General features: G+C 38.7%; 14 protein-coding genes, 1 long non-coding RNA gene and 2 other non-coding genes across 28 annotated transcripts; 8 read left to right on the top strand and 9 right to left on the bottom strand.

Annotated features, from left to right (window-relative positions):
* Positions 1-41,176: 41,176 nt before the first annotated feature.
* Positions 41,177-44,099, bottom strand: LOC127633763 (solute carrier family 2, facilitated glucose transporter member 11-like). The gene has a single exon (XM_052113046.1). The coding sequence runs from the start codon at positions 43,890-43,892 to the stop codon at positions 42,360-42,362; it is 1,533 nt and encodes a 510-aa protein (XP_051969006.1). The 5' UTR covers positions 43,893-44,099; the 3' UTR covers positions 41,177-42,359.
* A 279-nt stretch (positions 44,100-44,378) lies between these two features.
* On the bottom strand, positions 44,379-44,460 carry trnal-aag (transfer RNA leucine (anticodon AAG)). The gene has a single exon. It is a non-coding gene; the product is annotated as a tRNA-Leu (tRNA).
* A 7,949-nt stretch (positions 44,461-52,409) lies between these two features.
* Positions 52,410-82,199, bottom strand: LOC127633192 (uncharacterized). The gene is made up of 6 exons (XM_052112060.1): positions 82,038-82,199; positions 67,688-67,856; positions 66,985-67,155; positions 66,672-66,873; positions 57,834-57,864; positions 52,410-52,517 (listed from the first exon to the last, which is right to left on the bottom strand). The coding sequence occupies exons 1-6, from the start codon at positions 82,197-82,199 to the stop codon at positions 52,410-52,412; spliced, it is 843 nt and encodes a 280-aa protein (XP_051968020.1).
* A 631-nt stretch (positions 82,200-82,830) lies between these two features.
* Positions 82,831-134,866, top strand: LOC127633677 (plexin domain-containing protein 1-like). 4 transcript variants are annotated; one of them, XM_052112923.1, is made up of 14 exons: positions 82,831-83,254; positions 100,996-101,162; positions 105,928-106,071; positions 106,252-106,321; positions 106,906-107,028; positions 107,481-107,599; positions 109,709-109,814; positions 111,258-111,353; positions 111,513-111,594; positions 111,714-111,774; positions 121,500-121,623; positions 122,021-122,056; positions 133,409-133,548; positions 133,788-134,866. In XM_052112923.1, exons 1-14 carry the CDS (start codon positions 83,179-83,181, stop codon positions 133,908-133,910), a joined length of 1,467 nt encoding a protein of 488 aa, XP_051968883.1. In that variant the 5' UTR covers positions 82,831-83,178; the 3' UTR covers positions 133,911-134,866. The 4 variants fall into 4 exon arrangements, with proteins under 4 accessions (XP_051968883.1, XP_051968884.1, XP_051968885.1 ...); XM_052112924.1 differs by having other exon boundaries at positions 82,832-83,254; positions 109,709-109,808; XM_052112925.1 differs by lacking the exon at positions 122,021-122,056 and having other exon boundaries at positions 82,832-83,254.
* Positions 134,867-135,829: 963 nt separating this feature from the next.
* trnac-gca (transfer RNA cysteine (anticodon GCA)) lies at positions 135,830-135,901 on the bottom strand. The gene has a single exon. It is a non-coding gene; the product is annotated as a tRNA-Cys (tRNA).
* Positions 135,902-136,598: 697 nt separating this feature from the next.
* On the top strand, positions 136,599-158,135 carry LOC127633522 (LIM and SH3 domain protein 1-like). The gene is made up of 7 exons (XM_052112688.1): positions 136,599-136,836; positions 140,145-140,239; positions 145,943-146,027; positions 151,978-152,085; positions 155,939-156,014; positions 156,108-156,199; positions 156,944-158,135. Exons 1-7 carry the CDS (start codon positions 136,768-136,770, stop codon positions 157,115-157,117), a joined length of 699 nt encoding a protein of 232 aa, XP_051968648.1. The 5' UTR covers positions 136,599-136,767; the 3' UTR covers positions 157,118-158,135.
* A 152-nt stretch (positions 158,136-158,287) lies between these two features.
* LOC127633521 (kelch domain-containing protein 1-like) lies at positions 158,288-170,285 on the bottom strand. The gene is made up of 13 exons (XM_052112687.1): positions 170,035-170,285; positions 169,775-169,845; positions 169,336-169,453; positions 168,340-168,452; positions 165,125-165,209; positions 164,942-165,040; positions 164,735-164,809; positions 164,498-164,556; positions 161,938-162,050; positions 161,776-161,848; positions 161,184-161,268; positions 159,787-159,866; positions 158,288-159,562 (listed from the first exon to the last, which is right to left on the bottom strand). The coding sequence occupies exons 1-13, from the start codon at positions 170,149-170,151 to the stop codon at positions 159,421-159,423; spliced, it is 1,230 nt and encodes a 409-aa protein (XP_051968647.1). The 5' UTR covers positions 170,152-170,285; the 3' UTR covers positions 158,288-159,420.
* Positions 170,286-174,037: 3,752 nt separating this feature from the next.
* LOC127633508 (rho GTPase-activating protein 23-like) lies at positions 174,038-238,382 on the top strand. Its single transcript, XM_052112667.1, has 24 exons — positions 174,038-174,387; positions 215,184-215,360; positions 217,019-217,043; positions 217,127-217,219; positions 217,320-217,398; positions 217,513-217,573; positions 217,900-219,358; positions 222,147-222,302; positions 224,441-224,552; positions 226,576-226,615; positions 226,716-226,853; positions 227,097-227,417; positions 227,549-227,610; positions 227,732-227,841; positions 228,195-228,313; positions 230,119-230,271; positions 230,926-231,004; positions 231,116-231,189; positions 231,281-231,370; positions 231,479-231,604; positions 232,138-232,179; positions 232,432-232,525; positions 236,146-236,177; positions 236,279-238,382. The coding sequence occupies exons 1-24, from the start codon at positions 174,379-174,381 to the stop codon at positions 237,146-237,148; spliced, it is 4,521 nt and encodes a 1,506-aa protein (XP_051968627.1). The 5' UTR covers positions 174,038-174,378; the 3' UTR covers positions 237,149-238,382.
* Positions 238,383-238,509: 127 nt separating this feature from the next.
* On the bottom strand, positions 238,510-242,566 carry LOC127633509 (protein HEXIM1-like). Its single transcript, XM_052112669.1, has 2 exons — positions 242,413-242,566; positions 238,510-242,180 (listed from the first exon to the last, which is right to left on the bottom strand). The coding sequence occupies exon 2, from the start codon at positions 242,162-242,164 to the stop codon at positions 241,172-241,174; it is 993 nt and encodes a 330-aa protein (XP_051968629.1). The 5' UTR covers positions 242,165-242,180; positions 242,413-242,566; the 3' UTR covers positions 238,510-241,171.
* A 1,564-nt stretch (positions 242,567-244,130) lies between these two features.
* LOC127633812 (acyl-CoA-binding domain-containing protein 4-like) lies at positions 244,131-258,890 on the bottom strand. The gene is made up of 10 exons (XM_052113134.1): positions 258,680-258,890; positions 258,303-258,449; positions 257,929-258,049; positions 257,671-257,755; positions 257,363-257,483; positions 248,951-249,039; positions 248,652-248,856; positions 247,364-247,578; positions 245,208-245,261; positions 244,131-245,066 (listed from the first exon to the last, which is right to left on the bottom strand). The coding sequence occupies exons 2-10, from the start codon at positions 258,373-258,375 to the stop codon at positions 244,941-244,943; spliced, it is 1,089 nt and encodes a 362-aa protein (XP_051969094.1). The 5' UTR covers positions 258,376-258,449; positions 258,680-258,890; the 3' UTR covers positions 244,131-244,940.
* A 698-nt stretch (positions 258,891-259,588) lies between these two features.
* LOC127633191 (1-phosphatidylinositol 4,5-bisphosphate phosphodiesterase delta-3-A-like) lies at positions 259,589-284,093 on the top strand. The gene is made up of 10 exons (XM_052112059.1): positions 259,589-259,958; positions 262,593-262,760; positions 268,045-268,301; positions 271,690-271,785; positions 273,538-273,690; positions 276,113-276,295; positions 280,756-281,055; positions 282,487-282,622; positions 282,749-282,898; positions 283,003-284,093. Exons 1-10 carry the CDS (start codon positions 259,859-259,861, stop codon positions 283,128-283,130), a joined length of 1,671 nt encoding a protein of 556 aa, XP_051968019.1. The 5' UTR covers positions 259,589-259,858; the 3' UTR covers positions 283,131-284,093.
* Positions 270,277-277,839, top strand: LOC127633846 (uncharacterized). Its single transcript, XR_007969265.1, has 6 exons — positions 270,277-270,370; positions 271,690-271,785; positions 273,538-273,690; positions 274,266-274,388; positions 276,113-276,248; positions 276,831-277,839. It is a non-coding gene; the product is annotated as an uncharacterized LOC127633846 (long non-coding RNA).
* Positions 284,094-299,968: 15,875 nt separating the features above from the next.
* Positions 299,969-310,877, top strand: LOC127633572 (glycylpeptide N-tetradecanoyltransferase 1-like). 2 transcript variants are annotated; one of them, XM_052112774.1, is made up of 12 exons: positions 299,969-300,058; positions 300,154-300,256; positions 300,379-300,523; positions 303,781-303,899; positions 304,307-304,398; positions 304,543-304,659; positions 304,753-304,923; positions 305,059-305,167; positions 305,284-305,454; positions 306,660-306,827; positions 310,498-310,635; positions 310,736-310,877. In XM_052112774.1, exons 1-12 carry the CDS (start codon positions 300,018-300,020, stop codon positions 310,754-310,756), a joined length of 1,395 nt encoding a protein of 464 aa, XP_051968734.1. In that variant the 5' UTR covers positions 299,969-300,017; the 3' UTR covers positions 310,757-310,877. The 2 variants fall into 2 exon arrangements, with proteins under 2 accessions (XP_051968734.1, XP_051968733.1); XM_052112773.1 differs by having other exon boundaries at positions 306,657-306,827.
* Positions 310,878-310,921: 44 nt separating this feature from the next.
* On the bottom strand, positions 310,922-312,425 carry LOC127633190 (sperm axonemal maintenance protein CFAP97D1-like). Its single transcript, XM_052112058.1, has 6 exons — positions 312,302-312,425; positions 312,076-312,146; positions 311,605-311,717; positions 311,384-311,507; positions 311,075-311,137; positions 310,922-310,927 (listed from the first exon to the last, which is right to left on the bottom strand). The coding sequence occupies exons 1-6, from the start codon at positions 312,423-312,425 to the stop codon at positions 310,922-310,924; spliced, it is 501 nt and encodes a 166-aa protein (XP_051968018.1).
* Positions 312,426-313,023: 598 nt separating this feature from the next.
* LOC127633571 (supervillin-like) lies at positions 313,024-404,763 on the top strand. Of its 2 annotated transcripts, XM_052112771.1 has the most exons (28): positions 313,024-313,340; positions 340,419-340,943; positions 355,772-355,806; positions 359,266-359,327; positions 364,356-364,471; positions 368,059-368,203; positions 370,670-371,094; positions 372,403-372,538; positions 384,140-384,287; positions 384,690-384,773; positions 385,914-385,994; positions 386,099-386,282; positions 387,024-387,196; positions 387,703-387,858; positions 389,613-389,749; positions 390,578-390,725; positions 391,713-391,858; positions 391,984-392,159; positions 392,595-392,733; positions 393,303-393,600; positions 393,950-394,207; positions 394,320-394,527; positions 395,771-395,904; positions 398,321-398,476; positions 398,888-399,031; positions 400,619-400,731; positions 401,701-401,856; positions 402,462-404,763. In XM_052112771.1, exons 2-28 carry the CDS (start codon positions 340,564-340,566, stop codon positions 402,546-402,548), a joined length of 4,425 nt encoding a protein of 1,474 aa, XP_051968731.1. In that variant the 5' UTR covers positions 313,024-313,340; positions 340,419-340,563; the 3' UTR covers positions 402,549-404,763. The 2 variants fall into 2 exon arrangements, with proteins under 2 accessions (XP_051968731.1, XP_051968732.1); XM_052112772.1 differs by lacking the exon at positions 340,419-340,943.
* Positions 404,764-449,870: 45,107 nt separating this feature from the next.
* LOC127633438 (G protein-activated inward rectifier potassium channel 1-like) lies at positions 449,871-460,149 on the bottom strand. Its single transcript, XM_052112527.1, has 3 exons — positions 459,109-460,149; positions 453,303-453,519; positions 449,871-451,612 (listed from the first exon to the last, which is right to left on the bottom strand). The coding sequence occupies exons 1-3, from the start codon at positions 459,772-459,774 to the stop codon at positions 450,975-450,977; spliced, it is 1,521 nt and encodes a 506-aa protein (XP_051968487.1). The 5' UTR covers positions 459,775-460,149; the 3' UTR covers positions 449,871-450,974.
* A 9,395-nt stretch (positions 460,150-469,544) lies between these two features.
* On the top strand, positions 469,545-496,551 carry LOC127633844 (zinc finger protein 281-like). 7 transcript variants are annotated; one of them, XR_007969262.1, is made up of 16 exons: positions 469,545-469,666; positions 471,848-472,270; positions 472,546-472,662; positions 475,966-476,089; positions 476,193-476,276; positions 476,412-476,530; positions 476,897-478,602; positions 487,746-487,862; positions 488,155-488,247; positions 488,582-488,758; positions 490,682-490,900; positions 490,994-491,123; positions 491,221-492,883; positions 492,964-494,810; positions 494,914-495,726; positions 496,135-496,551. XR_007969262.1 is itself a non-coding variant. In XM_052113194.1 (7 exons), exons 2-7 carry the CDS (start codon positions 471,899-471,901, stop codon positions 478,604-478,606), a joined length of 2,523 nt encoding a protein of 840 aa, XP_051969154.1. In that variant the 5' UTR covers positions 469,545-469,666; positions 471,848-471,898; the 3' UTR covers positions 478,607-480,870. The 7 variants fall into 7 exon arrangements, 2 of the variants coding, with proteins under 2 accessions (XP_051969154.1, XP_051969153.1); XR_007969263.1 differs by having other exon boundaries at positions 492,964-495,037; positions 495,553-495,726; XR_007969264.1 differs by having other exon boundaries at positions 472,549-472,662; positions 492,964-495,726.
* The last annotated feature ends 4,476 nt before the right edge of the window (positions 496,552-501,027 follow it).

The following is a 501,027-nucleotide window of genomic DNA, read 5'->3' as shown; positions in this document are numbered from 1 at the left end:
TTAAACCTGCCCACACACACAACAAATATTTTCATCTTATGGCAGCGTATAATTGTTTATCACATGAATACCCAACACCTATCCCAAAAGAAACAATCACTTTTTTAACAACTCCTCTGATCAAGTCATTTTCTATATAGTTCTTCGTTACATATACCTTTGTGTTTTCATTAATCAAGATGATACTTTATAACTTTGCACTTTGAATGCTACAAGTTACCCCTTATTCTGTGCAGGTCAATCTGGGCTCCTTTTTCCAAAGAGCAGATGAGTCACCATGGAGACAGAACACAAGTTCTATTGGCATTATGTTTCCTCTCCTCCAGGCATACTATCTGGTGTATAAAGGGATGAGGGTAAAATCACATTGCTATTCACCACTGTGAAATTTTTATTGATTGGCTATTTTATGATTCTTTGCAGGGGGAATAAACTGCAAACGTAATACAATTCTATGGCATCATGTTACCTTTCTTGTTTTTTTTTTTACATTGTTTGCATGTTTGGAGTATAAATGAAAGTTTCTGCCTCCCAAGAACAATGTCATAGTTGACATTGCCTTTGGTATGATACTATATCCCTTATAGTAATATTGCTTTGCCTGGCCAAACTGCCTAAATAAGCTACTGAGCCCAATTTGTTAATTTGTTTCTTGGAACTGGTTGTTAAACGTTTTTGGTATGCCTTCTGGATGAACTTGACTGTATCACTGGCTAAATGATATTCAGAACTAACTATTTAATTTTAAATGAAGCATTGCTGTCCCTTGAACATAATGTGCTTACGTGAGTGGGCACATTGTGACTCACCATGATAACTTTTGTTATAGATATTATGGCTCAGTTTCCACAGAGATAGCTATATGCTTCTATTAATAATGACATCTGAGCACTTGTTTTGAATCCCTGAAACTTAACCATAATTGGATATGATATTGCTTGTTAAAGTGCACTAAGCTGTGATTAACTCCATTGCCACCGAGAACGATGCAATTATCCATCCAGCAAAAAATTGGGTAGACCTATCTCAATCACATCACCTACTGTCAAAAAAGAAGCAGCTCAGAAAAGACAAACATGGCGAAGCACTTTTTAACAACTCCTCTGATCAAGTAATTTTCTATAGTTCTGCTCAGTCTCTTGTTGATTTTACAGTTACTGTAGGAATATTTTGAACCCCCTAATCAAGGTTAGACCCCCATGACCCTTTTAACACATTAACGGGTAATGTTTTGAGAATAAAAAATGAAAATGTCCTGCTTGCGACAAACATTAAAAGTTGTATATTTTAAATGTATTTATTTAATTTAATTAAACAGACCCCTGATGTAGAGTATTAAATTGAATAATAAATTACCAGAGAAGCAGAGATGGTAAAATAAATAATTTATAATTATGCTCAGCCTTAATTCAGTTTTTTTTAATGCCTGATATAAAAGTATCTACCTTTGTAGAGCAATACAATACTTTAGGTAATTGCAGATTAGTCCCATTAGTCACATATACACTTCAGAAAATTGGGTACACAACTATTTCTGGGCTTTAAAGATACAAAACCAAATCAATGCGGAACATTGTATCTCAAAAGGAGTACAGTGTGGCACCCCATGTGCTACTTAAATCCCAATGTAGTTGATTGATCCTTGTACCAAAATAGTTGCCCACCCCTGGCCTGGGCTGTTCAAGTGAATGCACGAAAAAGAAAATGCTCATTCAAGTACTTGCATTCATTCCGTGCATGGACAGAGCGCAGCGAATGTAAATGTCTAAATTGCTTGTGTACAGATCAGTTGAATGATAAAACCTACCCTCTTTACCTTAATGCTGATGAATCAAACGTATGAATCAAGTTGTTTTCTGAAATAATGAAAATTAACCACAAATCTATCAACAAAGCTTTTTTACTATTTAGTGAAGAAAATGTAGTTCAGGTGTTGAAAAAATGCATGATAATATTTACATTTAGGTAATCTATCCATGGAAGTATTGTTTGATTAATTTTTTATTAAATGTATCAGTAACTCGTTACAATAAGGTCGTGTGTGTAGCCTATGTAAAGCAGTCAATGGAAAGTAGGAGGCGAGAACCGGCTTGACAATATAAATAATAGTTTAATTTCAAACTCAAACAGAAGACAAACACACACACGACGGACATGTCCGTAAACTATCTCTCCCTCCCGCACAATCCTCCGCAGTTTGCCTTTATCCCTCTCGGAGGCTTGATTAGCCCCGCCCTCCGCCCTGCCACAGTGTACATTAACATTACACAATTAATTAACATGAAAAATTAACAACATTTTTACTTCATTTTTAATCATGGTGTGTTAATTTCTACATACACTAATACAGTTTAATATTAAAAATGAGCAGTGGCGAATTCTCAGGGCCAGCAAAGCCTTCTCTGCTGGTTTAACATGCCAAATAAATAAATAATTATTTTTCATCCTTTCATTCTCAATCACCTTTTTGCCAATGTATTTTTAATCGCTTTCCATGCTGCTTCAGCCCTGTGCTTTAGCCACTACGCCACCACCACTCCACATATGGATTAAATAGAAGGCAAGTGTACAGTAGAAACCAGTACCGCCGCTCCCTTTGAGCAGACTACGCAGTCTGTGTAGGGCACCAGAAAGTCCACCGGCTGGGCTTACTCAAGGACCCGAAACACAGACGATCACTTCCCGCTCATATCATGCCAACCCCCCCGGAACTCTGCATAGGGCATCAATTTGGCCAGCAGCGGCCCTGGTAGAAATAAATGGCATGTACACATTTAATAACAAAAGCCTTTATATATATATATATATATATATATATATATATATATATATATATATATATATATATATATATATATATATATTTACACTATATACATTGCAATGTGCAATTTTACATCATAACTGTCCTAACTGTAGAAGTAGAATAGAATGTTTAGAATAAAATTTAGGACAAAAAACATAAATGTTTCTCACTTCTTGCTCATAGTTTTGAATGAATACATCACATTCAGTCAGGTGGTCAAAAACGGACTAGTTGCACAAATATTTCTATGTCTCCGAAGCTCAAATCACATCTGAAATTCTGCCTCTGTAGATAGTCGGAACTCCACTGTGCAACACTGCATTTGAAACGACTGACCTCTGGTCTGTCATCTGTTATTTGTCAAATAGTGAAAAGATTGCTTCAGTCCAGTAAGACAAAAGAAAATGATCTGCAAAAATATAGCAAGTACTTTACAAGTTCAAATAAAGTTATACGGAGTAAAAAGTAAAGATTTTTCTTTGGAAATTTAATTACGTTAAAGTACAAGTATTCTGTTTAAATTGCACTCAAATAAAGTACAAATCCTACAAAATAATACTTAAGCATAATACTATAATTATAATATAATACTATAATATCCTTCAAATCAATCCATCTCTGCTCCTTCCACAATAGTGCACGCCCACATGTTCCTGCAGAACTGGGCTAACTGCCACCACCAGCATCTAAGGTCGTGACTAGTGTGTGCCTTAGCTGTTGTAGGGAATTCAGCGCAAAGGCTTCCAAACTCCCCAGCACTGACGTGCTCAGAACAGGGGCTACAGGGGTTCTTTTCGGCATATCGCAGCCCCCTTAGGCATATTGCGCCGCCATTTTTCGGCCCTCTTCGGCCAGTCGCGGCACATTCAGCATGACACACTTTAGTGTTATGTTATGGCTTCAGAGCCTGACAAACTTGGATAAGGTCATAACAGAGGTCATAAAAGCTGCAAAAAAGAAGTAGCAAAATGTTGTTAAAATAGTTTTAGATGTTGTAACATGTCACAATGCAAGGCATGTACATTTTTCAGAAGTATTTCAAGTCAGCAGATTAAAGCTACATTTCCCCTTGATAGTGTATCTGTAGACTTGCTCACGGGCAGACATGCAATAATGACTGAAGGCGACTATTAAGTTGGCACAAGTGGCACCAGACGGGGTGACAGGTGGAGCTGTCCACCCACTGAGAGCTGTAGGCAGACCTCTTATGGTTTGCCTCAGTGTGCCCAACCTGCCAGTTGTAACTCCTCGGGCACTGCTGAGTCACCATTGTAAGGTCATGAAATATGGCAAATATGGCATCTTCTCACTGATATAACCCTTCTCAGGATCATGTGATATACTTCTTTCAGTTTCCCTAGATCAGGAGTTTTGAAAAAGACACATGCAACATGCAACCATTGGTTTGTGTGTTTCTATACGTCCAAGTATCATTTTTTTAAGAATAGTTCACCCAAAAATGAAAATTATGTAATTATTTACTTGTCCTCATGCTGTGTCAAACCATATGACTTTCACTTAATTATTTTTTGTATTTGTAATTCGCACACAAGAGCAGACGATTATGAGGCACTTTAAAGCTTAAAAAGCACTAAAAATTATTACAAAAGTAGTTCAAGCGTCTTTTGATGTGCATCATTTACCAAGTCTTCTGAAGGCATATGTTAGGTTTTGATAAGAAACAACCCGAGGTGAAAGTAATTTTTTCAGTAAAAATGACAAGTTCAAGTTCATGGAAGAAGCTTGTGTTCACGCGAGAACTTGTGTTGCGCTAAAAACAACTCTTGTTCTCATGTGAAACCTTGCTACTGTGAATTAGCCTATTTTTGTGTTCCACATTAAAAATAAAGTCATACAGGTTTGGAACGACATGAGGAATTATTACAGAATTGTATTTTTTTGTTGAACTATTCCTTTAATATGTGTACTCTACCTCCTCCTTTTCCTCCTCAGGGCTATTTCTAGCTTTAAGCGGTATAAGCGGCCGCTTAGAGCCCTGGAGCCACCAGGGGGCCTTGCAAAGCTAAGTCATTTTTATTTTATTTAACTTAAAGCTGAGAGGATTTTTTAAGGATTTCACTTAGGGCCCCCATATGTTCAGAAATAGCCCTGCCTCTCCTTATTCAGCCCATGTTGAGTCATCTGCAACATCTATTAGAGGGGGATTTTCATTGGTTTTAGATTAACCTAGTATTATATTTTTGCTTCGCTATATGCAATGCATAATTTCAATAAATTAAAACCAACTGAATACTGTTCACAAGACTCTGGCCAACCGCATCACATGACATAATTTCCAGGAAGCGCTGCTAGTGGTGCAACCCAAACAAACTTTCTTCTGGTAAGAAACCTCTTTCAGTTTTTTATTGAAACCTGTTTTTAACCTTTTTTATTGTCTCTAGTTTCGTTTGATATGCAAATTAAAAAATCCATTCATTTTCCGCTCGTCAGTGTGTTGATAAAGATGAAGTCCACATATGTAGATATTAGGACCACATTCCCTCAAAAGTTGAAAATCATGACAGTTATTTTAAATATTTTCAATATTAACACATCTTTGGGTCAATTCACTTCCTTTTGTTATTTTTTATTTTGTTATCACTGTACAATACAGTTCTATTCATTAACATAAGTGAATGCATTCCGATATATTTACTGTACATTTTCACATTGAGAATAAATGTATTCATGCAAAAGCTGAAACATATTGCTTTCAGAGGCTTTATATGGAGTTAGGATGAAAATAAGGTGCATTTCTAACTGTTCTGAGATCAATGCAGACAGACAGCACACTGTAGGTTAAGTCATTCACTAAATAGGGTGCAAGGGTGCATCCTATATCTTTCTATGCAGCGAAGTGCAGTCACTCCTTAAATTCTACCAAAAGTTTAGTTTAGGCTGCAGATGATGTTTGGACCACTCAATATGTTTGGCAGACATAGGACAATGATAGTCAGTACATAGATTCAAAATGTTATAATACAAAATTTTATTTGAACATGGTTGGCTGTGATTTGATGATACTGGCCATTAATTTTAATAAGAATGATTAATTCAGCTTTTTAGAAATTCAACTTTAATGTCTATTACGTGTCAAAAAACATGAATAATCAACACTCTTGGACACACATAAAACTATTTGATGAAAAAAATCTGACTAGCTATAGTGTAAAATATCACAACGTAGTCCCACTGTCCACATATGTGGACATAAATTTTTTAGGATTGTTTTGCTCTAGAATTTATTTATCTATTTTTTTTTTTTTTTTTTTTTGCTTTGATATAAGGTACTACTAGTTACAAATCAAAAAGGGAAATGTTAAATGCACACAGCAGCAGTCGCGCGGGGGTCTCAGGAGGTTAAACCCTACAGACTGCATTATTCTTCCTACAACATGAACCAGAACCACACATCAAGAGAAAAAAAAGGCACATTTGTTGATGTAAATGTGTGCAAGATTTGGACACATGGACAGCTGTTCATTATCTGCATGAAGCATATATAAATAAAGAGCATGTTTTTAGAGAAGAACGCACTTAGTACTTCTTCAAGATATTCTCCTTTGAACAAATGTTCTCAGTACTGTCTGTGATTTCTCTATTTGTGCAGAATTGATAGCAAATCAGATCACATTGATCTTACTCTGTGCTCGTTATTTTGAGTCACTCAGTTTGTTACTTGTGGCATTATAAATAGCAGCAAATTAACCACATGGACTGCAGATGCTGATACGATGAACATCTTTTTCCATTCATCAAAAACCTCCTCACAGATGAATAACTCTACCATTTTGCATCATGCTTCAATTGGAAATGTGCGTTACATTGCTGTGTGCCAAATAGTTTTTCTTGGAGTGTGGATGTGTGGTATGCATTTTACTGTAGTAAATATTTCACACTGCTCAGAGTGAATAGATATGTGATGAATCAGAGGGGTTTCTGATTTCTTTTGAATACACAAATTTGTACTTTATAAATAATAAAGACTAACTAACAACTATTTTCAAAATATTTCATCTAGGTCAAGTTGTTTTGACCCTTAGTTCAATTAAAAGCGATTTAAATTATTATGCTCAATTTACAACATTTGTGGCAAAATGTTGGTTACCACAAAACATCATTGTGACACTTCCTTTATGTAAAAACAAGCAAAAGTCAAGGTTACAGTAATAGACTTACAATGGAAGTGAATGGGGCCTGTCCATAAACAATGAAATACACTCTGTTTACATCTTGTGGCTATACTTTTGAAACTGTGTGTAGTTTAATATTTATGGAATGGCCCCATTCACTTCCATTGTACGTACCTTACTGTAACTTACTAAAACGATTTTTGCTTTAACATACCTTTAATATATATAAAACTGTCCAAAAATAATAACCTAAAACATGTACATCATGTGTAAATCTTCATACTGGCATTTAAAAGTACTAATTTTATTCAAGTCAAAAATGTATAATGTATATAACTGATTCAGCATGATAAATGCATCAGTTTGACAATACACCAGTTAAAAATGCTTCTTAAAAGGATCACTCACCCAAAATGTTCTCAATCACCATTCACTTTAATTGGATGCAAAAAACAAAAAAGATGGAAAATGGTGCCTGAGGCTAACATTCTGCGTAACATCTGCGTTTGTGTTCCATGGCAGAAAGTTATAAGGGTTTGGAACTAAATGAGGGTGAGTAAATGATGTCAGAATTTTCATTTTTGGGTGAACTATCTCTTTAAAGAAAAACTATTCACTTTTTACATTGTGTAAAGAGAAAAGCTTTCAATCATTAGAGTAGGTATTTATAGAAAGAGAGAGAAAAAAGCATTAGAGTGGGAGAGATGTGTATGAATGTAGGTGGTATATGGTGTGGTTATCAGCATCATCAATCACACTCGTGTTTTGAGTCCTCTCAACCATCTATGATGTCACAGTAGAAAGGCAGCCAATCAGATGCCTCTGATCAACCCCTCTGCTCTCATAAGCTCCTCCCTGATCAGCTTTGTATACTTCAGTCAGCTCTGCTAGCAAAACAGACAATGTGCTGCTGTTACAAGCGGGGCAGGCACACCAATGCAACGGAGCAAGGAACGCGTCAAAGGCTGAGAGAGGAGGTGAGCAAATCTTCTTTCATCTTAGCATGCCAGCATCTCTCTTACTCTATGACTCTCCATGTCCTCATCCAACTCCATATATAGATTGCTGCCTGAAATATCCCTTCTTCTCAGGCAAATAGTTACTCCTGACAGAGCCAGAATAAGGAACACCAAACCAGCAAGAGCTCACCAGTGGCTCCCCTGGCTTGCAGCTCTGAGATGGGCTGCTCATCTGGCCGCTTGCCCTGCCAGCCTCCAGCCTTGGCACAACTCCCCATGCTGGACCATGACTGCAGCGAACCCCAGGATGGCACAAGACCGATACATGTGCCTAAAAGCCCAGAGAACCTCTCCACTCTGGATCGGCTGGCCCAGGCAACTGGAGGGACTGAAAAGTCCTGGTACCGCTGCGTGTTTCCCTTCGGGGTCATCTCTCTGGTGATTGGCATGGCAGGCACTGGCGTCACATTCACCTACAATACGCTACCCCAGACTAAAGTGGTGTCCCTAGTACTGCTTGTTGTGGGATTTGTCATGTTGTTAATAGCGGCTGCCTGCTGGAAGGTACACAGGTCTAGGAGGAGAGAAAAGAAGGAAGGGGGCATCTTCAGCTCGGAGCAGTGCACTCTGTGAGAAGCACATTCATTTGTCCAAAACATATGAAGCACTTAAAGAAAAAGTTCACCCAAAAAGGAAAATTCTCTCATTTGTTTTTTTTAGATTTTTAGAAGAATATCTCAGCTCTGCAGGTCCATACAATGCAAGTGAATGGTGGTCAGAACTTTGAATCTCCAAAAGCACATAAAGTAAAAGTAATCCATATGACTCCAGTGATTAAATACTATAAATGTCTTCAGAAGCGATATGATAGGTGCGGGTGAGAAACAGATAAATGTTTAAGTCCTTTTTTACTATAAATTCTCCTCTCTGCCCAGTAGGTGGAAATATGCATAGGAAATATGCACAAAGAGTACAAATCACCAAAAATACAAGAAGAACTCATAGAAGAGAAGAGAGCACTTAGGAGAGCTGGTGAAAGTGAACATGTATAGTAAAAAAGGACTTTAATATTGATCTGTTTCACACCCACAACTACCATATCACTTCTGAAGACATGGATTTAACCACTGGAGTCTTGTGGATTACTTTTATGTTGCCTGTATGTGTTTTTTGGAGCTTCAAAGTTCTGGCCACCATTCACTTGCAATGAATGGTCCCAAAGAGCTGAGATACTCTTCTAAAATCTTCCTTTTTGTTCTGTAGAAGAAAGAATTAATACACATCTGGCATGGCATGAAGGTGAGTAAATTATGAAAGAATTTTCATTTTGGGTGAACTATTCCTTTAACAAAGGATGAAGACCTTTTATGGTGCTCTGGAAAAAGACAATTTTTCCAAATCCGAATTAACCTGGATCAGTTAAAGGGTAAGTTCTAAACTGTCAAACAGTAACATTATTCGCCCTTTCACATATGTCAAGTGAGTTTACTCCCCTGCATTCTATACTGTATGTTCGTTCTGTTGGGTAAACTGTTATAAAGAAACATGGAACATGGACAAAGGAGGTCCTTGTATTGTGTTTTGACTGTAAGCTTTTTTGCATAAAATTATCCTGACATAATATGATCAGATGATTGGAGAAGGAAACTTTAAGCTCCCTGACAATGCTGCAACATGCACTGCTTGAGAAGATAGGTTTGTTCAGTGGCCACACCCCCTTCTTCATTGTTTCATGGGGAATGTTCATCCAAAAATAAAAATTCTGCCATCATGTTCTCAACCTCATGTTCAAAACCTGTATGACTTTACTCCCTGGAAATGTTAAGTAGAGTCACATTCACATACATTGCAACTTTTTTGTTTCCATAAAAAAAGTGAATAGAACTGTGGTGACTGAGGCTGTCATACTGCTTAACATCTTTCGTGTTCTGCGGACAGATCTGCAGCAACATGATGGTGAGTAAATACTGACAGACTTTTCAAGGCTTTTATGAGAAGAGAAATTCTTATGTTTAAACAGACTTTTCGTAGTTGTGGAACACTGATCAGAGATTTGTACTTGCTAAGAAAAGGATGCACTGAAAAATAAAGGAAATCTCTAATTTCAACTGACCGCAGGTCAGTACACAAGGCTTTTGTGAGAGATATGAACACTGGGAAAACAATGGTAAAAGAATGACACCTACTTAATGTGTCATCGTTTACATCAAGTTTTATTTTTATTAAGTCCCTTGCAAACTATTTATCACTTGAACAAAGCAGTTTAAAAAATAGTTTATTTGTTTGTTTGTTTGTATGTTTAAGTTTTTGCCACAACATTACAGAGAGACTATTTTAATTGTATAAGGACAAGCAAATGTGAACTTCTGTTGAGCATGACATTATGAAATAGTTTTTTGATATTTAAGTATGATTAGAGAGTATGTTTACACTGACATCTGTGCAGGTTTAAGTATTGTGTGTTGCATCAAACAGATGCTTCGAGTTTTAGACTGTTATTTTGCTATTACTTATTGCTTGGAGGTGATGTCTGTCAAAATATGGTTATTTTTGGAGGAACAATGCTGTGTACATTTGTGAGTACATATGTGTGTATGAATGTATCTGCATACTGTAGCACACAGAGTAGAGCAATAGGGAACCAGAACATATCTATTGACATGTCAGCATCAACCAGTTTTCACAACACATTTAATATACAGTATATGAATGTCGGTCCAAGAACAACTGAATGTGCTGTAGATTAAGACAAAAAAAAAGGAAACAAGAAAAGTGGTACATGTAGAATATGCTGCATATGAGAAAATGATCAGTATTTGGATATTACGTTGTTCTATTTGCACTGTTTATGTACTTCAGCTTAAGTGTGTGTTTAAGGAGCAAGGTTTTGTTTTTTAGTGTTTTGCTATATACATATGTTTTTGTTTCATATATATATATATATATATATATATATATATATATATATATATATATATACATACAGTATGTTATATAATTTGTTATATATAAATATACAGTATATATTGTATTTTTCTCTGTGAGAACAATTGCCAGCTATTTGTAGCCAATCCCAGTTTGTTCTTGAGTGCCTGTCTTATAACAGTAGATATTTTTGTATCAGCCACTGCTGGGTTTATAAAAAACTGTTCCCTTTGTAGATGCCTTTTTAATTTTCTGTCCAAAAGATATTTTATGTGCACGGTAACAAATAAACCTGGAATCACAGTAAGTTCAAATATTTCTGTGTTTTGAAAGAGAATGGTTAATATCACAATGTCTGTGATTTTCCCCATTTATTTAAGGGGGAATAGGGAGAGAGACAAAGAGATGGAGAGACGAAATAGGTGGTGAGTGGGAGGCAGAGTAGTGGTCGGGAGGTAAAAGGGAGGAGGGAGCCTCTAGGAGGATCCATTAAGAAAAACGTCAGGAAGCAGCACTACGTGCTCAGAATAATAGATCTTTGAGAGCAGTGGCAGTGCACCGCTACATCATAAAATTCAGCCTCAAAGAAGGTTATGTGACGCTTGCTACAACTATGACTCATATATGTCAAATATGTATACTGTGCATTTTTGAAAGAAGCAAAATATCATATAAGTAATAAAATATAAGTGTATCAATTTAACCCCTTGCATTTTAGTGTATCTTCATTTGATAGCACAGCTAACCCAGAAATTCCTTCAAGCAAGTTATTTGCAAACACTTTTTTTATGATGACTGTATCACAGCATCTCTGATAATGAGTCCATTATACAGATTATGAAACTGGAATAATAGATTAATTATAAAAATTAATTCCTATTAGATATTTAGAGACAGAACTACCTTAGTACAACCAGTCCAGCCCTTTGATGTTAATCAGACATGACTTAAAAAAAAAATGCAGGGTTCAATACAAGATAATCTCAAATCAACAGTATATGTGGCATTATGTTAATTATCACAAAAAATAATTTCTTCTCATCCCTCCTTTTTTAAAAAAAGGTTGCAGTGAGGCACATACTATTGAAGTGAATGGAGCCAATTTTTCAGAGGGTTTAAAGGCAGAAATGTTAAGCTTATAATTTTAAAGAAGCACTTACATTGATTATTCTATTAAAACTCATGTAATTTTTGAGCTGTTTAAATTTATTTAAATCATTATTACTGGGATTACAGGGTTTATGGTGTTTTGTTGTCATGGTAACAAAGTGGAAAATTAAAATTTTCACAGCAAGTAAAGACACTGACTACCACACCCGGAGTCGTGAGTTCCAATCCAGGTTGTGCTGAATGACTCCAGTCAGGCTTCCTAAACAACCAATTGGCTCGGTTGCAAGGGTGGATAGAGTTACGTTGGGCTAACCTCCTCGTGGTCACTATAATGTGGTTCTCGCTCTTGTGGGGTGCGTGGTGAGTTGTGTGTGGATGCTGTGGAGAATAGCGTGAAGCCTCCACACGAGCTAGGTCTCCACATAATGCACTCAACAAGCCAAGTGATAAGATGCGCGGATTGATGGTCTCAGACACGGAGACAACAGAGTTGTACCCCGCCACCCAGACTGAGATGAGTCACTATGCCACCACAAGGACTTAGAGTGCATTTGGAATTGGGCATTGCAAATTGAGAAGAAAAGGTGAGAAAAATGCACAAAAAAACAAAAGGCTGTCCTAAGTTACAGTACATCACTTTTTTCATCCAGGAATCTGTTTCATTCTTTTATTTTATTTTTGAGCCGACATGCATTAGAGGCTTGAGTTATGCATATTATTTGTGTGCATCTTATTGCCAATAGATGTATTTCTACTTCTAATTTTTTGGACTATTGAATGAACAAAAAAATCTGTATTAAATGGAACCATGCAATGTGTAATCAAATGTGTCAATTTCTTTCTTAACAACTCCAACAAGTATAGCAATCAGCACTAAGCTAAAAGCTTTGTGAATAAAGAATAATTTCATCTTAACTACAGACTAGCATATATTCGCTATCTGGCAGAGGCTCTTTCACATTTTATTTACATTAATATTTATATCAACATCACCAGCGCATACCCACTTTCAAAATGTTAGGCTAAATATAACTCTGGAAAGAGAGAGAGAGAGAGAGAATAATAGACATATTAAATATAGAATTTTATAGCTTTTTTAGAACCAGTCAACTGAAGACTTCTAGAACTGGCATACTGTATTCACCGGGTTTCTTCATCATACATCAAACTACACTTGAAAGCTTTCAAAGTGTTCAGTGATGAGATTCAGAGAGAGGCAGATGACAGTCAAAGAGATTAATTAGGCGCTAATGTTGCACACCAATGTGAGCTTATCTACACTTACTGTCATCTGTGGCCTCTGACTCACTGTTCCAGCATCTCAGCTAATTAGTGGGCATTGATTAGAATGGTTAACCACACCGCAAGGGTGGCAAGAGCAATGCTTGCACCCAATGTGCCATGAGGATGGATTACGCAATATATTCAGGCTCAATCCATACTTCCTCTACCAGTGTCAAAGCCTGTGGGGGAACTTTCGACGATCTGCTCGTATGGTGTCCTGATATGAAGACAACATTCAGTATCCCTAAAATGTACATTTTGTTAGGACTGATAGTACTGTGAATTCGGCTGAAATCGGTCTGTGCTTACTGAATTCTAATCACTGCCCCCAGTGGTCAAAGCTGGAAGTGTTGTTGAATATATTGTATGGGCATGTGTAAGTTCCAGTTTCCGGCCGAAATGTCCACAGAGTGGTACTAGAAGCAAGTTGTGTTTTTAGAAATAAACGATGTCATACATTCAATCTAACCGAAACCCCATCTCTAAACCTAACCGTCAGTGCAGTAAAAATGTAAAAAATTGAATGTACAGGTTTCCCAAATGTTCAACAGATGACCGCCTCGAGTTCATACCATTATTTGTGCCAATGTTGGTATGTCGGGATGGTCTGGGTACTCAAAAGTGAGTAATGTTTTGAAAGTGTAGCAGTGTTTATGGCTTACAATTATAGTTGTTTTTGCGCTTTAAACTAGTAGGTGAAAGTATTTTAACGGAACAAACTTTTAACAAACTGAACAAAAAGTATTTTAACAAACAACATCTTTGTTTAATTATTGCAGTCATCTCTGTGTTCTTTATATTATTTGCAAAGTAACTTTGATGCATAAACTTTGTAAAACATCCTCAATCACAATTTTCTCAGTGTCCTGGCTTTGTAACAATCAAAACATAAAATTAAGTAAAAAGTAGGTGTTGGGGACCGACACAGTCTTTGACCTCATGTTTAGTTTGACAGTCTTTTTTGTTGTTCGTTTGGTTTAAATAAATAATCAAAGGAAACAAGCGACTCAAGCCTTATATTGTGATCATTTAAACATGTGAGTCAGACGTGGAGCCCAACAACCTGGCACAGCGGTTTTAAATTTAAAATGGACAAGACACAGTCAAAGACTTCGGACCTGTTGGAAGAAATGATGATCGGCGCTGATTTGAACGTTTGGAGCTGTGTCAATGGAAAGGAGGATGCAGCAGCGGAGCGCATGGCGCAATCAGCTGATTCTCCAGTCTACTACTGATGGCCCGTGAATAAAGAAACCGACTTAATACGTGAGTAAATTACTTCATGTAAGAAAGTCGATGCACTGTGAACAAACTTTAAAAGATGAACAATGAAAGGAATGGGATAAAATATCGGAATGTTTGTAAATGGAAAGACTGAGTTGAGTGAAACGTTTAAAGGCAAAGTTTGAATTAAAATGCTGGTGGAAAGAAAAGACTTTGATAAACTGTGATCGGATCAAAGAACCATGACGTCTGAGGAGAGTAACACAGAGGGAAAGGAGTTAAAAACTCTCAGTGCAGCGCGCAGGGGGAGACTGGGTGCGTGCACGCGCAAAATGAATGAGCTCAAATCACTGCTTGAAGACGGTGGAAATACCGAAAAGGTGTTTAACCTTATGGAACAATTAAAAGGGATGCTCAACGAATTTAAGGTTACTCATGCTGCTGTTCAAATGCTTTTACCTGATGAAATTAAGGAAAATGAGAGAGTGGACTGGTATGAGCCAAAAATTGAGACATTTGAAAATTTCCTACGGGAAGTGGATTCAAGGAAAACGTCTCCTCAAGATCCTCAAATGCTTGTTGAGCCTCATGACAGTATCTCCAATGTGTCTAAACAATCCAACAAATCTAAATGTTCAATCACATCGTCATCAATATCCTCAGCTCGTCTTAAAATAGCCTCAGAGAGGGCTGCTCTCCAGGCACGCATGTCTGCATTAAAGGAGAAACATGAAGTTGAAATGGAAAAGAACAGACTACAAGCAAAACTGGAAAGAATGGAACTGGAGGCAGATATTGCTGCATCTGAGGCAAAACTAAAGGTTTTGGACCGTTTTCACGAAGGCTCTGAGGGACAATCTGCAGCGCATGGATATGATGCCATGAATGAATATTTGGACAGTTATATTAAGGAACCCAATGCCTCTGTGGAAGAATTTGAACCCTCCCCTCTTAAATTTAAAGAGATGGGAGCCCTTCCTAAAACACTACTTCAGAGATTATTAAATCAACCACATGCCTCTGCCACAGATCACAATCAGGAGCAGCATACACCAAATCACCCGGAGAGTGACTCTTCTGAAGGATCCAGCTCAAGTAATCACAGTACTAAATTATTGAATGTAATCCAGAGGCAATGTGACATTGCAGATCTATTAATATTACAGCATAAACAATCCTTGCTTCCCTCTAGACAAATCCCAGTGTTTGATGGGGATCCCTTAAGTTTCCAAACATTTATTCATGCATTTAAGCATGGTATTGAAAATAAAACTGATAGTGATGAAGACAGACTTTATTACCTTGAACAGTACACTAGTGGCCAACCCAGGGAGCTAGTGAGAAGCTGCTTCCACATGAAACCAGACAGAGGTTATGCTGAGGCACAGAGACTTCTGAAAGTTCATTTTGGAGATGAAATAAAAATTTCAAATGCATACATGGACAAAGTTTTTAATTGGAACAACATTAAATCTAATGATGGAAATGCCCTGTATGCCTTTGCTCTTTATCTCAGAGGATGTTGCAATGCAATGAAGGACTTAAAGAGCATGGAAGAACTGGACCTTGTATCTACTATGAAAGTGATTGTATCGAAACTTCCATACAAGTTGAGGGAGGAATGGAGGACCACAGCATATGAGCTCATGAAGAAAACCACACACAGAGCCAGATTCTCTCACCTTGTTACATTCATGGAAAACCAAGCTCACATCCTACAAGATCCTGTTTTTGGTGACATTAATGAATCTGTGCCCAAGACAGTCATCCCAAAAGGTCACATGACAGTAGATTCCAAACAAACTAAACAAAAAGCGAGAAGCAGTAACTTTTCTGTCGCTATTGGAATGAAAGACAATAAAATTGCAGATCAAGAGAAGGATGAACAATCTGAAAATCAGAAAGCCTGCTACATTTGCCACACAGGTAAACATTCCCTGGATAATTGTGAAATGTTAAAGGTTCAACCCCATGACATCAAGGTAAAACTACTGAAAGAAAATGGTATCTGCTTTGGCTGTTTAACCAAGGGACACATGAGTAAAACTTGTAAAAGAAGGATGATATGCCAGCTCTGTCAAGGTAAACACCCCAGTATACTGCACATAAATAAACCTGCAGACAATCAACCATTACATGAAGTAATGAATTCAATTAAAAAAATCTGTCAGTGGAACTATCTTTTCAGTTGATAAGGAAGAGGACATCGGGGCTGGAAAGGACTGCAAACTTTCAATAGTACCAGTGCAGATTAAAAGCTCCAAAGGAAGCAAAACAATACTAACCTATGCATTTCTGGACCCTGGCAGCACAGCCACATTCTGTACAGAGAACCTCATGCAAAAACTCAATGTAATAGGATGGAAAACCAAAGTTATTCTTCAAACAATGGGTCAAAATAAACCAGTAAATAGTTATGAAATAACTGGACTACAAGTGGGTGATTTGGATGGAAATTTTATTGAGCTGCACAAAACATTCACACAGACAAAGATACCAGTGACAAAGAGGAACATTCTTTCCCAAAATGACCTCAATAGGTGGCCTTACCTGAAGGAATTTCAGCTGCAGAAAATTGATGTGGATGTGGAACTCCTGATTGGAGTAGATGCCCCAAAGGCAATGGAGCCATGGCAAATAATAAATAGCCAAGGCAATGGACCCTATGCTGTAAGAACTCTCTTAGGATGGGTGGTAAATGGACCACTCAACTCATCTTCAGCAATGGATAGGGTTGGAAGGCCAGTGGCATTAGTGAACCGCATCTCTGTTGAACAGTTGGAAACCCTCCTTGTAAACCAGTATCACCATGACTTTCCAGAGAAAGAATATGAGGGAAAGCCTCAAATGTCAATGGAAGATCGCAGATTCATGCAGCTAGTATCAAGTGCAGCCACCCTAAAAGACAATCATTATTACCTACCTTTGCCACTTCGCAATAGGGATGTTATCATGCCCAACAATTATCAGATAGCTGAACAGCGTGCACATTATCTTGCTAGAAAATTGAAGAAGAATGTTAAATATGCAGAACAATATAAAAGCTTCATGAAAGATGTAATCGATAAAGGCTATGCAGAGAAGGTACCAACCAAAGATCTTCATCAGCAGGATGGTAAGGTATGGTACATACCCCACCACGGAGTGTACCATAAACATAAACGGACCATCAGAGTAGTGTTTGACTGCACATCGTCATACAAAGGAACATCACTCAATAATGAACTCTTGCCTGGACCTGACTTAACCAACTCACTTCTTGGTGTCTTACTGAGATTCCGACAGGAACAGTTTGCCATCATGGCAGACATTGAAGGAATGTTTCACCAGGTACGAGTGTATGAAGAGGACTCAAACCTCCTGAGATTTCTGTGGTGGCCCGAAGGTGACACAAACCAAAGTTTAGAGCAGTACAGGATGAAATTTCACCTGTTTGGGGCTGTCTTTTCACCAAGCTGTGCTAATTTTGCGCTGCAAAAAACTGCAGAGGACAATAAAGACACATTTGAAGCAATAGCAGTTGACACCATTAAATCAAACTTTTATGTTGATGACTGCCTAAAATCTGTGGCAACAGAGGAGCAAGCTGTCCACTTCACAAAAATTCTCAGCGAGTTGTGTGCAAAAGGAGGATTCAAACTAACAAAATGGGTAAGCAACAGCCGTGTTGTCCTAGCCACTATCCCAGAGGAACAGCAAGCTAAGCAAATCAAAACACTGGACCTGGACAGAGAAAAACTACCTGTGGAAAGGGCTCTTGGGATGTACTGGAATATTGAAAATGACACATTTGGATTTCAAATCACAGTCAAAACTGCATCTCTTACTAGATGAGCCATACTCTCTACCGTAAGTTCAGTCTATGACCCACTAGGATTTGTTGCACCCTTTGTACTCAAAGCAAAACAGATTCTCAGAGATCTTTGTGAAGCTAAGTGTGGTTGGGACAGTACAATTCCCCGTGTCTACTCAAAACCATATGAGAAATGGCTGACGGAACTTGAGCAACTGAAACACTTTAAGATCAGCAGATGTTGGAAACCTGAAGATTTTGGCCAGGTAAAGACAGCACAGTTGCATCACTTCAGTGATGCCAGTGAGCAAGGTTATGGCACAGTAAGTTACATTAGATTCGTCAACAACCGGGGAGAAATCCATGTTGCTTTAGTCATGGGAAAATCTAGGGAAAATCCCCTAAAAAGGATGACTATCCCCAGACTCGAGCATACAGCAGCCACTTTAGCTGTACGGGTGGATCGAATGCTATGCTCAGAACTGCAGCTAGACCTTGAAGAGTCTATTTTTTGGACAGACAGTAAGTCTGTACTTAAATACATCTACAATCAGAACAAGAGATTTCACACCTTTGTGGCTAATAGACTGGCAGTAATACATGACTTGTCAAAGGAGGATCAATGGAAGTACGTGGACTCCAAACACAATCCTGCAGATGATGCTTCACGAGGATTAAAAATTGAATCATTCCTGAAGTCAAAAAGATGGTTACAAGGACCTGAATTCCTGAAGGACAAAGAATCTCAATGGCCTCAAAATCCAGATGAAACAACACAAAGTTTTCTCCCTTTAGATGATCCTGAAGTAAAAAAGGGTGTGATTGTTAATACAATGAGTATTGACGTGGAAAGTCCTGTCAGGAAACTGATTGAGTACTACTCAGATTGGAACAGTCTTAAAAAAAACTGTAGCTTGGATATTAAAGATAAAAACCTTGTTGTTGGAGATCACTAAAAGAAGAAAGCTACATTCTGGATTGTTGCTGGGTAAGAACAAGTCACTTAAAGAGCGTGCTGAAGCATTGAAAGTTGCATTCAATGCAAATCTGACATTGGAGGATATGGAGAATGCTGAAAGATCCATATTGCTATTCGAACAACACCAACACTTTAAGCAGGACATTGCTCTCCTTGAAAGAGGAAAACCCTGCATGAAAGACTGCTCCATTTTGAAAATGGATCCAATGCTCGACCATGGTATCCTCATGGTGGGAGGAAGAATAAACCGATTAGCCATGCCAGTAAGCATTAAGAATCCCATAATCTTGCCCAAAAAATCCCACATATCAGAGATAATTCTAAAACACATACTTATCCAAATTGGCCATACTGGTAGAAATCACATGCTATCTAAACTAGGACAAAAATACTGGATATCCTCTGCAAACTCTTTGGCCCGTAAAATAATCAGAAACTGTGTTTTCTGTAGAAGAATGCGGTCCAAAGTAGGAGAGCAGAAGATGGCAGATCTCCCTCAAGACCGCGTGATACCAGACTTGCCACCTTTCACTTCAGTTGGGATGGATTATTTTGGACCTTTTGAAATAAAACGAGGTCGAACCAATATGAAAAGTTGGGGTGTAATTTTCACTTGCCTAACCAGCCATGCAGTTCATCTTGAAGTAGCCAGCAGCTTGGACACTAACTCCTGCATCAACGCAATACGCAGATTCCCTTGTCGTAGAGGTACTGTAACCACGATCAGATCAGATCAAGGTACAAACTTCATTGGTGCACAAAGGGAGCTTGAACAATTATGGAAGGAACTAAATCATGACAAAATTCAAAGAAACCTTCTACAAAGGGGGATAAAGTGGATTTTCAACCCAGCATCAGGTGCTCATCACGGTGGTGTATGGGAGAGACTTATCAAGTCACTCAAAAAGATCCTCTGTTCTGTGGTAAGAGAACAAATCCTGGACGACGAGGCTTTGCAAACAGCCTTATGTGAAGTGGAAGCAATCATGAATGATAGACCCATCACATCTGTAACAAACGACTTGAACGATGTGGAACCTTTAACACCCAATCATCTGCTTCTTCTCAAAACAAATCCTGTCATGCCTCCTGGACTGTTCAAAAAGGATGATCTGTACTCCAGGAGAAGATGGAGACAGGTGCAATATCTGGCAGACCTCTTTTGGAGGAGATGGGTAAGAGAATATCTTCCAATAATGCAAAAAAGAAGCAAATGGAATAAACTTAAAAGGAACTTTCAACCCGGAGACCTTGTCATGATTGTAGATGACTCTGCTCCAAGAAACTCTTGGGTCTTAGGACGGATTTTACAGACTTTGCCAGGAATCAAAGGACTGGTTCGCAGTGTCTTGGTTAAAACCAAAACCAGTATTTTACAGAGACCTATCAACAAACTTTGTCTACTCCTGGAGTCTGAAGAATAGAACAAAAATTGTAATTTCTGTTTTTAAATGATATATGCAGTTAAAATTGGCTGTATTTGAGTTGTTTGTAATCGCTACATTTAAGATTTAAGCAATTAGGGGCTGGAATGTTGGAGCCAATAATTTGTATTTAATTATTTTATAATTTAATGATTTATTTATTTTGAGAATAGTCATTTGGATGTATTAATTGTTTATGTATTTAGCTGTTCTGATTAACTTCAATTTCGGTTAGCTGTGGAAGGAGGAAGAGGTGTGTCTGAAGAGGTCCTTTTTTGGGTCTTAACCTACGGGCAGACACTAACGAGAGAGGACCGACAAACTCTTTGACCTCATGTTTAGTTTGACAGTCTTTTTTGTTGTTCGTTTGGTTTAAATAAATAATCGAAGGAAACAAGCGACTCAAGCCTTATATTGTGATCATTTAAACATGTGAGTCAGACGTGGAGCCCAACAACCTGGCACAGCGGTTTTAAATTTAAAATGGACAAGACAGAAGGACATGGCTCATTTATGTAGGGGAAACAATATATGATAATTTACATATTTATGAACCCCTGAGGTAGGTTAGCAACAAAGAGGCTGTTGCTGTAGGCTGTTTTGCATGAAAAACATAGATCAACAGTGCGACCACCTGTCATTGCTGCGCAAACAATCACAAGATCTGCTCATAAACCCTGTTTTATGAAATGACATGATTAGCGCACAGAGATGTGAGTAAACACCCACATAGTTCTATCTCAGTGCACAAAATCAATCAAACTTATGGCAAATTCCAGATGATTCTTGTGTGACACCCAGTCACTGCTGTATAGGCCCAGGGGAGGGAAGTGGGCATCAATTCAAATAAACAGTCCATACAATTAAACAGGGCTCTCTCAAGAAATTACTTTGTCTATAATTACTTAACCATTTCTAGAATGCATCATTATAAGCTATTGTAAGTGTACTCAAGAAATAAATATATATATAATTTTCCATCCAGTAGAAGAAGATCATGAGAACTATAAAATACTCCTATTGTGATTGCATCCAATCAACTGTAAAATTGGGTTCACACTTCTTACATAAAAACATGTATAGCTTAAAGGGATAGTTCAACCAAAAATAAAAATTCTGTAATTATTTACTCACAATCATGTCATTTCAAACCATCTGGCTTCCTTTCTATTACTTTAACACTAACCACATTTATTGTTTTGTTAATTTTTGGTTTGTTTGTTAACTTTCTTTACCACATTTCTTTACAAGGCAATATGTTGTAACTGATCTGTTATAAATCTGTGCGTGGGCATGCATGCGTGCGTGCGAGCGCACGTGTGTGTGTGTGTGCGTGCAGTGCTGGGTAGTGACGGATAATGTAATATGATTACAAAAATCAATAACTTTAATTTGATTGAATTACATTTTAAATACTCATAATACGAATACAGTTACTTTTTTGTAGATTACATGATTACATATTAACAAGGAAATGGCAGTAAATTGTAATAAAAATTATTTATTGATAATTTTCATATTAATATCATCATATTCTTACCCCGAAGACAATATTTGTACATATGAACATTTTAAGCATGTGCTCCTTTCACATTACAACAGTAAGATATGTACCTCAAATAAGGAATAAGCAATATACTATTATTAAATAGTAAAGGTCAAAAGTTTGTCAAAATTTTGAGCTGTTAGCTTTGACCAAGCTATGTCATTGTTGTTGATTTTTGGTTCATTACTGTTTGTTAAAGTATTGTTTCTATTGTTTTAAGCACTTAAAATGAACTAGACATGTTTTAAAGAAATGTGTATTATTTCTTACTACCTCACCAATGGTGTGCAGCTCACACATTGAATTTAATTTCTTCAGAGGATCTAGTGGATGCCATCTCTAAAGGTCCTGCCTGCAGCCAGGGTACACAATAGTTCAACTGCAAAATGTGCAGCAATATGAAACAAAGCCCATCGCTCTACGGTTGATGCTGATGCAGTGGAGTCCACTGCATGAAACTTGACATAAAACTTAACACAATTGTTCCATGTGTGATTCGGTGGAACTCTGCTGTTTTAAAATGTTCTGCTCTTTTAGAATATTCTTGCTGTTCAAAAGATAATATCTTGCACCTCAGCTTTGGACTAGGCGATGGATGGATGGATTATTTAATTAATTCTATCTTTAATGCACTTTTTTAAAATGTCATAAGGAGACATTTTTCTACTTTTTTGTACTTTTATGTTAAGATGATTATTCTACTGAAATGTATGTGACATAAAATGAAATAGAATTAGTTTGGAAGTAATCCAAAAGTAACCCAAAAGTAATCGGATTAGATTACCCCACAAATGTAATCTATGAGATTACGATACTGATTGCATATTTGGTAATGCAATTTGTAATCAGTTCCTCATTACAATTCACAAGTCAGCTCAGCGATGTGTGTGTGTTTGTGTGTGTGTTTTGGTTTTAGTGGTTTAAGAGAAATTCTTTTTAGGTTATACTAGTATTTACGAGGGTATTATGCTATAAAGTTTGTTTATGAGGACATCCCTAGTGACCCTGTAATTGAAGTGGCTTAAAAAACCTAATAACCAATGTTTTTTGAAAATGTCAAAAATGTCAAAAGGTTTCTGTGAGGATTAGGGATAGTTTGTACATTATAAAAATCATTATGTCTATGGAGAGTCACCGTAAACCACAAATACCAACATGTGTGTGAGGGGGCAGGTTAGGGTTGTTTACGAGGACATTATTTAGGCTACAAACTGGTAATTACAAGGGTATTATGCTATAAATGTGGTTTATGAGGACATTTCTAAATATAATTCAAATAGCTTAACAATGTTTTTTTGAAAATGTAAAAATGCAGAAAGTTTTTTTGTGAGGGTTAGGTTTAGGGGTAGAGTTAGGGGATATAAACTTTAGTTCGTACTGTGTAAAAATCATTATGTCTATGGAGAGTCCTCATAAGAATAGCCGCACCAACATGTGTGTGTGTGTGTGTGCGTGTGTGCGTGCATGTGTTGTGTTTGTGTGTGTGTGTGTGAGAGAGAGAGAATGTGTGTGTGTGTGTGTGTGTGTGAAAGCAATTACTAGTGTATTTTAGGATCTATTCACTTCCTTGTTTCCATGGAAATTCCTGAAGCCTAGATTGGATGTTAGTGAATTGCTTTAAATGGTTTTAGAATTGCTTCAAAGAAGTTCACATCTGTTATGTTATCTTCTTCAAAAACATTCAAGGATATCTTGGACTTGGAGAATTTGTAAGGCAATCTTTAACAATAAATCAGAGCAGAATATTTTTACAGATAAAACATTCCTCATGAAATCCCCCAAATATAGCATTGGCAATGAGTACATGTAATAGTTCTGTGAGCTCTTTATAAGTGAAATCATTCCAACAAATTGCAAGTGCACAACTAAATGGCTATTATGGATCCTTTTTGGAGCATATGGAAATTAGATAGCTTGGTAACTTGGAAACTAGAGTGCTGGTTGCTGGTTTCCCAAAGGGATATTTCTGGCATGGTCGTGTGCCTGATCTTAAAACAGAATATTTCAGTTAAGAAAAAAAAAAACATCCCAATCATTAAAATGGTCAATGTGCATACTCCCACAAAGTGATTTAAGAATGAGTATTAAGTAAACATAAGCTTTTTTTAGAGTACAGAGGTTTTGGTCACCCACTGTTAAAGGCAGCTGGTTGCAATCAAAGATTTTATATTGTCTTGGCTTTCAGAAAGTGGCTCAGACAGTTCAATAAACCAGAAGCACTGTCCTTCATCAGCCACCAGCATCCCTGGCGGGGAGCCAAACATACACACGTATACACTTATACTCTCATCTGCCACATGCTACAGAAGAGATCCCTGTAATCAGGACCTTGATCACACTGCAAATTGAAACACACACACATTGTTCTGTCATCTTGTGTATCAGCCAGAGTATTTTTGACCTGCTGCAGGTTTTATATTAGATTGTTTATAGAACATTATACTGAAAGCCATGCCCCATCGCCCAACTTCAATGACTGACCTCATCGATGCTCTTGTGTCTGAATGGGAGCAAATCCCCAGAGCCATGTTCCAACATAAGAGTGAAAGCTGTTACAGCACATAATCACACGGGAAATCGACATACTGCTTTATGTACCCTGAAATCAACATGATTTAGCAGAATAACTGAAAAGCGGCATCCCTCATCAGACATTTTTTGCATCAATTCAAATGTATTTACCTTTCCCTGTGGCACAATTGGTAGTGTGTTGTGCAAACAGCCTCAAAGACACGGATTCTGGTTCTGTGGAAACCAATAAGTAATCATGTTCACATAACGGGGAAAGTGGTGGCGCACTGGTTAATGCTCTGGGTTACTGACCAGAAGGTCAGGGGTTAAAGCCCCAGCACTGCCAATATGCCACTGTTGGGCCCTTGAGCAATGACCCATATCTGCTCCAGGGGTACCGTATCATGGCTGACACTGCACTCTAACCTCATATGCGATATGCAAAAAAAAATAGTTCACTGTATATGTGCATTTAATGTTAAGGTTCCATTTGTAACTAATGTTAACAAATGGAACCTTATTGTAAAGTGTTCGGGTGTCCACATACTTTCAGCCATGATTGTATAGTATGTTTCAAATTTACTGTGATTTTCAAGATGTATTACTTCATTAAAATAATGTTTAGTCATTGATGCTTGGTTTTTGTGCCCACTAATTGGTTTCGATTTTTCCAAGAAGAGAGGGAGAAATGACTGAGAAAACCAGTGAGAAAGAGGGTGTGCATGTGTCTTGGCTGGCAGAGCTGTCAGAAAAGCAGAGCAGCTTGTCCTCTATGCTGAACTTTCTCACCTCTGTCCCCATCCTTTCACCCCTCTTCACATGATGTGTTTCAGCACATAAGGTCACTAAATTTAGGGAGCGTTCATTTCAGTGTTTGCATACAAATTACACTTGACCCTAAAATGTCCCTTTATTCCCTTTTAATTTGAAGCTACAATCGTTTGTGAGACTTCCTAAGACAATGTGGATGGTGCTTGCAGGGTGCAAATTATGATTTAATATACTTTAAGGTTATATATGTTAACGCATGCAAATGTAACGTATTATTAGGCAGATGCTATTTGCACCATGGTATATGCTATTTACACCCCAGGGCAAATATTGTCAGATATTATTTGCACCCCAGCCATGGTGCAAATAATGGTAGATACTGTTTGCACCCATATTTAAATACTAACATACAGTATGGGAATCACAGCAGTGTGTTTTTTGTGTTTATTTAGAGTCCCACAGAACACTACATTAACCCCTACCCCTAAACCTAACCTTAACCTTCCATAGTAAAAAATTACTTTGGTTTTACTGAATTGATTTAATACCTAATACTTTGTACAGCTCGTGTAGTGTACGTGACATAAAAGCCATGCCCTGATCAGTGAGGATTTCTTTCGGAATTCCTACTTGGGAGATCATTTTGAAGAGCGCCTCCGCAACATTATGTGCTGAGATGTTGCGCAGCTGCACTGCTTCCGGATATCGCATTACGTAATCCACCAGGAATAATGCAACATACTGTTCATTCTAATGGCCTGACAAGGTCCGTGACAATTCATATGAAAGGAGCCTTGATCAATGGCAGGGGGTGCAATAGCACATTTGGAGAGGCAGGCGGATTCACCAGCAGACATTCATGACATTCTGCACCCCACCGGTGAATATCCTCGTGAATGCCGGCCAATAGAAACCGTCCATGAGACGGTTTAGTGCTTTCCCCTGACCCAAGTGACCTGCCATTGGATTATGATGAGCTGCCGGAAATAACATTTCCCGACGGCTCTTTGGTATCAACAACTGGGTTGTATTATCATTTGTCTGAGTGTCACTCTACACAACAAATCATTTATCATTGAAAAATATGGATATGTGAGTGCGATGCCCCACTGGAGACTTTGACCATCAATCACATTCACTTGGTCAAGTGCGTGCTTCAAGGTTTCGTCTCATGACTGCTCTTGCGGGAAATCCCCTACCGGGAATTCCCTAAGGGCGGGGGAGGAGGACACCTCCCCTTCCACAGCATCAGCTTGATGCAGAGCAGACGCAGACAGACCAGGCCATGCCTCCCCAGCCAGCACTACACAGATCCCACACCTATTTACATTCTCACAAGACCCATCCACACACAACCCCTTCAATAATGATCGAAAAGTTGGCCAATTAGTTCCAATTAGTGGATGGGTGAGGCAACCTGAATACACCAAGGCTTGGTATGTACAAGGTATTTGGTATGTCCCTGCTCACTTGGGGGCAGACTGTGGGGTGACAGGGATCTGGATAAAGGCCCCCACCTCCATTACTAGTCACTACTCTCGAACACGACCCGACTCCCTGCAACTGCAGCAGACTGGCCCAAGCCTCCCACCCACACTCGTGGCAGCAGACTCCTACACCTCAGATGAAGAGAGGGGAGAGAGAACAGAGGAGGAGACATTAGAGGAGGAAGGGCGTGGGGTAGTTGGCCCCCGGATACGCTGTTAGATGGTCTTCCGCCAGCTGGATTGCTTCGTCCAGTGACGCCGGTCAGTGGCACCTGACCCATTCGGTCATCCGGACTGCTCCAGCACCACCAAGTTGATGATATCCTTGGCGTCGCTGTCCTCCTTGGTCAGCACCCACCGCCTGCTGCCTTCATGGAGCTGCTGGGCAAAGGAAAATGGGTGGTTGACCTCGGTCAGCGTTAAGGAGCGGAATCGCTGGCAGTGATCTTCTGGGCTCGGTGACCCATTGAAAGATGGACTTCTTCAGTACTGGGTAGTCCAGGAGGTTGGCGACCAGAAGATTTTGTGCTGTGATCTGGGCTTCCCCGGTCAGCAGTGGCAGAAGATGGACCGCCCACTGTTCCGGCGGCCATTTCAGAGCTTCGGCTGTGTGCTCAAAGAGCTCAAGGTAGGCCTCCGGATCACCTTGAGGCCCCATCTTGGTAAGCAACACATATAGGTGCGCTGCTGCCGCTTCTGGGGTACTAAGCTCCTCTGCACCTGCTGATCCTCCTCCTAGGCTCTATCCGAGGCTCCATGAGGGCTTGGTGTTGGCCCTGGTGGATGCTGGCAAGGGACCTGAAGACTTCCTCCAGTGGCGATGAATCCATGACAGCATATCCTTCCTCTATTCCTGGGTTTTGGCACCAGTGTAACAGATTCGAGGAATGAGGAAGCGGGAGACGGCGAATCCAACTCAAAGGTAAATTTATTTACACGCTTTACTGTGTAACATTGAAGCTTCAGACATACACTCAAACGATGGTTGTACTGACACACACACAGCTCGGCTCTCTCTCGCTCACTCAGGCTCGTGCAGAAATTCTCAACTCCGATTTCGCCGAGATGCAGGGTCATGATGTTACATAAACATGTCGACACTCAGTGAGATATACAAAGTAAGTGATAAACATTCACTTTATTAAGTAATATCGATAAATGAGTTTGTTTCCACATTACATGATATTAAAGATTGTTTAACATGCAGAAACAGGTGTGTAAAACATTCTAATCTCTTTTGATAATCATACAACTGAAGCACAAATACTGCAGCATTGTTTATCAGTTGGGTTGCAAGGAGACATCTCTAATGAGTGCCAAACACCTGCTAAGCTAACAGGAGTGTTGCAGTTCTGAATATCGGGGAATGGAATGCATTTATGTTCAGAGATATCAAGTAGGAATATCCCACATCCAACTTGAATGGAACGCAGTATAACCGTGTACCCTGACGAAACTAAATTTACTGCAAACAACATTTAAATCTCAAATAATATTAGATAGATTTTTCCAGGTATTATAGACCTCCTTGGTAGATTCATATGAAAAATTAATGCTCAAATTGCTTGAGCATTGAGTTCTGGCTTTCGTGCATGGACGTGTTTTTAAAATGTAAATTGATATTATTAGTTGACTGCCACGTAATGTATGATTAATGTATTAATTGTGAAACTGTGTTTTCTTAATGAATGCCATGAATCGCACTGAAGACCTGGACTTAAAATGCACGGCCCGTGGCTTGCTCTGACACATTTTAACCTAACATATGTATGTAGGGAAAAAAGTTTCTGGACTTGTTATTTGTCTGAGCTATAAAGTGCTTATTTTAGTGCTTTCTCTAATCCACTCATCACATTTACTGTGGTTTTATGTTTTAAATTTATGTCAGTTTGCACTTGTGGGGCATGTTGTCATGACTAGCAGTCAATAGAATTATAATATTTTTTCAAAACCAAAATTTTAAATTGAGCCAGAAAATTAAATCAGTGAGCCATTGTGTTATGGTGTGGTGTGTTATGGGCCGGGTTTGGTGGATCCCTCTGGGCTAGAAAGTCCAGGGCCACTTTTTAGAACCAGTCTGCCCCTGGTGGAGTGTAATGGTTGCCAGATGGTACGTAATGTGCAGTGTGTGTAAACCTCACTCCCCTTGTATCAAGAGACGAACTAGCAACTGACACTAGAGGCTGTAGCCTTTAGCCTCCTTGATAGCATGCCTGTTTCCCATGCTGGAGACCCTAGTTCAAATCTTGCTTGGAGCAGACTGAGTAAGACCAATTACAGGAGCACCAGGTCACACCCACTGATGATGTGGACCAATGATAGTTAAATGTAAATAAGTATGACATTTTCCTGAAAATTCACACTGGCAAGCTGTTTCAAACCACTGCATCAAACTACAAAACACCTTCTTTTTCACCGAATTTTGTCCAAAATGACACCACCCCTGATATTCCTTTGATTTAGCTAGAAGAAACAATATTGGCTATTTATAAAACTACACTTATAAAAATACACTTCCCCTTCTGTCGCTCACCTTGACGTTGTGTCGAAGAAGTGACACTAGGGGTCTCTCTTGAGAGCCTTGCGCATCTCTGAACTTGAGAAAAGGCCAATGAGAAATTGGCAGACAGAATTTGCATGTCCCGCCCCCGGACATACAGGTATAAAGGGAGGGAAATGCATCTGTTCATTCAGAAATTTTCTTCGGAGCCGACCGGTTGTTTGAGCTGCGAGCTCACAGCACCCCGGTGCCACACCTCAACAGTCCCGGCACATCGGACGCGGACCTCCCGCCTCCAGACCCACGACTATTTCCCCCCCGTCTGGCCGGTTCTGACGAGTCTACAGGACGCCTCCATGGGACCTCCTCCTCAGTCACTAACCTGCCCCCTGCCGGGTGTGCGGAGCAAGGTAATTGCTTCGAGTCTTCCCCTAGCACGGAGCTTGGATGCATGGCTTTCACTTCCCAATCCGTCACCCTGGCTGGCCAGGACCATCCGACTCGGTTATGCGATTCAGTTTGCCAGGCCTCCACCTGGCTTGTTCCTCGTCCTCCCTGACATTGCATAGCACCTGTGCAAGAAGGCTCACTGGGGGAAATGCATACTTGTGTGCCAGCGCGTCTGTCCTGAGGGGAGCCCTGAAGTGGCGCTTCTTCGCGAATTGGTGTGCTTCCCGGTCTGAAGACCCACAGAGGTGCGCAGTGAGGTCAGTGCTCTCATTTCTGCAGGAGAGGTTGGAGAGGAGGCTGTCCCCCTCCACCTTGAAGGTGTATGTTGCCGCTATTGCGGCCCACCACGACGCAGTAGATGGCAAGTCTGTGGGTAAGCACGACTTGGTTATCAGGTTCTTTAACCTGTTCCCCTCCTGGGATTTCTCAGTGGTCCTTTTGGGCCTTCAGAGACCCCCCTTCGAGCCGATAGAATCAGTTGAACTCAAGGCCCTCTCCCTGAAGACGGCCCTCCTGATCGCGCTCACCTTCACTGTCAGTGACATCTGCCTGGAGTTCAGTCCGAAAGACACTCAAGTCACCCTAAGACCATGACCGGGTTATGTGCCCAAGGTTCCTACGACTCCCTTCAGAGACCAGATTGCTGTGTCCGGTACGTGCTTTGCGTATCTATTTGGACCGCACGCAGAGCTTTAGATATTCTGAGCAGCTCTTTGTCTGCTTTGGTGGACAGTGGAAAGGGAACGCTGTCTCCAAACACAGGCTTTCCCACTGGGTGGTTGACCCCATAGCATTGGCCTATCACACCCAGGCCGTGCCCGCCCCCAATGCGGGTTCGAGCACACTCGACAAGAAGTGTGCATCCTTGTGGGCACTGGTCAAAGGCACCTCCTTAGCAGACATATGCAGAGCTGCAGGTAGGGCAACACCCAATACCTTTACAAGATTTTACAATGTTTTATCCCGTGTTTTCTCAGGTCCGAGCCGGTAGAACTCGGTAACGCGGTAACAACTGACTGGGTGTACCGCTTGCACCTAGAGCCCTTTCCCTCCACTGAGGTAATATCGTGCACTGTTATCCCAGGAGATCCCAAAAATAGAGAGAGAAAAGGCACGGCTGGCACAGCTTGCTCCCATGCTTGGCACGTCGCCTTGTTCCCCCCATATCGGGGTGTAGGGAACCAGAAGGTTATGACGATCTTATGGGGCTTTGGGGAAGGGTACGTACAGTCTGACACGGCCTGTCGTTTTGGCACACGACTGCCTGCCCGCACCTGTGTCAGCAGCGCATGTACACGGTTCAGTGCATGGCGTGATTCAAATTGGACCCCTAGTGTCGCTTCTTCGACACAACGTCAAAGTGAGCGACAGATGGGGAACGTCTAGGTTACTGTTGTAACCTCCATTTCCTGATGGAGGGAACGAGATGTTGTGTCCTCCCAGCCACGTCGCTGAACCGAGCCACTGTTATGGCCGAACCTTATTGTTGGCGAATGAAACAGATGCATTTCGGGGCGAGACATGCAAATTCTGTCTGCCAATTTCTCATTGGCCTTTTCTCAAGTTCAGAGATGCGCGAGGCTTTCAAGAGAGACCCCTAGTGTCGCTTCTTCGACACAATGTCTCATTCCCTCCATCAGGGAATGGAGGTTACAACAGTAACCTAGACTTTCTATTTAAAGACCCTTTGAAATTGCTTGACAAATCTGTTTTCTTCCAGTGTTGATGTTTTACATATTTAAACAGGAATTTGAAGAGGAACATAAAATTAATTAATTAATCCATTCGTGAGTGATCAAAATGCAGCAGTCTTTACAGGTTCACAAATCTTCAAACTTATGTGAACTAAAGCACAATAAATCCATTTGACAACAGTAAAAGTTAATTCAGTTGAAGTCTGGAATTATGGAAGCCGTCTGGAACAATTTATGTTAGACTTCTAAGGATTTGCTGGTTCCAGCTGTCAAAAAATGTAAGTCTTTGTGAAGCAGCACAAGAGAGTGAGTCAACATAAACCCATGAGCTTAAGAATTAGCACATTGTCAGCCACAACAGAAGTGCCTTGAGCCATGAAGCTCAGATCAGACCCATGGGAATGGCTAGTAACTACTCCATCCATCTATCACAGAGAGGAAGCCACAGCTCACAAATCCAGAGCACTCTCAATTCTGAGCATGAGCCATATGGAAAGCTGAGATACATGTGATTGCATGAAAGATGGCCAAGCCATTTCTTGGCAAATACATTTATATTAAACACACCAGCTGCTGAGAGTGGTAAATCTCACTGCTCAGATACAGCACATTTTTTAATTTGATAATTTATTTTATTTTATTTCTTTATTACCACAGATTTTAATACTAGAACTATTAGTAAGTTTTTACATTTGTGGTCCCAAGGTACTAATGATTTACAGTATGTACTGTACTTTAAAATTCATTACGGTTTGTATGATGTATATTAAAGTACAGTATATTAGCTGTACAGTCAAATGAATTATAGTAAGTTTCTGTATGTTTTATATTAAATTGAAGTGTCCATACTGTAGAACTTACAATAATAAGCACAGTTTTAGCTTACAGAGTTCTAACTAACTTCTATCTTTTACAAGTTAAAGAAAATGAAACAATTGAGGCCTTTTTGCAAACAGAGCATTTATTACACAATGAAAACTCAAATGTCACATAAATGTTACTCACAAAGGTAAATTATGATTACAAACATAAAAGTTAATTCAAAAACTTCAATATTAAGTTCACCAGATATCCAAATGACTGAAAGAACACTCTCCAATTCTTTGCGGGTCCAGACCTAGAAAACAAAATACAAATATCAATTCAAATCATGTACCTTCAGTCTTGTTTATATCAATTTGCCATTTCAGCAACAAATGAGTGAATCCACTCTCAACAACTAAGGTTGAGCATCATTCAGAAAAAACTGAGATAACATACAGTACAAATACAATTCAGAGCAAAACATTTACACATGTTACATTTGTACATAACATAACTTTATTTTAGATGGACAGGTCAAGTTAAGTGACCGGTATAACTTATTTATTAACAAAAATAAATAAATAAATAAATAAATAAATAATAATAATAATAATAAAAAAAAAATTTTTTTAAAAATGGGGTGTCCAATGATTTGCGAACATTTGACCGGTGTAAGTACAACATTTGCGAACAGACAAAGTCATTTGGTTACTTATAGTACTAAAAAACTTGTAAGTGCTTGAATGGCCGTTATAGCTTATGCAAGTATCTTTTACCATTTAACTTTATCAGTACAAAGCTACTTTGTCTTCATTGTCAAATGATGAATGTTTGAATTATAATAAACTGCTAAAAGATGTTTTGTGTGATTTTTTATGCTCACCTGGTTCAGTCAAAAATAGATCGCTTTGCTTCTGCTCCTTTCATGGCTCAAGTGAGTCGAGTGCAGGCTCAACGTTAACAGGTTGCCAGGTGCATTTATGCAATTTAACAGTACATTACTGTAATTATTTTCGCACTAATTTTTTCCAAAAGAATACAGCTCATTTACAGTAACATACTGAAAAAGTCTGTGTTTTACTTTGTTTCTTTGATGTCAATTATGGGTTTATTTTTTGGAGAATTAAGTTTTAATTAGGTAGAATGAGCATCTATAATTGAAAAAGAACAAAAAAAAAATTTATGTGTTTGCATTGAAGGGCGAAGAGCCCTGTAAAATTCATCAATAAACAGTCTTACCTGATACTGCTGAAAATTGCTTTCCATCAAAATTACAACAGCACTGATCAAGCCTGCTGTAATTGTAGTTATTAAAGCAGAAAAAAGCACGCCAACCATTATTGTGTGAAAAAAAACACACCCACTCTCACACACACACACATGCAATACAGGCTCAGTCCTTACAATTGCAGCAACAATAAGTTACTTTTATTTAAGCCCATGGTTCATCTATGTGAATTAAACAAGACAGATTAGTCTCACAACAGGAAGAAATAATTAGTGTCTCTCATTTTTACAGTAGATGTTTATATTTCACACTTTATTCATCTCAACATTTTCATGACCCTGAAAAACTCCACAAAGGCCTGTTGTCCTGCAAAAATATCCATATCATTGTGCAGATCAGTCTATTTTCCAGTAAGAAATCATTCCAAGGTGAACCCATTTACTCCAGATGTGAAGAGTATGATGTTTATGAAAGCTATCTTCCAACCAGACCCACTCCCTCACTGCAGTCTTGTATATTTGGACACTCACACTACTGCTCATCCTCACTATAAACCTAGAGCAATCAAACTAAAAGTAATATCAACTCTTTCTCCACTCCAACCCAAACTGTGTTTTTTTTTTATAGCTAGCCGTTTCACATGGCTGACTGGCTGCATGGGTGAAAGGGTGGATGTGGTTTGGGCATTTTGGGAAAATGCAGTGGGAGACACAGAGGAGAGGTACATATGTTAGCATTAATGACATGCTACCAACAAGAAGTGTAAATTTGCTTAGTGATTCATTATTATTATTATTTTCTATATATATTTACATTACAATTCTTTAGTAAATGGCAATACTAATGCATAATGAAATCTGAAATCGGTCACATTGTTTTGGTTTTTGCTTAATTATTTTGGTACAAATCATAATAATTTACAAAAAATCACTTTTGTAAATGGAGGCAATCAAATACATTGCATCAGAAATAGATTAAGGATCTAGATTTGGTGGATATTTACTACTGAAAAAAATAAATAAACATTAAATACATTGGGAATTATCATATGAATTTTGCAATAACTGAATAAAATATTTAATAAATACAAGTACTAATATATGAAGTGTGTAATTTCTGTGCTACTAGTGTCACTAATGAACTGCAAAAATAATGATGTTTTCAAACACGTTTCCCTAACAGTCTCCCCCATCTCCCATTGGATGAACAAACTGATAGTCCCGTCCCAAACTCACGCCATTGGTTGAGCTGGTTGGGATGCTCAAATAAATAGAGAAATGTTCTGATTGTGCCTTTTTGGGGGAATCAACCTATGAATTACTTATTTGTCTCTGCATATTAACCTGGAAATAATTAATAGAAAGAATTTTAAGACTGAAAAAATAAATCACGTTTCACCTTTAAATTCCCTGATTGATGCTGCATAGAACTTATTTGCCAGATTGAGGCATCAAAGCATTTTTACACGCCTACTTATCAATGATCTCATGATCCTGTGTTATTAATCCATTACTCAATAATTCTTGAAAATTAAAGCAATCTCTCTGGGGTTTTCAAAGCACATTACACTATATAAAATATGTGTCTTCATTTAGTAAAATAGTTTAAGTCTAAAATGCATGTATAGATCAATCATTTGTGGCCTTCATTTCACTATTATTTAAATTTAAGTGGTATTTTTATCTGACATTTCAGGAAAACCTTAATTGTGGTCTTTGATTATGTGAACTATAATTATTTTCACATTTAGTTTGCTAATTTTATAAGGGAGTTTGCATTAATACTCCTAATTTACATTCAGTATGTTGTCACATTCTGTTGTCAACATATGTATTAACCTATACAGTACATGTATGCAACGTTAAATATCATGTTCAGATTATTTTCTCTCTCCTGATCTCATGCTATAGGCCTATTGAATTCAAAATGAGCTAATCTAGCTTCTGGCGTAGCCACAACAAAAGAAGCAAATAAGATTTAAATATTTTTTTAGTGAATAGCCCCTTCTAGCTAAGATGCATCTCTGAATCAATAAATCAGCAAGTGTGCATTTAAATCAACTCAATGTAAAAGCACTTTTCCTCCGGCTCAGATTTCACTTCCACATACTGCTTGCTTTGTTCTGGATTTGTAGTGACTTAGACTGCCAGTTAATTGCAATGTCTCGAGAGCTTTTTGACCTCATTTTACATCATATCAACTACATTGTGTTTTCAGTCATAATTACAATGTCTTTTTGCATTCTCTTTCATGATGGCAGGGCTTTCATCCTGTATTGCTTTTATCTCATTTCCTTGAACACTTGTTGAGTATGTGCAGGATGAACAACAACTGTTATGTTGCTCTGAATAAATGCACACAGTACACACACACTTCTTTCTTTGATGAATCTTATAAAACCTGTCAAGAATGCTTGAGTTTCACCCCAAAACTCAGCTGAAAGGAATTATATTTTCCTTTAAGAAAATGTGGGTGTTGTTTCGTTATAGCGCATAGCGAATGTTGTAACAGTATTTGTGTTTGTGTGTTGCTCATCCATCTTTGCAAAACTGCTGAAACTCAATACAACTCAAGTGGTTTAATCCATGTCACCTGAAGTGCTACAATCTGACTGTTTCTTGCCATCTGCACTCTCCTATGTGTGATCATTATTTGAAGCTTGAATACAACCAGAATTGATTGTATCGCTTCAGAAGACATGGATTAAACCACTTGAGTTGTATTGAGTTGTATTTCCAGATGGGCTGGTTTGAGTATTGCGGTATGAGGGGGACCTACAATATTGGGCAGAATGTTTTAATATTGTGGATGATTTGTGTATTTAATGCAATTTATGTGCATTTTGTGTAAAATGTTATATTTACCCAAATAACTCTCAAATGAGATTGCACAACGTCGGTTTTCACATCTCTAACCACCACACGTGCAACACCAGGAGTTCTTAAAGGGGCCACATCCAATTTATGGCTAGAGTTAAATGACATGAAATGTCTCCACTTGGTTACTTGTGGTGTGTGTGTGTATTTGTGCAAGCACATAATATGTTTGCACAAACACACACACACACGCGCACCACAAGGTGCCTATTGGTCTACTGAAAGCCCTAAATTTTTTTGGCCATAGCGCTACTTCTGTTAAACTTACAAACATAGGCAGTTGTATAAGCTATGCTTTAATACAAATTTTTTTTTATTGTTGACACACTATAATGATTAAATCCTGATTCATATTTGGATCTCTGATTAAGATTTAGTCAAATGTGTCGGATGTGTAATGATAATATGGTCAAAACACCATGCACACTACGGACTAGGGGAGGGCCAGTGAAGCATGCTGGGAGAAATCAAACCAGAATGGTTCATAAGAGGACAGATTGAAGAGGAGAAATATTATGAATAATTGTCCTGACAAACAGTTTATGGTCTGTCCAAACTGTCTGTGAGTGACTCTTAACAGACTGTATGCTCCACTGATTACAAATGAACCATTGCAGAATAACAGGTTGGTGTATGGAGTCAATATAAACATAACATTGGGACAAACAAAGAAGATACATTACAAGAATAAACAGCTAGGCAGATTAAAAAAAAAAAGAAAGTAATTCAAAGGTGTGCAAATCAGGATCTACACTATACAGTATATGCAAATATATAATGACCTTATAGAATATATTTACTTATATTAGTTTCTGCTTTTTCAGACAGTACTGTAAAAGTGGTCACCTGCAATTTTTCTTCTTGATCTAACCATTAAATTCGTTTTTTTTTTCGTGTAACCTAATGTTTTCAGGTTGATTCATTGATTCATTTGACTTGAAATATACCATTTAGTTTAGATGGCACATTTTAGCTTAACAGTTTTCTGTGTATATTGTATAAATTTTTTATAATATATATTCTTGTATGCCCTTGAAATATATCTACTAAAACGTATGCATATGGCTATAATTGCTTATTATAATTCCTCATTAAGACTCACGGCTGTGGGAGCAGACCCTAATAAATCTACACAGGTGCGGATGAATCAGCGTGATGTGTCATGGGTAGCGCTTTATTAAATCTGCTAATTTCACAAAATTGATATTTTTTGGAATGCATGTAAATCTTAATAGAATAACTCTATTCTCTCTGAATAAAGTCTGCTTTTGCATACTAACTTTGCACGCATTATTGCTTGTTTTTTGCATCTATTATAATCCTTTTAAGGTTAACTGTATTTCATGAAAATTGTTCTTCTCCTTTTATCTTTTCACCTTTCTTAAACCTGTTTTTATGATTACAGATAAAGCTGTCTTGCAAATTAAATTACACACTTGTTGCATATTTACATTTTGAGGTAATTAAGTTTAAAGTGAATGGCTGGGTTTGAAGGAGAGAGGCCTCATTTTCATCCAGCTGAATTAAACTGCTTGTTTGTTACGATGTAACTGCTGTAGAATACAGGAAGAAGGACATAGTAAATATCTGAATTAAAAGAGCTCATTTAAAGTTTTATTATTCATGTAATGCAGGATGATTTGTGTTAACATGTATCTTTTGTCTGAGCTCTACTGAGGTAACAGGATTTTCTTCTGTGTCAAAAACCCAAATTAGTTTCCTTAATGAATACTACAGTACATAAAACGTCAACATGATTTACAACAAGCTCCATGTCAGCTAAAAATGACATTGCTATCAATATATTGAAAGACCTTGAAGGGATCATATTTCTGTCATACAACCTGATCGCACCAGCCTTTTACTGATACAGGAGAAATTTTTCTACTTTTAACTCTTATCTTCATTCTTATGAATCTTATTTCTATTTCTGAGTATGTAATTGTTTCAAAATCTAACTTCTTGGTAAAGGGGGCAGTTGTTAAACAATAGTGTGTGTGTGTGTGTGTGTAGAGAGAGAGAGAGAGAGAGAGAGAGAGAGAGAGAGAGAGAGAGAGAGAGAGAGAGAGAAAACTTGCTTCCAGACATGCGGTCACCTGGTCCTCGACCACTCTTCCATCCTCTGGTGGACAACAGCCGCTCCTCTCTAGGTGGACCGGAGCAAGTCTTCTGACCCCTGGCGGATAGAATGCCTCTCCATGTTTTGGCAGCCAGTAGGGAACCCCTCTGCCCCTGGCAGTGGCTCCACCTCTCCAGGCGGCCGGCAGCAAGCCCCTCCTCCACTTGCAGATGGCGACTCCTTCCCCCGACGGATGTCTGCTACTGCACCTTTGGGCAGATGGCAGTGGTGAGAACACCACGACAGTGCATCCCTCCTCCTTCCCGGGTTTCAACACCAATTTAACAAGGTTAAAATGGGAAAGGAGGAGGCAGGAAATGGCTGAAAAGTCAAAATAATATTTATTGAAACAAAAAGACACAAACGCACACACGGCAGCTGCGTGTGGCTCTCTCTCTCAAACTGCGATATCCCACTGTACTTATCCCTCTGCTTGGCCGATTGGGGGCTGGGCGAGCGTACTCACAGAATATTTTGTCTGAATTGAAAGAAAGATTTCAATTGAGAAGTAAGACTGTTCTTGACTTTTCAGCTGATGTAAATCACATAAGTATTAAAGAAATCCATATGATTCCAATGGTTAAATCAATGTCTTCAGAAGCAATTTGATAGGTGTGGGTGAGAAACAGATCAATATGCAAGTCATTTTTGGAATAAAACCTACTCCCTGCTCAGTCAATCTCCACTTTAATGTTCACATTCATATTTTTCATGACCCCTACTGGGCAGGGAGAAGAATTTCAAAAAAGCTTTTTGGAGCAACAACATTTTGGCACCCATTCACTTGCATTGTATGGACCTACAGAGCTGAGATACTCAGAAATATAAAAAAGTCATACATATATGGGATGGCATGAGAATGAGTAAATGATGAGAAAATACTAATTTTTGGATGAACTATACCTTTAAATTGCTGTCATATATTCCCTGACTTCCATTCTCAGCATCATCATATGCGTAGTATCAGTCAATCATAATAGGCCTCAGTGACGTAAGATGCTCAGGACACATTAAAAACCTGCCACTTGTAGTGAGCCCCACACACTTATAGTTTAATAATTAATTATATCCTCTATATAAAGTACTGTGAAAAAGTCTTAGGCACATAAGATGTTTCACAAAAGCATTTGTCTTAAGATGGTTATTTATATCTTCAGCTTTAGTGTGTCAATAGGAAATATACATTTTAGATTCCCAAACATTTCTTTTGCAAATAGAAAAGATTACAATAGAAGAACAGGGAGCCCTACAACAGAATGCCTAGCCCTCACAGACCCCCACTGAACATCAAGTCAGTGTGAGATTACATAAAGAGACAGAAACAATTGTGACAGCCTAAATAGAATTCTCCAAGAAGCCTGGAACATCCTATCTGCCAAAAACCAAGACAAACTGTGTCCAGGTGTATCTTGGAGAATTGGTGCTGTTTTAAAGGAAAAGTTGGTCATACCAAATATTGATTTACCTTTTTATGTTTACTGGACTTTGTATAACATTCATTGATAAATAAAAACTATTTATGGCATTATTTTTCATTATGCCATAAATGACCAGTGACCATAATTTTTCATTATGGCTTTTGAATCAGCTATTCTAATGATGACAAGGATGGTTACACTAGTCAGCACTTTACATAATGTGGGACGATCTTCACTGTACCTTCATTACCTCAGAACAGTGAGGAACTCCCAGGATCACACACCAATTAGCAGTCAAAGAAGGCAGCAGGCATGGATTCAACAGCAGAGTGTCTTAAATGAGTAGTTCACCCGAAAGTGAAAATGTTCTTATCTCATATTCTCAGCTCTTTTGGGCCATAAAATGCAAGTGAATGGTGCCAAAAATGTGAAGCTCCAAAATAACATAAAGGCAGCATAAATGTAATCCATATGACTCCAGTGGTTAAATCAATGTCTCCAGAAATTATTTGATAGGTATGGGTGAGAAACAGATCAATATTTATGTCAATTTTTCCTATTAATTCTCGTCCCTGCTCATTCAGTCTCCACTTTAACTTTAACATTCTTCTTCTTGTGTTTTTTGTGATACACATTCTTAATGCATATGTTCCCTAATGAGCAGGAAGAAGAATTTCAAGCTAAAATTTATTAAATATTGATCTGTTTGTCACCCACACCTATAATATCAATTCAGAAGATTTCAATTTAACCACTGGAGTCATATGGATTACTTTTATGCCTTTGTGATTTTTGGAGTGTACAAATTTGGACACCCATTCACTTGCATTGTATGGACCTACAGAGCTGAAATATTCTTTTAAAAATCTTCATTTGTGTTCTGCAGAAGAAAGGAAGTCATACACATTTAGGATGGCATGAGGGTAAATGAGAGAATTTTCATTTTTTGGGTGAACTATTCATTTAAATGCAAATAAGTGAGCTTTCTTTTGTACAAGTTGTTTGTGAGAAAGTTAAAGAGCAAAGTTAAAATATCACAATCACCTTATATCTGTAAAGCAAATCTGAACTTATACTCATATCAATACAAAAACATTGAAAAGAGCAGTTTTGTTTTTAAAGAAAGAGCCTTTTTTATTACCTCAAGCAACTCTTTACAACATCAGAACATTCATTCACAGAAACAGCAGTCATTTTTTCAGACACAGATAGTACATTTGATTTGATATGAGGTTATAACTTTAGCAATCATTCTATATGTTCAGTAGACAGCCACTATGTGGAACTATAATCAAAGGAAAGGCACAACATAAGGTCATTTATCCAGTGCTCACACCGATTGTCTTCATCTCACAACTATGAGGCCTATATGTCACCTGAATGGAATGACATGCTGGTGTGGGTGACCTTGTTTTGATGAAAAATTCTGCATTCAATTGAGTAGATTAACACAGCTCAGACAGGAACGATGGTGATATAGTGCCATCTGCTGGTACAAAATGTAAAGAAGTAGCATGCACGCATTTGGCAATAATTGTTTTGATCTCTGACAAATGCATAAAAGATTGTAGTGTAATATAACGCATTGCTGTTTGGATGTTGCTTTTTATACATGTAACTAAAAAACTATTTTATATGAATAAATAATAGCTTCATAATACATGTCCATTGAGGTAAGATACATTAGTGCAAATTACATTTCTTCATTATTTTGCAGGCATTTAGATTGAAGTACTCTGAGAAACAGGATCAAAGTAGAACATACATTTGTGACAAAGGAATCCAGATTACAGTTCCACCTAAAATTCCAACATGCACCTGTTTTTTTTTTTTATATATATATTTTTTTACATTGTAGTTATTATATTACCTAGCAGCACTTCAAATGTGAAAGAGAAAAGGGGGTAGAAAAACAGACAGAGCCATAACAAAAATGCCTTTAGAATAAATAAGAGGTTAAATTATTAACTTAACAAGACGTAATAAATAAGGCTAATCAAGCACATAAAATACAACAGTGCATTGCCTTTATTGCTCTGTAAAGCTTGTTTGATTATATAACGACCAAAGTGCAATATCATACTACTAAGTAGACCCTCAAATATTATATATCTTTAACACCAATTTTGTTTTCAAGCACTGGAATTACAGCATTTCAAACTTCAAAACTAGGTATTGAAGTATTTCAATACATTTCACTGCCTTTGCACCAAAGCGTCCCATTGTATATTTGACAAATAAAACCATGCTGCACTTTGATTCTAACTTTAGTTCAAGTTCAACTTATTATTTAGCAACACAATCTGCAACCCTCTAAATCAAATATTTTCAGTCTCTTGGTATTCTAGTGTCTGATCATTCAGGCTTTGGGTCTGCTCATTCGGTCCATGATTAGAAAGTCCGTTAGAGGTGCTTTTCCTATTCAGCTTGTCAAACTCCTTAGTGATCTCTGCTAGTGTCCTCCCTTTAGTTTCAGGTAAAGTAAAACCAATGAAAAGACTTGCAGCCATACAAACTGCACCAAAGGGGATGAAGCAGAACTGTCCTAAACCGTTAACTATAAATGGGAATGCCATGCCTATAAGCAAGAGACTAAGCCACATCATGGAGCCAGCAATCATGTAAGCCGCAGGCCTTGCCATTTGATCAAACAGTTCGGCAGGAAGAATCCCTGTGACCCCTGCAGGACCCATGCCAAAACTCAAGATGTAGGCAAACACACAAACCATACTCAGATAGGGCATGCCCTCTACTTTGCCTTGCAATGAGAGAGCCACAGTGAAGACCACGGCCCAGCAAGCCATGAGCATATACCCGCCTGCAAGAAGCAATCTGCGGCCAACATGCTCTATCAGTAGATTACACACAATGGCAGAGGTGAACTCACAGGCACCTGTGCCAATTGTGACATACTGTATCTTCTCTATAGGAATACCAGCTTCCTGAAAGATATAAGAGGCGTAGAAGTAAATGGAATCATTACCACTCAGCATCATAGCACTACTGGCTACCATAACAGTGAAGAGCTGCCTGCGAAGACCTTGGTCGGTGAAGAGTTCCCACAGAGTTTTGGCACGAGTGTCACCGGTTCCTGCCTGCTCATGAAGAATCTCTTCCATCTCTGCATTAAAAATACTGCATGCTCGAAGCTGTTTCAAGGCTCTGCCACATGCCTCTCGGTCTCCTCGGTCAATGAGCAGGTAACGTGGGCTCTCTGGAAACCAAGGCAAGGTGAGCATCTGCAATAGGCCAGGAAGAGCATTGCTTGCCAGTAGATATGGCCAGAGGGTCTCTCTGCCCAGGACTTCTGTCAGACCAGTGACCTGGCCCAACAAGATTCCTAGAGCAGTAAAAACAGCAGAAGAAAAGGCCACAGCACCTCTTAGGTCCTTAGGTGCGCTCTCTCCAAAGTACATGGGCTGGACGTTCATACTAACTCCAGCATTGACTCCTACAAGTAGACGAGCAAGGATAATCATTTCAAAGGATCCAGCTGAGCGACTGCTCAAAGCCAGGATGGCACTCATAAAAAGGAAGCAGTTGTTCAGTAGCAGAGCTCCCTTGCGCCCAAACTGGATTGCCATTGGGCCAGCGAGCAGGGATCCAAATAGTCCACCTAGTGAGAAAGCTGAAACTATAATGGTCCATATCAGTGTCACCTGACTAGACTCAAGAGCTGTACCCCATCTCTTCATACATGTCTCATTAATGAACGTCTGCACATGAGATGTGAGTGCATTGATGACTGAAATATTGTAGCCATACTGAAAAGTGCCACCAATGGCTGCAGAGCACACCGTTAGTGCAAGAGTCCATGTGCAACCTTCTCGTTTTTTATTAGCTTCATTCATTTTATAAAACAAAACAGAAATGTATAGGACCAAAGGAGAAAACAAGTAACTCACGTTTACATATCTGTGCCATTATCGAAACATAATAAAAATGAAATATTCCCTGTAGGAATACAAACTATGTATATAAACTTTGGTTTAGCATACAGGAATGCTAAACGATACTGTGATCTCCGTTATAGCGGAAAAGCATGTCATTGAACTGGTCAGACTGAGCGCTTCCTTATAAATGACGTCAGACTTTGTCCATCTTTCAAAATAAGAGTCCTTCGCGTTAACGTTATTACAGTACAAATGAACACTGAACTGAACATGCGTTGACGTTAACATGTTGTGTTTGACAAGCCATATTTAGGCTATTTTCGCTACAAAGTAATCAAGAAGCAGACTGAAAATTTTACGATTTTAGAATCTTTTGGTGAGGTCATACTATTTTGCGCAAATCTGGTCGCTTCCTACTATTCTTAGAGGTAGGCAAAAACGCTTTGGCAGCGGTGGGATTCGAACCCACGCCCCCGAAGAGACTGGAGCCTTAATCCAGCGCCTTAGACCGCTCGGCCACGCTACCTCATTCCATTTGCAATATATTTTGAGCTGTTTTACACCGAAAGGAATCTTTAGAGCGTGTAGCAACATTTAAATTTGGATTACGCTTATTTGTGAACTAATGTGCACTTTGATTTCAGAGTGAATTTAGTTGAACAGCCACACCTGATTTTCATAATTGATTTTAAGATCTGTCAAAAAACAGACAGAGGGATAGTTCACCCAAAAATGAATTATCTCGTTATTTACTCACCCTCATGCTATCCCAGGGTCGAAATGACTTTCTTTCTTCGCCAAACACATTTGAAGAAAAATGTAAACATATCTTAGCTCAATAGGTCCTTAAAATGCAAGTGAATGGTGATTTCTCTTCACAGACAGTCTGCATAAACGGCATCGAAATGACTCCAGCGGTAAAATGAATGTCTTCTAAAGCGACTCGATCACTTTTGGTGCAAAAAAACATAAATCTTGAAGCACATTTTTAAAACTAAATCATGCTTCTGTTCTGCAGCAGTATGCATGTGTGACTTAATTGCATCAAAATGTATCATATCACTTTAAAAAAGGCATTCGTTTAACCTCTGGAGTTGTGTCAATGACGTTTATGCTGGCTGTCTGTGATTTTTGGAGCTTCAAACGAAAAATGTCCATTCACTTGCATTTTAAGGACCTACTGAGCTAAGATATTTTTAAATTGTTCTTCAAATGTGTTCTGATGAACAAAGAAAGTCATACAAAGTGTAAATAATGAGAGAATTTAAATTTTTGGGCGAACTGTCCCTTTAACAAGAGCTCAGAGATTAAATGCTATCAAAAGTTACATAAATGCCACTGGAATTCAAAATGAGGGGGCAAATATTGCCCCATAACTGAAGAGTTAATTTCTGACCCTGTTGCTGCAGTAGACATATAGGCAGTAAGTAAGTAACTGTAAAGTACTCATCTTAGAGCTAAATTTCATGAGTTCATTACAAAATTGTAAAAGTAAATGCTGGATCTCTGTTTAAAATACAGACCACAAATATGTTTTATTGTTGTTCATTTCATTGTTTGACGTACATTTTTAGAAATTGGAAAGGGCCTTTGACTTGGACCAAAAGATAACAAGTGGTGGAACCACTGTGATACCCTTCCTGCCATATAATAGATATACTGTATGTTTTTTAAAGGCCTTGCAATGTAATTGTAAAAGGAAATTAGATTTGCGTAATTGATCCATGATGATACATTTGGAAGGGAATTGTGCAGTGGCGGAGGAAAAATGTGCAATATACAGGCAGTAGAGACAGTTTCTCATTAATATTAAAGCGTTAATAGGTGGACGATTAAACAAAACCGCTTGGCCTAATGAATAAGGCATCTGACTTATAGGATCGAGGGTCCGGGCCTCTTCGTGGTCGATCTGTAGATGGCACAAAGCCTGCACTAAATATCTATCAAATACAAATTCTGATAATCTGGAATGCTTCTACAGACACATAAAAAACTATTTTCTAAAGCCGAAAACATAGGCTACTTTGGTCAGACAGTACAGGATGCGTAATGCAAATATCGTCATCAGCAGAGTATCAGCTAGAGTGCTGAACGCTCATGGCCCAATGTTTCTAACCGCGCGTCTTTGACGCGAAGAATGCCGGTAAATAAGGCAAACAACAACAGTGTATGTGTATGTCAACAGCGTGTGTGTGAGGTGGAGGGATGGATTATGACTCGCAAAGGCCCCGGGGCCATTTATCTCCAAGGGCCCCCATCCAAAAGTTGTTTAGTTTTCATTGTTGATGGGTTTTCGAGCAGGGTATGGCCAAACTGGATCACGCAAACTTAAAGCCTAGGGCCCCCCCCCCGGGCAGTCAAGGGCCCCTGGTGGTCAAGGTCCCTGTGCACTGGCCTCATTGGCCCGGTTGGTAATCCATCCCTGGTGAGGATGTCAGGAGATACCTGCATTTGTTGCCCATATCTAGAGTCTGAAGGAGTATAAAGACATCTTTATGGGTCTAAACTCCTGAGACAAATAGTCCGGTGAATTGTAGCAATCCTAGCGCGCATGCACCAACTTCCTGTGTATGCTGCACCGTCTTTGACAGGCTCACATTCGGCTGTACTCAGACGCTGAGCGTTCGCATCAAAATAGTATACTTTGGTCTTAACGTGGGGTCCATGTTCTGGCAATTGTTAAATTATATTTGTGACAGGGCGGAGGGCGGGGCCGGGTCGTGTGTTTTTTTATTTTTTTTATTTACATCTAAACATAATTTAATGAAATATATCACAAAACTTTCTTATATCCGGATGCTGTATTTTCAAATGCTAGGTCTCAGTTTCAACTAAACTGGTCTTATTCTCCAGGCTGGCGATGCCATGCATCGATCTTGTTTGTTTCATCTTCGCGCCATAAATGAGATTTCTCCCCCCTCGAACTGACCGCATGTTCTGCTTCTGTCTTTATCTAAAACGTGTTTGCGCCATTATGTTTTGTATTGTAAATAGTGACTGTGATCAATGTAGTACAGCTTAAACCTAAACTCACTCTAAAATATTTAATATAATGTGATGAAATCTGCAAAAATAATTACTAAGTAGGGTACAAAAGGGGTAAAGGCTCAATTGATTTTACTTTTCTCCAAATCACTAAATAGTGAATAGCTGTCTCAAAAACTACCACAGCACTTTCCTAAACATCTGTTCGTCACAACATTTTTCTGATCCATGAGATCTTTGCGTGTCATGTCTAAAGGTTGTCTAATAACCTCTAATATCCTAATATCTAATCTGTATTAATTTGTAAAATGTTGCAAATTTACGTTGCTAATGGAAATCCCTGAAATTAACACATTTCTTTTGAGACAAAATACTTATTCATAATTTTCAGTTTTGTTTAAGGTCATTTTTTCAATAACTGTCGAATAAGTTAAAGGATAGTATTTGGGGTAAAAAGCCCCCCTGTTGCAGGGGCTAAAGACCTCTATAAAAAAAAACATTTTCTTAAGTGGGGCAAATTTATTTGTTGTGAAAAATGTTCAAAGTGGGCTCACAGTGATTAATTCAATCATAATAGAGATTATTCTGTTTATAGAATACCTAATATGTTATAAAATGCCAAATGTGTTTGAAATTAACAGAACATTATATTTTGATTGAGCATCATCTTAATTTTTTACTCGAAAAAGTATCTTGCTGTCTCTATTATTTGCATTAGTAGACAATTGTGCCCAATAACTATTGGCCTGGTATCTACACGATACAACTTTAAAACCCCTAGGGGCCTTTAACCCCAAGTGTGGGGTAAAAAAATAAATAGCCTAAATCCACATATTCTTGCATAAATAAACATGTATAATTAAATGTGTGAGGATATACAAATAGCAGATCACCTTGATCACTCAATTAAACCAAATATTAGGAGTAGTGGCTGATGGAGTTTCCATAAGCCTAAATCATTAAATAAAATAAAAATATTTATAACAAAACTCGTTAATTTGCACAAAACATGAAAGTTTACCAGATGATGAAAAAAGAAAGAATACAAAATGTCTTATTATTACAAACATTTCTTATTTTGTTATGTTTTTGCTTTATTGTCTTCCTCCGGTTGGTAAATCAAGTCCTTAAAGCCCAGTTTTAAGGTTTAGCCATCAACGGTCTGCAAAGTAACTAAAACATTTAAGATGATTAATTCCTGGTGCACTTGTACTTCTCCCAACTTCAGGTCAGGTGAAATGAGGTCAGGGAAACTCACCTGTTCATTCTGCACTCTAAATACTCCTTTGACTGTATCCGACATTGTGAGTTGTCAAAATGGTTATCTGTAAGGGTGCTTTCACACTGGCAGTTTATTTTGAAACAGAGCACGAAAAAATGAAAAATTGGTAATGTGAAATCTGTGATGCGGATAGGGGTACCGAAATTGAGACTACCTGTAGGAGGTGGTTTGAGTTCGGTTGCAATGGAACTGTAGCGCGATTCACGTGAATGTGAAAGCAACTCGGACTCGGGTTCGCACTCGTTCAGGAAGTGAAGTAACCTGCGCATGCGTTTTAGCCGATGACGACATCATTCATTTTGACAAGTGGAGTGGTGGGCTAAAGCACTAAACTGTTAAGCAGAAGGTTGTAGGTTTAAACCCCACAGCCACCACCAATGTGTCCTTGAGCAAGGCACTTAACTCCAGATTGCTCTATGGGGATTGTCCCTGTAAAAAGGGCACTGTAAGTCGCTTTGGATAAAAGCGTCTGCCAAATGCATAAATATAAATATATAAATATACACAAGGATCCACACATTCCTGAAAGTCCCTAAAAAGTGAGTGTGAAACCAGACCAATACTGCGGGGGGCACCAGGAACAATCACACTCGGAAACAGACTGCAGCAAAGCTGCCCAGTGTTAAAGCCCCCTTAGGCATCACATATATGTCTATTTGAATTATTTACATTCACCTGTGTACACAAAAATTTGTATTGTTATGTGTGTGAAGTCACAGTTATTGATATTGTCTGCTTTTTACTGAAATGATCTAAGGGAAATGCTCCTTTGTCAGGTTGACACGGTCGGAACGTCTTGGTTCTGAAATTCATTGCCATTGCCATTTTGTCCTAATATAAAATCTACAGAATTGAGGTGCAAAAGAGGAAAAACTACATCAGCTAATGTGAGGATATCTTCTTCTTCTTGTTTAATGACCATTCACTCCTTAGGAGTATTACTGCCTCCTACTGTACAATATACGGCTTGCGTGGGTGATGAATTTGCATTGCAATAGTTTTGTAAGGATGCGATACTCCATCCTGCTTCTGAAAAAATCAGAGCCCAGGCTTCAGCTTGCACTGCGTGTTAAGCACCTCCAGCTTTCACATTGGGTTCCTCAAATTCCAGAGCAGGGCAAAGCACTATCATCCTTACACATGCCCTATTAATTTTATGTAAAAATGAAAAAAGTGCCCTCCTCTCTTTCTGATCTTACAAACAGGATGCTTTTAAGAGCCGAAGAAGAATCTGAGCATATTACGACCTTACTTGGTTTAACCTTTTCAACCCATTGCAACCCTACTGTTAAAGCAGTTAATTTCACAGAATATAGGCCTACATACAGTTCATTAGTTAATTTCAGGCTTATCTTTATTTTAAATTTAGGGACAAACATGCCTATTCTAACTTTTTGACTGACTGGTTCTTTAGAATCATCTGTGAACACCTTTAAGACAAAATTAAATTTCCCTATCAGAAAAGCACTTACTTCAGCTCCTGTATTATATAATCTTTTTACAGGCCTCTAATAAACTCAGCTCAAATCTGGAACCTTCCACAGTGGAGTACCAGGCAAAGACAAATTAGGGCAAACTGTTTCATTTTCAAGGCCACATTCCTTGACCCACTGTTCATACTTCCACCCAAGACTGGCACCTCCATTACTTTTAGATTCCCAACAATCCTCGATAACTATGCAATTATGTTGACTGTTTACCGCTCCTTGAAGATTTACCCAGTATGTTACAGCTAACTTTTCCTTCTCAAGTCTAGTGGCATCTCTCCCATTTCTACCATGATTGCATCTAAAGGAGATTATATTATTGCTCCACAGCTTATTCTTAATGCTCTTTGAGCAAGGGTTTTCAAAGTGTGGGGCATGCCTCCCTAGGAGGGCGCTAGAGCATGTCAGGGGAGGCACGGAGAGTGGAAACATATTTTATTAAATAATTAGTATGGATATACAGTATCTGTATTGAGTTGAACTATTATATTATATTTAAAACAAATTTTAAACAGTTCTGAAAATAATAGGCAATCTAGAATCTTTGTGAAGTTTCTCTGTTATTTGTCAAGCCTGCCAATAAAGCAGAAGTGACATACAAGTCTGTAATTACAATTTCTGAGACCACCAAATTCAAATCCTTCAGATTCAGGGGTCAAACCCAAATGATGACAATATGATGAGTTGTATTTAAGTTTAGGATTTACATGGACAGGAACAGTTGATGAACCACAATGTGTCGTTTGTCATCATGACTTAGCTGCTGCCCCAAACACAATGCACCCATAGTCTATACTAGAACGTATTAGAGCTTGGTATACATGTATCAATTAACTATTACTAGCTCCCAAGTCATAACTGGCTATTATATACTGTACTGTGTAATTCATTACATTTTTACACTTCTTTTCAATTTTATTAATGTTCCGTTGCCAGGTCAGTTTCTTATCAAAGCACAGACCAAGATATTTGAATTCTGTCACTCTTTCTAGTGGTTGACCATATAAATTCAGGGTAATTTGATCCATATTCCTTTTCCTTGTAAAGTTCATATATTGAGTCTTTGGTACCGAACACTTTAACCCCCAATCCAAAGACCATTCCTCAGCCTGTCTTATTGCCTCCTGAACCCTTTTAACTACATTTTATTCCTGCCTCTTTCCTATATTGTTCCATCATCCACATTTAGAGACATTCCCATATCTAGTTTAACTCGGTCAAACACATCATTAATCATTCAATTAAACAAAATTGGGCTAATTACACTGCCCTGAGGGATCCCATTTAAAATATCATGTGAAGCAAAGGGTTCTTCTCCAATTCTTATGTTCATTCAAATAAAAAATGTAGAACCCAATTATTCATTTTCCTCCTGTGAATGACTCCACAACACTAGGGAAGGAGGACACAGCCATTTCAATGCTTTACAACTTTCACAGACTCAACAGTTCAGAGTCTCATAGACAGTCAAACTCGTAACACTTTAGAATACTGTATCTTACTTAATGCATAACTAATAAGGAATTACTGCAGAACTAATAGGTAATTCTTCATTAACACTTAAGTCACTACTATTAACTACTAAGGAAGATGTGTTAACTAATCAGTAATGGCATTTTATAGTTGTGTTAACTAACGATTAGCTAATCAATAACTATTGAATTCAGTCATGCCTCCTGATGAACTACTTTTAATTATCTACTAATTCAGCTTCAGGAGAAATAATTATTGAGTAAATACTAATGAACAGTTGATTAATTACAATTACAATAATATCATAACTATTAGCCATTACAATATTCAGGTTGTGGCCCTTTCTTTTTGAATATACAACCTGAATATTGTAATGGTTAATTATTATGATATTATTGTAATTGTAATTAATCGACTGTTCATTAGTAGTTACTCAATAGTTACTTCTGCTGAAGCTGAATTAGTAGTTAATCAGGAGGCATGACTGAATTCAATAGTTATTGATTAGCTAATTGTTACTTAACACAATTTTAAAATGTTATTACATACTGATTAGTTAACACATCTTCCTTGGTAGTTAATAGTAGTAGCTTAAGTGTTAATGAAGAATTACCTATTAGTTCTGCAGTAATTCCTTATTAGTTATGCATTAAGTAAGATACAGTATTCTAAAGTGTTACCTCAAACTCATTTAGCTTCACATCATAAACTCATTAGCTTCACAACATAAACTTATTAGCTTCACAACATAAACTTATTAGCTTCACAAGCATCATAGGTATCCTTGTTCCAGACTCTCTCGGCCTCTCTTCTGGTGGCATGGCCGTTTATATGCTGCTCTCCCCATGCTCACTGGAATTAGAGACAGGTGTTAGACATAATCTAGCTCAGGTGTAAGTGCTCTTACCACTTTCCCTCTCTCTGGACAGACGCTCGACAACTCCCACACTGCCACATATCACCACTGCCCGACTCAGTCCGGGGAGCCGTCCAGCCTGTTTACCTCCCCTCCCCATTTCTGGAAATAAGTCGGCAACAGCCATCTGCACCCCTGGTGAACCACCATGAATTTAAGGTCTGGATAGCCAGATACCACTGGGTGATCCACGTGTTGGTATCCTTCATGCGGTGGAGCCATTGGAGTGGGGCGTGATCCAAGTAGAGGGTGAAGGCCCGCCCCAGCATGTAGAAACAGAGATTAAGGACCGGCCACTTGATAGCCAGATACTCCTTTTCAATGGCACTGTACTATGTTTTGCTCAAGGAGAGCTTGCGGCTGATGTACAGAACTCGGCGCTCCTCCACCTTCACCACCTGTGAGAGTACGGCCCCCAGCACTCTGTCTGAAGTCTCCATCTGCAATATGAAAGGGAGAGGGAAATTAGATGCATGTTAAAGCGGCCCCCCACAAAGTGCTGCTTTAAGCTGCATAAATGCCTGTTTGCACTGCTCTGTCCACTGGACCAGGTCTGGAGCCCCCTTTTTAGTGAGATCAGTCAGCAGGCTGGTGACATCTAAATAATTAGGCAAAAACCTCCTATAATAGCCAGCCTGCCCCAGGAACTTTCTCACCCCATTTTTGGTCGTGGGAGGTCGCAATCACCAAAGTCTTGTCAATATGGGGACGCACCTGGACGTGGCCCTGATACCTCCACCAGCCCAACCTTGCATTTCTTTGGGTTTGCTGTTGCAGCGACCTCAGAACCGCCCTCAGATGCTGCATATGCCGCATCATCTAAATAGGCAGCGGCATAATCTGAATGTGGTCTGACGATTTGGTCCATGTGGCCGGAGCCCCAAACAAACCGAACAGAAGCATCACAAATTGGTGTAATCCAATAGGTGTGGAGAAGGCTGTTTTTTCAAGGGAAAATTGTGTCAAGGGGATTTACATTTACATTTACATTTACATTTATTCATTTGGCAGACGCTTTTATCCAAAGCGACTTACAAAAGAGGAAAACATCAGCGAATCATCTTAGGGAGACAGTGGTACAAAAAGTGCCATAGTACAAAGTTTCACTATCATCAGAATAGTATACAAAACAAGATTTAAGTTCAACAAGAACTGTAATATATATATATATATATATATATATATATATATATATATATATATATATTTTTTTTTTTTTGTGACCGGTTAAGTGCTTTTGGAAAAGATGTGTTTTTAGCCGTTTTTTGAAAATAGAGAGTGAGTTAGCTTCCCGGATTGAGTTGGGAAGGTCATTCCACCACCGTGGTATGATGAAACTGAAAGTCCGGGAAAGTGTTTTGGTGCCTCTTTGTTTTGGTACGACAAGGTTCCTTAGCCGACCGCAGGCTTCTGGTGGGAACGTAGCTCTGCATAAATGTTTTTAGGTATGCTGGAGCAGACCCAGTGACTGTTTTGTATGCCAGCATCAGGGCCTAGAATTTAATACGTTCATGAACCGGAAGCCAATGGAGAGAGACAAAAAGTGGTGTAACATGCGCTCTCTTAGGTTCATTAAAGACCAGACGTGCTGCTGCATTCTGGATCATTTGGAGAGGTCTAATAGCACATGCAGGAAGGCCTGCAATGAGAGCGTTACAGTAGTCCAGTCTAGTTATGACAAGGGACTGAATGAGCAGTTGTGTGGCATGTACAGAGAGGAAGGGTCTTATCTTCCTGATATTGTAGAGTGTAAATCTACATGATCTTGCAGTCTTTGAAATGTTGTCTGTGAAATTTAGCTCATCATCAATGGTTACACCTAGATTTCTGACCGTTTTGGAAGGTGAAACTGTAGTTGGACCCAGCTGCACGGTGATGTTGTGTTCAACAGTAGGGTTGGCTGGAAAGACAAGGTGTTCGGTCTTGGCTGGGTTGAGTTGATGGTGGTGTTCCTTCATCCAGGCTGAGATGTCTGGCAGACAGGCAGTAATTTGAGCGGTCACCGTGGTGTCGTTGGGCTGGAAAGACAAGTAGAGTTGCGTATCATCAGCATAGCAGTGGTAAGAGAAACCATGTGACTGGATGATGGGTCCCAGTGATGTTGTGTATATGGAGAAGAGAAGTGGCCCAAGCACTGATCCCTGAGGTACCCCAGTAAGTAACTGGTGTGGCTTGGATACCTCCCCTCTCCAGGCTACCTCAAAGGACCTTTCTGAGAGATAAGAGTTGAACCAGTCAAGCACAGTTACAGTGATGCCCAGTTTAGAGAGGGTGGAGAGAAGGAGCTGATGGTTGACTGTGTCAAAGGCAGCAGAAAGGTCCAGCAGAATCAGAACGGATAATCTGGATTCAGCTTTCACCTGTCTCAGCGACTCAGTGACAGACAGCAGGGCAGTCTCAGTGGAGTGTCCACTTTTGAAGCCTGACTGATTGTCATCCAGCAGCTTGTTCTGTGAGAGACAGGCAGAGATCTGATTGAAAACTGCCCTTTCAAGTGTTTTTGCCATGAATGGGATGAGAGAGACTGGTCTGTAGTGTTCTATCTGTGTGGGGTTAAGTGCAGGTTTTTTTCAGCAGTGGGGTTACTCGAGCCTGCTTAAATGTAGTGGGAAAAGTGCCTGCAAGAAGGGATGTGTTAATTATGTGTGTAAGTGCCGGTAGGATGGACGGAGAGATGGCCTGGAGAAGGTGCGATGGAATGGGGTCAAGGGAACAGGTTGTGGGGTGGTTGGAGAGGAGGAGTTTAGAGACCTTAGTGTCAGTTAAAGGAGAGAACATAGGGAAAGAAGAGTTGCATACAGGAGCCAGGTGTTTGACAGGGTGTGGTGCAGTGAATGTATTGCTGATGGCTGTAACCTTATCAGTAAAAAATGTGGCGAATATATATCTGCTGTCAGTGATGTGTCAGGTGGTGGAGGGGGAGGGCAGAGAAGTGTGTTGAATGTTCTAAACAAGCTACGAGTGTCTGTGGTGCTGTTGATCTTGGTCTGGTAATATGAAGTTTTTGCAGTTTTAACATTATTTGAAAAAGTTGCATGCAGAAGCTGATATTTACCTAGATCAGCTGGATCTAGGTAAATAAAGCTGGGATGAAGGCAGCTTTGTTCACAGCAGACTGACAGTTCCAGAGTCCAACTGAGAACGAGAGTGGAGCAGGTGTTGAAGTGCAAAGCGGCCGTAGGTTGTGTGGGTTGCGTTTTGTCTTGCATCTGTTTCTTGTGAACGGTCTACAACAGATAACAGGGATGTGCTTGAAGGCATGTGTTATTAGTGAACTAGACATGTTAGTATGTATGTATAAGTAAAATAATAAAACAGATAGAACAGAAACATACTTAAGTGCTTTGGTGAGTGGAGCCTTGTCGGTTTCCTTGCTCTGTGGACTCGCACAGGTAGACTCGCTGGTCTTTACCAAGTAGGTCTTCACACGAGGAGGACTTGACACGAGGGCCACTACTTCCGCTGCCGCTTCACGTCAGCATTAAGTCCAATAAATACACAATACAACTGCAGACTCCTGTAGATAGATCGCTTCTATTTACCAATAACCCTTTGTCAAATCCAATGTTGAATAAAATCAAGCGGTGCCAAACCGATCGAGCAAATCATCAATACGAGGCATTGGGTGTGTGTCAAATTTAGACACTGCATTGATGTTCTATAATCCACACAGAACCATACAGGCCCGTCGATCTTAGGAACTAGAACAACCGCACTGGACCAATCACTGTGGGATTCCTCTATTACCCCCATATCGAGCACTGCATCCAATTCTTCATGAACTACTTTCTTTTTGTGCTTGGGCAAACGGTAGGGATGGCTATGTACCACCACCCCCGGCTCGGTCTCGATATGGAGCTTGATGAGGTTCGTATGACCCGGTAGAGGGGAAAACACATCTGTAAATTCCTGTTACAACTTGGCAACCTCTGCCACTTGATATGTTGAGATGCGGTCTCCGCAAGGGACCGGGGTGATATGATTAGGTTTTGAATTAACCTCTGGCCCGAGCTCTGCCCTCTCCAGAACAACCGAAGCCAACATCACAGAGACCTCCTCCCTCCACAATTTCAGGAGGTTGAGGTGATATATTTGACATGCGCCCCCTCTATCGGTTTGCATTACCTCATAATCGTGATCCCTCATTTGTTGTGTGACCGCAAATTCCTGCAGCCGAGTTCCCCTGCTATACAGTCGGCTCTGTCCCTCTGTGTTAGTTGTCCCAAGGTGTGGAGTTTCGCTCGAAGATCAAGAATGTATTGAATTTCTTTTGGTTGTGGTTGTTGCTCAGTTGGTAGAGCGGGTCGGCCACTAATCGCAGGGTTGGTGGTTTGAATCCTGGCCCACATGACTCCACATGCCAAAGTGTCCTTGGGCAAGACACTGAACCCCAAGTTGCTCCCAATGGCAGGCTAGCTTTCATACCTTACATAGCAGCTCTGCTGCCATTGGTGTATAAATGTGTGTGTGTATGGGTGAATGAGACGCAGTGTAAAGTGCTTTGAATACCGTTAAGGCTTAAAAAGGTGCTATATAAGTGCAGACCATTTACAGCAGCTCGAATGGGGAAAACCCAGTGGAGGCTTGAGGGACCTCTCGTACTGCGAATAATAGGGGATTTAGCCATTTGTCCCAATTTCAAGCACAAACTTGCAAACTTACAAATCATGTTCTTAATGGTTTTATTAACTCGCTCCACCAGGCCATCTGTTTGTGGATGATAAATGCTGGTGCGAATTGACTTAATACCCAATAATTAAAGTAGTGTCCGTGACATAAAGTTTGTGCCCTGATTGTTGAGGATTTCTTTTGGATCCCTACATGGGAGATTATTTTAAAGAATGCCTCTGCAACACTACGTGCCGAGATTCTGCTTAGAGCACTGCTTCAACTCGGACTAACACAAAGCGATGTTCACGTGCTGACTGATCTAATGGCCCGACGAGATCCATGCCAATTCTCTCGAAGGGGACCTCGATTAGTGGAAGGGGACACAATGGCACTTTTGGTGTGGCCGGTGGATTCATCAGCTGGCATTCGCGGCATGCCGCACACCACCTGCGAACACCTGTGAACATCACCGCCAATGCCCAGCCAATAAAAATGGGCTATTAGTCGGTTCAGTGTTTTCCTTTCTCCTAAGTGACCCGCCATCGGATTATAATGAGCAGTCTGGAACACAATTTCACGACGGCTTTGTGGTATCAAGAGCTGGGTTGTATTTTCTTTTGTTTGAGCATCCTGCGTCACTCTAAACAACCGCTCATTTATAATTGCAAAATAGGGATATGAAAGTGCTACACCCGGAACTGTTGCCCATCGATCACTCTCACTTGGTTGAAAGCATGCTTGATGGTTTTGTCTCATGACTGCTCCAAAGGGAAATCCCCTATGGGAAATCCCCTGAGGATGGGAGGGGCCACAGCCTCTCCCACCTTCCCGTCATCCTGACATGGAGCTGACGAAGACGGCCCCAGCTCTGCCTCCCCTGCCAGAGCATCACACTTTACATCTCGCCGCTTTTGTGCAGGACCCATCAGCGCATATTCCCTTTAGTACATTTATAAAATCACTAACTGCAGCCTCCACTCTATGTTTTGTTCCCCTTAATTTAATCACAAGGGTCACCACAGGGTAGTTGTGAATATCCCCATGCACACACTTCGTGCCTCGTGTTGAACCAAGCATTGGTGGATAGTGGTTTGTTTACAACTCATGTCCACCAATGCTTGGTGAGTACCCCCCTTGACACTTACCAGTATCTGGTACTCTCCGGCCCGCTGGGCTCTGGAGAGAGAACAGAGTGAGAGGGAAGAGGGGAGGGGAACACACAGGGGGAGGGGAGAGAGAGTTGGAGGGCTCTTCCACCCATCTCTCAGGTCTTCATAAGCCAGGAGGTTAGCCGCCAGCAGTTGTTGAGCAGCAAGGTGGGCTTCCCCAGACAGCAACGGGAGAAGCCTGGCTGCCCACTGGTCACGCGGCCAGCCCCAGATCTCCGCAGTAGACAGCAGTTTTGCTTCCTTCATTTACCCCTTCTTTCAATTTTAAAATCTCATGGACCTATTCAGCTAATATTCCTGCTTTAGGAATTTACTGACACATCCAACCACAATTCTCAGTTTGTTAGATTTCTTTTCTACTTATGATGTGGTATTTTTCACTGCAAAAATATATGCAACAAAATACATTTTGCTTATAATAAGGTCTGCTGGCTCAATCCTTGAAGGCCCTAACTGTCTCATTGATTGTTTTTGTGAGAAGGTTCCGTATTAAGTTCTTGACCATTATGCACCTTTGTTTCTCTTTCTGAAATACATTTTACTTTGCAGTCGGCTTCTGCATATGTCAAGTTCTGAGTTTTTTTACCTTTTGTATTTCTCGAGCTTGTTGTTGTATTGGACAAACTGTATATGCAGCATTAAGTCCTCCCCCACAGTTGCAGCATTTTATCTCTTTTCCCTCTTCACATTTCCCATAATAATGTTCTCCTCCGCATTTTGCACACCGCACTTTCCCTTTACAGCTGCAGTATGTCCCATATGCTGACATCTAAATCAGCGCAGAGGTGGAGGTATATATTCCCATACCGAAAAAAATTATGAAACCTAATCTTACACTTAAAGTTAGGGAACTTTCTTCAAACTGAATCATCACAGACAAACTGTCGCATCTCTTATTCTCCTTCTATGTCTGCAGTTTTCTAGCTGAAATGGCTTGGCCTCCATTCAAATTTCCTTTGATTTCATCCATGATTAAGGGGTACCCCTGAAATGACCCCTCTGTTTTTTAAACAGACTATCTTTCCACCTGCTAGTGATTTAATTTTTAGAATCTTTCTTTTCTGCTTCTAATCTTTACATTTAATCAATACCCTTCCATTACTAAGATAAGATACTGCAATTACCAATACTATTTCTTTCTCAATTGCATTCGATAATTTAAACGGATGCATTTGTTGTTATGATTGCTTTAAAAAGTGATCATTACGTTTATTTCTCTTTATCTATCACTTTTACAGATCAATTTCTTACTTTCCTAGATTTATTACTAACTGTTTGCTCACAGTCAGATCTATCACCCATGCTGTTTTCTTTTTTCCATTTATTATAGCATACTTCATGAAAATCCATATGTTGGTTGTTACCGTCATCCGAAGTATCATCTCACACTGTCATATGAAGAAGCTCCATCAGATAAATCAAACATTGTATGATTTTGATTTCAAAATAAAAGTTTCAATTTAACAACACAGATCAGGAACAAAGTGAATTTATACCTTTGAAATATATAAACATTATGACTTTTGATACAGAAACAATAAATAATAAACCCTAAGTTCTCAAAATTGTTTACATATTTTATTCAACATTTATATTTTCAAACATTTATTTTTGAATGCTGGCCTTATGAGTATGTCAATTCAGCCTTAAAAGTACTTTACTTTTTATTCAATTTTAAAATAAAAGTTCAAAACCTACAACATGAAGAGTACACATGTAAATTTTATTTGATACCTTTTAAATAGTTAAACATTTAAACTTAAAAACAACCAGTTCCCAATATTGTTCAAATGTTTTGTTCAACATTAATATAAAAAAAAATAAAAATTATTTTATAAGTAATCTTAATTTTTTGTACAATGGTCTGTAATGGGGGGAAAAAATGTGGTCCAGCATATCTGTAAAATATTTAAAGATCTTAAATGTATTAATGTTTTAAAATGGCAAATTGTCTGCACTTATATAGTGCTTTTTTTTAACATTAGAGGTTACCAAAGAGCTTTACACTGTGTTCCTATCACCCATTCATACACCAGCCTGCCACTGGGAGCAACTTGGGGTTCAGCGTCTTGCCCAAGGTCACTTCGGCATGTGGAGTCATGTGGGCCATGAATAGAAATGCCAACCCTGTGATTGGCAGCCAACTGCTCTACTACCTGAGCCACAGCCATCCCATAAGAGAATAAGAGCAAAGGGCATGTTCCCCTTCTGTCGCTCTCTCCAGGTTGTGTCAGAGAAGCGACACTAGGGGTCTCTCTTGAGCGCCGATATTCACCTCTGAACTATGAAAAAAGGCCAATGAGAGTTGGCAACCAGTATTTGCATGTCCCGCCCCCGGACATACGGGTATTTAAGCGCCGCAAATACGGGAGTTCATTCGGAAAATTTCTTCGGAGCCGATGGTCGTGTCTGCAACTGCTGCATACTACACACCGAGTTCCTGTCATCCCTCTGCTGCATAACTGTTGGATTCCACGGCGCACAACAGCGGCTTTCTCCTGTTTGCTAGGCTGTGCATTCCTGCCCCTGGGCGCATCGACAGTGCAGATTTAAAAACTCTCACGAGATTTTTCCCTAAAAGAGTGATTTTATTTAAAGGAGTAATTTCCTCTAAAAGAGCAAAACACAGCGGCGTTGAACGTCCTTTTAAGGACGCGTCTTTATAAAGATGCACTTCCGCCCCTGTGTTGTTTCTGGATGCGGTAGAGTGCTCTCCGCTTCCGACGGCCACAGGCGCTGTCTCGTGTGTCTGGGTAGCGATCACACCGAGGCTGCGTTTGTGGATGGTTCATGTTCTCACTGCAAGAACATGACCATGACAACATTGCGGTCGCGGCTTGCTTACAACCGTGAGCAAGCCACTCCAGCCGCCCCCCCATATTGCTCCTTCTTCCCACGGGATTGAGGACGATGCAGCTGGCGATGGAGGCGATTTGGGGATGGCTGCGGGTGCAGCTCCGCCGGGTACGCCCCCTCGGACCACCCGCGCCCCAGCACGCTCGTTGATTCCCATCGGTGCTCGAGGCGGCGGCGACTCGCCTCACAGCCAGTCAGCCGACCCTCTTGCGATGGAAGCCGATGAGCTCGCCGCGACATCGGAGGGCGCGGCATCTGATGCAGAGGACTCCCCTGGGCTGCCGCCTTCGGGCTTGCACGCCCAGGCTGAGGCTGACGCACAGATGTCCGACATGCTTTCCCGGGCAGCCAAAAGCGTGGGCTTGGATTGGAACCCTCCATCCTCCCCACAGCCATCACGGCTGAATGACTGGTTCCTGGGGTCAGCGCGGCGCTCACACTCTCACCCCCCGGTTCCGTTTTTCCTGGAAGTGCATGACGAGCTGACGTCTTCGTGGAGAGCACCCCTCTCCACTCGTCACACCGCCATAGGCTCGTCCGCCCTCACCACCCTCGACGGTGGCGCGCGCCACGGGTACGCGGCGATTCCCCAGGTGGATAGGGCGGTTGCGATCCATCTATGCCCCGGTACCCCTACCACCTGGCGAGGTCGCCCCGTACTCCCTTCCCGGACCTGTAGAGCAACCTCCTCGCTGACAGCGAAGGCCTACAGCGCCACCGACGCCGCTGCTTCGCCCTGCATGCCATGGCTCTCCTGCAGGTCCACCAAGCCAAGGCACTTCTCAACATGCACGGGGGTGGCCCTGATCCCAACACGCTGCAGGAACTGCGCTCAGCGACCGACCTCGCCCTGAGAGCGACGAAGGTCACAGCGCAAGCGCTCGGGCAGGCGATGGCCACGATAGTGGTCCAGGAACGTCAACTGTGGCTGAACATGGTCGAGATGCGTGAAGCCGACAAGACTCGCTTCCTCAACGCCCCTGTCTCCCAGTTCGGCCTCTTCGGCGACACCATCGAGGACTTTGCCCAGCAGTTCTCCGCGGTAAAGAAGCAGACGGAGGCCATCTCTCACATAATGCCTCGCCGCAAGCCTGCCGCCACGGCCCATGCCCCGTCTGCTCACCGAGGGTGTCCTCCCGCGGCCATAAGACAAGCTCCTGCTCCGCCTCAACCCGGGCCCAGCTCTCAGCCCCAGCGTCGAGCAAACCGCGGGAAGCGCACGTCCCCTGTCTCACGGACCCCTCGAGGACCCGGAAGGCTCCCAGGCGCTCCTGAGACAACGCACCCAGAGTCCAAGAAGTTAGCTCCGAGGTGGTAAGACCGCTCCGCCCCCGGTGGAGGGTCGGGAGGAGAATCCTTTGTTTTTTCATTTGCCGCACTCCTTAACGGGGCTGCGGTACCCAAATTCTCAATAAAAGAGCTATTTCCTTTGTCTCTGGGGCATATGGTCCGCAAATGCCGCTCTCACGGCACTCTGCTTTCAGGCCTCAACAGTCCCGGCTCCATGGACGCGGTGTCCCCACCTTCAGCCCCACGACTGTTCCCCGGCCGGCCGGTTCAGACGAGTCCAGAGGACGCCAGCATCAGACCTCCTCCTCAGTCACGTAACCCGCCCCTGCCGGGTGCGCGGAGCAAGGTAAGTGCTTTGAGTTTATTCTCAGCACCAGAGCCTCGGGACGCCACGTTGCCTCCCTACGCCACGTTACCTGTTCCGCACCGGTGCGAAGCCCCGTCGGGTACGTCCAAAAAACCCGTCCCTTTGGTGCCCCTAGCACGAAGTTTAGAGGCGTGGCTTTCACTGCCTAACCCGTCACACTGGCTGCACCGGACCATTCGACTCGGTTACGCAATTCAGTTTGCCAGGTCTCCGCCCCCCTTCATGGGCGTACATTTTTCCGCAGTACACGGCCAACATGCTCATTCCCTGCACGAAGAAATCACCTCCCTTCTATTAAAGGACACGATAGAGCCTGTCCCTCCACCCGAAATGAAGAAGGGTTTCTACAGCCCTTACTTTGTTGTACCCAAGAAAGGCGGCGGCTTACGACCGATCTTGGACCTGCGAGTTTTCAATCGGACCTTGTCCAAACTCCCGTTCAAAATGCTCACCCAGAAACAAATTCTATCTGGCGTCCGGCATCTAGATTGGTTCGCAGCAGTAGACCTGAAGGACGCGTACTTCCACCTCTCAATTTGCCCTCGACATCGACCCTTCCTACGGTTCGCGTTTGACGGTCAGGCGTATCAGTACAAAGTCCTCCCCTTTGGCCTGTCTCTGTCCCCTCGCGTCTTCACGAAAGTCGCGAAGGCAGCTCTTGCCCCGCTCCGAGTAGCCGGCATACGCATACTCAATTACCTCGACGACTGGCTCATACTGGCTCACTCTCGAGAGTTACTATGCGCACACAGAGACCAGGTGCTCAGGCACCTCAGCCGTTTGGGGCTTCAGGTCAACTGGGAAAAGAGCAAGCTCTCCCCGGTCCAGAGCATCTCTTTTCTCGGTCTGGAGTTAGACTCAGTCTCAATGACAGCACGTCTCTCCAACGAGCGTGCTCAGTCAGTGCTGAAATGCCTCGCTTCCTTCAAGCCAGGCGCCGTGGTCCGGCTAAAACGTTTCCAACAGCTCCTGGGGCATATGGCATCCTCCGCGGCAGCCGCACCGCTGGGGTTGATGCATATGAGACCATTTCAGCACTGGCTCCGGACTCGAGTCCCGAGACGAGCATGGCACCGCCGCACGCACAACGTAAAAGTTACCTCTGCCTGCCGCCAGACCTTCAAACCCTGGACAGACCTTTGTTTTCTAAGGGCTGGAGTACCCTTGCAGCAGGTGTTCCGACGCATTCTGGTCACGACCGACGCCTCCAAATTGGGTTGGGGCGCCGTGTGCCTGGAACATCAACTGCCTAGAGCTGCTGGCTGTTTTTCTGGCCGTGCAGAAGTTTCTTCCGTTAATTCAGCACAAACACGTCTTAGTCAGGACAGACAGCACCACGGTGGAGTACGTTCCCTCCACATGTCACAGCTCGCCCGTCGTCTCCTTCTATGGAGTCAGTAGTGACTGGAGTCACTGCGCGCCACTCACATCCCCGGCAACCTCAATGTGATGGCGGACGCGCTGTCAAGACAAAGCTTGCCCGGCGGAGAGTGGAGACTCCACCCCCAGTCGGTCCAGCTGATTTGGGACCGGTTCGGCAAGACCCAGGTAGACCTGTTTGCCTCCCAAGAAACCTCCCACTGCCCGCTCTGGTATGCCCGGACAGAGGCTCCCTCGGGCAGATGCGCTGGCACACAGCTGGCCCACGGGCTGTGCAAGCACGCATTTCCCCAGTGAGCCTTCTTGCACAGGTGCTATGCAAGGTCAGGGAGGACGAGGAGCAAGTCACTCTGGTAGCCCCCTACTGGCCTACCTGGACTTGGTTTTCGGACATCACACTCCTCACGACAGCCCCTCCCTGGCGAATTCCTCTGAGGAAGGACCTTCTTTCTCAGGGACGGGGCACGCTCTGGCACCCGCACCCAGACCTCTGGAACCTCCACGTCTGGCCCCTGGACGGGATGCGGAAGATCTAGCCAGTCTACCATCTGCCATCGTAGATATAATCAATCAAGCCAGAGCCCCCTCTACCAGGCATCTTTACACCCTAAAGTGGCGTCTGTTCACGGACTGGTGTTCTTCCCGAGCCGAAGACCCGCAGAAGTGCGCAGTTAGGTCAGTGCTCGTGTTTCTTCAGGAGAGGCTGGAGAGGAGGCTGTCCCCCTCCACCCTCAAGGTGTATGTCGCCACTATCGCAGCCCACCACAACATGGTAGACGGAAAGTCTCTTGGTAAGCACGACTTAATCATCAGGTTCCTAAAAGGTGCCCGGAGGATAACTCCCTCCCGGCCTAACCTGTTCCCCTCCTGGGATCTCTCGGTCGTCTCTCGGACGCCAGAGACCCCCCTTCGAGCCGCTTGACTCAGTTGGACTCAGGGCCCTCTCTCTCAAGACCGCCCTGCTGATCGCGCTCGCTTCCATCAAGAGGGTCGGGGACCTGCATGCGTTCTCTGTTAGCAACGCTTGTCTGGAGTTCGGTCCGGCAGACACGTTCGTGATCCTAAGACCGCAACCGGGCTATGTGCCCAAGGTTCCTACCACACCCTTCAGGGATCAGGTAGTGAACCTGCAAGCACTGCCCCGGAGGAGGCAGATCCAGCCCTTTCACTGCTGTGTCCAGTACGTGCCTTACGTATCTACCTGGACCGCACACAGAGCACTAGACGCTCTGAGCAGCTCTTCGCCTGCTTTGGGGACAGCAGAAAGGGAATGCTGTCTCCAAGCAGAGACTCGCCCACTGGGTTGTCGACGCCATTTCCCTGGCTTATCACACCCAGGCCGTGCCCCCTTTGTGGGTCCAAGCCCACTCCACCAGGAGTGTTAGCGTCCTCATGGGCGCTGGCTAGGGGCACTGCCCTAGCAGACATTTGTAGAGCAGCGGGCTGGGCAACACCGAACACTTTCGCGAGATTCTACAATCTCCGAGTTGAGTCAGTATCGTCCCGTGTTCTCTCAGGTACCGAGCCCGTAGAACTCTGTGGCACGCCCACGATCTGACCAGGTGAATCGGTACCAGGAGAAACAGTGCGCCTTCATTCCCAGGAGATCTCAGGTTTGGGACACTGGTTGATTCCTCCCTAGACCTCGTGGGTCGCAGTTCAGTGGAGGAACTCGCCGACCCAAGCCACTGCGGGTACCGCAAGCTACCCTGCACTGGTATAGGTGCTCCACAGGTAAGGCCTCCTTCGGACTCCCCCTGTGTGTAAGGCCACGGTTCTTTCCCCTCTGGCGAGTGGACTCCCGTACTTCCCTTAGGCAGTCACGGCTGCCTCGGTTGCCGTGCTGTATGTTCCCCCCTCTATAGGCTGGATCCACCACCGCACCGACTTTTCCACATAGGCCCTAAGTCAGGCCTCTGATGGTTTTGCCACTTAAACTTGCCTCCCCTCTCGGGTAGGCGTGGCCTCCGCAGGGTCTTCTCCGCCCTGAATAAGGGCTAAGACCCCTTCCCTCAATGCGTGTAAGGGCCTCTGCCTCCTAGCACCTTGTTCCCCCCTCCAGGGTAACGATAAGGAATCCTGATGACTTAAATGGGGCATTGGGGAAGGGTACGTGCAGCCTGATACAGTTGGTCGTCCTGCACGTAAGAATACCTGCTCGCTCCTGTATCAGCAGTTCACGTACACGGCTCAGCGCGTGGCGCTTTTATAAGTGGACCCCTAGTGTCGCTTCTCTGACACAACGTGGAGAGAGCGACAGAAGGGGAACGTCTAGGTTACGTATGAGCCACTGTTGTGGCCGGACAATTTCCGGCTCCTCAGAAAAATCCTGAATAAACTCCCGTATTTGCGCCGCTTAAATACCCGTATGTCCGGGGGCGGGACATGCAAATACTGGTTGCCAACTCTCATTGGCCTTTTTTCATAGTTCAGAGGTGAATATCGGCGCTCAAGAGAGACCCCTAGTGTCGCTTCTCTGACACAACGTCTCGTTCCCTCCATCAGGGAACGGAGGTTACATACGTAACCTAGACGATCTCCCACAGTGAGATGAAATCTAATTATTAAAAATTATCAATTTATCAATACAGAGGCACAATGTTTATGATAATATTTTATTATTATTAAAATATACAATATTTTACAACCTCACACACACACACACACACACACACACACACAGCACAATGGCTTAATAAATTACACAGGTTTGAGGTTTTCAGGGTTTGGGATCCTGGCAAGTCCAAATTGTGGACTCTGGTTGGTATACAAATTCTCTCCTATAGGAAATAAAAAAGAAAATAGTTTAGTTAAAGCTCAGTGCAACATTAAAGGTTGTTCTTTAAAATCAATGTAACTTTTGTGGACGTATGTGCCATTGGGATGTTCAGTAATGTCACTTATACTGTGATATCACTTACTCTCTTTTAAGATGTTCTCCATGGCCATGGCATAACAGACCCTCTTCACATGGGCAGATCTGGTTGATGCTGAATGCCAGTCCACCATCAGGCACAAAGCAGCTCTTACCCAATACCAGCCGACCCTTGCACACTCTCTCGCCATGATGACAGGCACAGCACATAGATGCTGCACAGTCTCTGTCAAATTTACATCGAGCCCCTAAGAAGAAGATAAAGAATTTGCCAAATTTATGCACTGGTTTACAATTTGTATTGTGCTGTTTTTTTATCCACTGAGAAATGTGTGGTCAGTATTTTAGATGAAGCTTACCTTCCTGCCCATCTGGAATGCTTCTGATGCACCTGCCAAACATGCAGCTGAGCCCTCGCACACACTGAGTGTCTCGCCTGCAGTACTGTCCTTCCTGCCTCAGAGGGACACATAGGCCAAAATGGCGGTCACAGGAAAATCCCTTTCCACAGGCACGGTCCTGGTCACAAGCTACCTAAAAAGGGGAAAAAAGCCAGAATACCTTATTGTTATACAAATTTGATAAGAAAAAAAAAACACAGCCAGACATTTCTTTAACTTTGTAGTTTGTTGGATGTTTTCTTTTTCTGTCTGGCACTGAATGATGCAGTGAGGTATAACTCACCATAAATCAAAAAAACAGGAACTGTATGATCTCTTTTGTATAGGCCTATTCATGTATCCAATCAAACACATGAACCAACTTTGAAGGGTTTCATATTTCACTGCTAGAAATGACTCTTTGTGGGGTAGAATTTGCCAGTTTGTCCATTGATGGTCTTACTCATCAAGTTTGTACTCTAATTTGTATAAATGTTTAAATCTTTGAATTCTATAAAAGGATGCCTGACATTAAAATAGGAATCATTGTCTCTATAAAATATCTTGATAGCAATCTCTATAAAATATGAAAAAATTATATACATTTGAATAAATATCCTTGATATTGTAATCTTGAACAAATGGAAAGGTAATGGAAAACTCACCATCTCTCCTTTAGGGCTGTTTGCTGGCATCTCCGTCTCTCTGTCTCTAAGTCCAACGGGTCCATCTTCAGGTGGGCTATAAGGTATAGACAGCATCCAGGCCCAGATCCTCGCTTGAATAGGGTATGTGCACTTACAAACATACAGGACCTGCAGCATCCATGACTTTGTGGTCATACTGAAGGCCTAACCAAGTCCAAATGCTTAGCAGGTAGAACTGAAAAAAGCTGCAGGTAAAACCAGGCCAAACCCCAGTGAATAAGAAGGGAGGTAATGCAATCTACTGAAGAAAGTTCAAGAAAGTTGTAGAGATCTAAGTCATTGTCACTGTCCTGTCTACTCTGACGACCCCTCCACAACTGCCTTATATATGCATTGCCTGCCACACTCTCTCCTGCTGTTGTGTTTGTGTTAACTGTAGGACAGGAGGAGACAATTAGTAGCTGATGGATTAGTTGAATTGCGTGTACCACCCCTTAACCTCCCGTTTAGCATGAACAACAGTGGCAAATTTGTCAACAACGTGGTGAAAAGCAGAGCAGGGGAGGGGGTTATCAGCACTAATAGGATGACAACAAACCACCCCTCACAATGGGGCAAGACAAGCATCTCACCTCAATTCAGACCAATGCAGACGAGAAAGGTCTGGACAAAAGCAAACAAAGCATGGAGGGGCCACCACAGGCTGGTTGCTCCTGACCTCACCCTTATGCACTGGACAAACAGTCTCCCATTCACCCCTCAGTGGACCCCCTGTAGCTCAACTGCCCCATGCTGAGAGTAATTTGCAGAGGTGCTTTCTACAGAGGACCCTGCTGATCTCATTAAGTGGAATTATCATCAGCAATCAACTCATATTAGGAGCCAAATTTTTGGACCAAAGGTAAAATGGAAATGACATTTAATTGACAGCCATTTTGCCAATCCCACACTTCACCAGTGGAATGAGATACCACAGTTATGCCCAGCCATGTTTAAAAAAGAATATAGTTGGGTACAAAATGATCCACACTGAAAATCTGAGCTTCAAAATCTAATTTAAACCTCTAAAAAACAACAAACAAAACAATGAAGAAATATGGTTAACACTTTACAGCAAGGCTCCATTTGTTAATATTAGTAAATGCATTAAGTATCATGAACTAACAATGAACAATATACTTTTACACTATTTAATAATCTTGGTTAATGTTAATTTATTAAAAATACAATTGTTCAATGTTAGTTTATAAAGCATTAACTAATATTAATATACAATAATTGTAATTTTAAAATGTATTAGTATATGTTTTAACTAACATTTACCAATATTAATACATGCTGGAAAACTATTGTTCATTGTTGTTCATGTTAACTAATGCATTAACTAATGTTAACAAATATAACCTTATTGTAAAGGGTTACCAAAATATGTAACATCCTGCACTATTTTTAGGTCATTAATCAAATTCAAATTCTGACATTGACCATCCTGTCTACAAAAGGTCTTTTTTCCTTGCTTCAAATGAAGCTCACAAGATGTTCTTTCAAACATTCTCAAATTATGCTGGATCATTGGGTTTTGCAGAAACCTGTGGAGTCCATGCCTGCTTGAGTGCCTGCTGCCATTAAAGGGATAGTTCACCCAAAATAGAAAATTCTCTCATCATTTACTCACCTTTATGCCATCCCAGACACGTATTAATTTTTTATTTTTGGGTGAACTATCCCTTTAAAGAAAAAAGAGGGGTATACCAAATAAGTTCTGAAGTACTGTACATGTAAAGTTTTCTATGGACCTTTTCACTCAAAGTGCTGTTCTGATCAAACAGTATATATACTATATATTTTGTTATTTATTTTTAATTAAATTAGAAAAATGCTAAACTTTAGCATTTTCTCTAGTCTCAGACTTTTGGACCCCACTGCACATATACAAAGTAATCATTGTCTCTTGCTTTTCATTGCTTCAGTTCGCTCTCCCTATAAAGAAGTTTAAATGTGCAATCTGTGGATTTATCAGCTGGAAGACTTTCTGTGTTTGCTGAGAACATTTTGAACAAAGGAGAAATTGGCAGTACCTCTCCATAATACTTTCATTTTTCTTTTATGTCAGTACTGATATATACCAATGATCTGACTAACCTCTTTGTAGATTGCACTTTGTACAAAAGTACGCTTATATACCACTGCAAGCCTCTTTGGAACATACCAAATCTAAATTAGATTTGTTGGTTGGCTATAACTTGCTACAAACTGCCACTTAGAGTTGTGTTGATTCAATGCATTCTCAAAAAGCTGAATTCACGCTTTGTTAGATCATTCCAGTATTGTAAAGGAAACACTCTAGCAGCACATACTAAAACAGCACTCAAAATGAGAAGCACTTTTAGCATGCTGTGAATTTATCCTTGTCCAACGGGTAATAGGCAGAGAGCTCATTTCTGTTTGCTCAACTCACTGAGAAATTTAGCAATCGTGAATGGATAACATCTCTTAATCTCTGCGTGGCTGGATCATTGTGCTGGGCTGTAAGTGTATTGTGTATTTTCGCTCTTTGCGCATGCGGCTCTTGTCTGGCCTCATGCCATTGTCAGCCATTCTCCCGCTTCATTAAGAATCAATTAAAAGCCTTTAATAATAAACGATTGCAGGACTGATAATGAGGGGGAGGAGAGAGAGGGAGACGCATATGTTTTGTGTCTGTGTGCATGGGAGTCTGTCTGTATGGTTTCTTCAGGCAGCAAGTGGACAAAGGTGCCACAACCCAGCCTGATTTGTCTGTGAAAACCACCCAATATTTTCTTATTAATTTGTTCTCTAAGACCTTATAGCTTTATGCTACAATGCATTAAAAAAACAATTCACATCAATCTACACTCCATACCACATAATGACAAAGCAAAAAAACTATTTTTGATAACTTTGCAAATTTATTAAAAATAAAAAATAAAATATCACATTGACATAAGTATTCAGACCCTTAACTCTGTACTTAATTTAAGCACCTTTGGCAGTGATTACAGCCTCAAGTCTTTTTGGGTATGATGCAACAAGCTTTGCACAACTGGATTTGGGGATTTTCTGTAATTGGACATCCATCAGGACTCTTCAGAGATGTTCGATTGGGTTCAAGTCCGGGCTCTGGCTTTCCTGTTTAAAGGTGAACCTTCGGCACAGTCTGAGGTCCTGGGTGCTCTGGGCCAGGTTTTCATTAAGGATATTTCTGTATTTTGCTGAATTCAGATTTCTTTTAACCCTGACCAGTCCCGCAGTCCCTGCCAGTGATTCCTTCAGCATCATGCTACCACCACCATGCTTCACCGTTGGGATGGTATTGCACAGGTGATGAGCGATGCCTGGTTTCCACCAGACATGACGCTTGGAATTGAGGTCAAACAGGTCAGTCTTCATTTTATCAGACCAGAGAATCTTGTTTCTCACAGTCTGAGATTCCTTTAGGTGCTTTCATGTGCTTTCATGCTTCCGTCTGGCCACTTAAACCCCAGATCAGTTGAGTGTTGCATTTATGGTTGTCCTTCTGCAAGTTTCTCCACACATGATCTCTGGAGCTCAACCAGAGTGACCATCAGGTTCTTGGTCACCTCTCTTATCAAGGCCTTCTCCCCTGAATGCTCAGTTTGGCAGGGGAGCCAGATCTAGGAAGCATCCTGGTTGTTCCAAACTTCTTCCATTTAAGAATTATGGAGGACACTGTGCTCTTGGGAACCTTCAATGCAGCCATGCTTTTTTTTTTTTAGCCTTCCCCAGATCTGTGCCTCTACACAATTCTGTCTCTGAGCTCTGCAGGCATTTCCTTTTACCTCATTGCTTTGTTTTTGCTCTGATATGCATTTTCAGCTGCGAGACCTTATATAGACAGGTGTGTGCCTTTCCAAATCATGCCAAACCAATTGAATTTGCCACAGGTGGACTCCAATCAAAGTGTAGAAACATCTAAAAGATGATCCAGAGAAATGGGATGCACCTGAACTAAATTTTAAGTGTCATAGCAAAGGGTCAGAACACTTACTGTGTGTCAATGTGATTTTTCAGTTGATTTTATTTATTGATTTTAGTCGTTAATTAATCAAAAATCTATTTTTTGCTTTGTTGTTATAGGGTATGGAATGTAGATTGATGTGAGAAAAAAAAGCATTTCAGAATTAAACTGCAACATAACAAAATGTGAAAAAATTAAGGGGTCTAAATACTTCATGAATGCACCGTATATACATATAAAAGTTGTGTTTATATATAAATATCCTTTATGAAATGTATTTATCAACAAATAAAAAAAAATCAAAACCAGGCCAAATAAGTAAGTAAGTACAGAATAAGGCTGTTAATTATGCAGGGCAGGGGATCCTCTAATGGGGCTTTTCCACTGCACGGTACATCTCAGCTCAACTTGACTCAACTCTGCTCGTTTTTTGGGGGTTTTCCACTGTGGATAGTACCTGGTACCTGTAACCTATTTTAGTACCACCTTGGTTGAGGTTCCAAGCAAGCTGGACCGATACTAAATGTGATGTCAACACCCTGCAGATCACAGATTAGTCAGAGAGAATCGTCACTAGATTTGCGACATGGTATGTCAACCCACTTGTTTTAAAGCTAGCAACAGCGATAACAGTATAATTTGTTCACGTGACTTTCAAATTGTGAAAAGAAATGGCTGTGCACAAAACTATGCCATGGTCAATAAATGAGGTGCAGACGTTCCTCTTATTAGCGAATTAAATGAAAAAGTATTTCAGGAGGTGGCTCAGCTGTTGGCCGCACACGGCTACACCGGACCTACCAACAGTTTAGGGAAAAGTAAACAAAACTTAAGTGACTATAGAACCATCAAGGACCACAACAGCCGGGGTGGTTCAAACAGAAGAAAGTGGAAGTAGTTCGTCCAAATGGATGCTATCAATGGCAATGGGAGGGAGAGTGCCCTGGACTCGGCCATGGCGTTGTTGGAGTCCACAATGGAGGATGGTATGTTTTGTTATGTTAACTCTATACTCTGCTTGAAAGCTTCACTTTATCTAGTTGGCCAGCTACTGGACACCTTGCTTCTAAAACAACAAGACCAATTTATCTGTTACGCTTGTGTAAAATCACCATTCAACAACTGCTTTATGCAGCACAATGAGCTAGTAGCTAGCGGTCATGTTGTTTATGGTCAGTAATGTTTGTGTTGCGTTTAAGATGATGTCACGGCAGTAGAGACGTTGAGGCGGCACTAAACAGCAATGGAAAAGCAAGCTCAGAAAAATAAAGTGAGTAGAGTCGAGTCGAACAGTAACGTGCAGTGGAAAAGTGCCATAACTTGCTACATTGGGAAATATTCTGTTCATTTGACCAATTACCAATTTTCTTTTATACATCAATTTGGTAGACTGTATATTAACATGTAAAAACAATAAACATGTAGGCCAAATTACACACACACACACACACACACACACACACACACACACACACATATATATATATATATATATATATATATATATATATATATATATACTTACACATTTATATGTATAACAAACTCTAAAATGGTAATGTGTTTTGATTTAGTTGAACGAATATTAACGAGAGTCACACAGCTTCTTTGTACAATTAAATCTTTATTTTTGTTGTTTTTAATGAACTGTAAAGACTGTAAGGAACAGAACGGATATTAAAAGAGACATTCAAATAATTTGTGGGAGTTTGTGCTATGTCGTCGGCACTGTGGCTTGAAATCATATTCAACACTTTTTTCAACTGCAAATGAAGGGTAAAGTTCAAACTCTGGGGCCCCATTTAACAGCTCTTGAGTCAATGGCTCAAAAGCAAAATGTTTTTATCTTTCTCAGCAGATGTGAGCAGGGGGCGAGAACATGAGGAGCTTAATTTATAACAGATAGTATTTTCTCGCTGAGCTGATATTGAGGTAACATAATGTGACTCTGAATAAGGGAATTTTACAAATCTGTGTTGTATAAATGAGGACTGCCTGTGCTTGGAGCTTTTCTGTTTATCAGAGTTAAACAAAACACACTTAAAGTCTGATTAGAAACGGATTGAGATGGCAGGGGGTCAGTCGCAGTTAGTATTGCATATGCAACTTATGTAAATCGTAAATCACCTGGGTTCCATTAGGTGGAATATCAGGCCATGTTTGTTTACAAGGTTGTTTGTGTGTATGCAATTTACATAAACTGTAATGATGAATGCAAGGTGTAAGTGTTGTGTCAAGTGTTATTGAAGTGCTCTGTCGTTTCACTCAGACTACCTGAATGTTATGAAATTGTCATGGATAGTGGAAAATTATCCAAGAAATGTGTTAGAAAGGTTTGCCTCACTTTTTCTCACTCCCTTTCTCTTTTCCCCTTTCACATTCTCACTATCCATACTAATGAAATGAGTAGGAGCTTGTTTGCAAGACTAGGCTAAATATTCAATGCTGGTACGATCTGCAGTTTGTAGCTACATACATAAACTTCAACCGCAACAATGTCATTACAAATTGTTCATACTTTCTTTGTAACTAAAATCTCCACACTTCTCACAGGATTTCACTTAAAGTTACGTTGTTATCAATCAAATTTCCACAGAAATGAAATGTCAGCTGTTCATAAAATTAAATGAGTGAAGTACTCTCAGTTTTTTTTCTGTTTTTTTAAACACATTTTTACGTTTAAATTCATTATGCAGAATTCCACAGATTTTGCCCTAAATTCAGCACAGAAAATGCAGAAATTGCTAACTTAAATGCGCAATGGCCGGTACTTTACAAGCCAGAAAGTTTGCATTTACTTTTCACTGCTCAGTGTGGACACATTGTACCATTGATTTAGCTGGATATTTGTTCATTTCAAAGTCTATTCTGATATGTGACATAAACAGCATTTAAGAACAAAACTGAGTAGCCTAATTTACATTAGCAATGTACAGTGTAGAGGTAGACCGATATATCAGTTTTACAGATTAATCAGTGTTGATAGTTGCTTTTTGGAACTGTCACTTATTGGCAGAAATCTATGCCAATAATTGCCAATAATAATTTTTTAAATATATATATATAATGCTCTGTGTTCCTCTGTTTCCAGCGGAGGCTACCGTTAAAACGACTTGGTTCTACAGTATAACAACGGCATCTAGAGGTGAAATAAAAGCAATCACTAACACCTGGGGATTTGCGGCCTAAATCCGTCATCATTTACAATATGTATCCATATTTTTATCCTAACTTCAATGCATTTTTTTGTTATTTTGATTATCATGTGTTCTAAATTAAAGCGAGGGAATTTCAAAGAAAAATTTGACTGTATGTAATTGTGCCAAGTCAGCACATACATCGTATCTCTAACTTCATATCTTTTGAATAATAATAAACCTTGTTCCTCATTATATCTCAGCTGATGAAATAATTATACAAAACCCTTCAGCTGGTTAATATACTGTATAAAGCACATAAACCTACAAACACAGCTGTGTTAAATCCAATGGCTAGGAGCAATTATTTAAATTTGTATTTTATAGTTTTTATTGTGTGTTTGTATTAACATTTATCAGGTTCCTCTTAGGCACATGAGTACCTATAAAATTTGTCATATTCCATGTTCCCTTATGATTCAGTCCACTCAACATTGTGTCATGCTGAGAAGGGTTTCAACTGTAGAAGGGTTTCAACTAGGTCATAGGGAAAGGAGGAGGAATTTTCTACCTTCAAGAGCATCTGTCTTGTCTAGAAGCCATGCCATGTCCCTTGCAGCATCAGAGACTGCGAATGGCCCATGGAGGATGTTGTCACTCTTTCTTGAGTGATTCCCTTCTAAAATGATGAGTTCTGCGCACAATCGTTTCCCAGTGGCAAGCGGTGCTCATTCTCATGTTGCGAGCAAGCCAACGTGCCCGTTATCCTGATAAGCAGATGTGTGACGGGTCCACACGGCTAGACGATTCAGTTCTTACGCTGGCCACCTTGCTCCCAGTTTGAAATTAATCTTGTCTTCTGAATTTAGGTAGGGAAATTTTGAATCACACTTGAGGTGTATATTAATGAATATTGTGCACAACCGCTTCCCAGTGATGAACGGCTCTCAGTCTAATTATTTAATAGTACTAATTATTTCCTCCCTCCGAGACCAGGATATTACTCAAATTGTTGTTACTCAGGACAGTTGGCAACCCTAGTTTATGGTTAAAGTAGGGCTGGGGTTAGGGACAGGGTCAGGGAATTGTTTGTTTGTTTGTTTAACAGGAATAGTGTAACATGACCAACAGAAGATGTTGATCTAGAACCACATCTACACAAAATCTGATGTTCTAAAGTGCTGATGTTGAGCTTGAGTGTCTTGCAAGCCACCAACAGCACTCTCTTTACTCAGTGCTCTGTCTTCAGTCATTGCAGAGCAAGAGAGTTTCCAGCTTTAATCATAACCATTCTGCACTGTAGGGGTGCCAGGTGGATGGTGAGAGAGAAAGACAGGAAGATTTGGAACGAAGGAAACTGAGACATGACATCACTCATTAGTTGCCTTGTGCGAATCAACTTGAATAAATGGCTGTTTTTCACTCTGCTTGTAATAACTAACCCTGGGCCAGTGTGTCTGGCTATGGATATAAAAGACAAAGGTACTTTCTCTTCCTTTACAAAGCATAGCTGACACCTGATCTGGCATAAATAATTCCACATGGAGCACTTCATGACATTCAATGTCACAGAGATGAAAGCAAGAGTGATTTGTTTGGCCTTAAGGAGTCTAATTCGATTTTAACCTCAATGCTTTGTAAAACTGCTTGAGTTTGGACCACATCACAGCGTAAAAATATATTACAACAGCAAGTCTTCCAACGCTCGTCACGCATTACTGAATAGCAGAACCACTTCAAAAACAACTGAGGTTATTTTGCTACGTCTTCTTGCGCAGAAAACAACCAGATGTACAAAAAACGTTTAAATCAGTCACATATCTTTAGGTCCCCACCTAAAATTAAGTAAAACACATTTTCATATGAGGTCAGTCTTGCCTGGATATGTCATTTTAAAGCACAACATTCTTTTTCGCCTATAGCGAATTTTCAGTTGTTGGCTAAATCAAATCTATTTCTGTCAAGATGACAATGGGTCTCTCTGTGTCCAAAATTATGACAGACCAGAATCAGCACACAATGTTCGATATTATTTTAATAAGGTTATTTAGACTTATATATCCCTCTATTAATTTTCTTCCTTTATGTTTTCCAGGTTTGTGCTCAAACCTGGAAAACATAGGTTTAGTTGGTCTAGGCCCAGATATATTTTTGGATGTGGTTTCCCAACATGTCTCAGCCTCTCTCCCAAAACTGACATCCAACTATTTTCTTTTGGTCAAAGACAAGCATCCTTCTCCCTCAGAAAAGTGCACTTATACCTGTTACATGTGGGTAACTGAGAAATATATTACAGCAACAGAGTCTATTACAGCACAAAGAGGTGGACATAATTTACAACGCCCCAGGCCCCATAACTGATAGATGCACACTCCACCTATCTGAAACACTGTATCAGTCAAACAGTCAGAAAAACCAATACGAAGGTCATGAATCAAATAAAATTGTTATGATTCTTGTCCAAAAATTCTCAGCTGTTTTCACTCCAAAGAACCATATTGTCCAAGACAATATTCGAAGATCCCCACCCTGCATAAATAAGGAGTGGCAATAGATAAAAATTCTGAATCATGATTAATTTGGTGATATTAATAAATATGAGTTTACATGTTGTTTTATTTGTGCATTTTCAATTAAGTTGTGATTATTGAAAGATGAATGTTATTGTGAATAATTGTGATTATTTTAAGTACTTTTAAAGGAATAGTTTACCCAAAAATTAATCATTAAATTCAAATCATTAAATTCATCATTAACTCATGCGACGCCAGATGTGTATGACTTTCCTTCTCCTTCAGAACACAAACGATCAGCTGGAAAAGATTTTAAGAAGAATACCTCAGCTCTGTAGGTTCATACAATGCAAGTGAATGATTACCAAATCTTTGAAGCTCCAGAAAGCACATAATTGCAGCATAAAAATAATACATTTGACTCCAGTGGTTTAATCCATGTCTTCTGAAGTGATCAAATTATTTTAGATGAGAACAGACTAACTCAGAACTCCCTTTTCACCATAAATTTTGACATCAGCAGTCTCCTTGGTGACACTCCCTAGGGCCATCTAGGGCTCTGCACATACCGCGTCAAGCTCTAGGAAGTATAAATTAGCTTGAAATCATGATAGTGCCTAAAGAATGCAACCGTGATAAAGGATTTGTTTTTTGTCTGTTCTCACCCAAAAGCGATTAGAACGCTTCAGAAGACATGTTTTAAACCTTTAGAACAGTAGTGTCAAACTCAGTTCCTGGAGGACCACAGTCCAGCATTGTTTAGCTCCAACCCTAATTAAAACACACCTGAAGCAGCTAATCAAGGTCTTCAGAGAGAATGTTCTTTTTTGTGTGAACTAACACCTAAGTCATCTTGAGCAACACTTGGAAGTTTGCTGAGGCCCCCTAGCTGGCCCTGGCCTCCTAGTTGACAACCAGTATTCTAGTTTTTAGTGTATCCCCTAAATATACCTCTGTCTTGGATAGTTTACATTGCAAAATCAGTTTTGAGATATAACTCCCCTTTTTCTTTTATATACTTTGGTGGTACAATGGTATATATACATTTGATGCTTACCATGGCACTAAATGATTACCATATTCGTGTACCATGGTATTTACATGGTACTCCAAGGTACTTCAAAGAAAACCATGACATCATGATAATACCATGTTACTATTTCCAAATAAACATGGAAGTCCCATGGTACTTTGTTCCCATGGTTTGCTGAGTCTTATTACTTTCAAGGATGCTTTGCACTTGCTGTTTAGTTGATGCGCATTTATCCAAAGTAATAGTTTTATCCATTGTGACAATTCACAACTCTATAATTTGAACTGACTTTAATTACTCTTGCCTTGGCAAAGGAATATTAAGAAATCACTTTGTCTGCCATATTGTCTGCTATTCTTACAAAAAAGGCAGATCAACAATTGTGGGCTGACTGCTTTAAGCAGAGAGCACATGCGTATCCGTGTCTTCATTTGTTACATTTTGCTGGAGATCTTCTTCATCTGTGGGAATCCAGGCGTTTAATCATGCTCAGCAGCTGCATTGCATAATTGTTCCACTGAATTCTCTCACTATGCCAACAGGGCTGTGCAAAATTACAATGTTGCCAGTTGTCACCATAGCAATGTGTCAGTGAGGGGGTGTTTAAATATTATGCTTGTAACGCAGTCGTATGACAATTCAAGCTGTAATACATTACCAGCAAAGGTTATAGTTGTTGACAAAAGCATTTCAGTCAATGGGAAAGCCAAGAACCTCATTAGGATGTTAAAAGCAGGATGTGACCTCTTTACATAATGGTGATGAATAGATCTGGGCTTTATTGATTATTTGTATGAAATCATATCCACTAGATGGCACTGTAATTCAGTTACCATATGTTTTGTTTTGAAAGAAAAAAAATAAGAAATATATTAATATTGCTGTGTGGGTTAATCCCATGCTATTATTATAATGGCATTCTAACATGCTATGCTTACTATTTCTGCATTACAAAGAATGTATACTATGCACAGTATGCACATTTTCTTTATTCATGAAGTGAATGTAGTGCATGTGCAGATTACATCAAAGCACACTGCATGGAATACTGTATCCCACAAAGGAATGTGCTCAATTTGCCTTCTATTCCCTGTGTAATGAACGAACAAGACATGGTTACAGCTGTAACCTCTATTTGTCTTATTCATTATTTGATCAACCTGCCAAAATGTAAGAATGTTTAGACAAAATTGAATTAAAAATGCACAGTATGTCGAGTCCCAGCTCAAGGACCTTTACAATTCAATTGTAAATGCTTACTTATCAATGTGATGACTCCCCTGCTCTTAGTTGAACCATCACTACAAAACACATTCCCACCCCATGTTCTATCAAGTTTTTCAGCTTCCTGTGAAGAAAGGTGCATGTCGTAAAGGAACACCATATCAAATGTTTTACACTTAAGACAAGATACAATGGTAATTCTATTTATAGGGTGCCCCAGGCCATTAACATTCCACGTGGAGACAAACATTTTCCTTATATTAATGTGTTACATTTTCACATGCAAAGAACAATTGTGTCCCTGAGGCATATACACTCACCTAAAGGATTATTAGGAACACCATACTAATACTGTGTTTGACCCCCTTTCACCTTCAGAACTGCCTTAATTCTACGTGGCATTGATTCAACAAGGTGCTGAAAGCATTCTTTAGAAATGTTGGCCCATATTGATAGGATAGCATCTTGCAGTTGATGGAGATTTGTGGGATGCACATCCAGGGCACGGAGCTCCCATTCCACCACATCCCAAAGATGCTCTATTGGGTTGAGATCTGGTGATTGTGGGGGCCATTTTAATACAGTGAACTCATTGTCATGTTCAAGAAACCAATATGAAATGATTCGAGCTTTGTGACATGGTGCATTATCCTGCTGGAAGTAGCCATCAGAGGATGGGTACATGGTGGCCATAAAGGGATGGACATGGTCAGAAACAATGCTCAGGTAGGCCGTGGCATTTAAACGATGCCCAATTGGCACTAAGGGGCCTAAAGTGTGCCAAGAAAACATCCCCCACACCATTACACCACCACCACCAGCCTGCACAGTGGTAACAAGGCATGATGGATCCATGTTCTCATTCTGTTTACGCCAAATTCTGACTCTACCATCTGAATGTCTCAACAGAAATCGAGACTCATCAGACCAGGCAACATTTTTCCAGTCTTCAACTGTCCAATTTTGGTGAGCTCTTGCAAATTGTAGCCTCTTTTTCCTATTTGTAGTGGAGATGAGTGGTACCCGGTGGGGTCTTCTGCTGTTGTAGCCCATCCGCCTCAAGGTTGTGCCTGTTGTGGCTTCACAAATGCTTTGCTGCATACCTCGGTTGTAATGACTGGTTATTTCAGGCAAAGTTGCTCTTCTATCAGCTTGAATCAGTCAGCCCATTCTCCTCTGACCTCTAGCATCAACAAGGCATTTTCGCCCACAGGACTGCCGCATACTGGATGTTTTTCCCTTTTCACACCATTCTTTATAAACCCTAGAAATGGTTGTGCGTGAAAATCCCAGTAACTGAGCAGATTGTGAAATACTCAGACCGGCCTGTCTGGCACCAACAACCATGCCACGCTCAAAATTGCTTAAATCACCTTTCTATCCCATTCTGACATTCAGTTTGGAGTTCAGGAGATTGTCTTGACCAGGACCACACCCCTAAATGCATTGAAGCAACTGCCATGTGATTGGTGGATTAGATAATTGCATTAATGAGAAATTGAACAGGTGTTCCTAATAATCCTTTAGGTGAGTGTAGACCACAATTCAACATTGAAGTAAAGATAAGATCCTTAATAACCCACAGAACAGAAAAAAATGTGCTTCAACCTCACGCATAACAGTCCCTACTAGTGTCCATCCCCCGGAAATCTGACGGTCCATGCACACACAAAGACCCTCCATGATAACATTGCTACAAGATTACTTCAGTCTGGTGTTTTTATTTATTTATTTTTTAACACCGTACAATTGAACAGCACATGAAAGTTTTCAATTAAATAGACCCCAGTAAATAACATCAAAACCAGAAAATGAACAAATAAACTCAAAAATAAGCCAATAAAGGGAAAGAAAAAAAATATTTAAAAAAAGTAGATAGAGAAAGAGGGACAGTGGGCAACCAACTGAATAATAAACCCTCTCAGTCCACATCACAAAATGCAAGATGTGTAGTCCATAACTCTGATTCAGCGCAGGCAAAGCCACCCACTGACTCCATTGATTTAATGAAGGCCATAGCTTCTCGTGGGCATGTGAAAGTCTTATGTCCATCCTTGGCATCAATTCTCAGTTTAAACGGGTAAAGGAATGTGAAGCTCACATCCTGTGCATGAAGTAATTTCTTACACTCTTTGAATCTCTCCCGTTTCACTTGTGTAACACAGGCAAAGTTCGGAAAAAAATAATTATTGTTGTAATCCTCCCAGCACAACTTGCCTTTATTCCTCACCGTACTTAAAACAAAGTCTCTGTCTGCCGACCGCAAGAATCTTACCGGTTTGGATCGTGGTTTGTCATCTGCTCTGAGAAGCTGACCAAAAGCTCTGTGAGCATGTATTTCCAGATGATGGCCCGATGTGTTGAAAAAATTTGGAATAAGCCCATCCAGGAACTTGACCATATTTTGGTAATTTCCCTCTGGGATTTCAACAAAAAACATCTGCTTCGATTTTCCACATCCTCTAATTTTCCCCACACCTTCATATCAGTTTTGGATGCTGACGGGTTAGTCTGCAGCTCTTTTTTGGCTGCTTCCAGATACTCGATTCGCTTTTCAGCCTCGTCCATTCTTGTGATCGGGGTGAAAAGTTTCGCCTCCATAGATGTGGTCACTTGGCGTATTTCCGTTAGGCCCTCCATGTTGGACAAGATTTCCGTTAGTTTGCAATATCTTGACCTACATCCTGAGGTGCGCTGTCATTCCCAACTGGACCCCCACCATCTTGCTCTTGAGAGGCATCAGACACGTGTGACCGTAAATGTATTTTATGTCCCCACAGGTCGACAATTTCTAATTCTTCGATATCCTACACACCCAGCGCAGTTTACAAAATCAAAACTAAATCAGTTCTCAGAAGTAATGTTGATTGAAAGAATAACTGTAGCAAAGTGTAGCGGAGAATGCCACTAGGCTGCTTCCAATCACCTAGCGTCACGTGACTCACCTGCTTCTTTTTTTTTTATTAAGAAAAGGTGAAACGAGTCAAAATGAATTATTGTGGTCTTCAACATTATGCCACAAATGCTGTCGACTGAGCTTTACTTGTATTGAACCCCACAATATTCCTTTAAATATGTTTTGAAAACACTATTCTACTGTTACTATTTTTTTTCATTTAAATGTTTGCAAATAACAATAAAATCACAGAGAGCACCTTTCTATTTTTTTTAAATAGACAGTATACAGCATAGACTCAGCCTTGCCTCCACCGTGATCCAAAGAGAGAGAGAGAGAGAGAGAAGCAATAAAGAACAGACTAGAGAAGTAGGACTCTTTTAGCTGATCTCTCTTCCGCTGTCTCTCAACTCTTGCATTACCATGCCTTAATCATCCCATTAGTCACAGAAAGAGTAGCCACAGAAAATAAATTAGTAAAAAGTCAGAATCCCTTGTTTTCAAAGTGAAAAAGCTAGAAGGAAGGGGAAGAACAGAGGGAAGGAAAAAACAGGATAAATAAGGAGGGGGATAAGTCCAGGGAAAAGGAGAGTGCGTAAAGCCCAACTCAGAGAGAGAAGAGAGGTGACAGGAGGAGGGAGAGGAGGAGTGAAACAAGAGGAGAGGATAGGAGAGGAGCACATGCAGGAGAGTGGAGTGTGAGAGAAGGATTGCAAGCTTGACATGGGTCTGTGTGCCGTGCTGTTGATCTGTCTCTCGCAGGCAGAGCTGACCAGAGTGTGGGCTCAGGAGCAGAGAGGTAAGACATTAGCAAAAATGCTCTGACTCATACAGAAAAACTGGATCACCAACTTATTAAACATCCTCTGATTCACTGATATAAGATTCATACCTTCATTTGAACAGGTTACATTTGGAATAATTTCACACTGTGCAACTAAAAGCACAATAAATATGTACTGTATATCCACACTGATATTGATGTTGTTTGTCTTCAATGTTTGCCTCTGTGTACCTTGAACAAGAGCCTAAAAGTTTAAAGGTCTGAGTCCGCTCATAAAAATGCTTTTTCTAACTTAATAAAGTTGCTTTCATTTCAAATTACTTTATATTATATGCATAACAATTTGAATGAAGAGTTTAATTGAATCACCGATAATATGAATTTCTTCTTATTTGTTATGTTACCTTTTGCATGACAGTATGCACTGAAGCTGGTATTAACATGTTTGTGCAAAACCTGATGATCAATGTTATTCCAGCATGATTTGAGAATGTTCAAAAAACTTGTATGCTTCCATGGAAGCAAGGAAATCATATGATCATTAGTGACCTAGTTTTTATTAATAAAACATTTTTAAATCCGAAACTTTCTGTTTATATTCTGGTTGAAATTACATTAGGAATCCCAGATTGTCAATGTGGACTAAGACTTTTGAACCCCATTGTATTCCTGCATGTTAGAGTGTGTGTATGTGTGATCGGATTGTAATGGTCCTCCTTAAGCTGAAGGTCAGTGCTCTGCTTGTTTGTGTAAATCTCGTTGTTTCACTCTCGAAGGAGCTTTATGAGTCAGAGGAAATGAACCCATGTGTTGGATGCAGGGGATTTTGTCAGGGGGCTGGCTCCACTCCTGGAGAACGCAGGCAGAGCATCCCTCTTTCCAGCACACATCAACTTTATGTTCAACAGATGTCAATCAGAAAAGAGGGAAAGATTAGTTTGATGTTTTTGGGTCAGGCAATGCAGGGGTTTCTCAACAGTGCGCCCCCTGTTGTTCATGGTTGTTATTGAGTGTTTTGTGCAATTTCAATCAACTCTTCAGTGTCTTCAGGAAATGAAGGGAATGTAAACCATTTGTGTGATTGTGTATATACATTATGAGTGGTCATACACATGAGCTTGGGTTGTTTTATACATTGCTCTCCTTTTTTTATGGCACACACCCAATATGTGTGTGTATTTCTGTCCTCCTTTGAGATACTGTATTTTTAGAAGGCCTGTTTCTTCTCCTCTCTGCCAGGCAGCACTGCTCTACTTTCAGTGGCCTCTCTGTCCCTCCTGCACTTCTCTTTCTCTTGTCTCTCTCTCTGGTTCCTCTGAGACGCCTATGTATGTACACATGATATACTGAGCATGAAATCCAACCAAATCTGTTACAGATTTCTAATGAACAGACAAGGACATAGACTGTGTTCGTGCATGACCTTAAAAAAACACCATGACCAATCACATACCGAAGTGTATACTACACCTGGCAATCATCATATGCTACACCTGAGTGTTACTGAGCATTTGCAAAACCGACAATAGCCGCGTGGACTGAACAAAAAACAGACACGTACAAGCATCATTTTTGTTGTGCACGTTTCACAATGTCAGTATTACCTGACTGAAATAACTTGGTAATTGATTGAAATTTTATTTTATTTTTTTATTACAAGTTAGGGCTAACTTGTTGCAGGTTTGTGGCAAGCTTGCAGCAAATTTGTCATAACTCAAAACATAGATGTTTTGTAACTGACTTTCGACTTCTTTCCAATTTGATATCATGATTGAGTTGAAAATGAGTACAATAAGCATAGCTGGTCACAACTGTCTCGGAAGGGGCAGGGTAACCTTGCCACAATACTGACCTGACAAAACACTTGTAATTAATGGTGAATGTGAGAGCTAAGCTAAACTGCTGTGAAGACAGCAGCTTACATATGTGAGCTGAACACTTAACCTTCGCCCTTTATTTTTCTTTATTTTGACATATAGTGTGGACTGAGGATGGCTTCCATGTAGTAAATTAAGACAGTACTTCACTTTGAAAATTCATACACCAGATGCCTGAGAGCATAGTGTGAGTGCACAGTGTATAGTGCATCATTTGGGACACAGATTTAACATCTGTTAGTAAACATGGTTAGAATCTTATTTAGAACTAGAGGTCTGCAACCCGACTAGGGCCCAATGGGACCTGAGAACCCGACGGGTTTCGGGCTGGGTTTGGGGTCAGTTTTCAAGTAGGACTTCAGGTCGTGTTCGTAATTAATAAAAAAAAAAAACAGGCCTACCCAATTTGTTTTTCCGCGGCTGTCCTTTTATCGCATTGTTTTCCTATGTAAACACATGCTGGACGAATGTCTTTTACTGTTACGCCATGTCTCGTTTTTTTCTTCAGCATCTTGCGCAGGATTGGCACTGTTTAAACATCGTGTCAAGTTAAAAAGAACTTAAAATTTACAAAAACGTATGTCGAGACACCTGCACTCTGTTTCATCCTTTGCACTGTGTCTAGATTGTTTTTAGCTAAGGTGTCACAAAGATTCAATATTCTGCACAAGTTCAGGCTGTAAAGAGGGGACTGTTGCATTGTTTCATATTATTCCAGATTGTTCTGCACCAAGCAAAGTTTCAGCGCATAAAATGTCCTGCTCTAGTGCTCTGAGGGACTGCCGTACCTTTTTAAAAATATATGTTTACTGTTACGAATGTTATTATAAATTATTTTATAATGTAAATTATAAAGATAGGTTCAGTCTTATAATCTGACAGTATCGTTTGGGCCAGGTAGGGTTGGGCCATACGGTCTAGGGTACGGGTCAGGTTCGGGTTTCATTTTAAGGTTCATGCAGACCTCTACTTAGAACTCTGAACTCATTCAAAGTGGAAAATTCTCAGGGCCAGCAAAGCCTTCTCTGCTGGCCTAACATGCCAAATAAATAAATATTTTTCATCCTTTCATTCTCAATCAACTTTTTGTATGATAGTATGTATTTTTAATTGCTTTCCACTCATAATTAATCTACAAACAAATAGAGAAAAACTAAAAGTTTATCCAGTCAGAATTTATTCCTTGATGCTTACAAGCAAAGTGTGACAACTGTTTCACAAATGGCACGCCCGAAGCAGAGCGTGAGTTTAAACTCATCAGGCCTTCAGAATTTCCACAGAATCGCTCAACAGTGAAAATGAAGGAGCAACTAAAGTCAGATTGTCAGATTCATCAGCCAGTCAGATTGATTTATTGTTCTTGGTGGGTGTGATCTTTAGTCCAGGTCGAGGCCTTCTAGCTGGCCTTTGAGTGACGCAGTCACGCTTTAAGTGATGTACGTAATTCAAGAGCGAAGAGTGCGAGACCTCGCTGACAAGTTGGCTGTCATCACTTCTGGTATTGTTATTGAGAAATTTACATTTAAAAACACTAGATGTTCTGCATGACTGTGCGATTGCTTAATTTATTAAACAGGAAAGGAAGACTGGTATGTACTTTTTGCATTGTTATATCAACATCAGGATTTTTCTAAGTGTAAATTATGCAGTTTGAGCATTCAGTGTCGGATCAAGTTTTGAAAAGTAGTGCCATTCAACTCGGAATGTTGGATTTTACAACTTCCTACTTGGAAAAGTGCAATGGAATGCATCTTGAAGTCAGAATTCGAACTTGTAAGCTTGTGCAGAAAAACTCAACACTGATTTCGCCGAGATGCAAATGCATGATGTCACACAAACATGTCGATACTCAGGGATGTGTGCCTTAACCGCTGAGCCACCACTGTCTAGGCCCTATTATTCATTGTGAAACTATGTATTCTTATTGGCATGTATCACACTGAAGGCCTAGACTTTAAATGCACGGCCCGCGACTGTTCAAAACTTAAGTTAATACTGCTTTCATGTTGTTTTAGAAAAACTGTAATTACAAAATGGCAACCGTTGTTCACATCCTGGAACCTTGGAAGCTATTTGTTTCTGTGGCAACACTCATAACACCTAAATGGATTTGCTGCAAAATATCACTGCATTAATTCATTAGTTAACTTCTATGTTGTTGCCAAATGTTCAAGAGCAAAGAAAGCAAAGTAAATGGCATATCAAAGATACATTTTTATTCACTACCTTTAACTGTTAAGGCCGCTGCCATTTGAATTCTTTGACATGACTTTCAATGACTTAAGTCAGAGCTTTCATAGAATTCTGAATTTTGTGGTTGTTCAGGTGCTGGCTTTCCGACAGGGCTTCTTGATTAGCTTAACCAGCTAATTTTCTTTTGTCATCCAGCATCACCTGAAAAAAAAAAACATGTTAGTCGACCATCTTTGCCAGCTTAGTTTGGCTGCTCAATAGCTTGGCTATGCAGGTCCACCAGCTAAAATAGCGTCAAACCAGCACTTAAATTTATTCAGTTAGCAGATGCTATTATCCAAAGCAACTTACAAAATAAGGAAGGATACAACATAACGCTTACAAAAATCAATAGTCCATGGCAAATTTGCCACAAACTTGCCACATATTCGCCACTGATTATTTTCACATGCAAATTAGTTTTGCGACAAACTTGCGGGAAATTGTCCAGTGTTGCCAAAGGTTTGCTGCAGGTTCTCCATGTTGCTACAAATTCACCATGACCGGTGAAGAGCTGCAAATGTCTGGCAAACATTTGCGGTGAATCACAAGAACATTTGCATGTGAAAATAATGAATAGAAAATTTGCTGCAAACTTGTAAGGGAAGCGATTCATCTTTAGGAGACAGTAACACGAAAAGTGCTGCATTAAAATGTTTCAGTTGCATTAGAAAATACTAGGTAAGACAGAGATTACAATGCAAAAAATGTTTTTATTTCTTTTATAATTTTATATTATGAGTGTAGTAGCGTCATGTGCTCATGAAAAAGTTGAGTCATTAGTTGTTTTTTTTTTTAAGAAAAAGAGGGAGTCTGCTTAAATGGATGGAGTTGGGAAGGTCATTCCACCATTCAGGTACAGTAAGGCCAAAAGTCTGGGAAAGTGATTTAGTGCCTCTTTGTGTTGGTACCACAAGGCACTGCTCATTTACAGACCGTAGCCTTCTGGTGGGAACGTAGCTCTGTTGAATTTGTTGTCCCTAGGTTTCTGACCATTTTGGATGGTGTTAGTAGATAAAGCCAGCTGAATGGTGAATGGCGTTCTCAATAGCAGGATTGGCTGGAGAGACGTGCTCGGTCTTTGCTAGGTTGAGTTGAAAGTTGCGGTCCTTCATCCAGGTCGAGATGTCTGCCAGACTAAATGACCTTGGGAGTTTATCTTGGTCTAAGATGGTCTTTTCAGTAGGGCAGTCATGCTGGTTTTTAATCAGCTTGGTGAAGGTTGTTTTCATTTATTTTAATACTCTTGTAGTTTCATTGAATTACTGCTCCTCTAGGTGTGAGTTGGCTAATATCTGTCACCTCAAGGTTCTCCCTCTGTCTTTATCACCACTATCATCAGTACAGAAATCTGGATCCAATGAACATTTGTGAGTCAGCACACACTTGATTCTGCATCCCACAGGCTCCAGCATGTCAAATCCAGGACTCAGTCCGTACACTTTACTCTTTATTTTCATGACTATGATACCAAAAATTTTACACTTATCACAGCTATTGACTCTGGGGTTTGATCCAGAAGTAAATCGTTGGCTTACCGTTTGAATTGATGTGATACACCAATCACATTTGTCAGAGAGTAATGAATCAACTGCAAACTCCAGGTTCACTGTGTACTTCCATCAAACACAACATAACATTGGAAATGTATTCCTGTATTCCAGTATCAGTTATGTTGACACTGGTTTTCCTCATCTGTTTTCCTCATCTCCACCATATGTGGAGTGGTCCCTTATATCTGCCTCCAGGATAAGTCAGTATTGTTGGAGGTCAATGAGCGTCTTTCCCTGGCCAAATCTAAGGACAATCAGACTGCTTCCCTTAAAACTTTTTTTATTTTTTTAATTTTACATGCTTTAATGTTCCCTGAATTGTAGAGCTCTCCCACTCTTAAAGCAGGTCCCAAATGGCAGGAAAATAGAAGAGTCTTTTCTTGAAGGAGCTGGTCTTCAATCCCAATGTTCCCCATTAAAGTTTCATGCCCAGTCGCTCTCTCCCATAGTGCACTGTCAACTCATGCTGCAAAAAAAATCTGTCAAGGAAACAATAGACTGTTCTTTTGGAAAACAATTGTTTAACCAGCTATATTGGGTAATCTAACAGAACTCCTAAAACCAGCCTAAGATGGTTTGCTTGTCTCCCAGACTGGTCAGGGAGACCAGCAAACCAGGAGGTTTCTGTTTGCTTTCTGGGGCACTCCCAGGCTGGGAGACCAGTTAAACCAGATTAGAACCAGCTTGGCCAGAGCAGCTAAGTATTGTAAGATAAATAATAAATAAAACACACATACAGGACCAGGAACAGGCATCAATATTAAGATGAAGATGCTTAAGTCTTTATTCCAGTGTAGCAGTGTCAGACTAAACCACGAACATTGTACAGTAAACTCAAACCTTTTAACCAGTTTGTGAAATACTTTACTACACACAATGTAAATTAAGTTGTGCTCTTCATATAAATTAAAATCTCTCAAAAATAATGAAAAACATTCTATGTTAATTAAGCTCAGGCACCCCATTGTCTGAGATGGTTCTCCATGGCCCATTCCCGGGCCCATTCTACAATTCATGATGAGCATTTGGTCAGATTGGGACCCCACTGTGACAACACCAACTTGTAAAAATGTCTTTGTTTTCATAATAATCAAGCCTTTTAAGCAATTATTATGACAGGCCCCTGTCCATGTTCATTGTTAAATTTCTCAGTTTGTGGGCTTGTCCTTCGTCCATGTGCTCCATCTAGGTATCCATTCAATAACTTTCATGAAGTCATTCTGTACCAATATAACATAATGCATGCTTGTGTGTTTGTGTTATCTTCCTGGTGTCATGTGAAGGGTCTGTCTTTTTTGCATTGTCTTAGTGCATAGGCACATCCTTTGTCTACATGTGTGCCATTTAGGTGTGTGGGGATAATGTGTTCATAGTGTCTGAAAGTGGTTTGATCTCATAGATAATTTCCATTGATAGATCATTTCCTCTTTTCCATTGTCCAAACTTTTATCTTTGGGAGATGAGTCCTATTGGAATTCTGTCCAATTGATCCAGGCTCATTTGGTGGGTCTTTGTATCTTTGTTGGGTCTCTGGGCTTCTGCATCTTTTCTTTTTTTTTTATGTCTGAAGTTCTCTAATCCACGGTGGGCCTCTGAATTTCTGGATCTTTCCCTGAAATTCCTAATTTGATGTGGGTCTCTGTATCTTTCAGGCTTGGGAATCTCCTCTGGATTTCTGGATCATGGCTTTTCCTCTGTTCTTTAGGAAGTCCCTTGGCTTTACAGGTTCTACCAGCTCTCTTTTCTTCCACATGATTGACATTAACAGATTCATCATAGATCAGCCGATCAGTATTTATCATACATCAAGTACATAAATATGAATCTAAAATCAAAGTCATAAAACATTTCCCACGGGTTATAATCTTTTTATTTAATTTTCTCCACAATTTGTAATGCCCAATTCCCAATGCACTCTAAGTCCTCATGGTGGCATAGTGACTCACCTCAACCCAGGTGGCGGAGGACAAATCTCAGTTGCCTCTGCATCTGAAACTGTCAATCCGCACATCTTATCACGTGGCTTGTTGAGCGCATTACCGCGTAGACGTAGCGTGCGCTGTCTTCCTTATTTTCCTTCAACAATGATACTGTTTGTCAATTATTGCTCTAAGATTCTCACTTTCTTTAGTAAATCCTGAGAGCCGAGCTTTCTTTTGTGTGTTGAGTGACACTGTCTTGCCTTATGTCCCCTCTTTCCACACACAAAACAAACAATTTCCTGATTGGACCTTCTGTTCTCCAAACAGTGTCTCGCTATTTGTCCTTCCTTTGTACATGCATGACAGAAAAAGCCTTTAGGAGGTCTCACATTGTCTGGACAATGCCTTGCAATGTGCCCAGTTTTTCCGTATCCAGAGCAAGTGACAACACCCTCTGAATTGACTCTTGGGAACTTCTTTGACTTGTGATGGAAACTATCTTATAGTCTAGAAAATTATCTTCTGCCAAAGGAAGCAAATGGATTTCTGGGTTCTTCAGCTTTTATTTCACTGTTTGTATGTTGTATTTACATCTTCATGTAGAGCACGGGCTTCCCTCATGTGTGCACTACTCTGTGCTATCAATGCAGACTTAAACATGAGGTTTTGCTTAGTTACAAAACCTCATTTTCTTAGCATTCCATTATAAGAGCTAAACATTTCCCACAAGCTGGATGCAAAAGCTACAGGATGTTCACCAAGTTCCATTGTCAATTCAGTTATCTTTTAAGTTAACCAAATCAGCTCCAACACCTCTAAGTATAGCTTCTCTCCTTGCGCCTCTGTCTGCTCTTTTTCTATGGACACTTTGAGAGATTGCTCTCGTGAATGAATGAGGAAGACAAGTCATAAGAATTATTCATGCATCTGCATCTGTCAATCTGTAAAGGTCCACTACATTCTCCAGATTCAGCAAGAACAGGATCACTGTCACCAGGTTGAAATTACCTACTGCTTTAACAAGACTCTGAATGTCAGTGAAAAGGCAGCTGGTATACAGCTGGAGCATTTGCAGATCTATGATTGCATGTTCTCTCATTTCCAATTCTGGGGTCACAAACTCTCTCATTGTCAGTTCCAGCCCTTCTTGTTTTTACTGGTGCTATTGGTAACCTCACAGAATTATCTGATGACTCATGTCCCTTACCAAATAATGTCTTTTGAAGTAAAGAACTAAAAGACTCATTCTCTGTCTCAAAATTTACAATTTCTTGTCTAAATTTCACAATTTGTTCCTTCAGAATAATCACATCAGCTTGGTAGTTTCTCACAGACATAATACTGTCATTGAATTGTGTAAGAAGCAACATGTTTTCTGCCTTCATTTCCTCCAATCTTTTCTTAGTTACTATGTATGATGCAAAAATAGCTGGAAGTGCATTAGCCAACTTACCTTCTTTGTTTTTAGGCATCTTGGGATAATTTTTGAACTGGGATATAGACCACTCAAATGGCTCATCCACTACATTCTCTATCCCATAAAACAGTCCCTGTGAGCCATGCTTAGCTATGTATTTCATAATCAGCTCTTCCATTCCATTGAAATCTTATTGAATTTCTTTAGTATTTCAATTGGCTATTCACAATTATTCCTTCACTGACTATATGTTATCTAATTACTTTAAGATATTCACAGCTCCTGTGCTTCGGACGCAAATTAATAAAATGTCACAGTACATCAAACCTTTGAACTTGTAAAGGTCTCACTGCTTCGGACGTAGCCACACTCTGTCGGGCATCTAAGTTCAACTTCACTAACTCTAACTCTTTTTGGTCAAACAGTTTAAAATATAACACTGCCACACTACATCAGGTAAAACCACACTACACCAGATTATTGTTATACGTTTAAACAGTCTAACCAGCTATGGTACATCGGGCTTAACCACACTTAACAAGTTTTAAACACTTTTACGGCAGGCCTATGTCAGACAAAAAACACAGCTTCGGTTATCGTTTTAAACTTATTGGAGCTGCAGTTCATCTGGCTCCCTCCACTTTGATTAGTTTCAGTTACTTTAGAAGCTTACAGCTTAAGCACTTTATTTAATTTGCTTTAGAAACAACTATTTCATATACTTCTGCCACCACACTGCTTCAAGTTGATTCAGTTACTTTTGAGACTTTAACAGAATTATAACAACTCAACAGCAAGTTTCAGTTACTTTAAAAACTTAAACTTGAACAATTTATTTCAATTATTACTTAAAATATTACTTAAGATACAGTCATTCTGATGCAACTCTTCCACCACACTGCATCAGGCTGATTCAATTGCTTTAGAATATTAACAGAATTGTAAAGAATTAGGCATAAGACTTAACCAAACTCCTCCTGCTAACTTTGAATAAAGCAAAAATTATTCCTGTCCTTCATTTATTTTCTAGATTTTTTTTTTCAAACGAGGGGATTACCTTAAACAAAAACAGCATAAAAGAAGAAAATCACATTTCTTACCTCACTCCGCTTTTTCTTTTTCTTTTTTTTGTAAATCCCTCGCCCATTCTATAATTGTTGATGACCATTTGGTCAGATTGGGACCCCCCTGTGGTATGACGGCACCAAGTTGTAAACATTTCTTTGTTTTCATAACAATCAAGCCTTTTAAGTGATGTGGCCATTCTGAGATCAGGTCATATTTTAGGGCAGAATACTGTATACTGTACTTCTTACAGTATTCTGTAATTGATCATTTTTTTAAAGTTTTCAATGGAGGATACAACATTTGAGTGTGGATGAGAGGCATAAACATAGCAAAATGAATAAATAAAAGCTTATTAGTGTGGACGTGTCCTTTTTTAAAACATCTTAGGACCTTAGGTTGGTTTTAGTATTTTTCTTTTCATCAGGGAAATGCTATGACCACAATGCATGTGATATCAGTGGACTATAACATTGTTTGGCAGTCAGAGCCTTTCTGGCTGAACAGAGTGACAACAGAAGTTTGGAATTGTTAAAACTCTGCGAAACTAAGGCATCAGGCCTCCAGTTTCCATTTGCGAATGGATAGTTTCCTCTTTGATTAAACAAATTGCTGTTGTGTGGGCTGAAAGCATGGTAATGTGGTTTAACTGAGGAGTGGGTGAGTGTACTGTGTCAGTGTATGATTACATTGCTGTGTGGGTCTGAACCTGCCCAAAATTCATTCTTTGATCATATTTTTATCCTCAGATTGACATATCCTCTTTGATTGTCAAGTACCCTCTACAAATAGTCTCGCAGCCATTACACGGACCCTGCTGCACTGAATAAGTGTGCAACAGATGACAGGCAGTTTATAGGAATTGAGACATCAGATATTTATTTGCTGATATTCATTCAGGTCTATGAACAGACAGTGCTTGTGGTAAACTTGGGAGTTCTGAATGTTGAAATGATTGTGTTCTTTGATTTATCTGGCATTTTTGGTAAAGAATTGGATCTGTCTTTCTTGTTTACTTAGTTTTTTCCTTCTGCTCTGTTTGATTGAGCATCCCGACCAGCTTGACACAGCAACACTGGCTTAAACAATGGCGTGAGTTGGAGTAGGGAGTGTTTGGGAAACCTGTTTGAAAACCATATTTGCAGTTTTGTTTGGTGCCACCAGTGTCACAGAAATAACACACTTTACCTTTCACAAGTCCTCTCTTCACACATACATACACACATACACACAGTCCTCACTCTCTCTTTCTAAACTGACTCTCTTTTGTGCGTCATCCACTCATCCTCATCTGCTCATCTGCCTTAAATGACCCAATTAGCAGTATTTGATTATGTGGCAGCAGAAATAACTGAGATTTTCTGGTCAGTAAAATAAAACAAGACCTGTTGTGAAAACCAACACCCCATTAACATATAATTACTCCACACAAACACTTTTCTCCCCATCGCCGCATCTCTAATCCTCTGCTTTTCTTCTCTGTGAGTTCCTCTCCCACTCTTTCCTCTCATTCTGTCCATGTCATGGTCACTCTACAGCTGTTTTTATTCTACCTTGTCCTCAGTAGTGAGAGGATCTTTGATCTGAGGCGATAGATTTTTTTCAAGATTAAGAATGCAGTGAAACTGCAGAAAACAACGTCTTATTGGGAACAAGAACTGGGCAAATGTGCTATACTGCCTGTTGTGGCTGCATATACTTACTGCAGAATAGGCAGATCATTATCCAGAATCCAGACAGGCGTTTCCTGACTTGCTCATAGGATTTTAAGGAAGTCCACGCAGTTAATAAACCCTTCAATGGGACTAGTGTGCTTCAGTCACAACATTCTATTTAAAACAGCTCCCACACATTTCCTTTTGTCTAAATCTTTACAAGAGTCTGCAATCTTTAACAGAATGACAAAAGGGCCTTTTTCAATTTTCTTAGCTTTTCTCAGTCTCATTCTGAATGTTGCCATTTGCCATATTTATTCTTAATTATTATCTTTATATTATTCATTATTGAAATAAGTTCAAGACTTTTTTGAAATATTGTAATTCACAAAATGTAAACATTTACATTTTCTATGATTATAACATATAAATATTATTCATTATTGCCATTTTCAAAAAGATTATTTTTAAGACAGCTCCAACACATTTGCTTTCTCCGAATCCATACAAGCATTTGCAATCTTTAGCAGAATTCCATGTAGGCGTTTACGTGCACAAACTCTCTCTCTCTCTTTCTAAACATTGACAGTCTTACTTTTTTTACTTGAAGGGTTGGCTGAGCACAACATCAGGCAAAATTCTTTAGTAAGTAGTTGGTTTGGCCAAACTCCCCTTGAATCCCTTTAAGGGAATGCTTGATCATTTGGATGTGCAGCCCATCGTAACCTAATCCACCATTTTTCTGGTACCCTATATCCTTTATTATTATTCTCCTCTATTCTGTCCCTTGCACTCTCATTACTGTCCAATACATCTTACTAAGGCCTGAGAATCCTTTGATGTTCTCCAATGTTCTTTTAATAAGCTGGTAAGGAGAAACTTGAGGTCAGAAGACATAGACCAGCTGCTGTGAAGTGCTGGTGAATGAGGCTACACTGCAGGGTCGGAATTAACTTTTTTAAGTAATTTCTAGAAGTAACTTTCAGGCGCAAGATGTTGAAGTTAGTCCCAGCACCACCGCTTACAGTTAGCCAAACATATCTTTAGGAAGATTTTTTTTTTGCTGATATATTTGTCCTAAGTATATTCATAATAAAGTGATATGTTTCTGTGTTGTGCAATGCTGATTCTAACATAAAGTGGTTTTAGCAGTGTTAGGGGTATAACAGTTATGATCCGGACCAGATATGGAGAAAGAAGACCAGGAGTCGAGAAGTTCAATTAAAGAATCAAAAATTTACTGAAGTATAGTCTGCAGTGAAATTGGTAGAGCCAGCGGCAAAGTCACACGAGGAGATCGAAAGCCAACTCGTACCTTACACAAAATCTTACATCAATTATACCATTTGCAAGGACGTACATTCCATTATTTTACTCCTGATTGGCTAAAAGACCATAAAGTCACAACATATAGACAGCTATGCGGCCTATCAACATTAATCAGCGCACTTGTTGTCCGAGCCCGAGATTTACATCTGAAGTGACCTCGCAGATGGTCGCAGGGCGTCTTCGAGTCGGCCTGGTGTGCATCCCTGGGTTCAAAACCTGGGTAGAAAGTCAAACGCACACACAAAACACTGACGAACGACAGTTCTTCTCTGGGCACAAGAGAGCCAGAGCACCACATTATCAGGCCATTTAAACCAAAACAGAGAGATAAAATATTCTCTCCTCGGGCAGAGGAGAGGGGTAGAAATAACATACATTTCTTCCCTAAAGAAATAATAAGAGAAAATCACACTTCTACTATTCAGGTATTATTACATAGGACTTTAAACCATATAATTAGTCATGGAAAGGTAACAATCATACACAGAATACATCTGGAACCTATGTTTAACGCATTCTCCCTGCCCCTGAAGAGACTGGAGCCTCACAGATAAGCTTATCCCCAAAAGACCTTCAGCCTACGTGCAGGACAGAGAGAAATACTCTGGAATGTTCCTAAAAGAGACTAGTTATCATTCAACACACATATGATTCAAAGTATATTTCAGTTATGCATAAGAAAATAGAATTGATTATGTGATCATGCATATAGTTAATTCATCACTTTATTAAAGAAGTTAAGCAACAGAATACAGATAGATATTGATATAAAAGGATATATATATATATGTATTGATATATCTGAAGAGACAAGGGATTTTGACCCTCACCCTTCAGTAGCTTACTGTTACTATAGTTACCTCTTCAGGCAACTTTTATTTACTAAAGTGCTTGATCTGCTCTATCTTGTGATCTCACTTTTGTGGTTACTTAAACGTTTTCAGAAATGTTCCTTATATAATATGAAAGATTTAAACTGTTCAATTCAATTTTACTTATGTAGCACAATTTAAAACAACAGTTGACCAATGTGCTGTACAATGTGTTCGCAACAATAAAACAATAATATATACCCAACAAGACAAAAAAGAAACAAATAACAGAGGACATCACAAGTTGTAGGCTAGAGAGAAAAGATGTGTTTTTAACTTGGTTTTAAAAATATGTAGTGTTGGCGCAGTTCTGATAGAAGTCGGTAAGGTGTTCCAAAGTTTAGGTGTGGCTATGGCGAATGCTCGATCACCCCTAGATTTTAGCTTCGACTTAGGAACTGTTAATAAACTCTGGTTGGTGGACCTAAGAGCTCTTCCTGGACGGTGTTCACACAAAAGGCCAGAGAGATAGGCAGGGGCTCGGCCATTTAATGATTTAAATACTAGCAAGAGCACTTTAAAATCAATTCGAGTTCGGACAGGAAGCCAATGTAAAGACTAACACAGGAGTAATTTGCTCAAGTTTATGGACACCTGTTATAAGTTGTTGACGCAACTATTTTTGACATCTTTTGGGGGTAAATCACCCTGAATTTTTTTCAAATCTTTGCTTTTATGCTTTCTCTCTCTATCTCTCTCTCTCTCTCTCTTTCTCATCTACAGTTTCTTACTCTTCCGTCAAGTTTTCCAGGGCACCTTTGTCTTTGTGCAGCTTTTTATGTTGATCTATTACTATTAAAACCTGTTATGGTTTACTTGACACTCATAAAATAAATAAGTATTTAATGCATTCCTGTGTGTCTGGCTCAACTCACCAAGTGGTGAAGATTAAACCACAGAGAACATGTGTTTGTGCTCACCTATGTGTGTATAAGTGTTTGACATTTGTACGCACATCTTTATGTGTGTCTGGGGAGTGCATGTGGGGATGTGTATATGCATGCTTTTTTTTAGGTTCACATGGTTTGCTGGTCTTGCATGGTTTAAGATGATCTACCTGATCTTTCAGTCTAGCAATGCTGGTGTTTTACTGGTCAAGCTGGTCTCTCAGCCTGGTCAATCTGAAACACTTTAGGCTGGTTTTTTCATCAGGGCGGTCAGCATAACCCTCTAATTTGTAGACGATTGTTAATCTGACTGCATATAATTTGAGTGCATGTCCACTGTACAGTGTCTCCATCTGTAAATACCACCCTGATACCATGCAACAAGAGTCTATGAAACAGCAATGATGATGAGGATTGCAATGCAGCTCTCAGCTTAATAGATCAACATCCCACCACACTTCCTCACTCCTGTCACCCCTGCATTGTTTCTGAAATGTGGTGTAATTATCCAGGCACTCCATTAGCCACTAGCTTTATAGACATGATAAACAGCAAGAGATTCATACTAAAGGTCACAATTTTTTAATTAAATCTGGGGGGTGGATGCTCACATCTGATTAGGACTGCTCACACACTGATTATATGATCCCAGTCCATCAACAAACAGCCATTCAGTCTCTCTGCTCACACCAATACCCTGCTAAAAAAATGTGGTTGTCTAATCTAAGTTTGTCTCCCAGCCTAGCCAGCTGACCAGCTGAAAAGTGCTAAAAACTTCTCTTAAACCAGCAAAATGACCAGCCTGACTTGGCCTTGGAGACCTGCTAAGACCAGCCAACTGGCTGTTCTTCCAGAAGGGTAGGGAAATGACTCATGCTTTGGCTGCAACTTGTTGAGGTGATAAAACTGAGTTCTGATGCCAAAAAGAGATCATGGTTCCACGGTGGGGTGTAGAAGAAAGATATGAAGGAAGAAAAGACACCAGGACTGTGTCTAGTGGTCTTGTTCATTAAAGATGGAAATTTGTTCGCCAGTGCTCTGGCAGATTTCTCTCTTACCTCTGGAAGGAATAGCTGGTGGCCAAACAAACAGCTTCAAGGTTGTTGGAATTTTTCTGATAATCTTTGCCCCAACAGCCAAAACTCTATCCGAGTTGCACTATAAGTGATTTAAGTGAAAATGTTTTCAAGTGTTGTCTCATCCATCTGGCTGTTGTGAGGTTTCCAAACTCAAAAGTCACATTTTATGCAAGATTAAGACTCAAGATGAGAAATTAAAGGGATAATGCGGCTTAAAGAATAGTTTAACCGAAAATGGAAACTGTCAACATTTATTTATACTCATGTTGTCCCAAATTTCTCCTTTCAATGAAACACAAAAAGAGCTGTTAGACCGAATGTAGAAGCTGTTCTTCTCCATACAATGACAATGAATGAAGATGGGGGACATCAAGCTCCAAATACCAGAAAAAAGCACCATAAAACAGTCTTCTATATGTATATATAGGTCACGATTATTGTTACAATCACATTTTACCGCCCAAATAAGGGAATTTAAGCGAATATAGAAATGCAATGAACGTCATGTTTAAGTGTCCAACTGTTTCACTGAGCTGCACCACGATCCACACTGAGAGCAGCTCAAGAGTGTGTGAAGATGAACTGCTTCTGAAGCGCTGATACATGCGTTGTCTGCAGAGTTTTGTAACAAATTCCCACATAAATATAAACCAGGATTTTTGTGAATGCAAAGTGCGCCGGCCTCACTTAAATGTTCTTGGTCGTTGTAAGTTACGTAATGATAACAATATGATATTATATATAATATGATTTTATATGATTATGATAATGATAATTATAATGATAATGACACAACATGATACAATGCGATACAATGTAATGTAATGAAATAAAATAGTTATTCAAAACTCTTTTCGGCTGGTTTCCAAATACAAAAGTGTAAATGTAAAATGGACAAAGACCAAACTCCAAAAATGTGTTGTCTTTGACATCTTTTAAGTATTGACATATTTCAAGTATTTGGAAATATTTTAGTATTTAAAATATAAATGTTCATGTTATTTATATGTTTTTAAGGGAAATAATAATAACATCCCTATTTTATCATATGATTTTTAAAAACCATATGTCTGAAGCACATACTACATCTTAAGAAGTCTGGCAATTTGTATGACAATTAATCATCATAAGTGTGAAATCCTTAAAACAGACAATTAATAATCATAATTGCAATCAATTGTTTGACAATTAATCATCATCAGAATTTCATACTTATGATAGCTATAGCCAAAAAAAATATTTGTGTGAGAAACAGACCAAAATTTGCTGATGCAACTCTCAAAACTAAAGAAATAAAAACAGCCATCATTGGTTGTCGCATCCAGTAATTGATTGCACCAGGTTTGGATATGTAGGGGGCATATTACAGAAACATCCTAACTTTGGAATCCTTTGTTACCATGGCAATTCCAGTTAGGATCTCATTTAGAAAAAAAGTTGAATTTGTGAAAAATCCTAACTGATCTAATCAGATCTTAAGTCAAGACTTAAGATAAGATGTTTTCTGTTTTACGCCCCAAGATGTGCAAATGAGATTTTAGATGGAGGGAAAGATTTTCAGCAAAGTACAGCTTTATTGTCCATCTATTGCTCACATAAAGCTACTATATGGCTTCAAAATACTTGTAGTGTTGCATTTAACTCGTAACTTTGCTTCTGTCCCCATTTAATTTAATTGTAAGTATTGTAAATTGTAAATCTTCTTCATATGTGTTCCATGAAAGAAAGACATACAGGGTTGGGTCAACAATAGGGTAAGTAATTGATGACAAAATGTTTCAATTTTAGGTGAACTGTTTTACTATATCTGCACACCACATGCACGTCTTTGATAAGATAGAATGTAATTTGCTATGTTTGTCTTTCAGGTATACTTCATGGGCATTCAGCGCAGGCTGATGGAGCTCCATCAGACATCCAGAGAACAAGGAGAGACCAACAGGATTCTAGTAGACACACTCAGAACAAAACTGGACAAGAAACGGTCAATGGCTTGTCCATTGACACGCTCCCTGACAACATGACACGAGTAGTGGTGAGTTACTGTAATATGGTAGCCCCTACTATGGTCCGGCCTCTCTTCTATTTCCTGTCATTTTAACCTGGTATATTTTTTCCTACTTGGCTTCTTCCCTTATCTTAATGATCTTAAGTTAACTTTCATTACCATTCAAGCCTTCTCAAATGCTTCAAAGACATTAATGATTCAGCAAGTGATGTTTTTTTTCTTTGTTAATTTGATACTGCTAATGTCTTTATCACCAGCATGCAATTAATTATATTGTTACCCTGAAATGTTCGAATGAACCTTTTTCCTAATGATACATATGAGATCGCTTTATGTCCTGGAAACAGGTTGCAAAACACAGTGTCTCCTCTAATGATGTGATTGTTGGGTCATACGGTCTATAGAGGAAATACTCATCTACAGGATAAAACCGTGAGAAATTATGAGATCATGGGTGGGTACCCTGAAGTTTGCACAAAGCCATGCAGGACAAGTATGGAATAATGTACAGATTTTGCTGTTTCGGAAGGAAATAACTTTTCCATTATATCAAACACAGTTGAAAGCTGATTGGTTTGTTAAATTAAGCTTAGCATTGTCTTTGTGTTTGTTTATGAGTTGCCACAGTATGCAATAGACTGACATGTCTTACGCACAATATTAGGTCAAAATGGCAAAAAAGAAACAGCTTTCTCTAGAAACTCATCAGTCAATCAATGTTTTGAGGGATGAAGGTTATACAATGCTTGATATTTTCAAAAAAACTGAAGATTTCATACAAAGATGTACACTACAGTCTTCAAAGACAAAGCACAACTGGCTCTAACAAGGACAGAAAGAGATGTGGAGGACCAGATGTACAACTAAACAAGAGGATAGGAACATCAGAGTCTCTCGTTTGAGAAATAGACGCCTCACATGTCCTCAGCTGACAGCTTCATTGAATTCTACCTGCTCAACAACAGTTTCATGTACAACAGTGAAGAGAAGACTCAGGGGTGCAGGTCTTATTGGAAGAATTGCAAAGAAAAAGCCACTTTTGAAACAGAAAAACAAAAAGAAAATGTTAGAGTGGGCAAAGAAACACAGACATTGGACAACAGATAATTGGAAAAGAGTGTTATGGATCTTAACCCCATTGAGCTTTTGTGGGATCAGTTAGACTGTAAGGTGTGTGAGAAGTGCCACATCTATGGCAAGTGCTACAGGAAGTGTGGGGTGAAATGTCACCTGAGTATCTGGATAAACTGACAGCTAGAATGGCAAGGATCTGCAAAGCTGTCATTGCTGCATGTGGAGGATTTTTTGATGAGAACTCTTTGAAGTAGTTTAGGTAAAAAAAAAAATCCAATTATAATACAATTTTTTCCCATTATTAATGTCCTAAATATACATTGTGATCAGTTGAATGCCTCTATGGTGAATAAGAGAAAAATCTCTACATTATTCCAAACTTTTGGCACCAATGTATATATTTCAATAAGCTTTTCATTAAAATCATAATGCTTATATAATTTGTGATGAAAAGCATTTATTATATTAGAAAAATAGAAGCATTTTCACTCGTGGTCTCAGACTTTTGGGCTTGACATTTAATATGTGTATTCCTAACAGCCATGAAAGAATAATTTTGATCAAATAAATTGTTACACTTCCCTGCCCTCAGTGCAAATGAAAAACAGACTTGCTGTTAGTCTTGCCAGTTTACAATGCTCTTTTAAGTGTGTGAGAGACTGGTCTTGATTTGACCTACCAGCCTGGTCACTTTTGGGTACTTTTGAGTTGGTCAGCCTGGGAGACCATCTAAACCACACTGTTAAAATTTCAAGATTCTTTAGGTTGCTGTTGGATTGTCAACATGTAGGGAATTTCAATACACATTTTAAGAGGCCTGAAAACGTGCCCTTATGATGGGGTTACTGAAGCAACCACTGATGGCCATTTAGGTTTCTTACAGAAAGCAAAAGTATAAGAGAATCTTTTCATTTTTTACTAAACTAGCTTGGTCAAGCTTATGATTGTTTAAGCCAGAATCCTATAATAGAAAATGCCCACATAAACAGCCCTATGATTAACATTTCTTTACTACTTTTATGGGAGTTTATTTGGTCTGTCCAGATTTTTGGGGGGCAGCCCTTAAACCACAAGGAGGAATAATCAGGCAGAGGCCTTCTCTGGGAGGGATGAGAGTGGATGCTGATGAAGGTTTCCCCCAGAAACACAGGCTGGTCTTTGGGGAGAGAATCTGGGTCGCAGGCTTTTTTTTTGGAGCAGTGCTGTGGAAAGAAGGAGAGAGAGAGAGAGAGAGAGAGAGAGAGAGAGAGAGAGAGCACTGCTTCTAACTGCTCCATTTTACTCTGCTGTCCACACCTTTCTCATACGTTGCTTTCATCCTTTTCCGTCACCTTGAGCTAGAGGATTCATTAATAATGTGCCAATGTACTGGGACTGCGAGCACCTTTAAGCACACACGTGCACAAACATGTGGGAAGGACTCCAGATACATACTTAGCACTAAACTGAGAGCCTCAGCTCTAGTAATTCTTTGGTTTATCTGCAGTGGTGAAAACCCGTTTATCATGTTATGAACGGAAAGAAATGATAAGTTATGGATTGGTACAGACGGAGCGTACCGTAGTGAACTGCAGAGTCTTATGCATGAAGTCAAATTAATTCCATATGTGTGTGTGTGAATTCAGTCCAGATGCATTTGTGAATTAATTGTACCATATTTATAGCGACTTGATATTCTCTTTGTCAGTTTCTTGCCTCCTACGCTACCTAATACTGTTTTTCATTTTTATTGGTTAAAAGAATTGTTCACTCAAAAATGAAAATTCTGTCTTTATCATCTCACCCTTATGTGTAGTTCCAAACCTGCATGCTGATATATTTTTCCCCCTGTGGAACACAAAAGGAGATTTTTCAAGGATTTTCACAGCTGTATTACATACAATGAAAGTTCATTGTAATCAGAGCTGTCAAGCTCCAAAAAAAGCACTATTACTGTAAAAAGCAACATAAAAGTAGTCCATACAACTTGTGGCTGTATTTCAAGTCTTTGGTTCTGAAGCTACACGACAGCTTTGTGTGCGTAAAAGTTAGAAATTTGAGTTATTATTCAGATAATCTTCCCTTCCAGTAAGTTGAACCCAAGATCAGTCGATTCGCTAATGAAACGTTCATTCTGATATGTGAAATGAATCAATTGGTAAATTGAAAAGAACCTGCTCACAAGACTGATTCAATCTTGAATTACTGTAGATTAATCCTGTTCTCCAGTTTAACTGAATTACTCTGATCACAGTGGTTCTAGAGTATGCAGCTCACTGGAGGGTAAGATTATCAGTTAAAGGGATAGTTCCCTCCAAAATGTAAATTATTTTATTATTTAATCACCCTCATGCATCCCAAATGTGTATGACTTTATTTTTTCTGCAGAACATAAAGAGTTTTAAAAGAATATCTCAGCTATGTAGGTCCTCACAATATAAGTAAATGGTAGCCAGAACATTGAAGCTCAAAAAAGCATATAAAGTCAGCACAAAAGTAATCCATACGACTAATTCATATCTTCTGAAGCAATATGAAAGGTGTGGGTGAGAAACAGATCCATATTGAAGTCCTTTTTAACTATAAATCTCCAGTTTCACTTTATTCTTCTTTTGTTTTTGGTGATTCACAATCTTTGTGCATATCTCCACCTACTGGGCAGGGAGGATAATTTATAGTAAAAAGGACTTAAAGGGATATTTCACCCAAAAATGTAAATTCTCTCATCATTTACTCACCCCCATGCCATCCCAGATGTGTATGACTGTCTTTCATCTGCTGAACACAAACAAAGATTTTTAGAAGAATATGTCACCTCTGTAGGTCCATACAATACAAATCTCCAAAATCCACATAAGGGCAACATAAAAGTACTCTTTATTATAAAAATGACTTAAATATAGACCTTATTCATGCTAGCACCATCTTTGATTTTTAATGGAAATGATAATGAGGCTGTGAGGGATAGTCTTACCATCTCTTCAATGGCACGAATGGTATAAAGCTGTATAAAGCTCCTAGATCATATCTGATTTCCCACAACTCATGTTGTCTGGAGTTCTTTGTATGCTAAATGTTCCCTGCCCAGTAGGGGGCGATATGCATGAAGAATGTGAATCACCGAAAAAAGAAGATGGAGAAAATGAAAGTGAAGGAAAAAGGGCTTATATATTTATCTGTTTCACACCCACACCTATTATATCACTTCTGAATACACTGATTTAACCACTGTAGTCATGTGGATTACTTTTATGCTCCCTTTATGTGGATTATGGAGCTTCAAAATTTTGGCACCCATTCACTCGCATTGTATGGAACTACAGAGCTGAAATATTTCTCAAACAATCTTCATATGTTTTCTGCAGAAGAAAGAAAGTCATACACTTCTGGGATACCAGGAAGGTGAGTAAATTATGAGACCATTTTCAAATTTGGGTGAACTATCCCTTTAATAGTGATTTAATTTTCTCACATAATGTAATGTGAATTAAGAAGTCTTTTGGACTACTTTTATGGTAGTTTGTTTTTTAGCCTAGCTGTGTGAAGCTTTGTAAATTATTTTATTTTTTTTCCCCTTTTGTATTCCAGTTTAAAAAATAACAGCATTTGAGTTTGGAATGACATCAGGATAACTAAATAATGACAGAGTTTTTATTTTGGGGTGAACTGTCCCTTTAATTATTCAGTGTTCTGCCTCTTCGAATGTTGTTATAGGCATATTCATTCTGTCCATATGCAGGAAGACTCTAAGAGGTACTACTCCTGGTGCAGTTTTGGCCCCGGTGATAAACAAACGCAGCAACTCTGGATGGATCTTGATTCGGCCCATCAAGGACCTGTCAGAGTGCATGGTATCCTGTCCAACACACACCGACAAGCATCGGTGAGACAACCACACACATATATTGTCTTACATAAATATTCACATGGCCCACATGGACACAGTTATATCCACATCTTATTCTAGCATGTAATTATGTTGTTATTTGGCATTTCACATCCCTGCCTACATTTCCTGTTTTTCTCTCTTCTCCACTTTTTATACTCCTGGTCCCCTCACTAGCGGGTGGCACTAACCTTTGACTTTCCATTCTATGGACACCAAGTTAGACAAATCACCATAGCAACTGGAGGTACTGTACATATACCCTGTTCACCTCTATCCATTTAGAGTATGTCAGATAGGTGTGTGTTTATCTTAGCACACAGACACATTTGAGAAAATAGCCCACAAGAGATACACTATATGCCTGTGATTTCCTGCATCTTATTTAAGAGTGGGTCAGATCTTCTTATTTGAGGCTTAGCTCATTTCGCTAAAGGGAAGTTGACAATGGGCTCCACACCGACCCCTTCCCAAATTAGTCTCAGACAAATTGAGTGCTAATGTGGAGAATGCTTCAGTTAATGAAAAATGTATATTTCCCCCTCTGATGGGACAATTAAAAGTGTCAATGTGTTTCCACATTAACCCCATAATCACCGTAACAACACTCTACTTTAATTCATTTCTAGAAAACCATTGTCACAATATTAAATGGAAAGGGATTTGTTCCATCCTGGAACACAACAAAGAAATCTTTAATGCACAAAATATTTATCTTAATTAATCTAGCTCTTTTTTACTACAGAAGTAATGCCAAAGACACTAATATATGGGATTCAAAACAGAAGTATTTTTTGGAAATTGTTTCTTACCTTTGAACTCATTTTTCAGGGTTTATTTTCACTGGAGATATCACACATCGTATGCTGACAGCGACCCAGTATATTGCTCCACTCATGGCAAACTTCGACCCCAGTTTTTCTAAAAACTCCACTGTACGCTATCTGGATAATGGTGAGTCCTGTTAAATAAAAAGTGTATGGCTGCATGTCAGTTTGCATACTATCTATTCTAAATCGTTTGTGAGATTAAGATGAGTGTGTCCCAGTTTTATGTTGAAAATATATTTCAAATGTGGCCTGACAACAGTTTGGGACACTTCTCTGTTGATTTTTTCAGTTGAAAATGGTGAGGAATGCAAAACCAAAGCTGGCACTGCAGTTTTAAAATAAATGAATCTAAAAATTAAATAATAATTAATTTTAAGGTAATAACTTTATCTGATGATGCTTACAGTATGAGCACAACAACTGCAGTATCATTACTCAATTTAATGACTTGTTAGGATAGTTTGTATTTACCCAGTCGGACTACAGTACATACTCAAAAGTATGTGCCTTACTATTACTAATAATGTTTATTGGTGCTTTAACCTGACTATCAACCTCTGAACTTTGGTGTTCTAGGTGATGTGTTCGTGGTACAGTGGGACAAGGTGAGGCTGAAAGATCGAGAGATGGAAGGAGCGTTTACTTTCCAAGCTGTTCTCCATCGAAACGGGACCATTGTATTTGGCTACAAAGATGTGAGTCGACTTCAGCTGTTTTCTTTGGCTCAACTTTACTGATATAAACGGAATACACACAAGTTGTTTATGTAGCCTACTGTTGAAAATGTTAAAAGTATTACTTGGTGTAGAGCAGACAAGGGCGGGGCCGCGCTGGAACAACGCATGCCCAATCCCCAATCAGCCTGATGGTGCGCGCGAGGTATAAAGGTGGCCGATGACGACAGATCGAGAGAGAGAATTACAGGCAGCTGCTCTGTGTGTTGAAGTTTGTGTGTTTTTGGTTCAGTTTATTATGAAACTATTATTTATATTGCCAAGCCGGTTCTCACCAGTGTAAAGAGGTATAAGGGAAAGGAGGAGGCGAGAACCGGCTTGGCAATATAAATAATATATTGTATATATAAAAAAACATCAGGCTGATTGGAGACCGGGCATGCGTTGTTCCAGCCCAACGTTTCCTCAGGCCGGGGCGCCCCATCTGCCGGCAGGTCATCCCCGCCTTCCTCAACCTTGGAGGAGACAGGAGGGTAAAGACAAAAACAAAACCGGTGTAAAGGGATTAATGGAAAGAGGAGGCGAGAACCGGCTGACAATATAAATAATATTTAATTAAATAAAAAGACACACACAAACACACATGGGGCAGCTGCCCGTAAAATCTCTCTCTCTCTCTCTCTCTGGGTCAGCTGGTGGTGTGGCTCTTTTATGCCGCTCTCCCCGTGTTCACTGTAATTAGAGACAGGTGTAAGACATAATTTAGCTTAGGTGCAAGTGCCCTTACCGCTTTCTCTCTCTCCGGACGGATGCTAGACCACACCCCCGCTGCCACACTTCGATAATCACAGATAGCCCTTTTCCACTGACATGGTTCGGGTGAGGGTTCCTGGGCTTGTGTGAATTCTCGAACTGTTCCGTGCATTTCCACTGCAGAAAAGGCAGTTCCGGGGACAAAAACATGGTTCCAGACCTGCCTACACAGGAACGATTACGTCAGAGGACGGAGGGTGGGATAATGTTTCGTCACCATGGTAAAGTTTCCCCAAATATCAGTAGCTACCATCTGCAGCAAGGACTACTTCTACGCTCTATTTATAGTAATTTATTTTTTAATTATCAGACATCAAAAGCATTCAGGTAACACAATGAAACAAGTGCTCTACTTGCAATATTTTATTTACGAAGATCTGAGAGAAACTAGTGAGATCACAAAGAAAAAAAATACTCTACGAGAATGAAGATACAGCACGAACTTATGCACGACGTCTTCAATTCAATCAGACAATTGACCAAATCATAAACAAATTGCAAAACACTTAAGGGAGTACAGGGACCATAAGAAGGGTATAAGCAAAAAGCGACAGAGGACGGAGCAATTATGTTTTGGACTCGGTCACTGACCAGCCTGCTAACTAAGCAGGGCTTTGAATTCAGCCAGTAACGATCATGATAAACAGTGAATTGCCAGTGTCCTCTGCAGCTGATCTCAGTAAATTGTTATATTTGCCAACTTTATAAAATTTTCTTACACTGTTGTCATCTTATTTTGTCCATTTTTTTGTTCTGTAACGGGACTTTTGACCAGCTCACTAAGTTTGGAAGACCGCGGCTATCTTTTAAGTAAAACGGTGGGATTCACAATCAATATACAACCTGCTCATACATAGTTCATACAATACAATGCAATTACATTACCTGTCATCTTTAGATGATGTCATCTCTGACAATCTTGTTGAGCAATGTAATAATGATGGATTGCATTAATCCATATGTTTAAATATGTCCTGTATACAAACACACTGTGACACACCATGTTTGCTTATGTTTGAGGTAGTCACGTTAAACTACCACATACACAGTAACCCATTTAGTCACCGTTCCTCTCTCAGGTCAGTGGAAAAGCACAGCCGATTTACGATTGGCACCAGATTGCTCCAGCCATGAACCAGCGGAGCACAGGCTCGGCACAAGAACCATCGCAATTTTGGTGGAAAAAAGCTATCAATGTTGCTGTCATCAAAATCAATTTTGCACAAATCTTGACTAAATGTAGCTCAAATTTACAAAGAAGCACAAACATGATTATTTTATATTGTCTAATTTCCAATTTTTGGCTTTCCATAATAGGTTCCTTTACCTGTGGAGAGAATTAACTCTACAGAGCACCCAGTGAAAGTGGGACTGTCTGATGCCTTTATGGCCCTTCTCTCTTCTCCACAGTCTCCAGGTCAGTGTGAGTGTTAAAGGAATAATTACCCTAAAAATGAAAATTCTTAATTTGTTCCAAACCCTTATGCTGATATTTTTTCTGTGGAACACAAATGTCAAACATTTAAGAATGCAGCAAAAGGGGGTGTCAATCTTCAAAAAGGACAAAAAACAAGAACAAAATAAAAACAAACACCTTAAATATAGTCCATGTGATTTATTCAATATACCATGTCTTCTTTATCCATACCATCATTGTGTGTGAGAAACAGACCAAATCACCTCTTGCACATTTCCAGATTAAAAAATGCAGCCTTATCTCTTATACGTGATCGTGGCAAAATTTTAGCAAAATGAAATTTCCCAGCAAATTTTCCACCGGGGGGCACCAAAAGTGAGTGAAATGGTGTCGTAAGATGAATATTAGAGGGAGGTTTAAATGAGTAAAATGTACCTCCCTAACCTAAAACTTTAACTTAAACCTATCCAATAGTGTCCTAAAAGATAAATGAGAGGTGAACAAAACAGACATCCTTTCCCTTAACCAACACCTAAACCTAACTGATAGTCTCCTATAATCAAATGAGAGGTAGACACAAAACAGACATCCTTAACCAACACCTAAACCTAACCGATAGTGTCCAAAAAACAAAATGCGAAATGAAAAGGACATTTTCTAAAGCAACAGTGTCATTTTGTGTCACTTCTGACGTGTTAGTTTGTGTGTTTGACTGGGCTCGAACCACATACTTCAGAATTCAAAGTCCAACACTCTATCAGGGGAGCTACTGCTGAAGCTAATCGTGATGGACTAAGTGTATAAATGTAGGTGGGTCTGTAATACAAGCATTAAATACATATGTCGTTTTTCAAATGATGCATTATAGTAACAATGTTTTGATATCAAAACATAACAGTGTGTGAGTAATAGTGCAAACAATGTGTTTAATCAGCCATTGTAGTCGTTCTTTGTGTAAAAGTGAATAGAATGCAGTTGTTGTAGCACCTCTAGTGTTACTTTCACCAGGAAACTGCGGCGAAACATAGAATTCGGCACGTAAAAGTCAGTTTGCAAACATTTAGTTATAGTAACATTCATTCTATGAGACTAGGTTGAACAAATGACATGTCACAGCAAAATGTGATGAATTTATTTCTGTTCCTCACACAAATCAATCACAAAGCTTCAGAAGACTTGAAATATAGTGCACATTTCACATGGAGCTTTTTTCCTTGTGTTCTTGTCCTTTTTGGACCTTTTTAGCTGCTGGTCAATATGAACTGGGAAGATTTCATTAAAAATATATATTTTTAGAAGTAACAGCAAGTAGGATTGGAACGACATGAGGGTAAGTAATGACAGAATTTGTATTTTTTGGTGAACTATTCCTTCAATGTGTTTTCAAAATGTATTTTATGGCACATTCACATCCTTTTGACCAATCATTTATTGATGTATCATCAACAGATGCTAAACGAAGGACTATTTATGAATACAATCGGGTGGAAATTGACACAACAAAGATCGTCAATAGATCTGCTTTTGAGTTCAGCCCGTTACCTAGTGAGTAAGCCAATCATTGCTTGTTTATCTCCTCTACGACAATCACAAAATTGCTCAATTTGAAACCTAATATTCATGAATTTGACTACTTGTAGATGAAGATTTGCGCCCTGACATTAGACGTTATATCCTGTTTTATGCTGGCATATCTGTCTCTAGCCTGCCTCCAGCACACCACCTGTGAACAATGTCTCCAGTCCAACCTAACAACAGGCTGTGGGTGGTGCAATACTCTACAAAGGTACAAGCATTAACTGAGTATATGTTGTGTGTTTCTACTGAATTCAAGTTAAGTATAAAAAGGCATTTGTCCTCTGACATTTTGTGTGTGTTTCTGTATGTATGTGTGTAATTTCTCAGATGTTCAGATGGAATAGACAGACACAGGCAAGAATGGCTGGACTACAGCTGCTCTGAGGAGGTAGGCAGAATCAATCATGAAATGTGCAAATCCCCCCTGGCCAGGGGGGTTAAAATCTTGGAAACTTAGGAATTGCATTTCTATTTGGTAATTCTCAAATACCTATTGTTGTTATTGTTATTCTTGTCCCTGACCCAAAGTTTCAGTTATAAACAGTGAAAAATCATTACAAAGGGATAATCATTACGTGTTTAAACTAAGATATTTGAAACTAGGGCTGCATGATTTGGGAAAAATGTCATATTGCGATTATTGAGGTTAATATTGCGATATGCGATTGCAATATAATAAACAAATGGTTGCTTAGTTATCAAGGAAAATGCACAAATAGATTACCGATAATGCTGAAATGTGTATTTTTCAACTCAAACATACAAACTAGCAACAACAACAACAACTATAAATGCACAGTGGTTTCAAATTAAAATATTTTTACTAAATTAAATAATATCTTTGCATTACTGCAAACTGTTGTTGTTGTTGTTGTGTGTGTGTATATATATATATATATATATATATATATATATATATATATATATATATATATATATATATATATACTGTATATACTGTATATATATATATACATACACACACACACACACACACACACACACACACACACACACAAATTTTATTGTTGGAAATGTAATGTTATTTTTCACATAAGACTGATCTTATGATGATCTCATCAATGATGCAACACGTTGCAAGCTGCAGACTGCGGGGATGAGAGACGAGCGTCTCCGCGTTAGAGTGTGCATCAGCCGGCGGAACTTTAAATCTCTCCCGGTCTCGACTCCCGCTCAGATTTGGTCTCTTCCACGACTGGTTGAAGCGGCTCTGACCGCACAGAGAATGACAGACATGTCATGCTCCCGTATTATATTAACTTGAATTATTGATGAACTAAAGACATATCGCCAAGCTGTGATCTGTGTTTCTGTGTTATTATTCCTGGCCACCAGTTCAATGTCGGTCTCCTCGGCATCTATCTTCACCTGATTTCCACGCTGAACACCGGAAACTCACATGACCACACATGCCACTCCCTAAACTGAGACTGACTGGTCATCTTTTTATTAGCGGTCAGGGGCGATTCTAGGGTCAGAGCTTTAGGGGTGCTGAGCACCCAATGAGCACCACTGCCACCACCCACCCTCTTTTCACACAAAAATAAAAAATATGTCTATTTTATCATTTTAACATTGGTTCAACTAACTCCAAAATCCAGTTTTTTTTTTTTTTTTTTTTTTTTATACCTTTTCAGAGCACCAGCTTAATTGTGAGAGTTCACACAGACAGCCCCCTGTAACAAACACAAAAACGACTCGGTTACTAACGTAACCTCGGTTCCCTGAGAGGAGGGAACGAGTATTGCGTAAGTAGCTTACGCTATGGGAAAACTCAGTTTCTCGAGAAATATTGAAGTCTTTATGTAAAACGCATTGCAGCTGCACAGCAGACAGCAATGAGCGAGGCAGCTCGGTCATTGGCTGTGCTGCGGCAACTTGCTTCGAACCAATGACGGGCGACTCTGAACGCCAGCGACCAATGAGCTGCGCTAGCGCCAGCTCAGAGCCAGCCAAGATTAGCATGGCTAAGGCTATATATTAGAGCCCGTCATGAGAGTTCTTTAGGTTCAATCGACTGAAGCGAACTGACCAAGCACAAGCACGGCAGCTTACGCAATACTCGTTCCCTCCTCTCAGGGAACCGAGGTTACATTAGTAACCGAGTCGTTCCCTATCGAGAGGTCTCTCCTATTGCGTAAGTAGCTTACGCTATGGGAACACCATGCAAAACGCCGTGCGTGCTGACTTCGCTCTATAAAGCCAGAGGCAGATGCCTGAGCCTTAAAGCAAAGTGATTATTCCACGAGCCGGCCAACGGCGAGCTACATAATGGGATAGTATAGAGCGCCTTCCAAGGTGGTCCATGGTGGGGCACTCATAGTACAAACACAAGCACATATCTTATGTACTGAGTTTTCTATATACTGATATGCATAAAAAATCCTTTAAGTCAGTCAGAGACGGACCTATAAGGGAGGAGGTAATGCTCAGCATATACATACTCCAGTCCATTCTATAGTCAGGCTGATAGAATGTTGGAATGCAATGAGGGGACCTGTAGGTTATAAAACCTGATAAATGTCGAAGGTGAGGCCCAGCCTGCCGCCGCACAAATATCTTCAATGGGTATCCCACTCGACCACGCCCACGAGGAGGCCATGCTCCTCGTAGAGTGAGCTCTGACGCCTAAGGGGCATTGAAGGCCCTTGGCTTCATAAGCCAGTGCTATAGCATCCACTATCCAGCGCGATATTCTTTGCTTTGAAACTGCGAGACCTTTAGTGCAGCCGCCAAAGCATACGAATAATTGTTCCGTCTGTCTGAACAGGGTAGAACGTTCCAAATATACTCTGAGCGCCCTGATCGGGCAGAGTAAATTAGCGTCGCTTTCGTCTGCTGGGGACGATAGCGCTGCCAGAGATATCACCTGTACTCTGAAGGGTTTGGAGAGCACTTTAGGAATATACCCGTGTTTTGGCCTAAGGACAACTCTGCATTCGTTAGGTCCAAATTCCAGGCAAGCAGCGCTTGATGACAGCGCGTGCAGGTCGCCCACTCTCTTGACTGAGGCGAGCACCAGCAAGAGCGCAGTTTTGAGCGAGAGCTGTTTAAGGTGCACGGTTCGGAGAGGTTCGAACGGGGTACTCTTGAGTGCGTCCAGGACCGTGGCCAGGTCCCAGATCGGCACCGAGGGGGGGCGAGGAGGGTTCATCCTCCTAGCGCCTCTTAGGAAACGAATGATTAGGTCGTTTTTCCTAATGAACGTCCTTTATCAGGATTGTGTGACGCCGCTATGGCAGCCACATAGACTTTGAGCGTGGAGGGTGTGCGGCCTGCCTCCAGCAGCTCTTGCAAAAAAAGGCGAGTACACTTGGTATCTCGCACGATTTGGGGTTCAAGCTCTTGGTATCACACCAGTCACTGAACACTTTCCACTTTTGGGCATATAAGCGCCTCGTAGAGGGCGCTCGCGCCTCAGTGATGGTTCTCAAAACTCCACTGGGGAGGTTCTCGGGAACCCGTTGAGGGGCCATGCATGGAGGGCCCACAGATCGGGGCAGGGATGAAGAATCATCCCGTTGGCCTGCCTGAGGAGGTCTAGCCTCAACGGAATCGGCCATGGGGCAGATTGCATCATCTGCATCAGTTCTGGAAACCACGTCTGGTTTTTCCAGAGTGGGGCTACCAGGAGCACTGCACATTTCACTTCCCTGATCCGACTGATGACCTGAGGTAGCATCGCGATCGGGGGAAAAGCATACAAGGGGCGGCTCGGCCAGACTTGGGCGAGCGCGTCCGTGCTCTTTGAGAAGAAAAGGGGGGCAGTGCGCATTTTCCCTGGAGGCGAAGAGGTCGCCAAAGGTTTGCCATAACCACTGAACCGTCAGGGGGTGGAGAGACCATTCTCCTGGGAGAACCTTGTCTCTGGACAGCATGTCCGCGCTGTCATCTGCACTGAGTCTAGCACTATTACCAGAAAAGAGATATTCTGGCTGGGGGATAGCACGCTCTTTGCAAAATTGATTCTCAGACCCAGGCATTCTAGATGGCTGATAATCCAAGATCTGTGCGTCGTTAACTGACCCTCTGATTGTGCTATGATTAGCCAATCGTCAAGGTAATTCAGTATTCGCGACTCCCGCTGTCTCAGGGGAAAGTGCCGCGTCCATACATTTCGTGAATGTACGGGGGCCAATGATAGGTCGAATGGTAGTACTGTGTACTGGTATGACTGTCCCTCGAAGCTGAATCTCAGAAAAGGCCTGTGATGAGGCGCTATCGAATGTGAAAGTAAGCGTCTTTCAAATCCACTGATAGAAACCAATCCCTGGGGCGAACTTGCGCGAGGATATGTTTGGTCGTTAACATTCTGAACGAGCGAATCATTAAAGCTTTGATCAGATGTCTGAGATCTAGGATGGGTCGGAGGCCACCGTCCTTTTCGGACGAGAAAATAGCGGCTGTAAAAACCCGCCTCGCTCATAGAGGGAGGAACAGTTTCTATAGCGCCCTTCTCTATCAGTTTGAGCACCTCGGTGCGTAGAACATGTGACACCTCTTTCCTCACTTTCGTCTCGACCACCGCTGAAAAGCGGGGTGGTCTGCGAGCGAATTGAAGTGAGTAACCGTGTTTTATTATGTTCAAAACGCATTTCGGCATGTCGGGGATTTTTTTCCCAGGCTTTTGCTCACACAGATATGGGCTGAATGCTGGCTGGGGGCGTGTCGCAGTGATGTAGTGACGACCGGCAAATTGCCTTGTGCTAACACTGAGTTTACAGCTCTCAGAGGCGCAGGTACGCGCTGAGCAGCCGTGTTGAGTGCCGAGTGCAGGGGTGCGTGTGAGAGAACAGGCACGCGTGCTATCTCCGAAATGCTTGCAGCATGAGTCGGAGAAATGCTTGAAACTGTATGGCAGAGTTTTCGGGTGGGGGTGCATACATCGTAATAGGCACGCGCGCCACATTCATAAAGCTTCCCGCTCTTAGCGTGGAGTCTCTTGGCTTGCGCATCACATCTGTGATGTTTGCGGCATGAGACAGAGAACTGTTTGAAACTGTATGGGCAGCGCTTATGGGTGGGGGTGCATATACTGTAGTAGGCACGCGCGCCACTTTCATAAAGTCTTCCGCTTGCGGCGGGGTTTTTTTTTTTTTTGTGGCTATGCATACAGTGTTTGTGTGTAGGGGTGCATGCATGGCAGCAGGCACGCCCACTACTTTTATAGTATTTCCCGCTTTTACTGGGGAAGTGTTTATAACTGTGGGAACAGTGCTTGTGTGTAGTGGTGCATACATGACAATAGGCACACGATCTACATTTATGGAGCGTCCAGCTGAGCTGGGGAAGTATTCGGCACTGTTTGGACAGTATTGATATGTGGGAATGCGCACTTTAGTGTGGACACGTGACCCCTTAGTGACACAGGCAGAAAATGTGCTAACACTGAGCTTACAGCTCTCAGAGGCGCGGGCGCGCGCTGAGCAGTTGTGTTGAGTGCCGAGTGCAGGGGTGCGTGTGAAATCACAGGCACGCGCGCTATCTCCGTAATGCTCACGGCATGAGCTGGAGAAATGTTTGAAAACTATATAGACAGTGTTTACGGGTGGGGGTGCATACATTGTAATAGGCACGCGCGCCACTTATAAAGCTTCCCGCTCTTAGCAGGGAGTTTCTTGGCTCGCGCGTCGCATCTGTGATGCTCGTGGCATGAGCTAGAGAACTGTCTGGAACTGTATGGGCAGTGCTTATGGGTGGGGGTGCATATACTGTAGTAGGCACGCGCGCCACTTTCATAAAGCCTCCCGCTCGCGGCAGGGTTTTTGGTCATGCGTACAGTGTTTGTGTGTAGGGGTGCATGCATCACAGCAGGCACGCTCGCTACCTTTATAGTATTTCCCGCTTTTACTGTGGGAACAGTGCTTGTGTGTAGTGGTGCATACATGACAATAGGCACACGATCTACATTTATGGGGCGTCCAGCTCAAGCTGGGGAAGTATTTGGCACTGTTTGGACAGTATTGATATGTGGGAATGCGCACTTTAGTGTGGACACGTGACCCCTTAGTGACACAGGCAGAAAATGTGATTTCTGTGTGTTGCCGTTAAAACGGTGTTTGATTGCAGGTGAGCGAGTTCTGTGACTGGCCCATTGACTGCTGTACAGACATTTCCAGCCACCTGTAAGGGGACTGGGTAATGTTTTACACGTTTTGGAGACAGGAGGCGCCGCCCTGGCTCGCTGCTGCTGCTGAGGCGGTCTCTGGCGGCTCTGTGACGAGCTGGAGCACTTGGGCAGGAAGTGACGCATAGCCTGCGAATCCTTCCGAGCTTCGGTGAAGCGTTCAGTGAACTCTCTTACCTTTTAGACAGGATGCAGACGATCTCTGAGTCCATGCTGGTGCCCGTGCTCGTGTCCGCTAATGTCGACGGCGCGGGGTCGAAGGCCGAGCCCGGCCAGTTGTCGGATGCAGCGTCAATGGAAAGGCTGTCATCCTTTTCACCGTCGTCCCCTGACGCGCCGAACGAGACGAGACCCACCGCTCTGTAGGAGGGGTGCTGGTCCGCCTGCGTTGAAATGGACTGGCGGCGGGGAGTTCTCGGGTAGTGGTGAAGCACGCGGGGACTGGCCCGGCATGACGTCACTGAAGTCTGCGTGCTCTGGCAGCCTCCGTGAGCGGCTCGAACAGAGGGGACGGCAGCACGGTGGTAGCAGGCTCGTTCGCGGCGAAGGCGGCATCCAGCGAAGAGAAGGTCTTTGCTGAAGGAGATTAAATCTAAAGAACTCTCATGACGGGCGCCTAATATATAGCCTTAGCCATGCTAATCTTGGCTGGCTCTGAGCGCGCGGGCGCGAAGCGCGCGCTCATTGGTCGTGCGTTCAGAGTCGCCCCGTCATTGGTTCGAGCAAGTTGCCGCAGCACAGCCAATGACCGAGCTGCCTCGCTCATTGCTGTCTGCTGTGCAGCTGCAATGCGTTTTACATAAAGACTTCAATATTTCTCGAGAAACAGAGTTTTCCCATAGCGTTAGCTACTTACGCAATAGGAGAGACCTCTCGATAGGGAACCTTCTTCACTCAGGTGGTTTTCCTGACCGTTAACTCCATGTGCCTCCTTTTGTATCAACAGTCATCAGATTGGTTAGATTAGATTCAACATTATTGTCATTGAACAAAGTAACAGGTACTTGGACAACAAAATGTAATTCATCTTCTGTAAATTATTTACAAAAAATGGTTCTTGAAAGGCTCTTTTTTGTGTGCCAAACTGAGTATGAGGGTATTGAGACAGCTTTAACTGTTTAGGACCAGTGTCCTTATCCCCTAAGTCTGAACAGCTCTCTTCTGTCTCTGCTGCTTTGGCTTAGTGGTCTCTATGTTGCACTCCCTCTGTCTCTTCATTTCTTTCACTAGTCAATTCCCTCTCATCCCTTATGGACTCTCCCTGTTGTTTTCCTCCTCCTTTATTATGAAAAAATGTGGTGTAAAATAATGTTACAAAAAGTAAATGTAATATAGGCTACTTAATGCCAATACGTTAGTATAGGAGTATGAGTAGTTACTGTTTTGCTTGCCACTATTCACTATATGTCAATTTATTGTTGTTGTTTCCTCACCTTGTTCTTCCTGCACGCTCTCTTTCCCTTTCTCCTTCTCTATCTCCCTCTCTTTCCCTTTCTCCTTCTCCATCTCCCTGTCTTTCCCTTGGCACTGACAATCATACACAAATATATTGTAGGCAGGAGAGATGAGGTCAGTTTTCATGTCACAAAAATGTTATGGAGACCATTTACAGATTCTAAGGATATGATCAAAAGGCACACAGAGGCGTGCCATTTTAAATGTCTTTATTATTATTATTATTATTATTATTATTATTATTATTATTATTATTGGGCTTAGAAACTTTTTTAAATCACAAATTCCTTTCACAAGAGAAGCTGTATTCTCCATTGAGGGTTGGAAATAAATAAAATAAATAAAAGCAGGGGACCATTGCCTAGATAAGTAATTTGATACAACAACAGCTGGTTTGCATTATCTGTTACTTTAGCTTAACACTTTTCAGAAGAACAAAAAAAACAAAAAACAAGACAGAGGTCATTATGGACTGTCCCTAGTCTCTCACCTGAATCTGTCTTTTTCTTTTAAAGAACTGTCCTATGTCCATTGCTCACTGGCAGGCCACACACACACACACGCACAGAGAGAGAGAGAGAGAGAGAGAGAGAGTAATGCTAGGATTTCAGGAGTTAAGCCTGGTTCAGGTTATTTATTTAATAAAATCGCAGAATTTGCCTTCATATAATCGCACAGGCTGACATTAGCAGCACTATTTGAAACAGTGAAGAAAAGTTCAACCGTATCCATATTTATTGTGTGAATTTTTTCTGTACATTTTTCAAAAATAAAATTTTTCAATGATTTTCACCACACGAAACAATTTTGCCTCTAAATGTTTTTCCAAAATTAGTGTGCTTGTTAATCAAGTCAACAAAAGTGTCAGAGCATGAGAGAGCATACTTGAGATGAAATATGAAACAAGTGATGTTTGGAGAAAACAGAAATATCAGGGTAGAATCACATGTGTGACGTGTGATTTTCAGTCAAGTTGTAATTGAAAATTTGCCAAATTGTGAAATGTAAATATGTGAATTTAGGATAAATATAAGTTAGCAATGAAATTAGCCTTAGCAAGGGACCAGCCATTTTAATTTGAACAATTACATTTATTTATTTCAATTACCATCATTTTCAACATGGAATTCTGTTAAAAACAATACAGAATTTGGGATGTGCTGAAAATTACACTGTGATTAAAATTTTTAGTAGACAAATAAAAATGTAAAAATATCAAGAGTGTAAAAATGTTTTAACAAGACTTTACTTTCTACAATACCACAGTGCTAAAAGGCCCCAAAGTTGAAAAAACACTAATATCACAACTATAACAAGAAAAATATTTAGATTTGATGGGATTAAAAAAATAAATAGTGACTCTCCACATGGGTTTTTCTACCGATATTTCATCGTCTGCATCCTATAATATTTCCATTCCCTGTCAAGCAATGTTGATATAAATAAGGAAAGCCTTTTCATTAGAGGTTGGTAGTGTATTTGGGCTGTATGCAATGCATTTGAAGAACAGAAATATGGACAATTTGTGTCTTAATTTCTATTGTGCAATAACTACGTCCTTGCTGTGAGCTCTCTTATATTCTGTCTGCTATCATTCCAGTGGTGTTAGTCGTGAAATACTACCGAGGACGTATGTGTTTCCTGCTGCCTTGAGGAATCCCCTGCTCTGTGACACTATTTGGTTCCACATGTTTTAAATTGGTTTTCTTAAATTAGAATTACCATGTAATTTCAATTTACATGCTTCAAGCAGAGGGAACCTAACTGAAAGTACTTTAGTAAACCCAACACAATTTCAAATGTCAAAATAACTCAAATGAAACGTCATGGTTACTGTTGTAACCTCCGTTCCCTGAGGGAAGGAATGTGTGACAGGAATGGATTGTGCTTGTGTCGAATGAAGTGACACAAGCGGTCTTCCTGGGATGCCAAACGTACCTCTGAACCTGAGAAAAGGCCAATGTCAAGTTGGCAGACAGAATTTGCATGCCCCGCCCCGGACATACGGGTATAAAGGGAAGTGAGTGCCAGTCTGGATTTTGCACTGAGGTGCCGAAAATAAGTTACGGCATTTTATAGTGGTAGGTCTAGTGCTGTGGCAGGAGGGACAAAACATCCTTCCCTCGGGGAACGGAGGTTACAACAGTAACCATGACAGTATCTGGGTACTGGATACTGGGGCTGAGCAGTCATGAAAATTGCGCTTACAATTAGTGCTCTCACGAGAATGGGATAGACCTAACGCATGGTTTTTGCACATATTGCTGCAACTAGCACGGCCACAAAAACAGAGCCGTAAAATTCTCCAAACTTCAATTTCATGGGGTCTTTAGGGCCAAAAGGTATTAGCTCATGAATCACATTGAATCACTTCTAACCGCCCAGTTTCCAGGACCAAATCTTTGAACACTAGACCGCAAAGTGTATAAATATGTCATTATTAATACTGGTTTTGTACTCACAAACACTTTTAACACATCATAATTTGAGCTGGTATTTACTTGTCTAAGGCAAAAGGCACATGTGAAGATTATGCTCAGGGAGGACAAGAGAGTTCAATCAGCCCTTTTACTTCTTCATCACCACCGGCCACTCCCTCCCCTGCTGCCCGACCTGCCAGTCCTGTGACCGAGGGTGAGTATCTCGTTGAACCAGGACAAGCATGATATATTAGAACTGACACTTTAAGGCCATTACATTCATAACTGCACTAGTTTGCTGATGTACACACTTATTGACTCATTGTAATTTTAACTCAAATTTGTTTGCTGACTTATTCTGTAATGATCAAACAAATTCAGTCTCCTCCTGTTTTCCAGTCTATACTTTAGAAATAGAACTTTGCAGGTCACCTTTTATTTTTTGCTTGATGTTTAAGGTCTATCAGCTAATCGTAAGTTATTGTGTGTCTTTGTCTTATGTCTTGTGAAGGCATTTTGCATGTGCGCTTATGCTAAAATACTCTCGTGCTGTCCTTGCTGGTCTAGCCTCTACCATCACTCTGTACAACAACAGTCTCTTTCCTCCACAGATGACACCAAACTTCTCTTTCACCACTATGGCAATGGTGAGTCAGTGATTGGCTCTGTGCTTTTGGCAGTCTTGGCTATTAATCAAAGAAAAGTAAATTTTATAGCCGTTTTTAGTGTGAAATCAGTTGCGAAAAGTTTGTCATGATCATTTATTATATAAAGTTAATCAAAGTGTTGGACAAGCATGTACATCTAATCCTGTCAATCATAATGCAAAGGTTTGTCCCTCCACCATCTAGGGTTCGCCTTTATTTTTATTCATTTCTATTATATAAAAATGTTATATTAGCTTCATTAGGTTGTGAAAGGACTGTTTCACCGAACCTTTTAACAACCCTGTGAACCTAAAGGCCTCACCCGTTTGGAAGAAAGCTCAGATCTACATCAGTTCTTCACTTTTTCAACCAAAACCTACATTAAAGGGGCACTAAGCATGGTGATCCATTAAAGAAAAAGTAATTTACATATAAAGAAGTAAATAGTATTTTTGAGACATATGATTAAAATGATGCACACTTACAGTACATGTGGTATGTCTCCAGACAGATCAGCGACCTAGAAAAATCTGTTTAATTCTACACAGAGTGAGTCGCCCCTCATATCGAAATCACATGACCAGGAAAGTTATCAATCCTAATAATTTGTTTAATTTTATATAGTGAATTTCCAGTGCACAATGTGCTACACAAAATAGACAAGCAAGCTGATCATTAACATAACAAATTACATATTAAAGACATACAATGGCAGCATAACAAAGAAGTCTGCAGCATATAGAGTGAGTGAGTTTAGATCAGAATGTGTATAATCCACCAGTCCAAACAAAATGAGTGCAAGTGGAAAAATAAAATGTCCAAACAAGCAGTCCCAGCTGGAGCAATGAAATGTGGGGGTGACAGACAAGCTGCAATGACCCACTTCTCCCACGCCACAAAATGCCTCAGTTCAAGACATAATCACATCAGGCAGCCATGCAGAAAACAGTGCAGGGCAGGATGGAGGAATGCAGTGAAGTTTCTGGCAAAACTTTGTTGGGATCGAATCCATTTAATTGCTGTGTGTAGTTTTAGATGAAGTAAAAACAGACGAAAAAGGAACAAAGCAACCCTGCATAAAAACAAGTTAAAACCAGCTTGATTGGCTGGTCTTTATTACTCTGGCCTTCTAGCAAAACCAGCTGAGCACCTGATTGGCCTGGCCAGGTGACCAGCCTAAACCAGCTTAAAGGGTTAGTCCACCCAAAAATTATAATTCTCTCATCAGTTATAAAACTTTGAAGGCCCAAAAAACACATAAAGTCAACATAAAAGTAAACCATAAGACTCTGGTGGTTAAATCCAAATGTTCACAAGTGATATAAGTGTGGGTGAGAAACAGATCAATATTTAAGTCCTTTACAAAAAAATCTCCACTTTCACTTCCGCATTCTTCTTTATGCAATGTTCATGCATATCCCCACCTACTGGGCAGGGAGGAAAATTTATAGTAAAAAGGACTTAAAGGGCACCTATTATGGCATTTAAAATGTTCCTAATATTGTTTTGGGAGTCCCCAACAACAGTTTTACATGCATGCAATGACAAAAAAACACTTTTGTTGTCTTATAATATGCATTTATGTTTACCCGATTTGCTCACTGACTCCCAAATGATTCGTTCAACGACTCATTTTTCCAAACCCTCCTTTGCGTGACGCTAATCTGCGGTGATTGGTCAGATGACCCAGTCAGTTGTGATTGGTATACTCTGTGCAGAGATTGTCGGAAACGGAACGCCCATCACCGCTTTGTAGTAAAAAAATCTAAATCAGAGAAGGAATTTGAGTTGATTTATGTTAGCGATCATAGCCCAAAGTTCGGTGGTAAACACCCAATCAGTTATTGTTTGCGTTAGCCCAACGCATAAACATATTGGTAAAGCACTGCATTACTACAAGTTATTGCTCTATTCTTTATGACAACTCCAATAACATCGACAAACATTTCACATATTTCAAAAAAATTGACATTGGAGACCTAGAAGCTGTGCTGAGTGTAATCTACACAACAAACACAAATACTTATTAAGCATGCTAAAAAACACATTGTAACACTGTTCAAGGATGGGACAGACACAAACGTCAACTTAAGGGGTAAGTTTATTTTTCTCTCTCTTTTGTTTGACAGTATGCTAGGGTTTGCTTTCTGGGTCGGGTTCTCCCTCTCGTGCTCTGTCACTCCTGCCCTTTTTATGCCGCTCTCCTCATGTTACTGAAATTAGAGACAGGTGTTAGTCATCATTTAGCTCAGGTGTGAGCGCACTTACCGCTTTTCTCTCCCGGACGGGCGCTTGACCACGCCCCCACTGCCACATACCCCCACCGCCCAACTCAGGCCGGGGCGTCATCCGGCCTGCCTACCACTCCCCCCCCATTTCTGGAGAGGAAGTCAGCGGCAGCCATCTGCACCCCCGGCCTGTGGACCACCTTAAATTTAAAGGGCTGGAGAGCCAGATACCAACGGGTGATCCGGGCGTTAGTATCCTTCATGCGGTGGAGCCACTGGAGTGGGGCGTGATCCGAGCAGAGGGTGAAGGCCCGCCCCAGCAGGTAGTATCGGAGGGTGAGGACCGCCCACTTGATGGCCAGACACTCCTTCTCTACGGTGCTGTACTTAGTCTCCCTCAAGGAGAGTTTCCGGCTAATGTACAGCACCGGGCTCCTCTCCCTCCACCACCTGCAGAGTACGGCCCCCAGCCCTCTGTCTGAAGCGTCCGTCTGTAAAACAAAAGGGAGAGAGAAGTCAGGTGCATGCAAAAGCGGCCCCCACAAAGTGCAGCTTTAATCTGTATAAACGCCTGTTGGCACTGCTCCGACCATTGGACCGGATCTGGAGCCCCCTTTTAGTAAGGTCAGTCAGCGGGCTGGTGACATCCGAATAATTAGGCACAAATCTTCTGTAATAGCCAGCCAGCCCCAGGAACTGCCTCACCCCCTTTTTGGTCTTGGGTCTAGGGCAAGTCGCAATCGCCGTGGTCTTGTCAATTTGGGGTCGCACCTGGCCATGACCCAAGTGGAACCCCAGATACCGTACCTCCACACGCCCAACCGCAGCACTTTTTTGGGTTTGCCGTGAGCCCCGCCTGCCGCAGCGATCTCAGGACGGCCCTCAGATGTTGCATGTGCCGCTGCCAATCATTGCTATAAATGATGATATCATCTAGATAAGCAGCGGCGTAAGCAGTATGCGGTCTGAGGATCCTATCCATGAGGCGCTGAAACGTGGCTGGTGCCCCGAACAAACCGAAAGGAAGCGTCACGAATTGGTGTAATCCGAACGGCGTGGTGAAGGCCGTTTTTCACGGGATATTGGTGTCAAGGGGATCTGCCAATAACCCTTCGTTAGATCCAAGGTCGAATAAAACCGAGCAGAACCTAACCGATCGAGCAGTTCATCAACACGGGGCATTGGGTACGCGTCAAATTTAGACACCGCGATTGACTTTTCTATAATCCACACAGAAACGGACAGACCCGTCGCTCTTGGGAACAAGGACGACCGGACTGGACAAATCGCTGTGAGATTCTTCTATTACTCCCATGTCCAGCATCGCGTCCAATTCTTCCCGAACTATTTTTTTTTTATGTTCGGGCAAGCGATAAGGGCGGCAACGTACCACTACGCCCGGCTCGGTCTCGATGTGGTGTTGTATGATGTCTGTACGGCCCGGTAGAGGAGAGAACACGTCCGCAAACTCCTTTTGCAGTTCGGAAACCTCTGCGAGTTGGCGTGGTGAGAGGTGGTCTCCACACGGAACCGGGGTGTTAGGATCGCAGGCTTTGTTTACTTCCGGTCCGAGCTCCGCCCTCTCGGAACTACCGTTGCCAACGTCACAGAGGCCGCCTCTTCCCTCCACAATTTTAGGAGGTTGAGGTGATATATTTGACGCGCCCCTCTATCGGTACGCTTAACTTCATAATCGAGGACCCCTACTCGTCGTGTGACCTCAAAGGGTCCTTGCCACTTGGCGAGTAATTTTGAGCTCGATGTTGGGAGTAATACAAGCACTTTATCTCCTGGTGCAAATTCCCGTAGCTGAGCACCCCTGTCATACAGCCGGCGTTGGCGTTCTTGAGCCTGGAGCAAATTCTCCTGTGTTAATTGCCCCAGTGTATGGAGTTTTGCTCTAAGATCAAGAACGTATTGAATTTCATTTTTGGCATTGGAAGGTCCCTCCTCCCAAGTTTCACGGATGACGTCGAGGACCCAGCGTGGGCGTCGTCCGTATAGCAGCTCAAATGGGGAAAATCCCGTGGAGGCTTGCGGAACCTCTCGTACTGCAAATAACAGGGGGTCCAGCCACTTATCCCAATTCCTAGCATCTTCGCGTACGCAATTTACTGAATCATATTTTTTAACGTTTTATTAAATCGTTCCACCAGCCCATCCGTCTGAGGATGGTACACGCTAGTGCGAATCGACTTAATGCCCAACAATTCGTAAAGTTCGCGAAGTGTTCGTGACATAAATGTAGTGCCTTGATCGGTGAGGATTTCTTTCGGAACCCCCACCTGGGAGATTATCTTGAAGAGTGCCCCTGCAACACTGCGTGCTGAGATGTTGCTCAGAGGCACTGCTTCCGGATACCGCATTGCGTAATCCACCAGGACTAACACAAAGCGATGTCCGCGTGACGTCCGTTCTAATGGCCCGACGAGGTCCATTCCAATTCTCTCGAAGGGAACCTCGATCAATGGAAGGGGCGCAAAGGCGCTTTTGGGGTGGCCGTTGGGTTTACCAGCTGACATTCGCGGCACGCCGCGACACCACCTGCGGACGTCGCCGCCAATGCCCGGCCAATAGAAACGGGCTATTAGGCGAAAAAGTGTTTTCCGTTCCCCAGGTGACCGGCCATAGGATTATAGTGAGCCGCCTGGAAAACCATTTCCGGCGGCTCCGTGGAATCAACAATTGTGTCACCTCCTCCTTTGTTTGAGCGTCCTGCGTCACTCTATACAACCGATCTTTAATAACTGAAAAATACGGATATGAAATGGCGACACCCGGCCGGAGTTGTTGACCATCGATTACTCTCACTTGGTCAAAGGCGTGTTTAAGGGTTTCATCCCGCGACTGCTCCAAGGGGAAGTCCCCCTCAGGGAACTCCCTGAGGGAGGGGTGACCCCTCGCCCCTTCCCTCGTCACTCGGAGCAGCCGAGGGCGGCCCGGCTCCGCCTCCCCGCCAAAGCATCGCACATCACACATCTCTTTACTTTCATGCAGGACCCATCCGCACAGACTCCCTCTAATACATTTCTAAAATTTGGCCAATCAGTACCCAAGATTAGCGGATGGGTGAGGCGGAACTAACCGCTGCCTCCACACTATGCTTTTCTCCCGGAATTTAATCGCCAGAGTCACCAATGGATACTTGTGAACATCCCCATGCACACACCTCACCCTCACTCGTTTAGCTGTGCCCAAAGCCCCGGGTTGAACCAAGCGTTGGTGGATGGTGGTCTGATTACAGCCGGTATCCATCAAAGCTTGGTATGTACCCCCCTGGATCCTTACCGGGATCCGGTACACTCCAGCCCGACCGGGGGCAGCCTGCGGGACATCGGAGACCCGCACCACCGTCCCCACCTCCATCAGCGGACACTGATCCCGAAGTGGTCCGGGTCCCCGCACCTCCAGCAGACCGGCCCAGGCGCCACGGCCGCACCCGTGCTGGCGGGCGCCACCACCTGAGGAGGAGAGTGACTGAAAGACGGGGAAGGGTTGCTCGGGTTCTCCCACGACCGGGAAGCAGGTCGACTGTATCCTCCACGCCTGCGGGGGCAGGAACGGGACCTGGGGAGAGAGCAGAGCGAGAGGGAACAGGGGGAAACAGGGGAAGACACAGGGAAGGGGAGAGAGAGGGGAGGGCTCATCTGCCCTTGGTATCGCCGCCAGGTGGTCCTCCATGAGCTGAACAGCTGCCTCCAGCGACGCCGGGCGGTGGCACTGGACCCATTCCGCCGTTCTCCTGGGCAGGCTTTGCGTGAATTGCTCCAGTACCACCTGATCGATGACTCCCTCGACGTCGCGGTCCCCAGCGAGCAGCCACCGCCGACAGGCGTCCCGAGCCGTTGAACAAACGCAAACGGGCGGTCGGACTTCTCCATCTTCATGCTCCGGAAGAGCTGGCGATTCTCTTCCGGGCTCCGACCAACCCGCTGCAGGATGGCCCTCTTTAGGTTGGAGTAAGCCAGGAGGCTCGTCGTTGGCAGTTGTTGCGCCATGAGCTGTGCTTCCCGGACAGGAGAGGAATTAGGCGGGCTGCCCACTGTTCGGGCGGCCAGCCCCAGATGTCAGCCGTCCTCTCGAACAAGTCGAGGAAGGCCTCGGATCATCTGCCACCCCCATCTTCTGTAACATGGGCGGGGGCAGCGTAGCGCGGGTGTCCGGGGTCGCGGCTGATGCTGACGCAGCCTCCTGGCTGAGGAGGCTCCGGATAGCGAGTCGGTCCTCTGCCTGAGCCCGCATGACCTCAAAGAACCGCCAATCTTGATCCTGCCGGAGCTCAAGCAGGGTTTGTTGGTGGCCCTGATGGAGATTAGCGAGGGACTGGAGGATTTCCGCCAGCTGGGAGGACTCTACGGGGCGACTTGGTTCCATCACAAAAAAAAATAAAAAAATAGTCCCGGGTTTTGGCACCACTGTAACACTGTTCAAGGACGGGACAGACACAAACGTCAACTTAAGGGGTAAGTTTATTTTTCTCTCTCTTTTGTTTGACAGTATGCTAGGGTTTGCTTTCTGGGTCGGGTTCTCCCTCTCGTGCTCTGTCACTCCTGCCCTTTTTATGCCGCTCTCCTCATGTTACTGAAATTAGAGACAGGTGTTAGTCATCATTTAGCTCAGGTGTGAGCGCCCTTACTGCTTTTCTCTCCCGGACGGGCGCTTGACCACGCCCCCGCTGCCACACACATAAAAGCATCAATTATTAATAATACTTACAGGTTGTGATTCGGAGGAGGAAGCTGATCCAAATAAACTTGGTACTGAACCTTCCTTCAGTATCAACCGGCTCGCGAATCCACACTTGAAAGCATTCATGTTCGTAAAGCAATCGTCATTAAAATGAGGCGAACACAGCACAAGGTTCGGGCTATACTTGTGTGGTATAGTTGTAAATATAAACTCTAGCCAGTGATTCTTCACATGCTCGTCCCTGGGCAGTGAAAAAAAGGTCGCTTTTGATACGCACTTGAGAACACAGCGTCTTGTTGTCGACATGATGTTTTCAAGTTTTCCCTGATGTCTGCGCGCGCAATGAGTGGGCGCGGCCAATTTGATAATTTTTCGTCTTGACGTCACAACGAAAAGGAAAATGACTCGTTGGAAAATCGATTCATTACATTGACTCAGAGTCGACTCCTACTTTTGAGAGAGAATAACTTTTTTTACGGTGAACTTTCATATATAAAACTTTGCAGGATGTTTTTGTTCACTTAAATCTATGTTACACACTACATGAAAGGTAATTTTCAAAATTCCATAAAAGGTGCCCTTTAAGACATAAGGAAGAGGGGCTCCCGATCTACCTTTTTAAAACAAAACTTTTACTCCACAAACCATGTTTAATATCATGGATATATTTGTTTACAAATCACTGGCCATTTTATTAGCAATTTTAAGCAGAAAAAGTTCATGCTCTAGCTCCACCGACAACGAGATCTACCGCTAGCATCGCTGGTAAGCTAGCAGCCATTGCCGCAACTTCTAGCACCAAGAAGTTGTGGCATAAATCTGTCTCCATGGACCATTCGTTGAATTAACTAAGCAACAAATTAGCATTAGTGAGGACATTTCAGGCTTGATTCAGGAATCTATTGGACCTTTACAAAGTTCTGTGAATACACTACGAGAGACTGTGGATAGTTTTCAGGCAATATGATCATCTATCAGTAGAGGATGCTCAACAATGTCTGCTTTGGTCTAAAGTGCATTTTTACGAACAAGGGGAGAAGGCAGGGCATTTATTAGCGCATTAGTTAAAATGTCAATTGGCTTCCAGGCTATTCTACAGATTCGTAATAGATCACTGAAATTGACAATAGACCCTACAGAAATCAGTAATATTTACTTCTGTGTTTCCAGAAGACAATTCAAGTATGTCATATATATTTTTTAAAGATTTGGACACTCCTACAGTTAATTCACATCAAAAAGAAAACCTAGGGCAACCCCTAGATCTGCAAGAGATCTTCGACCCCCAGACCTGACGGTTACCCTGTGGAATTTTATAAAGCGTTTGCTTCCAAATTAGCACAGTTTCTTCTGAAAATGTTTGAAAACATCCATCACACTTCTTTTGAAACCGGGAAAAGACCCACACAATTGTAGTTCCTACAGACGAATTTCATTACTAAATGTTAAAAATACTAGCCAAATTGTTAGCCTCTAGAAATGACACATTATACCAGACGTATCACCGGATCAGACGGGTTTTATTTGGAGTCTTTATTCACTAACATCAGAAGGCTTCTCTGTGTTTTGCATTCTCCTGTATCCGGGGATGCCCCAGAGGTGGTGGTATCCCTGGATGTGGAGAAGGCGTTTGACAGAGTTGAGTGGAGCTATTTACTTGCGGTATTGAATAAATTTGACTTTGGCCAAAATATGTGTCATGAATTCCGTTGCTGTATTCGGCTCCCAAAGCATCTGTTGTAACAAATAAATTGTGTTCCCAATTTGTTCCACTATCTAGGGGAACAAGGCAGCATTGCCCATTAAGCCCTTTTCTGTTTGCTTTAGCTATTAAACCACTTTCTACTATGCTTAAAGCCTTGCATTCTGTACAGGGCATTGATAAAATGGGCATGGAACATAGGGTTTCCCTGTACGTGGATCACCTGTTATATGTTTAAAATCCAGTACAAAATGTCCCAAAAATAGTGCAGAAATTATCAGACTTTGGCATATTCTCAGGATACAAATTAAACCTCTCCAAATGTGAGTGTTTCCTGATCAATTCCCTTGCCTTACAAATCCAGGAAACCTGCCTTCCATTTTGCATGTCTAAATCTGGTTTAAAATACTAGGGAGTTTATATCACCCACAGTTTTACTGAGTTGTATGCAAATAATTTTTTACTACTAAGAAGCTAAATTAAATCAGATTTACAGAGATGGGATGCATTGCACTTATCTCTGGTAGGTAAAATAAACTGTATAAAAATGAATTTTTTACCAAGGCTTTATACTTTTTTCAGTCTCTCTTGATTTTTCTCCCAAAGTCTTTTTTCGGTGGCTGAATAAACCCATGTTATCAAATCAAATCACTTTATTGTCACACAACCATATACACAAGTGCAACAGTACAGGTGAAAGTCTTGAACCTTTCACCTGTGTTATCATTATTGTGCAGGGGAAAGAATCCTAGAAATTGTAGAAGATCCTTCAAAGGCAACGATCACAAGGAGTTTTAGCTCTTCCTTAATTTATGGGTTACTATGCTGCAAATCTTCAAATCATTATTTGCTGGTATAAGTCTCCAGTGAACGACTGGTGTAAAGCAGAAGCAAATACTTGTATCTCAACATCACTTTCTGCTCTAATAACAACACAATTCAAGTCCTGTGGGAAGTTCCATGCTTAGGATATGGTCTCAAATTAGGCAAATGAATAAACTCAAAGATTTATCTATGTTAAGTCCTATCAGTAATAATCATATGTTCTCTGTTGGCTAAATGTATTGTACTTTTGCACAGTGGCAAAGGATATGCCTGATCAAATGTGGGGATTTTTACAGGTATATAGATCATACTTTTGCCAGTTTCAGTGATCTCTCAGTTAAACTTCTCCTGTCTTACTTCGTCACTATAAGACAACGTTCTACAGATTCCCATAGTTCTTAAAGGTCAGATTTCAGAAATATATGATAAAATTATGTCCTTAAACAAAATTTAAATTGACAGAATCAGAGCAGTGTGGGTAAAGGAGTTGAGAACTGAAATTCAAGTGTAGTCTGGGATGAGGCTCTGAGCAGAGTAAATGGATCACCCTCTTGTGCACGCCTCAATCTTATCAAATTTAAGGTCCTCGTTGTACTTACTTTACAAAATCCAAACTTTCTAAAATGTATCCTAACATTGATAAAATGTGTGATCGATGCAATGATGTTAAAGCTGACTTTGTTCATATGTTCTGGTCTTGTCATACGTTGAGAGATTATTGGTTATACATATTTAAAACGCTAAATGATGCTTTTGACTTAGACATCCAACCTAGTGCTGAAGTTGCTATTTTTCAGGTTCCAGGAGATGGAGTATTTATGACAAACGATACAAAAAATATTATTTAATTTGCCTCTCTACTAGAAAGCAGAAGAATACTGTTAGAGTGGAAATCACCAAAACTGCCCAGCGTGTCAACATGGCTTTGTGATCTGATATAATCCTTTTAATTATAGAAAATTAAGTACTTAATGAAAGGATCAATCAAAATGTTTCACAAGAGTTGGAAACCCATGATTATATATTTCGAAAGAAGGAAGACACTTTCACCTAATTAATTAAAGTATTATGAATAAAAAGTCTAATTAATGTAGTAAGGTCACCTGTATTTGTATTGCTTTAATAGTCACAATCTTGTATGTAAAGACTACTAATGAAACAGAGATTTGGTTGTCAGGAAATATTTCTACCAGATCTAAACCTTAAAATTTGCATTTTTTTTTTCACCTAATTTATTCAAGTTGATTCAGAGATGTTAAATAATATTTTTGACTTCAAACCAGTTACTGTAGATGTCACATTGTGCAATTTTTAGGTTCACTTTATTAAAACTGTAAAAATGTGCTTTATGTGGTAACATCTAAATTCATTGGTTTAAATTAAGAACAATATGTATGTATATATATATATATATATATATATATATATATATATATATATATATATATATATATATATGTGTGTGTGTGTGTGTATATATACATCCTGACAAATTGGTTTATACTGACACAAGTATTTTTTATGTGTTAGATAAAGTAGAATTCTTGAAATAACAGTTGCAGGGCACCACTTTATAGTGTAGTTGGTAAACAAATAAAAAATGAAGAGTTACATTTGAATACAGCCACAGCACAGTATTAGACCAAAGACTATGCTTCTACTTGATATTGCACTAATATACATTTTTTGATCAGGTTTTGACCACTTGACCATAAATTCGCCATAAATATGCTATGCTGAATTGTCTGTGTCTTTTGTTGCTCTGTGTTCATTTAAAGAGTTGCACATCCTACACTTACTCGTTGAATTGGAAAATTGTCTCTTTTTGTCTTCTTTGAATTGAGCTTAACCACTTTGCATTCCTGTTTTTTTATCACGTTCTCTCACACTTTCCAACTGGCCCTTCAGGTGAGGATGAGGCCCCAGAACACACAGCGATAATTGCAGGTGTTGTGGCAGCTCTGGTTCTGCTGGTGTTCCTGACACTGTTGGCTGTCTACTACATTAACACACATCCAACTGTTGCTCCTCCTTTCTACCTAATGCAGGTGAGCACATTTTCTGTTAGCACAATACAGGGGAGACCCTATTTGGATGATAGAATTAACACAAATTCTTATTCTAATTTCAAAGCATTTTGAAAGTGTTTGAAACCAACATACTGTATGTAGTTACTAAGATATAGCCCTATAGTGAAAAGACAATTTCCCTGTGTGACGACTTGCCCCGGATTGTCCTGCTATGCAACCAATTAGAAACAGGTATATCGATGTGTCTTTGTTCACAGCGCCGCACTAATAACTATTGGCCCTCCATGAAGTTCCGGAACCAAGGATGTCATTCTAGCTACAATGAGGTTGAACTTGGGGTTTACGAGAAAGAGGGCTTCATTGAGGCGGAGCAGTGCTGAGGAGGCGGGAATTCCTGCACAAGGGAAAGGAAGAGTACATTTGTGTAAAAGGTTTTATTGTGCTGATTAATTTTAGGAGCAAAGACAAAGGTGATATTAGAGGCTGTGGCAGTTGAGGGATCATTCGAGACTGTCATTAAAGTTTTTGTGAGCTTTTCTATGTCTCCCTACAATTGGCAGCCCATCCTGCAACACCTCTTATGCTGTTTGTTTATGATAAAGAAGGTTTCATTTGTTGAAAGAGGAACAAATCGCAACAAAGACATGGTGATTGTGACCAGCAATTCTGCTAATTTCACTCCTTAATTGTGAAAATGAGATGTGTGTTATCCCAAAACATATTGCAGTTAATGTACAGTACAGCATATCTTTATAGATTTTTCATTTTGAAAAAGATATTTTGTGATTTATATGTTCAGCGGAAAAAGATGCATAATACTTAGTTAGCCACATGGACTTGACAGAACTTTAATTACATTAGCTTGCTCTAGTATTAGTGATTTGTCATACCACACACTTACATGAAGTTTTGCCCTGTTATTGAATTAGGAAACAGAATATTGATTTGCACATACTGTAGGCTACAACATTGATGGAACGCACAAACAGACAGACTGCGCAACATGACAAAATTTGAAAAGCAAACGTTTATTGTTTTTATTTTTGCTGTATGGCCAAGTGAGTAAAACAGTATTTCCAAGGCAATTAAAAACAGTCTGTCTGCATTAAAATTAAATGGAAAGTTATAGGTCTACCACTTGTTACATTTGAAAAATGTATGTAATAATGTGTTTACTGCTGAGCTCTGAACAGATGTAAGAATTTAAATTACAAAATCTTGTGGCCAAATCCAAGGCGAAGTCAGTGGATTTCAATTGTGTTTAATATCATTGCAGTGTTACATTTTGAACGTATACTAATAGTGAATCATTACAAATAAATTGAGATGTTTTGAAAATGTGTTTCGATTTTTGTTCCATTTTTTTTATAAGCACAGAATATAGAGAACCCTTCTAAGTGTGTAAAAAGTAATGAAATAATGAGCAGTAGAACATGTGGCGTCAAACAATATAGGCCAACAGTGACACCTACAGGTCATTGTTAGGTCTTGCAGTTGGTGTTGGATGGTTGGTAAGTAACCAATTTCTGTGCTGTAAAAGTTTTATAAACATATTTGCTTGTATTTATATCCCCAAATTGGACTTGCAATGTTCCAAATACTTTTTGGAATACGTTTTACATCAAGACTAAAACATTGTATCATTCTGCTTTATTCACTACTGTAACCTTGGCCTACAATGTTATAGCAAATGTTTCATAAATTTAAAGGGACAGTTCAACCAAAAATTTTAATTCTCTCATCATTTACTGAGCCTCATATAAGAATCGATATTTTAGTAATTTATAGTAATTTTCTTTTATTATAAATTATCTTCCCTGCCCATTCAGTTGTGATATGCATGAAGAATGTGAATCGCCAAAAACAAAAGAAGAACAATGTGGAAGTAAAGTTGCAGATTGATAATAAAAAAAAATACTTAAATATTGATTTCTCACTGTTTTATATTGTTTCTCACTCACTTTGGAAGACATTGATTTAACCACCTATGGATTACTTTTATGCTGCCTCTATGTGATTTTTGGAGCGTCAAAATGTTGGTACCCATTCACTTGCATTGTATAGACATATAGAACTGAAATATCCTTCTAAATACCTGAATTGGTGTTCTGCCATATAAAGAAAGTCTTACACACCTGGGATGGCATGAAGGTGAGTAAACAATGATAGAATTTTCAAGATCTATTTCTTTAAATTAATATGGCCTATTGCTCAGTACTATTTGAGCCCGCTACCTATGGACGACAAATAGGCTACAATAAGTAATTTCAGGTAATTTAAGGGACAAATGTAACAAAAGAGGGGGCACCCGGATTTGAACCGGGGACCTCTTGATCTGCAGTCAAATGCTCTACCACTGAGCTATACCCCCAATTGAAAAAAGTACGAATTTGTAGTATTTTTAATACATTATAATTTAATGTATTTCATTTTAATTTCATATTTACTCAAAATTAAACCAGCGTTGTTGATTCAACCAGTCATACGTGACTCAAACAGCTAACATTAGCACTGAACAGCGTTAAGTCACCAGCCTTCATCGTTTAACTAATAGTTCCAAAACTACCACATCAATTATGCAAAACTAAATATTTTCTTAATCTCCCAGGAGACGCCCATATTTAGTCAAAACATATCCAGGTCGCATTTTATAAAGCTACATGCAGCTTCGATTTCAAATGTTGCTGTAATTTCAAAGAGTAACTCTAGGGAGCAGTCACAACACAGCCTTATAGTTTTGCACACTGTTTGGCCAGATAATGATATTATTTATTGATTATTTTTAGATATTATTTTCCCACTAACTGCTCTAGCTCAAAGATTTCCAAAAAATGTATGTTGTTTTTGTCAAACTCCTCAAAACTGCTAAGAAGTCTAATGAAGAGTGCATTTACACTAGTTTGAACGAACTTGCCCAATGTTGTACATATATGGTCTTTTTCACCGCGCTTCAAAGTACTGTGGCACTGTGGCTCCGCCCACCTCTCCCGGAAATGTGTGAAGAGGGCGGAGTCTCACTTCTTCATCCCGCCTCCTACTCGCTACAGTACACGCGTCTGTGAGGCGTGGTTCAGGAACTCGCCCATTACAGCAGAACAGTTTAGCTGGCGGTGACAGCGCGGGGACATATTCAACATCCCGTTCACTTGTGTTTTTTGGTCTGCTGCATAGATCTATCAGTGTTTTTTGGCCCACTTTATTGAGCCACTCAAGAAGATCAAAGGCAAGCTGAGCAACATGAATCCACTGTGTAGCAGATGTGACAAGGTTGTGTACCCTACGGAAAAAGTCAATTGTCTGGACAAGGTGAGTGATCCTTACGGTGTCTTATTGGTACCAAACTGTCAGAAACATATGGTTTACTTGACATTTGTAATATATGAACATACCGTAACACGCTGAATATTTCATATATAGTCGATATGATCGAGACAAATCTTCAATTGAACAATTTCATGTTTTATACCCATAGGCAATAATTCATTGAATAGCTCCTTCCGTAATGCATAAGCATAACACATAGCCAGCATACTGTTTGATCATCAAATCAAGGCGTTTCTAGACCGTAAACAGTTTGTTTGTTTGACCTTTTTTTTCTCATTCACTTTTCAACTTTCTGTGAACGATACAAACCAACTTCGGCAGTATATCACCATTATATTGTATTGAATAGTATAAAGAATACACCTTTCACTTACGTGATGTAGTACACTGATTGAACGTATGAAGGAATCAGTTTTAGAAATGTGGGCGTGGCCGTCTTTCAGTAGAGGTTTATAGCCTAACCAGTGTCTGACAGGATTCATTTTCCATAACTTTAGTAAATTAAAGTGTGAGAGAGAAAGAAGCGTGGATCTTTAAAAGTAGTGATAACAAATGCTTTTATCTGTGATTTGATGTAGGACAATACAACCTGCACGCTCTTATACAGTAAAATATAATTTTAGTCTTAATGTTTATTCAATTTCACCCGTTAAATCATAATACAATATAATATGGGGTTTCCTTCAAACAGGGTCCGAAGCTTTCTGTCATGTTGTTTTCTTTTTTAACCGGTCCAAGATATCGTAGTGTTAACAATAATCTACTTGATTTAACCCACAAAGCTTAATTTCGTTGGTGTTTATACATTTGTTTCAGGTTCATTTAGCCAGATTAAATGACATTTTTAATGGAATAAAAACAGTTATTTTAGATGGTACCATATGAAGCACATATTTAGCTAACCTCATAAAACATGTTACAGTGTACACTGGTTTATTTTTATTTATTTTTACATGCAATGTGTCTCATGTGGTAATACTTAAATTAACTTGTTTTATTGAATCAAAAATTGTATTTAACATCTCTGAATCAATTAGGTTACAGTAACAAAACACATTCAGTTTTCAAGTAGTAATGGACTTGAGAGAGCTGGTTGCCACTAATTACACTAATGGTCATATTTTGGCAAAAAGTAGGGTTACCATGGTACCTTTTGTTGGGGTGATGATTGGATTGATTAGTCCGTTCTGTTACAAGGTGTCTTGGTAACTTATGGCCCTCTGCCACTGTTCTATTTTCACTCTTTAACACAGTTTTTGTCTTTCTATTGCCAGTAGACTTCCCTTCACATGATGTGTTACTGTGTCAGCCTATAGCTATTTTTAATATATTGTGGTTTATGACAGCACATCCTTTCAGGATGTTTACCTGTGGGCATTGACGTGTTTGGTCCATTTGTCGGTTATTTAGTGGCTTTCTATCTCTGAAAGAAAATTCTTGTCAGGACACATGTGGCTGACTTTGTGTGGTCTAAATGAGCATTTTCATATTCTCATACAAATGCTAACCCCTTTTTACAGATTCATCAGCAGTCTGTCTACATTGACATCATATTCACATGCTATCATTCTGATGACAAATTTGTCCATGGTAATACAGTAATTACACTGTAGAGCAATGTTATCAACTGTGTCAAGGTTGTGTGTATTGTCATAGTGTGAAAGCAAGCACTACGTTCTCCAGAACCGTTGAGTGAGTGGGAAGTTCAGTGAATTAGTAACAGCTGAGTTTTGGTTCGATGGAATGTTCTCATGCTGTAATTGCAGATTTCATCCACATTGCAATGGTCATCTGATACTGATTATATTTTTCCCAATTGGTCTCATTTGAGATGTTCAGACTCTTCATTGTGTGTCTGCACCAACTGTTGTGCTTGAGGCAGATGGGTGGGTTTGTGAAGGGGAAGCCGTTTTGAAGTGGAACTCCAACTCAAAGCGGCGGTATTGTTTCATCCTAAAGGGATATAGTTTTGCAATTATAACCGATTAACTATACTTTATCCCTCTTATTACATACCTATTTACCAAATAAGTAAATAAATGGCCATTAAATATTGAATTGAGTTGAAATTATGTTATCATGTAAGAAGAAATAGGCCGTGGAGTGTTACGAGAGACATAAAACAAACACATCGCTCCTACACTTGGTTGCTTGGGACAATGATTAACTATAAAGTGTAGCAACCATTGTACAAAAATATATGACTGCCGCATGATGCAAATGACAATTGGCAATTGATTGTTTGATAGGCCTTGAAAGATTCAGAGGCAGATTTTTGCAGTTCAAACAGAATGCCTGAATTTGAGGAAGTCTGACTCGGAACAATTCTCGCCAGTTCCAAACAAGGATTTTGTTTTTGAGTCAATTATGCAAGACTTTCTCAGCGTTTTTAAAGCATGTGGTCTTTGGGACTGCAGAGCCAACAATGCCATTTCAGTGGAAGTGCGAAGCATCTCTGAGGTACTCTGTGGAGCTTTGTAGATCTGCCAGTCTTGTGTTTATCTATAGGACCACTTCCTCTGCAGTGTCCTCGATTCTGGAAAGCTGGAAAGACCTACTTTCCTTGTTGGTTTTAATCATCATTATTCTTTTGTGCTGGCTTACCGCTATCAATATGCATTTATGCCCTTTTCAGTGAATACAGAGACCTAGATGCTCTTTTGCTTCTTATTTTCACCATTGTACAAAAAAAAAAAAAGCCCTAGCGTGGAAAAACTTTGATATACCAACTGAAAGTATTTGAGTAGCATATTAGGTCATCAGAGTATTTTAAAATCCAACAAAGCTAGTAAGATCTCTCTGAAGGTTTGCCGGTTAATCAGATAAGTGAGCGGGAGGTCAAAGGTTATCATAGTGAGGTAAGCAATTCAGGTATTGTTGAATGTAGCAGCCACAGTTTGAAAAGAGTCTTTATATGCCACACAATTGGGGTTTGTGGAGTTTTGTTAAGCAACAATGGACAACATCACCATCTTAAGTTACAGGGAAAGTCCTCCTGGAGCGATCTGTGGTTAAATACCTTACTTGAGCACAATGGTAATTGCTCCTTTTGAACCTATGACCTTTTGGTTACCTGATTTTTAACCACAAGGCTGCACTACCACAGTTTAGAGATCAGCATCTCTTTCAAACAAGTGGAGTCTCTTTTGTGTGGTGTATATAGCTGCTGTTTCTAGCTTCTCAGGAGAGACCACCTGCAGTTTGTTTTCCATGTTGATTCCAGCCTTCTCAGCATTCTAGTTATACTGAATGAATTTTCCTTTTCTCTTCTGTTGTACTTCCTTTGACAGTACTGGCACAAAGGATGTTTCACCTGCGAGGTCTGCAAAATGACTCTGAATATGAAGAACTACAAAGGCTTTGACAAGAAACCTTACTGCAGCCAGTAAGTTTTTTTTTTTCACCACTCCATTTTTCCTGTTGCCATGCTTTTTCTTAATAGGATAGATCACCTACCAACAATGAAAATTCTGTCATCATTCACTCATCCTCTACTCATAATTGACTAGATTTGAGACTAAGAACAAAAAGGCAATATTTTCAGTGAATAACAACTGAAATATTCTTCACACAAATCTACCGTATGGCTTCAGAAGACCTGGAGTAATTTCAGTCCTTTTTTAACTTTTGTTGTATGGAAAAAAGCAGCCAGGACATTCTGCAAAATATCTGTTTTTTTGTTCCACTGAAGGTAAATTTGATACAGGATAAGAACAACATAAGGGTGAGTATATAATGGCAGAATTTTCATTTTTGGGGGAGCATTTTTTTGATATTTTATCCCTAGTTCTTCAAGTCAAATGTTTGAGTCATGCCTAAGAATAATTTCTTGACTGATTTCATTTTTAGATTGTGTGCTCTGCCTTATTATCTGCCACCTTCTGTACTGTACTGTTTTTGGCAACAATGAAAAAAGTAATCCTGTACTCAAGATGCTTCACATGTATGCAGACATTGTCTCACATGTAAACACACAGATGCACATTCACAATTAAGTGATATTTTAAACCATATAACTTTTCTTTAGACAAATATTTGAAGTTCTCTTCGGTAAGACCACAATGGTTTTTCTTTGACACTATACTTTCTTTTGAGGGGGTATCTTATAAAATGTGTTCTTGTTCAGTTGGGGCAGCAAGAATTCTTGGGCACTGAGCAGGTTATGCCAAACCAACCTTTTTTCTTTTTTTTTCCTCAAACTGGCATTGAATGTACAAATAAGTTATTTTAGCCAGCTGTCTGGACATTACTTTCATATGGAAGTGCCAAAAGCTTGCGTTAAATATTCTTCCACAACAGTACATTTAACTTCCATGTGACTGTTTGCATGGGCCATTTGAGTTCAATAAAGCTCTATTTGTGGATGAATTGTTCTGTTCTGCTTTGTTTGAAACATATTAATCATTTTTTGATTGTAAGAACACCACAGTCATGTACTGTAAGTATGCCTATTGTTTCTTGTGACACACCAGAAAGACCAAAGTTTGGCTGATAGGCTTTGAAAAGAAAAGGTGGTTTCCTTTTTGTAGTCACTTCCACCTTTGACTCATGCTTCCATGCTGAGTTTAAAGGCATAGTTCACCCAAAAAGTAAAATTGTCAACATTTACTCACCTTTTTGTTGTTCCAAACCCATGTTAATTTTTTCCTTCTGTGGAACACAAAATTAGTTGTTTGGCAGAATGTGAGCCTCAGTCACCATTCACTTTCATTGAATGGATAAAAAGATGTGAATGGTGACTGAGGCTCACATTCTGCCTAAGATCTCCTTTTGTGTTCCACGAAAGAAAAAAATAGTAATTTGGGTGTAAAACTATGACAGAATATTCATTTTTGGAAACTGTTACTGGAAGTTTTGTTCTCTGTCACTACAGAACACTGGGCTTTATTTAGACAGGGCTATGTGGTTCAATCTGACCTCTTTTCAGCTGATCCATTTTTAGATCTGTCTTCACAATTTAACACCAAGAGGTGTAGATGTAGACAAGAGTGTTTTAAACATCATTCTATCAGCCACATCATTTTTCCACACCTTCATATAGAGGATCTTAAGGTGAATTTATATTTTCCACATCATATGCACCTTTTGCTCACTTGGGGAAGTTCTGACTGAAACTGTTCACTTGGGATATCACGTAAACGTCTGTACCTGGCTGGTAAACACCAAATGTGGACCGTAGACATTTTGATATGCATCACAGATGTGCAATGTCCCGACATGGTTATAAGCTTGGGGATTTTCTAAATGAAAGGTGTGGTTTTTATATGCATTTGTTTGTTTTGTTGGCACATTTGTTTTGTGAGCTTTAAGAGCACTAAAAAACAGGTTCTCCAACCAGTTTGCCCTCCAGTGCAGCTAATTATGGCCATTGGGAAGCATTTCTATAGCGTTACATTGGTTCTTTCACAAACTTAGAACCTTTCTCTCGATTGCTGAGCTTGATCTGACATCTTCCCTCCAGACTGAATGTTTCTTAATGCAATGTACATACTGTCCAAATATTGTGACCCACCCTTCCCACTGAGATGACAACTAGGTAAATTATTTTAGCATTAGCCTTTCCTAGATTTAGAACCATATAAAGGGATTTTTGAAATGTATCTGACAAAATAACATGTTGAATATCTGACACTTGACCTGTGGTGATGTTGGGTAATGCCTTTGACTCTCATGGTTAGATTGAGTAAGATAGAGTTGAAACCTGACAAATATATTTTTGTAGGGATGTCCCCACAATAAATAAAGGCTCATAAATGGGCCAGTTTTACCTTCTTCATTAAAACCTAGAAGTACCAAAAAATATATATATATATATATATTTTAGGGTTTGGACCAGACTGAAGTAAATTTGATTAAAGGTTTAGTTCACCCAAACATGAACATTCTGTCATTACAGTATTTACTCACCCTAAAGTTCCTCTTAACCTGTATGACTTCCTCCCTTCTGTGGAACACAAAAGATTATTTTTATTTTTTTTAAGAAGTCTTCATATGATTTATTTGCAATATTGTCAAGCTTGAAACAAGGAGCAAAAACAATAAAGCCACAGTAAAAGTAATCAATACGACTCATGCACTATATAAGGTTTCTAAAGCAATACAATCACACTGTGATTAGTTTTAACAAACCAATGTTATGTGTGTGCGTGTGTGTGTGTGTTTGTGTGTGTGTCCTACATAATATTAGGTAGGTGGTTTTAATGTTGTGGCTGATCGTGTGTGTCTATAGATAAACTGTGTGTGTGTGTATATACATTAGGGTTTAAAAACAAACATTACAAACCTCATTAGGGTTTAAAGTGGTCTTCTCAGTTGTTTTTTTTTTTGTAGCATGGCAACAGAATGGCTTCCTGTATGTTGGTTACACCACCTGATTTTGATTCGGTGTGCAAAGGTTTTTCAAATATTTTTAAAACATTCTAAACATCTTATGCCAAAGTTTCTTTTTTCAAGAATTTCAGCTTTTAATGATCCTTTTATTTGTATAATGTATTTATTTACTTGTATATAATTTTACTGTCTGCTTTAAGCCACAGAAAAATGTCATAATGGCTTTCAAATTGAAAAGATTTTCATCATAGTAGAAGTGTTTTCAAGAAATTGTTTTGTGTGAATTTTTTAGTTACTACATCTGCCAAAAAATGGGAGTCACATCATTAACCCAAATGCTATGGTACTGAATCTTTACTATATTTATACACTGTTGTGTTCTTGAACTATAAAAAAAAAAAATACCATGCTATATGTCCAAAAAGGTATGGTATGACCACCACGGTACAATATCCAGAAAATAATGGCAAAACAAAAGTACTTTTTTATTCTTTGTTTTGCTTGTGTCATTATGACTTACGCCGGGTTCATGCATCCTTCGTGAGCAAGTTTCCCAAAAATTTTAATGAGGTAGAGATTACAAAAGTAAGAGTACCCACCTACAGTTACATAAGTATTTGGACATTGGCATGATTTCTGTCCAGTACATTCAATCTGAAATAAAGGCACCCCTTCTCTGGAAACTGAAGTAGTATTCATAACATCTAACTTTTATAGATCGATCTGCCTTGCTATGGAGAAATTAACCTATGTGGTGAAAGGGAAATTAAATAAATTCAGTCAAATATGGGACACTTTTATGCAATTCCTGGAAAGTAATTAGGCTGAAATTAGTGAGTGAAATATATAAATGAAACGACAGCAACTATAAAAAAAATACTTGACCTCTTATATATTAGAATTATATTTATTTATATTTATTTTTCCCCCTGAATGTTCAATATTGAGGGTGGGGTGGAGTGGGGGAGTGTTTATAAATGCTATTGTATGACTATGTTCTATTTGCCCTCCACTACTCTTACAATATAAGCATATATAAAGCTGCCAGTTTATTAGGTACACTGAGCTAAAACTAATACAGTCCAAAGTCCAAGACTAATACAGTCCATAAATCCTACCTTCATGAAGGTTATAATGTTCAGTTTTTGTTGTTAGAGGCGTTGCTTCAACTCTATGATTATTTTGGAGGATACAGAGAGCTGTTTCTGACAATTACATACCTCATTGCTTTTTGGATCATTTGTAGATAACTGGCTTGCTATGTCATCAAAGTCATGTTTCACCTGTCAGCTCTTCAACAGAAAATATGTAAAGTAATTTACTATCTGCAGTTACAGGTGAAACTCGAAAAATTAGAATATCGTGCAAAAGTTCATTAATTTCAGTAATTCAACTTAAAAGGTGAAACTAATATATTATATAGACTCATTACAAGCAAAGTAAGATATTTCAAGCCTTTATTTGATATAATTTTGATGATTATGGCTTACAGCTTATGAAAACCCCAAATTCAGAATCTCAGAAAATTAGAATATTGTGAAAAGGTTCAGTATTGTAGGCTCAAAGTGTCACACTCTAATCAGCTAAACACCTGCAAAGGGTTCCTGAGCCTTTAAATGGTCTCTCAGTCTGGTTCAGTTGAATTCACAATCATGGGGAAGACTGCTGACCTGACAGTTGTGCAGAAAACCATCATTGACACCCTCCACAAGGAGGGAAAGCCTCAAAAGGTAATTGCAAAAGAAGTTGGATGTTCTCAAAGTGCTGTATCAAAGCACATTAATAGAAAGTTAAGTGGAAGGGAAAAGTGTGGAAGAAAAAGTTGCACAAGCAGCAGGGATGACCGTAGCCTGGAGAGGATTGTCAGGAAAAGGCCATTCAAATGTGTGGGGAGCTTCACAAGGAGTGGACTGAGGCTGGAGTTACTGCATCAAGAGCCACCACACACAGACGGGTCCTGGACATGGGCTTCAAATGTCGTATTCCTCTTGTCAAGCCGCTCCTGAACAACAAACAACGTCAGAAGCGTCTTACCTGGGCTAAAGAAAAAAAGAACTGGTCTGTTGCTCAGTGGTCCCAAGTCCTCTTTTCTGATGAGAGCAAATTTTGCATCTCATTTGGAAACCAAGGTCCCAGAGTCTGGAGGAAGAATGGAGAGGCACACAATCCAAGATGCTTGAAGTCCAGTGTGAAGTTTCATCGGCTGGTGTTGGTCCACTGTGCTTTATTAAGTCCAGAGTCAACGCAGCCGTCTACCGGGACATTTTAGAGCACTTCATGCTTCCTTCAGCAGACAAGCTTTATGGAGATGCTGACTTCATTTTCCAGCAGGACTTGGCACCTGCCCACACTGCCAAAAGTACCAAAACCTGGTTCAATGACTATGGTATTACTGTGCTTGATTGGCCAGCAAACTTGCCTGACCTGAACCCCATAGTGTACTATAAGTTCATATTATGTTGTATGCACCCAGAGCCGCTGAGCTCCGCGTGAGCTGTGAGGCAAAAATAGGCCGAATGCCAAAACTATCCGCTCACTGTCGTGTCTGGGACGCTTCTGGGATGTCACCTCGTATGTGAACTGTTAATATGGGCGCCGAAATGAAAATGCGGCGCTCATGCTTTGCTCATGGAGGATGAGTGAAACCGGCGTTAGGTTTTTTTTTTTTTTGCTGTTTTGAATGTCTGAAGTGCACTTTTCTAAATAAATAAATAAATGTATTAAAAAGGCTATAAATATGATGTCTGTGTGTTTTCAGACACTACCCTAAATCATCCTTCACCAGTGTGGCCGATACACCAGAGAACCTCCGACTCAAGCAGCAGAGCAAAATGCAGAGTCAAGTAAGTGTCCCTGTTCAGAAACCTCAGCAACTTTTTATCTTTCTCATCTCCTATGTCTTTTCTTATTCCCAGTGCTCCTCTCTTTCTTCCGCTCTTGGCTCATGTTCACATTTATCCAGTGGGAAGGTGGCTGTGTATTAGATGAACTCGTTATTTACATTCCAATCCTAACAAAAAGTGTCCTCCTCCTAAATGATGTGCTTTGGATTTATTTGCTTCTACCTCTCTGATCTTTTGGATCCTGTTGATTTGACCAATTAATTCCATTAGTTGCTGAGTTTTTAAAATGTATTTATTTTTTATTTTAAGGCTTTCTATTGTCCAAAACATGCCCACTCTCTCTCTGAGTTGTTCTCTGTTTAAGGCCATCACAAACATATGGAAATTACATATTAAAAAATAAATACTAGCTGACACATTCTGAACAACATAGGTGCAAAACAAGTCAGTTCAAACTAGCACAAAATTGGTGTTGGTTTAGTGCCTCAATGCTGAACAAAATGTGATTACAAATGTGATATCAAAGCCCTGAAACACCAAACTAAATGACAAAAGAATACTGAATACTTCAACCGCCTATCATTATTTGGACAAACAAATAGTCCCGTCCCAAACTCGTGCTATTGGATAAACAAATGTTGCTGTGTCGGGCTGGGTGGGATGCTCAAACAAACCGAGCAATGTTTTGATAGTGCCACAGAGCCACGTTGTTTGCACTTTTTGGGTGAATTAGCCTACGAATTACTTATTTATAATTGTGTCAGCATATTAAGTTGGGACAGGATAAAGTATTTTTTATAAAAATTATAAACCTCTCCTTTAATATTCTCATAAGATATTTACAGTATGTAACATATGCATAGAAGGTCAGTATCACAGTCATTTAGAGCTTTGTAAGTTTCCTACCATGTAGCTCTCATCAGCACCATCTGTTATCTCTATCTCACTTTCTTCGCCACACTTCCCATGTTTGCCCTTATTTCATTAAGCTTCATTCTCACCTCCTCCTCCCTTTTCCTCTAACTTCTCATTACATCTTATTACATCACCTTCCTCTTTCCTGTCACTTCATTCTCTCTTTTTTTCAAGAGGGTTTGTTTATTCACTGTTTTAGTCTTCCATAGCAGGCTGTGTAAATTCTTTGATATTGAGAATTATTTTTTTTTTATAATTTTTGTTTTTTTTACAGACTGTGTGTATTCCAGCTTGCCCTATGTCCTAATATATACTTTTGTTAAGTGATAGTTCACCCAAAAATAAAAGTCATTTTTTTCTCACAAAATCATTTACTCTTTATGTTGTCACAAACCTTATGTTGACAGCAAGACTTTCTTTCTTCTGTTGAACACGTGAGAAATTTTGAAGAATGTTTAGCTGCTGCTCTTTTCCATACAATGAAAGTGAATTGTGACTGAGGTTGAAAGGCCCTAACATTCTGCAAGACATCTCATTTTGTGTTCCATTCAAAAAAGTGATATTGGATTGGATTGACATAGAAGTGGGTAAAAAGTTACAGAATTTAAATTTTTGTGAGAAATACTTTTTTCTTTTTCTTTTTTTGTCCCAAAGAGGGAACATGGCACAGTGACTGAATTAAGGTCAGGGGACCCCTGAGTTATTAAGACTGGCAATCCAGATTATATTTTTGCAGGAGGAGGGGAGAGATGTTATTTTACAAGGTTTATACATGGTATTACTGCCATGGCAGCCTTCTGTCCCAGAGGCATAATACAGAAAGATCATTCAACTGCTGTATGTAAAAACAAGTCCTAAAGAAGAATTAAAGGGGTAATATAATTTGAATAAAATTCAAAGAGTTCAATGTTCTATGTACTACTTTCAGAACTCATATCTTCCTACCCCATCCTAAAATGTATTGATGCTGGAAAAATGCCTTGCTCACATCAGAAAACTGAAACATTAACACATCACCACCCACAGTTACACGTCAGTAACACTGACACCTGAAGAACTTATGATAAAGAGTAAAGGATGAGGATAGTCCAAATCTTGTGTTTTTCCTGGCTGTTTTTAGCACTTATTGCTCTGATCCCAATGTAAGAATAGAGTGGCTAAAGTTTCAACAAGATCACACTGGAAATCGACATGCTGCTTCTGAATGTTTATGCACCCTGAAATTAACCCCATTCAGCGGAAGTACTGACAAGCTCCATCTCCCATCAAACATTTTTGCATAATTTCGAATGTATGTCCTGTTGCTCTAGTGCTAATAACGCATTGCACAAACAACCTCTCAGACACTGGTTTGGTCCCATGGAAATCAGGTAGTTGCGTTCACGTAAACAATGGTGAGCCGGAGGTTGTGTTTTCACTCTAAAATTATATTTTTACTCCATTGTTGGTTAGATTTAGGGTTGGGGTTTGGGCTAGGAGTAAAGTAATAAAACATGCATTCCTGTTGACTGCATTACGTCATCTACACCTAAAAATGCAACTCTCTTTTGGCGCCACCTTGTGGACATTTCAACCAGAAACTGTTTAACAACCCTTCCAGTTTCAACCACTGGGGGCAGTGGTTCGAATTTCGGTAAGCACAGACCAATTTCCCCAGTAGAACTTTCAGCCTGTCACTTAATTCACAGTGTGATCAGTCCGGGAGTTTATTTTTTTTAACAATATTCCTGATCATTTCAGTCTGATTTTAACAGCCGGATTGGCACATTTTAGTATGGATGGTTTTATGAACTGTCTTACTGTAATATAGGGTTAGCAAAGGGGCTGTTATGGAAGAATGGGCCGTTAAAAACTATACGTTACGCTTATCAGTATGTGCAGCAAAGAGTTGTTACTCATTTCACTAGCAAAGAGTCTTAAGGCACAGGAGCAAAAACTTACCAGTTTAATTCTAAAGGTCAGAGGAAGGGTGTAAAAATGTAATAAAAACTAAATTCTATAAGACACTTTTTTTTAAGTGGGCCCAATGGGAATAAATAAACAAAATATTATATTAGTATGACCGCTTTAAAGTTATGTGTTATTTGATTTCTTATTTATCTCTTTCATTTCATACATTTTTTCATCATGTTCACAAAGCCCCTTTGTCACTGTAAAAACCTATAAAAGCACAAGCACACAAGAGATACTGCAGCAATACTGCACAAGCCTCATAGCAAGGCTGTTACTCATCATTTTTGGCATAGTTGTGTAGCGGAGGGATCTATCTATCCATCTCTCTCTATTTAGGGTCTTTGTTTACAGGCTATGGGAGAATGGAGCAGTCCGGCACCCCTGGGTCAGCTCAGACTGGCCACTTTATGGGGAATTTCCGGGATGATGCCGGAAACGGGGGATGGGGGTGTCAATCTGGGAAATGTCAGGGGCCTTTGAATGCTTGTGTGTGTGTGTGAGCATTCGTTAAAAACCCACCCCACCCTGTCTAGCTCAACCATATGTGTGTGTGTGTGTGTGTGTGTGTGTGTGTGTGTGTGTGTGTGTGTGTGAGCATTCGTTAAAAACCCACCCCACCCTGTCTTAGCTCAACCTTATATGTGTGTGTGTGTGTGAGAAAGTGTATTTGTGTGGTGTCTGTGCATTTGGGTCATAGAGTTTTATAAAGCGAAGGTCTGTTGACGATGTTCCAGTCATACTTGGGTTGACAGCTTTGTGTTTGCCAGTCTAAACGCTAGGCAGACCTCACCCTGAGCAGCGTATTCAGCTAGCAGACTACACCCCCTCACTGACAGCCTTATAAATTGTAGCCATGCACTAGACCTCTGTAAATGATAAATGAATGTAGACAGCAAACTAAAGCCTACACCAGCCAGACAGCAAAGAATGCTAAACTGACCACTGCATCAGTCTAATCAATTTAGAATGGACTTAAAATACTGTAAACTAATCATTATGTTGTACACTTATTCTACAGAAGTGGTTTAGGGTATTTTCAAAATCCCTTAACAAAGTCGACAATTTCTATATGTAACTTTTCTTAGAGATTTCAAGCTACGTCAATCAAATTCTTCACTGTCCTTCAGAATGTTCTGACTTATTTGTTTTCATACGAAAACGTGTTTTCGCTATTAAATTGTCTTTGACAACTCATTGATTCTGCTACGTTTATGCCTCCTTATCCAGACTAGAACTTAAACCCTGTCTACATCGGGTGTGTCTGTTGATGCACCGCATCGGCTTGAGGCTGGCTACACTTGACACGTCGAAGCGAACTTTCCAAACCATATATTTGTCTTGATTGCAGGATTAGAGCCTGAGTGTGCAGCACAAAATGGAATGGGACATCTGTTTACTGTTAACCTGATGCGCCGCAATGGACACTTGCTGTGTAGAGAGCTTAATGATTATAATGGGAACTACAGTATGTGCTTTTGACATGACGTGACCGGTGTAGACAGGGTGTTAGGCCACGTCCATACTAACACGTTTTTGTTTGAAACAACCAAGTTTTTCCTGACAAAATGTACCAATCTATTTACCCTTCAGTACCCTTTGCTCACTGGTGGCTTAAAGACATTAAGGCATGATATTCTCTGAAGATGCTTTGAAACAAAACTGTATGTATTGTTAAAAGTGCAATACAAATAAAACTGACTTGAGTAAACTGAGGTTAGTGTTTATCTGCTATTTTGCATGGCAGTACAATACTGTACTGCAATAAACTTAAGGTCAGAGCTGATTTGAATTTCCCTCACAGTAGTGCCCATGTATGATAGTTAGCTATTTATTTGCCAGTGAGTCTACTTTTGTTGGTCTTTCTTTTTCTAAATGCTACATTGCTGTGTAACAGTTCCTCACATTGTTTTTATTCATGGGAGTTGGAGTGTGTGCTTTATTTTGGTTGACTGATGTGTAGTTACAAACAGCTTATTGCAATATTAGTGCAATACACTAACATTCCCTTAATGCCTACAGAGAGAGTTACTGTTGCGCATAAAACATGTTCAAAACAATGCAAGGAAAGGAAATAAAAAATAAATGATGATCCAGACACCTCTTCATGCCAGTTCCCTTTTTACTGTGTGGTGTGTGTGTGTGCACATGCGTGCAGCTGTGTGTTGAGTCCGGGGTTATGTGCCTACAGCAAATAGCACATTTTTACTGCTAAGGCTAAATCAGCAGTAGACAAGTTGGGCATGTGTAGACCTGTTTGTAGCTTTTCCATTTAAGAGCTTGTTTTTGCTTCCTGGGTCTATCCATTGCTAATATCACGATAAATGGTGGTGACAAGGTTTATGGTAAAATATATATATATATATATATATATATATATATATATATATATATATATATATATATATATATATATATATATAAAATATTATTATTATTATTTTTTACAAGTTTACATCAAAATTTACATCATGACGAAAATATGAAATAGGAAAAATCTAGAAAGAATATATTTGATTTAATTAATCCTGTCATAGTATGTAGTTTCTCAACTGGTAAACTGATCCACTTTGCTGGAGGGTTAAAGGAATTGCTTGCCCAAAAGTGAAAATTCATCATTTACTCACCCTCATGCCATTCGAGATGTGTATGCCTTTTTATTCTTCTGCTGAACACAAATTAAGATAAAAAAATAAAAAAATATCTCAGCTCTGTTGGTCTATTCAATGCAAGTGTATGGTGGCCAGAAGTTTGAAGCTTAAAAAAAGCACATAGAGGCAGCATAACAGTAGTCCATACGACTCCAGTGATTAAATTCACATCTTCTGAAGTGATACAATAAGCGTTTGTGAGAAACAGACCAATATTTAAACCCTTTTTACTATAAATCTCTACCTGTGAATAATTTGTTGCCATGACCACGCCTTATGTGCTATGCAGTATGTTAAATAAACTCTAAAACACTTAACTTGAAAATGATTGGTTAGTTTGGTCTGTCATAGACCACTTCAACACTAATATGTTTTAGTTTGAAAATGCATTCATTTCACTACATTATTTAGTTGATTATTCCTCTCTCTTCCAGGTGCAGTACAAAGAGGAGTTTGAGAAGAATAAAGGGAAAGGCTTCAGTGTGGTGTCTGATACACCAGAGATGCAGAGGGTGAAGAAAACACAAGATCAGATCAGCAATGTAAGTGTAGAAAGAACATTAACAGCAATGTTAATGAAGAGACATCTGTCCAAATATGAGACATTAAGGCCAAACTGTCTGGTGTGTGCCCTCTATCTGCCCCCACCTCCCCATGTCCATCCATTAATGCTAAAACACTCAGACCCTAAATTGCTTGACTAGCCAGATTGTTTTGATACATTTATTTTCACACTCCATTTTGTTTTCCTGATCTCTTCCCCGTCTCCATCTCCCTTTTTCCCTCCCTCATGGTTTATCCTCATCGTTATGTGTCATGGAATGTTGCCAAGCAACTCTCTGATCACATGACTGCCGATTATGAGTCATTTCCTCTAAGTCTGTGAGCAGGCTCTTCCTTAAAGGGAAGTGTCTTAGTGCATGCAAGACCAGGCAAAGACCAACATAACTGTCAGCAGGGAAGAACACACCAACCCCTTGTGGATGAAATGAGAAATAACAACATTAAAGGGATAGTTCACCCAAAAATTTAAATTCTCTTATTATTTACTCACCCTCATACCATCCCAAATGTGTGAATTTCTTTCTTCAGCAGAACACAAACGAAGATATTTAGAAGAATATCTCGGCTCTGTAGGTCCATTCAATTCAAGTGAATGGTGACCAGATCTTTGTAGTATTTTGACTTGTCCTCCCTTTAAAAAAAAAAAAAAAGTATGAATCTGGTATACGGTGAAGGGCCTGTAATGGAAATGAATGGGGTGATGCATAAACATTAGAAATACTCACTGTAAATACATACAGGTGTAAATGCTAAAATGCCCGTATAAACGCTGATTTAAACAACTTTACAGCTCAAATAATACACAAGTTTTAAATGAAGAATAAATGTAAGTGTATTTATAAAGTTATGAATTTCATATTTCAGCCTTTAATACCTTCCAAAAATTGTAAGTGCCTCACTATAACCTCAAACCATTTATTTTTTTAAAGAAAAGGAGGGACGAGTCTAAATAATATTTGTGGTAATCAACATTAGCTGCTTTCCGCCATCAGGTCGAATGCTCCTGAGCATGGAACGGTTACAGTAGCATTTCCACTTGAGCACGGTTCGGCATGTGATGATTATAAACCGCTCTTGGCCCGGAATTCTCGGCACGATTGGCTTACCGTACTCAACCGCGATGGAAGAATGCATTTAGTGTATCTTAAGTATCAATAGTGTAACTATTATTGTAGCTTACATTTATATTTCTACACACCTTTTTCGTCAGGGCAGTAGATTACTAGCTCATTTATACTCAAAATACATCAATACATTATCATTTACCATTCCATCAAATTTGTCAATAACTTACACTCACCTAAAGGATTATTAGGAACACCTGTTCAATTTCTCATTAATGCAATTATCTAATCAACCAATCACATGGCAGTTGCTTCAATGCATTTAGGGGTGTGGTCCTGGTCAAGACAATCTCCTGAACTCCAAACTGAATGTCAGAATGGGAAAGAAAGGTGATTTAAGCAATTTTGAGCGTGGCATGGTTGTTGGTGCCAGATGGGCCGGTCTGAGTATTTCACAATCTGCTCAGTGACTGGGATTTTCACGCACAACCATTTCTAGGGTTTACAAAGAATGGTGTGAAAAGGGAAAAACATCCAGTATGCGGCAGTCCTGTGGGCGAAAATGCCTTGTTGATGCTAGAGGTCAGAGGAGAATGGGCTGACTGATTCAACCTGATACAAGAGCAACTTTGCCTGAAATAACCAGTCGTTACAACCGAGATATGCAGCAAAGCATTTGTGAAGCCACAACACGCACAACCTTGAGGCGGATGGGCTACAACAGCAGAAGACCCCACCGGGTACCACTCATCTCCACTACAAATAGGAAAAAGAGGCTACAATTTGCAAGAGCTCACCAAAATTGGACAGTTGAAGACTGGAAAAATGTTGCCTGGTCTGATGAGTCTCGAATTCTGTTGAGACATTCAGATGGTAGCGTCAGAATTTGGCGTAAACAGAATGAGAACATGGATCCATCATGCCTTGTTACCACTGTGCAGGCTGGTGGTGGTGGTGTAATTGTGTGGGGGATGTTTTCTTGGCACACTTTAGGCCCCTTAGTGCCAATTGGGCATCGTTTAAATGCCACAGCCTACCTGAGCATTGTTTCTGACCATGTCCATCCCTTTATGGCCACCATGTACCCATCCTCTGATGGCTACTTCCAGCAGGATAATGCACCATGTCACAAAGCTCGAATCATTTCAAATTGGTTTCTTGAACATGACAATGAGTTCACTGTACTAAAATGGCCCCCACAGTCACCAGATCTCAACCCAATAGAGCATCTTTGGGATGTGGTGAAACGGGAGCTTCGTGCCCTGGATGTGCATCCCACAAATCTCCATCAACTGCAAGATGCTCTCCTATCAATATGGGCCAACATTTCTAAAGAATGCTTTCAGCACCTTGTTGAATCAATGCCACGTAGAATTAAGGCAGTTCTGAAGGCGAAAGGGGGTCAAACACAGTATTAGTATGGTGTTCCTAATAATCCTTTAGGTGAGTGTATTTCACTTATTTTGTCAAGTATCATTTTTACATAGTCTGGGAACTTATACCTTTCTGCTTGTTTGTGAACAGTGGCATAAACATGCCCTCAGCAAATGATGACATCTCGCTTTTTTCTTTACTTTGCTTTTGCAATATGGCCACAAATGCAGTCAATTAAAGCAATATTCCACGTTCAATTCAAGTTCAGCTCAATCAACAGCATTTATGGCAAAATGTTGATTACCACAAACATTTATTTTGAATCGTCCCTCCTTTTATTTAAAAAATAAAATCAAGGTTAAAGTGAGGGACTTACAATGAAAGTGAATGGGGCCAAATTTTGGAGGGTTTGAAGGCAGACATTTGACACGAATAATTTTATAAAAGCACTTACATTAATTCTTCTGTTAAATCGCATGTATTATTTGAACTGTAAAGTTGTTTAAATTGTAATTTTTAGTGTTTATTGACATTTCATCATCATGGCAACAAAGTTGTAAAATTGGCGATAACTTGACACAGAAAAGGTTAGTAATTTTGTTTGTGTCTTGTGGTTATATTTTGATAAAGTGAGTATAACGTTAAAAAAAATTCCACATTCACTTCCATTGTATGTGCTTCACTGTCACGTTGACTTCTGCTTTTTTTTTTTTTTTTTTTTAAAGCAGCACGAAATAAATGTTTGTGGTAATCAACATTATGCCACAAATGCTGTCGATTGAGCTTATCTTATATTGAACCCGGATATGTTTTTTGTGGCTTTTTATCCACGCTTATTAGCTTTGAGGTTATCTTTATGATAATGTACTCCTAAAAGTTGACAAAAATAACCTTTAGCAGATATATTTTAATATATATTTAGTATTACCACACTTTCTGTTTTGGGAAAATGGACCAAAAATATCTTGAATGCAGGGGAGAATAGACATTTTTGTTTAATAATAATCAAGAATGAGAATGTTTCCTCCTCCTAAATAATCTTATCTCCTACTTTTGACTAGCATTAGCAAGTAAATCATCTCCAAATAAATTTCCCAATCACCACTTAGTTGCAATGGAAGTTCCTGGAATATATCCATTTTGTATCCATTCTTCATTACTTTGATCCATGGTACAAGCTCTCAGTTGTTTTGGCAGGCAGTAATCTAAATTAAAGGCAATTGGCTATTTTAAAAAACAACAACACTGGAATCGGTGAGCCCTTCGAAATTAAACTAATTTAAAACAGGAAAGAAAACTGTGCTTGTTTTCTTCCAATCATCTCATGTTGTCTTTTACATGCATGCCAACAGTGTTTCTGTGATGTGTTACAGTTTTCTGTGTTTATTATTAGATCAAATATCATGAGGATTTTGAAAAAAGTCGGATGGGTGGAGAGGGCTCACCCACTAATGCCTTCAACAGTCCAGGTATGAACTCCTGCACACACACAAGGCATATTTTGTCTGTAGGATTAAACACAGTTTGCATACTCTAATATATATTTCCTGGTTTGTGTTTAGGCTTTCAGCAACCAGCTCAATCTCCGAGTTTCAACTATGATCCACAGCCTGTGCGTTCGGCTGCTGCTCATCCACCGCCCTCTAGTGGTGGGGTAAGGAACTTAGTCCTCATTTTCAAAGAATGAAAGAAAGGAATAGTTAAAGGGATAGTCACCCAATTCTGTCATCATTTACTCGTATTTTTCAAAGCCATTTGATTTTTTTCAAACCACCTGACTGTCTTTGTTCAACATAAAAGTAGATGTGAAGCATAATGTTAACCTCGATCACTATTCATTTTCATTGTATGGACAAAAGATGCAATATAAGTGAATGGTGACTGAGACTTACATTTTACCTAACATCTCCTTTTATGTTGCACAAAGAAAGTCAGGTGGTTTGGAACAACATGAGGGTGAGTCAATAATGACATAATTTTCATTTTTGCATGAAAAGGGGTCATGACATCACATTAATGACCTTTTTATTATTAATGTGTTCCTTGAGGTTCACTTAAAATATTAGTAAAGTTTTTTAACAAATTGTTTTGTTTGTTTTGTAAACCATGTTCGTTTTCCACCTCTGTTGGGAGAGCTCTGTTTTGGTGCCACCTCCCTTTAAGACTTAAAGATAAACGGACACTATTTTGATTGGCTCTCTGTTCTTGACTGACCTACTGTCTCTTTGCCATCTTACTGCTCACCGTTACTGGGTGTGGCTACAGAAGTACAAAATATATATTATAATTATAGTACAAAAAACATATGTAAAAAAAAATCAAGGAAAATTTGATTCCTCATTTCATGTCCCCTATAAGATCTTGCCTTGTTTTCCATACTGTTCATATGTGTCTACAGAAGCGCTATAGGGCAGTGTACGACTACGCAGCTGCTGATGAGGACGAGGTATCATTTGCAGATGGGGACTTGATAGTGGACGTGCAGCAGATAGACGAGGGCTGGATGTTCGGACGCGTGGAGCGCACAGGAAAGCAGGGGATGCTCCCATCCAACTATGTACAGGCAATCTAAGGAAAAGAATAAGGGGGGTATAGAGGATGAAAGGGATAAAAGAGTGAGGGATGCACTGAGGAGCGCATGACAATTTTGGCTACGTCTCAGTTTTAGTTTTAATTTGCCCCAGTGTATGTCATTATATGTTCATCCCGTTGTGATGCAAGATAGAAGAACTCAACCAGACATCTAGGCTTTAGATAGACTCTTGGCATTTGAGTATTATGTTTTTCTTATTTTCCATTTTGCTTTTTGTTTCAGCTGTTCTTAAAAGGATGGGTTACACAACAATGAAAATACTGTCATCATTTACTCACCTTCATATGGTTTAAAACCCATATTCATTTCTAACTTCTATGGAACACAAGGGAAGGAATTTTGAAATAAAGTCTTACAGGTTTGGAACAACATGAGGGTGAGTCAATTATGAGAGATTTTCTTATTTTTATTTTGTGCGATCCATCCCTGTGAGCTTTCCCTGCAATGCTGCGTAGTTTTGGTGGGGTTGTGCATTGCTTTGCTGCTGTGTTGAAATTTCTGCAGATTGTTCTCTGTCTTTGATTTTAAAACAGTGCAGTGAAGTGGGTAAAACTTCCCATGGACCTTTTTTAAGATGATTGGGCAATGCCAGCCGGTACGTTAGGGCTGTAGAATCGTATGAATGGACAACATTCATCATGCAAACAATGTCTTAAACAGTGGTCTTCTTCTACCACAAGCACTGCAGAACGGTTATAGACTCCCTCTGCCTCTGGAATACTTTTATTATGCACTTTGAGGGAATACCAAAAAGAATATTAGGTTTTATATGTTAAAAAAAGCTTTTTCTTGACAAGCAGGCACAGTAAACCCTGAAAGCTGTTGTCCATCAAGAATGAGATGAACCACAAAAAACAATGAGGTTTTATAGAATTATATATAAAAAAAAAAACAATGTATAGAATAATCACCAGTTTTTATCATTCCATTTTTATTTTGTTACAAAGCATTCCAGTCCATGAAATCGAATAATAAAGTGATCATTAAAGCAATGAAAGGGTGTGTTTTATTGTAATCCACAATAATTAAATTAAATCTTATTTCTTAATGATGCTTTCTTATGCTGTAATGATAATGTCAGTCATCTAAAATAGTGGGTCAGAAAGGGTCTTAAAGTAGAAGTGTGTAATTTCTGCACCACCAAACAGAATTACAAAAGTTATCACCATTTTCAAACAGATTTCAGAACACTCCACCCGTCTTTTTTTACTTGTATAAACAGATACAGATTCCACCCCAAACTCACACAATTGGTCAATGTTGCTGTGTTGGGCTGGACGGGCCACTCAAACAAAGAGAGGAAGCTATTTATAATACCACAAAGTCACAGAATTACAGATTTAGGTTAGCCCAATATATATATATGTAATAATATAAATAATATATTATATTAATAATAATATAAATAATATATATATATATTCATTATAAACAGTCACCCAGTGACTGGTTTAAATAGGTAAAACCATATTACATATATGTGAAAAGAACTGAAAACACATTCTGTACATACTGACAAAAAAAGAATGCAGTTTGTCTTTACTATACAGTGGTGAGAAAAAGTATGTGAACCCTTTGGAATTACCTGCATTTATATATATATATATTTCTTGAAAATGATAAATGTCTTAAAATCTGGTTTGATCTTCATCCAAGTTACAATACTGATTAAAAAGTTTTTCAAGATGTCCTACAGGATAATGTCTGCGTGTCTGTGCACCACAGTTGGGTGATGCAGCAGGACAATGTCCCTAAACATAAAAGTAAATCCACTACCTTCAAAAGGCGTTCAAAAAATAAAAATCCAACTTTTGACCCAGTCAGAGCCCAGACCTTAACCCAATAGAGATGCTGTGGAATGACCTCAAGAGAGCTGTTCACACTAGACATCATAAGAATATGGATAAGCTGAAGCAGTTCTGTAAGGAACAACGGTTTAAAATTCCTTCCGAACATTATGCAGGTCTAATCCGCAGGTAACTGAAACTCGGTTGAGGTCATTGCTGCTAAAGGAGAATTGACCAGTTATTAAATTCAAGGGTTTGCTTACTTTTTCCACAGCACTGTGAATGTTTAATGGGATGTGTTCAATAAAGACATGAAATATTATAATTGTTTGTGTGTTGTTAGCCTAAGCACATTGTGTTGGTCTATATTTGTGAATTTGATGAAGATTAGACCACATTTTATGACCAGTTAAAGAAGTTGATTTGTTTTATTGTGGAATTCCTGGACAAAAATATACTTAAATCCATCTTAAAACAAGGATCGCCAATCTTATCTTATGAAACTGCATCTATATTTTGATTATTTGCCCTGAAGTATGATATCCTCTTGCCAATTGTCTTCTGAAGTTTGGCTGGTAACCAAGACACTTGCTCTTGGACAGAAAACGTATGTTTCCCCATGCAGTCTTCACATAATCTACAAAGGACATGCCAAATATTTAGCAAATAAAATATTTTATCACTTAAGAACACTTACAATTACCTTTTATATATTTATAAAGGGTTTGTATTATATTATTATAATTATAAACAACAACAACAACAAATCTTTAAGGTTTTTAAGGGTGTTGAAATGTTTCCCAAACAAGAAAATGATTTTATGAACTGTTTGGTGCAGTGTGTATTTCAGCTTGCTTTTACCTTGACAGGGAATATGGTTGGGTCTGAAACACCAACACGTCTCCACATTGACTTTGAGATGGAGATCTGAGCGCCACGACCTACAGAGGGAGAATTGATGTATTGTAGGTTACAGGAATCTTCAGGGTTGAATACACATTAAGCTATATGCATCTGTGGCATGCTGACTGTTACCACAGACAATAATTTATTTAATTGTAAAAATGCATTAGTTATACACTAACAATGGAACTTTGTGGGGAAAGTGTAAAAGCATACTGAACAATTATAATGAAGTGTACATTATAAAGTGCATTTCTGTACAGACTTTTTCTATTTTAACAAACTGAGATGTGAGTTCTTTTTTATGGTAATAGTGAAAATAGAGTTTTTCTGTTTGAGCTTATTACAGGGCGCTCTTGAATACTTGATACTGATTGGTCAATTGCGCCATCTAGCGGTCTGATATTGCTGAGTAACAACCGCACACCTGGGAATTAAGACTTATCAGAATGGTCATCTGGGTATTGCGAGTCATCTTTCCTGCTTCTCGGAACACTGCGATATCTACAAGTAAGCTAATTAAATAATTTCAACTCAAATCAATGTTTCTTGTCCATTTATTTATTTATTTGGCAATTAGTCTTATAATAGGCTGCATAATGAGGATTCAGATGGTTATTTTTACAAAATAAACACCAACAAACTGGGGGTGGATTTTTCAGTTGTTCAGTGATTTTGTTCTTCTCACATAATTACATCATTTCAACACAGATCAATATTTTATGTCCATTTATTTATTTATTTGGATAGAAACTTTGTAACAAGTGGGATAATGCACAGTCAGCCTGTTGTTATCGCAATCTAAACCCCTTTAAGGTGATAACCATGTCAGGGTTTTTTTTTGCCATAACAACTGGCTGACTGTACATTAACCCCCAATTAATTTACATTTAATTTGTATGAACTTTTATTTATGGTAGGTGCTGTGCTTGATAACATGAACTTTTAGTGCATCTGCTTTGGCTGTGACTCAAAGATCACAATCAAACAATGGTCAAACTCTTGATGGTCTTGAATGAAGTCTGCATCTCTCGAGAGCTCTCAGTTAATGTGTCACATGATTGTTGAGTCCATAAGTACAGATCTATTCATCATCTGTTCATCTGGGGGTATCTAAGGTTACATTTGGTATGTGCAGTTTTATTAGTTTCAGCCCTGCTTGATCTGCATACATCACTTTTTTGTAACATACTCTTGAGTCTGACTCTGAAACATACGCTTACTGTTTTTCACCCCGCTCAGAGCTCAATTCAGAGTCTGTGAATATTCTAGTCATAAATACTGTAAATCACCATGTTTATGAAAGCTGCTGTGCATTTCACAAATAAAAGCCTTTTCTTGTAAATTGCACATACCGAATCCATTAAAAAGATGAAGGTCTGGCTTCCTCCAAAAACAACTACATCACCATCCCTCCCCTTGTCAGCAGAATGCCATAACCTAAGGACAGAGATGGGGGACACTCATTGAAAAAGTCATGAAAAAGCTGGAAATATCGGGGAATTTTAACATGATGTTTTCCAGGCCTGGAAAAGTAATGGAAATTATTACACTCTTAAAAGTCATAGGAATTTCTATAATAAATATAAATTTTTCTGGTTATGCAAAACATTAAAAATGACTCTTGGGAAGAGTAAAATGTACTCTCAAGCCATAGTAACGCCCTTTTTTGTGTGCGAATTGTTCTTTGAAGATGGTTCTTTTCAATTAATCAGTTGAACCAATTCACAATTTGGTCAGATGAATTCATTCACAAATCGCTCTAAATGTAAATAATTTTTAAAAATACTTAAACAGTTATCGTAATTTGCAAATGGCTGAAAAAGCAATGGAAAGGTATTAGAAGTTCAGTGCTCAAAAATGGTAGCTCTGTGTATACCACCAAATCTCCTCCGTCCCTTAAGATTACACATAGAAAACACTGTATTACTGTACACAGTATTCTACCTGGGTTTATCTTTGTGTGCATGGTCTCTCTCTCTCCATTCTCTTGTTATAGTGTCAAATTCCCACCCATCACCTAGACAAAAGAAATTTGGAAAGTTAGCAAAAACTGTCATGGTAATTTTTGGATATTTATGTTTCTAAACCCTTGACCTATAAACTTACTTAGCACCTCCCCAGATAAACCGAGGCCTCCAAACAGGAACAGCGTGTGGTCTGAGACAGCCGTGAGCGTGTGAAGAGTACGGCCCCGTGGAAGAGAACCAGCCTGATGGTCACTGGGTTCAAGAAGAGAACTACTTATTTCTGATTTAAACTTCCAGTCAAAAGCTTGGATACACCTAAGTATTCTTATTATGACACTTTTAGGATAAAAGTATTTAAACAATAAACCAACACAAATGGGAGTATGAGAATTATGTAGTGACCAAAATATTTTAAACAAATTAAAACCATCAATTATTTTAGCTTCTTAAAAGTAGGCTGGATTACAGTTCTGCACACTTTGGGTATTTTCTAAACCAACATCATGAGATACCACCAGGAAAAGCTTTTCAATAAGTCTTAAAAGAGTTCCCATGTATGTTGGGCACTAGTGGGCTGCTCTTCCTTCACTATCCAGCCCAACTCATGCATCAGCATTATTTACTGTATTTTTATCTTCAAAACTCATTTCAAGCACTTCAGCATAAGCCTTTATATCAAAAGGTTTTTAAGATAATGACAAACATTTCTGTGACATGTGTTTAAACCTTTGACTGGTAATGTACAACGTACATTCATTAACAGTTAGAGCTGATTAATAATTCAGCTGAACAGTCCCATGACATTAGGCATAGTACATTTAAAGTTGACCCATCAATACTTTTTCCTCATCGTCTTAATCTTAAATGTTTAACTAAATGTTTTGCATATTCACGATCATGTATCTAAAAGAAATCAGAGCCAGCAGAACCTACAGCTGAAATCATCCTCACTCGAAGCTACAGAGCTGACCTTTTAAATGACTTATTTAAATGTCTCTTGAGTGTGTGCTCTTTAAACCACGCATGTACCTGTCTGAAGCTGTAGTTGTCACTGCATTGTTTTGCATTAGTTTCCAGTTTTGTGCGTATGGCATGTGCAGGTCCACAATAGCTTTTTATAGTATCTATGCTAATTTGCAAAGTCATGACAGCACCTAAAGACCTCTACATAAATATCATAACACATCTCTGAGGATAATATAAGGTATTCAGTTGTCGTAGGACAATAATAAAAGTCAATCATCGCTATTCCTATTGTTCAAGGGTTTTGAAAACCCCCTAACCCCCTAAAGCTCATGGGTTTAAAAACGTAAGTTTGTTGAGAAGTTTGCTAATACTTCCCTGCTATCGAACTTGTGATTTTTGTCTGGTAAATGATAAAACGGGTGAAAAAATCCCATAGAATTACACTAAAGGAGGGACCACAACCATAGGGAAATATCAGCGATATTTGGGGGTTGTTTCTTAGGCCAGTAAGTATCATCTAGCAACCAACCAGCACACCATAGACAAGTGGTAACCTACAATTTGCCTCCAGCTTAATACAAGACTAAAGAAATCGTATTTGATTTCCGAAGGAAGACAAACTAAATAGTGCCAGTAAACATCCAGAGGGTGGGCAATGAAACTGTGAAGTCATACAAATACCTGTGTGTCTACCTAAATAATAAACTGGACTGGTCTGATAATACAGATTATTTATACAAGAACGGTCAGTAGTATCCACCTCCTGGGATGGTTGAGATCCTTTGGTGTGTCTCGGATATTGCTAAAGACTTTTTATGATACCGTGGTAGCATCTTTCATTTTGTAAGCTTTTTGTTTGTTGAGGTAGAGGGATTTTGGAGAGAGACAAAAAAGGCTTAATTAATTGATCAGGAAGTGTAGTTCTGTCCTGGGGTGTCCTCTGCCCGTCATAGATGAAATAGGACAGAAAAGGATGGTCAAGAAGTTGTCTTCCATCATAAACAATAACTCTCACCCCCTCCGTGAGGCAGTGTGGCCTCTGGTTGTCACGTTCAGTGAAAGGGTTATTCATCCATTCTGCTCAAAAGAGCATCATAGAAAGTATTTTCTTCCGTCTGACTGTATAATCAATATCACACATGATTGGCTTGACTACTGTGCAATAGTTTTATGGTATAGTGCTGATGTTGGTGCAATATTGTCTGTTAGTTTTGTTCTTTTTATATTTTTATCACATAGGATGTGCTGCTGTAACGTGTGGATTGTCCCTTAGGAGGATCAATCAAGTTTATCAAATCAAAATCACATTTTTGTTGCAATTGTCAGCTGTTTCTACCTGATCTAACCCTTATATACCTAACGTATTGAGGTTAATTTGGTGATGTGAAATAATAGTTTTGACTTGAATAAAGACACACGCAGATCGAGACACACCCTTTGAACACCTTAAGAACTGCATAGCAAAGCCCTGGCAACCATCCACAACAACCTGCCACTGTGGTAGCATGTTTTGCATGGACAAGTGTCACTCGTTTGTTATTAAGTAAATATAAAAATCATATATAAGTTTGTTTTAAATAATGTGGCAAGAGTACTGATAAGACATTATATTTAGTCTCCTACAGCAGACACACTTCCTTGTTGTGTAGGAACTACTGTGTGCTTAAAGAGCAGCTTGTGCAGATTTTTGTTTGCTCTTTTTAATTAAACTTGGGGGAAAAAACAGCACTTACATTTGCGTCCATGTCCACGTTACTAGATCTAAACAATGAATGTCTATCGTCGGCCTTTCCTGGAATAACAAAAAGGATTTTCAGTATCCTAAGAGGAAAAATCAATGCATATAGATTTTCAATATCTCATAATAGCCAGTGCTTATAAAAAACATATTTTGAAAAGCAACTGAAAATATTGTTATTAGAATGATTAGGTTTTAACATTTATGTGTAGACTGAATAGTTTCTGCTCACCAGACCACCACATATATAGCCCTTATGGCCTAAAGTAGTACTGGCATGGGATGCCCGGGGCTCTGGAGGCTGACCCTGCAACAAGAGGATCCAGACAGCAGGAAATAAAAATAATGTATACTATCATCTATTAATAGTAATGACTAAGATTAGAGAACACTAGCCCATGTTTAGCTTTGTTTGCTAATCAGACAGTATCTCTTTTACCTGAGTTTGTGGTTCAGTCCATGTGGCTGACTCAGGTTCAAACATATGTACTTCTTTATTCCAACCCCAAAACTGGAACAATTCTGACCCAACTGTTGTCTGTAAAGAGAAGTCTAAAAAAAGTTAATTTCTTCTGTACAACAACTGTAAATTTACATTTATTTGCAAGAACCTTTTGCTCACCCAGGAAGTCTCATCAATGATGAAGCTTTTGGAGTTGTTGACCTCTCGAAGTGTTTTGGACCCATATCCACCAAAATAGATAAGCCTATGAATGACATCAACTGTTGTAAAGCTGGTACATCAAAGTAACTATTTGCTTACACTTACATCGATCTGCTACAATATTAAAACCACCTGGCTAATATTGTTTAGGTCCCGCTAGTGCCGCCAAAACAGCACCAACCCGCATACTTCTCACCACAATTGTGGTTATCCGAGTTACTGTAAACTTTGACTGTAGACTGGCTGAAGCTCCTGACCTGTATCTACATGATTTTATGCACTGCACTGCTGCCACATGATTGGCTGATTAGATAATCACATGGATGATTGTTGGTGTCAGATGAGATGGTATGAATATTTCTGTAACTGCTGATCTCCAGTGATTTTCACACACAACAGTCTCTAAACTTTACTCAGAATGGTGCCAAAACCAAAAAACATGCAGTGAGCGGCAGTTCTGCAGATGGAAATGGCTTGTTGATGAGAGAGGTCAACAGAAAATGACCAGAGTGATTCAAAATGACAAAGTCTACAGTAACACAGATAACCACTCTGTACAATTGCGGTGAGAAGACTATCATCTAAGAATGCTATTCTGAGATGTGGGTTGACGGCACAAGGGGGACCTACACAATATTAGGCAGGTGGTTTTAATATTGTGGTTGATCGGTGTATTTATCTTGTAATAGACATAAAGCAGCAACAATATAACATTTACACAAATCATTCTAATTAATTGAATAAACAAGTTACAGGCATTCTCCTTTAACTTCAATTTGGTTTTGTTTCTGTTCACAATGTAAAAATGTAAAATGTAAAAACTTCTGAATCTGTATAGATATCTGTATAGAAAATGCACAAAAAATAAATGAAACTTAAGGGATTAAAGTTAACACAGAAATTAATATTGTCATAATTTATTCACCCTCATGTTGATTCTAACTCATATTACTTTCTTTCTTCAGTGGAACACAGGAACAAGGAGGCAGAATGAGGCTTCAGTCAGCCTGATCAATTTCATTTAGCCTGATCTCATAAATGTTACATGACCATGGCAAAAAATGTACAAAACAAAATGACATGCTTTGTTACACATTCTGCAGCAGTTTCCCATTGAAATGTCCAGTGGGGGGTGCCAATAAAGTGATATATTAAGCCAGTGAAATTGTATCATAATCAGACGAGGTTTATAAGGTGAATATTAGATGGAGGATTAAACAAGAAAAAAACTTACCTCCCTAACATAAACTTTACCTTAAACCTAACCAATATTGCCCTAACAGCAAATGAGAAGTAAATAAACAGACACCCTTACCCTTAACCAACACCTAAACCTAATCGATAGTGTCCTAAAAGCAAATGTGACATGAAAAGCAAATTTTCTGGAGCAACCACATCATTTCATGTTGCTTCTAAGACACTTTCATCTCACATGTTACCCTACGTACTTTGACTGGTCTCGAACCGCATACTTCCAGGTATAAATAGAGGGTATTATGACTCTATCAGGTGAGATACCGTGGAAGCTAATCACATTGGTATAAGTGTGTAAATGTAGATCCATCTGTAATACAGGTATTCAAAATGATAATTTTTCAAATGATGCGTGTTTCGATATCATAATATCAGTGTGCGAGTAATAGAGTGAAAAATAATTGTTTATAAAATCATAATCAGCCATTGTCGTGATTTGTGTGAAAGTGAATAAAACGCACAGTTGTTGTAATGCCTCTAATATTATTTTCAGCAGGAAACTATGCCGAATCTTAGATTGCAGCATGAAAAAGTACATTTGCAAATATTTTGTCATAGTAATGTTCATTCCATGAGACTAGGTTGATTCCATTGTATAGAAAAAGATGCAATGAAAATGAATGGTGACTGAGACTAGCATACTGCCTAACAGCTCCTTTTGTGTTCCACTGAAGAAAGCCATAGGGGTTTGGATCATCATGAGGGTGAGTAAATTATGACAGAATTTTCAATTTTGGGTGAACTGAAATGATAGAATTTATAGATTTACTAGCTGAATAGATGAAAACAAATATCAATTAGGAAAATATTGCTTACAGTGTAGGGCTGGGCACATGTAAAATATATAATTGTGATAATTGCTTTAAATATATTGTGATATCCAATTACGTGATCAACCCCCATGCCGAGGGTAGGTGAATATTTTTGCTTTTTTGCTTTATTGATTTAAAAATGTAATTAATTGGGGACCTGGGTAGCTCAGTGAGTAAAGGCGCTGACTACCACCCCTCAAGTCGCGAGTTCGAATCCAGGGCATGCTGAGTGACTCCAGCCAGGTCTGCTGAGCAACCAAATTGGCACGGTTGCTAGGGTGGGTAGAGTCACGTTGTGTTAACCTCCTCGCAGTCGCTATAATAAGGTTCTCGCTCTCGGTGGGGCGCGTGGTGAGTTGTGCATGGATGCCACGTAGAATAGTGTGAAGCCTCCACGTGTGCTAGGTCTCCGTGGTAACACGCTCAACAAGCCACGAGATAAGATGCACGGATTGACTGTCTCAGACACAGAGGCAACTGAGATTCATCCTCCACCACCCAGATTGAGGCGAGTCACTACGCCTCCATGAGGACTTAGGACATGATTCTTGCAAACAGTTTTCAGACGAATGAAACGGAGAAAAAAAAAAAGAGTGAAAAGTCTTTACATGTGCCTGTCCACGAGACATGCTCGTGCTGCACGCCTCTAAACAAACAGCGAATCAGACACAAGCATCGATGGCTTTTCTTTTGTCTGTTATTAAAATTATAATAAAGTGTGTTTTTTCAAGCACATATCTTTGTGACTAACAGCATTTCTTGTCATGTGTCACTCTGAGATGTCTTTTAGGACGCCCGCCTGTTGCGGGTAGATGAGCAAAATGATCCACGCATGAAATACATTTGGACGAGGAACTTGCTAACTGGATTCAACCTCATCGTATTTGGCAGGTGGCGGGTACTAGTTTCACACCCTGGCCACTGTTTAATATATTTGGTGACTTCCCAGATCCAAGGTTTTGCCATTTCCCGATATTGTCGTTCATCGTCTGTTCACAATCGGCATTGGTATCTTTGTAAGGCCTTGTTGCTATCCGATTACATCATCATATCGCCCAGCCCTATAACAGTGTGCACATGCGCTACTACGACCTTGTTTTTCCCTACCTGTTTCTATAGACCCAGCAGGAATGTCTGACCCTGGGAGAGGGTGTCACTCCAATTGTATCTGTTACTTTTCTCCAGCTGTATTCCCCATCCGACAGGTCAACACAATACACCTGTCATAACATACCACCAGTAAAAAGGGCTTAGCCAGAAGCAGTGAGATTTTTATTAGCTGCCAGAAACTGAACCAAAACTTGTTTTTCACATGTTTCTCAGTTTTCTACAGGATATTTGGCAGATCACATTTTAATTCATGGCAGATGTGCCTGAAATTTTGAGACATTGGAGGATCTAAAAAGCTGGAATAGCTGGAATAAGTGTTTTGTATGAAGGGAAGTGTGCAATGGCACATCATGTCTTTGTTCTCTCTGTATATCAGTGGCAGACAAGCAAGAAATCATTCTCCAAAAATAAGTTTCCCTTTAACAGAAGCTTTGTTCAGCCATATTTGCCTAAAGTAAAAAGCCATGAATAACACTATATCCAACTTCCTACAGTGTATTAAGAGTAAATACTATTTGTGGTTCATATATATATTTGCAAAGCAAAATATCTCTCAGATGAGCACACCCTTTGGAAAACATTGGCTTAAACCTGCCTAAGAATGCATGCTGGTCTTAGCTGGTCTTCCAGTCAGGCCAAGCTGGTGTTCAGCTGGTTTCCCATCCTTACCAGCTGAAAAGTGCAAAAACAACTCTCTAAACTGTCAGAAAAGCCAGTCTTACAAGGGTTGTTGACCAGCTAAGATCAGCAAACCATAGTTAGGCTGCAGTTTGTTTTCTAGGTCATAGGTCATTTTTCAAAGTGCTCTCTGACTGTAAAATAAGGGTATGTACAGCAGAAGTCACATTCTCCAATGCATTTCTTTCAATAGAGAAATGTATCATGAATAACTCTTGGAGTTGTCCTGGACAAACTTGTTAATCTGCCTATGTCGATGTACTTGCTGATCTAGATATGCTGCTATGTGATGTTATCATTGCTAAGGCAGCTTACAAGGTTGCTGTGGCCATTGCTGTCACATCCCCCAAAAATGTAAAGCACACTGTGGAGATATGCACCACAAGTCTCTGAAAGATCAGGAGGAACCTCTCCGCCCATATGCCTCCGAGACCTGCCGCACACACACATACACAAATAAAAACTTAAGAGACAATCTTATTTAGATATCTTGTTTTGGGTTGACAATGGTACAGCTGAGAAACTCTACCTGATTCCTTGTTAAACTGAATAACTGCTGTCAAAAGAGCAATGTACAGCAGGTAGAATACACATAACAGAAAAACTCTGCATTTAATGAAAGTGCATTTTGCAGAAGGGATACCTATATAGGGATGTCAGCTATTCAGGAAATGCCATACCTGGGTCAACCAAATTATACTCAAGCTGCTGAAAGAAAAAACATGAACATTTTCTCTCTTTCTTCTTTTCTTACCAGACTCCACTCTCCATGTCATACAGCCAGATCTCATTACTGGGCAGAAATGTTTCTTTTCCATCCACACACTACAAAGTGCAAATAATTAACGTTGCAGAACATCAAAACATCAGTTCATTTTCTTACAAACTGTGTCTTCAAATTAAATAAAGACAAGATAAATGTTTACTACTCCCCCAAAACTCAGTTTGCACTTCATAAAAGACTATTCAGACAACAATTTAATAAATCCAGCATCTATTTTCAATGTTTCTCACCTGGCATCCACCCCAGACGTACAGCGTGTGTCCCTCCAGGAAGGATACGTGGTCGCTCCGCGGTGGAACCGGCAAGAGCTGCGCTGTGACAATCGACGGTTCGTCTGCACTTTCCATTGCTTGCGCCGTTCAACTACTGCGCTCCTGCACCAGAGCGCGCAGATACATCTACTCCAGTGTGTACAGTGACCGCAGGGCTAGATATGCAAACAGGAAACAGAAGACACTGAGTAGAATTTAGGGCTGGACTCGAAAAGTATAATGCTTTGCCTGAGAGAGACAGAGGTGTTGAAAACATGCGTGATACATCAGTGAGGCACGTGCGGCATTAGTAATAATTACATTCCACAACCAGACCCTGGAGCAGTGATGTTAGGCGGTGTCTCAAAATCTAACGAGCTGCCTACCTAGACAGAGTTTGGGCATCATAGACGCTTTCAGAGGCAGTTGATGCCCAAACACTCAAAAACGCGTTTGATGTGAATGGCCCCAGTTTGCGCTATTAAGCGCGTTTTTGCGTCCGTTCACGCTGTTTTTCAATTGTTTTTGTAAATGTGCACTAGACGGACGCTAGCTTTTGACGGTTTCTAGCATCCTGTAGATTATTCTGCGTCTTGCGCAGGAGCTCCGCGTTTAAGACGCCATGTTTAGTAATAATAATATAAAATATATTAAAAACGCGTCTAAAGACAAATGCGATCTGCTCATTTGAGACGCTGCGTTTAGCATTTTAGCACAAGGACGCATTCGGTATTTATGGCTATGCAAATATGATGCCCTTATACCTAAAATACTGCACGCGCCAGCACTGACACCTTATGCGTCAGAGAAACTAGCGCGCAGCCATCTTGAAAATCTTGTCTTGGAACTTCCGTTCTAGCGGTTCTATATAGTGTTGATATATGGTGTTGATGTCAAAGTGTAATTAGCTAGTGAAGTGGATTTACTGGTTGTAGAGTTGTCAAAAGCTATCATGAGTATTTTAAAGTGTTCACGGGGTGTCATAACAACTGGAAGCAGTGCAGAGAGATTTTAAAACAAGAGTACTTCATTCATAAAGACACAAGCACCTACCTTCACGCTGTGGACATGATGTGCCTCTGTGCTCATTAAACTCCAAGAGACAACACAAAGTCATTAAAAATACCTCTGTACAACACCTTTGTCCACTTATGTCATTCACCCACCGCGTTATAGTTATGGAAACCAGATTATTTAGGGTTAGCACACACACACACACACAAAAACACGTTGGTGTGGCTATCATTATGAGGACTCGCCATAGACATAATGATTTTTGTACTGTACGGACTAAAGGTTAACCCCTAAACCTAACCCTCACAAAAAACGTTCTGCATTTTTACATTTTAAAATGTAAACCACATTAATTGCATAATACCCATAATTGTAAATAACATAAAATGTAATTAACAGTTTGCAACATAATATGTTATCAGAGATTTATGAAACATGCTAAAATGTAAATACTGGCTTCTCTGAAAACAATGCTACAGCCAGTATATTCTACTTTGAAATGTCCGTTCTGGGCCAGAATTTCTGTTTGTATTTTGGCCTGTGATCCCGCCCACTGCCCAATTCCCCATTTTCTGCTATCTTGCAGAAAAATACTTTCTGTGCTCACACATGTAATCCATTTTGATAGACTCTCCTTAATATCTTCAATACAAAAAGGAAGTTTGATGACAAACTTGGGAAGAGGCAGGAATGAATAAGGTCTTTACAAGGCCTAAAATGCCGTCTAGGTAGGCAACTCACTAGTTTGTTAAACACAGCCTTCATCATTGCTCCAGGACCTTGTTGTGGAATGTTATTATTATTGCTGTTTTAAAGCTGCCATGATGCGAATGAATTTGGAGTGTTTTTTCACTGCATATACAGCACAAATAAAGGTAAACAAATAAAAAAAAATTTTGTTGTTGAAAAGGCAACTAAAATTAAACAGGTTTTGGTTTATGAAACTGGAAGACTTGTGGTAAGGAACAGATGAAAACATATTTTAAAGAGATAGTTCACCCAAAAATGAAAATTCTGTGAAAATCTTTCCATGAAAATGTATAGCATTTTGAAACTTTGTTACTCTACGACCATGCGCTACATGGACAACTTTCATTGTCGCGCACCATCTCCGAGTTTATAGCACAGTCCCTTGCTGGAAGCGTTTACATACACGCGTCCTCCTGTGAATGTTGACAGGGAGAATAAGGTGGTGGATGCTGTGACTAGGCCCCTCCCTGGTAGTTGGGGACCCCTGTAGCCACAGGCCCCAGTGCATTAAAGTGGCGATATGCAAGAAAAAATTAGAATCCTCAAAAAACACCACTGGAGATGTTTACTATTATGCTGCCTTTTTGTGCTTTGTGGAGCTTCAAAGATTTGGTTACCATTCACTTGCACTGTATGGACCTACATATCTGAGATATTCTTTTAAAAATGTTAATTTGTGTACAGCAGAGGAAGAAAAATGTCAAGCATCTGGGATGGCATGAGGGTGAGAGAATTTTCAATTTTTGGTGAACTAACCTTTTAACTAGTCTGATAGCCTAAATGAAGATATATAACACAAAGTATACTATGTTTTTAATTAACCGACTAAGACATTAGACAGTGGTTTTGCATACTGTAATAATAACAATCAACAAACTGCAACATGTTTTAAGGCTGACCTCTCTATAACTGTTTGTCAACAATTCAAGCCCCTTTATGCACTTCCACTTGTAACCAGCAGATATCGCCATCTTACAAGACAATATGTGAGCGATTACATTCAAAGCGAGAGGCTGATGGCCTTGCTACTTTAGCAAAGTCTCATCAATCAAAGTTAGCTGTTTAATCTAAGCTTGGATCAGGATTGTAAAAATGATTGGATCATACTCTAGAGAAATTGTGCTCTTGTTCAGGTAAAAGGGAGGATATTTTATATCATTGTTGATTTTTTTCCCCCCCTTCTAAACAAGGGATTGGGATGTCCAGAGAAAAAAAGGAGAAATACAGCACTATTGCAATTCCAAAGAATTAACTTAAGGCATTTTATAGGAATCTGAGGTGTGGGAAGCACCGGGACCACATTAGGAGCCAGCTTCCTGTTGTTGAGGGTTGGGAGTTTCCCGCAATACAGTTTGAGGGAAACACAGGATGATGTCCTGAGGGCCTGTGGCTGTTCATTGTGTGTGTGTGTGTGTGAGCAGTTTCTATTAAGGGATGAATGTTTAAAGGGTTAGTTCACTCAAAAATGAAAATGATGTCATCAATTACTCCAAAACCTTTATAACTTACTTTCTTTTGTGGAACACCAAAGGAAATGTTATGCAAAATGACAAACTCAGTCACCGTTTACTTCCATTGTATAGAAAAAAGATGCAATGAAAGTAAATGGTCACTGAAACTAACATTCTGCCTAACATCTCCTTTGTGCTGCATGGAACAAAAAAAAATCATTGCAGGTTTAAAACAACATTATGGCAGAATTTCAATTTTGCCAGAATTTTCAAAAAAATATTCATTATTAGAAACATGGAGTCCTACATTTCCCATGCTCCACAGACAGCAGGAGGGGATAGGCTGGTGGCAGCCCAATAAGGTTAGAGCAGGAGACATATGGCTGGATAATACTAGTGGGATCACACTGGTGGTTGTTAATGGTGACGAATCTCTCCATGGAGGAATGGGTGTGACAGCTGCTGGAAGATCCAGAACACTCACTACTATCTGTAGTCATGTGACCTCCTTACTATCTTTCTGATCCCCTGCTCACAGCCTATAATTTGTTCTCTCTGTGTGTGTATGTGTGTGTATGTGTGTGTGTGTGTGTGTGTTGTGTGTGTGTGTGTGTGTGTGTGTGTAGAGGCAGAGGAAGGGAGGAAGGCAGGGGGAGGGGTGGTTAAGGGGAAGGGGGAGGAGGGGACACAGAGGAGGGAGGCACAGAGATGAGCCCAGCTTACAGCCTACAGAGTGAATGCACGGTAACAGGACAAGTGCATGAAAGAGCAGGCATTCACAGCCACTCCGTGACCCTATAAAGAAAGGAGAGGATTGCAGACACCTCTTTTGGACAGAGTGAATGAGCGACAGTGAACGAGGAGGGAGGAGATAAGTGGAGGGCAGCACTTTGAGGAGGTGACATCGGCACACCGGTGACTCCACTGCCACTGAGAGAGAAGAGGCGTGTGAGAGACACAGGGGATGAGGGATCATGGTTTTTCTAAGGCACAGCAGCTTGTGTTCGTGTCTGATTTCCTGGAGAGTGTGTGAACGGTGTCTGAAGAGATTAGCTGATATTCTGTGCCATGTCAAGAACTAGGAGTCTTGAGCGCGCTCGGTGAAGACATGGCTCAGGTGAGGTGGGGACTGAGGGTGGGTCACTCAAACACATATCACACAATTCTTTTTATTCATAGAGAGTGAGATGCACACATACTCACAGGTCTAAACAAATATCACAGCAGGTACACCATGCTGAGAGTGTGTAACATTAATATTCAAAGTCCTCTGTGTCATGCCGGCAAACCCTGCAGGCGCTTAGAGGAGCAACAGTGTGAGAGAGGGGTGTGGGAATGGAGTTATTCTCTGTGTATAATTAGTTTATTTTTTTCAGTAACATTAATGTTATGGGATTATAAATAAGTTCATTAATTACTAATAATTAATTTACAAATGCATTGGAAGTCATTGAAATGAAATTATAAGAACATGCATAAAAACAGTGACTTTTAGGACATTTGACTTTTCATGTTATACATGCTTAATAACACTTATTCGACATTCATAACCTATGAAAATGTACCTCAGATAAAGTGAAGCAGTTATTAAGGGGTTTTCAACATTAGAAACATGGCTTTTCTATATGCTGTGTGTGAGCATAAAATCATGATTTGCAGAGAACTTTAGGTAACAACGACAAGGTAAAATTGTTCTTTTGACATCAACATGATAAGGAAAGTGACAATACAAGTGAGTCAGGACATTACAGTAATTAATATAAACACAGAGCGGACTGTGGAAAAATGACATAGTTTAATGACATCCTTTTCAATTGCATTTCACTACAATTTGTTACATTAAGACATACATCATGAATTTTGTTAATTTTTTATACATTTTTGTTTTTTAATAGTATTTATACAAGTGTATTTTTTTAGCCATAATAACATGGAAATTAAAATGCTCACTATTTGGCAAGTATTAGATAAAAGTTGCACTTTTTATGCATGTTGCTGTAACTACACTGACATATTAGTCTTTAATGAACCCATTAATAAACCCTTAACAAAAGGAACATTAATGTCAAGTGTTACCTTTATTTCTCTGTGTTTGAAAGCTGGTTGAGCATTGTTGCAGAAAATGTTAAAGGTGATCAAATGGGCAAAGAATTCACAATTACGTTGCCATGGTTGTTTAAATACCAGATCGTCTATGGATTTTATGGAAATTTATGGAAAATCTATTCAGGAGATTGGCACATAGCAACAGATAGAAGCTGTGCATTGATGTGTGTTTTTGTGAATGTGTGAGGGTGTTAAAGGGATAGATCACCCAAAAATTAAAATTATGTCATCATTTACTCACCCTAGTGTTATTCCAATCCAAGCCTTCTTTTTTTCAGTGGAATACAATGTTAGGAAAAATGTAAGCTTCAATCGCCATTTACTTTCATTGTATTGAAAAAAGATTCAGTGAAAGTGAATGCTGAAGAGGCCAACATTCTACCTCTATCTTTCTTTTTAGGGTGACCTATATACCATATGTGTGTTATTGTTTCTTATTAAAATGACAAGGGCATTTTTGATTTCCAAGCAGAAATGTCTTTGTTGCAGTGTGACTTTGGTTAAAGGCGTTATGAAATTGATGAACGATTCCACCAGCTTTGTCGCTTGTAAAAATGTACAGTAACACAAAACTTTACAAACAAAGCCTTGTCCAGTCATAGTTGGCAGGAAATGTCTTGGCTGCTTTAAATGTTCTGTGAAAAAACCTGGAGCAATCATTAGAAAAGAGGGTCAAGGATGCTTAGGGAAACTTGGCTCATTGACTCTGTTCCTGTTGTTGGCATATGGTGAGAAGTGTACAAATTCTGTGGGTAGAACTTGCTATTTTTCTTGGTCTTCACATCAGTTTTACAGTTCAGTTTGTGGTTTGAATTGGAGGGAAGAAGGCTGGTAGTGGAACACATGATTTGTGTTATAGGGATAGTTCATCCAAAAATGGCAGTTACAGTATGTCATCATGATTTTCTTTTTTCTGGTGACCATAAAATAAGTTATTTTGCAGAATGTCCATGCTGCTCTTGTTCATACAATGAACGTGAATGGTGACCATGGCTGTCAATCCAGATTTTCTGTAAATAACTATATTTCGCTCTGTTCCTCACACAAGGGGTTTCAGAAGACTTGGATTAAAGTGCATATGTCATATTGACTACTTTTCTGGTGTTTTTTTGGATCTTGACAACCACTGTCCCCATTTATTACTTTCATTGTTTGGAGAAAAGAACAGCCTGCACATTCTATCTAACATCTCTTTTTGTGTCCCACGGAGGAAAGTCAAATAAATAAACATGTGAGTCAGCATTGTTGAGTACATTGAGTAAATTATGATAGAATTTTCTTGTTTGGGTAAGCTATCCCTTTAAATGTGAGTGAGTCTTTTTTCCAGGCCAGAGTGTTTTATCATGAGTGGTGTGCATTCAAGTGAAAGGGACAGGACTATTTTGGTGACTCTGAAAGGTTTGATTGACACAACCAAACTGAGGTCAGGTCAGCGGGGATCCCGATAAAACCTGCTTTTTCCACACATCACAAACTGGCTTTGACAACACTGGAGGGAGTGGAGGCCATAACACTAAGATGTTACAGATAACATAAACACTTGGAAGACAGGAAAGTGCATGGGTGTGTAAATTGTACATGTAAATATAAGTTACTTTGATATGAGACTGTTATGGGCTGTAGATATGCTGAGAGGGAATTGAGGAAATGGGAAATGGCAATAAGAGAACAGGACAGAAACTAAAGCTGAGAGTGGCGTGGAAGAAATGGAGAAGAACAAGGAGAAAGACAGATCTGAGGATATATCAGAAGCATTAGACTCCAAAAAAGAGACATGGCAATTACATGAGCAGTTGATGTTTGTGTGTGAGAGAGAGAGTCCGCAACTGTAGCTTTAGTTCTGTCATCACCCTCAGGGTTCGGTCCAACTCATTCCGTGTCTCAGTACTTTCATTGTAGCAATTAGGGCTTTCTCTGTTCCTTCTCTCACTGCACTTTCCTTTCATTCATGTTCTCTCTGTTTCCCACACTGTAAAAATAATTATAATATCAAGAGAAATAAGAAAGAGAACTTGGCAAGATAACATATGAAAATAGTTGTCCCAAAATATTACTATTTATCTAATAAGATTATATTCAGTTCATTATTATTATTACTGTGTTGAGTCAACCACTTAAATTTAGCATAAGAATCCATACTTACTGAGCAACAGCGGATGAATGGAAACTATTCTAAAGACTAACTAAAGACTATTCGCAAAAGGAGATGAAAGTTCCCAAACTCTTTACAGATTTACTCTTCAGAAAAGACAAATGAACGTCAAGGTCCTTGAAAGACTTCTCAGCTAAACAGATTTTGGTGACATTACATATACTACAGTGGTGCTAGTAACACTAAGGTTATTGGTTCTCAGGAAACACAGGAATACTGATAAAATGTGCACATTGAATGTCAGTTGCTTCGGTTAAAACTGTCTTCAAAATGCATAAAAGTAAATGTAAACATTACTCTGCTCTTCCACCATAGTGAGTGAATATGGTGACAGTTGTTTGAATGGTTTGCTGCTGAAATTAGTCTGTGCATTCTGAAATTTGTACCACTACCCCCAGTGGCCAAAGCTGGAAGTGTTGTTGAACATATGGGCATGTGTGGGCTCTAGTTTCCAGCTGAAATGTCCACAAAGTAGTGCCAGAAGAGAGTTGTATTTTTTGTTATAAATGATGAGATAATCAACAGGAATGCAGATTATATTAATCCAAATCCCTATCCCAAACCCCAACCCTAAACATAAATGTCAGTGGAGTAAAAATTGTGTTGGGCACAATACTCAAAAAATATAGCGAGCTAAGCTACCAGCATCTCAACAGAAAAATGAATTAAGCTAAGCTAAAAGCTACACTTGAGTGAAAGCAGCAAGATACACAACAAGCTACACACCAAGAGTAGCTTGCTGCATTTAAGCTACTTCATTTAGTTTTTTCAACCAGATGCACAGAGCATACTGTCATAGACAAAACATCTAAATGACTTAGCATGTTTATCAAAGCCATGGTACAGCATAATACAATATAGTGCAATACCGTATACAAGTGGTGCAATATAAAATGTCTGTGCATGTAAAAAAAACAAAAAACAAACAAATCTAAATTCTTACATTTAGACATGCTACCAATACAAAACCATGTGTTCATTGTGCAAATCCACTATTTTAAAATTGTATTTTTCATATTCATACTACTACCTCTACAAACCCATACCTATTTGAACATAATTTTCTTTGAACATTCCTAAACTTATAACAAGACGCTTTTAAAAATCGGACCCCATGTTCCAGTTCTGTTCTAGTTATTATATGGTAACTAAGTTGCTCTTTCTCTCTCTCATACACACACACATACAGCCACCACAGACTCTGTAAATGAGCAGTGCTTCTGATGCTTGTAATCTGCTCCTCATTTCTGACTGACAGACTAACAAACAACAACAGCAAACAAGCCCTGAGAAGTTCTTGAAGTCTTTATAATGATCTACTCCCATACAAGATTTGTTCTCTCTCCCATGCTTGTTTATGAGATACTGATGTACCGCAGGAAAAATCACAAATCTCTGCCTTATCTTTGTGTTTTTCTCATGTGCACCAATTAGATTAAATGGAGAGCAAATGGGGACTTTTGTTTAACTCTCCAGCTTTGTTTAAGACCCCAATAATCTCACATCCGTCTATTTTAGAATTTCAGAAGAGATCTCAACCATGTCACAAAACTGTACGCACATTTTCTAAGATACCAAAGTCTGCAATCAAAATTCAGAGATTTCAATATGAACATAAATATTTAATATAAAAAAATGATCTGAGCTATGCTATCCACTTTAATTTTATATGTCAATACTTTTAAGGTATGTCAACAATGATCTAATTTGCTTCAATTTGTATTTATCCTAAAAAAAACATTAGGAGAAACATCTGAGACAAATTAGATACTAAGGATTTAAGTCTCCTGAGCTACACTGTAAAAGTGCCAACCTGCGATTGATACCTTAAGATTGCAGGTTACCTCATGTATAATTGGTCTGTCTGTCTGTATGTCTGTTGATCTATCTATCTTTATGTCTGTCTGTCTATCTTTATGTCTGTCTGTCTATCTATCTATCTGTCTGTCTGTTGATCTATCTATGTTTATGTCTGTCTGTCCGTCCGTCCGTCTATCTATCTAGCTATCTGCCTGTCTATCTATCTTTATGTCTGTCTGTCTATCTATCTATCTATCTATCTATCTATCTATCTATCTATCTATCTATCTTTATGTCTGTCTATCTATCTTTATGTCTGTCTATCTATCTTTATGTCTGTCTGTCTATCTATCTATCTGTCTGTCTGTCTTTATGTCTGTCTGTCTGTCTATCTATCTATCTATCTGTCTGTCTATCAATCTTTATGTCTGTCTGTCTATCTATCTATCTATCTATCTATCTATCTATCTATCTATCTATCTATCTATCTATCTATCTATCTATCTATCTATCTATCTATCTATCTATCTATCAATGTTTAATAATATTTTGGACTTGAATGAAACCAGTTAATTTAGATGTTACCACAAGAAGCAAATTTTTTAGGTTACCACATTTTAATGTGAAAGAGCAACATCTGAGCAATAAACATTTCCTCTGTACTTTAAATTCTGCAGCAATAGTAGTTTTATTCCAAAGTGTGTACTGTAGACCCTGAGATCTTGTGTATCTCTTTTCTGCAGAATGTGTCAGGGGGAGGGTTAGGGAAATAGAGCACTGAATTGTGTCCTATTTAAAACCTAAATAGAGACTAATGGATACTCTTTATTTCTACCACACAGAATTGCCTTTGTCAGAATGACTTTGATAGAAACATTATGCTTAAATAAACATTAGTCATTTTGTGGCACAGAATATAGCAGGGTTTATTTAACAAGCTCAGCTCTGTTTTTACACTGAATTCACTGAGCTTTCACTTGTTCCTTTTCCACTGTTGGATACATATCTTAGTGCCTGTATCTGGTTGTGTGTCATAGTATTTTTTACTGTTCATTAGTTTTATAAAAGTCCAATGTATTTATAAATATATCTTAAGACCTCTCTTAAAGGAATAGTTTACCCACAAATGGAAAGTCAGTCATAATTTACTCACCCTCATGTAGTTCCAAATGCATATGACTTCCTTTATTATGCAGAACACAAAATTAGATTTTAATGAATAACTCTTTTCTATACAATGACAGTGGATGGTTTCTCATTTTAAAGCTTTAAAAAGGACTCAAACAAATTAAGTAGTCCATGTGACTTATGTGTCGTATTCCAAGTCTTCTGAAGAAATATGATAGGTTATGGTGAGAAACAACCCAAAATGTTCACAGGAGAACTTTTAGTGCTAATAGCATTTAGGTGTTTGAACTATTCCTTTAAAGCTCTAACATAGAATTTATGAACCACTAGCAGCATCAAACAAAATCATAAAAATAATCATTGCTTCGAAAAAGGCTTCCCAAACACTGTTCAGCTAAACAAAGAGTGCTGCCCCAAACTCATGCCATTGATTAAGCCAGAAGTTGTTTTCACTCTACGGGAGATAAACTCTTGAATGGCATATTTATAGTTGCCTCTGCACATTTTAACATAAAAAAATGTCACTCTTCCCCTTATTTGCTACACATTGTCATTGTCACTATTATCCTCTAAAATCTGGTTCTTGTATTTTATTCTCAGTCATAAAGGAGAATAACTAATAGGCATCTGTGTGTAACATTAGCTGGAATTTTATGCCTTGATAATCATCTCTGGGCCCTGTCTCCTAAATAGACATTCCCTCTGTGGCACTATATATAGTATATCAATATAGAATGGCAACTCATTCGGAATCTCTCCCCAGCAATACAAACCTGTCATTCGTAAGGATGCTAATAGCTCTACTAAATGCTTCACACGAGGCATGTTGCATGTCTCCAGGCAAAACAAATCCCCGTTTCATGATGCCAGCCTGATGAGAAGAGGTCGCATCAACATGACACCATCATGCGCTGTGAGAAGTTGATGTCACCTTGAGGCATGATGGACATTGTGTTAACTTATTCTTCTCTTGTGCTCGTACTTGATGTTGTTGGTCAATATTTTGTTTTATATTGTGAATTTATTGTAATCGGTACATTATTGTGGCCTGGCATCCACACTCATACAGAGTGGAATTCACAATGGCCGTTCATTAATGTTTATCCAGGTTATAAATAGTCTGTGTAAGCCTGGACCGTACTGCGTGAGACGTATGGTGGCTGTCAGATAGTGAAGAAGGCATGATTTTTTCTTAGTAATTTATGTCTGAGAGTAACCCTCAGTTCTTGTTTCAACAAAAAACAGGATCACTGAAAACCCACACTCTAAAAAATGCTGGGTTAAAAACAACACAAATTGGGCTATTTTAACCCAACCACTGTTTATATATGGGACAGCGAACATGTTGGGCTAATCTAACCCAGTGATTTAGATTGTTTATTTAACCTAGAATAATGGGTTGTTTATTCAACCAAATGTTGGTTCATTTTTACATGAATTTTGGATTAATTTGATCTCTTAAGTGGGCTAATGTTTTCAGGTTGTTTCATTCTCTACAAATGTTGTAAAATAAACCACACTGTAAGCAAATGTGTTAACATGGTTCCTCTATATTTTGGACTAATAATGAAGTTTTTCAGGATTAAAACATACAATAAGTACTGTACATTTAAACTCATTTTAAAGAAGTTTTAATTAAGAGCTTGTAGAACAAACAAAAAAACATGTATAATTATTGTGTATATTAGGCATTCAAAACATTAAATAAACATTAATGTTATTTTTAATTCAAGTTTCTATTAGCAGAACACCATTCATACTAGAAATTAATCCATAAAATTAATTAAATTAAATTGCACTTAAAACTTTGCCCAGGCCTGTTTTACTAGCATACGTAGGGGTAACATCTCTTACAAAGCTTAAAATTGTTAAGTTATATCCAATATTACAACAACCCTTACATTGATTTTAGCACACTAAAATCATGTTAACACATACTGTTTACGTTTTGTGGCTATACTTTTGAAACAGTGTGTATTTTAACATTTATGGACTGACCCCATTCACTTCCATTGTATATGCCTCACAGTAACCACAATTTTAAAATACAGTAAATGAGGGATGGTAATCAACATTATGCCATAAATACTGTTGATTGAGCTGAACTTCTAACCTGGAATATTCCTTTAAAGCTAATAAGATAGTCCCGAACCAAACTCACTTCACTGGTTGAGCCAATGATGCTGTGATTGGCTGTTTGGGATGCTCAAACAAACCAAGCACACTTTATGTTTACACTTTTCAGGGAAATTACTTATATAGTTGTCTCAGCAAAAAAGGCTGGCATAAGAAGTAAACGTATTTTATCATCAAAAATACTTAAGATTTAAGGAAAAATAGAAGGAACAATTTTGAGTTTTAGTCTGTAAAGTGAGGGTTTACTCTCAGACGACCACATGAGGAGGGCTTCTGCAAGAACAAAGCAGGCATTTCCAGGAAGTAAACACGCTCAGCTCAGCTAACCATATTGTGTATTTATTTTTACCCTTTGCTAGACTCAGTGGAGTAGGAGGTCACAGTTGGGTGCATGCATGCGTGCATGCGTGCGTGCGTGATGAGAGGTATTAGTAGTGGGGCAGTATGGTATGGTGAAAAGGGTGGGCGGCAGCAACAAGGGAACGTGGGTAGTGAGTGATGTGGGAGGCTTAAATACTCGGGATTAAGTCTGTTGTGTAACAACTGTGGTCTGTGGGGATGAACTAAAACAGAGTGTATACAGTGCCACTCTTCTGTATGTTATTCTATATTCATATTCACATTATTATTAATAGTGGTGGTGGCGTAGTGGCTAAAGCACAGGGCTGTTAATCAGAAGGTCACAGGTTCTAACTCTACAGCCACCACCATTGTGTCCTTGAGCAAGGCACTTAACTCCAGGTTGTTCCGGGGGGATTGTCCCTGTATTAAGTGCACTGTAAGTCGCTTTGGATAAAAGCGTCTGCCAAATGCATAAATGTAAATGTAAATATTATTTAGCTGCGCTAACTTTAACTATAAATGTGAATGTGAAGGTACTGTATAGTATTTTTGTTTTAACACAAGCAGTACACATTTGACTGGCTTTAAGTATGGCTGTTTGTGCTGGATCTTAATTTACATACTGATTGTAAATGTGATGATAATAATCATTGTAATGATCATGCGGTGCTGCAACCAAAGTAAAAGTATCTTCAGCGTTCTGAGAAAGGTCCCAAAAACAATAACACCACTAGGCCACAATACCACACACACCCTGCTCTTTCTGAAGTGGAAATGAGAGTTGATGTAGGCGATATCTGTGCTTGCAAGTGTCCACCAGTATACATCAGGCATGCACATATACACTGATTAGCCACAACATTAAAACTACCTGCCTAATACAGGTCCCCCTCGTGCTGCCAAAACAGCTCTGACTTGTCCAGACATGGACTTCTCAAGACCTCTGAAGGTGTCCTGTGGTATCTGGTACCAAGACGATTGAAGTCCTGTAAGTTGTGAAGTGGGGCCTGCATGGATCATACTTGTTGGTCCAGCACATTCCATAGATGCTCAATCGGATTGAGATCTGGGGAATTTGGAGGCCTAGTTGACACCTTGAACTCTTTGTTATGTTCCTCAAACCATTCCTGAACAATTTTTGCAGTGTGGCAGGATGCATTATCCTGCTGAAAGAGGCCACTGCCAGGACCCAAGGTTTCCCAGCAGAACATTGCCCAGAGCATCACACTACCTCCGCCGGCCTGCCTTCTTCCCATGGTGCATCCTGCTGCCATCTCTTCCCCAGGTAAACGATGTACACACACCCGGCCGTCCACATGATCTAAAAGAAAACATGATTAATCAGACCAGGCCACCTTCTACCATTGCTCCATGGTCCAGTTCTGACATTCACGTGCCCATTGTTGGCACTTTTGGTGGTGGGCAGGGGTCAGCATGGGCACTCTGACTGGTCTGTGCCTACACAGCCCCATACGCAGCAAGCTGCAATGCGCTGTGTGTTCTGACACCTTTCTATCATGGCCAGCATTACGTTTTTTGAGCAATTTGTGCTACAGTGGCTCTTCTGAGGGATCAGACAAGACGGCTAGCCTTTGCTCCCCACGCGCATCAGTGAGCCTTGGTTGTCCATGACCCTGTCGCCGGTTCACTGGCTGTCCTTCCTTGGACCACTTTTGGTAGGTACTAACCACTGCATACCGGAAACACAAAATCTGATGCTTTGGAGATGCTCTGACCCAGCCATCACAATTTGGCCCTTGTCAAAGTTGCTCAGATTCTTACACATGCCCATTTTCCTGCTTCCAACACATGAAATTATCTGTCTGTCTGTCCATCATCCGTCCATTCATCCATACATATGTTCTAACTCGCATGAGAAAGGAAATATTCAAAGTGTTACAACTGTACAACTGAACTCGGTCTACCCTATATAAATAGATGCTCAAAAAGGAATTCTTTGTGGCATATATTTATGTGTTTATGAATACATGTGTGATGAGGAGGAGGGCAGGGCCTCCCCAAATCAGGCTAATCAGCCAAGGAGAGGGATAAGGCCGAGTCAGATATGGCAGTTTGGTAGAGAGACTCACACATGGCAGCTGCGAATGGCTCTATCTCCCGTACTGCCGGATCCGGCTTGACCTTATCCCTCTCCTCGGCTGATTAGCCTGATTGGGGGTTGGCTGTGCACCCTCCTCCTCATCACAACATGTTACTCATCAAAAGGAAAAATAATAATTTTGCAACAATAAAATAGAAAGCAAAACAGATCCTGTACATTTGTTTAATGTTTATTTGGTTAAATGCCAATCCTATATATTTCTTTTGGGGCCCTCATGTGGTTAGACTGTGATAGTGTGTATGGCTTGCATTGGCATGCTGGAAGGATTAGTGGATTATATAATTAGGGAACTCTAGCACGCTGGGGATCGACAGATGTACACCCACTTTTCTGTCCTGTCCATGCCAGAAAAGGGCAGATGTTTGTCTTCGCTTGACCTGTAACACATTAAATGATAGCATGCTTCTGACAATTACATTTTTGTTTATAGAAAAGTTCTTATATCTGTTTGATCCAGAAAAAGAAATAACTTGTGTTTTATTTAATCATAGGTCAAGATGTCCTCAAAAATCATGTTGTGTACAGACAGTAAAATTATTGGGACTTCATGGAATTAAAAGATATTTGCATTTAAGTTTGGGTTTTCCATTGAAAAGGGCTGTGCATATAGGTGATCTCATACATTCTCTGAGATTAAATGGCAATAGCAATGCTGTGGCATGCAGCATCCTAATGGACTGCCCACTCGACTGTACCCCCATCTGCTTTATCTCTATTCACCTGCCCTCTAACACATTACTTATTACTGTAACACATCCCTCTTCCTATGTTATTAATTCTTAGGACAATGCTTGCAACTTTTTGGAGACCAGTTCATAAATACTTGGGGGTTTTTGTGCATATGTTAATGTTATGATTGCAATGTCTAAGAAATTTGCCCTTTTCATATGTGGCTAAAGGGTGTTGTTAGGTACAAAACAGTGGAGTGCCAGCTGTGACTATGTTCACACTATAGTAGTGCCTTATTAGTTTTATAAAATAGCTACTACTTAACAATAATATTAGAGACACATTTTGATCAAAGGTGGAGCGTGTCATTTCTGCACCACAAAATGGAATTGCAATCTGTTTAAGAGGCTCCACTGGGTGTGACATAATGTCAGACTCAGCCAATGGTGTCAGTTTGGGGCAGGACTACTTGTTTGATACAGTACCTCAGTACCTGTTTTGCATCATGGTTGTTACTATATTATGTACTTTACCATGGCAGAAATACCATATTGACCAGCAACCTGGACCAGGATTGTCAATTTAAAAAATGCATAAAAGGATACCAAATAGAATTTCTAATGCATGTAAACAACAGTTAAATTTATATGTATCATCATTACTGCTGAACAGTAACTGATGCACAATTGTACACGATTGCTCTTATTTTTATTATGATTTTATGACGTTTGGAATATTTAAGCTGTAAATATTGTTTTGACAAGCTGATAATAGAGAAAGGGAAATGTATTTGTTTCAGTGCCCTCTGCTGTTAAACGATGTTACTGCAACACTGATGCTGACAAACAGTTTTTCATCACTAAGTCAGATGCTATGCATTGTGATAAATTCTTTTTGATATAACAGGAGATAAAATGTGGCAACAGAAATTTTGTTTATTTACAGGACATTAGTGTTATTGTGTTTTTAGGAAAAATTCAAATTTAAAGATATAAAGCATTTCGATTTCTGCACCTCCACTTTTGACTCCTCAGATTGAAAACATTACATTTTTAACCAGATTAACAAGACTTGAACAAGCTGAAGTTTAATGTTATGTAAGTGATACAGTTATAATAACTACACATTGCTTCAAACTTTTGTGGGGGTCTGTAAATTTGATCATTGGCCCCACATGTCAGTATGAGGTTTCTTTATGTAATTTTAAGCACTTTATGCATAATATTAATGTTTTCCCCTCTTTTATTTCCCTCTGTGCTGTCCTGCAGTGTTTGTTATGTAATATATATAAGTGAGTGAGAGTAAAAAAGAGAGAGAGAGTAATGTGAGTCTGTATTGCCTTAGGGCTTGTCGCTTAATATAAGCATCAAAACAAGGTCTAGCTTCATTTAACAATAGTTCCATACACACTCATGGCACATGATGATGCAGCTGTACACAGAATGACAAACCAGGCAGACAAACTAATTTACATCTATAGTATGAAGAGGGCCAAAACATTTAACAGAGTCTGTCTTATAGATACACTGGCAGCCAAACGTTTGGAATAATGTACAGATTTTGCTCTTATGGAAAGAAATTGGATCACAATGCATAGACAGAAGTACATTAATAACGTGAAAAAAATACTATTACAATTAGACTTAAACCACTTCAAAGAGTTCTTATCAAAACATCCTCCACATGCAGCAATGACAGATTTGCAGATCCTTGTTATTCTAGCTGTCAGTTTATCCAGATTCTCAGGTGACATTTCACCCCACACTTCCTGTAGCACTTGCCATAGATGTGGCACTTCTCACACACCTTACAGTCTAACTGATCCCACAAAAGCTCAATGGGGTTAAGATCCATAACACTCTTTTCCAATTATCTGTTGTCCAATGTCTGTGTTTCTTTGCCCACTCTAACCTTTTCTTTTTGTTTTTGTTTTTCAAAAGTGGCTTTTTCTTTGCAATTCTTCCCATAAGGCCTGCACCCCTGAATCTTCTCTTTACTGTTGTACATGAAACTGGTGTTGAGCTTGTAGAATTAAATGAAGCTGTCAGCTGAAGACATGTGAGGCATCTATTTCTCAAACTAGTGACTCTGATGTACTTATCCTCTTGTTTAGTTCATCTGGCCTTCCACATCTCTTTCTGTTCTTGTTAGATCCAGTTGTGCTTTGTCTTTGAAGACTGTAGTGTACACTTTTGTATGAAATTTCAAGCATTGTATAGCTTTCATCCCTCAAAACAATGATTTACTGACAAGTTTCTAGAGAGAACTGTTTCTTTTTCGCTATTTTTAACCTAATATTGACCTTAAGACATGCTAGTATATTGCATACTATGGCAACTCAAAAACAAACACAAAGACAAAGCTTCATTCAATGAACCAAATAGCTATATATATTTATTCTAAGTACAGTTAGAAATATTTCATTGATATTATGACACAGCAAGATTAATCAGATTAATTAGAAGGCCACAGAGAGTTTACCTTTCATTAAAGCACATGCCCTTCTACTGTTTTTATTTACAGTTTGAAATCGAAAATGAATAGAAAACCACATTCACATTCAAAAATCGTGGTGCAATTTTGGAAAGATTGTACTTCTTTTTCTGTGGATTATAAATATTATGCTGTCAGTTAAATATATTATTTGTATACTTATCATATGAAGACAACAGTATGGACCATTTATTATTTACTATATAATTTTGTCTGGTAAATCCTACATTCACAAAAGTAGAATATCCAAACATCTTCCATCTTACAAAGCTTTCTGTTACAGACTTGTCTCATTAATACAATCATGAAAACTGGAAGAAGTGTGCCTATTATAGTCATAAGCACTATGAATCTGTATTTGGCGTCGTGTAAATATGTTATTAATTTATTTAATTCGCTTCATTTTATTTTTTCTTCCTTTTGAATATTTGGAGTTACACAATGTTGCCTGTTATTGTAATAATTTGATTACGCAAAAAAAACGTTATTTAAAAAAAAATTATAATACTTACTTTATGACGTTATCCCGCCAATCACACACTGTCATGAAAACGTTATTTGAGGGTTTGAGACCCGCACTTGGTTTGGGAATCTCTAGACTCCGCCCAAGGTATAAATAATATTAGATGCTCATTGGCTGAGAGGAGTTGTTGTACCTTCTGAAGGCCACGCCCATCGCGCTGAGGGCGGGATGTTTGTGTCGAGCGAGTCAATCTGGACGCAATGTTCAGTTATGAATAACTGCTCTGGGGAAATTTACATTTACATTGAGTTCCACTCGCCGAGAACCACATACAAGGATTGTGTTTCGGTGTTAAGCTTCAGTTCATTCTTTGCGCTTTTCTTCTGCTTGGAGATTGTAATCGCAAGTCAATGCCAAACTTTCTATAGTGTTTTCTTTTATATATTATTATTATTATTATTATTTTTATTTGTATTGATTGAACAAAATATCCCAATGAATGGAGTTGCTTTTTGCCTTGTTGGAATACCTCCAAATGCAGAAACTGGAGTAAGTTTCACTTCTTAATATCTTTGAAGATGACTGTGTCTGTGACTACTTTGCATACTTGTTTACTACAACTTCACTGGTAATTTAATAACCCAGTGCCATGACATGCATTTCTTTGAAGAGGGTGAATGAGATCTCCACAGGTCCTATTTAGTTTTTATTTAAAAGGAAATTAGGTTGTGAAAAGATATGGCAATATGTTTTATCCAATATGACTCTTAAATGGCTACACAGACTTATGGAGATGTAAAAGAAGTGTGCTGACATTCTAGGATATGAATAACATCACAGTTGCTTGCAAATTGCTTTTTGCAGTGAGGTGCTAGAGGTTAAGCTATAGGTTTAACCGTTTTAACTTACAGACAGATATACTGTACAGTATTATAACAAAATTGAACTGGAAGAAAAACATGTGCCTGACTAGAGTAAATTCCATATGTCTGCCCCCAGAGACAGACAGAGGGGACATTGTGCCTGTCACTCAAGACCCCACGTGGGGGGGTGGGGGGGGTGTATGCCAGTGCCCATTGTTCCATACTGTACAGAACACTGAAGCACACACTGGTCCATGATGCCAGCTGCATACCCATGCTGTAAAACTTATTCAGTTAAGCACTGGAACTCCCCCACCCTCAGAGGTTATAGCCCACTTATTTTGTCTTTACTTTGTCTAAGCAGCACATTATGATGCGGTTAATGATATTATTATTATTATTATTATACTTTATTGTCCCATTCCTGGGAAATTTGTCTTGGACCGCATGACACGGCCAGTGCACAACATCAATCACACACAACACAATGCATACAACAACATACAATAATAAGCAATAACACATTTCTATAAATTATATATAAAAAAATAAATTAAAAAAAAATAAAAAAATAATAAAAAATAAATAAAAAAAACAGCAGCATACTACATCAATTAAAAAAAATCTCTATTTAAAATTTTGATCGCAGTTGGAACAAAAGAGTTTTTATAACGATTGGACTTGCACATCAAGACCCTGAATCTTCTCCCTGATGGTAGCAATTTAAAATACTTGTATAAAATATGTGTATCATCAGAGACAATTCTTTTAGCTTGCCTTGAAATAGATGCCTCGTACAGTTCTGGTATGGTTCGTTTTTCCTCCCACCCTATGATTTTTTGAGCTGAATGCACCAGTCGTGCTAGTTTTGATTTAGATTGAACAGTCAGATTTCCATACCATGCAGTAATACAGTATCTAATTAAGTTTTCAAAAACAGACTGATAAAATAGAAACAAAATCCTCTGGTTTACTCCAAACATTGTTAACCTTCGCAGGAAGTATAGCCTCTGCTGCAGTCTGGAACAAAGATTGTCGATGTGAGAAGACCAGCATAGTAGATTGTCCATATAAACTCCTAAGTATTTATATGAAGAAACCTGTTCAATAATATCATTTTAATGGTGTTTTTATGGTTCTTTTATGTCATTTTTGGAGCTTGACAGTAATGAACATGACTAATACACAGTATCGGATTTGGATCGGGTTCGTCGGACCAATACCCGATCCTTCTAAAAGCTTCAGTATTGGAGCCATTATCGATCCAGGTATTGGATCGGTGCATCCCTATTTCAAAATTATATACACTATATACTATATAAGATGTAGGCCTAAATATGTTATATATAATGTTATATATATAATGTTATATATAAAAATCCTCTGGTTTACTCCAAACATTGTTAACCTTCGCAGGAAGTATAGCCTCTGCTGCAGTCTGGAACAAAGATTGTCGATGTGAGAAGACCAGCATAGTAGATTGTCCATATAAACTCCTAAGTATTTATATGAAGAAACCTGTTCAATAATATCACCATGTATTATTACAGGGCTATGGTCTCCCAGAGACCTAGGATCAAAAATGATGTGTCTAATGATGTGGCCAATGATGTGGCCTTGCATTGGACCTAAAGGGAAAAGGTGGAATGTTGGTGATATCAGGGAGGAATTGATTGATTATGAAATGTTTTAATTGTCAACAGTTGAACAAAGTTATGTAGTAACTTGTATGTTATAATTAAAAAGAGTTTAATTGTCGTTTAAATATTTTGTTGAATACCAGCATAAATGTTCCAGCATACATGACCTAATGTTGATAAACACACATACAAAAAAAAAAATAGCAAATCATCCCTCAAATGATTTGCTATATATTTTGCTATATAAAAATATATAATAAAATAGTGCCGTTTCAGAATGGCACTTAGAGGCAATAGAGGTGAATGGGGCAAGTACATGAATGTTAAAATAAGCAAAGTTTCCAAATAGGGATGCGATACCACTTTTTCTCTTCTGATTCGGATATCAGAAATCTCAGTATCGGCCGATACCAGTGTTGTTTTTTGCATTATCAGTATAGAATATCTTTACATTTTTGTTTGGAACTAATTGGGAGTACTCTTTAATATGTAAAGAAACACAAACCTCTAACTACACATTATTTCAATATAAATGTATAGCTTATTAAGAAACTCTTATTATTAACTAGTTTACTGTATAATGATAATTTATTTTTTCTTCCAAAAATTTTTCAACTTGCATCTGGACTTTAAAAGATTCAGATACATTTTTGTTCAATTTAGTTTTAAGACATCAGTCCACTTTTCATTCACACATTTTTTTGGAACCCATTCAACATAAATATTGTTGTAAATTGTAAACAAATATTAATGATGACAATAATAATAATAATATTAATAATAATGTATTATTATTAGTAGTAGTATTTGCGTGATGGTTTATGAAGTGCATGATTTAAATACATTACTGTTGTATTTCAAATTAAAAGTCAATAATAATAATAATAATAATAATAATAGTAATAATACATTATTATTGACTTTTAATTTGAAATACAACAGTAATATATTTAAATCATGCACTTTTTAAACCCTCACACTTTTATTTTGACATTCTAAACTCTCCAGGAAGTCCTGTATGTGTCTGTTTGTAGACAAGTTCACAGTAGCTTAATTAGCTTCTTATTCAAATTCTGGTCAAATGCACCTCCGATGCTGTTCTAAATGCATATTATAAGTGAACCGAACTATTGAGCATCTACATCTGAGAGACGCTGTTCTTGAGTAGCCCTCAAATATTGCGCACAGCTGTGAAGGCTAAAAATAGCCGCGAGCGCATCATCAGCCTGTGCGTGAGTTTGTGTCAACAGAGCAGCACCATTCACTAACTGGCTCTTTTTCATACTATATATTTATTTATTAAACACAGCCTTTTGTGATCCACAAAGCTATCGCACGTCTTCAAGTGGCTTTGAATGAAATGCACGAGTCATATGAACTGCTTTAATGGTGTTTTTATGGTTCTTTTATGTCATTTTTGGAGCTTGACAGTAATGAACATGACTAATACACAGTATCGGATTTGGATCGGGTTCGTCGGACCAATACCCGATCCTTCTAAAAGCTTCAGTATTGGAGCCATTATCGATCCAGGTATTGGATCGGTGCATCCCTATTTCAAAATTATATACACTATATACTATATAAGATGTAGGCCTAAATATGTTAACATGATTTCAGTGTGATAACATAAGGAATTAACAAGCATTATGGTGTATATACCAGATTACAAGGTTACATGCCGTAGCGATTTGGCATCTGACTATACTTTAAAACATTGTGCATTTAATTTTTTTTTGACTTGCTCTATTTACCTCCAGTACAAGTGCCTTTATGTAACCACAATGGAAGATAGAGGCTAAATTCAGATTCACATACTGTACTTTGATATTTATGCCTCACAATAAATAGCAATAGCATACTATGGTACTATTAATTCCAAGTTTAGCCAGGGAGAATGTTCAGGAAGCCTGTTTGAAAACATCAATTATTTGTGCAATTCTGCTTGGTGATGCTAGTGGCGTAGCATTTACAGATAACAGAAAAATATATAAATAAATAAATATGTAATTAGCTCTTTTCCTTTATACTGTTGATTTTTCTTCAGTCCACCTATAATGACCCACTGTTTTACTGAGCCACGTAAATATTAGTTTTACGGCATATAGGACAAGTGCTGTGGCCCTTGTAGAATTTCCTCAGAGTGTTGGGAAAGCTGTATTAGAATCACAGCTGTATTCGCAGAGCAGTTAGAGTACAACAGACTCAGACACCTGCTTTATTCGGTTTTGGATATGACTGATATTTGTTAAGTTGCTAACAGTAGGTCACTGAGGCGGTACTCATAAAGCTCAGAATAAGGCTTCTTAATCAGTCTTGCATCACTGTCTAAAAAACATAAAATGGGAGTAGTATTGCTTTTGTTTGACAGGAAAGTATGGTAAGTGTCAGTCTATACTATAGCAAAGTAGGCTATAGGCTAGCTTAGTAATTAAGCTATGAATTTGGAAATCCAAAAGTCCAAAGTGGGCTCGTTTTATATTAAAGGCTATTGTTCAAGCAAAATAATGAAACAAATTTCCATAAACAACAGATACTAGTGTATTTAACCACGATGGCACAAACAGTACTCTTGTGTGACTTACATCACTGTCACAATATAGTTTCATCATGCTTAGGCCTGCCGATGCAGCCCCACTTAATAATCGAATACTGGAAATCAATGGCTTGGCATTAGAGCTCTAAATGCATCTGTCAATATTCCTGTTCCAAGGAAAAAGGTAGTTTCATTTTGCTGTGTTTGCAGTGGGGTTTCCATTCATTGAGTAATTCAGTAAGTTAAGCGGTAATTTGATGCATACCATAGGACCAGTATTCAGCTCAAAGCCACCTACTGCCACCTAACGGACAAAAACAACTGGAAACCATACAAGCACCAAGCGATGTGCTCCTAGAAATTATCTTAGGCATTCTGTTTTTGTCAGCCTGATCTTATGAACATTCATGACTGTGGCGACATTTGTGCAAAATTATATTATGTGGTTCCTTACGCATATTGCGTCAGTTCCAATATGAAATGTCCACTCTGTGGTGCCAAAGGCAATTTAAATTTTCTCCCAAACAGATAGAGATGCTCGAATTTTAAATCAACAAAACCTTAAACCTTAACATAATCAGTGTCATAAAAAGCAAATGTGACATAAAAACACAATTGTTGATGCTATTTTGTGGTGCTTCTAAGGTAATTTGGACTCATATGTCCACTCATGTGTTCTTCAGGAATTGTACCTCTGTCCTTTGCATCGCAAGTGCAATGCTCTATCACTTGAGCTACCGTGCAATTTGATCAGATTCGGACAAGCTTGTAAATGTTTTTGGTTATGTAATGCACATGTTTATTTATCGCCTTACAAGTCATGCTCTATAGTAAAAAATATTTATGTCATAAGATAGCATTGTGTGATGAAAGGCAAAACATAAGTGTTTATGAATTGACCTTTTACTTGTGATTTGTGAGAAAGGGAATAAATGTCAATGTTGTAGTGTCTCTAGGGTTCATTTCACCAGGATACTGCTGTAAACTTTAAAACAAGCCTCTTAAAAAATTTGCTAAAATGTAGGTATAGTAACGTGATTCTATACAGCCAGGTTGTTTTTTGTTGGAAAGGTAATACTTTTAAGTAATGACTTTTACTGTGTACTGTTATGAGAAGCTGGTGGAAGTTGTTGCGACATATATCTAATTGAGAGCTGGACAAGATATCCAGATCTAAAGTTGTGTACACCACAAACTTAAGAGTTGAATCGAATACCATAAACTGGTCTCTGTCTATTTGTGAAAAGTCTACACTTGATTGATTGCCAGGCTTTTAGTAGACATACACACGGTGGTAACAATTACAAGAAGAAAGAAAGGTGGCATCAGGTTTAAACACATTATACCCTCCTCAGCACTTCTGTCATGTTTCAAACCGTGACATAGTCTAATTAGTCTCTTAAGTGATAAGGAATGGATTGAGATACAATTCACCAAGGCTGAGAAACTGAAAACGTTCAGCCCATAATCCTCAGTTTTCCCATACCATTGGGGCCTTGGGTTACCAGTTATCTCTGTATATTTAATAGACTGTCCTCAATAATTAACTTGGCCCTTGCACCAACTTGCTGACTTTGTGTATTGAGGAATTGAGCATTCCCCTTGTGCATCAGAAGCAAAGGACAGTTCTACAGGCTTGACAAGAGAAGCTCTTGGTCCAATTAAGATAATCCAGTAAGATCTTGAAGAGGCAGAGATTGGTGCCATTTCCACATGGGCAAATGCCTGCGGGCCTCCCAGAACTCTGCTCTCCCTCAGGGATTCAAGACTGGCCATTAACTTGCTGTCAGACTTCAGCATTGACCTTCTCAGAGTGACAAGTAAATCCAATAGAGCATTGAAGCAAGGTCTTTCTCTTTCTTAAGTGATCCACTTGTTTTTGTGGTCTGCATCAATCCTCATCCCTTGTCCTCTCACTTAAGACAAAAACACTTCTTAGCTCATTATTGTAATAATGGAGTTTGGATCATGCTTAACCTTTGACCCTTTTGCACAAGAGTAAGGTGGGGCCGGGATACAGATTGGAGCCAGTTGAGCTGGTTCTTGAGTGACACTTTTCAGAGTCCCAATTTAGTTAAATATATGAAAAGAACAAACAGATTGAGGGTAAAAAGAGAGAAATAGTTGGCCTCTGAATGGGCCTTGCTCATATCTGAGTGTGGGAGGTACAAGACAGGCTTGATGTTGCCTTTGAAATGCAGTATTGACAATGAGCCACTGTCTGTACCCTGCTGGAGTGGAGTGGGACCCGCTCCTGTTTAATGAGAGGGTGGGGGCTTGGGTAGGTTGGGGCTAAAAGGTCAGACAGAACAGCTTCACCCCTTTCTCAGAGGTGAGATGGCTTCAAGAGGCCTTGTTTGAAGACTGACAGTGAATCACAGGAGACCAGCTGCACTCAAAGGGAGGTAAGAAGGAGAAAGAGTCCATTTTCTTTTTATGAACAGAAAGGGAACATTCTTAGCCTAGCTGGGGACTAGTACAATATGTGTGTGATATAAAGAAATACAGAAAGGAAAAATCAAGAAAAAAAAACAGTACATAAAATAGCAAATTGAGAATTACCGGTACAACCGAGCAAACATGGTTTGATGTTTAATGGGGGGGTGAAATGCAGTATATTAGAAGGTCATTAATAAAGGAGAGTTTATGTAGGAGGAAGGAGGGGAGACATGAAGCCTTAGGTGCAGTAAACAAAGTTCTGTTCCCTTAAGTCAAGTGCATACTTAACGACTAACAGTCTTTTGTTTTCAGTCTGTTGGTACACACACTACACAAATGATCGCAGACTGGGTATATCAACAACACAATCGTTCATCCCTATCTAAAGCTACGATTCTGAAATACATTCACAAACTCACGCACATAGCAACAGGAAAGCTCATTCATGGTAACGTCAACAAACAATGTGAAAGATGGGCCCCACGCCTTATTGCACTAATTTGCACAGATTGGGGGAAAAAAGGAAAAACCACTGAAAATAATGTTGTGACAGTGTTTCGGGTGACTGGTGATGTATTTGAATGTAATTTTCTAATGATTATTTTGGCTCCTGCCTTCCATTCTTGTCTAATGCCTTGTCTAAAATTCATTAGCTGTTGCTCATTGCCAGTCTCTCAGTTGTTGGGACAGTGCGCACAATTGACCACAGGTTTGAAATCCGTTGTAGCATTTGTGACTAGTTGGAGCGAGTTGCAGGGGTGTACACATTATATGACCATCTGTTTTGCAATCTGAGACTTACAATTGCAGACCACTCTCCTTCTCAAAACATCAAAGGAGATGAGCTAGAGTCAGGTAGTGTGTGCTTGGCATTAGGCCCCGTTTACACCAGGTATTAAGATGCATTTTAAATTATCTGTTTGAAACAAGACAACACCAAGACAATGAGTGAAAATGGAGTCCAAAACATTTTAAGATTTGTCCACTTCAACCACGTTCAGAGGTGGTCGAAAACACGTGATCACATTGGGCTTGTGCAGGGCCTGAATTTCGTTTTTTAAACTGGGGGGGAATTCCCCCCTTACATGGGTCACATGGGGGGGATCTAAAGATTATGGGGGTAACTTTTGATGCATTGCTAATTTCATCATCTTCATTTATTAATATATACAGATTTGTATGCATGAATTGTGCATTTCCAGTTCTCAAAACAGTTAATAACAACAACAACAAAAAAACTTTATACAAAATATACCATGCTCTTCTTCAAATTGACATTAAGACCTCAGTTTAAACTAGGCCTAGGCTATATATTAATGTCTCTCTATTTCAGTGTCGTTCATGTGTTTCAGTTCAGTTCAATTCTTTGCTTTTTTTTTTTTAAACTTCATACAAAATACGCCATGCTCTCCTTCAAATTTATATTAAGAACTCAGTTTAAACTATATGTATTTATGTCTATCAGTTTCAGAGTCTTTTTAATGCATTTCAGTTCAATTTCAGTCACTTTAATTTATCCTTTGACTGCTTTACCTCTGTGAGATTTTTTTGTGGATCTTCAGTTTGGCTGCTTGTCGGCTTTTCGTTGTCGGAGACTTTTTTTTTGGATTGTGATCTGCATCATCCGAACTTGTCTTTCGCTTCAGCCAGCGGTCCATATTTAAACCATATTTAGATATTTACGCTAAACGAACAATTCATTGTCTGTGGCCGTGTTTGTGCGCGCGGGAAATATGCTGCGCATAACACAAGAAAACAAGGAGAAACGCGCAGTCACATGCTCAAACAATCAACAACATCGCTCTAGATGTGTAAATACAAGTGGAAAGCGGGCTATTGAGAAATCAAAGTAATGCAGGTTCAAGCATTCACACAATTCCAAACATTAGTAACCACAACAAGATATACAAATTTACAAACACGGCATCACATAACAGAAAAAGAGACGATTACAGCATTTTAGGAAATGCAGAACATTGTAAACTGTCAAATACGCATTGCCTTTTTTGTCAAATTAAAAGCTCCTTGTGAAGTTTAAGTGAATACAACAGCACTTTGGTGTCAAAATAAAAGCCCCATGTGGAGGTGTAAACAGGACATAAATATTTTACTTTTGTATAACGCAAATCTAATAATCAGAATAATAATGGTAATTCAGCATTATATTATTATAATAAAACCTGACGTGTCCCACAGAAATAATTTAGTATTATGTAATGTTCAACTGGGGTTTGAAAAGTAAGTCAGTGAAGTAGCTTCTCACTCAATGTATTAGTAAAAACATTTGAAGGATATTTTAAATCATTAATATTTTAAATAATGCTTTTTATTAAGCTACTATGTAGGGCTGCACAATTAATCGAAATGAAATAGAAAACACGATATGACCTTTTGCGAAATTAAATTGCAAAGGCTGCGATTTAATTACATAAATAAATGGTCTACTCTCTTCAAAGTTTATTTGCGCTGCTCAGTCCAGTCTATATTAAATTAGCGCGTTGTTACGGTGTTTTCAGAGCGGTTCTGTGCTCCACAACTCCCTCTCATGCTTACAGTAACAGAAGTGCTCTGAGTTCGGTTCCGTTTGCTTACGTGCGCTAAACGCTTTATTTACACTAAACTGGAAGCGTTTTTTATTATTATCTGCGGTAGCAGCATCTCAGTCTCCGCAAGGCACAGGTATCATAATAATATTGCAGAATACAAGATGGTGTATAATTCAAACATCTTCATTAAATGATTGCTAAGCAAACAGCATTAACAGTAACACCTGTACAGTCCTCTTCTCCTGTCATTTGTATACTTCACGAGAGAGTGTGTCGCCCTTATTACACTCCCCGCGGAAACAAGTGAAAGTGAAACTAATATTACCAACATCCAACAAAATGAAAAGGAAGGAACATACATATAATAAATCTATATCAAATATTTAGTTACTATAATATAATGCATTGCTAAATTAAATATAATAAAATAATGAATAAAAATAATTATGCATGGCTATTTGCACTCCAATAGTGGAAGACAAACTGTGTTTCTAGTGTCACTGTAGTGGCATGGGTGCAGAGGACACGGGTACGATACCGCCTTTCCCACTTTGTCCTTGCAGTGATGTGTTCACAGTGAATGTCAGGGATAATTGTGCAGCCCTATATGAATCCCAAAATGGAGTCCTAAAACATGTATGAGATTCATAATAAGAAACTGTAAGATTCCTACAGTGATATTGTGAAGTAGGACATGTTACTGGATAAACATACTTGTTTGTTCTGGAACAATATTCCTATCAACCAAATAGATTCTAGGGGTAGGAAAAGGGTTAAGGGCAGGATTAGTACTATGTTTGTTTGACAAGAACGTTGTTCCAGGAACAACAAAAATATGTTGATCCAGGAAAACATACTACTTTGCAAAGTCACGATCACCAATATAAGATAGTTGTCTCAGACAAAACATTCCAAGGGACACAAAAGAGTAGGGAAAAAAATCCAGTAACGATAAAACATATAAGCCTGATTTTCAGAGTTTAGATGTTATCGTCTGTGAATTTTACCTCAAACTTTTCAGAAGGTTAGTGTTTTATGCTTTAATTTATTTTCTTTACTTATCAATTCATTGGCGATTTGTTTAAGGATTCTTCAACACACATCAGCAATATCTGCGCTTGTTTCTCCAATATTTCAAAGAATTTATGGATGATGTGACATGTTTCTTTAGCCCAGTTGTCAGCATCACATGATTGGTATGCTATTTTCCCCACAAATATCGAGGCACTTTCTATTCCTGCTTGGTGGAAAATCAGATCTGGCAGCCTCTGTGCTCAAGTGGAATGTGAATGGAATGGGAAGAGGCTTGATGGACAGTCAGAGGAAGAGTAGACTTATTCTTTTCAGCAGGAATATTTGAGCCTTGTTTTCATCTTCAGACTCCATTGTGTGGGCTGAAGAGGACAAAACGTGTGGTTAATTGTTTATCAAGTCAGCAATATAAGCCTATTCTGTGGGTTTGGTAAGCCAGAGGGAGAAACATCACAGAGAGAGAAAGAGAGATTTATAAATGTGTATATTTATTGTAAAGTGTAGCAGGAGGCGCTGTAGGGTAATAGATAACTGGAATGCAATTGAGAGAGTGGGTTTGAAAGATGACAGTGCATAGAAGCCAGCTCATACACTGATACTGTAACACCTCATCATGAGCATCACGTGCGCTCTGTGTAGTAGATGACCGATAGCAGACCTTATTCACTCTACAGCGCACTGCACATACAGACTACAAGTTTATTTGATTAAATTGCAGCTTTTGCCGATTTAACAGTCACATTGGGTTATGTAGTCCTGCTTTTCCGAAGATGTGACGCTGTCGTCAAAAACACACTTTACAAACTGAAAGGGCTTCTCTCAGTTTTCTGCCAAAATATAAGCTCCACTTAAATTAAAATAATACATCAGAAATATACATATCACTACTACATAGTTATGCATTATTCATTGTAATAATACAAATTATAATAGATCAATAATTATTGTATTATTTTTAAGCAATATCTCACGTCTGTGATGCTCTTTTGTGCAGCACTTTATTTGACAAAAGTAATTGCAATGTGTTTTGAATTGTGCTGTGAGGATCTTTATAAAGTACTTCATACAATAAAAATAATGCAATGCTATTTTGAAAATTAATTGTTCTACTTTCATTTTGATTCAAGTTAATTTATTTATACACCCTTTTGATTAAATATGGAATTCAGAAAAACGTTTAATGGAAAAACACAGAATAATAAAAATGTATGTGATTTCATAGGCCTGTGCATGTTAACATGGAGAGATGCTTCAGTTCATGAGTGCACCTGCCCCTAAGATTTACAAAATAATTATTATTGATAGATAGCCTTTACATATTGGTTATTACATTTTGTTTTTCTGAGAAATGTTTGATTTTTTTTCATTTTTGACAATGTGAGACGTTTGACAATATTTTTTTTTTAAATACAACAGCCCCATTTGTATGTTCAGATGCTACTCTGTGAATTGCTATGGCAAGCCCCAATGATTCTAGAGCTGTCTATCCCATGTTATTGGACTCACATTAGTCAAAGTGCAACATGCGCCCTGGGCGTTCCATTCTTGAGACCTCCTGTCTGCGTCATAAGTTCTGTGCTTGAGCTGTGTTTACTTGTAGTGCACTCCTTAGTCCTTACCTTGGGAAAAGGTAACCCATTAGAAGACCATCATCACATACTAATCCTACTCACTTTAAGGTTGTATCATAAGATATATATTCAATGAATCTAGGTCTATTGAACTATGAATCTATTTGTTTCACCTCTGTTTGCAGTGGCAAATGAAAATGCGTGCTAAAGAAATGCAACTTAATACTTTAAAAGAAGCTTGAGAAAAAAGTGAAAAGCATAGTGGGTAATTTGGAATTATTTTAGATTTGTTACTTGTCACGCATGTTCGCTTGCAATGTAGACGGAGAATACTCAGCAAACAAGCAACACGACGAAACTAAAATGCTCTCATTACAATAAGCAAAGCATAGATGCAATGGAAATAATTATTTTATTGTGCGGTGTAGTGCAGAACTCTGTGTGCGAATCGTCAGTGAGCTTGTGCTGAACTAATGGGCTCAAACAGTGTAAGTGACTGCTTTAGTGAATATAATGGCACATTTCTTATATGCTTGTTTTGCTCGATTTCTGTGTACAATTTACAGTTTAATTTTGTCATACTATTAGTGGGTCAATATTAATGTACAGAAGTTATTATTATACATGATCCCATTTTTTTTTTTATCTTTTTAGTTACATTTGCTGAAACCAACAAAGTCAGCAGGTCAACCCTCTTGGTTTTGTTTATAGTGATTTATGTTTTTAAAAAAAATTATCTTTGAACTTTATGATTTTTACAATTTTGTGACAGCTGAAAATGACTTTTTAATGATTTTGTGTAACAGTTTCTGAAAAATAATAAACACGCTGTCTTCAAATCATCAATCTTACAGTATTGTATTTTAAAATTGCAACATGTAACATATCATATCGGTGAGTTCCGACAAGGAAGTATATGTACTCGTATTCGGTTTTCAAAAACTGTATTGGAAATTTGTTTATAATTCGCTCTGTGATAAGCGAGGTTAAATTTGGGATTAATTTCAAGAAAAAGTAATGACTTCTTTTCATATTATCATCTGGACTGACTGAATTCAAGTGAAACTGGCTTCAAGTCTGTTGCATGGGTTGAATCATGGATGTATAATAAGTCTTCTGAATCTTATGCAACTATTGAGCTGAACTGATCTCTGGTCTCTGTCCAGATATGGTGGTTACATTACAATCACAATCATGGTCAGTATAAGAGGTCAAACTGTAGTCATTGGCTACGTGGCTAGTCTGCTGCTAGCTCTATTGTGGTAACATCTGCAGTTATGTGGAAAACAAGAGTCAGGGGGCCATAGACGTTTAAAAATATGAAAATTATTTTTAGCATGGAACAATTTTACAGTTGACTAAATATAGGTCAATCAGTTGGTCTTTTCCCCCCATTCAGAGATGTGTGGTTATGCAAGTGAGAAGTGTCACATTCATGGATGCTACAGAATAACCTAATGAATAGAGCAAGTTTGTATTTCTTCTAATAAAATCTTCTGTTGTAGCACAGCTCATTTTGATTACCAAACATTTTTTATACTGTTTGAAGTAACTAATTATAACGGCTAACCTGCCCTTAAAATCACATTACTACACCTACATTTTTGCTAAATTATTTTCAGTTGTATGAATTGCAACACTTTTAAATTAACACTTGAGGCACTACAACATCTATTTTTATTCCCTTTCGCACAACATTAAATGAAAGATTATCAGTTCATAAACACTTACATTTCATCTTACATTTTCTTTTAATGACACTATCAGGTTTAAGGCTTAGGGTTGGAAGGTAGCTTTTGTTGAGTTAAAACTAGCTAGAGCATTAACCTTAAAAACCTCATCTGTTTGTGAGAAAAGCTATCTTGCTTTTAGCACCACACAGTGGACGTTTCTCGGAACTACCATGAAGGAACCATATCATTTCGCAAAAAAGTTGCATCCAGTCATGCAAGGGTTTGAGGACTTAGGGGGCCCGCCAAGAGCTCTGACTCATTTCGGGCAAGGATCGACTATGTCAAATATGCCGTAGCGTATACAAAAGGGATGTGCACAAGCGAGTAATCGTTCTGCACCTGCTACTCTACTATTAATACTTGAATATGGTAAATACATTTTCCTTTCTGCTTTTGCCTGCTGTGAGCAACTCTGAATTACACTGTAATTGCCCACTGAACTCTCACCAAATCTTGCAGTTACAACTTTGCAAAGTCCACTGGGGGGCACTGTGGATGTGTGCCCCCCAGTGGATCGCATCCTTCCAAACGAGACGCAACCACTGTCATTTATTCAGCGGTAGTGCTGTTTAATAACAGCTGCGTTAAATGTGCAAGCTCGTTATCGTGTCGCAGGTGATTGAGTCATAAGTGTCCCAATGTTCAGTGGAGGAACACCTTTGCCAGTGCCTGAATTCGTGTTGATAATAGGGCTGCACGATTATTTTCCATTGATAGAATTGACATTGAAATACTTGTTTTGTATGGGTCAGTTGCATGCCATATATTTTATGTAGGTTTAACGCAGTTCAATGGAAAGGAGGAGGCAAGAACGAGCTTGACAATGTAAATAATATTTTAAAGACAAACACACACACACACACACACACACACACACACACACACACATATGACGGACATGTCCGTAAACAATCTCTCTCTCCCGCACCATCCTCCGCAGTCAGCCTTTATCCCTCTCGGAGGCTTGATTAGCCTGATAAGGGACCGGGTGTGTAGAATCACGACCCGCCCCCACCCTCCGCCCTGCCACAGTAGGCTATGCATCAAAACTACTTCAGAACTGTTCCTGAATTGCTTTATATTTTATTGCATGAAAAAAAAAACAAATTATTCAAATTTTTACTGTACACAGTATAATTTAGATGGTGAGCATTACTGATATGCCTTTAGACTCATTTAAACACGTCAGATTTGCCTTTGCATTCATGCACACAATGGCCCCAAAAATATGTTGTAAATATAAAATGTTGTTGCAGTGGGAGTACACCTATATGGAATGCTGTAATTGACACTGTACATGATTATATAATAGCGAAAGCTGCAATTGTAATCTTGATAATTATTTTAAGTTAATTGTGCCGACCTAGTTTACGATGCACTGATTCACGACATATGGAGCTAGGGAGCTGATTGAAACACAGGGTAAGTGTGGCAATGCATGTAATATTTTGATTCTTATTGAATTCTACTTTATTTGTATTCAGTTCTTGTTGGAGTCATGTTAACCAGCTGATGAGGATTTGCTTATATGGTGTAAAGAACTCTGAAGGAACTCTGAAGCTTATCAGACCAGTATTTTTGTGTGAACATGAAATCTCTGTACACCGGCAGGGTGCGTTTTACAAAAAGCTTACTTTCACAACTTTTTTTTCTGAATAATACCTTGTGAAATGGTAAAACTGCAATGGCCTTTTAGTTTACTCAAAGTTTTTATATGTGCGTCAATACCCGTAATGCCGTCAGTGTTGGTTTCTATGTAAGCTCCAGGTGAGTTAAAATGGTTTTGCTGTTATTTTTATTCATCTTGTTTGCTTTCGAACACACTATGAGGAATACTGGATCCCACATTGCAATGCACTATTCTTGACCTTCCATTTCAAATGTGATCATTGAAGTAATATAACCATGATTTTAACATCTTTTTTCTCAAGTCACAAGAACATGTGACAACTATGTGTTTGAAATGTTTATCTTTTCTTTGCAACACACATACTGTTTCACATACTACTTTAAAAAAAATTGTTGACCATTCCAACCAGTCAACCTGATTATTTTGTCCTGATGCGCACCACTGTCCTTTAACTGCAATTACACATGCATTTCAAGGATGGTAAGTTTCAGGGGAATGCCTTCTGTGAGTTTTAGGTTAAATTCTTTGTACAGAATTATGAATTATCATGAACAAAATACTGATGGATGTGTGTGTTCGGGTATATATATACATTTTATGTGTCCATATTTTGTTTGTGTAAAAACTGTTTGTAAGCCTGTTGTGTGTGTTTGTTTAGTCCCCTGACACTGATCGGTCCCACGTGTCTTATTGTTCCTCTGTGTCAGCGGATGTATTGTCAGAGCGACCGTGTTTGTGTAGTGACTTTGTATTCTCTTTGTCACCAACTGTCTATCTGCCATCCATCCATCCATCCATCCATCTTTTCCTCTTTCTGTTCGTGCTGAGATCACTCCAACATTCAATCCTCTATCCCTCTCATATTTCTGTGTTGTGCTGAAGAGAGATAGCCTGGACTTCCTACTCACACGGACCCATGAGTCAAACTGTGAAAATTCCTTGAGGTGTTTGCAAATGTGCGATTGTCACAATGATTTTTCTGACAGCTTGTGAAAGTTTGATTTTGAACCATTAAATTAGCATTTTCAGTCTCTCTGTCTCACGGAAAGTGTTAATTATGGGTCTATGTGAAAAAGGATTTGCCCGTTAGTTAATAAATCCCCAAATGTATGAAACTGCATTCACAATGGGGTTAAACTGGACTAGACACACCCAGGCCTGATTACTGCCAGACCTGTTCAATCTGTTACATTTTTCAGAAGCATGAAGGTCTCACCAGTAGCACAAGGTCGAAAGAAATTCCAGAAATGATGAGAAAAAAGGTGATTGAAATAAATCAGTCTGGGAAGGGTTACATAACTATTTTAAAGGCTCTGTGACTACAAATAACAACAGTGAGAGCCATTATCTCCAAATGGAGAAAATTTTGGCTCTGTAGTGAACCTTCCCAGAAGTGGCCAACCTTCCAAAAATAACTCCAAGAGCACAGCTCGTTTACTCATCCAGGAAGTAACAAAAAAGCCAAAGACAACATCCAAGGAACTGCAGGCCTTCTGGCATCAATAAAGGTCACTGTTCATGACTCCACTATCAGACAGACACTGGCCAAAAATGCCATGCATGGAAGCGTGGTAACCACTGCTAACCCAGAAGAACATTAAGGCTAATCTGAATTTTGACAAAACACACCTTGATGATCCTCCAGCCTTTTGGTAGAATGCGTTTAACGTGTTTATTCAGTTTGATTAATTTTATAAAAAATAATGTGTTAAAAAAATGTACGCAATTAATTGCAATGCCACCGGACCGTAATAAGGAATATTCCTGAGAAATGCAAGCTTGTATTACCACCTGTTTACACCAGAGGGCAGTAATTGAAATTTCAGCTGTATGGGCAACGTGCAGTTTATACAGTGAAGAAAACAACCATCCAGCAGACAGCACAACACAAACATGCATTACGTTCTTGCGTTCAAAACACTTGATGGAGCGCAAATTCGAACTTTAAGGAATCTCAAGATGTGTTTAAAGATTATTAAACTATATTTAACTTGACACAGTGACCTAAAATGTTATGTTTATGACGCAATGCACCCGAGATGCTACACAAGCATGTCTGATGCAGGTGTAAATTGAAGGTCCTTAAACAAGCCCTCATAATAAATCTCGAACTGATTGACAAATTCACTTGTGAAATGGATTGCTGTGAACTGTGTGCCAATGATTGACTTATGATCAGTAATATGGTAGTAAACAATACATTGTATTCTAAAGTCACTTTTTGTATTGTCTTATTAATGATTAACTCTTCTGCCACAAAAATGTAATGCATTCTAATTATCTGAATTTTTTTTATTTATATATATATAATTTTTTTCATATATAAAGATAACTATGTATAATTTCATCATTATATATTAAATTATTGTTATATGAGGGGCTTTCTCAGCAAATATTTGTATATGCAATTAAATGTGATTAATCGTGATTAATTAATCGGGACACCATGTAATAAATTCGATTAAACATTTTTTAGCAATTGACAGCTCTAATATATATATATATATATATATATATAGTTTTTGTTAACTCAGGTTTCCTTTGTTTATGTCATATCTCGTTTGAAGATCTAAAACAATTTAGTATGAAATATCCATAAAAATAGAAGAAACCAGGAAGGGGGCAAGTACTTTTTACAGTACTATATATCACAAGGATATAAAAGCGGCTGTGCACCCCCCCATCTCAACCTTTATATTTCTTATATTGAGGGGAATGGAGGTGGATCTTTGAGCTCAAGCTGTTAGCTGTTTAATGTTAGCCATAATGTAACCATAACATTAACAAAACATGAAAAAACAACAACATTTGACCTATGAATGCAGTGACTGACCAATCAGAATGAGCCAATAAAGGGTAGGATGGTCTACTCTAACGTTTATTGTCCTCTGTGCAATTTTTAATTCATTAAAAAATATGTTCTTTAATGAATCATACAAGCATTTCTTCCTCGCCACTGAACCTTAATGGAATGTTCCGGGTTATGCTCAATAGACAGCATTTGTGGCAAAATGTTACCTCCTTTTCTTAAAAAAAAAAAAAAAAATTGAGGTTTCAGAGAGGCACTAACAATGGAAGTGAATGGGGGCAAATTTTGGAGGGTTTAAAAGGCAGAAATGTGAAGCTTATAATTTTTAAAAGCACTTACATTCATTCTTCTTTTAAAATGGTGTATTATGTCTTGTGGCTATACTTTTGAAACTGTTAGTATTTTAACATTTGTGGATTGGCCCCCATTCACTTCCATTGTAAGCGCCTCACTGTAACCCAGATATTTGCTTTGCACAGCCAGATTGGTGTGTTCTGATTGGTGGCTGATGATTATCCTGTTCATTTCAGTGGCTGGATCTTACCCTTGTTTGCTTTCAAATAAAAGCTCTGCACAAGTTTTCTTTTAACCTTGTTAAACCTTATGAAGGCCTGTGTGCAGAAACATGTCGGTTTTATTTAAATAAATGTTCTCCCTTCAACAAGAATTGCTGGATTTATTCTTTTCATTTGTAGTTTTGTAGGAAACCAGCAGCCACGGCCAAGTCTCTGAGTCTAAAATGAGCTGACATAGAAGCAGGGCGAGTCAACTAGAGGGAGGCATAAAGAGACAGAGAGAGAGAGAGAGAGTGAGACGTGTGCCTGAATGCAAAGAGGTGCTCATCATACTACCAGCATGATGGACTGGGTTTGGGATAGAGTGGATCAGGAAAGAGAGGTGGAGAAAGGTATTGAGGGGTGGAAAATAAGAGAGACTGAACCCCCCATTTGTCATGTTTGGCAGAGTTTACACTGAGCTGACAGATACAACGACTGCTGCTTCGTGAAAAAAGGTTGAACTCTAAGCTCTGGAAAGCCAGAGAATTGGTCAGAGAAGCAAAGCAATTGGACATTGGTGGACTGAACTAGGAAAAAATTACAAATGACTAGGATGTAATACTGCTGATTGTAGATTCAAATGGATTATAACAGTTCAAAGTGGACCACATATTTCATTGGGAACTACTGCTCAGCCTTTTCAGACTTATTTTGGACAACAGCTTTGAATAGCAGACTTTTCCATCTAGTTTTGATTTGACTGGCTGCCTCAACACTGGCATTATTCAATTCTTAAGTCTGTACCTACAGACCAAAATGAGATGAAGAGCAGATGACTATGATTCATTCCACTTTAGCCCTGCAAGGTAAGCTATATGAATGAAATATTTTGCTGAAAGGAAGACCTTGCAGAGGCTCTGAATCATGTTGTAGACTGTCAAGGGAATCTGACGGATTCATCTCCATTAAGAATAATGTATCGTCACTTGCAGAAAAAGGGGATATATTTGTCAGTGAGAAGGAATAGAGGTGACTCTACATCTACCCTGAGCCTGTAGACAATGGAGAATAAAGAGCAGTGTCCAAAAGCATTACCAGATCACTGAGGACGTTAGGAGAAAAAAAATGATATTGTGTTTTATGTTGGTTAACACTTTTAACGGTCACTACTACAAAATGTGTGAAGAGCCATTGATCTACAGTGATGGATCTACAAATAATTTCTGGACAAACCAGGGTGTGGAAAGCCAAGAATGGGATTATTTTACTCTGTGGATCATCCTATCTCAAAATCATTAGGCTCTGAAATCTTTCTGAATTGTTGACTTGTTGATCACCAAGGGACAAGTGCTCATGTCCAAGAGGAGGTGAGCAAAAGTTTATGTTCAAGGGTGTAATCTCTGTGTCCAGCTGACCTTGCTGCATTCTGCCCTGTGGTGGAGGACCTGGTGGTCCTCCATGTTCAGACAGGCTGATTATGTGTTCAGTAAAGCGGTATGTATCCAGGGTCCCAGCTCCGGTGGGTAAGGAGTGGTGTTTTGAATTCTCAGTGGGCGTGGATTGCAGCGATCCGGAGCCTCGCTGCATATGGTTGGCCATTCTGAGGAGCACTGGTGTCCAGCCACACTACGCACAGATTTCTGGAACTGGCACGATGCTATGGGATCAGAGAAGGGTAAGAGATCAACTACAATACAATACAATACCTCATTAAAGCTGAAGCCATTTTTGGCCAACGTGAATTTCCATGCTAGTCCAAGCTGGTTTATGTGCTGGCTTAGTTGGTGGACAAGCATATCCATGTTGTTCACCAGCAAAAGATGCTGGATAACCTTCATGGTCTTTCTGTTGATGCTGGTTGACCTTGGGAGGCTGGCTGGTTAAGTTTATTAAGAAGTCTGGAAGGGATGACGGCATTCAAGCATCCAAAACAAAACATACGCTGATCTTTGCAACAGGAATGTGATTTTCTAATGTATCACATCACCCAGCTTGTTCTGTCAAAAGCAAATTCAGCTCTAGTTTCCAGAGAAAATTTCAAAACAATGGCATTATGTTTTTGAGTCAGGTCGTTTGTGAACTGCTTTTTGTTTGTGTGTGTACTGCAGATCTTTAATCAATGTATAACGCTAAACTCAGCTGTGTGTCTGGCTACAGTGCTCATGTGTTGCATCGCTCAATAGGTATGTGGCTCTGATTGATGTTTTTAGGCCGGCCTGTGTAATGCGTTCACATTTGCTTTCTAGACTTTAAAACTGGTGGTTTGTATTGGTCTGGCTTATGTAAGGGGTGCTTGGAGAGGAGCTAAAGCCAAGTGGAGAGGAAAAGATTCAGAGTGGCTCCCGTGCCTAGAGTAAGCGTTTGCGTGTTTGTTGCATATGTATGACGGTGGGAGTGAATCACAGTATGTGCTCCACAATCTTGCAGACCTATTTCTGTTCTCCCCCAAGCATAACGACTGAACATGGACTGCATGTTTATTGGCCACAGAACTTCCTACTTTACCTAAAGTGTTATCTGATTGGTTTTCACCAATGATGAGCAGCTCTACTGAGCAGGTGAGAAATAGGTCAGATGCCTTAAAGCTGTATGGGATTTAATTTAAACAGACAACCTAAGTGTTGGAAAAATGTAAAATTTTTCTAATGATCGTGCCTGTCCATTCAAGTCCATCCATCCATCCATCCATCGTCAACCGCTTATCCTGTGTACAGGGTCGCGGGGGGCTGGAGCCTATCCCAGCTAACATTGGGCGAAAGGCGGGGGACACCCTGGACAGGTCGCCAGTCCATCGCAGGGGCACACATAGACAGACATACACTCACACTCACCTCCACATCCACATCTAATGTACTTTTATCTATTGTGTATGAGATCACTGGAATGCAGCTTAACACTCATATGTGTGTATTGTCACCACGGTGTCACATGCCCTGTCCTGGAACGCAATTAGGAATTCTGTCATTTTGAAGTAACAGTTCCATCACATACAACACCGCCATTTGTTTTCTTAGGGGCCGTTCACAGCTAATGTGTTTTAGCATCTGTCTGTTCTGTTTTTATATTGTTTTGTAAGTAAACATGCACTAGTTGGACGTCTTTAAACGTTGCGCCATGTCACGCTGGTTATTCAGCATCTCGCGCATGAGAGCAATGTTTTTAAGAGGTAGTGTCAATTTAAAAGAACTTTTAAAAAAGAATCTTGAGACGCATGCATTCTGTTCCATTTTTCACTGCATCTATCTTTTTTAGCACAATAATGCTTGTGGTCTGAACAGCCCTTTAGTCTCTGTCCTTCACTACTTCTTACACCTCTTCCTGCTTGACTGTGTTTTTTTTCCCCTTTTGCTATTTGTTTTTCACTCTCTGTGTCAGCCATTGTCCTTGTAACATGTCTCCACGTGTACCAACTGTACCAACAAATTCCTATCGTCGGCTCTCATTTCCTTTCGATTTTGTTCTCCATCTTTAACTTTTCTTCGTTTGGATAGTACTTCGTTATGCATTTTCCACGGTCAAGGTGAATGCTGTGTCCAGGTGTAAGGGCAGAAAGAAATAGGACAGAAGGACAATGGAGTTTTGACATACTTAAGGGAAACTGGAGCAGGAAGAGTTACCTTGGAGATGGAACAAGTAAACACGAGTTAAGGAAGTGGTAGGAGAGATTTCTGGGAAGGACTGAAGGTGTTCAGACAGTCTATTGAAGATATCTAGCTACATTTTGGAAAGCTTTATTAGTCAGGATTATTTCTGGAAATAGAGGATTCCCTTAATGTTCAGTAAAGGGAGTTACTGCACTTCCTGCTTCAGAGTTTCCACTTCCTGTTTTTGTTTCTGACACTGCAGCACCGCCTGGTGTGCTAGAGGATGGAATGCAAGGGTGAGGTGCTGTGGAATGGAGCCAGGGGAAGAGGAAGTGAGTGGGCAGACGGGGGAACTAGGGTAGTGTCATTGCAGGTTCTGGCCATTTCTCTTAGGCTACATTTACACATCAGCCAAATGTGGCCCAAATCTGATATTCTGCTCAAATTTGATTTTTTTGTTCACATGACATTTTAATGTTGTCCATATCTAATACTGGTGTGAACAGCCGATGCTCCTAAACTGACCCGCATGTGTATTACACTCCCTGAGCATGCATATAACAAACCACTGAAAGTGTGTAGGCACCTAATGTAATCGTTCTTCTTCTTCTTTTTCTTCAAACGCAGATAGTCTATGGCAGCCCATATAACCGTACATTGGAAAGTTATGAAATTTGTCAGACTGATAGAGGTCACTCTCAAATGCATCTGACCCAAATTTGGGGCCTCGAGCTCGAACTCTAGCACCTCCAACTGTTCAAAATTTCATTCACGTTTTTGACCTATAACTTCTGAACCATAAGGCCTAGAATCAAAATAATGTTTTTTCCTGTGAATCCTTGGGTAAATCCGAGTCAAAGTTCTCGTGGTGGCGTAGTGACTCGCCTCAGTCCAGGTGGCGGAGGACAAATCTCAGTTGCCTCCGCATCTGAGACCGTCAATCCACGCATCTTATCACGTGGCTTGTTGAGTACGTTACCTCATCCACGCACAACTCACCACGAGCCCCACCGAGAGCAAGAACCACACATTATAGCGACCACAACGAGGTTACCCCATGTGACTCTACCCTCCCTAGCAACAGGGCCAATTTGGTTGCTTAGGAGACCTGACTGGAGTCACTCAGCATGCCCTGGATTCAAACTCGCGACACCATGGGTGGTAATCAGCGTCAATACTCGCTGAGCTACCCAGGCCCCTTTCAAAAGCTTTTTGATAGACCACGCCATTCACACACACAAAAAGAAAATGCTTCAACCAATTTGTCCGTGAGCACACCAAAAATAGATGGGAGGCTATAACTACGCAACACATTAGCGTATTGATACGAAACTTACTACATGTCATCACAAGCGTATCCTGAGGGTACCTCTAGTGTTTCCCCACAGTGCCACCTAGTGGTCAGGAGATATGAAAAATGGCTATTTTAGATTCCTTGTGTCATGCCGAATACGCTGATACCAAATTTTCGGCCATACTGTCTATCCGCCATTTGTAATTTAATTGAAAACCTACTTTTTCAAACTCCTCCTAGGCCGTATGTCCGATTCAAATGAAATTTGTCATGCATCATCTAGGTACACTCATGACAAAAAAATTTATCAAAAGCTTTTTGATAGACGAAACAGTTCTCAAACAGTGCACCAATGAAATTGATGACATGTTGACAAAAAAGCATGTCTGCAACGCTTTGCCGTACTTTCATGAAACTTTGTGTGTGACATAATGACCACATCCTGACCTCACTATATACGTTTTATGACAGCGCCACCTCCTGGTCAAAGTTATAATAGATTGTATTTAAATTTGAGCAATTCTACCTATGTTTTTATCCTCTTTTCTTAAAGTCATAATCACTGATGTCCAGTGACTCTTCTGTACATGCTGTTGATGTACTTGGTGTGCTTGGCCCCAGTAATTGCTGCTTACAGCTATATGTATCATTATTATATGTATTAGTAATTAAATTATAAGTAGTTGTTATTTTTGTTTTTAATGCAGTTTATCTAATAATATATCAGCAAGTGATGAAGAAATACTTCTTGATGGATAATGAAGTAGGCTATTTATACATTATTTGCAGACGTACAGTGGAATTTAATTACCATCGAAGCTCAAGAATGTAATATTACAAGAGAAACACACCATTAGATTAAATGGCAGCAGGAAAAAAAACAGCATTGGTACATATAAGGTAAAAAGAGTTCAGATTTGCATTGACTTGGATTTGCAGGTTGATACAGTTATAAATAAATCAGTTTTCTGTGTGAGTGACATGAAAAAGATCACTGTTGGATAATCTCCCTCTGTCCAGTATCTTTTCATGCACATATTTTACTGCATGACATCCAAACAAATCACTGAACACGACTCTTTCATTCCTTAAAAGGAAGTAAATTTGTTAACAAGATAAGAAATTTCTTGCAATTAAACGTTTTAAACCTTAAAATAACTATAAGGGCAAATCAAGTGTGCAAATTATATTTTGTGAGTTACTGTAGATTGATGTAAAAATCACAATAAATCAGACTTGGCTGTTCACACTGAAGGCATATTGCAAAAAATCTGATACACATCTGATTTATTTCCTCATATTAAAATGGCCAGATCGGATTTGAAAATGTCAGATCCAAAATGTTCACATTGTCAGCCACTGAACAGATCTCTGTTACATGCGAGAGAAAATATCAGATATGGGCCACATTTAGCTGTGGTGGTGTGAAAGTAGCCAAAGTCACTGCAGTCTAGAAACTCTCTAGTTTAGGAAGCTCAAACTAAATATTTGAAGTAAAAAAACCTGACTCAACCCAAAGAGCTAATCAGTAGGATAACAGTACACCCAGGGCCGTTTCTAACTAAAAGCGACAGCTTATTTTATTTTATTTATTTAAAAAAATATACTGAAAGCTGCGAATAAGAATCGGGCAGCTTTTATGGCTCAATTAGACAAGTAGGATTGCGCTTAGGGCCCCCATATGCTCAGAAACCGCCCTGAGTACACCCATATGTACCTCATTCTACATTCATGTAGAATTTGTCATAAATTTCCCTGATTTTTCTGTAAAATGTCACAGACTTTATGCTTCATTCATTTATTTTTATTTATTTATAAAAATCTTCGGCCTGGAGCCAAAGATTACCTTTTCACAGATTTTGCATTATGGGTTAAGTGTGTGCATTGCTGCAAGGCCCTTCTGCTCCAGTTTTTCCACATCAGGATTGACTGTATTTATTTTCTCCTCTTGCATTGTTGTGAAGTCCCATGTGGTGGTTTATTTTAGCATCTACGTTTAAAATAGACATTCCTCAGACATTCCTCATTCCGCTGTTTACAGGGTCATTCCCTCAAGGTCGGTGGAGTTTACTGAAACTACCTTTGTCTGTAATTGAACCCACCCCTCCACCACTAATTCCTTTGTTAATACATATTTATGGAGAGCGGAACATGGAGAGAAATCTGTCACAATGCTAACTAACATCAGCAGACTTCCCTGACTCATCCAAAGAGCCAGAACATCTTTTAGACATTAGAAAATAATTATTTGTTATATTGGGAACTGACGAGGAAGTTGCTTTGTGGATGTTCATATTAGTCTCAACATGTTTCTTTGTTTTGAAACAGGCTAAAGGCCGCAAGGATGGAGGATTGTCTTCCAGTCAGAAGACTCGACCCATGTCAGGGGATGGCGTGGCCTGGAAGGGTCCCCGCACCGTGGTGCTGCAGAAGAACTCTCAGGGCTTCGGTTTTACGCTGCGCCACTTCATCGTCTATCCACCGGAGTCTGCCCACCACACTAAGGTAACAAAATTATCCACTTTAAAGACATACTGTAGTTAACCCAAAAGTACAAATTCTATCATTTTTACTCACCCTCATGTCATTTTGAGCCCGTATGAATTTCTTTCTTTGGATCACAAAGGAGACGTTATGAAGAGTGTAACTGAGAACATTAATCACTATTCAATTTCATTGTATGGGAAAAAGAGTAGCAGCAACATTCTGTGTGTTCCACAGAAGAAAGAAATTCATACATGTCATTACACAAGGAGAAGTAAATGACAACAAAATTTCCGTTTTTGGATAAACTATCCCTTTAAGAAATGACCGTCGCTCTTAATTAAAAACAATCTTTACAATGAGGTTTTGTTTTAGTACATGCCAAAACTCAACTGATTTAGACATTATTACTCTTTACTCATTATGACAAGCGACACATAACAATACATTTTGCCTGTCACTGCACTTTTTCCTATCCCAGATTAATATGCAAGGACAACCATGAGTAAGCCATTTGTAGGTTGATTTGCATATTAAGACAGCATAAAAGTAATGTCTTCTGAAGCAAATCGAGAAATTGGTGTAAAAAACAAATAGATAATTAAAACTTTATTAACTTCTAAATTATCACTTTCTATCAGCAGTTGACTCATCAGTGACGTAAGTGCAATGGCACTTTAACGCGAGAAGTTGGAAGCGTGCTTTGTATACACAGGAACAAACGTCCCAGGCAAGTTAGTTCATTTCAAACAGAAATTCAGCGCTGGGCGGAAGCAACGATTTAAAGTTAAAAAAATTATCAATTTGTTATCTAACACCAACCTATCGATTCGCTTCAGAAGACATTAACTTTTGACTGGAGTCGTGTGGATTACTTTTATGCTGCCTAAATATGCTATTTGGACCATCAAATAGCCAGCAGCCTGATGGCACCTGTTTACTTACATTATAAGGACCTGCAGAGCTTCAACATTTTTATAAAAATCTTAATTTGTATTCTGCTGAAGAAAGACAGTCAAACACATCTGGGATGGCATCAGAGTAAGTAAAAAATGAGAGTTTTTTCATTTTTAGGTGAACGAAGTCTTTCAGACAAACATGATTAGTACGCAGGTCACATGGGGCACCAATATGATCAGAAGGCCATTTGAGACAGCAAGCAGGGACCTCACCCCTGTTCACCCATGAGCCATGTTCCCACCACCTCTAAATTACCCCAGAGCTCTCACCCCCCCCTTCTCATGTCACCTGCCTTTGTGTCACAGAGAGGGTAAGGACACACTGGTGCTTGCATATCTTGGGCTGCAAAGCCCTTTGCTTTTGTCTGTGGGTGTTAGGAATGAGCCATGTCAGCGAAACCCCAAAGTTTACACATAGCTAGCTACTAAGAAAACTGCACACTCAGCTCTGCGTATGTGTGTGAGACTAATTTAAGGAAGTCCACCTCTATGTATTTCCATGGAAGCATAAATTGTATTGGTAAAGTCATAGTTTGAATTTGTGTATAATGCAGGGTGGCTGCCACTGTTCTGTACTGTAAATTGCTTTGCATAAGAAAGAGTGCTAAATGAGTAACAGCCAAGTGCCTTGAACATTTGGGCACTCCCTCTAGTGGTGTGAAGGTTACAATACAGGCTTAAGCAGTTCAACTGACCTCAGTCAATCCCTTTCTTTTTCAGGATGAGGAGAATGGCAATGACAAAGGTAAATTAATCTAAAATTATTAGATTATGCTTTAAGTATTTCAGTTGTGAGTGCCTGTAAAATGCTTTTATGCTTTTGCTCAGGAGGTTATAGGTCTCGTCTGGAGCCCATGGACACCATCTTTGTGAAGAATGTGAAAGAGAAAGGCCCAGCCCATAAGGCTGGCTTGTGCACAGGTAGGGGAACATGGTATGACTACTTTTAAAACATGTTGTGCTTTGTCTGTTCACATACCCGATCCACAACATTTATGGTAAATACAGTATGTGTGTTTAGGAGACCGGCTGGTGAAGGTGAATGGAGAAAGTGTGCTGGGTAAAACTTATTCTCAGGTCATTGCACTGATTCAGAATAGGTGAGGCTACTTTGTAATTAGTACATCACATTAATTAATAGTTATTCCAAGTACAAAAGTGGACTGGTATCTGCTCTGAATTTGTACTTCAAAGCTGCATGTGTTCGTGTTTAGTGAGAATGTGCTGGAGTTGTCCATTATGCCTAAAGATGAGGATGTTCTACAGTTGGTAAGTGTGAGTATGACCTTTCTTCTGTACTTTCTCCTTTTCTTCACCATTTCCTTAACACACACACACATCTATAAGAAACTAAATGATCTGCTCTGATATACACTAGCATCACCTAAACTTATTTTTTTTATTTTTTTTCCATTTGATATCCCTGATGAATAATGCCTAAGCTGGTTTGCTGGTCTTAGCTGGTCTCCCATTCAGGTCATGCTAGACTATAGCGGGGTTGTTGGGGGGGTTGGGGGTCCAGCAAGGATTGCCTATTTGCCTTCTGCTCTTGGGGGTGCCACCATTTAACATTGACTTAGTTTCTTCTCCATCTCTTACAGGCGTATTCTCAAGATGCCTACTTGAGAGGGAATGAGCCATACACTGGAGAAGCCCAAAACCTTCCAGAACCTCCTCCGATCTGCTACCCAAGCAGCAAACCCACCTCCACCACACAGGACCAAGGTCTTCCTGACAACCTGAACTGTAAACCCAACCCCCCTCTGGACAAATGCTCTGGAGGGGACAGCTCTGTAATCGTCAGACATGACTTAGAGAGCGTTGCGACTCAACACGCTCTCCCCAGCCATCATCGACAGACCCACCACCGTGCCCGCTCCTCCTCCTCTGCAGGTATAACAATGAGCCCATTAGACTTCCACTTTGCCAACCACAATGCAGCCATTGCCTCTGCCACTCTCCCCCACCCTAGGAAAGGCAGTCTTCCCCAAGCCCGCAGTGAACTGTGCCACCAAGCTCTATCTGATTGGTACTACAGCCAAGCAGAGCGCCCAGGCCTTGCGATGTCACATCACCACCGAAGCATCTCTCAAGACCGACTGTCTGAGCTGGGACTCGCACTGCGAGGTTCTCCTGGTGGATGGCCACACAGCGCCTCTCAGGACACACTTTTGCTCCACTACAGTGCAGCAATTGGGGCAAACCACTCCCCTCGTACAGACGCTTACATGCTGGGCAGGTGGGGTGTGTCTGGTGGTCAGACCTCCAGACGTTCCTGCTCAGAGAACCTACTGGCTGCTTACGCTTCATATGAGCAAAGTTACGGTCGTTCACTTGAGACTCTAGAAAAGGCATCCAATCTGATCTCGCCACGCTATGAAAGACCAGCCTTGCCTCATAAGAGCAATCAACCAATGAAGGCTGAGGAACGCCACAGCCTGGCCAATCATTGTACAATCATATCCACATCAGTGCCACCCTCAGGGCGGGCCACAAGCCATGCCCACCATCAGCAGCAGCAGATGGGACCTCAATCACAGCAGGCTGCTCAGATCAAATGTTTACCAGCACAAATGGTTGATGACCAGACAGAAGGTTATCGTAGCTATAGCCCCTCGTTCTGCAGAAAGGCCACCCATCTTATGCAGCAGTCTCACTCTTTCAGGGATCCATCCTACACTGGACCTCACCTCAGTTGGACCCCTAAATCCATCTCCCCAGAAAGTATGCCCTCATCAGTCCGTGAGTCCTCTCCTCAGTCACTACCCCCCACTGCAGAGCCCCAGGACTCAATGAGAGCTGGCTCAGGGCTTGGTGGGTTTGTTGAAGAGCCTGTTCAGGCTCAGATTCAGGAGGTGGTCCTCAGACAAAAGCCCCCCTCAGGCAAAAAGACCCCTCATGGAATGCGACATCCCCATTATGCTCTACCTGTGGATTCATCTGAACCCCTTTCAGCGACCGCCCCAGCATCATGGTTAGGAGACCCAGTGCACCATACTAATGGTGGGCTCCCACCTCGACCTGTGGCGCAGGACTCCCTGGCAGGCATTCCTTTCATAGGTCAGTCTGGAAGCTGTAGGACCCTACAACCTGATTTGAGATTATACACTTTGTATTAAAGGATCACTTTAAAGTTTTTATGTAAATTCACTTAGGCTATGTGTAGGCCAGGGTCCAAAATTAACAAGGGCTCGGGGCAAAAATGCCCCAAATTTTTTCTCAGTTTTTTGAAAATGTATGTTATCTTTTATTTGTATCTTTTTTTATGTAATCTTACATATGATATAGCTGTGACTGGGGCTAATTATCACACTTTTTACTCCAGTGAATATTTCTCAGAGTAGGTTTATTTTTTAGTCAAATTCTACATAGTCACATATCTTGAAGTCTAGGCTACAAAAATAAAATCTATTGAAAATGTTCAACATTCTTGCCCGGAAGAAAAAAAAATACAGTTCACTAAACTCACATTTACTTTTTATGATGGGGCATATTGACACATTATAAGGGGCAAGTTGTCACAATGGAAATTGCCGCTTAACGAGTGGTGCAGGTTTTTATGAACATTGGGGAACACCCACCCTACACCCCTCACTAAAACAAAACCGATGCCTCTCTTTAAATCTACACCTGCATTAAACAGCCTATTGTAATGTAGGCTTTTCAGCTAAAAATATCAAACATTGTTTTTCCCAACAAATATTATAATGTATAAATTATAAACATTTATATAATTTACAACCCTTTTGGTTTCCTGCCCCGATTAAAATGTAAAACATGCCCCGAACAGATACTCATGTAAAATACCTTTGTTCTAAGAACACATTTAAACCTTTCGGAAAAAAATTGCAATCACAATATAGTTGACTCTTGTTTTAAAAAATGCCAGTGTGGTTTAATTATATTCAATAGTTTACATAAGAGCTATAACAAAAATATATTGATAGTTAAATTCTACTTTGGATGGCAGAAATTACAAAAATGCATCTAATTTAAGCGTTTTAATTCAATGTAGAAAAACCTCTGCTTGAGAAAACATACATTTGCGCAATTGGACTTTTTACTCCAAATGTTATTGTTACTGAGATATAGTTCTTCTGACAAATTTCCCATGTGACAACTAGCTCTAGTCTCCCCTATTTCATTCTATTCTATTCTAGGCCTGTCTAGTTAAGTATGGTTTTAAAGGATTTTACATAAATGGAAAGCATGCTGTGTGCTTAAAATATGGTAAAAAAAAAATGAATTACCCTGAAAATGTATTCTAAGATTTCTCCTTAATAAGAAAGGGAATTTCAGACACTGGTTTAGGCCCACATGGAATCTACGCCTACAGAATTCCACTGAATCTGAATGCCCATCCTTTACAAAATTCATCGCATCACATCCCCTCACTTTGTGACTTGTTTATTTGTTTTTCCCTATTACAATAGCATTTTGAAAGAGCTTTGATTACTTTACTTTTCTTTAAAGGGATAGTTCACTCAAAAATGTAAATTCTCTCATGATGTACTCACCCTCCTGGCATCCCAGATGTGTATGACTTTCTTTCTAATGCAGAATAGAAATTAAAATTTTTGAAGAATATTTCAGCTCTGTAGGTCATCACAATGCAATTGAATGTGTGCCAAAATTTTGAATCTCCAAAATCCACATAAAGGGGGCATAAATGTAATCTATATAACTCCAGTGGATAAATCCATATCTTTAGACAGGGTGAGAAACCACTAAATGTTTAAGTAATTTTTATCATAAATTTACCTCCCTGCCCAATAGTTGGCGATATGCCCGAAGAATGTGAATCACCAAAAACAGAAGAAGAAGAATGGGAAAGTGAAATTGAAGGAAGAATTTGTAGTAAAAAAGACTTGTATGTATCTGTTTCTCACCCACACCTATCATATCGCTTCTGAAGAAATGGATTTATGCTGCCTTCACATGTTATCGGAATTATCGTAAATACGAGTTTCCCACTCGGATGTTGCACATGAGTGACCCCTCAAGTCGTTGTTACAACTGGGAAACTCTGAGATAATTTTGATAACGAGTTTCAGAGATGGGAGGAGTCCTAAACTTTCAACATGGCAGAGGAAAGTGTAGTTTCTGTAGTGAATGACAGGTTTTGTTAATTTTTCTAAACACAGCTAATTGTTAGCACTTGCCGTTTTGGTCATGTTCATTTATGTATATCAGCAACCATTCTATGCATGTTGTACATTTTTACTCCATGAAAATAGCTTGTATTTGACCAAAGTTCCATTATCGTCAGCAAGTTCCTGTTCTTTCAACAAAGCATGTGAATACGACATACTCGTAATTACCATTTCAGAAGTTGCATTTAGGATCATTCAGATAGCACGTAAATGCAGGATTAAACCCCAGAGTCATATGGAGTACTTTATGTTGCCCTTATGTGGATTTTGGAGGTTCACAATTTAGGCACCTATTCACTCACATTGTATACAGAGCTGAGAAATTCTTCTAAATATCTTTGTGTTCAGAAGATGAAAGAAAGCCATAAACACCTACAAGAATGTAGAACGCAAAACATTTCACCATATTTTAATCTATTTCACAGATTTCCACAGACTTCCCTTCACAATTTGTGCATAAAATGTGAAAAAAGTCCATATGTTCCACAAGGGCCTAGTTACCATCTTGAGTCATCGTATAGGGGTACTGCTTGCTAAAAAGGACTCCATCTTTACTAGAACCTTTAATTCCATAGTTAACTCAAGAACACTAAATGCTTTTATACACTTTGTCCTGTGGAGCACCCAGTGCCTTATTTCCCAGCATCTCCTACTAAAACTTTCCTCACCCCTCTAACTCTCACCTCCTCTACTAGATGAGCCCACCAGTCCCAGTGTAGACCTTTTTGCCCACCATGTGCCAGCATCCTCTGTGGTGTCCAGCAGCCTGTGCCAGGTGTCTGCACACAGCACCAGCCCTGTTTCTCCCATCCTCACCTCTCCCCTTACCAGCCTCCTCTACAAAGACTTCAGTGAGTCCCTCGCTCCTCGCTCCTCGCCACCCAAATCCAGTTCTGTTCACAGAGGCCTCTATAGAGTGCAACAGTGACAATGCATTTTCTTTTGTGGCTCTGGTTCGTTACCATTAATTTTCTCCACAGGTAACAGTATATTTTACAATTATTTTAGCTAAATATACAAATATATTGGTAGTTTGAGAGAGCAGGATTCCTGGGATTTCGGCTATTAAACAATTTTTCGAAAATGAAACTGAAATCACACAAATTTGTGGTGTCCACATAAGCATATCATCGTTTAGAAACAATTAAGAGAATATAAGGGGGATTTTTGCCTCCGGCACAAGACTGTTGCGCTCTATTGTCCCTCTGTCTTATAATATTTCTACAAAAATGAACAGTTTCGTCTTAGTAGGTTTTCTAGCACACATGCATATACGTTTTTTTCCTATCTGCCAGGTGCCTGTCCAACAGTTTCTCTCACTTGTCATCTGTCTCATTCATTCTTGTCTCTCTCTCTGACTGTTGGCTCTGATGATCATCTTTCAATCAAAACCAGCTTTGTGTCGCATACGCACATTTTTCATTTTCCTGTAGACATCAAAGTCTTTTTTTATTTTAATTTTTTTTACTTGTGTCTCTCTCCTCAGCATTTATCACACCACACATCTTGCTGAATGCCATGCAGTCTTTAAGCAATATCTCATCTAACCCTTTCGTCTCTGTTTCAATATCTCTGCTCTGTAATTGTGTCACTATATCAGTGTTTGTCTTCAGTCATTGCCACTCAATGTCTCTAACGTCCATCATTTTCCCCTGTTTCACATCTGTCATCAACACAGGCTACAAATTTAACAGCTATCAGGACAAATATTTGCAAATATTACTAACAACTGGTAAGTTTTCCAAAAGTTCACAGCCTTCCAACTGGTATTTGGAAATTTGGGTTGCATTGTAACTCTTTAAAATAAATGATTCACCCATAAATACAAAAGTGATGTTGTTATTAACTCACACTCATGTCGTTCCAAACCCATATGCTATTATTATTCTGTTGAACACAAAAAGAGAGGTTTAAAGAATGTTCACACAGCTCTCACTATAGAAACAGTTCAAAGTCACCATGTTTGTCAAGCTCCCAAAAGGGGAAATAAATTACCAAAAAAGTAGTCCGCTGGAGAAAACATGTTTTAAATCCTATTTATTTATTTTATACTAAATAAACCTGAAATGGATATATTTGTAGACAAAGGTCTCAGCTTACGTATCACGTAAGGAAACAGGTTTTTATCAATTCTATACATTTTATTTTCTGTTTGCACACTATTCTGAAAATTCTGTATTGACAAAATTGACTATTTTTCCATCTTAACCATGTGTTGTACTCTGGAGACATTTCGTTTTTTTGCTCAGTTAAAGCTGCCTCTATAACGTAAATTAAAATCCAAGAATTTATCCCACAATTCTTAACAGAAATGATCACAATGGGATGACGGTGTTGACATGACTGCAGAGACTTAAGCATTGTTTGTTTAAAATATAAAGATATTACACTTACCAGACTATGTGTCCTACTGTTGCATCCATCATGAGCAGGAAGTGGTAAAGGGGTTCTCAAAGTTATAGCTGACTATGACATTGCCTGATTTATTTCATTATTAAAAAATCAATTTTATGGATAATGAAATTATATAAAAATATTATAAATGAATGGATAAGGTCAAACCTGTGCCATATATGATCTGAAAGGTACATAATGATTTTTGAATAAAATGAGATTTTAAAACTAATGATTTTGGTTATGTGGACTTGGTGTTGATTTGTCATTGGTTATATGAATACTTCTGGTGTATGGACTTCTTTTAACATTTTTGTCCTTTTTGGAGCTTGACAGACTATGAACTGTTTTTGTATGGAAAAGATTTGGGGTGAGATTCTTCAAAATTATTTTAATAACAAAACATACAGGGTTGGAACAACATTAAGGAGAATAAACAAACTATTCCTTTAATTTATATTTTTCTAAAATCAGTCATGAAGTTCATTTATGTATTCGTCCTTTTGCTTGTTTGTCCACCACCACCAACTCCTCTTTCTTTCTTTTTTCATGCATTCTTCTCTTTTGTCACACACTTCACTGTCTTTTTTAACAGGCAACATCAAAAACAGCAGACGCTCCTCCTACTTGCTGGCCATCACTACAGAGCGTTCCAAGTCATGTGACGAAGGCCTGAACACCTTTAGGGAGGAGGGCCGCGTCTTCTCGTGAGTGCAAGGGGTGAATGGTGTCACAGGACTATCAGAAATAACACAGTTTTGTTCTCTGGACAACCAGTGTACATAACATACTGTTTGTTGTCTCTTTGCAAAGATACTCAGGCACTCAACACCAGTAGATGTGTTTAGGGTTTATTTTAGTAGTGTCTGTGCATAGGCATAGTTTCAGTTTCCTCTAATAGAACTGAGATTACGATAATTTAAATACAGATTACTGTGTTAAGTATTTAAAAGTGTGAACATACATTCTACAGTGGTCACACAAAGTATTTGGTGATATAGAAATATATAAATGTCAAACCAATTGGCATTTATTCTAAAGAAATATAGCACATAAACACTTTTTAAGCAAAACACTTTACAAAAAGAAGTTTAATAGGTTTTAAATTATAAAACTGTAGATATATTGTTCAAAATTAAGACATATCTAAGTAGAACATGTCCATAGTTAATGTGATGAGCTACATCTGTGGTTACTTTTCTATGATGCCTGTGTGAACTTTTGGGGAACTTCATACAGCCACTAAAAATTACCTTTAGAACAGTTAGTTGAAAGTTATTAAATAAATGACTCTGAAAAGTAAAGTTAGTTCTGAAAAAAGCTCTAGCATCATCTGTTTGCAGATGCCAGTTGGACTGATACTTAGAATCTAATGCAATGACATTCAGATGTGTTTAAAGGGATAGTTCACCCAAAAATTCTCTCATCATATACTCACACTCATGCCATCCCAGATGTGTATGACTTTTTCCTTCTGCTGAACACAAACGAAGATTTTTAGAAGAGTGTCTCAACTCTGTAGGCCCACATAATGCAATTGAATGTTGGCAAGAACTTTTAACCTCCAAAAAGCACATAAAGGCAGCGTAAAAGTAATCCGTACGACTCCAGTGCTTTAATCCATGTCTTCAGAAGCGATATGATCGGTGTAGGTGTGAAAAAGATAAATATTTAAGTTTTCTTAAATATCAAATATCTAAGTTTTACTATAAATATACAATTTCACCAGCATTCCTAGCACAGAGAGAGGACCAAGTTCTTCTGTTTTCTTCATGTAAATCGCCACCTATTGCGCTTTTCACAACACACATCGTTTTATAGTAGCTTTACAGAAAATTATGATGTCACCAAAAATTATGATATTAAAATCCTCATTCTGCATTTATGATGAATAACGAGATTAAAAAGCATGCCTTAAAAATGATAGTCTTAAAACCCCCAGTGAGCAAGCTAAAGGCAACCGTGGCAAGGAAAACTAAATTTCATAATATGGAGATTATGGAGAAAAATAACCTTGGGAGTAGCCAGGCTCACCAGGGGGCTAAACAGCATGAACACAACATCAGTATTTGTTATCTATGTGTAATACAAGTCTTGATTTAAGTAAGTCAACTGAGTAGATGTTGTTGGCCAATGTTTAAATGAAAAAGATTTTGTACGAACTATAAGACTGATGATTAAGTGTCTATGAATTCTAGGAAGGAGAAAGAAAAAATGGGAGTGATAAACCAAAGGAAAAAAAAAATCAATAAATCATATTTACATGTAACAGCCCAGTAGTTGATGATTTACAAAAAAAAAAAAAAAAAATGCAAATCAGCAAAAAACAGAAGAACTTCATTGAACGTGCAAAGGATGGCTGTATGAAAGTAAATGTATTGTACAAAAAGGAATTAAACATTCATCTGTTTCACACCCACACCTATCATATCGCTTCTGAAGTCATTGATTAACTACTGGAGCCATATGGATTACTTTATGTTGCCTTAATGTTTTTTGTTCTGTCACCATTCACTTTCATTGTATGGACCTACAGATCTGAAATATCCTTCTAAAAATCTTAGTTTGTGTTCTGCAGAAGAAAGAAAGTCATACAAACCTTGGATGGCACAAGGGTGAGGAAATTATGAAAGTCACTTTTTGTGTGAACAATCCCCTTAAGTCTTGCTTGAGTGTATAAATACAATTTGGGCCGATCTATGTATGTAACATTGTGTTCTCCTTTTACAGAAGACTACCAAAAAGGGTGAAAAGCTTTTTTGCAGATGGAGTGAGTTCTTCCCTTCTATAACAGACAGTAGTTTTTATCCATTAAGAGTCTATTAAGGAATGGAGAGTGAAGAGAGTGTGTTTCTTGCATATTTTTCCAGTCTTTGGAGAGCCTTCGAATGGCAGAGGAAGCCCGCTCTAAACGTCACTCCACCTCTGAACTGGGGAGCATCACTCTCTCTGACATCAGGAAAGAAGGCTGGCTTCACTATAAACAGATTCTTACTGAGAAGGGAAAGGTCTGACACCCACTTTCCCCCTTATCTGGCATGAATCTGTTTATTTGTCATTTGTTTTCAGAGTTTTTTATTAGGTTATCATTATCCTGGGTTATCTTGTTCCATGTTTCATACTGTTCATACTTAAACCTAGGGTTAAGTGTAGTGTTTAAGCCTATGTTTAACATTTAATTGTATTAAGCCTTGTGTATGTGTGATCGCTCACACGTTTCCTAAATCCTCTGGTGTCTGTATTGTAAACAGAAAGTAGGCGGAGGCATGCGGCCATGGAAACGTGTCTTCTCTGTGCTGCGATCCCATTCGCTCTTCCTCTTCAAGGACAAGCGCGAGGCGGTGCTTCATGCGGCCGGAGCAGGAAGTCACGGCAACAGTCAAGGGGAGGACGAGCAGCCAATCAGCATTCGAGGCTGCTTGATTGACATCGCTTACAGCGAGACAAAGCGCAAGCACACCTTGCGGTTGACGACGCAAGACTTCTGCGAGTACCTGCTACAGGCGGAGGACAGGGATGACATGCTGAGCTGGATCAGAGTCATCAGAGAGAACAGCAAGACTGACAACGAGGTTTGTTTGTGCACAAATGGAGAGCAGAGATTGCAGAGATTTTTTGCCAGTTGTTCTAATGTGTATGCATGCATAAATGAATAAAATATAAAGGATGCTATATAAGAAGCTGTCTTTGTGCTCTGTTGCAGGAACTAGGTTTCTCCAGACAGGCTCTCATCAATAAGAGGCTAAATGACTATAGGAAACAGAGGTGATTTCTCTTTCCTACCTTATGGTATATATGATGTGGTGATGCCATTATTATGTTGTTGATGTGCCAACTATAACTAGTGTGTCAGTTTATTATAGATCTTCTCTCTTTCCTTTTGCAGTCCAACAAGCAGTAAGCCAGATACTTCTCCTAGGATCCATCGGATGATGCCACCTTTCCTCCTCTCAAAGACTGAAAATACATCAGGAGTGAACCGTACCCCAGGGAAAGGTGAGCTCAGTGAACCATGATAAACTCGTTCTGATACTAAGCCCCACCCCTTCACCTACTCTCTGCTCAAAATAGGAAGTCTTGTCGCAGCTGTAGCCTTGTGGGCAGTGCTCAAACATATGGTGCAGTAGCATCACAGTCAACCCTATTTCAAGTCCCACCTCAAGGACCTTTCCCAATCCTGTTCCCCCTTTTCTTTCCTGTTGTTTCTTTTCTCCCTTTCTTACCTATCAAATAAAGGTGAAAAATGGCAAAATGATTTGTTCAAAGAATACTGAAAATTGTATGGATTTTTATCTTGTGTCTTTTTTTTCCTCTATGTAAAATCTTTTACTTTCTCCCAACTCTAATAGATGAAAGTAATCCCCCTAAGGCTCCATGGGGCATAAACATCATGAAAAAGGGAAAGAAAACTGGTCCAAAGGCTTTTGGGGTGAGGCTTGAGGACTGCCCACATGCTGCCAATAATAAGGTCAGTACGAATGCTAAAATCAGAGTCTTGATCTAGTGCTCCCCTATGGGAAATGCTAAATTATTTTGGAGCTTGACACAACCATTTGTAGGTTGATTTCTCTGAACTGTGTAAGCACAGAGGCTCTGTGGTGCTATCAAAATACTGTTGTGTTTGTTTTAGCTCCCCAACAATCCTGACATAGACACATTGGCTAAACCAAAGGCGTTTGAACAACCAATGGTGGACGGGGGAGTGTTCAGTCATTATTTTTTGCAGTTCTGCTCAGTGATGCTAGTGGCACAGAAATTACACACTTCACCTTAAAGTATACTTAAGCATACATCCGTCTCTCTAAAACAAACCTAAATAACTGGGTTTGTATCTATGAAAAAACTAGGTTTAAATCGGTTACACTTTATTTTTCGCTGTCTGTGTTACAGTGTATTTACAAGTTATTACAACAATAATTAATGTTAGTAACGTGTAATATATGTAACACTGTAAAATTAAGTATTACCACAAAAACCCAGTGTTTCTTCATCAAAAAGAAGTTTGAAAAAGCTGAGCAACAACATAATGCTTGCAACCATTCAGACACCGGCCATGCTGCTGTGGGAGGCGTTTAGAGGTACATTTAAGGACTAGTATGTAAAACATCAACTAATATGACATTAAAATGTGTTATCAATGACTTCATGCCTCATTCTATGAGAAGAATTCACAATAGATGTAACTGCTCAATGATGATTAAATGTAATATATATGCACTAGATTATGTGTAATTTGTCTTGTTTACATTTTGCATTCATGGCACTAATGTGCTAACATGCTATACTTGGCCATAATTTGTGCCGATTACACTCTGTTATGTAATTTATGATGACACTGATACTACTGCAAAGATGGGTGTATAAAAGAGTGTTAATGGGTAGAAAACAGACACAAAAAATGACGCTAGGCATCTTTCACTTTGGTGAATGTGTGAATGGCTTTCGCTGCAGACGGCACATGAGCGAAGCAGCATACCAAACAACAGATTGAAGAGGTACTTAAGAGTATTTGAGTATATATGATTTCTTCTGTAATGACAGAAGATTAAAACTGCATGACATAGTCTTGGTAAATGTGTCTATGCGAACGATCATACTAATGTAGGTAAATCTGCACCAGCTCGCCAATAACTCTGTATGCTGGTGTGTTCATGTTGACTGATCTTAAATGACCGAACGGGAATTAGCTGTCACCTCAAAGTAGGTGGAGCTCCAGGTCACACCTACCGATGACATGGACCAATGGCAGTAATTGCAGCCAATATGAAGTTTTTCTGAAAGTTCACACTGGCAAGCTGTTACAAACCACCTAAACAAACTCAAAAACACATTCGTTTTGGCCAGATTTTATGTTTATTATGTATTAAGTCACACACATTTGTTATTCAATTTCTTATGAAGGGGCCAGAAGACTTAAAATTTAAATTGAGAACTAAACTTTAATGCTGTATAATAGGCCTGTATAAATTAGTATGGACAGAGAGATGTAGTAATAATTTCTTAAGTGTCGTGTGTGTGTGTGTGTGTGTGTGTGTGTGTGTGTGTGTGTGTGTGTGTGTGTGTGTGTGTGTGTGTGTGTGTGTGTGTGTGTGTGTGTGTGTGGGCAGGTTTGAGTGGTTTACAAGGGTTTGATTTATGTTACAAACTGGTAATTACAAGGGTATTATGCTATAAATGTGGTTTATGTGGACATTTCTAGTGTCCCCATAATCCAAATTGCTTAAAAATCATTATGTCCATGGAGAGTCCTCATAAAGATATGTGTGTGTGTAGTTTGTCCCACAGATTGTGGAGACTTGCTGTCGTTTGGTGGAGGAGATGGGTTTGGAATATACTGGCATCTACAGAGTGCCAGGGAACAATGCCATGGTGTCTTCTCTTCAGGACCAGCTCAACAAGGGCCTGGACATAAACACTGCAGAAGAGGTGAGGAGGGAGTACAAGTAAAAGGGAGAAAAGCAATCACACCCCATAGGAAAACTTTATTGCTCATGTTATTGCGTATTGCTCTTTTATAACTCGACAGACTTCATGGAGTTTTTAAGTTATGTATCATAGAATATCAACTTTATCACAGATGTTTCTCCTAAAATTCCATAGGAAAACACAAAAACAAACCAACATATATCATAAAATTGTTGACATACAGTAAGAGTATAGAGCTGTAAAATGAATATGGATACCGGATAGCAAAGCTGTCTCCAAGGGCATAGCCAATAAAAATGGATTGGAAACATTTTTACCCAGTTTCTTTTTTTAATTTACCAAATTCTCCTTAATAACAGAAAGGCGTCACATTCAAACAGTTCTTTCAGAAATGTATGCTTTTTTTTAAACTATCTTAAAGTCCAAGAATAATCTGTAATATTCTGGGTGGGCCTGGATCTAATTTGAATGGGCCCAGGCCCACTCCAGCCCAGATTACATGATATTACTGGAGTCTTTTTCTCAGGAGAAAGAGCTGAGAAGCAGGAGTTGAGAAAAGTCTCAGCATGCTCTCCTTTTAATCTAATTTCTGCCTTCGATTCATTATCATTTGCAATTTTTCTTCCCTGTGGGATCCCCTCTTTTTGTTCACAGAGATGGCAAGACCTGAACGTCATCAGCAGTCTATTAAAGTCTTTCTTCAGGAAGCTTCCAGAACCTCTCTTTACAGATGGTATGTTGAATTCAGCTCCCTCTTTAATGCTTTTACACTAAGCTTTACATGGGTGTCAGACTGAGTGGGCCACATTTCACAAGATAGCTCACTGCTGCCCTCTATCTGCAGATAAATATAATGACTTCATTGATGCCAACCGTTTGGAGGATGCAGGAGACCGCTTGAAAACTATGAGGAAACTGGTATGTGCCATTAGATTTTTTTATCAATTATTTTCCCTTCTTTTGCAGTTAATTAACAAAATGTTCTGATCTCTATTTTTGTCCCTTTTAGATACGTGATCTTCCAGATCACTACTACCACACTCTGAAGTTTTTAACTGGTCACCTGAAAACAGTCGCAGACCATTCAGAAAAAAATAAGGTTATTGCTGTGCAAGGCTTACCTGGTCTACAATGATTTTAATATTCAAGAGAAATTTCAGATAAAACTGTCACTTTGAATAAACTCCCCATTCTCTTCACTCTCCAGATGGAGCCCAGGAACCTGGCCTTGGTGTTTGGCCCCACACTGGTGCGGACCTCAGAAGACAACATGACAGACATGGTCACTCACATGCCAGACCGCTACAAGATCATAGAGAATCTCATTGTGCACGTAAGTCCTATTCAAAATGCTTTTTTTTGTGTGTCTATTTTCTCTCTGACTTGCCTACCTAAATATTAAATGAATATTCCAGATTCAAGTTTAAGGAATGCTCCACGCTCAATACAAGTTAAGCTCATTTAGCAGCATTAATGGCATTATTTTGATTACCACAAAAAGTCATTTTGACATGTCTCTCATTTATCTAAAAACAATTATTGAGGTTACAATGAAAGTGAATGGAGCCAGTCCATAAACATTCAAATAAACACTGTTTTACAACTTCGTTGTCGTGGTGACGTAAATGCCATAATGCATGTAACATTTTCTGTTATTTTATTGTTTATGCACTGGCCCCATTTACTTCCATGGTTAGTTCTTTGCTGTAACCACAAATGTGGCTTTTTTTAAAGAAGCGAGGTACAATTTTTTGTGGTGATCACTGTTATGCCACAAATAATGTTGAAACGTTTCATTTAGCGCTTGACAAAGTTAAGACAATAAAATAAATCCTGTTTTTACGTTTTCTTTCTGTGCTTTTACAGCATATGTGGTTCTTCAGTGATGAGCTGGATAAGGATGAGAAGGTACTGTGTTTCTTTTATAACCATATTAAATATGTATTACATTTAATAAGGGGACTCACCCTTGAGAATTAGCCCCAAGCAGAGTTCTTGAGAGTCTTTGCTTTCTGTCTCATCATCCAGATGTTAATAGGTTAGAATCACTGTTTCAGTGCAAACAAATGGTTGTACACAGTTAAGTGTTGTTCAACTTGTTGTAAGAAAATTCTGTATTAGCTGATAAAAGTGGACATCCATCTCTTGCTGCTTCTGCAGACACCAGAGGACCAGCAGGACGTACAGCCTGTTCCAAACATTGACCACCTACTGTCAAACATTGGCAGGACGTTGCCGTTGGGAGACTCCTCAGGTGAGAGGTACTGGCATGATATGAGATGAGCTTAGATGTGTGGCTTGTTGTCACAGGTACTGTACATGTAACCAAGTAACCAACTGCAATGCAAGAAAAAGACCAGCAATACAAGCTCCTTCATGTGAATCTGAGTTCTAACTATCTGCGAGAGAGACATGCCACATTTCATTTTCGTGGTCACTTGATTTGTATTTCTGCAGTGTTGGGATGGGTAGCCACTCCCACATTGAAAAATTATAGAACCACAATCTTGCAACTCATGAATATTAAACATCAAATCTGGATGAGGAGAGATTGATTGGGGAAGTTGATAAACATCTGATAATATGTCAAATCCCTCAAGTTCCACAAGTAAAACTATAAAATGGACACTTTCTTACCCAGTATTCTGTCTTATTTTCCAGGGAAAATATCTTAAAATAGATTAATTTATTCGAGAAGCAAAATTACATTAGATATTAAGGGCTCTATTTTAAGAGCGCCAGCGCTAAGCAAAGCAATATGCGCTATGCAATATATCATATGAGCAAAGTCAGTGGATATGGCCATTATGTTTTGGTATTTTCACGCAAGTATGCTCAAAGTCTAGGCGCAAGTGGGTTTGGTGAAATTGTGCATGCAACATGCTAATTGTTCAAGTGCAGTTTAATTCTGAGGTTCTTCTCCAGTTATTGTACTGTCTGCATCCTATTATATTCAGTATTTCATTTCCTGTCAAGCACCAGTGATATAAACAAAGACAGCACATTTATAAGAAGTTCATAGTGTAAATTAATTTGATTAATGAGTAAAATGTGTTAATTGAAATACAAAAAACATAAACCAAAAATGGTTTTAAATTAAAATTACATTTAAAACCTATCAAAAATATAATTAAAGTATCTAAGTGGTAAAAAAGGAAAATCATAACCACCTCCCCAAATCCAAACATTTTATCCTCTCAGACTTCTTCCACTGGCCCCTTTTGCAGTGACTTATAAACCATTATGACAACAACTGGAAAAATACCATTACAAATTAGATCATTAATAAATTTGTAAGTATAAACTTTATTATAATAATTGAAAAATAAACCATGACCTTTAGAAAGTTCAATCTCATCATTTTTTGTTTCATAAAACGACTACAACAGTGATTTTTCAGGACATAATTTGATGTTCCACTATATTTTCAGAGTTTGGATATGAACTTGAAAACAAAGTTCTGGTGAAATCTCCAGACTTTAAATGCAGGAACTGAGGAATAGAGGTGCTTCTGAAACATCTTAGTACAGTGACTTATTTCTCAGGAAAATAGCAAACTGCGCTTTGCGGCACTTCATTAACATACAATGCACCCACAGTTTGCACGCATAAACCCACAGATAGCACAAACACTCCCACACACAACCACTTGAGCTATGCGCGGCCATAAAATTGCACTTAGAATTAGTGCTCTCACGAAAATGAGATATGATGTTGGGAATGGTAGTTGTGCTGCACCTAGTGCGGTCATGAAAACAGAGCCCTAATACAATTATTGTATTCTTAATACAATTAAAAGTATATTTGCTACTGGAGTAAGAAAAATTCACTTAATTAAAAAAAACAAAAAAACTTTTATTTTTCTTACCCCATTGGCAAATTATTTTAAGCCTAAAAACCTTACAAATTGTGTTATTCTTTTGTTAAAAAAGACTTAATTTTGAGAAGTAATTTTGCTTCTCAAGTAAATGAATCTTGTTGTAAGGATGTTTAAATATTATTTCTTAAAAACAAGACAAATATAGTAATATTACAGTGAGTGGATTGTAAGTGTAAGAGAGCACACAAACAGGAAACTCGGACAAAATAAATTGCTTGTCTCCCCTGGTTAAGACACGGCAATAACACATCCAGCTCTTCTTGCTCCTCATTCTATTAATTATCTATTCAGTCATTTTCTTCTTTCTTACTGAGAAATTGTTTACCTTTTCACTGTAATCTCTATTTGTATTTTTCCTTTATTCTTTTTAAACTCACTCACTTTTCACCTACTATGTCTCTTCTGTTTCTCTCTCCTTTTACTCTCATATCTCTCTCACACACTCTCTGGACACCCTCTGCATCATTCTGCTAGCTGAGCCAATGGAGCAAAGTTTGCGGTAGGCACAGTAATCCCACCACACCCTGAGTGTGTTTGTGCATTGTGTATTTATCAAATTCAACAGATGGTTTATTTGACCATCTGCTGCAGTTTTTCATGTTCTACCTTCAATTCTGTTGAATTCTGTTTGCTCATTACAAGGGCATGTGTTCTCATCTCTTAAAGTGGTCATACCATGAGAAATCAAAATGTCTTTCATCTTTCCTCCCCAGTCTAAAAAGGATTGTTTTGTGAATTTGACACATTGGGCGGGAAATGCTGTTAGCTACTAAAATATTCTTCGGTCAGACGCGAACGCAATGAGTCGTGATGCAAATTTGATCATAAGCAGAGTGCTCGAGCACTAAACTGTGCATATTCTGAACACGCTGAATGTGCATGCTCCTGGAATTATTTGCAGTTGTTAGTGAGTCCACAAGGTGGAAAAACTCACAGTTGAGCCGTTGGTGTCACGAAAAGTGCTAGAAGATGTAATCGCTGATAAAAAACAGGAAAAGAAGGTTACTAATATGACTGGATTCTTCAATTATTTTATTAGTAATCATGATTTTATACATGTGTTTCAAATTTACAATTCATTTCATTTTGAATGAGGAAAAAATGACTGAGTGCACCTTTAAATTAAACTCCAAAGATTGGTACCTCAGATACACACTCATGCTAACTGCACAATGTAATGCAGGCTGTGCGAAGAGACCATTATTAAAGGAGGGAGGAGTTAAAACCTACAGTATATTGGAGCTGACAGCAAAACGCAGCCCGTGTTTGAGCAAAGTACTGTCACTCATTTCACATGTGAAGAGGGTGTTTATATATATGCCTTAAAGACACAGCAGCAAATATACTGCCAGAACAGAGAAAAAAACTGAGAATGGGAAATGGTAATAAGAAAATAAATTGGGAGTAAATATCAGTGGAAATATTGTTAACTTTTTAAGTGGACCTCAGGAAAAAACAAATATTAAAAAAAAAAAAAAAATACAAAAGTATGATATGACCTCTTTAAAGGGATTGTTCAACCAAATATTTAAAATTCTCATCATTTACTCACCCTCGTGCCATCCCAGATGTGTATGAATTTCTATCTTCAGCAGAACGTAAACAAAGATTTTTAGAACAATATTTCAGTTCTTTAGGCCCATACAATGCAAATGAATGGTGACCAGATCTTTGTAGCTCCAAAAATCACATAAAGGAAACATAAAAATAATCCATAAGACTCCAGTGTTTAAATCCATATCTTCAGAAACAATATTATAGGTGAAAAATATTGAAAAACAAAAAATGTTTAAGTAATTTTCTACTTTAAATCTCCACTTTAACTTTCACTTCAGAAACCATAGATTCTACCACATGTGACTTTCAGATGTAAAAGTGAAAGTGGAAATTTAGAGTAAAAAAAAGACTTAATTAATTCATCTGTGTCTCACCCACAACAATTATATAGCTCCCTCATTTTACATCTATGTGTTCACTTTTCTTCCCCTGTATAGATTCCACCAACAGCGACTCAGCTAAACCTAAGGTAGGAATCTCATTGTTTTTCTCAGATTCAGCTAAAAAAGCATAACAACATTGGGTTTTGCAATAATCTCTGGTACGAAACAACTTCCTGTTTCATTACAGGGAGCTTCGGCTTCCAAAAAAGACATGAGTGCCAAGGACTTCCTCCCCCTGTCCATTATATCAGCCGTGACCCGAAAGAGAAAGAAACGCCAGAGCACCTGCCCTTCAGGTAGCAGCACTGATGAGGACTCTGAGCACGAGCCGATCAAAGCAAGCAACTTTGAGGAGATGAGTATGGACAGAGATGGTGGAAGCAAAGCAAGACAGAGCAAACAACTACCCCGAACATCAGAAGACAAAACGGATACAGGCAAGATGGAGGGAACTCGAGAACAGGTGGAGGAGGACCAAGAAGGAGTGAGGGTAACGGAAGAGGAGAGTGTCGTTCAGGAAAAGGTTGGGATTGGAGTCGAGGTTTGTGAGAGAGAACAGACAGGTCTGATGCGATCTCAACGACCTCGAAGCTTTCTATATTCACACCAACAGAGTGTGTCAGGCCTTAGAGCATCATCACAGCCAAGCAACTCCTCTTCCTCCACCTGCTCCAACTCACCACAACCTTCAAGTATCACTACAAATCTTCTCACCCGGAGGAAATTGAGAGGAGGGAGAGTGCGATCTCACTCGCTGTATGTGGAACAGGGCAGGTCCAGAGAGGAGCAGGACTCGGAGATGCTGCCTGTCACTCACACCCGCCCTCTCGGATTCTCTAGAGTCAAAGCCTCTCTTGTTAAAGGCCAAGAGAGGCTGCGTCAAGCAGTGTTGCCCAGAAGGAGCTGGATGAGCCAAGATCAAGCCAGTCCCCTGGCCCCAACCGATGGCTTTCTGGGAGTGGTGGGTCAGCAACGGCCGGGCTCGACGGAGACGCGGCACAGGAGAAGAGACCGGAGGCGCCACACAGTGTTGGTTAATATGCCCGGGGAGGGATGACCGAGCATTCTGACACTTTAAAACAGTAACCAATAAACAAACACTTAAACAACCCCTTGCTGACCTCAGCCAGGCTCAGTTTTAAAGGTAGTTCACCCAAAAATCCTGTCAACTCTACAATTCTTTACTCATCTGTATGACTTTTGAGGGGGTTTTTTTTCATGAAATGCAAAAGAATGTCAGGCAGTTATTCTCAGTCACTATTTACTTTTATTCAGTGGAAAACGATTGTGCCTAACATCTCCTTTTCCACGGAAGAAAGAAAGACCCTGTTTACGCCTGGTATTAAGATCCACCTCAATGTTCTGATCACATGTGGTCAATCGAGACACATAACAGTTTACACCTGGTCACTTAAATGAGTCTCCTGTGACCACTTGTGTTCGGATTTCGAGGGGAGGGTCTCTGATTTCATGACGACATGCATCATTATGTCAATGTGTTACTGCATGATAGATAGTAAACTGAAAAAAAGACAAAGAAAACACGTTGTTTCTTCCAGAAGCAGTTGTAATTCAATCTAAGCACAAACTCAACATTTTGAGCAGAATTATCCATGTTTTAATGGAGGACCTGAGCTTCAGATGTGTTTGCTTCTCATCTGTGTCTCTGCATGTTGATATCAGACACACTGAAGAAGTTCCTTGAAGTTCTTATGTTTGTGTATGTTTCCGCTTTTTAAAATTTTCAGATCGGACTGTTAATTCCATTTAAAGCCACTTGTAACCGGAAAAGTTTGAACTCTTGTATTTGCGCAGCGGTTGATTGACAGGCGAGGGTTGGCGCTTCACTGCTGTCAGTGCATTAGTGTTTACACCTCAAATGCGATGTGGTCATATGCGTTTTGGACTGCCTCCCTATGCGTTTTATGATCGGGTCACAAAATTTGACAACTGAAATAATACAACTGTATTATTAATGCAGTGATCGGATTACCCAAAACGCATCTTAATACGAGATGTAAATGGGGTCAGAGTCATACGGGTTTGGAATAACATGAGGGTAAGTAAATGATGACAGAATTTTCATTTTCGGGGAAAATATTTCTTTAATACTTCTTTTCCTTCACAACCCAAGTGGTTGATTTGCATGAAACTTGTCAAGAGAATATTCTGGTCCTATTTCACTCCAAAATCAAAAGAAACAAAAAAATATATATATTTTGCTTTTAGAAAATTAAGTCTTTTTAGGGCAATTTTAAGATTTTAAGGTCATGCACATTTTACTTTGAAAATTTCATTACTGCAATGCGGAAAACAAATATATTATTTAAATATCAGTATTTAAAAAAAAATAATAATATATATATATATATATATATATATATATATATATATATATATTTTAAAACAGCTGGAGGTGTTACGATAATGTGAATTGGAGAGTAAAATTCAGGGAAGTGTCCTGAAATGAATCTCAAAAGACAAAAAAAATCAATGGTCGTAAATGTAGGCTTAATTTTCTTTATACAATATAAAATTTCATTTTTATTTTTTATTGAAGGTTAAATATGACCAGGACATATTCTTGACAGGTTTTGTGAGAATCCAAAGTGGAGGGCGTCTATGACCTATTACTAAAGCCTATAGGTCATACTACCATATGACAGAGCACCGTTTTCATTCTATATTAACAAGGGTTTGCACACCAGCTCAGCATTCATTTCAAGCACAATATGGCACCTACTGTAGTCTCTGGTGCAGCAATCTTAAAGAGAATTGTATGCGTTAAACAGTTTGTTAAAATACCTTTCAGTGCTCCCAACTGTTTCTTAAAAAGAGTTTTTTCTTATGCCTCACACAGAAATACCTGCCCTTTAAAAAGGCTCCATGCAGAATTGTCATACTAACAGATATCAAAGCTGTTGTCCTTGAATACCAACTCACTGTGCTCTTCTGTATGTTTCACTCCAAAAAGCTTTGATAAACTTGTGCAAGACAGTTCATTTTCTGTGACCAGCAAGTGTGTTTGTCAACTTAATGTCCACTTGTGATCTAATCTCCTATACTGATGGTTATGTGTGTTTTTACCCCCCCGTGCATGTAAATATATATATGGGTGATTGTGTAGATCAACTTTTGTAACAAATGTACAAAATCTTGCTAAGTTAACCTCTGTGTACAAATGATAAATATGACATAATATATATAATTTGTTTTCAATTGTTTCTTACTCATTGTGCAATAGTCTGTATTCTGGTTTTCCTTTGTGCTGTTACATAAAGAATATATTATGTCTGTGTGATGCATGTGTGCGGAAAAAGCCTAGAAGACCTACACGATATTGAAAAGATTCGGGTTCATATGAATATTTATAGTTACCTTCTATGTTATAACAATTCTACAACCATATAATAATTGCTCAAACTGTTTTTTAAATCCAGAGAGGAAAATTCTTATCAAACTGACAAATTTCTGATATGTCCCAAAAAAAGGATTTGGTGCAGACCAATGACAAAACAAAAATCCGTTCACACAAACAATGGTTTTGTGAATGTTAGGCAAAATGAGAGATCTTTGATTAAACAAGAAATCCTTACAGTTGTGTTATAATAATATAAAATCACATTATGGGTTTGTCCATATAAGGAGACATGTCAAATGAATAGTTAGGGGCTGTTCAGACAAAACATGTTCTTACATTATAAAAAAAGCAAAATGAATAGAACACAACACAGGTGTCTCAGGTCAGACTTTAAAAGGAATAGTTCACACAACAATGAAAATGCATCATTTACTCACGCTCATGACATCACGGAGGTGTACGTAAGTTTTAGGTGTACGATTTATTTTCCAGCTGTAGGTCCATAAAATGCAAGTGAATGGTCGCAAGAACTTTGAAGCTCCAAAAAAGCACATAAGACTCCAGTGGGTAAATCCAAATCTTCAGAAGCATTAAGTGCAGGTGAAAAACAGATCACCTCCCTGCCCAGTAGGTGGTGATATGCATGAAGAATGTGAAACGGCAAAAATAAAAGAACGTAAAATTGGAGATACATTTTTAAAAAGGACTTAAAAATGTATATGTTTCACCCACATCCATCATATTGCTTGTGAAGATATGGATTTAATAACTGGAGTCATATGGATAACTTTATGATGCCTTTATGTGCTTTTTGGAGACTAAAATTTCTGGTAACCATTCACTTGCATTGTATAGACCTACAGAGCGGAGATATTCTTCAGAACATCTTTGTGTTCTGCATAAGAAAGCCAAACACATCTGGGGTAGCATGAAGGCAAGTGATGAGAATTTTCATTTTTAGGTGAACCGTCCCTTCTACTGTTTCTAGTGCTTATAACTTAACACGGCAAAACGGTCAAACGCGTCGTCTATCGCGAAAAATACGTGTTCTGTGTGAACGGCCCCTTATATTGGAATTTAAAACACCGTTCCGGACAAGTGATTGAACCGCCAGTCACCATATAAAAGTACATAAATTGGAACTGAAATGTGGAATAATTTAATGGACGATATATTTGGGTAAAGCACGATAAAATACCGTACACGGTTTTCCACTGTATACAACACTGTATTTGCCATGCATTAACACATTGAAGCATGTGCGCCATCAATAATGAATCTGAAACGCTGTTTAACTGTTCTAGTTTGAGTCTTTTTCATGAAAGGCGCTTTAAGACATTCATTACGGTAAACAAACAAAGAAGCAGAGAAGTTATTTGTAACTTCATGACAACGGCTCGTGCAAACTTAACAAGTCCGAGAAGTCAGACTGTTTTCATCATTTACATAACAAAAAGGCATTGAGGGCTATCAATTCCGTCAATTTAATAGTGCAAAACAATGTTATTAACACATATTTTATTATCGACTGACCAAATATGTGGGACCGCACATAAGATTTTAATAAACCAATGTTCTGTCAGAAAAACATTACCTTTAGACGTCATAGGCTATGAGAGTATTAGCTACCACAGAGATGCTGCTGTTTACATAAGACAGAGAAACATTAGATAGATTTGACATGTAAAACAGAAATAAAACGTATCGAAATTGAGTCAGTCACTGGGTTTGAGACTGGTTGAGTCCCGGCCCGCCAGTTTTAAGTAATAACTCGTTATTCTCGGTTCTCAGTCTCTCCAGCTCAACCTCCAGCTCCCGGACGCGCTGATCGCCGTGAGCGGCGGCGGTGCCGCTGTCAGCCGCAGAGGGCTCGGGGTTTCTCCGGGCGTGACGGAGCCAGTTGTTCTCCTCCTCTAACCGCGACATGCACTTCTCCAGCTCCAGGTATTCCCTAACCAGTTCTTGCTTGGTCATATTCTGGAGGGTCTCGACGTGGTATCTCTCATAAGTCTCCGAAAAGTCTCTCTGCAGAAACTCCCCGCCTGCCTGCCCGGGTCTGCCCATCCCGTCGCTCCCCTCGCCGTCAACGCCTTCCTCTTCGTCTTCCTCCTCGGCTTCAAAATTCTCCTCCTCGCTGGCCGTGTCGTCGGAGCGGATCGCCCCAGATCTTCGGCCGACCAGCTCCGTGTTGAGATCGGGTTCTTCGCGGTCGTGCTCCTCCATCAGGAACTGGGTGGTGTTGTACGGGGCGACGGGGAGACCTTTGGCGAACATTTCGGCTCGCATTCGCGATGCCCGTGCCGTCTCCCGGTCATCCAGCTCTTTCTTCTCTTCCCAGGTTAATTTGAAGTAAGGCTTCCAGCGGCGCTTCTTCTTGGAGGGTCGCCTCCGGTGTTTCTTCTTGCCTTGGCGGCCATCTGACAAGCCCTCGGTATGTTCTCCAGTGCAACGAGAGTCTTTCTCGGGGGTTTCGCGGACGGCGCCGGACGTTTTATCAACAGGAAACCCGTCATCGCTTGCAGCGTCGCCAGCCTTGGGCTCCAGATCGCTCCTATCCCGGCCGCGGCACATAGGATGTGTATTTCCAGACACCAGACCCCTGCAGATCTCCAGCTGATTTGTTTGCACTTGTTTCGAGGTGACGACTCTTGACAGACTCTGCCGCCCTCTGCTGTCATCCTCCGGTGTGGCTTCTTCTTTAATAAGCTCCATAACTGTACACTCCCACCTGAAGGAGATACAAGTTTGTGATCAGTGTGATGAATTGACACCCCCTTTGTTAAAACTGATGTATGGACAGAAATCAGCTTTTTTTAAAAAAGCTGCCATTTAAATCAGCCCACCATATACTAAGAAAAACATAAAAACGTCTACTGAAAAAAGTGAACGTTATTATTTGGTTTTTAACCTAAGACATATCATCAACAAACTCGCACAAGTTAAAAGTACCATCTCCTTACCGTGCAACTCAAATCTCGTGTTTGAGTTATTATGCTATCTAAGACTGTTAAATGTTAACCCTTTCCGTTCCGTGTACTATTGACTTGGTTTCTTGGCGACCACAAGAACATTTCCCTCTAGCACAAACTCCAATTCGCTTCTGCTACGGAAAGACTGGGGCTTGTGAATTTATTACCTCCCCCACGTAAAGGCGCATGCGGCCAATCTTCGTTTTCTCTGCTTTGTGGGACTTGAAGTCCCACCCAGCATTGAAATGCAACGAAATTTCATCAGCAAAACCTACATTTCCCATAACTCCTCACTTGTTTTCAGTCCCGATCAAGATACGCCCATTCGACATTCTCATTGGCTAAAAAGTTTTTTGCGCGTTCGCTGCCCCATCCGAGTATTCTGATTGGTCTTTTCCATAGTCAATCAAACAGAAAGCTGTCCCGGCCACTCTAGTGGACGCTACCAAGCTCGCCCGAAGCGGGTGCAAACATCCGCTCATTTTAGGACATTTTAAACTTTCACCGATTAATACTGAACTAACACTGCAGAATCTGTTGATGCAGTATTGCATTTACAAAACACATACTGTTAGTATGTGACATTGTGTTTGGTTGTTTAGCATTTTTACAAGAATTATGCGCCACACCCCCGGACTTCGGTAAGAATAATCCCCCTCACGCATAAAATAGTTCTACTTTCAACAGCCGTACATTCGCTCACAGTTCAGTAACGGTTGTATCTATGGGGACGACGAACTTGCAATTTATATTGACTGCAATCGTTTGTCCTTGTTGAAATGAAATGTCGCATCTCAATATAAAATATAACACGTCCTTTGCTTTTTTCTTGAATTGATCCGTAACGACGAAGTGAAGAAACGACTGCTTAGCATTGTTTGTTTTCTAGCTAGCTGAGTAATGAGGTCTAGATTAACATGAACAAGCTAGCACAAGCAACCTGATAGAAACTAAGACAATACTCCTTACTTATAAACCAAATAAACTTACACTTACATATATTTCAAATATAGAAGCTAGACTTGATATTCCTACCAGTCTCTTGACTAACATTTTATATTAGGCGGATTTACTGACGTGCTAGCTGGCAAAGTGAATCAGTTAGCCTTCTCGTATTTGTGAGACGATTAGATTTACGAGTATCGTACATTTTTTAAGAACTCACGATAGAATTTACTGATGCAATTTTCATATATAAATTTTAATACTTGGTTTTGATTGTTAAACATTGTGTTTGCTGACACATTTATTCGTGCTAGGGTAGTTCGCTAGCTGCTTCACATCTGTTAAACAAGAGCCAACGCGAGGCAATACTAGGCCCGTTCTAAATTAATTCACGTTTATAAGTGTTTTTATGTCCGTATTGTTAGAAACTTTTCTTACAAGCTTTCAGTCGAAACAGAGTAAAACCACAATTCCTAACTATAGCATATCTCTCAGTTTACCAACCTAATCAATATTGATAAAAAAAGACCATGACAATTGATCGTTGAGGACATTTATTTTTACAATTCATACCACAGACTTTCAAATCCAGAATAGGCTGTGATGACAAACCGTGACTTGAGTTTTCTGCGACCACATTCAAAGAATGAATAGACGAGTCTATATATTTGCTTTATTTTCACTGTGACATTGGGGGTGTACGAGAGTTTGAGGATTGAAGAAAATGCACTTTAATGTATTTAACAAGAAACGCAATCCGTTCCTCAAGTAATGGATTTATTTTGATTTTACTCCCCTTGACATTACAAAATGAATCCAGTATCCATTCAAACCCACTTTTAGTTGCAGCTACACAAAGTAAAACAACCCAGCAATAGCTAATTCCATCTGTCTGTAAATGCTTACTAATCTCATGTTTAATCTTTTTAACATGAAGTGGATGACCATTATTGCATGTACAGGGGAACTGTTTTGTGCATTTATTAGTATCCTCTCATTACAGGACAACACACCTTGTGTACAGTCAAAAATAGTTTGTGGTTCTTTTTTTTTTCCTAATTTCTTTAGCTTTCTGCATACATATTACTCAAGTGAAGGCCCCTGTTGTTTTTAAAGGCTTTTTGATTGCAAACATTTTACACAATGCATTGCATCCTGTGGCATATTATCAGCAAGATTTTTATCAATCCTTTTGGTGCAGATGGCATTTACATGGTTAATACTTCAGACTTCAGCAAGGAGTACTAATGAATGGTGCTTGTTTTTTAAAAAATAAGAATATAGGTTTCATACATTGTGTACAGTCAGCATCTGCCTCTGCACACAGCTACATATGAACATAATTACACAGAACAAATTACATTAAAAACATTAAATTAAACTCAGAATTTCTCTGAAAATTGCACATATTAATATTAAATGGTAAGATCCATTTAAGAATTGAGGTTATAATATTTCCTCTCTTCACTTGAGGCTACTTATCGAGTGCTTTATTTGAAGCACTGAAAGCCGAATGTATTATTGATCATTCTATAACATGAATTTTCCTTTCATTTCCATTTGGCACGGTGAATTCATATGCACACGTGAAGCTTTCTCTTCCTCCGCTTCAGTACGAACACCAAGCCCTGAGTCACAAAAGGCCACACCAAAAAAAGCAGCAATGTGTGCCCAGAAATGTCGAATGGCCACCATTTCTCCTGTGGGCACAAGAGAAATTTTAATAACAATTAATACACATACATTTTTTCCACAGTCAATGTTAATTGTTACAATGTATTTGACTGAGTAGCGGTCACAATTAATGTTGAGGTTCAAAGCAAGTCTGTCATAAGTTTTACCTTAGTCTCTGGGGATGTCAGTTGTACATAGGATCTCCATTGTGAGTTCTGGGCCTTAAACATGAATACAAGTGAAATTGTGGACTAAATTCAGTCATCAAAAACCTGATGGTTAAGGTTCTGCAAGCAATGTCACCTGTATCGTTAATTTCCACCATACTTGGACCAAGTTAGACCACCCCTCTCTCTCAAAAATCCTGCCCTTCAAAGACATGCCAGCAGACCCCATATCAGCAAGCCTGAGCTCTCAAAATGACTCAGTCATAGAGCACCTCAAAGTCTTCAAATTGGCTAAACAATAGCATTCCATGATAAGATCATTTTTTGCTTCCACAGAAACAGGTGTGATATCCCAGGACACCTATTTAAATGATATCTGTCAGGTTGTACGTACATTTTAGTCTCAACTGACTGGATTTACATTTAAGGTTTCTGCCATTCAAAACACTTGTCTTATTCCATTTTTATATACCATGAGCTATATCTAGAATTCTTAAACTTTGACTCATACTCAAACCCATAAACAAAACAGTATTATAATATTCACAGATTTAAATCATGCAAATGTCCTTCTCTATTCTTCACAGTGGTCAGTTTGACGAATCGAGTGCACATTTTTGTGCTTTTATTTTTAGTGCTGTCATCATATGCGAGTGAGACTCCACACACATTGCAGGGCTCAGCAGTAAGTTGGGCCAGTAGTTCAGATTTGTACTTGTCCTGACAATATTTTTCTGACCCCACCACAAAAAATACATTTGATCTTTTTAGCAATATTTTTGTAAATGTTCCAGAAAAACAATATATATGTCTTTCATTGAATGTTGAATTTTCTTTTGATTTTCAATTCTAGCAACTATAAAGTAACTTCATGACAGCTATAAACTTAATCAGACATTTTTTGCTGGAAAATGATGGCACGAACAAAGCAAAATATTACTTATTGAATGGGTTTCAGATTTTTAAACCATTCTAACTCTCTAGACAATCATTCTCATAATTTCAACAAAACCTAATCTCTGTTATCCATCTTGATGACAAGTTTAAACCATTAGTATACACAACAACAATGTTCAGTAAATAGAAAAATTGTGTTTAAAGGGATAGTTCACCCAAAAATTAAAATTCTCTAATCATTTACTCACCATCAAGCATCACAGATGTGTATGACTTTCTTTTTTCTGCAGAACATAAATATTTTTAGGAGAATATTGTAGGCCAAAAAATACAGTGAATAGAGACAAAAAATGTGAAGATCCAAAAAGCACATAAAGACAGCATAAAAATAACCCATAAGACTCCAGTGGTTTACATTTTTACATTTATGCATTTGGCAGACGCTTTTATCCAAAGCGACTTACAGTGCACTTATTACAGGGACAATTCCCCTGGAGCAACCTGGAGTTAAGTGCCTTGCTCAAGGGCCCAACAGTGGCATCTTGGTGGTGCTGGGGCTTGAACCCCCAACCTTCTGGTCAGTAACCCTGAGCCTCAACCACTGAGCCACCACTGCCAGGTTTAATGTGATCCAATTGGTTTTGGGTGAGAACAGTCCAAACTGTAACTCCTTTTTCATTTTATGTCTTGCCATTGCAATCTCTAGGCTCAGATAACACTTCCTAGTGCTTGACGCATGTGCAGAGTGCTAGGAAGTGTAATCGAGCTTGAAATCATGATCGCCAAGGAGACTACTGTACTGATGTAATGGTTTATAGAGAAAAAGAAGTTACATTTTGGTCTGTTCTCACCCAAAACCAATTGGATTGCTTTAGAAGACATGGATTAAACCATTAGAGTTGTATGGATTACATTTATGCTGCCTTTATGTGCTTTTTGGAGCTTCAACGTTTTGGTCACTATTCAGTTGTATTGTATGGACCTAAAGAGCTGAAAATTTTTCAGAAATTTTAAAAATCTTCATTTGTGTTCAGCATAAGAATGAGATAATTTTCCTTTTTGGGTGAACTATCCCTTTAAGTTGTTAAAGGCATTAAAACACATGTATATGATCAACACAAGTTTTGATTTGTAATATGGAAAAAACAGCAGTGGCCCAATAAGTGACAGTTCTGTTAACTAGCCCTGGGTCAGACTTCTTTATTGTTGAGCCTTTGCATTGTCAAGTTCTTTGCAGTTGCTGACAAAAAGATGCTTACATTTGCGATGGCAAGACCCTCAACCACCTTTAGTCTTTCCATAACACTTTGCATGTCTTCTCTTAGTTGTCGTAAGGCTAAAATTATCTGCTGTTGCACCTGGGCATCCTGTAGCCTTTCAGGCCCTCCCTCAGAATTGTCTCCACCCCCTCCCCCATAACCAGCACCCAAGGCAGACGGCTCCATCCATCTCTCATAGTGGTGTGCCATATAACCTGAAACAAAACACGTAAGCACACATACAAATACATACACGCAAAACAAATCCTGAATAATACTGGACACAGACTGAGCATCTGTCTCAGTTCAGATGTCTCCAACATGGATTCAATATCTAAGGGATATGAGAGAGCACCCAAAAATCTAGGGCTTCAGAGATCAGCCTGGTCAATCTGCACTGATTACGTGGTAACAAGGACAATTTCATAATTGAACGTTCACTTAAATAACAGAACATTTCCTGTGTGTTTTGTCTAAATTTATTGGGAATTAACTGTTGTTGTCATCTACCAAGATAAAACTATTGATCTGAGGTTGCCCTGATTCTTAAAGGATTTCTAAAATTGATAATTGTCTCATCATTTTCTCACCCCTTTGCTGTCTCAAGATCGCATGACTACAGATATGAGGTGAGCATTTTAATTGGGCCCAAACTTTTAAGCTCCAAAAAGGAGCTCCAATGGAGATTGTGTATGGCAAGATTAATAGTGAAAAAGGAGTTAAATTCTGGTCTGTTCTCACCCAAAACCAACTATCGCTTCAGAAGACATGGATTAAAACTCTTGAGTAGTATGGATTAACTTTTTTGTGCCTTTATGTCCTTTTTGGAGCTTGAAATTGTAGGTCCCCACTGACTTGTTTATATGGATAAATTCACATCATATCTCCATCAAATTATCTTTGTTTGTGTAACATAGAACAGAAAGTCAACCAAGTTTGTGACAACATAATGGTTGAGAAACAATGAGAAAATTATCATTATTGGGTGAACTATTCCTTTAAGGCTAGTTCACAGTTCCCAACCACCAAAAATAAACTCCACCAAACACCAAATTCTATTGTGAATCCAACAGCTAGCTTTGATTTTGCTAGGTTTACTATCATCAACAGAAAATGAAGACTTCATAACAACTTACTTTGGAAAACAATGACATTAGGATAATGAACAAGAAAAACAAATCCTATGCCTTAAATGTGGGGAGCATTATAAATTATATATGTGTGTGTGTGTATATTTCAGATTGGTTGTGTATTTAATGTGGGATTAATCTGGATAGATAATACTTACCTGAGGTTTCTTTCCAGCTTTGCTGTTGACCCTCTCTTCCTGCGTTCCTCCTCAAGGTGGTACCACGTCTTTCCTTTGCCCCCTCGCCACCATGTCCAATGCCCATCTTAGTCACCTGAGAGACCGGGGTGTAGTGATGCTCCTGGACTCCAGGGGTTTCAGAGCATGCATGCCCAATTTGGAAACTATCTGGTATTGCAACAAGCTGTTTACACATGAAAAAAGGCAAACAATAGCAAGCACTGTAGCTTGGATAAAAATGTATTGGATGTAGAATTTAAATCAGTCAAAAATCATACCTTAACACTGTCCAGTTGTTCCAGTGAGTCACAGAAGATTTCACTCTCTGAGTCACTAGTCGGCCCCTGACCCTCAGCCAAAGCTAGCTCTACAAACATATGCAGGGATGAAAGGGAAGTGGTATAGTGCTGAAAATCTTGGCATCATTTGTTAGTTATGCAACAGTTAAATGCTCTAACAGTCACTTTGGCCAGACATGTCTAGGCGGTAAACAAGAATTTTACGATTCCAGTTCTGATTAATTTGCATGTTAAAATTCCAGTCCTTTAATGGTTCCATTAACAATTGTTTTAGTACTTTTGAGAAAGAAATCTTTGGAAATAAGAAATGCAAGTCTTACTGGATTTAAACTACTTTCCTCAGCAGCCTGTTTTCAAAGGTGGAGATGATTTCCTATTTTAACAGAACAAATTTGAGTATGGAGCGCTGTATTTTGTGGTGTTGATTCAAAAGGACTGATTTATAACAGTCATTTATTCGGGTATTGGACTACACTGGTCGCTTTGTATGTTTCGTGCAATAGATTCAAAAGAACTGGCTCATATGTTTGATTTGTTCAGGAATCGGTCTACACTGGTCGCGCAGTATGTTTCGTGCTCTTGTTTTCGCAAAATGGCTCAGAAGATTCTTTAGTTCAGAATTCAGACTACACTGGTCGTGCTGTATATTTTGCAGTGTAGATTTAAAAGAACCAGCTCATTAGAGTAATTTGTTCAGGATTCGGGGTACACTGGTTGTGCTGTATGTTAGAGTCATTAGTTCAGGAATCGGGGTACACTGGTTGTGCTGTATGTTAGAGTCTTTAGTTCAGGAATCGGGGTACACTGGTTGTGCTGTATGTTAGAGTCATTAGTTCAGGAATCGGGGTACACTGGTTGTGCTGTATGTTAGAGTCATTAGTTCAGGAATCGGGGTACACTGGTTGTGCTGTATGTTAGAGTCATTAGTTCAGGAATCGGGGTACACTGGTTGTGCTGTATGTTAGAGTCATTAGTTCAGGAATCGGGGTACACTGGTTGTGCTGTATGTTAGAGTCATTAGTTCAGGAATCGGGGTACACTGGTTGTGCTGTATGTTAGAGTCATTAGTTCAGGAATCGGGGTACACTGGTTGTGCTGTATGTTAGAGTCTTTAGTTCAGGAATCGAGGTACACTGGTTGTGCTGTATGTTAGAGTCATTAGTTCAGGAATCGAGGTACACTGGTTGTGCTGTATGTTAGAGTCATTAGTTCAGGAATCGGGGTACACTGGTTGTGCTGTATGTTAGAGTCATTAGTTCAGGAATCGGGGTACACTGGTTGTGCTGTATGTTAGAGTCATTTGTTCAAGAATCGGGGTACACTGGTTGTGCTGTATGTTAGAGTCATTAGTTCAGGAATCGGGGTACACTGGTTGTGCTGTATGTTAGAGTCTTTAGTTCAGGAATCGGGGTACACTGGTTGTGCTGTATGTTAGAGTCTTTAGTTCAGGAATCAGGGTACACTGGTTGTGCTGTATGTTAGAGTCATTAGTTCAGGAATCGGGGTACACTGGTTGTGCTGTATGTTAGAGTCTTTAGTTCAGGAATCGGGGTACACTGGTTGTGCTGTATGTTAGAGTCTTTAGTTCAGGAATCGGGGTACACTGGTTGTGCTGTATGTTAGAGTCATTAGTTCAGGAATCGGGGTACACTGGTTGTGCTGTATGTTAAGAGTCATTAGTTCAGGAATCGGGGTACACTGGTTGTGCTGTATGTTAAGAGTCATTAGTTCAGGAATCGGGGTACACTGGTTGTGCTGTATGTTAAGAGTCATTAGTTCAGGAATCGGGGTACACTGGTTGTGCTGTATGTTAGAGTCATTTGTTCAAGAATCGGGGTACACTGGTTGTGCTGTATGTTAGAGTCATTTGTTCAAGAATCGGGGTACACTGGTTGTGCTGTATGTTAGAGTCATTAGTTCAGGAATCGGGGTACACTGGTTGTGCTGTATGTTAGAGTCATTAGTTCAGGAATCGGGGTACACTGGTTGTGCTGTATGTTAAGAGTCATTAGTTCAGGAATCGGGGTACACTGGTTGTGCTGTATGTTAGAGTCATTAGTTCAGGAATCGGGGTACACTGGTTGTGCTGTATGTTAAGAGTCATTAGTTCAGGAATCGGGGTACACTGGTTGTAATGTATGTTAGAGTCATTTGTTCAAGAATCGGGGTACACTGGTTGTGCTGTATGTTAGAGTCATTTGTTCAGGAATCGGGGTACACTGGTTGTGCTGTATGTTAGAGTCATTAGTTCAGGAATCGGGGTACACTGGTTGTGCTGTATGTTAGAGTCATTAGTTCAGGAATCGGGGTACACTGGTTGTGCTGTATGTTAGAGTCATTAGTTCAGGAATCGGGGTACACTGGTTGTGCTGTATGTTAGAGTCATTAGTTCAGGAATCAGGGTACACTGGTTGTGCTGTATGTTAGAGTCATTTGTTCAAGAATCGGGTACACTGGTTGTGCTGTATGTTAGAGTCATTAGTTCAGGAATCGGGGTACACTGGTTGTGCTGTATGTTAGAGTCATTAGTTCAGGAATCGGGGTACACTGGTTGTGCTGTATGTTAGAGTCATTAGTTCAGGAATCGGGGTACACTGGTTGTGCTGTATGTTAGAGTCATTAGTTCAGGAATCGGGGTACACTGGTTGTGCTGTATGTTAGAGTCATTAGTTCAGGAATCGGGGTACACTGGTTGTGCTGTATGTTAGAGTCATTAGTTCAGGAATCGGGGTACACTGGTTGTGCTGTATGTTAGAGTCATTTAGTTCAGGAATCGGGGTACACTGGTTGTGCTGTATGTTAGAGTCATTAGTTCAGGAATCGGGGTACACTGGTTGTGCTGTATGTTAGAGTCATTAGTTCAGGAATCGGGGTACACTGGTTGTGCTGTATGTTAGAGTCATTAGTTCAGGAATCGGGGTACACTGGTTGTGCTGTATGTTAAGAGTCATTAGTTCAGGAATCGGGGTACACTGGTTGTAATGTATGTTAGAGTCATTTGTTCAAGAATCGGGGTACACTGGTTGTGCTGTATGTTAGAGTCATTTGTTCAGGAATCGGGGTACACTGGTTGTGCTGTATGTTAGAGTCATTAGTTCAGGAATCGGGGTACACTGGTTGTGCTGTATGTTAGAGTCATTAGTTCAGGAATCGGGGTACACTGGTTGTGCTGTATGTTAGAGTCATTAGTTCAGGAATCTGGGTACACTGGTTGTGCTGTATGTTAGAGTCATTTGTTCAAGAATCGGGGTACACTGGTTGTGCTGTATGTTAGAGTCATTAGTTCAGGAATCAGGGTACACTGGTTGTGCTGTATGTTAGAGTCATTTGTTCAACAATCGGGGTACACTGGTTGTGCTGTATGTTAGATTCATTAGTTCAGGAATCGGGGTACACTGGTTGTGCTGTATGTTAGAGTCATTAGTTCAGGAATCGGGGTACACTGGTTGTGCTGTATGTTAAGAGTCATTAGTTCAGGAATCGGGGTACACTGGTTGTGCTGTATGTTAGAGTCATTAGTTCAGGAATCGGGGTACACTGGTTGTGCTGTATGTTAGAGTCATTAGTTCAGGAATCGGGGTACACTGGTTGTACTGTATGTTAAGAGTCATTAGTTCAGGAATCGGGGTACACTGGTTGTAATGTATGTTAGAGTCATTTGTTCAAGAATCGGGGTACACTGGTTGTGCTGTATGTTAGAGTCATTTGTTCAGGAATCGGGTACACTGGTTGTGCTGTATGTTAGAGTCATTAGTTCAGGAATCGGGGTACACTGGTTGTGCTGTATGTTAGAGTCATTAGTTCAGGAATCGGGGTACACTGGTTGTGCTGTATGTTAGAGTCATTAGTTCAGGAATCTGGGTACACTGGTTGTGCTGTATGTTAGAGTCATTTGTTCAGGAATCGGGGTACACTGGTTGTGCTGTATGTTAGAGTCATTAGTTCAGGAATCGGGGTACACTGGTTGTGCTGTATGTTAGAGTCATTAGTTCAGGAATCGGGGTACACTGGTTGTGCTGTATGTTAGAGTCATTAGTTCAGGAATCGGGGTACACTGGTTGTGCTGTATGTTAGAGTCATTAGTTCAGGAATCGGGGTACACTGGTTGTGCTGTATGTTAGAGTCATTAGTTCAGGAATCGGGGTACACTGGTTGTGCTGTATGTTAGAGTCATTAGTTCAGGAATCGAGGTACACTGGTTGTGCTGTATGTTAGAGTCATTTGTTCAAGAATCGGGGTACACTGGTTGTGCTGTATGTTAGAGTCATTAGTTCAGGAATCGGGGTACACTGGTTGTGCTGTATGTTAGAGTCATTAGTTCAGGAATCGGGGTACACTGGTTGTGCTGTATGTTAGAGTCTTTAGTTCAGGAATCGGGGTACACTGGTTGTGCTGTATGTTAGAGTCATTAGTTCAGGAATCGGGGTACACTGGTTGTGCTGTATGTTAGAGTCATTTGTTCAGGAATCGGGGTACACTGGTTGTGCTGTATGTTAAGAGTCATTAGTTCAGGAATCGGGGTACACTGGTTGTGCTGTATGTTAGAGTCATTAGTTCAGGAATCGGGGTACACTGGTTGTGCTGTATGTTAAGAGTCATTAGTTCAGGAATCGGGGTACACTGGTTGTAATGTATGTTAGAGTCATTTGTTCAAGAATCGGGGTACACTGGTTGTGCTGTATGTTAGAGTCATTTGTTCAGGAATCGGGGTACACTGGTTGTGCTGTATGTTAGAGTCATTAGTTCAGGAATCGGGGTACACTGGTTGTGCTGTATGTTAGAGTCATTAGTTCAGGAATCGGGGTACACTGGTTGTGCTGTATGTTAGAGTCATTAGTTCAGGAATCTGGGTACACTGGTTGTGCTGTATGTTAGAGTCTTTAGTTCAGGAATCGGGGTACACTGGTTGTGCTGTATGTTAGAGTCATTTGTTCAACAATCGGGGTACACTGGTTGTGCTGTATGTTAGAGTCATTAGTTCAACAATCGGGGTACACTGGTTGTGCTGTATGTTAGATTCATTAGTTCAGGAATCGGGGTACACTGGTTGTGCTGTATGTTAGAGTCATTTGTTCAAGAATCGGGGTACACTGGTTGTGCTGTATGTTAGAGTCATTTGTTCAAGAATCGGGGTACACTGGTTGTGCTGTATGTTAGAGTCATTAGTTCAGGAATCGGGGTACACTGGTTGTGCTGTATGTTAGAGTCATTAGTTCAGGAATCGGGGTACACTGGTTGTGCTGTATGTTAGAGTCATTAGTTCAGGAATCGGGTACACTGGTTGTGCTGTATGTTAGAGTCATTAGTTCAGGAATCGGGGTACACTGGTTGTGCTGTATGTTAGAGTCTTTAGTTCAGGAATCGGGGTACACTGGTTGTGCTGTATGTTAGAGTCATTAGTTCAGGAATCGGGTACACTGGTTGTGCTGTATGTTAGAGTCATTAGTTCAGGAATCGGGGTACACTGGTTGTGCTGTATGTTACAGTCATTAGTTCAGGAATCGGGTACACTGGTTGTGCTGTATGTTAGAGTCTTTAGTTCAGGAATCGGGGTACACTGGTTGTGCTGTATGTTAGAGTCATTAGTTCAGGAATCGGGGTACACTGGTTGTGCTGTATGTTAGAGTCATTAGTTCAGGAATCGGGGTACACTGGTTGTGCTGTATGTTAGAGTCATTTGTTCAAGAATCGGGGTACACTGGTTGTGCTGTATGTTAGAGTCATTAGTTCAGGAATCGGGGTACACTGGTTGTGCTGTATGTTAGAGTCTTTAGTTCAGGAATCGGGGTACACTGGTTGTGCTGTATGTTAGAGTCTTTAGTTCAGGAATCGGGGTACACTGGTTGTGCTGTATGTTAGAGTCATTAGTTCAGGAATCGGGGTACACTGGTTGTGCTGTATGTTAGAGTCTTTAGTTCAGGAATCGGGGTACACTGGTTGTGCTGTATGTTAGAGTCATTAGTTCAGGAATCGGGGTACACTGGTTGTGCTGTATGTTAGAGTCATTAGTTCAGGAATCGGGTACACTGGTTGTGCTGTATGTTAAGAGTCATTAGTTCAGGAATCGGGGTACACTGGTTGTGCTGTATGTTAGAGTCATTAGTTCAGGAATCGGGGTACACTGGTTGTGCTGTATGTTAAGAGTCATTAGTTCAGGAATCGGGGTACACTGGTTGTAATGTATGTTAGAGTCATTTGTTCAAGAATCGGGGTACACTGGTTGTGCTGTATGTTAGAGTCATTAGTTCAGGAATCAGGGTACACTGGTTGTGCTGTATGTTAGAGTCATTAGTTCAGGAATCAGGGTACACTGGTTGTGCTGTATGTTAGAGTCATTAGTTCAGGAATCGGGGTACACTGGTTGTGCTGTATGTTAGAGTCATTAGTTCAGGAATCGGGGTACACTGGTTGTGCTGTACGTTAAGAGTCATTAGTTCAGGAATCGGGGTACACTGGTTGTGCTGTATGTTAGAGTCTTTAGTTCAGGAATCGGGGTACACTGGTTGTGCTGTATGTTAGAGTCTTTAGTTCAGGAATCGGGGTACACTGGTTGTGCTGTATGTTAGAGTCATTAGTTCAGGAATCGGGGTACACTGGTTGTGCTGTATGTTAGAGTCTTTAGTTCAGGAATCGGGGTACACTGGTTGTGCTGTATGTTAGAGTCATTAGTTCAGGAATCGGGTACACTGGTTGTGCTGTATGTTAGAGTCATTTGTTCAGGAATCGGGTACACTGGTTGTGCTGTATGTTAAGAGTCATTAGTTCAGGAATCGGGGTACACTGGTTGTGCTGTATGTTAGAGTCTTTAGTTCAGGAATCGGGGTACACTGGTTGTGCTGTATGTTAGAGTCATTAGTTCAGGAATCGGGGTACACTGGTTGTGCTGTATGTTAGAGTCATTTGTTCAGGAATCGGGGTACACTGGTTGTGCTGTATGTTAAGAGTCATTAGTTCAGGAATCGGGGTACACTGGTTGTGCTGTATGTTAGAGTCATTAGTTCAGGAATCGGGGTACACTGGTTGTGCTGTATGTTAAGAGTCATTAGTTCAGGAATCGGGGTACACTGGTTGTAATGTATGTTAGAGTCTTTAGTTCAGGAATCGGGGTACACTGGTTGTGCTGTATGTTAGAGTCTTTAGTTCAGGAATCGGGGTACACTGGTTGTGCTGTATGTTAGAGTCATTAGTTCAGGAATCGGGGTACACTGGTTGTGCTGTATGTTAGAGTCTTTAGTTCAGGAATCGGGGTACACTGGTTGTGCTGTATGTTAGAGTCATTAGTTCAGGAATCGGGGTACACTGGTTGTGCTGTATGTTAAGAGTCATTAGTTCAGGAATCGGGGTACACTGGTTGTGCTGTATGTTAGAGTCATTAGTTCAGGAATCGGGGTACACTGGTTGTGCTGTATGTTAGAGTCATTTGTTCAAGAATCGGGGTACACTGGTTGTGCTGTATGTTAGAGTCATTTGTTCAAGAATCGGGGTACACTGGTTGTGCTGTATGTTAGAGTCATTAGTTCAGGAATCGGGGTACACTGGTTGTGCTGTATGTTAGAGTCATTAGTTCAGGAATCTGGGTACACTGGTTGTGCTGTATGTTCGAGTCATTTGTTCAAGAATCGGGGTACACTGGTTGTGCTGTATGTTAGAGTCATTAGTTCAAGAATCGGGGTACACTGGTTGTGCTGTATGTTAGAGTCGTTAGTTCAAGAATCGGGGTACACTGGTTGTGCTGTATGTTAGAGTCATTTGTTCAAGAATCGGGGTACACTGGTTGTGCTGTATGTTAGAGTCGTTAGTTCAAGAATCGGGGTACACTGGTTGTGCTGTATGTTAGAGTCATTAGTTCAGGAATCGGGGTACACTGGTTGTGCTGTATGTTACAGTCATTAGTTCAAGAATCGGGATACACTGGTTGCGCTGTATGTTAGAGTCATTAGTTCAGGAATCGGGATACACTGGTTGTGCTGTATGTTTCACACTGTAGATTAAAAAGAACCGGCTTATATGAGTAGTTTGTTCGGGAATTGTGCTTCACTGATCTCACAAAATGTTACGATGTAATTTTTGGTGGACCACAAAAGAGTCTCGATAGACAACCTGACAAAAGGCACCGCATATAGATTATCATTCCACCACCTGTGCTTTCCAGATGAGGTACACTTTGAGGGACTGTCTCTTGAGGAACCAGTTCTTGTGTTGCACTCTCTAATTCACGTTTTTTCAAACCATCATTTGGTTCTTTAGAATTAAAATTTTTCAAATAAAACTCAGAAATCATAAATACAACTCTCAAAAGGCTAAATTTGGCATTTACTGGGTATTTGATTTACTCCATAATTGGCCACCTATGCAAACATACATTTTACAAGCAAACTAATGCATACACACCTGATCTTAGCATTATAAGTGCCTCTGGAGGTCTGGGCATATCATGAATTACATGATAGAGAGGTTCAAAATAGTGGATAAAGGGTGCAGTCTTCTCATTTATTGGCATAGTGTCTATTACCTGTAAATTAATATGTAACAACAGATTAATTCATAAGAAAACAATTGTTTTGCACAACCTCTCTGAAAACAAATTATGATTCGCAAGTTACCTACAGCGATGTGCTAAACGTTTAGCAATATTTTTCTTCTCTCTAAGCTTGCTCTATGGACTTATGGGGAAATTGAAATTCTGTACTTTGACACACCTCTTGTGCAACATTCTTCATTTCATCCACGTAAGCAGCCATTGCGCTCTCTCGGCTCATGGCTCCCAGCTGATCCCAAGCATCCCTGACACATGAGGAAAGCATGTCATTAAGATGCCATCTCTATGTTAGCCAAACTTCAATGCTACAATGATTTAAAATGTTCCGAAGACTCTGGAATCCATTCACAGGATCACACTTTAATTAGACACATTATGAGACTTGAATATGTTGTAGAAAACAGGCTAAAAGCCTAACCATTTGTAACGGCCTACAGGGTCCCAGAAGCCAGGACGGGACACTGTACATGGGCCACAGACTGCCTGTTTATATAGACCATAAAAGCGCAGCATCACTTCATAAGAGGGTCTGTAGGAACCTGTGCAAGCAGAGTTTACAATTTAACACAAGAGTCACTTGTTGCAAAGGTATTTTGAAAATGCAGATGCCAATATTGCAAATCAGTGTGTGGTGTACTCCCATATAATTTGTCAACTGGTTTTAAATGTATAGTAATCAACAGATGTTTGCAATGACATGTGATGAAGATTTTTACTTCTGGAACATTATGATGATGATGTCAACTGCATGACAGTGAAGGTGTTATTTTAGTCGATTGTAAGCAAGGCTACCATTTTTGGGTAGGCTTTGAATGACGTCGACAGCCGCCTGAAAGCGCCTTTGACAGTCTTCGGTCTCTGACATTGTAAGAGCAGGCGTAGCATAAGGTCTCTATCTTTTCCACACTCCTGCGGCCGAAAGTTCATTGACTGGACAACCTGTAAATTATATTCACCGGTGACACATGTGTCATTCCAGTTCATATACAATATTCAGAAAGCAAACTTTGGAAGAGAATGAACGTGTGTTCTCAGTTAATGTACGACACTTTTTAGAAAGGCTTTGAGATTAAAACACCTTCATTTAAATATCCGTCCAAGTGACTTTGCTTTTCTGCCTTCAGGACATTTGTCAGGAGGTCAAGCAGAGTTCGCGAGCTTCAACTCACCTCTCCTGTACTCCTGCTGCTTCCATAACACCCGAACACCACTATATGACTGTAATAAAAACAATAAAGTGATCGGTCACATTGAAAACGCAGTTTTAAAGAGCGGGGTGAGCTCACTCTTTGCACAATACGTGTGTCTGAAAACGATTTACTACTGTCTTGTAAAAAAAATGCGATCTTTCACAACTTGGTATTTCAACCAGGAGTTAGCTTCCTGGTTTGGTCACGTGGTGGAGTATCTACGATGATGATTGGTCGCCACGTCTGAGTCCCAACATGAGTGTTGACGTCAGAATGTGACACGTCAAAAATGCTATACATTTCATATTTCCATATATATAGTGTCATAAATTGTTAGTCTATAGGAGGAGGTGAAGGTGTCGAGTCTGTTCATTTGAATGAAAATTAAATGAAATTTTAGAAACTTAAAAAAAAAAAAAAAGAATATTATAAACATTTAATATACTTTTAAATCGCATCCATGACCTATCAGAGCGTCACTGTGTCCGCTGCTTGAAATCAGATTCTAGTTTACTAACTTTGATAGATTCAGTTTTAGTTTTTGGTTTGAAACAGGGAACACAAGAGGGAGCCAGAGAAAATCCTCATCTCAGCACAAAGCTTTCTACAGTAAGAAGTAATCATTTAGATGGTAGGGTCCAGCAGAGATAAGCCCGTTCGCTACATATTAGCGGTGGGTTTATAATGGTGTGTTGTTGATTTATGCGTTTTCAACTGAGCTTATAATCGCCATATTTACATTTATTTTTATGTCTATGTCTAATATCATTTAAATGGGATATTCTCTTAACATACTTTGATATATCCGATTATTCCTTGGGGTTTTAGCGCATAGATGGATAGGGCATCTTCATTGGATACCTAAATCTGTGCTTTAAACGCTTTAATGCAGCACCGTTATATTTGCATCGGTCAGAATTGGTTTTTATGGTAGAGTTACTGAAATAATAGTAATATAAATTAAATTAAATATAAACAGCAAAGCAAACCGATCAAATGAAGTTTAATTTCATCTAAAGGTTCTTCAAAATTCATGGCGTCATCAGATAGGGGCAGTGTCTTTGCTGTTTCATGAAACATATAGTCTTCAGCTAGAAGAACTGAGTCTGCACTGCATAGTGACTGTGTTTTTATCCTCATAAACCATCCAGCCAAAAGATGCAAAAGGACCAAATCTGCGTCATATCGAAAAACGGGAAGGGGAGCAATGAAGCCGGGACGTCCCAACCAAAAGCAGACGATCCCCTGAATAATCTGGGTAAGATGTGCAACAACATCTGGAATTTAATTATTATTAGGCTATTATTATGTTTGGTTTTTTTTCTTAGTAGATGCTCATTCTAGAGCATGCTTTTAATTTAATGTCACTGAGATAGTTATATTTTAATGTGAATTACAATGAACCGAGGCAATTTTGTGCTGGCAAAGCTGTGTGGTTATTCCATCTCAATTCCTCAACAGGTTTAAGATAATTTATTCACAAAAATGCTTAGGTTTCTCAAGGGAGAATGGAGGGAATGAGGAAATTAGGGAAGCCAAATTGGAAAATGTGAACTTCATTTTATTTAGATTTAGATTGTTTTTTTAACTTTAATTTTAATTTAAAATGTCCTTATTGACATTTGCATGGATGGATCCAGTCAGCGAGACCATAACTATGCAAACTGATAACGGAAAAAAAACCCTTCTCTCTGCATTTCCTTTTTGAATGAAAATGAAGTTAATGCACATATACTTTCCAAAAGATATGTACACTGATATATGACAGTGTTTTAACATGAAACATTTTAAAGCAATAAAATAGTAATAAAGAAATAAATAGGAACACTAAGCCACCCTAACTGAAAATAATGTGTTCCCAGAAATCCATGATCCATCATATGTTTATTCTTATTTCATTTATTAGTTAGGAACATGAGGCTGTGATTTATGTTATTTAATGAATGGTTGTTTTATTTGAGTTACTCCACTGTTTTGTGTGGGCTTTACCGTTTTGACCATTATATGTTTATTATTAACCATGTCTGATGAAAATGTGTCTTTTGATGAATTTGGCTTTGAGTTATTTGACTTACCATCTTATTGCCTATGTTGTTATGGTGGTATGTGTTGTAGCATCAAATATAGATTTGGAAGTATATATATAAGCAGTTTCGTTTATTAACATCATATGTCATGGTTTATATAGTTAAACTAAAAAATATAATCCACACATCAGCATGCCTCAAATTGTTGCTTTTTCCCTTTGTGTGAGACAGTCTATGGTCCCTATCAGAACTCATCAGTTATCACCAGTTATTAAATAACAGCCCAGTGCTGTAATTCAGTGAATCCTCAGTAAGAACCAGCTGCAACAGTAATTGAAGGAAATACCCCTTTGGGATACATTTCAGGCAGTGCACTAATCACTCCTCAGACTAAAGGGCAAGCTAATTGTATTGGGGCATGGGCATCTTAAGTACTGTATATGCTGTTTCTGAAACAGATTGCTTCCAGTTTTAGCATATTGTGCTTTACTGTTAGTCAATTTGACTTGAAATTAACAAGTTGTAAATGGCATATCTGCATCATTTCATGCATTATTACCAGACTGTGACCCATGACATGTGTTGTTACAATGGTACCTTTGTTAACAGAAGTATGTTGTTGAGGTGTTTTTTTAGACTTGTATAGGGCTTATTTCTGATCAGCCCAAGGAGAATGTGAGGCTCTTTGATAAAAGAACTGCACAGTTTCAACAAATGGATGGATAGTAAAAAAAATTATTCTACACTTGACTCACATTAGATGTTATTACGGTTAAACCCTAATTTTGAATAGGTGGTATAACAGTCTTTGTTTTGATGAGCGGTGAAGCAGAGTTAATTTGCAACTTTAGAAAGTCCAAAGACAGTTTAAGCCCTTGCATAGTAGTTAGTGCAATTGCTTCAAGTTAGAGACTTAGTTTCAAGTTTGGACTTAAGTTTAAACTTAATGGGATAGTTCACCCAAAAATGAAAATTCTCTCATCATTTACTCACCTCATGCCATCCCAGAGGTGTATGACTTTCGTTCTTCTGCTTAAGATAATCAAAACATTTTTGAACAATATCGCAGCTCTGTAGATCCATTCAATACAAATCAATAGGGTCCAAAACTTTGAAGCTCAAAAAGCACATAAAGGCAGCATACAAGTAATCTATGCGACTCCAGTGTTTTAATCCATGTCTTCTTAAGTGGTAGGTGTGGGTGTGAAACAGATCAACATTTAAGCCTTTTCTTACTATAAAAAGGGATACAAATCACCAAAGACAAAAGAAGAACTCTTTGGAGAGAAAAGAGCACTTAGGAGGGCTGTTTGAAAGACTGTTTTGGTCACATTCACTTACATTGAATTGAACAACAGCTGACATATTTTTCTAAAAATCTAAAAAAGAAAGTCATATCTACACATATGAGATGGCATGAGGGTGAGAAACTGAATTTTCATTTAGAGCATTGAACTGTCAACGAAAGTGCCCCAGTTAAAAAAGGCATAATAAAATGATGACATTTCAAACAGAAATGTGTTCACAATTCAGAGCCTTTTTAGAATCCGGAGTTTACGTGAATGCTCACCATAAGTCGTGAAAATCACCATAAGTTTCAAGTTCAAACTTAATTTAATATTCTCCTTATAGTTTTGCTTAATAACACCTTAAAAGGCTTAATATACTCAATAAGGAAAATGTTATCATTGTCAGCCTCAATCATCTGCTTTTGTATTCCACAGAAGAAAGAAAGTCATGGGTTTAAAATGACAGAATGAGGGGGTGTAAATAAAAGAAAAAATAATTTTTGGGTGAGCTATCCCTTTAAGTCCCAGTTTTAGAGCACCACAATGATCATTCCTTTCTAAAATGAATCCCTGCAGGGGTCAAGGATGATGAGGATGTGAAGATGATGCTGCATGGCTCTTCCATGATGAAGGTGCGAGCTCCACGCTGGCAGAGGAAGCGTATGATAAAGTTGCTGGATGATGGAATCACGGTCTGGTGTGAATCCAACAAGAGCTCCAGCAAAGCCAAGTCTCAGCAGTCCTGTGAGTTGCCATTCTCAACATTTATCTGTGTTTATGCACAGAAGCAAATGTTTTAAGGCTTTTTATACATCTGTTGTTGAATAGATGATAAGTGATGTTCTGTACTCTGTGCTCTGTGCTAAGAGAGCCCAGCTCGGGAAATATACCTCTTTATTATGGTTGTATAAACAGGCCACAGTCATTACAGCGCTGATCTATTTGCAGTTTATATGGGAGGTTCCTCTTTTTTCTCTAATTACAGTCTATAGCCCTTCACATTATGGTTTGCTCCATATAGTTACATGAATAATAATCATTGCCCTGGCAACTGTGCCACATGGCCTAAATTAGAATTATGGTCTTTAATTGCTTCTAGTTAGAGTGTGTGTGTGTGTGTGTGTGTGTGTGTGTGTGTGTGTGTGTGTGTGCCTTTAGGTAAGAAAAATCATAAATGAGATCTCTTTAATATCTAATTTGCTTCTCCTAGACAGCAATAGGATTAATTGGAGAGAAAATTGAGAATTTTGCTCAAGTCTCGTGCTTCTTGGAGTTTTCTCATAAGAAATCGACCCGTTATCTCACATGCCTCATATTTGTTAGAACAAAATAAAAGACTGGTCGTTCTTTTTAAAATGAGAGTACTCTACTCTAAGTGGTGGTTGAAATACCAATTGCATTGTTGCAAGATCTCACAAGAGAAATAAGCAACCTTTTCTGGAAAAAGAAGCCAAAAAGAAGCCAATTCCCTCACCAAAATAAGCAAAAATAAGCAATACAATTTTTTCTTGTGTGGTGAGTTTATCAACATAGAAATCTGTTAAAGCATCCACAGCAGAATGAAAGGAGGATACACAGACTCTGTGCTATGAAAATATACCTCTTTATTATGGCTGTATAAACAGGCTTCTCCTGGCACAGATACAATTTTTAATTGGCAATTTCAATGTTTACAGCTTCACAAAACTCATCAACTTCACAGACACCAAGGACTACCTTGTGCCAGGCTCACTCTCTCTCTGCTGGAGGCATGGCTGCTTATATGCCGCTCTCCCCGTGCTCACTGGAATTTGAGACAGGAGTTAGACATAATCTAGCTCAGGTGCAAACACCCTTACCGCTTTCTCTCCGGACGGATGCTTGACCCTGCCCCCCGCTGCCACATATCCCCACTGCCTGACTCAGGCTGGGGAAGACATCTTTGAAAAGGAAGTCGGCGACAGCCCGGTCTGTGCACCACCTTGAACTTGAATGGCTGAAGAGCCAGATATCAATGGGTGATCCTGTCGTGGAAAATCTTTGAAGAATCTCTCTAAGATGCAAGAAAACTCTCAGAGTCCAGGGTTCCAGATGCCAAAGAAGTTTATTGTGTCACCAACAAACTTTAGAAAGGTCAGCTGTCCATTCTGAATACACAGTTCCAAGTTCTCAATTATATACCTTTTAGTTATCTCTTCTGGACCCATTAATCTCTCATGTTCACTATCGCTGACCAATGGGCCCACAGCCCGTGTCCTTCCACTTGCCACCATTATTTTTCAGGCCTTCTCCTTTTTAACTTGCCTGTCTGTTTTTAAAAAAGGATACATTCCTGACTGGCTGCATCACCGCCTGGTACGGCAATAGCACCGCCCACAACCGCAAAGCTCTGCAAAGGGTGGTGCGAACTGCCAGACACATCATCGGAGGTGAGCTTCCCTCCCTCTAGGACATCTATAACAGGCGGTGTGTGAAAAAAGCTCAGAGGATCAGCAGAGACTCTAGCCACCTGAGCCATGAGCTGCTCTCAATGCTTCCATCAGGCAGGTGGTATCGCAGCATCAGGACACGCACCAGCTGACTACATGATAGCTTCTTCCCCAAGCAATCAGACTTTTGAACACTTGACCTCTCATGATCAATAATCAGCACTGCACTTTATTCATCTTATATCTCACACTGGACTATCAAATATATTCTCCTCAATACAACTGCTGTTCATATATTTTTTTTATACTCTTTATTTTTAATTTTAATTTTATGTGTATTCTATAGTGTGTATTGTTTACTGTACATTGTATATAATTATTGTGTTGTGTAATTATGTGTACATTTGATATGTAAATTGTGTTGTGTAAATATGTTGTTTATTTTAATTGGTATAAGTTCCGTCACTGTTTCACTGCTATGTTGCTCGGAACTGCACACAAGACTTTCACCTACTGTTGCACTTGTGTACATGGTAGTGTGACAATAAAGTGATTTGATTAGATTTTTATTTCATTTCATTTGTTTACACATAATATCAATTGATTAATCCACGCGTTGGTATCTTTCATCTTTGCATATTCCCTTTAACACATTTCTGAATTTAGGCCAATTAGTCCCCAAAATCAGTGGATGGTTGAGGCGGGAACTAACTGCGGCCTCCACTCTATGTTTTGTTCCTGAAAATTTATCACAAGGGGCACACATTTCACCCTCACCCTTTGGTAGTGCCCAAAGCTTCACGTTCAACCAAGCAATGGTGGATAGTGGTTTGATTACAACCCGTGTCCACCAATGCTTGGTGAGTACCCCCCTTGACTCTTAACGTTATCTGGTACACTCCGGCCCTAACAGGGGCAGCCTGCAGAGTGTCGGGGACCACCGTCCCCAGCTCCATCACAGGGCACCTCCGCGGGGCAGAAACAGGCTCTTGGGAGAGAGCAGAGTGAGAGAGAAGAGGGGGAAGATAATGGGGAAAACATAGGGGAAGGGGAGACAGAGTGGGAGGGTTCTTCGGCCCTCTGGTTAGGGTTAGATGGTCTCTTCCAGCGATGCTGGGTGGTGGCACTGGACCCATTCCGCCATTCCTCATGGTTGCCGATGGAAGAGCTGCTCCAGTACCACCTTATCGATCACTCCCTCGTTGTCGTGGTCCCCTGCCAGCTGCCATCTCTGGCAGGCGTCTTGGAGCCGTTGGGTGAAGGCAAACGAGCGACCGGTCATCTCCAACTTCATTGAATGGAAGAGCTGGCGATGCTGCTCTGGACTACGGCCAGGATTTGTGCTGCGAATTGGTCTTCCCCGGACAGCAACGGGAGGAGACTGGCTGCCCACTGATCACGCGGCCAGCCCCAGATGTCAGCAGTCCACTCAAAGTGATCGAGGAACGCTTCTGGGTTATCTTCCGCCCCCATTATCAAGAGTATAGGCCGGGGCATGGGGCTGTGGTTGTCCAGGGACGCGGCCGGTGCTCTCGCCTGGCTGAGAAGGCTCCGGATCTAATGCCGGTCCTCTGCTTGAGCTCGAAGTATCTCGAAGAACCAACAATCGTGATCTTGCCAGAGCTCATGCAGGGATTATTGGTGGGACTGGTGTAGGCTGGCGAGGGACTTGAGGATCTCTGCCAACTGGGAGGACTCAATAGGGCATACTTCCTCCAACTTCACTTCCCTGGTTTCGGCACCAGTGTAAAGGGTCAACAGCAGAATGAATAGAGGACACGGAAATGGGCTTCTCCTGGCACAGGTAAGATTTTCAATTGGCAACTTCAATACTTACAGCTTCACAAATGTATTAACTTCACAGGTACGTAGTCTTACAAACTCATTAGCTTCACAGATACGAACAGTCATAAACTCATCAGCTTCACAGACACCATGGACTTCCTTGTGCCAGGCTCTCTCTCTCTCTCTCTCTGCTGGTGGCATGGCTGCTTATATGCCACTCTCCCCATGCACACTGGAATTAGAGACAGGTGTAAGACATAATCTAGCTCAGTTGCAAGAGTCTTTACCACTTTCTCTCTCTCTCCGGACAGATGCTTGACCATGCCCCCGCTGCCACAAAATCATAAAAAGAAGTTATTTAACAGTTACCCAAGTATAATTTTAATTACAGATCTGCTTCTGAGTCCAAACCTGGCAATGCATCATATCTAACAATAATTCAGTGAAGACTTGGAACCAACTGAGAAAAGTACTACTAAAAGTACTAAAATTATTTACTGCTAATAATGTTTGCATTGTATATGTAGTAATTATATATAGTTGTTAAAAAGGTTTTCATTCACAGAATACGATATCCACAATGGGCAATTAGGCAAAGAAATGTGAGATGCAGCAGTTTCCTTCAGGATCAAATCACATGTTTAATTTTTTCGGGCAGCATGAAGTGGTGTAGTTCCAAAAATGTACTGTGATAAATCCTTTGTCCTATGGCTTCATGTAAAAATTATTGTTACAAAAACTAACCGGTTTTAACCAATTATCAGCATTTAAAAATAGCGTTTTCACTCCGGAACAATTTTAACGTTCTTCTAAGAATTTGGTTCGTTTTCGTTTTAGTTCCTTGAACAATTTATAGTCCTTGATTTGAACTTAAATATTTCTCTTCAAATTCTAAATGATCTGAGCTAAGCTATCCACATCAATTTTATAGCCATATATAGCCGCACTCCACATAAAATTTTTGTGTCTAGTTAATTTTTCCAAAGGCAAAGTTGATCCTTAAAATTGTCTAAGAACTCCATTAAGTCTCTTGAGCTATTGATTAATTTCTGGTAATTTTTTGTATTTGTTTATGTATGATTTATATAGATCGGCTCTTACTTCAGCTTATGCTATTTAATAATGTGAAACTTCCAAGCTGAATGTGAAAAATTACACATATTCAAATGTTTTATTAATTTAATTTTAGCAACACAATTTTGTTTTGTTCTTTATAAATCAGTGTTAAAACGAATTGTTAAAATAGCTAAAATTTGGGTTTAGTCTCAACAAATTATTCTGTATGGAAACGGAATGGTTTTAACAGATGACAGAACACAAATATAGGGAATCTGTGTATCTGGTGGTCCATTGGAGCTCAAATGTCACAAAGTCCAGTTTACATGTTGTCATGCTCTTTGATTTAGTCCACTGCTGTCTACCTCCTGCACACTGGCACAGGCATTTTCTAATTTTAGAGGCTGTTTTGGCTTATATGATATATTGAACTATACACAGAGACTGGAAAAGAAAAGATGTCTACATGTTTGCCATTCAGTATTTGTTTCCTTATTTTGGCATCCTGGTCAATACTAACAATACTAAGGTGGTTGACATTAAACACTTTTGGAAAGTTGACATGTCCTGTGGTGTGAAATGTTATATACTCCATTTAAACCTATATAAATAAATATTTATAAAAGATATACATTTTAATCTAAAATCTTGATGTTGGTTTTATGTCAATTAAAAATCAGTTAAAATTATTGATTGATCTAAGCCTGGTTATGTTGCATTAAAAATACATTCTGCCTAACCATACCATATACCTCATTAGGCACCTGTCATCCTTTCAGTTACTGTGACAGATGTTGAGTGTGTGCGGGAGGGCTGTCAATCTGAGATGTTGAGAAACCTGGCTGGCTCGCTCCAAGAAGAGCAATGTCTCACCATTGTATTCAAGGGAGGGAGGAAGAGCTTGGATCTCCAATGTGCCACTAAAGAGGAAGCGCAGTGCTGGGCCCGTGGTATTCACACCTTGCAGGGCAGAGTCAAAAACATGACCCAGAAAGAGACACTTGACCAATATCCTTCAGCAGCACAAATAATCAAAGTCAGTTTTACTCTTGAGTCCCAGCTTATCAACCCAGGTCATAATCAAATCAAACATGACAAATCCTTACAGTTATTTGGTACTGAAAAGTTATTCTTGTCTTTTCCATCAAGATAATGAATTAAAGTCATCCTTCTAGCATTTCATTCTTAAAATGGAGAGCAAGTGTCTGCCAGGTTTTAGTTTTGAATACATTTTATTTAGTTTCTTTTTTATTTTAAATGTACATTTAAAAAAAAAAAAAATAGTTTCTGTTCACTCTGTGTTAGTTTTAGGGTAGCACTTTACTATAAATTTATATATGTTAACATTAGTAGATGTATTAGGTATCACGAAACAACAATTAACAATATATTTTACAGTATTTATTAATCTTGGTTAATGTTAATTTATAAAGATACAATTGTTCATTTGAGTTCATAATGCCTTTAAAAATGTATTAGTAGATGTTGACATTAACAATAACCTAAATTAATAAATGCTGAAAAAGCATTTTCCATTGTTAGTTCTTGTTACCTAATGTAGTTAACTAAGCTTAATAAATGCAACTTTATTGTAAAGTGTTACCAGTTTAAGTTTTTCCAGTTTTTTGTAGTTGAAGATAATATAAAGTTTTTCAATATATTTTAAAACAGTTTTTTGTATTTAAAAAAGTAATTTGGGGCTGCCAGTGTTGCATTGTTTTTACTGATATAATTTCAATATATTTAATTTTGTTAAATTTCTCAGGGCCGTTGTGTTAAAGGGACAGTTCACCCAAAAATGAAAATTCTTGCATAAATTACTCACCCTCATGCCATCCCAGATATGTATGGCTTTCTTTCTTCTGCCGAACACAAACAAAGATATTTAGAAGAATATTTCAGCTCTGTAGTTTCACACAATGAAAGTGAATAATAACCAGAACTCAGAAGGTCCAAAAGGCAGCAAAAAATGTATCCATAAGACTCCAGTGGTTTAATCCATAGTCTTCAGAAGCAATATGTTAGGTGTGAGTAAGAAACAGATGGATATTAAAATCCTTTTTTACTAAAAATCTCCACCTTTGACCAGCCCAAATATTTGGTGGCTGAATGTGAAAGTGAAAGTGTAGAATTTCAATAGAAATGACTTAAATATTGACCTGTTTCTCACCCACACCTAGCATATCGCTTCTGAAGACATTGATTAACCACTGGAGTCATATGGATACATTTATTGCTGCCTTTATGTAATTTTGGACCTTCAGAATTCTGGTTGACATGCAACAAAGCTGAAATATTCTTCTAAAATCTTAATTTGAGTTCAGTAGAAGAAAGAAAGTTATTCACATTTGGGATGGCATGAGGGTGAGTAAATGATGTGAGAATTTTATTTTTGGGTGAACTATATCTTTATGCTTTCTAGAGACGTTTACACGTCTGCTGGAGCTGTACATGAAATTATGCTATAACAGAAAATAAATAAATATAATGCCAATATTAGTTACTATTTTGTAGTATTAGTAATAGAACTATTATTAATTACTAATAGAACTATTAGTGGTTACAATTTGTAAACTAATTGTTAAGTGGGTCAATAATTACACAAAATGATTTTGTATGACCTACTGTATAGGTTTTAGTGTTAAACTCCTTGAAGTGATCCCAAATTAACTGAGGAAATACACATGGATGCATTGTCCTTTCATTTTGTCTGATGAAGACTTTTGTTAGTGGTTAGTTCATTCCCTCCTTTGACCAGGTGGATTGTAAAGACTTTTTCAAATTTTATAACGTACCGTGCATCAAAACCTAAAAATAATTTGTGAGCCTTTTATTTTATTTCAGTTAGGATTGGAATTATGAAAGTGTATTTTAGTGTAATTTCAGTTATTTCACAATTATGTTGTTTTTTTATTTTTAATTAAATGTTTTCATTCACCTTTCTTTATTATCCACCTTTTTCCTGGGAGTCTTTCTGGGGGAACAAATGTGGGTCGGTCTTCCGCCGGAAGTGGTTCTACAGCATTCCCTAGCTCTAGCTGCAGTCATTTTAGACCCTGTTTACAGCTGGTAATAAGACGCGTTTCGGATGATCCGATCACAAAGGTCAGTGCTAAGTACATTTATAAACTGGGTGCAAAAAAACACATACAGAGGAAGTCAAAAACCACATCGAATTTGAGGTTTAAAACGGCAGCAAAGCACCACCTCTCACCAGTCAATCGCTCACCGTACAAATGTTGAAATTTACGTGCGGTTTTAAAAGGAAATAAACATCTGATGGAAATAACCATCGGAAAACTTGAAAAAGCGATGACATACCCAAATATGAGAACTTCACAGCTCTTCCTTAGTGTGTCTGTATAATTTGAACATGCAGACACATCTGAAGCTGAACTAACACAGGAACTTCACTAAAACAACCAATAATTTTGCTTGAAATGTTGCGTTTGTGATTAAATCTCAACTGCATCTGGGAGAAAAAACGCACCGATTTTGTTTGCGCCTTCTTTGTCTTTATGACTTTTTTGCAGTTTATTATCATATAGTAACACACTGATATAGTGATTGATGTATGTCTATACTAAATCAGACACGCTCTCCTCAAAATTCCAACACCACAATGAAAGAATGAATGGACATACAGGGCAACAACAGCTGTGTTTACTTGACAACGGAAGTAACGGCCGTATTTCTCGCTAAGCATCACTGGACATAGGAAAAGGTGTATAGTTTTCATTGATAATAAAAACACTGGTGTCTGCATCTTATTCGAGAACATGTCTAAGTGTAATATTGATTTTAATTTATTAGGCATCATAAAACATTTAGCCTCTTTCCCTTGACCCCTCCCACCTGGATCCATGCTGAAACAAGCCGACATTAACCAAGATGGGAAAATGTCCTATGAAGAGGTGCAGACGCTTCTAAAGATGATCAACATAGACTTGAATGAGGAGTATGCTGCCAGCCTCTTCAAGATGCACTTTTCTACCCAAGCAGCACTTGACCTGTTTGAGATGTTTCAAATGGAATCACTTCAGTGACTAGTCACAGAACATATCTGCCTGTGATGCTGAGAAATCAACAGACAATAATGAATAAAAAGGCAAAAATGATTTTTAGAACGTTGTGATACCTCTGGTAAATCATTCTTGACCACTTTTGAGATCTAACTGCAGGCATTGTAAGGGGCCGTTCACACATAACGAGTGCTTGCATTCAAAAACGTCTAGATACAGGCATCCATCAAGGGCATGTTTAAATGAACACCAGACCACACCCTGTGTGAACAGCTCAGAATATTTGCTATAATAATTATGCCCTAATGCGTCCTGGGTGAACAATCCCTAAGCATATCTCTGCAGTAGAAGTTTTGGTCTAGCTGGATCTGTATTTTTTTTTTGTGTATCTTTTTGTAACAGAAGTGTGACAAGTCTGCAGATGGACGTCTAGAACATGAGGAGATTGAGCTGAGATTAATGCTCTATTTTTTTCCTATTCTGGAAAGTCATTCAAAGGTAATATTGGATTTTTTTCTTTTGGTCTTGGAGCAAATGGGTAAGTGAAAATAATATTTGCTGTGATCTTCCATTCACTCCCATTCACTACTTTCGAAGTTTACCCTGCAATCATTTACTTCCACGTCCACGGAGGCTAAAGGCTACAGCCCCTAGCGTTAATCAGTAGTGCACCTCTTTAGGCCAGGGGCATGAGGTTTACACACTGCATAGCTACCTACAAGCTGGCTACGTTACACTCACCCCCCTAAACCTCACTCCCATCTGGGTCACGGCACCACTGCAACCGGTCCTGTTCAACCCTCTCAGAGCAGGATTCGAACTGGGATCTCCAGCATGGGAGGAGGCGCGCTAACAAGGAGGCTAAAGGCCACAGCCCCTAGCGTCAGTCTCTCTTGTAGTGATGGGCATTCCGCTCAGATCACCAAAAGGAGCCGGCTTTTTTGGCTCCCAAACGGCTCTTTAAAAAAACACGTTTTGTATTTTTTTCAAGTCAAACAGTATGCGATAGTTTGACTATAATTGCTGTTAAAACAATTCTAATTAAATTATTAAATGAAATCATACTCTACCTTAACCACAATGAATTTAAAAATGCATTGGTTTGTTATGAAGAAGAATGCTATTAAACATTTGCATTTAAAGTATAATTTTTTATTGTATATAAACAAAGTGCATATAAATCTAACCATTCAAAACGAATACAATAGAATATTGCACCATTCTTTTTTGTTCTTTGAATTAGTTAATTATATTACTTTAAATATTTTGATTATTCATATCATAATTTTTTTATTTATTTTTATAAATAGATTCGGCTCTTCTGATATGCGAATGAATGACCCATCACTAGCCTCTTGAGGCCAGGGGAGTGAGGTTTACACACTGTACAGCTACCTACCAGCTGGCTACCATTACATAGGCCTATGCAACAGACTGAAAAAGTTAGGACCAACATTTTTGACAACTAACTTGTAAGACTAGTCTAAAACAGATTTATGCAACCAGCCCCAGGGGTATTCAGTCTTAAAGTATGGCATATGTTTTTATGCAACTGATGGAAAAAGTTAAGAACAGCCTTAAATGAACATTTTTGACAATTAACTTGTAAGACTAGTTTAAAACAGATTTATGCAACCGGCCCCAAATGTGTGTAATTTAGATGAATTTATTTTAATCATTTAAATTCCTGATAAAGGAGTAAAGCCTTCACATGTTTATAAATAAGGTTTTATATGGAACATATTCGAAACTCTCTTTTTTATAAACTTTTTTCTGTCTTTTTTTTTTAAGTCCAAGATAGAAACAGAGATAGAAACAGTGTAGCATCCCAGTGCTGTAAATATCAGCACTCTTCAAAGTTTCCTTGTCTAATTTTATTGGAGAACTGGAACTAACTGTTATATTTTATTATTTATGGTTTCTTGTAACAAAAAAGTAATTGTTTTACACAATCATCTTCTACCCTCTCTTTGACCTTTAGAACTAAGCAGGCACTTTTGCTGCTGCACCTTTTAGACTTCTACGACTTCTGTGTAAATTACCTCATTTATGATTGGCTTACGACTTCACATGTTAATTGAGTTACATAATTTCCTCTTTAAAGGAAAGAATGTATAAATACATTATTACTATTCTATATGCCAAATGCAGTAGCTATCTCTTCCAGTCCTTACAAATATTTCCTGCCTGGTTAAAAAAGCAGAATAAATGCAAATAAATTACATTCATGGGCGAATGGTTGTTTTATAGGCTTCACCATATCCTCTTATTCTGTCTCTGGAGAACCACTGGTCTGTGGAGCAGCAGACGATCCTGGCCCAGCAGCTGCGTTCCATTCTGGGGGACAAACTGCTTACCAAACCTCTTAATGATAAGCCATTGGAGTGCCTACCATCACCAGAGGTAATGCGGGTTGGCTTTCTGCTAATTTACCTTCATGCAGTTTTCATAAATTGTACTATAAAATCTCTCTTCTCTTTTGCCTGTTTTATATTTTATGCAAATATTCTGTATACCATGTGGAGGTCTGTGTATACCTGTGATAAATCTGAGAATTGCATATATCTAGCCCTACCGGTATAAGGATACTTCTCATACACACCAGATGTAAAGATATTTGAGATGTACTTTTGATTACACCGTGTAGTATCTATTGCTATTTGATTGTCCCAAACATGCATGGACCAAACTTTGTATTATGTTATATTTAAAATATTTTATGTATAATCAGTGTTATCAATCTCTTACTTTAAGGTACTGTGTTACCATTGTGTGCTGGCATGCACTGAAAATGTCCTTCAAAGGCTTAAGAAGTTAAGAGATGAGTTACTGAGTACTCTCTCTGTTAGGATAAAATACACACCTGTATATTACTAGCATATGATAATTTGCAATAGCTATTTGGTGAAATGAATGTTGAGCATTGACCAGATGTTAGAATAACTCTTAAATGGAAATATGTGTTCATTTTGTGGTAGGACCTTAAATGAAAGATTTTGCTAAAAGGAAAGAAGAATAGAGTGGAGCAGGATACCTCCAGCACTGACTCAAGCTCCTCAGAAGATGAATCTAAAGGCGATAGCAAACCTAAAGTCCAAAAGGTATGTGTTTGTGCGTGTGTGTGTGTGTCTTTGTATGTCAAGCTTATATTTGTTATAAAGCAGGTATATTCAAAGTCCTGGCCCCACCCACATGGTTATCATTGGCCTGCCATCCACAATCCAGACTTGAGAATACACCCTGAAAGCATGTTGATTATAACACTATCAAATCTATACTTAAGAGTAGACAATGAATAAAGCTAGTCAAACTTTATTTTAAAGTATGTGTACTTTCAGTATACTTACAGTGTACTTACCCAAGAAAGTACTGAGTAAAATTAGGCAACTACATGTATTTGATATGGGTTAAGGTTAGGGTATGTGTTAGGTTTAGGGTTAGTACCTAGTAATTACTGTAGTTGTTGTAATTATATAGTAAGTAAATGTAGAACAGGACTGTAAAATAAAGTACTACCGCAAACCTGTCTACATTTCCAGGGCTTAAAACGGAAGCGTTCTAGATTTGTCATGATGCTCACTTGCATTATGGAAATTACTCATGATTTGTTAATTATTCAGAATAATTAATACATTATTAATTGTTACAAGTCATGTTGCTGTTTTTTTCATAATGAACCAAAGCATCAGGATATGCAAATACTGACTGGTGCATCATCACAGCTGTTTGCAGCATATTCAAATATGCCTTCCATTTAGCAGCAAAAAGCTTTCTATTATCAGATCTTTTAATTCACTTGGCCCTGTTTACCCAGCATTTTCTCAAAAAAAAAAAAAAAAAAGAAAGAAATAAGGAGGCCACAAAGTAAAGTAAACTGAGTGTCACTGATACAAAGCATCATTAACATTTGTTGCATGTAGCATCTGGGCTGCATTTCCCAAAAGCAAAACCACCAATGGACGATGCTTTTGTGAAATGCAGCCCTGTCCAGTTCAATTTCTTGTCTAAGCAGTTTGATATTTGTCAGTTAATGTATGCAGGTACTGTATACATTTTTGTTTGTGGGTGGTTGACTGAGCAGGTAATATTTTATGTGAATATACAGAATAAGGGAAAGTGTATATTTTAGATGATGTATCTACAATAACCACTTTTCAATTTTAATCACCTTTTGTTTTTTGAAGTTCACTTAAATAGCACAGCAGTATGGCAAATGAGTTTCTAAAAGTACAAATATTCAGCATAGTCTCCCAATTAAAGAAATATTCTGGGTTCAATCGGCAGCATGTGTGGCACAATATTTATTACCACAAAAATATTTTTTTAAAATAGCCAAAATCACAATTACAGAAAGCCACTTACAATGGAAGTGAATAGGGACAGTCCACATGTAACTACATCATGTAACTTCATTCATGTTAGCATGATTTTAATGTCATGAAATCAGGGATTTACTGGTGTTCCAGTGTTTACCAGGAACTCTGAACATTCCTTTAGTATGGGTTCTGCATGTAGTATTATACTGTATAAGAATTAGAAACATTTTGTTTAAAGTAGTTAAATGTATGTAAGCATTGCATGTCACACTGCAGGACTCTACTGTCATTTCTTGACATGTCATGTCAACTACCTATGTATAAGATGATTTTAAAAGTATCTATCCATTCCTAGATACATAAGTGTTTGTTCTCACCGTCTTTGTGCATGTTCATTTTGTCTCAGTGTTATTTGTGTTTGCCTGTGTGTCTGTCTCTGTGTTTGCATACATGTGTTGGTGTATATCTCTGGATTTTTAATGCTCTCCCGTGTATTTCTGCTTTTCCAGAGTCCAGAGCTGTCTGATCTGGTGTTGTACACCTGCGGCGTTTCCTTCCAAGGATTTAATCAATCTGCCAAGAATCCTCCCAATGAGATGAACTCTTTCTCTGAGAGTGGCGCATCGAAACTTATCAAAGAGTCAGGTATTGTTTGCGAGTGCATGTTTGGCCGTGTGGGTCTAACCACAATTGTATTAGATTTTTTTCTTAAACGGGAAGTGTGTAATTTTTGCGCCACTAGTGTCATCTAATGAAATAGCAAAACCTATGACTGTTTGCAGACATGATCCTTGAACATTTCCCCCGTCTTCCTTTGGTCGATCAGATAGATAGTCACTCAAACTCATGCCGTTGGTTGAGCCAGTGTTGTTAGGTCAAGCTGGCCGGGATGCTCAAACAGACAAAGCAATGTTTTGAAGCCACTCTGTTTAAAATTTTCAACCAACAATTGGTTTACATTTAGTTGTCCACATTTAATATCCACATTACGTCAGGAAAAGTATGCTTACTTTAGTATTAAACGTTTTTTAACTATGAAAAAACTACACACTTCACCTTTATCCAGATTCTGCAGTCAAATGAAAAGTCAAACCTTGTGTAATAATCATATCATAGTCACGTTTCCATAATTACTCAGTACTAAGTGCACGGCTTGTTTCAATGACCATCAAATTACTGATGAACTGAACTGTATTTTCTGAGTGTTTGTTTCTCTCCCATTTATAGGGAAGCTCTTTGTGCGTCACAACAGCATGCATTTGAGCAGAATCTACCCATTTGGTTGTCACGAACCCCGCTCCTCTGCTTCTCCCCGCATCGTCTAGCACACACACGCACACTCCCTCACTCCGCCCCCTCGAGCTTTTCATGCTCTTTTTGCTCGCTCGAGCCCTCATGCCCACTTTGCTCCTACTCGCTCACATGCTCGTAGGCAATCTCCCTTCCTCGAGTTTCTCACGCGCTTCCAATCCCCAGAACATTATGACCACCTGCACTCGCGTCATCTGCACTCCTGCACATTAGTTTCACCTGCACTCGTCTCATCACCTGTCATGGTTTACACCTGCACTCGCCCCAATATATATCACTACCCTTTCGTCTCACGGTTGTTGGTTATTTTATTTAGTTTCCCGTGTCTTTGCCCCCCGCTAGTCTCGTCTAGTTTTGAACTCCTCTTGTCTTCCTCTTAGCTTGCCAGCTCCCCTTGTTCCCCTGTCTTTTGCTCCCACTAGTCTCGTCATTCTTATATCCTGTTTCCCCGGCTCTCGACCCTACACTTACCTCGACCATTCTCCCTCTGGATTTTCCCCACTGTACCTTCGTCTGCTCTTTAAAAATAAAAGCAGTTTTGATTTACATTGTGACTGTCTCGTCTTGTGGGTGTGTGAGCGGGTTACAGAATAACCAACCTCACCGTAGACAGTCACAATGCCCCGCGCTATGGATTCGCGCAGCTCACTGGAGCGGAGAAGCACGTCACATTCGGCGCGAGGAGCTACAGTGTGGAGAGATGACCACGCGCTCACGGCCCAGGGGCAGCAGGTATGCGCTATTTCTGATTTGTTTCACCCTATTTCACCTGTGTCTGCCCCTGAGCCCGTTTATGCCTCCAGTGCATTTCTGAGCGCCGTGCACTCTCCACCCCCGGAGAGGTTTTATGGCTCTTCGGACGCTGACCAAGGGTTTTTTATGCGAGGCAGTGGTTGTGTAACTCATAACACCGCCCTCGACATTATGGAGCCAGCGGCCCGACTCGTGGGGTTAGCGCCAGGGAGTCAACCCTTGGAGGTTTATGTTGTGGATTTTTGTGCCCTGGCCAACCAGGTGAATTTTAATGAGGTGGCTCTGAAAACCATTTTTCAACATGGACTGAATGAGCCAGCCTCATCATTCATGCCTGGTGGTCGCTGCTCCCTTAACCTGGCTCAGTTTATTGACCTCGCCCTACTGTACGCTGGTACCTCGTTTACTGTAGGGGAGGCAGACACTGAACCAGCGTTCTCTACCACGGCCCCCGTCTTGAAGCCTACCACGGCCCACGTCTTGAAGCCTACCACGGCCCCCTTCTTGAAGCCTACCACGGCCCCCGTCTTGAAGCCTGACACGGCCCCCGTCTTGAAGCCAGACACGGCCCCCGTCTTGAAGCCAGACACGTCCCCAGTCCCGAGGCCTGTCACGGCCCCAGCCTCGAAGCCTGGCACGACCAGCGAGTCAACGCCAATGCCTGCCACGGCCAACGAGCCAGCGCCCATGGCCCACGAGCCAGCGCCCATGCCCGCCATGGCCAACGAGCCAGCGCCCATGCCCGCCACGGCCAACGAAACAGCGCCCATGCCCGCCACGGCCAACGAGCCAGCGCCCATGTCCGCCACGGTCAGCGAGCCAGCGCCTGTAGCCTCGACCGTCCCCATGGCCACGTCCCCTGTTGGCCGAAGACGTAAGAGAAGGAAGAGGGCCCCTTCTCCCCAGTCTCGTCGTGTGCTCAAGACCGCAGAGGTTCCCTCAGAGTCTTCCACAGCTCTACCGACCTCTGCTCCGCCCCCAGTGTCTTCCACGGCTCTGCCGGGTTCTGCTCTGCCCCCAGTGTCTTCCACGGCTCTGCCGGGTTCTGCTCCGCCCCCAGAGTCTTCCACGGCTCTGCCGGGTTCTGCTCCGCCCCAGTGTCTTCCACGGCTCTGCCGGGTTCTGCTCCGCCCCCAGAGTCTTCCACGGCTCTGCCGGGTTCTGCTCCGCCCCAGAGTCTTCCACGGCTCTGCCGGGTTCTGCTCCGCCCCCAGAGTCTTCCACGGCTCTGCTGGGTTCTGCTCCGCCCCCAGAGTCTTCCACGGCTCTGCCAGCCTCTGCTCGCCCCTCAGAGCCCTCGCGGCCTCCGCCTCTCGAGTCTCCCAAGGCTCCTCCTCCCAAGCCTCCCAGGGCTCCTCTCAAGCCTCCCAGGGCTCTTGCTCTCGAGCCTCCCAGGGCTCTTCCTCTCAAGCCTCCCAGAGCGCCGCCTCTCAGGGCTTCTCCCCTCGAGTCTTTCATGGCTCCACCCCTCAAGCCTCCCAGGGCTTCTCCTCATGAGTCTTTCATGGCTCCACCCCTCAAGCCTCTCACGGCTTCGCCTCACGAGTCTTTCATGGCTCCACCCCTCAAGCCTCTCACGGCTTTGCATCTCGAGTCTCTCAGGGCTCTTCCCCCTCATTCCAAGCCTCTCAGGGCTTCTCCTCTAGAGTCTTTCATGGCTCCATCCCTCAAGCCTCTCACGGCTTCGCCTCTCGAGTCTTTCAGGGCTCCTCCTCCCCTCAAGCCTCTCAGGGCTCCACCCCTCGAGTCTTTCATGGCTCCACCCCTCAAGCCTCTCACGGCTTCGCCTCTCGAGTCTCTCAGGGCTCCTCCCCCTCTCAAGCCTCCTAGGGCTTCTCCTCACGAGTCTTTCATGGCTCCACCCCTCAAGCCTCTCACGGCTTCGCCTCTTGAGTCTCTCAGGGCTCCTCCCCCTCTCAAGCCTCTCAGGGCTTCCCCTCTCGAGTCTTTCAGGGCTCCTCCTCCCCTCAAGCCTCCCAGGGCTTCTCCTCACAAGTCTTTCATGGCTGCACCCCTCAAGCCTCTCACGGCTTTGCCTCTCGAGTCTCTCAGGGCTCCTCCCCCTCTCAAGCCTCTCAGGGCTTCCCCTCTCGAGTCTTTCAGGGCTCCTCCCCTCGAGCCTCTCAGGGCTCCTCCTCCCCTCGAGCCTCTCAGGGCTCCGTCCCTCGAGTCTTTCATGGCTCCACCCCTCAAGCCTCTCACGGCTTCGCCCTCGAGTCTCTCAGGGCTCCTCCCCCTCTCGAGTCTCTCAGGGCTTCCCCTCTCGAGTCTCTCAGGGCTTCTCCTCTCGAGTCTTTCAGGGCTCCACCCCCTTCCAAGCCTCTCAGTACCCCGCCTGACGAGTCTTCCACGGCTCCGCCTTTCACTGCTCTTCCCTGGCCCCCTGACCCTCTCCGGTGGCCCCCTGACACTCTCTCTGTACTGTGGCCTCTTCCCTGGCCTCCTGACCCTGTTCCTATCCGGTGGTCACCTTCTAGACCCCCGGACCCAGTCCCTGTCCTCCAGCCGCCTTCCAGACCCCCTGACCCAGTCTCTGCCCTATGGCTGCCCCCTAGATCTCCCGACCACCCGCCTGTCCACTATGTTCCCCCTGACCTTACCTTGAACTGCCCATGGACTGTCTCACTTCCCTTTGTCTGTCCCCCGATCATCCTGCACCGCCTCCCGCGGCCGTCAGGAGCCGCCCTATTCAGAGGGGGAGTACTGTCACTGAACCCCGCTCCTCTGCTTCTTCCCGCGATCGTCTAGCACACACACGCACACTCCCTCACTCCGCCCCTCGAGGCTTTTCACGCTCTTTTTGCTCGCTCGAGCCCTCACGCCCACTTTGCTCCTACTCGCTCACATGCTCAGTAGGCAATCTCCCTTCCTCGAAGTTTCTCACGCTTCCAATCCCCAGAACATTATGACCACCTGCACTCGCGCCATCTGCACTCCTGCACATTAATTTCACCTGCACTCGTCTCATCACCTGTCATGGTTTACACCTGCACTCGCCCCAATATATATCACTACCCTTTCGTCTCACGGTTGTTGGTTATTGTATTTAGTTTCCCGTGTCTTTGCCCCCCGCTAGTCTCATCTAGTTTTGAACTCCTCTTGTCTTCCTCTTAGCTTGCCAGCTCCCCTTGTTCCCCTGTCTTTTGCTCCCACTAGTCTCGTCATTCTTATATCCTGTTTCCCCGGCTCTCGACCCTACGCTTACCTCGACCATTCTCCCTCTGGATTTTCCCCACTGTACCTTCGTCTGCTCTTTAAAAATAAAAGCAGTTTTGATTTACATTGTGACTGTCTCGTCTTGTGGGTGTGTGAGCGGGTTACATTGGTCAGCGTGTGCAATCTTCTAACTACAACCCTCAAGACATGTGGAACGCTGGCTGTCAGCTGGGTAAATATAATTTAAAAAAATAAAAGTAAAACATCATGCAGATTACTGCAGAGTCCACCAGGGGCTCCACCGACTAGTCGATAAGCTCTGCCAGTAGTCAACATGTTGGAAGTCATGGGTCACATGACTTCAGTAGTAGTACTTCATTTAAATGGTGACAGAAAGTGGGATCCTAAACTTTTGGAGGCTCTGTACTAAATTAGATTTTGCATGCCTTGATGTGTAGGGTACAACGGGGCTAAAGGCTCCACATGGTAAAAGACATTGATTTTATTTTCTACCAAAACACTACATAACAACAAAAACCACCATAGTATATTCCTAAACACCTGTTTGTCACAACACACTGGAAGATTTTCCTGATCAATGAAATCTTTGTGTGTGGTGTGTAAAGATTTTGATCAATTTGGTCTATTTTGTATTATTTTTTTTAAATGTTGCAAATTTATGTTGCTAATGGAAATCACTGAAACATTACATAACAACAACACATTTATTTTGAGACAAAATTTTCAGTTTTGTTTAAGGTCATTAAATCAAACATTTTTCAATAACTGTCCAATAAGTGAAAGGATAGTATTTGGGGTCAGAAGCCCCCATGTTGTAGGGGCTAAAAGCCCCTATAAAACACATTGTTTTTCTTAAGTGAGGCGAAAAGATTTGTTGTGAAAAATTTTCAAAGTGGGCTTACATTGACTCATTCAATCATAATAGAGATTAATTTGTTTATAGAGTACCTGAGATGTTTTAAAATGCCAAATGTGTTTGAAATGGTTGACTATTTCTGAAGTAGTTATTTTGAGTTAGCATCATCTTAATTTGTTATTCAAAAAAGCATCTTGCTGTCTATATGCTGCTGTAACTATTGGCCTGGTATCTACAAAATTATTATTTTTTTTACTAAATATTGATGGAGCAACATAAAAAAATACAAATAATAATAATAATATATATATATATATATATATATATATATATATATATATATATATATATATATATATATATATATATATTATTATTATTATTATTATTTTTTTTTTTACCTTGATACATTTTGTGAACAGAAAAAAGAAGAAACATTTCCTTAAGGGGTGCCTTTACTTTGTATGACAAACAGACCGTGAGAGTTATTCACTCTCAACTCATTGATGAACTCCTGAATACAGTGCATAAATCAACAACACGTCACGAATATCAAACCTCATTGGTTCTTGTGTGTCTTTTGACCAAACGTTACTGCTTTTAATGTGGCTTTATGGAAATGTATGGTGATATTTGTCCTTTATGGAACTTGGCCACTTGGAGTCACTATGCAGTGTGCAGACTCCAATTTTTCTTTTGGTTTCGATTGAAGAAATTATTTCATGCATGTTTGGTATGACATGAGGGTGAGTAAATAATGACACTCATTTCTGTCTCCTCTCTAAGGTGATATCTGCCCAGCAGCTGCCTAAACCTGACAAAGAGAAGCTCAGATCTATTGTAGACCCCCTTGTATGGGTGGAGACTTACGGGGCTCCCATAGACACCAATAAAAAAAAGACACACCATATCGACAATAATGGTACATCAATTATGATGCGTCCTGGGTGTGCCAGGCAGATCTTAAAACTATTTTTGCATAATCCTCACTTTCTTTCCTCTGGGGAGCAATATAATAAAAAATTACTTTTCTCCTACCCTCCATCAGGCTTTAACCCCAGATGGGATTGCACCTTTAAGTTCATTCTACATGTGCCCGAGCTGGTGTTAGTGCGCTTTAAGGTCGAGGACCATGACTTTACCACAAGAAATGACTTTCTGGGCCAGTTTACTCTCCCTTTGACAAGCATGCGTACAGGTATGCAGCTGTTTGTGAATTCATATTGTTACTATTTTGTTGCTAATAACACAAACATTTCTGTTTTTACTGCACATGCTTATTCTATAATATCTCTCCTGCAGGTTACAGACATGTACGTCTGCTGAAGGCCGATGGGTCGAGCATGACTCCCTCCAGTCTCTTCATCCATGTTAATCTTTCCCCTGGCGACTGCAGCCCGGCCAGACAAACAACCACACATACAGCTTGAGAATAAAGCATGCAGTTTAAGCACCTGTCTAGTGGCCTGTCTGGGAAGGTGGTACAGCTTTTACCAACTTCTTTAGACCCAAAATATTTGTCACTTGAGTGTGGGAATTCTTATACCATTACACTGCCCACATATGCTGCGACACATATTATTACATGATTTGAATGGTGCCTGTGGAGCCTAGGGGGGCGGGGCCGGTCGGAATATTGCGTGCCCGGTCCCGAATCGGCCTGATGAGGCGCGCGAGGGATAAAGGCGGCCAGTGACGATGGTTCGAGAGAGAGAGAATTACGGGCATGTCCGTCATGTGTGCGTTTGTGTATGCTTTTGGTTTAAGTTCTCATTAAATATCATTTATATTGACAAGCCAATAGTATCCAGCTGCAGACCCGCAGCACCACCAGTTTCAGAACCCCAGTTTCAGAACACCAGCGCCAGAACCTGAAGCGAGGGGCGGAGCTTACGTTCAAAACCGAGTAGCGCCACCTAACGTTTTGGAGAGTACTTTGCTTTTATTACAAATGAAACATCATACTTTATACGTATGTTATAATGATTCTTTAAGGTACAGTACAATAAGCACTTTAAACATTGATCTTGTGTAATATAATTGTATATAGTTATCCGTTTCATTGTATTATGAGAGTTACTTCCTGATCATGATGGTGAAAAAAAATGCTTGAAACTTATGGGCATTTTATATAAAATATACTTTATTTCACAAGAACATGTGCAGCATGCATTTTTCTTTATGTAAAATAAAACATGTCAAAAACTAAAAAAGAGAGAAAATTCAGCATAATTTTAAAAGAAACAATAAAAATATATACAACAAATGACCAATTCACCCCTAGGCCCATTTTATCATGACAATCCTGTATAAATTAAACTTAAACTGTATCAAATGAGGAATTCACTCTCAGGCCCATTTTGTCCTTACATTCTTGCTAAAATAACTCCATGTCATCCCTGAACACAAAATGAAATAGAAAGGGCTCTCTGGAAGCTTCTGACTGTTCCAGGAGATTGTTATGGGCCTTTTCCTTGTGGTCTTCATTCATTCGAAATGTCTCTACAAGAGATGAAAGCACCACACAATAATCTCAACGTAAAAAAAAAACCTCAACTATAAGGTAACATTAACTCACAAACAATGCATATAACAGAAGAACGTGGAACAAACACTTTAACACCTTCACAAGATGTCTTCAAAACGTCACCGCAAGGCTCATTTACAACACGCAAAAATGTATCGAACCATTATAGTATATTTTTCAATATTCTAGTATGTTTCTTATATATCAAAATACTTATATGAGTTTCCTGGCCTTTGTGTGACCCAGGAGAGAGCATATGAGGTTACTAAAAGTGTTGATGCTGCAGAGGCCACAAAGAGCACCCAGCTGTAACAAAATAATGAGACTAAGGACCTTGAAGATAGACTAAAGCCAAGTTTCTACCAGTAAAAAGATATCAAAAGGCTCTGTGAGATAATGGTGGCAAATAGTATCCATTGGTTACAAAAATAACAAAGGGGCACAGAAATGAGGTAATGCCAGATAACAAACTGTATAGAAGAGGAGGTTTTGGACTAAGACAGTCAGAACGGACAGCTGGCCGGTCTCATGTTTGTTGGTGTTCAATAAACTACAACTTTGGCATCTGGAACTCAAGACTCTGAGAGTTTTCTTACAACTTAGAGAGATTCATCGCGATATTCCACGACATATCTTTGGCGCCCAACTCGTGGGGCTGGCATTGAGGTCAAGGGGCAGAGGTCGCTGGTGGGACGGCTTGCACGAATCGCACAGAAACACTGGCGCCAGAAACTGAGGTAAGCATCTTTGCTTAAGGTGTTTTTGTGTGATCTGTGGTAGCGAGTCCCGGTAAGTGGCTTCCCTAAGACTTTTGCCAGTCCGGACATAGAATAATTTGAACTAATTGGCTAAAATAGAGGCGAGTTCCAGATTTCAAAAATAGGGGGTGGGATTGTTTAAAGAGAGTTTAAGAAAGTTTATTTGAAGAAGGTAGAAAAAGCCTGGGGTGAGTCGAGAAGCGACGCGCGTGAAAATTCCCGGTTAGGTGCATTTATTCAAGGTTTTGCCAGAAGAGTGGCTGAAAATCCTGTACAGGTGAAAATCCTAACACGGGTGGAGAAGTGAAAATTCGCGCAAAATTCCTCCAGGTGTTAGATTAAGTTATTTATTGCAGTGTTTGACGGAACCCGGACTGTGCAGAAAACGGGGAATTGTTGAACTGTTTGTGCATGTTTGAGATAATGAATAATGTGCATGACTAACTATGTTGTTGGTGCATGTGTGCTTTAATTGCGCTGTTCTTGTGTTTATTCAAATGCATGATTGCAATGTTGATGATGTATTGTGTGCAGAGGCAGAATAATACAGAGAATCAGGTGCACTAAGCAGGAAATGCTAAATGAGAGCAAAAGTGGAAATTGAATTGAAACAGTGAATTGAATAAAACAATTGTTGAAAAAGTATAAAGACGCAAAATGGCACCGGCTTCTCTGATAACTCCCTGCCTTGCTCTCGCTCACTGGTCAGCTGAACGGACAGCTCTGTGAGTGAGGGGAAGGGGAGATTCAGAAGACAAAAAATAGAATAATTGGGAAAAAGATAAAGAAAAGGCAAAAAGTTTTCCATTACAGTGAACAAGACTAGAGAAAAATGCAGAGACAAGTGAGTTTTGTAAAGTTGGAGATCAATGCAGATCTGAAGAGTGGGAGAGAGAATTGGAAAGAGCGCTGATAGAGTTAAAGGGAATCAGCGATCATTTTTGGAAAGAATCAGAGTACATAGATTACGCAGGGCAGAAGAGAAAATTAACTGCAAAAAAGGAGTTAATGAGAACCTTAACTGAAGTGGTGAATTTAGGAGAAATAGAACAGGAGTGGCCATTTGTTAACTGGTTGGATGTTGCGGTTAGGAATATAGATCCTAAATTATTTGTGGATCACATAACTACACTCTGTAAAGCAGGCCATAGAGATGAGATAGATATATACAGGGGACATTTGAAAGTGTCAGTCAAGGAGGCGAATATTCCTTACTTGAAATCTGAAGTGGCACATTATTGGGAAACGTTGTTTTAAGAGGGCAGACTTGGATAGGGAAACATAGATATGCATGATATAAAGCAGAATGCAAACTTAAGTGTGTATTGCTAATATAGACATAGATAATGATGCATTACTTATGTGAAAGCAATGTATTGCTCATGTTGAAATAAATATGTAATCAAAAATGAAAGTATAATGCATGATAAAGCAAATAATTAGAAAAATGAATGCATTCGTTTAAACACTTGTGACCATGCTGTATGTATAAGAAATAAGTAATGTATAATCATGTTATCCAGTTTAGACTTTGTACCCAAGATGTATGTATAAGTAGTATGTGAGGTATAACCATGTTTTCAGAAAAGTTTTGTAATTCACAAAATAAGATTATATTAACAAACATAAAGCATGAATAAACAAATAGTTGGTTTTGAGAAGAAATAAAGTGAAACCATATAAGCAATAAAAGAAGGAACATAAGCAAATAATAAAATAAAAGAATAAGAGAAAATATAAGTTAAGAAAATAAAGAGGATAACAAAAAGAGTAAAAAGAAAGAAATAAAAGATAATAAATAAATATAAGGGGAAGAGATAAGAAATAAAAATAAGTATAATAAATATATAAATAAGTATTAGTAGTAATAACTATTTAGTTTATTTAGTTGGATGTTATCCAGAAGTATAGTTGATAAGACTCGGATAAATGAGCACAGTTGTTGATTTTTTCATTCTCTCTCTCTCACAGTACGCTGGAGACTGAGTGCTAGAGAAGAGAGAAGGGAGGGGCTGCTAGAGTGAGAATAGGGAGCTGTAAAGGGAGGGCTGTGAGCATGCACAGAGAAACAGAACAATACTTTTTTTTTCCTTGTCTCAGTTTTCCTCCTGAAGCAGAAATCATAATGTGGAAATAAGATGTTACTGAATTTGAGAGGAGACTAACTGAGAGGAGAAAAGAAATCGAATTAAAAAGATTAATAATAGAAACACAGGGAATTAGTGATCATTTCTGGAGTTATGAACAAATTAAATACAGTCAAAAATTTTAAGGTGATTTTTAATAGAGAGAGTAAAGGAGAATTAGCACCAATGTAGAAATTGTCTTGAACAGAGACCCAAAATGGATGTGACCTCTGTGGGTGGAAGTACATGAGTTTTAATATAAAAAGAAGTAACAGATATAGCAATCAACCACTGTAAATAATGAGTGTTTTTTATGGAAATAAAGGAGAGAGAGGGATTAAAAAGAGAAGAGCAAAAGGAGGGGCAGAAGTAATAGGTTTGTTTTAGTATAATATTTTTTGAGAGCTCTGTGTTTATAAAGGCCTTGTGTTTGTAAAAAGTGTGAAAGTTTCTGTGTTTGTGAGAGTATCTGTGTTTGAAAGTATGGGAAGTATGACTGAAGTGTGATTGCGTATGGAAGTGTTATATGAGCCCTATAAATATCCATCCAGATAGAGAGGTTGATCCTTTGCTGCATAACTAATGAGGAGTATGTATGAAATATACATAAAAGAAAATCTATTTAGACTATTTTCATCAATATAAGAGGCAGAAGTGATCTGATGATTAAAAACAAAGAGGGCACTTAATAAATATTATGATTGTAGAATGAAAACCAATGATAAAAAATATATGAGTATGTCTGTGTAAGTGTGTGTGTGTGTGTGTGTGTGTGTATGTATAAGGATAAATATAATACAGTATAAACAAACAAATAGCTGTAAAACAAAAATGTGCATGAAATCAAAAAGTTAACTCTTAGCGGACTGGACAATGTTTATTATTGGGCTGTTCTTTTCATGCCATGAATGAAGCCTGATGTAAGATTAACTAAACTGAGAGGGAGCAGCTGTTGAATGGACATGTGTCAGATCATAACTCCTTTTATATCAAAGTGATGAGTAAGAATATTTCGATTATAAAAAGTGATCACTTTAAAGCTGATTGAATTGTATTTGGGAAATCACATTATCTGGACAAACAATAAAGCTTTGAGTCGAAGTGTATTATGTTAAACTAAAGTCAAATAAGTTATTGGATTTTAAACCAAGGTTGTATATAAGATAAGTGTTGTTATATTCAAGCAAATGGCAAAAGAGGGCCAATGATATGATGATAAAATAAATAATAAGAAAATTATATTTTGTATCTTATTAAGTTAAACCTTAAATGTGAAAAGTTCACATTCATGTGTCTGTTTTATGTTCTGTCTGGTCCAGTTTATGAGAGAATACTATTTTAACATTATTAAATTAAACACTAGAAAGTTGTTTTTGATTTTTCTATGATTTAAAAAATGTCTGGAGAACAATTTAAATGTGAGTGCAGCGTTATCGGTGTAAACTTGATCAACCAACAAAAGATAGGCAGAGATTTGTTATTTTTGTTAGGGACTGTCTGATGAAGGCATTGAGGATGGCTTTGAGGGGAAACAGGCCTCTCTTGATGTCTTCAGACAGAAAGGGGCCCCGACTTTAGAAAAAGATAGAAAGCAGATAGATAGATATTTTGTTTTTATTTTATTTATTTTTTGTTTGGTATACACAGAATAGGTCTTGGTTGATCGTGGATACACTGAGAAGCTGCATTTGAGACTAAAATTAAAGGAACATAAATTTAAGAATGATTTGGATCATTTAAAAATTAGTCTTTGGGGCAGGTGAAGCCCATGGAGAAAGGTTAAGATTAAATTGAACATTATAACTTCCTCATATATGAATGTTAATAAGTTCATATTCATGTGTCTATTCTGTGTTTCTTTTGTCATCATTGTGTGTATGTTGTTTCACTAACTCATTCTGGAACTAGTTTCTCACCATTGCAGACGGCTGAGAAAGATGATTTTATAGAAGTTACTAATGCTGCAGGAGGAAATCCGGACACAAAGAAGACTGAAAATGATGTGATTGATCTGATTGATCTTGCTGCGCTCATTACTGCTGGTAATCATTATTGATTTGCCATTTATAATGTGGATTAAAATTTCTCTTGAAAAGTTGATTTCAGTCTTGTATGATCACTTTATGATTTTCCAGAATGCCATCAATGGGTTCAATGCCCGTGTCTAAATTGTTCTGAGGGTCTAAATTTAAATCCAGCAGCTAACCACTGATTTATTGATTTGAAGAGTAAATATTACAAACATATGGCAAAGTTATAGTTACCTATTGGATTGGTTACTCCCCCAAATTTTCCAGAGAGTACCCTCATAATAAAGAAATAAAAAAAAAAAAGGAGCTTAGTGTGTGCTACAAAGTGCTGATTGAGTGTCTATTTCTATTACTACTATTTTAGTTTGCCATAGTTAATACATGAAAGTGTAATTTTAGAGGTATAATAGTGATAACTGTTAAAAGATGATGAAACATTTGGATAAAAATAAATAAATAAATAAATAAATAATTTAAGAGTCATGAGAAATTAAAAGTACGTAGTGTATCTTACTGAGCAATTATTTCAAAACACAAGAAAAGAGATATGTTTTTAGATATGTTTGTCTTTAAGACTTTATTCTGTTTAATCTTTTACTTTCCTGTTAGTTTAAAAACTTGATTTATATTATTTTATTAGATAGAATGGAAGTTCCTTCACCTGAGAAAGTGTAAGAAATGGAGAAAGTAGTAATAATAAATTATTACTTAATAATAAAAAGGGATTATAATATATTAATAATAAGATAGGTGTTGTAAATGTAAAGCTCTGCATGAACAGAAGGCTAAAAATAAGTTGAATTGATTATATAGAGAATGTCGAAAAATACATTGTGTTCTGTTTTATTAAAGATTAGAAGGTTATTTGTATGTTGTTTGAATGGACAGAAGAAAGTAAGATGAGAGTAGTTTTTGATGAGAGTAGTTTTGTTTTTAAATGGTGTGAGATGAGAAAGTTTGAAAGCAGTTAATATAATCAGTTATTATAAATATCACTATTTTTACTGTTGAAGAATAAATTAAATGTATTATTGTGAAACAGTGTAATGCCCCACTCCTCACTCTCAGTCTAAAATTGATAAGTGTCTGCTTGAAACAGAAACACAAGAGCAGAATTTGAAGAAATATTCATAAGTGTTTTATTTCATTTTATTTTGGTTTGATTTTATTTTTATATGTAAAATGATGTGCCTTGACACTAATGTTAGATAGAGTGATATGAAGGAGTTCAAACAGCTCTCCTCATCAATGATTAAAGATTTTATATATTAAGAGGGCAATCTAAAGTTAAGGGTTTATACTAAAGAAAAGAGATTAAGTTGAAAATTCATCTGAAAGAATAAATTTAGGTTCAAAAACTATCTAGAGACTATTATTGAATTGAGGTGATGTTTTTAATTAAGCTTCCTAGAAGCTTGAGAGGCTTTGTTCTGATGTTAGTCCTCACCATGATACATAGTTTTGTGTAACATTTGCTGAAGTAGCAGAAATAAAACCTGAATGGAAATTAATTATCTATAAATGAGTTCAATTTTAGCATATTTTACTTTTACTTTGGACAATTTTAATAGACTGATGAATTTTTAATAATGCTTTTTTGAATTTAACCATGTTTTGAATTGTCTCCATATTTAAGCATTTGTGGATGTTCCATTGGCTGTGTCGGTTCTCTGGTGATACTCCCTGAAAAAGAAAATATCTGTTTACTGATACCAAATTATTAAGGATTGAGGACTGAGCAGCATCAAGACCAGTGGCAAGAGGTGACAACCCAATGACGGGTAAGACTTGACAATGGCATAAAAGGTTAAGCAACCAAAGCAGGGGCGTCACCGCCCTGGAGACCTGACTAAGAAGGTTTGAAAGGGGTTTAAAGAAGTGGATGAATGCTCTTAGATCAGAAGCATCAAAAGGGAGGTCTAGAAGAGACCTGCTCAAAAATTTAAAAGTTCCACTGAACCCGACTGCATTTTAATAACCACTTTACTAAAATAACTTATCACAGTGTTAAATACTAAGCATTCTGTCACTGTGTTGTCAGGGATCATACCCTGTGTAGAGGATTATTTATAGATTGTTTTGGGGGTAAAGTTTTGAGAACCGTTGCAGACAAAGGAGTGCTTGACATTTTATAGAAGTATTAAACAAACATGGGGAATGTTTGTATGATAATGAATTTAGACTGGAAGATGATTTATTACTTTTACTTATGCTTTAATTGAACTCATATACATTGTAAAAGTAATGAAGAATGGAAAAGATACATGGTGGTGACTAAAGATTAAGATTGCTTGTCTTGTTTGTTTGTAACAATATAAATGGAATTAATTAAGAAATAGGGTGCAGGGTTGGCTACAATTGGTATAATAATTGAAACAACAATTTGTGAGAGGGGAATAATATAATATTGTGTGTTACCATTGATTAAATAAAAAACCAGATGAAGTATCAATGTATCAATGTAAATGGCCCAATGCAACAGAAAGACCAAACTGGAAGGAAATTGATTCCTCCAATGATATGTTATATATTTGATCATTCTTTTATTGATTTAATACTCTGAATTACTCTGATATAGTCTGAAACTATGAAAAACAGCTTAGCTTTCAGGGAAAATTAATTAATGTGATACAGACATTGAGAGTCCTTGGGAAACAGGAGGAAATGAAATGTATGTGATAAGTGAATGAGTAGGGAGTTTTAAGATAAGGAACACCTGTGGTAGTTTACCTCCTCTGTGGAGAATTATAGCCTTTTTGTGAATGACCCTTTCTGTGAATGACCATGAAAAATGTTGTGTATAGATATGGGATGATCTAAAGTTTTTAATTGGAACAAAGTCAGGCTATGCCTGGCTCCTGCCTGGAGGAGGCAGAGGACCCATGTGTTATTTAGTGCTAGAAATGAGATGCAACAAATGTGTGTGTGTAGCAAATGACTGTAATAAGGGAAATCATTTAATATATTAATCAAATGAATGCAGAAAGTAATGATTGTTAGTTAATATAAAACATGTAACCATATGAGGTGATTACAGTGTTCTTTATGCATATAAAATGAAATAGTCATGCTGTTGCCATCATTGAAGCAAGTTAGGACAGGATGACCCGCTGAAGGAGAGAAGGTGGAAAACAATTGCGGCCTACAATACCAATGAATAAGAAAGACATATTAATATGGATGTTATTACTGACATACTTGGGACAAGTGTTGCCCCCAATGACGGGGCCTACCAGAGAAACGTCCCAAGAAGGACCAGGATCCCCAGATGAACAATTCAATGAAAGCATACTGCAGAATGGGTTCCCTACAATCAGCATTGGAGATCTTGGATGGCCTTTCCAATGAAGCTAACCTGAAACTAAATAATCCAGAAAGTGAATTCAGAAAGTACAGAGCACTTGACGGACTGTATTGAAGAAACTATGAATATGGACTTCCCAAAGATGAATACGAGGCAAGATTCAGACAAAGAAGAGCAGCAAGCACAAAAACAAGAACCTGAGGAAGAAGATCAACAGGAACCGGCTACAGAATCTGAAGAAAGAGAAGAGGAAGTAGAAGAGGGACAAGCGAAAGTAGGGGAAGAGCATGCTGTGGCAGAAAGAGGGATTGAAGTAAGTGCCGCAGTAGAGCAGGAAAGCATAGAAAGTGAGACGGAAGTACATGTCACAGAGGAACATGGACCAGGAAGGTGAAGAAGGAGAAAGACAAGAAGAAAGTGATCGTCCTGCTGAAACAGATACAGAAACAACTGAAGGACATGAAGCAGGCCAACAAGTGCAGTCATTCAATGAAGCGTTGTGGGACATGGAGAAAAGAATGGAAGCTCAAGGAGGTACTAGTGTGTATAATGATCTTACTAACATATTTGGGACAGGTATTGCCTCCCATACAGGGCCTACCGGAGAGGAAATCCAGGAAGGCCCAGACTCCCCAGGCGAGGGACCATCACAACGACCATGGTATGATGAATTTCCTACAATTGACATCTCAGACCTTCAATATTATTCCCCCGAATGAGCAGAGACTAGATAACATAGCACGAGAAATCAGAAAGTAGCGAACGCCTGGATCACTAAACAAAGGTGAACCCGAAAAGCAAAGCATCTGGATAAGCAATTTGGCTAAGCAGAACAAACCGAAGAATCCGCCTCAAAAGACACCTGTCAAAATAATCACCCAAAGACTGAAAAAGCCAATAAATTTAGAAAATGATATTGAACCCATAGAGTCAGCAGGAACAGAGGAACTATTACAATATGAAAATCAAAATGACTGGTATAAATGGGCCAGATATACAGCTAAGCAAGCAAAAATGACAAACTGTGTAATGTGCTCGTCCACTCCATTGAAAAAATTTGTAGTAGTCCCAAATCAGTATGATTATAAGCATTGCGCTGAGTATTATGCCAAAAAATTGTGGTAAAACAGGGAGAACAGTGTTCTGCCCAGCAGAATGTTTGGCATTCTTGGGTCATCCGGAATATGATAAATAGTATAAGATGATAGGGTGGGGAGATGAATGCAAAAAATTAGACGTATGTGTGGATAATGAGAAAAAAGAAAGCCCATTATCATATAAAATAAATTGTCAACTGGTGTATGAATGCTTTAACAAAACTAAAGGAAAAACGAATGTAGGACAATTTAAGGGCAATTGTGCAGTAATATGGCATTTAGATGATGAAATGTTTTTTTTTAATAATAATGTGATTAGGTTTAGATTTAGATTGCTGTATATACATACATACCAAATAATACATCCCCAGAAGGAACTTTTACCCAGGCGATGAGGAAACTGCATGACCTGAGAAAGGAAGTTAAATCTAATGTAGGGAGAGATCAGCGGTTTGGGCAATGGTTTGATGATCTTTTGGTTCATGGAAGTTGGGGCTAATGAAAATAGGTATAATAGTAGTTATGGGACTGACCCTATTTGCATTATTGTTATGTTGTATTATACCCATTCTGAGATCAATTATGACTAGAACAGAGGCTAAGCAAATGGTAGCCGTATCAATGATGACAACGCTAAACAAGTGTAGCAACCAGACAATATACCATTGGGGCAGGATTGGATGAACTTGATGAGATTTACTGAGAAGCAATCAAGAAAATAACAATGTAAGGGGAATTTTATTTTTGAACACTTTTCTCATGTTTTTGATAGTAAGGGAGACAGCAAGACTATTGTACTTTCATTTTACATAACAAAATAGATAGCATCTCAAGAAAGGAGTTAGAGGGTGTTTTGTTTGTTATTTTGACATATTATCAATGTAACCAATTACTTATTACTTATTGGTGAAGTATATCTTTAGTACACTGTATCTAACCAAATAGAAGTAGCATTTTTGATAATTATGGTTCCATATAATGTATATGTGAAGTTATTGCCAAGAGAAGACATATAAGAGCTATATTTGAAGACAGGAGCGACGAGCACCTCAGTGCTTGGCTGCAAGAGCAAATAGACTCAACTGGTGGTTTAAAAACCCGCTGTCTGCTCCAACACACCACCAGATAGCGCTCCAGGCTACCGGAATTGTCTGTGAGTTCCTCTGGCAACGAAGGATAAATATTACTATGTTACTTTTAATAGTGTTTTGTTAAAGCATATATATATATATCTTCTACTCAATGGATAATCAATTGTACTCTACATCACGCTAAGGCTTCACATTTGCATGCACATGCTTATTACAAATTAGTTGATTTTTGTCACCCACCCCTAGGCACAGCGCTAGCTAGAGGACTGGGATCTTTTACTCCTTCCTAGTTAAGTGTGGATGGAGAGGTTTGGTCCCAAGTTCTGCAGAGTGCAGCCCCATAAAAATGGCATTGGATAGTGGACTGAGTGGCCTACTTTGGCTACATGATGAAATGGGACAGGCTAGCTTGTGTGACTGCACTCTGGTTTGAGGGAAATAGAGTGTGAGACTTTTTAAGTCTCAGAGGTGGGAATATATAGTATATTTTTCAATATTCTAGTATGTTTCTTATATATCAAAATACTTATATGAGTTTCCTGGCCTTTGTGTGACCCAGGAGAGAGCATATGAGGTTACTAAAAGTGTTGATGCTGCAGAGGCCACAAAGAGCACCCAGCTGTAACAAAATAATGAGACTAAGGACCTTGAAGATAGACTAAAGCCAAGTTTCTACCAGTAAAAAGACATCAAAAGGCTCTGTGAGATAATGGTGGCAAATAGTATCCATTGGTTACAAAAATAACAAAGGGACACAGAAATGAGGTAATGCCAGATAACAAACTGTATAGAAGAGGAGGTTTTGGACTAAGACAGTCAGAACGGACAGCTGGCCGGTCTCATGTTTGTTGGTGTTCAATAAACTACAACTTTGGCATCTGGAACTCAAGACTCTGAGAGTTTTCTTACAACTTAGAGAGATTCATCGCGATATTCCACGACACCATCCGTAGAATTTTTTTTAATACAGTAAAGTATGACAACATATTCAAGCTTCATTAAGATGATAAAGTTATGCAACAGAAATTAAATATTTAGCAGATAAACGCTGAACTTAATATATGCGATAATTTTTCACAACATGATGTCAAAAACGTTACACAACTCACCATGCTCTCCGCCATGCTTGTCTCATTGTCAATAACTCCACCCCTCACTTCAGGTTCTGGCGCTGGGGTTCTGAAACTGGTGGTGCTGCGTGTCTGCAGCTGGATATGTCTCTGACAAGCCGGTTCTCGCCTCCTCCTTGCCTATCCTTTAACTGTTTTACATTGCCCTATGAACCTGCTATTGACAATGAGTTCCCAAAGTCATGAAAAATCTGGAAATACTGTTTCAGGGAATTTGACCTGGAAAATAAACAAATGAACAAAATGTCCTGTTAAAATCATGGAAATTTCTATATTACATATATCTTATTTATTGTTATGCTCATTTCATTAGTTGGAAATTGCTTTTTGTGAACGCAATCGGTTTAAAATGTTTTTTTTTTTTAAAAGTCCTTATCACAAACAATCAGAAAAATCATGAAAAAGTCATTGAAATTCATTGAACTAAAGGTGTGGGAACTCTGTAATGTAGGTTACTTTCCATAAATTTGTTATATTTTATATATTAAAAATAATGCTGAAGCCATTTCTAATGTAGGCATGTCCCAAAGATACAAGATACAATTAAAAACAAAGAGGTTAAGATTTCTGTGCTGTTATGTAATGTGTCTTAAAAACAACAAAGTAATACGTTTGATATGCAATGGCATATCATTGCAGCAGTCCATGTTGTGTAGCATGTTTCACATTTATATTCCTTAACTGGATTGTAGGCCTTTTTACTATGCAGCTAAGAGATAAATGAATCCGATATGAAGAATACCAGAAGGTGACGTGTTGACAGTCTCTGAGCTGGGAGAACAGAGCACTCTAAAACTACTGCACTTAAACATCAACAGAAACACAAGCAAAGAAAGAAAAAGAAATTGAGAGCGCATTATAGTTTTATTTAATGTCATGTTGCCGTATTAAAAGTTGTAAACCCGTTTAATGTATGATTTATGTAAAAACATTTACATGTTTAACAGTTATTTAGTCAGATTATTCTATTCAGATTTGAATGTTGTCATTTATATTTAGAATAGTGGATTTCATAGGATGTTTCAACTAGGATGTAATCTCTAGTTGTATTTTTTGCTTCAGTAGTTTTTTCTCTCTCTAATCCTGTATTTGAATATATTTTATGATCTGTTTATTTTGGTATGTATATTTTGTATGTGTTTCCTGATTTGGTAAGCCAGTATCGTAACATCCATTAAGGGTATCACCAGGTGCTCTGTTACATATAGCTAATTATAGTTGCCATGTTAAATGAATCTCAGAATTGTAATGCATTTCAATCATGGCATTTGTAATGAAGAAGCAAATGCTCTGAAAGGCTTTAGTATTTATGGTGGTTGTGTGTTTGTCATAACTTTTGTTTAAAAATACAATGTGCTGTTCTCTACATATCATATATTTTCATATGTGTGCAGAGCAGGACTAAGTGAAATTTTATTTACAAAATGCACTGAAAAAATTATGTTTTGGATTTACACTGGTGGACAGAAGTTTGGAATAATGTAGAGATTCTGCTCTTATGGAAAAAAAATGGTACTTTTATTCACCAAGGTGGCACTCAACTGATCACAATGTATATTTAGGACATTAATAACGGAAAAAATACTATTACAATTTGAAAAAATTAAACCACTTCAAAGAGTTCTCATCAAATAATCCTCCAATGACAGCTTTGTAGATCCTTGGCATTCTAGCTGTCAGTTTGTCCAGATATTAAGGTGATATTTCACCCCACACTTCCTGTAGCGCTTGCCATAGATGTGAATGTCTTGTCAGTCACTTCTCACACACCTTACAGTCTATCTGATCCCACAAAAGCTCAAGGGGGTTAAGATCCATAACACTCTTTTCCAATTATCTGTTGTCCAATGTCTGTGTTTCTTTGCCCACTCTAACCTTTTCTTTTTGTTTTTCTGTTTCAAAAGTGGCTTTTTGAATTTGCAATTCTTCCTATAAGACATATGTACATCTGGCCTTCCACATCTCTTTCTGTCCTTGTTAGAGACAGTTTTTCTTTGTCTTTGAAGACTGTAGTGTACACATTTGTATGAAACTTCAGTTTTTTGGCAATTTCAAGCATTCAGATTTACTGATGAGTTTCTTGATATAATGGCAAGTGATTTTCTAGAACCAAATTAGCAATTTATCATGATTACTCAAGGATGATGTGTTTCTGGCTGCTGGAAATGTGGCCTGTCTAGATTTGATAAAAAATGACTTTTTTCTAATAGTGATGGTGCTGTTTTTTACATCAGTAATGTTCTGACTATACATTGTGATCAGTTGAATGCCACTTTGGTGAATTAAGGTACCAATTTCCTTCTGAAACAGCAAAATCTGTACATTATTCCAAACATTTAGCCACCAGTGAATATGTAGAATTTTTGCATCATGCTTTTTAAGTAAATTCAACTTGTGGTCATTTTATGTCAGCCTAAGAACAAAAGCTTTGTTAGATATACACAAATGTATCAGTTCATTCAACTTTTCCTTAAAAAGGTATGTCACGAATAAGATTTAACAGCTAATAGCACATTGTTTAAAATTAACATTTATATTATTTCTACTTAGAGCTGAATTACGTAACTTTTCAATGTTAAAATAATTTCTTCTATCCCAGCTTAATTTGCAGAGACAACTATAAGTAAGCTATTAATAGGTTAAAGGGTGGTTGACCCAAAAATAAAAATTCTCTCATTTACTCGCCCTCATGCCATTTCAGGTGTACATGACTTTCTTCAACAGAACACATTTGAAGAAAAATAGAAAAAAAATCTTAGCTCAGTAGGTCCTTAAAATGCAAGTGGATGGTGATCAGACCTTTGAAGCTCCAAAAATCACAGACAGTCAGCATAAATGTCATCCATATAACTTCAGTGATTAAACTGTAAAGCGACACAATCACTATTAGTGCCAAAATATTTTTCTCGAAAACTGTATACACTTTCCCTGTGGTGCTATAAAAAAATGGCTTTGTTTGTTTTGAGATACCCGCTTAGACCCGCCCCAACAATGCTACTCAACCAGTGGTGTAAATTTTGGGAAAAGAGGTATATTGAGAAAACTGTTTTGAAAAAATATATTTTTTTTCCATTTGGTGTTGTTAGTGTTGTAGTTATTATATAATATACGTCAACAGTAATTCAAATAACTCAATACAAAAATGTGTTTAAAGTAATTAAACAACATCAGGTCCAAATGTGCATGTAATGATGAACTTGAACTATGCACAATCACATATGCTTGAAGCATTTGTGAGTTGAACAGAACTTTACTAAAGGGAATGCTAATCACCCTAATGGTGACTTTACATGAAATAACCAATTACATTAAAAAACATCAATAATACTAAAAAGAGCTAAAGTCTCTATAAATAGTTAATAACAACCAATCAATGCCCAAATAAGTTCCTTTTCACCAAACGAACATGCTTAAACCATTCAAGCACAAGTGCTAATGGGTATTCCCATGACCTCAGTTCTGTACTTGATCATGTGAGTTAGTACTTGCAATCTTCCTTTCATGTATTTTTAAGCTTAAGAAGTTCAAAGAACTCACAATTATTAATTTACTTTATGTATCATTCTAAGTTCACCTTCTCATTTATATTTTGCGTTGTATGCATTAATGCAAATTAAGTGAAGCTAAAAATGTTAGAATTATGTATGTTTTTCTGTGTGGATTAACTCACCTATGGTGCGATGGAAACACTGCCCCCATGTGGTTGGAATGGTTTCTTGTCTGTATTTAAGGGATAGTTCACCCAAAAGGGACAATTCTGCCACCAACTACTCTCCATCATATTGTTTCAAAAACACTTAACTGAATTTATTTCCTAGAACACAAAAGGAGATTTTAAGCAAAATGACAGCTTTAGTCACCATTCACTTTCATTGCATTGTTCTTATAATGAAAGTAACTGAGACTAACATTATGATATCTTTGTGTGTTCCACAAAATAAATTCTGTCAAGATGGTTTGGGAAACAACATGAAGGTGAAGTGTTGTAGGGATTTGTTTAGGCCATATCATAACACACTATATACACCGTCCACTTGGCCTATTTAACTTTATTAGAAAAGGGAGCCAATTCTTAAATTCTGAATTTTGCCCAACCCTGGGCTTTAGTGGTGTGCAGAGATAAAAGATCAGTGTGTCTGGGTGTGGAGGGCGGGTTGGTATCTCCCTCCTGTCCTCACTGCACATTAAGATAAGCTCCTACACCACAAACACCCACAATTACAGAGCTGAAGAGTCGCACCACTGGCTTCTCCAATGCCAGAAAACACTTATTATATGGATGAGCAGAAAAGCTTGTAAGTGATCCATTTATTCATTCTCACTTTGTCCATTTTGTTAATCTGTGTTTTTGTTGAATTTGTTATGTTGCATTGCTTTCATACATTGAAAGGGGCTTTGAGGAAGACATGGCCACTGAAGGCAAGAAGAAGAAAGCAAAGAAAAACAAAGGTCAAACATGGGCCAAAGAGGGGCCACGGGACCCTATTGAAATGGTAAGAAAGACTGTATCAATATACAAAGTTATGTTAGATAAAACATTAGCTGCATAAAATTGCAACAGAATCGGTTTCCTATCAGTTGAGCATCTCTGTCTTCTGATCCTCTCGGTTCCCAGCTGGACTCTCTTCCAGAGGAGAAGCAACAGGAGATTCAGAAAGCTCTGCACCTCTTTTCCCTGGGCCAGGGGCCTCCGAGGAACCTTCAGGAAGCCCGTAGATACACATACCGCTTTTGGGATACCCAGCCAGTCCCTAAGATAGGTATGCCACATGATGAGCTACCAGAAACAAAGTAAACTGTGAATGCTGATTCAGAGAGTTGAGATCTTGACTCTTGACTGTAAAATTAAAGACCCCATGAAATCAAAATTAATGTTTTGTTACTTTTAGCCCATGCCTATAACTTTTAAGATCATCTACATGATAATTTACATCTTAAGGTTGGACATATTTTTATAAATAAATCGCTTTCAGCATTTATAAGCATTTCAAATCTGCAATGTCTCTCTTCCGGGTAAAAAATTATGCCAAAACTTTGCTGAGAATCTGAAGCTGAAGAACAAGAATGCACTACACGTATCCCTCTACATCTGTTCAGTGCACCTGTCTGTATCCTAACCGCCACTGATGATACCTTTGCAGGGCCATTATCGCCTTTCAGCCCTCTGCAGCTTTTACAGTGGAGGATAATTGTCCTTGAAAGGAATAGGGCATGGGGATGATCACTTCTGAATTGCATGCGGGAGGAAAGTGGTTGGAGTTTATTCATATTCTTAATGCAGCTGTTTCTCTGTGGTATCTTGGGATGTACAGCACGAGTAAGCCCAGATAGCACACGTACATTTTCTAGATGTCTGTTTAAGAGCATTTAATCTGGAAATCATTGCATTCTAATTAACATCTAATTAACATAATAAATATTTGCTGCATATCTTTATGACATCCGAGATCAAACATCTGGTAACACTTTACAATAAGGTTCCATTTGTTAGCCTAACGTTAGTTAACAACATTAGTTTACATTAACTAAAAATGAACAATGCATTTTTACAGCATTTATTAATCTTTGTTAATGTTAGTTAATAAAAATAAAAATGTCATTGTTAGTTCATAGTACATTAATGTTTACAAATGTATTAGTATATGTTTTAATTAGCATTAACTAAGAAAAAAAGTATTGTTTATTGTTAGTTTTAACTAATGTTGTTAACTCAGGTTAACAAATGGAACCTTATTGTAAAGTGTTATCACACATCTTATTGACATATTGCAGATGAGCACATATACAAAAAATACATCTTCCAGATGAAAACACACACATCAAATAGATGTCTGGGTGACGTATATACAGTATGCTTTCAGTGAGTGTTCTGTTCTTTTTGTTTAGTGTATTATGATTCAAAACATTAGTAGATTGAGATTACATTTTTCTCCCCCTTTTCTTCCAAATTTGGAATGCCCAATTCCCAATGTGCTCTTATTCCTCTTGGTGGCATAGTGACTCACCTCAATCCGGGTGGCGGAGGATGAATCTCAGTTGCCTCTGCTTCTGAGACCATCTCGATCTTATCAAGTGGCTTATTGAGCGCATTACTGCGTCGACCTAGCGTCTGTGGAGGCTTCACGCTATTCTCCACGGCATCCACACACAACTCACCACGCGCCCCACCGAGAGCGAGAAGCACATTATAGTGACCACATTGAGGTTAACCCAATGTGACTCTACCCTCCCTAGCAACCGGGCCAATTTGGTTGCTTAGGAGACCTGGCTGGTGTCACTCAGCATGCCCTGGATTCAAACTCAAGACTCCAGGGGTGGTAGGCAGCATCTTTACTCGCTGAGCTACCCAGGCCCCCAGATTGTGATCTTTTAATCGCTTTTTTCTTAACGGCTCTAGACTTGTTGTAAGCAAAGGCCGTGATGCCCTGTGCTTGTTTGTGGGCTGCATGTAGTAACTTGGTCAGTTAGATCATTGTTTGGTTATAAAGTCAGTGGAAAAGTAGTCAGTAGTAATATTTGCGATTTAAATGTTGCTTGCAGTAAATTTAGTTTGGTCAGGGTACACAGTTATGCTGCGTTCCATTCAAGTTGGATGTGGGATATTCCTACTTGATATCTCCGACCATAAATGCATTCCATTCCCCGATATTCAGAACTGCAACACTCCTGTTAGCTCAGCAGGGGTTTGACTCTTGTTAAGAGATGTCTCATTGCAACCCAACTGATAAACAATGCTGCAGTATTTGTGCTTCAGTTGTACGATTATCAAAAGAGATTATAATGTTTTATTCATCTGTTTCTGCAGGTGTTTGTTAAACAAGCTTTGATATCATGCAATGTGGAAACAAACTAATTTATCAATATTACTTAATAAAGTGAATGTTTATCTCTTACTTTGCATGTCTCACTGAGTGTCGACATGTTTGTGTGACATCATGCACCTGCATCTCGGCGAAATCGGAGTTGCCTACAAGCCTACAAGTTGTAATTTTGGCTTAAAGATGCATTCCCCTGCACTTTATCTAGTAGGAAGTTGTAAAATCTGACTTTCCTAGTTGAATGGAACGCAGCACTACTTTTCAAAACTTGATCCGACACTGAATGCTCCAGCAGTCTAATTTACACTTAGAAAACTCCTGATGTTGATATAACAATGCAAAAATCACTTACCAATTTACATGAAGTGACAATCAGTCTTCCTTTCCTGTTTAATAAATTAAGCAATCACACAGTCATGCAGAACATCTCGTGTATTTAAATCCCTAAGGATCTCTTTCTCAGTGGTGATAGCGGCAGTCAGATGAATCTGACAATCTGATTTTAGTTGCTCCTTCATTTGCACTGTTGAGGGATTCTGTAGAAATTCTGAAGGCCTGATAGGGGTGGAGCTCGTACACGTGCTGCTTCGGCTTCCGGCATGCAATTTGTGAAACAGTTGTCACACTTTGCTTGTAAGTATCAAGGAATAAATTCTGACTAGATTAACTTTTCTTTTTCTCTATATGTTTGTAGAATAATTAAGAGTGGAAAGTGTTTAAAAATACATAGGCAAAAAGGTGATTGAGAATGAAAGGATGAAAACATATTAATATATTTGGCATGTTAGGCCAGCAGAGAAGACTTTGCTGGACCTAAGCATTCGCCATTGCTGTATATTATATAATATGGGGGTAAAAAATGTCCCCATAGTTTTTTTTCTGTATCTAACATTTGATATGTTTCATATAATTAAATTTTTCTATGGTAAACAGTAGAAAGTCTTATAGTCTAACCCATGGCCTGGTCTAAATGATGTAATATACACATATTCATGTCAATATACATATTTGACATGAATTGACAACATGCTTTGTTATACATATGGTTAGAAAAAAGGTAAAAATGCCCCTGAAAATCAATTCCAAATATTGAAAATTAATAAAAATAAATAAATCAAAGCTTTTTTTAGAGGAACATTCAAATTACAATGTTCATATGGCTCAGGACTGTCTTTACAAACAGCATTCAATCTTTTTAGATGAGGAAGTGACATCACAAGGGCCCATAGAATCGGAGAGGCCCAGTGTTCGAGAGGAGCCATACTCGCTTCCAAAGGGCTTCATCTGGGACACGCTCGACCTGTACAACCAGGAGCAGGTGAGTGGGAGGACTTATTAAAGAGAGGATATAGTCATAATTTACTCATCCACATGTTTTTCCAAACCTTGCTTCTTATGCAGAACACAAAAGTAGATGTTAGACCTATTGATCTGTTTCGGTCACCAGTCAATGAGAATCACCAAGATACAATAAAAGTAAATGGTGACTGATGCTGTCCTTCTACCTTACATCTTCTTTTGTGTTGCATGAAAAAAAAAGTAATATGGGCTTGGAACAACATTAGGGGGAGTAAATAATTTTTGGGTGATCTATCACTTTATGTAATTTGATGATGCAACGCTCAAACTGACAATTAAAGGTTTCAAGGTGTATGTAGTAAAACACTGTCTTATATTTATCTTCAACTCTCTAACTTCCTCCTTATCTGTCTCTTCTATGTGTAGCTGAGCGAACTGTGTGACTTGCTGAATGAAAATTATACAGAGGAAGATGACAACACACTTCGCTTGCACTACTCTCCACAGTTCTTGCTCTGGTGTGTTTAGCCAAAAGTGAACCTAGTGCAGCTCTAATACTTGACACATATAAGCCACATACTTCAGTGTGAACCAATTATGGCACAATCAATCATACATTTGACTTATATAATTCCTCTTTATCTTTCACACACATATTGCAGGACTATGTGCCCCCCTGGTTGGCAATCACAATGGCATTGTGGAATCCGGGTAAATGCCAGTCAAAAACTAGTGGGATTCATAAGTGCCATTCCAGCAACAATTAAACTATTTGACACGTGAGTGCATAATTTTTTTCAGTTGGTTACAATTTAACATTTATTTAAATGCATTTTTGGATGGTGCAAATTAGACATTCAAGTTGTCCACAGAGCGATAAGGATGGTGGAGGTGAACTTCATGTGTGTGCACAAAAAACTACGCTTTAAGAGAATGGCACCAGTCCTGATCAAGGAGATCACCAGACGTGTATACCAACAGGGTGTATTTCAAGCAGTCTACAGTGCCAGTGCATTGTTACCAAAACCTATTGCAAACTGTAGGTATGTTGGACATATAAGGCAATCTGTCTCACTCTGCCAAACCCCCACATCTATAATTCTATCTCCAACAGTCAATCTACCTACGAGTGTTTCATTCAAAGGAAATGCCCTATTTGTCTCTATGGCTGTTTTAAGGTACTGGCAAAGATCTCTGAACCCACGCAAGCTAATTGAGCTGAATTTCTCATCTCTCACTCGTAACATGACCCTGCATCGAGCACTCAAGTTAAACAGGCTTCCTGAGGTCAGAGCGCCCTCTCATGGACCACATTTAGAATGACACATTCTCAAAGAGAGCCAGTTTAAGGCTGTTTTACTGCTACTCATGTCATCTCTCTCCTATTCTCTGTATAACTACAGACAACAAAAACCATAGGCCTTCGCTCCATGACTGTGCAGGATGTGCCCATGGTTCATGGTCTTCTGAGAGAACATCTAAAGACATTTCATCTCTCCCCTCTTTTGACCCAGGAAGACGTCCAACACTGGCTTTTGCCACAAGATGGTGTAATTGACACATATGTGGTGGAGGTCAGTATGATGAGATCACACAATCCAGCAAGATTGAGATGGAGAAGATTATTAAACCCCTTCTGTCTGTCTTTATCTGACTGGACCACTGTCACCAAATGTAAATGGAACTATAAGTACAGTTGTCCCATAAATGAATTGGACACTTCTGGACACTTAAAGGGGTAGTTCACCCAAAAATGAAAATTCTCTTATCGTTTACTTACCCTCATGCCATCCCAGATGTGTATGACTTTCTTTCTTCTGCAGAATACAAACAAAGCTTTTAGAAGAATAGCTTCGCTCTGTTGGTCAATTCATTGAATGGTGGCCAGAACTTTGAAGCTCCAAAAAGCACATGATGGTAGCATAAAATGGTTTTTTAGGATAAAAAGTCCACTGGTTAAATCAAAGTTTTTTACTCTAAACTGTCCACCCTTCCCAGTATGTGGAAATATACAAAAAGAATGTGAACTGCCAAAAACAGGAGAAGAACGTGGAAGTGAAATTGAAAATGTATAGTAACAACGGACATAATAATGATCTGTTTCTCACCCACACCTAGTATATTGCTTCTGAAGACATGGATTTAACCACTGGAGTCTTATGGATTACTTTTATGCTGCATTTATGTGCTTTTCTTGCCACCATTCACTTGTATTGTATGGACCAACAGAGCTGAGATATTTTACTTAAAATCTTTGTGTTCAGTAGAAGAAAGAATGTCAGACACATCTGGGATGGCATGAGAAAACTGTGATAATTTTCCTTTTTGGGTGAACTATCCCTATATTAAGTCACACTTAAAAATGTCATTACATTAGATAGCAAAATATTTTATAATATTCAATTACTTTTAATAACCTGATCAGGGTGTTTCCCTGCATTTGGCCCAAGGAAGCTGGACCTAGCACCTCCTGCAACCCTACATAAGAACTATAGATGGAATTTCTTTTAACGTAACTGAAAAGTGTGTTGTAATGTATTTCTTAAAAATAAATGCCACTTGGTTTGATATTTTGCTAGTTGAATGCAAAGAGATTATTTCAGTTTTAATTGTGACATTGTGAAATGTGGGCATAGACATTTTCTAAAAGTGAAAAACCGAACTAAAAAACAGGTAGTGTAGATTGGCCATTTAAACTTTGCTGGAGAGGACACATCTGTATCATTTCGATATCTTGTTTTCATATCTGTCAATAATGCTTCCTATATGTCTGTAGCAGAGCAAGGATGGTACTATTACTGACATGGTTAGTTTCTACACACTTCCCTCGACGGTTCTAAACCACCCTGTGCACAAGAGCCTGAAGGCAGCCTGTGTTCTGTTCTGCGTCAGCACAGCCACCCCACTGCTGCAGTTAATGGAGGACATCCTTATCATCTGTAAAGCAGTAAGTCAAAGGACATTGTGTATTGAAACAATACTGCTGACTGTAGTACTCCAATGCTGGACTGTGCCTCATATGCAGTGTTGGGTAGTAATGGACTACATATATTCTGGATATATATTCTACATACTGTAATCAGATTACAAAAATCAAGTACTTGTAATTAGGCTAAATCACAGTTTAAAATATACATCAGATTACAGTTACTTTTTATGGATTATGTGATTATATATATATATATATATATATATATGTATATATATATATATGTATATATACACACACCAGTCAGCCACAACATTAAAACCACCTGCCTAATATTGTGAAGGTCCCCCTCGTGCATCCAAAACAGCGCCAACCCACATTTCAGAATAACATTCTTAGATGATATTCTTCTCACCACAATTGTACAGAGTGGTTATCCGATTTACTGTAGACTTTGTCTAATCGAACTAGTCTGGCCATTCTCTGTTGACCTCTCTCATAAGGTGTTTCCATACACAGAACTGCCACTCATTGGATGTTTTTTGTTTTTGGCATCATCCTGTGTAAATTATAGAGACTGTAATGCCTGAAAATCCCAGGAGATCAGCAGTTACAGAAATACTCAAACCAGCCCATCTGGCACCAACAATCACGCCATGGTCCATATCACTGAGATCACATTATTTCCTCATTCTGATGGTTGATGTGAACATTAACTGAAGCTCCTGACCCATATCTGCATGATTAAATGCACTGTACTGCTGCCACACGATTGGCTGATTAGATAATTGCATGGATGATTGTTGGTGCCAGATGGGTAAAGGGACCAGTTGTTGCCAGTGAGCAGCAGTTCTGTGGACTGAAACACCTTATTGATGAGAGAGGTCAACAGAGAATAACCAGACTAATTCGAACTGATAAAGTCTACAGTAGCTCGAGTAACCAACCGTTCTGTACAACTGTGGTGAGAAGAATAGCATATGATGATATATATATATATATATATATATATATATATATATATATATATATATATATATATATATATATATATCATCCATATGTATATATATATATATATATATATATATATATATATATATATATATATATATATAGATCATTCTATGCATTATCTAGTCATGTGTCCAATAATGTCACTAGAAAGATCTCATCCTTTCATTTCCATGTATCAAAATCCAAAACACAGTTTCTTTTTTTTTTTAAATAATGAATCAATGTATTCCATCTTGGGAAACATATAAGTGTTAGGTTTTCGTGAACCTTTAAGCACCTTTGTTTTCCGACTGACAAATAGTTAATATTTAATAGTAATCATATTTAATTAAAGGAGTTAATCAGTACCAAAACCACTCAATATTCCACCAAGTTAATGGCAAAATGTTCCTAAAATCATGAAATTATAAGCACACAGTTGGTAGTAATGGAATACATATTCAGATTACAACAAAACAGGTACTTAGATAATTTAATTAGATTAAATTACATTTAAAAATACTTGCGATTAGATAAATTACTTTTTATGGATTACAAGATTATATATAATAATCAGGCAATGGCAGTAAATTGTAATAAATAATTGACCCCCTAAAATATGCCCAATTCCCAATGCGCTCTAGGTCCTCATGGTGGCATAGTGACACGCCTCAATGTGGTGGAGGATGAATCTCAGTTCCCTCTGCGTCTGAGACTGTCAATCCGTGCATTTTATCACATGGCTTGTTGAGTGCATTACTGCGGAGACCTAGCATGTGTGGAGGCTCACGCTATTCTCTGCGGCATCCACGCACAACTCACCACGAGCCAAACGAGAACAAGAACCACATTATAGCGACCATGAGGAGGTTACCCCAATGTGACTCTACCCTCCTTAGCAACCAGGCCAATTGATTTATCACGATTTATTAGGAAGCCTGACTGGAGTCACTCAGCATGCCCTGGATTCGAACTCACAACTCAGAGGTGGAAGTCAGCGTCTTTACTTGCTGAGCTACCCAGGCCCCCTTCACTAATCCTCTTCTAAGTAAAAACAATTCACACATCTCTTTCTGCCAACTTTTCCAAAAATAGTGAGTAAAACACCAAAAATATAAAATAAAATATGAATTCTCATATTTTAATTCATTAAGTTTACTTAAATGTATGTAAGCAAAATTATGTAATGTAGAAAATGTCAAATGCATGTGACATCAAATAAACAAGAGGTAAACAGAGGTAATCCAAAAATAATCATTTAATCTGTAATCAGTATTGGACTGCAATTCTGAAGTAATCTACCCAGCCCTGTAAGCACATTTGTGACACAAAATAAATAAGAGTTAGATTAAATAGGAGTTGGATCGTAAATAATCCAGAAGAAATTATCAGAATATCAGATCAATTATCAGTTTAGATTACCTAAAAAGTGTAATCTAAAATATGACATTTCTGATTAAAAATATAATTCAATTTGTAATCAGAACCAGGCTACATTTCAGAAGCAATCTAACCAACACTGCTCATTTGCCGACATCTACTGTTAGGGATGGCCCTAGCATTTTGGGGGCCCTTAACAGATTTTCAAAATGGGGCCTTCAAGTACACCTTTAAATTGTGCAAATAAACAAGTTTGTTTATTTAAAAGTGTAATGCTTAAAAATGCAAAACTATCAACTGTAGTTTATCAGAACAGGTTTAACAACTTCAGAAGTACAAAAAAGAAAGAACACAATTTTTTAAACTAACCAAACACACATCACATGCACAAATTAATAAATATATTAATTGAAATTCTGTGCAAATGAATAAGAAATAATGAAATAACCAAATTAAGTTATGATACAGAACACTTGCTGTAAATAGTGTCATATCGTATTTGCACCCTGGTGCATAAAAAAAACAGTATAAAACCGAATAAGTAGACTTTTGTGATGGAATTTAACTACATCGCTGGCCGCTGGAAGAAACACAACTGATGTGTCACATAATGGTACCTCGTCACTGTTGTCTTCAAATGCTGAGAGCGGCTTTAGAGTGGGCAGTTTCTTCAGGTCCAGGAAACGTGTTACCGTTCCGCTGGCCCGTGAGGTGCTGAGCCTCTAGAAAAAGCCCCCCCCTTTAGTGATCACAAAGAAAATCCCGCATTTATTTTCAGTGATATCACAATTTATTTCGATATTTTGTGCTCACTTTTATTTAAAATAAGTGACTTTACATAGATCGATAAAGGGAAATACTGAAATTGGTAAAAGTTGGACTTGAACCCAGAACGCCCACACAACTAACCAACAATCTTTCTAATGCCGCCACATCAGATCTTAAGTTAAGGAATTTCAAATTAACATACTTATCTCTCCATGTCTTTTCTTCAAAGCACATGCAATTTTTGTAATAGTTTTGACAGATTTCATCGGACTATTGGCATGCAAATATCTGGTCTGTGTGTCAGTGCTATTTTCACTTACTGCAAATAATGATATGGCTATACTGAACCTGTGGTAGGGGTGGCCCCTGCTGGGAGCGGGGGCCCTGTGCAGCTGCGTATGTCGCTTATTAGGCAGGGCCGGCTCAGTCTACTGGCCATCTGTCACATCTAAATTACCCTGACTTGTATCTTATTAATCCTTCTTTTAAATATATTGTGTGATTGTCTCACTCTGTCTCTTTTTATTGCTCTAAATCTGTTCAGGTGGGGTTTGATGTGTTCTCTGCGCTGGATATAATGGATAATAAATCTTTTTTTGAGCCACTTAAGTTCAGAATGGGAGATGTATGCAAGCAGTATTACCTCTACAACTGGAGATGCCCTGACATTGCCTCAGACAAGGTGATCAAACAGTATAATATAGTTTAAACACAAGTTTTGATGGCAGAATTTAAAAGAAAGCAATGATATTGCTAAAAACTGATGTTATTCCATATTTCAGGTGGGCATTGTGCTGAAGTAATGGCATTTCTGTGCCACATAAATACTCAGAGGAGAGTCTGAATGTTCACATTTGCTCAAAATCATTTGCTCATATAACACACATTCTCTCAGCTAATATTTAAATAAATACAGAATTGGTCTGAAGATTGGTTTATTTTTTCAGTTAGCTAACCAGCTCTGGGAGTTACACCTGGTGATGAAAGAAGAGACAAAGCAGATGTCATTAGTAACAGTTTTACTCAGTTCTTCTCATTCAAAACAAATCTCATATCTTTGCATGTGACTCTGTGTGATTTAAACACATTCATAACACTAATGAAGTAATAGTAATACTTGCCCTTTTAATTGCCCCAGTATTTGGAGGATTATTTTGAAGTCGGGACATGTATTCTTGTGTAATCTATACCCAGTCAAGAAAAACCAAAGCAAGAGGAGAATGTTTAGTTGGGGTACAAAGTGTTAGTAGAAAGTCAATAGCAATAAAGTAGTTTCTGGATTGTCAGGTATGATACGTTAAGTATGATATGATATTTAGCCATTAAACTTTTTCTAGCCACCTGGTACTAATTTCAAGAAGCTGTATGCAATTAAATTAAATGCTTTTTTTATATAAAAAATATAAAGCACCTCAGTTTCTCAGATATACCTTGAAATCTTTCTGATACATTTTGTGATCATAGACAGGCTTTCTCAGGTTGATCTTCATAAGAATTGCTTGATTCTCCAGAGAGATCCTCACCAACTCCCGATTGCGAATATCTGCATTCATACTGATCAGACAAATTCACATCAAAGAAAAAAAATTAAAAACAGTCTGTACACATACAAATCGTGGTTCTTTATATAAAAACATGAACATGCACGCACCTTGGTTTGGGCTGGTAGTGGTTTGAGGTTTTCCGAACATTTCTGGGCATTGCAATTCTTGAAGCCAACAGCCTGTTGTCTCTCTCAATGTCCATCTGCCGCTTCTGCTCCATCTAAAATATTGAAACAGACATTGCCTCAGTTGATCTCATCTTTGCCAATCAAAGCATTACTAAAGAAAGTACTGTTGGGTTCGAGTCCACCTTACTCCAGTTCGAGTCAACACCAAGAAATCCCTTAATTTAAGAAAATACTCTTAGTGAAAACACACTTTGAATCTGAATTACAACTGTAAACTCAACACTAAGCCACATCAATATTTTAAGCTTATTTGAACCTTCACAAGAAAAACAAGTGTCACTATCAGGGTTGCTATTATATATTTATGTATATACTCGAAAGAGACCATCAATTCCTTCATCTGATTCCAGTCTCGAACAACCCAAGCCTGAACAAAGAGTCTATGGTCACCTGCATTTTTTTCATGTTAACATGACAGTGGAGATATGTTCTTGGCGGCTTGTTGTCCACAACTGGTTTTACTGTGAAGTGCAGTAAAAAGAAGGTTAATATGACAATTATATTGGTAAGATTCGATAGCTTATTGTGTAGACTTCACTGTTAGGCTTAACTTCAAGTATACAGTTATTGTAATTTAATTAGTGAAATATTCAATTTCCAGCACTGCTCTTCTAACCTGTCTCCAATCTATCCAAATGGGCATTGTGATAGCGGTCATCCCACAGTTTCCTCGAACTGCTGTACTTGCTATACGTCCCAACAATTGCTGGGAAAGCCAAATTATCAGCTCTTCGCTCCATGCTAGCTGTTCGTGGTGTATGGATTATTCTGGGCTTCAGTTCAGTCCAAACATTTAAGCAGTTAGAATATACATTACCATTATTGCGTCATATAAATGAATGTCGTAAACGAAATGGAATCAAGATTCGAAATGAACAGTAATGGTCTGTGCAATGGTCACGTGGTAACACCAGATGGCGTTATAACAGCGATACCATGCAAGCCATTTAACATTGCCAATACAACAACAGTCAACGTCGTCAAATACAACTATATAAAACTTACAGAGCAATTATTCATATTGTTCAGTGTCTCTCTTTGTCATTTTAAAACACACTTTCACACTCTTGTAAGTACTCAGTCACAAATAATTTGGGTGTAGGGCCTATCTGTTATTTGAATCTTTTTTTTTTTTTTGGAAACATGAGAAATATTATTATTCAGCATTCAAACTGTGTGGAACACATATTCATACGCATACAATTTTCAAACATAGTGTGTTCTGCATAACGCACTGGCCAACACGGAAGATACAGCACGCGGGCTGGCGTGAACAGGGCGGGGTTTGAACTTTCAAAAAAGGTTGGTGAACGCGCTCTCGTATTCGCATCAGCAGCTTCCCCTTCGCACAGTTGATACGAGTTCTCCAGGAGCAGTGTGAAATTATGTTTTAGTTTCCCACCGTCTCTGCTCGGAGGGTTATGCGGTGATCCCGATAGAAAGAGCTCACTCTCTACCGGTGACTCAGCCCTAAACACAAAGACTTTTCATGTGCTTTTGTATTTGTCTATTATTTCATCATTCATGCGTTGTTTATGACCTGGAACTGACATTGGTAAACACTCCGGATCTCTGCTGTCGGCAGAGAGGTATTCTGCTCATCGGATGGCCCTGTTGCACTTGTCTCGATTCAGCGTCAGCGAAATCATGAAAAAGTACGTGAGTAGCCTTCAGTGTCTCATCTGAAATGTGTTACATTTCTCATTGATGAAGCTCACTACAACGTGTTGCTTCAAAGTCACATATTCATTCATATTTTGTTCTCGTAACTATGCCATCTAGAGCTGGTTTTCAGTGTTTGATTAAAAAGATGTGGAAATGTCAAGAGCTGTTCTGTGAAACGTGTATTAGTGTGTGATCAGTGAGTGAGTTGTAATGGGTGGAGTGTGTTGCTTAATTCAACTGAAACACCAAAAGTCTCCGATGAAACAATCCCTTTAGGTTCTGGTTAAAATGTGGGGTTCTTTCTTTCCAAATTCAATAGTTTATTTATTTTATTTTATTTAAGTTTAAAGTGTTTAAAGTATTTTAAAGCTGATCTGTATGGCAGTTTTTTTAAGAGAGTACATTAAATGCTCCTCTGTTAGTGTGCAATTTCCTTTTGTATTCAGTGCTTAACAATATAACTAGATGCAACTTAACCCTAGAGCATGAGTAGAGCAAACCATTTAACATCTGCAAAAACAATTGCAGTTGAAAAGCGAACATGAAGAATTAATTTACCATTTCACTGAGCAGTAGTGGCTAAGCAGAATGATTTAATGGTTATGGAATAGGGGAATTGTGGATAAGGGAATTCTTTGAAATCCGTGCCACTGGTAAACTCATATGAAAGGTAAAAACAATTTTCAATTCTTAAATGCTATGGCTGATCCCTTTGTTTGTGTCATGCGTGAGCGTGTGCACATTTATGTTGCTGTCTACATCTAGTGTGACATCTTTTTTTGAGAGGTCCAACTGGGCATTTCTAACTTCAGTAAGAGCCGTGGGTGTGTGCTTTGCAACTCAGTGCTATTATTTGAAACAAATGGGCAATTAAATAAATATGTTGTGAATGATTTTAGGCTGTTTCCCACTTAATTCCTCTTTGCAGCTGTTTAACGATTAATCCAGTTTTTGGAGCTTGCACCTATCACAGGCTTTCTCACTTGTACCCACAGACCAAAAAGACATACTCCACCACTAACTTTTCCCTTCCTCTTCTAACAGTGTTCAGACATATAAAATCAACAATACAGGACAGAATGACCCATACAAAGGTCCTCTCCGAATGGTTAAAAGTGCACTCAGTTTTACTCTGAGACGTGAATAGCACTTTTTACAAATATGTTGACAGTGATGTACACACGTTAGATGAAGACTCATATCAGTAACTCAGTCAAAGCTGTATTATTTTACATGGAGCAGGTTGGCCCCTCATGGGCGTTGCAGCCATGTTGACAACACATGACATCCTGTGTCATGCAATTGATCGAGTTACTACCACTAATAAAGGGCTTTCATTTTAACACGTTAATTCAGTGTGGTTAATTATATAAAAAAATAACATAAACATTTTTACAAAGTAATAACAAATATTCCTACCATTGGAGCAGTTTATGTTCTACCTGTTTTCTCCAGGGGGCAGTAAGCAAAACTCCCGCTGTTTAGGCAACACGCAGCTGTGCAGGGAACAAACCACACTTTTGGCACTTTGTGTTTTGTGGTTTTGCGCACAGCCATTTCTTTTTTCAGAATTTGAAAGGCGCGTAAACAAATTATACTGTTATCGCTGTTGCTAACTTTAAAACTAGTGGGTTGATGTCCCGTGTTGGAAATCCAGTGATGCTGGTAGTTCTTCCTGACCAATCAGTGATCTGTAGGATTTTTACTTCACATTTAGTATCAGCTCGGCTCGCTTGGAACCTCGAACGAGGTGGTACTAAAAAAAGTACCAGGTACTAGTATCCACAGTGGTAAACCCCAAAAAAGCGAGCAGCGTCGAGCAGAGTCGTACCGTGCAGTAGAAAAGCCCCTTTACCCACAGCTGACAGTATAAGATGAGTCTCATTCTTGCATTCCAACACAGCTTGATGGAACGCAAATCTGAATGCAGAGATCTTAAGACATGTATTTCTAAATTTCAAACTACGTTAAACTTTACTTGACACAGAAAATGTGTGCATATTTTACGACGTGCAGTTCTGTATTAGCTATTGATCTAATGACTGTTCGGTAAAGAACGTTATCCAATAACAGTTATGAAGTTAGAAGAAAATGGGCCTGTGATGTTGCCTACAATAAACATAATGTATTCTAAACATGACGTGCACACAAAATAAAAGATAGTTTAATCTATTAAGCAGCCGGCACCTCATTGAAAATAGCTAGTCAGCAGATTAAAAAAACAGCATTCTTAGTCTAAAACAGTAATTTTCTAGGCTACTTACTCAAAAGCATTCATTTTTTTGATGAGCATAATTAACACATCAACACGATCTTGTGAAAGACGGGACCTGACTCACCTTAGGCGACTATCCTGTGCTTAAAAAAGACGGCTCAGTGGGAAAATAACTTACAAGCATGCGCAGATTTAAAGAAGACTCAAATGTGAAAACATCCATTGGGACTTTCATGCCAGCATTTAGGAAATCTACTTTCTGCATGGCCACCGAAGTTACTTTGTTAACTTTTTTTAATTACTTTGCTAATTACTTTGCTGAGCACGCCGCAAGTGAGAGAGGGAAGAAGCATGCACAGCCTGAGATTAAATTAAACTTTGTATCTGCTCCATATATCCGCTTTTTTTAAGCGCAGACTCTAAAAAATATAAAGCCAAAGGTAATTGTGTGAAAATATTGAACATATATTGTTCTATACAAATATTGAATATATAATGAAGGGCAAAATTGACCCACAAGTAATTCCAACACACTCTCACGGTGAAATCGTCAGGATTCATACAACCTCTCTAAATTTGGCTAATTTGTATGATATTGTGCGACTGCACTCGTTTGAATTCTTACGAATTTCACTACAGCCAATGACGTCGCTGGACATCGTTTCCATCTAATACATGACAATTACTTGCTTCTGTCACACACAACAGCTTCCTATCATGTTTACACACTCTACTGATTGGTTACATTTAGATAAGGGGTTTGGGTTAGGGCATAATAAGTACGTACTTAACGTATTTATCGCACTTCCGCATTACACAATATGCACCTGATAAAGTTATACGAGTTTATGCGAACAACATCATGCAAGACCATACAAAATAGCCAACTTTTCATGAGATCGGGTTAGTAATTCCATTAGATGACTAGTCAATAGTGTCGCACATCCGTAGTATGAAGCGGCACTAATTAGTAAACAAAAGTTGTGCATAGGTGTCGTATATAGCCCAAAACCACTGGTACTATGGGACGAGCCATCTCAAAACTATGAGTGCACATTTTACACGTTTACATCTGCCTTGATGAATTGACAATGGTATTGTGCTAAATAAGTGTAAAAGATACTGATAAGACTCGACTTGAATGCATTCTGAAATGGGTAGATATTGATCCCTGAGGGGAGATGGAGTTGAACAGGATGAACAGCAATGAAGAACAGGAATGCAGATGGAGTGTCAGATAGAGCAGTCATACAGATTTCATGCCTGAATTAATTGAACTCATAGGTGGTGAGTTGGATGAGTCAACATGAGGCAGATTGGGTTCTATAGCTATAAAAAAAGACTTTGTTGTTCAGTACAAATCTTTATATTTATGTATTCGCTCTGAAATGGCTTAAAAGGGTGATTTTTTTTTTCAGAGGAACAGTCATTTGAACCAAACATTGTAGCCAAGATTTTAATTTAATGTAAGAACTAAAAGTGAAAATCTAGATAAAAATAATCAAAGCTGTTCTCCACATTGTTTTCACTGAGTGAATGCATGAATGAAAAATTTGAATCATTTATATTTATATTCACAAATATAGCCATGCATATTAAACAGTTATTAAACAGTAATTCTGTAAAAATCTATGAAAACTTTTAAAAGATTATGCAAACTATTCATGCAGAGTTTTCAATTGGGGCAGTTTGAAGTGGACCGTTTGAATTGTGTTACGGAAATGAATCAAGCTTACCAAATCATTTTCTTACAGCTAAAGTTTAAATCAGCAGCACTGTTAAAACATCTCTTTTCTAATGCTCTTATACTTGTGAGACAAGGAAGGATTACAAAAGTAAAGTTCAGAGTTTTTAATTAATGAAACAGACAGTTTGAACTAATTAATGGAAATGAATCAAACTTACTTTAAGGCTGGCACTAGACCAAAAGGCACTATTTCCGGTAAAAGTCAAAGAATTCTGTGAGAACCAACGCCATAAAACTCTCACGCAGAAGAGCATCTCCACCTGAGACAACATATCCTCCTGATTAAGGACCATAAAATTTAATTCTCACTCATATCTGCCCCCCTCTCTTGCATACCTCACCTCAGGTCATTTTAGAGTCTCCAGAAACGTTGAACTTAACCTGTTCTGTTATGTAAAAGCTTTTCTGATAATATATGTTTGGTATCATTCAAGAGGTCTCAGTGCAACTGGTAAAACGGTCTCATTCTCTTTCAGCAAAGTCAATCTCACAAGTAAGATTTAAGAACTTAGTAATATACTGAATTCCATCAGGGGCATGACCCCTCACAGATCTCTCACAGAGACCAGATTAGGTGCAATCTTTGTAAACATAAAATTACCTACTCAATCACAAGTTTCAAAGGTCTACTTACAACTCCCTAAATTGTAAACCAAATCCTAAATAACATCAAACATACACATCTGAAATCACTATAGAATTGTTTGGTACCTAAGGAAGGATGGCAGAGGAGCTTGGGGTCTCTGTAGCCAGATGACCTACACAGAAAGCATTGCATGTAGTTTTCTCTACCAGGAATCTGTATTCAGATATCCCACACAATTGCTGTGTAGTTTCTCAACCAGGTATGCAAATCTTATTTCATATGGTTGGATAAAATGTCTTAATTTGACTTTATTGTCTAATTGGAATTGATGAATGTATTATTATACCTGGTAAATAAATCTTTACATTTTAGTTTATTCTGATTTACTCTTAAAGTATTGTCTTTAGTAGATTACGTTAATTCCATGTTTCCGCAAGTATACGGCCAGGTTATTGGCAGACTAAAGCTCAGTTCTGAGTGGAGCATGGGGCACACCGACTGAGACTTTAGAGCTCAGACTAACAAATTGCCATTATTTCTAGTGTACTTGGCCCGGTTGCTAGGGAGGGTAGTGTCTCATGGGGCAACCTCCTAGTGGTCATGATTAGGGATTTTTGCTCTCAATGGGGCGCATGGTAAGTTGTGCATGGATCGCGGTGAGTAGCATAAGCCTCCTTTGCTGTGAGTCTCCGCAGTGTCATGCAAAGCGAGCCATGTGATAAAATGCGTGGATTGACAGTCTATTTTCTCCCAAATTGGAAGAAAATAGGGGAAAAGGGGATACAATAATAATGATAATTTAAAAAAAATCAGAGGTGCTGTTGAAACAGTTTTCTTAACACTCTCATATTTGCGAGACAATCAAGTATTGCATAATAGTTGGATGACTTATTTAGTGAAATTAATTGTCAAATTATAGCATGAAATCAACAAAAACATTTGATAACATCAGCAAAATCATCATGTCTTGTGAAAATTCTATATATAGCTAATGTCGTTCTGTTTGTCACTCAAACATTTGTCCCTGAGTTCAGTGCAACCGTCAGGAACCAATCAGGACTCACATGGCCTCTTGCCGAGACTAGACTAAGCCTTATAACGACATCAGTACAAAACTTATTATAGCTGACACAAAGCTGACTAGATGAAGCTTAGGGCATGTAGCTCAGTGATGGAGAGAGAAAAAAACACAAAAAAGCATACACACACACACACACACACACACACACACACACACACACACACACACACACACACACACACACACACACACTTAAACATCCCATTAAGACCTGTTGCCTGTGAGGTAATTCAGAGTTTAAAATGTCTGAGGAGAATAGTGAAGCTCAAACAAGTTACAGCAGAGCCTCAGAGTGCTCATAATTCTTCTCTCCGGGCTTGTTTATTTTGATCCATGTGAAACCGAGGTGGACAGTAGCCTTATTGTTGTAAGGTGGTGAAGTCGGTGCTTCGGGCCAGTTGAAGTGTTGGCTCGCAATGTAATGTGTGACTTTGGGTGAGGTCATCTGCAGGTGTGTCTGACCAGGAGAACCTCGGTTGATAGAATTTAGGCTCTTATATTTATAAACTGGTATAAGGTAAGCATAACCACTAATAATAGACTATAGGTGCAGTCAAACTAGACTTTTAGCATGCAAAATTACATTTGACACTGCAAAGATTATTGGAAACAGCATCTGATGCTTCACTACAAGGCTTCAGTTTTAAGAAATTATTAATCACAAATAAAAAATAATACATTCAAAAAGTTAACATATGCCATTAGCTCCACTTTGCATATACTACAAACCACAGCATCATCTGTGAAGTTTAGATCCTCCTCAATTTGTCAAACATCTGGGTAACATTTTACAATGAGGTTGTATTAATTGACATTAGTTAACAGCATTAGATAACATGAACAAACATAAGATTAAAGTTAATGCATGAACTTATATGAATAAAATGTACAATAAAATGTAGCATTAAAGGAATATTTCAGGTTCAATACAAGTTAAGCTCCATCGACAGCATTTGTGGCATAATGTTGATTACCACAAAAATTTACATTTTCTTTAAAACAGTTACAGTGAGGCACTTACAATGAAAGTGAATTGGCTAATTCAAGCTTATAAATTTCTAAAAGCACTTACATTAATTCTTCTGTTAAACCCAATGTATTATTTAAACTGTAAAGTTGTTTAAATTGTAATTTTTAAAGGCATTTTAGGGCTTTAGGGTTTGTTGACATTACATCATCAATTTGCAATTAAGTTATATTGTCAATACACAGAGTAGGTTAGTAAGTGATTTTATAACTAAAATCATGTTTTCATGCATATCTTTTATGGCTTGTGGCTATACTTTTAAAAATGCATTTTAACGTTCAAAAATTGTCCCGTGTTAACTTCCATTGTAAGTGACAATGGAAGTGTTTTTTCTTTTTTAAAGAATAGGAGGGGCAAGTCCTGGGCAAATGCTGTCGATTTGAGCTTAACTTGTGTTGAACCTGGAAAATGGATTTAACCAAGGTTTATAAATGCATTAAAAGAGTATTGTTCATAACAATGTTTCTGATGCATTTACTGCTACAAATACAACCTTATTGTAAAGCGATACAAAAGTTTTTGTTGCTTTATGAAATCACTGGTCAGAGTTCACCAAGCTTGAACTCTGGTCTTCAACTTTGCTTGCATTTTTGCTTTCCTGTGTTTGTATGTGTATGAATGGAAGTGAATGGAGCACAAAATCTAGTGTGACTGCACCTATGTCTATTCTATCACAAATACAACAAAAATGGGCACTGTCATGTAAGTATATACTTTGGAAAACTATTACATTACCATTTGATACTAATATTGTACCATGGTACCGTCAAAGTACTTCTTGCTCACAAAATAAAATGCACACACAAATACAAGCAAATTTAAGGCTAGACCTACCGGTAAGTGGAAAACCGAAGTATACTTTGGCATTTAGTTCCAAGCAACTGACCAGAGAAGGCTAAACAATGCCTTCAATCTACTGTGTTTAATGAAAGACACTGATCTCATTCCAGGTGCTTAAACATGTACTGCAGAATACTCTGTTAGCATCATAAATACTTGAGGTGCAACAAGGCTTTTAGTAAGCTATAGTCCTGAAGTCTCAAGACTTCCTTCCTAATTAATCATGCAGACTAAACAGGACAGGTCAAATGTCAACTTCCAGGCATGCAAAGGGAAAGGCATTCAACTGCGTCTTGACATCTCTGTCTATGCGCTCGTCCTCCACGTCCCACCTCTCCATTTCCTGGCCAGTGACAGTAATGGGCATTTGGTTGGGAAGCCCCTGACCTTAAATATTTACAGAGACTGAAGCGGGGGTTTGACACTGTTTAGGATTGAAAGATCTTGTATTTACAGCCTGGGGTGCATTAAGCAGCGCGGTTAAACTAATGGCTAAACACTTTAAGTGTGAATAATGTAGGGCTGAAACGATTAGACAATGTTATCCAAAAATTTCTGTTGTCGAATAGACGTTTGATCTCATTTAATGTTACATTAGATCACATTAAACTAATGACGCACAAGAGCAGCACTGCAGTTCGTGTCTAACTGAGGAAAGGAAGATTTACACAGATCACAGATGCACTCTAAACTTTCTCAGCTTCAGGTGATGTAGATCACAAAGTATGAGGGAATTATAAAAAAATACAAAATAAGTAAATACAGAAGGATTCTCATTGTGGAATAAGTGGAGCTGGATCTGCTGCTCCGCTGAAGCAATATTTGCGTGTTGAGTGCCTTTAAAGGAAACATTATAGCTTTATTAAAGTTCAAATAATACAGAAGCAGTTAATGTAAATAACTACAAACTTCGAAACTGGCATTTCTCTGTGCGGTCAGCGCCTCTTCTGTGAGTTGCACGAATGTCCTGATCTAAGGTGGAGAAATTGATACTGCACCCGGCTGATACACACTCTGTTGCGGGGACGCTCATCCCTCGAGCATGTATGCTTAATGCAGCTAGATTATAACGTGATGGCTCGTGACTTATTGAATCATTATATATGTGTCACATTTCTTATCGTGAAGAAAATTGGCAATTCACAGCTTTATTAATAAGAGAGAGTTTGTTTTTTGTGAGTTAAATATATTAAATAATTTTGTGAGTTTGATATGTTTTTTTTTTTTGGCTAAAACTCCTTTAAAACAACTTATGTACATTTCCTTTAGCAGCTATGAATATAATTTAACAAATTCAAATATTTTAAAATGTCTAAAAATATATATATAAAAAAGATGCATTCACCTGAGAAGCAGCATATAAGATATGTAGACTTGATTTAAGAGAATAGATCTTGAATATAAATATATTTTGTCTTACTGCACTCGCAGATGTGAAAAATATACTTGTATACAAAATACACTTATATTTAAGATACATTCTCTTAAAGCAAGTCTAAATATCTTATATGATGCTTCTAAAGTTAATCTTGTTTTTTGCAGTGATTTCTTTACTGAATTAAACATAATAAAAATTTACTAAACCATCTTTATTTTCCAAGTTTTACTATCCACCTAAAACAATACAAATTTTGTGCAAGCATTGCATCAGGTTTTTCTGGATGACTCTTCCCCTAGAAACCATCATTAAGTACAGAATATATCAAACAATTATTCAATCCTTAAGTCTTCAATTTTATCTGTATTTTCTTAAACAAAATAGTATTTTTTTGTTGTTTTTGAACCAACAACAAGCCTTGTATAAATGTGTGCAATTTACTAACCACATTGCTAAATGTAGTAAATAGAACAAAGATTGCCAAACATAAGCAAAGCAACCTATTTACAATGTAAATTGTACATAAAAGTGTAGGCACATCACTTGGTCTCTACTGTCTCACCTCTAGCGCTCTCACAAAGTTAGCACTGCATTGGCTACATCCCTCAATGTAAGTTAACTAAATTAGGTAGATTGCGCACCTAGCTAGGTGGCAAATAGCTGGCAAGCAACTGAAACTAGCAGTCTAATATACAGTAAATACATAGGTAGCTAATATGTATAGCTATTGCTTACTAAATCTTTTTGGGTGAGGGGTGAAGAATAGTTTAGGTACAGATGCTGAAATTCCACTTAATATCTCCGATCTTGGACTAAAGGCATTCCAGGCATTCGGAAGATGATGTTAGCAAAAAACTCCTGTTAGCATAATGGGTGTTTGACTGTCACCAGAGATATCTCCTATCTACCCAATTCATAAACGATCTGCAATGCTAGTATTTGTGCTACAGGTGTATGATTATTAAAAGAGAGTATAATTTACCATGTTTTGAACACCTGCTACTCTGCTAACATTTGTTAAACAAGCTTTAATATCATGTAATGTTGGTGCTTTGACTAATATACTGATTTTATTATTTAATAAAAGCGAATGTTTATCTCTTATTTACACATTTCCGCACAACTTTCCAAGTTGTAATTACGACTTCAAGTGATATTCCATTTCACTTTTCCCAGTAGGAATTTGGAAAATCCAACTTGACGAGTTGAATGGAATGCAGCAAGAGGCAGATTGCTAACGTTGGCTAGCTAGCTTTGCTAGCATCGCTTGCACTTAGCTTACCTTTCTATATGCTTCCTTTCTAAGTGCTGTTAAAAGTTTGACATGGTCCCAGCCATTTCGGTAAGCATTACAGAATTTACATACTGCTGTGTGTTTTCTTTTAGATGCTTTTTTTGCAGATGAATTCTTTGTGGTTTAGCTGTGTTTCCCAACCGTTTTCTGCCACGGCACACATTTTACGGTTACAAAAATCCCATGGCACACCACTATCCCACATAACCATCGTTGATAGTTTTCCTTTTCAAGAACTTGTCCATGTTTTCTCTCTGTCTTAGTAGCGTGAACTCGTAATGTTGGAAATTCGGCTATGCAAAAAATGCAAGTAACATAGGTACACTGTATAATGAGGTCACAGATGCCAAGAGCGCTAATTGGATGATGGATCATGAAAAACCAACAAATTTGTGTCTTATTCCAGTTTGTGGATTTGTTCCTGCAAATTCATTCTTGCAACAGAACAGCAAATATTTTATTTATTTATTTTCCAGAAATAGTAACGCTTGACTATAAGTCGCACCTGGTCAAAATTGCATTGTAGAGTCGCACTGACAGAGGTTGGATCCTGCAGGTACCGAGAGCAGCCGCTCGGCCTCCATTCACTGTTTCAGATGTCAAACCCACTCTGTGAAGATTACAGTACCTCAGAATCTACATTTCGTATAAAGGTGTTTTTGGACTTTGCTTTTAGTAATCATATGTAACAGTTTCTCATATTCTTTTTATTTTTCATGAGAGAAACCTGACAAGCCACATCTGTTCATAACATCTGTAACGTGCTGTGCACAAATAAACCGCTTTTAGTCTGCATGTGAGGAGTTGCTTTTGACAGCGGACTAGAGTTTGTTAGAACAATAATCTTATGATGGACAAAATATTTAAACTGGCTGCATAAAATAATTTGAAATGGAAAATATAATGAATTGGAAACTATAAAACTCTTCTACCATCTCTATGCCTTCACAAAAATACCAGGAAAAAAAGGGTATTTATTTATATTGAGGAATTTTATAATTTTCCATGGCACACCTGACCATCTTTCAAGGCACACTTGTGGGCAGAGTGGTTGGGAAACACTGGTTTAGGTAGCCAAATTGTATAACAGAAGATTTGTCTGACATCTTCTCCTGTCTCCCGCATTCAATTTCTTGGAGTCCTTGTGAAGGGGAGCTGGGAGGGTGACAGCCGTCATAATGTGCCACGCATTCTCAATTAAAAGGGATAGTTTACACAGAAATGAAAATCTTCTCATGATTTACTCACCATTCTTTTGCAGAACACAAATTAAGATTTTTTAGAAGAATATTTCAGCTCTGTGGGTCCATACAATGCAAGTGAATGGATGCCAAATGTTTCATCCAAGCTCCAAAATCCACATAAAAGGGACCATAAAAGTAATCCATATGACTCCAGTGGTTAAATCCATCGCACAATATGATAGGTGTGGATGAGAAACAGATCAATATTTAATTCATTTTTTATGATAAATTCTCCTCTAAATGAACCCAGAGAAGTCTGCGGCACTTCCGGACAATGTTGATGTATAGTTTCTGCTTTGCATAGTAAAGCCTTAACGTGCATTTTTGGATGCAGCGTGAATGGTGTTCATGTCTGACAAAGATTTGCAGAATTCCTGAGCCCATGTTATGATATCCATTACAAATGGATTATGATTTTTAAAACGGTGATGCTGAGGGATCTGGGGTCACGTGCATTCACAAGTGGTTTTCCAGCAGGACATCGGTAAACCACATACTGCCCAGATTACAAGTGCATGGTTGTGTTAGCAGAGGTTGCGGGTGCTAAATTGGCCTGCCTGCAGTCCTGACCTGTCTCCAATTGAGAACGTGTGCCGCATTATGAAGCGCACAATACGACAATGAAGGCCCTATTCAATTGCGCAGCTGAAGACTTACATAATGGATTAATGGAGGAAAATTCTATTTTCTATACTTAACAAACGTGTGTCTTCAGTGTCCACATCTTAAAAAGTCTTGAGAGAAGAAATGGTGGTTACACAGTGGAAAACACTTGACTCTCCCAACTTTTTTGGAGCGTATTGCAATCATTTGATTTAAAATGAGAGTATATTTAAAAAAATATATATAAAAAAATATTAAAAAAAAAAAGCTGTCACAAGGTAAAACATCCAATAATGTGTTGAAGTGCTTTTAATATAGCACAGGGTGAATCGAATTTTCAGTCCTCACTCCTCATTTTCCATACTGTCCCAACGTTTTTGGTATTATGCTTGAATATAAATGGACGTGAAACATTGATTTGAGTTTAAATTATTTATTAACTTACTTGTAGAGATTGCAGAGTGGTAGAAAATAAAAAGTAGGAAAGATGACTCTCAATACCCGAATGACTGGTCAGAAATCACTTTATCCCCGGTGCAGTCATTATCAAGAAATATCAGACCACTGGATACTGCGGCTGACCAACCAGCAATGAGTATTCCAGTGAGCTGAGTAATACATTTTTACAGCAGTGGGCAGGGCTGCAAAAGAAACATGGAGTAATGCTAAAATTCAAATCAGGATTTGTCCCAAGTAAGATAAGGAAGGGTTTTTTTAAGGGTGTTAATACAAAGCAGAGTTTAATTGTTTGCACTTTTATGTTGTTTGAATAATTAAATGAGATGAAGTCCTTATAATTTGTAAATTATTTTAATTTTCTAGATTATCAAGACATAGTTACCACATGCTTATTAAATTTTTTTCATTGAATTTCTATCAAAAATAATTATATCATGATATATTCCTTTACCATGGTATAAATTACTTGTACCATAATGAGTTTTTGGCCACCCCTCCCACCCCTATTACCTACTAAATGCCTGGGAGTGTTTACTTGTGCACGATTACTAAATTACACAGTACCACAGCTGTTACACTTGTCATGGAATTCCCATTTCAGAAATACATCAGTTTTATAGCTCTTCTCTCTCTCTCTCAGCTGTCCATCAGGCTCCAGCTTCCAGATGGCGTGAGGTCTTTTGACACCCCTTAACTGCAAAGGGGGGAAAAAAAATCTTCCGAAGCATTACATTTCTTTCTCAACTGCTCCTGTTTCTCTGTCTTACATGCTTTCTCCTATCTCTGTGTTTTCCCTTCCCGAGTCTCCAGTTCTCAGCCTTGGAAAAATGAAGTCTTTGCTGAGTCAGCTGGGATCCCCATCAATAAAATTAATGAGCTGGAATGCCTGGATGAATCAGTCTGGCTCTGGTTGGGGTGAAACAGCTCTGATTAGCCCTGTATTGTATCAGCTGAGCACCACATTAAATCTAGGCCTGTTATCTTTCTCCCTGCTCTCGTGGCCTGTCATTGTTCATTATGGCTTGCCTGTGCGCTTACCCACTGGAAAATGCTCTGACAGGGATATGTTTGCGTTTGCTCTGAGATATTAGCAGGAACAACAAGGCAATTTGCCCTAATGAGGTGTATGCCAAGTTGACTTTGTGCTTTGGCATAAAAAAGTAGATTATTTTCCATGGCTGACTTGTCAGCTCAGAAAGCTTTAGGATTTGTAGTGGACATGACTGTTCCCTACAAGGGCAGGAAAGTCTGGTCAGCTAATGAGCTGGACAGATAGGGGCTCCTCTGCCCCTCCCTTTCTCTGTATTGAGTGATCTTAGCCCCTCAGAGGTGTAAAGGGTGTGTCATAGGTGGACATCATGTTGATTATCCCTAGCTTGATGGGGAAAGTGTGTCTTGTTAATGTTTTCAACTTCTTTTTTGGAGTTCAGTGTTCAATAATAATAAAAAAAAAACTTTTTTCATATTTGCAAAATTTAACATCCATGGTTGGCACCAGAGTGCATGAGGTACATGTACAAAATGCTGATAACTATCAGAAATCAGCTCGTTATAAAAACCGTACAATGCAAGAAAAACCTGTTTACATGAGACTGAAAATCAACTGAGATCAATCTCAAGTCTTGACATGAATAAATAAACATGTTGTGGCAACTAGAAAAATGGGGGTTATGGGCAAAACTCTAGGTGTGTCAATTGGGTTTTGCTTAAGCCCTTTACAAACTTTCCCAGATAAAAGAACAAAGTTTAAGGTTTTTTGATGACTGTAAATGTTATTGGCTTATTAAGCATAATCATTGTTAGGACCTGCAAGTAAATGCACTCAGTGAGAGGGAATACTGGCAGGTTAGTACCATTTGTGCTGCGTAAGTTTGCTCTTCCCCTTACCGAGAGTAACGCCTGTTTCACACATACTCCGTGTGCAGTGCGTATGCGGTGCGTATACGGTACAGGATTAGAACGCGCTATAGTGCTTTCACATATGCTGCGTTTGCAGTGCGCTACTGATCCGCAGTTTCTGTGTGCCACAAAATCAAAAATGTGTAAGTAATTTTGATTTTAAATCCAAACGTTAACTTTGACATTGTTTAAGACATTGAAACAGTATGAAAATTTATTTTAATCATTGTGATTCATTGTTTTACATGTAGTTCGAGTTGTTGACAGAAGAAAAGCTATCGCGCTATATCTGTTGCTAAGAAGGAGAAGAATGAGACACATTTGGGTTCACTGTCTTTTTTTAGGGTAAAAAAATCATATATGATGGCATTTTGCAACTTCTGGGACTATAATCATACTTTTTTGTTTTTCTTGACCCTGTAATTTAGTAACTGTAGAACACATTAACTGAAATTATGCGTATATGATGAAATTACTGGAAAACAATGCAGGAAAGTGAAAACAAAAGAGTAAACACCAGCTTCCTTTCAGAAAAGTATTACACTTTCATTCTCCCTGTGTTTATGTGTCCAGTGACAACGCTTAGTTGCGCCACAGTCTTTTCTTTGAGAAACTGTAATTGGAAAATTGTTCTCAAACTATATTTTTACATCTGAAGAAGACATTAGTGGTGCTTTCCTGTGCAAAATGAATTGCCAATATATACGGTGTTGTGGATGGTTGCTCAATTATTGCTATGTAGTTCCTAAGGTGTTCTGAATGGTTGCTAGATTGTTGCTTACTGGCCCAAGTCAAGTAATCCCAAGTTGTGATATTGTTCTGGCCTCTAATTCAATGTAAGTCTCAGGGATTTTTTTTTCACCTGTGTTGTTGTTCGATCATGTAGGGAGGTAGCTAGGAGGCAAAACTCGATATTTCAAAATTTGCAACATTGTGTTCCGTCCCTGTGATCATAAATGAAATGACCCGTCAAACATCAAAATCTCTATCTGATCTGATGTTACACTTTATATTGACGTTATGGACTATGAAGTTCTGTGAACTTGTGCATGTGAGTATGCGTTTTAACCAGCAAAGTTAAAAAACGTAATTTTAGTGCAGCGATTGATTGACGGGTAGAAGTTTCACACTAGAACTCTTTGGTTTCACCGGGCTCAAACAAGGTGAATCATTAAAGCCTATCTACAGTCATTTATTTGCCATTGTAATGGATGCTACGTCCCTCAATGCTCTTGTACTTAAACAATGGAAACAAGTATGACTGATAAAAATAGATTATGACTATGATTATGATTATGATATTTTACACTGTTTGAGAGTGACAAACAGTGTCTGGAATAACTCAATAAAATTAACTCGTGTTACGTAATCAGATTACTTTTTTCAAGTAACGAGTAAAGTTACCCAATATTTTTTTTATTTTAGACCATAATATCGGAATTACTTTATAAATAAAGTAACACGTTGCTTTAGTACACATCTACTGTCCCTGTATTGCTAGAAATCAGGAGTAAAAGTGTGCAAACTTCAGGGAGGAGACAGTGCATGATTGGCATTGCATTTCTATAAAGTATGAGGCCAGAGACTATTTAGCAGAGAGAGATGAGTCACTTCTTTTTAAATGAATGGGAGAAATTAGAATGCCCAACCAAGAAGCTCTAACACCCAACAGTCTATGGGTGTAGAAAGTCCCTCCTTGCAGGTAAAAGAGCCAATCACCTTTTAGATGCATTTTGTGTTATTCAATTCTGAATAATGAATCTTAAATGATTGCGACAATGCTGCCATTGTCACCCAATTGAATGTAATTAATTTTGTTCCCATTTGAATGACCGTAAATAATCTGCCCTGATCGTCAGCAGTATTTGAAAATCAGCCCATGTCTGATGGTGCAGAAAATGGCTTTTAATTTTTCTTTTTTTTCACATGTATGTTTTTGGAAAACTGAGATTAACCACCTTACTGAGCAAGTCTGTAAGAAAGTGAAACTTGCATACCATTAGGCCAAAAAGCTCTGTTATTCCAATTCAACCAAAATCCAAACAAGCAAAGAATATGATGGCGCAAAAGCACCAATGTAAAGGTCAACCAATATAGGATTTTACCAATACCAGTAACTAAGTTTGGAAGACAAGCCGATAACGATTAATTGGCCGATAGTTTTTAAAATTGATACCAAATGAAAACAAAACATAATTTTAAAGTAGGGATGCACCAATACCACTTTTTCTCTTCCGATTCCGATAACGGAAATCTCTGTATCGGCCAATCCCGATCCGATACCAGTGTTGTTTTTTTGCATAATCAGTTTAGAATATATTTACATTATTGTTTGGAACTAATTGAGTGTACTCTTTAATATGTAAAGAAACTCAAACATTATTTCAATATAAATGTATAGCTTATTAAGAAACACTTTATTATTAACTAGTATACTGGATAATGTAGCAGCAAAATTAACAGTAATTCCAGTCTTCAAGTCTTTAGTATAAAAGAAACCAGTGTTTTATTTATTTTTCTCCAAAAATGTTTCAACTTGTATCTGGACTTTAAAAGATTCAGATCTCTTTTTTGTTCAATTTACTTGAGTCCACTTTTCATTCAAACAGTTATTTTTTGGAACCCATTCAACTTAAATATTGTTATAAATTGTAAACAAATACTAATGATGACAATAATAATAATACATAGTTATTAATATTATTATTATTATTATTGACTTTTAATTTAATATGAAATACAACAGTAATATATTCAAGTTGTGCACATTTTAAACCCTCACGCTTTTATTTTGGCATTCTGAACTTTCCAGGAAGTCCTGTATGTGTCTGTTTGTAGACAAGTTCACAGTAGTTTAATTCGCTTCTTATTCAAATTCTGGTCAAATGCACCTTCAGTGCTGTTCTAAATGCATATTATAAGTGAACCGAACTATTGAGCATCTATCTGAGATGTTGTGCGTGAGTAGCGCTCAAATATTGGGCAACCCGTGAAGACTAAAAATAGTCACGGGTGTGTGTGTAAACAGAGCATACTATATATTTTCTTATTAAACACAGCCTTTTGTGATTCACAGAGCTATTGCACGTCTTCAAGTGGCTGATCACTTCACTTCTGGTGAGGGGTCTTTAATGTGAAACTAGAGCTAACTAGTGATAATGATCGTTCCAGAAATCTTTTATTGGTGCCAATTAACCAGCAAAATCGATATATATGTCGACCTGTATATAGGATATTGTATTTCCATCTTCCATCCCTAAAAGATAGTAGGTGTTTAACTGCAGGTTACATTTAAACTCTTTCTTGAAGTACAGGCCCTGTGCAGACCTTCTATCAGAAGGTGTGTTTAATGAGAGCCATATTTTTTCTCCTCCATCATATGGCTGGTGTGTATAATTCCAGCACTCCCAATATATTCAGTGTAATGAGTACAAGGTGAGGCACAGTGCATGTGCTAGCTTTCACTGTGAATTGTTTTGGGCTTAAGACACAGCTTAGAACATGTAGTTGTCAGATAATGTTATTGGATTACAGGCTGATGATGCTGAGCTGAGCCTCATCTCACCTGACCCACAGCGAATACACATTATCACACGCTCACTACACAGCTACACTTTCACTCTTTAAAAACTTTAAGTCGTATATCTAAACTTAACTTAATAATTTTTTAATGCTTTACTCTTTTGCCAACAATGCTAGCCTTTTTCAACAATGAACAATGATTATAGCAATGCTATTGACACCAGCCAATCATATTTAAGAAAAAAAGTTTTGTTTTTGCTGAATACATTATCACATTAAATCACACCCACAACATTGAGGTTTGAGAGCAATATTATTCTGTCAGCATGATAACTGACACTGCTGTTGTGCCTTTGCTGTGTGTACTAATGAGAGCCATTTATCATTCATGTACAACCACTGGGCATACAAATGTCTTGCTGCCATCATATACATATAAACATGAATCATTATGAATCACTATGGTGCTCTCACTGTTGCAAGCAAATCATTACACCCAAAGGCACATCCAACCAAGCAGATCAGACAGTGGATTTAGCCTCAGGTCAAATAGATTAGTTAATTTTAGCGGTACAGGTTACAGGAATTGTTTTTGAGCTTTTTGACCAGAGTTATGTGCTCTGATACTCTTTTACACTGAAATGCACAATTAATGAAATTAAAATCATGATGTGTCCTAGTATGATTATTAAACCGCAAAAAGGTGTGTACTTTAATTGAATGTGTGAAGCCGACTGCTCAAACACTGGAAACTCCACAGACGTGGAGAATCATTCGTGTTGTATGAGATGACAGAGTAGAGCACTAATCCACTGTAAAGCACACAGGACATGTAGACTATACTGTATATTTATATAAATAAATCACAGCCAGTTTTAATTATCACATTGGACCATGTTGCAAACTATGTATGTGGTAGTATGGAGCTTCACTTCAAAATAAAAACTAGATTCTTTAAATTGAAGTTCAATAATTAATTACAACTGCATAGTAAAATGTAACATTCACTGAAGTAATAGTAATAATAAATAATGACTAATAAATAATAATAATAAGAATTAAACAATGCATTGCAAGCAAGAGTGCTGTCATACTGAAACATTTGGTAAAGAAATGCAATGGTATGAAGAAAGGTTATTGTTCTATTTTACCTTGTTAAACTTTTTTTTATTAATGTTCTATTTTCACTTATTAAAGGTTTTAAGAATTAATTTGATTAGACACAATTTTGATGATGAAATTAAATTAAACTTTAAAACATTACATTTTGAAAAAAAATTTAGGGGAAAAAAAGTAAAAATTTGGGTGAAAAATAAAACTGATTTCAATAGGGCACTACATAAAAAAATTAAGCAATGCATACATAATTGCGAAACATTTGAAGGACACTAAGTTTTTTTTAATCTATTATTAACATTGAATTTCAACTTTAAAAAGGCTAATTGAGTGTCTCATATTAGGGGTGAAACTATTAGTTGAGGTTATCTACAACGTTGACAATAAAGAACTTTAAAAAAACTTTTCTCATTTAACGTAGCATGAGATCACATTAAACTCTAATGATGACGCCGTGGAAGAGCAGCACTGCAGTTCGCACCTGACTGAGGAAATGAAGAATGAAGCACTCTGAACTTTCCAAACAGCTTCAGGTGATGTAGATCGCAAAGTATGAGGGAATTATTTGTCCCGATCTAAGGGAGAGAGATTGAAACTGCACTTGGCTAATGCACACTGTTGCAGGGACACTCATCCCTTGATTAATGCAGCTAGATTATAAAGTGATGGCTTGCGACTTATTGAATCATAATATATGTGTCACATTTCTTATTGTGAAGAAAACTGGCAATATGCAGCTTTATTAATAGTTTTATTTTTTGTGCGTTAAAGATGGATTGAAGTGAACAGAATGGTGAGAGAGGGAAGTCTTCGTCCCATTATACACTGCAACAAAAGATGTTTTTGATCTGTATTTGTTTTGGCTTGTTTTCAGTATATATATCTAAAACTCCTTCAAAACAATGTACATTTTCTTTAGCAGCTATACTGCAGAAGAAAACAATGTTATCTGAAAAATGTTGAATATAATATTACAAATAAAAATATTTTAAAAGTCTAAAAATCCTTAAAAAAAGATGCATTCACCTGAGAAGCAGCATATAAGATATGTAGACTTGCTTTTAGAGAATAGATTTGAATATAAATATATTTTGTCTTACTGCACTCGCAAAAGTATAACCAAATGAAAAATACACTTGTATAAAAAATACACATATATTTAAGAGACATTCTCTTAAAGCAAGTCTAAATATCTTATATCTTGCTTCTCAAGTAAATGTATCTTGTTAAGGATTTATAGACAATTTTAAATGGAAAACAAGACAAAATTGGAAAACACTTGATAATAATATGATTTTTTGTAGTGCATTTCTTTACTGAATTAAACTTAAAGTATTTTTACCCTTTTATTCAGTGAATGTCATTTAGAGGTATTTTTAAAAGATGTTTTTGTCCTCTTTATTGTTAGTAAGCTCATATAATACAACCTTTAAGTCGAGGCACAAGCTGAATAATCAGTTAAGAACTAATTATTAATCGTTGCAATGATCTCAGAATAGTCGAATAATCATTCTAATAATCGTTAGATTAATCGATTATCAAAATAATAGTTAGTTACAGCCCTAATACATATCTGGTATGGCATGTGGGTGAATAAATGAAGAGAGTTTTGAACCTTTGAAAAAAAACAAAAGTTGATATGACCCACCCAAACTTCCTGTTTCAATAGGAAATACGGCAACACAAGAAAGAACTGCACTAGTCAAACAATTTCATGAGGCCTTCAAAAGTGCAGGACATGATGGATATTATTTTTTTCTGGTGGTCCAGAGATGTTTGAAACAAAATTGTTCTCCGAGTGGAAGGAAAAATGTTGCCTGTGCCCATGGATTCAGTATGTTGCAGTATGTCCAAAACTCTTCCCTACACCCTTATCCTCTGGGAAATGCCGGGCAAGGCTTAACTGTTATTTTTCTGTCATATACAGAAGCTGGTTATGCAATGCTATAAATGGTATATATTCTAATACTATGTGTGACATGCAGGCCTGATGGCTGTACTTGGGGAGGATGTAGGTTACAGTGTGATTTCAGAATATTACAAAGGAAGCTGCTTTTCAGACAACACTTCCTCTCTCTTCCATTGTAACTTAAAAAAAAGATCAAAGGCCAAAACATCCGGACAGTCCTTGAGGATGGTTACTATTAGAGTTTTGGCCAGGAATCAAACAGAATGTGTCAATTTGTGATGTGTTAATAAGGCTCTGGGCATTTGAGTAAATGGGTTTCACACCACTAGGTTCTTTAAAAAAACATTCGTTTTCAGAACGTTATTTTCTCCCTTTCACCCTTTTTTTTAATGCCTTTGGCATTGCTTGTCTGTGCAAGCAGTGATTTGTTAGTTGTGTAACAAAAGAAAACGGAGTTTGCAGTTATTTAGAAGCATTTTGCTGTTAAATGAATCCTATCATATTATCTTATAGCATCTTCTACTGTCTGTCAAGGTTTTTGTTCATAAATTAGTCATAATTTCCACCTCCTCTCTAACTCTAGAATTGCTGCTGTTCCTTTAAGTCTTGTGAGATGAAAAACAGCACTTTGTTTTGCTCAGTCAGATCAAGTATAGTTTGCACAGCTCCATCCTTCAAAAACAGCCTTTTTGCACAGCATCAGAATCAGAATCAGCATTATTGCCAAGTATGCTTACACATACAAAAACAGCAGCAAGATATAGATAATTAAAAACAAAAAAAAAGAATAATAAATATAAATAATTATACATATACATATACGTACATACACTCAGACACACACCTTCACACACACACACGCGCGTAGTGCAAATCTATTACAAATCCGTTATTTAAAGAACAAATATACAGTATATTATGTACAGTGCAATGTATGTAATAGCAGAAGTGGATATGTTGGATAATATAAATAGACTTAACTGTGTATTGCAAATAATTATTGCTCAATGGGGCAATTTAACGGTTCATGAGATGGATAGCCTGAGGGAAAAAACTGTTGCTGTACCTGACGGTTCTGGTGTTCAGAGCTCTGAAGCGACGGCCAGAAGGCAACAGTTCAAAAAGTTAGTGGGCTGGGTGAGTGGGGTCCAGAGTGATTTTACCAGCCTTTTCCTCACTCTGGAAGTGTATAGTTCTTGAAGGGGTGGGCAGGGGGCAACCAATAATCCTCTCAGCAGTCCTCTGAAGTCTTCTAATGTCTGATTTGTAGCTGCACCAAACCAGACAGTTAAAGTGCAGAGGACGGACTCAATGACTGCTGAGTAGAACTGTTTCAGCAGCACTGGTGGCAGGTTGAACTTCCTCAGCTGGTGAAGGAAGTACAACCTCTGCTGGGCCTTTTTCACAATGGAGTCGATGTGTATCTCCCACTTCAGGTCCTGTGAGATGGTAGTGCCCAGGAACCTGAATGACTCCACTACTGCCACAGTGCTGTTTAGAATGGTGAGGGGGGACAATGTTGGGGTGTTCCTCACAATCATCTCCACCGTTTTGAGCGTGTTCAGCTCCAGGTTGTTTTCACTGCACCAGACAGCCAGCCGTTCAACCTCCTTTCTATATACAGACTCATCGTCTTCTCGGATGCATGCATTACATTGTGACAGATTCACAAAACATGTGCCACTTAAACTGTTAAGATCAGTCTGAAATGGACCTGACTGGGCAGGTCGTCAAGTTGCTCAACATTGAAAAGGTGTAGTTTACATGTAAATGTGAGCATGTGAATGGATTCATCAGTGCGATACTTGAAAGTTGCAAAAGATTAGAACAAAGTGTTTTTGCAACTTTCAATAATCAATAAAAAATATAAGTAAATGTTTTTTCTTTTGGACTGGGGACAAAGTTTGGAGTTTTGAAAATTGCAGTACACTTAAACTCTTATTATAACAGAAATGGATTTCTAATTGCACAGAATGGACCCTTTAAATCTCTGTGTAACGTAATTTAGATGGAGAGGAGGAGGCGAGAACCGGCTTGTCAATATAAATAATATTTTAATGATAAACTTAAACAAAAGACGAACAAACACACATGACGGACATGTCCTTAAACAATCTCTCTCTCTCTTCGCACCACCGTCTGCCATCGGCCTTTATCCCTCTCAGAGGCTTAATTAGCCTGATAAGGGACCGCGTGTGCATAATCACGACCCGGCCCCGCCCTCCGCCCTGCCACATTCCTCCCTCGTTCCCTGGGGGAGGGCGTGCTTTAAGCCTGGTCTGCCAGCAGGTCATCCCCATCTACCTGGACGAGGGAGGGGACAAGGGGAGGGAAACAGAAATAATTAAAATGGGGGGGTACTTCCTGTAACAGTGTAGTACCCCCCCAAAAAAACACTGTAAAATTTAAACAAGAGGGAAAAGGCCAACGCAGAGTGTCAGTGAGAGAGGAGAGAGATAAAAAAAAAGAAAAAAACCTACTCGCCGGTTCTCCGATACACCGTCGCATCCTCGATCACTTCTCCACCCTCTCAGGCGGAAGACAGCCGCTTCTCCCTGGGCGATCCGGAGTCAGACTCAAGACCCCCGGCTGTCAAAACGCCCCTCCGCGTTCTCGCCGACTTGTGGGGACACTCCTCCGCCCCTGGCAGCGGCCCTACCGCTCCTTGCGGTCGGGGAGACACTTCCCTCCTCCCCTCGCGGACGGCGGTCTTCCTTCGACCCCTCCGCGTTTGTGGGGGATGGCAGGGCTCTCCTCCGCCCCTGTTAGTGGCACCTTCGCTCCAGGCGGTCGGGGAGTCCAGTCCCCACTCGCCTAGTGGACGGCGGCCGTTCACTGCGTCCGGGCGGTCGGTCTACTCCCTCCCCCGGTGGATAGCAGCGGTGCTCCCCTGGGTGGACGGCAGTGTCGAAGACTCCGCAACGGGCATCCCTCCTCCTTCCCGGGCTTCGGCACCAGTGTAACGTAATTTAGATGGAAAGGAGGAGGTGAGAACCAGCTTGTCAATATAAATAATATTTTAATAATAAACTTAAACAAAAGACACACACACACACACACACACACCGGACATGTCCGTAAACGATCTCTCTCTCGTCGCACCACCGTCTGCCATCGGCCTTTATCCCTCTCAGAGGCTTAATTAGCCTGATAAGGGACCGGGTGTGTATAATCACGACCTGGCCCTGCCCTCCGCCCTGCCACACTCTGTTCTGCTGATATGGCCAATTTCTTTGCAAGTGACTCATACATTTACATATCTCAAAGTGTTCTTCCCTTGATCTGGTAAAAAACAACAATATATGTTTCCAAACATAGCTTTTTTTTTTTTTTTTCAGACTCTGATGGAGCATCTTGGTTTTCCCACTGCATTATATGTAATGGCAAATAGCACACATTGGACCCCAGTATGGCTTGTCGAATTGTGTATGCCTCTAATCATAGTCAAAGTGAGCGGTTCCCTCTCGAGAGGTCTCTTTTGCTGTTTTTAGCATTTTTGCTAATTGTCATGATATGTTTTCTTATGTCTCCTGGGCTCCGTTACTGGTAAAGCTCTTCAGATAATCCCACATTTGACTTTCCATTGTACCTTCTATAATAAAAAATAAAAAAACACACAAAAGGTGAATTTTTAAAGAATATCTGTAACTATACTTTGATTTATGTCCATGTAAATACAAACTGGTTTGAGCTCAAGGTCCCTGTGACGATGGCCTTTGTCTCTCCAGTGGTGTTCTTTTAACTTTGTTTCTGCTGTGCAGTAGGCTATGGCCACACCAGGGCATATTGGTGACCCTCTCCAGGTCACTGGCTATTACAGCCCCTCTGAGGGTAATGTCATCTCATCTGTGACTCCACTATTACCTCGTCCCCAGCATCCCACCCCCTCCTACTATCTGTCATCCCTTCTCATGATCATTTTATGATCTCACCTGCAATACTCAGTCCACATCAATATTCTCCCAATCATTAACTCAGTCTTTCCTTTCCAATTATCTTTGCCCCATTTAATTCATGTTGTTTCTCCCTGACTTTCTCCCTTTCATCTTCCTGCTCTCTCTCTGTTTCTCCCAGTGTGGAAGCTGTTAAATATGAGGTCCCAGATGTGACCCATTAACCCATGCACCCCACTGCAGGAATGCAGAAGAGCAGTGCTAAATTCCCCTATTGTCCCAATCCCCCACTAACACAAACACACCCACACCAGCTCATTACTCTTTCTGTTTCTCAGCTACGTCTAAACTCAATCACACATTGTAGTGTTTACATACTAGGGTTGGGCTTTTCAATATGTTTACATTGATTTGGTTGGTGAGTTAAAATAAAGCAATGTAGTGAAAATCATGATGATTTTAATGCACTTTTTAGTTGACCTAAGTTTGCTAGAGAACGTCTCTGTATTGCCACCCACCTCACTGTACGATACGAATTCAATACTTATGTTGCAATTCAATACATCATGATACATTACAGTATCATAATAGTATAGTGATTGAAACCCAAACCTGTAAGAAAACCTAGCATGTCCGCAAAGTGAGTGAATCTACGGTTTCAGTTTTGCTCGTGCGCATCATAGAAGCAATTCTGAATCAGAAACGCCAACACAGAGTGTACACTTATTTAGACAACGTGCTTTGTTGTTATTGAATTGTTGGACATGGAGTGAATACACAACTAGATAAATAAAAATATAGATACAGGGATCTAAAGTATCGTTAGAAAAAGAATGTTGATAATATATTGATATATTGTATCGGCACAGCTCTACTAAAGAGTGTCATTAAACTTGTTTTGTGAATTGTCGCATGCGTTGTGAGTATGAAAGTGTTAGGACAGATGTTTTTATTGCATGTCTGATTTAGGTCACATCCACACTAATCCATTTATAATTGAAAACATTTTCAGTTTACTAAAGTCATTGTTTTAAAAAACGGTCATTTTAATGGAGAGCGTATTCGAAAATGTCTGTATTCGATTGAAGAAAATGGTGTTACAGCGTGGATGAGAGGTGTAAACATTGCAAAATTGATGGTTACATTTTCATTGTTTGCATCATCACACCCACATGGCATCTTGGATGTATGAAAGAGAATATTTAGGAAAAATACATGTAGGGAAATATTTTTCTTAATAATTACTATATATTGTTTTATTGCTGCATATAAATGAAAATAATACTGTACATTTAATTTTTCCTAGTGTTCATTTATACACCGCAGCTAAATACGGTGGTCGGTTGACTTGTAAGTGCTTAATCCTGTTCTTTATAAACACAGTTTAGTAATTTTCGGGAGTGACAACCACATTCACTTTACTTCCCTATAATTATCTCCTGGAAAATTCAGATAGTGACTACCACATTTTCATAAATTCACAAATTTAGGGGATACACTCACGCATTTAAATGTGGTTGTCACTCCCAAAACTTTGTAATGTCTACGTGGCCTTAGTGAAAACAGGGTGGAAACATGCTTTTTAAATTAGAGATTTAAATCATATAATTTGTTTTTTTATAAAAACATTTTAATATTTTTGATGACATGCACACACTAGCACATGTTCTTATGATGCTTCTGAAGGTGCTCAACTCGTCCAGTGTAGACCATTTATGCTGACTTGGTCATGCTTGTAGAGTGTGCATTTGGATGCATGTAAAATGAAAAGGAATAAAAAGAGATGCTCAAATATCTATGGCAAAAGACTTCTTGTGCAATACAGTAATGTGGTCATTGTGGTGTTCTGTAAGAATGGATTTCACTGACTATGTGCTGAGTTTACTCTGGTGCTAATCTCTCTGTCTTTCTCATCTCTCTCTCTCTGTCTTTCTCTGGGGCTATTCAGGGTAATATGAGAATCAGAGCAATGTGGGCTGGGTGTTGGAGCCCTGTGTGTTTTCTTGTAGCTGGATCACTGCACTTCTTTGCAGGCTTTCTTTCAAAGAACTTGGCTGACAAAAAAACTTGCCATAGGAAGGATTAGAGTATAGGTGTGTTTGTGATTGCGTCAGTGTTTTTCATTCGATTTGCAGAGCAACATCCTGTTTTCTCTTTTTATTCTATTCTATTCCATTCATTGATTAAACAAAAGCTCTTTTAAATTCAAGATCCCACACCTCAGTAGCATGGAATCTGTTTGTCTCTCTCAACAGTGCAATGGTACCAGCAAGCTCATTGTCCACTGAGAAGTAAACAGGAACACCCACTGTCGCCATCGGTCATTGGAGCTGTGGACTCTTCCGTGTTGTAGCTTGTATCACAACAAAAGGAAGTGTAATCGCCTTTCAGGAGTGAGAGATGATGGATGCTCTGGACTCTTTGCAAGGCTCATCTTCTCTGGATTCCAAAGCTGAACGTATCGCACGCTACAAGGCAGAGAGAAGGCGGAAGCTGGCTGAGCGGTATGCCAACCTAGAGGAAAGTTCATCCAAGCACACAGAGAGACATTGGGAAACAACAGACACATCAGATGCAGTGCCAATCTCTGAGCAGAAGAACTCCGATGTTTCCTCTGAACTAAACCTTATGTCCGATGAAGACGGTGGTGCTTTGAGTGAGAAAGGAGAAGGGAACAATTATGAGGGAAAGTCCAAAACGGACTCCACAATGAACTCCAAGATCTCCATTGCTCACAGTAATGAGAACAAGCAAGTGACAAGATCACACCAACAGCACAGGTAAGTTTGATTCTCAAGGTGATACACTAAAATCCAATTTGACCTTTTTAGAGAAGTGTCACAGGTCTCGCATTTCACAGCTCAGTGAGTTCAGATAGAAGTAAAAGTTTAACACTTTTACGCTGGAGCTTTTGGTGCTGGGATGGGAATCATGGAATTTACAGTTCTGGTTCAGATTCTGAGTTCTCTTAATTATTCTAGTTCCTTAATGGTTCCATTATGATACTTTTAGTACTTTGAGAACTATACATATCTGGAAAAAGAATGCAGTTTTTATTGCATATAGTGCCCTCAACAGTCACACAGTAACAGATCTTCAGTTTCTTATGTAGTCGGACTGCACAAAACTATTGGCTTGCATATTTGTGAGTCAAATTTATTCAGTAACCACTTCGACTAATTCGATTTTTTATGCATTTAAAAATAACTGGGTCATTAGAGTCATTCTTATGGGAATCAGACCACACTGGTCGTTAGGGCAGCAATAAACAATTATTTTGGTTTTACTAATCTAACGATTATTAAAACGATTATTCGAGTGATTATTGCAACAATTAGTCATTTGCAATTAACCAACAATTAAGCTTGTGCCTCAGGTTAAAAGGTTGTATTAAACATGCTTACTAACAATAAAGAGGACACAATCATGTTTTAAAAATACTTCTAAATAGCATTCATTAAATAACGGGGATAAAATACTTTTAAGATTTATATTACGGTTAATTCAGTAAAAAATCACTGCAAAATTCCTGTTGTTATTAAGTGTTTTTATTTTGTTATTTTTTAAATATCAAAAATATTTTTAGAGAATGTATCTTGAATATAAGTGTATTCTTTCACTTAGACTTCTGCCAGAGCAGTAAAGACAACATATTTTCAAGATATATTCTCTAAAAGCAAGTCTTAATATCTTATATGTTGCTTCTCAGGTAAATGTATCTTGTTTTAAGGAGTTTGAGATACTTTAAAATATTATATTCAACGTTCTCCAATAACAAACTTTTCTTCTGATGTATAGCTCAAACTCTGTGTCTCTTTTCTTGACATCATGGAAGATCAAAAGAAATCAGCAAACACCTCAGAAAACAAAATTGTGCACCTCCACAAATCCTTGGGAGCAATTCCCAAAAGCCTGAATGTACCACATTCATCTGTACAAACAATAGTATGCAAGTATAAACACCATGGGACCACGCAACCATCATACCACTGTATGAGGCCATAGAGATGAACGTAATTTTATGCGAAAAGTGCAAATGAATCCCAGAACGGGATTCTGTGAAGATGCTGGAGGAAACAGGTAGCCACTTATCTATATCCACAGTAAAACAAGTCTCATCCAATCCTACAAAAACCTATATCCAGTCTACCAAATCCATATGGACAAAGTTTTTATGGTCTGATGAGACCAAGATGAAACTTTTTGCCCAAAATTGTAAAAACGTAAAAACAGCACAGCACATCAGCAAAAGAACAGCATACCTATGGTGAAGCATAATGGGTGCAGGGGGATTTAGTGAAAGTGGAGGGAATCCTGAATAGCTACAAGTACCAGTCAGTTTTGGCACAGAACCTCCAGGCATCTGCTAGAAAGCTGATAATGAAGATATATTTCACCTTTCAGCATGACAATGATCCAAAGCACACATTCAAATCAACAAAAGAATGGCTTCAGCAAAAAAGATGAATACAGATCTCAGACTTGTACCCTATAGAAAACCTGTGGGGGGCCTGAAGAGGGCCGTACACAGGAGATGCCCTTGCAGTATGACAGGTCTGGAACATTTTTGCAAAGATGTGCCAAGTTAATAGACATTTATCCAAACAGACTGAGTGCTGTAATAAAATCAAAGGGTGCTTCAACTAAGTATTAGTTCAGGAATGTGCACACTTATGCAGTTAGGTTATTCAAAGTTTTTTTTTTTTTCTCTGAAATGTGTCACTTTGATTTTCAGTGGCACGGCATAGGTTGTATTTTTTACATTTAAAGGTGCAAGAATTCTTATATGATTTATCTTTGTTTCATTTTATACATCACAAAAACCTGCTGTTTTAACAGGGGTGTCTCGACTTTTTATATCCACTTTATTTGGCTAAGGTGTATGTAAACTTCTGACTTCAACTGTACACACTGCGACAAGTTACGTACTATATATTATGATTCAATACATCACAAGCATCACGTTTTCATCTCAATTTGCAGCAAGCGTGCATGGGGGACATGCTACCTGTTTTTCATGCGACTCTGAAGAACAGAGAAATACCAGTTTTGGAGTTTGTGCTTATTAACATGACCTGCTGCTGTATTATTTGAACTTTTTAAAAAGGTTGCATTACAGATATAATGCTGGGGTGTTTCCTTTTAAGACGATCTGACATGCAGGTTTTGCTTCAGCAGAATGCCAGCTCCGACTCTGCTTTATTTCACAATGACACTGCTTCTGTATTAACTTATGTTGTATTTTTGTATTATAATTCCCTCATACTTCGTAATCTACATCACCTTAAGCTGTTTGGAAAGTTTTATTTTCTTTCTGTCCTCTATCATGCACTAGAGCAGAAATGCTCCTCTCGCGCGTCATCATTAAGAGTTTCATATGATATAATGTTGCATTAAATGAGATTACACGACTTTTCGACAACAAATTGTTTCGTTTGATAACGTCAGTGTAAAGGGATCAATGGAAAGGAGGAGGCGAGAACCGGCTTTTCAATATAAATAATAGTTTAATGATAAACTTAAAAGAAGACACAAACACACACATGACGGACATGTCCGTAAACGATCTCTCTCTCCCGCACGATCCCCTGCAGTCGACCTTTATTCCGGAGGCATAATTAGCCTAATACGGGACCGGGTGTGTAGGATCAAGACCCGACCTCGCCCTCCGCCCTGCCACAGTCAGCTAATCGTTTCGTTCCTACTGGTCATGCTGTATGTTTATGATTCACCAAAAATAACCGTTTCATTGGAGTCATTCTTTCAGGAATCGGACTACAGTAGTTACACAGATGAGTAGAGTATTTCAGAACTGTGTTTTCTCCACATCAGAGGAAGAATGCTCGTTCAAGAACCGTTAACTGAACCAAATGTTAATGGTGTTTAAAAATGGAACCAATTATTAATAAGAACAGGTTATCAGTTCCCATCTGTATTTAAGTGCAGACAGAGGTCCATTTGACATCAAACTCCTGGTTCAAATCAAGCAATGTGGAAACAGCCTTGGATGTTTGAGAACTTCAGGGTCAGGGAGATTAGGCTGTGCAGAGATTCAACGCCAGCACACATCCTGCTGTTTTGACATCTGAGCTTTTTGTTTTGGTTTGAACTTACAGAAACTCTGATAAAAAAGGCGAGTTTCACATTTCTGGGGAAATTACAAACATAGATGTTATAAGCGAACGTGTGGGGGATCGAGAGGAGAAAGGATGGATAGGCAGCATAAATTTGGGGAATGATTTTTATGGAGAACAGAGCAAAACTTTCTCTTTCTTGTTTTGAACTAATTCTCTATACTGAAGTATGTTGTGATTTAATAGAGGGAAATGTGGGTATTTCTCATCTACTCGATGTGAAAGACTAAATGTGATAGTCTTGTCTGCTTACACAGAGCCAAGTTTATAGATTCTGTGCCACAGCATCATCAAATGGAATTGCAAATATAATCACTGTTATCAAACAGATGCTAGGGAACTTCCCCTTTCTTCCATTAGTGGAATAAACAGACAGTCCCACCCCAAACTCCATTTGCAATTGGTCAAGTCAGTGTTTCTGTGTCAAACTCTGACTAGACTGACCGCTCAAAACAAACAGAGCAGTGATTTAATAGTGCCACACTGTTACAATTTCAGGTGTAATCAACCTATATAAAGCTTACTTATAATTATCTCTGCAAATTAAGCTGGGGTATGAGAAAGAATTGACCCTTTGCTAAGCTCCGCCCCCCTTGGTAACAATAGGTTACTATCGTAACCCCGGTTCTCTGAAACATCGAGTGGAGAGATCCACCTATGGGAAAGGCATCCGCACCTGACCTCTGCAGAAGCATCCAATTGCACCAAGTCTGGCCTGACAGACAGAAGAGCGTGTCCAATGCTCGGTAAGGGACCCGCCCCTTACCAAGTGCATAAAACACTAGTACGCGCTATCTTACCTCAGTGAGCATATTCGCTTCTCGTGCAGCAAGCGGGGCAAGCTTGGTGGATCTCTCCACTCGATGTTTCAGAGAACCGGGGTTACGGTAGTAACCTATTGTTCTCTTTCATCATCTCGTGTTTGAGATCCACCTATGGGAGATATGGATAGCTCCCGGATTGCCCAATACACTACAATGAGGCCCTGAAAGCCAGAGGACGGTCACCTCGAAAGGCGGTGCATGACACATCACACGGAAACCACCCCACAAAGTGAGGAAGCCACTTTAGCAACAAAGAATAGCATATGGTAACATGCATTTGTGAATAAACCTGACCGAACTATCATCGTGAATATATGGTGCCAGGTGCAGAGTAGAAACATGCTTAGTGACTTTAAAGTGCTGGACTAGGCAGCCCAGACTTAAAGAGGGGTGGAGGGCCTAAGAGCACAAAGCTACAAAGAGCCGACACCCAGGACAGAATGAGCTACCGGGGTTCTGGTAACATCTAGCCGGGAGTATCTGGCAAACGTATGGGGAGAGGCCCAGCTTGCAGCGGCACATATGTCCTGCAAAGAGACTCCCTTAAATAGAGCCCAAGAGGCAGCCATACCTCTAGTGGAGTGAGCTCTGATGCCCTCTGGGGGCTGCACTCCCTTTGATTCATATGCCAAAGATATAGCTTCCACAAGCCAATGAGAAAGGCGTTGCTTGGAAATGGGGTTCCCTGAGTGCGGGGGGCCCCAAGAGATGAAAAGCTGGTCGCCTTTTCTAAACGAGCTGGTCCTGTCTAAGTACGCCCGCAGGGCACGTACAGGACACAAAGCGTTCAACCTCTGATCCTCTGTGGAGGAGAAAGGAGCTGGGTGGAACGCGGAAAGCTCAATCACCTCACACGTGAATGCCGGGAAGCATTTTGGCATAAAGGCCGGGTTGGGCCTGAGAAAAACCTTATCTCCACTGAGAGAGAATTTAGTGCACGAGGGATGAACAGAGAGTGCATGCATATCACTGACCCGCTTGGCAGATGCCAAGGCCAAGAGCAAAGCTGTCTTGAAAGACAAATTCTTAAGGGAAATACTCCCCAGGGGCTCAAACGGCTGTTGAGACATTGCGTCCAGCACCATGGAGAGGTCCCATTCAGGAACGACTCTCCTGGGGACTGGAAGAGAGCGGCGTGCGCCCTTCATAAACCTACGAATAAGGGGGTGTTGCCCCACCGTAGCGCTGTCGAACCCCACATGACATGCAGCAATAGCCGCTAAATAGACCTTAATAGTGGAAAAGGATCTTCCCTTGTCCATAAGGTCCTGCAAAAAGCATAAGATGTCGGTGATTGAGCACTGATATGACGTTACCCGTCACCCTTCACACCACTCTTCGAACACCCGCCACTTACAGTCGTAAAGAGACCGTGTTGAAGAGGCTCTGGCACACTGAATGGTGGCCACAACACGTGGGGGGAGCCCCAATGTGTTTAAGTTGGCCCTCTCATGGGCCAGGCCCAGAGGGCCACCCTGTCCGGGTGCGGGTGATAAATTTCCCCGTTCACTTGAGACAAAAGGTCTGTGCGAAGTGGGAGGGGCCATGGCTGGGCATACAGCAGAGGGATAATCTCTGAGAACCACGGCACCTTGGGCCACCTGGGAGCTATCAAAATCATGGTCAAGCTCTGTTCCCTCACCCTGGCCAGAGATGGCGTTATGAGGCAAAGGGGAGGAAATGCATAGAGCAGCACGTTGGGCCACGGGTGGGCCAGTGCGTCCACGCCGAGGGGGGCGTCCTCGTCCCGTAGCGAGAAGAACATAGGACAATGGGCGTTTTCGCGTGAGGCGAAGAGATCTACGGTTGGCTGGCCGAACCTCCTCCACAGTAGACACACTATCTGAGGATGGAGGCCAGTCTCCGTAGAGCGGATTTCCCCTTGACAAGAGGTCTGCGCCCCTGTTCAGTATGCCCGGGACATGGGTCGCCCGTAACGACAGGAAATGCCGCCTGCTCCATACTAACAGCCTGTGAGCGAGAGCATGCAGCTTGGAGGAGCGCATCCCCCCCTGGCGGTTGATATATGCTACAGCTGTCTTGTTGTCGCAGCGCACCAGCACATGATGCCCCTGCAAGCGGGGCAGAAAGTGATTCAGAGCCTTCCACACAGTGAGGAGCTCTAAATAATTTATATGGGCTGAGTGAAGTGTGCTTGGCCACACAACATTCACTGTTCTGCCCTCTTACGTGGCTCACCATCCTGTTAAGGACGCGTCTGTTGTCACTACTTTCCGCAGCATAATCGCCCTGAGAGGGGTCCCATGCGCGTAGAACTCTGCGTTCCTCCAGTGGCGCAGCGCTGCTGTACACGAGCGCGTCACTGTGACAGAGCGGCGGAGATCGCTTAAAGGGCTGAGATGAAGAGTTAAAACCCACTTCATGAACGCCCTCATTCTCAGAAAGCCCAAAGGCAGGACATGTATAGCCGCAGCCATAAGACCCTGTAGCCTGAGACATGCGCGAATATGTATTCTCGCCCCTTCTTTGAATTGTGAGAGGCAATTCATTAAGGAGAGAACGCGCTCTTGTGAGAGACACGCGCACTGTAACCGAATTCAGCTCCAAACCCAGAAAAGTAACTCTCTGCGCGGGAGTGAAATTGCTCTTGCTCACGTTCACTCTGAAGCCGAGCGCTGTGATGTGAGCGAGCACACGGGCAGTGTTTTGCATGACGATCTCTCTCGAATCGGCTATAATCAGCCAATCGTCTATGTAAGTCAGGATTTTGAGCCCCGCTATTCTCAGCGGGGCTAACCCTGCTTCCGCACACGTACAAAACACTCTTGGACTGAGTGCTAGGCCAAATGGAAGTACTGTGAATTCGTAACATATGCCTTGGAAGGCGAAACGAAGAAACTTCCTGTGTGGCGGGTAAACGTTGATGTGAAAAAACGCATCTTTCAGATCGATCGACGTGAACCAATCGCTCTGTTTTATTGCACGAGAGAGAACGTTGTGGGTTAACATTCTGAAATTGTATTTCCTTAAATGTTTGTTCAACACTCTGAGATCCAGAATAGGACGAAGTGAACCGTCCTTTTTTGGAATCAGGAAATAACGGGAGTAAAAACCCTGTTGACATTGATGCAGAGGTACCACTCGCACCGCCCCCTTCTCGAGAAGAGAAGAGATCTCGTCTTTCAGAATGTGCGCGGGAGCTCTCTTCTGTGTGAGAAAAGATAACTCTGCTGAAACGTGGCGGTTTTCTGCAAAGTGAAGTCTGTAGCCCTTCGTAATGGTACGAATCACCCATTCTGGGGCAGACACAGACTGCCAGGCTGTCACGTGTGACGTGAGAGAGCCCACACTCACCGGCGAGTTGCCTAGGGCAGGCAATACAACCGGATCATTCATTTGTGATACAATGGCGCCATCTAGTGGACAACTTAGGGGCGACATGTAGAATTTCAGGGGAACAACAGCACTTGGCAGAGCTTTCGCTCTCAGTGTTTGATATTTTTGTTGTTCTTGTTGTTTTGTTGTTTTTATTTTTGAAACACACACAGGGAATTGAAACTTTATTGAATGTGTGTGAAGTGGTTTGTGCAAACTGTGAAGAGACTGTGGTTGAGCACTTTTCAACAGTGGAGGGGCACACCTGGACAGTGAATTTCCCCCAGTTCTGGAACTGGAAGCTGGGAGGGAATTTTTTATGGACCACACCTGAACTTGTGACATGTCCATATTGAACTGGGGTTGGGCACCCGAACGAGGGAAAAGGGGCCCTCGAGCTGAGAACTTCCTCCTTTTGGGTAAAGGGGAAAAACTCAAGCTTGTGTCCACTGGGCTGGTCAGCCTGAAAACCTGGACCGAGAAGCTCCTGGAGCTGAGCATCAGGTAGGCCTCTTCCTCTTCCCGTCCGGACGGGGTAGAGTGGGTGGGCTTTTTAGCTGCAGCCGCCGCGAAGGATGTCTTACCCCAGGGCTTAGGAGGATGGTTGGGCTGCTGGCTAGGCTGCTGGCTGGGTGGCCTGCTGCGAGCCTTAGGCCTGGCTGTGTTACGGTACGGCCGTCCTGTGGCTGGGGCCTGAGGGGGCCGTGCGGGGGCTGGTGTGGAGTGGCCTTTCTAGGCAGGCACAGTTTAAACGCCTCATCCTCCTTCTTATCATCGCACCGCTGTTGCATAAGTGCAACAGCAGGGCCAAAAAGAGCCTGGCCTGGTTCCACTGGGGCTCCTGCTATGCGTCTTTTCTCGCTGTCGGGCAGACCAGAGAGATTGAGCCAGAGGGCCCGTTCCCCCACAACACATAGGGCCATGGAGCGTCCGCCGGCTTGGACGGCCTGGCGGGCGTTACGAAGGACCAGGTCGTTCACGGTAACGATCTCCTTCCACAGCGTCGGCGATGGCACGCCTTTCTCCAAATGAGTGCTCATGTCCTCCAACAGCTCGGCCTGGTAGGCCGAGAGGAGGGAGGAAACATTTAGAGCCCGTACCGCGAGAGCCGAGGCCTTGTACGAGGCCTGGAAGACAGATGCTGAGAAGCGGTCCATCTTATTATGAAGAACTGGCTTAGGAGGGGCCAGTAACCCTCCCTGCGAGGGGTTAAGGTGTCTGGTGATCGAGGGCTCGATGGTGGGAGGGTCGCCCATGCCACACGCTGCCATATCCTTAACCTCCAGACCCGCTAAGCCGTGCTTAAGATCTAGCGGGTCCTTCCAATAGAGTCGCATGTGCTTAGCGCACGCAGGGAGTACAGGCATGAGCTGCTTCCTAGGACCGGAAGGGGGACCTAGGAGTTTGCCGTCATACACATCCCTCTCTTGGTCGGCGGCGTTCTGGAGGGCCGGTCATTCCATGCCGAGACGAGCGGCCGCTCGCTCACACACCTCGAGAAGGACCGCGTGCGGCAGTGTAGTCGAGCCGCTAACCGGGGGAGCTTGGGCGGAAGGGGTGGTTAACTCGTCGTCCGAGCCCTCAAGTATAGCGGAGTCCTCGTCCTCGCCTGAGCCGGGCGGCTCGTCGTCAAACGAGGAAATACCGGGAAGGATTTAATCGAGTAGGCCCTCGTTAGACTGGTCAGCCCAACTGAGAGCAGGCATGCTCTGGGAAGTCCCCGAGCTGTAACGCTTTCACCTACCCCAGCGTCCGAATCGTAATGATCGTCCGTGCCTTGAGAGGATGCAACCTTGAGTCTTCGTCGAAGAAGCTTCCTAGGCAGGGCGAGGCAATGGGTGCAGTTCTCAGGAAGTGAAAGCGCTTCCTGCGCGTGTCTTAGTCCCATGCACACCACGCAGAAGGGATGGGCATCCCTCGCGGCAATGAGTGAACCGCAGGCAGCAGTGCTTGCACGCGACTGCACGTCCGGTGGGTTACCGGAGAGCTTGTGATCCATTGGAGAGGTGAAAGTTGATAAACAGGCGGGCAGCCTGAGCAAATCCAGGTAGCGAGCGTGGGTGGCTTGCAACCCGAAATAATCGCAACTAAACGCAACTGTCTGACAATCACGCCTGGCGGAGGCTGATCAAATGGATATTTCCTCCTGTTGACTGTGGTGAAGTCAGCGAAAACCGTAGAGTTGCGAAGCAAAGAGGTCGCGAGAAGCGAATAACAACTGAGGTAAGATAGCGCGTACTAGTGTTTTATGCACTTGGTAAGGGGCGGGTCCCTTACCGAGCATTGGACACGCGCTTCTGTCTGTCAGGCCAGACTTGGTGCAATTGGATGCTTCTGCAGAGGTCAGGTGCGGATGCCCTTCCCATAGGTGGATCTCGAACACGAGATGATGAAAGAGAACCGTTGCTCACTGCTCGCTCTGATTAGCTTTGCAGAATTCCCCATTGGAATGAATGGGAGATTGTCGTGAATGACTAGTTTTTTGGCTAAATATTCTAATAAAGGTAATGGATCATATTTGTACATGGACTGGTGTGAAGAGTGACATTTTAATGCATATTTATCTGAAGTTTTGTAACTGAATTGTTAAATTACACAGTAATTTGATTAAACATTGTGGAGACTGTGAATCAGAATCAAGGCAAATTATTATTACAGCCACTTTAAAAGAGAAAAACTTAATTTAACAGAGATTACACATCTAATACATTAGTTTAAGTGAACAGAGCTGTTTGTAACGTCTCATAACACACTCATTTTGTGCTGTGAACTGTTTATTTACCGTTGCTTTTACTGTGACTTGAATCAATACATAAATTAATTAACGTTCAGTTATTAGCTTTAATTTACCTTGTAGCAAATATACTGTAGGTGTCGTTGCTGATGTTATATGTTCATTTGGGAATGAGGGCTGACAGTTTAATCCATAACATGCTCCTCTCCAGATTTATTTAAAGATAAAAAAATAAAATAAAAAAACTCTGCATTCCTATCTGGGTTACTTGTGGCACTATTACAAATGATACAGCAACAACTTGTTTTATATATATATATATTTTTATTTTGATTAAATCCAGTTTATAAGCACTCAAACACACATTACTTCCATAGGCTGTCATTGGAAAATGGCAAATGTTTCGGAGTAATGGCGGCAGGGCAACAGCTGCTAAGACAGTATTGGTCAGAAGTGCTTTTAAGGCATGGCTTAGCAAAGGGTCAATTTTAACAGAAAAAATTATAATCAGCTCTAAACTCGATGTTTTTCCCTCGCTGTTACATGGTGCGCAACGACAGCTAGGAATTGACTAAACGTTACAGTCATCATAAAGCGCATGCGTCGAAGAATGACAAAGAAAAAAGCAAAATAAAGAGAAATGCAACAGATGAGAATCATTAAAGAGTGAGTAATCTTTTGAGGTGTTTGCTTCCTTTTAGCTCTCCTACAGCGTTTGCAGTAAACACTCGTAATTTGCGATCCTGTGGAAATCTTCCAAGCGGTGCATAGTGCTAAGTAAGTGAACAGATGGTGTAAACAATGAAATTAGAATAGGGGAATTTTTGTTTACTTCTCATCTGTTCACCGTTATACAACAAATTATGTGGTCATGCCATAAACCCCCCTAGGTAAAGTTACAAATACAAGAATGTTGCATTGCTTTAATATTTGGGGTTATTACATAGCTCAAACCAACCCGCACTGTTCTACAGATTGATAAACGTATGAGATGGATGAAATTAGATGTTTTGATTCCCACCAGAAATGAAAAAAATGAACGAATCACTTCAAAGAGGACTCCAAGAGAGAGGTGCCGAAGCCAGCGTATACTTGAGGAGATGGAAGCAGCACGACAGAGATTTATGTGTACCTTTGTAACTTTGTCCTTTGTAAACATATCCAGCATGCCTAATAGGGCTCAGCTGCAGGTTGCCTGTGCTGTCAGTGCTGACCCTGAAGTTTAAGAAATCTGCACTTCTATACTGTATCTCCTACTCTTTTATCAAATGTTTTCATTTCCGCTGCCTCTCATGTAGAGGGGCAGTGGTGGCTCAGTGGTTGAGGCTCAGGGTTACTGACCAGAAGGTCGGGGGTTCAAGCCCCAGCACCACCAAGATGCCACTGTTGGGCCCTTGAGCAAGGCACCTAACCCCAGGTTGCTCCAGGGGGATTGTCCCTGTAATAAGTGCACTGTAAGTCGCTCTGGATAAAAGCGTCTGTCAAATGCATAAATGTAAATGTAAATATAGGGCTCGGTGACATTTAAAAACATTATATCATTATTTTTCAGCATTTTCACCCAATTTGATGGAAGGTCTATAACTTTTTTCACCTGAGACTCGTAGTGACGGATTAATTGACAGCTGCGGTCAGACTCAATGTTATTATTATTCCTCACACGGTCGCAAGACGACATGTACGTGAATCTGGCGTGGTGAGCTGGAACCTGCTTACGTCAGCTGTCACCGCTTACGTCACAAAGTACCGCAACAGCCAATAGGAAAATTCAACTGCAGTAGCCACCGTTCAACCTGAAGAGGGCAGCACTCAGACGTTTTTACACCATATATTGTAGAATTAAAACACTTTATACACAAATGTCAAAAAAATTACTTGAATCAATGACCAGTACTAATAAAGCCCCATGCTTACAGATCATTAAGTAAAAAAAGTTGGTTTAGGGTTTAGTTACCCTTTAATAGCGCATTTACCGGGCGAAATTCATTCTTTGTGAATTCCCCCTATACAGCGTCTTCAGTGGGTTGGATTTTTGTTCCTCTGACGAAATCGAAAATCTTCAAAAAAACTCCAGAAAACATGAATTGTGGAAAATTAGATGCAATCTAGGAGCTTTATACTGTTTTATTTTTTATTTTATTTTATAATTTTTTTTAAATTGTCTGTTTTGAAAATCATTGTGCTGTTGTTTTCATGAGATGCAGACAATAAGCTCTGCTCCTAAACCTGGTGTGCCTACGGCCTACATAGGAAGCTACAGAACGTGTCCTTATGTTAAAAACCCTAGACTCCACAACAAATGGAACAGAACGCAGGTGTTGCGAGATATATATTTAAGTGCATTCCTCATTAAAAAAAGTTTCCAGAAGAAATATATTGTCATTTTGAAACGTAAAGATTAATGACAACTCTCATCAGATGAAGACTCATAAAAGTAATCTTTATTCTACATGGAGAGGTACCCCTCATGGGGGATGCTATGATAGGATCACATGACCAGATGAAAAATACTTGCTTAATTTTAGTAATCACCCTGTTATTGGACCATTTTCACTCTTGGGTTAAATTAATTCTGGCTGACTGCAATTAGTAAATATAAACAATGGCATAGGTAAATAAAAACTATTGATTTTGAGTGATGCTGCATCCATGCTGTTAAGTGTCACTATAAGTCAGAGATGACACTGACAAAAAAGAAAATATGTCCTTCTAGTGCATGTTTATATAAAAAAACAACATGCACAAATATTGTATTCAGTGTGTATGATTTGAAATAATCTACAGAAGGCAGTAACTCTGTGTGCCATCCCAATAATACACTACATGGTATACTCGACTAGAAAGTATACCTTTTGATGTTCAGTAGGGCTGAGTTATATGGCCAAAATATTATCCTGATAATCTTTTTTTTATACCGTTCAATATCGTATTCACATTTGCATATTGCAGTGACAGCCAAAGCAGTGGGGTCTGAGGGATCTTTTTTTATTATTGTTATTATTTTATCCCCAATTTGGAATGTCCAATCCCCCAATGCACTCGAAGTCCTCATCGTGGCGTAGTAACTCTCCTCAATATGGGTGGGGGAGGACGAATCTCCGTTGCCTCTGCGTCTGAGACTGTCAATCCACGCATCTTAACACGTGACTTGTTGAGCACGTTTAACGCGGAGACGTAGCGCATGTGGAGGCCTCATGCTTTTCTCTGCGGCATCCATGCAGAACACACCACGTGCACTCCGAGAGTAAAAACCACATTATAGTAACAACGAGGAGGTATTAACATACTTTATAGAGCTTGTCAATCGAGTGCAGTCTGAATGTTAAAGATCATCTGTTTGGTTTGAAGCATAATGACAGCAGTCCAGTATTCATTTGATTGTTTCTTATTTTATATTTCTTTAAATTCAGAAACCAAGTATGGGGGTATAGAAGCTCTTGTGACTGAGGAATGATACTGTATGGGGGTTCAGGGGTATACCCTGAGAGAACATCTAGAAAATGTGAAAGTCTGATTTGGACCGTTTTAATCTTTTTATTGAATTGAGAAAGATTAGGCCACTAACTAGTCATTTTATTGTCTTGTCATCCATGCTTAATGATTAATAAAGCTTTATTTAGAAGGAAAAACCATTATGGTCTAAAGGTGCTTTGGAACCATGTTAACTTATGCGGCGCCTCATGTCTACTCTGCTGGTAAAAGAGGCAACGCGTGGGAAGTGGGACAAGACATTAAATGAAGCGTGTTCGGTGGTAGAGAAAAATATTCAAGAATGCTGTGCAAAAAGATCAGAGCTTGTGTACACCGCACTGTTGTGCACTGTTGTTTTTAGAATCTCACCTCATCCATCATCTTAAATGAATTTTTTTACAGTCTTCGGCAAAGAATACATGCGATGCTATGTTAGTATTTGTCCAAAATTATGTATCTTAGGAGGCAACATAATTAAGATTCCTACCTTGTGGAACAAATTTAGCATTAAGAGCATTTTTATGATGCCTTTAAATGCTGTCTCTGTTGGCAGCTCCCTAAGTTTTTTTTAACAGAGCAATTGTCTCTCTAATATATGCCTTTCCTTGATTTAGATGTTTTTATTTCTTTTGTTCTACTTGGTTAAATTTGGCAGCGTTATGGACCAAGAACATTTTAATTATGCTGCAGACCGCCATTCTCCATCATAGTTTATTTTTCATAGCCTAACAAAGTCCCTATAGGCTGATCAAACAGTCAGCTACGAGGAGTCGTGGAGCCAACACAACGATAAAGGAATCAAGCGTGACTTCACAAGGTCTAGATTGCCCTGTAGTTAGACTTCCTCAGAAACCGCATACCTCATCGCAATGCTTGAATAATGCTTTACTGATGGGCTGCATTTATCATGTGTAGTGTACGCTTTCTCATGCATTTATCTACCACTGTGCTTGTCCTTATCTGACTTATAGAGTACAATGGAAGTGTTGTGAGGGGGCGGCTAAGCAGGGATAAGGGTTTCAGGTGAAGTCGTGTCTTCTTTTGTGTTGTTGCCACATATTAATCTATGAGCTCATTAAACTTTGCCTTTCTCTCTGTCTCTCTTACAGTCCATTGGAAGCAGAGGAAGCCCAGAAGCCAAATGGTAAGTCTTGCCCCTTTCATTTGATTCAAAGAACCTCTTTTTGAAACACAGAGCTCCTTTCTTGTGGCTCCGTTGTGTCACACTCTTCCTTTTTAAAAGAGTGGAAAGACATTGCTGTACACACATACAGCTGGAGAGAATCTTGTGAAACACACAAACAGGCTCAAAACACAGATGTGCGCTTATTCAATGAGCTTGGTCAGATCAACTCTCTGTCAATCCAAGATAGCCATTTTTCGAGGGCAGTGATACTTAATGTCGAGTGCCAACACAACGTTAAAGGAATCAAGCGTGACTTCACAAGGTCTAGATTGCCATGTAGTTAAACTTCCTCAGAAACTGTCCTACCTCATCGCAATGCTTGAATAATGCTTGGGGAATTTCCATGTTAACACCTTGTCTACATTGTAGCGATGCGACGCAGAGAACTAGAACGCAAACGATCGTTGTTTTGTTGGACAGTGTGGACAGCCTTGTTAATTATAATGGGAGCATTCAAGTTTTGTTGCATGCTCGCTTACAGTGTATAGTACTAAAACAATAATTTGTGTTTTTAAAATGTCATGTAAATGCTTTAGTCTGATTGAAATAATACCAGTCCAATCCTTGCGTAGTCGGAATATACAGTAGGCCTAAATAATGCATTGTAGCTTGGCTTCGTCCAGCTTGTAATCGGACCACAGTTGGCCTTGGCGTTGGCTCCTTGGCTCCACAAAGACAGAGGTAATTTGCTGCATATACTGTACACTTCCTCAGCTAATGTTCTTCCATCATATTTGATTATGCATTGCACCATGTTTACTTGAAAAAAACCGATGAAGACTGTAGCTTGACTATGAATATTGATTATAACTCAAAGAACGTTGAATCGGATTACTATGAAAAGAGCAGTGTCCTTGACTTTACAGAAAAACTATAGTGAACTATAGCATTTTTTTAAGCCATTTATCGTAAGGCTTAAATATTTAAATTCAGATTTAATATTTTGTTCTGGAAAATATCGTTTTTTTTTTTTTTTAAAAGTCTTTTTTAAAGAAATTTTAATCAGTACTTATGAAGGTTTTGATAAATTAGGTGATACAAATGTAGCTGTTCTTTGGTTGTTGGTTACTTCACATTTTAATTAAACTAATTCAAAGCGAAGTATAACTTCTCTTACCAGGTAATTCTTTTGGCCCTTGGTCACCCAACATGTTCTAAAAGTGGCCCCTTTGCAAAGTAATTTGAGTATCCTTGTTTTAAAGGGTTGTTTGAGTTTCTGTGCTGTATTATATTTCTTTCCTTTATGACATGTTCCTCAGAGAGTACAATGCGATGAAGTCATTTGTTTGAATGTGTGAACTCAGCAGATTTAAGGATTTGTCCACATCACTGAAAGCTCTATTCAGCTTGCATTTCAATCCACCCCTTGAGGATCAAAAGCAATCTGATTGAAAAAACTATCAAAAACAGGAAGGTCAAACTGACAAAGGCCAATATTGTTATGTTTCAACAGAGCTGACTCATGGACCACCTCCAGTTGTTGTACTGCATTATTAAAACAGACACAGAAAATACATTATCACTGTGCACAATCACATATAACTCTGACACTTAAACTGCTGCATAGAGAGCAGTTCAAGTGAATAAACTTAGGTGAAAACTGGTTCTCATAAAAGGCAGAGTTCTGAGTGGGAGAACAACAGGAATTGTTCATTGCTAAGTAAAATTGATGCTTTCATTTTCAGAGGCGTTCTGGACCATATTCTTTTGCATGGGTGACCGGGCTTATAGGGTATTCAAGGGTTCCCATTTATTGCCGATAACCTTCTTGGAAGCTCATCGGAGGCCCCTAAGTGGCTTTTCTAATCCACCAAAGCAGCATGGGAGGTTTTCCCTCAGAATGATGTAAAGTATCAGCTGGAGAAAGACGAATGCTAATGCAGTTCATGCATTTTCACTCGCAGAGAGAGAAGGAAATAGAAGTGGAGTTTCTCAATTATGTTTGATCCAAACCTAACCGCAGTGTTGCAGATCATGGTTGACTAATGGCTGCAATAGTGTAGAGCGGAGCCGGGCTTGAACGACACACGCTGGTCACCAATCAACCTGATGGGGTGCGCAGTTCGAGAGAGCGAGAATTACAGGCAGCTGCCCTGTATGTGTTTATGTTTTTGTTTTGTTTAAATCATTAAACTTTATTTATATCGGCAAGCCGGTTCTCGCCTCACCATGCCCATCTTAATCCTTTTACACTGGTGCTGAAACCCAGGAGGGATGCCCGTCATAGAGTTCTCGTCTCTGCTGTCCACCCAGGGGAGCGGCCCATCAGGCTGATTGGGGAGCTGGGCATGCGTCTTTCCGGCCCTGCCCTCCACCACTCTACAAATAGTTAATCAATAGGCCCATTTTTGGCTTCCCTTTGCTTAAAGCTGAAGTGTGAAATTTATGTGACTCTAGTGGCACCAAATGGAAATGCAAAAACAATTGTAGATTCCCAAACACTCCCACCATCTTCCATTGGTAAGCCAAACAGATAATCCCACCCCAAACTCACGCAATTGGTTGAGCCTATGCTACTATTTTGGGCTGGTTGGATACACAAACAAACGTCTTTGCACTGTGTGCCACAGTGTTTACACTTTTCGGGGGAACCAACCTACCAATGACTTAATTATAATATTAAGTTGAGATAGTAGAAAGCATTATAATATCGGAAAAATTACACACTTCACTTTTAATTTCACAAACCTCTGTTTGATGCTCCTAACTATTTAACAGTATGAAGAGAGCCTAAGTAAGTGTACTGTAAGTGCACAAGCGTGGTTATGTTAGCTTCCAAGTTATATATTTTTACCATTTTGGCTTTTACAGAGGTGATGTAACATTTGCCTTCCAACATAATGTTTAGTTAAACATTTTACTGAACATGCAAACTATGCCACTCCATTATGATTTTAGGCTTGGATCATAAACGACCGTTTTCAACTGGTTGTGTAGCAGTAGTTTAGTCATTACCAGTGCATATTTGCTCATAAAAGACCAAATCTCTCAAACTCGTTTTCACACATTTGCTTTTTCCCAGAGAACTGATCTTATGCTTTCACTGAACAGGTGGTTTTCGTAAAGGAATATTTCGTGTTATTTTTATGAGATCGAATCAGTGTGCTGGTGTCAAGAGTTGTACTTAATGAATGTGTGTTTGTGTGTGTGTGAAGGTCTCTGTGTAAGAGGGCTACTTTTCTATTGAATCGCAAAACCAAAACAAACTGAGAAACCATCCTCATGGGGGAGTGACTTCATCAGTGCATTTGATATTGTATGCAGTATGAGTAAAGTTTATTCCAGGCATGTTGAATCAAATCAAAACAAAAACAGATGGGCAACGATTTCAGATGAACTGATGGCCTGAATTGATGCGTGTATACATGTGTGTTTGTGCACGCTCTGACATTTCTTTGTGTTTGCGTGTGTTGACAGATGACAGGAAAGCAGATGACGATGCCAAAACCTGTGTGCCTGCCAAGACGTCGCTTTCAAAAGTAAGTGCTCTCTGTCCTTAAACGCTGTAATAGACATCTGATCCGGCTGCCACCATGCGTTATCTCTCCTCTCATTCTCTTTTTCTCTTAAATTCACACCGTTGTTTGAACCAGATATTGACCAGACCCTTATTGTAAGTCAAACTATGAATGGCCTAGTTTTACAGTGATTGTCTCTGCAAATTACACTGAGATAATATAAATTAAGGGAAAGAAATTACACACTTTTCCTTTTAATTGCTGGCCTGTAAAGCAGTTTATATTTAAGAAAATTGTGTTCTGATAGAATATAAAAACTCTTAAAAGAAATAGTTACAGTTTATTTGCATGACAGAGAGCTACAACTTCACAACCCAAAGACAAAGTCTTGTCTTTCATGTTATGATTAAGATGTAGGCGTCACATTATAGAAGACATCTGGTCATCTAATTTCATGACAGGAAATTAATTGTGAGTAGCTTTACACTGAATTAAAAGGATTACTGTCTGCTGAGCTCTGCAGATGTCCTGAATGGAGCTGTCTGTAATGCCGTTCAGCTGTGTCAGTGTATCGTTAAAAGAATGTCTGAAAGCTTGACTTGAAGATGTCCAGGTGTGCTCAAGGACAGTTGAGAGAAAACGCTATATTTTTTGTACCCAGAATGTTTTGGATCCACACTCAAGGCTCAGTATATCTTTTCACTGTCAAGAGACCATAGGAGTGGATTCACAACCCTTCAGATGTCTTCTTTAGCACTAAATAATACATGTAATACATTATCATATTTTTTGTCTAGTTAAAGTCTTGTTTGAAAAAGGGAATGATCTAGATTTTTCCTAGCTGCATGTGTGATGAGAATTCTGAAGTCTGGAAGAGGAAAGTTCGGCTTTAAAAACAAGCTAAGCTCTCCCAACAACATCTGTGGCATGCAGTCAATTATGGTCTGCATGGTCTGGACTTGTATAGCGCCTGTTTAACCTTAACGGTATTCAAAGCTAATTACACTGACACACATTCACCCATTCACACACACACATTCATACACCAATGGGAGTAGAGCTGCCATGCAAGGTGCTAGCCTGCCATTGGGAGCAACTTGGGGTTCAGTGTCTTGCCCTAGGACACTTCGGCATGTGGAGTCGTGTGGGCCTGGATTCGAACCACCAATCCTTGCGATTAGTGGCTGACCCGGTCTACCAACTGAGCTGCCCCAATTATGACTTGTTAGTTTTGTAACAGCAAACAAAAATAATATATATACACTAATGCACTTTCAGTGAAAGTCTATGGGTAAAGGCATTACACATGGTTTAATAAATGCATAGAAATGTGCAACTCATACTTGTGTTAATATTGTCTTGTATTTTTTCCTATTGTGCTATTTGCTCTGTACATTTCTAAAAAGTTTTTTACTGTAAGTAGCAGGGATGTATCCGAAGCGGAATACCTTATTCGGAAAGGCACTAATTATGACTACAAAATTAATAACGGATTAATTCGAATAATATATAAAAAAAATTGGATAAAGGATAACGCAGCATTTTAAATAAACATACAAATTTACCAATATTAGTAAAGTGTAAACCTTATGAATGAAAATGCTCATGTTGTGATTTCAGATCGGATGTGCACGATCTCAACTCCGTTTGCCGTCTCTGTTAATTGTGTGCGTCTGGAGCTTATCAAGTGTAATATTATAAATAAGATATGACATCATATACACTTTCCAATTCTTGAAATGTCTGAGTTTCCATCCAACTATTTTTATGCACATTTGAAATTGCATACAAGAAATCCTGAATCGTAACACTTAATATGCGCATACATTGTCTAAAATATGGAGTTTCTAGAGTTTTGCTTAAGTCATAATATGCATTAATGTGATGGAAAGGTTTATTTGCATAATGATTATGTGTTTTGTCCATTTATGCACATAAAGCTCTTGGTGGTGCTGTTGTGCGAGAGCCAAATGAAAGCTCCGACATCAGCACACAATACTTTGAACACAGCTTGTGACATTTGGAAGTGTTTAACCCACAACTGGTCCTCACAATCAGCCAGAACAGTTTTGTGCACGGCCGCTACCAGGTATACAGAGGCTGACGGCATAAAAGCCATTTCAGCACTCATTCTGTGGCATCTCCCGTCTGGCAGCATTTAATAAAATGAATTATACTTGCTCCTATTCTGCATATAACTCTCCCCTAATGACAAGGTGGGCTCTTTTAAAATAATGTGCATAATGCAGTCAATGGAAAAGCGCAACGACTCGCTTTCACATTTTTGGAAATGCGCTTAAGAAATTTGAAACATTTTTGATGAAATCCCTGCCTATATTTATGTATCACCCAATTCACATGTGATTCCCATGTATTCATTTTTTACCCTGTAGTCTACCTGTGGCAAATTCAGTTGACTGAGCATGATTTGGAATGGCACACACTTGGGTTGCTCCGATGCCAACTTTTTGGCTTAAGTACGGTACCAGTCATGGTACCTCGGGATCAATACTGATTAATACATGCAGCTTTAATCAAATGAATTCTTTATTATAGTTGTTTGTTAATTCATTTTTAACAAACAAATAAAATTGTACTTTTGGTAAAATAAAAAGCTGCACAACAGAGCTTTACAGTATTGATGAAAAAATCTGATTACCTCAGGCACAAGGCTACTACGGCTGATATTCAATGTGCCAATTAATATTATACTACTTTTATTATGGGGACTTTTTGAATATAAAATAAAACACTAGTTATATTTTTCTGTCTTCAATTTTCAGGCATAAATAGAGCTTTCATATTAGCTGGACTTTTAATTTAACAAACGTTTGAGATCTTCCTTTTTTTGACGGGTTATTTATATCAAGCTTCCCATTAATGCTGTAATACTCCCATTGCAACTTGCAAGCTAAAATATCAAAGCTGCACCGGAGAAGGAGATTTGAGTGTTTGCAACCTTTTATACACTAAACACACTGGATGCAAATCAAGCACCAGTAGTGTGTTGTGTTTGTGTGTGTGTGTGCGCACATGTGTGCATGTGTCTGTGTGAAGTAGATCGAGAGTGGCACCTCTCATTCATTCTGTTGCACGCAGTGAATGGGACTGTATATTATTTATTTACATATTTTGGTATTGCAATATTTTGTTAGTACCGGTATACCATGCAACCCTAGCACACACCCGTATTCATAAGGTTTCTTAGCTGAAAATGCTATATCGGAGCAAAAACTAAGGCACGAGGTCAAAGGTACTGTCTACAGAGTTCAGAGGCAGGATTGTGTCGAGGTACAGATCTGTGGAAGGCTACAAAACATTTCAGCTGCATTGAAGGTTCCCAAGATCACAGTGGCCTCCATAATTCTTAAATGGAAGAAGTTTGGAACAAGCAGAACTCTTCCTAGAGGTGGCTGCCTGGCCAAACTTAGCAATCAGAGGAGAAGGGCCTTGATGTAAAAGATGTGACCAAAAACCTGATGGTCACTCTGGTTGAGCTCCAGAGATCATGTGTGGAGAAACTTGCAAATGGACAATCATCACTGCAACACTCCACCAATCTGGGCTTTATGGCAGAGTGGCCAGACGGAAGCATCTCCTCAGTGCAAGACACATGAAAGTACCTAAAGGACTCTGACTGTGAGAAACAAGATTCTCTGATCTGATGAAATGAAGATTGAACCATTTGGCCTCAATTCCAAGCATCATGTCTTGAGGAAGCCTGCACAATACCATCCCAACGGTGAAGCATGGTGGTGGTAGCATGATGCTGCGGGGGTGTTTTTCAGCTGCAAGGACTGGGGGACTGGTCAGGGTTGAAGGACATCTGAACACAGCAAAATACAGAGATATCCTTAATGAAATCCTGGTCCAGAGCGCTCTGGACCTCAGACAAAGGTTCACTTTCCAACAGGACAATAACTCTTTAAGCACACAGCCAAGAGTGGCTTATGGACAACTTTGTGAATGTCCTTGAGTGGCCCAGCCAGAGCCCAGACTTGAACCCAATTGAACATCTCTGGACTGAACTGAATATGGCTGTTCACCGATGGTCCCCATCCAACCTGACAGAGCTTGAGAGGATCTGCAGAGAAGAATGACGAAAATCAGAATGAAGAAATCCCCAACTCAAGGTTGTCAAATCATACCCAAAATGACTTGAGGCTGTAATCACTGCCAAAGGTGCTTTAAGTTTAATATGTAAGTGACATGAACAAAATTTACAAAAACGTTAAATTGTTTATAAAAAAAAGAAAAACGTCTGACAATCATAAAAAAAATTCATGAGTTTGTCAGCCCTACCTGTAGTTGGATGTTTCTCAATATTAACAGTCCCTTTCCTTTATCCTTGCACGTATCTTGTGGAAGTTACTGGGTTTACCACATTTTTGAGGTCCTGACAGGAGTTGATAAATTGGATATAGGCCTTAATGTGCAGAGACCTGGTTAACAATTGTATCACTATGTTAACACATACTATATAACGCGTTAACATTATTTCGAAGGGTGTGTATATATTTTTTAGCATTTCTTGTGTATATATTTTTTTCTTTCAAACAGCCACAGATAGAGATTAACTTGTATTTAACCCAATATATTTCTTTAATAGTTATTGAATGAGTAACACCTGAATTCCCCCATTTCTCGCACTCTCCCCCTCAGAGTTATTGAAACAAGAGCAGCCAAAACCACTCTGACCTTTGTGCACTTCCATTAGTCCCACTCTCCCACCAGCCTCATTCAATCTAAAGACAACAGCTTTTCCCAGGCTCTCTCTTTGTGTGTGTGTGTGTGTGTGTGTGCGTGTGTGTGCACGCGCATGCGTGCATGGCGGGACCCCTGCAGCCCCGCATAACCCCACTTGCTTTGCCCAGCATGGCTTTGTAAAAAGACTTCAGAAAATCGCATGGCTCTGAATGGCTAATTGTGAGATTTTGAATGGCCCATCCCTCAAGGATTAGTTTGATGTGGAAAGTACCCATGGCTCCTTGCTTTCTGTTTTTAACGTGCCAGTATTCTTACTGTTTTTCTTTTCCCTTTGGCCACCAGGGGTTGGAGAAGGCCGACATCTCGCCCACCCCAAATAACCATGCAGAAGACATTACCCACAATGGCGAACAACAAAAAGACCAAATCAACAAGGAGAACAGGAAAGTTTCCACCAGGTAATCAGGGGTAAAATGGATTGCCAGCTGGTTTGTTTAGCCTACATCTAGTTTTGATTTCATTTGTGTACAGTCCCTCTGATACAATTCACTCAAGCTTTGTTCTTTGGAGTTTATAATCCTCAGAGCTGGTTGAGTTTGGCACTGGAGGGCAGTGAGTCACATCAAATGAATGCAAATAGCCTGTCTGTAAGATAAGCATCTCTCTGAAGCCTACTGACTATGTGTGTATGTATGTATGTATGTGTTTTTGTTTTGAGTGTATGGCTGTCTTCATTCTTTTGTGATAATCTTTCCAGAAGGTAAACCAGTAGCTCAACAAAAGCATGTGTCTGAGGTTATTAAAGGAATAGTTCATCTAAAAATGAAAATCATAGTCAAAATTTAGCCTTGTATCATTCCGACTTTTATTACTGATGCAAATGAGTTTTTTTTTATTTTTTATAATTTTTTTTAAACAAAAAAATATTTAGTTTAAAAGCACAATGAGTGAAGCTCGTTCACAATATTTCACATGGTCTCACGAGAACTTGTGGTGTTTACCACTAAAAGCGGGTTGTTTCTCACCAAAACCTTTAATATTCCTTCGGAATACTTGCAATATGATGCATGAGCTGTGTGTATGTACTTAGCTATACTTAAGTTGTGGAGCAAAATTGTTCCTAAAAGTGAGCTAAATCTTCAGTGCCTTCAGAGGCACTCAGGGAAAATGACTTATAGACATACTAAAAAGTGTTTTAATAAAAATCTGAAAATGCAACATGGTTGCTGTAAAGGCAGTCAGACGATAGCAGTCAATTGAAAGTCATCACCATGCTTGGCAAGCTAAGGCAATTTTATATTTGTAACACATTTAACACTCAATGGCAATTCAAAGTGCTTTACATAAAATTGATAAAGACAATACAAGATAAAATACATTTTAAAACCAAGTAAGAACAATAATGATTATAAAAAGTAATACAATAATTTTAAATAGTAAATATTATTCAAATAAATAAACAAGAAAAATAATAACAAATAAAATTATGCAGTGCATTCAGTAAGTAAAGTAAATGCAGAACAGAAAAGTGTGTGTGTGTGTGTGTGTGTGTGTGTGTGTGTGTGTGTGTGTGTGTACATTCTTGGCTAGCATGGGGACAAATTAGTCTCCAAAAGTGAGCAAAATCTGACAAAACCTCCCTTTACAGATACATTTGAGGATTTCCGTTATAGGAAAATTAATTTATAAATAAAGCAAACTTTTTTAATTCTAAAAATAAAAAAATTAAAATATGTAGGCATAAAGTTAGGGTGTGGATAAAGGTTGGTCTGTTGTAATTTATAATTAGTTTATACTATATAAAAACAAAGAGGTCTATGGTATGTCCCCATTTAGAAAGCCAAGTTTGTGTGGGTGTCTTGCACACATGTTTCTAGAATGTAGGGAGTCTAATTTATTGGCCATTGTAGGTCTGGTTCTCATTACACTAAAGAACAGACCTCTGCTACCCTTCACTGGTTGGTTGCATTATGCCCAAGTGATCCACGTTACCGACCTCCCTCTGTACTGTCTGGACTGTCTCAAGCAGTCACAAACTGAGGGGTTCTGGAATGGATATTTCACCAACAATGGCTGTTCTTAAGTGCAGGCAGGCTGGTTGTAGGGTTTTGATAGAGTGCTGCTGTATTTAAGACAAAGATCTGCAATAAATTAAACTTTTTGTTGGAACTTCATATTCTGGGGTCTGGATCCCATCTGATCTGGCTCCATTCTCTTAGCAGGGGTCTTCTAGTTATTATTATTATACTAAGTCTGATGTGATGTAAAATGCAATATCCAGGTCCTTTACACTCGATGTACACATACGAGAGTGTGTGTGGATGTTTCTGGTTCTCTAACATACAATTCACTAATAGTGTGCTTTATCTTCTGGGTGTAGCTTGACAGTCCTAGGTGAAAAGGCATTGGACTCACACATATTGCTTTGAAGTGACGGTGTAAAATGTGAAGGTGAATGTTTGCATGCGTGGCTTTAGTGATTGTTATTATCAATGACCGTGTGATCTTCGTGTACTCATTAATAAGCTAGTGTAAATGAATAGCATAGATCAGTTGTTCAAACTGGTGGTTTGCGACTCGCAACCCAAAAGAAGTGGTTCATAGGTCTGTTCTGATTGGGTCACAGTCAGCACAGAGAAAACTGCAAATAATAAAAGGCACCTTATCATATTAGTATGAATAGGGTGACAGAGAACTGTAAATAACTAGTTTCATCAACCTTTTGAAAAGGAAGAAAACACTTCCTATATTTTCATGTCGAAGGCTGTTTGTCCAATCAAATGTCAAGTGTATGATATTGTGATGCAAATTTGGTTGAAGCTAGCCAAAATAGGTAGATGCCAATATGGAAAAGCTGTCTGACATCCCTTCATAGTCAAAAACTCTAAACAAAATTATGCAAGGTACAAAAAACATACATTTAATTCAAATTGACCAAAATTGCCAATTTTCTTCTTCAGCCTATGCAATTTTGCATATATTTGGGTCTAATCAGTTCATTATAATAATACATTTCAATGTTTGATTTGAGTAGATTTTTGTTTACTTTTGTACAGTAAATTTTTAATGTATTGTCCAATTGATGTAAAATGTAAAATTGGGGTCCTGAAGCAAAACCAGTTAAGAACCACTAGTGTGTGCGTGCATGTGCGTGTGTTTCTGTTCCTCTTCCCTTTGGTAGATTTTGAACCGAATTCTTTTCCTCACTGCTTTGGCTGCAAACATCACTATAATATTCACAATGATTAACTTTGGAAAGCTGCCTGAATTTTCATAAAACATTACAGAAAATGATCAGAACAGCTGTTTTAATTTGTTTATTTGACCTACAAAGCATCGGTTAATCCCAAATAATGATAACCACTCACAGCCATTTGTACTCTTTGTATGGTGGAATTTAAATACTTACAGAAGCTCAACAAGTAAGAAATGTCACCCACAAGTAAATACACTGTCATTAACCCCGTTTACACCTGGTATTAAGATACGTCTTGAGTGATCCGATCACATGTGGTCAGGTGATACTCATCACTGTTTACACCTGGCCACTTAAATGGGTCTCCTGTGACCACTTGTGATTGGATTTGGAGGGGAGGAACTCTGTTTCATGATCACTTACATCAATATGTCAGTGTTGTACTGAATGACATTAGAGCACAGCAATGTCAGAAAAGACAAAGCAAGCGCAAAAAAATGCGGTTACATGCATTTTTGACCACATACCTATATGGTTTTTGTGATCTGATTGCAAAATATTTTAGACCCCATTTAGACCTGTATATTTAGCACTGACCACATGTGATCCGATCCCCAAAAACACATCTTAATACCAGGTGGAAACAGAGTGTACACATTTTATTGTATGACTTAAAGGTACAGTATCAAAGACTTAAAGGATTAACAAAAGCAAAAAGTTTAAACCATTAAAGACCCATTGAGCTCTGGTTAAGTACCCTCTGTTTGAGAATTACTGGAATGATGATATGATGTTTAAAATGATATCACTATCAAATGGTTCTCACATACTTTATCTTTATGTCTGCAGTCATTCCCAGTTCTCCTTATCAGATGAAGGTGAGAAAAGTTCTGAAGAAAGCATGAATGTGAGACATGATAAAGAGAAGATCTCCCTCTCTCAGACCTTCACTGCAGGAGAGGAGGATGTGGAGAAAGGGAAGGAAGATGAGAAGGTGAGAGAGAAAATGCTGTACAACAGCTTAGACTGAGGATGATTTCATGATTTGTCTGTTCCACGCTGCTTCTGTATTCCAGATCATCAGAAAGTGTTTGTGTTCCAGAGAAACCACATTTACCAAAGCTTTGTTACGTCAGCCATTCTAACTTCTAGCCTTTCAAAGTATTGTATACCTTTTTGACCATGAACCGGAATGGATCAGTTCAATGCATATGCTCTAAGACTGCTTTGTGACACAATGATGCATACTGCACGTGGAAGAGCTGATGACAAAATGTATGTCACACATTATGTGCGGCATAGAGCAGCACATGGAAAACCAAAATATACTTTAAACTTAAAAATGTATGCATTTAATGTGTAAAATCGGTGCCTTCTGAGGAATTGGAGCTTGAAGTACCATCTGTTTTTAGCAGGGGGCAGTAAGTAAAACTCCATCTGCATGAAATTTGCACCACACAAAATTTGCACCACACAAAACACACTTTCTTGACACAAGCAATGAGAGGGCGTGTTTGCGTTCAAACACATCTGGACAGAGCTTCATAGTTCCAGATTATGTTTGCATAAGTCCTTATTCAAGCCCCTGTAATAAATAAATCTGTAATAAAGACTGTAGGCCAATGAAAGGTTCATGTTTAATGATATAGAAGTAAACAATACATGCCGCTTTTTATATTGCCTGATCAAAAATGTACTTATCTTCCCTTCCACAATAATGGCAGCTTACAATTTGACCAAAAGAATGTAGCAGAATTGTGAGGTTACGAAAACCTTAAAATGCCATCTAGGTAGACAGCTCTATATGTATTGTATCAGAGCTTAAACTGTACTCCTTTTACAATAATGTATTTTCATAACAATCCTCATTCATCAGAGTCTATATGTCCTACTGTACTGTAGTGTCCTCATTAGTGCTGATTTACAGTACCTCTAGACGTCCTTTCAATTCCCTCATGACACAAGACTGTTTCTGCAACAAAACAGACGGCCAGATGATCCCTCCTCCCTCAGTCACTCTCTGGTTCTCTGTGCCTCTGCATTCCTCCCTTCCCTGAGGGTGTGTGTGCAGTTGTGTAGCTGTTAAACAGACCACCAGCAATGCTTTTCACTCCTTCACTCTCACTCTTTCTCTCTCTCTTGCTCTCCCTTTCTTTCTCTTAATGGGAGAGAGAGAGTTTGGGCACCTGTGTTCAGGAGGAGGAAATTAAAGGTCTCAGGGTTAGCACTTGTGATGTTTTACATGTTCTTTTACCCCGAAAGGAGAGCTGCAGACTGTTATTTGCTCCATATTTAATTGTTGGCAAGAACTTTTTTAAGCAGCGCTGCATCCCTCAGAGCCAAATAAGCCTGTAGAAGTCTGGATGATGTAACTAAATGATTAGATCCTGATATTTTTACATTAGCCATTAAATACACGTACACATACGTATGTGACCTGCTCCATTATTTTGAGTAACATTTTGAGTTTTATGCACTAATGTAAGAACGAAAGCATATAAATGATTATATCAACCAACATTTAAATGATTATATTTATAGAAGAAACATAATAATTATATCATTAGAAAGCTTATACTTTTAACTATAAAACTCAATGTTTTTTTCTGGGTCAAAAGTGACACAAAATTATGGAGCCGGTCACACATAAACTCACTGAGCACTATATTAGGAACATCATGATCCTAATTAAGTGCCAAATGAGGTCTTCTGCTGTTGTAGCCCATGCGACAAGTTTGACGTGTTGTGCATTTTACGATGCTGTTCTGCTCACTACAGTTGTACAGAGGGGTCATCTGAGTTACTGTAGCCTTTCTGTCATCTCGAACCAGTCTAGCAATTCTCCATTGACCTCTCCCAACAAGGCTTTGCCGTCCGTAGAACTGCCGCTCATTGGATGTTTTTTGTTTTGTTTTTGGCACCAATCTGTGTAAACTCTTAAGAGACTGTGGTGCGTGAAACTTTTAGGATATCAGCAGTTACAGAAATACTCAAACCAGCCCATCTGGCAACATCAGAATCATGCCACAGTCGAAATACTGAGATCACATTTTTCACCATTCTGATGGTTGATGTGAACATTAACTGAGCTCCTGACCCAAATCTGCATGATGTTGTGCATCGCACTGTTAATTTCAACCAAAGAGCCATTGTTGCTAGGTTTTCTAAAGGAGATTCAAAAAGTCTAAAATAAAAGCTAAATCACATTAAAAATCAAGTAAAAAATAACATTTGGCATGTGATACAGTATATTTGTACTCAGAAACATTAATAAATTACAAATTACACTCGGAGACTTCAGTATACTGTTTTGAGTGATGCAAATTATTCTAGCCTCCAAACATGGATGATAGAACAAAAAATGTCAGAGAGCTCTGAGGGGCTTCTGATGTGACCACAATATCACACTGGATCTACCCGAGACCAGAGTACCTCTAACTGATCCCCTCTTTTCTTCTAGGTCAAACAGATTAATCAGAGATTGAGAGAGAAACAGCATTCTGCGAGCTCCCAAGAGAAGATGGATGAAGAGCTGAAGGCCCCCACTTCAGACCTGCAGAGACAAGACTCATCTCAGCGCAGCATTAAAGGCATTCTGAAGAAGAGCCGCTCCACTAGCCTGGACGCAGAACCTGCCGAGCTGGAGAAAAACATTAATATTGCTACCAAAACCAGCAAGGAGCTGATTGCTGTTGATGCAAATGAGGAGGAAGGGGATGATGATACTGTGGAGAGGAGGCTGCAGAGAGAGGAAAGCAGCTCGAGTGAGACTCCTCGCACTCCTTCCCCAGATTCTGTGGACAAAACCCCCTCCATCTCTCAGTCTGAAGAGGGGGACGAGCTAGACAGCTTAGATGGGAGCATGAGCTCATCTCTCAAAGAGAGGTATGATGGGAGGCTTGTTTTCTAATAAAAATATCTTTAAAACAAGATACATTTGCTTAAGCAAATTGTTAACGTGTAAGATAATAAAACTTGTTTTTAGAAAGTTCTTTATATCTTAAATTTAACACTTTTAGTTAACACAAGTTTCTTGTTTTCAGCATAAACCTCAATTTTGTACGATTTCTGCATTAAACCAACAAAAAACCTATTTGCCTCTGGGTTAAGAAAAAAAAAAACTAATTTAAGATAATTTTCTGAAAACAAGTCAGATCCAATATAAATTTGGTTTATTTTATCTTGTTTTATGTATGTTCAGGTAATTTTACTGGAGAACTTAAGACAAAAATACTGAGTAGGAAAATATATTTTTTACATTGTAGTAATTGAAATGTATTTTTTAATGACAGTTGTTGATAGTTAGTAGATGCTTAAGTATTTTGGCTGGGTGGGTGCAGACTGGGAATGGGATCAGGAAGCGACACAGACCAGATTCGAACCTGCATCTCCTGCATGAGCACCGAGACTTTGCATTTCTTCATTAATAGTGCTATTACCCAGAATTACCCAACAGTGAAGGAACCCAGAGCATTAGAGGAATATTTGTAATACCTCTAACACAGGGGTGCCCACACTTTTTTGCATGATGATCTACTTTTAAATGGCCAACTCAATAAGATCTACCAACTAAATAAATCACAGTTTCATTTTTTTTAAATGCTTGTTGGGACTACTGCATGTATCCCTACATAGAATTAATCTTGTAATTAATAAAACAAAATATATGTAATAATGTTCAAAACGCATTGCATCTGAGGAAGTCTTCACTGTGTTACTCTCTGTTGGTTCGCTTTATTTCCATATATTCCAGAGTTGTTGCTGTGTTTGTTTCCTTAACTTACTATAATGACCTGCAGAGTATTGGGGGTTTCCCTCTTACATAAAACTGGGATTCCCCTATGTACAAGTGCATATGTGCAGACATTAGGGGCAGTCATTTTACATTTGTTTGTATAAATGGTGTTATTTATACTTCATGTGATTTTCCCACTCTATTCCCAGAAATGTTGAATTAGGCTCCACATGCACTCTTCGAACACCCATCAGAACGCTGCTTATGCATTTACATGACCACATTAAACCACGTTCTCTAAGAAAGCTAGGTGTGTTAAACCGCTTTATCTTAATCCCTTAAACGGCGTAAAGAAATCAGCGTTCTTGTTTATATTACTTTTCAGAACGCCGCTTCCTGCTAAAACCCTGGAATAACCAATTTTCTTAGTGCATGTAAATGTGGTCTCTGTTTGGCAGACTGGCAGAGTTGAAGGGTGGTGATGGTGACTGGCAGAGCAAGCTGAAGAAGAATAAAGCCACCAATGTGTTACAGACATCCCTGTCTGACCGCTACTCCCAGCTGCAGGAAAGAGAGAATGCCTGGAAGAAGAAGGTACCCACAATACACACACTCGAAACACTTTAAATCAACAATGGGCTATATTGGAACTCGCATAAAACTTTTCACCATACACTTTTGTTCTTTGTGTGTTAAACTGCACCAGTCTTGTTTGGCTGTAGGGTGGAGGCAGTGTGAAAAATGGTCTTGTGGTAGGAGCTCTCCTGAGGAGAGGAGCTGTTTGTGGGATGGGTATTCCACTGGGTGGGGAGTGGCAAGAGTTTGTTTCCAGCGCTGAATCGGCAAGTTCCCCTGCTGGGCCGTCCTGCCGAAAAGGGGGGGTGTGGGCATGAATAGAGGAGGATTTGCATTCAGCTCTACTAATTCTTGAAACCCGATCAGCATTTCCAAAAACATGCATCCCCAGCACAAACACTTACAGTGTCACCCAAACATAAATATGGACATTGTGTTTTATCTTGAGCTATTGTTTCCCAAAATGCTTTGAATGACCAGTTTTCAAATTCTCATTTATCATAATACATAAGAGGCAAATGAAAACACACTGCAGTCCTGTGATCTGGTCACCCAACTTAATCAACAGTATCCTACAAATCCTTAAAATAATAAATATTTTAAATAAATAATTATTTAGATGCAATTATATAGGAGTATAAATAAGTTTGGTCCTTCTATGTTCTTAAAATTCAAAATATTTCTTAAAAATATTGCCGGTAACACAACCTCTGAGTCTTGGTTTCTTCTTCATCTATATACTTATTAGGGATATGTTTATTTTTCCTTGAAACTGTTTCCTTTGGCTTGCTCACTGGGCACTCTTTCTTTGTTTTCCTGTAAAACTGCTTTGTAACAATATGTATTGTAAAAAGCGCTGTACAAATAAAACCGAATTGAAGGGACAAGAAGTTTTCTTAAAGGGACAGTTCAGCAAAAATGAAAGTTCAGACATTATTTGCTCATAGTGGTCGCAAGGAACCTATGAACTATCTCTGAATAGAAAAGGCTGATTCTTTTTTGATTCTTCAAAAATGCATTTTTTGTGCTCCATGGAGAAAAGCATTAGCATACAAATTTGGAACAATAAGGGTGCGTAAATAATGACAGCCTTTTCCTTTCAGGGTGAACTATTTCTTTTATTACCACTGGCATTAAGATCATTTTAACACATGCTAATACACTTCAATCTACAGTATCACTGAAAACAAGACAAGGTTTCTTTTTACTTAGCGCTTCTAAGTAAGACTTATAGAGTCTGTTCCAAAACCTAGTGAGCGTCCTCCCATTTTAAGACATCATAAGCATGCTCCCGACGCGAAGGCTTTCCAAAAGATAGATCTTATTTACGCTGCCTCTTAAGATGACTCGTTTGGGCCAAATGCAAAGGTAGAATTGTATGTATCGTTCGCCAGGTGTGCAATCCCAGACTGCACCATGATGAGCTCTGTGGAAAAATAAATCTAAGATGGTGGCAAAGTGAGAGAAATTTAGATTAAATATATACTTCTAATCCATTATCCATTAACTGCAGAAAAATATTGATAAAGGACAGTTTAAGATGACACAAAACCAACTATTTTACCCAAAATGTTTTTGTGCTGTGCATTTTTATGAGCTGATTAGAAGATTGCGTTGTTTGTTTTGCATCATCTATATTGAAATCAGTTGCGAGTCGAGTGTCCCGTGCACTGCAAGTGAGAAGCGCTGTTTGAATGATGCATGGAGCTGCCGCCAATGTAGAGGGTTCCTTGCATCATTTCAGTAAGGATGCTGCAGTAGAAGACAGCTGTCTATGTAGACAGGAGACAGGAATAGACGCATAGTGTGTCTTGGATAAAAATTAATTATGCCCAGTCCCATCACTAGAAATACCCCCCACTCTACCCCCATTAATCAGTGTGGCATAAAGACATACTTATCCCAAATTTCTCTGGATAATCTTCCTTTGGTCTGGCCTCATGCTGAGGCAGTCACTGTCTGTCCGACTGAAGATCAGGAACTGAGCAACACGATTGGTCATTGAGGTTAGGACTCTCCCGACTCATTCCCAATTCCTCAACTTAAGCAAAATACAGGGGAGAACACATATTTTTGTTATCATGACGCCAAACCTAAACCAAATGAAGTTTCTTGTGGGCCATCTAGTGGATCTATTGATATATATTGTGACATGTTTACAGTCATAGCTAAATGAAAAGCTTTTAACACTGCTTTATTGTGGTTGGACCACAGTTTGTAGATGTAAAAGCCAAGAAGACAAGAAAGGTAATGAGATCTGGTATAGATTCTGTGAGAAAGAAAAGAAAAATCCTCCACTTACACCAGAGCCAGAGCAGATGTTGTCCCACTGTGGGCCTGAAAAGAAAAAATGCAGTTCTTCTGGTGTCAGGGGCGCCTGTTTCAGACACCCTTTTCCACTTACAGCTGCTTCCTGTTAGCCAAGCCACACTAAGCCACAACTCTGGATAAGTACCAGTACTTACAGTAGGTATTAAGTTGTTTTTCAAATGTAAAATCAATACATTTTAAAATTGTGAATTACATGCTTGGAAAAAGGCATGGAAATCAATCAAATCTTATAAAGTCACTGAAAATTCATTGAACTTTCTTTACTTAATATACAGGTGAAACTCGAAAAATTAGAATATCGTGCAAAAGTTCATTAATTTCAGTAATTCAACTTAAAAGGTGAAACTAATATATTATATAGACTCATTACAAGCAAAGTAAGATATTTCAAGCCTTTATTTGATATAATTTTGATGATTATGGCTTACAGCTTATGAAAACCCCAAATACAGAATCTCAGAAAATTAGAATATTGTGAAAAGGTTCAGTATTGTAGGCTCAAAGTGTCACACTCTAATCAGCTAAACACCTGCAAAGGGTTCCTGAGCCTTTAAATGGTCTCTCAGTCTGGTTCAGTTGAATTCACAATCATGGGGAAGACTGCTGACCTGACAGACTGCTGACCTGACAGCAGAAAACCATCACTGACACCCTCCACAAGGAGGGAAAGCCTCAAAAGGTAATTGCAAAAGAAGTTGGATGTTCTCAAAGTGCTGTATCAAAGCACATTAATAGAAAGTTAAGTGGAAGGGAAAAGTGTGGAAGAAAAAGGTGCACAAGCAGCAGAGATGACGTAGCCTGGAGAGGATTGTCAGGAAAAGGCCATTCAAATGTGTGGGGGAGCTTCACAAGGAGTGGACTGAGGCTGGAGTTACTGCATCAAGAGCCACCACACACAGACAGGTCCTGGACATGGGCTTCAAATGTCAAACGTCTTACCTGGGCTAAAGAAAAAAAGAACTGGTCTGTTGCTCAGTGGTCCAAAGTCCTCTTTTCTGATGAGAGCAAATTTTGCATCTCATTTGGAAACCAAGGTCCCAGATTCTGGAGGAAGAATGGAGAGGCACACAATCCAAGATGCTTGAAGTCCAGTGTGAAGTTTCCACAGTCTGTGTTGGTTTGGGGAGCCATGTCATCGGCTGGTGTTGGTCCACTGTGCTTTATTAAGTCCAGAGTCAACGCAGCCGTCTACCGGGACATTTTAGAGCACTTCATGCTTCCTTCAGCAGACAAGCTTTATGGAGATGCTTACTTCATTTTCCAGCAGGACTTGGCACCTGCCCACACTGCCAAAAGTACCAAAACCTGGTTCAATGACCATGGTATTACTGTGCTTGATTGGCCAGCAAACTCACCTGACCATTGCCAAGAGAAAGATGAGAGACATGAGACCAAACAATGCAGAAGAGCTGAAGGCCGCTATTGAAGCATCTTGGTCTTCCATAACACCTCAGCAGTGCCACAGGCTGATAGCATCCATGCCACGCCGCATTGAGGCAGTAATTAATGCAAAAGGGGCCCAAACCAAGTACTGAGTACATATGCATGATTATACTTTTCAGAGGGCCGACATTTCTGTATTTAAAATCCTTTTTTTTATTATTGATTTCATGTAATATTCTAATTTTCTGAGATTCTGAATTTGGGGTTTTCATAAGCTGTAAGCCATAATCATAAAAATTATATCAAATAAAGGCTTGAAATATCTTACTTTGCTTGTAATGAGTCTATATAATATATTAGTTTCACCTTTTAAGCTGAATTACTGAAATTAATGAACTTTTGCACAATATTCTAATTTTTCGAGTTTCACCTGTAAAATTGTGTAGCTATGTCCAACTCTACGTAAATGTTCCATTGACTAGAAATTGCTTCTTGTCAGTGCAATCTTTATAAATGAACGTTTTAAACAATTACTTACAAAACATGAATCAATTTTGAATTAAGTGAAAACTTCTTGAGAGGCTTCATGCCATTGTTTTAGTTTAATTTGTAAATATCTATATTTAAAGATCTAAAAGAATGTGCTCGTTATCATATTCATTTTTGCTGTAGTATCATGAATCATGCAATTTCACTGGTTTGAAATTTTGGTATCATGACAAGCCTACCACCAGTCATGCATCATACTTATGGCAGTCATGTACTGACCAGACATCAGAATCAGTCACTTCTGCTACCTTACCGATTATACCAATAATTCCTTTTACACGAAATGGAGCTTGGGGTTGAAAACTTCAGTCTGCCGGATCCTTGAGCTGTCCCACTGAGCAATGTTTTACATGCTCAATAAGTGATTTGCTCACATAGTCTGATGATTCAGCCAAATGATGCATCACCACTGTGGAGGATAGTCTCTTTAGGATTACTGTGTTGCTCCTTTTCAGATAAATCAAATTACAAGGACATTCAACCTGGATGCTGAAGATTTGAGACACATTTCCTTATCTTCTCAAATATGTTGAGTCTTTCTCAAGCACCGTTCGTAAACCTTGTGAGCTGTTTCGCTGTCAACATACTGCAAGTACAGTAGCTGCCTTATAAGGGGCCGTTCACACCGAATGCATTTTAAGTCCATCTGCACTGTTTTTCAGTTGTTTTTCTATGTTTACATGTGCTAGACCAAGGATTTATGTGCTAGACACACTGGGTTCCAGGTGCGACGAGGGGGTGCTAGGGTGTCCATGGAAAATATCCAAGAAATTCTGTGCACAATTTGGCATTATTGACAGTTCAGTTTAATACAAATTGTTCTCTTTAGGTTTATCGTTTAATATTACTCCGTTATTGGGTAGAAAATAGATACGCTGTCAACGTCCTACAAATGCTAAATATTTTCCAGATAATTATGAATGCACTGATATTAACATTTTTGGGCGAGACAATACCAATTTGAACAACTATAGGCTGATCCTGGTCCTTTGCCACTTACTCACCTTATTTTGTCATCAGATCACTGTTTTGTTTAGGGATTATGCTTTAAAAATTTTCAAAGAGGTTCAAAAGCCATTTTATTGTTTTTACAATAAATAATTTACTGGATCTTTTGAACACATACAGGCCAAAACACTTCAGTCCTGAACAATAGAACTCACACTGAACGTATTATGATCGAACATTACACATGTTTAATATTAATTATTATATTCAATATACTTTACTCATTCAGATTTCCATTATTATAATTTATTACATTTAAAATGATTATAAATTTAATACAACACAATAAATTCACATAAATAATTATAACCATCATTTTTTTCATATCTGCATTTTTACACATTTGAAAAAAAATGTAGATGCCTAAACTCAAATTGGATAGTGACTTGTTGCATGGAACATTTTCATTTGGCCCAATTAAAGTTTTGTGAAATTATATGTTGAGCCTATGAACTTTAATTGAGCCAATTGTAAATTTTGAATGTAACATCAAAAAGTTTGAAAACCCCAGCGCTAGATGGACATCTTTGACCGATGTGGCGTGTCGCACTGTATTTCAGTATCTCGCGCATCTACATCACATTTTTAGATGCAGTCGAGTTAAAAACACATCGTGAGCAACTGTCTTTTGTTCTTTTCATTGCACTACGCCAAGCTTTTTTTTAGCTGAAGAACGTGTTTGGTTTAGAGGCAGAAATCTCATAAGTGACTGATTTGGAAGGCTCTGTATAGGCGGCAACTCTGTGTGTCACACAAATAGTGATCCACGTGGGATTAGCAAACAAATTTTGGATAAAATAATACATTTTTAATTACACTGAACTATTTTTTTTATGTAATTGATGTACAATCAATTCTAATCAATATTTCCATACTGGATTTTATACACTTAGTGTATCCTATAATGACCTTCTTGGTGAAGGACATATGAATTGCTGTCACAGAATTTGGCTTACCATTTCATCTTACCCTCATTAAGTTGCTTCCCTTTTGGAACTGCATGTACATTCTTATGATGCCTTAAAGACCTCATTAAATCAAAATGAAAGTTTTTTGGCTTATAGACTATGTGTGTTTGTTTGAGGCCATCCATCCAATGTTAGTGTTCTCCTATATGCTGCCAAAATGGTCTTTTAGCATATTTATCAGCATTTAATATTTAGTCATTCTTTTTGGTAAAGACGGACCAAAAATATAAAAAAACGTATGATGCACTATACAGATTTTTATCCAATGAATTGTTCTCTACAGTGAGAATCTCCCTCCCCTATTGGCTATTTAAAAAAGGAAGGAGCTCTTCGATATGTTCTGCTCAAAGCAAAAAAATTAACTAAAATGCGTTTGTCAAGCAATTTCATAGGGTCTTTAAAATGCTGTCTCCATAGGCAGCACTCGCTTTTGGAAAAGAACATCCATCTCCCTCTATCTTTCCTTCTCTCTCTCTCTCTCTCTCTCTCTCTCTCTCTCTCTCTCTCTCTCTCTCTCTCTCAATGTTTTTTTATTTTATTTCTTACACTTCACTCACTGGAGGGGGATTTGGGAAGTGTCCGCTCAGCTAAAACAGACCTCTATAAAAACACAAAGGTAATTCCATTCTTTGGGAAACCAGCTTAGGATACATAACAATGACATCAGCCCAGTCTCTCTGTTTCACACGCTCTCAACCTCTCTTTCTCTGTTCTATTCCCCTGGTGGGGCTCATAGCTTTGCACCTTCATGCCCATGTGTCTCTGAACCTCTGAATCTAGCAGCTGGACCATCATTGAATCACATGATGAATGGTTTGCTTGGGGAGTGTGAGCTGCTGGCTTTAGGGGATTTTTATTTGAGTGTTCAGGTTTTTAGACGTGATTGGTTTTGAAATGCTGCAGCTTCTACAGTCTGTACTGATTTTTCTGCCCTGATATACCTCACTAACTGGGTGAATCTTACGAAAACTGTCAAGAAATGTCTAGGCCATATTTCATCCCTAAATAAATAATAATAATTAAAAAAATAAATAAAATAAAATTGAAATTGTAGCTTGCCTAAAGAAAATTGGGCACATTTTATGACCATTAAAATTGTTCGCATTGTGACATTCATTTCATGACAATTTAAGGAATATGTTATTATTATTATTATTATTATTATTATTATTATTATTATTTACATAATTTGCAGTAAAATCTGCCTGAAGTTTACCACAGGGGTTAACTGGAATAAAAAAAAGGAACTATTTTCATGTGTTCCATTAAAAAATAATGACAGTATTTGTTGTACTGAATTTTATTCATGCTGTTTTATATTAAACAGTGTATTTTTATGTAAAACAAAAAAAAGTTATAAGATATAAAAAATTCAGGGGAAATTCCATTAATTGTCCTGTCATGAAAATAATGTCACACTGCAAACAAATTTATAAATCTTAATGGACCTGAAAATAGCCTTAGATTTCTTTATGCTAAATAACATTTTTCATAAGTTTTTCTCTAGATTTTAGATTGGAATATGATCCAGACATTTCTTTGTAAAATTCACCCAACCTTATTACAATGACCTTTTGACTTCTGTCTTTACCCTCTGTTTCCTCCCTTCTTCACCTCAGGCACCTGCTCTATCTCCTCTGCTTTCCCTCTCTGCCTCAGCATAGTATGTAGTCCCCCACTCCCAGGTGAGTTACACTGCACATTGATTTCGGTGGTTATGTTTTTCAGTTTTTGATGCGTTATAGGTATTTGTTTTGTCTGCATGTTGCTGAATGCCCCTTATACCTGTTGTTACTAACTCTTTGCATTTCCCATGAGAGCAGCCTTTAGTTTTGTTTTGAATAATTCATGCATTAAAAACTTGGCTCCTGTTTGTTACAAGAACAATTGTTCCATGGTAAATTGGCAGCTCTCCAAGACTTTCCGTATATCCTTATTTGTAAGGCTGTCAATTTAATTTGTTATTTTTGTGCAATTAATTAAACAATAACTTGTTTAATCATGCGTCCTGATCTGTACATAAATTCCCTAATAAGGAATTTTGTTACCAATCAAGCTTGAAATACCACCTAAAAGCACATGCTTTTTTGCCTTTCACACTAGATGCATTAAAAACATCTGTATGAAACAGTGGAGGAGACTCAAGATGTTTTTATAAAAGTTGTTCTACTGTTAACTTTTAACTGTTAAATATAATTGTCTTAAAAACAGCAAAACGTGATGCAATAGCCAAAGACGACAGTCTGACTTCTATGCACATGCACTAACAATTAACAAAATAAAACCGACCAAACACAAGAATGTGTTCTGTGTGAACACCCCTAAGTCACAGATTCACATATTGCAATTGCAATTTGCACAATTGCAAAATGGATTGCTGTGGACTGAAAAGCCAATATGTTCTTATGTTCAATGATATGGAAATAAAACTAACAATATAACTAGCTATTAAACATTTATTGAATTTACTAAAGTCACTTTTTATAATCTCTATTCAATCTATTCTACTCATCTGAGAAATTATGTCTTTGAATTACACTATGTAACACAATTTTTGTTCATGGTTAGTTAGTGTTATATTGTTTATGCCTCAAAGTATAGAAAGTGGCTATTACCAGGACAACGATATTTGGAAATGTACCTATTTCCAATGAGAAAACGGTGACTTTTCGTTAACATAAAGTCAGAAAAAAACAACATATGCTACTTATACAAAAATGACTACAAAAGACTTAGAAGTGAGTCATTTTTGGGGATTTACAATTATACTGTTAATCACTTCCACGAATCAGCCCCAAATGTACTCATCATACTTCAAGGTGTCCAGCCTTGATGCTGTTGTAATCCTCTTTGAGGAGCACCAAGTGAGCCAGGGGAAGAGACAGGTACTTGTTAACATTATGGAGCAGCACTGCTTTGAGGCTCCTGGATGAGCTGTCAACGAAGAGGCGCCACTCATTCTAGTTACTTGGTCCTCTTCCTGTTCAGTCCTGAGGGTCCATTCTCACAGTCACAGACTGAGTGACGGGCTCCAATAACAGATTACCTGGTCCGGATATGTGATAGAAGGTGCATTCTTGCCAGTCCGAAGTTTGGAAGGGTCCACCATGCAGAAGTAGCAGTTGCTTGAGTGGTCAGTGGGTTCCCGCCAAATTTTTGGGATAGCGAACTTCATGGCTCTCTTTTCCCTTATGTACCATCCTACAAAAATACATTTATTTCACCCATGACTAAAGTGTAAGAGATTCTCGGAAAAATGTCATATATGATATACTTTTTCAATAACATTTAAAATTGTAAAACATTTTAAAATTAAAAACAGTTGTCCATCTTACCTTCCAGAGTTTTTTTGCAGTGCTCGCAGGTGAAATGAGGTGCCCAGGGTTTGTGTTGATCCCCAACAGACATGCCGAAATATGCCTTGTAGACCTCACACATTTTCGCAGATGCTTCCACGGAGGACGTTTTCGCTCTTTTCTTGATAAATTGGGCTGCCCTTTATCTGCATTAATTATATTACTAGAAAGTTCTAGAAGTTACTCCAAGTTTACTCAGCTCATACTTTTGAGGCATAAGCAGTTAGGAAATACCACATACTACCAAAAAATGTGTTACATGGTGTTATCATTTGAGGGTCTTTCTCACCAAATATGAATAAAAATGTTTGTGAGGCATACATGTAATTTGATAAAAAGATTAACAGCTTTAACTAAACTGATGGTCCTGAATAAGATATTGCTTTGTAGCTGTATGGTTCACAGAGTTCCTAGGAAAAATGGTCTTCCTGTGAGGCTTTGGGGCAAGTATTGTACCTCTTTCATCCCCACAACACCAGGAATTTCCCTGTAACAACTTGCTTATGCTTTATAGTTTCTGGCACATTTGTGTGCGTACGTGTGCACACTCAAAATCCAGTCGAAGGGACCGGGAACATGTCAGGTATTATTTATCCACAAGGCTCTGAACATTAAATCATGGTATTTACAAGCGCTTTTCTAATCAGCCGTAGAAATGGACATCTGCAATGACCACATGTTCCAGATGTTTGGAGATGGTAAGCAGTGCAGGCCTTAAACCTTCAGTTTAGTTACTTGGTCCTCTTCCTGTTCAGTCCTGAGGGTCCATTCTCACAGTCACAGACTGAGTGACGGGCTCCAATAACAGATTACCTGGGGATATTACTCTCCATATGGGGCTCATTCATGAAGTGTCTGATTCATAATGTGAGAGTGGCTGACTGGTGATGAGTGATAACAGACGGCTGATTTCACTTTGCATTTTAATTCTTACAATGCTTTTTGCAAATAATCTTCAGCCATGGCTTGGCAACTGGCACATATGGTTGACATGTTGAGCTGTGGTGCACGTGTAGGCAACACATGTTCAATTTCTGCCTTGCAATATTTTCCAGTCATTATTTTTGCAATTGGTGTTTTGTTCGGTTTTCTGCACACAAAACATAAATATTTCTTGCAAATATGTACCACTGCACATAAAATGGGTATCTTGGCTTCCACAGTGGAAAACTGGCCCGCCATGGGTCCAATCGAAACCTACGTGCCATGTGAATATGTCCATTTGATTTTAAAGCAGTTAAACCCATTTGAGTTTAACGAATGGCTTTATATTTCACTTTAGTTGTGTTAAACCTACATTTAAATGTCCATTGCAATTGATCCACACGCAGACTCTAGTACCTCTAATTAAAATTCCCTCCAGACTATGTCAGCTAAGTCAAATAACTGTTTTGCTGTTGTATATATCCAGGCAGTTTAGGGCCTGTAAATTCCAGGGAAAGATATTTGTTGTAGTGTGTCAACACATTGACATTTACAATGACCTGACTGGGACCGCATAAGTGATGCAAAGATGAATGCATCTGCATTTGCCAAGTGAACTGCAGTCCATTTAGCCAAGGCTGTAAAGTGCACCAGTACTCATATGAATATGTATTATTAATTATTAATGTAAGATGTTCCTGCTAAATCTCAGGGAACAGATTTTTTATATATATCGTACATCCATGGTAATTAATTTCAGATGAATTTATTTGTAAGAGCAAGATTTCCATAAATCTAAAGCCTCTGTTGACATGCAGAGCTTTTAGTTTGACTTTGATAAGTGTGCAATATTAATTTCTCACAGTTGAAAGCTCAGCTATGGGAAGTAACATCTGTTTAACGCTCAGAGTTTGTTACAAGTATGTTTAAACTGTTGATTAATTGTAAACACAGTACTTATGTTCAGTAGAGCAGAAGAAAGAGTTCCCTCACTCACAAAGCATGATCTGAGCTTGTGTGAGATGTATCATAATCTCTTTTTTATAGTGGAATGGCTTACTGCCAAAAGAGTCATGCTATTTTTGACTTTCTCTCTATAGAAATCTTCTGCTGATGTAGAACTGAAGATGTCGCTGGTTGAGCGGATGAAGATCTTGCAGGAGAAGGAGGAACAATGGAAGACTAAAGGCAAAGGAGCTTCTAATGACTCCACCCAGTTCTCTGTGGCTGGACGAATGGCTAAAAGAGGTGGGGACAGAAATGATGTGACTGGGTTCAGGGTTATTATAGTTTAGAATTTTGAATTTGGCTTTTATTTTTGAGTTTTCATTTTTCACTGTAAGTGTACTTTTAGTTTTATTATTCTAGGGGTGCCAAAGTTAACAAGTTAACCGATGTCACTTAGATGTGTGTTTCCTACCATGTTCGTTTTTATTTTCATTTAAATTAATGAAACTTGGTTTGTTTTTCACTTTGTTCAGAGAGGTGAACCATTTCAGTGGACAATGGAAATAGGTCTAGCAAACCAAGCTAAATGTTTGCAAATCATGTTCTAAGCAGACTATTGAAATGCAGGTTTCATTGTCCATCATGTGGTTGTTGCCAGTGATAAAGCTGCTGTGGAATGTTTTCACATCTGTTTCCCATTAGGCTTGGTGTCACCTAACAGAGAGGATGCCCCCATCATCCTCAGCAAGAAGGCCACCATTAGCACACCAGTCAAACCATTGGAAGGTACACATCTTCTGTAATCCTGTTTGAATACTCAAGGGGTGTTAAAGGTCACCCAAAAATGAAAATTCTCCCATCATGTACTCACCCTCATGCTATCCCAGATGTGTATGACATTCATCTGCTGAACACAATGAAGAATTTCTCAGCCTGTAAAACAATTTGTATTTTCTTATGTCGAATTTTCAGATATGTGCTTAAAAATGCTAAACATTTTGGATGGACACCCGGCAATTGTGCTCTGTTGTGTTATTTTAAGAACATGCATGAGAATTGACGAGGTGGTTAATTTACTGTCCAAAATCATTTAAAGGAATAGTTCACCCAAAAATGAAAATTCTCTCATCATTTACTCACCCTCATTGCCATCCCAGATGTGTATGACTTTTTTTCTTCAGCAGGACACAAAGTGTTTTTAGAAGAATATCTCAGCTCTGTTGGAACATACGATGCAAGTGAATGATGATCAGGCCAATTGAAGTCCTTTTTTTACTCTAAATCTCCACTTTCACTTTCACATCTGAAAGTCAAAGTTAAAGTGGAGATTTAGAGTAAAAATGACTTCAATATTGATCTGTTTCTCACCCACACCTATTAGAAGTCGTAAGGATTACTTTTATGTTTCCTTTGTGATTTTTGGAGCTACAAAGTTTTGATTACCATTCACTTGCATTGTATGGACCTACAGAGCTGAGATATTTTTCTAAAATTCTTTGTTTGTGTTCTGCTGAAGAAAGTAAGTTATACACATCTGGGATGGCATGAGGTTGAGTAAATGATGAGAGAATTTTCATTTTTGTGTGAGCTATCCCTTTGAATGCAGCATTATAAATAGCCAGAAGATCTTCAGTATTTCCACAAGAGAATTGAAGGACAAGAATGTCTTAGTTTTTATTTATTTATTCATTTGTATATATATATATATATATATGCTGTTTACATGAATACACCAATAGCTTTAGAGCAATTCAACTTCTTTTTAGATTAAAGATTTAAAAACAGAATATAGACCTTAAACAGAAAATATCATTTACATATACACAACAGTTGATGTATTAGCAGTTCAGTTGTCTGCTTTATCAGGTCTGTGAGTGTTTTTCAGAGTGTCCATGTCTCATGTATAAAATTGTTTCTCTTTGACAGAAATCTCCACCTGTCCTGACGCTGAGGGAGATAAAAGACTTGACAAATTGGAGTCCTTCTTGGACAGACTTCATAATAAATGTTATTTGATTTATTTAATTACTCTAGATATTAATAACATTTGTGTTAATACATAATACAGTTGAGTGATATATGTTTCTCTCTTCAATCCACTTAACATGCAGGCATTCCAGGAACTAAAAACTCCACGATTGAGGTGACTGAGGAGAAAGAGAAAGAGGTGATGACCCTGGATGATGAGGAGACATTTGGGCGGTTCTACAGTTGCATATCACCAACTATCCTGAGCTCCAGTCTCCTGCTGGACGTGGAAGAGGACTTCAGCACTATTCAGACAGACACGCCGAAGTGAGACACTGATTTAATTACTGTGGTATTAAGGCCCTGTTTACACCTGACATTAACATGCATTTTGGGCAATTCATTTAAAACGGAATGACACTAAAGACAGGTGTAAACGGCTTCTTAAAGTTTTGAGAATGTCCACTTAAACCACATTCAGAGGTGGTCGAAAATGCATGTGTAAATGCTTATGCATTTGAAGGTGTTGGGAGTCATTCATACGGAAAATATTTGTGCATTTATCTGTTTTTACAGTTATATTATTAAATAAATAGGCACTAGACATACATCTTTTACCATTGCACCATCAGCATCTTGCACATCGATGGTGTGTTTTTAACACGGTTGGCAAGTTTTCCTATTTAAAAAGCCCATTAGAACAGCAGTGTAGCACCACCCACTCACTTGTCAATTTACCGCTGTGCTAAAACAGCTGTCAACCTTTGGCGGTTTAACGAGGTTTTGAAAGGAAATAACCGTCAAATTGGAAAATGTGCAAAACTGCATACAGTACATTTGCATGCACAAGAACATAATAGATCTTCTTCAGTATACCTGCATATCAACATGCATGGAAATGCTGCAGTTCGTTATTCTCTCTGCAATAATATTTTCAGCTTACCAGTCCTCTCTTGGACATATCTCTGCTGTGGATGTAAAATGACATATCAAAATGTGAATTATGAGGATATATTCTCTATGGTCTTGGTTCTTGCTCTCATGAATGGATTCCCGCTGAAATTCCAGACTTACATCAACAGTTGAGGAACACAAGCGTGCAGTGCGGCCTTCCAGAAAAACGAAAGGCTCAAAGAACCCTCTCCGTGCCTTGGCAGCTCGAGACGACCTCAGACAGACTTACACTGAGCAGAGACTCAACGTGGCATCCGTGGAAACCAAAAGGATACAAATGGAGCGAAGTAAGATTGTACTGTTATTTATTTCATTTTTTTGTTCTGTGTTTAAAGTGTAGAATTTATGTGCCACTAGTGACACCAAAAATAATTTTCCCTGAACTCTCCCCCTGTCCTCAATTGTTCAGTCAAACAGACAGTCCTGTCCCACAGACACATCATTGGTTGCTGTGTTGGGCTGGTTGGGATATTTAAACAAACAGAGCAATGTTTTGGAAGTGTCTCAGAATCACAGTGTTTACACTATTCTTGGAAATTCAATTTATGAATGTCTTACTACTCACAACCTTTAAAAGAAAATATAAAAATGGAAATGGCAGTGTCTTGTGTAGAACATTATTTTTATGCATCTTTCTGGAGATGTAGTCATTATTTGATTTAAGTAATGTGGTGATTAAGAGCCTAATATAGTGCACATTCTTCCCTTCTCCTGTTACGTTAAAGTAGCTTTTTAAATTGTAATTCCAGTTATGAACACTGTTATTTAGTCTTCTTTCTCACTGTGTCTGTAGTGGCAAAGCACTCTAATCTGGCTGACGCGGCTCTGGCAGGTCTGGCTAGCAAGGAGAACTTTAGGAAAGTCAACCTAAGGAGTGTGAAGTCTACAGAGGTGGTGACCAACAACAGCGCTGTGCCTTTCCACAAGCTTATGCTCATCCTCATTAAAGGTAATGTTGTGTCACAAAGAAGTGTGTGTTTAGTGTCTGAGACATAAAGGCTTTTGTTTGATGGTTAAATGCATAGTTCCTTAAAGCTGGCTCCACACTAGCAGACTCCATACATTTTAATTTTGGCCGAGAGTGTCAAACATGCAAACTGTTTTGCTAAGATCTCGCTGTCTTCTGTCAGAGGTATGGCACACTTGCCAATACTAAATGGCGGAGGGGTGACTGACATACCATCTCACCGCAACTCTCGCTCTCTGATCCCCTGTCACGTGGAGCTTGCCAAAATAATAACAAGAGTAAAGCGTGAGCATAAACAATTGTAAAAGAGTGATTTACACCATATACACCATATGGCACCATATAGTGGTTATTTGTGAAAAAAGTGGTTTCAATATTTATATTTATCCATTTAAAATGGCGGCAGACTTGCGCAAAAAGTGACTTGTGTTGGGAAAAATTTGCTTATTTTAATAAAGTGACAGTAATGATTATATTGTTACTGATATTTTAAAATTAGTATTTACTGAACATAAGCAACTTGTGCTTGGTTAAAATTGTGTATATTATTTTATTGAAAATATGATACAACAGGCTTTTGAGGTATATCTCTCAATCACCATTACATTACATTCATGGCCACTGCAAAAAAAAATAATCTGAGAGCTTTGAAAATTCTGACCTATACCTTTTATAAGATCTATTTAAAATGTTAACTAATATTTCTGTTTTCTTATATGCAGCCTGCTCTGCTATTATAAAGATCTCATTATTTTACATTACAAGCTATGAAGATGTCCTCTTACCGTAAGTTCCTGAGACCCATCGAAAAAGGTTTTAGACTTTCCCATTTTTAAATGTAAATATAGTGTTTGGTGCATAAAATACATACTGTATGATGATAAACTGCTTATTAAAAAAGTATATATTACTCATATTGTATTTGATGTGCTGAAATGAACTGTGATACATTTCAGTCCATATTTATAGACCAAGATGAGAAAGTTGTCATGGCCAAACTCAAACATTTGGGATCTCTGAAAAGCCCAGGGAGTCCTCTGATAATACCCCAAGATTTACCACTGTATCATGTATGGGCTAAGATAAACTTAAATAACAATTGTCCTACACAAAATGAATTGCTGTGTCCAGGAGGATAATTACCTTTTAAAGCCTAATGTATCAAATTTGATGCATTAAAAACATGCAAAAAAAAAAAAATCCCCAATATTTTTTATCATTTTGTCTAGTTTTACTAAAAACAGTGTAATGTTGGAAAAAAAAATTTTTCTAACAATTTTCAAAGAATTACTTACAACACAAGTGCCCACCCCAGCAACAGAATTGTTTTTTAAGTAAGTCAGATTTTTCAGTTTTTGATGCCGTTAACTCAGCGGGTCGAGTGAAAATCACTGGAATAATCGCTAGTGTGGCAACGGCTTTAAAATAAAAATTATCATAATTTATTCACCCTCATGTTGTCCAAACCAGAATAACTTTCATTACACCATGAAACACAAAAGGAGACGTTGAGCAGTATGTTAGCCTTAGTCACCATTCACTTGCATTGCATCTTCTTTTCAAAAAATAAAAGTGAATGGTGACTGAAGCTGTCATTCTGTCTAAAATATCCTTTTGTGTTCCATGTGAGAAACAAAGTCATAAATGTTTGGAACATTTGCTTGAATCCGTTAGTATGATTTGCATGTTATATTAATTTTTTGTGCATTGCTTTTAACATTTGTGTGTTCGAACAGGACGCAGGCATGTTCAGGTGCGTCTGGTTGAACCCACAGCCCGCTCTCTGAACAGTGGAGACTGTTATCTGCTCATAACACCCAAACACTGCTTCTTCTGGAGTGGGGAGTTTGCCAATGTCATCGAAAAAGCCAAGGTACACCCACAAAAGCAAAATTATTCACAATGCATGCACAATGTTCCTTACACATAATGTTTTATCACAGAACCAGACTTTTGACAACCAGCATTAAGACTATTCCATTATGAAGCTTATTATTACCAAGAACCACCCGCTGAGACAGTTGTCTGTGCAACATGTAAAATTAATAATCCGTTATTTACGTGACAGATTAATGTGAAACTGACAATATCATAATAATAAACTGCCATGCAATGAAGCAATATCTTAAGTCAGTGGCATGAGTGGAAAATATTTTGTTTGTCCAGAAGTGAGAAGTACTTATTACTACAGACATATTCCAAAAGCAAAGCAGAATATACAATTATGTTTATGTATATCTAGTTATCATGGTATCAAATACCTCAAACAAACTTCTCAATGTCTTTGAAAGGCTTGATGCATTGAACCTCACAAATGTTGTCATCCAAAAAATAGCTCTTGAAAGTGCTCATTGTATCAACCCAGTAGCTTGTAAACATAACTTTCATAACATACCATTTTCCTAGTGGACAGATAAAAACCTGAGAACTGCGAGTACCGAATAAATGTGTAAAGCCAACCATTTAGGTTGTTGCTTGCCATTTTTAGACTGCACTTTCCATTGTGTTAAATATGCACACAAGACGAGCTGTGAATGGTTCAGGGTATGCCTTCTGAATATACAAAATATAATACATTTCATCATGCATTTTTAATACATATTCACTCAGACATGACTATATAACGTATGGTTTTTTACATTTGAGGATGGTCTGTTACTGATGTTGTACATGTGCGTATTTATGTTTGTGTGCATGACAGGGCTCAGAGATGGCCCAGTATGTCCAGACTAAGAGAGATCTGGGCTGCAAGGCTCCTCAGGTCACGCTGCTGGAGGAAGGTATCAACACTGAGAACCGTTCAGCCAAAGAGTTCTGGAGTCTGCTGGGAGGAAAGACTGAGTACAGAGGTACCTACACGTGCATGTAAAAAGATAGTTCACCCAAAAAGGAAAATTCTGTCATCAGAATTACCAGCATGTTGTTCCAAACCAGTACAACTTTCTTCTGTGGATCTCAAAAGGAGATGTTGCTATGTGGAATGTTAGCCTGTTAGCAATCACTTTCATTGCATCTTTTTTTACAATGAAAGTAAATGGTGACTGAGACTCACACTAACATCTCCAATGGTGTTTGGCAATGGAATGAAAATAATATGGATTTGAAACAATATGAGGGTGAGTAAATAATGACTGAATTATATATTTTGGGTGAACCATTTTTAAACTGCCTGGCCATGGACATGCAGCACAGATGTTGAAATGAACACAACATTTCACACACAGTAAACACACTCATTCATTTGTATACACAGACCACAGACGCACTCTTGACCTCAAGCCAGAATACACTCATGTTAAGCAATCAAGCAGAGATTACTCATAATGCATGCCATAATACTTGTTTATTTTATTTATTATTAGCATGTAATTGTCAAACAGCAATAGCTATTAACAACAACATAAAATAAAAATTGACCCTATTTACTTTCTTAATTAACATCTATGGTCTTAGTATGCAAAATGAATCGGTGCATATAATTCTAAGGTAAAAAATGGTGTTCTTAATATTTCATCAAAATTTAATAACCAGGATGAGGTTGGCATGATGCCATAATTTCAGTAGTCGATACCAATACCAAGCTGAGGCTAATTGCAGTCCGAAAAATGTTTGCTTGCAGGATGAAGCAAAGCAATAATTGCATTATCCAGGTCTGTTAGTCTGACTTGTCCAATAATTAGGGAGATTTCCGTCAGACTAAAGCTTTTATATGACAGACAAACTATTGTTTTACATCTGACTGAAATCAAACTTTTAACATACATGTAAACATACTGTGTTATATGTATTTATTATGCCAGTTTTACATCGGTTTCCGCATTCGTGTTGTTTTACAGGAGCAGGAGAGCCGGAGGAAGATGAACTTTACGAGAGTGGTATAGTGGAGTCAAACTGTGTCTACAGGCTGGTGGAGGATAAGCTGCTTCCTTACGAGGAGGCCTGGGCATCTATACCCAGCGTCTCTCTGCTTAACTCTAAGGAGGTCAGACATTTGCAGCCTCTCTTAAACTGTTCAGAATTGTTGTGGCTGTTCAAAGTTTGACTTTGTAAACTCTGCTTGACTCCATGCTTGTGAACTTTACTCATCAATGTGTGCGCGGTGGGTAGGCTCTGGTGTTTGACTTTGGCAGCGAGGTGTACGTGTGGACAGGCAAGGATGTTCCTCTGAGTGACAGGAAGGTGGCAGTGCAGCTGGGCAAACAGCTCTGGAGTGGAGCATATGACTACAGCACTTGCAGGGTCAACCCTATTGATCCCTCCTCATCCAGTAAAGACACCCCAAAGTGAGTGACCAGTCCACTGAACATTCATGCTCACCAATCATGCTGTCTGTTAGCGCTAAGCATAAAAGATGGAGAGATCTTGCCGTTTCTACCATTGCTGATTATGTAGACGATGTCTTTAGCCTTGAAAGAGCTTTATTTACCTCTCCAAAGGTATTGAGCTCAATAGTATGGGGCAGAACAGACATTAAAATGAAGACACATGCCACTGTCTCACAAAAATAAATATATTTTGATTATTTTCAACCGCTTATTGTATCGTATCTCCACAAAACTGCCCCCCAGTGGTTGCATTTGATTTGTGCATCATTTATAGTGCTGTCTGTCTCTGCCTGTCTGTCTGAAAGAAAGGAAGCCTGTCTATAAATCTATAATTTTTCACCAATCATTTTGCCATTTCTCAGTTTCTCTTTGTGTTTGTGTGTGGATGAGTAGACAAGGTGAGGGCAGACCGAGTTGGGCCCTGTTTGGACGTTTGTCAGAACACAATGAGACCGCCTTGTTCAGAGAGAAGTTTCTAGACTGGGTGGAGAGGAAACCCATCAAAGAGGAGCCGGTGGTGGAGGAGCTGAAGGTAACAGACAGAGGGAGGCTGGGTTTCTCCCTGCTTTTCATTTTAAAGTTAATACAGCATAAATATTTGAACCTGAGGGTCTGTTTTCAGTGTGCTCTGAAAATAAAATTTTTGAAGAACATCGTGGTCACTCTTTTCCATTTAATGAAAGTGACTGGCACTGGGGCTGTTAAGCTCTAAAAAATGCTCTTAAAGGATCTTAAAACTAATCCATACAACATGTGCAGTGTATTCCAAGCCTTCTGAAGACATATGATAGCTTTGTGTGAGGGAAAAAAAAATGAAATTTAAGTTGTTATTCACTGAAACTCTTACCTTCCGCTTTTGCCCTCAAATCAAATGTAGTGTCTTTTTAGATGTGTCACATGATCAGGTATGTTGTCAGTGACATCAAAAATAATTTGTTGTCATTTTTCTCGTGACCAAACACCATTGAATGCAAACCTCTTATGATATAACCAAAGGTAGAAAGAAAGTCGCAGGGGTTTGGAACAAAAGGAGGGTGAGTAAATTATTTTTGGGTGAAATATAACTTTTTTTTGCTGATTTTCTTGGGTTTTCTCCTCCAGAGTCCAGTGTCTCAGCACCTTCCCACATGTGACTCTGACCTGAAGCCCTGTGATGTGAGTAAGATGTTGGCGGGTGGGGCAGGTCCTATGAAGATGGTACTGGAGGGTGTGGATGTGCAGAGAGGTCATGGATTGGTCCGTTCTGAGGACGGGCGGCAAGCTGAGCTGGCCACAATAGCTGTGGACGCATGGCATATCCGTGAGTTTGACGATTTTGAGATCCCTCAGGAGAGCGTGGGGCAACTGCACGAGGGGGACACATACGTCATCCGTTGGAAATACTCCATCACTAATGTTGGTAAGTGTGTGCTTGTAACTATTCACTCGTGGGTGCTGTTACATTTGGTATTAACATCCATCTCAGGTGATCCAATCACAGATGGACAGCACTAAATACAGGAGTAAACTGGGTCAAAAAATGTTGTGATCTGATCAGTTAAACCACAGAAACGTGTGTTACCACACCACATTTGCAGTTGTAGCTGATGTTTTTTGATGCTTCTTGGACAACATCAAAGGATCAGCGTCTTGTTTTATTGCTCCAAAACAAGGAGTTCAAATATAGGTTTAAAGTATGAAGTATGAAAGCGACATCATTTAGAAGAATCTTTAAGAGATGCTTAATAAGTTATTTTGTGTTTGTACAGTTGGTAAGAGGCTAAAGCCTGGTGAAGTGAGCACAGCTGGCCCTGGCAGGGAGCGCACTGCATGTTTCTTCTGGCAGGGGCGTCACTCCAGTGTCAGTGGGCGGGGCACATCTGCCCTGATGACTGTAGAGCTAGGCAACCACAGGGGGGCACAAGTGCTGGTAACGCAGGGAAAAGAGCCGCCCTGCTTCCTCCAACTCTTCCAGGGAGGGCTAATCATCCATCGAGGCTCAAGGGAGGATAGCTCCAGCAACGCAGGTAACACACATACAGTAGTATGAACAGCATTGAGTAATAATTTGTTTGCCGGCCCACCTTTCATTTACAGTAATGCTCTGTGTGTTATTGTTTCGGTGGTTGTGTACCTCAGGAGAATGGCATTTGTTTTGTGTGCGTGGAGAGGCAGCGGAGGAGGGCTCACTGGTTGAAGTGGAGTGCTGTTGTGCCAGTCTGCGTTCTCGTGCCAGTTTGGTGCTGCTGGGGGTACAGGCAGGGCAGCTGTACCTGTGGCATGGCTGTAAGTCTCACCCCGGTGCCCGACAGGTTGGCAAGAGGACCGTGGAGCACCTAAATCAATCGTGAGTAGTTTTACCCTTAAAGACCTACACTTTCTCTATGTACTGGATGGGTAGTTCACTGCAAAAAAATAAATAACTAAAATCTTCAAATTTTTGTCTTGTTTTCGAGTAAAGTATCTACATTTTCTTAAAACAAGATATATTTACTTGACAAGCAAAATGACAAGAAGATATTAAGTCTTGTTTTCAGAGAAATCTGACAAAATTAAGTGAACTTTATGCTTAAAACAAGAAAACAAATTGTGCCAATGGGTTGAGAAACCTAAACATGTTATCCTTATGAATTAAATGGTTAGTTCACCCAAAAATGAAAATTCTCTCATCATTTTCTTACCCTCATGCCATCCCAGATGTGTTTGACTTTTTCTTCTGTAGAACACAAAAATGTTTTTAGAAGAATATCTCTGCTCTCTTGGTTCATACAAGGTGAAAAAAGTGAAGGATAACAGAAATCCGAAGGTTCAAAATTGACACAAAGGCAGCTTAAAAGTAATCTATATGGTGGTTAAATCCATATCTTCTGAAGGTATATGATAGGTGTGGGTGAGAAACAGATTAATGTTTAAGTCCTTTTTTACTATCAATTTCTACCTTTGACCTGCCCCAACCAGTAGGTGGCTGAATGTGAAAGTAAAAGTCACTTACACACCAGAATGTAAAAGTGAAAGTGTGTATTTTCAGTAAAAAAAGGACTTAAATATTGATCAGTTTCTTGCCTTTACCTATCATATTGCTTCAGAAGATATGGATTTAACCACTGGATTCTGGTCACCATTTACTTGCATAGTGACTAAATTTAGCTTGATTTCTCTGAAAACAAGGCAATCATGAAATTCTGCTTGTCACATCCAACACTTTTGAAAAGTTGACATGGCCTGTGGCGTAACGTGCTATACTCCCTCCTAATCTATTTTAAATCTATTTTCATTTTGTTAATTCTTGTATAATCATTATGCATACAGTTATATGACCTCAAATTAATTGACTTTTAGAAATTCATTGGCACTGCAGGACCATTTGAATGCACTAGTGAAGGCAAGTTTTAAGAAGTTGATTCAAATATTGAAAAACTTAAAAGAAATGGTAACTTGTCACAGCAACTGAAATGCAATGCATTCATATAAGTTTTAACCTAAAATCTTAATGTTGATTAAAAAAATTTAATGTGTTAGTTTTGCATTAATCAACTGTATGCAAGAATTTGGCTTGCTGAGCATGTGGTGATTGTATATATGTGTTACAGGTGTCCTCGTGAGCTGGGTTTAAACAGTAACAGCAGTTTGAAGGTGCATGAGATAGAGGAGGGAACTGAGCCAAAGGAATTCTGGGATGCTCTTGGCAAACAAGACAGGAAAGCCTATGACTGCATGCTACAAGGTACAAATAGAACCTTTATGAATGCATGTTTTTTTCTTGTTATAATATTGCTACTTGGGTATGTCATTACAACTGTCACGGGCAATCAGAGAGGCAAAGCGCGCACACGCCCAGAGAATCCACAGTCACTTCCAGGACAGCGGTGACACGCGGCGCATGTGGCAGGGCATCCAGGCCATCACCAACTACAGGACAACATCAGTTGCCTGTGACAAAGATGCCTCCCTTCCAGATGCACTGAACGACTTCTACGCTCGGTTTGAAGTGCAGAACGACGTGATGGCGAGGAAGTCCACCCCTCCTCCCAACGACCAGGTGCTCTGTCTTACCACGGCAGATGTGAGGAAAACTCTACGTAGAGTCAACCCACGGAAGGCTGCTGGACCAGACAACATTCCTGGCAGAGTGCTCAGAGGATGTGCAGACCAGCTAGCAGATGTTCTTTCCAACATCTTCAACATCACTCTGAGCAGCGCCGTCGTTCCAACGTGCTTCAAGGCCACCACCATCATCCCCATGCCAAAGAAGTCTTCAGTGTCCTGCCTCAACGACTACCGTCCCGTCGCACTTACACCCATCATCATGAAGTGCTTCGTGAGGCTCGTCATGAGGCAGATTAAGACCCAGCTGCCCCCCTCACTAGACCCACTGCAGTTTGCGTATCGTTCAAACCGTTCAACGGACGATGCCATCACCACAACCCTCCATCTGGCCCTCACCCACCTAGACAATAAGGACTCATACGTTCGAATGCTGTTCATAGATTTCAGCTCAGCATTCAACACAATCATTCCCCAGCACCTGATTGGAAAGCTGAACCTGCTGGGCCTGGACACCTCCCTCTGCAACTGGATCCTGGACTTCCTGACTGGGAGACCTCAGTCAGTCCGGATCGGGAACAGCATCTTCACCACCACCACACTGAGCACTGGGGCCCCCCAGGGCTGTGTGCTCAGTCCACTGCTGTTCACTCTGCTGACTCACGACTGTGCAGCAATGCACAGCTCGAATCACATCATCAAGTTCGCCGATGACACGACCGTGGTGGGTCTCATCAGCAAGAACAACGAGTCAGCACACAGAGAGGAGGTGCAGCGGCTGACGAACTGGTGTAGAGCCAACAACCTGTCCCTGAATGTCGACAAAACAAAAGAGATGGTTGTTGACTTTAGGAGAGCACAAGGTGAACATACTCCGCTGAACATCGACGGCTCCTCTGTGGAGATCGTCAAGAGCACCAAATTCCTTGGTGTTCACCTGGCGGAGAACCTCACCTGGTCCCTCAACACCAGCTCTATCACCAAGAAAGCCCAGCAGCGTCTCTACTTTCTTCGAAGGCTGAGGAAAGCACATCTCCCAACCCCCATCCTCACTACATTCTATAGAGGGACTATTGAGAGCATCCTGAGCAGCTGCATCACTGCCTGGTTTGGGACTTGCACCGTTTCGGACCGCAAATCCCTGCAGAGGATAGTGAGGACAGCAGAGAAGATCATTGGGGTCTCTCTTCCCTCCATCAAAGACATTTACAAAAAACACTGTATCCATAAAGCAACCAGCATTGTGGACGACCCCACACACCCCTCACACAAACTCTTTACCCTCCTCCCGTCTGGCAAGAGGTACCGAAGCATTCGGGCCCTCACGGCCAGACTGTGTAACAGCTTCTTCCCCAAGCCATCAGACTTCTCAATACTCAGAGACTGGTTTGACACACACGTGTCCTGAGTTACACTTTAATAACTGTCACTTTATAACTGTCTGCTACCTCAATAACTGCTATGTGCATAGAACATTATCTCATAGTATGTTATGTTTACATTTTTAGAAACTGTCATCTTTTTGCACTACTGAGTACTGGTCGGCGCTGCACTGTCTATTGTCCTGTTCATTGTCAGTAATTTGTTGTACTGTCCTGTACTTTTTGCACATGTTTGCACGTGCACTTTATATAGGTATATATAGGTAGTTTATATAGGTATTTTATTTCGTTGTGTTGTCTCATGTGGTCCTATGTTGGTCCTTTGTTGTTTTTATGTAGCACCATGGTCCTGGAGGAACGTTGTCTCGTTTTGCTGTGTACTGTACTAACTGTATATGGTTGAAACGACAATAAAAACCACTTGACTTGACAATATATTTCTTAGTGACACCAAGGCTCAGTTCCAAAATCTACTGCTTTCATAAGAAGCAGCCTCGCAAATGACACAATGAAACCTCACACGTGACCAATTTGGAACATTCTATTTAAGCAGGAACTCTCGCTAAACAGCCTTTGCAATGAGAGCTGCCTTAAAAACTGCCTTCATAGGAAACTCACTAAGTTTTGGAACAAAGTCCATGTGTTTATGTGATTGTGATGTGATTCAGCATATATCCACAAGTGATTAAAGACCACATGTGTGTGTGCTTATAGATCCAGGGAAGTATAATTTCACCCCACGTCTTTTCGGTCTGAGTGCCAGCGGTGGGACTTTTCAGGGAGAGGAGCAGTTCGGCCCCACCCAAGTGACAGGTGCTGTCATGGCAATGCCGTTCCTGCAGGAGAACTTGTATTTGGCCCCTCAGCCTGGTAAATAGACTTTTTACAGATATACACTGACCACATATACTCGTAATGTGAATTCAAATTATATTACATGCACACATGTACATGTATTGACATTTCTAGCAGAATATTTAGTTAATTTATTACATAACCTGTATTAACTGAGCTTCAAATGTGCTTATGTGTGGTGCTTCACTGCTGTCCAGGGCCATCTGGATGGATTAGCGTTTACACCTAACATGTGTTTTTGACTACCTTTGTATGTGTTTTATGTGAACAGATAACAAAACATTTGGGACCCATTTACATCAGTATATAGCGCTGTCCTCCATTGATCGGATCACACAAATCCCATTATAATACCCGCTATATACGGGGTCTTACAGTACCGATTGTTTGTATTTTCTTTACAGCTTTCTGTGTCTTTCTCTGTAGCTCTGTTCTTGGTGGATAACAGGATGGAAGTGTACCTGTGGCAAGGACAGCAGTCAGAAGATACAGACTGTACTGGCTCAGCCAAGATCCGCTGGGACAGTGAGAGGAAGTGTGCCATGGAGACAGTGCTACAGTATTGCCAAGGTCAGAAATTGGCTTCTTTATGCAGGGTAATGGTCAAGGAATGGTGTTCGTTGCTCAGGAATAGTTTAATAAAGGATATTCAATCACATCAAGTGTTCCAGCTGGAAGGTTCTCAACTTTTTTAATTCCAGGTAATATCGCTAGTGGTGCAAAAATGATTTACCACTTTGACTTTTTGTACCGACTGTTTGCACCAAGGTTTCCTTTGAAACTTCGCTCTTGGCCTGAAAGAAAATAAAGTCTAGATAGGTAAAATTTGTGAAGACAAACTGTGATGTGGCCTTGACAAAGCGTTACCTGAAAGTTTAAACTAGTTTTAAAAGTTTTAAGTTTGTCAGTTGTACAGACATTATAATAAGACAGACTGTCAAATAAAGCATCTTTACACAGCTGAGTTAAGCCTGCTCTAAGATGCAAAAGCCAGACTAAATGATGCCTGCTCTGACCCACCTCAGTCCCTAATATCAATTCAGTTCTGGTGCTGCTTTGGTTCTGTGTAAATGAAGTGCAGCATCAGAACAGACTTAAACTTTGTTGTTGTCACGATAGAGCATAGATTTCATAATTTAGTTTCATATTTAAAGGTATAACCTCATATATTCATAATTGTATATTTAAAATATTTATCTCATAACATTATTTATACATTTGTAAATGCGGTGTAAATGCATATATGGCTGCTCTGAGCAGCATTAAAATGTCTTGTATATTCACCTACTGTAAATGCCACTTCAGGTGCAGCTTCTGTGCCACCTTTGCAGTATAAAGGTTGCTATAGATAGTCAGATAAACTGTAAGATAGATACATGGAGAGAGAGAGATCAAATTAAAGAAGATCAAAGCCTTTTGTGGGTTTGTTTACATTTGCATTTTTGATGGGTGGAGTTTGAATTAACAAGCATTCTGTTGGCCCATTTTTGAACATTCCATTAATGTAAGTCTATTTGGGATTGGTCCTGTAAGTCTGATCAGAAATAGCAAACCGAGTCAGAAGGTCTGTGCCAAGTTTGTTGGAGGTAGCTTGAAAGCTCTGGGAGTATTCATGAAGGAAAAACAAATCCAAGGCACTCACAAATTAATACAAAGAAAAAAAGCTGTAATTAAAAATAAAGTATATTAGTAAATTACAAAGAACAAACTGGAATTTTTAGGGCAGAGTTTGGCACGTGACTACAACATGTTCTTCTTTCATTGGCTAATCACAATTTAAAAGCAGCTATGTTGAAGATAAAGAAGTGCAGATTCATCAAATCAGAGTTGAAAACTCAGTCAACAACGAGACATGGCCCAACCAGCCACGCTCTAGAAGTATATTGTGTTCTTTGTTTAGGGATCAAAAAAACCTAAACAAATTTCGTTGAATAAAGGTATTTTGGCTTTGTCAAGCCAACACAATGAAATCGACTTTGACTGCAGAGTAACTTTGACTTGACTGCGATTGTTCTTGTGACATTAATTGCTGCTCATTTTAAAAGGTATTTTATGGGTTTATATGATAGTGGATTGACTTTCAGTCATAGTTTTTTATCTAAGTGCCTATTTAATACTTTGCAGAATAATAATGAGCATTTTGTGTTTGTGCTTCAGGGAAGAACTCCAGACGGCCTCCTCAGGCTTACCTGATCCTGGCTGGAGCAGAACCACTCACCTTTACCAACATCTTCCCTTATTGGGAGAAAGACCCACATATTAAAGTACAGGTAAATTATCATGTATGAATACTCTGATCTATTTCAACAATATGCACTTCAGAAATTAAAGATTAATCATGATTAAATACTCTTAGTAGAGGTAGACCTATATATCGTTTTTTCCAATTAATTGGTGCCAGTAGTCGCTTTTTGGGTCTATCTGTTATCAGCAAAATTCTGTGCTAATAGTTCCTGATATTTTTTTAATTCCTCCGTATGATTCTACAGTTAGAGCTTCTTGGTTGTACAGTAGAACAGCAGACTCTTGAGGGGAAATAAATAAAATCACGGACACCTCGTGGGGATTTGCTGCGTCTAATATCAAAATATTGTCATCATTGACAATATTCATCTATATTTTTACCCTCACTTCAATACTTTGTTTTGATGAGATAAATCAAATGTTCTAAATGAAAGTGAGGACATGCAAAGAAAAATGTGACTATATGTAAACGTGCCCTTTTAGCACATCATGTCTCCAACTCCACACCTTGTGAATAATCATACAAAACCTCATCTGGTGAATATTTAGGCTTTAGAAAGCTTCATTTGGCTAATACTTAAATATAGAGGATTTTTACAGAGTCATGTCTTTAACATTTCAAAATAAGTCTCCTAAAAATAAGTACGTAAGTGTATTTCTCGTTTATAGTTAAAAGCCCTGCTTTATGCACCAAATCTTCATTTTTTTTTCTAGTTAGTTAATATTTGTATTTCTTTTGCACAATTAACTGAATCTGGAATTGTATTATTTTGGCCTTGTTGTCTCTGTCTATGCCTGCAATAGTAAGGAATGGCTAAGAATTTTTAAAAACACTCTATAAATAGATTTTTAAAACTGTCAGCCTTTTCTATCCACCACATTTATCGGTATCGGCTAAATACCGATATCAGTATCGGCAATCTGTCTACCTCTAATTCTTAGATATGATCTAAATCTATGGATGATTGACCTATCCCTTGTATATGATTAAATAGGTAGAGGGACCCCGTAATAAAGTGATCCTGGTTAAAGATGCTCTGTCGAAACTCAGCAGACAACAGTACACCCCAGAGGAGCTCACCTCCAAACCCCTGCCAGAGGGAGTAGATCCTCTGCACCTCGAGTACTACCTGTCTGATAAAGACTTCCAGGTACCAGCATCAACTACTTTACTGTATGCTCATACATGACCTTTACTAAACAAACATATTACACAGTTCTCTAGAATACTTGATTCAATCACGGCATTGTGCGGTCAAATAATTTTGTATAATGACCGTTAAACTGTATATGTTTTCCTACATGGCTTTGCTAGTTTGTCTCTCAAATCAGTCCATGACCTCTTCTCACATAATAAAAAGAAATAAGAAGCTTTGCATCAGAGTCCTGATCACACTGTCAGGATTTATGTCGCTATAACGACTGGCTGACTGTAATTATCCCTTATGCATGTCACCCAATCTAGGGGTCAGTAGTTCAGTCTGAAATGGTCATCATGAAACGTGAGTCCTCTTGCATGAGCTCAGTCTATACAACCCAGCGGTTTGTCAATATAGAGGCCAGCAAACTCTCAATTTGGTTTAACGGTTTTCCAGCCGTGTCTTTTCATTGTCAGCCAGCCAAATTAACCAAGGCTCACTTTCTGAAAAAATGGCTCATTTTAACAGACTCTGCAAGAGTTTGCTGATGTCGGCATAGTTATGTGTTAACATAATGCTAAAATAATTGAAGCTGACAGATTTATTTGTTTTTGCAGAGTGTTTTGGAGATGACACGGGATGAATTTCATGCTCTCCCAAACTGGAAACAGCTTAATCTGAAAAAGAGTAAAGGCCTCTTCTAAGCAAGAAGAACTCTTGCATCTGCAATCTGTATATTCACTTCCAGTAATCATGTACTAACGAATTGTGTATTTTCCCTGTACTTTTTAAACAAACCTTTTTTTTATATATTTCAATGTCAATATCATATTTATAACACTAATATGTACAGTTACCTTTTGCCATAGCAATTTCCTGCTTTATACTTTAGTAGCCTTTGGATAAACAAATGATTAAAGTATGCAGAAGTGTTGAGTTTGGGAATAACATGAACAATATAGAAGAAAAAAGGAAATCGGTATGTCGGTAAGCTTGAATTATAAATCTGTATTTTTTTAAATTGTTTTAACCCTGTTGCTGTCGAACTATGACCTTGTAATGCTTTAAACACTAATTATGAAACTTCATGAAACTATCAAAACAAATGGAGGCCTTTCACTTTGTCCACAGAGCTATGTTATTGCAAGATTTTCCATGGAAAGTGAATTGCTCTTTAAGTGATCATTTGTGTACATATTAAAGTGCACTGCTGTAACTGGCAGTACATCATATAAATGATATACAGTGTGATGTGATTCTGATCTCTTTAGTGTGGCTATACAGTAAGAGCTGTCAACAATATTACAAATAACATATGAATGTGTATGTATGTATGCGTGGGTATTTTCAGAGATATGAATGTGTATTGTTTGTCCCATAGTAATGTGCTGCCAGAACATTAGCATTTCTTGGTTGAAAGTAAATTCGTGCCATTCAGTCTTAAACCACTAGATGTCAGTCTGTCTTTTCTGCAGTCTGTGGTGAAATAATGCAACAAATATTTACCAGAACAAGTCCTTCATATGGGTCACCCAGTATTTCATCCTCAATGTATTTTGAAGATGTTATTATAACTACAACGTTGTAATGATTCTAAAAACATTTTCTGTAAAGCAAATGTGTTATTTGTGTCATGTCTTTGGATGTTTTTAATTTTGAAGAGGCAAAGGCATCTTTAGGACACCATTCAAAACTTTTTTTATTTTTATCTACTGATTTTTAAAAAGCACCTCTAAAACCACCATTGCTCCCCAGTTCCTGTGTTTTAAGATAAGTTTGCTTTTGGGTGTTGTACCAATGGCAGAGTATTGCGGACCTGGAGGAAATGCACAAGTGAAGTGGCAAATCAGAGGTATGTAAAATCACCACTGGATCTTTACTGGAATATTGGTTGACAAATTAGAGAAGAAAAAATAATAACCACACACTGCTGATGTAAGACAGTACTGATCAAATCTAGCCTTATTAGGGGAAGATTTGATTATTTCTACCTAGTTAATAGATAATATGTGGAGTATTGAAATGTGAGAGACCCAAGACTTTTTTAATAGCTTGAAAAATATCCATTTGATACTTAATGACTTTTCATAATCAAATGAGAACTGATTATGAACAAAGTTTCAAACCTGATAGCACACTTGAAATGTCCTCCATGAAAAATGCTCAAAAAACTCTGGCAGTCCTGCTATTTAGATTTATTAAAATGTTCTACAATGTGTTTCACTGGGGGTCAAATTGACCCCAAACTGACACAAAGTTACTAGAATGGATGCCAGTCACATTTCTGAAAAGTGCATGTCTACATTGTGATAACACAGAGGGATAAAGCTTTAATAATATCTGCCTAATGGTTTGAATTTGGTCAGAGGCACATATTCAATCATTTTAAAGGGAAAATAAGAGGTTAACGGTGAAAGTTCTAATATTACTATTATTATTTCTATATGTATAGCATTGGGTTCTGTGGGACCCCATTAAAACAGTTTAGTCTATCTCAACAGAATGTGAGGGTTAAGAATGTAAAGAGTAATGTCAGTTATTATGTTGTGCCCAAGTAAAGAATTGATGTCAATAGCAGCACTGCCTTGCGGCCTCCGCTCATAAAATGTCACAGCCTTTTCACACACACATTGAATTAATCACCACCACAGATGGTAGAGTCTGTCTCTCAGAGAGCCATCTTACAAGATTACCGTAGTTTAATTATTTAATTCAGAGCGTTATAGAAGCACATCTTCACAGGGGAATTAAGAGAGTACTGTGGATCTTTGTGACATCAGCCGCATTTGATCTTTGTGACAATACAATGCCAATTAATCAAGGAATGTGACAAAGTATTTCTGTTTGTATTTATACTGTATTACTCCCCTAAACTAATGGCTTCACAATGCTACATTAAAAAAAGCACGATATTTGCCAATCCATGCCATGTGCTTTGAATACCAAAAATGATGATAGATGTTATTTCTTCAATTCTTTGTTCTTAATGTGGTATATACTGTAACTGTTGAGTGAGTGGATATGAAAAATGGTAAAGGAGTATTATATACAGCCTTAAAAAATACAGTCCTGTCCTTGAAGTGCTAATTGACTAAGAATGTTTAACTAATTATTGCAGGTTGGCATTTTTAGAAGGACGGAGGGCCTCAGGGAAAAAATGGGTTCTGCATTAAAGCAAGCCCTGAACAGCCTTAGGGCTGTTGCCTCATTCAGTGTGCTTGTGTATGCTCCAGAAAAGACAGTAAATGTGAGACTGGATAGCTCCCTACAATTCAATGTCTAATCAATATTGCCTCCAAACTCAGGACTTTTATTCTGTATTGATTATAAGCCCTGAATATTGGACCTCAAGGACCATGATCAGACTCAATTAAACTTCTTGAGGGACTCTCATAATGTGCAAGTGATCAGAACTCCACTACAGGAGCTCTTGAATGAGTTTCTGACTGTGGATACACGCATACACACACACACACACACACACACACACACACACACACAAACATAATATTTTCCAAACCTCAGCATGTTTTTACTTTTGTGGGTTCATACCAGAATAAGAATCATGTTCATCCAAGATTTATGAGCCAAGTCAATTTTTACATTTAAACTGTAAATTATTTTCTTCATTGCTCCACACAGGGACAGTACTAAGGGGCATTTTGACCATTAGGGTGTGCAGTTGGGGTGGGTGGTGCTTAAACAATTTTGCCACCTCTATTGATTGGAACAAACCATTAAATAAAATGAATTCTTGCCTTATTCTTATATTAAATAATATGTACATAAATAATGATTAAGAGCAAGAGTTAAAATGAGAATCTATTAACAATAAACAGGATGGATAAAATGAACATAATATTTGCACATTCAAACAGTGTAATGTTTGTTAATAACTCAGTACATTTTTTCCTCATTTAAAAAGATTTAATCCTAAAAAATGAATTGTAATTTTGAAATATATGTATAAAATCATGACCACCTACATGAGATGAGGACTCTAGTCACATCAGTAACCTTATAAAAGTGGTTTTATTCTACATGGGGGAGGGGCGCCCTCATGGGGGCTGCCATTTTAGAATCACATGATTAGCTGAAAACTACTCGCTTAATCACAGTAACCATCTTGCTATTGTACACCTTCACTCTTGGATTAAATTAATCATTGCTGATTGTGAATAGTGAATTTCTGAACAAAATTATCTGAAGACAAATGTTCAGGACTTGTTTGTCCTGAAGTCGTGGGGGATGGGACTTTAGAGGGTTGATGGGGGTTAATATAAGACTCCAGTGGTTATGTCTTCTAAAGTGATATGATAGTTGTTGGCAAGACAGATCAATATTTAAGTTGGGTTTTACCATAAATTCAAAAAGGTGAGTAAAACATAAATATGTCGTTGCTCAATTTAAATTCTGTGATAAGCTCTCCAACACAACTTGATTGATTTATACATAATTGGCAAAGCATCAATATACACAACAAAAGCAGTGATCATTCTCTTCATACAGAAAATGTCTGTCAAATTCATGTCCCTCAAAACTCATATGATTTCATATCATATCCCCCCATTGGAACAAAATGGCAAAGCTACAATGGAAATGCATGATCACTGGCTGTCAGATTCAGTTGCAATTTCTATTGGTTTCTTTAAAATATAGGGTTGTGTTTGAACCTGCCTCTCTTCACACTAAACAAAAGGGTGATTATATAATTAGGGGTACATTTCAGATCAACAAAAAACTGAAAAAATCATTGTGATTTTCTGCAAAATAATCTAGTTGTTTCCATAATATACCCCCATATTGTTCTAAATTCATTAGTTGGCAAGCTTAAGCTCAAATTACTTTTTAAATATTTAAATGAAAATAAATATTCGATTCATTGTTTTGTCAACTGTGTTACAGACAAAAGTGATGTCATAGAAGACATAAATGAAGTACTACACATATGATAAAACATTTGTTTGAAAGTTCTTGAGTCTATTCACCAGGGGTTTTGAGGTTGTCTGTCTAACTGATTTAAAAAATATTAATTTTAAACTGAATAACGGATATTCTTTGGTATACTATCATCAAGGATGGATATTGTTTCAACATAATTCTCCATTACACTGAATTTAGAGTTATTAAATGCTTTAAATGCTTTATGTAATACTGTTCACTCTAGAGATGTCCTTTTTATCATTTTTATTAAATTTTAGCCTACATTTAAAGATTTATGACACAAAAATCACACGTAACACAATTGACAGATAAAGTAACACAGTTGACAGGAGTAACACGGTTGACAAGATGCATTAGGAGAAAAAGAGAAACCTTTCTTTAAAATAAAACCTTTTATTTTGACAAGTGTCAGCAACAAGTAATTAAATATAGCTGCAAGCAGCAATGCGATTCCTCCTCAAAATGGCAAATCATTTAAAATTGATCAGTAGAGGGTTGGGGTTAAACCCTTCCAATGGAGGAATCCAAAAACATGTATTTCTGTCTGAATCCTAAGCTAAACATTTTCAGTGTACAGGAAAATCCATCATACCGGACCTAATGGATCCTTGAGGCTTTTTGTTTCCAATGAGAAATTAGGTATGTACATTAAGTTTCCGACGAATTTGACAAATTGGGTGAAAATGCCATCAGTTTGAAAATTGGACATTTGAGCGTGGTCTGTAGCGCCCCTAAAGATGTATGTGGGCCATTCTTGATTTGTGGGTTCCTGTTGGCCTGTAGTATCAATGTACCAATTTAGAACATTTTTGAACAGAAAATGAGACTTTTGGAAGTGGCCTGTAGCGCCCCTAAAGGGAGAATGTGGGCAATTCTTGGTTTGTGGATTCCTGTTGGCTAGTAGTATCAATGTACAAAATGATAAATTTTTTAACCAGAAAATGGGAATTTTGGGCAATGCCTGTAGTGCCCCTAAAGGGCTGAATGTGGGCCATTCTTGGTTTGTGGGTTTCTGCTGGCCTGTATTATCAATGTACCAAATTAGAACATTTTTGACCAGAAAATGGGAATTTTGGGCATGGTTTGTAGCGCCCCTAAGGGTGAATGTGGGCCATTCTTGGTTTGTGGGTTCCTGTTGGCATGTAGTATCAATGTACCAATTTAGAAGATTTTTGACCAGTGACTTTTTGAGCTATTGAGGCTAAAGGAGAATAATAATAATAATAATAAAACTGTCAATTACAATAAATTCCCTCCTATCAGAGGAATCTAATTAACTCTCTTGAAACAATGGAGAAAACAACTTTAAAAAATTCTGTTAATACTTAATTAGTCTCAATCACAAAACAGACTATAAGTATGAATCTCCCTGTACAATTTTGACTCCCTTCTCTGGACTTTCTTCCTTCCAGCAATTCTCTGTCTGATATGATACACAAAGCATTACTTCATTGATCATGTGTTTTCATTTATGCTCACTGGACAGAATTAGGATGACCAGCAATTACTCTAGTCTTTTCACCATAATTTCATAATCAAATCTATTGTTAAAACTATTTTCTGCATGTTGTTCACAAAATCTCTACCTTGACATCAGAGGCTGTGGATCAACTTCAGGACTCAGAATAACCTGGTTATCTATCACTTGCTTTCTCTCTCTGGACTGGTGTTGGGCTTTTCTCCAATATGCTTGTTTCCTTCTCTTCTCCCTCTCACTTAAATCTTTCACTGTCTTCACCTTTCCTAGCTTTTTGTCCTCATGCCACGCACGTCCTTCTGTGTTTCTGTAAATACGCAGCCCTTCTCTCAGGATCAGCATCACGCTGAGCCCTGTACTGGCGCTGCTTCTCAGCTGTGTAATAACAATAGTTTTTATCAACAATACTCAATATAGGCATAAACTATGACAAGAAACCCAGCTAACATTGTCAACCATGTTAATCCCTGTCAACTGTGTTACACTTGATGGGTAACACAGTTGACAAGTAACACAGCTGACATTTCTTCCATTTTAGGATCTTGTGCTAACTGTAGACCTTGAACATGTCCCCACATTACCTTGATCAACTCGTGTTTTTATACATTTTCTCTACATTTTTGTAAATATAATATCTAAAGTAAGTACACAAGACCATGTTGATAACACGGTTGATGAGCAATTCATCTACTCTATGTGTAGACTATAATAATGATTACAAATTGAAGAGGAGGAGTAGAAACTTAGCACACTGTATTTAAAATTCCCGCCACTGAAGGATGTGACATCACATGATGTTGGACATGTGACTTTGGAACAAACCACTGCTGATTTATAGGGGGTTTGTCAATGGGTAACACAGTTGACAAAGATTTCTTGGACACACACAAAGTTAATAATTTAATAGATATAAATGAGTGAATTAGTTTTTAATATACATTTGCCTTGTTTTAATGATTATTTTTAACAAATAATGATGAAAATAATATATAAAAATATATATTGCAGTGTTAATTTGAAAGGCAAAACTTGACTTTTAGCAAATTGGACAGCACAAAAATGGCAATTTCCAGTACAACATATGCATTTTCTCCTAATTAACTTATGGAACTGGTTTACTTTTCTGCATGAAATAAAGAGAAATGTGCCCAAATATAAAAGTGATCATTGCTTGAAGTGAATATTCAGGGAAAATGATAAATACAACCCAAGGACTTGAAATGTACCCCTAATTATATAATCACCCAAAAACTGTATCATGAAACGTTCCTGTCTATTCTGTCACTTAAACTGAGAACTAATTAGGCCTAATAATTAAAAACACTTTTTCCTTCGGTCACAATGTAGGTTACAAAGTGAACCAGAACTGCCACTAGTGCCTGTGCTCCCTCAAAATAATAGGTGCATTAGACGTGTTGTTTCTTCGAAGACTAGAAGGATTGGGTTATATAGAGTTGTCAGACAGGGTTGAAGGTCACAGTTATGTACAAGGGCAACCAGAAAATTTAAACCCAGTTCTCGTCGTGACCATTAGACTGAAGTGCGACTATTGAGAAGAAGTGCTTTCATGCTGTCAGGTGTCACACATACTCTCTCATCTGGTGTTAAGGTGCAATAAATCAGCTGCATCATTGGTGACATTGAGCTCTGATCCTGGCAGGAATACAAAATGAAGGATTGATGCACAGTTCACACAGATAGAAAATGCACCCCTGGATTTCCTGCCATCTTTGTTTACTGTTTACATAGAAGGAAAGGGATTAAGCTGACTAAATGCTACTTCCTCTTTGGAGAATCTTTAAGCCATCTTAACTGTTTTTTAGCAGTTTTGCAAATTATTTTGTAAATTACATTACTCAATTAAGAGCTTATGCTGCCTGCATGAGAAGACATTACTTTCATAGTCGTTAGGACGTTTTCCATGAGGTTTCATATCCACACAGCATAAGAAGTACAACTAAAGATTCTTAAAACAAGATCAATTTACTTGAGAAGCAAAATTGTGTTAGATAAAAAGACTTGTTCAAAGAGAACAAAGGGGAGACTGAGAGTAGTTGTCACTTTTTTGTCTCAAGTGAAAATTTCTCAGGGTAGGTGTAGTTTTAAAAGTCAGTTTTTGCTTAAATTGAAGTCTTGGCTACATAAAAGCTATTGATCATTTTCCCTGTTCTTGCCCAGGAAAAAAATATACAGTTCATCAACATGTGTTGACCATTTGTGACAACTTGCCCCAATAAGGGGAAAGTTGTCACAATGGAACCTGCCATTAAACTAGCGGCTTAGGTTTAATGTGAATATGTTGGGGGACCCGTTTCCCTGTCTCCAGACCACTAAAACAAAATCTACACATTTAAACCTTTAAGTTAAAATCTGACATAAATGGATAGTTCACACAAAAATGAAAATTCTCTTATCATTTACTCACCCTCATGCTATCCCAGATGTTTATGACTTACTTTCTTCTAAAGAACACAAATTAAGAATTTTGGATCAATATTTCAGCTTTGTTGGTCCTCACAATGTAAGTGAATGGTTACCAGGACTCTGAAGGTCCCAATATCACATAAAGGTGGCATAAAAGTAATCCATATGACTCCAGTGGTTAAATCCATGTCTTCAGAAGAGATATGATAGGTGTGGGTGAGAAACAGATCAATATTTAAGTAATTTTTTTACAATCAGTCTCCACTTTTGGCCAGCCTCAACCAGTACGTGGCTAAAAGTGAGCCACTTCCACAGCAGAATGTGGAATGAAAGTATAGAATTTCAGTAAATATTGATCTGTTTCTCACCCACATCTATCATATCGCTTAAGAATATATTAATTTAACCACTGGAGTCTTATGGAGTACTTTTAAGCTGCCTTTATGTGTTTTTTGGATCCTCAAAGTTCTGGTCACTATTTATTTGCATTGTATTTATTTGTTTTACCTCTTGGATGCATCACTAGTCAGAGTGCATGCTTGTATAATCTGCTGTGTAATGGATCATTCAACATCACAAATCAAAGGTTGTCCTTTCTTGTTTGCAGATAAATCTATTGTCCTTCATCCATGCTTTTTTTCTGCATGCCTCTGTTGTTTTTCCTGGTACATTAAGCGTGGCTCTACACTTAGCCTTGCATGCTGAGGCTGCAGACTCAAGCTTTTCTCCTCTCCTTGATGTTTGATATTGCCTGCATGTTGTTCGGAGTAAATTACGCGAGTCCTAGTGCATGTGTCCATTTCTACTCTTCCACTTCCTCTGCACTTTAACACATGGCTCAAGCTGTTAAATGCATGATTGGGAATGGTGGCTGTTGGAGCGCGATGCGGAGGCTTTTGTTAAAGTGCTTAATGGGACCACAAGGTGGTTTGGGAGGGTTAATCTGCCCTAGTAATGATTGTATTTACTGGTCTTTCTATAGAACTTTTCATTTTGGCAAGTGATGCTGTTGGGTAGACTGAATGTGTTGGTGCACATTCAATTTAAGACATAGTGAAAGGCCATTGTAGTGCCTCTCTGCTCAACATTTTAACTCATCAATAGCTTCTCATACTTTTTCTTTCTCTTGTACCATTTATATTCAGTTATTGGACTGTAGTCATTTTCCAAAATTAGTAAAAAAATAAATAAGCAGGAGCAGCTATGATTTCCAGCAAGTAAATTCAAGGCTGTTTAAGCTGGTTCATTTTCCGCAGGGACAAATCAGCAAAGACATCTCGTGCATCTTCTCGAGTCCTGCAAATTCAGAGTTGATTTCTCACATTGGCAGCAGATGTATTACAGCATGGGTATGCAATGGTGTGGGAATACACAGAGATACCCAACAACAGAGTCTGCTCATGTTCTGCATGCAAATGGAGAAAGGGAAACAGCTCGGTTGGTATGAAGCTGTCACAATGAGAAGAGTTCCCAGTTAAATGAATTAATCCCCTCATTACTTTGACTACTTTTGCCAGAGGCACTATCTTCTATAAGGTTGTTTGCATTCCTTTTATTACATCTAGAATGGCAAATATAAAGAGAATCATTAAGCCTGATTGTCACGGAAGCATTTGCATTTTCTGATTTCTAAGCCTCTCTTTAAGAGTCTTAACAGTACATCATTATAATACAAAGACAGCCACTGGCAAGAATATCATGGAGCCCGTGATAAGAGGCATGTCTGTGTGTATAAGTAGCGAGGTCACTGTGATTTTGCCAAGTATGGTGTGTTCCTTTAAACATAATCTAACCACCCAAACATCAATGATAGGTTGATAAGAATCGTGTTCAAGCCCCTAACTCCAGTCTCGCATGTGACAGTTTTTTCGGCAGCTGTGTCCCAAATGAAGCACTATAAACTGTCAACATACACTATGTAGTTGGCTATCCAGTGTATTCAATTCCAAAGAGAAGTATCATCTCAAATAGAACACTAGGAGTTTTTTACTTTACAGAAGCATTCGTTTTTTTTCAGCTGGCGGATGTGACGTTTCAAACGTATGCAATGTGTTGCCGCTAGCTAAAATGCTTTATCCAACTTCAGTCCAGTAGTTAAATATCTCAAATACCATACACACAATACACAGTGTGGGGTAATAATAAAGCATTCAATACACAGTTTTGTGGTGCAATATTCACAGAAGTTTCGGTAGTTGTTATATTCCCTATTAATTACAAGTGTTTTGTCAGGCTAGCCATGTAACTCCGCCCCTTCCGCCACATAGGGGAAGGCCCGACTGCTTAATACATGGTGTCCAACATGAATGCACTACAAAATGATGTAGAATAGTGCAGATGTATGTGATATGAGACGCAGATAGAGTCTTGTGCAGGAGTGCCACATCAAGACACTGTCAAATTAGGTATCATTCAGACCGAACAGCTAGATGCTTCACAACAAATGAAACAGAACGCAGGTGTCTAGAGTAGAGATTCACCAGTGTATCGGCTGCCAATATTTATCTGCCAGTTATTGAACATATTAAAACCAATGGCATATTGTTTATAAGCATGAAAGAATTATGGTTTATTTATAATTAATTTGTCAAACCACAATATGTACAAGGGTTGGCACTCCTATCTCCTTTTCACGTTAACGTGGAAAGACCATTGTAAACAGACATGTGACAGTTGTGAAAGCAGCACTTACCTATAGGATACATGATGAGGAAAACCATCCAAAATGCTTTTAAACCAGCAGACATTGACTTCTGACACATCGGTGTAAAATCCATTAATGCTGCATGATTGGCTCAGTTAAGATTGAAATCGCAATATGGCCTTGAGAGATAATTAGATTTTAAACACCTTAAAATATTCTATCCATTTTCAATAAAAAATATTACTATTGTTAGAACAGTAAAAAACTTGTGTACCTCTTTGTACATTTTAAAGGATAAAAACAATACAGTGATCTGATTATAAATAAGGTGAGTGGCAAAATATCAGTATTGGACTATAGTTTTTTGTTCAAATCTGTCTAGGTATCTACCAAAAAATGTAATATCAGTGCATCCCTATAGAGATTTTAAAAGTTGACTTGACACGGCATCTTAGATGAATATTCCGGGTTCAGGACAAGTTAAGCTCAAACAACAGCATTTGTGGCATAACATTGATTACCAAAAAGAAATTCATTTTGACTTACCCCTCTTTTTCTTGGTTATAGTGAGGCACTTACAATGGAAGTGAATGGGGGCCAATATTTAAACAGTAATGGAATATTCTGGGTTCAATACAAGTTAAGTTCAATTGACAGCATTTGTGGTATAATGTTGATTGCCACAAAAATGTATTTGAACTTGTCCCTGCTTTTCTTTAAATATAAATAATAATAATAAAAAATGTACCTTGAGGCACTTACAATGGAATGAATGTGGCTAATCTTTGGAGGGTTTAAACAGAAATTTTAAGCTTATAACTTTATAAAAGCACCTACATTAATTCTTCTGTTAAACTCATGTATAATTTGAGCTGAAAAATTGAGCTGTAAATATTACAGTAGTTTTAGGTTTTGTTGACATTACATTGTCATGGTAACGAAGTTTTAATTTGGCTATACCTTTACACAGAAAATTTTAATTATCACACAAAAATCATGTTTACATGCATATGGTTTATGACTTGAAGCTATACTTCTGAAACTGTGTATTTCCATTCCATTGTAAGTGCCTCACTGTAATCTTGATTTTTGCTCTTTTTTAAAGAAAAGGAGGGATGAGTCAAAATTAATTTTGTGGTAATCACTATAATGCTGTTGATTGAGGTTGACTTGAATTTAACCAAGAATATTACTTTAAAAATGCAGCACTCTTGCGCAGGATGGTGAAAAACCAGCAGGATGCAGCACAATGGTGAAAGTTGTCCATCTAGCACAGGTTTACACAGAAAACAAAAGTAGAGTTGGAAGAAAATACGTGCTCTGTGTGAACGGCCCTTAAACTTTTAAAAGCGTTTGTTGCATTTTTTTAATCCATTAACGTGTTCTGTCTGAATGTGTCCCTTGTGCTCAAATTTCTCCTTGTGAAGACATAAAATGAGGTGTAATTCAAAGCTTTCCATAATAGTAACCTAATAGTGACACTGAAACAGTTCTTCATACATAAAAATGCCCAAAGAACAAAACTCGTGTGGGTGGATCCAACTCCACTGATGTGTCCAATCATATTATAGGTATAAGATAAAAAAGAGTAGATTTTTTTTATTTCTAAGAATCCTTTGACCATGTTAAATATATTTTGGCCAAGTGTTGACTGAAGAAAAAGACTGCTCAGAATATCAGAACAATATACACATAAAGGCACACCTTTGAGCAGCAAAACATTTATGCATTTTTTGGATAAGTGTGCATTTGTGTTATACAGTACATTTTTAACAGTTCAAATTATATTTAACAGACATCCCACTCTTAAACAGCCTTTTATCTTAAACAGTTTTGAGGCAGAAATTCTGATGTTGTTTTGGGATCATCATATGGTCAGGGGCAGACAAAAAGTGGCCTTGGACTTTCTGGCCCAGAGCGGCCCACCAAACTCGGCCCGCAACACACAACACACCGGCTCATTTATTTCATTTTGTGGCTCAATTTAAAACTTTTGTGTTGGGAAAAAACATTCTGTTGACTGCTAGTCATGACAACAGGCCCCACATTCCAAACATTGACATAATTTTAAAACATATAAAACCACTGTAAATATGATGACAGAATTTTTTATAGAAAGCACTAAAATAAGCTCTTTATAGCTCAGACAAATAACAAGTCCGTAAACCTTTTTCCAACATACAGATGTTTGGTTAAAATGCACAGTACAAGGTACAAGGGGAAGTGTGTATTTTAGGTACTGTGACAAGTCAGCATTTCTTCAAAGTTTTTAAAGATCTTAATCACGTTTTTAATTTCATGTTTTTTTCTAGAAGTGCAAATAAACTATTGTCTTAGTTAATATGAGATTGTGGAAATAATATTTTTTTTTTAACAAAGTTGGCCAGAATATGTAAATATATCTAAAACAAAATAAACATACCTCTTCAAGATATTTTGCAGATTAATTGCTCATAATTTCACTCTATGTGAGTTTGTTGCATCTTTATATATGCAGTGTTTTAATTCCTTACCCAGATTACTCTTGAGAAAAAGAGAAAAGCCCAATGCTTTGACAAGCACTTTTCCTGCTATCCTTTAAACAAAATAATCCTCAAAGACTCAAATTGCCACAAAGTAATATTTTTCATGACTTATTTTCTAAATTTTTATCAGACATGAGCTGTATTCAGCAAGCTGCACTCCAGCTCCCACAAATCTTTGTGGTATGAATAAATTATGCAAATGACAAAGTACTGCCCATAACTTAACTGTTTGCAGAATTGATATATGCTGCTGTTATTGTATTTTTTTTGCCATTTTTTTAAGTTATTTGTTATTTTGTAACTATTCAGCGCTCATCTTTTACTTAATATGTTGTCTTTGGTAGTCACCATTATTGTGATTTGTATGTCAAACAATGAGGCTCCACTGGAGTTATGTTACTATATGGAATTTACAGACATTTTTCAATTTATGAAAGTTTTCAAAGTAGAAGTAATTCTATTGGTGTTACCCTACAAATACATTTTTCATATTTACTCTGTAATGGGGTACACGCAGGCATTGTGGAACCTGGGGTGGCCGTTCATATTGCACGTAGGATGGGCCAATACATGCAGGCCGGCCCAAATTACCCAGCGGCCCACTGGAAAAATGCCTGGTGCTCCTTACTTTGGTACATTCAAAGGTTGAATGTGTTCTTCGTCCCACGAAGAAAAGCAGTGTTGTTTTCCACCGGTATTGTGTTAAGATAAAAAGGGTGGTCAGCCGTCAGATTGGCTGCAGTCGTTACGGTCGCTATGGGGGTTCAGAAGCCTGTGTGGTGAAGTGTGACAGTAAAAGCTGTCAACAGGATAAAGATACAGTAGTCGAGTTGAGAGATCGACCTGACCGACAATCACTTCCACTCAGCAGAGAGCTCAGTTGACCCAATCAAACCAGAGACTCGATCAATACCATGCACCCTGACTGAGAACGATAAACTGGTGACACCATTCATTAACGGTTCAACTGATGACATGCATCATGTGTTTAAGTTTCTTGACCGTTTGATATGTGATCATTTCCACTCTAAAACATCTGAGACAAACACTGAGAAAAACAACTTATACCAGTCTAAGCTGGTTTGCTGGTATCTAAGCTGGACTTTTGGCATGGTTTTAACTGGGTACATTTTAACTGGCCTCATAGATAAACAAGCTGAGCACCAATTCGGCTAGTCAGGTTGACCAGCTTAGCACATGTGAACATTTTAAGATGTTTTTTGTGTTTACAACGACTCGCACCATAAAACAAACTGATTTTCCCCACTGAAGTGCTTACCAACTCCACTAATCTTCTGGGACCAGCAGCTAATTAAGTCAATTAATGATTCCCATGTGTGCAGTATTCACACAGTCACACACAAATAATTTCAATGGAAATTCCACTTTTCCTCCCCTTAAAGGGGAAGTTAACCCAAAAATACAAATTCTTTTACTCACTCGATGTCATTCAAAACCCGTAACTTTCTTTCTTTTGTAGAACACAAAATGAGATCTTAGGCAGAATGACAGTCTCAGTTACCATTCACTTCCATTGTATGGAAAAAAGATGCACTGAAAGTGAATGGTGACTGAGGTTAACATTCTGCCATACGCATTTTGTGTTCTGCTTCATTCGAGTTTGAAACAACATGAGGGTGAGTAAATTATGACAGAGTTTTCATTTTTGGGTACACTGTCCCTTGAAGATGGAAATAGCATTGTCTCTCACACTACAGAAAAAAGCCCATTAACTGAACTTAACTTCAAAGGAACTCACCTTTAGAAAAACTCCCTATGTAATCATACATTATTCTCTAACAGGCCTTTACACAGCTGTATATTCTTAATAGCAGTGCACTTGAGTGGATGACATGCACTTCATTGTCTTTGAAACCCAAATTGAACTCTTAGATGTAAATGAAACCTGTTGCTGATGACTGTAGCGCCGCAGGCATGGCAGCACACATCTGTGGATGAATGTTGTGTGTGCTCAGTAATAAGTACAATGCATTGTCGGGGGCTGCAGTTCAATACCTGTGTCCAAAACACAATGCGCTTGATCCATCACAGTGAGACATGGATGGTGAAGGATGGGTGTTGGGGAGGGGCTTGTGTGGTGAAAGACACTGTGTGAACCACTCGCTGTGTATTCCCCATGGGAATAATAAACACTGAGAGCATTCTGGGAACAGTGATTCATAAAGTGTTGTTGATCATCTCTCCCACTGATAGTGTGAGTGTTTTCAGTCCTTACCTGGCTCCTCTGACCCCTCTACACCCCCCTCCCTCACCACTCAACCCACTCGTACTCAGCCGCTAAACAGCAGATGGATGACAGAAAGCAAAAGGGCTTGTAATAGATGTAGGAAAGCCAGGTGAGGCTGTGTGGGAGGGAACGTTGTCATTTACTCCTATAATTATCTTTAATTCAGTCATACCTGATGATTGCAAACCATTTTTAAAAAATCTATTTATATATTTTTTTGCTGCAATTAAAACTACTGTCTGCCAAAGACCTGAATTTATTAAGCCATTAGTTGTCACAGTGCAAATGATTCACTACGGATGGGCAGAGCAATCGTGAAGTATTGATACTTTCCAGACTGATGTTTTAAAAGTAGAATTGACCCTCAAAATTAATATGAAGTGTTTTTTAAGGGATTTGTTTAGCATGAAATTGAAAGTGTATTATTTTATTATCTGTTTAGCATTAAATTGAAATTTCATGATAACTTTGAAGTGAATGTTTTTTTTACTGTGTTTGCATATAGCTAGAATTGTTTAGGATTGGAGCTGTATCTCTTTCCGCTTATCGTAAGGCATACAATCCCCCTACAATCATGTTTTGCATCTTTTAATAAATTATAAAAAAAACTCTCATAATTTGCAGTTTGTTTAAAGCTGCAATAGTTTTTGTTGTTGTTGTTGCGCTTGCCGAATGACGTTGTGTTGAACTAAGACGTAAGATGTATCGTGCAAAAACAATGGTTTTCGGTTACAGGTACCTCTAATGTCAACCTGGTCTCATATAATCACATTACTATACCTAAATTTTATCTAAATTAATTTAGCATGGCTTATTATATGTGTCATGGCACTTTCCTGATGAAATGAACACTAAAAGGGGAACAACAACAATGACTTTCACACAAATCACGAGTAAAACAGCAGATTAACAGTTAATAAACACTTACTTTTTGCCCTGTTCCTCACACAATGCTCTATTATAACATCTTCACACATTTACCATACTGCATGACTTGGAAAGGCCCCTGCACACTTCCCACGAAATCAAAGAATGAATGGGTGAGATATCATTTTGAACAAAATCTGGCCAAAGTGTATTTTTGAGTTTGTTTTGGTGGTTTGTAACAGCTTCCCAGGGCGAACTTTCAGGAAAAATTGTACGGCTCCTAAACACCTTCTTGCTTCTGTTGGTCCATGTAATCGATAGGTGTGACCTGGAGCTCCACTTACTTTGAGGATGACAACTAATTCCAGTTCAGTCAGTTAAGATCAGTTAATAAGACCACACCAGTGTGCAGAGTTATTAGTGAGTTTTCAGTGTTCAATTTGCACAGTGGCAGTTGCAATGCAAAGGACCGGAGTACGAGCCCTGCAGAGCATGCACTTTAACACGTAAGCCGAAAGTGTCATAAAAGCACCACAAAATGACATGGTTGCTTCAGCTGTTGCACTTTTCATCTCACATTTTCATATTATGATACCTTTGTTTAGGTTTAAGATTTATGGTACAGGGGTAGTTTTGTTGATTTAAAACACAGTGGAGTATTAAGCTTAAAGGGATATTTCACCCAAAAACGAAAATTCTCTCATCATTTACTCAACCTCATGCCATTCCAGATGTGTATGTTTTCTGTCTTTAGCAGAACACAAACAAATATTTTTAGAAAAAATCTCTGTTGGTCCCAAAAATGCAATTGAATGGTGACCAGATCTTTGTAGCTCCAAAAATCACATCAAGGAAACATAAAATTAACCCATAAGCCCTTTTTTACTCTAAATCTCCACTTTAACTTTCACTTTCAGATGTGAAACTAAACAGGCACAACATGTCACTTCAGAATCAGAATGAGCTTTATTGCCATGTATGCTTACACACAAGGAATTTGTCATGGTGACAGAAGCTTCCAGTGCAAAGAGAATACAAAAAATATATATATATACAACATATACATACAAACATTTGAAATACACATATAAACATACAGTATACATAAACAGTGAAATAAGAATAAAAAATAAGATACAACAGATAAATATATAGAGGAAACAACAGTAGGGCAATAATGTTGTTCAAATATGTTATATAAAGATATACAGTTATGTGCTAGGTGATTAAATGCATTGTGCAGAAGAGGTAGGATATGTCAAATTAATAGAAATAGAAAATAAATATGAATGAATAGCTGAATATGCACATGATTGTATTGCCACAATGTATTGTATTGGGGGCAGTTTTAACTGTTCATGAGGTGAATGACCTGAGGGAAGACACTGTTCTTGTGCTCAGTGCTCTGTAGTGCCGGCCAGAGGTCAACAGTTCAAAAAGGTAGTGTGGTGGTTGAATGGGATCCAAAGTGATTTTTCCAGCCCTGTTCCTTCTTCTGGTGGTCTACAGTTCTTGGAGGGTGGGAAGGGGAGAACCGATAATCCGTTCAGCAGTCCGGACTATCCTTTAATGTCTTCTGATGTCTGACTTGGTACCTGAATCAAACCACACAGTTGTAGAAGTGCAGTGGACAGACTCAATGACTGCTGAGTAGAAATGGATCAGCAGCGCCTGTGGCAGGTTGAACTTCCTCAGCTGGCGAATGGTCATTTCACAATAGTTTAAATGTGGGTCTCCCACTTCAGGTCCTGTGGGATGGTTGTGGTACAGGGACAATTACTTTCAGATGTAAAAGTGAAAGTGGAGATTTAGAGTAAAAAAAGCACTTAGATTTTGACTTAAAAATCTGTTAATCACCCACACCTATTATGTTGCTTCAGAAGATATAGATTTAACCATTAGTGACTTATGGATCGCTTTTAAATTTCCTTAATGTGATTTTTGGAACTACAACGGTCTGATGACCCACCACTTGCATTGTATGGACCTACAGAGCTGACATAAACTTCTAAAAATCTCAGAGGAATTTTGCTAGAGAAAGAAAGTCATTCACATCTGGGATGGCATGAGGGTGAGTGAATGAGGAGGGAATTTTTATTTTTGGGTGTACTAGCCCTTTAAAAGCCTCCTATGCTTGGCAGAAAATGTTGCTAGTTTTTAGCACCACACAATTTACATTTCACCTCGGAACTGCCGTGATACATGTAAGGAACAACTTAATATAATTTTGTGAAAGTTTTATCACAGCCACATAATTTTCACGAGATCAGGCTGAGAAATGTCAGGCGAGATTTATTTATTTAGTGAGTTAAAGTGTCCAATAATAGGGTTATTTTTAGAAGAGGAGACAAATTACTGAATGCACTCTATGTGTTCAATGTATAAAGATGGCTTTCATTCAATAATTACCCATTTTATCTTTAGAAATTGAAATAAACAAATAAAACAAAATTATTTTAGTCTTGGTTTTGTTATCTGTACCAATCTGTGAAATTGACCTTGATAGTACCTATCCTGAAGTCCGATTGAAAACTAAATAACATCAACCATCCCTATGATTCACCTACTCTTGCGATCAGATGTTCAACGGTGTTCGTTTTGAGCATTTGCTCAACTTCGGCTTTCATTAAGCCCAGCTCAAATTATGATACACAGTCTTGAGCTCCAACGGGGAGTAAACAAAAACAAATAAAAAAAAAGAAATGCCTCAAACCGTGAAATGTGTATGGCGATGTAAAGAGCTGTAGTTCTCCCGAAATCCACCGATGTTCTCCATCGATCTTGCAATGCTCTGTGACTGGTGGCATGTTTAAAAATTCATTAGCGTTTGTGCTACGCATTGAGAGGCCTCCAGGGCCCCTCGTTTAAGATTCTTAAACACAAAGACAACCAACAAATGTCCATTGTCAGTTGCTCAGTAGTGCAAGTATGTTTTTGTGTCTAACATATTCCTCTGCTCTCCCAACAGTTTAGTTGTTTTACAATCGAGGCTGACACTGCAAGAGCTCACCGGGTCCGTGCAGGTTAAACAGGTGCATTACACTAGGGGTATACCGGTGACTAATTTAATTTTCCACTGCTTGACAAACGACTCTGTCAGCCTGGAGAGAGCCACTGACACACAAGGTGCCCTTGAGGAGGACACAACCTCCAAAACGTTTATAGAATAATTCATTTTATATGTAGATAGTATTACATACAGTGGCCTGAACATTTATTTGATTATTCACATGTATTCAGATCCAAAAACTCACACGCAAACATCCCCTTATGTTAGATTGACCCATGGAGAAGGGCGTAAGCTACTATCTGACAATCAATGGACTAATCCTATTGCTCATGAGACCACACTGCTGTGTTTTCACCCAACAGTATGGTATCATTAGAGCTCCATGGCAACCCAGCATGTCCTGCAACCTGGCCTGCTTTTAAGTTAAACACTAGAGATTCGTGTGGTGGGCTGAGAGAGGAAGTGAGCTGATTAATTTTACTGAGAGTCATTAGCCTAACTGTAATGCCACTCGTTCTGTGTTTTAGAAGTGCTGCTTACCTGAACTGAGTGGTGACAAGTGCATCCAGTATTTAGATAGCTAATGATGACAGATGTGACAAATTTGCACACATTTACTCACTCATCGGGAGAGATGCCAGTCTGTATTGCTGGAGAGTACGGCCCATATTGGGTGCTGTGTTTGTGACAGTCCATATGTGAATGAACCATGGTCAGAAATTAACCAAAGCTTGAGTCAAAAATGCATAATTGCATTATGGGGTAAAAATGCCTCTGTTGTGTCCTTGCACTGTTTTGATCTGTTATCTAACGACTGAAGCCTGTCTATTAGCCCTTTATTTTGCCACTGCAGACACTGTTGTGGCCTGCAGCTGTCAGATATTTGTATTCTCTGTCTCATAACAAGTAATGATAACAGTGGTCGATGTGGCCTTATTATATATAATATGGCCACATCGACCACTGTTTTTTCATTATTATTTATACAGCCATCAGAATAAAACCCCAAAAATATATTTTATATATATATATATATATATATATATATATATATATATATATATATATATATAAAATAGTAAAATAGAAAATGGAAATTAAATATAAAAATGGAATATGGTTCAATGAAATACAACAAATGAAATATGGTAGAGGCTAATGTCAAAAGAAAATACAAACAGGGCATTAGCTTAACCATATACTTCAACACATACTTAATACATGCTTATAACATTCACAGCATTTTAAACATTTAACACATGCTTAAATCACTCAAAGCATGGGGGGATTGCTGGAGTCACAAGTTCGAATCTAGGGCGTGCTGAGCAACTCCAGTCAGGCTTCCTAAGCAACCAATTAGCCCGGTTGCTAGGGTGGGTAGAGTCACGTTGGGATAACCTCTTTGTGGTCACTATAATTTGGTTCTCGCTCTCAGTGGGGCGCGTGGTGAGTTGTACATAGATGCCGCAGAAAATAGTGCAAAGCCTCCTCGTGCTTTTTGTAAAATTTGATATTTACCCAAAGTATTCTCAACCAATGAACAAAACCAGGAGCTGTCTTGCACAAAACAAGTCATTTAAGAACAGGCCATACTAACAAACTTAAATGCAAAATGAAAAGCTGTCAAAGGTAAGCTTTTTCAATTCCTTCTAAAGCTGCTTATTTTAGTCGAATCAATGCTTTACTCATCTGCCACAGTAATGCAATATGCAGTATTTCAATTTGAATATCTGAATTATTATATATATTTTAGGCCTTATACATATTATATATACATTTATTTGAATTATTATGTATTATTATTTTGAACTATCTTCATTTGTGGGGCTTTCTTAGCCAATATGAATATATATGATTAACTGATTAATTTGATTGATGAATCTGCCGGGTCATGCAATGCATTCAATTAAAAATATTAATTGATTGACAGCCCTAGTAATAATTAAAATCATCTTAAAATAATAAATGTGAAGAAAACACTTCCAACAACTCCAAACCTTATAAATATAAATACATCTAAATCCACAGGCAGACAGTAGACAGCTATATCATCTAAAATAGGGACCAGGGAATTATTTAGAACATATTTCTAGCAGAGCATTTATTGTTATAATATTTTATAATTATTTACAGCTACATTTATATTTGATTTGGTTTTATTAGTAACTTCCATAAATGTTCTGATTGAGTATGTATTTCAATTACAACATGTGAATGAAGTATCTGACATAAATGCTGATTTTTTTTAAAAAAGTAAATATAAAATATTAATTAAGGTGGCTAATATTTCCAATTAATACAAATTTATAAAAAGCTAAATTCTTGCATTGTATATGAACATGTTTTTTAAGATGTTAAACAAGACCGGCTGCATACTGTATATATGTTGTGTATGTGAGATCATTTTCATCTTTCACGCAATTGCTGGATGTTATTGTATGAATGCTTTCTCTGTGGACTGTGTATTATGTGATAATTACCTCTGCCGAGATCGCCGTGGCTCCCTGCACACCTCAGTCTGTGTGTTTGTGTGTTTGTGGGAGTGGGAGTGTGTGTGTGTGTGTGACTCATTCAAGTGTCTCAGTCAACACATTCAGCTGATAAATCCTGGTGATGTTTTCTTGAAAGAGGGTGTGAGAGGAGGAAATGTACTGACGTGTGTGTTTTCTTAAGTACACTGACAAGCAATGTACAAACTGTACAGTGGATGGTTCCCTTGGTATTTCAGCTACTGACATGAGCGTAATTTAGATTTAAATCTTTAAAGATAATGTTTGACATGAACACACTTAGTGTACACTTCAAAATTAGCCAAAAGGGAACACAGCAAGCATGCGGTTCCTGAGAGAATGTTTTTTTTTTTTTTTTTTTCATGAATTTCCCCTCATTATTTCCTTCTCTATGACAGTCTGATGGGAATGTATGGAACATACTCTCCATTTTCAATTATTTAAAGGTGGAGTGTTGGTCAAGAACTGTTTACAATTCCATTGAAGAGTACCATTTGAAAGAGAGGAAGGGAATGGTAAATAGTGCAGGTCATGAAAAGGAGGAGCGTAAAGGATTCTGAAATGGTCAGGTAAAATGAAATGATGGTATTGTAGACTGTTTGTAAAAGACACAAGGGGTGAACAAGAAAATAAGTAGGCTTTAGGGGAGAGAGATTGTTGGAGAGTAACTAAATAAAAATAGTGTTGCTATTAACTTAACTAAAAATGTTTAAGTAGCAAGACAGTACCTCCACTGTTTTCTAAACAGAGAAGCTGTTCCAGTAACTTTTCCAATAAGTAGTGGTTGTGTGATAAAATGCTACATTGCTGTTTTTGTTTTTATCATATTGTATTGTGCTGCAAGTTTACAGCTGCACAAACAGAGAAAACAATCAAACATGCTCGCTTCACTCTCTCTTCATAAGAAATATTGGTAAGTTTGATTCAGTTTAGGTTCGTCCGGATGTTTCATTTGATGAACCGCAGTTCATTTGACCTACATACGCAGATGTATCCACAAGATTTTGCATCTTCTTTTTTGAAGAGATATCGAAAATAACATAATATTAATTATAAAATAATAGAATAATAGTTCATCACAAATGCTTCAGTTCAAAGTTTTTGTATCAAGAATTTTTTCCCATAGATTTGAACTATTCCTTGTTTTGTTTTCCTCATTCAAAGTTCTACCACAAAAAAAAAAAAAATAGTACTTTTAAAATGTGTAAAATTGCTTTTCCTTTGACATATTTTTTAAATAATACACACTCACAGGAGATCCATATCAGTAGACTAATGAAAGCTGTATTATTTTACATTGAGCTTGGTTACAGTATGCTTCGGATTTAGACCAATTGACTCTGTATCTCGAGAACTTATGAAAGGAATGAATAACTCTAAGGAGGCAAGGCACAAATCTAATGGGGTTGGAGACGAATAATAAAATATCTTCTGCTTGAGGCAAAAGCTTATGCGCTACACCTCCCGCCACCACCCCTGGAAAATCATCTCCCCTTCTTATCACGGCTGCTAATGGTTCCAGGGCAAGACAGAACAATAATGGGGAAAGAGTGCAACCCTGTCGGGTGCCCTTATCCAGAGTAAAATAATCTGAAATTAATCAATTTGTTTGTACCGACCGGTGTCAATAAAATAACTTAATACATCCAATAAAAGTATTCCCGAACCCTTATATTCCCAAAATCATAAAAAGATAATCCCATTCTACCACATCAAATGCCTTTTCGGCGTCAAATGAGATGGCAGCGACCAGAGTCTTATCATTCACCACTGACCATTGATGAAAAGCCTAATGTTGTCAGAAGAGCTGCAGCCCTGAATAGACCCAACCTGATCTTTATGTATACATGTAAAGGAGTTCAATGGGAAGGAGGAGATGAGAACCGGCTTGATAATGTAAATAATATTTTAATAATAAACTAACACAAACACACACATGACAGACATGTCCGTAAACTATCTCTCTCTCGTCGCACCACCGTCTGCCATCGGCCTTTATCCCTCTCGGAGGCTTAATTAGCCTTAGTGTGTATAATCATGACCCGGCCCCGCCCTCAGCCCTGCCACAATACAACATGTCAGAACTTTACTTTATCGGTTAGCCAGAATTTTTGACAATATTTTTACATCTAGCTGGATCAGGGAAATTGGACGGTAACTCTTACACTCGCTTGGATATTTGTCCTTTTTAAGAATCAGACTGATCCGGGCTTGTGTCATGGTTGGCAGAAGCTTTCAATTCTTTAATGATTCCATATAAACTTTTAACAAATGTGGAGCCAGTTCTTTAGCATAAGATCTAAAAAATTCAGCGGGAAGCCATCTGGTTCAGGAGCCATGCCTGTAGGCAAGGCCTCAATTACCTCGCCGAGCTCCTCCAAGTTTATCTCAGAATCAAGATAACTTTTTTGCTCAGTTGTCAGTTTAGGAAGATCTAATGGTTCCACAAAGTTTCTAATATCTTCATCGGTAGGTGAAGATGTGGAACACAAAAGTTGTGATCAAGAAATAATTAAGAAATAATCCATATTTTACTCCATAAAAAATATGGAGTGGTGGTGGTGTAGTCGTCTAATGCACATAACTGGTAAACTGGTAATCAGAAGGTTGGTGGTTCAATCCCCAATCCCTGTAATAAGTGCACTGTAAGTCGCTTTGGATAAAAGTGTCTGCCAAATGCGTAAATGTAAATGTAAATGTAAAAGCATTGTTAATATCAATGGCTGAGGTAAATATTTCACCACCATCAGATATCACTGAGGGAATGGTAGAAAAAGACTCTCTCTGCTTTATGTATCTAGCCAAAATCTTCCCTGCTTTGTCCCTCGACTCAAAGTATGACTGTCTTGCCCTGAATAGCCAAAACTCCACCTTCTGCGACAAAACAGTATTATATCTGTATTTGAATCGAGGCCATCAGATGACATTCGGTGCTTCAGCTCTGCCTCAGCACTTTTAATATTCCCTTCTAACTCCAAGAGTTCTTGTGCTTTGGATTTTCTGATGAATGAGGCATATTGTATGATCCGACCCCAAAGAACCACTTTAAGTGCCTCCCAAGCCACGCCCACAGAGGATACTGAGGACCAGTTGGTCTCCATATAAACAATGATTTCAGCCTTTAAATTTTGCAAAAGGGATACATTAATTACATGATTTATTTTTCTCCTTATGTGACAACACCTCTGAACTCACCAAGGTGTGATCTGAGACTGAGTAATCAACAGATGAAACGAGGGACTTCTATTCTAGAATAAATCATATGGACTGGTGAAAAGAATGTATAGTCCCTACCAGATGGGTTCAAAAGTCTACAACTATCTGATCAAGATTTTTACACATCCTGTGAAGCCTCAATGGTGCTCTAGGGGGCTTACCCACTTTTGCTTCACTATGATCAAGGACTGAGTGCATCAATAAATTAAAGTCTCCTTCCAATATTTTATCATGAGGGGTGCCCACGGCTTGCAATAAGATCTATAAAAAAGTGCTACAAACATGGTGACCGGGGGCAGCGGGGACTGCCCAAGGGAGACGTGGGTCCGCCAGTAGGTGGACCGTACTGCGGAAAATTCACACAGGGAGATTAATCCACAAAGGCCCATCCTGTGGAGCACCTATTCCAGTACAGAGTAATTTTAGTACCCTTAGTGGGTCTGGCCGGGGAATTCCTCCACTGAATTCACGGACCAGAGGGCTAGTGAGGAAGAACAACCAGGGAGCGTGAGTTTAGTGGACTCTCCTGGGTGAAAAGAGCACACGTGATCACCTCAGTGGAGGGGAAAGGCACTATGTGCAAGCGGAACACCCGGTCAGACGTTCCGCATTCCCGAGTTCTACGTGCTTGGACCTAAGAGAACGAGACCGACTCAACCCTGAGATTGTAAAATGTGTTTCCCAGCCCGCTGCTCTGCAAATGTCTGCTAGGGAGGTACCGATGGCCAGGATGCCACACTTCTCGTCGAATGTACTCGAACCCGCAAGGGGGCGGGCACGGCCTGGGTGTGATAGGCCAAAGCGATGGTGTCAACAACCCAGTGGCAGCGGGGCATGATGTGGGAAATGGCCGCCGTCTGTTTCTTCACCGCCGAGAACTGCTGGGCGAAGTCGCCGATGGTGTCGCCGAATAGGCCGATCTGGGAGATGGGGGCATTGAGAAAGCGGCTGTGTGTACCTCCCGCATCTCGACCAGGTTCAGCCATAAGTGACGTACCTGGACCATAAGGGTGGCCATCGCTGTGACAGCGCATGTCCGCGCTGTGACCTTCATGGCCTGGAGGGCGAGGTCGGTCGCAGAGCACAGTTCCTGCAACACGTCGGGGTCAGGACTACCCAAGTGCAGATGTTTCAGTGCCTTGGCCTGGTGAACCTGCAGGAGGGCCATGGCATGCAGGGTGGAGGTGGCATGTCCGGTGGTGCTGTAGGCTTTGGCGGTCAGTGATGACATCATCCTACAGGCCTTGGAGTGGAGCACTGGAAGAGTGGCAGGTGGCAGCGTTTTCTGGATAAAGGTGGATTGCAACTGCTCTGTCCACCTGGGGGACCTCCGAGTACCCGTGGGCCGCCCCGCCGCCGAGGGTAGTGAGAGCGGACGAGCGAGGAGGTCGGTTGCGGGCAGTGAAAGGTGCCCTCCGCGATCTCGTCAGCTCATCATGCACCTCCGGGAAAAAGGGTCCGGGGGGGCTCGAGGGAGTAAACAGTCATCCAGCTCGGGGGGGGGGGGCTCGAGGGAGTAAACAGACTGGCCGTGAGGTGAGCCGCTCTCACCTCAAGACCTTACGGAAGTCAACGAGCATGCCGGGGGGCGGGTGGTTCGTGGGGATCATCCCAAAATCGCCTCCATCGCCAGCTGGGTCATCCTCAATCCCGTGGGAAGAAGGAGCAACGCGGGGGGCATGGGGAGACACTGATGTCATCCATTATAGGGTGGAGGAGTGGCCAAAGACCAAGCTACGGCGTATTGGAGAACCGGTGAGTAAGTGTTATTTTTCTCTCTCTCCCACTGCCACCCCGTGTTGGCCTTTTCCTCAAATTTTTTTTAATGTTTTGTTAATTTTGTTATGGCATGTAGGTTTTTTCCCTGTGGAGGAAGCACGCACCTCCCCAGGGAAAGAAGGGGGATGTACGTCATGCTGGGGGCTCCCCGACCTGAGAGAACGAGGGAGGAATGTGGCAGGGCAGAGGGCAGGGCCGGGTTGTGATTCCGCACACCTGGCCCCTAATCAGGTTAATTAGCTCTCGAGAGGGATAAAGGCCGACCGAAGATGGCAGTGCAAGAGAGAGAGAGAAAGAGAAAGAGAAAGAGAGAGAGAGAGAGAGAGAGAGAGAGAGATTTATGGACAGCTGTGTGTTTGTCTTTTTGGTTAAGTTTCTTATTAAAATATTATTTATATTGTCAAGCCGGTTCTCGCCTCCACCTTTCCATTAACCACCTTTACAATAATTAATGTTAATAGGATAGCAACTGCCTATACTGCCAATGGCAAAATCCACCACTGACTATAAGCAGTGCATTTTTATAATGGCATTGGTAACCAAAAACTATGCTTTGGATGATGCTGTGTCCATGCACCTATGTGTCAGTGTAAGTACAAGACAACTGCCATATTGACCAGCATGACATAAACAAACAAATTACTGCGTGCACATTTTGAGTAGATTGTAGCTTGGCAAACTACACTTTTAAAGTAGCTTCCCCCTACACTGATGAGAGAAAGGTGCATTGTGAAATAACCTTGTATGTTGGTCCAGGTAGACCATAAGTGTTTTGTTCCTCTGCTTTAGTTTGTTGTGTCCTAAAGAAGTGGACAATCAAATCCACTGCTTCTGCTCCACCACTTTAGTAGTGATTAAATCCTTCATACAAGCAGAGTGAAGAGTTTTTCTTGAATAAGTAAAGAGATAGATACAATTCCCTGTTCATATATGTTCTTCTAGAGAATAATACATGAATTTTTAGCTGTGTCTTGTTCTGAATGTAATCTTTGTTTAACCCCCATTCAGAAACAAAGTAAGCAGCTGTGTTGAGACAAGGTGTACATGTGTATAAACATGTGTGCATTTTATTCACAAAATATATTTTATTTCCTTTTATCTACCCACACAAACATTCTCTTCTCCTCTCTTCTCTTCTCTTCTCTTCTCTTCTCTTCTCTTCTCTTCTCTTCTCTTCTCTTCTCTTCTATATAGTTCCAAACAAAGGTCAAAATTGTTTGTAGACTCATTGCTGATCTATTGAGCAAATCATGTGTTTGTATGTGGTTTTGTGGCACAGCTTACCTGCAGATGTGGCTCTTTGGCTTGTAGTCATAATTGCTCATTCCCTCTGAACAGCTGTCTGGTCATGTAATGCAATAGAGACCTGTCTGCTTATGTAATATCAACCAATATTAGCTTTTCCCAGTAACAGCTAGCGCACATAAGGTTTTCAGATACAAATGTTGCAAGTAGCCAACCATTCTGAATTTCAAAGTCTTTCATCTCCTCAGAATTGTAAAAGAATAGTTCCTTTTTGTTCCAACACATATATGTGTGTATACAAATGTTTTATCTGACATATTGACAGCAGTACTGTATAAATACAGTAGACACTATATCTACAATATTGAATGAACATCAAAGTCCCTCATGATGTACATTCAGTAATAAGTAAACAATAAAAAGCAGAATTAAACCAAGAGAAAGGAAAAAAGGTTGGGAGCTCAGGAGATGAAAGCAGTGGAGCCATTTAGAAAATAATAGACAAAGTACCTGATTAATTATTGAACATAGCCTGTCACTAAGGATATTGTCATAGTGATTGATGCTTGGTATTACGATGAGCTAGAGACTAGTTCATTTGCAACATCTTTAAAGCTGAAGTGTATAATTTTCAATGTTAAAATACTTTCTTCTATCCCTGTTTAATATGTCGGCGACAGTAGGTTGAAAGTTGTTGAGCTGAAATCTTTTTATGCTGACCGAAATTTGAATCACGGCCCCCAGTGGCCAAAGCTGGATGTTTTGTTGAACGCTTGAGCACATGTGAACTTCAGTTTCTGAGTGAAATATCCAAAGCAGTTCAAAAGATGAGTTGAATTTTCAGTTGTAAACGATGTAATAGTGTCAAAAGGAAAGCATATTTTATTAACCATACACTCTAAATGAACATCAACTTTAAACTTTACCAAAGGAGAGCAGAGGAGTAAAATGTAATCTTAAAGGGGAAAATGCAACGTCAAAATCATGCTTGTTGTTTTGATTATATGAATTGTGAACGCGATTACTTCCTGGTATCAGTGGGATAGGAACCTCTGTCTCTGAGGCTACTCGCTATCAGTCGCATCACAAGAAAAGGTAAATACGAATGAATTGATGCAAAGATGTCTGGTGTGAGATGGTGCTTGTCAGTTACTCAGTGGAATGTGGTCAATATCAGGGTACTGGAACATTTGGTTGCAACATGTTGAGTTCCCCTGTGATAATGTTGTTGGAAAAACATTATTGGAAAAACAGGCATTATTTTTGCAGTTCTGTTTGGTGACACTAGTTGTGCAAAAATACTACACACATTGTTCACACAAACATATATCTGTCTTTGAGAAAAAACTGTTGAGATTACACGACCAGCCTTGTTTAATGCACTAATCCCTTGTAATTGGACGCTTGTGGAAACACTCAAATTAAAGACAAACTGTACCTCTAAATGTGGTGTGTACGGATGCTGTGGATGTGTTTTTCTCAGTTTTCCCATTCTGTTTCCTGTTCCCCTTTAATTCATTTAATTCTACTTATAATAATAAATAAAAATTAATATAAAGGTTGATTTCCTTGCAGTGATTTGTTCACGGTGAAGGTCGGTGAGTTTAGAGAAAGGTGTGATCTGGGTCAAATTATGTATGTAATATTGTAGTAACTTTGTTTTTGGCGAAAGCCATAGTTTTAATGCAATTAACCGTGGTGTGTCTACAGAAATATTGTTTTTAATATAGTTAACACGATTTAATTGTGTGTTTCTGTGATTTATTTTTCTGCATAATACCATGGTGATACTATGGTTAATGTAGTAAAACCATGGTTCATTTTTGTAAGGGTTAGGGGTTGGTAGGGTGTCTGTGGGACTCCAAATAAACACAATAAACACACTGCAGTGATGCCCCTATACTGTACAGTATTTTACTATATAATTAGGGGTGTAAATCACATCTATCTCTATTGTGAATAGCATATTTCTACAATGGCATTGGTAAGCAAAAACTTATGTTTTTGCTTTATGCTGCATTTACGCTGCAAGGTGTCAGCACGCCATAAACAAGAATATAACTGAGTGCACTTTAAAATTGTTAGAGAGCTGAAAGACGGCATCATTATTAATTGGATGGGTTCTTTCAGGAGGGGCACAACATGGGACAAACAATTGCACTTACAGGGAGTAGCTTTGCTCTTGTTTTATGTTTGATTGGAATTGTTTGCTAGAAGGGAGTATTTGGAAGTGAGGGATAATTGATGATCACTGCTCTATGCCTTTTTGGCCTGTTTTGATGGATGTAACAAGAAAGTCCATCAAGCAAATGTTGGTGGTTCTCATTTGTCAGGCAATTTTTTATTATTAATTTGAAAAACTTGATGCATGTGAAGTGAAACCTTGCTGCAAGATTTATTAACACCCCAGTGGCAAATTCACTTTATGACGGTGAGCGATTTTATGCCTGAGCTCTGCGTCCTAGTGGATTGCTGCTCAGCAAGACGTAAAATACAGTTATATATTTATAAAATGTGAGAATGATGTTGTTAACAGTTCGATGAACATTTTTATGCATATTAAAGCAGCATTGTGTGTGGAAAATAAATATTTTTTAAACATCTGCCTTTGTCAGCTTTTCCTTCACATCTATAGTGTTGTAGTTTATTGTGTTTTGCACCAGAGGGAATTATTCACTGCAGTTTAGAACATTTGGAAGGAAACGTATATGTGACATTGATTTGGATTCAGGCATACAGTAATTTCAGTAGGCTGGTAAGTGTCTCCTCTGTGATAAGATGTGACATTGGAATAAGGTTATCTTTCTTTATGCCTGTACAGAAAGTGTCTGTCTAAGATAAGTGGAAATATTGATGGTTATTTCTGTGTGTGCTGTGTAGGGACAACTTCAATGATCTATTGCATTTTTGTTGAGAAATGTCAGTTGTATAGTGAGCTGTTTGGGAGATAAATTATCAAACTTCTGCTTACTGCAGAGAATTGAACAAAACTGAACAATATAATGAATTTGCCATTATTCAAAGAGTTTTGAATTTGGTTCTCTCTTTTTTCCCTCCCTCTTCCCTTCTTTATCTGGCACATGTTCTGGCACTGGTGCTGGAAGAACCTCTGTATTACAACATATACTGTATTTTTGGATCATAAATTTCCATATTATCCATTATAGTGTTTAAACTTCTCTTCTGGTATGCTTTCTTCTGTTATTTAATTAAAATGAGAACTTCACATAGCTGTTCTTCACAGAAAATTGACATTCTGTAACAAATGCTGACTTAGCTGAAATACAACAGATTTCCTCTGGGTTTTTGTTCTGGGATGGACTACAAGAGTTTATTTGGGCAAGAAACAAGGATGTGCAGGGTTGTATTACTCTCACTTTTTACATTATTCATTGGGGGAGACTGAAACAGGGCTGTAAGTGCCAGGTTTTTCAATTTTAAAGGGATAGCTCACCCAAAAATGAACGTTCCCCTTCTGTCACTCACTCGACATTGTGTGGAATGAACGGTTCCTCTAAACGAGTGGTTCCTCTAAAACAATTCCAGAGGCTCCTATGGCATCCTCAGCTGTGGTCGCTGCTCGGGTTGATGCATATGAGACCGCTACAACACTGGCTACAGACGCGAGTCCCGAGATGGGTATGGCGCCACGGCACACGGTGTGACAATCACCCCTTCCTGCCATCAGACTTGGACAGACCTCTGCTTTCTGCGGATCAGAGTCCCCCTGCAGCAGGTGTCCAGATGGTAATCACAGACGCCTCTTGACAGGGTTGGGGTGCCGTGTGCAATGGGCGCGCTGCCACCGGCCCCTGGAAAGGACCCCGGCAGCGTTGGCACATCAATTGCCCAGAGCTGATGGCTGTAATTCTTGCCCTACGGAAGTTTCTCCCACTAATCCGAGGCAAGCACATCTTGATCCGTTCAGACAGCACCGCGACGGTAGCGTACATAAATCGCCAGGGTGGCATGCGCTCTCGTCATATGTCACAACTCGCCCGCCATCTCCTCCTTTGGAGCCAGCCGTGACTCAAGTCAGAAGGTTTTACAATCTGAGAGTTGAGTCGGTATCGTCCCGTGATTTGTCAGGTCAGGATACAACCTAAGGTTTGTATGCAAAAAAAAAAAAAGAGTTGGGGGCAATAGCCTGCTGTGCACCTGTTTCGACAGTCACTTAACACGGTCAGTGCGTGGCGCTTTTCTATGGACCCCTTGTGTCACTTCATTCGACACAACGTCGAGTGAGTGACAGAAGGGGAACATCATGGTTACTGTCATAACCTCCTGTCACAGCACTAGACCTAGCACTGTAAATGACCGTGCTTCATTTTCAGCTCCTCAGTGCAAAATCCTGACTGGCATTCTCTGCCCAGCTTCCCTTTATACCCGTATTTCCGGGGCGGGGCATGCAAATTCTGTCTGCCAACTTTATATTGGCCTTTTCTCAGGTTTAGAGGTAAGATTCGGTCCAAGGAAGACCCCTTGAAGACCTACTTCATTCGACACAATGTATCGTTCCCTCCCTCGGGGAACGGAGTAACCATGACGTTCTGTCATCATTTACCCACCCTCATGTCACTGCAAACCCATAGTACTTTATTTTCTCTGTGGAACAAGGAGATGTTAGGCAGAATAGTCTCAGTCATCTTTTTCCATACAATGATAGTAATTGAGGACTGAGGCTGTCATTGGGCCTAACATCTCCTTTTTTGTTCCACACATGAAGGAAATTCATATGCGTATGTAAATGATAACAGAATTTTTATTTATGGGTGAGCCATCTCTTTAATATTATGTCGAGCCCTTGATTCGTCATTAGATGTGAGTGCTCTGAGGTTATCGTCTCACACATTGATCCCATGTGTTTTTAAAGGCATTACTCAATGCAAACGCTCCCTCAATTAAGACTCAGATTACTTTAGATCGTTTGAGTGTGTGCCTGGTTGAGTGTATATAACAGTTTTGAATATCTGTAAGGTCAGTGCGTGATCCACCTGCCAGGGTTGCTTCTAGGGTCCATGAGGTTTAGCACTGTTACTCAGCTGGTATAATTGATTTGGCATTATTCTCAATAGGGGCAACAGATCTTTTTCTGATCTTTACTTTTCTGTATTGTTGAATGTTTTTCTGCATCACTGACTTATGGCATCCTGAGTTTATCTAACTGTGGTTGATTCTTGACTCTACAGCGAGTTTGTTTCTGCCAAAGTTGTATCATTTAAGATTTTATCTCAGTACTTATTTCAAAGTGCAATCCTATAAACATGTTTCTGTAGTGAACTCTGAGCCATAGAAATAATGTTTTAAATAAACAAGGAATTTTTCATTGCATTCTTTCACCTTCAACACATGCACTACGAGTCAAGAATTAATGTGAATATAAACCGATCAGCCACAACATTAAAACCACCTGCCAAATATTGTGTAGGTCCCCCTCGTGCCACCAATACAGCATCAATTCGCATCTCAGAATAGCATTCTGAGATGATATTCTTACCAGGCAGGTGGTTTTAATGTTGTGCCTGTGTACACATGCTTGTAATAATATGTAACGTTATGTAACGGGAGCCAGCTGGTAGATAGCTGTGCAATGTGTAAACCTCACTCTCCTGACCTCAAGAGGTGCACTAGCGACTGACGCTAGAGGCTATAGCCTTTAGCCTCCTTGTTAGAGCACCCGCCTCCCATGCTGGAGACCTAGGTTCGAGTCCTGTATGGAGCGGGTAGAACAAGAGTTTCACATTGGTGCCGTGACCCGGATGGGAGTGAGGTTTAGGGGGGTGAGTGTAACAGGAGACAGCTGGTAGATTGCTGTGCAATGTGTAAACCTCACTCTCCTGACCTCAAGAGGTGTGCTAGAGGCTGTAGCCTTTAGCCTCCTTGTTAGAGCACCCGCCTCCCATGCCGAAGACCGAGGTTCGAGTCCCGTACGGAGCGGGTAGAACAAGAGCGTCACAGTTACAGTGTTGAATGATGGTGCATTGGTGGTTGATTTTGACTGGCAAAGAATTGTGTGAATCCCTGAAGTGCAAAACCATCAGTGTCTTTGTCTTGTGACACTTGGAAAAGTGTAGGATGTTACCCAACTGATATGATTGCCAAATATTGTTCAACCTAATAAACTCTCTAATAATGTCTCTCTCTCTCTCTCTCATCTCTCTCTCTCTCTCACTATCAGAGAGAGAGAGAATGAGCCAGACATCAGTCATTGTTCTAATATTTATTTAAGTCAAGTTGCATTGATTGTAAACTTCAATCGAAATGTGCACCACATGTTTGAGACTGAGGTGAACTTCAGAGTCACTACAACAAACCATTCTGTACACTACATAAAACTGCAGGACAATGCGGAGGGTCATTTTCCGGTCCGTGTTTCACATGCAATCGTTTTACGATGCTTATAGCAAAGGTCAAGTGTTCAAGGCCAATTGAATTACTTTATGCATTTGTCCTCTTTGTCCCATTCAATTTCCTGCATGACATTTGTGTCTCCTCTGAGCTGCTTCTCTGCTCTGGCCTGTCTAATGACACTTGAGCAGAAAGAGTCATTAGCGCTGATTTGATCATTCATGCACCAGAGTGCCATTTTGTCCAAAGGCTAACAGGAGGAGAAGTGGAACAATTGAGAGAGAGCAGTTCTAGAATACTGATTCACTATTAAGACGTTTGGTTCTCACAGTCTTTGATTCTATGGCACTCCTAATATGGATTGCGGTGGAGCACAGTTGGTCTTATCTTGTAATGTTCCAAAACATAATGCTGGTTTGTTATACATGTTGATTAATTATGCATCATTGATATATGTCACAAATATATGCATTATGTTATCTTCAGTTTGTATTTGTAATTCATATGGATTGTTTTATATAGCACAAGCATACTTTTTAAGCAAACATTTCATAAAAAGTGCCATTGAAAATGAAGAAAATACATTTTTGGACACCTTTTTGTTGTCACATTTAGTGGAACAGGTCCATAGTTTATGTGCCTAACTACAACTATGTTTACTTGCTTGAGGGGAATTGACTTCATACATCAACTAAAAATCACCTTGAGACCAGGTGCTTAAATGTAATTGTGGAAAAAGCTAAGAAAAGTGAAGTTTGTTCTAAGGAAAGTTTGGTTTGATATTTTGTTATCTAATGCTATGGCATTTAGACATTATGGTATGGTGTAACAATGAACCATGCACTTACCATTCACTCTGAACAATAATGGAAAACAACCAGATGTATTACACTGTGAATGTGTAAAAAAGTGGGTTAAGTGATGTGTACTTCTTCACTGAGACTTTAAAACCCCATTACATTACACATTCCCTTAAAAAGCACTTTGGCTTCAGCTGTAAAGAAGCAATTCATGTTGTTTTAGCATTTTTTCCTGCATATTTTCTGGATGGTGGTCGGTAAGGTTTTGGACTAATATAATATACATTTTGAGGTACTAGGTTACTGCGATCCATGGACTGAATGCAAATGCCATTAAGCATTGCACCAAACCCCAGGGTCACTCCATGGCGTCCTTCAACTTGACACAGTGAGAAAAGTTTAAAATGTGATTTTTTTGCACCAAAAGAATATATAATTTTAGAGCATGCATTGAATACTTTAGGAAACATAAAATAAAACCAAGATTGAATTGAAATCCTGGCTTGTATGAGTTGTTCCTATGCTGGACTTTCCGTTAGGTTTGCTCACTGTGTGGATCTTTATTCATTCAGGCTGATTCTGAGCAGATGGTGTTTGTCTGTGTCACTGGTTGCTATGCTTGCTTTTCATTAGAAAACATGATGTCAGTGTTCCTTCATTTGAGACTCAAAACGTGGACAGAGTGAAATTCAACACGAGTTGAATTAAGACTAAATTAGGAGGACTAGTTCAGAGATGAGCATTCACAGAGATTTGATGGATTTTTTAGAGCCGGTTAAACAGATTGACTCGGTTCAGAATATTAGAAATAACTTTATAATAGGGGATTTAAAGGCTTTAAAAGCATACTGTATTATATGTGAACAATTAAATAAACCTGTAGAAAAATAAATAATTCTTTCTGAAATGAAAAAATGCATAGGCTAAAAGAAGCTGTATGCAAAACAACAATTTTAATTTGAAACCTTTCTGTCTGCAATTGATTTACAAGAATAAATCAATGAATAATGGTCATGTCCTCCTTAGATGATTCATAACAGGCCCAAAAACCTGTTCCTCCCACGCTGTAATAGATCAAATTTTCTTTAAAAAACAAAATGCATAATTGGTTCATTTAGATGGGCCACCAGCATGTGCCTTAATGAGGCCTCAAAAGGTTTGTATTGTAACTGAGTGGTTTTAAGATTTGATACACCATTACCCAGAAGAACAATAGTTCATCTCATCAGAGCACAATTTTATATTCAAATTAGTGCACAGTTCTAATCAGTGAATCAGTAATAAGCAGATCTCTTATTTACTGTGATGACATTTTTAATGCTAGGCTCCTAATCAGCAGTGTAAGTTGATTAACCTTTGTTTGGTTTTGTTCACGACCGACACAGCAATTTGAACTAGATTGGCATTTCCTGAAGGATATACTGTAGCAGTGATTGCAGAACAGTAGTGGAACAGTTTGAAAGTCTTTGGTGATCTTTGGTTTTAAACTTTGGTTTAATGTAAATGAAAATGCTGCAGCTGCTTTGCTGTTGTCATGCCTCTCCTCACAGTGGATATTTCACACTGAAAACTGCTGTGTTAACTGTTTCATCATATTGCTTCTGAGAACATGGATTTAACCACTGGAGTTGTTTTTATTACATTTATGCTGCTTTTATGTGCTTTTGGAGCCTCAAAATTTTGATCACCATTTACTTACATCGTGAGGACCTAAATGTTTCACCTGTGATAGCACTCTGCTGCATATCATGACAAATACTGATTGTAATCGATAGAGATTCTGACACCAAGCGTTTTTCCACATTAAAATGAAATCGAAGGCACAAAAGTCTGTTTTTATTGAATGTAATTTATTTTCTCACTGAAAGCTGCATATGGACAAACTCATAATCATAAGGATTTGGAACAAAGGCGAATGATCTGAATTCTTATTTTTGGGGAAATATCCCTTGCAGTATGGTTGGAATATCTTGCAGCCACTTTAATAAACCAGCAACATATTAACTCAATATTTTATCTGTAATCCTTTTATCAAACTGTATCTGCCAGATATGCCTGACTTATCAAGTATGCATTGCTATTATGTTTATGACTGAGTGTGACAAAAATATAATTTCATTTTCTCAAAATGGCCTGAAGTGCGATTTGCATGAGGGCATGAATTCTGCGTCTATTTTGGCTAATAGACGTATTAATTATTTACATAATTCTCTCTGTCTGTAATGAGGGCTGTCTAATCAGCTATCAGAACTTTCATTAAACTATCAGATCAGAAAATGCATGTCCTTGATATAAACTTTTTATTTTATTGTATGGAGGTTAAAAAAAGGGACATGGCTTGGAGCAATAATTAAAAGATTATTCAAGACCTAATTAGGATTTCAGATAAATTGTTGTAGACAGATTTTTATAATTAGGACTTCTGTAAAATGAGGGTTTCTGGCACTTTCTTGACTATTTTTCTTTTATCGTACATCTTTTTTAATTTGTAATTGTCTTTGCCTTACTGTTATTAACATCAGATCTTTGGAATACAGGATCCCAAGAATCATTTTTAAAGATTTACTGAAAACCCTGCTGAAACCAGACTAAGCTGGTTTGCTAGTCTTGGCTGGTTTAAGCTGTTTTTCCCCCAGTAGGGAATGTTATCTGCTTGTTGAATAAGCCATTCCACTTTATTTGAATATGCACATTTATGATAATACAACACTTGGCCCACATATCCCAGCTGTAGCTTGATGGGAAAGTTTGCCACTCTGTTCCCATCCATAAGCAACACAAAGCTCTCTGATGTCTTTCATGAATACAGATGAGCGACGGAGGAACTTGCATTCGTCCTTGTTCCTCCGATGCTCTCTCTCTCGCTATCTTTCTCTCTGGTGACAAGCACATAGCTCAGAACACACTTCAGCCTTCCGCTCACTGATTGGATTCTGAGTCAGAACAGACGATGTTGTCGCTGTCCTCATACTTGCAATATCTGCAGTGGGCCTGCTCCATGTTACATTGTTCCTAAATCTCCTGTTCCATGATTGATCAGTTCAAATGGCAGCCAGACTGGCAGTCATAATGCTAATTCAGCTTTTGTAACAGACAATAATATGGAAACAGAACAAGTTTGCAGAGACTTTAACATTTATATTTATACATTTGGCAGACACTTTTATCCAAAGCAACTTAAAGTTACATTTTAACAGTTTGTTTGTAAACTGATTTTAAACTCATGACCCTGGCATTTCAATCATATGCTCTACCACTTGAGCAACAGAAAATGCATGGAGCCAGTATCTCTCAGAGACCCTCATTGGATTTAATGATGCTCTGAATGGTTGATACTAGTTTGTGATTATACAAATATCTTCTGGCTCAGGTTGGAGATTAAATGGCAATTCTGATAATGTCTTTTGTTTACACCATTTCTTTTGAAGTTTATACTATTATCAGAAACTAGACAAAGAGGTTAGGTTGCAGCTAGGTTTTGTGTGCGCCTAAGTGATATTAAAGCAATATCACACAAGCAAGAGTGCTGTTGTACTGAATATCAGCATAGCTGTAAAGTGTCCTAGATAAGGATGTCACATGTGAGTTTTTAATGGTTAGATAACCATCTGTCATAAAAACGTGGTTATTCGGTTTTACAAACTAACGGAACTCACTGTTAAATATAATTTTGTTCAAAATGAAATAATGTGATGGGGTGGCTGTGAGTGCTACCAGGGGTGGTCCTGGTCCGCATGTACTTACCAAAATGATCACAGAATAACTTATTTCATGTACCCTGAAATAAACTCAAATAACTGAATTATTGACAAGTGCCATCCCCCATTCAACATTTTTGCATCAATTTAAATGTAAACACATTTCTCTCTAGTACTACTGATAGCATGTTATGTAAGCAATCTCTGAGACAGGGGGTCTGGTCCCAAGGGAACCAGGAAGTAATTGTGCTCACAAAAAAGGTTAGGTTTAGGGTTGGGGTTTAGGTTAGGGTGTAGAGTTAATACAAGATGCATTCCTTTTGACCCTATGACATTATTTACAATAATATCTAAAATTTGCTTTTACACATGCCCATACGTTCATCAGCTGTTCCAGCTTCGGCCACTGGGGGCAGTGATTCGGATTTCGCTAAGCACAGACCAATTTCAACTTTCAACCTACAGTTGCTGATTTAAAAGTATGTGCAGTCTGTTAGTTACTAGCCTCCAGAAGGTAAACCTACTTAAACTGATTTTGTGCAGGATTCTTCATGACGTGTCTGTTGTCATTGTCTCTGGCCAGATTGTCTTTCAAGTCTAGTGTGGTGGCTGGCAGGATATTAGAGGGACAGTGAAAACTGCTGAAACCTATCCAGAGGACCAGCCTGCTGTCCTGCCATTCCTCAGGCCAGTGGGACGCCCTGGGCCAAGTTTTTCTACTGGCTGAGAGTTGGCACAGACACCCAAGTGTGGTTGTGTTGATACAGCTTGGTCAAAATCCTAATGGCTATTTATACCTTTTCCCCTGTCGCATTTGCCATTCCAGTATAGGACATTATAAGGTCAATATGTCTTTCTGATATCCTGAACAGCTGTTGTCTTTCTAAAACATGACGAAATATCCGTCCTTGGTTTTTCTGTATGTCAGAGATGAAGATTTCATTAACGGAAATAATACTGAAGATTCAAAAGGGTCTCTTCCACAGAAAGTGGCTGCATTCGTTTACTTCCATTCAAAATGCTTTGGAGAGGGTTATGCACTTAAGTGCTGAAGATTAAAGTGTGTGTTCTGCACATTAGTCGGTCAAGGAAATGGCATGCCAGTATGTTTTGGATATCAAAACCCTGTTTATTACCTTATTACCTATTAAGTGCGCACTGTGTTTTATGGACACAATTTACAGGAGCATTGATAGAAAGGAAAGGAGTTGGGGAAAGCATCTGAATATTATGTCAACTGTATTATTTATCACCATTAAAAATTTAAAATAATAAATAAATAAATAAGCAAACAAGCACTCAAGCATTTCAGACTGTGCTCTGCCCTTGAACAATACATTACAGTTTAATTATACATCAACATATTATTAGATACCAGAAAATGTGCAGTGAAAATTATAAAGAGCTGCCAAGTATATTGATGTTTCCGGAGAGGCTCTTAATATAATGTACTGTACAGATGATACAATAAATTTGTATCTTTTATGTGATGGCTGTACACATAAATAACAACCTGTATTTAATGTATAGTTTGCTTACACTTGCTCTTTCTGAAGACAATAATACTTCGGACATACCTCTCACAGCATGAGCTCTCGGATACATTTCACCTTTGTACATCAGTTCCTGACCGAGCATGAGAAAGAAGTCTGGTTTTAACCTCTGTTCTAGGAAAGTATCGACTTAAGAAAGCTAATTACACCGCTAGAGTGGACTGAAGAGAAATAACAAGACAAATATAGTGGGTTTTAAGGACTTTGGCACAAGTACCTTTCACTGTAATGCTTCTCCATGGGGCCCATCCAACAAACCTGTCATGAGAAGTGACTAAGAGGTACAATCCACCACCATAATCCTTAGCTACTTTTGTTCCCTTTTAGCTGCCTGACACTTTTTGTGTATGATTCATTCATTCATTGAAATATGTTTTTTGACAATATACTCAATGCAGATGTGTTTTCATCCAATAAACAACAATGGGTTTTCCCTCGTTAATCTCAAATATGAGTTTATAAAGCGCATGTGACAACAAGCATTTCTTTTTATAATAGTTGTCTCATTAACAGGCTGTTACAGTAATTTCCTAGTTTCCTATTTACCCCCTTACCCATGGTACAATACTTTTAATGCAAGGACTTCAGTGGCTTATTGCTTCTATAAAATGGTGACAGCAGCACTGTGATATAAAACACTGCTCTTCAATACACAGTTATATTTATTATTAATAATAATAACATGAGAAGTGATTTAGTTCATTATCCTAACTGGCTGTTTGCTGATGGCAATTATGGATTAAAGGGATATTTTACCCAAAATTTAAATTCTGTCATCATTTACACACCCTTATGTTGTTCCCAACCTGTATGACTTTCTTCCTTTCATGGAACACAAAACATAAATGTTAGTCAGAATCACAATCTCAGTCACCATTCACTTTCATTGCATATTTTTTTTTTCTCCATACAATGAGCGTGAATGGTGAATGAGGTCAAATTTCTTTGTGTTCTCTTTTTTTGTGTCCTCAGTGGAAAGCAAGTTACTCAGGTTTTGAACAGCATGAGGATGGATAAGTAAATGATGACAGAATTTTCATTTTTGGGTGAACTGTACCTTTAATATAGATTTTGGGTTCACAGGTGTGCATTTATCAAAATGTTACAACAGCTTTGAAGGTGGATCATTCAATCAGTAATTAGTGTCGGAAATATCCATATTATAATGAGGTCTTGCATTAGTGTTAGACCTGTCATTGCAGTTCAGCAGAACCTTAAGAATTATAGACTTCCTTAAGTTAATGCGATTAAAGCTTTTTATTAAATCATAATATTAACAAAGTAGTCAGGCTGTCTCCTGAACTGACAGAAAGATCCACAATACAAGTGCTAAATATTCCTGCTTTTCTGTGGGATGGCAGCAAAAAAGTCAACTGAAGTTGTAACCTAGAGCAAAGCAGTTTTTATTGTTTTACATTCAGGGCCACATCTGACCATGTACTTTCTCTGGACTGCCAAAGGCCAAGTCTGCATTGTAAATATGCCACAGACAGCTCAGGGTTATTTTTTATTTTCTTTTTGGAAGGGCGTTTGAGAAAGCTCAAAGGACTATTTCACCTGAAATGAAAATGTTGTCATTATTTACTCACCCTTATATTATACCAAACTGTATGACTTTCTTTCTTATGCAGAGCATGAAAGTAGATTACTTGGATCTTTGCAATATAATGGCAGTGGATGGTGCCTTACTTTAAAAAAAGTATCCAAAACTATCATAAAGGTAGTCCATAAAACCACAGCATCATATTCCAAGTCTTCTGAAGCCATATGATAGGTTTTGATGAGAAACAAAATGGGAGTCATTTATCGGTGAAAACCCTGATGTCCGTGAGGTTTTTTTAAGCATTAAACAAAAGACTTGGATGATGATGATGCACAAGACACATTAACTACTTTTATGATACTTTTGGGTCCTTTTTTAAACTTTAAAATGAGGCACAAACTGCCATTTTATTGCAAAGACTCAATCCACTTCTTCCACCTCTTCAATATAACATCTCTTTTGCATTCAGCATATGAAAGAAAGTCATATGGGTTTGGAAAAACATGAAGGTGAGTAAACAGGAAATATTTAAGGGAACTATTTCTTTAATGTGACAGAAGAAATTGGAAATGTAAAATGAAAAATATATGTATGTGTATAAACTATGTTAAATTACGTATATTATAGATAAATCATTTATAAAAGAGTGCATAAACTATGTAGGCCTATACAAAACTATTTAAAAACAAGGAAAATATGAAAGTATGGGTAATTTTGAGTAAAATGATTTTATATGTATATACTGCATTTAGTGATGTGTAAAGACACATGCGTATATGTATATGTATGGTTGTTTATCGAACAGATTAGAACTGGACCATTTCTTATTATTTTCTATTAATTTAGTTTTGTATTATCTTTGTTTTTCTCATTTTTTTTTCTTTTTGGGATAATTATGTTATGAGTCTGTTTCAGTTATTGCTTGTAAAATGTATTGACAAACTAAAAAATAACAAATATGAGAAAATAAATGTATATGACAGACTTGCAGACAATTCATACAATATTTTCTAAGTCAACTTGAAGGGCCATCAGAGAATGCATTTCAAACAGTTCACTAGAAATACTAAAAAAAAAAAAAAAAAAAAAAACTGTTAAAATAATAGTTGTTGCTCAAAGGCTGTTGTCATTGAAATAAAACAAATAAAAATTTTTTTTGCCTTGTATGACTCATTCCATTTAGCATCTGTCATGCCTTGAGGGGTGGCAAAGAGTGTGCAGGTAAACATGAATACTCTTCTAATTTTTCTTTCCCTCTCCATTCCTTCCTCTGCCGCTCACCATTGCTAATTCACATGCTGAGTCGCTAATGCACTGTTTTTGTGGTTGGGTCTGACACTGAATTTTCTGTGCTCATTTGGTATTAATGAGCATCTGGAACTGTGCACTTGAGAGCATGGTAAACATGACTGTGGATATTGTGCCACAATGAAAAACACTGTTCCTGCATTAGAAATGGGAACATGGTTAGCTGTGACCACAACTACTGTTCTTGGCATATCAAAGTCAATGAAAAGATGGTTTATGTATGCTTTAAATAGTGGAGTGCACCGAAACATGAAGATCACTGTCTGACAAATAAAAACAGATTGGAATAATATGAGTTCAATTAGAAAATAGGGTACTGTCTGGCCAGGGGAATTGTTGCCCACATTAAAAAAATACTTTGCCAAGTAACTTAAAAAAATGTACCTCATATTTTTCATCTACGTACATGAAAGGAATAGTTCACCAAAAATGAAAATACTATCATTAATTACTCACCTTCATGCCATCCCAAATATTTATATGTTATCATGATTTCAAATTCGATTACACTTCCTAGCACCATCTAGCCCTCTGCGCATGCATCAAGCCATAATCACGCTTGAAATCAGGATCGTGCAGTTAGACTGCAATGGTGAAATGTACAGTAAAAAAGGAGTTATGTTTTGATCTGTTCTTACTCAAAACCAATTCGATTGCTTTATAAGAAATAGATTAATCCACTTTATGGAGCGAACTACTTGATGAGTCGGAAGATTATGCTGCCTTTATGTGCTTTTTGGAGCTTCAAAGTTTTGGTCACCCATCCAATTGCATTGTTTGGACCCTGAGATACTCTTCTAAAAATCTTTGTTTGTGTTCTGTAGAAGAAAAAAAGTCATACACATATAGGATATGTATAGTAATTGATGAGAGATTTACATTTTTGTGGGAACTATTAGATTAACTGTTTTCAATCAAGTCTTCTTATCTGATTGGACATACAATATTCCAAAACTGCTGATATTGAATAAAACAGTACTGGGACGCTTCACTGTTTGTATCACACTGTCTGTGTCCGGTATTGTATGGAACTGTTGTTTGTCAGTGAAGCAAAATAGGCAAACAAAAACAACAACAAAAAACACCATAAATAAATAAATAAATTAGCTGTCCATATTTGATCTAAATTGTCAGTTACTCATAATAAACTTCTTGTTTAAAGATCTGTTGTATAAAACAAAATCATAATAGTGAGACACCTATTGTACTGAATTTAAGCACAGCTGATAAACCACAGCAATGCTGATATTCAGTACAACAGCACTAATTCTCATGTGATATTGTTAAATGTGACCAAATTTACCTGACAAAATTAGGTTTTACAAACAAAAGTAATTTTGGGGTCAGATCAGGCAGAAATAGTTCACCCAAAAATGAAAATACTCTCACCATTTATCCATGATGTGTATGACTTTCTTTGTTTTGATGATCACAAAGATGTTTAGAAGAATATTTCAGCTCTGTAGGTCCACACAATGCAAGTGAATGTTGACCAACATTTTGAAGCTTAAAAAGCACATAAAGGCAGCATAAAAGTAATCCATGTTTTACCAAGACACCAGTGGTTAAATTCATGTTTTCAGAAGTGATATGATAAGTGTGGGTAAGAAACAGGTCAATATTTAAGTCTTTTTTTTTTCTTTCAATCTCTATTTTCACTTTCAAATTCTTCTTCTTTTGTTTTTTGTGATTCACATTCTTCATGCATATTGACACCTACTGGTTGGACTTACATTTTGATCTGTTTCTCACCCACACCTATCATTTAGCTTCTGAAGATATGGATAACTTTTTATTGCCTTTTATGTGCTTTTTGGAGCATCAACATTTTGGTCATTTTGGTCACACATCGTTTGTGTTTTGCAGATGAAAGTCAGTCATACTTCACATAAATGTGAAGAATTTGTGAAGAGTTACTTTAAATGAATAGTTGACCCAAATATAAAAATGTTGACATCATTCACTCACCCTTATGTTACACATGTATGACACAAAAGGAGATGTTAGGCAGCATGACAGTTTTAGTCACCATTCACATTTTCATTGTATAAAAAAAGATGCGATGAAACTAAATCCATGCTGACTGAGACTAATACTGCATGCCTAACAACTGATTTTGCATTTCATGCAAGTAAGAAAGTAACATGGGTCTGGAGCAACATGAGGATGAGCAAATGATGGCATAATTTCCATTTTTTGAGTGAGCAATCCATTTAAGGCAACAACTGCACAGATGATGTGTAAATTCAACACAAAATAGGTATGATTGAACCAACCTTGATTGTACACTAAAAGGCTTGTACTAAAGACGATTTAGTTTAAAGATTTATTGAAATTGTTCCATCAATACCAACTACTGTTAGAGCTAATATCCAGACTCAGGTAATCAAACTTCTGTGGTCTTGATTCCTCTCTGCCTCCGACTCGTTTCTTTCTGAGCACATTTCTATGCTTCTGTGTGACTTGATCTCTGGAGTACAGATTATTCAGATGTAACATTTGCCCGGGCTTATGTAACAGTGCCTGGTGATCGATGTGTCATCTCAGTCAGGACTGCAGTGTCTCTTGACACTCGGTCAAAAGGAGGAAAATAACCTTTCCCTGTGAGTGAGGGTCAGCTACACTCCTTCATGATAGAAAGGCACTTTCTCCATCTCCTGCTTCACGACACTGGACAAGCAATTGAAGAATTTAAAACTGACCTCAGCGTTATTCAATTTATGAAATGGTTTGTTGAATAAAAAATTCAATAAGAGAAGCATTTCTTTAATAATTAAATACATTTAGTCACAATTTGACTGCAAGCTTAACCTGATATAGTAGATATACTTTTTCATTGAAAGGCCACAACCTTTCCTGGATTAAATGAAGAGTTGGATTTAATCATTCTACTGAAACTATTCTGCCATATCTTTATTCTGCAGAAATAATAAGAGTCCTATGTCATTGAGAACTTACCTTTTGTTGCCCTTTTTAATGTATGTTTCCGAAGAAATGCATTGGACTATGATTTTTCTAATCAGTATAAATATATTCACTGTAGCAGATACACTGATATACAAGAACACTAAATTGAGTGAAAATCTTTGGAGAAGTCAAATTGTTTTTTTTTTCTTTGTGATTGCTTAGTGTGTGTATTAATGCATCACCTCGCTGCATGCCCCCCAGCATAAGCTGTACTAATATTTCACATCCCTTCTGGTCACTGCTGTGTCCTTAAAATTAATTGCATGTCTAATGAACAACGTGACAGAACCTCTGTGCGTTCACAATTAAGAGTAATGACGTTTTATGGCATGTTCGTGCACTCAATGCGAGTTATTCCTTCTTGAAGGCAAATTGAATTACATTCACTACCGCCCACAGCCTGAGGTAAGGGCCAGGAGGTTTCCAAGGAGATGATAATTAGTGGTAGCTGTTGTGCATGCGCAGGTCTCTGGGCCCTAAATGCAGATGGTACCTAATGCAAATAACCAGGTTCAGTTACATGCCAAATGTAACATGCATTAGTTTGCACGTCTGAGCACCATAACAGACTTGATTTCAAAGGGATAGTTCACCCAAAAAGGAAAATTCTGTCATCATTTATTTACCCTCATGTTGTCCTAAGCCTGTATAACTTCCGTATGTTTATGGAACTCAAAAGGAGATGTAGTTACATCCTCAATCATCATTCTCTTCCATTGCATCTTTTTTCCCCTTACATTGAAAGTGAATGGCGACTGAGGTGGTATGTCCCTCACAACTACTTTTGTGTTCCAAAGAATGACGTAAGTCATACGGGTCTGGAAAGACATGAGTTTGAGTGAATGCTGACATATTAACTTTTCCTTTAACCGTACTAAGATGCCAGATAGGGACACCAAAAGTATGTTATCTAAGTGATTTTATTGTATTGTAGTTTAGAAATAAATAATGAAATTATTAAGACTTTTTAAAAATTGTCCCATGTTGATGAACTGCACAGTAGTTGTAATCTTGTGCCCACATTGTTGGCCACTGTAACAATCCCAGAGACATTTGAAAACAAAAATAATCTGTGAAACATGTGACAAAAAAGCCTTAAAATGTAACGCCTGTATACTGTATATCAGTAAACATTCCTCTAAATAAATACTTGATAAATATCTTGTATAAATAAGCAAAGAAATATATGTGAATAATGTGTGTTCATAATGCCATAAAGGTGCTTAATTTATATAAATTATTTAAATATATAGATTATACAGTATATTTATTGGAATTCAAATTGAATTCAGAATATCTGCTAATGCTCATGTACACTACCAGTCAAATTTTGGAGACAGTCTCAACTATTAATATTAGCCACTATTACAGCTTTTTTTAGAATAGTAGTTTAGTCATTAAAACTATTGAATAACACAGAATAAAGTATGGGAATTATGTAGTGACCTAGAAATGTTAAACAAAATATTTTGGCTTTTTGTGGTCTTTTTGTCAAGATTTCTGATCTGCACACTAGATTATGGCATTTTCTTAACTAACTTCATGAGGTATCTACCTAGGATGCTTATTAAACAGTAGAAGTTGAAGTTCCCATGTATGCAGGGCACTACAACATATCCATAAAACTAATTCAATTCAATTCTAAATATAAATGACCAATAAATAAATAAATCAAAATTAAGTTGTTAAGAAAATTTAAAGAAATTTGTACATATGCACAATGTAGGTTTGTCTACAAAACAAATTTTAAGAATTTCAGCATTAAGCTTTAAATTAAAAGTTTTTAAGACCATGACAAACTTAAATTATGTGAAGTGTGTCCAAACTTGACTGGTAGTGTGGTTGAGGGCAAAATCTGCAAAGGCTAGCTCTTTCATAGGCTTTGAGAGAAAAATAATCGCAGTATAGTGCCTTTTAAATAAACATGATTTAAATTATTAAATGATTTTGAGAGCCTTATCTAGAACCTCCTATACCTCAGTGTTGATCTCTGTGTGACAAAGAGTTTACAATGGGACAGTCATTCAGTGGTCGGCATTCATTCTGCGTAATTTAGGGGGGAGGTTGTCCTCTGGCCGTCCACTGGTCACAGGTAATGGGTTCAGGTTGGGCCCGGGAACTGGAGCGGGTACTGGAAGCAGTCTGTGATACTCCAGTTCCCCGGTCGACTGTGCGTGGGCTTCTGGACCCATCTTTAGCGCTTTGAGAAGGAGCTGGTTTTCAGCCTCCCCCTGACCAACCAGCGATCCTAACCTTTGCACTCTGAGGGGCAAGTCACCCGTGCTGAAGGACTTTTCTGTTGGCTGAGAACTTCCAGTTTTGAGGACATCTTTTCCATTCTTGGAGCTCATACGCTGGAGCTTGCTGGGTAATTTGGACATGAGTTCTTCTGCCTGGGGAACCCCATCTAAGGAGAAGATCCGTCCTCTGCGACTACGTATATCAAGCATTGTTGGGGAGAGAAGAGGACCAGGGGAGGGTAAGGAGGACTTCTCATCCTGTTCCTTCACACTGTATGGAGGAGTGGGGACCTCAAACGTATTGTGGAACTGTGAGTAATCGACCCTAAAGAATCCCTCCTCAAGCGACATGACGGGTAGGAAACGGTGACCCCACAGCACCTCGTCCTCTGTGTAAGATGTTCGTGCCTGACACGTCATGCCTGAAAGGAAGGCATAGATTCAGGAAAGGCCAGGGATAATTGTAACTTTTTGGTAACAGGTTGTATTTGTTTACATGGTCAGTTTTAGTTAACATGAACAAACAACCACCCCACAACCACAGCTGGGTCCCGTCCTGCACGGGGTAGGCTCCTCGCCCCTGCCTCCTATCTCCGGCAGGATATGACGGTTCCCAGTACAACTTCTTCGGACCGCCAGACGGGGTTTACGCCAAAGAGTGACATTACATTTCTGTTTTATATTCATCAAAAAATTTAATCTTAAATTTCTCTCAAGTCTGCGAATCTTCCTGATAGAAAAACTATGCTGGGATTCTCCATGTGCCAATTTCAGCAGAACATTCCCTGGAACTACATCTCCACCTTTTTATTTACTCATGTTGTATGTTTTTTTCTATGTTTCTCTTTTTTATTATATTTTAATTTGTTGTATTACTTTTTATTTTTTAAATGACTGTTTTAAGTGTACTGTGAAGCACATCATGCTATCCTGCTTGAAAGGTGCTACGCCAAATAGTTTTAATATTATTACAAAGAATTAAATTAAATTCTTAAATGGATTATTACAACAATTAATACAATTATAATTATTTTTATTTATTGTAAATGCAATACTACATTACAACCAAATAATCTCTCATCATTTACTCACCCTCAAGCCATCACAGAAGTGTATGACTTTCATTCTTCTGTAGAACACAAATTAAGACTTTTAGAAGAATATTTCGGCTCTGTAGGTCCATACAATGCAAGTAAATGATGACAAACACTTTGAAGCTCGAAAAAGCACATTAAGGCATCATAAAAGTAATCCATATAAATCAAGTGTTTAAATCCATGTCTACTGAAGCGATAGGATAGATGTGGGTGTGAAACAGATCAATATTTAAATATTTATTATTTTATTATGTGGCGATATGCACAAATAATAAGAATAACCAAAAACAAAAGAAGAAGAATGTGAAAGTGAATGTGGAGATTGATAGTTAATAAGGACTTGCATTTTTATCTGTTTCTCACCCACACCTATCATATCACTTCTGAAGATATAGATTTAACCACTGGAGTCTTATGAGTTACTTATAAATATGCTGCCTTTATGCTTTTTGAGCTTCAAAATGTTGTACCCATTCACTTGCATTGTATGGACCTACAGAGCTGAAATATTCTTCTACAAATCTGTGTGTTCTGCAGAAGAAAGAATGTCATACACATCTGGGATGGCATTAGGGCGAGTAAATTATTTTAATTTTTGGGTGAACTATCTCTTTAACAAACAACGAATAATATTTTTAACAGCATTTTTTAATCTTGGTTAATATTAATTTGTTCAAAATAGAATTGTTCATAGTTAGTTCATGGTTGTTCATAATGCATTAACTAATGTTCATATATACAATGTTTAATTTTACAAATGTATTAGTTTATGCAGAAATCGACATTAACCAAGATTAAGAAAGGAAACAAATCTTTGCTCATTGTTAGTTTATGCCAACTAATTTATTAAATGACTGTTAAGGAATACAACCCCAGTACAGTATTATCAAAATATGTCAAAATGTACTGAAACTGTCGATTGTTTTGGGAAGCGATAGGGGATTGAACATGCATATCTAATATGTCTGTGAGTACAGTACTCAAACAAACATGACATAATCTCTGTATTACTGACCTGTGGTTTCCACTATGCCTTCCAGGATGACAACAATCTCAAACTGCTCATTCATGAGGGAGCGCTGGGACAGGTCGAAAAATGGACTCTTGGAATTGATCTCATGGCATATTGTGAGTGGTGAGACAAGGAAGAGCTGGTCAGCGCCTGTTCCAAATCCAACATCCAATTCCCGCTGATCCAGTGGGAGAAACTCACCCTCAGGGGTTTGACGGGACTAAAGCAAACAGGGTGAGAGAGGCTATAAAGGACATAATCACAGTAAGAATAACCATTTCAGGAATCTACTAGAATTAATACTGCTTGAATTAAGCCATTGCATATAACACATCAGCCTATGATACTTGGTAAATACTCTTTAAATTTGATAAATAAAGTAAAAAAAACTTTTTTCAGCATCACAATTTTAGGTTAAAACTCATATTAATGTCTTGGTGTAATGGTATGTGCAAGTGTGTAGAAGATGTAGAGATGAAGTTTGTAATTTCTGCGCCACTAGTGTCACCAAATGGAATTCCAACAGTAATAACTGTTTTTAAACAGGTTTCCCGAAACACTCTCCCCGTCTGCCATTGGTAAGAATAAACAAATAGTCCCACCCCAAACTCACGCCATTGGTTAAGCCATTATTGCTGTGTCAGGCTGGATGGTATACTCAAACAAAAACAGCAATGTTTTGATAGCACCACAGAGACACATTATTTAAACATTTTAGGGGGAATCAACCAAGGAATGGCTTAATTATAGTGGCCACACTTTATATTAGGTGGCCTTAACTAATATGTACTAACATTAAATACATACAAGACTGAACTTACTGTGTAACTTGAGGTCCGGGTAAGTTTAGGAGTAAGGTTAGGGTTAGGGGTAACACTAACAGGGTAACTACAAATGTAATTAAATGCAAGTACTTTAAATGTAATTACAATGCAACAACATGTATTTTCATTGTATCAAATGGTTAAGTACATAGTAGCTAAAACCACCTAATATAAAGTGGGTCCATTATAATTGTCTAGTTGTCTCAAGTTGAGGTAGGAGACTTGATTAAATTACACGCCAGTTTTACAAAATTTTAAACCACATTTAGCAGTTATACTGCATTAGTCCTGCGTGTATTTATGTATTTAAGGTGCTGTAAGTGATCTTTTATGAAATGACATGCAGAAAATTACCTGTCAGATACTTGATATAGGTGCCATGAAATAGCACACATGTCTCTGTGACAGCCCTATGGACTGGGTAAATAACAGGGAAAAAGATGTCAGCACACAGCAAGCAGATCCTTTGTTTAGCCAATTAGAAATACGTTCTGCCTGCCATTCACTGTGCGCGTTCAAAATTGTCAACACAGTTTAAAATACATTTGAACAGAGTATAGTATGTCACACAGCAGAACACTGCTATGACTACTTGACATGGCATACAGTATGTCACGCCGACTACTCAGCCACAGACGGAGTCAGGGTCATCTGTGCAAAAGGACACAACATATTCCACTGGCAGAATATTTTAGAGAATATCTATAATCACTGACCAAGACAAGTTTGTTCATCTAACATAACACATAGCTTTGTGTTTTCATCTTAACATTAGAGGTTGGCAGTAAAGTCAGCGAGGTTGTCTGCTTGTGCCGAAGGCCACAGATGGTGAACAGACTGAGAGCTCCTGTCTCAGTGGTGTTCCAGTAAGAATGAGAATTTTCACAGTATAGATGCAAGGATCACACAGTGCCACCATTACACACACACACACACACACACACACACACACAAATGTTCTTAAAGGAATTGTAAAATATAAGTGCAAAATCTTTAAATGAAAACACAGTTTGTGACAGCTGCCAGTGTTATAAAGGTTGTGATGAGGCATGTGTGGACAGCTACTGACTTGAGTTTATGGGGATAGTTCACCAACAATTAAAAATGATGTTATTATTTATTCACCCTCATGTTTAAAACCGCTATGACTTTCTTCCATAGAACACAAAAGACTATAGGCAGTAGGGCTGCAACTAATGATTACTTTGTTTATTGATTAATCTTTTATTATTTCTTCAAAATAATCATATAAAAAATAAACATTTAATTCCAATATTTTATTAAAATTAGATTAAAAAAAAAAACAGAAATGAAAAAGGGTATAAGGATTTGTTTCGATTTTCGTCTGAAGCTCTCAGAAGCTTCTCTCCCAAAACTTTAAACAATGCCTGGATCATGAAAAGTTAAGTTAAAAAATTGTTTTATTATATTTTAGGACATATGCAAAACAGTTCCTTTCCTTTACTTTCAAAACATTACAAAAAGGACTGTTCATTAAGTGAGAAATGATCCATCAGTGATGGAGTGGCACCATAGGTTTAATCCCTATCTGAGGGTTGTCCCCCCTAAAATATCATTAAAATATGTGTATTGTAAATAATATAATGATATATTCTTAAAATAATTGTTTAAGAAATAAAATAATACAAATGCAAACGGGGAAACAACAAAAAAAACCCTTGGTGTCCCCTTCAAAAATTGCTCTTGAGAATTGTTATGTTTATTGTCCCCCCCAAAAATTTTGATGAAATTTTCGCCCCTAAGTGGCACTAGAAATCATCCCAGCAGGAGGCAATGGTGACACCAGAAATTACAAAATTATTGAAAATATACATATGCTTGTTCACTGTCACAGATTGCATACATTTTAAGTATTTAAAATTAATATTGTAAGTTTTAAAATAGTATTGTCACTAATAACGTGTTTTTAAACTATGGCATTTGTATGCTTATCCAGTAAAATATCATTTGTCATAGTATAAATTTGCTGGTGAACCAGCCATAGTATTTGCCACTATCTGGACTATCAAATATCAGGACCCTTATTATACGTTATATTCAACATTATGAAAAGTCACATCGTTGTTCATTGTATTACATACACGTACATGATGAGGGAAAACCATTTTAAACACTTTAAAATCGGCACACTTTTACCTCTGAGACATCCATGAAAGCTGCACAATTGATAACACTGAAACTGAAATTGAGGTATGATGTTGCACGACTACTAAACAGCAAAGCATAGTTTAATCAAAATGATTGTTCTCCCTTTCTCAGTTGCATTTGTATGAATAGAAATAGACACGAATTTCAAGACTCACAGTGCACAGCACACAGTATCCTTTTAAGACATACTGATGAGTGAAGATCATGTTTTTTGTGTTTGTCCTAAGGCTTGTCCAGCCATTGCATGTACTTCAAATGAACTTTTTATCTAACAACCATGGGGAGAGCTTTTAACTTTTGACACCAATTTACAGTAGTTTCCATAATTATGATATGATCTAGTTGTGAGCAAATGCTTGAGACACTTTGGGCCAATCATAACACTATCCACTTCACCTTAAACTCCTTTTCTCACACATTAGCCACATTAAACAATAAAAGACAGTAACAATGACTGTAAATTTCAGAGGCAGGACAGAGTGCTTACATTGCAGGACACTCTGAGAGGCGATAGATGGGCTGCAGTTTCTCCAATGCTTTTTTCTATCGCTGTGTATTGTGTAGAGCGATAGAAAACAGTAATGGATAAAGGGCAGAGCGGAGGGGAGGAAGGTGCTTCTGAAGTTATCCTGCGCTCGCTGCAATGCGCTTGCTGAGATCCACTGCTGTCAATAGTGGATGGTGAGAACCATGTGTCAATAATGCTCTCCTTTAATCAGAACACAGCTGCCCACACCAACAGCCTCCCTTCTGTGCTGTACCCCTTTTCTGCTCTGTTCCCTCCAGTTTCATCTGAGCTGAATTTGTCCAAGTATGGATTTTTTTCAACTCTAATTTTACATTAAATTAATCGTGAAATACTGCTAAACGTATAATTGGAGCAGTGGCTTTCCACCACATAACTTTAATGCAATTATCAATTTTAAAACTTCTAAATGGTACATAAATGTGTTACTCTCTTGAATTATATTAATGGAATAATTCACCCAAAAATTTTAATTCTCTCATCATTTACTCACCTAATGTGTTTATACCCATCCCAAATGTGTCTGACATTCTTTCTTCTGCAGAACACAAAGGAAGATTTTTAGAAGAATGTTTCAGCTCTGTAGGTCCATACAATGCAAGTGAATGGTGACCAAAACTTTGAAGCACCAGAAAGCACATAAAGGCAGCATAAAAGTAATCTATACGACTCCAGTGGTTAAATCCATGACTTCAGAAGCAATATAATGGACCCTTTTCACAGGCCAGTTATTGCGCATTTCCGCCTTAGTTAACCACATAAATGCAGCAAACTTTTTTATATTTCCACTTTTAAAAATATTTAGTGTAAATTTATAACACTGAACTTTGGATTATATTATCCTGGAATAAGTTTTAAAAAAGGAATTGCCACAGCTGCATTGCAGCTTCTACACAGCTGCTGAGGGAGTGACAGAAAATTTGGCCTATTTTTCTCTTATTACTGCAGTTATCCAGCGCTCTTTATTTTAAACTTTCTTTGAAAAGCCACGAAAGCATAACCATTGATTTTTTCTTTTGCTTTTGGAGCAAACGTTTAAGGTAAACTTTAATTTGCTGTGGTCTCTCATTCAACGCCATTCAAGTTTACCCCGCTATGATTCTATTTCTGCTCTGCATACCCGGATAGGTGAAAAGGGTTCATAGGTGTGGGTGAGAAACAGATCAGTGTTTAAGTAATTTTTTACTATTAATCTCCACTTTCACATTCTTCTTTTGTTTTTGGCGAATCACATTATTCATGCATACCGCCACCTACTGGCCATGGAAGACAATTTATAGTAAAAAAGTACTGAAATGTTGATCTGTTTCTCACCCACACCTATCATATTGCTTCTGTAGACATGGATTTAACCACTGGAGTCATATGTGTGTTTTAGCTACAAAGGTCTGATCATCATTCACTTGAATTGTATGGATCTACAGAGCTGAGATATTCTTCTAAAAATCTTTGTTTGCGTTCAGCAGAAGAAAGAAAGTCATACACATCTGGGATGGCATGAGAGTGAGAAAATTATGGGAGAAATGTTTTGGAAAACTATTCCTTTAAGGCCTGTTTCAGATTAAAATACAAATATATCCAGCGTGTTCATGATTCTTTGTGCTACTATGAGATCTTGCGTGACATATGTTCATACAAATGTTACATTCTGACAATGTGTCCTTGGATCTTAGAAAGTGCTACGTAACTCTCCTACACTCCCATTCTGTTCTCTCCGAGCTACATTATAGAGGTTTAACAGTCCACTACTTTCTGACCATTTACATGGAGCAGAGGAAAATCTGCTTTGGGTACAAGAAGCATTCAATTTACTGCAAGGCTTCCCATGGGAATCTGTAAAAATCTGAATGGAAATGTGTCCAATTCATTTATGCAGTTCCTTGGTCTTTGTTCTAAGAGCAGATAAGATCTATATGCAAATCAGAGATTGCTGAGGAGATATTGAATTGCATTACATTATAGGGGTGCAAACATGCATTGGCCAATTGTCTGTTTTACAGCATTGCAAGCTTTGTTTAAAATCAACGATAGCTGCCCTAATATTGCTCTTCCCAGAGAAGAGGATCAGTTAATCAGATTTTAAACAAAGCCAAGGCAATTTATACAGGATCTATTCCAACTTCCAACAGCGTCCCCGATTCCTACAGCATTGCTGTGAGGTGTAAATGCGCCTGTTTTCTCACATTCTCACACACACAAACCCTTTATACCTGTGCGCAAATACACCCACATTATCATCCATATGAGCTCTTCATTGGGATTTATGATGTGTTATTGTGTTATGATCTACCTTGATAAGCTTGCACCTGATTTGTGCAGAAACCATGTGGCTATTCCTGAGATTCCCGACCCTAAACATGAGGCACAGCTTCCCGTCCCGTTGAGAGATGACTGCGTCCTGGCTGAACATGAGCGTCTCTGCGCGTTTCTTGGGCTGGGACATCTTAATGAACATACAGCCGATGAGAAACGCGTCCACAATCGAGCCTAAGAGGGACTGGAATAGGAAAAGTATGATGCCCTCTGGGCACTTCTCCGTGATGTATCGGAACCCGTAACCTATAGTCGCCTCGGTCTCAATGAAGAACAGGAAAGCGGAGGGAAAGTTGTAAACGTTTGCGACGCACGGGGTGTACGACTCGTCGTGGCCCTGGCCGAGGTCTCCGCGTATATACGCGATGATCCACCACATAGATGCCATAATGAGCCACGCGACGGTGTACGTCAAGAGAAAAATGAGCAGGTTCCAGCGCCACTTCAGGTCCACGAGCGTGGTGAAGAGGTCGGAGATGTACCTGCTGGTCTCCCCGCCAAGGTTACCGTGCTGGACGTTGCAGCGGCCGTTTTTCTCCACGAACCGCTGGCGCTTTCTTTTGGCCGGGGCAGAAAAGGACATGCCCCGGTTGGTGTTCACCACTTGATAGTCTTCACCGAATTTCCTTCGGATAGCAGACATGACAATCGGTAGATAAACGAGTCTCCAAGTTTCACGCGAGTCTGTTTACGCGCGGCACTGAAAGATCCACACATTCACGTCCATATATAATCTTCGCCTAAAATTATGCGTTCCTCCTTGATCAATAACTTCACTTGCAGCATTCTTTTTGTAGTTGCTTTTTCTAATTTAGCTAGACATATACGTGCAAAGAAAGTAGTTTAGGCTAAGTTAAAAAAATTATATAAATCTTATTAGAATAAGTGTTCCAGTGCCTTTTCCGCAACTTCTCTGTGCTGTGCGTCAGCCTCTCCATGTATGCGGTAAGATCTCTATTGAGCACTAGACTCCAGTGTAGATAACTGCGGCACTGTATACCTCACTTGTGCTGACTTTAAGCTGTGAGAGTCAGAGGGTGGGCAAATGTGTGTATGTGTGTGTGTGTGTGTGTGTTTAGTTCACGAGCGCGTTTGTCTGGTGTGGAATACTAGCATTAGAGTGCCATCTGTTGAAGGTTGATTGATCATAAAGTCACCTCGACGTGATCTAATATTGGCTGAGAACAGGACACACTTAATGATGTGGTTGACAGTTGAGCACACCAATAAAAATTAGCCTATATTGATTAAAACATTAAGACTATACAAACAAAGTGCTAATGAATCTAAATTATTCATTTTTATCTTTTAATATCTTGCAGGTTTCAGGCAAATCAGTCCATATAAGATGGCTGCACGATCACATGTCCATTTTATTGACTATACAATGAAAAATAGAGGCTGATAATGAGAATGAAATCTCAAGTAAAAATACATGCAAAAACAAAACAAGAATAATATATATAAATAAATAAATAACTGACAGACCTAAAATGCAACAGTGTCCCAATTTATGAAAGATCATTAAGATAATCATGTTACACTCATCAGAAAGATTTTTGTTGAATGTACTGATGCTTTGGCAATTTTATATGTGTTATATGTAATTATATGTAAAATAATAATGTCAATTTAAATTACAATTGATAGATTTCTTGTTGAATATTTATTTTAGTGTTTATTGTTGATATTATTTTTGTTTTATTGCAATTTTTGGCACCTTATTTTATATTGTTTTTGTTATTATTAACATTATTGTATTCTTTTCGTTTTTTGTCACTGCTATTGCTGTGTGTATTGTTTGTGTGTAAAATGTCATGTAAATCGGATCATGCCAGTGAAATTGAGACAAACAGTGGGTTTTATGTCTGTCAGGTGTAAATGTACAATGTCCGATTTTAGATAGATAGATGGATAGATAGATAGATAGATGGACAGATAGATAGATAGATAGATAGATAGATAGATAGATAGATAGATAGATAGATAGATATAAATAAAGATAGATAGATAGATGGACATAAAGATAGATAGATAGATAGATAGATAGATAGATAGATAGATAGATAGATAGATAGATAGATAGATAGATAGATAGATAGATAGATAGATAGATATAAATAAAGATAGATAGATAGATGGACATAAAGATAGATAGATAGATGGACATAAAGATAGATAGATAGATAGATAGATAGATAGATAGATAGATAGATAGATAGATAGATAGATAGATAGATAGATAGATAGATAGATAGATAGATAGATATAAATAAAGATAGATAGATAGATAGATAGATAGATAGATAGATAGATAGATAGATAGATAGATAGATAGATATAAATAAAGATAGATAGATAGATGGACATAAAGATAGATAGATAGATAGATAGATGGACATAAAGATAGATAGATAGATAGATAGATAGATAGATAGATAGATAGATGGACAAAGAAAGATAGATAGATAGATAGATAGATAGATAGATAGATAGATAGATAGATAGATAGATAGATAGATAAATAGATAGATAGATATAAATAAAGATAGATAGATAGATGGACATAAAGATAGATAGATAGATAGATAGATGGACAAAGAAAGATAGATAGATAGATAGATAGATAGATAGATAGATAGATAGATAGATAGATAGATAGATAGATAGACAGATAGATAGATAGATGGACAAAGAAAGATAGACAGATAGATAGACAGACAGACAGACAGACAGACAGATAGATAGATAGATAGATAGATAGATAGATAGATAGATAGATATAAATAAAGATAGATAGATAGATAGATGGACATAAAGAAAGATAGATAAATATAAATAAAGATAGATAGATAGATAGATAGATAGATAGATAGATAGATATAAATAAAGATAGATAGATAGATGAACATAAATAAAGATAGACAGATAGACATAAATAAAGATAGATAGATAGATAGATAGATAGATAGATAGATAGATAGATAGATGGACATAAAGAAAGATAGATAGATAGATAGATAGATAGATAGATAGATAGATAGATAGATAGATAGATAGATAGATAGATAGATAGATGGACATAAAGAAAGACAGATAGATAGATAGATAGATAGATAGATAGAATAGATAGACATAAATAAAAGAAAGATAGATAGATAGATAGATAGATAGATAGACATAAAGATAGATAGATAGATAGATAGATAGATAGATAGATAGATAGATAGATAGATAGATAGATAGATAGATAGATAGATAGATAGATAGATGGACATAAAGAAAGATAGATAGATAGATAGATAGATAGATAGATAGATAGATAGATAGATAGATAGATGGACATAAAGAAAGACAGATAGATAGATAGATAGATAGATAGATAGATAGATAGATAGATAGATAGATAGACATAAATAAAGAAAGATAGATAGATAGATAGATAGATAGATAGATAGATAGATAGACATAAAGATAGATAGATAGATAGATAGATAGATAGATAGATAGATAGATAGATAGATAGATAGATAGATGGACAAAGAAAGATAGATAGATAGATAGATAGATAGATAGATAGATAGATAGATAGATAGATAGATAGATAGATAGATAGATAGATGAACATAAATAAAGAAAGATAGACAGATAGACATAAATAAAGATAGATAGATAGATAGATAGATAGATAGATAGATAGATAGATAGATAGATAGATAGATAGATGGACATAAAGAAAGATAGATAGATAGATAGATGGACATAAAGATAGATAGATAGATAGATAGATAGATAGATAGATAGATAGATAGATAGATAGATAGATAGATAGATATAAATAAAGATAGATAGATAGATGGACATAAAGATAGATAGATAGATAGATAGATAGATAGATAGATAGATAGATAGATAGATAGATAGATAGATAGATAGATAGATGGACATAAAGATAGATAGATAGATAGATAGATAGATAGATAGATAGATAGATAGATAGATAGATAGATAGATAGATAGATAGATAGATAGATAAATAGACAGACATAAATAAAGAAAGATAGATAGATAGATAGATAGATAGATAGATAGATAGATAGATAGATAGATAGACATAAATAAATAAAGATAGATAGATAGATAGATGGACATAAAGAAAGATAGATAGATATAAATAAAGATAGATAGATAGATAGATAGATAGATAGATAGATAGATAGATAGATAGATAGATAGATAGATGGACATAAAGATAGATAGATAGATAGATAGATAGATAGATAGATAGATAGATAGATAGATAGATACATAGACAGACATAAATAAAGATAGATAGATAGATAGATAGATAGATAGATAGATAGATAGATAGATAGATAGATAGATATAAATAAAGATAGATAGATAGATGGACATAAAGATAGATAGATAGATAGATAGATAGATAGATAGATAGATAGATAGATAGATAGATAGATAGATAGATAGATGGACATAAAGATAGATAGATAGATAGATAGATAGATAGATAGATAGATAGATAGATAGATAGATAGATAGATAGACAGACATAAATAAAGAAAGATAGATAGATAGATAGATAGATAGATAGATAGATAGATAGATAGATAGATAGACATAAATAAAGAAAGATAGATAGATAGATAGATGGACATAAAGAAAGATAGATAGATATAAATAAAGATAGATAGATAGATAGATAGATAGATAGATAGATAGATAGATAGATAGATAGATAGATAGATAGACATAAATAAAGATAGATAGATAGATAGATAGATAGATAGATAGATAGATAGATAGATAGATAGATAGATAGATAGATAGATAGATAGATAGATATAAATAAAGATAGATAGATAGATGGACATAAAGATAGATAGATAGATAGATAGATAGATAGATAGATAGATAGATAGATAGATAGACATAAATAAAGAAAGATAGATAGATAGATAGATAGATAGATAGATAGATAGATAGATAGATAGATAGATAGATATAAATAAAGAAAGATAGATAGATAGATAGATGGACATAAAGAAAGATAGATAGATATAAATAAAGATAGATAGATAGATAGATAGATAGATAGATAGATAGATAGATAGATAGATAGATATAAATAAAGATAGATAGATAGATGGACATAAAGATAGATAGATAGATAGATAGATAGATAGATAGATAGATAGATAGATATAAATAAAGATAGATAGATAGATGGACATAAAGATAGATAGATAGATAGATAGATAGATAGATAGATAGATAGATAGATAGATAGATAGATAGATAGACATAAATAAAGATAGATAGATAGATAGATAGATAGATAGATAGATAGATAGATAGATAGATAGATAGATAGATAGACATAAATAAAGATAGATAGATAGATAGATAGATAGATAGATAGATAGATAGATAGATAGATAGATAGATAGATAGATAGATGGACATAAAGATAGATAGATAGATAGATAGATAGATAGATAGATAGATAGATAGATAGATAGATAGATAGACATAAATAAAGATAGATAGATAGATAGATAGATGGACATAAAGAAAGATAGATAGATATAAATAAAGATAGATAGATAGATAGATAGATAGATAGATAGATAGATAGATAGATAGATAGATAGATAGATAGATAGATGGACATAAAGATAGATAGATAGATAGATAGATAGATAGATAGATAGATAGATAGATATAAAGATAGATGGACATAAAGATAGATAGATAGATAGATAGATAGATAGATAGATAGATAGATAGATAGATAGATAGATAGATAGATAGATAGATAGATGAACATAAAGAAAGATAGATAGATATAAATAAAGATAGATAGATAGATGGACATAAAGATAGATAGATAGATAGATAGATAGATAGATAGATAGATAGATAGATAGATAGATAGATAGATACATAGACAGACATAAATAAAGAAAGATAGATAGATAGATAGATAGATAGATAGATAGATAGATAGATAGATAGATAGATATAAATAAAGATAGATAGATAGATAGATAGATAGATAGATAGATAGATAGATAGATATAAATAAAGATAGATAGATAGATGGACATAAAGATAGATAGATAGATAGATAGATAGATAGATAGATAGATAGATAGATAGATAGATAGATAGATAGATAGACAGACAGACAGATAGATAGATAGATGGACATAAAGATAGATAGATAGATAGATAGATAGATAGATAGATAGATAGATAGATAGATAGATAGATAGATAGATAGATAGATAGATAGATGGACATAAAGATAGATAGATAGATAGATAGATAGATAGATAGATAGATAGATAGATGGACATAAAGATAGATAGATAGATAGATAGATAGATAGATAGATGAGATAGATAGATAGATAGATGGACATAAAGATAGATAGATAGATAGATAGATAGATAGATAGATAGATAGATAGATAGATAGATGGACATAAAGATAGATAGATAGATAGATAGATAGATAGATAGATAGATAGATAGACAGATAGATAGATAGATGGACATAAAGATAGATAGATAGATAGATAGATAGATAGATAGATAGATAGATAGATAGATAGATAGATAGATAGATAGATAGACATAAATAAAGATAGATAGATAGATAGATAGATAGATAGATAGATAGATAGATAGATAGATAGATAGATAGATAGATAGATAGACATAAATAAAGATAGATAGATAGATAGATAGATAGATAGATAGATAGATAGATGGACATAAAGATAGATAGATAGATAGATAGATAGATAGATAGATAGATAGATAGATAGATAGATAGATAGATAGATAGACATAAATAAAGATAGATAGATAGATAGATGGACATAAAGAAAGATAGATAGATATAAAGATAGATAGATAGATAGATAGATAGATAGATAGATAGATAGATAGATAGACAGACATAAATAAAGAAAGATAGATAGATAGATAGATAGATAGATAGATAGATAGATAGATAGATAGATAGATAGATAGATAGATAGATGGACATAAAGATAGATAGATAGATAGATAGATAGATAGATAGATAGATAGATAGATAGATAGATAGATAGATGGACATAAAGATAGATAGATAGATAGATAGATAGATAGATAGATAGATAGATAGATAGATAGACAGACATAAATAAAGAAAGATAGATAGATAGATAGACATAAATAAAGAAAGATAGATAGATAGATGGACATAAAGAAAGATAGATAGATATAAATAAAGATAGATAGATAGATAGATAGATAGATAGATAGATAGATAGATAGATAGATAGATAGATAGATAGATAGATAGATAGATAGATAGATAGATAGATAGATATAAATAAAGATAGATAGATAGATGGACATAAAGATAGATAGATAGATAGATAGATAGATAGATAGATAGATAGATAGATAGATAGATAGATAGATAGATAGATAGATATAAATAAAGATAGATAGATAGATGGACATAAAGATAGATAGATAGATAGATAGATAGATAGATAGATAGATAGATAGATAGATAGATAGATAGATAGATAGACAGATAGATAGATAGATGGACATAAAGATAGATAGATAGATAGATAGATAGATAGATAGATAGATAGATAGATAGATAGATAGATAGATAGATAGATAGATAGACATAAATAAAGATAGATAGATAGATAGATAGATAGATAGATAGATAGATAGATAGATAGATAGATAGATAGATAGATAGATGGACATAAAGATAGATAGATAGATAGATAGATAGATAGATAGATAGACATAAATAAAGATAGATAGATAGATAGATGGACATAAAGAAAGATAGATAGATATAAATAAAGATAGATAGATAGATAGATAGATAGATAGATAGATAGATAGATAGATAGATAGATAGATAGATAGATATAAATAAAGATAGATAGATAGATGGACATAAAGATAGATAGATAGATAGATAGATAGATAGATAGATAGATAGATAGATAGATAGATAGATAGATAGATAGATAGATAGATAGATAGATAGATGGACATAAAGATAGATAGATAGATAGATAGATAGATAGATAGATAGATAGATAGATAGATAGATAGATAGATAGATAGATAGATAGATAGATAGACATAAATAAAGATAGATAGATAGATAGATGGACATAAAGAAAGATAGATAGATATAAATAAAGATAGATAGATAGATAGATAGATAGATAGATAGATAGATAGATAGATAGATAGATAGATAGACAGACATAAATAAAGAAAGATAGATAGATAGATAGATAGATAGACATAAATAAAGAAAGATAGATAGATAGATAGATGGACATAAAGAAAGATAGATAGATATAAATAAAGATAGATAGATAGATAGATAGATAGATAGATAGATAGATAGATAGATAGATAGATAGATAGATAGATAGATAGATAGATAGATATAAATAAAGATAGATAGATAGATGGACATAAAGATAGATAGATAGATAGATAGATAGATAGATAGATAGATAGATAGATAGATAGATAGATAGATAGATAGATAGATAGATATAAATAAAGATAGATAGATAGATAGATGGACATAAAGAAAGATAGATAGATATAAATAAAGATAGATAGATAGATAGATAGATAGATAGATAGATAGATAGATAGATAGACAGACATAAATAAAGAAAGATAGATAGATAGATAGATAGATAGATAGACATAAATAAAGAAAGATAGATAGATAGATAGATGGACATAAAGAAAGATAGATAGATATAAATAAAGATAGATAGATAGATAGATAGATAGATAGATAGATAGATAGATAGATAGATAGATAGATAGATAGACAGACATAAATAAAGAAAGATAGATAGATAGATAGATAGATAGATAGACATAAATAAAGAAAGATAGATAGATAGATAGATGGACATAAAGAAAGATAGATAGATATAAATAAAGATAGATAGATAGATAGATAGATAGATAGATAGATAGATAGATAGATAGATAGATAGATAGATATAAATAAAGATAGATAGATAGATGGACATAAAGATAGATAGATAGATAGATAGATAGATAGATAGATAGATAGATAGATAGATAGATAGATAGATAGATAGATAGATAGATAGATAGATAGATAGATAGATATAAATAAAGATAGATAGATAGATAGATGGACATAAAGAAAGATAGATAGATATAAATAAAGATAGATAGATAGATAGATAGATAGATAGATAGATAGATAGATAGATAGATAGATAGATAGACATAAATAAAGATAGATAGATAGATAGATAGATAGATAGATAGACATAAATAAAGATAGATAGATAGATAGATAGATGGACATAAAGAAAGATAGATAGATATAAATAAAGATAGATAGATAGATAGATAGATAGATAGATAGATAGATAGATAGATAGATAGATAGATAGATATAAATAAAGATAGATAGATAGATGGACATAAAGATAGATAGATAGATAGATAGATAGATAGATAGATAGATAGATAGATGGACATAAAGATAGATAGATAGATAGATAGATAGATAGATAGATAGATAGATAGATAGATAGATAGATAGATGGACATAAAGATAGATAGATAGATAGATAGATAGATAGATAGATAGATAGATAGATAGATAGATAGACATAAATAAAGATAGATAGATAGATAGATGGACATATAGATAGATAGATAGATAGATAGATAGATAGATAGATAGATAGATAGATAGACATAAATAAAGATAGATAGATAGATAGATAGATAGATAGATAGATAGATAGATAGATAGATAGATAGATAGATAGATGGACATAAATAAAGATAGATAGATAGATAGATGGACATAAAGATAGATAGATAGATAGATAGATAGATAGATAGATAGATAGATAGATAGATAGATAGATAGATAGATAGATAGATAGATAGATGGACATAAATAAAGAAAGATAGATAGATATAAAGAAAGATAGATAGAAGACAGACAGACAAATAGAAGACAGACAGATAGATAGACAGACAGAAGACAGACATAAAGAACGATAGACAGACAGATACTATTTTTTTTATAATTTAATCAAATTCATAAACATGTATTGTATTATATAAATGTATATATCCCGGTTAGAGGAATAACTAATACATAAAATTATGTGCCAACAATTATTTCAAGACCCGGTTTACACGCAGAAAAAAAAAAAAAATCACAGATGCTCAAACACAATGTGCATTTGCATAGTGGCCCCCTGCTTGACTAGTCCTGCCTGTATCCGTCTGTCTCCTCTCACGACCCGTCCGCTCAACCCATAATTCCCAGCGACGACAAAACATAGAGGAGGCCAACAGCTGCAAGAGAACAATGTTTTGGCTGTGAAATAACTCGAAGGAGCGAGCGGCGGGATTCATTTGCTACGAGGTGGCCGTGATCGTCATGTACAAGTAAGTGTGACTGCATTTTACCATTTAAATTTGTCTGCGGTTGCGAAGATGAGGGATTGCGCACGAATGAAAGCTCCAAATGAAATCACAGCCGCTCAAGCGACAGATTCAGCGGCGAGCATCATTGTTTCTCCCGCACGGACCATTCCATAACACTGAGGCCACAAGAGTCGCTTTAATTTAAAACGATGCATGTTTATTTAATTACCCTTACAGTTAAAGCAGCCTCCGCGTGCTCTTTACGTCGCTTTTATCGTCGTATACATTTACAACAGAATCTCGACGGATTGTATTACTGTGTGCGGGCTAAAATTAATGATGTGTGCGCTGTGAATGGTCAAAATGTATCAGCCCTATGTACAGTGCACAAGCACGAGACGCGACAAAACTACACCACTGGCGTCCAAATCAAATAAACTGTACTCGCGATTAAATTTGGCTTGTTGCAATGGGGGCGTTCAGGGTTGTCGCGTGCAGTGTAGAAGGGCTGTTAGCTGTAGCTCTTTCATCTGCATGCTACTGTTTGTTAGCCTCGTTTATCACTCACTTCAATAAAACACTTCACTTTGCTTGTGCGTTTTAGTTGTATCTTGTGTATGTAGTGTATGCGTAAGCAGATATTTTCGCATTTATCACGATAGGTTTGTTTAAATTCGCGCTTAAGTTTTCCTGCCCCACTCATTCTTGTTAGTTAGCCGTTAGCTGCTAATGGAGTCATTTAGACGGAGATGTGTTTGGTAATTGTGATTAACGACTAGATTAACTCGATTTGATAAAACGGGTTAAAATTATACCAAGTTTTGCTCGGAATGAGAGGCAGACATACCAACCAATGTGAAACCGATGTATCAGTGTGCCCAAACTAGATTTTTAATTAACAAAAACGTGTGTATGATCATATCAACAACAGCTTTCCAATCACAATAGAGAACAATGCTGCGGCGCTCACAAAGCCAGGACTCCGTTTTCCCCCCTCAATGAAGAGTATTTAAACGATATTTTAAACGATATTTTTTAAATTACTTAATGTAAACAATTGAAAGAGAAAATCTTTTCTTTTTAGCGAGTATCACCAATCTATTGATGCTAAGGCTAGCTAAACGTTAATCGAAATGGTCTGGTTCGCTGGTCTCAATGTTTTATACATTTAGTTCCTTTTAATTATACGGATCCCTTAAATAAAACTACTGTTTGTGCTCCGTATTCTCTCTTTGATCAGAATTTGGTTGAATTGTTCTTCATTTCCAAGGAATTGATCACCATCAATTGATTTTTAATTCTGCTTTATTTGAAACAACCCTCAAAAGACTGATTAAAAAAAACAAAAGTTTTTTGTTAGGAAATAATTGATTCCTTTGTAGCTAAAGCTATATTGTAGATATGTTTGTCAAATTAATAATTATCATGACTAAGCATGCCAAGATAATTTGTTAAATCTGATTTATGCACATATCTTCATTTGCTCCTGTTTTTAAACCCACAGGCACAATGGTGGTTATTTGAAATTATTGATATTATTAGTGCTTTTGTATGGTTTTATGTCTGGTGGGTGCAAAAAAAAAATTAGAAATTCCTAACATTTCTGATTAGCCAGTGTAGTAATCTTGATAATAATTAATCAGGTAGGCCTCATTAAGAGAATGAATCGTTGTACACTATCTTTAACTAATCTGAAGAGAAATAATGGCTTTATTTGTTCAGAATAATCATATTTCTTGTAGAGAAATGGACTAGCTGAGTACTCCTTAGGCACCAGCTAATCGTCTATTAAACATAATTCTCGAAAATCACAAATTGATTTTCCTTTCAGCATTTGCCTGCCGTAGGCAACGCTGAATTATACTGTACTTTCCCCCTGAATATCTCACCAAATCTCAGTTACAATTGAATCATTAATGCATTGAGAACTGTAATGAAATGTAATGATAAATAAATTAAATGCAGTATGTTAATACATTTTTTGCTAAAGAAACAATGTTTGTTGAAGTTAGCTTAATTTGAAAACCATACTTGGTAAAAAAAAAAATGTTAATAAAACAAAATACAAATTTCATGTACATTTCATACCTGATGTTTTTAATTTACGAGTAATTGATTACTCTGTTTTTTTATGTGATAGAGTGCTTGACTGCAAAATTACTTTATATTAATGCTCGTCCCTAATTTCTTGTGTCTTCATAGCATATTTAATCATCTGTGCTGAATGAACTTTGGCCTTTTGAAGACCCAAACATGAGTATTATCCAGGACAAGCTTGGCAATGAGTTTTTACGGAATGGAGGCATGGACCCCAACTTCACCCCCAGCATGATTATGTTCAGCCATTTACCTCCAGTCACCAGTTTCACACGGCTGACTTCGCAAACCAGCATGGCGGATATGCCTCAGGAGATGATCCTAAAGAAAGAGCGTGACTCTCCTGACCATGGTGGTGGTTTTCTCCACAGTATGGGTATCAAACAAGAGAAGTTCAACGAGTTGGACTATCGCCTCCCAATGTATGCAACAGGAACCGGCACAGCAGGAGGAAAAAGCTCTGATATGCTGGACATGTCTCTCAGCAACCACCAGAATATGCTTCTGCATGATCTAAGCCTTAGTAATGTAAGTCTAATGGATTGAGGAATGTCTTATTTTATGGTTTGTCCTGTATAGTCTACTTTACTAAATCTCTTGAAACCGTGTAGCAGTATTATTTTGTTATTTTTTTAGTTTCCAGATTACATGTTTGAAGATGGCAATAATGTCAATCTAAAGTTAATTCCTACTGCATATAATGGCTCTTGACATATCATTACATGTTATTAAATGATTTTTGACTATTCTGCCTACAATCTGCCTTCCTAGTTTCATTTCAAGCCATTTTTATGATTCATTAGCAGTTCTCTGGCAGGCTGGGGAAAGACCCAAAAGAATCTGGACCTAGAAGAGGGAGGAGAGCAAATGGAGAAGGACCAGAGGGCAGAGATAGAAGGAAACAAGGGGATGCTGCAAAGGTGCATATATCTTTTTATAAGCCACTCTCATTTTTATCACTCAAAATTTCCTGTCAGACACTTTATTACGATGGCTACTGGCCGAAGCACAAATGTAATGAACTATGAAAAAGAAAAATGGTTAAATGTATTTTTATCATCTTTTGTACATGAATCGTGATGAACCTCGCATATCCTTTCCACCGGGTATGTCTCAAACATTTGGAATTGACTTGTATATTGAATATTTACAAGATTTATTTAATTATTTGGTTGCAATATAAAATCATAAATATTGCAATGATTTTAATGTTTTTATTTTTTTTAATTTGGCCATTAAGTTTCCAAAATACTATGGCAGTGGTAAACCTCATTAAAATGGATATAGATTTGAGATGTTCAATTGATTTCTCCAAATCAATTCTATAAACTGTCTGTTTCAGAGCAACACATATATGTTGAAGATCGCCAAAAAGCTGACAATTTAGAGAACAAACAAAAAAGGACATTAGAGAAGAGTTGATTGGTATAGCCTTGATGTTTTAATTAGGAATGCACCGATCCTATACCTGGATCGGAATTGACTCTAATACTGACATTTTTAACTGGATCGGGTATCGGTCCGACAAGCACGATCCAAATCCAATACTGCGTGTTAGTGACTCGTTACTGTCAAACTCCCAAGTATAGCATAAAAGCACCATTTAAAGTAGTCCGTATGACTTGTGCATTTTATTTAAAGTCTCTTGAAGACAAAAGATGGCTTAGTTCAAGAAAAATATTTTAGCTCAGTAGGTCCTTAATGCAAGTGAATGGCGATTTCTCTTTTGAAGCTCCAAAAATCAGAATAAACATCATCGAGATGACTCCAGCTGTTAAATTAATGTCTTTTAAACTGATACAACAATTTTTGGTGCGAAAAAAGATCAATATAGAAGTACATTTTAACTATAACACTTCCGGTAAACTTCACAGTAGGGTGGAGTTCACGGTGTCTTGTGTGACGTATTCACGTTGCCGTGATACAGACGTAATCGCACCATTCTAAGTAAAGAATCCGATAAATACAGATCTAAATCAAAATCAACCAAGCTGCTGTACAGCATTTCTTCTCAGTTGTAAACAGCGCTGCTCTTTCGACTGTCGCACGTCTCTCGTTTCAAATGCCAATGCGATTACTTCACATGCGCAAACCGCTCCTGATCAGAAGCATGATTGAGTTAAAAATAAAAAATTAAATATTTATCTTTTTTGCACCAAAAGCAATTGTATCACTTTAGAAGACATTCATTTAACAGCTGGTGTCCTAAAGATGACTTTTATGCTGGCTGTCTGTGATTTGTGGAGCCTCAAAAATCTATCACCATTCACTTGCATTTTAAGGACCTATTGAGCTAAAATATTTTTCTTAATTCATACACACCTGGGATATCATGAGGGTGAGTAAAACATGAGAGAATTTTCATTTTTGGGCGAACTATCCCTTTAACCCTCTGGGGTCTGAGGGTGTTTTGGGCCTTGGAGAAGTTTTGACATGCCTTGACATTTGTGCTTTTTCAGTTGCTTAAAAACACATTAATGGCTAAAGTTTGATAACTGTATTCACCACAAACTGGGCTACAATAATATGTGAGCAACATGTGTGTACATGTTTGTATTTTTGAAAAAATAACATTTATGCATGGTTTTTGAAAAAACTAAAAAAATTAAGTCATTGAAATAAGGCCATATAACACATAGACATTTGTCCACAAGACCTTTTGAGAACTGGATTTTGTAACCTAGAGTTTTTGCCATAAAATGATGTGAAAACCATCATGATCACTCATTCATACAAAACAATAGAGTAATTTAACTTTTGTAAGACACTTTTAGTGTTAGAAATGTCATATGCGAGGAGCCGTGAACTATCATGAATATGGATTGTAATTCACACCTGAGGACACAAAGACCCCTCCCCTGGGCCTATCACTGAGGAATGTTAGGAGACTTGATGATCAAAATCAAGTTTTAATTAAAAGAAGTAATCTGACTATATATACTCTTTACATAAAGACTACTTAATTTTAGACCTACACTACCATTTAAAAGAAGTCTCTTCTGCTCACCAAACCTGCATTTATTTAATCCAAAATACAGTAAAAACAGTGATATTATGAACAATTTTTACAATAAAAAAAAAAAAAACAGTTTTCTATTTGAATATATTGTAAAATGCAATTTGTGATCAAAGCTGAATTTTCAGCATCATTACTGCAGTCATCAGTGTCACATGATCATTCAAAAATAATATGCTGATTTTCTAATATAGGCATATTTAAAATGCATTTTACTCATTTACACCTGAACACATATTTGCAAGCACAAGCTTTGTTGATGATAATGAGGCAGCATAAACACTAGCTAAAATATAATCTAAACATTAATGTTATTTTAATATCATATATATATAATACAGCATACAATTTAAATACCTGCTTTTGCTAAAACAACATTTACATGTAACTAAAACTTGCTTATTAGGACATATTTCAAATGTCAATACTCTGAATCCTGGCTGGCAAGTCTGGAAACAGTCCCACTAGTAAAATATATATTGTTATATTATATATGTTAATATAAAATAGCATGTCAACTAATTAAAACTAAATTACTTACTCGTCTGAAATTGTATCCTTGGCTGGATCAAGTCTCTCTTCAAAATACAAACGTTCATCGGAGTCCCGCTCTTCTTCTGAGGAAAATGTGAACTCTTCCTCACTATCCGGGAGTTTTCTCACTTGTGAATCGTGCTGTCTTTCAAACGCGCAGAAAAATGAACGAACTTTAGTTTACAAAAGCACAAGATTTTGTTGTTATTGTGAGTGTAAAAAAGTAGACCCTTTATAGTCTCTAATAATGTCTTAAACTTATCTGTATGCCCAAAAATTATGGAGAATTTTTTGTTTCCGCTGTAATGACGAAAAAAATCGAGCCTGCCGTGCCGGCGACCCCAGAGGGTTAACTGACAGGGTTTCAAAAAATAACTGTGTTTGAAAAGTGGACTGATATCCTATTACAACCAAGGTGACAGAGTCCAGATACAAGTTGATAAAATGTGTAAAAAGAACTGACTTTTCTTCTGAAAACTTTCACTGTTATTACTGTTAATTTTGCTGCTATTTTATCTAGTAGACTATTTAAAAATAAATAAATAGGCTACACATGTTTTATGTAATGTTTTTTTGATGTATTTAATTTAGTCTAATTTGGATTGGGAGAGAATAAATGGTAACGGTGGATCCCAAGTTTTAATGTCTATGTGCTTTACTTTGTTGTTTTCAGTCAGTCATGCTTGATGGGGATGTTGGGCCTTTCTCTCCTAACTCTAAACCACACATATGTGAGCATTGCAATGCAGCCTTCCGCAGTTCCTATCACCTGCGCAGACATGTGCTCATTCACACAGGTGACAAGCTTTCTTTGCCAACTGCACTACAGTGGTCAGATTTTACATTCAAGGAATGTTTTTGGGGACTAAAATTTACATGGGTTTTTATTTTTTATTACAGGTGAGAGGCCTTTCAGGTGCAGTCAGTGTAATATGAGCTTCATACAGAAGTATTTGCTGCAACGGCATGAGAAAATCCACAGCGGTGAGTCTGAGCTTGCTTTTCTGGTAAACATACATTTATAGATGTCTATTTATAGTCTTATAGCAGAGGCAAAGCTGTCTTGTCATTGGCTTCAAAAATAAAGATGTTGCTGAGACTGTTATTCTTGCTTCATAGGGGAGAAACCATTCAGCTGTGACCAGTGCAACATGCGCTTTATTCAGAAGTACCACATGGAGAGACACAAAAGGACACACAGTGGAGAAAAGCCATATAAATGCGACACCTGTCTACAGGTAAGTCCGGTCAGATGATATTATCTACACTTTGGTGAATCCACACAGATCAGGTTTTTGAAGACGTCTTTGATCATTACGCCTTGCTGTTTTAAGTGTTGAGTGCAGAGGTGCAGCATTTTGAAGATGCTGTGTCTAATTAAAAGAAATTCAACTTTTAAAAATGCATGTCTGGACACCTGCATTCTGTTACTTTCGTTGTGCTGTGCCTAGTGAGTTTTTAACAAACTTATGCATTGGTCTGAATGCTCAAATGTAGTATGCTTGTTCTGTTACCTGTGAATGTAGAAGTTATGCTGAAGAAATGCTTTAACCAATATTTCTACTCCAGAATCTGAATTGAAACCTTTCTTTCTTGCCCGGCAGTATTTCTCACGAACAGATCGATTACTGAAGCACAAGAGGACATGTGGAGAAGCCATAAAGAAAGGACTGGACCCAGGAATGCTGGACCTTGGAGATGAGGACATGGGACAAGGCAGCTACCTACTCACTCAGGGAAACACCTGCGCCCCACCACGCAAGAAGGGCAAATCCAAAAGTGGCAATGAGGGAGGAGAGCGACGGAGGAAGAAAGGTGCGGCTGCGGGAGGAGGAGGACTCGGCCCACAGGACTATACCATGAACATCCCCAGTGGATCAGGGGCAACTTCTTCAGGGGGTCTCGCTGAGACAAGCATGGACAACCAGCATGTATGCACACCCAAGCTTGCTTTTAAGAAAGGCGGTCGCAAGGGAATTAATAAGGGTCCAGTTTCTATGGAGGAGGCCAACCAAGCCTCAGGTCATCATGAGCCGAAGCTGCTGACTCAGAAGCCAGGAAGTATGGACATGTCTGGAGCTGCAAGTATGGACAGTCTAGGCATCCTCCAAACCTCCAGTGGCCCCAAACAGGGTAGTACCAGCAGCAACTACGATGATGCAATGCAGTTTTTGAAAAAGAGACGATACCTGCAGGCCGTTAACAGCAATGACTTCAGCTCAGTCCACCTTCCTCAGCCGACTGTCATCCAGGGTGGCATTGGAGAACCCACACTGGCCTTACTTGACACCTCACCTCTGGTAAGTGTTGACAAGCATGACAAGTCAGGAATCCCAGATGATGTGCTACAGAGCCTTCTGGACCACTACAGCCACAAATCTGATGGCTCTCATCGTGATGTGACATTTGATCTGCAAGATCCACACCATGTGCAATTGCAACAGGCCTCCGCCGCCTCTGATCTGGGCCAGGATGAGGGATCCCCCAATGGCTCTGGAGACAAGAGTGGGTTGATGAACGAGTACTCAAAGTTCTTGCTACAGACACTGGAGAGAACCAGCCTCAACAGCAGCTTCATTTTAGGCCCATCCGGGCCCTTCCCAGGCCTCCTGTCATCAAGTAGCAGCACTGCTAGCACACTCTTCTCGGACAAGAACATCTACACCACCTCCCCATTGGAGTGTGCATTCGGACAGCCCGTTTCTTCCCCTCTTGCTCCTCTCTCCTCCTCTTCCCTAACCAAGTCCCATTTTGGAATGCTGGTTGGGTCTCCATCACCCTCTCATGCCTCACCCTCCTCCCAGCATGGCTTTCATCTCGGTGGCCTGGAGCCTGCCACACACCAGCAGCTTACCCCATCTCAAGAGCTCACCGACCAGCTAGACAAGCAGCAATCACAGTCGTACCCTCTTACAACTCAGGAGCTGACCAACGGCAGCAGCCAGAAAGACCAGCAGACCAAGAATGGCAGCTCTTCGGCCAATGGCACCAATGGTTGCTCCTCTAATGGCTCAGTCTACCCTCTGCCCCCACCTCCTGACCTTGCTACACTGGAGCCCTCCAAGGAAGTGGTGGACATGCGTTCCACCTACCAGATAGAGAACTTTGCCCAAGCCTTCGGCTCCCAGTTCAAGTCTGGTCGCCGTACCCCGCTAGGTTATGGTGGTGACCCGCGGGTAGGCATAGTGGAAGTCGACCACAGAATACAGCGGACTCCAGTGTCAGAATTCTCAGGGTATACTAGTCTGTTAGCAGACGTCAATGAGCCAGCTAGCTCAGGATCCAAAACCCCCACAAGCCAAAGCTACAGGTAAGGGTTTAGGTTGCTCACCTAACCCTGTTGTGTGGATGAGGGCTTTCTCCAGTGCTTCCCTCTTCTCGCTGATTAAAACTTTAATTATTACACTGCCATTAAATGTCCATAGAAGACTTTACCAGAGAAGGTCTACAAGACCTCAGATGCAATTTTCATGTTCTTCTTTTTAATGTGTTCTAGTCATTTGTTTTATTAGTGTAGTGGATGTAAGAATAGATTTAAATGAATTTTCAACAAAATTAGAGGGTAGCGAAGGACTTGCTTGGTTTTTCAAAAACGTGTATGTCTTAGCAATCATAGTCCAGATGTAAGATTAAGTAATGGACAATGATTTACAATAAAAACAGATGTCAGGGAGTGGCCCAGTATTCAACAGCAAAAAAATGTATTGTCTGTTACAATAATCTAAAGTATTACTCAGGAAAAAGCAGGAACTTTTTTTAATGAGGTGCACAGGCACCCTTTTTTAACCGGTTTACTTTGAAATGTCAGTGAAGCTTTGATTTCGAAATTTCTTTGAAGAGGAAAAACAGGTTAATTTGGAATCTGTGTGTTGACACTGGTGACTCTTTTCACTACTTTATGGTACTTCTAATATCAATGTGAAAACACTTGCATACTTTCATCACTAAGGGCCATATTAAACACATACAGGTAGACAAGTAGTTAGAGAGAATCATTCAATCGTATGTAGATATTTATTTGTAGCTACGTGAAACTACATTACTATTGTCTCAGGGTGAGCAGTAATTCTAATCCCCTTCTTTAAACTTTACTTTTTGTCAGCTGACAACCCTTTTATCTCTCAAGGAATCATATAAGCACTTTTATAAACCATTGAAAGCAAGAATTCAGATTCAGGACTCATAAAACTATTATTTTTTATAAAGAAAGCTGTGATTTTAAAAGTGGGGGAGGGAACGGCAGCTTTGCAGCCATAAAGGGCATTTGAATATTTGTATAACCATTGCCGGTATTGGTGATATTATTTTGTTACTCTAATTGAAAATGCTGTTATTGAATTACACAAATGCCACTTTTATGTGTCCTTGTTAGCCCTCAGGCTAAAAACAGGCTCTGAACATGTTCAGGTATCACAACCATTTGACTTGGGATGAGTAGCACCAATTGGAATTCTACCTCCTACCTTGTGATGAATTTAATGCCTGGCAAAATTGCAAGTGTACCTTTTTGTTGCAGAGAGAAGAACCCAACTCAATTACTATTTTGTAATGCATGAATCGGGAGGAAAGGACCTAAACCTGTGGTGTTTTTCTTTTAAAATATTATTTGTTTTTGAGCATTAAATCAGGATTGAAGCTGATTACTGAAAAAACTTTGGGATAATGTGTTTCCTTCCCAATGCAATGCCCTTGGATAGGGTGGTGGGTAGCATTGTCTTCCACTGTTTTTGAGACTTTGCTCTGTCCAGTGTGAGACCTGTCAGAGGTCCTGTCCTGTTTTTTTCCTGCCTTTTAGAGAGTCCTGTCACAGAGAAATGCCATAGCTGTGATGAACAAAGTTTGAATGCTGCACTCCAAACTCGTTCCATGCTTTTATAGAAAGGAAAAAAAAAATGCTGGATATAAAAAAAGAAAAGTGGAGAAAAGGATTGACCTTTAAATACCTCATATCATTGTAAAATGAAAAAACCAGGGACTTGTGTTCATGTAGTGGAAATATTGTAGTATACATCAGCTTATTGTATAATCATATAATGCCACCTGTGTTTACAGTTCAAGCTGATTTGTTGGAATACAAATGTCTTTTTTTTTTTTTTTAAGCGGTGATGCCAAGCAGTGTTTAATTGTAGAATGATACCTAGAATATAAGGATTTTTGTCTCCCGTTTTCCCCTTGTTTTTGTTATTTGCCATGTGTTTTGATATGATTTCTATAAAAACTTTGTTTACAATAATGTACAAAAACACTAAAAATTTGTTTGTTTTCTTTGTTTCTGATATGCATGATTTTATTTGATTTTTTCTTCGTTTATGGCTTTCCTCTGATCATCACCATTGCACCAAATGTTTGTAGCATATGCATCCCCGACTTCAGCCTCTTTTATGTGACAGGGCTGTACATGTCAGATGAATTTATAAATGATTAGGTAAGCCAATAAAAACCTTTTGTTATAAATGTTCAACGCAAGTTTTTAGGACAGTTGATATCAATTTTAGATTTTACAGGGAAAGAATAGCATCAATAGGAATGTTCAACCATGATGTCAATTTTTTCCGGCAGAAGTCTAATTCACCATGGATTGTTATGGGGTTTTATAGTGTGTTTTTTTTATTTACTCACAAGGTCTATGGTAAACATTACTTCACGATATGTGGACATTTTGTTTTTCACAAGCAGTATCTCACAAAAGTGAGTACACCCCTCACATTTTTGTAAATATTTGATTTTATCTTTTCATGTGACAACACTGAAGAAGTGACACTTTGCTACAATGCAAAGTAGTGAGTGTACAGCTTGTATAACAGCCATTAATGTCTAAACCGCTGGCAACAAAAGTGAGTACACCCCTAAGTGAAAATGTCCAAATTGGGCCAAATTAGCCATTTTCCCTCCCCGGTGTCATGTGACTCATTAGTGTTACAAGGTTTCAGGTGTGAATGGGGAGCAGGTGTGTTAAATTTGGTGTCATCGCTCTCACACTCCCTCATACTGGTCGCTGGAAGTTCAACATGGCACCTCATGGCAAAGAACTCAGAGGATCTGAAAAAAAGAATTGTTGCTCTACATAAAGATTGCCAAGACACTGAGCTGCAGCATGTTGGCCATGACCATAGAGCGAAAGAAGTTAGGTGCATGTGCTCAGCGTCATATCCAGAGGTTGTCTTTGGGAAATAGACATATGAGTGCTGCCAGCATTGCTGCAGATGTTGAAGGGGTGAGGGGTCAGCCTGTCAGTGCTCAGACCATAAGCCGCACACTGCATCAAATTGGTCTGCATGGCTTTCATAGAAGGAAACCTCTTCTAAATATGATGCACAAGAAAGCCTGCAAACAGTTTGCTGAAAACAAGCAGACTAAGGACATGGATTACTGGAACCGTGTCCTGTGGTCTGATGAGACCAAGGTAAACTTATTTGTTTCAGATGGTGTCAAGCGTGTGTGGCGGAAACCAGGTGAGGAGTACAAAGACAAGTGTGTCTTGCCTGCAGTCAAACATGGTGGTGGGAATGTCATGGTCTGGGGCTGCATGAGTGTTGCCGGCACTGGGGAGCTACAGTTCATTGAGGGAACCATGAATGCCAACATGTACTGTATACTGAAGCAGAGCATGATCCCCTCCCTTCGGAGACTGGGCCGCAGGGTCGTATTCCAGCATGATAACGACCCCAAACACACCTCCAAGATGACCACTGCCTTGCTAAAGAAGCTGAGGGTGATGGACTGGCCAAGCATGTCTCCAGACCTAAACCCTGTTGAGAATCTGCGGGGCATCCTCAAACGGAAGGTGGAGGAGCACATGGTCCCTAACCATCCGCCAGCTCAGTGATGTCGTCATGGAGGAGTGGAAGAGGACCCAGTGGCAACCTGTGAAGCTCTGGTGAACTCCCTGCCCAAGAGGGTTAAAGCAGTGCTGGAAAATAATGGTAGCCACACAAAATATTGACACTTTGGGCCCAATATGGACATTTTCACTTAGGGATGTAGTCACTTTTGTTGCCAGCGGTTTAGAGATTAATGGCTGTGTGTTGAGTTATTTTGAGGGGACAGCAAATTTACACTGTTATACAAGCTGTACACTCACTACTTTAGATTGTAGCTAAGTGTCATTTCTTCAGTGTTGTCACATGAAAAGATATATTCAAATATTTACAAAAATGTGAGGTGTGTACTCACTTTTGTGAGATACTGTATATCACAAGCTTTCATACTGCAAATGTGAATTTTGAAGCTGCCGTGTGATTTTTATTTTTTAAAGTATGCAATTAAATATTGCTTTAAAATTAATGTTTGAGGTATGAAAGTCTGTAATATATCAATAAGGTTTATATAGTGTCTCTATATTAACCCAACAGTAAATTATGCAATAAAGGAATAGAAATTAAAACTGGAGAAGTAGATCTAAACATTTTATTTTTATTTCCCCTGAAGCTGTTTGCAGGGCATACATAGATATATATATATATATACACACATTTACATACAGTTGAAGTCAGACGTTTACATACACCTTAGCCAAATACATTTAAAATTCCTGACATTTAATCGTAGAAAACAATTCCTGTCGAATTACTCTTAGGTTAGGTTACTTGATTTGAAAAATGTGAAATGTCAGAATAACAGTAGAGAGAATTATTTCTTTCAGGTTTTATTTCTTTCATCACATTCCCAGAGGGTCAGAAGTTTACATACAATTTGTTAGTATTTGGTAGCATTGCCTTTAAATTGTTTAACTTTGGTCAAGAGCCTGACCGATATTAGAGAAGGAAAATTGACTGATTACCGATATGGTGGACGATATAGTTAATTTTTGAGCTGGAATGAAAACAAGTGTTTTCTATGAGGACTTGGCACCGATATGACTGCAAAGGTACTCAGAAAGCTGCTTTCTTAAACAAATATTTTTGTTATGTAATTATAACTAATAATTGACATTATTAGTATTATACATTTTAAACAAATTCTAGAAATGAACACAGAAAATAAATAAAAATCGGTACTGTATGTTCAGTATCGGTCAGTTGCTGACCATTTAAATAAAGAATAAATTCAAATAAAATAAATATCTAAATTAACATCAGTAGAACTATTTTGTTTCAGTCAAATGCTGACTATTTTAATACTGCCAGTCAATTAGGGGCAGGTTGAAAAACAATAAGCATTTTACACTTGCCGAGTCAGATAAACGGCAGCAGCGGTGTTACACCATATACAACTTCAGATGAAACGTTCTACGGTGGTAAACCAGACTTTTAAATATTACATTTTGTAAAATCAACAACTGGGATTGTTCGGTTGAAGGGTTAAAAACGGTTAAAAATACAGTGAATCATTTCTGCATCCCATTTTTTAAGCAAATTCCACTAGGAATTTTAAGCAACGTTACCTAAAATAATGTAAATGGCTATGGCCAAATGAATGAGCTTCCATTAAAAAATGTTTACTTAAAATACTGTGCCACCCAACTAATACATTTTAGGTTTTTTAACCCTAAGAGTCCCAGTTTACCCAACTATGCATTTTAAGCTAATTAGTTCAAAAATCTAAGCTCAATTAGTTCTAGGTTCTGTTAATTTACATTCAATTAACTTTGACATTCACCAGTTGTCAGTTATTTCTTCAGGTTGTTTTATTTTAGTTTTTTAGTTTAGTTTTTATTGTTGTTTATACATTTACAAACATTGATATTCATGCTCTCCTAGAACCAAAATACGTTCTCAAATACAAAAATAGTAACAAAATCATGACGATAGACAAAAAAAATGACTCGAAGAATTTCAGTAAATCTAAATAAACACAATTCAAAATGCATTTTAACAGACTGCACACTGCAGAAATATATGTATGCAGGAGAAAACTCTGAACTAATACTGTAATAAAAACACCAGAAACAGTTTGTATTTATAAATGAAACTATTCATTCAAAAGATCTTTTCAACATATCTAGACATTGCCATCATCAAGATGCCACACCATTTACTGTATCAGCTCAAAAAAAGAAGCGAAAGCGTCAGCTTCTTTGGGTAGCTGATGTGAAGGAAATAAAGTAGCCCAAAAAGTCAGTGTTTTGACAAATGTCCCCAGCTCATTTTCAAGGACAATCAACATCCAGTGGGTTGAAAGACAAATTTTGCTCTTCCTGCTCCAAAGTGTTGATGGCATCTGTGCCTTTCTGTGCTATGTCAAGCTCCTCTTCCTAAATGCATAGAAATAATCTGTCAGAATGTATATTAACAGTTTCCAATTTCCATTTTATTTATTTGCACAATTAAATATTCTCAAAATCAATAATTACAGAGTAAAAAGAAAAGTGATGCTTAAAGGGATTGTTCACCCAAAAATACAAATTCTCTAATTTGCTCACCACCATGCCATCCCAGATGTGTTGGACTTTCTTCTGTTGAACACAAACAAAGGTATTTAGAAGAATATCTCAGTTGTGTTTGTACATTCAATGCAAGTGAATGGTGATCAATAAGCACATTAGTGGCATAAAGTAATCCATATGACTCCAGTGGTTGAATCCATGTCTTCAGGAGTGATATGGCGGGTGTGGTTGAGAAACAGATAAATATTTAAGTACTTTTTTTATTATCAATCTCCACTTTCACGTTCATATTTGTCTTCCCTTGTTTTGGTGAATTCACATTCTTTGTGCATTTCACCACCTATTGGGCAGGGAGGAATTTTCATATAAAAAATTACTTAAATATTGATCTGTTCTCACCCACTCCTAAAATATATCATCTGAAGATTGGATTAAACCACTGGAGTCATATTCTTTAATGCTACATTTATGTGCCTTTTGTACTTTAAATTCCATTTAAATTCCATTGCATTGTGAGGACCTACAGAGCTGAAATATTCTTCTAAAAATCTTAATTTGTGTTCTGAAGAAAGAAAGTCATAGACAGATGCCATGAGGGTGAGTAAATTATGAGAGAATGTTCATTTTTGAGTGAACTATTTCTTTAAGTAGCACATGGGGGCCACATTGTCCTCCTGTTGAGATACAATGTTCCACATTGATTTAGTTCTTGTATCTTTTAAGCCCAGAAATAGTTGTGTTCTCATTCTAATGCATGATGCACAATTTTCTGAAGTTTGTGAAATGTTGATACTTTTCTATATTTATAAAGGCTAAGCATAATTATACATTATTTTATCATCTCTACTTTCCAGGAAATTTATTATACCAATTAACACACTCTCTACATCAGGGGTCAGTATTATATATCTAAAAAAAAAATGTTTTACAATTCATTTACATGTACACTTCAAGTCCAACATTTTGATGCCAATATGCTTTTTGTCCCACTGTTTACGCTCACTTTAGACCAAACCAACTTCGTTTACATTAATGCCTCATCAAGACGGCATTGGTGGAATTATAGTGTATTTGATCATTTATGCGTGAACCCGCAGTAGCGCTCAAACATCAGCTGCCTGTCAATCTAACAGAAGCTACTGACGTCAGGAAATAAAAAGTCAATCTTTTATATTTTATCTAGATCAACCAACCAGTGGTTGTCTTGCTATCGCGATCAATGTAATGAACACCCCTGTTATAGATGTATAACATGGGCTACATATATAAAACTACTCAAGTCAAGTCAAGTCAAGTCAAGTGTCGATATCGTCAATATCGATCTCTCTTTTTTTTGTTTTCAGATAAACATAAATATTGTTTTATCTCCCAGCCCTATTGATAACATTGCCTTAATCTCTCACATCTACCAATAATCTCAGTGATCGATAGTTAAATTACAGGCTACATTATAGACACACAGAATCTAGTAAGCAAAAATATGAAATTGACCTCAATATGTTTCTTCAAATAAGAGGCAGGATTAATGCTGATATCAGGCTTGAGCAAGTTAAACTCACATGACACAGTCAAGCAACTTTTTCCCTGCGAAAAGCCCTTTCAGGTGTTGAACTTTACTTGAGGCATCCTCCACAGTTGGCGCCAGATCTGCAGCTGCTGTTCAAGTGTGTGATTTGATTGGATGGGATTCACAAGACGCTCCCTAGCCAATCATGTTGATAGATAAAAATAAAATCAGGATAGGGAAGTAGAGAACACAGACGGTGGGATATATAAAAGTATACCATTTTTAAACTACTTAAAAAAGTACAATTCCTGAGAAAAACTACTTAATTACAATAACGTGAGTATTTGTAATTCATTACTTTACACCCCTGCAAACAAACACACAATTTTGCATACATTCTATATTTTTGTAATATTAGACTAATTATTTAATTTACAACATCCAAGGAACAAAGTTTTTTACAGAACAGATTGCTTTTATTACCTTTCCTTGCCATGTTCATTTCAAAGTGCCATGTATAAATAGGGACTACCCAAAAAAAAAAGTATTTTTCCATGCCTTGCAAAATAACCCTTCCATGGTCTTAAGAATCAAGTCCCAACTTTGAACCTACAGGGTCACATGATCTTAGTGTAATTTGAAAGCTAATGATGGAAAACATGTTATCATTAAAAGTCAGGAACATATTCAAATGATGATTTGTTTACAACTCTTTTATTGCTGAACTGCATTCATATATCTATATGTGGATTATTTACCCAGTCGCGCTAAGAGAAACTAAAAAGTAGAACATTTTGTAGAAAACAACCTAAGGTAAGATATGATATAGAGTTTGTGGCTATTTGGGGCTCACAGAATCAGTGATCGGAGCAGACATGAGATTGTTTTTTACATTTTATTATTAACTTTTTTTTTATTCATCATTTCAGTTTGAAATTCTTTTGATGATTATTTGAACAAATATTCCAATAACTAATCATTTTAATTAGCATTTTTTTTCCTTTTTTAAAAAAAGGTGTTTATTTGCTTATTATATCTCAATTGAACATCCTGACTGCCCTAGTGGAACAGATGAGACCAACACTACAGCAGAGCTAACCTGCAGTAAATCGTTTGAACAAAGGTTACTTTGAATAGAATTCAATTAAATAAAAATAAAAAATGAACACTTTTTGAAGACGCTTTTATCCAAAGCAACTTACAGGGCATTCAATGCCACCCCTTGGCCTGCTAGTGCCATGCTCTACCAGTTGAGCTGCAGGAACACAGTACTTGTAAACTTTGAGGATGGTGATCATGTCAATTTTAATGATGATCATCATATGGTATCATCAATCAAAACAGCAGTCACAAAGTAGATGCCTGTATGCCCACAATTAACTGGTAATCCTTCATATCCTCAGCATTACAGGAACAATTTCATGTATTTTATTGAGTTTAATTCTAACCAAATAATTGTGGGTGCAAGTTCCATTTTCTTACAGCACCAATTATGTCTAGATGGTGTCTGATGAAACTCTTGATATCACATTATGCACATGACAGACCAGCTATGCTCAGTTAAGAACATTTGTATGTGCACCAATAACCTAATTGTCTCTCTTTACTGGCTCACCTGTAGGTTTACACCAGTGTTCTGCTCTCAGCTGTGAATACCACTGTCTTTCCAGTCCTTAGGGCAGAGCCTGCTACTGGCCTGATGGCTTCACTGTGGCCAATGACAGCTGGTCCTGTGTGGGTTAGTGCAAGGAGAAATTTTATTGCATTTTTAATTTAAAATCAGTAAAGGTTCTTGTGAAACTTTAAACATTTTGTTCCATCTTACAATACCAAAAATGTTTGTCAGCATTACCCTTAATTTATTAGATTAGAACATTGTGACTAATTTTGCAGGTATGTGGTCTATCTGCAGACTAAGATTTGTAAGATTTGGGGAATCTGTGATCATTTCTGTGTGGGTCGACCAGGCACACATCATTGCAGCTGTGTCGACTCAAAATGCTTTTAATGTAATATATGCTGTGTTTCAGATGAGGAAGAGTATGGTGGAGAAAATATAACACTCCGAAAGGGAATCTTGAGCATAATGAATGTCAAGACCTATTCATCTGATATTCAGGACTGTGAGTGATACAAAAATGCTTCTGCATACAAAACTATTGAACAAGCTACTGCTTGATCTAAACAATTGCAAATATTATTGATTATTTATTCTAGTCTTTTAAATGAATCAGATTTACTGCACTTAGTCTTAAAAAGACATGGTATAGAGTTAATGACAGGTTAATGTAAGAATGATCATGCTCAGATACATGTACTATAATTTAAATGTTGTTTACCTCTGTTCAATGCATCAGTATTCAAAAGCGGATGCAACCTGATTACAAACAGCTGCTGCAGTCACTTCTGTTTCCCTACACCTGCGTCCAACCATGTGTTCGGCTGTCCCTATGGCAGGAAGCTGCAGGAGGACCAGAGGGACCGTGTGAAGGATGACTCTGAGCCCCACCAGATAATAGCTGTGAAGACTATGCCTTTCCATGTGATAAGGGCCGCTGTGTATCGAATTCTTTCCGCTGTGATGTGTGAGCAACTGCATTGACAAGACAGATGAAGCCAACTGCACAGACCCTGGTTTGTAGTCTCATGTAGCCAGGCCTCTGACTAAACAGCATTTCAGCCATGACAACTCAAGATTTGGCATGTTAATGTGGGTATGACATATTTATATGATATTGGCCTTAGCGGACTAGATCTGCTATGCTGCTGCTGCTCAAGAGGAAGCACTGAGACTTGCTTCTGCTTGAAAATACACATACTGAGTATAACATGTGGATATGCTGCTGCTGCCAACAACCACATATAAACAAAACCTCAACAAATCAGGGAAGCTGCACCAAATGCATAACTCGTAAAGACAAAATACAACTCCTCAACTAAGCAGATCTATCGCCAAGACTTGTGTATTGCTGCCGCTCCGAAGAGCCATGTGCACCGTGTATGCTAGCTAGATGTGCTTTGGCCACTGGCCAAATGGCGTAAAACTTATGAAATAAAATGTCTATGTGTGCCTGAGCCTGTTGGCAGAATATTTTAAATGGCTTGTGACCTGGCTCTTATACGTACCTGGGCCAGGAAATCCCAGGGTTAATTTAATTGATGACGTAGACTAGCTATATGTGGAACATTTAATCTTGTGACTTAAAGCCTAAGATATCTGTGTACAGGACACGTGACGCAACTTTCAACATCAGCAAAGTGCTCTAGGACTGAACGCAAGCAGCACCATTTTTCTAACTGCATCTTTGAATGTGCAGAATGCGCATGCGCCTGGAATTATTTGCACTAATTAGTGAGTCCACAAGGTGGCAGCACTCATTGTTAAGTCATTGCTGTCACGAAGAAGCACTAGAAGAAGATGCAATCATGATAAAAAACAGGGGACGAATGTGGAAACAACAACAGTGGATGTGCATGCGAAGAAGTCCTGTGTGAGAAGGTCAGGAGATGCCTGCATTTGTATAACTTGAGTTTGAAGGAATATAAAGACATCTTTATGTGTCTAAACTCCTGAAGAAAAATAGTCCAGAACCTCTCAGCAGTCATATCGTGTATCCACCAACCACCTGTATATGTGCCCACAGTGAATTTATTTATACTTTGACAGGCTGTCCAAAGACACTAAGCGTTCACGTCAAACTGAAGTATATTTTGGGATAGCGATGTGTGCCAAGACAAATTTAGTTAAGGCTTGCCTTATTAAAGATGCACTTCTGTGTGAAAAGCTCTGCATAATGACCAAACAGTGTGCTGCAGTGATACCGTCTTATCTGCAAAACTGAGCAATTTATATATAAGATAAAGAGAGACGCAAATTGATTGGCTACCCATTATATGTCAAAGGAATAATAAGCTTACACCATGCAAACCAATTGGCTTAACATATCACATGTGAACAAGCCAATTGGCTGAAAGATAGCAAATTCAAAGAACCTATCAGCTTGCCCCACATAGAGTTTTATAGCTTAACTTTAGTCATAAGTTCTGGTCTATAGTGCATCTAATTATGTCCTAGAACCACTCACCAAACCTGTAAAGTGACCAGCCACAGTTTGTTCAGTTTTTACAGTACATGCAGTTTAGAGGCAGGTTTGTACATGTGGTTGAGGTTTATGCACCTGCTTGTGGATTTAACTTGCTATAACCTGCCTCAAACAAAATTCTGAATATCTTTCAAAGATTTGATGCCACCAACCTGACAAACTTAGCCAAATCAATGATAATTTTACCCTCAAAAGATCTCGTTGTATCAACTCTGTATTTTGTAAAGACACTTCATTTCCAAGCGGACTGTTAAGAAATGTCTGTGTGCCCTTATTTCCAATCAAATTAATATTGCTAGATCGAGAAAGTAGCTTTACAGTGTTGTGTGCAATATGCATCAGACAGTCAGCAAACGGTTTGTCTGTGGGTGTGTTGTCTAAAACTGAGACAAGTACGTATGAGTCTATGAACTTCTATGAAAACTCTGTTACTCCCCTTTCACATTTTTATCAGGGACAGCCTGCTCTCCATATGCCTTCACTTGTGGCAACAAGCACTGCATCCCTGCTAGATGGCTTTGTGATGGGACTGATGAGGATAATGGCCACACTCGTAGTCCAACCACCTGAACGTCAAACCTCTTCCCTTGCACCAATGGAAACTATATCCCAAAATCATGGATGTGCGATGCCATCAATGACTGTGATGATGGTTCTGATGAGAGAGAGTGAAGTAAGTATTGAAGATCTTGTGAACCATTATCCCTTTAACATATTTTAAGTTTATAATTTTAAATGAACAACCATTGTTTCCCTATTTTATCAGTTTCTAGATTCCACTATCATCACCTGCAGGCCGGGCTATTTCCTATGTCCAGATCACCGCTGTATTCATGGCTCATATGTCTGTGATGGAGACCAGGACTTTTTGGATGGCTCTGATGATAAAGACTGTGGTAAGACACAGTCGATCGCACATTTTAGGTGTCAGTATCCACTCTAAAGATCTATTTAATTAACACAAATAACATGAATGTTGTGTGCTTTTGGTAGAATACTACTGTGGAATGTACGAATTTGCCTGTACCAGTGGAGACCAGTGTACGAGTCAGAGCTACTGCTGTGATGGAGTTTATGACTGCAGGGATCACTCAGATGAGATTGGCTGTCATAATTTGTGTTGTTTACAATACATTTAACTTAGTGATGGGAAGTCTGATTCATTTCCACAAACAGGTTCTTTTGGACAATTCATTTCAATGAACCGGTTCAATTAATTTTAGCATTTATTTTACGTCATCACGTAATGAGGTCACTAGAATGTTATTCTAACATACAAAGTATTTTAAGTTTGCATTCTTTTAGGTTTTATTTTTCACAACCTCTTATATTTCTCAATTTTGTTGCCATGCCACAGTTTTAATTATTTTCAGAAATATCACAAAGTGTCATTTTATTTTGATAAGGCATTAAATGCAAACGTCACTTTTCTGTTCTGATCACTGATCTGTAAGCCCCAAATAACTTCAAACTTAATATCAAATCTTACCTCGGTTTGTTAGCTTTTTAACTTGTTTTTGAGCTTGCTTGGTTAAATAATCCAATTTTGTGTCAGAAAAAATATGACAAAAAATCATTAGCAAAATAGGTTCTCATCTATTAAAGATGAAATGTTACACATCATTGTAAAGCTAGGATTCTCTGTTTTCCCGTGACTCCTAGATTGGGCTTCTAGACATCTCAGAAGTTAAGATATTCAGCAAAAGAGAGTGAAAACTGTTAGCATAAAAATAAGACTTGTCTATGGGTGACCGTGAGTGCTAAAATGTGTTAGAGCACAACCTACATTTTAGATCAGTATAACGTGATGGATGATAGAGGGAAAGTTATTTTGTTCTAGTACTTGCTGCCATCCAGTGGAATAAAATAAAACTTGTTGCTCGAAAATAGAGGACACAGAACTGAAATGGCATGCATTTTCTTTTAGAAGAAGAAAAAAATATGTTGATCATAAAATTGTAAACATATACAATGTTATTATTAATGATTGTAATAATGTCTTAATATGTGGGGGTTATCTGTAAAATGAGACAATTTTTATGAAATTTGTCCACTGTATGTGTGAACGGAGCTTTTAAATTTGAGTGGTAAAAGAGGTTAAGTCAGTGTCCATTTCCTGTATAGTGGGTTTACAGCTGTTTCAAAGTACTGTAGTATTTAACCTGTCTATGAAAAAAAAACGTGATCGTTCTGTTTACCATGAAACTAAAGTTAAATCTTTTTCTCAGGGCTCTATTTATAGGAGTAAGACAAACAGGGCCAATCAAACTTAATTTGCACCATCATTGGCTCCCCCTCTTGTCTCGCATTTGATTGGATAACACGAATCATGTACTACCCAATCCCTCAACTAGTTATCTGCCATAAGTCTTGTATTTTGAAACATATGACACCAAAACTTCCTTCTAATGGCTATTTCCTGATCCCAACAGCTATGTTCATATGGATGGACAGAACAGACACAGGGCTATAGCTTGCTCCATGCCTCATGCTTACGCTTTGACCCTGTTTGAAGAATCTGTATTCTGGACTGACTGGAACACCCACACTATAGAGTGGGCCCACAAGTACACCGGTGCTGACCGTGCTGTCATGGGCAACAACACACACTGCCCAAATGACATCCACATCTACTATCCTTACAGACAGCCATGCAGTAAGACTATATTAATTTCAACTTACAACAGAAAGTTCAATTATAGTTGTTTGAATGTTTCTTTTTTTATGTTTCCTTAGGTGAGAATCCTTGCAATGACCATTTCCTAACCTGCAGTCACCTGTGTCTGATTGGGCCAGGTGGCACATCTGCTACATGTGTGTGTCCAGGTCATAGACTGTAAAAAAAGATGGACGATGCCCTTTCACTCTTTTCCATTGGTGAGAACTGAAGCCTCCAGTGTCCCGATATGGCGCTGACATCTTGGGACTTGAGTCTGCGCAGTTACGATTTCGGGACCAGACCTGCGCAGTAGTGAGCAGGAAGTAAAGCCGCAAAATCAAGGCCCCGCCCTCACTCTCGCTGGATCAATCGCAAGCACACGCCCCTGCACTTTTGACTTATGATGGTGTGAAATTATTAATTATAGAAATTTAGATATTAAATTTAAAGCTCCAATCTCCTCAGTCCTCCGAAGATCCCGTAAAAAAGTCAGTTGGTGCTTCAGTGACTACTTCGCTCAGAGAACCTGTCAATCACAGCTGTCAATCATGATGTCACAGCACCGTTTTTATAGCATCAAATAACTAACTAAGAACAAACTTATTTAGAAAAAAAACACTTGAAATTACATCAACATGATAGAAACTACAGTAAATGACAGAAACTATCTTTGGAAAAAAAATGTGTGAAGTGTAATTTAATTGTTTAGTTGGTCTCATGTCCCGTTGAATAACATTGGGAGGTGGAGTTTATGACCTATACTAGGACCAGTCACCGGGGGGCGATCGAGACGTTTTGGCTTCACTTTTGAGGGCTTGTGCGGCACACTTGGTCCAGATCACTTAATTGGTCTGTCTATTGGCTTTAAAGACTGCTCCAGCACTCAGTTCCACTGTGGTGGACTCCTTATAAGCGCTCGCTCTAGCACCATCTCTTCAAGTGCACAAATTTGTCTCGACTCACGCCAAGGCAAGGATTCAATTCTCCCTTTTGAGTGGCAACGTGAGGATGTCATTCAAGAAGTGTGTAGCTCCATGTATGTGGCTTAATGATTTATGTCATCTTTAGAGAATATTTGAATATCTGAAGGCAAAAAAACTCAGTAGAACTCAAATGGGTCACACAAGTTTTGTGGTTTATGCCACGATAGAGAGAAATCTGATTTAGTAGCTCAAGTGATCCCGCTTTGCGCTGTGTCTCTGAGCCTGCTGGGCTTCCTCCTGGAAGATCATGTGAAACACAGCTGCCTCGTAATTTTGCTTGGGCGGCCACCGAAAAATTATCAGTGCCTGAAAAACTCTGTTTCTTTTATTGTCTCTCAAATTTTTACTGGTTTATCTTGTCTTCCAGTATATCACCCACCCCAATAGTCCAATTCATCCATTTCAAAAATAAATTAATAATTCAAATGTTCATTTTGTAAAGAAATTCATAGGTAGGGACAATTTAATTTGTCAACAAAACAAATTTAAAGCATTTAAGCACAAGCTTTTAAATCAAAAGCTGTTTCAGATTGATTAAAGTTTGATAAAATAAAAGGCGTTTTACTCTACTTCTCAGTAATTACACTTTGAATTAAATAAATGAAAACTATGTGATAACCCCGATGTGATAACCACCGCTGTGTGCCCGGCCGATGGCACTGTGATGGGAACAATGACTGTGGAGATGGTTCTGTTGAGAGAAACTGTGGTGAGTTTTGCATTTGGTCATTCAGTAACTCTCAGGGACATCTGGGGCTCTGCTCATTTTAGAGCAAGGTGTATTTAGTTCTTTGTCGCTAACAGCTTTGTCTGTGCGCTCACAGAACCCAGACCTTGCTCTGAGAGGGAGTATCACTGTGACAACCAGCAGTGCATTCCAAGAGTCTGGATTTGTGACTATGAAAACGACTGTGGGGACAATTCCGATGAGCGGAACTGTGGTAAATTGAAGTCAACATGAAATCAAAATTTACCCTGTTTACTTTCTCAGTACACTTTCCTGGTCTTATTGTGTTTGATTCATCAGTATATGTTATTCTAAAGAAAAACCGCGGGTGTCCAGCACACCAGTTCCAGTGTGACAACAAGCTGTGTGTGAACCAGCAGCGGGTGTGTGATGACTTCAAAGACTGTGGAGACCACTCAGATGAACAACTCAGCCTCTGCTGTAAAATGATATTAGAAGAAAAATATGAAATTATACTATTATTCATAATTTTAATCCCTACATTTACAGTGGCCCTAAGAAGTATTTGAACCCTTGCTAGGTATGTTAAAATGTCTTTGCATTATACAGTATAACAAATATTAAACCATGAGATGTTTATTTCTAATAAGTCTTGCACAAACACACTTCTTAAGCAAAACGATAGTAAAATTAATGTAATGAAAGTGATTTAAGTGTCCTAAAGTGTCCGAAATGATTTTGGGGCCATTGTACATTAATAATAATATTTGACTCTTTAGGATACATTATTAGTTTAAGTTTAGTTGAAGGTCTTAAAAAAATCTGAGCTCTTTAAAAAAAAATGGAAGCACTGAATTATAGAAATATCCTTGTGTATCAGGACCTGTTTTGTGATCAGGGAACATCACTTGTGAAATGCCAGCCATGTTCCGCTGTGACAATGGCTACTGCATTTATAGTGGTCTCATGTGCAACATCTCTTTTTACATCCACAGTTGCCATTGTTCTTGGAGTAACAGCAGTTGTAGCTATTTTCCTGGGATTACTGATATATTCTGCCCATAAGAAATAAAAAATCATGGATGCTCTGCATAACATCAATCTACATCAATCTACATCAATCTAGATGCATGATTTCATGCATCTAACTTCAGTAGGCCCTGTTTCTGGTGAGAATGAATAAAAATGTCTCATTTATGAGATAGAGAACATACAGTACTCTGCAGTTAAATACAGTTACACTACACATACCTCATTAAACCTATTGTTTAACATAATTGGGGTGGTTTATCATATCAAACAACCCACCAGAATCCAGAGAAGATAATGATAACAAAAACATACCCAAAGAGGGTTGAACTTATCCTGTTATCCATGCATTTTAAACATATCCTGTGATTACATAATTATTTGCTAAATTAATGGTGTCTTGGTTGGTAAAAATCTGACAATATACATATTATTACAGCAGAGGCTTGCTTTTAAAAAGTTGAATCAAAAAGTTTCATACTAATTTGAAGATGTAGGTTCATTTGCCTTGTTAATATCAACATCTTTTGATCTCTGGTCAAAAACAGGAGTACAGTACATCGATAGAAGTGGAGGGAGCAGGAAGCAGTTTTGAAAACCCTGCATACAGTGATGAGGGAGAAACAAAGGGCTATCCCGCCACCCCTGCGACTGTAGTGACTACAGTCATCATCGGGCCTGCCATAGTGTGTTTGTTACTGCCCTCTAGTGGAAGAAACATTGTACTGAATTTAGTCTGTTTTGTATAGTTCACCAAAAAATTATATTCACCCTCATATCATTAAAACCTGCATTTTTTTGTTTTGTGTGCTGTGTTCCATGTATTCAACAGTTATACAAGAGCTTTTTGTTTGTGGAAGATTTTTAGTGAATACAGTCACACAAATCTATCATTTGGCTTCAGAAGTCTTGGAATTTAGAAAATTGACTAATTAAAGGGGTCATGACATGGTTTTTTTTATTGTATTATTATGTTCCCTTAGGTGCAATTATAGTATTAATATATTTTTTTTTAAGAAAAACTTTTAAAATCTAGTGATTTATGACCTTTTCCCACCCTGTTTCTCATCCTCTGATTCAAACAGTCTGTTTTGGGGGCGTTTTCCATTTAAGACTTCAGTGTTAACGCCCACTGTTATGATTGGCTAACGTCAGTGCCTATGTATCAATTATTGACGCCCCAGCCAGAACAATATGCAAGTAAACTAAGTAAAAACACTGTGATTATTCATAATGAATGAAATTGCGCTTTAAAAAGTAGTTTAAAGTTTAAAATAGATTAGGCCTACTTACAGTTTAGCGTCGTCGTTGTTCCCAGAATAGTCGGCACGGACTTATCTTTGAGCAACAGTTTTCTGGCAAAGCCAGCATCATATTGAGATTTGTTCTCAAAACAGTCATCCTTAAAATGTACAGAACAAACGCTTAAGTTAACACTGTCGTGACTGGAACGTCCGCAAAAAATAAACTGCATCCATTTTTCCCTGACGTCTGGATCTTTCGGCAGCTTATTCAGAGGTTTTGTTTGACCACAGCCAGGAACAGCACATCTGTGTGGCATCGTAATTTTCCTGTGCACAAGTAGTCTCTGTCAGAGCTCGCTGTCCATCGACTGAACACTTGTGAGGCGACGGCGATACTGAAATGAGCGTAGTTGTCTTGCGCTTAAAGCGTAGTTATCTTGTGCTGGAGGCGGTCATATGCAAACGCTGTTACGTCACTTCTAACCGACACGTCACTTCTAACCATGAATCCAGAACGAGCTGTATTTTGAGCTTGATTAAATAAATGATTCGTTTAGAATGGGGAGGATGTCTTAAAATATTAAACTTGCAGGACGTTTTAATGATACAAAGACCTCTTATATACCAAAAGATCAAGGCAAATTTGGTTTCTCATGTCATGACCCCTTTAAAATGGTATTTATTTCTTAATGGATCTTTTATTTTATTGCTGAAGCATGATAGCCTTTGGTGTTATATGGTAAAGAGCAGCTTTTTTAACAAAATAAATGATTTTATGTTCCACAGAAGAAAGAACAAATGTGCAGGTTTGCAATGACTAAATATTGTGACAGTGAGTGGTGGTGGCGTAGTGGCTAAAGCACGTCAGAAGGTCACTGGTTCAAACCCCACAACCACCACCATTGTGTCCTTGAGCAAGGCACTTAACTCCAGGTTGTTCCGGGGGATTGTCCCTGTATTAATTGCACTGTAAGTCGCTTTGGATAAAAGCGTCTGCCAAATGTAAATGTAAATAGTGTGTAAATTGGTGACTGATTTTTTCTTTTTTTTCCTTTGTTGAACTATTTGTTTAAAGGAATAATTTGCCCCAAAATTACAATTCCCTCAGCATATACTCACCCTCATGTCATCCCAGATGTGTATGACTTTCTGTCTTCTACAGTACACAAATTAAGATTTCTAGAAGAATATCTCAGCTCTGTAGGTCCTCAAAATGCAGTTTAATGGTGGCCAGAACTTTAAAGCTCCAAAAAGGAGATAAATAATAAATGTAATTTGTAAAAATGTAAGTCCAGTGGTTAAATCAATGTCTTCTGAAGCAATCTAGTTGGTTTTGGATATCTCCTTTTTCACTGTATATCTTGCCATTGCAGTCACTTGGCACGATCATGATTTCAAGCTCAATTACACTTTCTTGTGCTGCTTGACACATGTGCAGGGTGCTAGATGTTGCTGTAGGAAGTGTAATCGAGCCTGAAATCATGATCCAAGGAGACTTCTGTCAAAATTTACAGTGAAAAAGGAGTGCCTTGTTTGGTCTGTTCTCAACCAATTTATTTACTGTACTTTTTAAAAAGAAACAGAGAGTAGGTACACACTATGACACGCTGGTGTCAGGAGCACAACCTCTCCCTCAACGTCAGTAAGACCAAGGAGCTTGTAGTGGACTTCAGGAGGAAAGACAGAGTACACATCTCCATCACCATTAATGGAGCACCGGTGGAGAGAGTCAGCAGCTTTAAGTTACTCTGTGTCCACATCGCTGAGGAACTCACATGGTCCGTCCACACAGAGGCCATTGTGAAGAAGGCTCACCAGCACCTCTTCTTCCTGAGATGGCTGAGGAAGTTTGGAATGAACCACCACATCCTCACACGGTTCTACACCAGCACTGTAGAGAGCATCCTGACTGGCTGTATCACCACCCGGTACGGCAATAGCACAGCCGACAACCGCAAAGCCCTGCAAAGGGTGGTGTGAACTGCCAGACACATCATCGGAGTTCAGCTTCCCTTCCTCCAGGACATATATACCAGGCAGTGTGTGAAAAAAGCTCAGAGGATCAGCAGAGACTCTAGCCACCCGAGCCATGGGCTGCTCTCACTGCACCATCAGGCAGGTGGTATAGCAGCATCAGGACCTGCACCAGACGACTACATGACAGCTTCTTCCCCCAAGCAATCAGACTTTTGAACACTTGATCTCTCATGATACATATATCAGCACTGCACTTTATTAATCTTATTATCTCACACTGGACTGTCATAAATTATATTCTCTGTACAATACAACTACTGTATATATTTGATATACATTTTATATACTTTGTTTTTGTATGTGTATTCTATATTTTGTGTATTGTTTACTGTACATTGTATATTATTATTGTGTTGTATAGTTGTGATTATTAGATGTGTAAATTTTGTTGTGTAAATATGTTGTTTATTGTAAATTGGTATATGTCTTGTCACTGTCATGACTGCTATGTTGCTCGGAACTGCACACAAGACTTTCACCCACTGTTGCACTTGTGTATAATGTTGTGTGACAATAAAGGGATTTGATTTGATTTGATTGAAATGAAAGAGGCCCTGATCAATATACAGTCAGGGGGCCCAGAATTCCTTGCTACGGCCTTGACTGGATCACTTGTGAAGACATTGCTTGAACCACTGGAGTTTGATGGATTATGTTTTTACTGGCATGATCTGCTTATTGGGGCTTAAATGTTCTGGCCACCATTTACTTGCAGCGTATGGACATTCTTCTAAAAATCTTCATTTATGATCTGCAGAAGAAAGAAAATCATAGGGTCATCAATCTGGGTCATCAAATGATGAGAGCATTTTCATTTTTCGGTGAACTAACCCCTTAAAGAAAAACAAATTGTCTGGCTCAGTGTTTTCTTTAAATCTTTTGACATTCTGGAGAGTATTGAAAACCCTGAGATGAACTCTGTAACCCAGCTAAATGATGCTGCAACCCCTGCCAAAACTGATGCCATTCCATCCAACACTAAGCCTGATAAGGTTAGTAATGTATGATTTATTTTCCTGGAAATGATCTCACTTTGTTTGGTTGGATGATTTTAATTAAAAAGTAGAATGTTTACAAAAAACAAAAATAAATATAAAAATAGATGGCACTCCTAAGGCTGAAATTATCCATTTATCAAAGTTTGAATGGAGTCTGTGTGTTAAAGGGATATTTCGGGATCAATACAAGTTAAGCTCAATTGACAGAATTTGTGGCATAATATTGATTACCACAAAAGCAAAATCTGGATTGCAGTGAAGAACTTACATTGGAAGTGAGTGGGGCCTCTGATGTTTGAGAAAAGGCCAATGAAAATTGGCAAGTTGAATTTTCATGCCACCCCCCCAGACATACAGGTATAAAAGCAGTTGGTGTGCAAAAACTCATTCAGGTTTATGCTGAGGAGCCAAGACAGGGTCCCGGCGATCGCAGCGGGTAGTTAATTGTTGTGGCAGGAGGGACACAAATGATCGTTCCCTTCATCTGGAATGTGGGTTACAACAGTAAACTTGAAGTTCCCTATCTGTCACTCACTTAACGTTGTGTGATGTAGTGACACTAGGGGTCCCTATACGAAATGCCACAACCAGCTGAACTGTGTTACATGGATCGGCGGTGCAGGTGCAGGCAAGCCACTGCATGCCAAGAAACAAGTGCACCGGCCCCATCGTAACCTTCCCAATGCCCTGTGCACGTTGTATGGACCCTTGCCCCCCGAAAGCATAAAATGGGGGTCATACGTGCACACAATGGGAACAGGCCACACCAGCTGGTACGGCCTTTTCTCTTCTTTCTTCTCCCAGAGAAGAGCTGGGGCCAAAATGTATTCACATCGGGGTAGGTGTGCTTGGAAAAGACACCCCGTCCAAGGGGAGACACGGGTCTACCATTAGGGAGACCGTACCATGGAATATCACATCATATGGGGTTACTGAAAGGGAACCAATGCATATGGAGCACCTATCCCAGTACAGGGGCTGACCTGAACAGGGCATACTGACACTGGGCCTGGCCTGGCTCCATAAACAGGTCTACCTGTGCCTTGCCGAATCGACTCCAACTCAGCCAAACCTTCTGGGGGTGGAGACTACACTCTCCCCCGAGTGTCACCTGCAGTGACAGCATGTTCGCTGTGCAATTGAGTTCGCCGGGGATGTGAGT

The sequence above is a fragment of the Xyrauchen texanus genome, chromosome 40, assembly GCF_025860055.1.
Source record: "Xyrauchen texanus isolate HMW12.3.18 chromosome 40, RBS_HiC_50CHRs, whole genome shotgun sequence".
NCBI classification, from domain to species: Eukaryota; Metazoa; Chordata; class Actinopteri; order Cypriniformes; family Catostomidae; genus Xyrauchen; species Xyrauchen texanus.
This window is presented reverse-complemented; position numbering and strand designations above follow the sequence as displayed.

Coding starts and splice junctions, on each gene's coding strand:
- LOC127633763 (XM_052113046.1), bottom strand. CDS start 43,892: ATGAATGAAGCTAATAAAAAACGAGAAGGTTGCACATGGACTCTTGCA.
- LOC127633192 (XM_052112060.1), bottom strand. CDS start 82,199: ATGGAGGGCCTAACGGAAATACGCCAAGTGACCACATCTATGGAGGCG. Junction 67,156..67,687: donor GACGGAGATGCCAGCAAACA/GCCCTAAAGGAG, acceptor CTTTTTAGGTAG/CTTGTGACCAGGACCGTGCC. Junction 52,518..57,833: donor CCGGAGAGTACCAGATACTG/GTAAGTGTCAAG, acceptor TTCATATTGCAG/ATGGAGACTTCAGACAGAGT.
- LOC127633677 (XM_052112923.1), top strand. CDS start 83,179: ATGGGTCTGTGTGCCGTGCTGTTGATCTGTCTCTCGCAGGCAGAGCTG. Junction 106,322..106,905: donor AATCACCATAGCAACTGGAG/GTACTGTACATA, acceptor CTCATTTTTCAG/GGTTTATTTTCACTGGAGAT. Junction 107,600..109,708: donor TTGTATTTGGCTACAAAGAT/GTGAGTCGACTT, acceptor TTTCCATAATAG/GTTCCTTTACCTGTGGAGAG.
- LOC127633522 (XM_052112688.1), top strand. CDS start 136,768: ATGAATCCACTGTGTAGCAGATGTGACAAGGTTGTGTACCCTACGGAA. Junction 136,837..140,144: donor AAGTCAATTGTCTGGACAAG/GTGAGTGATCCT, acceptor TTCCTTTGACAG/TACTGGCACAAAGGATGTTT. Junction 156,015..156,107: donor TAATGCCTTCAACAGTCCAG/GTATGAACTCCT, acceptor GTTTGTGTTTAG/GCTTTCAGCAACCAGCTCAA.
- LOC127633521 (XM_052112687.1), bottom strand. CDS start 170,151: ATGGAAAGTGCAGACGAACCGTCGATTGTCACAGCGCAGCTCTTGCCG. Junction 169,454..169,774: donor GACATGGAGAGTGGAGTCTG/GTAAGAAAAGAA, acceptor TGTGTGCGGCAG/GTCTCGGAGGCATATGGGCG. Junction 161,849..161,937: donor TTTATCTGGGGAGGTGCTAA/GTAAGTTTATAG, acceptor TCTTTTGTCTAG/GTGATGGGTGGGAATTTGAC.
- LOC127633508 (XM_052112667.1), top strand. Junction 227,611..227,731: donor AATGACTATAGGAAACAGAG/GTGATTTCTCTT, acceptor TTCCTTTTGCAG/TCCAACAAGCAGTAAGCCAG. Junction 232,526..236,145: donor GCCGTTGGGAGACTCCTCAG/GTGAGAGGTACT, acceptor TCCCCTGTATAG/ATTCCACCAACAGCGACTCA.
- LOC127633509 (XM_052112669.1), bottom strand. CDS start 242,164: ATGGAGCTTATTAAAGAAGAAGCCACACCGGAGGATGACAGCAGAGGG.
- LOC127633812 (XM_052113134.1), bottom strand. CDS start 258,375: ATGTCAGAGACCGAAGACTGTCAAAGGCGCTTTCAGGCGGCTGTCGAC. Junction 258,050..258,302: donor TCAAAGCCTACCCAAAAATG/GTAGCCTTGCTT, acceptor CTGCTTGCACAG/GTTCCTACAGACCCTCTTAT. Junction 257,484..257,670: donor TGAAGAATGTTGCACAAGAG/GTGTGTCAAAGT, acceptor ATTAATTTACAG/GTAATAGACACTATGCCAAT.
- LOC127633191 (XM_052112059.1), top strand. CDS start 259,859: ATGCAAAAGGACCAAATCTGCGTCATATCGAAAAACGGGAAGGGGAGC. Junction 259,959..262,592: donor CGATCCCCTGAATAATCTGG/GTAAGATGTGCA, acceptor GAATCCCTGCAG/GGGTCAAGGATGATGAGGAT. Junction 268,302..271,689: donor CAGCAGCACAAATAATCAAA/GTCAGTTTTACT, acceptor TTTTTGTAACAG/AAGTGTGACAAGTCTGCAGA.
- LOC127633572 (XM_052112773.1), top strand. CDS start 300,018: ATGCCAGAAAACACTTATTATATGGATGAGCAGAAAAGCTT. Junction 305,455..306,656: donor TTGACACATATGTGGTGGAG/GTCAGTATGATG, acceptor ATATGTCTGTAG/CAGAGCAAGGATGGTACTAT. Junction 306,828..310,497: donor TCCTTATCATCTGTAAAGCA/GTAAGTCAAAGG, acceptor AAATCTGTTCAG/GTGGGGTTTGATGTGTTCTC.
- LOC127633190 (XM_052112058.1), bottom strand. CDS start 312,425: ATGGAGCGAAGAGCTGATAATTTGGCTTTCCCAGCAATTGTTGGGACG. Junction 312,147..312,301: donor TTTGGATAGATTGGAGACAG/GTTAGAAGAGCA, acceptor TGCACTTCACAG/TAAAACCAGTTGTGGACAAC. Junction 311,138..311,383: donor TGTATCAGAAAGATTTCAAG/GTATATCTGAGA, acceptor GACTGGGTATAG/ATTACACAAGAATACATGTC.
- LOC127633571 (XM_052112771.1), top strand. CDS start 340,564: ATGATGGATGCTCTGGACTCTTTGCAAGGCTCATCTTCTCTGGATTCC. Junction 384,774..385,913: donor ACCAGTCAAACCATTGGAAG/GTACACATCTTC, acceptor TCTCTTTGACAG/AAATCTCCACCTGTCCTGAC. Junction 386,283..387,023: donor ATTCAGACAGACACGCCGAA/GTGAGACACTGA, acceptor CTGAAATTCCAG/ACTTACATCAACAGTTGAGG.
- LOC127633438 (XM_052112527.1), bottom strand. CDS start 459,774: ATGTCTGCTATCCGAAGGAAATTCGGTGAAGACTATCAAGTGGTGAAC. Junction 453,520..459,108: donor TCAGGTGCAAGCTTATCAAG/GTAGATCATAAC, acceptor TGTTTGCTTTAG/TCCCGTCAAACCCCTGAGGG. Junction 451,613..453,302: donor AGGCATAGTGGAAACCACAG/GTCAGTAATACA, acceptor CCTTCCTTTCAG/GCATGACGTGTCAGGCACGA.
- LOC127633844 (XM_052113193.1), top strand. CDS start 471,899: ATGAGTATTATCCAGGACAAGCTTGGCAATGAGTTTTTACGGAATGGA. Junction 472,271..472,545: donor ATGATCTAAGCCTTAGTAAT/GTAAGTCTAATG, acceptor ATGATTCATTAG/CAGTTCTCTGGCAGGCTGGG. Junction 476,531..476,896: donor AATGCGACACCTGTCTACAG/GTAAGTCCGGTC, acceptor CTTGCCCGGCAG/TATTTCTCACGAACAGATCG.